This window comes from Rhinopithecus roxellana, chromosome 6, assembly GCF_007565055.1.
Source record: "Rhinopithecus roxellana isolate Shanxi Qingling chromosome 6, ASM756505v1, whole genome shotgun sequence".
Lineage (NCBI taxonomy): Eukaryota > Metazoa > Chordata > Mammalia > Primates > Cercopithecidae > Rhinopithecus > Rhinopithecus roxellana.
The window spans coordinates 78,642,222-79,186,505 of NC_044554.1; the positions used below are offsets into that span (position 1 = coordinate 78,642,222).

The 544,284-nt window shown below is 41.8% G+C and overlaps 2 protein-coding genes, 1 long non-coding RNA gene, 2 other non-coding genes and 2 pseudogenes across 6 annotated transcripts; 5 read left to right on the forward strand and 2 right to left on the reverse strand.

Annotated features, from left to right (window-relative positions):
• The first annotated feature begins 4,079 nt into the window (after positions 1 to 4,079).
• Positions 4,080 to 465,222, forward strand: HECW1 (HECT, C2 and WW domain containing E3 ubiquitin protein ligase 1). Of its 2 annotated transcripts, XM_010381577.2 has the most exons (30): positions 4,080 to 4,417; positions 5,630 to 5,864; positions 136,241 to 136,298; positions 206,874 to 207,198; positions 215,312 to 215,419; positions 259,005 to 259,099; positions 294,209 to 294,284; positions 305,500 to 305,669; positions 335,168 to 335,310; positions 339,660 to 339,760; positions 341,323 to 342,675; positions 347,931 to 348,032; positions 353,631 to 353,781; positions 360,998 to 361,137; positions 364,005 to 364,126; positions 366,538 to 366,723; positions 377,085 to 377,219; positions 388,960 to 389,065; positions 389,976 to 390,072; positions 398,240 to 398,323; positions 398,758 to 398,867; positions 404,851 to 404,971; positions 405,733 to 405,846; positions 406,639 to 406,791; positions 438,923 to 439,021; positions 439,641 to 439,770; positions 449,593 to 449,739; positions 451,442 to 451,556; positions 453,797 to 453,995; positions 461,040 to 462,564. In XM_010381577.2, exons 3-30 carry the CDS (start codon positions 136,272 to 136,274, stop codon positions 461,149 to 461,151), a joined length of 4,821 nt encoding a protein of 1,606 aa, XP_010379879.1. In that variant the 5' UTR covers positions 4,080 to 4,417; positions 5,630 to 5,864; positions 136,241 to 136,271; the 3' UTR covers positions 461,152 to 462,564. The 2 variants fall into 2 exon arrangements, with proteins under 2 accessions (XP_010379879.1, XP_010379880.1); XM_010381578.2 differs by lacking the exons at positions 5,630 to 5,864; positions 347,931 to 348,032 and having other exon boundaries at positions 4,126 to 4,417; positions 461,040 to 465,222.
• On the forward strand, positions 85,627 to 85,688 carry LOC115898452. Its single transcript, XR_004058186.1, has one exon. It is a non-coding gene; the product is annotated as a U7 small nuclear RNA (small nuclear RNA).
• LOC115898447 lies at positions 99,574 to 99,678 on the reverse strand. Its single transcript, XR_004058181.1, has one exon. It is a non-coding gene; the product is annotated as a U6 spliceosomal RNA (small nuclear RNA).
• LOC115898315 lies at positions 167,764 to 168,183 on the forward strand (annotated as a pseudogene).
• On the reverse strand, positions 406,397 to 420,176 carry LOC104676697. Its single transcript, XR_749952.1, has 3 exons — positions 419,924 to 420,176; positions 408,656 to 409,807; positions 406,397 to 407,921 (listed from the first exon to the last, which is right to left on the reverse strand). It is a non-coding gene; the product is annotated as an uncharacterized LOC104676697 (long non-coding RNA).
• A 12,958-nt stretch (positions 465,223 to 478,180) lies between the features above and the next one.
• On the forward strand, positions 478,181 to 480,785 carry LOC115898276 (annotated as a pseudogene).
• A 10,497-nt stretch (positions 480,786 to 491,282) lies between these two features.
• STK17A (serine/threonine kinase 17a) lies at positions 491,283 to 536,077 on the forward strand. Its single transcript, XM_010381579.2, has 7 exons — positions 491,283 to 491,745; positions 503,811 to 504,023; positions 518,199 to 518,343; positions 529,676 to 529,802; positions 533,657 to 533,705; positions 533,794 to 533,973; positions 534,554 to 536,077. The coding sequence occupies exons 1-7, from the start codon at positions 491,540 to 491,542 to the stop codon at positions 534,873 to 534,875; spliced, it is 1,242 nt and encodes a 413-aa protein (XP_010379881.2). The 5' UTR covers positions 491,283 to 491,539; the 3' UTR covers positions 534,876 to 536,077.
• The last annotated feature ends 8,207 nt before the right edge of the window (positions 536,078 to 544,284 follow it).

Here is a 544,284-nt window from a genome sequence, read left to right on the forward strand (position 1 = left end):
TCAACTACTGATGAAATAAATTAAAGGAAACCTAAATAAATGCAGAGAAATGCTAAGTTTGTAGGTTGAAAGATATTCAGGGCCGGGCGCGGTGGCTCAAGCCTGTAATCCCAGCACTTTGGGAGGCCGAGATGGGCGGATCACGAGGTCAGGAGATCGAGACCATCCTGGCTAACACGGTGAAACCCCGTCTCTACTAAAAAATACAAAAAACTAGCCGGGCGAGGTGGCGGGCGCCTGTAGTCCCAGCTACTCCGGAGGCTGAGGCAGGAGAATAGTGTAAACCCGGGAGGCGGAGCTTGCAGTGAGCTGAGATCCGGCCACTGCACTCCAGACCGGGCAACAGAGCGAGACTCTGCCTCAAAAAAAAAAAAAAAAAAAAAAAAAAAAGACAGATATTCAGAAATTGGAAAATTGTTAAAATGTAAATTCTTTTGATATTCATCTATAAATTTAACACAATTGCAATCAAAATCCTAGTAGGCTTTTTTTGTAGATATTGACAAACATTCCTAAATTAATATAAAAAGGCAAAGAAATGAAAATAACCAAAATAATGTTTAAAAAGGAAAGAACTGGAGGGTTCACACTACCTGATTTTAAGGCAGTATATGTCTATAAAATAGTGTAGTATTTGTAAAACAATAGAAAGACAGATCAGAGGCACAAAACAGAGAATATAGAAAGAGACGCCTACAAATATAGCCAAGCGATTATTGAAAAGTTGTGAAAGCAATTCAATCAAGAAAGGATTGTCTTTTCAATAAATGGTGCTAGAAGAATTGGACATCCCATGTGCAAAAACCAATAAGCCAACGAATAAAAAAGTCACCATCCATAGCTCCCACCTAAAAAATAGTAAGAATTCAAAATGAACCAAATACTTAAGTGTGAAATGTAAAACCTTAAAACTTATAAAGCAAAACACAACTCTTTGTAAACTTGGCTAGTCAAATGAGTTCTTAGATATACCAAAAACATGATCCCTAAAAGAAAAAGTTGATAAATTAAACTCCACAAACTTCAAAGACGTTTACTCTATGACAGAAACTACTAAGAGAATGAAAAGACAAGCCATAGATGGGGAGGAAATATTCAGAAAACTTATCTGACAAAGACATTGTATCTAGAACATTGAAAGAACTCTCAAAAATGAACAATATAAAAGCAAACAAACCATTTAAAAATGAGCAAAATTTTGAGCACTTTACTACAAATGATAGACGGGTGGAAGAGAAGCACAAAAGTAGATGCTCACCATCATTAGTCATTAGGAAAGTCCAAATGACAATCTTGTATTATTGGCTACAATTTGTTCCTGTGCAGAGACTGTGTGAGATAGCTTCAACAGCTCGGTCCTTTTCCTCCCCTAGTTATAGTACATTCACTTCTGACATTATGTTGAAGGCCTGTCCCCAAAGATAAAGCCTCGGATCAATTCAAGTTATCGTTTTCTCAGCATTGTAGGGACCATTTGTGAATGGCACTCTGTTTGCTAATCTTTATCTACATGTGGCCTGAGATGAGCAGGTGAGCAGGCATGTCAGCCCCTCCCTGGGTCCTCCTGGGCCTCGAGTTACGAAAGGTGGAAGACACGGTTTCATGGGCATTATGATAATACAGGTGTTTGTATATGCATCTCAAAACTTTCATCACCTTACGCCATTGTATAAGGTTAGTATTAGGAGGGACACATTGGGACTGTGACTTATTATTATTGTATTTATAACAGTATTTTGAGTACATTAGAAACTTATTAAATATGACTACTAGGATGGCCTTAAGATTCATGCCATGTCTTTTCCTTTTTCCACCAAATACTCTTCTCTTTAAGGTTAGGGCAGCTGACATCTGCAAACCCTAGATTCAAGGTCTTCTGCTTGAAACAAGACCTTAAGGAAATGACAGAACTAACATAGCCTTTTTGCTTTCTTCTGTAAAATAGGATCATGCTACCCAGACTACAGGGGAACTGTTAGGAATGAAAAACAAAACAGGCCAGGCATCATGGTTCACGTCTGTAATCCTAGCACTTTGGGAGGCTGAGGCAGGAGGATTGCTTGAGCTCAGGAGTTCAAGACCAGACTGGGCAACTTGGCAAAAACCCATCTCTACTAAAAATACAAAAAACCAATTAGCCAGGCATGGTGGCACACGCCTGTACTCCCACGTACTCAGGAGGCTGAGAGGAGAGAGTTGCTTGAGCCTGGGAGGCGGAGGTTGCAGTAAATGGAGATTGCACCACTGTACTCCACCCCTGGGCATTGGAGTGAGATCCTGTCACAAAAAAGTAAAAATAAAAAAGGACAATACACAGGAGTCTGTATATGTTGCCATTGTCACTGGCCTGTAGAAGCTGCTCTACAAGGTTTCTTTATCTACTCAGGATGCGAAACTTTGTGTATTGCTACTTTAATATCTTTTGTCTTCCATATTAAAAAAAAAAAGCAACTCCTCGGGAGAATAAATCATACCACAAGGATCGCTACATCAATAACCTCTATGAGAGATGTTGACTTGTCATCTCCAGGATGGATAGAACAGAGAGCAAACATCTCTGAGCCAAGTTGATGCTGATTCACTGAAAATAATGAGGTGAACATCCTGGCAATTAGTTGAGGTAAAAAAATTATCCTTTATTGTGGTTTTGTGACATTGTGCTAATTTAGAAACCATGGATGCTGGTTTATGTGAGAGTTTTTGTTTTCTTTCAAGTCTCTGGTTGGAAACATCACATGGTTGGTTGCTGTTGCTGTTTACTGCCACAGCCTGTTCAAGTCTATTCTCGGAGAGTTTTCTTCATATAGGAGTTGATACTAATCCAAGTGTAAAATCCGGAGAAATGTGTGCACAGCTTTCTGTGTGAATTCTTAGCCGAGGTTTGAAAAGTGGTCTGCTTTGAGCTCATCTGACCAGAAGATCTGACTGCTGCCAGGCAAAGAAAAGGGTCTGTCAGGAAAGGACTGGGCACCCCAAGTGCAATACGGAAAGAGAAAGGCCGTGCCTCCTTGCAGAAAGGGGCACAGCTGGTGAAGCTGCCTTCACATCATCCAAAGTTTCCAGTTCTGGAAAGTTCCAGTTGTAAGAGTGAAATCAACGCCAAGAGGCAGGTCAGTGGAATGAGGGCCACTGAGAAACTAGCCACAGTGGGTGGAAGGGGAAGGAGATTTGGTTTTGGGAAGTCTGTACTCAGGTCTTCAGTAAGGAGTTCTGAAGTCAGGGTGAAGCCTTTGTTTATTCTAGAGGAGGCGGGGTTTGGAATCTGGGAAAGAAGATAACCTCTCAAAAAGTGAAAAAAGCTCATGTAAAGGATGCTGGGCAAAATAATGGGAAGGAATAAATCAGCATTGTAGAGAATGTGATTGGATCATAAAATCCCAGGCTATAGAGATTATGTGTTCAAAGCCTCTGCATTTTATGTGAACACACACAAACCAAATGTCGACCAAAGGCACAAAAATGTGCATACAGGGAGCAGTCAGCCACCAATAGTAACCAGCACTTCACTTCTCTTTGCATCTCAGTTGGCTGTACCTGGAAGGGTCTAGACTTTGCCTCCTTCTAGTTCTAGCATTCTGACACTGTGTGCAGCGAAACAGAAAACCCGGTTTGGGAGTTAGGTTTGCCCAACAGTAGATATTCTGGGGTGATTTTCATCCTTTGCATTTGTCATTACGATGTTTGTTTTGTGTGCTTGTGCAAATACAGGACGGTTCCTGAAATGTGTCTCTGAGCGTTCTTAACTGTGTGTAAGGTAAGCCAGGAAAGTGTGTAAGACAGAGGCCAAGAACACCTGTCACAGGGTACCCGCCTAGAGTGTCTGTACCGCATCCTTTCTGCTACACTGTTTGCAGACACACAAAAGGGCCGAGGAGCCGGGGCTGGTGTTGAATCTGCCCAGTACGCGTGCTGGGTGTTGGAAGGATGGGGCTGGCGGTAACAAGAATCAATATATATTTACCGCGGGGGCGGGGGTGGGGTGCGCGGAGGCTGCAGGGCGGGGCAGCGCTAATGAGAGCAAGCCCGGCTTGTGGTTGGTTCTGGAGCCTGGTACCCACAGAGGAGCAGGCAGGGAGGGAGGAGATGCAAGCGAGAGGATAAAGCGATGAAGTGTGCTGCGTTACCGCGCATCAGGCGCTGTTGTTGGAGCCGGAACACCGTGCGACTCTGACCGAATCGGCCCCCTCCACGCGCACACACTCGTCGAGCCGCGCGCGCCCCTCCGCCGTGACAGTGGCCGTGGCCGCCGCTGGCTCGGGGCACCCGGCAGCCAGAGCGAGGCGAGAGCGGGCGGTCGCCAGGGTCCCCCCTCAGCCAGTCCCAGGCGCCCGGTGCACTATGCGGGGCACGTGCGCCCCCCAGCTCTAACCTGCGCGCTGACAGGAGCATGATCTGTGCCCAGGCCAGGGCTGCCAAGGTAAGCGGTCGTCGCGCGGGGACGCTGCCTGCCGCCCCTTCCCCCCGCCCTTCTCTGGGCGGCTTCCCCGCCGTACGCGAGGCCCCAGCAGCGCCCTCCCTTCCCGGGGACGAGATCCACCCTCCTCCCCACCCTCTCGCTTCTCCCGCGAGGTTCAATTGTCAGCCTGGGACGCGCCGCCGCCCAGGCCGGGCCGGCATCCCCGGGTGGCGACCCCGGCTTGGGTACGGCAGGCGCACCCGGCCCTCCTGCGGGGCACGGAGAGAAACAAAGAAGCCCCCAAGCGGGTTCGCAGCGCCTTGCCCGCCCCTCAGCGCCCTCCCAGAAGCAAGGAGGTGTCAGGGGAGGGGGCGGAGAGACCTACGTAATCCCCCTTCCCAGCCCACACCCACCCCTTGTGAACCAAAGCTCTGGATTTGCGCTTCGCCTTGGGCTCGCTTTTGAACAATTGTGTCCCATGCAATGCCGGTGGTTAGCCCAGCGAGCGCCCAGAGCCTCCGCACGGGCTCGCCGGTGCTCGCTCGAGGGGCGCGTGGCCAGGTCCGGCCCTTGCTCCCATGGATGGTGCAGGAGGGGAGGAGGCGCGGTGTAGGTGCTCCCCCAGCGCCTCCCTGTTCCCCGCCGGCTGCGCTGCTCAGCTGGGCCTGCCACCTGAGTTTTAGCGGGAGCAGCCCGTCATGTCGCCTACCGTATTGCGACTTGCATACAGGCAGGGAGGGAGCCGCCGGGGGAAAAAATGCGACCGGTCCATTTTTGGCTGGAGGTGCGCTTCCTGCTACCCCTACGTTCCCGGGCGGTGACAATGCAGCAAAATCCGAGGGCTCAAACAATGTGGCCCCTCCATCCCCGGCTCCAGGGCATTCTGATTGCTCTGCCGCTCTGACGTCCCGGCCAGTTGGCTGATTTTCAGAGCCATGATGCGCGGTGTCTCTGTCTTGCACACACAGGCTGGGCACCATAACTTCTTCCCTGCCGAATTTCAGCGCGTGGGGGGAGCTGGCAGGGACACAGGCTGCAGAGATGCCCGGCTTCCTGTGGTTCCGGGCACAGCGCGCCTCAGTCTGCATTGGGCTGACACCAGATAGCATGTGGGGATTTTCCTAGTTCCCGAAGAAGATATTATTTGACGTTGCTGTAGTTTTGTGCTTTCTTCTCTTGGAATCTGCAGTGGTGCAATTCTCCCCTTGTTTTTTCCCCCTTCTCTTTGAAAAGATACCAATGCTACGTTCAGCAGAAATGGATACAGCAAGAGCAGCATAGTTCAAAAATTGAGGGAGGCATCTTCTCTCTTTTCCTGGGATTTAAACGCTATCTAGGAGGGCAGATGCCCTACCCGAAAAGGCCAACCTTTAAAGACCCCGGCAGTGTTGTGGTCCAAGGCGTCTCAAAGCAGGTGGCCAGATCTGCGTTTCTCATCAGCGGACTCGCTCCGGCTGTGGCTATTACGGTAATTCATTCTAGATTGGGGATTCATTTTAAAATGTGTGTTTTCCACTAAGAAGGGATTAGAGTCCACATGCCCACCCTGATATGAATGTGTGTGCCTGTTTGGTAGAGAGATAGATTGTGGTAGAATTCCCTGTTGCCCGTTCCCTCCGCTTGCTGCCTTCTCTGGAATGTGGCATTGGAAAAACAAAGCACTATTTTAATTCCTAGACCTCCAGGCAAATTGGCCGTTATAGTGTTTTATTTAATAAACCACGTTCTCACTAATTCCACACTATAATCCCAGTCTAGTGCAGTTGGCTGCTTTGTGGAATGACAGTTCTCTTTTTTTGTCTGGGGCAGTTTTTTTCCTGAAGGCAAATTGCCTAAGTTTGTTTAGATTGTAGACATTATTGACTTGGTAGGGAGGCCACATCCTGAGCTAGAACAGCCCATCAATGCCTCAATACAGAGGGACTGCAGCTCTGTTATTTGTGTATTTTGACTTGATTCCTTTTACACTCTGGCTTGTAAAGATGGATGTATTACAAGATCACTTTGAGCTTTACCTTCTATTATGCTTCCATCTGATATGATTGTTAACAAAAGAAATATTAAAAGGCCAGATGTGATATTGAAAAATAAGCCTGAGTCCTATTCCATATGGTAAAGGAAGTTAGACTGGTTGGTTTCTATCGTTCTCTCTAGTTCCAGCATTCTGTGGTAACTGACAGAGGAGTAAGAAAAGTTACCCAGTGTTGGAAAGGCAAATAATTATAACGTGAACCATGCAAGCAAACCAAGGATTGATGATAGAATCTGTGGCTTATTTTTATACCTTGCAGCTTTTAAAACCCAAGTGTCTGCATTTTCCCCGTAAGTGAAATTACTCACCAACTCAAACAGGTCTTTTTTTTTTTTTTTTTTTTTTTTGTCCACTATAGCAAAACATTTGGCAGGGGGTTGGGGAAAAGAGAAGAAAATTGAATTAATTGGATAACAGGTTTTCTCCTTTTGTGGAGTTATTCATTCCAACTCCATCTTAGATAATTAGGACTTTGCTTTTTCCAATCATTGGTTTTTGTTTGTTTCTAATGAGAGACTCCAGATAGCTGTTTCATCCTATGCAGTAGTTGACAATGGCGTGAGACTTACTTTCTCGGATGTAATTTGGTGTTGCTCACAAAACTTGCTAGTGCTGTTGCTTGTTATAAAAATGGGTGAAGCAATGATTGGTCTAAATAGGCAGGCAGGCAGGCAGTGTTTTCATGCGCTATGGTAATTTTTATAATTTAGGTATAGTCAAGGTATTTGTTGATTCATGCTTAGCCACACAATTTTCTGTAGTTGTGCACTCATTTGTTTCAAGTTAGAATCAAAATAACGTCCTGAAATTACATTCCCTGCAAGGCATAATTAATCACTTCTCCTGTTTTCCTATAGCCTTTTTGTTCATAGAGCCAAGATAGCATTTCAATATTGCAGTTATCTGAGTTGTAAATGTGCCACAGTCTCCTTATCTAAATATGGGATGAGATTCTTCAGAACAAGGATATGTTTATATTCATCTCTCCAGCACCTAGCAGTTTGCCTGGTACATCATGTGTTCTCAGAAATGTTTATTGAGTGGATTTCAGGTCATAAAAATGCCCTCTAATTGTATAGGCAGGAGGTAGGTGGGAATCCTTCACTTTGTGAGTCAGCTGGGGGAATCAGAGAGGTTATGTAAGATGCTTAAGGGGGAACCGAGAGCCAGGACTCAAATCCAGGCCTTCTACCACACTGCCTCTGAGAGAGGCTCCACCTACCCTCAGTGAACAAAAAAACCTGTAGAGAATGAGTTCATATGCTGTAGGTTTTGGTTATTTATTTTTTTCCTTAAATGATCTGGATTATCCATTTTGACAAAGTTTATCGGATAACTGCTCTGTTCTGTCTTGCTCTGGCCTTAGAAGGAAACATGGCCCAAGCACTCTGTCCTCTAATCCACACTTAAACAGAAGACGTGAGCACCCTTCTGCCCACTGTCTCTCTAAGTCCTGATTCTATCAACCAGAGCTTGCTAGAATGATGGACACGTCTAGGGAATGTCTACTCATTATTTGCTCAAGCAACATTGAACCACTGTAAAGGCTTCTGAAGTGACCTACAGTTAGACCAGAGACAACCATCCTTCCTGGGCCAGCCAAGCTTGACTGAGTCTCCCAATAGGCAGGTTTCTAGACTAACAGGTGTGACTTACAGACATCAAGACACCTGCTTCTCTCCCATTTACCTGCTTCCTTTTCCATCTGAAAAAACAGGACAAGCTACATTAGGAAACCAGGAAGTTGCAATACCCACATGTCCTTTCTATAAAGCAACTGTTGGCACATTTGATGTTCACGGACTTTTAGAGAAGACAGTATGAAATGCTGTGTAGGGTTTTCTTCAAGTCACTTTTCCTCTTTGAGGGTTAGTTTCTTCTTCTTTAAAAGTGGGAAGTTGAATCAAGTAATTCCAAAGGTCACTGCTAACATCATCATTCTGTGATTATTTTTGTTGGTTTATTCAGTTGAGCAAATTGAAGGGAGAAAAAGATTAGAAATAATTTAACTTGGCAATATGTAGAGAAGAAATAATTAAGGCTACATGGGGCAGCCTGTGGGTTATCTAATAACTACTTGGAGCCTTCTGTTAAAGCTATTCTTTATACATTTCCATAGTAATCCTTTCTTATTTGTAAAACTAAATTTACTATATTGAGGGGAAAGATTTGTGGCATTTTTTTGTTCCCAGTGAGGAATGCAGTGGTGGAAAATGTATGCAGTCTCCAAAATGTACAAAATGTTTAGAATTTGGGGGTTTAATAGCCAAGGTTCCAAGCATTTTTATTCTCACCACTGAGTATGTTTCACAGCTGAATAACTCTTATGGTCAAAGTGTTCCCTGCAATTCATCCAACAAATTCCCCTTTCAGTTTCTCTCTGGTTCCTCACTTTGCTCTTTTTTTCCACTTCTCTAGCTCCACCCAGCTTCCTATAACATCCCCCACATGCATAGGCCATATGCCAGTAGTACACTGCCACCCCCCAGCCGCCCCACCAAAGGCAGGAGTCAGAGCTTCACAACCTCCTGACTCAGCTCAAGCTTTTCTACTTTCTGAGGTTTATTCATTGCCATTGCTTTTCCAAGTTAAGACACAATGAGATATAGAAGCAGATCTAGTCTTTTAACGATTTCGTTTATAGTTTTAGTCTTTTTCCCACAGACTTTCTGACCACCATTTGGAACCTCAATGCCATGCATTTAGGTGTCTTAAAGCCTCTTTAAATATTTTAGGAAGCAAAGCAGCATATTAGCGATTGTATGTATCCCATCCCATAGTGTTTAGATGTGTGGGTGTTGGTAAGTAGTTGTACTGTTCTGTGACATGGGCACTGTAAGGAGAATGATAATAATGCCATTACTTACTGGCAACATATGACAAAGATCACTAAGCTTCTAGGTCATCTAGATTTCCACAGCAACAAGTGGTATACACTGTTTGCATTATTTGTTCAGAACCCATACTTTTTCTGATGTATTGGTCTGAAGCTTGATGCATATGGAGGCCTGAAAAATAAGGATGTGGCATACAGACAGGCTCTCCTGGTGTTATCAGGCATCTATACATGTGATGTGCAGGGAGAATTTGGTGGATGGAACTTAAGCCGGTACGAGGGGGGTGGGGGAAGAGCTGGGAAAGGACGCCATCTGTGCCCATGATGACAAATGCCATCATGGAGACTTCATTCGGGGTCCCTTTTATATATTTAGTGAAGCAGATTTTCCATTTCACACTTTCCAGATATATTTGTATTGCACAGATGTCAGGGAAATATCATGTGTGTGAAAGAAAAAAAAGATCAAAATTCACATCCATGGCCAGGGATTGTAATTCAATCATTTTGTCCTGAAACTGACACCCATTTAACGTGCATGGATGTTCCCTGCTTTTGCTTTTGCTTTTGCTTTGGGAGTTCAAGTCAGAGCAGTTTGAGAAACAGAAATCTCAGCCCTATACATTGTTAAAATTCAGAGACCTAGGTTAAGGGGGAAAAAGATGGGGAGAATAAAATTTAACATCTAAGACCTTGCCATCAGTGCCATCAGTACCAGAGCTGATGAAATCAATCAGCAAGTGATTCCTCATCCTCTTTCCTGTAACACACAGATGAGCTGAAGAAACCACAGGATGCAGTCAATAAGTTTTTATCCTCAAAAGGACTTCTTTTTTTCTTTACCGTTATTCATAATTCCTTTTACCATCAAAACTTAAAACTACTTAATGACGTTTTCCCTCTATTTTGAATACAAATTATTTTTGTAGAAATGAGTTTTTTGAAATTGAAAAAAAAAATCGTTTTGAGGATTGTTGCCAGCTTTGTTTCCCCCTGCCCACCCCCAGCATTGTCCTTGGTGTCCCCTCTACATGACCAGGCATAGGACCCGCATATAAAGAGGATGATGATAAGGAAATAATTGGCATACAAATGGTATTGTGATATATGACATTTACAAAACCCCTCCCTGACTCCACATCCCCTATGATTGATTTTCTGTTCCCTTTTAAAGAATATGCTTCAAAAGGTTGTCCCACCTTCTTCACTCCCTCCATCTCTGCCTCTAAAGACGTATTTTATTGTGACATATTTGATTTAGACAAACAACACATTGAACATACATGAAATGCATGAAGCAAAATACAACACACACACACCATGCAGCCTGAGACCAGAAGATTACCGTCTTATTTGAAGCTACTTTTGTGTTTCTGCCCCCTCTCACCTTTTGCCTGTCTTGAGGGCACCTCGATCAGGTATCAGGCACTCGTTCCTGTCACTCCCCTCGCTGTTGTCATTAGGGTCACCAACGATCTCTACCTGGTGAAGTGCAAGGGCACAGCTTTGCTGATCTCAGCAGCATTTTCCATGGGGCTGTGGGGGACCACCCTCTCTTTCTTAAGCACCTGGCTTCTTCCAGGACACCAGATTCTCCTGGTGTTCCTGCAGCCTCTCTGGCTCTTCTTTCTCAGGCTCTTTGGATGGCCGCTGAGTTTCTACCCCTATTGACTTCAACTGAATTTTGACCTCTAAATGCAGGTACGGGGATTCCCCAGGCCTTGGCTCTCAGATCTTTTCCCTTCTTACTTAAATTTCTTCTCTCAACATTGTCTTCATGCTATGGTTCCAAGTTTATTTCGTCAGCCCTGACTCATTCCCAGAACTCCAGACTTGAAAATGCAACCGCCCAGCATTTCTTCTTGAATGGCACGTAAGTTTAAAATTAACATGTGCAAAATACAACCCCCGATTTTTGCTCCCCAAACGTGCTTCTCTTCTGGTGTCCTCCATCTCTGTCAGGGACAGAGACTCTGTCCTTTCAGTTGTTCAGGTCAAATACCTGTGAGTCCTCCTGATGTTTTTCTCACCCAGATCTAGCTTTTAATAAATCTCTCTCCCTTCTCTCTCCCTCTCCATCCAGCACACACATCCCTGTCTAAGCCCCAGTAAGCTTTCCTAACTGGTTTTCTGTAGTCCTTGCCCATCTGCAGTCTGTTCTCTATGTAGCAGCCCAAACGAGCCTTTAAAAATGGAAGTCTTCTCATTCATTCATTCATTCATTCATTCATTCAACAAACACTGTCTAGACATCTGCTGTGTGCCAGGCATTGGTTTAGGTGCTGGGATGTAGCAGGATCACAGTGCAAAAGAGTCACAAGTCCCTGTCCTCCTGGAGTGGACATTGTGTTACTTCTTTGCATATTGCCCTGCTCAGGATGAGGCCCAAACTCCTTACTTTGCCTACAGGGCTTGCCTTGCCACTCTCCCAGTCCCCAATTTTTCTTGCTCTTCCTAGAACATACCAGGTACAAATACTGTTCCCTTGACCTGGAGGGACGGTCCCCCAGCCACCCGCATCCTGACCCCCTTTATCAGATATCACGTCCTAAGAAAGGCTTATTCTGACCACAAGCAATGTGCTCTCTTCCATCTGCTTGCTTGCTTTCTTTTTCTTCATACCACTTAGCACCACGCAATTTGTTATATAGTTTCTTGCTTATGTGCTTTTATCTGTCTCCCCTTGAACTTGTAATCTCCTTTAGAGCAGGAACCTAGTTGTGTACCCAGTACGTGGAAGAGTGTCTGTAACATATTAGACACCACACTGAATGTTTGCTGACTGAATGAATGATGTAACAGGTCCTTTCCTTAACCAAAATCCAATCTCAGAACTTTCTCTATGTCCACATTATATTGGATAAATCCCCTCTATTTATTTATTTATTTGTTTATTTATTTATTTATTTTTGTTTTATTTTTTGAGATAGGGTTTCACTCTGTAACCCAGGCTGAAGTACAGTGGCATGATCTTGGCTCATTACAACCTCTGCCTTCCAGGCTCAAGTGATTGTTCTGCCTCAGCCTCCTGAGTAGCTGGGAATACAGGTGCACACCACCACACCTGGCTGATTTTTGTATTTTGTGCAGAGATGGGGTTTCACCATTTTGGCCAGGCTGGTCTGGAACTCCTGGCCTTGAGTGATCTGCCCACCACGGCCTCCCAAAGTGCTGGGATTACAGGTGTGAGCCACCATGCCTGGGCAGATAAAACCCCCTTAAAAGCTGCTGGATTAGAGCTTGGATGATATTTTCAGGTCTTGGGATCCTCTGAGTATACATCTTTCCTTTTCCATACACTATTTTTCCCTCCCCTACAAGGAGGTGGCTGGGGGGTCTTCCTGCCTGCCTGGACATTTTGTTGGTCTTGAACCTCCGTGTTTTTCTCCTGGCTGGTGTTCTCTAACAGTTAAATGGAGTAGCTAGCTTGAGCTTGTCTTTGCTTCCTCAGCACCAAGCAAGTAGCACCCAGCAACTCAATTATTGTTGAGTTGAATCACTTAGTTGTTGCTATTGTTGCTGCCGGGACTTCATAAAAACTGTTCTTTGCCCTCCAATTTCTGCTTCCTCTGGGCCACACTGACTTTGTCATCTTGAATGTGAGCATGTCAGTCCTGTGTTCAAAGCTCTCAGGGGTGGCCAAAGTACGCAAAATTCCCTAGGCTGGCATCGTCAGGCTGTAGGCCTTGGCCAGCCCGTGTCCCCATACACTTTTTTGACCCTCTGTGGCAGCCAAGCGAATCACTTTCCCATTTCTCCAAACATGTTCTGTGCTTTTCCGTAGTTGTGTAAACATATAGTGATATGTAAACATATAGTAATATGTAAAATATCACTCTATGTGTAATAAATGATGCTGTTTTCTGCTCTTAGACTCCCCACCCCTCTGTAAATGTAACCATTTTTAAGATCCAGCTTCAACCTTACCTCCTAGCAGAGTCCATCACTCAGTTTCCTAATAGGATATGATTTATCTCCCTACAGAATTCTCCTGGAATGAATATCATTCTTTGCTTATTCTTCACTCTCTTCACTCTGTCTTTCAGCCTCCCTACTAAATGCTGAGCACCTCTAGATTAAGGGCTGTCATACTTCTCTTAGTGTTCCTGAAAATACTTGTCCCAGTATCTGCCTCAGCAGGTACTTCTTTCTCCAAATGTGAAATGAGCTCAAGGAGCAACCTAAGAGTTGAGAAGGGCTGCATTTCATTGCTTCTAGAATGCTATACGCCATGTATGTATCCACAAAATGCATACCACAAAGGTAAGTAGAAAGTTAGAAGAGGTGCACTCCACAAGGACAGATTTGTATTTGTTTGTTGATTCTCTAAGGACAAAGAACAGTGCTCTTCACTCAGTAACCATTTAAAGAATAAATAAAGTACATAGCTGGCATCTTAAATTTCTAATACCCTTGTTCTATAAATGAGCAAAGCCGAAGACTGCAGAGCTTTCCCAGGTTCACAGGGTCAGAGGTAGAGCCCAATTTTCCACAGCGTGAATCCCGTCTTTCTCCTGATTGCCACCCCTGCCATGAATAGTGTCAGACCTGAGTAAGAATTGCTCCAATAACTCTTTCCAGGTGATGCTCACTAGCGTTAGTTTCTTATCAGTATCTGAGAAGCTTCCTTCTTTAGGCAAGGTCTAATTTTTAGATCATCTGAAAGAAGCAAGAGTAGAAACTACAGAATTTCAAAGGACTCAGAGACCCAGAAAGGGGGGTTTATTGGCAGTGCTCCTCTCCTGCTTTAGGAACAGCTTTTAACAGCAAGTAGCAAACTTTTTGATGACACCTCTCTCATAGGAACTTTGCAAGCACTCTCCACCCTGTTGTCGCAATGAAGTAAAATTTATCTTTCTTAGAAACATACATTCAGATCATGGTGTGACATCCTTGGGAAAAATAGTGGAAATTCACAAACTGTTATTTTCTCCTTTCTCCCAGGAAAGGGGAAAAATATCAGTATATGTATAATAAATGTTAAGCTTCAAGATTCTAAAGAGAAATTTGACCAAGGGACTACTAAATCACAAATCTAAAAAAAAGGTCGTATATATCTATACAAAAATATGTATAAATCTACCTACACATATACATAGCATATATAAACACATGCATAGAATTTTTAAAATTCTGGTTAATTATTTTCAAGTAATTTTCAGTTACTTATTTATTCCAGAAACATTTCTTGAGCATTTAGGTTCTTTTGTGTGTGAGATTTTTCCATCTAGACAAAAATCTGCTTATGGTTAAAGGTGAAAATGTCCAAAGACAAAGCAGAATTAAATCCCTCCCATGCAGAAACATCTAATTTGAGAAGGCAAATTGAAAAACTTGTAGCCTTGGCTGGACGCGGTGGCTGAAGCCTGTAATCCCAGCACCTTGGGAGGCTGAGACGGGCGGATCACGAGGTCAGGAGATCGAGACCATCCTGGCTAACACGGTGAAACCCTGTCTCTACTAAAAAAATACAAAAAAACTAGCCGGGCGGCGAGGTGGCGGGCTCCTGTAGTCCCAGCTACTCGGGAGGCTGAGGCAGGAGAATGGCGTAAACCCGGGAGGCGGAGCTTGCAGTGAGCTGAGAGCTGGCCATAGCACTCCAGCCTGGGCGGCAGAGCAAGACTCCGTCTCAAAAAAAAAAAAAAAAAAAAAAAAAAAAAAGAAAAGAAAAACTTGTAGCCTTTAAGCGTGATTATTTTATTTTTCGTACCATTCATGGAGAAGCTATTTTGTACCAGATGCTGGGCTGGGGGCGGTTACCACGATGAATGAATCCACAGCGCATTTCTTGTCTTTACAGGGTGAGCTCCTCAGTTTTATAATATTGCTTCCGGAGGAGCTACTCACGGTTCGGTCATTAAACAGAACATTGCCCTTGTCAGGAGCTTAGAAATCATCGTGACAATCTTGGCTTAAACTTAATTTTACTAAAACTGAGTGTGCCTGCCGTTGACCTTGGGTCCCTTAGGGCCAAGGCACCAGGTCCACTTCCCGACAGACCACTGGTGTAGGAATCTGCTCCCCTGTGACCCTGGGCTTTGACATAAGTTGCCTTTTTCCAGGGGATCCAGAGAATCTTCTGGAGCAGGGAGCACTTTCTGTCTAAATATTCCATATGGACTTTAATGAACAGCTGTGTCAAGGGACATTCTGAGGTTCAGATTTGGCCTGAAAGTCAAGTTTCTGTGGTTTTGCCTGGTCAGGACCCATGGACAGAATGAATGAACTGGCTTGGTGCACATAATTAGCAGGTGGATGAGGCCAGGGTGGCAGATGTTTCCAGACCACACTGGACATGAGCCCCAGCCCTCTTGCTTGCCTGATGCTATGGAATAGTGGTACCATAGCCCTTCCAACGGGGTGGGCTGTGGGCTTGGAGGGGAGGCTGGAAGACCAGGCCCTCCTCTCCAGAAGTCTGTGTCCTGCTCTCAGTTAAATGGCATGTATTGCCTTATTCTAGAATGTGTTTTAGTTTCTTGGAGAAAGCACTGAATGAACCATTTAAGCTGTATAGAGATAGTTGGGGGATTATAGCAAGAGAGATAAAACAAATCTACACCCAAATTGTATCTACAGGTGTGGGAGTGATTGGGGGTGGATAGGAACTGGAGGGAAGCATCAGGCTCTAAGATAGAAAACCTTCAGTCTGTGCTCCTGACTCCGCCCTTTTCAAGTGTTCATTTGTGTCTACTAAACGATGTAATCGACGCACTATTTTTATAGAAACATGAAACTTTGTGGTAGACATTTTTTTCTTCATTGTTAGAACTCCTGCCTTTGAAATTTCATTTTAGAGGCAAAAGAGAGTGAACGGCTTTGCTTTTACATTTAGCACATGTTGGTATAAATTTGCAAACGGCTTTTGAGGGATCCAGATATTTTGTTTTTCAAATCTATTTTTTCAAAGTGCTCTTAGCAGGTGGAACTCATGACTTCAGGCAGTTTTCAGGCAATGAGCTCAGTGAGATTTGAAAATTAGCTAAGCCATTTATAGATTCATAGGATGCTGTCTGGGTAAGGAACCTAAGCCACGGTCCCATTCAACCCACTTGTTTTCCACACAGTGAAACACCTTATGAGCACCCATCTCCCAGGGCCACAGAACTTGCATTTGTTAAACCTAAAAGAGGAACCTGCCTCTGAGCTTGCAGTCTCATGCTCTGCAGCACCTTTTGCTAGCTCTCTTCAGGGGCTGTCCTCAGGGTGCAGGCCGGTGGCGTCAACGATCGAGGTGCAAAATCAGTGCTGGGGTAGGGGACTGGCAGTAGCTAGGAGCTCACGCTGGTTGCTCCTTATCTTCAAGCCAATTATTAACAGTACTGCTAGTTCTTCAGATTTTTCTAAGAAAACCAAAAGATTGGGTGTTTAAGATAATTTTATAGTTTTAAGATTTTTTTTCTCATTCAATTTAATGATTTTACAATAAATACTCAGTGGGCCAAACCAAGTATAACTGTAAGTCTCCAATTCGCAACCTCTGCTACAGGAAAACTGTGCTTTCAAGATGCCTTAGTTTGGGGTGTTATACCAAATACCATAGACTGAGTGGCTTATAAACAACAGAAATTTATTTCTTACAGTTCTGGAGGCTGGAAGTCCAAGACTGGGGTGCCAGTGTAGTCCGGTTCTGTAAGAGCCCCCTTCTGGGTTGCAGGCTGCTGACTCTTGCACCTTCGCTTGGTGGAAAGAGAGCTAGAGAGCATTCTGGGGCTTCTTTTATAAGGGAACTAATGCCATTTGTGAGGGCTCTAGCCTAATGACCTAATTACCTTCAAAGGTTCCTCCTCCAAGTATCATCACACTGGGAGTTAGGATTCCAACATGTGAATTTGAGGGGTGCAAACATTCAGTCCCTAACAAAGGATTTCTATGAATGGAAAAAGACCATTATCATGGCTTCAAATAACTAAAACCTGAATGTGGCAGAGGGGCTTGGCACGTCCTGACTTGCTCTGAGTCCAGAATAAAAAGTAGCGGGTAGAAGATTTTGACTCAATAACAATATATATTTTCTGTTACTCAGACTTATTCAAGAAGAGTGAGGCATTAATATGTAAGTTGCCATTGAGTGGAGCCAAGCAGCCATTTGTAGGGGAAGCTGGAAAGGTCTCTGCTGGATGAAGGCTGGTCCTGTCCCATCCTGGAGAGGTGAACCCATAACTTCCTCAGTCTAAGCTGCAGGAGAACTTGCTTTCTAACCTGGCTTTGCAGTCATTCTGAAAACCTCCAGCTGCCTCAACACGCCATGGGAAATGGTCCAAAAGCTTTGGATAAAAATCCATTTAAATGCAAGTTATGCATATATATGAGTTTGTTCTCACTTTTTTTGTTTGTTTGTTTTGTTTTGTTTTTACTCACCACTGTACTGACGCGTACAGTTTCATTATTGTTTAAATGAAACGCTACCAGCTCGAGTCTCCTTGGATTCAGAGGGATTGCTCCTTCCCTTCTTCTATAATTGTTCTATTTTCTCTTGTCCATAAAGCACTGTGCAAACCTTCTTCATCTTCTACATCTCTTCCCCACCACTAGAAAAATTCCTCTCTTTACTCGATTTTTGCTACAACACCTTAAAAATGTTATTTTGAAAATATAACACGTATATATCATTGTCCAAAGCAAGGGTCTGCAAACTGAATTGGCAGGCCTCCTGTTTTCGTAGATAAGGTTTTATTAGAACACAGTCATGCCAGTCATTTACATCGTGATTAAAGCTACTGCCACGCTACAGTGGCAGAGCTGACTAGTTAAGACAGAGACCATAAGACCCACAAAACCTGACATGTTTGCTAACTAGCCCTTTAAGAAAAAATTGACCTAACCGCTGATTTATGTGAAAACAAATATACAGGCATACCTTGTTTTATTGCATTTCACTTTATTGCACTTCCACAGACATTGCATTTTTCTTACAAATTGAGGATTTGTGGCAACCCTGAGTCCAGCAAGTCTGTCGGTGCTGTATTTTCCAACAGCATGCACTCACTTAGTTTCCGTGTTTCACATTTTGGCAATTCTTATAATATTTTACGCTTCTTTATTATTATATCTGTTATGGTGATCTCTGACCAGTGATCTTTGATGTTACTAATGTAATTGCTTTGGGGCATCAAGAACTACACACATATAACATGGCGAACTCAATCAGTAAATGTGGTGTGTGTTCTGACTGTTCCACCCATCGGCCATGCCCTCATCCCTCTTCCTTGCCTCAGGCCACCCTATTCCCTGAGACACAACAATATTGAAATTAGGCCAATAAATAACTTTACAACAGCCTTTAAGTGTTCTAGTGGAAGGGAGAGTCCCATGTCTCTTACTTGATATCAAAAGCTAGAAGTCATTAAGCTTAGTGAGGAAGGCATGTCAAAAGCTAGACAAGTCAAAAGCTAAGCCTCTTGCACCAAACAGTTAGCCAAGTTGTGAATGCAAAGGAAAAGTTCTTAAGGAAATTAAAAGTGCTACTCCAATGAACTCATGAATGGTAAGAAAACAAACAGCCAGCTGGGCAGGGTAGCTCATGCCTGTAATCCCAGCACTTTGGGAGGCCGAGGCAGACAGATCACCTGAGGTTGGGGGTTCAAGGCCAGCCTAACCAACATGGAGAAATCCCGTCTCTACTAAAAATACAAAATTAGCCAGGTGTGGTGGTGCATGCCTGTAATCCCAGCTAATTGGGAGGCTGAGGCAGGAGAATTGCTTGAACCCGGGAAGTGGAGGTTGTGGTGAGCCGAGATTGCACCATTGCACTCCAGCCTGGGCAACAAGAGCAAAACTCCATCTCAAAAAAAAAAAAAAAAAAAAAGGAAAACAAACACCCTTCTTACTGATATAAAGAAAGTTTTCGTGGTCTTGGATAGAAGATTAAACCAGCCACACCGCATTCCTTTAAGCTAAAGCTTAATCCAGAGCAAGTCCCTAATTCTCTCCAATTCTATGAAGGCTGAGAGACATGAGCAAGCCGCAGAAGAAAAGTCTGAAGCTAGCAGAGGTTGGTTCATTAGGTTTAAGGAAAGACACTATCTTCAAATATAAAAGTGCAAGATGAAGCAACAAGTGCTGATGGAGAAGCTGTAGCAAATTGTCCAGAAGATCCAGGTAAGATCATTGATGAAGGTGGCTGCATTAAACATAGATTTTCCTTTTTTTTTTTTTTTTTTTAAAGACAGGGTCTTGCTCTGTTATTCAGGTTAACAGGTAGTAGTGTGATCAGAGCTCACTGCAACCTTGGCTTCCTGGGTTCAAGTGATCCTCCTGCTTCAGCTTCCTGAGTAGCAGGAACCACAGGTGTGCACCACCACATTGGGCTAATTTTTTGATTTTTTTGTAGAGATGAGGTTTCACCATGTTACCCAGGCTGGGCTCGAACTCCCGGGTTCAAGCAATCCTCCCACCTCAGCCTCCCAAATCATTGGGATTACGGGCGTGAGCCACCACACCTGGCCAAAAATAGATTTTTCAGTGCAGGTAAAACAACCTTCTATTGGAAAAAGCTGCTATATAGGATTTTCATAGCTAGAGAAAAGTCAGTGCCTGGCTTCAAATCTTCAAAACATATATTGACTTGCTTGTTAGGGGCCAATGCAGCTGGTGACTAAGTTGAAGCCAATGCTCATTTACCATTTGAAAAATCCTAGGGCCCTTAAGAATTATGCTAAATCTATTTTGCCTGTGCTCTATAAATGGAACAATGAAGCTTGAATGGCAGCACATCTGTTTATAGCATGGTTTACTAAATATTTAAACCCACTTAGAAAAAAGATTCCGTTCAAAATATTACTGCTCATTGACAATGCACCTGGTCACCCGAGAGCACTGATGAAGATATACAAGGAGGTGAATGTTGTTTTCATGCCTGCTAAGATAACCCATTCCGCAGCCCATGGATCTAGGAGTGATATTGACTTTCAAGTCTTATTATTTAAGAAATACACTTCTTGATGCTATAGCTGCTGTAGATAGTGATTCTTCTGCTGGATCTGGGCAGAGTCCATCGAAAACCTTCTGGAAAGGATTCACCATTCTAGATGCCATTAAGAACACTTGAGGTTCATGAGAAGAGGTCAGAATATCAACATTAACAGGACTTTGGAAGACACTGGTTCCAACCTTCATGGATGATTTTGAAGGGTTCAAGACCTCAGTGGAGGAGGTCACTGCAGATGGAATGGAAATAACAACAGAACTAGAATTGGAAAGGGAACCTGATGATGTGACTGAATTGCTGCAATATCGTGATAAAACTTTAACAGATGAGGAGTTGCTTCTTTTGGATGAGCAAGGAAAGTGATTTCTTGAGATGAAATCTATTCCTGGTGAAGATACTGTGAACATTGTTGAAATGACAATGAAGGATTTAGAATATTACATAAACTTAGTTGATAAAGCAGCAGCAGGGTTTAAGAGGATTGACTCCAATTTTGAAAGAAGTTCTATTATGGGTAAAATGCTATCAAACAGCATCACATGCTACAGAGGAATCTTTTGTGAAAGGAAGATTCAGTCGATGGGGCAGACTTCATTGTTGTTTTATTCTAAGAAATTACCACAGCCACCCAACCTTCAGCAATCAGCACCCTGATCAGTCAGCAGCCATCAACACTGAGGCAAGACCCCCCACCAGAAAAAAGATTGTGACTTGCTGAAGGCTCAGATAATTGTTCAGATATCTTAGCATATTTTTGAAATTAAGGTGTGTGCATTATTTTTCTAGACATAATGCTATTGCACTGCTAATAGACTATACTATAGTGTAAACATAACTTTTGTATGCACCAGGAAAGCAAAAAATTTGTATGATCCATTTTGTTGAGATAGTCACTTTATTGCAGTGGTCTGGAACTGAACCTGCAATATCTCTGAGGTATGCTTATATTAAACAGGTAATTGAAAAACAAAAACAAAAAGGATAAAGGATAAAATAACCATCTGTAATGCAATGACTAGCTGAACAAACCACTGGTGTCTTAATTTCCTCTAACCTTATACAGTTGTCCCTTGGTATCCATGGGGGATTGGTTCCAGGACCTCCTGTGAATACCAAAATCCACAGATGCTCAAGTCCCTGGTATACAATGGTGTAGTATTTGCCCTTAAGCTACATACATCCTCCCGTATACTTCAAATCATCTCAAGATTACTTATAATACCTAATATAATGTGCATGCTATGTAAACAGGTGTTATATTATTTAGGGAGTAATGAAAAGAAAAAGTCTGTACATGTGTATATAGATACAGTTTCCTCTCAAATATTTTCTTTTTTTTTTTTTGAGACGGAGTCTTGCTCTGCCGCCCAGGCTGGAGTGCAGTGGGGCAATCTCGGCTCACCGCAATCTCCGCCTCCTGAGTTCACACCATTCTCCTGCCTCAGCCTCCCGAGTAGCTGGGACTATAGGCGCCCGCCACTACACCTGGCTAATTTTTTGTATTCTTTAGTAGAGATGGGGTTTCACTGTGTTAGCCAGGATGGTCTCGATCTCCTGACCTCGTGATCCGCCTGCCTCGGCCTCCTAAAGTGCTGGGATTACAGGCGTGAGCCACGGCGCCTGGCCTCTTCTCAAATATTTTCAATCTGCAGTTGGTTGAATCTACAAATGCAGAACTTTTGGATAAGAAAGGCTGATTGTATCCATTGCAATACTGAAATCACACCATAAATACAATTTTTTAAAACTTTGACTTAGATAATTCTAGATGTGATTTTATACTCCAAAACACCTATGTTCATTTAGCAAACTATTAGATGCATTTTCTTCCCAGAGATTTTTTGACATTGTATATGTCTATATTACAGGTTGAGTATCCCTTACCAAAGTACTTGGGCCTAGAGTGTTTCAAATTTTGAAATAGTTGCATATACACAATGAGGTATCTTGAGGCCAGAACCCAAATCTAAACATGAAATTCATTTATGTTTCATGTACACCTTATACACATATCTTGAAGGTAATTTATACAATATTTTTGATAATTTTATACATGAAACAGTCTGTGCACATTGAACCGTCAGAAATCAAGGGTGTCACTATCTCAGGCACCCATGTGGACACTCTATGGGTGTTTGACATCACCATCATTCCTGACTCAGAATTTGTATGCTACAAATAAAATGATAAATAATCATTTTCTTACACATATTCGCACTTCAGTACTCAACAGTAAAACAATATGGTATATCATTAATATAGTGATAAGCAATGTGTTCCAGGTAACTAAGCAACACAGTAACATCACCAGAATACCTGTATCAGCTATTAGACAGCGACAACAAGCATCAGCAGGCTGGATCAATTGTGTGTGGTGCGCCTGCATTTTGACTGTGACCTGGCACATTAGGGCCACTGTGGAATTTTCCACTTGTAGCATTATGTCAGCGTTTAAAACATTTCAAACGTTGCAGTATTTCAGATTTCCGATTTGTGGATTAGAAATGCTCCACCTGTATTTTATTAATAACTGGGTATATAATAATCTACTTAGTACTTTGTGTATATGTATGTATCTATTATGCATTGATTCTTTAGTGTGGCACTTTACTGTATGTTTTATATATAAAATTTTATTTGGCCGGGCATGGTGGCTCACGCCTGTAATCCTAGCATTTTGGGAGGCTAAGGAGGGTGAATCACTTGAGATCAGGAGTTCAAGACCAGTCTGGCCAATATGGTGAAACCCCATCTCTACTAAAAATACAAAAATTATATGGGCGTAGTGGCACACGCCTGTAATCCCAGCTACTTGGGAGGCTAAGGCAGGAGAATTGCTTGAACCCAGGAGAGGAGGTTGTGGTGAGCCGAGATCTCGCCACTGCACTCCAGTCTGTTGCACTCTGGGCAACAGAGTGAGACTCTGTCTCAAAATAAAAATGTTTTTCTTTTATTTAATCCTTCCAAGTTTGTGTGGGAAGTATTATTAACTTCAATTTACAGATGGGAGTACTGAGACCTGAAGTGTTGCTATGGCTTGACCAGCTGACATAGCTGGGCTTTCCAATGACCAACCCTGCATTTTCAGCCTTTCACTTATTACTGGACACTGAAGTTAAATGTACCTTTGTCTTGTTTTTTGAGAGGAGTGGATATTAGAAACATCGAATTGATTAATACAGTGTACACAAATCATTGACAGCATTTTTAAAAGTATTTCCATAGAAATGATTCTCAAAAGCAGAACTGATGAATCAAATGTACACTGGGGTTTCCTCAAACATACTGAAGAATGTGGCTTTTTAGGAAAGTTATAACAACATATATTGTATTCTAACCCTCTGTGAAGGTGCCAGAGTACCTTCAGTGCTGAGTACTATGATTTAAACCCTTTTAGTTTTGCTCTTTTGCGAAGGGAAGAGGGATACTGGAGGTGGGCTCTTTGCAGGTAGGTGCAGCCAGGTGACTCCTGAGAGTGGCGTCTGGGAAAGACGTTGTTTTCCTGATAAGAAGGGATGTTTTCAGTTGTCACAAGTGTTCACCTTGTGTCCTTCTATGTCCTCCTGCTGTCTTATGACCGAGAATTGAAAGCTGCATGCTGAGGACTCCACATGGAGGGAAAGGTGGCCTGGGAGCCTGGGTTACAAGGGCATCGAGTGGGGAAAATACCCAGTTTAGTGAAACCTCTGTTGTTAGGTTCAGGTGCGAAGGCAAATATAATCCTATCCACTGCTGTTTTCTCTGACTCTTAAAGTGAGAGCATCATGTTTGTATCTCATTTTCTGCAAATTCTCTGTACTGGTACTTTGCATCTCCACACGGCCCCTCACAGTGCCCCCTCCCAAGTAAGGTTTTGGTATTTCTCTTGCCAATTTGAATTAAGTCTATATATTATAGATATTAACTATCATTTTTGATGCAGTTTAAGATGTGTCTTTTAGTTTTATTTATGATGACCTATTGGTTAAAATAGTAAGCTTCAGATGTCTCCATCAAAAAGTACAATTTATCTTCACGCTTACTAATAGGGACAAATTCCTATTCCTCCATAATCTTGCACTTAATGGTCTTATCATCGAATGGATCTCCCCTGAATCTACATTGGGGTTTGCAAAATGGTAACTTTGCAATCATATAATTCCCTTCACATTCATTAGCAGTCATTCTTCTGTGAACAAGAGTTTTCCTTCTCTCTCTCTCTTTCTCTCTCTCCCTTTCCCCACCCCTCCCTTTGGGGGAAGAGAGTCACTGGGTTCTTAAGGATTTTTACTTACTCAGCGTGATATAATCATTTACAATCATTATTCTTTCTGGTGCTCAAATTAACCCAATTTTGCCCAGTGAGTGCCTTTTATATTATCTCTAACACAAGAAATTGAGTGCTTACATTTTTTTTAAATTCTTGACTCTTCTTTCTTCCTTCCTTCCACCCTCCTGCTCTCTTCCCCTTCCTCTGCTCCTTCCTTCCTTCCTCCCTTCTTTTCTTCTTCAGTTGGAGGTGGGAGGTTCTTATAACATTGGCTAAAATTAGAACGATAATAAATACTAGTGGTGAAAGAAGACTTCTATTTAGCTCTTGTCTTTAATTAAGCTGGATTTAGTTTTTCATTATTAAATAATAAGGGCTATTTGTTTCAGTTTTTTTAATAACAAAGAAAGATGGTTCTATTTCTAGTTTTGTCGGTGTTTTAAATCATGTCTAAACATTGAATTTGGGGGAATTTACTGAAGTTAACTAGTGTGTTTTTTCCTTTGACCTAATGAAATCATCAATTACATTAATAAGTTTCCTAGAATTAAACTATATTTACAGTCTTCAAATACACCCAGCCTGAACACTATTATTTTTTCAATTCTGTGATGACTCAATATGTTTAGTTACATATATATATGATATACTTACATATGAACTATATACACATTTATATATAAATGAATAAATAAGATTGGTCTGCATTTTTGTTATACTATGTATTTAAAATTTATAAAATGAATTGGTAAACTTTTTAAATTCTCCTGGGAAATGAATAGCATGTTGTGATTATTATTCCCTGGAAAATCTCCTTGGGCTTTATGCCTTTTTCTGTATCAATCTGATAAATTAATTCATTAATCTTATGATTATTGGTGTCTTTAGTTTTTATTTCTAGTTGAGACAAATAAATTATCTTTTCCTAGAAAATTGTCTATTTTTCTAAATTCAGATTTGTCACCATTTTTCTTTTATAGTTTCCTGTTTATTAGTAGCTTTAATTTCTTTTGTTGTTGTTTTTACATTTTATATTTCTCTCTTTCTCTGTTCCTTCCTTACTCTGTCCCTTACTCTTTCCCTTACTCTTTCCCTCTCTTCCTCCCTCTGTTTTTCAAATAAGATTAGTTGTAAATGTGTCTGTTTTATTGTTAATAATTTTAAGCCGTTCTTTTCTACTAAGTCTAGATTTAGCTTAAGGATTCTTCTCAACAGAGAGCTGTACATTGTCACATGTAGGCTAGGAGATATAGCGGTATCCATCTTTGGCAAATATAATTACTCACAAGACCTCTCTAACTTGTTCAAACTTACCTAAACTATGCTTTTTTATAGCCCAAGTGTCTCATTCTTAAATTTTAAGAATAAATTTGTGGCCGAGCACAGTGGCTCAAGCCTGTAATTCCAGCATTTTGGGAGGCCAAGGTGGGTAGATCACCTGAGGTCAGGAGTTTGAGACCAGCCTGGCCAACATGACAAAACTGAAAATGCAAAAATTAGCTGGGCATGGTGGTGCATGCCTGTAATCCCAGCTACTCCGGAGGCTGAAGCAGAAGAATCGCTTGAACCCGGGAGGCGGAGGTTGCAATGAGCCGAGATTGTGCCATTGCACTCCAGCCTGGGTGATAGAGTGAGACTCTGTCTCAGAAAAAAAAAAAAAAAGAATAAATTTGTTTTAAAATATGAATGGAATGAGCTTCCCACCTATAGATTTTTGGGAAAGTCTATGTTTAAATGTTTTTATATTTAAATTTAATTTTAATTTTTTTTAAAGACAGGGTCTTGCTCTGTCCCCAAGGCTGGAATGCAATGGGGCAGTCAAAACTCACTGCAGCTTTGAACTCCTGGGTTCAAGCAATCCTCCTGCCTCAGCCTCCTAAGTAGTTGGGACTACAGGCATGCACCACCACACTGTGCTTCTGCAGGTTTTTAAGTGACATATTTTCCTCAATCTTTCAATATTTGGGGGATTTTTTTTCTTTAATAAATAGTGTTTTGTCTGTGACTATCATTTTTGTGTTGTGACTTTTTCCCCAAGATTCTTGACATATTATTTTACCTTTGGTGATCATGGAGAAGTCTGAGGGCAGCCTAAATTTAGATGCTTCGTAGATAATCTGGATTGTTTTTCTACTTGGGTACATTGAAGAGTTTTAAAAAATGTATCAGAGCATTTTGCTAAAATGTCTAGGTATATAGGTTTTTGCTCTTATTAGCTTTACCTGAAACATGAAGAATTCTGATTTGCGTACTCAGTGAAGGAAAATCTTTACTTATTATATTTTTGCGTATTGATTCTTCCCCCTATGGTACTGTATTTGTCTCAGGGATGTTGTTATAGGCTGTTGTCTATCTACCAATATCTTCTCTCTCTTTTTTCACTTACTAACAGGATCATGACTTAATTTGGGAATGGTCTCTTCTTAACAGCTTTATCTCCCAGTCTTCCTTACAGGGAGGGGGTAGTTATATGACATATTTGAATCTAATGAGATAAATTTGGAAGCTGCCAGGTGGAGCTCCTGAGAATGCTCTTTAAGCGGGGAATGACTCATCTGACATGCTACATCCACCTCTGACTCTTCCTCTGTTAGATCTGGAATGTGATTGTGATGGCTGGAGTGCCAGCAGCCACATTGGAAGTTGAGGAGGAGGGCCACACACTAAATTTGATGGAGTTACGGCTAAAAAAAAAATAGTCTGGGGTTTTTAGAACATCACGTGGCTGCCCTACCACCCCAGATCTGTCCATCTCTGGGCTTCTTGCCACACAGAGAAAATAAGTATTTCTCTTGACTAAGGAAATGCTCGTGGCTTGTTTGGTCAATGTCTGAACAAAATAACTTCTCTGATAAACTAATAAAGGTAAATTATCCATCAATACCTATCATCTTTTCATGCATAGCTTTTTCCTTTGACCCATTCTTTCATATTCTTAAAGAGCTTTTTATTCCTTTCTGATACTTCTAATTTGCATTTTTACTCCAAAGCAGACTTTGTTTCTATTACTTTTAATTTTCATGCTGGAAAGATATAGCTCTAATCCCCTATTTGAGTTATATCTTTTTTCATTTCAACTTGCATTTCATTTTATTTGATTTCTGAATTTAAGTTTTTTCTAAAATCAAGATTATTAAGTTATTTTTCACATCATTTCTCACCTGATTTCACAAGGCCTTTTATGCTTTTATGACATTTTATTCAGGATGCAAAATAGATACCATTTATACTTTTTTTTTTACTATTCACTGGTAGCTCCTTTTCAAACTGTGATTTTCCCCGAATCCTTAGAATTGCACTCCCCTATCTGTATTACACTTTTTTTTTTTTTTTTTTCAGTTTATTCACCTTTGGACTGTAAAACAATCCAGGCTGATGTTTACTAAATTATTAGAGGAACCTAGTCCTGTCTCTATGTGGGTTCTGCCAGAATCAGAGGTGCCTGATACTACTATAGACAGGATGAGGACTCTAGACCCTGCCAAATTTTAATGTTTAGTTGTCACTTATCTACTGAGGCACATCTCCTAGGGCTTATTTTGAATGAGTATCTTCCCAAAGCTGTTATATGTGTTTCTCTCATGACTGGAACAGGGGTTGTTTCCTGGGTAATAATATAAGAGGATGCACTTGCAGGGCTCTTTAGCTCTTCATTCCCAAAGGGGGCTAATTCCAGCCCCAGGGCTGAGAGTACGCTTCTTCCTCAGCTGGGTTGAAATTACAGGGAGGTTCTCTCATCTCCCAAAAGGTGTAAAACGAGACTGCTTAGAAAGGAGAGCTGGCAGAAACGGGTCACCTCTGGAAGCACTACCTCCACAATGGAGGAATGACAACCCATTTTCTGGCAGTGTGTGGCTGTGGTCTCAGCCTCATATCTGAAATAGGGTGGTAGGCTACAGGTGGAAGATTTCCAGCCCATTTTCTTCTAAATTACCCCCTCAACAGATCACAGTTCTGCAATCCAGCCCATCCACACTGCAAATAAGAGAACTTTCTCCCAGGGAGCTGCAAAACATTGGTTAGCATTAGCAATTCTCAGTGCTGTGCCTTACGGAGCATTACAGTCAATGTACAGTCCACTCTCACCTGTTCTGGTGGTGGCCCACCCTAGCCCAGGATGTTTCCAACCTAAGTCTGATCCCATTGCTTTCAAGGCATTTCAGCTGAGAAACCTTTTATTAGCTCAAGTTTAATATGCCCAAAGCCGAATGTATGACTTCCTGGTAATGACATTTTAATTCTCCTTGCCCTTAAAACTTGTAGTTAAGCAACTAGACTCACTGTCCAAGTCAACCTGTTAGAGTTAAGCAATAGGACACAGATGTTATCACCCAAATACCCTTGAGGTTATCCAGAATTCCACTTTCCCTCCTTTCCATTCTCACTGCTGCTACGAGAGTGGGGGGTTCCATCACTTCATGTCTGAATCACCAAAGGAGCACTCCTGCTTATCTCCTCTGCATCTCCTCTCTGCTCCCTCCCAGCAGGCATATCAATCCCAGGGTGATGCTTTCAGCAGAGCCTCAGTCATGCTACCCTTAGCTGAGGAGCTGCTGTCTCTTCCCTGCGATCTGCGGCATCGGGTTCCAAGACCATGACTGAATGGCCTAGGCCCTCCAGAGTTGTGGCCCACATTCATCATCCATCCAGTATTCCTTCCTGCCTCTCTAAAATGGATACTCATCTCATCAGTAGATTCCACACATTCCATTCTATATTCATCCTCAACCGTTAGACTTTTTAAAAAATGATATCTTTTCTGCCTGGAATGCTTTCTGCCTTATTTATTTATTTTATTTTATTTTATTTTATTTTATTTTATTTTTATTTTATTTTATTTTATTTTATTTTTTATTTGAGACAGGGTCTTGCTCTGTCCTCCAGGCTGGAGTGCAGTGGCACAATCATAGCTCACTGCAATCCCCTACCCCCTGGGCTCAGGTGATCCTCCCACCTCAGCCTCCCGAGTAGCTGGGACTACAGGCATGTGCCACCATGCCCAGCTCATTTTTGTATTTTTAGTAGAGATAGGGTTTCACCATGTTGCTCAGGCTGGTCTCGAACTCCTGAGCTCAAGTGATCTGCCTGCTTTGGCCTCCCAAAATGCTGGGATCACAGGCATGAGCCACCATGCCCAGCCACTTTCTGCTTTCTTGATCACCCATTTAGATGTTACTCCCTCCCAAAGATTCAGCTCAAATCCAGACGTCATATTATTCTGACCAACATTTTTTTTTTTTTTTTAAGATTCTGGCCATTATATACTAAATAAGAGACATACACATTTGGAAATGATTTCAATGGCTTTGTCTGTAACTTCTTTTGCATCTCTCTCATTTACGTGTGTGATTCCTCAAAATAATGTTCAATAAATAGATGCTATAAAAGTCAGAATAATAACCCTCGAATTTTTTTCTCTAGCTATAAAATTCAGAATAATAACCCTCCAACATGGAGAGGTAATGAAAAAAGATGTTTTCTCAGTGGTTGGAATTGCTGCTGCCTGTACTGGCATAACCCAGTTGTTCAGGAACTATTGGATGCTGGTGAAGATATCATTTCAACTTTACATTTTCTCGGCTTAGGTAGTCAATGGTTTAATCTATGCTGATGATTAAATATCTCTTTATTAAAAACATGAGTTTTTTGTTTTGTTTTTGTGTCTGTTTTTCCTTTTTAGTTCCTAAAGCACAGATTGCTCCAGCACTGCCAGTAAATTAATTAGGAACCACCAGGTAGTTTTATTCTGGGAGTAGGAGTTGAGGGTCGCTTTGGGGGAGTTCATTGTCATGTCCTTTCTCCCACATTTCTCAAGTGTTGTTATAAAACATCTTGCTTTTCTGTCTGGATATGTACTTGCCTGCCTAGTCTATTTACCACCCCTATAGAATCATCATCTTCTCAAACTATGTCTACTACGTTTGCTTTTGCATGAGTTGGACAATTAGGATAGTGTTCTGCGCCTTAGTAAAACCCTCTCTCTCTTTTAGACCAAGTGACCTAAAACCTCAAGCAATGGTTTTAGGACAGAGTATTCCAAAGTGCTTTCCATAAAACTGTTTTAGGATGAAAATAGAGCTTATTCCGGGGTGGGGGTAGGGGGAAGGGTGGGGGAGACATTTTAAATGTCAGATAAAGTGGCCTGAACAAAGAGAAACAGATTTCTTTGCTTCTTTGCTGCGGGACTTCTCAAGGCCTTTGGCAGGCTGCTGTGCATGGTAAAGCTCCACCAGGGCCAGGTTTCCATGTGCAGCTGTGCAGATCGTTTTTTTTAAATAACATTTAGTATTTTAGCATTGTTTTAACAAGGCGTTTTCACATCCTTCGTGCCATTTTAATTGGTGTTCTTTTTGTTTCTATCTCCATTTTATTATGATATCTTCTTTGTTCTTAATGAGCAGCTCTGATGTGAATGGTGCCTCTAGGAGGGAAATAGTGACCTGAAGCATTTGGCATGAAACTCTTGTTCTTCAAAGAATATCTTTCAGGCCTAGCGTTTAATGGGGAGCACCATGGCAAACTTCAGCCTGGGCCATTGCAAATCCTGTAATCAGAGTAAAATTGAAGTTTTGCCACACAGCTTGTCTGGCCACTAAAATGCTACCGGCTTGGCTCAGAAATGCTCAAAAGACCCCCTGCATAGAGGATGAGTCAAAGACTCAACATGCAACTATTCCTTTGTGCTGCTGGGAAGACCATGCTGTGAATCCGTTTCCTACTTAGAGACTCCTGTTTTCCTATTTAATTAATGTCATATTTTCTCTTCTATAACATTTAGTATTTTAGCATTGTTTTAACAAAGCGTTTTCATGTCATTCGTGCCATTTTAATTGGTGTTCCTTTTGTTTCCATCTCCATTTTATTATAATACCTTCTTTATTCCTAATTTTTTCTGCTTTTTAGTTTTCCCTTATTTCTTTTCATTCAAAAATTTAACACAATTTTATATTGTTCTCGGCTTCTACTCTTTTAATTTACTTTCTTAATCCAAGTTTGGTTGCATTTCTCTTAATTACTTTATTTCATTATTCATTTCGAGGCTTTCATCTTTGGAAAAAGGGGCAAATTTGGGGATCAGATTATATGGTTTTGACTACCTTCCCAACCAGTACCTGCCTGGGTGTCTTAAGTGAGTTGTTTAACCATTCTCAAAGCCTCAGTTTTCTAGTCTGTGAAATGGACTTCGTGATAGGTTGTTGTAAGTATTAAATGAGAAAATGCATCCAAAGTTCTTAGCCCAGTGCCTAGCTAGATAAGAAATGTCTAATAAAGGTTATTTATAATGTGAATATTATTACATTTTAAGTTGTTTTGTCATCTTTTTATTGTTAAATTTATACTTATTTAATATTTTTGATTATTTGTTTCTTATTTTTTTCCCATTCACCTTTAATCTTTGGAATTTTGGGTTCTGACATCCTTTTTCAGTTCTGTTTCACCTATATTTCTCTTCATTAATTTTTTCCATTTCTCCTGAATTTGGTTATTTTTATGCTGACATCTTTATACAGTACATGAAGCAGAGACGAAGGGAGAGCTGAAGTTAGTGGACTCACAGGGCTAGCAGGGAGCTCCCAGGCCACAGAGGCACTTCTTGACTGATGAGTGACAGCGCCCCCTCGTAATTCTCCTGTCTCTTTTCTTGTCAGTTCTCCAGAAAAATCCTACTGTGAGCTATTTCCGATTGGTTAAGGGCACATCTAAGTGCTGAAGTAATGCTGGTCTGTCACACTCATTAACCATGAAGAACCACACATCGAATCCATCGTTTCTGGCCTTCATGGTCTCTCATTTATCTTCTTTTGTTACTTTTCGAAGGTAGTTTCTAAATGGCATCCTGGTAGATCCTCTAGTCTTAGGTTATAATGTGATTCAACATATCGTGCTCAGTATTCTCCCACGAGATTAGGAGAACCCAACATAATGCAAATGCTCCCTTTTTGCGGTATCAGCTCAGGCTGCTATAAGTGATGCCACAGACTGGGCATCTTCAGCAGAAATTTATTTTCTCACAGCTCTGAAGGCTGAAAGTCTGAGATCAAGGTTCCCACTGAGTCCATTCCTGGCGAGGCCTTGCTTTCTGGCTTCCAGGTGGCCACCACCTCACTCTGCTCACATGACCTTCTCCATCATGTGTGCAGAGCGAGACAGAGACAGGAGCAGAGAGAGACAGAGCTCCCAGGGGTCTCTTCTTCTTAGGACATTAGTCCTGTTGGATCAGAGCCCCACCCTTCTGACCTCATTTAATCCTAATTACTTCCCTAGAAGTTCTGTGTCTTAATACAGCCATGTGGTGGGTTAGGACATCAACAGGTGAATGTGGGGAGACACAGACATTCAGTTCATAACACCCATCTTTGGTATGGAGAAAGCTGACCAATGGCCTGGTCTGCCAGCACTGTGAGGTGACATTTCTCACTACCCACTCCTGACTGAAAGCTGGCTCCCTCTGGCTGTGACATTCTTTACCTGATTCCATTGACTAGGGTCATTAGGAAACTCTATTCAGTTGCCTCATGAGGGCACCCACCCACACAGCCCTGGAATCTCACCGAAGCCACCTGTCCAGGAATTGCCCAGACACAGGCACACTGACCCCCTGCTGGGTCACAGTGCTTACCTCAGAGAACTGCTGCATCTGCAGCCGAGCCCTTTGAAGCTAGTGGTTTTCTTAGAGTGTGCTTTTCTTGGAATGTAGCGAAGAGTGTTGATATTTCTCTTGGATTTTAACATATTTTTGTGAGGCATTTGGATTTTTTTTTTTTTTTAGACGGAGTTTCGCTCTTGTTGCCCAGGCTGGAGTACAATGGCGTGATCTCGGCTCACCGCAACCTCTGCCTTCTGGGTTCAAGTGATTCTCCTGCCTCAGCCTCCCGAGTAGCTGGGATTACAGGCATGCACCACCACCCTGGCTAATTTTGTATTTTTAGTAGAGACGGGGTTTCTCCATGTTGGTCAGGCTGGTCTGGAACTCCTGACCTCAGGTGATCCGCCTGCCTCGGCCTCCCAAAGTGCTGGGATTACAGGTGTGAGCCACCATGCCCAGCGAGATATTTGGATTTTAGAAAACTAATTTCTCAGTTTATAAGGAACCAAAGAAATACAAATCCCTCCTAACAGAATGGTTGTACTGGCGACTTGGAGTCTATGAGCCGGACACCTCAAGTCCTACCACAGGATTCCTCCCACTGGCTCTACTTTAGGCTTTGAGAGTTTGGGTGCAACTGACCTCAAAGTTTTATTCCTCCCGAAAACCTACACACTCTGTGCTTGCACTGGAGTCTGTATTTATTTCTCCATTTATTTTCCTGCATTCCACATTATGATAGAGAAAATTCTCTGAGGACTTGAAAACTGGATTGAGGTCTGGGTCTGATGGAGGTGTGGGATGCCTGTTTTTGTTGTGAACGCCTGGCCTGGATACCCTGCATCCTCATCATTTCGAGATGCCAATTAAACCTGCAGATTCTGAGCTCCCAGGAGGGGGCCCATGGAATCAGGCCGCTGGGACTTGGACAACACTGTGGATATTGCCTAAAATCAGCACTTTTAAACAAGTTCCCGAGATAATTCTTACTCTTACTCTAGTGTTCCTCTAGGGCAGCTTTGTCACTCAAACAGAAAATTCTTAGAAATGTATTCATGCACAGAATCTAGCATGCTGAAGGGTAGCACTGGAGACCAAGCTAGGGGAAGTTACCTCCTCCCTGCTGGGGGTCGAAGGTGGGCTGCTGTGCCCACCAGTCCTGGCTCTGGTTCAGCTCCCTCCCCACACAAAGCCAATATCCTGCTAGGTTTCAGCTCAGAGTGGCAGCAGACTGGCTCCCCATCCTCTCACATCTGTTTCCCCAGAGGCCTGGCCCCTCTGTCCATCATATGTGCTTCTAATTTTTTGTTTTACCTCTGGAATTTGACAACAGTTCCTGGAGAATCTAGCATGTATACACATTGGTTCTTTTAGCACTCCAGTTTCAGCATCCACTTGATAGCTTCCTGTGCCTCATGCTCAGAAGTGGGAGTTCTGGCTTGTCTTGCACCCACTCCTGTCTGTGAGGAGCACAGGGTATAAAATCGACAGGTCCCAGAGCTTAAGGCTGGCTCAGGGTGGTGGGTGCTGTGGTAGCCAAAGCTGGGCTTGACCATGCAACACTTCAGACTGGAGAGTGGCAGGCTGCCTATTTTATTTATTTTATTTTATTTTATTTTATTTTATTTTATTTTATTTAGACAGAGTCTTGCTCTGTCGCCCAGGCCAGAGTACAGTGGCATGATCTTGGCTCACTGAAACCTCCACCTCCCGAGTAGCTGGGATCACAGGTGCATGCCACCTCACCCAGCTAATTTTTGTAGTTTTAGTAGAGACGGGGTTTTACCATTTTGGCCAGACTGATCTTGAACTCCTGAACTCAGATGATCCACCCACCTCAGCCTCCCAAAGTGCTAGGATTACAGGGGTGAGCCACTGTGCCTGGCCAAGGCTGCCTTTATTTTTTATACATTTTTTTGAGACAAGGTCTCCCTCTGTCACTGACGCTGAAGTGCCGGGGCTTGATCACAGCTAACTGCAGCCTCAACTTCCTGGGTTCAGGCAATCTTCCTGCCTCAGCCTCCTGAATATCTGGGGCTACAGGGATGCACCACCATGCCTGGCTAATTTTTTTTATTTTTTTGTTAGATACAGGGTCTCACCATGCTACCCAGGCTCGTCTTGAACTCCTGGGCTCAAGCAATCCTCCCGCCTGAGCCTCCCAAAGTATTGGGATTACAGGTGTGAGCCATGGTGCCCAGCTGGACGCTTCCTTTAGTTGTCAGCTCTCACTCCCCAGGTTGAATCTGTGGGCATAATTGTAGGAGTCTAGCCCTAGAACTCTTATGCAGCTGCTTCTTCAACTGCCCAAAGGACTTTGGAGAAGATCCTCCCAGCTACCAACCGCTTGTTCAACCTGCAAAATGTGGTCATTCCATGTATACTCACTGGGGAGACTGAGTTATTTGCCTTATTTTATGGCCACTTGGGATGGGTACAAGACATTAAGTTAGGAATTTTCCCAACTCAGAAGTCTAGAGGGAACTAGGTAGTTTTTCTCTGCATACTCAGGAGTATAACTCATAACCTTCCTGGTCAAGATTTGACCTGCTAAGACTGCATTTGTCAGCCAATGGCCAGCAGGCTTCTTGCCACTTTGCCATAGATGATGATATTGCTGCACTCACAGTCAGCAAGTCCAGTGTGTTCCAGGATCCCATTCCTGATGCCAAATGACATTGAGTCATCATGTCTTCCTAGACACCTGTTGGCTCTAAGAGTTTCTCGGACGTTCCTTGTTTTCGATGACCTAGACAGTTTTGAAGAATGTTGGTCAGGTATTTTATAGAATGTTCCTTCGTTGGGACTTTTTTCTCACAATTATACTGGGGCTATGTGGTTTGAAGAGTAAGGTACCATTTCATCCCATTATATTAAGGGTATACTTTATCAATATGACTCATCACTGTTGACCTTAATCACTTGGCTGAGGTAGTGTTTGTTGGGTTTCTCCTCTCTGAAGTTTCTCTTTTTCCCCTTCCCCAGGCAGAGCTCTTTGGAAGGAAGTCACTATGCATAGCTCACACTGAAGGAGTAGGAAGTTTGTTCTTCCTCCCTGAGAGCAGGTACCTACCTACCTATGGAATTTTTCTCCAAAGGAGACTGGACTCTTCTCCCTCACTGATTAGTTTATTCACTTATTTATATCAGTATGAACTCACGAGTATTTTTTTATTATTTCAATTATAATCCAGTAATACATTATTTTGTTGCTGAACTTGTCTGGGAGCTCTTTTATTGACTCGTGTGTCCCTTTGATATGCTGCATATTGTGGAGTTTTCTTATTTCTTTATCTGTTGCTTTGTTTTCTGGAGCACTTTCTTACTTCCTGGCACCACAAAATCCTCCAGACTCATCTTGTCTATTTCTTGTTTTAGTCCTAGAATCAGCCATTTCTCCAAGGTGCCCTGTTTTCTTTTCATGGGGAATAGAATCACACATCAAGATGTGGGTGCTGGTTTTATGATATTTTTGATGTTCAAAAACTCATACAATTAAATTTTATGTAGCAAAATCTGTCAACCTTTTACATTCTATTTTCTCACTTGCTTTTAAAATTCCTTCTTTCTAAAGACAAATGGGTGGATAATTATATGAATTTAGATGTAAATAATCTGCGTGTATGCCCTTTCATTTTTTTTAACATTTGAATCTTTAAATATATGCGCTATACTTTTGGTACATGGTGTAGATGTTTTACAACTTTATTCCCAAAATAAATTACCAATTCTCTCAACAGAAATCATTTTATACTTTTTAAGTTATTTTTCCTTGTCTTTTGAATCTCGAGATACGGGTTGATTGGATTATGGGTTAAGCTGTATAAACTCAATGTAGTCTGCAGGCCCCTTAATATGATTGATGGAGTGTGTTTCCCTGGTAAAATCAGCATTGCTTTGCCCTTTTCTTCTTTTATAGATATATATATTTGAGACAGGGTATCACTGTGTTGCCCAAGCTGGAGTGCAGTGGTGTGATCTCACCTCACTGCAACATCCACCTCCTGGGCTCAGGCGATCCTCCCATCTTAGCTTCCTAAGTAGGTGGGACCACAGATATGTGCCACCACACCTGGCTAATTTTTGTATTTTTTTGTAGAGACAGGGTTTTGCCATGTTGCCCAGACTGGTTCTTGAACTCCTGGGCTCAAGCAGTCCTCCTGCTTTGGCCTCCCAATGTGTTGGGAGTACAGGCATATCTTTCTTACATCTTCATGAAGAGCTTCTGAAGGCAGAGGTGTCTTCCTGCTGTAGAAGTCTAGAGAAAATGTTTCTGCCCTTAATTGAAAAGTCTATATGCTCTTATGTATTGCCATGGGAGATAACTTCAAACTCTCTGTTGCCCAAGTGTTATCCAGAGCATGGCTGTGAGAAACAGAGCACTAAATCATTTTATGAAAGATCTGTAGGCTACTCAACACTCTGTATCTTCTGTGTGTCACCTCCAGGTTAAAAAATAAATAAATAAGTAACAGAGTGGAAGTTGACTTGGGTCTACCAGTTTGGGTCCTCTGTAGAACTGCTCTTGCTAAACGGTGTTGGTTTTTGCTCCTTCCTTGCACAGTGGTATGCAATGAGAAGCAGTCACAGTTAAATCACACCTGAATATATCATTTGGGGCCCTTACAATGGAAGATGTGATTCTCTCCACTACCCCATGTCTCCTCTTTGGTTTGGCTGATAGGAAACTCAAAGCCAAATCTATCCCCATTTATAGCAAAATGTTTGCCTTTGATCGAATTTTACTGTCTTGCTTCCAATTTTGCTTTGTCCTAATTTCCTTTTCCATTTAATTTTCTGTGGTATTGGATTTAGGGTTTCTGTACCTTGGCACTATTGGCATTCTGGGTCTGATGATTCTTTCTTATTGGAGGCTGCCCTTTGCTTTGTAGGATATTTGGCAGCATCTCTGGCCTCTGCTTGCTAATAGCAGCTGCACCCACCCCACCCTCTCCAGTTGTAACAATCAAAAATATCTCCAGAGTTCTCCAAATGTCCCATGGGGAGCAAAATTGCCTCTGGTTGAGAACTACTAGATTATATCAATGCCATCACTGAAATATTTTGGTTATAAGGGAGTTATAATATTTTAAATTAATAATAAGGAAATGAATAACTCTTAATTGGTGAAAAGGGGAGAAAGGGAGTGGAACATTTGTAATTGGACCTGGAAATTAGAGTCTTACTACATTGCCCAAGCATTACTATAACAATTCTGAGCCACTGCTTGTCTATTCACCTGGTGGTTCTTAGATGGAATTTCACTGAAGTATCATGTCTTTAAAGAGAGAAGCTTCTGAAGAGGAGAAATAGAGGATGTATGATGGACAAGGCTTCTTTGGGGATGCCCACTCCATGCAGACAAGGAAGATGCACCAGGCTAATCAGGAGCCAGTGGCAGCAGGGTACTGGCCAAGCCCGATGTCCATGTACAGGCAGCTCATGGCCCATTAGTGTATGGTACTTATCCCAGAATATGTGGACATGAAGAAATGAAGATGGAGGACTTGAGTAGGTGGTGAAGATCATCAAACTGGGATACAGGAACTAGGTTATTTGCCACTTTGGGGGCACCATATTGCTTCTAAAGACTATTTTATGGCTGCTTTATGTGCCAATGCATTTGTGTACCCCTTGAGGAACCTGCCTGTGGCCAGCAGTGGGTAATGGAAATTTTGTACTTTTAAATTTTATTGTGAAAGACTATTAAAGTTGTCTATTATCCAAGGAAACCTTTACTAGGCTTTCAAAGCCAGAGCTAAAGGAAGAATAATAGGTAGTGCCCAGGCAAATATTCTAATGTGTCTATTCTGATTTATCTAATGGTAATATGCATTTAATCATGAAAGAATGTAGGTTGTTTTTTTTTTTTTTTAACAGCACTCTAGGCTAAGGATCTTGCATTACAGTAAATAATTGAGAATTGAGCTTTACACCATTTCAGCCATTTGAAGTAGTGACATAGAGTACGTTTTGCCCTTTGCTTGAAGAAACATGATTTTGTTCAGCTTTCAGTGCATATTCCTTTGCAATTGAAGCACAACGTAGTTTCTCTTTTGTTATTGAAGAACAGCTGAAATGAAAGCATAGATAAACGTGTAAGAGGTACTTTTGAAAGCAGATCTATAAAACTCAGTTCCATATTCATCATGGCTTGGATGTCCAGAACTTGCTTACATCTATCTGTGGACTTTTTTGTATCAAGGGTAGACAAAGAGTTTTTAAGAAAACAATAAATTTCTTTAGTTTAAAATCAGGTCATGTTCCCTTTTTTAGTTAAAAAAGGAGTGATGATTCATCTTCCATCTCCCAACTTGGGTTTTCCAGTAATGGCCCTTGATGGCGCTGTTTCAAGTTATGTATATCAGGAGAGTTTCAGCTGCAAAGGGACTGGCCGTTGGCCACAGTAGTCTTGCCAAAATAATGTTTTGGTTAATTGCACCGTCTAGTTTATTTTCAGTCTTCCCTGCTAGACAGCACTTAGCATTGTTTTGCTAAATTCTGTATCCGTAAGCTGAGCACTAGGCCAGGTGTATAATAAAAACTTACTACGTATTTGGGTCACTTTGTATTTAGTGATAGTGGGCAATTTGCAAAGCTCATCCCCCAAAGGCATAATAATGGTATTTATAACAGTTGTTCCCAATTCTTGAGAATCTGTTTTGTGCCATATGGCAGTTTGGGTTCTCCTGGAAATGAACCCTGAAATGGACTTGCGTGTAGGGAGTGCCCTTGAATTCAACATCTGTGAAGGAAGGGGGCAGAAAGGGGAATGAGCCAAGGGAGAGGTGAGGTATAAAACAGGACAGAGCAGAAAGAAGGCCAGCAGACCTCATAGAGTTCTGGAGCTGAAACGGTCATCAGGGTTGTTCTATTCTGTGTCTGGCCAAAATGGCTGGGCCTCCACATCCCTGTCTTTGGATGTGAGTCACCACTGAAAAGACATGACCTTGGGTGAGGCTTGAAGAGGCTGGCAGCTGAAGGCATGTGCTGACAGCACTCCCAGCACCTGGCTGCAGTCCCTCCTGGAAGAGGATGTGCCTCCATGTCTCTGTGTCCTCATGCCCAAGCCATTCTGCCAGAAGCTTTCCACCTAGTAGCTCTTGTCTTCACTGTGATCCTTAAAGTTAGCTAATATTTTCCCCCCCACTTTACATATGCAGAAACTCAGGTTCAGAGACGTTAAGTAGCTTGCTAGGTAAACAGTGTTAGATATTTAAATTAGGGTCTGAGTCCAAAGCCTGTACTCTTTGGATTTCTCTAGAGAATGGATCAATCAAATAAGAAAAGAAGAGCACATTGGGAGTCAGGAGACTTAGGTGTGGTCTGGTTCTGCTGCTAACTTCAAGTTTAGACTCAGTTGATCAAGTCCCTTGATAACACGGAATTAAAGTGACTTTTGAAGAACATGAGTACCTCAAGGATCTTGCTAAAATACAGATTCTGATCTAGTAGGTCTGGGATACGGCCTAAGATTTTGCACGTCTAAGAAGCTCTCAGGTGATGTCTACACTGCTGGCAAACTAAAATCTCAGAAGACTCCAAAGTCTTTGTCAGCCCCTAAAGTCAATGAGTCTCAGAAATGTAGGGACAGTTCTTCCCTACAGAAGAATTCCAATTGATAAACATAGAAGAAATTAAGAAAATACAAAATTACTACTAGGACACCCCTGTAATAATTGTGGCAGATAAAATCCACAGATGGATGCTAAAATTAGAAGCTAAAAGTTTTAGGAGAAATACAATATTTGCATAGTATCAATGTGTCTCCCCCTTAAATACTTATTGATTACAAAGAAAAAAATAAGGTTAGAGCAGAGATCCCCCTTAACCATGTGATCAAAGTCAATTATCACCAGTAATAAAACATGTTGTCATCATGTTGACATATCAACATCACCTCCATATATGATGCACTGAGAAGGACGCATCACTTCTGTGTATTCTTATCCAGAACATACAACCTCAGTCTAATCATGAGAGAATATTAGACAAACCCAAAATAGGGATCATGCTGCAAATTAACTGTCCAGAATGTTTTGAAATGTCCACATCCTGAAAGACAAGGAAAGGCTGAGGAAATGTCATAGATGAGAGGAGAGCAAGGAGACATAACAGTACAATGTGGGATCTTGGATTGAATCTTGGAACAGAAAAGGGATGTTGGTAAAGCATGCAAATGTCAGTAGTTTATAGTATTGTACCAATACTTAATTTTGACCAATGTATCATGATAATGTAAGATTAGATGTTAACATAAGAGGATGCTTGGTGGAAGATAAATGGTAACTCTGCTCTATTTTGCAACTTTTCTATAAGCCTAAAATTATTCAAAAATAAAAAGTAAAAAAAGTAAAAATATTTACAGATATATTCTTCAAAATTTTTTTCAGACATACACAAACGCACTCATACAATAGAGTTTATTTTGACTTTATGTATTGCGTGATTTGCAAATTATGATTTTGCTTTTTAATTTTCTACTATTTTTACCTCTTTTTTCATCAAAAAAAAGTAAAACTCAGCCAATTTTGAATTACTGTAGTGGTCATAGATACCTTTTGGCATTGCTGAATGCAATGCAATTCTATTTTGTAGAATGTCCATTATTTTGGGTTTGTCTGTTATCTCATGGTATCTTCTTGCATTGCAAGATATCTTATGGTTAAAAATAATGATGATAACTAACATTTATTGTACTTACTGCAAATGAGGCACTGTGCTGAATTGTTTTTAGTGCCTTACTTCATCATTCTGCCCAATAACCCTATTATTATCACTACTTTACAGAAAAGGAAATAGAGAAGTAAAATAACTTGCTCAACTTCACATAGCAATTTGCAAAACCAGGATTTGAACCAAGGTTACTTAACCTTCTAAGAAAGCTTTTAGTTAAACTGTCTATAACACCGTGGAGTCATCTGACCAATTGATTTCAGATAGATTTGCTTTAACATGGAAGGCTACCATCACTGAGCCAGCATTTTATTTTATTTTTTATTTTATTTTATTTTTATTTTATTTTAGGTTATTTTATTTTATTTTATTTTATTTTATTTTATTTTATTTTATTTTATTTTAGATCAAGTCTCGTTGTGCCACCCAGGCAGAAGTGCAGTGGCATGACGTCAGCTCACTACAACCTCTGCTTCCCAGGTCCAAGTGATTCTCATGCCTCAGCCTCCTGAGTAGCTGGGATTATAGGCACCTGCCATCATGCCTCACTAATTTTTGTATTTTCAGTAGAGACAGGGTTTCACCATTCTGGCCAGGCTGGTCTTGAACTCCTGACTTCAAGTGATCCACCTGCCTTGGCCTCCCAAAGTACTGGGATTACCGGCATGAGCCACTGCATCCAGCCTGAATCAGCATTTTAAAGATGGTGTCACAATGCCAAAGAAACCAGTCAGTGTTTTGTGATCCTCCACCCAGTACAGGCACAGTAGGGCTTCCAGAGAAGATAGGGGTCCCAGGTTGATCCCTGCCAAATTCTTGGCTCAGAACAGCTGTGGTTGGGAAGGTCCGTGGGCCAGGGAGCAGGTGATGAAGGACTTCAGCATCTGTATCAGCGCCCCCCCCAACACAGCTGCAGCCTAGCCCCCAGGATTCACTTGGCATGGACAACTTGCTAAGTAAAGCGGGGGGTGGACCATGGCTGGCTTCTACCTGGACAGGCCTCCAGCTAACTCCGGGCTTGCACAGCAAATACAAGAAAAAAAGAAACAGAAAAATCAGTTCATGTGCCCTTTCCTGACTTCTCCTGGCACCTACAGTTCTGACTGCAGAGATGGTCCTGTGGTCCCAAGACAGAGGCTGCAGAAGTGAGTGGAGCCAAGAGGCAGAAAGATATCAGTAATTTGGAAAAAATTTCCAACTGGGTGCAGCTGGCTACACCTTTGCTTCTCCAGGTGACACTCAGGGAGGATAACATGCTCTCATAGGATTATTTTGGGGTTTCCTTGACTTAGAGCTTCCATTCTTTACTATTCTGCATAGGGCACAGAAAGTACTTAGTAAACCTTGTAAAAATGATTGATTTACACTTTTCTTTGATAAAAATGGACAGATAATGAAGGATTTTAACTGAAGACACTTTAAGAAAAGCAGCAGTTCAGGTGGGTGGGGGGAAGAGTGAAGTGTTTGGGAAAATGCATAAAACAGAATTAATTTTTAAAATAAAAATTGAAGAACATCTCAATTAGCAATCTCAAGGAGAGTTGGGGGGAATATTGTGCCAAAAAAGTAGGCTACTGTGAAAAAGGAAATTTAAAATGTGATTGCTTAAGGAGCCCCACTGATATTGGCAACAAATACCAAATAAACACTGCTAAATTTGAATTAGGGATTTAGAAACTAACTTGAGGGATTTTCACAGAACATAGAATGAAAATATAAATAGGAATTACAAGATGGAAGTGACTGAGAGGATTGATTTAGTGTATCCAACATCGGTTTATTCTCTTAACTCTAATTGAAACAGATGGAGAAGGGTTAATATTTAAAGATATATACGAGAAAATTACCTAGGCTAAAGAAAGATTTGAGATTGCTGGTGAAAATTTCTCCCAAGCCCATATAAGATATTGAAAAAGATGCACACATATACATATCCTAATAATATGTTCTAATTTCATGGGTAAAAAGATAAATTCTATACATCTCTAAACAAAAAAAAAATTGGGGGTGGCGTAGAAATCAACCAAAAATGTTGATTTACCACACTCATTTACCACACTAATTGCCTGATGACAAAGGAGCACGATTCACCAAGATTGTGAACCTGGATTCCTTTGTGTAGACAAACTAGTATGTGTATATACTCTGAGACATGAAAATACTGAAGAAATATTCTATTAATGCATTATTTCTGGCAAAAAATGTTCAAGGACCTATATCACTCATTAAAACCCATCAGAATACAGAGCGAATACAAGGGAAAGATAGTGCATACATGAGACAGTTATAAGCATTGAAAGCAGTAATCCCACAGATAAGCCAAAATGTATTTTGAAACTATATATTTTGGGAATACAACTGTGAATAAAAAAGTCCTAATAATAAGAGGCATAAATTAATAACATCATAACAATCCAGAACTAAAGTTTCAAATGGTTTTTTAAAGTATGTTGGATAGAAGTATTTAATTTTTCAGAGCATTATATTACTCTTTATTCTTTTTTATAGACTCATGTTTCTGTTCCACGGATGAGCTCTCTCATATAAGGGTACAATATTGCTTTTTTGTTGTTGTTTTTGTTAATTTTCTTCTGTTCCTTAATATCTCTGTTTCTTCCAAGTTCTTTTTACCTGCCTGTTTGTTTTGGTCTCTGTATTTCCTGTTAGAAGCTTTCTTCAACTATCTGGCAATCCTTGGCTGTATCGTCGCATTTAGGAATGAGATTTAGTCTATCAGTTAGTGTAACCCACTTCATTCCGGGGGCCCTCAGGTCTTCATATCTATAGGTGTTTCCCCCTGAGCTGGTTGTTTTCTTCAGAGAAGGCTCCAGACTTCTTCCTGTGGATGTGAGTTTGACTGCGAGTTTGGGAGCTGGAGAAGGCTCAAGTCAGCATGGTGCAGTTTAGTAATGTCCGTCACTCCTCTTCTGTGCCTGGTGCCTCTTAGTCTGGAGCTTCTTTTAAAAACATTTCTCTGAGAATAAACTTTCTGTTGATTGCTGGGGTGGGTAAGAGTGATGCGAGAGGCAATTTTCCCTATATACACCTTCTTTTATGTTGGCTTCTCTCGGGTTCTAGAACTTTCTATGATTCTGTGATGTGAATTGGCTTGTTTCCTGCTGACTTCCTTTTTTGGGCACTAGTTTTTGGTCTTTGCATTTTTTAAAAAAAACTACTGATCTCCGTCAAGCCCATTGTTAAAAAAATATGTAGATTGTTTCTCATTCATTGTCATTATTTCTTGAATTTTCTTGTCCTTGTGAAATTACTGCTTTTCCAGTGTTCTTCTGCTGTCTGGACAGCATTGAAAAAAGGGAGTGGAGATGGGCATATTCCTGTCGATGTATATCCGTGAACTTTGGGGTAACATTTCCACAAAAGTGTCTCCCCCCACAAAAAGGAAGTCTCATAGAGATTTTGGTTGGAATTACATTAAACTCATACATTATTTTAAGGGGAAAAAATCTTTCTCATGTCTAGTTTTTCCATCTGGGGACGTCGATGTCTCTTCATTAAGTTTAGAGCCCTCTTGTCAGCATCTGTTTTCTTTGTATTGGTCATGAAGCTGATCAAGAGACAGTGGGGAGTGGAAAGACTTTGAAGAGGCTTTGAAGAAAGACAGAGTTTTCCAGCCTGCCTCTCCAAGAGCTGTGTGGCATCTGACAATTTACTCAGTTGTCCGGACCTCATTTTCCTGAGGTCTGACTGAGGAAAATGGATTTTTTTATATATATTGTTGAAATGCTTTGTATAGTAAACATGGAGACAGTAAGCCCACTTGTGGAGGTTTGAAAATCAGGAAGAGTTCATGTGAAATGTACAGGATTGAGATAATATTTACTATTTTATTAGAACAAGGCACTTCTAGGTACATGCCTATGTATTTTATGCTTTTTGTTGATGAGATAATGAGATGTTTACTTTTTGAAGATTGCAATTTTTTTTTTTTGGTAGTTGTTAGAAAAGCAATTTCTCTTTGGAGATGTAGTCTTAATCTTGTTACTCAAATTCTATGTCAATTCTAATAGTATTTTAAAATCATTTCTTGGATTTGCAAATAATGAATGACTGCCTCCATTTTCTTAAGGTTCTATAAATGTGGTATTGATTTCCTCTCTGGCAAAATACTTATTTACAGTAGTCAAAAATCTTTCCAAGTAGTCATGTGTTTGCATGTCTGTGTCTAAAATTTTATTAATAATTTCTAACATTTCGGCCGGGCGTGGTGGCTCAAGCCTGTAATCCCAGCACTTTGGGAGGCCGAGACGGGTGGATCACGAGATCAGGAGATCGAGACCATCCTGGCTAACACGGTGAAACCCCGTCTCTACTAAAAAATACAAAAAAAACCTAGCCGGGCGAGGTGGCGGCGCCTGTAGTCCCAGCTACTCGGGAGACTGAGGCAGGAGAATGGCGTAAACCCGGGAGGCGGAGCTTGCAGTGAGCCGAGATCGCGCCACTGCACTCCAGCCTGGGCGACAGAGCCAGACTCCGTCTCACAAAAAAAAAAAAAAAAAAATTCTAACATTTCTGCATTGTGGTCTAATGATGTGGTTTATCAAATATATTGATATATTTGAGCATGTTCCATTTACAAGGAAGATGTACTTCCTATTTAGTAGGTACAAGTTCGATATATACTATTAGTTTTTCCTTACTAGTTAAATATCAGAAGACCAATTTCATTCATTCACTCATTCACTCACTCATTCATTCATTCACCTGCTTTATCTGTCAAAGACAAAATAAATTATGCTAAAATATCCCCAGTTTAGTCTTTATTTGTCCCCTTTGCATTTCTAGGTTAGTGAAAGTTCCCTCCATTCTCCAGTGAATTATCTTCTCGTTGTAATACTCAGTGGTTTTCACAAGCATTTGTATTGTTCTCCTTTACACCTTAGGTGTATTTGTTTGAGGGGGTAAATAGTGTATACTAGGAAACATTAGTATGCATTTGAAATGAAATTTTTACCCCTAGCATCTTAAAGAGGAAATTTCAAGAAAAAAGCCCTGTATTCCAGCACAGGAAGCAGGAATGTCTTAAGCCACACCGCACTGTTTCTGCTGGAGAAATCTCCCTGCTCTCAAACCTTCCTTCATTGGTAGGTTCTAAGATGCATTTTTAGAGTGATGTTTCTTCCGCAGTGAAATAGGTATCATGTTCTGGAAAGGTTAGGTGTTATATCTTTGTTTTGTTTTTAAAATTATGTAACATTTGATATGGACAGAGATCTGTAACCTCAAAACTGGAACATTACTGAAACTGCTTCATCTACCTGGTTGCTCCTCCCCAGTCCTGAACTTTGTATTTAGCGTGACCTTCTGTGAGGGGTACAGTCTGGAACACAAGGCTGCGGCTCAGGTGACTTAGGGAGCCCGCCTTTTGCTTTCAAATCATGGAGTAAATTCATGCACCTCCTGAGGAACATCCTCAAGTGGCACTTGACTTTCAAACTAACGAACTATGTGCTTTGCTCTACCAAGTGAGACCACATGTAGGAAAGTTCTTGGAAATTATGAAATTGTACACACGTGTAAATGTCCTTATGAAACACAACATACTGCTCTCAAATTTAACAACTTTCTAAAATGTCCTCAAAGAAATAAAGTTCTTACAAATAAACAGTAAACATAGAATATACCAAGAGGGCTAGAATACATGGCAACTGGAAGTTGGAGGGGAAAAAGGGGGACTTTGGGGTCAAAAAGGGTTCATAACTCTTCAAAGGCATTGGTTACAATCCAAGATGAGAACAGGAAGAACAAGTGAACAGAGGAAAACAAATTCATCTTATAAGGAATGTGAGTTTACTAAAAATTATTATAACATCTTTACATGTATTTTACTTTGGCAAAATAATTTTTTATATATATGTATTATTGAAATGCTTTGTATGGTAAACATGGGGAGGTTGATTTAAAACAGGCTATTTGATAAATTTGTTGAGTGTGTACTTCTCTACTCAGTGAGTATTACTGTTTTGCCTTTTCTCTGTGGCAGTTGTCTCTAAGATAATAAAAGCTGGAGAGCATTTATCATAGGATACAATGGACACTGATTTTATGAAATTGACTTCAGAGAAACCCTTGTGCTCACAGGCGTGCTGCACTCAGAGAGGTCCTGCCACCTTCCTGGGTCCAGTACAACAATCTCACAGGTGTAACAGCGGATTCATGAATGAACACAAAAGGCCTGTGCTCACAAAGGTCTTTTATTCATGGACAGAACCACTTGGACTGGCAACAGTCTACATTTCACTGGTGTCATTCCTTGTTTGTTTAAAACAGTAAATCCAGAATGAATCCAGTGACAGTAATACAGGAAGAAAATTAGCACTGCAGTTAAATACTTAAGAACACTTAACTGGGGGAAATAAATTCTACCAATTCTAAACTGTGATAAAGGATCAATAATGAGACGTTTTTTAAAAATGACTTTTTAATAAAATTATAAAAGAAACACAAGACCAATATCTTGTACATGAAAGACTACCATATAAAGAAAAACTTATTCTTTGCAATACTTTAAGATTTTGGTATGCATTAAGTGTTCGTCAGCTTCATACTCACAGAGTCTCTGAGGTATCTGGGACAGAGCAGGCCCCCAGTAGATGTTCACTGAATTAAGTGAATGAATTATGGGGTGTGCCCACGCCAATCTTTCTTCTCTCACTTTTCTTGTTGGTCATTACTAATCAATGGTATTTCTCTTATCTTAGTACCTCTGGAAAGATAAAACTAGTGAATAAATATAGAATTAATATGAATTTTGCCACACATAATGAAATAAAATTAATATTTCAGCAGTAACACAACTGCATTATACATTATATATCAAAGGAATGTATAATGCTATCTATTTCCATGTTTGGCTTGATTCGTCTCAGAAAAGATAACCTGAAATAGTAGGCTGTCACTGGTGAGTAAATGAATTAACAAGTGCTAATTAACAATTTCATGATTCATTCCCAAAACCTTTTTGTGTTGGTCCTTAATATTGTCACCAGACATTTCTGGTTCTCCATCTTCCAGGCATGTGGTAGCACTGCTCAAGTTAGGCGTGGTCATGTGACCTGTGCTGGCCAATGGAATAAGTGGAAGTGATGTGTGTTACCTCTAGGTTGAAGTTTATGAGGCCATTCACCACATTACCTTCCCACACCAAAGTGAACAGGAAAGCATGGATCAAGCTGAAGCTTCCATCAGCATCTGTTTCTTATAAGCAGGCCTTCCTTACCCACCCAGATTAGACACGTAGTGTGAATGAGAAAAGAAACTTTTATCAGATTAAGTCAATGAGATTTGAGGGGCTATTTGTTACCACAGTGTAATTTAGCCTGTCCTGACTGACACATGTTCAGTCACAAACCTGGGATTTGTGCTAGGCATAGTGGAAGTCAATACTAATAAAATACGCATCTTTATTTCAGAGGAATTTACATTCAATAGGAGAGGCATGCGTATAAAAAAGTGCCACTCAGCCTGTAAGCACAAAGTCAAACATTTATGGGACACATTAAACATTGTGGGAAGTGTTACTTCGGGTATAATGGCTTGAATTAATCTTTAGGAAACTCCAGAGTTTTCATAGTTGAAAATGGATTCTTTCCAGTAGATTCTATCAAACACCCCAAAAAATGTGATCAGTAGATTCATTCCTCTGGCTGCATTATTCAAGTCCAGAGTGAAAAAAAAATGTTTTTATATTTGATATATTAAATCATTTCTGAGTAGCCTATTAAAATAATAATTTTGACCATGATATTCAGATACTTAAATGAAAACCATTGCTGTACTCATAGAATAATAAATTACCATGTGAAATTATGCAGTGAATTGTGCTGTCACGGGGTTTACATTTATAAGGATAAAACTGATATATTCTTTTCTTTTCTTCTTTTTTTGTTCTTTTTTTTTTTTTTTTTTTTGAGACAGGGTCTCACTCTGTCACTATCTGGAGTGAGGTGGTGCAATCTCAGCTCACTGCAACCTCTGCTTCCCAGGCTTAAGCAATCTTCCCACCTTAGCCTACTGAGTAGCTAGTACTATAGGCACATGCCACCAAACCTGGCTAACTTTTCTAGTTTTTGTAGTGGTGGGGTTTCGCCACATTGCCCAAGCCGGTCTCAATCTCCTGAGCTCAAGTGGTGCACCCGTCTTGGCCTCCCAAAGTGCTGGGACTATAGGCATGAGCCACCATGCCCAGCCAATACATTATTTTCAAAATAATATTCCCTCACATCCACAGAAATGTAGAGCACAGATTTTGGCCTTAAACAGTCCTGGTATGAGTCCTTGCTCCCCTAAGATGAAAAGTGAAGATGTAGTCTTGTACAGGTAACTCGTGTATCTTAGCTTTAATTTCCTTATTGATACAGTAAGTATAATAATAAGGCTTTTAAGCTTCTTGTGAGTATTGATTGAGATAATTCAAGAAGCACTTTGTGCAGTGTTTTATTTGGAGTAGTCACTGAAGAAATGTTTGCTAAATAGTACTAACTATTACTTATTACATTTTCTCTTCTTATAACCACATTGCTTCCAAAAGCTTGTCAAGGTGAAAGGCAAGACAGGTTGGCCAATATGGGTGGTTATTATACATAAACCATAAAAATTAAAGATATTGGGGAAACATACCAATTTTCCACTCTTCTTTGAGATTCTTTTTTTTTTTTTTTTTTTTTTGAGACGGAGTCTCGCTGTGTCGCCCAGGCTGGAGTGCAGTGGCGCGATCTCGGCTCACTGCAAGCTCCGCCTCCCGGGTTCCCGCCATTCTCCCGCCTCAGCCTCCGAGTAGCTGGGACTACAGGCGCCCGCCACCGCGCCCGGCTAGTTTTTTTTTTTGTATTTTTAGTGGAGACGGGGTTTCACCGTGTTAGCCAGGAGGGTCTCGATCTCCTGACCTCGTGATCCACCCGCCTCGGCCTCCCAAAGTGCTGGGATTACAGGCTTGAGCCACCGCGCCCGGCCTGAGATTCTTATATTCATGATTTTGCTTAAGGGAATGCATTAAATTTTTTTCTTGCATGTTTATTGTAGAACTTTTAGAAAACAAAGATAAGCAAAAAGGATCAAGTAACAAGAACTTACCCATTATCTCAAGATCTGGACATAACTACTGCTAATACTTTGGCATATATCCTACAAGCATATTTTCATGCATATGGTGGGTGCATACAAAATATGTATGATATATATTTCTGAATGGAAAAGGAACTGGGTACCGCTTTTTAAAAATTGGGTATTTCATAAACACCTGCCACACATCTCCCATCTGCCCCTCCAATCCCATTCCCTCCCCTTTCCATCTTGCCTGCTCCATCAAGCAGTCATTCCCACCCAGCTACCTCTCCCTGGGTTCCAGTTACCATACCCTCCAGACAATGGTAACTGCACCATGCTTGTAGTTTACTTTCTTTTTGTGACTAGTTCAAAAGGCTTCACATACCCAGTTCAAGTGTCTCATCTAGTTCCTCCTGGGACCCTGACTTACACACCAAGAGAGGTTCTCAAACTGTAGTGTGCATCAGAATCATGCGGAAGGTTTGTTAAAACACAGACTGCTGGGCATCACTCTCCAGAGGTTCTGATTCAGTAGGTGGGAAAGGGCCAGATAATTTGCATTTTTAACAAGTTGCCAGATGGTGCTGGAGTTGCTGGTCTAGGGACCACAGCCTGAGAACTGCTGCACTAAGCATTCACACCATTGCATGAATGTGACAGTTTATTTAACCATTTATCTCTTATGCAAGTAACTCTGGCTTTTATATCCTTTTAGCTAAATCTTTATACATTGATATGTTAGTTTCCTTCAAAAATATTTCTAAAAAGTAGAACTTGGGCACAGGTATATGCACATTTGTAAAGATTTTGAGATTGCCAAATTTTCCATCAGATAGTTTTTTATGAATTTATGATTCTACTAACACATATAAAAAGCATTTTGTTATATCTTTACAAATCTATGAAAGCATTTCCTTGTATCTTTACAAATATAGTACATACACTATTTTCTTGTTTATTAAAATCCTCACCTTTTGATAAATGATCCAATTAAACTTGTTTCACTTCACATTATTGTGATAACTAGTGAGATTAAACAGTTTTGCAGATACTTTTGTTCCTTTGCACTTACTGATTTGTGGATGGCATCTTCATGATCTTTGCCCATTTTTCTGTGGGTCTATTTGTCACTTGTTTTATGATTTAAGATATCCTTTATATGTAAAGAATTGCCTTTTATACGTATTTTCAATATGTCCCCACAATTTATTGTTTGCCTTTGGATTTTTGTTTATTTTTTTACGCAAATACTTTTTTTCATTCTATGGTCAGAGCTCTCAATGCTTCACTTGTAGTGTCGTGGTTTAGTCTTGTGGTTAGAAAAATGAGAACTGCCTTCACCCCCAGCAGTATGTTACTATCCACTTGGATTTTCTAATACTTTTATGGGTTTCTTTCTTTTTACATTTCAATGCTTCAACTTTATTTTGATGATAGAGAGATATAATGTTTTCCCTCCATAAATGTCCTAGAGCCACGCGTTGAGTAATTCATCCATCCTCCCTTGGTTTGGAAACGTCACTTTTACTCATCGCAAAGTCTTCAACATATCAGTGTTTGTTTTTGGAGTTTCTTTCGTTCCATTGATCTGTGGTTCTGTCCCAGAACCACACTGTTAATTATTGTCATTTACTCTACTTTTAATTCATCTTATTCATCTTCTTTTTTTTTTTTTTAAATTTCTTTAGCACTTATAATGGCTTATAAATAAAATGAATAAAATGTTATTTCTCCTATTTCTTTCACAAAGGCCAATAGAATTGTGTCAAATTTCACCTCAGGGACAAGCTCTTTTGTTCATGAGTCTCAGCACTTCTACGTTCCGGCCCACTGTGCTGTGCCTTTTACAGTTGATGTCATATGTATTTATTTGTTTATTTACTTATTTATTTTTACCTTATTCAATTTACTTTCCTTATTTAAATTTTAGAACATATCTCCATTTCTACAGTTTTTTTTTTCTCCTTCTAAACCATCAACTTTCTTGAGGGGATGTTGGCCCTGGGTGTGTGAGTTCCCTGGGTCCTGTGGGGTAAGACGGGGCTGGGACCTTTGAAAACTCAGAGTCCAGGGAGTGGTGTCTCCTGCCAGATCCACAGATGGAACTGTGTGTCATGACTGATTGGGAATGAAGGATGACAAAATAATCTGAATTAGTGCCACTTTTTCAAGAGGGCTCCCTTTTGCAGTTGCCCATTGGTTTCTATGGTATGGTTTTTGAGATTGCTTTGGATTTTTTAAATGCTGTTAGTACAATTATTTTTCATTGTGTTGTTTAATGGTATTCCTATTGGTAATGTTTTCGATTCTGTCTGAGAATGAGAAGAGCTGGTGGAGGGAAGTTAGAGATCCCATAGCAACCTCTCTGAAGTGTGGCCTTGTCCTGAGAGCAGAGGGCTCCTAAGCCTCTAGATCCCTTGTGTCATTACAGTGCTTGGTGCACAGCACAGGCCTAGGCAGTATCTGTTGAGTAAACAAATGTAAGGATTGTGTACAGTTCTTAAATCAGAAACAGCACCAGTAGTACATCATACTGCGAGATACATTTTCTCTGGCTCTGACTGAGGAAGATACTTCAAATAATGCTTTCAGATAATGCAGGCTTGTGAGATAGTGAACTCTCCATTCCTGGAAGTATTCAAGCTAAGGTTGGAGAGGTGATGACTGCTTCCATTATTTTGGAGGGTGAACTTCTAAGGTCCCCGTGTCACTAAGACTGGGTGATTCTGTTATTCCTGGCTAATTAAGCTTATGTTTTAGACTTTTTCCTTTTCCTTTTTCTCCGGTCCCTAATTCCCATATACACTTCTCTACAAAATGTGTTCGTTGTGGTGTCACTTGTGTGCATCTGTGTCCTCTGTGCTATAACTGCAACATGATCCGTTTCCCATGAATGCCCATGGGGGAGGTGGTGCTTGTGCTTTTCATGGGCTTGCGCCTTTTACCTCCCACTTGTCTTTATTGAATATGCAGATGTGATGGTGGCATCTGTCACTTGCTCTGTGATTGCTCTTCTCTCATAACTGGTGGAAGAAAAAAATGATTTCACGTTCATGAACACCATAAACAATTGGATGTCCACTTGAGTGAACATCAAGATCTACCCATTAGTGTGTCTTACCACTCTTGGCTCTTTTTGTTTGTTTCCTTGTGTTTTGTAAGGAATTGAAAAAGAAAGCAAGATGATATTTAGAACTTACTTGTTGATGGATCAGTTTCCTTGGGCTGCCATAACAAATAACTACAAGCTTGGTGGCTTAAAACAGTAGAAATGTATTCTCTCAAAGTTCTGGAGGCCAGAAGTCTGAGATGCAGGCATTGTCAGGGCTGCACTCCCTCCTAGAGGCTCCAGAACCCAATCAGTGCCTTTCCTCTCCCAGATTCTGGGGGCTCCGGTTGCTTGGTGGCTATGACTGCATCACTCCAACCTCTGTCTCCATGGTCTGCCTCCTCTTCTCTCTGTCTCTCCTCTGTGTATCCCTCACAAGGACACTTGTCATTGGATTTAGGATCCACCTGAATAATCCAGGATGAACTTTTTATCTCAAGATACTTGACTTAATTACATATGCACCCTTTTCCCAAATAAGGTCATATTCACAGTTGCCAGGCATTAGGATGTGGACATATCTTTTGGAGGGCCACCATTCATCTTATTACAGGCAATAAACCAGGAGATTCTGTATGGAGAAAAACTGGGTAAGATCTCACTTGGAGATCCTGGGAATGCCTTTTAATACTGAGTTAGTGGTCCCTATAAACAAAGCTCCCATATTACTGTAATAATAACATTATAATAATAGCAGCAGTAATTTATGGAGCACTTGTTCTGTGCCAGGCATTGTTCTAACTACCTTTACAAGCATCATCTGAGCTAATCTCTCAACAACTCTATAAAGAAGCAACTATTGTTACTGTTGTTTTATAGATGAAGAACATGAGTCTTAGAGAAGTCAAAGAAATTGCCTAAGGTCACATGAGTAATGGGCAGAGGAGTTGCTTACCTTTATTAAACTCCAAAGCCTGTGTGACTATGAAACTCATTAACTGAAACAACCCAGCTCCTTCGGACCTGTGCAGACAAAGGCAAGGGAGTTGACCAGGAGCACACGGCACACACGAGAACAATCCCAAAGACTTGCTCTCTCCCATCTGTGCAAACCACTCCCAATAAACAAACAGACAAACAAACAAACAAACACCAAGCTTCTTGAACAATTTTTCCCCATTGCCAAGCTATTGGAAGAAAATAACGTAAATCCCATCAGATTCATTACTAGTTTGAGGATTGCAAATACATTTCACCTTGGGTTGGATTGTGAACCATATATGGAAAGGATACCATGTTGATCAGTGTGTATGCACACATACATACACACCCCGACTGTGTGCAGTGACAGAAGTGCTCTTTGTGTGCCAAACACCTCCCTTGTTCTGTCTGGAGGGAGGTGCTGCGAAGACTGGGGAGATGGAGGCAGGTTCTGCTTCTGGCTGGATTCCTCAAACCACCCCACTAGGCTCCCTGACCTTCCATTTGAAGGTCCAGGCCAAGTCGAAGACCATACGCCAGTCATCTGGGGAGCTTGCTACAAGTCACCCTCAGGCTCCCGGTCTTCTATCCCCAGCCATCAGCCAGAACCCAGATTCAGTGACCAGTTATGACCCCTGGGAAAGAGTTGCCCCAGGTTCGATCAACCGATCTCCCCCAAATGGCTCTGCTTTAATTCTTCCTAATCCTATTCATTCCCTTCCTGCCTGCTATATGTGGCTGCCCAGAACCCTCATATCTTGGATCTAACCCCTGATAAATGGTGGAGATGTTTGGATTTGAAGGAAGAATTTGGACAAGCAAAGATGACGATATTGCAGGTGACTCAAACAGTTGAGTACAACTGTAAAGAAGGAAGTCATTGTCCTGTTCTGGCAAGACCAAGTAATTTATTTAGTATTTCTAGAATCTAAGAGAAAAACTGGGTCTTGGGTGGCAGAGGTGGGCAGGGGTTCATCTTGCCCTGGCTGGCAGATTTCACACAGGGAGAAGACCCAGGGCAGGCAGCGAAGAGTGCGGTTGGAGGCCCAGGCTTAGGTGGAGGTAGCGGGAATGAAAGGAAGCCCATACATGGGGGAAGTCAAAGAGCAGCTGAGGACCAAACTGGGGAGAGGAATGGCCAGAGACAAGTCAGAGTTGGCCCGAGGCATCTGGTCTGTGTGGGCTGGAGACAGGGAGGCAGCAGGGAAGGCAGGAGGATGAAGGGCTCAGCCATTGGCACTTATTAGTTATTTTTATGATTTATTTATGCCTCAATTACTTTCAAAAAATTAAAGCAACCAATAAAAAGTGCACAACCAATAAAACGTTAGCACATATTGAAGCAGTGTTTTGTATAAGTTGAGTTGAAGGTGCCGGTGGGGCCTCCTGGGAGAAGATTCAGCAACATTGGGAAATCAAGAGGGCACCAGCATGTCCTCTGGATTGAACCTTGAGTGGAGGGGGCTGCTTGGCATCTGTGCTGTGTGCCCAGACTCCCCTCAGTGCACCCCTCCTGTGCTCCCCGCGGGAGGATGCACCCCTGCCTCCTTCCCTTGTCAGGCCTCCTGAGGGTCAGGCCCCTGCAGGGCCAGCAGCCCTGGCACAGTCCTTGGCGCATAGTGGGTGTGTTTCAGGGCCAAACTGGACTGGACTTTCCTTCTGGTGTGGAGAGAGGGAGAACCGATGGAGAAAAAGGCAGGGACAGAGAGCGCCACGTCCTGGGGTCAGATCTCCAGGATGGATGGTGCATGTGAGGCAAGTGCACACTCTTCCAGAATTAGAAAGGAGATGCCGAGCACGGAGCCACACTTCCATGGTGTATGATTTAGAATATCTGCAGGTCATCATAACGTGAGCTCATTCATCGGGGAGTGTCTTAAGAGTGAAGAGTTGCGGCTGAAGGCAGAAGGATGAATCAGTGGTTTCTAAAAGTTCCTCCCTCTGTGAGTCAGGGAATGCCCCTTTGTCTTTATTTGTAACTTCTCACTTGTTTCAGAACCTTCTCACTTTTGTAGAAATGCTGTAAGTTAGTCTGGCTTGAAATGTGGTTTCAATGGTAAGGGCTTCTCAATCCCTAAATGATGGAAATAATAAAAGAATGGAAATAAAAGGGATTTTAATTTTCCCTGGCATCTATTTCAAGTATTATTACAGTGCACTGATTGTTTGTAATGTTTATTGAAATGTATCAATTTCCCTTTTTCTTTTCCTCTGTTTTCACTTTTGTGTCCAGAGTTGGAGATTTCCAGAACACATTGGCAGCCATGTGCATACAATTTCCAACTTTAGAACACTGTGTATGAATTACGTTACAGTATGCATATCATGAGGTTAGAAAATAATGCAAAGGACACTGAGCTTTTTGGTGGGGGGTGTTTGTGTGTGTGCACACAGGGGTGTGTATGTGTGTGTGTGTGTTTGAATACAGCAGCCTCTAATGACATCAAAAGACATTAATAACAATTCAATCAATTATCCATGAAGGTGTAAGATGCTTATTCTGTGCAGTTTAGATAGGTTTGAGAACATAAGAGTGGTTTTATTTTTGCTTTTTGAGCATTTGAAAAGGACACAGCTCTCCTATATAAGGTTTTTGGTTTCCAGTTGTATGATGCTTTTTATCCATACGCAGGCATTGTAAGCCCACTCTAATCACTTAGGGTTTTTTTTTAATAATAGTTTCCTTACAATCAATCATAACAGCAGTTGTGAAAATATGCTATGAGTTTATATTAAGACAAATAAAGAGGAGATGCTGTGTCTCCAGCAGAAATAAACAACTTCCTTTCTATTTCTTATTTCAATCAGTCATGCCAGAGATATAAAACCATGCCATCAGCCATTCGCATGTGTTGAGATTCTGAGTTCCAATTTAGATTTAAAAGAAGACTTTCCCTCTAACTCCTTGCCTATTAATATACCCATCCATTCATTCAATTATTCAACCAGTGTCTATGAGCTCCTGCGTGGTTCAAGCACAGTTGGAGTGGCTGGGTCACAAAGATGAAGTAGACATGGTTAAAAGTCTTCCTTCCTCTCTGGTGAAGGAGTTTTTGTTTGTTTGTTTGTGTTTTTTCTTAGGACAGAGTTTCACTTTTTTCTCCCAGGCTGGAGTGAAGTGGCGCTATCTCGGCTCACTGCAACCTCCACCTCCTGGGTTCAAGCGATTCTCTTGCCTCAGCCTCCCACGTAGCTGGGATTGTAGGCACCCGCCACCACGGCCAGGTACTTTTTGTGTTTTTAGTAAAGACAGGGTTTTGCCATGTTGGCCAGGTTGGTCACGAACTCCTGACCTCAAGTGTGTTCCACCTGCCTTGGCCTCCCAAAGTGCTAGGATTACAGGCATGAGCCACTGCGCCCAGCCTGCTGAAGAAGATTGACATGACTTTGAAATGGTGAATAATAAGGTAATAGCCTGCCCAAGCTATAACACTATTAGGATCTAGAAGAAGCACCCAGGCCAGCTGCAGGGTGGAAATGGATGAGGGAAGGCTGACTCCTGAGCCAACTCTTATTATTACTGATATTTTAAGAAAGGATAGGGGTTAGTCACATTACAAGTAAAAGCTTTTCTTTACTAAAAAGATGTTTTGTTTATTTCACATTACACAGTGTACATTATCCTTCAAATTACATTTTATTGATGATTATAAGTGATTCATAACTTGAGAGAAAGTATAATAGGAATGTTTGTCCACTAAAGAGTAATAAGACACTGAGGTGAATGCTCCAAGCATTCTGTTGGTCAGGTGGAAAGGGCCCATTTGAATTATTTATCTTAATTAATTACCAGCACAGGACTGAGGGTGGGGCCAGGGAGGACAGCACAGGCACAGGCCATGGCTGGCCATGGGTGATGACAGGTGCACCTGGAGAACTCAGCGACGGTGGCCACATGTGGATGACCCTGTGCCAGGCCCCAGGGAACCTCACCTCTCAGGCTGTGGGCAGATTCTGAATGACACAAGAGGCATAACCAGAGTGGGGTGTTTCCAAAATACCCCTTTCTGATGAGATGGTGGATTCGCTTCCCATTGCTATAACAAATTATCATAAACTTTGTGGACTAAAGGAACAGGAATTTATTCTCTCAGTTCTGGAAGCCAGAAGTTTCATATTAGGTGTGGGAAGGGTCATGCTCCCTCCAAGGCCCTAGAGGAGGATCCTCCCCTATCCTCTTCCAGCTCCTGGTGGTGCTTGACTTTTCTCAGTTTGTGGCCACATAACTCCAGTCCCTGCCTTCATCTCCCCATGGCCTCCTTCCCCTATGTCTCTGTGTCTTCTCTTCTATTCGAGGAATACCAGTCATTGCACTTAGAGTCCACCCTAAATCTAGGATGATTTTATCTCAAGATCCTTGCTTAATCACCTCTGCAAACACCCTCTTTCTGAATAAAGTCACATTCTGAAGTTCTAGAAGGGTGGATATGAATTTAAGGGGTCCACTATTCAGCTGACTCCAGATGGGGGGAGGTTGGAAGAGGTTCGGAAGATGAGATCTAGCAGGACCTGGGAGGACATTACAGAAGAACCTGCAAGGAGAGAAAGAGCATGCAATAGGTGGGATGCTGGGGCAGGTTTCAGGAAATGTGTGTTCAGGAAGAATAAGGGAGGAAAGCGTAAAAAAGAAGAATGAGGGATTGTGGAGTAAAAGCCAGACCTTCACAAATTTGCTTTCCGCCCATGCAGGTGTCTTCTAGCATTAAGTCCTAGTTCAAGTACCACCCTCTCTCCTGTAATGGAGAGAGTTACTAGGATCACCTCATTTAATTCTTAAACAGTAGTATTATGATCATTCAAACTCTAACACACACCCTGTTTTAAAGATGAAACAAACTGAGGCCTGGAGAGGTTAGGCAGCTTGCTGGTAAATAAATGCTAGAGCTAGAATTTGAACCAGACAACTATACTCTAAACCCAGCACTCCTGAATACTCACACATCACACATACCCCTCATCAACACCACACCACTAAGTAAAATTGCCCCTCCCTTCTTTGAATCCCCATAGCCGGTGGTCTATACTTCTCTTTCGGCATGTGTTCAAATACTAACTAGTTTATTTTTACAAATAGATTAGAATACACGTCATGAAGAGAGGGACTGGGCCTGTTTCACTTTTGCGTGATGTCCCTAATATCTTGCACCTGGATTGCACCAAGATCATGTTTATGAGTGTTTGTTGAATTGTGGAATGATATCATTAATTCAGACCACAGTTATACGTTCAGCCTATGTGAGAGAGAGACAAGGAAACATACTGCTATTATACAGTATGTGGCGTACAGGGATATAGGTGAACACACGGAGACCTTGGGATGCACCTCATATGTATGTGCCAGCTGGGCATGGTGGCTCACGTTTGTAATCTCAACAATTTGGGAAGCTGAAATGGGAGGAACCCTTGAGGCCAGGAGTTTGAGACCAACCTGGGCAACATACCGAGACTCTGTCTTCTCAAAATTTTTTTAAAAAATTAGCCAGGCTTGGTGGTATGTGCCTGAGGTCTCAGCTACTCAGGAGACTGAGCGGGATTGCTTGAGTCTAGGATTCTGAGGCTGCAATAAGCTGTGATTGCACCACTACACTTCAGCTTGGGTGACACAGCAAAACCCTGTCTCCAAAATAATAATAATAATAGCATGTATTATCAATAGGGATAAGAGACACATCCATAGACAGACACAAATCAGTGAAGGAGGTGAACAGGCAATTCACAGAGGAAATAAAAGTCAATAAGTATATGCAAGGATACTCATTTTCACTTGCAATTAGCAATATGCATGTTAAAACACTGACAAGATATGATTCTACTCCAACCAGATTGGTGAAATAAAACATTTAAGGGGGGTAGGAAATTTGTCATTGTTCACTACAGAAAGATATGCACCAAACTGATAATAAACTGAAATGGTGACTTCCGAGCGCTCGGGTCAGGGGTGATTTCTTGGAGGACTTTACTTTCATCTGTAATATTTAAATTGTTTTACCAGGAAAATACGTTCATGCATTACTTGTATATTTGAAATTAGTAGGGAAAGAAATCAAATGCTCCCCCTCAATTTACATTACTGGGTAATTACAAGGAAGCATATACTATTCATTGCTACTCCCATAGCCGAAAGAGGACCTTGCATTCCCAATTCTGTCATCTTTCCACTACATTTTGATGATAAGTTAGATGAGATCTGGAAGTTCAGGAAATACCAGTATGGAGGTGAAATGCAGAGCCTAGAGCTGTGTTTCCCAGGGGCTGGACACTTTATTGTCATGGGGGCTGTCCTGTTCATGGCAGGGCGTGCAGCAGCATCCTGGCCTCTGCCCACCAGATGCCAGTAGCAACCCACTCCCTACCCTCTCTACTGTAAGTTGTAGCAACCAAAAATTTTCTCTAGACATTGACGGATACCCCTGGGAGATATACCCTTTTCTCCACAGAGAACCACTGGTGTCCAGGAAAAGCTCAGGAAAAGAACTTAAGCATCCCAACTCGGCCCAATTTCAATTCTATGAGAGTAAAAATAATGGGCTTCATTATCATATGCTAGTACTTTGCACTTGCCTAAAATGACCAGTGTTATAAGCTCCTTAAAATAAATTACATTATATTGCTTTTCTTATCTTTGTATCTTAGACACATCTTATCTCCCTCCTCATGATGCCTGTTCCCCACCCCCAGGGGACAATCCCCTACCTGGTGAGGCTGATTGATTTTGAGCCTCTTGGGTAGCACAGAGCCACATGTGTAGAGAGTAAGTGATGACTTTGTCTGCCAACATCGTCTTTATCAGAACCGCTGGACAGATCATTTAATGCAGGGGTCCCCAACCCCCAGTCCATGGGGCTGGTACTGATCCATGGCATGTTGGGAACTGAGTCTGACAGCAGGAGGTGAGCAAGCATTATCACCTGAGCTCCGCCACCTGTCAAATCAGTGGTGACAAGATTCTTATAGGAGCGCGAACCCTATTGTGGACTGCACATGCGAGGGATCTAGGTTGCGGGCTCCTCATAAGAATCTAATGCCTGATGATCTGTCACTGTATATATTATATGTAATAATAAATACATGTATACACCTTATATATTACAGTGTAACAATAGTAGAAATAAAGTGCACAATAAATGTAATGTTCTTGAATCAGCTCAAAATCATCCTCCCCCAGGCCCTGTCTGTGGAAAAATTGTTTTTCATAACACAGGTCCCTGGTCTCAAAAAGGTTAGAGACCACTGGTTTCATGGACAGCCTTGGCTCCCAGTCACATATGAGTTGGGACTCTTGGTTATAGCAGAAACCCATGCAAATTAGCTTAGGCCAAAAGAAGGGGTTAGTCACCATAAGGTTGCAGCCCGTGAACAGACCCTGAAGGGAGAGCGCACTCTCTCTGGCAGAGGTCAGGGTGCCTGGACAATAGTGGTAGCAGGGGTTGCATTTGAAAGAGCCTTGTCAAAGGTGCATGGTTTGCATTCACAGAAGGCGAATTCACAGATCATCCAGGCCTGGAGGATGGGATGGGAAGTGAGAGTGAGTTCAGGAAGGACTTATTAAGTGGATGCCAACTGTCCAGTGAGAGATGAAAGTGGCCCAGCTGACCGTGCAAAGGTGGGGGTAGAGTGAGTACATAGACCCCAAGGAAATCAGAGTTGTCTGAGCTGAAAGTAGGGCGGAGCAGCACATGTGCAGGGTGAGTGCCCTCTCCCACACAGGGAGGAAAAGAAAAACATTTGTGCAAAAGGTTAGGCAGCTAGGGGAAACATGAATGAAACCAGCATCCTTGAGCTAGAGAAAGTGACACTATTGTGGATCAGCCGCATTTTTGCTTCCTTACAAAAGCTCAACAGGGGCACACTGTGGTTGGTCAGATGGGAGTGCACAAGCATGAAAATCCATGGACTTGGTATTTGAGTCTGCTCAAATTTTAACTTAAACATGAAAATAAGTGTGTGAGTTTAGAAAAAATAAAATGCTTGACTTTCTTATGCAGAATGAAGATTATGCCTTTACAGTCAAGGAGTTCCATATATTCTGAGTGCTGGGAAATGCGATTCCACTAAATGTTGAACTGTCCAAAGTCACTAGTGAAACACGCACGTGCATACACCACACACACACACACTCAGATGGTTAAGATTTCGTGTGCTGCTTTTGTAAAATCTCATTTTTCACAGTTGTATTTTCCAACCTGTAGGTCTGCTATATCTTTAGGTCTTGCTCAAAGCTTGAATGAACGTTGAAAAGTTTGGGCATCACGCTTTTGGTCAGCCACTGGGTACTGGCCAGGCTCCAAGGGAGGGATGACCCTCAGGGGCTCCATGTGTGCAAACAAATGGGAAACAGCCTTATAAAAACCAATTCAATACAATAGATTTTAACAGATGCATGTGGTACCATGAAAGGAAAAAAGCGGTGTTTAGTTCATATCCTAGAAAAATCTCTAAGCCTGAGATTTTGAAGAATTGTCTGAAAACGAAAAGCTATCAGACTTGAAAGTGTTTAATACAGAATCTTCCTCAATGGATTGGGCATTCTTATCCCTTCTCCCTGTTGTTGGCTTCATTGCAAGAACTCTTTTGCAGTAAGATGGCATTTGTAGATAATAAAAGTAAAATGCTTTTGGGGTCTTTCTTTTGACAGTTTTTGAGATTAGTTTAATGTTACTTGTGTGCTGTGAGCTTTAAGTTTTGATGAGCTGAATCTTCAAGCAGATAAAAGATTTTTACAGTTGCTCAGTGTTATGTAGATTCCTTATAGGTAAAAAAATAAAATAAAAGGCCAGGCACGGTGGCTCACATCTGTAGTCCCAGCACTTTGGGAGGCTGAGGCAGGTGGATAACTTGAGGTCTGCCATTTGAAACCAGCCTGGCCAACGTGATGAGAACCTGTCTCTACTAAAAATACAAAAAAAAAAAAAAAAAAAAAAAATTAGCCAGGCACAGTTGGAGGGGGATGTGTAATCTCAGCTACTCAGGAGGCTGAGGCACAAGAATCACTTGAACCCAGGAGGTAGAGGTTGCAGTGAGCCGAGATTGAGCCACTGCACTCCAGCCTGGTGGACAGGGCGAGACTCTGTCTCTAAATAAATAAAATAAAATATAAACTACGACTCTTAATATTTTCACTATTGGAAAAAATTGAAAAAAAATTTCTAGTTTTAGAAAATTTTTAGTATTTTCTAAAAATCTCTAGAAATCGTAGAGATTTCTAGGATTTTATTTTTTTCAAAAAATTGTTTCACACATGCCCATGTTTATACATCAAATCCATATATACATCTAGGCAGGGTTGAATTACACCCATGTTTACTAATTTAACTATTACTATATGCATTAAATGTAATGTGTTACCTAATGTTTAATGTCACTTTTATAGACATACTTTACGTGTGAGGAAAATAAACAAAAAAGACATGAGACAATTAGGGTTCAGCCCTTTCTGCTCTATGTCCCTTCCCCAGAACTCAGAATCTTCTTAATTGGCACAGATCCCTAAAGGGAGCAAATGTGACAATTACAAGTCTGCCCTAATTATAAGAGGCTCACAGGAATACCTGATATTGGGAAATACTCTTATTTTCTGAGTGGCATTGTAAGTGATCCTTGGACACAGCATGAAGAACTCATGTGTGTAGGAGCAGGGACACTTTTTTACTCAGGATAGAACAAACAAGCAGCCAGAAGGACACATACAGCTAGACCACTTCACATTCATTTGCCTTTGTCTAGCACTTGAATGTGCCTTTAAGGACCCACTGTCTGTGGTTCCTAATCCTGAGTCTCTCCAAAGCAGTGGTTTCACACCACGTTGACAGAAGCCTCCGCGTTCAGACACCCCACTCCTTACAGCTAGAGTTGCTCTGATTCTCTATTTTACATATTCTGGTTCTATGTAAAATTTAATCTGAAACTGGGGTTCTCTGAGGAAAATTAAAACAAAGACAGCAGATCCCAGGTTTCAGATGTATGATACCATTCCAGTCACATCTGAACCACCTGCCAATGGTGACTAAAAAAGACGCAGAGGAAAATTAAAGGGCCACTTTGCATGGCTAAGCAGGAGAGAATGATTTTGCTATCTGGTTTCTGGAAAGAATGGTTTGGTTTCCTTGGGGCCAGTCAATAGAAAGTTTGGGTTTCTCCTGAGTATCCAGTGACCATATGTTGCCTCCAGTGGCTGTCCACCCCTCCCCATGTGTTAGGAAAACCATCTGATTAAATCAAGTTCTCTAGGGCAGCAGTCCCCAATATTTTGGGTACCAGGGACTGGTCTCATGGAAGACCATTTTTCCACGGGGTTGGGGGTTGGTTTGGGGATGAAACTGTTCCATTTCAGATCATCAGGCATTAGTTAGATTCTCATAAGGAGCACGCAATCTAGATTCCTCTCATGCTCAGTTCACAGTAGGGTTCACCCTCCTATGAGAATCTAACACAGCCACTGATCTGACAGGAGGCAGAGCTCAGGCAGTACTGCTCTCTCACCTGCCACTCACCTCCTGCTGTGCAGCCCAGTTCCAAACAGGCCAAGGACCAGTATTGGTCTATGGTCCAGGATTTGGGGACCTCTATTCTAGGGTGTGAAAGACTAAGAGTATCACCTCCACCACCCATGTGACTATTGTTTTAAATGATATTTATTTATTTATTTATTTATTTATTTGGAGACAGGGTATCACTCTGTAAGGCTGGAGTGGGGTGGGGTGATCAAAGCTCACTGCAGACTCCAACTCCTGGCTCATGTGATCCTCCCACCTCAGCCTCCCCAGTAACTGGGACTACAGGCATGCACCATCACACCTGGCTGATTTTTAAAATGTTCTTGTAGACACAATGTCTTGCTTTGTTGGCCAGGCTCGTCTTGAACTCCTGGCCTCAAGCAGCCCTCCCACCTCAGCCTTCCTACATGCTGGGATTACAGGCATGAGCCACAGTGCCTAGCCTTAAATGAATCTTGATAGGTAGAATATCAGAGCATATTGGGAGATGTCCTAAATATCCTACTACATTAGAAAGGGGTTTGTCCCCCAGTTCCTGACAAAGCCTCAGTTTCTGAAACATCATCATTGCTACTGGAGGATCCATGGAGATCCCTTATGAGGGAGGCTGGACCCTTATCAGCCTGGGTTTTCTGGGTCATACATAGTGGGTCTCAGAGCCAACCCTTCTCCCAGCCAACTTTGCAAATGCTATTTCTTTCTTAGTTTCTGCAACTATTCTACTCGTTGATCCAAAGGTGTGTCTTGTTCTGCTTACTATTGATGTCATTCAGAGATAACCCTTATTCCTTCTCTGCTTCCTTGATCTTCTCCCAGTGTCAATCCAGATCAAGAATAATTCTCTGGACTAGCCCCGGACCAAGGTTCTTGTCTCCTGGGATTAAATGAGCTCAGATGAGCTCCCTGGCCACCATATCAAATCTTCACTGTTTCTTTCCTTTGCACTCAATCTTAGTAGCTTTTTTCTCTTTCCTTATAAAAAAAGGTTGTCAGCTCACAATAACAAAAACAGCTCCAGGAAATTTTGTTTCCTTTTTGGGGGATGCACAAAGTTTTTATTTTAACCAACTCATTGACATACTAGAGAACATTGTCACAGTGTCCCTTCCCTTGCCATGTGTGGATAGTAAGCAAAAAAGAATGGTTTAAAGTAGTTGACATTTTGCTGTGCTCCTAACAGTGACTCGGATGGAATATACTTACTCATCTCTGCTTTGTTCTATTTAAATTTTTATTATATAATATTTGAACAAAAGGAATAGATATTATAGGTATATGTATAAGTGAGGCATATTAATAAAACAAACACATCTCCCAACTCAAGAATCAGAACAGCTCGAGGTACCTTTGTACTCCCCAATCCCATCCCGCTGATTTCCTGATATCCTTTTCCCAACATTTTATTATGAAATTTTTATCTTTTTTTTAAGATGAGGAGTATACATTTTTGTTGGATTTTGTGGTTTTTTGGTGTACAACATGACGTGTGTGTACACATACACATACACACACACAGTGACATGGCTAAATCAAGCTGATTAACATTCATTTCCTCACACACTTACCATTTTCTTGTCATGAGAACATTCAGAATCCACCCTCAGCAATTTGTAAGTATATAATACATTGTTATAGCTACAGTCACCATGTTGTACAATAGGTCTGAGCTTATTCTTCTTAAGTGGCATTTCGTATCCTTCGACCAACATCTTTTCCATCTCTTATTATGAAAATGTCCCAGCATACAGGAAGATTAAAAGAATTTTGCTGTGAACATTGTCATTATTTTTAAAGTTAGAATTTCTTTGGGGATTTTTGAAGACCATTTCATGAACATCAGTGCTAACTGAGTTATGAGTTTCCCTCATGGTGCAGACTGTGAATTTCCAGATGAAAGGCTCTTTATAAGCACCACAAATAACTGTCAAAAATGCAACCCATGTGAAGGCAAATAGAGTAAATCTAATCTTTGCTAGACCTTGTCCGTGGATGTAAGATGAAGTGTTTTGGGAAAAGCATGAAGCCTTTGTGTAACGAACAAGTCATGAACACACGGAGCTAACGTTTCACTCCAGGCTTGTGCAAACTGCCTGCTTTGATAAATGCAGCCTTCATGATGGCTTTTGGTTGTTCTGGTCACGTTTTCCTTTTCACGGGCTCACCTCATTTTAACACCCTCTCAGTTCTGCCACCTTTTCAATACCTAATTATATCTCAAGTCTTACATTTCCCTTACCCACCAGAGCACACTTCCTCTTAATGCTCACAGTGCCTAATGCCCAGCTCAGATTTGGATAACCTTTTGGATAATTCTTCTCAGTGAGCCATGGAGTGTTTTCTCAGCATAATGTTTACCTATTTCACAAGTACTACTTGAGGAGGAAAAATGGATTTCCTGATACACTAGATGGGATTTGCAAATAAAAGTGGCAAATATGGGCAATTTATTTGGTAAATAATGGTAGACGTTTGTACCCCCGCATTCGATTCTGGAGTCCATTGCTGTGTGCAGAGGGCTCTGTGGGTGAACTGTAAAAGAAACCCTCAACGTCTCCTTTTGCTCTGCCATATATTTTTCAGAAAGCAGAAAGGGGCTTCAGTCAGAAGGAGTATACAATAGAACTTCAAGAAGAGGTCGTGAAGCAGTCCTCATTTTGTATTTTAGAGCCATTTTCATTATGTTTCTGTGTCTCAGTCAATTTTCTGTGGCTATAACTGAACATACAAGACTGGGTAATTTATAAAGAAAAAAAAATTCTTTATTTGAATCTTGTAGGTTGGGAAGTCCAAAGTCGAGGGGCTGCATCTGGTGAGGGCCTTCTTACTGGTGGGGACTCTACAGAGGCCTGAGGTGGCAGGGGCCTTCACACAGTGGGGGGCTCACAACAGATGGCCCAACTGGCTTTACAACAGACCCGCTTTTGTGATAACTAACCCCCTCGCTCAACAACCCATTAATCCATTAATCTACTCAATCATAAATAGGTTAATCCATGCATGAGGGCAGAGTCCTCTTGACCCAATCATCTCCCAAAAGTCTCACTTCTCAACACTGCTGCATGGCAGACTAAGTTTCCAACACATTAACTTTTGGGGACACACTCAAACCATACCACTGCGTGATATTCTAGAATAGGGGCTCTTTCTCTAGGGACTCGGGGCCCCTAGGTCCGAGTTTCTAGAAGTTTGTCTAGAGGCCACCTGCATTGCAATTACGAGGCAGTGTCTGTTCTCTTGCAGGCTCCTGGGCCTCTTCCTGAGATCCCTTAGATTGCTATTTTTGAGGCTGGAGTTTGAAAATTTGCATTATAACAAGCTCTCTGGCTACTATATTATGTATGTTATAGTTTGAGAACTACTTCTCTAGAGTTTCAGGGTTGAAAGCTGCCTGAAATTGTAGGCAAACATTTTTGCGATTTGCATACTAACTTTTTTTCTGTGGCATTCAGCGTATTTGGGACTATTAATCTAGAAAACAGAAGCTTGGACCCTGGAAGAATACTGCTCTCTCACACATTTGGGATTGAGTGATTCAGCTTCTGTGGGAAATGATGCCCAGAGAGGCTTAATGAGAACTTTCTAGGAGAGTCCCAGCACTCTCCTCTCTAATCATTGGTGGTGGGGCCTTCCACAGTGAATCTACCAGTACACGGGTCTGATCATGTCACCCTTCTTTCAAAAAAGTCATGTGATCCCCAGTACCTAATGGCCAGAACCCCAGGATCTGAGCCTGACCCCAGGGCAGTCTAGACTGAGTTTCTCCCTCATCAAGTTTTTCAGTGTATTCCCTACAGTCATCTTTCCTGTGCTGTCTTCCAGCCAGGATTTGAGCCAGTCACCCTTTTATTCTCCATGTGTTGCGGTTTTAAAAAAGATTGTGGATTCAGACAACTTGAGCTCTAGCCCTGGCCCTGCTACTTGTCAGCTGTGTGAGTCTAGCCAAGTGACTTAATCACTCTGAGCCTTCATTTCATGCTTAATAATATAAGAAAAATAGCACCTACTTCAACCCGTTTTGTGAAGGTTAAATGAGTCTGTGTGAACATGAAGCTTAGCACAGCGTCTGGCACAAACACTTTGGCTGGCACCCTTCCTCTCATCTCACTGCCTTCTCCCCTTCTCTACAGATCCCAGACCTATCCCTCTGCTCCTGAAGTCTTCTCAGTTCTTCCCTTTACTCCCCTGCAGGAGGCACTGCTCCCTCTTCTGAATACTGGTAACACATTATTTTCATCTTTCTTTAGCACTTAACCAATCCTGACTTTGTGAACTTTTCAGGCATCTTTTTTATCTCCCCTGCCCCTGTGGGCAGGGTTTTTTTGGTTTGGTTTGGTTTTTGAGACAGAGTCTCACTCTGTCACCCAGGCTGGAGTGCAGCGTCATGATCTCGACTCACTGCAAACTCTGCCTCCCGGGTTCAAGCAATTCTGCTTCAGCCTCCCAAGTAGCTGGGTCTACAGGTGCCCGCCACCATGCCTGACTAATTTTTGTGTTTTAGTAGAGACAAGGTTTCACCGTGTTGACCAGGCTGGTCTCAAACTCCTGAACTCAAATGATCTGCCCGTCTTGGCCTCCCAAAGTGCCGGGATTACAGGCGTGAGCCGCTGCACCTGGTCCGCAGGGTTCTTATCTAACTATCCTCATGAACCCAGCCACAAGCTTTCTTGCACATTGGAACTTGGTTTTAATGCTATTCATGATAGAGAGGAATTTAGTGTAAGATGTATTCCATGTTACCCAGGAATTTACTGGATTAAATAAGCTACCACTTCATAACATGAAAGTGCCAAATATCAAGTGATCCTCCAGCTTGGCCTCCAGAGAGCTTTCTGCAAAGCTGATGCTTTCTATGATAGCTCACATGTGTTGAGCTCCTTGATGCTTATTAGGCACTGGTCACTGTGCACAGCACTGCCTCCTCACACTCACCCCTTGACTTGGGTTCTCTCACATCCCTAATTTAAAGGTGAGAAAGTGGAGGTTGAAAGATGGAAAGAAACATGTCCAAGGTGCCACAGCTAGAGGTTGGGCAGCAAGGGGGACTATATGCTTTGAATCACTGTGGTTCACTACCATAGCCGCTGTGGCTTCCTCAACTCCAGCCCACTTGGACCTTCAAGTCTTACAAAGATCCTTTCATTGTAGATTCTTTAAATTAAGGATGGCTTGTTAAAATGGAAAGCTCAACTGCAAAAGCAGCCTTTTCAGAACACTTCCTGAAAACATACTTTTTATGGAGCATGATACCTGATTCATATTCACCAAGCACTGAAAATAATATTGTCTGGAGAAAAAAGCCTTGGAGAATATCAACTACTTTCTTAGAAGTGCCAGGCCCTTCACGAGTTAATACCGAGGAAAAAGAAAGCATTTTCTCCAGAATAATTCATCTCCTTTCCTCTGAAGTGAGAAACCATCAAAGTTGTTGACACTCAAAAGACACAGGTTCTTGCTTTCCACAGAAAATAATAAATGGAAAATAGCCAAACCAAGATGCTGGAGAGAGTGGCTGACAGCAGCACCCAAGGGCTCCAACTTGAATCGAGCTGTATTATTTGTGCAGCATCAAAGTGAAGCTGAAGTGTACAGCATTGAGAGCAAAGGAGACTGTAATATTAATAGAAGCCTCTTACTCCCAAGTCTGAGTGTTCCAAGTGTGGTAAAAATGGCAACCTTTGCTTGAATAATGCCATGCTGCAGTAGAAGTTCTTTGTGCTTAAGAGCTAGGTATGGTACTGAAATGGAATAGCTTTATATTTTACTGGTACCTGAACGTCTTAACATGGCTATGTTCACCCATTAAAAGAAATACCATTGGTTATTTGGGAGAATTGTATATTTGCTAAGTTTGTTGTTGTTGTTGTTGTTTTGTTTTTGCTGAGACAGCAAAAAAAACTCTAAATGCAAGGTTTGTAGTTTTTAGTTTTAAGAACAAATGACTACAAAGAAGTGTTTTAAATACATTTAGTATTGCTTATTGTCTCTATTAAATACTGCAGCATAGAATATGACTGCCTTGATTTATACCTGTGGAAAGTTAGTTAACATCCAAATTTTCCCAATAGTAGCCCATATCTCAGTGTTACATAAAAGAGCCTAAGGGAGAGTTCATTTTCAAAAACATGATTGAGATTTATTTATCACCATCTAAATCGACCCTGAAAGGTGCATTTATTAGATGTTATACAGGAACCTTTGCTTTGTCTGTGGAGGGTAAAATAATCAGACATCTCCAGCAACCTTAGATCGGACACTGATCCTGTGACCCCCAAATCAATAGAGGAGTTTCACAACTGCACTTGCCAGTTTACCTTATCCTGCCCTTAGCAGAGTCGGTAACATTCACTTTTATGCAAGATGCACCTTGCAGAGCCTAAAAGAACAAAAGATGGGGACATCACCAACTTATAGCACAGGTTGTGTGACTGTGTTTGAGCTTGCAGGTAATGAATGTTTTCCCAGGATTACTTTCACTGCACTGTGGCTCCTGGGACAAGCTGTGTAGGTAGAGTCATCCAGCTTCCACCCCCTCTAATGGTTGGAGGGTGCATAAAGAACTTGAGGATTTTGAGTAATCAAATTGACTTGTATTTTTATTGTTTTCTAAGTTTTATTTTATTTTTAATCGATACATAATAATTGTACATATTTATGAAGTACAGTGTGATGTTTCAATACATGTGCACATTGTGTAATGATCAAATCAGGGTAATTAGCAAATCCATCACCTCAAACATATATAATTTCTTTGTAGTGAGAATATTTATAATCCTTTCTTGTAGCTATTTTGAAATATGCAATACATTATTGTTAACCATAGTCACCCTACTGTACAATAGAATAGCTGAACTTATTCCTCTTAACTGTAACTTTGTAACACATTGACCAACCTCTCCTCATTCCTCTCTCTCCCCTAACCTCCCAGCCTGTGATAACCACTATTCTACTCTCTTCTTCCATGAGATCAACTTTTTAAGATTCCACATATGAGGGAGTTCATGTGGTATTTGTCTTTCTGTGCCTGGCTAATTTCACTTAACATAATGTCCTCTAGGTTCATCCATGTTGTGGCAAATGACACAATTTCATTCTTTTTTATGGCTGAATAGTATTCCACTGTGTACATATACCATACTTTATCCATTCATCTCTTGATGGATACTTAGGTTTTTTCCATAGCTTGGCTGTTGTAAATAGTGCTGCAATAAATAAGAGAGTGCAGATCTCTTGGACATATTGATTTCATTTCTTTTGGATAAATATTCAGCAGTGGGATTGCTGGATCATATGGTAGTTCCATTTTAAATTTTTTGAGAAACCTTGATACTGTTTTCCATAATGGCTGTACAAATTTACATTTCCAGCAACATTGCATAAGGGTTTCTTTTTCTCCACACCCCACCAGCACTTGTTTTCTTTTATCTTTTTGATAATAGTCATTCTAACTGGAGTGAGACAATATCTCATTTTAATTTACATTTCTCTGATGATTAGTGATGTTGAGTATTTTTTGACATACTTGTTGACTATTTGTATTTCTTCTTTTGAGAAATGTCTATTCAGATCTTTTGCTCATTTTAAAATTGAATTATTTGGGTTCTCTGCTGTTGAGTTGTTTGAGTTCCTAATATATTCTGGATATTAACTCTTTGTCAGATGTATAGTTTCCTAATATTTTGTCATATACTTTTTTTTTTTTTTTTTTTTTTTTGAGACAGAGTTGCACTCTGTCGCCCAGGCTGGAGTGCAGTGGTGTGATCTCGGCTCACTGCAAGCTCCGCCTCCCAGGTTCATGCCATTCTCCTGCCTCAGCCTCCCAAGTAGCTGGGACTACAGGTGCCCACCACCACACCTGGCTAATCTTTTGTATTTTTAGTAGAGACGGGGTTTCATCATGTTAGCCAGGATGGTCTCGATCTCCTGACCTTGTGATCTGTCTGCCTCAGCCTCCCAAAGTGCTGGGATTACAGACGTGAGCCACCACACCCGGCCTCTCATATTCTTTAAGTTCTCTCTTAACTCTGTTGATTATTTCATTTGCTGTGTAGAAGTGTTTTCATTTGATATATTTCCATTTGTCTATTTTTACATTTGTTGCCTGTGCCTTATTTAAGAAAATATTTAACCAGTCCAAAGTCATGAAACATTTCCCCAATGTTTTCTTCTAGTAGTTTCATAGTTTCTGGTCTTATATTTAAGTCTTTACTCCATTTTGAGTTGGTTTTGGTATATGGTAAGAGGTAAGTGTTAAGTTTCATTCTTCTGTCTATGGACATCCGGTTTTCTCAGCTCCATTTACTGAAAAGATTGTCCTTTCCCTGTGTATTTTTGGTCCCTTCATGGAAAAATCAGTTGGCTGTAGATATGTGGATTTATTTCTGGGCTCTCTATTTTGTTCCATTGGTCTATATGTCTGTTTTTATGCCAGTACCATGCCGTTTTGGTTACTATAGCTTTGCAGTATATTTTGAAGTCAAGTAGTATGATACCTCCAACTTTGTTCTTTTTTCTCAAGATTGCTTTGCCTATTTGAGGCGTTTTGTGGTTTCATACAAATTTTAGGATTTTTTCTTTCTATTTATGTGACAAATGGCATTGGTATTTTGATAGGGAGTGTATTAATCTGTAGATCACTTGTGGTAGTATGGTCACTTTTGGTAGTATGATCATTTTCACAATATTAATTCTTCAAATCAATGAACATGGGATATCTTTCTATGTATTTGTGTCCTCTTCAATTTCTTTCATCAGTGTTTTATGGTTTTAAATGTAGAGATCTTTCACTTCCTTGGTTAAATTTTTCCTAGAAATAGATTTTTTTTTTGGTAGCTACTTTAAATGGGATTGTTTTCTTGATTACTTTTTCAGATAGTTCACTATTAGCATATAGAAGTACTACTGATTTTTATATGTTGATTTTTATCACTATATCTTTATTTTAACGCAAGTTTTTATCAAATATTTTTGAGCATCTTCTAAGCTCAGTGCTCTGTGAAGGTAAGTACAGAGTTGTGGGGAAAAAGGCATATAAGATATAGTCTTTTGCGTGGTTACTCATCTACCATTTGCAGTTGACCTCACTACTTAGGTTATAATTGAGTTACGGTAACATCAGTCTCATAAATCTTTCCCCTGGGAAAACAGCTCTTCCACTTCTACCACAAGTCTCACTTCCCTGTCGACCTGGTAGGTGGAGCCAGGCTGGAGAATAGATACCTGATTTTCCTCCCTTATTCCTAGTTTTCCTGCTCCTGCCCACAGGTAAAGATACTGCAAACATCCTCCACCCCCAATACACAATGTAGACTCATTATTAAGTAAAGTAATTTATCTACTATAGTCAGCATGAGTTAGTGTCATTGGTATGCTGGTAAACGTTTAAAACCTGGACAATTGTTGAAAAATGAAGAATATATATACACATACACTTATTTTAAAATATTGCTAATATAAAGGATGTGTAGCACACAGTTTACAAATAATAATAAAATGTAAAATCTTCTTTATATAAATTCTGTGAAGTCAGTTGATTTTCATACAATGTTTACCTTGATTTTTGCCAAATTTCTGACGATCCATAGTCAATCTATGGTTACAACAGATGAATGAGAATAATTCAAATTGAATGTTGTTTGATACTTTCGTTTATCTTAACTAGTAAGACATATATTGGAACTTCACTTATTCTTCTGGAATGTGAGTAACTATTTTGCTAAGGATAGAATTTTTCAGAATACTGGAAGGAATATATCATCAATGTTTTTTGCTATTTACAATATAACAAGTGTAGGCACACTTTTAAGTTTAATCTATGCTATTAACATTTTCTTCATCATTGTTTTAAGACTACACAATTAAAAAAAAAAACAATAAATCAAGACGTGATTTGTAGCATTTGCCAATTCTTTTTTTTTTTTAATTTAATTTTTTTTTTTTTTGAGACGGAGTTTCGCTCTGTCGCCCAGGCTGGAGTGCAGTGGCTAGATCTTGGCTCACTGCAAGCTCTGCCTCCTGAGTTCACGCCATTCTGCTGCCTCAGCCTCCTGAGTAGCTGGGACTACAGGCACCCACCACCACGCCTGGCTAATTTTTTGTATATTTAGTAGAGACAAGGTTTCACTGTGTTAGTCAGGATGGTCTCAATCTCCTGACCTCATAATCCGCCCGCCTTGGCTTCCCAAAGTGCTGGGATTACAGGCATAAGCCACCGCCCCGCCAATTCTTACATTATATTCTCACCATGTCCAATTTCAAGCTATCAGTGTGATGCTACTGAACATTGACTTGGGAAGAGATACCCAGTAGCAAACCATTATATAGCTGTGATACTATGAAATATGTATTTGGTCTTCATCCCAATTTCCTGAGATAGAGTTTCTAAAATCCTTGGAATCTCTGGAGAAATAAGAGTGCTTTTTTTTCATGCTAAAGAAATGACTGGTTGCTGGACGTCCCTAGATAGCTTCAAGATAGAGGCTGGTCATAAGAAAGAACATTAGAGGATTGGGACTTTCAGCACTACCCCTCAACTTCTGGGGAGGGGAGAGGGGCTCAAGGTTGAGTTGATCACCAATGGCCAATGATTTAACCAATCATGCCTGTATTCATCTGTTCTCACGTTGCTATAAAGAAATATCTGAGACTGGGTAATTTACAAAGAAAAGAGGTTTAGTTGGCTCATGGTTCTGCAGGCTGTCCAGGAAACATGACGGTGGCATCTGCTTGGGGAGGCCTCAGAAAACTTACAGTGATAGCAGAAGGTGAAGGGGAAGCAGGCAGGTCTTACATGGCTGGAGCAAGAGGAACAGATGCAGGGAGGTACCACACACCCTTAAACAATGAGATCTCAGGAGAACTCACTCACTATACGGTACCAAGGGAGCATGGTGTTAAACCATTAGAACCACCCCCATGATCCAGTCACACCCCACCCCCTGCCAGGCCCCACCTCCAACATTGGGGATTACAATTTAACATGAGATTTGTGTGGGAATGTAGATGCAAACCATATCAATGCCCATGCAGTGAAGTTTCCATTAAAAACCCAAAAGGACATGCATAGTGCGGGGGAAGGGGCTGACTTCCTGACGGCTGAACACATGGGGAGATTCCTGAAGGGTAGCCCACCTAGAGAGGGCATGGAAGGTCCAATCCCCATGCCCCAGAGCTTGCTCTGTGTGTCTCCTCCATCTGGCTGTTCACCTGTATCTTCTGCAGTATTCTTTATGATAAACTGGTAAACACAACTAAAGTGTTTCACTGAGTTCTGTAAGCTCCCAGCAAATTAATCAAACTTGAGGGGTAAATGGTGGGAACTGGCTCAGAATTATAGGTGACAACCTACTTCTTGCAACTAGCATCTGAAGTGGGGCCAATCTTGTGGGAATGATCCCTCAACCTGTGAGATCTGATGCTGTCTCCAGGTAGAGAGTGTCAGAATTGAATCAGAGGACACTCAGCTAGTGTCTACTAGAGAATACCCTGAAAGACTGCTTGGTAGGGAAAAATCCCCACACATTTTGGTGGCCGAGGGTCACGGAAGTATTCTTTGCTGATTATTGTGTGAGAGTAGGAAAGAGCACTTTGGCTTGTTTTTTTCTATATTTAATAGTAGAATTTCCATCATTATAGATTCAATACACACAGAATTACTTCAAAAGCACAGATGACTGTATAATGTTGTAAAATCATTAGAATATGATGAGGTTTTGGTATGTATTACATTTTCCTTTAATATAATTTAATTTTAAGTTATATAATCTAATTTGTAATAATGATTTCATGGTTTTATTTAACAATTGACATGCAAAATTTCTGAAAATTTAACAATCTTCTCTCACAAGGCAGTGTCAGCTGGCTCCAGCAAGCTGGAATGGGATATGGGTTAGATTGTATGTTGAAGAACCCTTAGGATGTATTGCAGGAGAGGATGGGCCTATATTACTTGGTAGGTCCTGGATAACGGGTGGTTTCCAGGGCTCACTTGCTCAAAGATCAAGAGCAAGATAATCCTCACAGAGCTTCTTTGGGAATTTCATGCTTAGAAGTCACCTCTCTTAAACGGCAGGATTCTATTAGAACACACCTTCTCTGATTCATTTCTAACCCCTAGATGATTTTTTTTGCTTATTTATAAAACATAGCTCTAGCAGTTTGTGCTCATTATCTGTTTATGCTTTATAAATTACCTAAAAGTTCATAGCTTAAAGTAACAATTACACACCTATACCACATAACAATGTTTCAGTCAAAGATGAACCTTATGTATGCTAGTGCTCCCGTTAAGATTATGATACCATGGCTGGACGCAGTGGCTCACGCCTGTAATCCCAGCACTTTGGGAGGCCAAGGCGGGCGGATCACAAGGTCAGGAGATCAAGACCATCCTGGCTAACACAGTGAAACCCTATATCTACTAAAAATACAGAAAAATTAGCCAGGCGTGGTGGCAGGCACTTGTAGTCCCAGCTACTCAAGAGGCTGAGGCGTGAGAATGGCGTGAACCTGGGAAGCGGAGCTTGCAGTGAGCCAAGATTGTGCCATTGCATTTCAGCCTGGGTGACAGAGAGAGACTTGGTCTCAAAAAAAAAAAAAAAAGATCATACTATAATTTGTGCCTTTTGTACATTTAGATATACTTAGATGCACAAATACTTACCATTGCATTACAGTTGCCTTCAGTATTCAGAACAGTAACACGCGGTGCAAATTTTCAGCCTAACAGCTATAGGTTATATAGGTTATATTGTATAGTCTAGGTGTGTCTTAGGCTGAGCCATCTAGGTTTGTTTAAGTACACTCTAGGATGTTCACACAATGATACATTTCTCAGGACATATCTCAGCCATTAAGTGACATGACTGTATTGATTTTCTCACAGTTTCTGAGGGCAGGTGTCTAGAGTGGCTTATCTGGATGGCTCTGCCTCGGTCTCTCATGAGGTTGCAGTCAAGATGTCAGTCAAAACTACGGTGTCTGAGGGCTTGACTGGTCTGCAGGGTCCTGCTCCTATGAGGACTCACCACATAGTTGTTTTCCTTGCTACGTGGACCTCTCCATAGGGCTGCTCAGTCGTCCTCACAACATGGCAGATGCCTCTTCCAGAGCAAATGATCACAGAAGAGAGCAAGTCAGAAGTCATGATGTCTTTTAAGACCTGGTCTCAGAAGTCGCACATCACTTCTGCTCTATTCTCTTCACTAGGAGTGAGTCACTAAGTGCAGCCTCTCAGGCTCCACCTGCTGAAGGTAGTGTCAAAGAATCTGTGGACATATTTTGAACCACCACATACCATAATTTTAGGTAAACTTTAGCTCATTTTGTTATTTTGATTCATGCTTTCAAATTTTAGGGTTTTTATTTTACTTTGTAATAGTTCATTATATTATCTATATTTTATTCCTTTAGACACTATTACCTTTTACTCATTCTAAAATCGTTTTTGTGACTTCTGTTACTAATATGCCTAATTAATGTTTGAAATTTTGATTTTATGTGATTGAATTTGGGCTTTTCATTCATAGTATGATTTGCTTTTTCTATATTACCTATGATAATCTTTAATAGTTGAATTTATTTCCAACTCCTTCAAGCTTGCCTTTCTTGTCTATTAGTCTGCCTTCTCACCCAATTTGACCAAATAGGTTCTTTTGATAATCATCAGATTCTTTTGGTAATTATAGGCAAGCTCCAACATTTATAGGAAGGTGGCAGCTCTGTATCTCCTACCCCAAAACTACACTAAAAGGTGATATGCTACAGCACAAGCCAGTCCCAGACTGAATTTGGTCACCTGTTAGCAAGCAAGCACTAAATGGCTGAATGTCCCATCCATGCACTCTGTGAAGACCCTACCACTGCCTTTTTGACACCGTAGCACATACCTTGTAGGAAGGACTAATTCCAGCACAAACATAACAAATATCCTGGCTGGGCATGGTGGCTCATGCCCGTAATCCCAGGACTTCGGGAGGCCGAGGTGGGCAGATCACGAGGTCAGGAGTTTGAGGCCAGCCTGGCCAACATGGTGAAACCCCGTCTCTACTAAAAATACAAAAATTAGCTGGGCATGGTGGTGGGTGCCTGTAATCCCAGCTGCTCAGGAGGCTGAGGCAGGAGAATCGCTTGAAACTGGAAGGTGGTTGCAGTGAGCCAAAATTGCACCATTGCACTCCAACCTGGGCGACAAGAGCGAACTCCGTCTCAAGAAAAAAAAAAAAAAAAAAAAAAAAAGCAAATATCCTGATGACAGGAGAGGCTTACCTTGCGGTGGGATCAGGTGAGGGATGTTCTCTGGGCACAGGGCAGAATGTGGTTCTAGACTGAGGATATCTCTTCAAAGGGATCGTTTTCTTGGCTCACCAGTTTCTTCAGCCCCATTCATTCCAAGTTGGAGATGCCTGTATAATACTCTGGTTAATGAAAAGTTATTTCCAAATCCCATAGATCAACTAGCAGCCTCCTCTGATACAGATTTAGATTGAGGTTTTTGAAGGAAAGCCACATTCTGAACTGAAGACTCCTGTAGGAGCTAAATAACTTCTACGATTGGTGTGTGGGGATTTTAAATCAAGGAAATTCAGTGTTATTTACCCAATCCTAGGTTAATGGTTAAACTCAAGCACACCATCCATATGAAGGCATTTTAAAGCTAACTCCTGATAGATGGTGTGCTTGAGTGTAATCATAACCTAGGGCTGTACCCTCTAAATGAGAATACTGTCTCCGTCAGCACTGACTAGGATCTGCTGTGAGAAACTCCAGAATCACAGGCAACTAAAATATTAACGGTGTTTCCTTGCTGGCTCGTAGCTGGCACCTCTGATATTGCTAGGCCCAAGGGAAATTAAGGGCTCTGAGGAGTTCACTAAAAATTAAATGGACTGGCTGGAAATGACACATGTTACTTTGGCTCACAATTCATTGACCAGATGAGCCTCCTGCCCCCAAGCCACATCTGGCCAGAAAGAGCAATCCTGCGAGTGGCTGGAGGGGGAAGAACTGGGGATACTTGGCCAACAGTACACTGCCTTCTGCTAACACCCTCCTGCCATCTTGTCATGGGAGTTAGAAACAATTCATGAAAAGTCATTGGTGAATATCAATTACAATTATAGGACTGGTTCTTTTAAACAGCCCACACTTAAGCCAATCTCTGGATTCCTAGAAGCTCTCTTTCCTCTGTCATGAATCCTGAGTGTTGCCCACAGGGTGAGGCACACTCAGCTAATCCTACACTCATTCGCTTCCTTTCTCACAGTTGAGCTGAATGCTTAGAGGCAGTTGTGTGTTTGCTCAAGCTTGTTTATGCCAGTAATACTTACTTTTACAATGACATAATTTAGTTAAATAGTACATCATATTATAAAATATAAGGACAGCAAGAAAGAATGAATCTCTTTTAAAATTGCTACTGAAATAGGAACTGAATAGGCCATATCATAGCTACTCAGATTTTAATGTGCACACAGACCACCCAGAGAGCTTGGTAAGGGGCAGATTCTGATTCAGTAGGGGAGGATGGGGCCTGAGACTTTGCATTTCTAATTAGCTCCCAGGCCATAGGGACACTGCTGGTCCACAGATGACACAGAGAATAGCAAAATATGAGACTGTTACAAAAGCTTATTGGAAAATCATTAAAATACAAAAAGAGATTGCCTGCAGGTCGCTTTGTTAGTACTTTCAGTTATCTAAGAGCTCACTCCACTTTGAAAAACCTAGACCTGGATATCATGAAGCTGCTGCTTCTTGTAAAGATAATGTGAATCCCATTCAGTAAAACACATTAAAAAAAAGAGAGAGAGAGAACTTGACCTTATTATGAAAAATAAATACATAGGGTTAAAAGTTTCTGGAGGCATTTTATTGTTTTTAAGTGATCCATTACTTAAGAAAACTTTTTGCACTGGAGAAGAGAGTTTCTATCATATTGTATTAAATGCACAATTACCAATGGAAGTTGATAACAAAACTTTTGGCAATTAACCAAACTTTAAGCAGATACATCTCATAAAATGTCAGTCAGAGTCACCTCACTGCCCAGCTCCAAAAGTGCCTGGTACATAGATTACAAGAGCAGACCTACAACATATTTTGAATCTCGGGGCTTTTGGTATATTGTTTTGTTTTCTAAGAAGGGGAAGGTTAGTAACATTCAATATTTCAGGAGCCAATATTGGGAGAGAGAAAAACTTGCTGAGGGTATTCAAAGCAAATAAATGCTCTTTACTTCTGATATTTCTTTCACACACCCTGTGGTCACAGCTGTGGAAATTTTTGTTGTTGTTGTTTGTTTGTTTGTTTTGTTTGTTTTTTGAGACAAAGTCACACTCTGTCACCCAGGTTGGAGTGCAGTGGTGCGATCTCGGCCCACTGCAACCTCCACCTCCTGGGTTCAAGCGATTCTCCTGCCTCAGCCTCCTGAGTAGCTAGGGGATTACAGGCGTGCAGCACCATGCCTGGCTAATTTTTGTGTTTTTAGTAGAGACAGGGTTTCACATATTGGTCAGGCTGGTCTTGAACTCCTGACCTCATGATCCGCCCGCCTCGGCCTCCCAAAGTGCTAGGGTTACAGGTGTGAGCCACTGCACCTGGCCGGAAATGTGTTTTATAGTCACAGTGGGGGTGGGGAGGGATAATGTAATTCTTCATTGTACGACTAAATCCTGATAAGCTTGAGGGATTTTCCAAGGAAAAATGACAACGAAATACATTGATATAGGGGAGCCATGGATTGAGAACTATTTCTCATATTCAGTCGATCAGTGATATATTTGTGGAATAATTTCAGTCCTCATCTTTCTACACTCTCTCCAAGGGCCAGAGAGCTTGCTGCTAAGGGAAAGATTGAGAAATGCTCCAACCATCCCAAATGGGGCAGTCTTAAGGTTTCCAAACAGACCCATCTGCACACAGATCCACTTCCCAGAATGCTCTCCCTCTATGTTCCAAACTCATCTCCTCCCTTATTCAAGGCCTCTAAGTTTATAAGGGATTGTTCTGTGCAAACTATTCCTTCCTGATTTAGACCCAGTCTTGTTTCTGACTGCTAATAGGTCACTGCGTGACTTCATATCAAATTCCAAACTGGAGTCTGTCTCAAGTATTAATACCATTCTGTGAAAGGCAAGAATATTCTCCCCCTTCCACAGCTGTGTAGTGAAGGTGCAAGTACCCACCAAGCAAGGTATCCCAGAAATCACAAAACAAAAAGGCTCATAGACCACATTGAGATGCTTGAATCCCACAGTTTACTAAATGAATATAAAACACAAACAATCGAAAACTATGGGGTAGATTAACACACTTGGGGGAGATATATATATATATATATGCAGGAGGAAGGCCCACACTACCTAAATCCTGGGCTAGTCAAGTTCATGTGTCCTGTCTGTCTGCCACAGGAGCCTTGTCCAATGATGGTGTCATTAAGATGCCAGAGTTGAGTTTGAGCAAGAGTACTCCCAGACTAGAAGGTAAGTGAGGCCGCTGACATACCTTAGCTCTATTACAGCGATGTAGCCAGCCTATAGCTGTAGCTTGCCAGTTAGCTGCGAAACTGCCATGCTTTCTAATTGCACCTCTTGGACAAAACACATGCAGAGCCAGAATGGGGACATACTAGGTGTCACCAGTGGATCATCAATGTCAGGCGTGCCCCAGCTGTCACCCACAGGTGTGTGCTCATAACTTGGTCTACGCATCCTTTTCTAGATCTAAGTAACACATTTTTGCTGTCATATATTCCATTTTCTACTTTTAGCATTTCAGGTTTCTAATTTACTGTCAGCATTTAGCATATATGATTAATTCTGCCCAGGCCTCATAGGCCATTTGCTTACTCACTGTTGGGACTTAACACAGACTACGAGATTCTCCTGTGGCATACAAACCACTTGCTAACTCACTATCTATGCTTTTACATTGCTTATGTAATGTATTTAATTTGCTTTTCTTGTCTTAATTTGCTTGCTTTTCATCCACTTAATTTGCTTTTCTTGTCTTCTTCAGCAGAATCAAATAATCTCAAATAATACAGCAAACTCATATTATGCAGTAGAATAGGAGGACTGATGGAAAACACAAAGTACAAAACACATTTTTGATGGCTTAGCCAATAATTAGTGCTTCTTTAAAAAGTGACACATGATTCATTTAGAAGAAATAAGACCTAATATTACTAGATCAGTAGGGTGACTATCATTAACATTAATTGGGTGTACATTTCAAAATAGCTAGTAGAGAATAACTTGAATGTTCCTGGCATAAAGAAAAGATAAATATTTAAATTGATGGATATTCCAGTTACCCTGATTTGATTATATGAATGTATCAAATTATTATTACTTTCACACCAACCTAATATGACATGTACATTGAATATACATATATCTGATATGTATCAATAAAAATGACTAAATAAGTAAAGATAAACGTCATAAAAAGGAAAAAGTGGTACATTATTGAAGATTCTTTTAATAAATTCAACTAAATCTCCTAATTATATTAATAACTTACGCATGCTTATTTTAGGACATTGGAAAATATAGAAAAGTATAAAGAAAAAAAACATTGTCCTTAATGCTACCAGCTGGTAACAATCAATGTCAACATTTTGGTATACTTTATTTTTTAGATCTTATTTTAATAGATATCTTTCCCCATCTGTTTAGGTTGTACATACATTTCTATATCCTTGCTGTCACAGGGCAAACCCCAAAATTGGGATTCAGCCTGGAAGGCCACCTGGGCTCTTGGCTTTACACAGGAAGGAATTCAAGAGCCGGCTGACAGGGTAAAGTGAAAGCAAGTTTATTAAGAAAGTAAAGTAATAAAAGGGTGGCTACTCCATAGGCAGAGCAGCCCCAGCGGCTGCTGGCTGGCTGTTTTTATGGCTATTTCTTGATTATATGCTAAATAACGGGTGCATTATTCATGGGTTTTCCAGGAAAGGGGAGGGGAATTCCTGCAACCGATGGTCTCCCTCCCTTTCACGCCATATAAGGTAACTTCTGGACATTGCTATGGCATTTGTAAACTGTCATGGCATTGGTGAGAGTGTCTTTTAGCATGCTAATGCATTATAATTAGCGAATAATGAGCAGTGAGGACTACTAGAGTTTCATTTGTAGCCATCTTGGCTTCAGCAGGTTTTGGCCGGCTCCTTTACGGCGTCCTGTTTCATCCGCAGGATCTTTGTGACCTGTATCTTGAGAAACCAGTCTTGCCAAACTCCTATCTTACGCCCTTTTTCCAAAATATTATATATGTATTGTATCTTCCTATCTTCACGTGTTTTCTTTTTTTTTTTTTTTAAATGGAGTCTTGCTCTATTACCCAGGCTGGAGTGCAATGGTGCAGTCTTGGCTTACTGCACCCTCTGCCTCCCAGTTTCAAGCAATTCTCCTGCCTCAGCCTCCTAAGTAGCTGGGATTACAGGCGCCTGCCACTGCACCCAGCTAATTTTTGTATTTTTAGTAGAGACAGGGTTTCACCATCACCAGGCTGGTCTTGAACTCCTGACCTCAAGTGATCCACCCGCCTCAGCCTCCCAAATTGCTGGGATTACAAGCATGAGCCACTGCACCTGACCACTTCACATATTTTCTATCTAGTGGGAGACTGCCTTTCCCTGGCACTGGCTGCAACCAATTATTATTTCAGAGAGATAGTTAACAACTGCCTGACCTTTGCCTGAAGGTTACATACAGGCTGACATTCCTGGGTGGCCTCTCCTGCTCTGTTCATGTCTGCCTAACTATGTACTCTAACAGAAAGACCTAGTAAGGGAAGGAGATTCTTTGCAGACTGTGAATGCCCCCCACAAGAGATGGCTTTGCAGGGCCATTTTAAAATATGTCAAAAAGTGTATTTTGGAGTAAAATATTTTGATTCCCTTCAGCACTGGCTATGTGTTCTGTGATGCTCTGCAAACATGTTTGGAATTTGGTAACTTATTGTTACAAAGAGTCTGTTATGTCAGTCTTGGGATCTCTATTTTAATGTTAATGCTGGTCAGTTATGCCTGAACTCCAAAGGGAGGAGGGTATCGTGAGGCGTGTCCCGTATGGCCTGAACTGGTTTTTCAGGTTTCTTTGGGTCCTCTTGGCCAAGTGGAGGATCTGTTCAGTCAGTTGAGGGACTTGGAATTCTATTTTTTGGTTTATAAGACCATGGTAATTTCTGTATTTAGTCAGCATTTAATCACTAAATCTTAATCTTAGTAGGCATTTTTTAAAATGCTGAACTAAAGTGAGATTTTCTCTTCCTTAAAAATCTGAGATTCTCATTCATTCTCTGATCAGTTCAGATGCAGTGCATGAAAAACTGTAAAGCTAGTATTACAGCTATTTTAGAATTTGTCTAGCAGGTTTTCCGGTCTTTACGGGAAAGCCACCCTTACCCTAAAAAAGAAAGAAAAACCATAAACCTGTGTGTGTGCTCCCTGGACCCTTCTTTTCTGTAAAACCTTACTCAAATCAGAGACAAGGACCTTCTTTTCTTGGCTAGTCCCTGCCCTGTCCTTTCTCTGAAATCCTTTAAGATGGCCAAGCTCTGTGGTCTCAACCAGGCAAATGCTTCAACAGAAGGGGAAGGGGATGCTCTTCACCCTTTCTCACTCTGTCGCCCAGGCTGAAGTGCAACGGCACGATCTTGGCTCACTGCACCCTCCGCCTCCCGGGTTCAAGCAATTCTCCTGCCTCAGCCTCCCAAGTAGCTGGGATTACAGGCACCTGCCACCAGCCTGGCTAATTTTTGTATTTTTTTTTTTTTTTTTTTGAGGCAGAGTCTCACTCTGTCGCCCGGGCTGGAGTGCAGTGGCCGGATCTCAGCTCACTGCAAGCTCCGCCTCCCGGGTTTACGCCATTCTCCTGCCTCAGTCTCCCAAGTAGCTGGGACTACAGGCGCCCGCCACTTCGCCCAGCTAGTTTTTGTATTTTTTAGTAGAGACGGGGTTTCACCGTGTTAGCCAGGATGGTCTCGATCTCCTGACCTCGTGATCCGCCCATCTCGGCCTCCCAAAGTGCTGGGATTACAGGCTTGAGCCACCGCGCCCGGCCAATTTTTGTATTTTTAGTAGAGACAGGGTTTCACCATGTTGGTCAGTCTGGTCTCGAACTCCTGACCTCAGGTAATCCGCCCTTCTTGGCCTCCCAAAGTGCTGGGATTACAGGCATGAGCCACTGCGCCCAGCCACTCTTCACCTTTTATTACCTTCCTTGAGCCAAAATAACTGTGCTGTGGCAACCAGCATTCAGCACCCTGCTACCTCATCTGAGGCAGGCCCAATGAAGGTTTCTCTGAAGGACTATTTTTTAATGAGGGAGGTTTTTTTCCTAAGACTTTGGCAATCATTGTGTTCCCCTTACTTACTTCCACAAGTGTGATTTACTTTTTACATAGCAGGATTCCCAGATCCTAAGAATGACTTAATAGCAATAGATAACTGTCACATATTGCTAATTCTATTTATTTCCCAAGAAAAAGAAAGAATTGTTAATGGTATGGTGTTCATTACTGGGGCTTCAGTCTTAAAAGGGGAATATAAACTTCGCAGGGCTGTGCACTGCACTGTATGTGAGGTCACACAGTCTGTGCCACCTTGTCAGGCTTCCTAAAGGAGCTCTCAACTTCCATCCACACACAAAGGCGTCCCCTGGGGGCCAGGCCCTGGGCAAGGCTAGCTGCCTCAGGAAGTTGCCCACACAGCCACAGGGCAGCAGATCTGCCTGGTAACTTGAACAACCACTAGCCCTCCCCGCTTGGTAGCCATACTTCTTATGTTACTGCCCCAGAAAGCAGAGCCCAAGGGCATCATCACTTCCATCTCTTAGGCTGGCACCATTGATACTGGTGGGCTGGGGTCATCCCCAGATACCGGTAGGACCTGGACTCAAGCCGATGTCCAGACTTTTGACACCAATTGTGAGAAGGAACTTGAGGATGAATCCAAACATCGTGAAAGTTGGGGGATTTATTTGCAAAACAAAAAGTACATACTCAAAAAAAGGAAGTGCAGGCATACTAAAGAGTGAGTTTGCCCTGTGGATTTGAGCTGCTACCTTTATGGGTTTCTTTAACCAAGGGGTGGAATATTCATGAAAATTCCTGGAAGAAGGTAGAAATTTCTCGGAACTGTGGTGCCACCCATTTTTACACCAAATATAGGTATTCCCAGAACTGTCACGAGGTGGTGGGTGTGTGATTGAGGATGTTAATGAGCATATAATGAGGTTCTAGGAGAAACCCAGGCCAAATCCGGCACCACGTTGCGTCCAGTCGGTCTTAGCCAACTTGGTCCATACCCTGGTTTTTCAGGATTTTATAAGCTCACAGCTTCTGCAGCTATTTCAAGTGTCCTTTTGCTAGTCATGTGAAACTGCCGCCTGGAATTCTCCACATCTCCTGCAACCACTTTGTATTATTCTTATCTTACCATGAGTGTGCTATAGCGGGTGAAATCCCTCCTATCGGCAAATGATTGACTGTTCTCCTTCCTCTCCAATACTGTTAGGAGATATGTGTTTTCTTTCTTAATTTTGACACATTATGGGATTCTGATATTTTGGTATTCTAAAGAGTTTAGTATTTTGCAGGTATTTTAATTTTAAAAAGTAGGCACTGCCTCTATCTTTACCTGATTTTATCTGAACCCAAATAGGTCTTATTGTTTCTAAGACAACTATTTTAATCGGTGTCTACGGTTTGTTGCATGCGATTGTTCAGTTTTGCATAAGTGAACCATGTTTTGATGACAGCCAACTCCTCTATGATGATCTCATTCAGCATTCGAGTCCAGGATAGTTTGCCACAGGTCTCGGCTCTCAGAGGATAACTGCATATGCATGAATCTCCTGCCTCATTGATTTAACGCCCTCAGAAGAAGTGCGGTGGGCCACTCTCTCTGCACACTTCTGCCCTGAGTGGGAGATGGGCCGGGCTCCAGGGAGAGGCTCTAGGAATGTGTTTTGATAGTTTCTTCCACAGTATGCATGGCCACAAAGTCAGCTCGGCAAGTTTTTAATTAAGTTTGGAGTTACATTACATACTTTGTTTATTAAATTTAAATCTATGGTAGTTTTAAAACTCATATGAAGAAGAATTTGTAATATTTTACATTCATGTACATCAGAAAGTGAGAAAAAAAAATTGAACTATGTTTTAAATTGAGTTTTATTTTCCCCCTGCCCTTGAGTCATTTTTAAGTATATACATGGTAGTGTGTGCATCATATTCATTCATAAAAGCACCGATGGTTGTAGGAGATCAGTGAGCTAAAGGACAGGCACATATCTCTTAAACTCATTCATATTGTCCAATAAATTAAATTCTTAAAGAAAAGAAAAAAGGCCTATTAACTGGAACACAAAAGCCCCCATCCCTGGTCCCAGGGCACCTTTCTCTAGTGTGATGTAATCCAAAGGAGAACTTATGGAGAAAAAAAAAATAGTTCTTGTTCTGTGTACACTCAAGAAAATTAGGAAAGATGAGAACAAAAAGAAAAAGGAAAGTCTCTTCTTTTTGGGTCATGGGTGGGGGTCACAGTCTTACCATGGTAGGAACTCACTCATTCAGTGGAAGAGGGAGCGGAATCCCCCCAACCCACCCCCACACACTCACACAGAGAAACAACGTTTCCGTTTCCAGATGATGACTTTATGTAAATCAGAGAAAGGCTCCATTGCCCTAGAACGCCTTCCTGCCACATGTGGAGAGGCATTGATTAACCCCCTGCAAAGCGATGCGTCCTGGGTGGACAGATGCCCAGGACCGTGCACAGTGGCCCAAGGAGAGGGTGGGACCTGCCTCTTGGCACAGAGCAATCGCTGCCTCTGCTAAATAAACTTCTACAGCTCCCCCAGCCCTGAACGATTTCTCCATTTTCTGAGCCCCTAAATCTGTATGAGGCACTGCTGCATGAAGAACAGGTGTGGCACATGGTAAGACAAGGATCAGCAGGACTCTGCCCACTGGGAGAGGAGCGGTAAGGTGAAGGGGATGTCAGTATGCTGGGCAGGTGGGGGCCTCTGACCAAGGGAGACCGCTTCCAGGACTGGTAACATAACTGTGGCCCCAGTGACAAAGGAAAATGCGGGACAGGTTGTGCAAAAATTATTAAGGATTTCAAGATGGCGACAGCAGAGCATTAAACCCAGCACAGGGTTCTCAGCAGAGGCGCTGGTTCACAGGCCCCTGGAGCCCGCACTGGTTCCCTGATTCCGGCACTGGGTCCCTGATTAAGTCAGCTGTGGCCGCCCCGTTCAGTCTGAGCAATGACAACCCAGGTCTTTCCTGCCATTGCCCCTAAGTCATCTTGACCCTCAACGCACACACTCCAACACCCTACACACACACACACCATAGTCACACACCCCACACACACGCAACCACACACATTCACACACTCACCCTACACATACCCACCATAGTCACACACCCCACACTCTCACACACACACACCCCCCACACTCACACACACCACACACATTCACACACTCACCCTACACATACCCCCCATAGTCACACACCCCACACTCACACACACCACACACATTCACACACTCACCCTACACATACCCACCATAGTCACACACCCCACACTCTCACACACACACACCCCACATTCACACACACCACACACATCCACACACTCACCCTATACACACTCAACCACCATAGTCGCACATCCCACAGTCTCTCACACACCCACTCACACTCACACACACCCACACACCACTGTTACACACCACACACATTTGCACACTCACCCTATACACCCCACCATAGTCGCACATCCCACAGTCTCACAAACCCACTCACACACACACCCCCACACACCACACATATTTGCATGCTCACCCTATACTCTGTCACACACACACACACCCTACATACACCTATCATAGTCATACACCCCCCCCACACACAAGCACATCCTACACACACCAGTCTTCTCTTACATACACTCATACTCACATTCACACACTCACCCACCCTAACACACCCACCGTAGTCACACACCCCACACTCTCTCCTACACTCACACACCATAGTCACACACCACACCACACTCACCCCACATTCACACTCCACACTCTTCTATCTCACACGCACCCTTCAGTTACACTCACTTACCACACACACCATACACACCCCACAGTCATACACACTCATTCACACACCATAGTTACACACCCCACACTCTATCTCACACACACACCCCACACACACACACCCCACACACACAATACAGATTTGCACACTCACCCCACACTCACACACACTATAGATTTGCACACTCTCTCACACACACTCCACACTCACGTGCACACACACATCCTCGCACACCCGCAGTCCTCCTGAGATCCCTTTGGGCTGGCCATGTTCTTCTCCCCAGAGAACTGGTGAAGTAGGAGGCACCCTCTCCAGCGTTCTCATCATCAAGAGCTAGCTGTCTATTGTTCCTCTGAAGGCTCTCATGGCGTGCTTCCTACCTTGTATTTGTTCAATAATGCTAAGCTAAACCATTTCCCTTCCCATTTCCAAAGCCTGGAATGACCTCAAATCCAATATAAGAGAGTGAAAATATCCTGCCTCCACACGGAGAACCCTCCAGACCCTCATTGCACACTGTCTCTCTCCACAGTTTTCTCCAGGCAAGCTGAGAGCTCCCACTCAGGGAACAGCCTCTCTGCTTCCCTTTTGCACGCCTGGTCTCTTATGATTACAGTTTGCCCACCTGTCTTTAGCTCTCCCTTCAACTTACGAGTTTTGCACTTTTAATGTTGACATTTAAAAAATGTGTTTCATAAGTCTAATCAGTATCAAAGTATATTATCTGTATTTACTTAAATATCGACATTTTACAATAAAGTTATCTGTGTAAGAATATATACGCTATGGAATCTGAATATTATAGACTTCAAGAGTTTCCATGATCAGTTTATAAAATACATGTAGGCCGGGCGCGGTGGCTCAAGCCTGTAATCCCAGCACTTTGGGAGGCCGAGACGGGCGGATCACGAGGTCAGGAGATCGAGACCATCCTGGCTAACATGGTGAAACCCCGTCTCTACTAAAAAAAATACAAAAAAAAAAAAAAAAACTAGCCGGACGTGGTGGCGGGCGCCTGTAGTCCCAGCTACTCGGGAGGCTGAGGCAGGAGAATGGCATGAACCCGGGAGGCAGAGCTTGCAGTGAGCTGAGATCCGGCCGCAGCACTCCAGACTAGGTGACAGAGCAAGACTCCATCTCAAAAAAAGCAATAAAAATAAAATAAAATACATGGAAAGCTTTTCATTAACAGCTGAATATTTACATTATTCTTTTCCCCCTGGAACTTACATTTCTATTTCACCAACCCCACTGCATTTTATCCTAATACAGTATATCCCTCTGACAGGAAGTCTTCCTCATCACTATGTCATATGTCCTGTCAACAAAAATAAGTACATACTGAGAATTACATTTTTTTAATTCTTTGTAAACAGTTTTTATATATGAGAAATATCTAGATTAATATATTTTACAGTTGTGATTCATACACAGTTGATCGCACATGTTATACATTTTTAGTAGAAAAAATACAGAATTTTATCTGAAATGTAGCTCTTACTGAGTAGGAAGGGGCTTTTATTTCTCTGGTGTTCCAGTACCCACGACTGAGGGCTATTTCCTGTTAAAATGAGACAGTTTTGGCATCAATTCTATATATATATATGTTTGGTTTGTTGTTGTGGTTGTTTTTTAATTTCACTGTTGTAAGTAGGGCAATTTTAAGATTTAATTCTGTTTGTATTTAGGGGCATGGTTATGGTAATAATCTGTGAATAAGTACATAGGAATAGAGGAAGTCACTAAGCGTCACTCAATTTTTTTTTTTTTTTTTTTGAGACGGAGTCTCGCTCTGTCACCCAGGCTGGAGTGCGGTGGCACGATCTCCACTCACTGCAAGCTCCGCCTCCCGGGTTCATGCCATTCTCCTGCCTCAGCCTCCCATGTAGCTGGGACTACAGGCACCCGCCACCACACCCGGCTAATTTTTGTATTTTTAGTAGAGACAGGGTTTCACCGTGTTAGTCAGGATGGTCTCGATATCCTGACCTCGTGATCCGCCCATCTCGGCCTCCCAAAGTGCTGGGATTACAGGCGTGAGCCACCGCGCCTGGCCGCGTCACTCAATTTTTATAACTCCTTCCAGGGCTCGTGCCAAAAATCACAAAAAATTATTTTTTAGGTCCTATTATCTGACAATTTGATTAGGTTCTCCTTTATTTTTTAAAAGTACTAGAAACCAGCTAACTTTCAAACAGATTTCATTGGCCCAAATTAGAGTCATTGTCTCAGTTTCTGGAACATCTACCAAAAAATGCTTTCCTAAATGACATTAATTATACTTATTTTATTACAGATACCTTCTATAATTGATTAATACTGTTAGAAAAAGTAAGATTGAAATATTGTTCAGTTAGTACACTTTTGTAATATGATGCAGTATTTTTAAATCTTCTTTTAAAATACTTTTGTCAAAAACTTGAGAATGGTAAATTTTGGCTCATTCATGTCACTCAATTAGTAAAATGGTCACCTTTTAACAAAATCTGCAAAGCCAGTCCTCTTCAGCAAATCCAGCAACCAAGTCAGATTTATTCTCTGTTGGGAAATCCTACCTCCCAATTATTTAGATTCAAACCCTTTGTGTTAATGTGTGTGCTGAGATGGCCATCCCACTTCTGAGGTTACCTTCTAAGATAAATACACAGGTGAGACAAAGAGCTTTGCCATGTTCTCTTGTCTGATGAAATAAAGCTCTTCTGCTGCCAATGTTTTGTCCTGGGCTCATTGCTCTGCTCTTATAGCCAGCTCTTGCAGGAGCAATTTGGCTTCAGCTGGGAAATAGAAGAAACAGGGTCTTCAAAACTTATTACCACTTCTGCCTCCCTGTTGGGTAGTAAGTCTTATTATCAAACATAGCAACATGGCCCAGCATGCTCACCTCTGACTCTGATTCCATGCTTTACCCTAAACAAAAATAGTTACAAAGCCAGCAAGATGAGAAACCTTACCAAAGTGCCTCGATGGAAGGAAGCTTCACAAGGACATGATCTCATTAACGCTTTCTTCATTTTCCAGAAGGTTTTTATTTCCAGAGTCTATGTAAGATTCACAGTAGCGAAGATACACCTCTGTTATTTTGAAACATGGAAGAAGGACATTTGTGATAGGGGAGGGGTGTGTGTGTGTGATCTAGCTTGAAGACCATGGACAGAAAGTAACAGACTTGCTCTAGGGTGGACTCAAATCCATCACACACTGGCCTTTGATGTTCCTTTTCATCAAAATGTCCCTTGACTGGCCTACCCGAGTCCCTCCTGCTCTCTGGGCATGGTGAATTAGAGGACACTCCAATGAAAGAGGCAGTCCCAGTCACAGAGCTCCAGAGAAGGGGGTTTGGAAGCTAGAAATGCTAGAAATGCAGACTTCTGAGTCTTTCTTCTAGAGTTGAGGCTGTGGAAGTCCATGAGCCTGTAGAGACAGGATGTACAGAGAATTACCTCTGTGCATGTTCATGGGGAAGCATGCTGTGTTAACACAAAAGGAGGAAGGATGGCCAGAAGTCAAATTGAGAATCCACACTCGATGGGATGCTACGGGGCTTTGTAAACCTATAATATTTTTAGGGTAATGATGATAAGAAAAACAGTAATGGAACAGCCAGTGTTAATTCATCTTTACATTCCCCACGGTAGATTTGTGACATAAGGTACACCAGTGGTAAAGCTGAGGTTTTCTTCACAATTCCACTTTCCAAGTCTTTTTCCTGCACAAAGTCACCAAAGAAAATCAGCAATTCTCCTAAACTCTAGACTAGGGAATTTTGGTCAGAGAATTTGTCTTGCAATGACTTATGTCCAGAGAATGGTCTTGTGTGGAGAGAAATATCTACACTGAATTCTTACAACTAAATGAAAAACTTACATGCTTGAAGATTTCATTAACATTAGGGCATTGGCCAGGCGTGGTGGCTCATGCCTGTAATCCCAGCACTTTGGCAGGCCAAAGCGGGTGGATCACAACGTCAGGAAATCGAGACCGTCCTAGCTAACACGGTGAAACCCGTCTCTACTAAACAAACTACAAAAAATTAGCCGGGCATGGTGGCAGGCGCCTGTAGTCTCAGCTACTCTGGAGGCTGAGGCAGGAGAATGGCGTGAACCCAGGCGGAGCTTGCAGTGAACCAAGATCACACCACTACACTCCAGCCTGGGCGACAGAGCAAGGCTCCGTCTCAAAAAAAAAAAAAAAAAAAAAAAAAACATTAGAACATAAAAGCAAAAAGAAAAATGCCTAAATGTTCAAGTATAGATAAAGGACTGACTAAAATAATGGTTCATGTGAAATGAGTATGACTTATGACCCTGGGGTACAATCAAAGTCCATTTTATCTGTGAGAGCTTCAGAGACATTCATAACAAGGAGCCTTCTGTGTAAAGAGGTTACTTGATAATAATAAAAATAATACTTAGCCAACACTGAACTACATGATGCTCCAGATACTGTTTTGAGCACTTACTCATTTAATCCTCAGAGTACCCCTATGAAATACAAGTAGATGGGAAAGTCAAGGGCTACGGAGGTTGACTAACTTGCTGAAGGATACCTAGCTAGTCAGTGGCAGAGCCAGAATTTGAACACAGAGTCTTGTACTAGTGTCTGCACGATGCACACTGTCCTGTCCCAACAGGTTTCTTATTTGTTTTGGTCAAGATCTGTACTTCATAGGATTTCTCTCTCATCAAAAAATTGTGTGTGCAGGTTTTGGGCACTAAAAACATGACATCAATAATGACAATAATTACAAAACCAAAAAGAAAAGTATCCTTCCTTTTCCATATTATTTTCCACATTCATATGCATACGTAATTATTATAAGATTATAAACGTAAAATTTTTCTCCTTGCCTTTTCTTTTTTTTTGGAAACAGAGTCTCACTCTGTCCCCCAGGCTAGAGTGCAGTGGTGCAGTCTTGGCTCACTGCAACCTCTGCCTTCCGGGTTCAAGCGATTCTCCTGCCTCAGCCTCCTGAATAGCTGGGATTACAGATTACAGGTGCCCGCCACCACACCTGGCTAATTTTTGTATTTTTAGTAGAGATGGGGTTTCGCCATATTGGCCAGGATGGTCTTGAACCCCTGACCTCAAATGATCCACCCGCCTCAGCCTCCCAAAGTGCTGGGATTACAGGCATTAGCCACCGCTCCCGGCCAAGCCACATCACTTTTTAATGGGTAATTGTGTATTGTCATCAGTAACATATCACCAAGTATTATTGTATTTTAATGTTATAATCCTTTTGCAGTTGTATACCCCACTTTCTTAAATTATATGTATTTAATAGCTGACAATTCTTGCTATTATGTAATATCTTGTATTCACTATGTTTAGATGTATATTGCTGAAAAAAGCACAAATTGAATTATAAATGGACTGTCTTTGTCTTACCTGAATAATTTATTTTGAACTTGTAATAACAAATGAATTGTTGCTTAGCAAGAATGCTGATTGTGACATTTAGCTCCAGATATCAATAATTCGTGCAGTTCTTGGCAGATTATGGTTAGAGATCTTATACCTCAGCACCATAATAAATAAATATTTTTGCCTTCTTCAACAGTAGGTGTCAAAGCAGCTAATTTTGTTGCTCCATCATTGTGTTAGTTCATTCTTATGCTGAGAAAATTTCAAAAGAAAGCTTGAAACTGAAGACCATTTTACATGACTCATGTGAAGTTTGTTGAATAAACAGAACAAACCCATGGCAGTGAAATCACTCCATGATTAGTTGGCGGTAGAGTTTGTTCAAGAAACCCTAAGTCATTTTCTTGGTGCACTCATTTGTCCAGCACTGTATTTTTTGCAAGATGGCATTTAAAGGATGCAACTCACTATCAGAGTGCAAATTAAGTGAAAAAAAATCTTATGTTCATTTATTCATTATGTAAATATCTACTGAGCACCTTGACTCTGCTGATGGCCAATTATACAAGACAGGCATGACCCTGCCCTCATGGAACTTTTGGCCCCAGCTTGGAATTGTCAAAGAAACACAAAGCTGGACACTAGTTAAGGAGACAAGACAGATTCTAGTCAGTACTACTGCAGTAAGGAAGAGACTTCAGTGAAACCTCAGCTTAGTTCCCCTGAGACAAAGGTGGTATGTGCTAAAGGAAAGGGACTAAAGGAAGGTAAGGGGGTAGTCTATGGGTTTAGGCCATCTGGGTTTGTTAACTGATGCTTACCTGGAGGAGAAACAAAAGTCTCTATCTTTAGGACAGGGACATAGTTTTGCCAACTAGATCAAGGGCCCACAAAGTTAGGATCTTACTCTCCCTCAGGAACTGGGAGACAAGAGAGCTATCTTACTGAAAGTTTGCATTTTGAAGAGATGGCTCCCACATACTTGATAGGACATTTCTGGGTGATAGAAGGTTTCTATCTCAAAGGGGCACAGAAAGAATATATAATTGCAAGCTTTCTAAAGTAAATGTTCTAAGAAAAGTGAGCTCAGAGGCCTATCATCAGGTGTTGTCTGAAACAAACAGTAATTTTTTTTTTTGAGACGGAGTCTCGCACTGTCGCACAGGCTGGAGTGCAGTGGTGCAATCTTGGCTCACTGCAACCTTCACTTCCTGGATTCAAGAGATTCTCCTGCCTCAGCCTCCCAAGTAGCTGGAATTACAGGCGCCTGCCACCATGCCCAGCTAATTTTTTGTATTTTTAGTAGAGACTGGGTTTCACTATGTTGGCCAGGCTGGTCTCAAACTCCTGACCTTGTGATCTGCCTGCCTCAGCCTCCCAAACAAACAATAAATTCTTTTGGCAGCATTGAGTTTTCTCAGGCAGGCATTTTAAGGGGGCTGGAATTGTCATCCTAGGAACACAGCCTGGAACTGATAGGAACTATGCTGGTGTTTATTCAAGACTTTTCCTGTAGTGGGGTGGATGAAATCACCTACGCTGCAAGTCATAGTTCTTCTAGGCCAAGGTCAAGGCCTGCTTGAGAATTCTGAATAGAGTCTGGTCAAGGAGAGTCTTTGTCCCAACACTGGCAGTTAAAACAAAGCTCATTGTGTCTGCAGTAAGAATGTCGTGCAGGTTGTACACTCCACAGCATGCCTGGCCATGTGCAGTGGTCTCGTGACCACAGCTGCTTCAGCTGTTCAGAAAATTTCTAATTGGTTCTCCTCAGTTTCATCCTGGTCAGTGGACAAGGTCCCTTCTTCTGTCCTACCCCTACCCAAGGTCTTCAGGTCCCTTACTGTCATTTCAGGGCAAGATGATGGGGGAGTTATAAGTGCCCAGGGCTCTTGGATGATTTGTGGTCCACAGGGCAGGGGGCTGGGGGCCTCCTACACTGAGCACAGCTGGGCCCCATCTTCCTTCCAGCCTTTCCTTTAGCCCTCCAAGGAGAAGGTCTTTGTTATCCCTCCCCATCCAGGACACCCTCTCTCCCCTGCCACTTCCTCCCCCTGGACACTAAAATTCTCCACAAGCAGACATCATCTGGCGCTCAGGCTGTGGCTCTCTTTCTCCTCTTTGTTTCCTCTTTGCATTGGACTAGGGGAGAAAACCCATCTTTTGGAACCGGAGAGCAAGTTAATGTACAGCGGAAACACATGAATTAATACTTTTAGATGAGCCTCCACCATGTGCACTCACAAGGGAGCATTTTAAGAGTTCTGATGGTGGAGTTCCGAGAGCTCTGGGAACAGACACCAGGAACACAGCAGCCGATCTGCCACGGAGTCAAGAGGATCTTCCAGGAGGCTCTGTCATTCTGTAAATCAAGGGGTTAGGAAGACAGGGGAGAGGACAGGGAAATGGGGTGTGAAGATAAGCGTTGGCCAAAAAGGTGTACCATGCTTTTTTTTTTTTTTGGTCTTTTATTTTTTGTCTCTTCTGCTCTCCATTGGATCAAATACGTTTTGTTTTATAGATTTCTTTCCTCCCCTTAGTCCCCCATTGACTTGGAAGTAACGTGTTCTACTTCAATTCTTTAGTGGTTAACTTTCATTTTTTAAGAGGCATAATTAACTTTATGAACCCTGAAGCTCATTAATCTCTGTATTGTACTCTAACACCACAAAAGCCTTGCAATGCCCAGCTTCCCTCCCCAACCTCCCATACTTGGGGCTGCTTTTATTTCCTTCTTTTTGTAAACTTCCAGGTCTGGTCATTTATCATTATTTTTACACTCAATTCATATTTAAGTGAATCAAAGTGTTTGCCAGTTTCATCTCTTCAGATGGTTTCTTAAATCCAACTCACTTCTAGGTTCAGTATTCTTTGTGCTGAAATAATCTTTAAGCTATTTAGAATGAAAAACTCTCTCGGTCTTTGTTATAGCTGAGTTAACCCTTATTCTTGAAAGACAGACTTGCTAAATATATAATTCTAGGATAGCTGTTGTATTTTCACGTGGCACTTTGAATATATTATTGCATTATCTTCCGAAGTCCTTTGCTGCTTTGTAAAAAGGTGCTTTTGTCTAATTGCCATTACTTTTTAAAATTTTATTTTTTTATTTTTGAGACAGAGTCTCGCTGTGTCACCCAGACTGGAGCCAGTGGTACGATCTCAGCTCACCGCAACCTCCGCCTCCCAGGTTCAAGCAATTATCCTGCCTCAGCCTACAGAGTAGCTGGGATTACAGGTGCATGCCACCATGCCCGGCTAATTTTTGTATTTTTAGTAGAGACAGGGTTTCACCTTGTAGGCCAGGCTAGTCTCAAACTCTTGACCTCAAGTGATCCGCCCGCCTCAGCCCCCAAAGTGCTGGGATTACAGGCGTGAGCCACTGTGCCCCGCCTAAAATTCTATTTTTAAATTGACAAATAATATTGTACATATTCATGGTGTACAAAGTGATGGATAGTGATGCAATCAAGGTAATTAGCATATTTGCTAGCTCAAACATTCATCATTTCTTTGTCTTGGAAACATTCAATACCCTCCTTCTATTTAATAGCTATTTGAAACTATATATTACTGTTAACTGTAGTCATCTTACCATAATATAGAACCTAGAACTGATCCCTCTTGTCTAGCTGAAATTTTATATCCTTTAACATACCTCTCCCTATCCTTCCCTCACCATTCCCTTGTCAGCTTCTAGTATCCTCTGCTCTACTTTTAACCTCTATGAGATCAACAGTTTTAGTTTCCAGGTATGAATGAGAACATGTGGTGTATAACTTTCTATTCCTGGCTTATTGTACTTTTAAAAACATGGAATGCTTCACAGTTTGGCATGTCGTCTCATGGGGGAGCCATGCTTATCTTCTCTCACTGTTCCAATTCTGACAGGTGTGTTGCAGAAATGAACCCTGACATTACTTTTGAGATAATCTTTCTTCTCCTGGTAATTAAAGTAGTTGTCTTTTTATGGTCTGCAGATTTACTAAGCTGTACCTATGTGTAGATTTATTTAATTTATTCAGATTAGGAGTTGTGGTGCTGCCTCAGTTAGAAATTCCATATTTCTTTATATCTGGAAACTTCACCATCATCCCTTCAAACATCCCTCCTCTCCCATATTCTTTTTCTGTTTCTGGAACTCCTGTTAATAGATAATGGACATTTTCATTTCTCTTCCCTATTATTGAAACCCTCATATTTTCCAGATCTTCATGTGACATCTGAGTGATTTTCTCAAATCTTTTCTCCAATAGACTAACTCTCTGAAGTCTGCTCTTTCAACCTTCTATTGATTTCTCTATTTCAATGGCTAGACGTTTCATTGTAGAATTCCTTTGCTTCTTTTGCAAATCAACTTGGTCTTTTCCCGCAGGGTCCTGTTACTGTCTTATGACTCCCATATCTTCCTTTACCTTGAAACAATGAAAGGTGACATTCTTATTTTAAGTGTTCTCTTGGGCTGTTGTATTATCCTGAGTTATTGGGGTTAAAGTCTCCTGGTGTTTCACCTGCTGCCTCTCCTGGCGGTTTTCTATCACTGAGAGTCCCTGGGGTCTGGGCCTGGCAGTATCTCCAGGGCACAGCTCACATTAACCTCTTCTGGGCCTCGTAGGATTCAGCAGTTTAGGGTAATGTGTGTCTCTTTACTACCCACACAGTGTGAGTTCTGGCTTCATTCTCATTGGGGGTTTGGGTCTAGGACATGCTCCTCTTAGGCAATTCCTATCCCTCTTGGCCTCTCTGGAGCCACCGCTTCCTAGGGCTGGTGGGCAGTGCTGTTTCTTTCCACTGAAGCAACAAGCCAGCCCTCCGAGGTGTCTGGTTTCCAGCATGTAACTGGGGGTCTGGATTCATCTCCTTGCAAGAGCATCAGAAGCCACACACTCCTGGAGACTGAGGCCCAGGTCTGTCTCTGAAATACCTGTGCCTACCTCTGGCTTCCATTTTAGCCAAGTCGCCTTGGCTTTTAGATTTTGCTTCATTTCTGGTACCTCTTTTGATATTGAACTTGGATATATGCACAAAGCATTACCTCTTATTTAGCATTTTTATGTATTTGAGGCAGTTAGAAGTGGGAGGCGGGCAGCCTTTCACGCCAGCTCCGCTTGCCCTGTGGCGTGAGGCCCCAAATTGTTTTATGAAGCCAGCATAACAGTGGCATCAGACCCACTGAGCCCCTCACAGTCTTGCCCATGATTGCCATCGTGGTGAATGGTTTCCAGACAAGACCAGATATGGCACACTGGCCCCCTGAAGACCCACGCTCCCCTGTCGCCTGTCACTCCTGCTGATCAGAACCAGAGCTGATGATGCCTCGCAGGCAAGTGTCCTCGGCCAGGGCCTGCGGGCGTGTGACACTCTCCAGGCACCAGGCATCACTCTGCTTCCTGAGCCGCTCACTCTGGATCTGGTTCTCTGCTTTTTTCAGGCCAGTGACTATTATTTTATTTCTCACGGGTATCTTGGGGGCTCCTGTCTCCTCTGTAAAGCACTGTCAAATTTACAAAGGAGCTTCTCTCTCTCTCCTGTCTTGAAAACATTAGAATTTGCAAGAAGGAGCCTCCTTGCCCATTTTTTTCTCTGTGAAAAAAGTTTCAATTGGGAGTGATTGTGCAGCCAGGCTACAACTGGGTAAGATTTGATGGAGACGTACAGACGCGAAGCCAGGAGTATCAATGTCTTTCCACAAGTCTGCTGGAAAGGAGAAAAGAAAATTGGTTATTTGAGTGAAAGGAATGTGGAGAAGAGTGGACATATCTGAATGCCGGCAGGAAGGAGCTGAAACAAAATGAGAGGCGGGCATTCCAGAAGAGGGAAGGGAGCATTAATACAGCAAGTCATGAGACGGGCTGGGCACTGGCATTCACTCCGAGGTCATCTGCCGTGCCCGGTCCCACAGCGTCTTTACTTAAGGTGAGGTACTCAGTATGTCAGAGCGGAACTTTAACCAAAGGAACACAGCCACCACTCCGAACTTTGGGCTCTTCTCCAAAGCAAAGATCGGACAGAGTTGAGAGAAACTTAAAATCAGCTGCTCTTAATGGTTTTAAGTCAAGAGCCGGGGACTAGCAGTTTTCTGGCCTGAGTGTACCCAGCCATATGTGGGGTGTGAGTGCAAGCAGGGCCTTCCTTCCCACAGAAGGATCTCTGCAGCCTGTCCCACTGCCTGGATGGGGAGACCTTGCTGACCAAGGACTATTTTAATGGGAGGGGATTCATAGAAGTTGATGTGTCTATTATCACTGCCCAAAAAGAACTTATTGTGGTGACAGGTATTGAAAAGGTGCATTGTGATGAGGTGAGAAGAGGAAAACTTTCAGAGTGTGAGGCCCTGGGTGGCTCTGGTAGAACATGATTTAAGAGGGGCTCAGGTCATCCTGAGACAGGATTTTTGCATGCCGGGGCCACTGATAGAAGATTCAAGAAGGGTCAATTAGAAGAGAGTGTGTGTGTGTGTGTGTGTGTGTGTGTGTGTGTGTGTGTGATATTGTTACCAGGGGGTCCTTGCTCTCAGAGCTCCCAAGATGGTGGTGGGCCACTTCCAAGATGGCGGCAAGCTTCATATTCTCTGACCAGGGTTTTTGGCCTCACAGACTCCAAGGAATGGAATCGTGGGCCATGTGGTAAGTGTTATAGCTCTATTAAAAGCCATGGGTCACAGAAGAGAACCATGGAACCCAGCGACTAGTGTTAAACTCAATTAGGAGGAACCCGGGCACTTAGCCGAGCAGGAACAATGGCAAGCCTTTGGCCCAATCCAGAGCGGGCAATGGGCGCCTCCCTGGATCAGGAGCACAGCAGACACCCTGCCTGATCCGGAGGGGTGGAAGTCAGTGGTTGGTCTGCGAGGGTGGCAAACAGCAGTGGTGGACGGCGAGCAAAAGCTCAGCTGGAACGGTAACAAACACGGACCAGAAGAGTGTGCAGTTGCAAAATTTAATAGAGTGAAAACAGAGTTCCCATACCAAGGAAGGGGACCCAAAGAAGGTAGCCATTGCTGGCTGGAATGCCTGGGTTTATATCCTGATCATTGTCGGTCCAGCTGTGCTCTCAGGCGGTAGATGGTTGGCTATTTCTTTACCTCCTGGTTTTGCCTAATTAGCATTTTAGTGAGCTCTCTCTACTACCTGATTGGTCAGGTGTGAGCTGAGTTGCAAGTCCCCTGTTTAAAGGTGGATGCGGTCACCTTCCCAGTTAGGCTTAGGGATTCTTAGTCGGCCTAGGAAATCCAGCTAGTCCTGTCTCTCAGTATAGAGGCAGGTAGGCTAGATATCAGGATAAAAAATCCAACCTTTACCGTTTTGTGTAAATAAAACTGCTTTTGGCTTATTCAGGCAGTTCCCATTGTTTAAGTTCCATCCGACACATCACCTTTCTCCTCTGTGAATGAATGAACCGGTTCTGTAAGTGTCCAAGTGTGAATGCTCCCTGTGGGCACTGTGTGGGTGCTGGGGATGCAGGGAGAGTTAGGATTGATCATCTCTGTCCTCAGGGAACTCACAGTCTCAGGACAGTGTCCTCCCACCAGAGGACATGATTCCCAGGGGTAAAAGACTTTCCAAGGGGCACTCAAGCATGGAGATTCTATGGAATCCTGTACTCAAAACCTCAACTTATATCTATTCTTTTCTAAAATTGACCTGCTAGAATAAACCTGTGTTCATAATAACCCTTCATAAAAGGGGGCGTTCCCCCTTGCCTCCCTCAAATTTTGCCTGTGCATTACCCACAGGGCATAAAACTTTGAGGATATTTAACAAAGGGAAAACCTTTTTCAAAATAATAAATCAAGGCTTAATAAACCCTTTCAGCTTCCCTTCTGTTTCTGCCTTATACAGCTCAGTTAAGAATAAAGGGTGGTGTTAGAAGGGGATGCTTTGTCCTGAGTGTTTGTGATGTTGGGAATTCTTCAGACGTATGGTATGTGGAGTAATGACAAGTTTCATTTTAATGACTTTGCCTCTGCCTATCTACTGTGCAAGGAGTTCTTAAGGGAGACTTACTAGAGAACAAGGCAAAGAGAGCACTGTAAGAAAGACTGAATATTGGAAACAAACCCTACCCATATTTAAATGTAAGCATTTCTTTACACCTGTCCTCAGCACTCATCCCTCAGCTAAGAGAACTGTCTCTTGAAAGAGATTTTTGCTATTAATTCTTGTAAACACAGTTGTGATGTTTCCTGAACTATCAACATTTTCAAGGCCATTAAATGAAATGCATGAATAAAACTTTTACCCAATCTCTCTCAGATTAGGATTGTGTTATTAATTAAGGTAGTCAAAATCTGGTTTATCAAATCAGATCATACGCTCTTTATTTATAGTCATTTGCCATCTTATAAGACATTCAATAATTTTTTCCTACCATTAATACAAAACAAAATTATGTACTAACTGCTAGACTGGTAATTTTTAGCAAAACATTCTTTTCACTTTTTAAAATATATAAATTCTGTTACAATTATGTTTAACAAGACTATTGGAATTATTTCTGGTATTTATACATGAGACTCATTTAACTGTCCCTCAAAACCAAATCATATGCACACAATTACAGAAGGGAAGCCAAGGCTATTATGCTGCACTCTTCTTAAGTAGCTGGTAATTTTAGCTGCAAATTACATTGCACTATAGCAAATTAAGTAATGAGAATGATTTATTATCTTGTTTATAGGACTTACTTTAAAATGGATAAATATATTAGATCTTCATTATTTTATCTTACTGGAATGTCTTAGTACTCTAACTTACAAATTGCATCTTTTACTTTATTTCCAGTCATATTTCTAATATTCTTTAAAGTGTACATTAACACATATATCTGGATTTTAAAATGAAGTCAGACATTTTTCTGAAAAAAATCTTATTTGGCTAATTGGTTTGACAAAGAGGACTGGCTTTGCCATTTATATTATATGGTAGATATTTTCCACAAATAAAACAACTAAATCTGTAGCTCTAAGATTATGACAAAAGTATATTTAAAGCATGCTAAGATTAAATCATTTTATTACAATATTATATCAGTAAAAAGGTAATGAAATTAGTAATATATCAATTTTCTTGCCTTTTATGAGTTAATCAATGTACTTCTCAGTGAAAGAATAGCAGGTGTAATTATCGAGCACCTGATAAGGCGTGGTCAGTCTTTTTTATATACTTCCCAGAAAGTGCATTACTCTGGGACTGGGTAACAAATCTTGCCCCAAGTGAGGTGTTTTCAAGTTCTTTATGTTCATCAAACTGAAGCAGGACTGACTTGATTGAGTTATTGACTTGTAAATCATTAAAGATGATTTCATGATAAGAGATTTTTATCATAAATGACATGTGCTTATTTTGTTTGGATCAACTGTATACTACTGGTGATAACTCTAACAATACTAATTGATTACTCAACCTGGAAGAAATGGTTTAACACTTAGAGCTGGGGATCATAAGAATTTTTTTTTTTTTTTTTTTGAGATGGAGTCTCGCTCTGTTGCCCAGCCTGGAGTGCAGTGGCGTGATGTTGGCTCACTGCAAGATCCGCCTCCTGGGTTCACGCCATTCTCCTGCCTCAGCCTCCTGAGTAGCTGGGACTACAGGCACCTGCCACCATGCCCAGCTAATTTTTTGTATTTTTAGTAGAGACGGGGTTTCACCGTGGCATGTTAGCCAGGATGGTCTTGGTCTCCTGACCTCGTGATCCACCCGCCTCAGCCTCCAAAAGTGCTGGGATTACAGGCGTGAGCCACCACGCCCAGCCAAGAATTTTTTTTTATTAAATTTAAATCTTTATACATATTTTTATCAGAGAAAAGAATGATATAATTAATAAAAGAGTTCACATCATAAATAACTATAGCATTAGGATGAAATCATGTTGGGGACTTAGAATGGGAATATGATTGCAGTGAGAAAAACAAAAAGTATAAAGTTTCCTTCCATGTGATCAAATCAGTATGCATTTTTTCAGGAAATAAACATTTCATCAGGATTTTGGAATTTATTATATTAGACCTTTAGAGACCTTTATTTTAATTCTTTAAAAGCTGTTTTCCCTACTGGTGGCAGTTCTAATCTTCTCTATTACTGGTATTGTTTACTTGCTTTTCCCTTCTAGTTTTTCTTTTCTAATTGAAATACACATATGTATTTCTATAGTTTTTCTAGTTTTTCCATATATATTCTCTCTAATCTTTATAGTTAGTTTTCATTTTTTCAAATACATTTTTTCTGTTTTTATATGTGGATGTACATACATGTAAATTAGAGAAAATAAAGCAAATAAACAAGATTAGAAATGTGAAAGGAGATTATAACTGTCCTTGATAGGGAAAACAGCTTTTAAAGAATAAAAGAATGCCATCTAAAGGACTAGAGTAATAAATATCATGATAAAGAACTTAGGAAATAATACATTCAAATATATATTCAAATAACTTTTCTGAGTAATAAATATAAAAAACTAGACAAACTAGAGTTTCATGTGTGTGTCTATGTATATACATCTATATATCCTTGTCAAAAAATAGCTGCTTAATTTAGATGGCAACGCTACTTTCCCCTGCCCCTGTTTTGTTTTGTTTTGTTTTGTTGTTATTTTTCTGTGGTGGTGGTGGTGATTGTTGGTATGTCAGTCAGGATCCAATCAGGAAATTATGGTGAACTCAAGGTGGCTAGTTTAAGGAGTATTTCATAAAAGGACTCTTGACCAAGGCATGGGCAGAGCACAGGAGACGGCAAGGTGGCTGGGCAGGCATGAGCAGACGCAGGTGGGCATGGGCACTAGCCCAGAAGGAGGAGGAGCCCCCAGAGAGGGGCCAGCTCACAGCCTACAGTGAGGGAACCGTGTGGGGGCATGCTCTGACCTTTACTCCTCCCTCCTTCCAGTCTTCTGTGTGTTCCACATTGGCTGAACCCAACTGGGAGGCAGCGAGTGAGGGAGCTCATGAATGCCTCCTCCCACTCAGCCTCCCAGGACCCAGGGCAGGAAGAGCAAAGAGGGACAGAAGAGTCAGGTGCAAGGTAGCCTACACATTTGGGTATTTATTCACTTACTCTTCCTGCTCTCCTTGGGTTTGCTTTGCTCTTTTTATCCTGATTTTAAGAAATGTAAGGATTGAATTCTCAGGTTCTTGATTTACATTCTTCTTGTTTTATAACAATAGCAACTAAACTATACAATGTTTAATTACCAGTGACTGTATAGGCACCGCCTAGTCAGAATGCACACTGCCTTTGGGACTCCTGGAGAGCCCTTGCTGTGCCCGCATTAACCCTTTAGCTGCTGCACCTTGCAAGGGTCAGTTGTCCCGAGAGAGGCTGAAAGCAGTGCTGTTTTCCAATCCTCACAGAAGTGTTGCCCTGTCCTAACGTGGGTCAGCATGGCTGACCCAGCCAATGCTGGCTAGATGGCAATCCTATGTAATGCTATGGATTCCACTATTGCACATAATTTTATTTGTATTCCTTTTGTGGCATTCTCATTGTCTTTCATTTCTGAGCAGTATGTAATTGCGATTTAAAATTCCTTTTTAACCAAAGGTTAATTTGTTAACAAATGGTTAAGGTATTTTTAAACTTCAAACTTGTATTATTAATACAATATCTATCCTAGTTGCTTTGCAGTCAGAAAATGTTATCACCACTCTTTATGCATTTCATAATTAATCAAGGTTTTCTTTGAGGCCCTTGTATAATCAATTTTTGGTAAATGGTCCATGGATATTAGAAAACAAAGTCTATTCTTTGATTGTTAAGATCTTGAAAGACATCTACTTAACTGATATTATTTAAATCAGAGTCCCTGTATACTGTTATATTTTATCGAATTTATGTGTCAAATACTGAAGGAGTTAGGTCAACATCCTCTGCCACGTCTGTGCCTCCCTCTGTAGCTCTGTTCTGGTTACTGCTGTGTCTCCGAGGATATATAGGGCCAGTGTTCAGAGACCAGGCAGAGGAATGGGACAGACAGAGACCACTGTAGTTTCTTCAAACTGTCTGACCCCATGACAGAGAGATGTTGTACAGTTTATGGAAGTAGTCTCTGGCCCTGAGTCAGGGAGAAGACAGAACAGGAAGTCATATGAGTCTGTCATTTTATATAGTCTTTGTTTTATAAGATGAAAGCTGAGTCTGGTGAGATGAAGCAGGTTTGTCTTTTTTTTTTGAGATGGAGTCTTGCTCTGTGACCCAGGCTGGAGTGCAGTTGTGTGATCTGGGCTCACTGCAACCTTCATCTTCCAGGTTCAAGCGATTCATCAGCCTCAGCCTCAGCCTCCTGAGTAGCTGAGACTCAGGTGCATACCACCATGCCCAGCTAATTTTTGTATTTTTAGGAGAGACGAGCTTTCATCATATTGGCCAGGCTGGTCTCGAACTCCTGACCTCGTGATCCACCCACCTCAGCCTCCCAAAGTGCTGGGATTACAGGCATGAGCCACCGCGCCCAGCTGAAGCAGGTTTTTAGTGCCTTAAAGGTTTCTGCTGTGGCAGAAGGCAGTCTGTCCACCTTAGCCATCAGCACCATTGAGTTTTTCTCTTTCATGGATCATGGTAAGCTGAAGATGTTGCCTGGTACTGCTCCCCAGATGCTGTGTTAGCCCTACGGAAAAAGGTCTCCACTAGCCCATACCCTGCTTCCCTTTGGCAGTGTGGCAAATGCAGTGTAATTTTATGTATGTATGTATGTATGTATGTATGTATGTATGTATGTATTCTGAGAGTCTTGCTCTTTCCCCCCAGGCTGGAGTACAGTGATGTGATCTCAGCTCACTGTAACCTCTGCCTCCCAGGTTCAAGTGATTCTCCTGCTTCAGCCTCCTAAGTAGTTGGGATTACAGGCGCCCACCATCATGCCTGGCTAATTTTTGTATTTTTAGTAAAGGCGGGGTTTCACCATGTTACCCAGGCTGGCTTGAACCCCTGGCCTCCAGTGATCCTCCCACCTCAGCCTCCTAAAGTGCTGGGATTACAGGTGTGAGCCACCGCTCCCGGCTGCAGTGTAATCTGAAAGCATCCTTGCACCAGAGGGACCAGTTCTCAAGGGTTCTGCGGCTCACAGTCTGGTCATAGTGGCAGCATTAGAGTGCTTTCCAACACCATTTTAATAGCTCCTTCTCTGATCACACTCTCCTGTTTGGGTCCCATCCCCAAGCCAGGCACACATTTTAATGACAGCAACTTATTACCAAGTACATAAAAAAGGAAGCCCTTTATCTAATAAAATTTTTTAATACTGGAATAAATGTAAACACTCACTTACCTTTCTCATATCTTCATATTTTGCTGTATAGACACTTTATGCTTGAGTTCTGACCCTGAGCCCACTACTGTAAATTAAAATTGAGTCTCAGTTAGCTATGTAAAATACACTTTGGGTTCCAGCTAAATGAAGTCCCTTTCTGGGAATACAGATAAGAAATAAAAAACATGTTTCTCTCTACTTTAAGTGCATGAGTTCTGGTAACTAGGGTAGGTGTTGGATTATAGTTGACTGTCTATATCAAATTAAAGAGAGATGCTTTTGCTGCTTTTCATCTGTAGATGAATTGGGGTACCCTTGAAAGCAGGGAATGTCTCACTCCCTCCAGAATCACTGATTGCAAGGAAGTGAAACCTACTTGAGCTAATTTCAAATGACCATAAAAGGGGGAAAAGGAGAGAAGGAACAGTGTAATAAGATTATACAGCAGACAGCTTCACTTGCAAAATGATGAGGGGCTTAGGCGTCTCTCCTTTTCTCTTTCTGAACTATATCCTATTTCTTGGCCATGTCCTTACACAGCTCTTGGCGTACGGTTTGGAGGACTTCACAGAATTTACACCTACCACTCTTGTCTTTTAGAATTATCAGGAAAGGAACTATTTTTGGTCTCTGAGCAGCTAATTAATTAGCTCCTTTGGGTGCCATGACCATCTCTGGCCCAAGAGCAGTGTTCTCTAGCACAAGCCTGGCCACCAGCACCCAATCCTTCTGGCGCTGGAGAGTTCAGGATTTCCTGGAAGAAAAGCCGCCCAGGGAGGCTTGTGGGGTCCACTAGACGGAATGGGGGCATAGCACCAGCTAGGTATTAGGAAGAGTTTTAGATTCCCCTTTGGAGGAGAGCTGTGTAAATGGCCCAACAAAGTCTGTGTCAAAAAGGATTTTGAAGCTTTAGAAACAGAATTTTGTAGGTGAAAACTGATAGTTCATCTTGTATTTTTAACTTAAAAAATCAATACCACAATGCTGGGCCATTCAGTGTAAGATATATTTAGATCACGGATTGAACTGTTATTCCTGAGCAGCAATATGATCCAAGGGAAGGAGAGAGGAGGCAGGAGGCCTCACTGCTTTCTCCTGCAGCAGCACTGTGTCACCTTGAGAACCTGCTCCTCTGAACCTCTTAGAGCTCAGGGAACTTTTTTCCAAACAAGAAGCCAAGACGTATCATGGATCTGAACACAGCAGTGGTTTAGGATATCACATCTTGGATGCACATCTTTATCTTAGAAGCAACTGAGTCCTGATAACACATTTTGGTGGAGAAGGGAAGGAAGCAAGGAATGTGGTATGGCAGGGCAGAGGGAATGAACCTGACCACAGTGTTCCTGTGACCAGCAGTATAGATCACAATGTCTTGGAAGGCACAGCAAAGCTGGCTTTGGGCAGTATTTATACCTAGGGTGCTTTACTGGTGGGCTGATAAAGCCACCCTCATCTTCTGGATTGACAGTCCTTGATAAACAAAGCCCAAGGGAAAAGACCATGTGATGGTTTAAGAGGTTCATTAATTTGGAGCAAGTTCCCAGCCAGGGTTGGAAAGTGTATAGAAAAGTAATACAATGAGTGGAGGAGTACCAGGCAGGGCTCTTGTCTCAGATGATTTAGATAAAACGACACGGACACACGTGGAGTGGTTTTAAGGAGCAGAGAGTTTAATAGACAAGAAAGAAGAAGAAAGAAGGAAGAAGCTCCCCTGTACAGAGACAGAGGGAGCAGGGCTCCAAAGCCAAGGGAGGAAACTCCCTTTCAGGAGATACCAGCTAGGTATATAAAGAGGCTGGAGGAGGTGTTGCCTGATTTGCATAGGGCTCAGGGGATTGGTTTGACCAGGCATGTCATTCACGTAGCCCATGAAAAAACTGGCCTTCCCACCCTAGCCTTTTAATATGCAAATGCAGTGCACCATGATGTTCTACACACGTGGGGATATGTGGGAGTGGCCATGTTGCCAGGCACATGTGGGGGCAAGGGCAAGAGGACAACAGTGGGAATTGCCATGTTGGGTGGACCTAGTTTCTAATGGCCTGTATTTGCATATCAAAGGTTGCCAGCCAGGCTCTAAAAGCCAGGGCTTTCCTGCTGGACAATAAATGTTTCTGGAGCTGCTTCAAAAACGAAAACATTCCAAGGATCCCTTTTCTTCTCTATCTGCCTAAAATAATTTCTTAATAACTCCTACCACAAGATTCTTTTGCGGGTGGGAAATGGACACAGTCTCAGTCAGCTGGGCCAGCCCTCCAGTGCCGTGCTGCTCAGGAAACTGAGGAAGGCTCCTGCAGTGAGTTCTGACACCAACTACCTGGGGCTGGGCCAGACTTCATAAGTCAACACTGTACCCCACACACTGCCACAAGGCCATGGGCCCCAGACCACCCACACTTCTACCAGCTGGCTACAAATTTAGGGTTCCCGGTACCCCTTAGGTTTGCTAATTTACTAGAATGACTTTCAGAACACAGGAAAGTGGTATACTTATTATTACAGTTTTATAAGTATAACCAAAAGGAGACAAATCAGAACCTGCCAGAAGAAGAGCTGCATAGGGTGAGGTCTGGGAGCACCTAGAATGCAACGCTTCTTATGTCCTCTTCCTGCGGAGTCAGGATGCATTACCCTCCCAGCACAGAGTATTGCCAATAGGAACACTCGCCTGAGTCTTCATGTCCAGAGTTGTTATTGGAGTTCCATATGAAGGCATAGTTGACTGAATCATTGACCATGTGCTGATCTCAATCATCAGCTCCTCTCCGAAGAGCAGGCTGACGTCACATGACTTAGAGATACAACACTCTGATCACAGCCCTCATCTCTTAGGCATAAGCTAACTAGGAGCCCACCAGCTCTAGCATAAGCTATTAGAGCCTGCCATGAATAACAAAGGTGTTATTATCATCTGAGAAATTCCGAGGATTTAGAGGCTACCTCCTGGGAATTGGAAACAAAGTCCAGCCAAACTCTAGAACACAGGAATCCCAATCATTTTTGGCAGAGCAGGCATATGAAGGAAAATGTTGACATGTGGGTGCCTGGGCCTGGCAACCAGATAGTAGCTTTAGGGCAGCCACTAATCCCTTCCACCCCCATGGCCTGCCCTGGAACAAAGGAGAGAAGGGAGACCAGCTTCTTGCGAGCTTTCCATTATGATGCCCCTTGACTTTAAAAATGGGCAGGGCTGTGCCAGAAATTAACAGGCCTCCCTGTGCAGTCCAGATGTGGCTGGTGTCACAGAAGGAAGCCATTAGAAATGCATATTCATGATCATGATTCCTACTGCTGAAGAGGGACCATTTGGGCTCAGTATTTAGTACCCACCTCTGCAAGACACTGTGGGCTTGATGAATGTTTTAAAGAATCTTTCTTCTAGTGACCTGGAAGCACCTTGAGTACTATTTGGTAAGGGGACAGTACATTATACTTTTGTTACTTGGATCCCTTATTGAATAGTAGGATTAATTACCTGGGCTTTAGGGCTAAGAGAGTTTAGGTAGGCAGCTGTGAGTCAACAGTTGCCAGGGGTCCCATTTCACATACATAGAAGAATGTGATGGTACCTGGCACCATATCTAGAGGATTAGGGAGATTCTGTGGTTTCTGACACTGTGTTTCCAGGGTCATTTTATATTTTGATCTCTTTAGGCCAAGGATGAAATATATACCAATCAATCTGAGAAGAAACTTGAAATGAAACCTATTTACCCTTCCTAACGCTGGTCAGAATGATCATTTTCTAAATCTTTCTATCTCTTAAAGTCCCTAATGCTAAGCATCGTGCATAGGAAGTGCTCAATAAGTATTTGCTAAACTAAATGTCAGAGGGATTAGTTTTTAATTGTTGGGCTGACTGCATTTTATCATCATAGGTGGCAATGCCAAATAACTGTTGCAGAGACGATTATGAGATGCAGATCCTTGTTGCTCAAAATGTAGTCCTTGGACCAGAGTGTCCTCACCTGGGAGCTCAATAAAAATGCTTAGTCTCAGACCTACTGAATCAGAATCTGCGTTTTAACCAGATCTGCAGGCCATTCATACGGATGTTAAGGTTTAAAAGTTCCTCTAGACCAGCGTTCCTCAACTGCCATGGCACATTAGAATCTCAGAGCAATTAGGTCAGAATTTCTGGGGTTGGAACCCAGGCTTTGGTACTTAGTAAAGCTCTCCAGGAAAACCACTGAGGTAAGCATTGCAAATCACAAGGAAGTAGCCTGGATCTGTTCAGAGAACCTGGGTTTTTTTTGCTCTGAAAATAAGAAGCCAAATACTCATGAACCAAGTCAGCTTTCCTTCCAATAAAGTCTGGTTCCATCTCTGTATTTTGCACATCTTTCAAAGATTATGCAAATGATCTTTAGTTTATGCTAGAGCTGGTGGGCTCCTAGTTAGCTTATGCTTAAGAAAGGACTTAGACTGAGGGCTGTGATTAGAGTGTTGTATCTCTAAGTCACGTGACGTCAGCCTGCTCTCTGGAGAAGAGCTGATGACTGAGGTCAGCCATATGGTCAATGATTCACTCAACTATGCCTTCATATGGAACTCCAATAACAACCCTGGACATGAAGACTCAGGTGAGCGTCCCTATTGGCAATACTCTGTGCTGGGAGGGTAATGTATCCTGACTCCACAGGGAGAGGACATAAGAAACATTCTAGGTGCTCCCAGACCTCACCTTATGCAGCTTCTTCTTTTGGCAGGTTCAAAGGTTTCAAAGATTATGCAAATAATCTTTGAAAATTATGGACTGTTCTATGTCCAGAAGATACTTTGTATAAGAGGGATTGCATTTGGGGCATGTTTAATCTAGGATCAGATGTTTTCAAAATTTTTTTTTGTTTTGTTTTGTTTTGTTTTTTTTTTTTTTGAGAAGGAGTCTCGCTCTGTCACCCAGGCTGGAGTGCAGTGGCCAGATCTCAGCTCACTGCAAACTCCGCCTCCCAGGTTTACGCCATTCTCCTGCCTCAGCCTCCCGAGTAGCTGGGACTACAGGCGCCCGCCCCCTCGCCTGGCTAGTTTTTTGTATTTTTTTAGTAGAGACGGGGTTTCACCGTGTTAGCCAGGATGGTCTCGATCTCCTGACCTCATGATCCACCCGCCTCGGCCTCCCAAAGTGCTGGGATTACAGGCTTGAGCCACCGCGCCCGGCCGTTTTCAAAATGTTGACTCTGAAGAGGATTGATGTATCTCAAGGAAGAGCACAAGAAATGTACAGTGCATCTTTCTAGGGTGAGATCTTTTGATCCTGTGTTCTTCAGCTGCTACTGCTGAATTAGAGTCTAAAGAAATTGTTCTTCTTCCATAAAGAGCCAAGTTCAGTAGGGGGCAGCTTGCTAGCACAGGAGTTTCAAATTATGCAATTAATCTGGAAACCTGACATGTGTGAGATTTGTAGCATTCAGTCTACCTTCCCATGGCTGCAGGTGACCTTCCCTGCCATGTGGATACCTGTTTCCTTTGCAGGCTCCTCCTTTCCTTGAGCTCTTACCACTGGGCTATCTCAGGGCTCAGGGCTGTGATGTCCTCTCCTGTCTCCACTTGCTACCCTGGTCATCCCATCCCATCTTATGACCAATTTCACCTGTGTGCTGGTGACACAAATTTTCATTTCCATCCCACATCTCCTTCTTGAATGCCAGACTTGTTTTTCTATCAGCACTTGAATGTCTAAGGAGCCTTTCAAACAGAAAATGTCCAAAACCAAACTCTTGTTTTTCTTCTCCAAACCTGCCCTGCCTGCTTCCTCATCTCAGTTCATGGCCAATCTATTCTTCCAATTCACTCAGGTTAAAAAACGAAGTCATCCTTCTCTTTCTATCCTGCTCCACATTCAATCTAGCAGCAGATCCTTTGCTTTTATCGTCAAGGTATATCTAGAATCCAACAACAGCTTCTCACCACCATCCTGGTCCAGACCACCACCATTTCTCACCAGACCTATTACAAAGCTCCTAATCTGTCTCTTGCGCTTGCTGTTGGTCACCTTCAGGGTATCCATGGCATGACATCTAGAGAGAGCTCATTAAAACATTTGTCAAGGCCGGGCGCTGTGGCTCACACCTGTAATCCCAGCATTTTGGGAGGCTGAGGCAGGCGGATCACCTGAGGTCAGGAGTTCCAGACCAGCCTGGCTAACATGGTGAAACCCTGTTTCTACTACAAATACAAAAAATTACCCAGGTGTGGTGATGTGCACCTGTAATCCCAGCTACTCGGGAGGCTGAGGCAGGAGAATCTCTTGAACCTGGGAGGCAGAGGTTGAAGTGAGCCGAGATTGCACCATTGCACTCCAGCTTGGGCAACAAGAGCGAAACTCCATCTTAAAAAAAAAAAAAAAAAAAAAAGCGTCTGTCAAGTTGCATCACTTCTCCCAATCCCATCAGTGGCTTCCTATTCCTTGGGAGCAGAATCAGAGTCCTTGCTGTGACTTACAAGGTGCCACCTAATGTGCTGTCTCCTTACCTCTCAGTCTGCATCTCTGACCCTCCTGCTAGGTCTCTGCTCTGGCCACTCCAGCCACTCCTGCCTCAGGGCCTTTGCCTGTGCCATTCCCTCTGCCTGAAAGCTCCCCTACCCCGGCCGCGAATCTCCAGGTCTCACTTCCTCCCTCCTTATCAAATCTGCAAAAATGTCACCTTCTGTCTCCTTTGATTGCCCTTTCTGAGATTCAACCCTTTTACAGCCTTCCATCCCCTCTTCCCTCTCCCACATTCATGCTTCGTCGTCCCCAGAGCTCACATCACTTTCTACTATACTACAGGACTCCATTAGTTTTATTCATTTTCTGTCTTCTCACTCTAGAATGTAAGCTCTGTGATGGTGGACAAAGGAGCTTTGATTATTTTAGTCACTACTGTCTTCTGTCATCTAGAAAAGGCACATAAAATAAATGAATAGATGCATTTGAGATTCCAAAGAACATTGAACTGCATTTAATGTAAAACATCATGCATTTCTCACCCAGTGCTTACCAGGCCTGTGCCAGGAGTTGGGGAAGATCAGTAAGACATTATCGCTGCATCTCTAAGTTCATAGCCTAGTGGAGGCTCTGATGTACAAACAAGCACAATAATAATTGATCCATGTACTTGTAGCTCAAAATCAGATGCCCTGGGAGCCCAGGGGGACACTGACAACCTGGCTGAGTTCAGGGATGTGGCATTTGTACTTGTGCAGAATGGGAGTCCTAGGCAAAGAAAAAGAATGTGCCTTAGACAAAGACTGTGCCCTGTGAAAACGGGCACAAGTAAGGCCAGGCACAGTGGCTCATGCCTGTAATCACAGCACTTTGAGAGGCTGAGGTGGGCAATTGCTTGAGCCCCGGAGTTCATGACCAGCCTGGGCAACATGGCAAGACCCTGTCTCTACAAAAAATAAAAAGTTAGCCGGCCATGGTGGCGCATGCCTGTTGTCCCAGCTACTCAGGAAGCTGAAGTGGGAGAATCACTTGAGCCCAGGAGGTTGAGACTGCAGTGAGCCGTGATTGCACCACTGCCTGGGTGATAGAGTAAGGCCTTGTCTCAAATGAAAACAAAACGAAACAAAAAAAGCAAAAGGACCCAGGTAGGAAGTGTCTCTGGGATTGCTGGCCAGCAGGAGGGACGTGGGTGTATGGGAGTAGTTGGCTGGGAGAGGCCTGGCAACAGGGCAGAGATGAGGCCAGCTTGTCAGGCTGTTTGCTGTGCTGGTGAGTTTGTATTCATCCTGTAGGTAGTTGGGGGGCTATTGAGTGTTTTGAGCAAAGAAATGACATGATTAGATTGATGGCAGGTAAATCCTCTAGCAAAGGTGTGGGGGAAGACAGCAGGTGACACGTTGGAGGTTTGTCGGGGGCCTGGAGATGGACTGAGCCAGATCGAGGGACTCACCCAGCTATCAGATGGTGGCTGGCCTGTTTTTCATGGTTGAAGCCATGACTGGGGACTCAAATCATTTTACAACCATGGAGTTAAAAACAAAGAAGGCTGGTGATAGCAAGTACTGGAAGGAGTGTAAAAATAGGTGAACTGCACAGATGGTGGGAGAATGAACTGGTCCCTTCCCTTTGGTGAGCACGATGGCCCCACCTAGCAAAGTGGAGGATGGGTTGACTTACTGCACCAAGAGACCTGGGCTTGTGCATACCCTGGGGAACCACTCATATATGTATAAAACCAGTTGTGGGTAAGAAAGCAATTTGCTTGAAATAGCAAAATAAAAAAACTGGAAACAATCTAAATGCTCATCTGTAGGAGAATAGATAAATAAATTTTGGAATATGCATCAATGAAATATTATAGAATGATTAAACCAGAAAACCAGAGATGCCTGTATTATATAGGTAAGTATCCCAAATAAGAATTTTATTCCTATAGTGTGAGGAACTTTTAAAATTATGATTATGAAATTATTCATGCTACCAAAAAGATGATTAAAAACCATGAATAATGATAGAAAATGCTGCTAATTTTCTATGAGATCAATATAGAATCTACATAGGATGCCACAATTATTAATTGAATAGCCTTTTTTTTTTTTTTTTTTGAGACAGGGTCTCACTATGTCATCGAGGCTGGAGTGCAGTAGTAGCATGATCACAGCTCTCTGCAGCTTCGACCCATCTTCCTGCCTCAGCCTCTTGAGTAGCTGGCACCGCAGGCACATGCCACCACACCCAGCTAACTTTTTTTTTTATTTTTAGTAGACACGAGGTCTCAGTATGTTGCCCAGGCTGGTCTCGATCTCCTAGGCTCAAGTAATCCTCCCGCGTTGGCCTCCCAAAGTACTGGGATTATAGGTGTCACCATGCCTGGCCAGTTGAATAGACCTTTGATTTGGATTTGCATCTTATTATATTATTTTTAGATGCCTACATGAAAATTCAAAATGCCACTAAATACCATATTTGCTTTGGTAAACCAAATAATAATATCATGTTTTATATGAATTTAGGGAACACGGGTTAAAATGGAAAAATTTTGATAAAAATTCAAATGATATAAACTCTAGCCTTGACTCTGTCCTTCTTATTTCCGTAACTTTGCTCATATCCTTTAAACACCCTGAGACATCTATTGTTGGTTGTTTTGTCTTAAAATCAAGTCAGGAATATCTACCCTGCCTCCCCAGTGGGGTGATGATGTTGAGGATCCCGAGATGGCATCAGGAAAGGGGCTCTGCCACGTGTAAGTGCCCTCCAGCACTTGTTACTAATAATTCACTGTCTAAATGCTTTACTTTTTTCATCTCCTGGAAGTAAGAGATTTCAAAATAACACTGTCACTCAACTGACAGGTGGAAAAGGACAGTAAAGCAGCCTGGCTTTTCTATTCACAGACCAAACCATTAGGGTCTCTGTCGTTCCAGATCCTTGATGAAGCAGGTGCCAGGGTAGGACTGGGCATGCAGGAGATGGATGAGGAAAGAGCCTGTGAGGGGAAAAGACCAGGGAACTGTGAGGGCCTGAGCCTCCTGAAAGAGAGTGCAAGGGAGGAGGGTGGAGCAGAAGACCCCAGGCCGCAACGTCATTTCCAAAATGCTGCCCTCAGAAGAGCCTGGCATCTCCCAGACATGGGCGCCCTCTGCATCCCTGCTGTGTGCAGTCATTGGTCAGGGCAGCCTACAGAGGACAGCCTGGGCATGGGGGCTCTGGAACACAGGACGGGGGCCATCTCTGGTCGTCCGAAATCTAAGCACTACATTTTCATGGCTGTCACAATGTCATGAAAACTGCCTGTCATATTTGGATGACCATGGCTGCCATTATTTTTAGCAAAATGACATATTAAAAAAAAATTCATCTAGACAATATAATCTGGAAGTCAATGCCTCTCTCATTATTAATGTTTCATTATTAACATTAACTATTTCATTATTTAATGGCCAGTGTCCTCCTTTATGTTAAATACATTCCTGTCACTGGCAGAAACAATGTGAAATGAACCATTATTTTTAGTGATGATTTAACATTGATCTTGAAGTTCAGGCTAATCAAATAAAATATGAGGCAAAAGCTACTTCTTGTTATTTTAACAAGAACAAATGGTCATTTTTTTTTTTTTAGGGATGTGAGTTTATACCTGTAAAGCGTAAGGAAAATATCTACTTATTTGAATTAATAAGACAGTTTACAAAGCTAACAACATTCAAATATAAAATTTAAGTCATTTAAAAAGCATCTGATTTTCAATGATAATGAAAATGTAAACTATCCATACTTTAATCACTAAGTGCAGAATGTAATAGACGTACGAAACTTTACTAAGAAACATAAAAGATTTAAATTAATCTACCAATATCCCATGTTCTTTCATGAGGAAACTGACTATTGTAAGTTACATTTTATGTTAATTCACTAGTTTATGATGTTATTAATAAAATATCCTCTATTTTTCTTTCAGTTGACAGTTTTTCTTACTTGAAATTATTAACATTATTTTAAAATATTCTGAAATAATGAATAGTCCAGAAGAGGTACATTTCAAGAGGGCAAAGAAGAGGAATGAAATAAGATTAATACGACTGTATTTTAAAGCAACAATAATGAACAAAATGTGATCCTGACTCCAGAAAAAGCCATAGGTCCATGAAACTGCATAACTCAGAGTAAATTCTGGCACACGGAAAAATCTGATACATGATAAGGGGGAAGCAGATTACCAGTGAGGAAGAAGTATGTTATTCACATGCACCCAAATAAATTACAAATGGATCTAAGAGCTGATGTTTTCAAAATAGTGCTATCACATGCTAGATGGGTGTAGAAATAATGTTTACCTCTATTTGGCTGGGAAGGGTGAGTAAGTAGAGCTTTCCAAAATTAAAGTGTTAGAAGGAAACAGAAATAATAGTTTTAACACATAAAATTGGAAATCTTCCATTGACAGCCAGATACACAAAATTAAAAAGCAAATAATACCCAGGGAAAATATTTGCGACAAGTATGTCAGACAAAATCCTGTAGGCCAGGCACAGTGGCTCACGCCTGTAATCCCAGCACTTTGGGAGGCCAAGGCAAGAGGATCGCTTGAGTCTAGGAGTTCAAGAACAGCCTGGGCAACATAGGGAGACCTCATCGCTACAAAAGAAAAAAATAAAGCAGTTTGATATTTTAGAATTCACAGAGCTCATATACTTAAGTAAAAAAATAATAGCAAACTTAAGTAGATAAAGCTTTAAAGAACAAGATCAGACAACTCACAACAGGGCAATATAAATTGGCTAAGAGAAGGTTGAAAATGTACAGTCAGGAGATGCAAAGAACTATGGGAACACTCAGTGTTGTTGAGTTTGGGGGAGAAGAACACTTGCGTGGATCACCAGTTGGGTAGAAATTAGGCCTTTTTGTAAGTTCACTTGGCTATGAATACATAGCCTTTCACTCAGCTATACTCATTCAGGCCATAATATTTCTTATACAAATAAAGCAAAATGCAGTACACATTTTGTGTGTGTGCAAAGATGCTTCTCCACCATTATTTAATAGCAAAAATATAAACAATCTATGTGTCCAAAATAATATCAGAAAACTAAATGGTAGTATGTTCATAAAAGACATCCATTAAAATTTATGAAACTGGAGGCTGGGCGCGGTGGCTCATGCCTGTAATCCCAGCACTTTGGGAGGCCGAGACAGGCGGATCACGAGGTCAGGAGATCGAGACCATCCTGGCTAACACGGTGAAACCCCGTCTCTACTAAAAATACAAAAAACTAGCCGGGCGAGGTGGCGGGCGCCTGTAGTACCAGCTACTCGGGAGGCTGAGGCAGGAGAATGGCGTAAACCCAGGAGGCGGAGCTTGCAGTGAGCTGAGATCTGGCCACTGCACTCCAGCCTGGGTGACAGAGCGAGACTCCGTCTCAAAAAAAAAAATTTATGAAACTATCTTAGAATTTTCAATGAATTCTAGTTATTAAAATTGGAATACAAAATTGTATATACAATAGGTCTTAAGACAAAAGAAAAGGAAAAACAAATGACAATAAGGAATCTACCAAATTGGTTAACAGTGGTAGATTCTGCATCATGAGTGTCTTTTTTTCTTCTGTTTTCTGCTTTTTATGAAGCTTTCAGATTTTCCACAGTATGAATGAATTATTTTTGTAATAAAAAGGAATAACTATTAATGCTATGTTTAAACCAGATGTGAGATAGCTGCTATAACTTAAGGTCAAGAGACATTTAATTTGTATTTGCTTTCTGGTACGTTAGATATATTTCCAGTGTTGAGCTCTCTCCTCCTTCCCTCTATTGAAGTCTTTGCAAGCAACTGACACCAAATAGGAGTTCATTTTTTTGGAAAGATGCTTTACACCATAATGGCTTTGATGAGTCTCATAAGATCCATTGCCATGTAAAATATTTCTCAAACGATAGAATTCAGAACTCTGTTTAAAAAGAGACCTCTGCCATTATCATTAGCAAACTAATGCAGGAACAGAATAAAAACAAACACAGCATGTTCTCACTTACAAGTGGGAGCTAAATGATGAGAACTCATGAACACAGAAGAAGGGAACAACAGACACTGGGGTCTACTTGAGGGTGGAGAGTGGGAGGAGGGAGGGGAGAAGAGAAGATAACTGTTGAGTACTAGGCTTAGTACCTGGGTGATGAAATAATCTGTACCACAATCCCCTGTGATGCAAGTTTACCTGTACAACAAATCTACACAGGTACCCCTGAACCTAAAATAAAAGTTAAAAAAAAAGAAAAAAATACATTAATGGGCTAAAAATAAATAAAGAGGCCTCTGATTCAAGCAAAAACTAATTAACAGGTGGTAAAGGAAATGGGTGAAAGTTTGAGAAGTAACAGTATATTTATGTAATTTCCAAGGGTCTCTCCACAAGATAGTTATTTTTTACAAAGGATAAAATAGTGACTTTACAGTGGAGAAATCTGACAGACAGCACCCTAACCAAGAGTTGCCATCACCAGTGCAGCTTGTATTGGGTTGGTTCAAAAGTAATTGTGGGGTTTTATTGCCATTACTTTTGATGGCAAAAACTGCAATAACTTTTGCACCAGCCTAACACCTCCTGATACAGGGCACTGAGGGCTCAACGTGGCTTCTGTGATTCCTGCTGAAGTCAGAGCCTGACTCTGATCACAAGGAAACATCAGGCAAATTTAAAGTGGGCAGTTTTTTACAAAGTAACTAGCCTATACCCTTAGAAACCATCAGTGGGCTGAGCACAGTGGCTCACGCCTGTAATCCCAGCACTTTGGGAGGCCAAGGCGAGAGGATTGCTTGAGGTCAGGAGTTTGAGACCAGCCTGGCCAACATGGTGAAACCCCATCTCTACTAAAAATACAAAAAATTAGCTGGGCATGGTGGCAGGCACCTATAGTCCTAGCTACTCAGGAGGCTGAGACCGGAGAATCACTTGAACCCTGGAGGCAGAGGTTGCAGTGAGCCAAGATTGCACCATTGCACTCCAGCTCGGGGGACAGAGAGAGATTCCGTCTCAAAAATAAATCAGTAAGTCTGGGCACGGTGGCTCGTGCCTGTAATCCCAGCACTTTGGGAGTCCAAGGTGGGCAGATCATGAGGTCAGATCAAGGCCATCCTGGCTAACACAGTGAAACCCTGTCTCTACTAAAAAAGTACAAAAAAAAATAGCCAGCGTGGTGGCGGGCACCTGTAGTCCCAGCTACTTAGGAGGCTGAGGCAGGAGAATGGCGTGAACCCGGGAGGCGGAGCTTGCAGTGAGCCAAGATCGCGCCACTGCACTTCAGCCTGGGCAACAGTGCAAGACTCTGTCTCAAAAATAAATAAATAAATAAATAAAATTAAATAAATAAAAACAACCAGTGTCATGAAATACAAAGAAAAACAACTGAACTGAATATAACACCAAGATCTTGCATCTTGGATTTTTCTTTTTCATAAAGGACATTATTGACAAAATTGATGAGATCTGAATAAGGCCTGTAGATTAGATAATAGTGCCGTGTTGAGGTTAATATCCTGATTTTTATAATTATACTGTAGGTATATAAAATAATGTCTTGTTTTTAGGAAATATGCATCATAGTATTTAGGAGTATGGGAGCATACTGTCTACAGATTACTCTTGAATGGTTCAGAAAAACATGACACACACACATATGTATATATAAATATGTATACATGTATAAATTATATGTCTCTCACATAGAGACAGTGAGAAAAAGGAAAAACAAACAGCAAAATGTGAACATTTGGAGAATCTGTGTGAAATATATTAGGGAATTCATTGTCATATTCTTGCAAGTTCTCTGTAAGTCTGAAAGTATGCCAAGATTTAAAAAAATAAATTAAAGCAGAAAGGGACTGTTGGTTGCAGCTCTTCCAAGCATTAGCACATCATCAGGGCCCTCCAGCTCCTGAGTTTGACATGCCTTTTTCAACACTGAATCCTCTCTCTGTCCTGTGGGGAATAGATGCTATGTGTCTGGTGCTATTCTTAAGTTCCTTTCCATATATTTTCCCTCCAAAATCTGTTGACAGCACTATGAAGTAGATAGAATTCTAATTCTAATTGACAAGTAAGAAACTAACATTTAGAGAGGCTAAGTAACTTGCATAAGATCCCACAGCCAGAAAGTAGCAGAATGAGACTTGAACTGGGGCTTCTCTACCTCCCTCTGCTCTTCTGTCCTTTCCACAGCTGGGAATCGTGTGTCCCTCCCATCACAGTCCCGTGAATGTAAGTCTTTTTTTCTGGGCATTTACAAGTCTGAAAGCAAAGCATCCCTGTTGGTGTTTTCACATAACGTGGATTCACTGAATTGATTTCCACCAAGGCATGTTATCTTGCTTTGCTCAGTGTGCTAAATCATGTTGCACCTTAGAATTCCTCAAACTCTTGGATGCCCGTTAGAGAACATGAAGCAGTGGGCTATTTCACTAAGTCTGTATATGTGAGATCTTTTAAGTTCTTTGGCGTAATATGAGCAATCTCCAGCATACTCCGGGTGCTGTTTTGTCAGAAGTCCCTCCTGGGCCATGGTAAACAGTGAAAGGAGCCAAGATGATAACCTCCCTTGGCAGGTCTTCCTCCTACTCCCTCCCTGTTCCGGCTGCTATGATGGAAGATGGCACTTCTAAAATGTAAATGCCTCCAGGAGGACCCAATTTAGGTCTGTGAAATTCAACATTATAATTGTGTTAGTGCCTTCATGGGGACTCTCTGCTTGCCAGCTAAAGAGATTGAAAAGGACCCAAGAGTAGATTCAAGGAGAATATGTAGACCTTGGATGGTGCTAGAGACATACTTCCCCTGGTTTTCAATGCTTGGGATGAAAACCTAGTGAAGATATAGGAATTCCACTGTGGGCTTGTACCAGTAACATAGCTCCGCAGCTGCCGTAAGCAGGAACCAAGTCCTGGTGGCAGCATTGAGGAGGGCACACAAGATGTATTCTGACATAACAACCTCTGGGAGGAATTTGATCCCAGAGTTGACAGTAATGGGGAAAACTGATCATAAGGAAAGAGCTTGGAATTTCAATGAAAGAAAGAAACCAGCGAATACAGAAAGAAAAAGTAGAGGAACTGGTTGATTGGGATAGTTTGAATAGGCCACAGGAAAGAAGAAAGACACCCCTCAGTGCAACCTTACAAGTTTCTATTTGTGCCAGAACCTCTCCTCCACTGGTGAATTATAAGACTCCTCCTTCAAAGTAGGTCAATTTAGGGAAAAGCCAAGTGCTGGTGGCATAAAAGAATCAGGACATGCCATCTTGCCCTGAGCAGTAGAATTTAATTCGAAGAGGAGTAGAAATGAAGGCTGGCTGTACAGCTGCATTAGCTTGCTTTTGCTGGTTATGCTGTGAAATAAACATCCACACAATCTCAATGGCTTCCACAACAAAGGTTTATTTCTCACTCACATCACATTTGGCTGTGGGTCAGCTGCAGCTTTCCTTTCCCTTGTGGTTTGGGCTCAGATGTGCTTCTGAAGTGTAGGCTGAAGGCATAGCCCAATCTAGAACTAGAACATGGTGTTCTTGCGGGAAAGCAGGCAGTAGCAAGAGGGATGGTGAAACTCATGATACCTCTTAAAACTTCTTGCTTACAGTGAACATCACATTTAATTGGCCAACACCAGACCTCCGCTCTGGAATGTAAAATAATCCTCTCTGGTGAGGGGAGGCAAAAGACTCTAGGCTTTCACCATCTCCAGAAGACAGACTTTATATCTCTCCAAAAGTCTCTATCTTTAGGGTAGCCAATAATCATCCTTTAACCCATGTGCCTTTGCTCAGAAACCATTAACACCAAAAACATAAAAATATTCATGGAACATTGTTTCGTGACACTCATGCTTTTTAATATTCTGATTACTGTGTTTAATTGTAGAGACCCAGTTTTCAGAGTTGTGGAAATGAGTGCCCCTCTGGCTCATAGTTCTCAGTAGGCACATGTTCTCCTTTGGCTGACATACAGAGATTGGATCCAAAAATCTAACTTCTGTCCTTCTCCCTAGCTGGTTGACGCTATCTCCCAGAACCTCTATTTCTATGTTCAATATCACATCTGGAAACTCTTAATGTTTTCATATGTATTCAATGTAGAAACAACAGTTACTAAAAAAAAATCACAATTTGGATATTATAATTTTTCTTGCCTCATTAGCCCTCAATATCTTATCACCAACTAACATAATTTATTTAGTCTCCAGGAGTTTTTAGATTCTATTATGGTAAAGACAAGAGTTGACCACACACAGTCACATATATCCAAATCAGTGCATGCCTATGGGTTTTAATATCTTTATATTGAAAGATGCTGCTGTTTGCTTTTCAAAGTCTTGGACACTCGTGTGTCTGTAGAATCTGAAAATATCATCCAGTGGAAAAACATGTAATTGGAAAAGGTGGTGGTGCGGTCCATTTAGCAGATCGATGATAGATTTCCTGGATGCCTCTCCTTTCCCCCAAAAGTAATTTCCATAAAAATAGTTTTATGAAAGCCTCCAAACTAGTACAAAATAAATACTGTTGTAGAAGCTAGAAATAGGGATCGGTATATCTGACTCCAGACCAGATTTCCAGGATAAAGGTGCAACTGGACTCTGAAGATCAGCCCAGACCTCCACCTGCCTGCACATTTCACCTGCCCTCTGTAGCTCCAGGCCTGCACCAGTCAGTCTCCTAGTCTCCACTTGCTCCTCTCTTCCTGTTTATTGGAGCTCTCCAGTTCCCAAAAATGCAGCAAAGCTGGAAGTAGGTATAGTGACACAATGGGCATAATAGAAGCTGTGATAGCCGCAATAGAAAAAGGCAGATTCAGAGAGAGAGATATGGAAACAGATTATAGCTTCTGGTACGGGAAAGACAAGATGCTTCATATCCAGAAATAAGCTTCATTGAAGGTAGCAAGATGAGCAGGTGAGGAGCAGCCAGCTTCTCTCCACAGTCTGCAAGAGCAGCGTAGGATATACAGGTTGCTCAACAAGCAAAAGGTTAGCCACAGGCTTTACAAATTAACATGCAATACCACCCTGCCAGTGACAGCTCTCTTCTATCTACAATTCTGCCAAATTCTCACCACCTACACCACTCCCACCCTGTTCACACCACGGTGATTGGCCTAGATTTTTGCAAGGTCTCCCAACTTCCTCCCTCCTCTTCCTTCCAGTGTGTTCCTAAAGCAGCAGCTGGAGAGCCCCTGCTCAATGCCAGCCAGATCATGTCACTTCCCCACTCAGGGCTCACCAGTGACTTCCCACCTTGCAATGTGTGAACACCAGAGTCCTTCCAGTGAACTAGAAGCCTAACACAACCTGGCCCCTTGTGACATCCCCAGCTTTATTTCCTTCTGTCCTCCCCTTTGTTCCACATGCTCCGGCCATACTGGCCTCTGCAGATGCTCTCCCACCTCAGGCCTTTTAACCTGGAATATTCTTCCCTTGGGCAGGAATGGATAGTCCTTTTCTTCCTTCAGGTCTTTATTCAAAACCTCCTTATCTTTGAAGCTTTTCCTGAAGACCCAGGGAAACCTTCATCTCCTACCCACATCTTAACATTTCATTTCTCATTGTTTCTTGAAATTGCATGATCTCTAACATGTGCAGTTTACTAATTTATGGTGTTTTTGGTTGCTCTCTTCCCCTCAATATGAGCTCTACAGCCAGGGCCTGTGGGCTGTGTTGCTCACTGACTTATTGCCTGATCCACAGTGTCTGGTATGTAGTTGGCCCACCACAGACATTTACTGAGTGAATGTGTGAATGAAAAGCCCCCTCCACATGAGGCCCTGAAAGGAAATATGTGCACAGCAAATGAAACAAGTGCTGAATAAAGTCGCCTTTTGTGACTATCTGGGTCCCTGTGCAGGCTTCTCCTCCCTATCTCATTGCCTCACAAGTGTGAATCACCAGCAAATCCTGCGAATCCTCTGCCAGACCCATGGTCCAGACCCAAGTCTTGACAACACTAGTCCCTTGGAAGCCAGCCAGAGCACACCTGGGGCTAGTCAGGTCAGGAGAGCCTCCCCTGGAACTGGCAGAGCCATATCCAAGGGAGCCTGGAGCTCTGTCCCTGGGGACCCTGCAGGAATAAGTGGAGCCCCCCTACCCCCGCACCCAGCACCTTACTTGGGGTGAAATCCGCAGAGTTCCCCCTGCTCTGAGGAGTGGCCACAATGGGAGGAGGTTTGGCCCCCCTTGACTGGGGACCTACCTGCCCTCCCAACCTGCACTTCAGACCAGGAACCGTGTTTAAAGATAATACTTGGGAACAAATACTAGGCTGATGAAAGACAACAGAAGGGAGTAAGGGACTACTATTCTTTAAAAATGCGGAATAAGAGAGGCATCCTTGGCCAAGCCTATGATCATTTCAGAAAACATTTTGAACTCAAGAAAAAGAAAACATGGACTACCAAGCAGCCAGGACTTTGTATGAGCTACATGAGGAAATCTATGAAGAGTCATTTAAAGAATCAAAACAGGAATTTAATCCATACAGAGACATGGTGCTCATGGATAGGATAACTTAATGCGCAAAACTTTCCCCTGTTCATTTGTTAGTTTAATTTAATCCCACTAACAAGATATGTGAGTCTTTATGTTCTGGAGGATGGCCAATGGGTCTCAGTATTGGGCTCTACTGGCACCTTGGTGGGGAGTCCTGAGTGTGGGCATGGGTGTGGGTGGCATTCTCCTACACACCCAGCACACTCCCCTGGCCCACAGTCACCAGCTCTCTGGATTCTAGATGGATAAAAATGCAAGCACCACTAAGATAACTTATTTCAAAAAGTAATGAAGGGCTGGGCACGGTGGTTCACACCAGTAATCCCAGCATTTTGGGAGGCCAAGAGTGGTGGATCACTTCAGCCCAGGAGTTTGAGAACAGCCTGGGCAACATAGCAAGACTCCGTCTCTTTTATAAAAATCAGAAATTAAAATTAATGATGGAGGTACCTGTGCTACCCAATGTGATATATGTAATAAATATACAGTAAATATGTTTATATGTGCTAGTCCGTGTATACACACACATGCAAACACTAAAACTTCATGTGTGGGCATATGAATAGAAAGAGCAATAGGAGTAAAATCCTGAAATAGACACAAGTTAATAAGAAATCTCATCTATTATGATATATTAAGTGATTACTTAATCTATATCATTATTTAAGTAATTACTAAAATTATTAAGTGATTTGGAAAACCATTCATGGGGAGAAAAGCTAAAATGAAATAGTGTGAATTCAAAGTGTCTGAGACAGGTCTCAATCAATTTAGAAAGTTTCTTTTGGCAAGTTTAAGGCTGCACTCCTGACGGTGTCAGGAGGTCCTCTGAGGCCCAAGGTGGTTGGGGTACAGCTTGCTTTTGTACATTTTAGGGAGTCATGAGACATCAATCAATATGTTTAAGATGTACATTGCTTTGGTCCAGAAAAGTGGGAAAACTTGAAGCAGGAACTTCCAGGTCATAGGTAGACAAGAGACAGAAGGTTGCATTCTTTTGAGTCCTTGATCAGCCTTTTGCTGAGTACTCAATGCAGTCTGGCTCAGTGAATCTGCATTTTTACATAAACCACAGGGCAGAGGAAGCAATCAAATATGCATTTGTCTCAGGTGAGCTGTGAAGATCAACTATCAGTTTACATTGCCAGGGTGAAATTCAACAGAACTGTTTGAGGGTAAAGATCTTGAGGCCCACAAGAAATTTCCTTGTGGGCACATTATTGGGGAGGTATGTAGCTTTTAAAAAATCTTTGTAGCTGCCTTATTTAGGAATAAAATGGGAAGCAGGTTTGCCTGCTGTAGTTGCCAGCTCAACTTTTCTCTTGGCTTAGTGATTTGGGGGTCCCAAGATTTATTTTCCTTTCACAATAGTAAATAAAACAAAAAAACTAACTAGACCCAATGATAAAGTTCAGAAAGAAGAGACTCTAAAGGTAAAGTGAAAATTAGAGAGGAGAAGGAGGGAGGGAGGGAGAGAAGAAAGGAGGAAGGAAGGGAGGATGGGAGGGAGGGAAGAAAGAAAAAGAAGGAAGCAAGGAGGGAAGGAAAGAAGGAAGGAAGGAAGGAAAGAGGAGGGAGGGAAGGAAGGAGGCAGGGAGGGGGTGGGGAGGGAAAGTGTGACTGTTTGCCTCATGGAAGCTGGGGCTTCAGAGGTTCTGGGGAGAAGGGACATTGCCTTCAGTGTCTTAAAGGTATTCCTAACCAAAATAAAATGTAAATCATTGGAGAAGACCTGCCTGGAGCCCTCCTCAGCTCTTAAATGGAATGCTCTGACATCTTGTTGTGTGTTCAGCTCATCTGTTCAGTGTGTCTCCCCTCCTGAAGGGCAGGGACCACACTAGTCTTTGCAGGGTGGGCCACTGAGCATGGGCACTCTGGAGCCAGGTGCCTGGCTCTGAATCTGCTTCTGCTCCTTACTACTTGCATGACATTGGGCATATTACAGCAACTCTCCATGCCTCAGTTTCCTCCTCTGTAAAGTGTAGACAGTCATAGCAGCTGCCTCGCTAGATTATTGTGAGGATCAAATGGGTTAATATGTATAAAGCACTCAGAACAGTGCCTGGCACATAGGAAGTCACATCAGTACTAGAGATGAGTGTTTACCACTGTATCTGCAGTGCCCAAAACAATGCCAGCTATGTGGGAGACAGTCAATGCATGTTGGGTGACTCTGAGCCTGTTTTGCTAGATAATACCTCTCCAACTCCCTAAGAACACAAACAAACCACCCCTCAAGGATAACTGGTGACAGATTTTGAAAACAGAGGCAGAAATGCAGTTCACCAGTCTTTTTTTTTCCCCCCACTTGGAGCCTGCAAAAGCGCTGAGTAGGACTTAGTCTGCTTGCATACCCATGGTGGGAAATTTAAATGAGATACTGAAGCCAATGGGAGAGGGCCCTTGGTTGCTCAGGGCAGAGTGAAGCCCGTATCCTTTGCATAATTCTGCCCTTTCGTATTGCTTTTTGTAAAAGGAAAATGTTTTGATAGTCTGTCACTGAAATCTGTTTTTAATGAAAACACCCTGAGATTAGCTATTATTCTTAGAAGACAGCTCTGTTGTGGAGTTATTCAAGGATGGAGTTCTATTATGTGTGTTTGCCAATCACAGATGTACCTTGGATGAAACATGAAGGTTAGGGAAGAAAGGAAACAGTTCTGGGCTGAGCAGCAATAAAGTGCTGCATTGGGAGGGATGGAACTGGTGGGGAGGGGTCCCAGCTCATGGCCATGACGCTGGCCCCAGAGTGGGTGCTGGCCAGAAGCTGTCCCCACCCTGTTCTTACCACCTTGGCTCCAGGACCCAGCTTGACTTCTCATGTGACTTTTTCCTTTGGTGCTCAGAATTAGAATCTGAGGAGTAAGGCCTGGGGAGGAGGAGGCCACCCCCACAGGTGGTCATATTTATGTTGCCTGGTTATGGAGTTAGAACTGTTCCTTTAGGGACAAACTGGATCTCTTTGGACCAGTGTATCTAAGAACAAGGATGGGTCCCTCAGGTTGGGAAGAAAGTGCCAAATGGGAAGTTAGGGAACATGGAAGTTTAAAGTGAAGCAATCTTTATTTTCTCCCTGTGTGTCATTGTTTAGCCATGGATATTCTAGAGAAGTAAATAAATATATGAATGAATGAAAATGAAAAATGTATGAGTAAAATAAATATCTTTAAAAAGGAGTAGCCCACTGGCTATACCACTAAGTTCATGCTCTTCAAGTAAAGCCTGGGCTATTTGTCAAAGCCTTTCTTTCCCTCTAATGTAAGAGGGACGTTCTGTCATAGTGGAGGGGCCTGGGAATGTGGAAGGCATCGTAAGTCATTGCTGACAGGAAATGATGCTATTAGGTATTGGATCATAAAGAGACCTCCTCCCAGGAAAATGAATTCAGTGACAATAACACCATAATGTTATATGACAGTACATTTTATATCTCCTGAAAATTGATGTTGGATCAAAACAAGGAACTAAAAGAAAATAGATTGGGACAAAACAAAATCATTCAGACCCCAAGTCATGCTGATGGAATCAAGGTCACAAAGTTCAAAACAGAACTTCCAACATGAGACCAGACGGCCTCTTTTTTGGCCTGCTATCCAGGCTGGCTGATGGCTGATGAATACTTGCTGCGACATCAGCCAAAAGGGAGAAGGTCTAGTGAAACACTTCATCCCCCGTCTTGGGTTCTCACCATAAAGCATAGTTTTATTAAATTAGCAAATGTAATTTTCTGGTCTCTAAGAAGAAGAAAATTTTTTAAAATCTCCTTCAAAATATGTGCAACTGAGCTTACTTTGTCTTTGCAAAGGTGTCTGGTGTGACGTTTCCGGAATTAACCACATATATGGCAATGCACACACAAGCTTTTCCTTCCTTTGTGTACCAGGTTGGTCGGTCTGTTGGCAAATAGTTATCAGACGGCAAACACCATGCTAGGGTCTTTACCTGATAGAAGAGGAGGGCCATAAATTTCCTTGAGTGGTTTGGGGTCAATGAAATAGGAATTGTATGTCTTTAAATATCTCTACAGCTTGGTACCTCCTGCTGGAACTCAAATCCCAAATGCCAATTGTCTATACTTAGGATGACTTTAAATAATTGATAGTCACAATGATTTGCGAGGGGCAATTGCCCCAGCTGACCAGATTTCTGGGGATATCAGATACACCCACTTAAAATAAGTGTAAATTATTTTTAAATATCACAAGCCCCCTTTGAGGACCAGCCACTCCCGGGCTTCTTAGCTGTGATGCCCTCTTAGAAGCCCAGACCTGTAGGCACACGTCCCTCCCAGAAGGCGGCACACTGGCTGGGCATCCCTCAAACCACCCCATAAAAAAGAGAACCTTACCCGAACCAGGACTTCTGGCTTTCTTCCAGGGTGGGGTTTCCGAGTGACCGTTCATCCTGTTGTTTGTAGTCTGTATGGCTTGGCTTTTCAAAAGCAAATGTACTTTGTTTCTATAATTAGGAAAAAAGGTTGTTTTTAAATGTCATCTTTTGCCGGGTGCGGTGCCTCACGCCTGTAATCCTAGCACTTTGGGAGGCCGAGGTGGGCGGATTACGAGGTCAGGAGATCGAGACCATCCTGGCTAACATGGTGAAACCTCGTGTCTACTAAAAATACAAAATGTAAGCCAGGTGTGGTGGCGGGTGCCTGTAGTTCCAGCTTTTTGGGAGGCTGAGGCCGGAGAATGGCATGAACCCGGGAGGCGGAGCTTGCAGTGAGCCGAGATGGCACCACTGCACTCCAGCCTGGGCGACAGTGAGACTCTGTCTCAAATAAATAAATAAATAAATGTCATCTTTTATATTGCTAGCTTTTATGTATTCCACCCATGAATGATCTTGACCTCTTCCTCAAAAAATCCTCCACTTATCAGACGACAGACCGAATGGAAGACGAGGGAAGCAAAACCGTGAAACCATTTGTTTTAGCCTATGATAAATCACAGTGTGGTCTGAAGCGCTTTCTAATATTTGGTTTTTAATCTTAGTTCATTTGGGTAGGGACAGATCAATATTTGCCCAGGAGTGACATCCTGCTTGGCTCATTTGATTTTTAATAATCCTAACTCTACTCAGTTGACCTAGTGGCTGTGGCAGAGCATCAGGCCTCGGAGGTGGTGTCACTGCCAGTCAGTGCTGATAAGTAGTGACAGGCCCTGTCAGATGGTTGATTTACAGGGCTCTAGAGAGGTGCCAGGGGTTTACAGGGCATGAGCAGGGTGCGGCAGCCAGGACCTATGGAGGAGCGGCCTTAGGCAGGGCTGGGCCTCCAACACCACCCTGCTCTCCTGTTGCTGTGCTGCAAGGGTCTGCAAGAGGGACCCTCCCCACGTGACTTCCTGCTGCCCTGTGCCGAGCACTCCTAGAGGATTTTCCTGAGGGTCATGGCCACTTGAGTCCAACAGAGGAACTGGCTGTGTATAGCTGTGTATAAACCAGTTGTGCCTTTGAAGGAAGAATCATCTAATCTCAGGTTATTTTCAAGTAGTACTTTGTTGATTCCTAATACTCTTCCTTGCCATTTCCTGGGGATTTCCTCTACTTGAAATCTGTGCACTCATTTGCTGCTGTCAGGCTGGATCCCATATGGCAGAAGCAAGGGGCCGTGCAGATCTGTGTAGCTGAAGGTGGGCTGAGAACAGGGAGTAGAAGTACACATCAGGTGACTTTTGTGTAGACAGGTCACTTGGTCCCCATCTGATTCCTTCATTTCTTTGGGCTCCAGTTTATTCCTGATGGAAGAGGGTTCCATCCAGGTTCTCTTTGGTGGAGTGGGGTAAGCTTCCAGGATCTGGAGCTGGATCCTTTTTGATCCACATTCACTTTCTTTATAAAGTCTCCACTTCTGCTCTCATTCCTTTTTTATTTCCAGAGTCAAGCTTTGCAGTTAAACAATTAGTAAACTGTAAAGAAACAGTTTACAGTAAACTGTAAAGTGAAATACACCAGTATCCCCAGTGCTAAGTGCTAAATAGATAATGTCTAAACAGCCCATTTGAATGGTCTTTTTTCCTCTTCTTTTTACTCTCCAAATGTACATGCAGGTGTGTGTTTAATTAATTGGATCAACATTTGGCTTAGGACAGTGAGCACACCCTGTACCAGGCTCTGTGCTAAGTGCTGAGGATGGCAGCCCCAGCTCCCAGAGAATTCTGAGTCAATTTTGCAAGATAGACATTAAACAAATACATACATAAATAATTCATTAGAATTATTTTTAAAACTGTCAAAAAATAATAACTACAGGGTACTATTCCCAGGCCTCTGTTGTGGGGGAAGGGGAAGCACAGGGAAGGCCAAGGAGTGAGGGGTGTGGAGGAAGAAGGGCTGAGGGCAGCTCAGGTCAGGCAGCTGGCTGGCATCTGGCTGGACAGCACACTGGCATCTCCAAGGAAGGGGGAAATAAGTGCCTCTGAAGACTGTAGGATTCCCAAGTGGACAGAGTGTCACAGGTCAGGAGGAGGGAGGTAGCAGTGAGGCCGGGGAGGAGGGAGGGCCAGATCCACTTTGCATGTTTGTATAAAGTAAGTCTCAGACTGGTATTTAAAGCTTTAGCCTAAAGGAAGTGTGAAGCCACTAAAACAAGGAAGGGCGACATCAGGTTTCCTTTTTCAATAAAATGTTCTGTCCATTGTGGAGACTGTATTAAGAGCAAAGGTGCAGACGAGGAGGCTGGTTAGGCTCCATGGGAGTTGAGTGAGAGAGAGAGGTTTGGTCCATGCTGAAGGAGGCAGAAATGGTGAGAGGCAGATGAATTCTAGAACCATTAAGAGGTAGGAGCAGATGAACTCAGTGCTTGGTTGGACAAAAAGGATGGAAAAAGAGGACTGGAGAAAGAAAGCTGTCCAAGTTCCTGACAGGGAGTTCTAAGAGGTGAAGGAAACATGACTAAGGCTGGACTTTTAAGGGAGGCGTGGGCATAGGAATAAAGACCCTGAGATTTTCTTGCACGGTGCTTGGATGGCTGCGCAAAGCTCCAGTGGATGAGGACTGGGTTTGGACATCAGATGAGTGCTCTGACCTATCACAGAAATTGGAGAGTTGGCAATGTTCACATGGTAACTAAGGCCAGAGGCAGGGACATGGCCCTAGTGTGTTCCTTCTTGCATCTTTTCCTAGTTGGCCCTTCTCCAAGGGGGAAGGCAGTGCAGGGGAGCCTGCAGATGGGGCAGAAGTGGGGCAGCTTGAGAACCAGCCGGGAAGCCAGTGGCTGTGGCAGGGAGTAGGAAGGAGCAAGGGTGCTGCACGGTATGCATCACCACTGAGAAGTCCAGTAGCATCCACCAGCGCATTGGACACAGAGCAGGTTCTCAGGACGTGGATGTTGAATTCTCTCCCTCTTCTATTCAGATCTGCTTGGACCAGGGTTGAGAACATAATCTCTGCACCCAGAATGCAAGCTTGCTACTCGTTTCTTATATGAATTCATTTGTCAGCAAAGCTTCAGGTTTCATCGGGGTTTGGGAATGCTGACATCATAGACTGCTTTTTTTCTGGAATCAGGCCATATTGATTATTTTCATGGTGACTGTAACTCCAAAGGAAGATGAGGTTATCAAATCAGAATAAAGACTCATGAACGAAAACAGTACCTGGATTAAGAGGGCCCTGATAGACGAAGCCATCAGCAACTTTCCCATGCCTGGCATCTCTGCTCAAGTCCTATATGCTAATTTTGGACATGATAGCTCTAAAGTGCCAATGGTGAGACCAGTGATGCCAAGTTGATTGTGGTGACAGTCACTCCGCAGGACAACAAGTGGAAGGGGACAGCACTTCTTGAGTCTTTCCCATCTGAGTAAATGCCTGAGGGAGTAAGGGCACTGAAAACAGAATTTTCAGCAGTTTAGTTGTAGATTCCCCTTTGTGGTCGAGGGAGCTTCAGCAGTGGATCATATGTGAGGATGCTTTTAGGTGGCCTTCTCAGACGGCTGGGAGAGCAGAGCTTCTCTTTCCCCACAAACACCTACACCAAATCTTTGTTTCTTGAAAAAGAAAAAAAATTTCTAGGCCCATGAGTCTCATTCCTTAAATTAAAATTTAAAATCGAATCAAATTACTTATGGCACAGAATAATGTTGCTTGCAACTTTTTATCCACTTTATCAAAATGAGTGTGGTCCTTGTGTGATGTTTCCTTTTGCACGTCGGTTGCCCAGGCCAGGTATCTTGGCAGGGGTGGGGGGAACAATGTTGTTTGTGCGGGTAATGTTGCTGATTTTGTTTGCTTGGGATACACACTAAGTTAACCTCGTTGGACTTTTCCCCAGGAATTGATGCGCGTACACGTGGTGGGTCATTATGCTGCTGCACCTGTGTAGTGTGAAGGTCAGTGTGCTTTTCTGATTATAAGAAACCATCCATGTCATTCCATTATAAACCCACTCCACTCATAATGGAATGTGCCTCAGCCCAGGGCCATTGCTGTTGCCCAGCCCAGGAATTATCTCAAGTGCGGCTGGACATTTGAGATCCATCACCCTCCCTCCCCACCACCTGCATCCACCCCAGAATTCGACTGTGCTCCATTTTGAGATGATGTTTTTGCATGTCGCGTCCTCCTTGTGTGATGTGAATGTACAGTTGTTACAAGTGAATTTGTACCTGGAAACACTCTATGATGCTACTTCCAGAATTATAGCCGAGAGCTCTGCTGTCTAGGGGTAATTACTGTACAGTTGATATGGACAGACAGAAATAGGCCTTGAGACAAGAGCAACGGCTTCTCCTCCTGACTCAGAGCCAGGCCATCCTCTAGGAGGCTGATAGTTCATTAGGATGGGCCCTTGCAGCAGGGTGGCTTTCCCTGGAAGTACTTTCCACCAGCTCCCCAAGACTTCCTGCCAAGGCTCCTCCTTCCTCTGTGTCATGGTTTTACTTTTGGTGACAGCCCCGGTTTACAGTCATCACAGTGCACATTTACTGGGCACCATGCATCATGGTAGGTATGATCATTGTCCCCATTTGATGTACGAGGGAACTGGGTCATAGAGGGTTGACTGACTGCTCTGAAGTCTCCCAGTAGGTAAATGAGGAGCATTGATTTCAACTGAGGTCTGCCTGTCTGAGCTGGAGTCCATCCACTGGGCCCTGTGCTGCTTGGGTAATACTCAGCCAATCCTGATGTGAGGCTTTTCTCTAAAAAATAAATAAAAGCCCACATTTGCATAGCACTTTGCAAATTTATTAAGCATATCAACATGCATATTCAGCTAATCCTTGAAATAACCCTGCAAGAAGGAGAGGGACGCCCTGAGATGTTCAGTGCGTGCCTTGCTACACGTCAGTGGGCGGGAGGATGAGGCCACGCTCACACGCAGAGGCGACTTCTCCTCTGCCACAGGGCCCTGCTGCCTACTCATGCAGAGGGCAGCTCTCTTCATTCACAAGTTCTGCCTAATGCACTTAAAGAATGAGCATAGCATGTGTTGGATTCAGGAAGCATTAAATTAATACTTAATCCTGTGCTGCCAAACATCCAGGAACAGTCTCAGCACAGTCACTTCAATTCCCCTTTATCTCCTTGAGTATCCCAGCTTGGTGTGCGCTCAGGAGCCACCTCCTCTGTACTATTTTCACACCTCAGAGCTCAGCAGAGCCTTGATTTCCCCAGTTCACTCAGCTTACTCCACCCTCCAGCTGTCCCTTAGGGAAGGTGTAACTTTTGCTAAGAGAAAGTTTTCATAGCAGTCAGTCTGTCTGCATTCCCTTTGGACTTCGGTGTTTTCTCTTTGGCTTTAAAGATAGAGTGAGAAGTATTTTTTAAATACCAAGCAGTTCCTTCTGGGTGCATTTCACATTCAGGAAGAATGCCCCCTCTTTCTTCTTTCTAGGATTAGTGTCCTTGGGAAGTTAGGGCTTCTCAGTTCTAGACAATCTCAGCTCATGGCATCTTCAGATACAAGCTTTGCCTTGAAATAAAACTCCTGGAACCGAACAGCAAAGCCAAATATGCACACAGATCATCATAGGGGATTTTATTCCGTGATCCAGGAAACACGAAGGCCACGTATTCTCCCCTGACATTTATTTTTTTTTTATTTTTTTATTTTTTTTTGAGACGGAGTCTCGCTCTGTCGCCCAGGCTGGAGTGCAGTGGCCGGATCTCAGCTCACTGCAAGCTCCGCCTCCCGGGTTCACGCCATTCTGCTGCCTCAGCCTCCCGAGTAGCTGGGACTACAGGCGCCCGCCAGGTCGCCCGGCTAGTTTTTTGTATTTTTAGTAGAGATGGGGTTTCACCGTGTTAGCCAGGATGGTCTCGATCTCCTGACCTCGTGATCCGCCCGTCTCGGCCTCCCAAAGTGCTGGGATTACAGGCTTGAGCCACCGCGCCCGGCCTCCCCTGACATTTCTGTGAGTGAGTTCTCACTGGGTAACATGAGAGAAGACTGGGATCCCAGCTGATGCTGTCAGGGACTTAGCTTGTGAAACAAAACATGAGCATGAGTACAGCCTCCTGCAATGACACGGAACCTGAAAGGACAGGATGCAGCAGCCTTATTTCCAGGTTCCCTGGAAGGTAAATGCAAAACTCTTTACTTTACCAAACCTTACTCGGTAAAGGGAATCTATGGCCCCATAACTTCTGTGTTTTCATGTAAATCTTCAAAATTAAAATAATGCCAAAGTTCCCGACACCTTCCCCTATTATAAGATTCATCATGCTCTGAAATGCGCCTGCAGCACTACTAGCTGAACTTATAAAAATATCTGGAAATAAGCTCTGGAGGCTAAGGTGGGAGGATCACTTGAGGCCAGCAGTATGAGACCAGCCTGAGCAACACAGCGAGATCCCATGTCTACGAAAAATAAAAATAAAAAAAATTAGTTGGGCATGGTGGTGTGTGCCTGTAGTCCCAGCTGCTGAGGAGGCTGAACGGGGAGAATCTCTTGAGCCCACGAGTTCAAGGCTACAGTGAGCTATGATGGCACCACTGCATTCCAGCCTGGGTGACATAGCGAGACCTTGTCTCTAGAAAAAAAAGAAAATAAAAGAAATAAACTAGGGATCATTTAATTGACCACTTAATGTCATGTTCAGCTTCTGGAATGATCCTCAGCAGGATGAATGCTCATCTCTGAAAGAGGCTCATACAAGGGAGAATTTTATGCTATAACCACCGGTTCTCAACCAGGGGTACATCGCAAACCACCAAGTCTAGCTTCGCACATGAAGCCTGCCTACTTGCACACTGAAAAGGTCTCTAGGTGATTCTGGTATGTACTCCTGGTTGAGAAACACTAGCTAGACCTGATGGGAACTAAGCCTCTCCACTTCTGTGAATAAGAGAATGAGAAAGAAATCTGTGCTGAAGATCTTTATGCTACAAAAACAAGTATCTTGTCACCCAAAGATGACTTTCTGAAGCCTATCAAAGGCCCTCTGTGGAGAAAAAACAAAACATGCATTGCAAATGGCTGGCATCTCTGTGTCTGTTAGGTCCCTGGAGAGGGCAAGAGAGCACTAACGCTTGTGACAGGGAAAGGGAAGAAGTGGAATTGTGTGGGGGCTGCAGCCTGGCAGAGCCTCTGCCAGCCCAGTGGACTCTCAGGAGCAAAAACTGCCTGTTCAGAGACCCAGTGTTGGGTGGGAATGGCTAGGCCCTTGCATTCCCACCTAGCTTAGTGTTAGGCCAAGGCACCCTAAAAAGAGCCTGAGCACCCCTCCAAACATAGGTGGAGTGGAAGGAGTTGGTGGCTGGAAGCTGTCAGCTAACAGCATCCTGATAACTGGGCAATGAATCTGTTCTTAAAAGAGAAAGCACAGCTCCATGTCTGCTATACTCTCCAAAGACTAGAAAATCAGTTCCTCTGGGCTGTTCAGAGTTTAGCTCTGTTTTGACTACAACGCCAAGGTGTAGCCCTTTGGTGGAATTTACTGCCTTAAGGTAGAGGAATGAAGGGAGGACAATGGAAGAAACAAGCAGGAAAACTTGGTTCATTTGATTTCCTTCTGTTTAGGGCGTGTGCTAGATGGCAGGACATGGAAGAATAGGGCGCTAAAATTTGAGGGATCATAATAATTTCTCATGTTGAAAGTGAAGCCCAGACCAGGCACAGTGGCTCACGCCTGTAATCCCAGTACTTTGGGAGGGGGATATCAGGAGGATAGCTTGAGATCAGTCTATATAAGCCTGGGCAACATAGTGAGACCCCATCTCTAATAAAAATAAAAAAATTTAGCCAGGCATGGCAGTGCACCTGTAGTCACAGCTACTCTGGTGGTTGAGGCAGGAGAACTGCTTGAGCCCAGGAGTTAGAGGCTACAGTGGGCTATAATCGTGCCATTGCACTCCAGCCTGGGCAACAGAGTGAGATGCTATGGAAGGAAAGAAAGAGAGGAAGGAAGGGGAGAGGGAGGGAGGGAAGAAGGAAGGAAGGAAGGAAGGAAGGAAGGAAGGAAGGAAGGAAGGAAGGAAGGAAGGGTAAGAAGAAAAAAGAGAAGAAAAAGGAAGGAAGGAAGGAAAAGAGGAAAAAAGAGAAAAAAAGAAAAAGGAAGGAGGGAAGGAAGGAAGGAAAGAGGAAAAAAGAGAGAAAAAAAGGAAAAGGAAGGAGGGAAGGAAGGAAGGAAAAGAGGAAAAAAGAGAGAAAAAAAGAAAAAGGAAGGAGGGAAGGAAGGAAGGAAAGAGGAAAAAAGAGAAAAAAAGGAAAAGGAAGGAGGGAAGGAAAGAAGGAAAGAGAGGAAAAAGGAAAAGGAAGAAGGGAAGGAAGGAGAAGGAAAGAAAAGAAAGAAAGAGAGAAAGGAAAGGAAGGAAGGAGAAAGACAGAAAGAAAAAAGAAAGAGAAAGAAAGAAAGAAAAAGAAAGAAAGAAAGAGAAAGAAAGAAAGAAGAAAGAAAGAATAAGAAAAGAAAGTAAACAAGAAGGGAGGGAGGGAGGGAGGGAAAACAGTGGAGGGAGGGAAGAAGGAGAAAGATAAAGGAGAGGAGGAGAGGCGAGGAGAGGAGAGAAAGAAGAAGAGAGAGAAGAGCCCAGAGAGGTTGTGTGTCATCGGAGATCACCCGGAGACCACAGGGCTGAGGTGGAGCCCCAGAGCTCCTGACAGCACACCCCTCTCCTGACACAGAATGGGCCTTGTTACATCACTCTCCTTCACTCCAGACTCTACACAATAAAGAAAATCTGTGGCTCCAGAACTTTCATGTTCTTGCTTAAAAATCTTCCAAACTGAAAATGATCCTGAGGTTCCCTATACCATACCCCGCCCCACCAAGTCCTTCATCTAGACACATCCTGGGTCTAGAATGTATCAGGAGACAGAGGTGTAGATCCTCAGGCGTCTGAAACCACAGCCAGCTTCCCTAAACTTCCACTATATCTCTGGCTTGCTTTTGGTTATAATGTTGTGCAAACATAAATTGACAGTCATGAGAAGCCTCTCTTCTAACTCTGCAATTTGTCATCCTGACACCAACAGAAAATCAGGACATCATTACTTCTCTGCACTTATTGATTTGGGACCTCCATTGTAAGGCTGGCTTCTTTCCTGTCCCTCCTCCTCCTCCTCCTCCTCCTTTTCCTCCTCCCTCTCTTGTCCGTCTTCCCCCATCTCCCCGTTCTCCTCCTGTTTCCCCTCCCCCTCCTCATAGTTTTCAGGGTCGGAGTCGTAAGCCACTCTATTGCAATAGCTACCAAAGAGAAAGGGGCTGAATCTGTGTGCATGTGAGGCCACGATCTCTAGACCCCACTGACTTAGGAGCCGCCCTGCCTCCCCTCCAGCTCTTCTCCAGTCACTGCCTGAACTCGGCTCTCCTGGACCTTAGGAGATAAATAGTGTGGTCCAGCACTGCCCTGGGTGAGCAGAGTCATGCCCTTGGCAGGGTCGAGAAGCTCCCGTGAGGAGACCAATCGCCTAGCGTGAATCTTCTTCGGGGACTGCTCGCCCTCTGCCCCCTAGGTGCTGGGCACCGCCCGTCCCCACCTCCATCAGAACTCGGGTCATCTGCGGAGCCTCGGCTGCGGCCCGGTACCTGGATGTGACTCCACCACCACCATTTTCCCAGCAGGAAGAAGCAAGCTCAGCACAGAAATAAAACTGTCCTGCTGAGTCGCTCACAGCCTGTCCCAGTAACTGTTCCGGAGCGTCAGCCTGACGCAGCACCCCTGGAGGACCACGCCGTGCGGGCTGCAAGCCTCGCCCTTAACCATGCCCAGCAGGACCAGAGCCGCCAGCACAAATCAAGGTCCTGGCCATTGAACAACTTCTGAGCCTGCACTTTAAGAAGGCGCTCTTGTTTTGAATACGTAGTCTGTCCTGTTCTTTCAAAGTAAGTGCTTTTTATCAAGGGCCTGGACTGTCTTTTAAACATATTTTTTTCTCACTTGTACATTAAAGGGAAATGTATTTCTGTCTAGAAAAGGAGACCGGGAGAGGAATGAGACTGTGCAGTATTCAGGCTTGGTTTAAACTAGGGCATGCACACAGCATAGCTATTTTCTTCAGGCAGCATGTGGCCAAAAACATGCGTGTGTAGCTGACTGTTTTGAGCTTTGTTTATTTTAAGTACTGTATACTGAGGGATTTTGTTCAAGCAAAGGAGTACCAGCTTGATATGCAGCCACAGATGCCTCTCTTGCTTGGTAGTGCTAGATTTAGAGCTCAAAATTTTCCTTTTCAGCAAGAACTAGAAGTTCCCTAGTAGTATTTTTCCCCTCATGCCTGTTTGCACTGTGCAGAATTCTTAGAGAACACGGCTTTGCAAATGTTCTGCGGCAGTCTCAGGATAGCACGGTATGTCAGCAGATATGGGTCCCGGGCCTCTTTGCTTAGCTATGCTTTCTTAATGCAGGTTCTTGCTTTACACGATTTCAAACAATAACTCAGTATTTTCATGATCACAGCTGAATATACGCCACGGATGGATGTGTATTTTTCTTCCTCTCTTGCAGATTTTAACCAAAACACACACACACAGAAATACAAACTAAAAATGGATTTGGGAGCATTGTATTCATCTTAGAATTTTTGGATAGGGATTATCCTGGGTCACTCTGGTCCACAGCAGCCTCATGAACTATTCTGAATTCGATGTCAGACCCTGAAATGAGGGGTCTGTGACACCAGCTCAGCCTGGCTTGGATGTTATAGATGGGAGCGTGGACCAGTCATTCCTTTTCAACTGGGCCACTATTTATTGAGCACCTACTGTGTACCAGATAAAGAATGAGAGATACAGTTGTTAGCAAACAGGTCTCTGGCCTCCTGGAGGTTTTATTCTAGCTGAGAGGAGGGGTGTCAGAAAATGAAGAACCCACACAAGTGCAGAACACGATGTAAAGCCCTGGGAAGTGCTAAGAAGAGAGGCCAGGGGACAGAAGGTGGAGAAGAGAGCGCCAGGAACGCCCTGTGTGTACCTGCCCTGCCTTGTACCTCCGCCTCTGGGTTCAGTCTAAAAACCCATGCTGTCTCTCTATACTTGCTTAAAAAAGCCCAGAGGTCACCAACTCATGCTTCTTTGCAAGTGTATTTTATTTGGCTGCCGGTGTTTTTTTGTTTTTTAGGTTTGATTTTATTAATGACTTTTTAAATAAAAATAGGCAATTTATATAAAAATTCAGAATCTTAGCTTCTCTTGAAAAAAATCAAAAGCTCCTACAGTCCTGGGCCCACCCCCTGCTTGGCCACAGAGCTAAGTGAGGAGGGCCCTGTTAGGCCGGAGGGCATATGACCTTCGGATCATCACCGCTCCTACTTAACTCACCTCCTCTGAAGGCAGCTGTGTTTTAGCCTATTTTGTTGCTGGCCCTACAGTCATTCATTACTTCTCCCAGGGCAGCAATGCTTCCGGTGTCAGGACCCCAACCCCCTTACTGGATGGGCCCTGTGGGTGCTTCCTCCTCTGGCTTTCTCTCCCAGTCATTTTATTGAGGTTTACCTCTCCTTGAGGGCTGCAAGGGGCTGTGAAGGTACCATGCTGTCGGAGTCCCAGGCCAAGTCACAGAGTCTCTGTTGAGGAATGGGCCCTGTCCTTCTGCAATTCCAGAATCCTTTTGCCTAGCCTAGTGGGACAGGGAACCGAATGTGGATGCACAAAAATCTAGTTCCTTTCTTTTTTTCTTTTATTTTTTTGAGACGGAGTCTTGCTCTATCACCCAGACTGGGGTGCAATAGCGCGGCCTCGGCTCACTGCAACCTCCACCTCCCAGGTTCAAGCAATTCTCCAGCCTCAGCCTCCTGAGTAGCTGGGATTACCAGTGCCTGCCAACACGTCCAGCTGACTTTTGTATTTTTAATAGAGATGGAGTTTCACCATGTTGGCCAGGCTGGTCTCGAACTCCTGATCTCAGGTGATCCGCCCGCCTTGGCCTTCCAAAGTGCTGGGATTACGGGCATGAGCCACCATGGCTGGCCACAACATCTAGTTTCTTTGTGCTCATTATACTCACAGGTCTAAATGGCTAAGATGCTCTTGGAGTTATGGGTTCATTACACTCCTGCTTGATTAAAACCCAGCCCATGCTCTGGTTATTTCATCTTTTCTCCCTTATACAATTCCACCCACAAAGTCCTTATCAGATGCTTTCTTCCCCAAATGGAATTAGCCTAAGCACATGTTATTTTGCTCCAGTTACTGTTTATTTATTTCCATGTGGCTGTTCAGAGTAGAATGCTATTACCTGACAGGTAGGCGTAGAAACTCAGCAATCGCAAGGAGCAGTGTCATTCATCCAAGCTGGACCCAATGCTCTGAGGGGTACATTTCACAGGGTCCTTGGCTCACCTTGTAAGAATCTCAGCATCCAGCAGTATCCTCCTCCTGTCTCCATTGATTCAACCAATGTTGGTCTAGAATTCACTCCCTTACCATACAGAATATTTCCAAATGTGCATCAGTATCAGAACCATACACCTGCGAGCCCTCTACTCAACATATAAGTGTGCTTTTCACTTACACTCATCACCCTTCCTTGCTCCATGATAGATAATAGGTTCTTCTCTGGGCAACGCCTTCCCCTGCTATGTGGGTCTTTCTTCACTTCAGTAGCTCACCTCTGAGTGTCCTCCCCAACTTTCTGCCCCCAGTCAGTATCCGTGTAAGTGAGGAGTTGTCTGATGCTCACTCCCGGGGCTTCTGGTTCTTCTGCTGAGAGTGGATCTCTTCATAGCTGTCTTAGGGCCATGTGTACTTACACCCAAGAACCAGCAGCTTTAGCATCACCTGGGAGCTCAGAAAAGTAAACTCCGGAGCCCACTCCAGAAATGCTGAATCAATCTCTACACTTTAATAAGATTTCCAGGTAATTCATGTAGACATTTAAGTTGGGAACACACTGGCTTATACCATGGCGCAAGCCATGCAGAGGCTTTCACAGCTACCTCTGGGCCCATTGATCCCAGCCTCTCATTAAAAACTCCTTTCACCAATGTACAGATGTCATTTGATCATTGGTTATGAGTTCCCACAGTCATACCCATGCATTTTGTAATCTTCATCATGGATAGACTCTCCATCTATTAGTAAATATCACTAGCAATTGGCCAGATTATAAAAGGTCCTTGGGAGCTGAGTCATTCATTATAAAACACATAAATGGTTACTGGGGAAAAGCAATCTTGCAGTGTAGTTTAACAGTAGATGTAGAATGTGGAAAAACTAATTAAAGTCAATAAAAGACAGTTGTTGTTAAAAAGACTGTTAACCACCAATTGAACAAGACAGAAAAGTGGTTAAGAGCTGACACAGAAGTCCAGTGGCCAACCTTGATTAGAGTTCAGCTTTGCTTCCAGCTGCGTAACCTTGGGGACGTTATTTAGCCCAGTCATTTGCAAGTCTGTCTGCTCAGTAAAATCATCTGTAGAGCTTGGACAGGGATTTTCAGCTGCTTGGGATTTACCTAGTTCAGTAGCTGGTCAAGGCTCAAACATCTGCACTTAAAAAAAAAAAAAAAAAATCCTCGTCATTTTGATGCACAGCCCAGTTTGGGAACTACTGGCAATCTCTTGGAGCCTCTCATTCCCCCTTTCTGGAATGAGGACAGTAACAGAGAAGCCTCTTGAGTTTTTGAGAGAATTGAATGGTAGCATGAAGGGAAGGAAGGGTCCTGCCACGTGCCTACACATAGTTGTTGCTCACTCATTGGTAGTGATGATGACGGTGATGACCATGGTGGTGGTGATGGTGAGGAGGCAGGCTCCATTTACACACCCACTGAATAAACTCAAATCTAACCTCCTTTATGTCTCAAAGACAAGCCTTACTTTATATACACATCTGTTTAGAAGCCCACAAACATAGACTGTCAGAATAAACCCTATTATTTTATTATGGCTGCTGGTAGCTCTGTTCTAAGCTTGATTCCACCTTTTAATAACTCTGACTTAGGTTTGTTCAGTGCCTTCAGTTTTCCAAGGGCTTTAAATACATCATCAACTTTGACATTCCCTCCAATGTTAAGAGATGTGCATTGGGAGGCCGGGGGGCGGGGGGGTGGATCACCTGAGGTCAGGAGTTCGAGACCAGCCTGGCCAACATAGTGAAACCCTGTCTCTACTAAAAATGCAAAAAACTTAGCCGGGCATTGTGGCAGGTGCCTGTAATCCCAGCTACTGGGGAAGCTGAAGCAGGAGAATTGCTTGAACCTGGGAGGTGGAGGTTGCAGTGAGGTGAGATTGCGCCATTGCACTCCAGCCTGGACAACAAGAGTGAAATTCCATTTCAAAAAAAAAAAAAAAAAAGGGAGATGCAGAGATATCACATGAATACATTCATTTTATAGCTGAGGAAACCGGCTTAGAGAAGTGAGGGGCTTGCTTAAAGCTGCCCACTGTACAACCTGGAGTGAGGTTTAGATCTCTGGACTCTGAGTCTATGCTGACTGCTGGTCTTTCTATCTAAAGCTCATATTAAGAGAAATTTTCCAGGCAAATCTCCTTGACTGACTGGTAATGAATATCCCCAGATTAGATGAACAATTGCCTGGGAAGCGTCTTTGTTTCCTGAGTCAGGCTCCAATTTAGTCTTATCTTCAGGTCTTTTCAAACCCGAGGAGACCAAACACAGATCCTTTTTTTTTTCCAGTAGAGAATCAATGACCACTGAGAGCAAAATAATGAAGCCCCACTTAAGTGAAAATAACACAGGTAATTGTTAGAGAGAAGAAATATGCCATGGCCCACTAACTCTATATTGTAGCACTCGTATTTGCAATTTTTCATGAATTCGTTCAGGTAATTAATTTTATGAAATAATGCCAGGTGGCACGGTTCCACTTTCCCAGCCCTCCTGGAAATATCTGACTTACTAGACAAGCACTTTTACTGGAAAGTTATGTCAAGGAGTTCAGGAGAATGTACTGGAAAACACGCAAATCAAACATTAAGTCAATATACAATCTGCTGACACCATACTAGCAGGAACCTCAACAAAAGCCTCCTTGCCTCCCCAATCATTGTTTCTCGTCAGCAGAGAGTTCAGCCTTCCAGCTTTCTTGGATATGATATACAGAAGTGTGTGAGGAGCCAGGAATTTCCTCAGCTGTACCTCAGTTTAATTATCATCTCTCTTCACTTCCAGCACTGGTCCTAATGCCCAGAGAGATGGCCACTCTCTACTTTTGAAAACCACAGAACCAGCTGTAACTGTATCTATCTAAACTTGTCTTTGCTAGAGTCATTTATATACCCTAACCTTCTTCTATGTCACTAGAAGAAGGGATATTGAATCACCCCTACTAGGGGCTGCCGTCTTGGTTTGCTCCCCTCATCATGTTTTCTGTTGTTGACTAAGGATAACTTTGTCATTCCTCGCTGGGCTGTGCAATAGCTACTTTGCACTCATTTCAGTGATCCATAATTACAAGTTTAGAAGAGGAAACACAATGCCCTAGTCAATTAATACAATTAGAGGTTAGAACACAAACTCTATGTTATTTAAGAATTAGAGCATCTAAAAGCTTGACAAGTGTGCCCAATGTGATCCAAGGAGCTAACCCAACTATGCTAATTCCTCATCTGGAATTCTACTTCCAAGCAAAAGAGTTTGAAATAAAAATAGCTGGAGAGTCAAGTACTGTTCCAGGTACTATATTACCTTATTTTGATAACTTCAGTCACCATTGCATAAAATAAGATTTATTCAGGCCGGGCATGGTGGCTCATGCCTGTAATCCCAGCACTTTGGGAGGCCAAGGTGGGTGGATCACCTGAGGTCAGGTGTTCGAGACCAGCCTGGCCAACATGGTGAAACTCTGTCTCTACCAAAAATACAAAAATTAGTTGGGCATGGTTGCATGCCTGTAATCCCAGCTACTCAGGAGGCTGAGGCAGGAGAATCGTTTGAACCCAGGAGGTGGAGGTTGCAGTGAGCCAAGATCGCACCACTGCACTCCAACCTGGGTGACAAGAGTGAAACTCTGACTAAAAAAAAGCAAAAAAAAAAACAAGATTTATTCAATAAATGTGTATTTTTCAACATATTTAATATTTCAACATATTATTCATAAATATTTGTGACGTGGCTTTTCTAGGCCATGCACTGTGCTGGGTGCAGGGGATGACATGATGAGCCAAGCCAGCCCCAGCTTATTAACAGGCGTCCAGTTTAGTGAAGGAGAAAAACCATTCCACTCACAGGAAATGTGGATATTCTGAAGGGGGAAGGAACACAGCTCTATGAGCATGCATGAGGGAGGAGGGAGAACTTTATTTGGACTGAAGTTGAGGAACTAAAATATGAGTTGTAGTTAATTAGGTGAGGAGGAAGGATTTCTTTTCCTTATTATAAAAAGTGATGTCATCTGCTTCCAAGAAAATCTGACCTAATTATTTAATATGCAGAGGTGTGAAAAATAAAACAAGCTAAAGTTTGTCATGATTAAAACTGTCCTTTTAATCTTTAAAGTGTGCTGCTCACCATCTTGCACGCCATCTCCTATTATTGGATAGGTAACTCATGCTCTAGGTCCACAGTAGGCCCTCGTAAATGTTTTGAGAGCCTTTAAGGCAAAGAATAATGATTGGCTATTTGTTTTATCATACAATCCAAAATAGTAAATGTGAAAAATTAGTATGTGGGTCTTGAAACTGTGTTTGGCATTGAAGATCTCACGGAGCACTGTGAAAAGGGAGTGTCATAGTTCAAACCAAGTAAAAACATAGTGAAGATGAACATCGGCTGGCTACTGTGGTTCACACCTGTAATCCTAGCACTTTGGGAGGCCAAGGCAGGCGGATCACCTGAGGTCGGGAGTTCGAGACCAGCCTGGCCAACATGTGAAACCCTGTCTCTACTAAAAATACAAAATTAGCCAGGCGTGGTGGCAGGCGACTGTAATCCCAGCTACTTGGGAGGCTGAAATAGGAGAATCGCTTGAACCTGGGAGGCGGAGGTTGCAGTGAGCCAAGATTGTGCCACTGCACCCTAGCCTGGACAAAAAGAGCGAAACTTCATCTCAAAAAAAAAAAAAAAAAAAAAAAAAGATGAACATCAAAGTAATTTCTGATTAATAATATCATGGTGAAATACTGGAATAATTAATAAGTAGTACATTAGCTTAATGTGTGCCAAGGGAGTGATAAGATAAGTAAAAGCTACTTCACTAAAAGCAATATTTCCTAGAACAGAACCTGCTATTCTTCATCCCCCTTCACTGCATCTGGCTTCCCCTCCCCCAACATGCCCCCCAAAAAAGAAAGAAAGTAAGGTATATAGGCCATGTATTGACAATCATTTATTCTATTCTATTTATGCCAAGTAAGACTTAATTTTAACTTGAGAGATAAGCATTTTAGAATATTGATACAGAACTCAGGAAACAACAAAGAACAATGCCCACTCTCTCTCCATTCCAAAATTAACAGTGTCACAATGATAGTTGTTGGATACTCACTCATCCTTTTCATCGTTCATTCATTCTGTGAGCCTTAACTGATTATTGTACTAAGGGCTGTGGGGCCACCCGAATGAACAAGACACAAAGAGATGTTCACACAAATATAGTGTATATGTTAATATTCCAAAGTGAGCTATTAGTAGTTGGCCATGAAAGAGTTCTGTGGTCAAGTAAATTTGGGAAACACCCAAGTTAAACAAAATGATCTGATGTATTTGCTGAAGGACCTCTCTGAGTCTAATATGTGGCAAGAAGGGGATTTTGAAACACAACATTTATATCACATTTTTCTGACTTATCATCTAGTAACTCATGATTGCTTGGGTACACGCTGGGAATCACTAACCTAGGCAGTAAAACAGGGTTCTACCTTCAAGGTAAGAAGGTTGATATTAGTAAGGCAGATTAGGGCCCAAAGCAAGAGGCATGGGGTTCGGGTGGGTTAGATTCCTACTCTGATGGAGGGGTAGCAGCAAACCTCCAGTGGAGAGGAGGTGAAAAACCAGAACCAAGCACCATCATCTAGACCAAGCAGACTTGATGGGGGATTTATTTTATTTGTGTTATTAATGTTAATACTATTCATTATTATCAGTAAAAGCAGTGTGTTGAGGTGACCCTCAACAGAGTACCAGGAATGTTAGCACAGGGGCTAAAGAGTAGAGACTCTCAGCTGAGATTTTAGGTTTGTATCCATCCATCTTTTACCGCTGCTGACTTAGATGACCTGAGGCAAGTTATTTTGCCTCTCTCTGTCTTAATTTATTCATATGCAATTGGAAATAATAAAAAGAATAGTGGTATTCAGTGGGATAACATGGGTGAAGCACTCTTCACATTCCTGGCACTTGGCAGGTTTTCATTAAGTGCTCATTAATTATTAAATGCTCATTAGTCCTCCCAATCCTATGAATCTGATATTGTCTTCTCTATTTTATAGATAATAAAATTGAAAATCAGAAAGTTTAATACGATGTTAGAATGACACATTAAAGGCCAGGCATGGTGGCTTACGCCTGTAATCTCAGCACTTTGGGAGGCCAAGGCCAGTGGATCACCTGAGGTCAGGAGTTCGAGACCAGCCGGGCCAACATGGTGAAACCCCATCTCTACTAAAAGTACACAAAAATTAGCCAGGCGTGGTGGCACTTGGCCTGTAGTCACAGCTACTCGGGAGGCTAAGGCATGAGAATTGCTTGAACCTGAGAGGCAGAAGTTGCAGTGAGCTGAGATTGTGCCATTGCACTTCAGCCTGGGCAAAAGAGTGAGACTCCATCTCAAAAAAAAAAAAAAAAAAAAGAATTACACATGAAAAAGTAATGGAGTTAACATTCAAACCCATGTTAGTTTAACCCCAAGCCCCATGTTTTTCTAGTGTAGCATGCCAATAAAGCGACTGAGAGGCATTTTCATACCAGATTATGGAACTAATTATACACTTCATTTACAGGTAGATCTTGGTCAAGAATGTCTCCAAAACTGGATTAAGCCAGTGTAATTGAATGGGAATCTAGACAACCAGGACAGACTCGGAATTTTTTTTAATGTATTGGCCCAGGAAGGCTAGAAATCCTCCACTTGACCTAACAGAAGGTAATTAGAATTAAAAATGGCACTAACTGAAAACGTACTTGTTAAGTTGCCTGTGCTTATGGAGTTGTTGTTGACCCTGTTGTTTTTGGTCAGCAAAAAGAGACATATTTTTATTTGTTGGCGCTAACAGAGGCAAATGTCTTGACTTGGGCAACAGTTACATTGCTGATGGTAGGGAATGGCTTCTGTAAGGTTGAAGCTTGGATAGAAAATCCCTACATGTAGCAGTGGGAAGTGCACCCCAGTTTGTTTTTGTTTTTGTTTTTACCAATTCCACTCTTAGTGAAATATGAGTGATCATTTTTACCTTAGCCCCCAGATATAGGAAAAAGTCAGCACTCTCAAGGAAAACAAAACAAACAATAGTATGCTTCAGTCTGCACTATTCTTCTACAAAAAAATGTCCAATTTGGCCAGGACAATTTGGCCCAACGAGGGTGGATCACCTAAGGTCAGGACTTCGAGACCAGCCTGGCTGACATGGCGAAACTCTGTCTCTACTAAAAATACAAACATTAGCCAGGTGTGGTGGTGCATGCCTGTAGTCCCAGCTACTTGGGAGGCTGAGGCAGGAGAATCGCTTGAACTCAGCAGGTGGAGGTTGCCGTGAGCCAAGATCGTGCCACTGCACTCCAGCCTGGGCAACAGAGTGAGACTCCATCCAAAAAAAAAACAAAAAACAAAAAACATTCAATATATAATTTTTAGAGTTATAAAACATGGAGAGAAGCAAGATAATATGATAAGTAAATAGAAAAATACTATCAACAGAAGCAGACCCACAGATGAATCACATATTGGAACTAGCAGAGAAAGACTTTAAAACATCTACTGTAAATTTGTTCAAGGATGTTCAGATAAAGATGGCCGGAATGAATAAATAGATGGGGGATCACAACAGAGAAATGCGAGCCATTAAAAAGAAGCAAATAAAATTCTAGAGCAAAAATAAAAAATAAACATCTGATGTAAAGAATGGATTGAATAAGCTTAACAGCAGAACAGAAACTGAAATAAAAGATTAGTGAACTTAAAAAATGGTTAATAGAAATTGTTTAAACTAAAGCACAGGGAAAAAATATTTTAAAACACTTTACCCACCATCAGTGACCTATTAAATGGTCTAAAATGTGAGTAGTTGCAGTCCCAGAATAATGAGAGAGAAAATGGGCCAGAAAACATATTGAAAGAAATAACAGCTGAAATATTTGGGATACAATGAGAAAATATCAATCTATAGATTCAGGAATCTCAGTTAATTCTAAGTAGTAGAGATACAAATAAAACCACACCCAGGCACATCATGGTCAAACTTCTGAAAACCAAAGATAAAGGAAAATATAACAACAACCACAGGAAAAAATGATATGTTGCATATAGAGGAATAATGACTAAAAATTATGGCTGACTTCTTATCAGAGCAACGAATGTCTAAAGGCAATGGAAAGTCATCCCCAGTTGAGAAAGAATTTGTGGAGGAAGTGTGCACCATGCTCTGACGACAGATAACAGAGGGTACAACCTAGTTAAGGGATCAAGAAAGGCTTTCTTAAGAAAGGACTATCTGAACTAAGATCAGAAGGGTGAGATGTTAAGTAGGCACAGAGAAGGGAAGATGTTCCAGGTATATGCAAAGCCCCCATTGCAAAGGAAAACATGTCACATGGAAAGACCGAAAAGTGCCAAGATAGGTGGAACACAGGGACCAAGGAAAAGAGATGAGCCACACTAGCCATCGTAGGACACAGTGTGGATTATTGTTTTTATTCTAAGAAAAATAAGATTTTTGAGTGTTTCAAGCTGTGCAGATCACTTCTGCTGTCATGAAGCAGCAAATTTGTGTTTGAAAAATTCTGGATAAAGTAGAGAGGCACCAGAGTAACTGAAGAGATACCAGGAGGCCATAGGAGTGGCTCAGGTGAGAAATGATGGTGGCTTGGACTAGGTGATGGATGGTATCTGTGAAGATGGAGAGAAGTGGACAGATTTAATGTTGATTTAGTAGATAGAAGTCATAGGACTTAGTCATTGCTTGGATGTGGAAGATGAGGCACACAGGTATCAAGACTGACTTGTAGGTCTCATCTAGTTGGGTGGATGAAGGTGCCATTTACTGATGAAGGAAACTCTGAAGAGGAGCAAGACTTATTTATTTTTATTTAATGAGCACTCACATAGTATTGTGTGCCAAGCACTGTTCTAAGCCAGTTTGCAAACATTAACCTCTTTCACAACAGTGAGAGGTTGGTACAGTTTTTGCCCCAGTTTTACAGATGGGGAAATTAAGAAATTAATTAACTGCCCAAAGCATTAATTGGTAAATGCTGAAGTAGGATTGGAACCCAGGCAGTCTGGCTCCAGGGAGCAAATTCTTGAGCGCTGCACTAGGTTGCTTACAAGGAAGTATAATGAGGATGAGTCGCAGGAGACTGAGGCATTCAAGTGGCCACAGGCACCTGGAACTGAGAAGAGAAGTTAGGGCTAGCGATGAATATTTGAAAATTATTGGCATAGGAAAAGTAGATTGTCTTTATGTAAAGGAAATTGCCTTTTTTTTTTTTTTCCTTAAACAGGAGCCTTATGTCTAGAGCTCCAGTTCTGTTGCTGTGCTGTGCTATGCTGTGCTGTGCATAGCATCCCAAGCCTGTTCTTTGAAGAGGGCAGAACCTTTTTCCTGAGTACTATGACTTCTATGTCTTCCTCGTCCGGTTTGTTCTCTTCTATTTGCGCTTTCTCACCTGTTTGCTGCCCCCTAGTGGCCCTTGGAAGCGCTGACCCAAGTGCAAGGCAGTTTAAACCCTTGGGGGTTAAATGCAGCTGGTGCAGAGTGACCTGGCTGACACTGGTAGAGGGCGGGGCAGCTCTGAACTCCAGGAACATGTGGCACGGACTCCACCCCAATTACATGGTACCTTCAGTTAAACACACGAGATAATCACAGCAGCAGGGAATAAGCCAGAAAGCATTTTGTTCTGTGACAGTGATGTTCTTTAGCAAATGGCTACTGACAAAGTGAACATTCAGATTTCAGTGGTTGCTGAATGTTGGCCATATCAATCATATCTTTATTGTGACAGTAAGGGGCCCATCAATAAGTGCTTCTGTCTCATAAGAAAAGAGTAACTGGCAGGTTTTTGTTTTGTTTTGTTTTGTTGTGGGTTTTGTTTGTTTTTAATTTTTCAGCATTACTTATTTCTTGCTTAACCAAATTAGTCAGTAAAAAATTACAAACTGGTCCACTGCAGTGGCTCACGCCTGTAATCCCAGCTCTGTGGGAGGCCAAAGCAGGAGAATCACTTGAGGCCAGGAGTTCAAGACCAGCCTGAACAATGTGGTGAAACCCCGTCTCTACTAAAAATACAAAAATTTGCCAGGCATGGTGGTGCACACCTGTAGTCCCAGCTACTTGGGAGGCTGAGGCATAAGAATCACTTGAACCCAGGAGACGGAGGCTGCAGTGAGCCAAGATTGCACCACTGCACTCCAGCCTGGGTGATAGAATGAGACACTGTCTCAAAAAATATATGTGTGTGTGTGTGTGTGTGTGTGTGTGTGTAACAAACCTAAAGAAATCAATAACTATTGAAGCTACAAGAAAAAAGAAAACAATGGCTATAATTCATTGAATAATATCTGTATATCAGCCACTTTATAGATTTCATCTGATTTAACATTCACAGCAACTTGCAAGGTACTGATGATATTATTTCACATATGATGAAACTGAAGCTGCAGGGTAAGTCCTGGGCTTTCCCAGGACCCCATAGCTATGGAGGCAGAGATCAAATTCAGACCCAGTCTTCATGATTTTAAAAATATGTTATTTCCCTGGTGTTAGGATGCCTTCAAATGAATCTATAATTACTTACTTAGCAGTTACCTCACAAAAACTAAGCTATGAAAAGTAGTTTTCTCCTCCAAAGAGTGTTCAATGCGGTAATGAGGTTAACATGCATTCCTAGGGGGAAACAAACTATTAAAATTAATAAATTTACAGTTTAAAATGTCATTTCCTCCTTTGCTTCCTCTGAACAGCTACTATAAATAGATCAGAGAAGCTCTATAAGTAAATTATACAGCCCTAGGCCATTATCCTTGTCCATTTGCATTTCCATCTTCTCCCTACTTCTCAGTCCCCAGGCCCTCCTGCCATTCAGTCACATCCTCAGGACTCTTACATGACACATATATGGCTTGATCTGAATATAAGGTGGTCACTTCACCCATTTATGAACAGTCACATCACATGTCTGTTGAAAACAGAAGGCTACACATCTGCATGTAATAGTTATATTTAAAAGAATTGATATCAAAATGACAAGAGTGGTTATGATGGCTAGCAGGATTTTGCATAATTTCTTCTCGTCTGCATTTCCTGCGATTACTTACCGATGCGATGAAAAGAATACAATTCAATTTCCACATTCTAAAGAGAGAAAACTTGTTATTTTTCTCAGAGAGGAAACAGGAATTTTATTGAAGCATCTAAAAGCTTCAAAACTTCAAGGATTTTTGCCTCTTAAGGACATAGAGATGAGGGTTTTCATTAACTTATTAAACACAAAAGAATTAAAGAAAATTACAAATATTCTTGGCAGCATAGCACTGTAGAACAAGCCCTGGAATTGCTAAAATAATCTGAGCTCTGGTTTTTTGTTTGTTTGTTTGTTTTCTTTGTTGTTGTTTTTCTGTTTTGAGATGGAGTTTCACTCTGTTTCCCAGGCTGGAGTGCAGTGGTGTGATCTTGGTTCACTGCAACCTCTGCCTCCCAGGTTCAAGCAATTCTCATGCCTCAGCCTCCCAAGTAGCTGGGACTAGAGGCGTGCGCCACCATGCCTGGCTAATTTTTGTATTTTCAGTAGAGATGGGGTTTCACCATATTAGCCAAGCTGGTCTCGAACTCCTGACCTCATGATCTGCCCGCCTCAGCCTCCCAAAGTGCTGGGGTTACAGGCGTGAGCCACTGCTCCCGGCCCTGAGCTCTGTTAATAGGAAGGAAAACACAAGGAGAAATACTAGGGAACAGAGAAGAAGGGAGGGAGGAAGGTGAGGAGGAGACAAATAAAGGGAGGGAGAGAGAGAGAGGTGGCCAAAGAAAGAAAAAGAGGAAGAGGCTGCAGGATTTGTTGTATTCTTTCTAGCATTATTATTGTTTTTATTTAAGTTCATGTTTCTCCACTCCTTATCTCTTAATTATATTATTTACCATTCACAAATCACAAAGTAATGATAAAGATGCATAAATATCTAATTTTTAAAAATTTGTACTTGACAAATAATAACTGTGGGATTATCCCAACAAATATGTATTTGTAGGATAAAATGTTATGCTTTTATATATGTTTACATTGTGGAATGATTCAGATAAGCTACTTAATGTATCAATCCTCACATAGTTGTTTTTTGTGGTGAGAACATTTAAAATCTACTGTTTTTGCAATTTTGAAACATGCAATACCTTATTATTAACTACAGTCACCATACTGCACAATAGATCTCTAACACTTATTCTGACAGAAACTTTATACCTTTTGACTAACATCTCCCCATCCCTCCCCCTCCCCCCAGCATCTAGTAACTACCATTCTACTCTCTGCTTCTGTGAATTCGACTTTATTAGATTCCGCATATAAGTGAGATCATGCAGTATATGTCTTTCTGTGCCTGGCTATGTCACTTAACATATAACCTGAACATCCTCCAGGTTCATCCAGGTTATTGCAAATAATGGAATTTTATTCTTTTTAAAGATTGAATAGTATTCCATTGTCTATGTATATACCACATTGACTTTATCCATAAATCTCTACATTTTGCTTTTATGTTTGCTTTCTTCAATAGAGCATCCGTCTTTCGTAAAAAGTAATTACTATTGTTGGCTGGGCTCGGTGACTCACACCTGTAATCCCAGCACTTTGGGAGGCCGAGGCGGGCGGATCACGAGGTCAGAAGATCAAGACCATCCTGGCTAACACGGTGAACCCCGTCTCTACTAAAAGTACAAAAAACTAGCCGGGCGAGGTGGCAGGCGCCTGTAGTCCCAGCTACTCGGGAGCCTGAGGCAGGAGAATGGCATGAACCCGGGAGAGGGAGCTTGCAGTGAGCGGAGATCGCGCCACCGCACTCCAGCCTGGGTGACAGAGTGAGACTCCGTCTCAATACAAAAAAAAAAATTACTATTGTCAAGAAATAGTTCTTGCAATCTCCTTCCCCTTCTAAAATATCTGAGGATAATTAGTCTAGATGACTTGGTATATTAAATTTGCTCCTCCATTTTTTCTTATTTACCATGAAAACTTGATATGATAATATGGAGGCAAAAGCATATTTTCATGTAGTCAAGAAATCAGGAAAACAAAACGGACAGAAAGTAGGTCAGGATGCACTAGCTTCTATCATGGAAATAAACAACCTTCATATTTTAGTGCCTTAAACAGGGGACTATGTTTTGCTCATTGTCCTAGTCTGTGGGTCCGGAGGGTAGCTCTGCTCATTCTAGCCACTCTTGGTCCTGGTGACAGCCACCATCTCTGAGGTTGCCAGTTTCCATCTCAGAGGGAAGGAGAATTCTGGGGTTCTGCACAGCCATTTAAACACCTCAGCATGGAAGCTACATTTACTCTGCTTACAACTCCTTGGCTAGAATTGGTCCCATGGCCGTCCTAACCACAGAGGGCCAGGAAGTGTCATCCTGCCCTGTGCTGGGTAGCTGAGAGCAGACAGGATAAGAAGAGCACAAATTTTATTACAGAAACATAAAAAGAGAAACTATAATATCAGATAATATAAGTTTATGTTGAAATGTATAAAATTGTTCATACTTTGCTATCTTGACCTACAAAAATGACAATTTCATAAGGCTCATGCTAATAAGTTTAAAACACCTTTTGTTGTCTTTTTTCTGACATCACTCCTGACACCAAATGTCTGGTCTTCCATACTAATTCTCCAATTCCCTGACACCAGCTGGATATCCAACAATTCAAATCAGTTCTGGCACTCACTCCTGGAGTTAGCCCAAACCCTACAGGTTAAAGGCTCATTGTCACAACGCTGCTCCCACTTCAGGCCTCAGCCAAAAACAGGGTTCCCAGGATTCCCATGCTTTTGCCCAACCAACTACAAATTTGAAGGTTCCCAAAACTTCCCCCTCAGGTTCAGTGATCTGCTAGAGTGACTTATAAAACACAGGAAAGGACTGTACTTACTATGACAGCTTCTCATCAAGGGTACAAATGAACAGCCAGATGAAGAGGAACCTGGGGGTGGGGATTCTGGAGGGTGGGTTGCACCACCCTCCCAGCACCCAGATGTATTCACCAGCTCAGGAGCACCCCTGGACCACATCATTTAGGGTTTTTTATGGAGGCTGCATTATGTAAGCGTGATTGATTAAATCACTGGCCATTGGTTGTTGGATCAATCTCTACCCCTTCCCATTCTCCCAAGGTCAACGGGTGGGCTGAAATTTCCCACCCTCTTGTCACATGGTTGGTTCCTCTGGTGACAGCCCCCCATCCTGAAGCTGTCTAGGGACCCACCAAGAGCTACCTCGTTACTATAAACTCTGGTAGGAGTGAAGGGGCTGGTTATGAGTAACAAAAGACACTTCTCTCAGGAAGTGTTTTTCGTTTGTTTGTTTTGTTTTTGTTTTTGTTTTTGTTTTCGTTTTCTGACACAGTCTCACTCTGTCACCCAGGCTGGAGTGCAGTGGCGTAATCTCCGCTCACTGCATCCTCCGCCTCCTGGATTCAAGCAATTCCCTGCCTCAGCCTCCCGAGTAGCTGGGATTACAGGCATCCACCACCACGCCTTGCTAATTTTTTGTATTTTAGTAGAGACGGGGTTTCACCATCTTGGCCAGGCTGGTCTTGAATTCCCAACCTCGTGATCCACCCACCTCAGCCTCCCAAAATGCTGGGATTACAGGTGTGAGCCACCACGCCTGACTTCAGGAAGTGTTTTAAGAACTTCTATGCCAGGAACTAGGAACAAATGAAGACCAAGTAAAATATATATTTTCTATTATTCCACATACCTCATTCAAGAATAAATGTAAATAAATATCACCTAACAACAGAAAAATTCATCTATATTCTATTTAAAAGAGACACATAAAAGGAATGGTTAAAAGTAAAGCCATAAAAGTAAAATAAATAAATAAATGTCAGCTTAATATGAGATCAAGTGAGGTCTGAAGAGGAGAAGTATTTAATGGGACAAAGTTGGTAATTCTATGTTGATGAAGTTATAATCCATAGTGACAAAGGGCCATGATCCTCTACACTCTTAACAGTGTAGAATCGAAATAGGCAAAGCAAAAACTGCTAGAAGTTAGCAGAAAAGTATGCACTTGTGTTGGGAGTTTTAATTCATTATTTTGCACATAAAAAAGATAATATTACATACAATCAAATAATATTTACAATAAAACATGTACTGACCATTTTGCCATGAAATAAAATATGTCATCATTGCAAGGATCTATACAGCATCTATACAATTAGCAATATACTACTGGGGCATGAGAACATCCTCAATAAATTCCAAAAAGGAGAAACTATTAAAGGCACATTTTTCGATCACAATACAATTAGACATTAATGTTTTTTAAAATTTCAAACATTTTCAAATTGAAAAATAACTATTGGCCAAAGGGGAAATTGAAGCCATAATTTTGACTATTTAGGAAATAATGTCAATATAATAACTATACATTAAAACTTAGCAGATGTGACTAAAATTATTTACAGGGAAAAATTCACAGTTTTATATGTTTTTATTATTTAAGATGAAAGAAAACTGTGTTCAAGTAAAAAAAAAATTAGGAAACCCCCAGCCAAAGAAACCTAGGGAAAGAAAAATTAAATAACTAAAATAGAAGAAGAAATTAATGAACTAAAAACAAAGTATAGTGAAACAGTGGCACTGATAAATAAATCTAAAAATATTTACTTAGGGGACCAAACACTCTGGCATAGCTAATTAAGAGAAAACAAATATTCATGATTAGAATCAGAAAAGGAATATAAAATTATGTATAGTTCAAAGAGAAATATTTTTTTTTTTTTTTTTTTTTTTTTTGAGGCGGAGTCTCGCTCTGTCGCCCGGACTGGAGTGCAGTGGCCCGATCTCTGCTCACTGCAAGCTCCGCCTCCCGGGTTTGCGCCATTCTCCCGCCTCAGCCTCCCGAGTAGCTGGGACTACAGGCGCCCGCCACCTCGCCCGGCTAGTTTTTGTATTTTTAGTAGAGACGGGGTTTCACTGCGTTAGCCAGGATGGTCTCGATCTCCTGACCTCGTGATCCGCCCGTCTCGGCCTCCCAAAGTGCTGGGATTACAGGCTTGAGCCACCGCGCCCGGCCAAAGAGAAATATTAATAGAAATTTTTATGTTCAGAATTTTAATAATATATTTGAAAGACTCGATGAGTTAACTTCCTTAGAAAATTCCCATACTTAAGAAGTAGAAAATTTCAAAACACTGAAGTTATCAAAGTAACTATAAAACTTGCCAGATAATTTTTAATAAAGTTTTCAGAACCACACCATTTCACAAATGAATATTGAGAAACTTTCAAGCAGTATGATATTCACCTGATAGTTATCACAGACAAATAAAGATAGAACACTTGCCACTTCATACTGATGCTAGAATACCTTTAAATCATTAGTAAATCAGAAACAACAACTTATAATTTATGCCTTTATTTTAAAATATTCATTGAGTCTCTCTAAAGTGCAAGAGACTCTACTAGGCATCCTCTGTGTGCAGAGGCTCTGCCCTCAGGATGGTTACTTTCTCCTTGGGGAAACAGACATTTCCGACTCAGCTACAGAATTTAGTTACATAAGCCAATGAGATAAATCCTAGAAGGAGGCTCGCAGTGTTCTGTAACAGTGTGTGACAGGGATCCTTACACATGGCTCAGTGGAGAAGGGCTGTAGTTTAGAGACAGGCCACCAGGATTTGAATCAAAGATCTGCGGCCTTATTCCCTGTGAAAACTTTAACCCAGAGGCTCTCACCTGGGGGTGATTTTGTCCCCTGGGGACATTTAGCAATGTCTGGAGACATGTTTCATTGTCATGACTTGGACGTGCTACTGGACCTAGTGGGCAGAGGCCGGGGATGCAGCTGCACACCCCACTGTGCCCTGGACAGCCTCACAGCAAAGCTGTATCTGCCCCAAAATGTTACCAGTGCCAACACTGAGAAACACTCCTCTGTAGGATGATGAATCCCTGGGGGATCCTGAGAGTCAGATCCACATTTCTAACTGTCCACTGGGCTTTTCCACTTCATGTTCCTCAGGCACGACAAACTCAAAATGTGTCATCTTCCCCAACCTGTTTTTTGTTGTTGTTGTTTGTTTGTTTGTTTGTTTGTTTAACAAGATCTTGCTCTATCACCCAGGCTGGAGTGCAGCAGTGTGATCATGCCTCACTGCAGCTTCAACCTCCTGGGTTCAAGTGATCCTCCCACTTCAGCCTTCTGAGTAGCTACTGGGACTACCGGTGTGCACCACCATCCTCTGCTAATTTTTCTATTTTCTATTTTTTGTAGAGATGGAGTCTTGGTTTGTTGCCTAGGCTTGTGTTTTTTTTTTTTTTAAGTAAACAGCGCCACCTTCTACCCACTTTCATGTCAGAGCTCAGAGTGCCATTCTAATTCATCCTCTCCCTCACCACTGAAATATTTAATAAAGTTCTGACCATCTACCTGTTGACATCTCTGGAACCTATCTACTGCTTTCCTTTGTCAGGCTTCTACTTACTTCTTCAGTTTGCTTGCCATCCACATCCCCTGCCCCCTCCTATAGCAAGCATGCTGGAAACATTATTTGTTTTAGTTGTACTGAATTCAGCACAGCTGGCATGTGCCATGCTCCTGCTGGCCACAGAACCCTCACATATTCTGCTCTTTTTGTCTGCAACAGTTTGAAGTTGCCTCCGATCCCTTTCCCTGACACACACTTCACTGGATGAGTTGATTCCTCTAGGAGGTTTTCTATGAGACAAGGCCTGGGAGCCCCTCAAATGCATGCCCATGGCATTTCCCTAATATAGAACAACACTGTATTGTAGGAACCAGAAAGACACATGTGAAATTCACACTTGAAACATATTTGGGTTAGGAAGACTATTTCAATATAGGAGTGAAGGAAGCTGGAGAGGACAATTGGAGTGCTGGAGGAAATAAATGAATTGAAAGACAAGACCATCCATCTGGGAATTCCCCACCACAGAGTCTATGGAATAACCAGGAAGTAGAAAACCGGGGCATTCCTGGAGCCTTTTTAACTGCTGTCAAAAGTCTAGCCTGTCTGATAACACACAAGTAGTCTAATGCATGCAAGAAAACAAAGCTGGGGGCGGGAAGTTTGAGGGTAGTGTTACCTTTGAGGAGACAATTGGCAATGTCTGGAGGCATTTTTTGGTTTTTGCAATTGGGTTACTGCTACTGAAATCTGATGTGCAGAAGCTAGAAACCCTGCCATGCGTGGGACAACTGCCATAACAAAGAATTATCTGGCTCAAAATGTAAAACAAGTTTGAGAAGCCTTGCTTTACCTTAGTATTTCTCAGCCTCTACATCTTCATCTCTGAAACAGGAATGCCCACATTAGGGTTGTTGTAAGCCCTGTTACTAGAATATAGTAAGTGCTCAATAATTGTTGGATTTTTTTCACTTACATTCTTTTGAAATTCTGTGTGTTATCTATTGCTTAATAATAAATCATAACAAATCAGCCCCAAAATTTAGTGACTCAAAACAACAATCATTTAATAGTCTCTTGTGGTTTCTGCAGGTCAGTCATTCAGCAGCAGCTTGGCTGGCGGGTTTAGACTTGGGATCTCTTAGGAGGTTGTAAGTCAGATGCCAGCTGGGGCTGCAGTCATCTGAAGGGTTGACGAGGGCAAGAGGACCCACTTCCAATGTGGCTCACTAGTGTTGCTGGCAAACTAGGGAAACTGTCAGATGGAGGTATCAGCTAGCAACTCGGGCTCTCCACAGGACTGCATGTGCATCCTCAAAGCATGGCAGCTGCCTCTTCACAAACAAGGGAGCCAGGAGACCGAGGTAGAAGCTGAAGTGCCTTTATGACTTAGCCTGAGAAGTCACACATTGCCACTCCTGCTAAATTCTATTGGTCACACTGACAAGTTCTGGTTCAGTGTGGAAGGGCACTTCATAATGGTGTGAACATCAGGTGGTAAGGATAATTGAGACCATCTCAGGTGCTGGCAAAAACTCTACCAAAACAAACCAACATATTAGAAGAAATCAATGTAGCATTTGCAGATGTTTAATTATTGAACTAAAAAATTCCACTGATTCAACTGAAATATTATTAGAATTAAAAAGAATTAAATAATATGCAGTATGCAAAATAAGTATGGTAGGTATCAATAGATTTCACTTACACCAGTGATATCAAATTGGAAAATATAAAAGTAAGAAAATCTTAGGTATAAAGTACCTAGAGATAACTTCAAAAAGAAGTATGTGGAAACTCTCTGAAGAAAATCATAAAATTTCACTGAAGGACCTAAAAGATGGGAACAAATTGAGAGGTACATCATGTGGCTGGATGGAAACACTGAGCTTTAGATAACTTCACTCCCCACAAATTAATATACAGGTTGAACGCAAATCTAAAAATGTCAAGGAGATAGATTTATATAATTTTATGTACATGTGTTGTATGTATATGCATTTCATTCTACAATTCCACAAATTAAGATTGAATGGAAAACATAACCAAGAAACGTTGGGGAAAGAAGTGTGGATGTTCCATTTAACATTAATGTATGTTTAAAAAGTAATTGACAACATCATATGGAATGAGCAAAAACTGGAAGCATTCCCTTTGAGAATTGGAACAAGACAAGAACACAGCTCTAACCTATTCCACATAGTACTGGAAGTACTAGCCAAAGCAATTAGGCAAGAGAAAGAAATGAAAGGCATCCAAACAGGCAAAGAAGAAGTCAAACTCTTTCTTCCCTAATGATATGATTCTATACTTAGAAAACCCTAAGGACTCTGTCAAAAGACTCTTAGAACTGATAAACGATTTTAGCAAGGTTGTAGGATACAAAAGCAGTGGACAAAAATCAGTAGCATTTCTATACACCAATAATGTTCAAACTGAGAGCCAAATTGAGAATGCAATCCAATTTACAATAGATAAAAAAAATTGAGATACCTAGGAATACATCTAACCAAAGAAGTGAAATGTTTGTATCAGGAGAACTACAAAACACTGAGAAAAGAAATCATGGATGACGGAATCAAATAGGAAAAAACATCCCATGCTCATGGATTGAAAGAATCAGTATTTTTAAAATGGCCATGTTTCCCAAAGAAATCCACAGATATGACACTATTCTTATCAAACTACCAATGTCATTTTTTACAGAATTGGAAAAAACTATGCTAAAAGTCATATGGAACCAAAAAGAGCTTGAATAGCCAAAGAAATCCTAAGCAAAAAGAACAACACCGGAGGCATCACATTACCTGACTTCAAACTGTACTATAAGGGCTACAGTCTGGCTGGGCGCGGTGGCTCAAGCCTGTAATCCCAGCACTTTGGGAGGCCGAGACGGGCGGATCACGAGGTCAGGAGATTGAGACCATCCTGGCTAACACAGTGAAACCCCGTCTCTACTAAAAAAATACAAAAAAAAAAAAAAAAAAAACTAACCGGGCGACGTGGCAGGCACCAAACCCAGGAGGCGGAGCTTGCAGTGAGCTGAGATCCGGCCACTGCACTCCAGCCTGGGTGGCAGAGCGAGACTCGGTCTCAAAAAAAAAAAAAAAAAAAAAAAAAAAAAAAAAAAGGCTACAGTCACCAAAATAGCATGGTCCTGGTACAAAAACAGACACATAGACCAATGCAACAGAATAGGGCACCCAGAAATAAGGCCACCCCCCTACAGCCATGTCATCTCCAAGAAAATTGACAAAAATAAACAATAGGGAAAGGAGACCCTAATAAATGATACTGGAAAAACTGGCTACTCACAAGCAGAAGAATGAAACTGAACCCCTATCTCTCACCATATGCAAAAATTAACTCAAGATGGATTAAAGATTTAATTCTCAAACTGTAAGAATCCTAGAAGAAAGCCTAGGAAACACCATTCTGGACGTCAGCCTTGGGAAAGAATTTATAAGTCCTCAAAAGCAATTGGAACAAAATCAAAAGTTGACAAGTAGAACCTGTTAAACCGAAGAGCGGCCGGGCGCGGTGGCTCAAGCCTGTAATCCCAGCACTTTGGGAGGCTGAGACGGGTGGATCACGAGGTCAGGAGATCGAGACCATCCTGGCTAACCCGGTGAAACCCCGTCTCTACTAAAAATACAAAAAACTAGCCGGGCGAGGTGGTGGGCGCCTGTAGTCTCAGCTACTCCGGAGGCTGAGGCAGGAGAATGGCCTAAACCCGGGAGGCGGAGCTTGCAGTGAGCTGAGATCCGGCCACTGCACTCCAGCCTGGGCGACAGAGCAAGACTCCATCTCAAAAAAAAAAAAAACTGAAGAGCTTCTGCACAACAAAAGAAACTATCAACAGAGTGAACAGACAACCTACAGAATGGGAGAAAATATTTGCAAATTATGCATCCAACAAAAGTCTAATATCCAAAATCTATAAAAAAAACATAATTGCACAAGCAAAAAACAACCTCATTAAAAAACAGGCAAAAGACATGAACAGACACTTCTCAAAAGAAGACATAAAAGCAGCCAGCAAACATATGAAGAAATGCTCCATGTCACTAATCATCAGAGAAATGCAAATGAAAACCAGAGTGAGATACCATCTCACATCAGTCAGGATGGCTATTTTAAGGTCAAAAAACAGATGATGGCAAGGCTGTGGAGAAAAGGGAACATTTATACACTGCTGGTGGGAATGTAAATTACTTCAGCCACTGTGAAGAGCAGTTTGGAGATGTCTAAAAGAACTTAAAACAGAGCTATCGTTTGTCCCAGCAATCCCATTACTGAGTATATTTCCAAAAGAAAACAAATCATTATACCAAAAAGGCACAGGCAAATGCATGATCATCGCAGCACTGCTCACAATAGAAAAGACATGGATTCAACCTAGGTGTCCATCAATGGTGGACTGAATAAAGAAAATGTACATATACACCATGGAATACTAGGGCAGCCATAAAAAAGAATGAATCATGTCCTTTGCAGCAACATGCATGCAGCGGGAGGCCATTATACTAAGCAAATTAGTGCTGAAACAGAAAACCAAATACTACATGTTCTTACCTATAAGTGGGAGCTAAACATTGAGTACTCATGGACATAAAGATGGCAACAGTAGAAACTGAGGTCTACTGGAAGGGGGAGGGAGGGAGTGGGGTAGGGGTTGAAAAACTAATTGTTGGGTACTATGCTCAGTACCTGGGTGAAAGGAACATGTATACCTCAAACCTCAGAATCACACAATATAGCCAAGCAACAAACTTCCACATGTACCCCTGAATATAAAAGTTAAAAAAAATTAAAGATAAATAAATAAATACATTGAAATGGTAGATATGAGTGCAACAACATAATGACAGATTAGTGGAACTATATAAATTGAACAGAAATTGACCCTAATATAAATTTTAGAAATAATAGTGATAGAATAAAAAATATTTGAGTAAAGAATATATTAAACAATAAGTATTACTGATACAATTAGTTAGCTACTTTGAAAAAAACTTTAAGATATATTTCCTCTTTTACCCATACCTCAATCCCTGATCGATTTGAGTGAAACATAAAGTATGAAATCATAAAAAGTCAAAAGAAAATATGGATAAATATCTTGAATTAGAGACAGAAATCTTTTAAGCCTAAAATAGCAGAATGATAACAATGGAAAAAAAATCAAGATATTTGTCAATATAAAATGTTGAAGTTTTGTAAATTAAAAAAAAAACCTAAGCAAAATAAAAAGATAGCAAATATGGGGAAACTGTGTCATACTTAACAAAAACGGTGGATATTTTCCCATTTTTCTTTAATATATGACAGAAGTTGTAAAATATGGTTTTGTTTTGTTTTGTTTTGTTTTTGAGATGGAGTCTGTCACCCAAGCTGGAGTGCAGTGGCACAATCTCGGCTCACTGCAATCTCCACCTCCCGGGTTCAAGCGATTCTCCTACCTCAGCCTCCCGAATAGCTGGGATTAACTGCACGACCACACGCAGTTAATTTTTGTATTTTTAGTGGAGACGGGGTTTTGCCATGTTGACCAGGCTGGTCTCGAACTCCTGACCTCAGTTGATCCACCCACCTTGGCCTCCCAAAGTGCTGGAGAAAAGCACGGGTGGCGGCAGGCACAGAGAGGACGCCATGAAGGCCTCGGGCACACTACAAGAGTACAAGGTGATGGTCTCTCCTTGCCAACCCCGAAATGCCACACACTGCCCCTCTACCGCAAGCGAATCTTTGCGCCTAATCATGACGTCTCCAAGTCCCGCTTCTGGTACTTCGTATCTCAGTTAAAGAAGATGAAGATGTCTTCAGGCTAGATTGTCTACTGTGGACAGGTGTTTGAGAAGGCTCCTCTGCGGGTAAAGAACTTCAGTGTCTGGCTGCTCTATGATTCCTGGATCTGCATCCACAACACATACAGGGAATACCAGGACCTGACCACCACGGGCTGGCACTGCGCCTGGGCCCACTGCAACCAGATCATGAAGGTGGAGGAGATCGCAGCCAACAGGTGCCGCCGGGCCATGCTTCACCACCAAGAGGCCCAACATCTTCTAGGTGCAGGATCCTCGCCCAGGTGTGCCCCAAATAAACTCAGGAACGCCCTGGGGGGAGCTGGGGGCGGGGGGAGAGAGAGAGAGAGAGAGAGAGAGAGAGCAGTAAAATCCTATTACAAAAGTAGACACAAACCATCTCTCCATTTATTGTTTTTTATTTGATACACACTTATTGAGCACCTATGGTGTACCAGCCGCTGTGGTAGATGTGAGTCACATGTGAGGACATGTAAAAAACCTTAAAAAGACTATGAAATCAATGAGAAGATATTTACTCATACTAGAAAACAAACCACAAATTAATGAAAAGTACTGTCATTTTGCCTATCTTATTAAACATTTTAAAAACTATACAACACAATGCTGTTGAAGATGTCCTGAGATGGGCACTCAGTGCAGAGGGAAGTGTCCAGGGGTCTCTACATGTGCTTTGCAAGCAGTTTGGCACTCAGCATCCATGGTGTCACTGAGTTATCAGGGTCCTCAGAGAATAACAGAGCAAAGTACTCAGAAATTGGTGCAAGGAATAAGCTATACAGATGTTCATTTGCAGCATTATATATATATTTAAAATAGTGAAAAATTGGGACTACCTTTAAAAATCCAACAAAAAGATTACTTGAAGTCCTATTTAGTCATACCATACTATGGAATAATGTGTAGCCTTTGTGAAAGAAATCTCCTAAGACTATTTAATAAAATAAAAATCTCTCATAACATAATGTTACATAAGTAAATCACAATGTTAAAGGTATATGCAGCATAGTATTTGTTGGCTGAAAAATACACATGCATGCTTTGAAAATAGAATGGAAGGAACTCTCTAATATAATAATAGTGCTTATCTTGGGGTGATGACGCTTGAGGTGGTTTTTGGTTTTCTGTGAATGCTGCTTAAAAGTTTGTTATAAACTCCCTATAATTAGCAAGCATTGTTTTTCTCATAAAAACTGTGAATATGGAAAAAATTGTATAAATTTTAGCAAAGTAAGGGTGGGGGAGAGTAATGCCGATGCAAATGCACAAATCATCTCCCCAAATTACGGAGCTGCCTTGAAGCCTGGTCATTAATTCATCCACACTCTCTCCCTCCACTATTGACTCACCAAATAGTCTGTTCTTATGCTCACGCACACACACACACACACACACACACACACACACAACCCTCCCACCCTCCCCCACTCACTCCCCACAACAATTTCAGTCATTGTTCATTTGCTGGATAGGTGGCTGTAGGTTTATTCAATCAAATGCTTTACAGAGTTTTGCCAATATCCTGCTAATTGATCCACAGGCCACCTCTGGTGATTCATGGTATTTTATAGTGTCAGCTCTCACTGAATTTTCTTACTAGATTTTTGTGGTTAAAATTGTTTCATACATTGAGTCTATTATGGGGTATGGCAGTCAATACTTGCACTGGAAGACAGAAGCAGAGGTTTAAGGAAGAAGGAGGTTTAAAGAATCAATTGTGCAGAAGGCCCCTTATCAAAGGGCTCAGGTCTAGTTCCTGTTGATGGAGGCCCAGTGTGACCTTTTCATTTTTTTTCTTGTCTGTGTAAGGGATATCAGAAATGGTAAGAAATGATGTTATGTAACAACTATGCCAGGGACAGTTTATTTTGGATCAATCTAACAGACTGACTCCTAGCATAGCCTGTTCTTCAGAGTTATTAAAAGGCCAGCGACTTTGATTTCCATGTCAAGACTCATAAGCTCTTTGTGTGGGGGGCTCCCCTGAGAATTCCCCTTATGTCCTGGCAAGTAACTAGAGACCTCCAGTGATGCTGGTCCCAGGATGGCACTGATTTTAAAAGGATAAGTTTCTCATACTGTGGTTTGTAAAATTTAAGTAGAGACTATTTTTTTTTTTTAATATAGGTAATAAGATACTATTCAAAATAAAATGCAGGTAGAAATTCACATTACGATTACTTTTAAAAATCATAAGTAACCTGTTCTTTTCCTGTATTATGTGGAATTCCATCACCTTTATGTCATTATAAATTATGCCTAATCCTGATAAAGTGTGCTTTATTTATTTGATGATACTATTTATTTTTGCAAGGCTAAATGCTTTAGGCGAACGCAGTCTTCCCTGTCCACTGTCACACTCCAGGTTTGAAACTAGACCTAAAACTGAAGCTGACTAATGTTTTATAGTACATACAAAATTAGCTCAGCTTTTCTGTCTCCTGAGGAGCAAGTTCTTTATTTGGCACATGCTCCAGCTTCTCTGTTTTCTTAGTTTTACTTTTCCTAAAGTGAAGTCAAACACCTGAACCACGCAGAATGCTCTGCAACCCTCCTTCACTCATGGAGTTTAGTAAGTGCGTTCAGCAGAAATACAGACATCTCTAATCCCACTTCGCCAGATTATATTTGTACTCAGAAAATATTTGTTGGATCTTCTCAGTGTTGGCCAGAAGCCTCATTCTGGGTTTCTCTTGGATTTTCAGGATGCTCAGGGCTCTTTGTTCTCCTCCTTTCTCTAGTCCTCTTTCTCTTCTTTCTCCATCTAATATAAGAACAGATTTTATAATATATGTGAAAGAGAAATCAGTTCATTCATTAGGTCAAATGTGATGATGAACAAACCTCCCTCATCTCCTCCCCATCCTCCTACTCGGGCAACAGACGACCCTACTTCACACTTTGTTGAGACAATTGCAGGGATCAGAAAAGAGCGTCCACTGACTCCCACTGCCACCTGCCGCCAGGATGCTGCCTCCCTGCCTTATATGACAGGTGAACTGCCCGCATGTCCAAGCTTGTCCAACCCATCTTATCTTGTTGTTGTTGTTCTGTTTAGTTTTGTTTTATGTGTTTATCAGCCTGAAGCCATGGTTTTTCATTTCTGTCTCTACTGATAAGCAGATAAGAGGGATGAGGAAGGGGCTTTACTGGCCCAACCAAAAACAGAAACTAAGAACCCATGACTGCATTCTCTGCCTTGGACCCCCCGGGACACACCTGCACACCAGGCCCTGCCCTTTGCCACCTGCTAGCATGTCTTTCCAGCAGCTCCTCTCTCCCTCAGACCATTTCCATAGGCATCCACCAGCAATTTCTCCCAGATCTTCTCATCTCCCACTTCCTTCTCCACTTACCACACATTGCCTTCTCCCCTCTTCCAGCAGAACTTCTTCCAGGAAGCATCTGGACTGCCTGCAGTTCCTCCCCACTCCCTCAGTAAAGCTGTTCTTGTTAGAACCGCCAAGGATCTCCACTTTGGAAATTCCCCTGGCCCATTTTCATCCCTCCCCTTCTGTGCTGGACACAGTTGACAGAGCCTCCCAGGAAATGCAGCTTGCTCTGCTTCCAAGAAATCACCATTCCCTGTTTTCTTTTTCCAAATTCCTGCTCCTTCTTGGGCTTTTTCCCTGATTTCCCCAGACCTTTAACTGTGGGATGCTCCTGCGCTCAGACCCTGGCCCTCTCCTGATATCCATACCCTTCCTGGTGGTCGCATCCACTCTTGTGACTTGAAATAACATCTATTGGCAGGTGACCCCCAAATGTATATGCCCATTTCAGACCCTGGCCCTGGTTGTTCCCCTGAATATTCAGCTCCTGCTTGAGGTCTTCAACTGGGATGTCTAATAAGCATCTCAAACTTAAAACATCCCAGCCAAAATCCTTATCTGATCATCAGCCATCGCAGTCTTCCCCATGTCAGTGAACAGCGATTCCCTCCTTCCTGTTTCTCGGGCCAAAACCTGTGGTGTCATCCCTGACTCATCCTTTCTCTGCACCCCACATCCAAACCTCTACCCTCAAAAATAGATCTGGAATCCGATCGTCTCTCAGCACATCCACAGCTCCCACCCTGGTTCTAACAAGCGGCAGCTCCACCATCACTGCAGCGGCTTCCCACCTGCTCCTCCTGTTCCCACACAAGCGGCCTGTTCTCATCACAACTCCCAGCATGGGCCTTCTCAAAGCATGGAACATGTCACTTCCCCGTTCAGAGCCTCAGATGGCTCCCAGAGCCCCAACCATGGCCTCTGAGGCCCTACGTGATCTGGTCCCCCTTTTGCCTTCTTTCCCCTTCCCCTCCTCTCTCTCCACTCCAGTCACATGGCCTCCCTGCCGCTCCCCAGGTGCACCTACTTAAGGATATCAGGCTTGGTCTCCCCTCTACTCCCAGTGGTCTTTCCCCTGAGGTGTAAGTCGTTGCTTCTCCTCCTCCTCCTACGTCACCCCGGGAGGTCTTTCCTGACCATCGTATTTAAAGTTGCAGCCACCCACGCTCCCTAACTCCCTTCCCTGCCTCACACTCCACACCCTCATCCCTTTCTAATATAAATTATAATTTACCTGTCTTGTTTGTAGTCTCCTCCCCAGTAGGATTCAAGCTCTGTGAGGACAGAAATTTCTGTCTATGGTTTGCTGCTGTATCTGGAGTGCCTAGCACAGTGCCTGGCATACAGGAAGTCAGTTGCATAAATGAATACATCCAGCGGTTTTCAGTGATTGAGAACAAGGACAGTGTTATTCCTTTGAGCTGGGTTAGGTTATATTTCCTACCCGTTTATCTTAGATTCAACATTTGGCATGGGCTTGAGGTTGGGTATTCAATTTGTGCTATGTGTAAGGGCATTCTCCTTCCAGCTGAGGGGACTCTGTGATGATGAACTGACTGAAGAAGTTTTATTTTTGTGAACTCATTTTAAAGTAGCAGACAAAGCAAAATGCTCCTCTGTGTCTTTTTTTAGGGTGTGGGAGGGATTACCTCACAGTTTCAATTGAGTGAGAAGAAACATTTTAAATAAAATATTTGTTCATAAACCAGAGCCCCTGCCCTTCCATCGGATCCTGTTGCCCTCAAAAGTGTCCCATGGCATTTAGACCAAATTGCAAATCCTCTCGGTGAGCTGCGAGGTTCTGCCTCATCTAGCTCCTACCCCACCATCCACGCTCTTCTTTTTTACTACGCTGGGGCCTCACGAGTCTTCACTTAGTTCCTTGAACCTGTTGGGAATTCCCATCTTCATACCTTTGCACAGGCTGTGCGTCTGCTAGAATGCGCGCCCTCCTTGTCCCCATTTCATTTGTTCTGAAGCTGATGTGTTGCCTCTGCAGATAGCTCCTCTGCCACCTTCTCCAAAATATCTCCCACCTTGATTCTCGTATGGCACCTGATTCCTTCATGGGGTATAGTAATTTGTAAGTATAATTTTATTCATGTATTTGTTTCCTTGACTGTCTCCCTGAAACTCTAAGTTGCCTGAGAACAGGGACCATTGCTTGTTTTGTCTAAACCACAGCAGTGCAGCGGCTATTACAGTGATGGTCAATGGGCCTTTCACTTGGTCAAGAATTACCAAGAGCTCCCTCCACGGGGGAACTCTTCTGAGTTAGACCATCTTCTGAGACAGACCATCTGCTGAAGACAGACGGCCTTCATAGCTCATTGGGAAGGCCGAAGAGGAGAAGGTCAGAATGGGATTGGGGTGGTCTCGGCATGGAAAGGGAGTGGTGAGTGAAGGGACCCTGGATTCTGTGATAAATCTCTGTCCCAGATGCTTGGTCAGGCCTAGGAATTCTTTTTTTTTTTTTTAATTATACTTTAAGTTCTAGGGTACATATGCACAACGTGCAGGTTTGTTACATATGTATACATGTGTCATGTTGGTGTGCTGCACCCATTAACTCGTCAATTACATTAGGTATATCTCCTAATGTTATCCTTCCCCCCTACCCCCCCCCCCAAAACAGGCCCTGGTATGTGATATTCCCCTTCCTGTGTCCAAGTGTTCTCATTGTTCAATTCCCACCTATGAGTGAGAACATGCGGTGTTTGGTTTTCTCTTCTTGCGATAGTTTGTTGAGAACGATGGTTTCCAGCTGCATCCATGTCCCTACAAAGGACATGAACTCATCCCTTTTTACGGCTGCATAGTATTCCATGGTGTATATGTGCGACATTTTCTTAATCCAGTATGTCATTGATGGACATTTGGGTTGGTTCCAAGTCTTTGCTATTTTGAATAGTGCCACAATAAACATATATGTGCATGTGTCTTTATAGCAGCATGATTTATAATCCTTTGGGTATATAACCAGTAATAGGATGGCTGGGTCAAATGGTATTTCCAGTTCTAGATCCTTGAGGAATCACCACACTGTCTTCCACAATGGTTGAACTAGTTTACAGTCCCACCAACAGTGTAAAAGTGTTCCTATTTCTCCACATCCTCTCCAGCACCTATTGTTTCCTGCCTTTTTAATGATTGCCATTCTAACTGGTGTGAGATGGTATCTCATTATGATTTTGATTTGCATTTCTCTGATGGCTAGTGATGATGAGCATTTTTTCACGTGTCTGTTGGCTGCATAAATGTCTTCTTTTGAGAAGTATCTGTTCATATCCTTTGCCCACTTTTTGATGGGGTTGTTTGTTTTTTTCTTGTAAATTTGTTTGAGTTCTTTATAGGTTCTGGATATTAGCCCTTTGTTAGATGAGTAGATTGCAAAAATTTTCTCCCATTCTGTAGGTTGCCTGTTCACTCTGATGGTAGCTTGTTTAGCTGTGCAGAAGCTCCTTAGTTTAATTAGATCCCATTTGTGAATTTTGGCTTTTGTTGCCATTGCTTTTGGTGTTTTAGACATGAAGTCCTTGCCCATGCCTATGCAGGACTAGGAATTCTTATCACCTTTTCCCAGAGGAGTCAGATGCTCCAAGGAGAGAGTGCCTCCTCTAGGTAACAGCAGTGGTGACAGAACCCATCTGCACTTTAGGTTTAATCCGATGTTGCTATGGAAACAGCGTCATGCAGGAGTGCAGGGTCACAAGATGGAGCCGCCATTTCACCACTGAACACCTGTAACCTTACCTGTCCAGTGTCATGGAAGGGCAGGACCTTGTGGATTTGGTCCAAATTTACTCTAGGAAATGGCAATCCACTCCAAAAAAGGGTGATTCACATGTCCAGAGTCACACAACTAGTTAACTGCAGAATGACAACTAGAACCTAAGTTACCTCAATTCCAGGCCACTGAGACATAAGACGAGTTTTGCCAGCTTCTCTTTTATTTGACGAATTGTAGTTCCTGGTGAGCAGAAATACGAGAAAAGTTTTACAAATTTAAGCAACTAGCACAATAGCACACTTGGAAGACTTTTGAGAGGACGATGAATACTCATCATAATCCCAGTACAATGAGAAAGCCAGCACCCCGCTTTCTGGGATCTGAAATGGATCTCAGTTCATTCCCTTTACAACTTCGTCGGAAAGAGAATGAACACACAAAGGACCTCAAGACACTGCCAGAAAAGAACACTTCAAGACACTTGAAGAAAAGAACCCGAGCCAACTATTTCCCCAGGTGGACAATAACGCTCTTGTTCACTAGGAGCAAATGGGTTTGAGGAACAGGGAGAAGGCAGTTAAGAGAGGGGAAGTCTCCAGTTAGGGGAAGACTTGAAATGTAACCCAAATGCTGAGGTTTTCATGCATTCCCGACACAGTATTCTCTTTTCCCATTTTGTTTGGGGCTGTTTTTCCCCCCTGAAAATTGACATTTAAGATTTTTGATGGCTTAGGGTTCTAGGATCCTGCACTACCAGACTGGGGGAGTGGAGTTGAGGTGATTTCTGACCCGCTGCTTCTCATCGCAGCAGTTCTGCCCACCCAGGCAAGTGGCAAAGAGCACCGCTGAGAGTCCCTTCAGCAGCCTTTGGCCCTGTCATTGCAGGAAGCCCCAGCCTAAATCATTTGCGTCATGGCCATCACCGTCTCAGGCTCAGCTCCAACAGGGCATCTCCTGCTCTCCTGCTCTCCTGTTTCCTCCAGACTGAGCCCCTCTCTGCAACTTGGTACACCAGGCTCTCCACAGCTGGTGTCCAACAATAGCTGACATTGGGTGGACACCTGCTGTGTGCCAAGCTCTACAAATGCATTAGCCCTTATTTTCAAACGACTTTATCATGGCAATATGATTATTCCTCATTTACAGATAGAAAACCTGTTATTCAGAGATTGTACAATATCACAATAGCAAGGGGAGAGTTGGAGTTTAAACCCAGACCTGACTTCAAACACAAGCTCTTTCAAGTCTGTAGCCTCCTCTCCAAACTCAGCTCTTCTTTCTTTTGGTCAACTCTCCCTCAAAGACACTGCAGCTAATAACCAGACTGCTTGCTAAGCCTCTTCTAGCTCTGCCTTCAGAATTAGATCCTCCTCTTTTTCTTTCTCTCTCTCTTTTTTTTTTTTTTTTTAAGAGACAAGGTCTAGCTGTGTTGCCCAGGCTAGTCTATTGTATGCCTGGCCTCAAGTAATCTTCCTGCCTTAGCCTCTGGAGTAGCTGGGATTTAATATTATGGGTGTGAGCCGCCATGCTCAGCTCAGAATTGGATTCTTATGGCATCCTGCATGTGCAAGAACTCAAAGTCCTGCGCTGCATCCTTTAAGTCCCAACATGTCTGACACTCTCTCCATGAGCCTTCTTCGAGTCTCTCCTCATCCAGCTTAAGTGTATTTCCTTTCCAGCTGTCATAGAACAATGTGACTTTATTGTACTCTGCCTCAGATTTTAGTTGTGCAGCTACGTAGTTACAGGTTTAATTTCTATTGCTAGATTGAAGGAAGTGTATTTACAGCAGGAGCAATATCTTGCTCAGCTTAGATCACTGAACGTGCCTCTTATGGCTGTTTGCGTGGGTCACTCATGTCCCTCCAGCCAGGATGCTTGATGGGCAAACCCAGTTCAGTGGCTGGTGCATCACTTTAATGAATAGAGCAGAAGGAAAGGCAGGTGGCAGGACAAGGCGAGGGCTGCAGTGGCAAGGGCCCCGCATCACACTCTTTTTGGCTGACTTCACTCAGATGCTGAGAACTTCCTTCCCTGTTGTTCCATCAGGATGACAGGAGCTGGCGATAAAGGTCAGATTTGCCTTCTGTAAAGTCGTTTCCAGCCCCTATGGGCATGTTTCTTGCCTAGTGTTCAATGTTCACAGGCTGTCTCAAATCCCACTATGTGCCAGGCCCAGAGCAGAGCAAGAATAAGAAAAGAGACCCAACATATGATTAAGTATTTGGAAGTTATAAAGTGAGATACAAACTGTTCAAGAAAATATAATAAATAGGTATCATTAAATATATCTTTTAAAATTGTTAAATAAAATACCAAATTTAAATACAAGTCACTAATAAAGCTGATTTTAAATACTTTCAATAATTGTATGTTATTAAATATTATTATAAGACCATCTGCCTCTCTAGCATCCAACAGTCATCCAATGGACAATGTATAGAATCAATATTATGATTCACAGCATATCTTGAACAGAAATTCTCAGTGTTGGCTGGGTGCCGTGGCTCACACCTGTAATACCAGCACGTTGGGAGGCCAAGGCAGGCAGATCACCTGAGGTCGAGAGTTCGAGACAAGCCTGGCCAACATGGGTAAACCCCATCCCTACTAAAAATACAAAAAGTAGCTGGGCACAGTGGCAAGCACCTGTAATCCCAGCTACTCAGGAGGCTGAGGCAGGAGAATTGCTTGAACCCAGGAGGCAGAGGTTGCAGTGAGTCAAGATCATGTCACTGCACTCCAACGTGGGTGACAGAGTAAGACTCTATCTCCAAAAAAAAAAAAAAGAAAGAAAAAAGACAGAGAAAGAAAGAAATTCTCAGTGTACGGTTTGGGGACCCCTGGAGGACCCCCAGAGCCTTCAGTAAGGTCTGTAAGGTCAAAACTAATCAAAACTAATTTCATCACAATATTAAGATTTTGTTTGACCTTTTCACTCTCATTATCTAATGACTGAACACCAGAGTTTTTCAGAAGCTCCATGAAGTGTGATAATCACAACCCATTGAAGTCAGAAGTGTGTGTGAGAATCCAGCTGTCTTCTGTTAAGCCAGCTCTTAAAGACATTTACAAAAATGTTAAATGATGCCATAATTCTCACTTTTTTAAATTTTGGAAAATGTATTTATTTTGCATAAAATATGTTATCCATGTTAATGTTACGGGTTTCTTATTGTTCTCAAATAAACCAGTGTAGTTTGCATTTTTTGCCTTAATTTCTAACGTAATAAATCCTGATAGATATAAACCACATAAATAAAAGTTCTTTAGGATCCTCAATAATATTCAAGATTGTTGGTCAGTCCTGAAACCAAACATTTACCAAGCACTGATTTAGACCTACATATATATTGATATAAGAATAACATACATTGCCGGGCGCGGTGGCTCAAGCCTGTAATCCCAGCACTTTGGGAGGCCGAGATGGGCGGATCACGAGGTCAGGAGATCGAGACCATCCTGGCTAACATGGTGAAACCCCGTCTCTACTAAAAAATACAAAAAACTAGCTGGGCGAGGTGGTGGGCGCCTGTAGTCCCAGCTACCCAGGAGGCTGAGGCAGGAGAATGGCGTGAACCCGGGAGGCGGAGCTTGCAGTGAGCTGAGATCCGGCCACTGCACTCCAGCCCGGGCGACAGAGCGAGACTCCGTCTCAAAAAAAAAAAAAAAAAAAAAAGAATAACATACATTGTTCAATTTTGCAAAACGTCCCTCAGCCTCCATCACACTAAGTCAGGAGCAAAAGTAGGACCTTGAATTGGAAGAGGAAAGAAAAACATAAGACTGGACACAGCTGGGAAAGGATGCTTTTTTGTGCAATAATCTATTTCCTCCATGTTTTCTGAGAGAAACAATTGACAAGTTAATTAAATTGTCATTTCTCCTACCCGAGCGTGTCATTGCTGAAATCTTCCCCCAGCTGTGGCTGCCTTGAGCTTCAGGAGTGGAACAGCCACACCTCTTCCCAGCACTGGGATGCAGCTGCCCTTTGATTAAAGGACAAGGGGAGTAGAGGTGGGGGGAGTGAGTCAGGGGCCTGGGCTAATAATGGGGTCTCCAGCAGCAGGGCTCTCCTGTGTTTGAGATATGTGACTCTCTGAAGCAGGACTGTGGGGCCGGGACCCTTTTCACCTGGTTCTCTGCAGGCTGCCTAGTGACAGGTAATCTTATAGAAAATGAGAGGATTGTTTTTCCCAGACCTGAAATAATTTTCTTTTTTAAACATTTTTAATTGACAAATGAAAATCATATTTCTTTATCATGTACATGTTGTTTTGAAATATGTATGCACTGTAGAATGGCTAAGTCAAGCTAAGTAACATATGCATTATCTCATCTACTTCTCTTTTTTTGTGGTGAGAGCACTTAAAATCTATTCTCTTGGGGCCAAGTGCAGTGGCTTATGCCTATAATCCTAGCACTTTGGGAGGCCAAGACCAGCAGATGACTTGAGCCCAGGAGTTCGAGACCAGCCTGAGCAACAAAGTGAGACTCATTTCTATATATATATAAAAAGACAGAAAGAGAAGGAAGGAAAGAAAGAAAGAAAGATCTATTCCTTTATCAATTTTCAAGAATACAATACCTTGTTATTATCTGCAGTCACCCTGTTGTGCAATAGATCACTTGAACTTACTCATTCTATCTAACTGAAATGTATCCTTTGACCAACATCTCCCCAATTTCCCTGCCCTAAAATAATATTTATTCTATTCTTAATAAAATAATAACCTTATGAGGTGCATTTATAAGTTTTATTCCATTTTCTTTCCACAACAAACATGGGAAATCATGTAATTTACATTTGATGTTATTAATGAGGAAATTGTGGAGGAAAAAGGTTAACAAACACCCAAGTTTGCAGATCTGGCAAGTGGCAGAGCCAGGACTTCCCCAGGTCTTATAATTTGAAACTTCGAAGGGTTCTGATTTTATTCCCTTTGTGCTTTATTCATATTTATGTGCTTTCTGTATGGAATTTTTTTTTTGCTTTAAGGTTCTCATATTTGAATTTATTAAGTGTAGTTATACAAACTTATTATAACTTTTGGGTAAAAAAATGGACCAGCTCTTTTTAAAAAGAGCAAGTCTTAACTGCTAACTGGGTCTTGCTAGGACAATATTTATAGACACAATAAAATGCAGTTCAAGACAAAGGGGGGAAAATGGAACAGGTTGTTGTGAGAGCTTCCTGGAATTAGGTATGTAGACAAACTGGATCAGGGTCTCACCTGTGGCGCTCTGAAAAACCCTGATACTCAGACCACACCACTGGCCAGTTAAGTCAGAATCCCTGGGGGGATTAACATCTGCCTTGGTTAATGCTCTTCAAGCTATTTCAACATGCATCCCAGGTTGGCAACCACTGGACTAGGAAATCAAAAAACAGGGCTGCAGAGGTCAATGAGGATCTCTGAAGTTCATGAGTCATATGCCACTTGGACTGTAACCATTCACCAGGAGTGCAGTCAGGAATGCACCCAAAGTCAAAAAAACAAAGAACCTGCAGTGGCCCACACCTATAATCCCAGCACTTTGGGAGGCCAAGACAGGTGGATTGCTTGAGCCTGGGAGTTTGAGACCAGCCTGGGCAACATGGCAAGACCCCATCTCTACAAAAAAAATTTAAAAAAATAGCTGGGTGTGGTGGCTCATGCCTGTAGCCCCAGCTACTCAGGTGGCTGAGGTGGGAGAATCTATTGAGCCCAGGAAGTCAAGGCTTCAGTGAGCCATGATTGGACTACTTCACTCCAGCCTGAGTGACAGACCTCATCTCAACAAAAAATAAAATAGAATTAAGAACCCTGAGTGGGCAAAATAAATAAATGACAATGAGCTAGATAGCAAACTAACTCTTTTTAATCCAGGAAAATGTTTAGACATGAAGGAATAGATTATACTGAAAGTACTAGGAATCCAAGTTTTGTCAAAGGCCAGTATTCTAACCACAAGAACTAGTTAGGGACATCTTAGTCTATGTCAGTAAGTCATATGGCTTGCAAAAAATCAGAGACCACAGAGATAGATCAGAGAGACCTTGGAGCCATGTCCAAGATGGAAAGGACAAGCCAGAGGGCAAGTACATTATTGTCCTTGCTTTCAAGAGAGGAGCTCAGGACCCTGAGAGGGTAGATGACTTGGAGGGAAGGCAGGTAGAGAAATGAATTGAACAGAGAGATAATGAGAAAACAGCACAGTCCAAACAGGCAAGTTTGCCTTGAAGAAAAGAGGCCTCAGAGATCCAACTACTGGGACCACATGAAGCACAGAGCATGCAGCCCAGTGATGATGCCATCAAGACTGCCCAATACTGATGCCTATGACAGGGGTAGCCCTATGACAGACTTCCTTGATTTTGAGGCTAGCTTGGGTCCTCAAGCCTTCAGCGATGCAGTGCAAGCAGGAAGGCTGGCTGCTGCATTTTCCTTTCTCCTGATCATTTAGTTGACCATTGCTCAGTTTTTACCCTGGGAAAGTAAATTTAATGCCAGTTTCATTATAGTGAATATTTAAAGGAATATTTAGCAAAGTGCTGGCAAATGATAAACTCTCAAAAATGGCAGCTATTATTTTTTCTTTACTACTTCTATTGGCAAATGCACACATTTTGTTTGCCACTTTTTAAATGATTTTTGTGCCCAGTAAAAGTTCAAACTGCCACCCACCCCTCAAAGGTGCTTGGGAGGAGGGATATCACCAACCAAGGCCTCATCCAGAATCACACCTTATAACTACTAAAAAGTCATAGTCTTGACCTGCATAGACTTTGAAAATTGTGGACAGAGTTCAGGAAGCTCCATATGCTACAGGAATGCCTGCCTTTTGTTGAAGGACCCTGAACTTCATGGGTCGTCATTGAAGTTGTCCATACTAATGAAATGTGAAAGTCAATAGATTTGAAGGATTTGCATACAATAATAGCAATGACATTCTCTCATTCATCCACTCAAAAGTTGTTGAGTGATTTGCTGTGTCCTGGGCATTGTTTAACAATGGTTGGGGGTCAGGGGAAGTTGTTTAAGGATGGTTGGGGGTAGTGGGGAGGTATGTAGTAGTGAACATAACAAAGTCCTCATAGAATATACCTTGTTGTGAGAGGAAATGAACAATAAACTAACAGAGTGTATGTTTGTTTTCAGTGGTGTTAAATTCTGTAAAAAGAAATAATACAGGGAATAGGAAAAGAGCGTGAGCATGGCAAAGGATATTACACAGGGGATTAGGGAGGAGTACATGAGCAGGTGCTGTGGAGATGCTGGAGTGGAGGCCTGATGAAGGGAGGGCCAGAGGCCCAGAGATGTCTGGGAGTGCACATTCCTGGCAGTGGGAGTAGGGAGTGCAGAGACCCTGAGGCAGGGTTGTGATGGGTGGGCAGGAGGAAGAGCCAGGAAGCCAAGGTTGCTGGAACCAAGGGAAAAGGAGGCAATGGTGGGAGAAGGAAGTCATGGAAGGTTTGTCAGAGGGGATGTGATCTGATTTAGGGTTGTTTTCATTTTTTTCTTTGTTTGGAGACAGGGTCTCACTATATTGCCCAGGCTGGTCTCCAACTCCTGGCCTAGAGTGATCCTCCTGCCTCAGCCTCCCAACTTGCTGGGATTACAGGCATAAGCCACCATGTGCAGCCCTGATTTAGGTTTTGTAAAGGTTTCTCTGGCTGCTCTGTGGAGAGCAGAATGTAGGAGAGAAGTTGGGAGACCTAATAGACCAGGCAAGAGATACTGGTGGCTGAGGCTGGGAAGACAGCAATGGTAGACTGAGAAGTGGTCAGAGGACGGGGCAGATTTTGAAGCCAGCATTGTTGATTTAGACAGTTTGCATTTCAGCATTAGCTGGATTGTACCTGAGGAGTGTGAAGAATCATCAAGGGTGCCTCTAGGTGTTCAGTCTGGTACCTGAAAGAATAGAGTTACCATCTACAGAGATGGGGAAGAGCACATTGATAGCTGGGATAACCAAGAACTTGTTTTTGGAGGTGGGCTTGAGATGCATATTAGATATCCATGTAGATGGAGATAGTTGAGGAAAGCAACTCACCAGCACTCATTGTTCAATTTTCTGTGTGTTACAAACAGGAAACATGTTCCCCTTGTCTTGTTTCATCAAGAGTGTTATATTAACATCTCTTCTTTCTCTAGGGCTTTTGCAATTAAACTCACAGCCCAAACCACCAGGACTGAACTTTCTCAATGAGAAGAGGAGGGGAATTAGCTGGATATGCTGCAGTGAAGGCTGTAGGTAGCAGAGTCACAGGAGCTCTTGCAAATTAGACACATCTAAGTGACACTGTCAAAATCTGGGAGCAGGGAGGGAGGAAGGTAGCCATGTGTATTTGAAAAAAAATCCCCAGGCAATACTGATAGTATTCCTCTCTCTTGACATTTTTCTGCAAACATTGTAATAAAGCTTTCCATAATTTTAAGTTGAATATCCTCCTTAAAGAGAAAACGTGCACTGTGTTTGGTAAATACAGTCTTTGCTGGGAAAGGGAAATATGCAGACTAGTAGATAAGATGCCACAAGGCAGAGCTTTGAGGCCCCGCTCTTCACTCACCCTGTGGCCCCAGGCTAGTCCCTCCCTCCGTGCCCAGGCTTATCTCTGAATGGGGCGTTTATTTGACTCCCAGAGCCCAGGAGGATTGTGAGACCTGATAGCTGATAAAGCCTGTTATAAATTGGAAAATGCTGTGCAAAGGTTTTGTTGTCGTTATTCACCCACTCTATCTTGTCAGAGACGTTTTTCTAAAAGTCCATTTTTGCCCTGTTACTCTCCAGTCTTCCTGACAAATGTGCAGTGGTTCATCTCACCCACTGTTGGTAATTCAGCCCAAAGACAAATTCTTCTGCTGACATTCAGGGCTCCCCAGACCGGGCCCGGCCTACCTCTCTTGCCTTATTCTTATATTTTAGTTCCGGGCATATCCAGGTGTGCTATATGCAGTCAAATACAAGCTTCACCCAGGCGGGGCCTTTTGTCTCTTTAACTCACCAATTTATCCCACAGAGTATCGATCGCTTTGTCGCCAGGCTGGAGTGCAATGGTGCAATCTCGGCTCACTGCAACCTCCGACTCCCTGGTTCAGGCGAATCTCCTGCCTTAGCCTCCCAAGTAGCTGGGACTACAGGCACACACCACCATGCCCAGCTAATATTTGTATCTTTAGTAGAGACGGGGTTTCACCATGTTGGCCAGGATGGTCTCAATCTCCTGACCTCGTGATCCACCCACCTCAGTCTCCCAAAGTGCTGGGATTACAGGCGTGAGCCACTGCGCCCGGCCTCCAGCACTTTCTAATGCTGTCCCTAAATGCAGTGGCAGCTCTAGCCTTACAGGGGCTGGGTTCCAGCCTTTTTATGAGACCTCCCTGATGTTCTTACTTGTCTGAATGATACCTTGGACTTCAGGAGGTCATGGGCTAGTGTAGAAGAGGAGGAACGAGGACCCTGGGGACAGTAATCCAGCCACTATTGGTAGATCAGCCATGTGCCCATCGGCCTGGCCCATAGGTGGTCCTGTTAACAGAAGAACAGAACTCTGTAAAATATTTAAAGAGGTTTATTCTGAGCCGGTATAAGTGACCACTGCCTGGAAAACAGTCTCAAGAGGTCCTGAGAAAATGTGGCCCAGGAGGTTGGGTTACAGTTTGGTTTTATACATTTTAGGGAGATAGGAGTTACAGGAAAGGACATGAATCAGCACATGGAAAGTGTACATTGGTTAGGTAGGAAAAGGCAGGACATCTTGAAGTGGGGGCTTACAAGTCATAGATAGGTTTTAGGGATTCTTTTGTTGACAGTTGGTTCAGAGAGTTGAGCTTTGTCTAAAGATTTGAAGTCAGTAGAAATGAAAGCTTGAGTTAGGATAAAGGGGGTTGTGGAGGCCAAGGCCTTTGTTATATAGATGAAGCCTTATAGGTAGAAGGCTTCAGAAAGACAGATTGTAAATGTCTCTTTTCAGAATTTAAGATGTCAGACTCTTAGTTAATCTCTCCTAAATCTAAGAAAGGTCTAGAAAGGGAAGGCCTATCTGCATTCATGGAGATTCTCTACAGATGCAAATTTCCGCCTCAAAATACAAAAGACGGCTTTGCAGGGCCATTTCAAAAGATGTCAAAGAAATATATTTGGGGGTAAAATATTTTTATTTTCTCCAGGGTCTGCTATCTGTCATGTGATGTTATACCACAGTCAGGTTGGAGTAAGCCACATGACACCAGGATAATAATAATTTTTAAATACCTGTTTAATGAGATTTTATGGTTTGTAGGGTGTGACTTGCCTTGCATAGCTTTAGGTTTTGTTTATAATTTGGTATCTTATTGCCATGAAGAGCCTGTTTTGTCTATAAAATAGAGGTCTTGTGATTTTAACCTTAATGCTGGTTAGCTGTGCCTGAACTCGAGAAGGGAAGGGGTGTAACCAGGCATGTCCAGCCTCCCTTCCTGTCACGGATGGGAATTCCATTTTTCAGGTTTCTCTGGGGTCCTCCTGGCCAAGAGGGGTCCATTCCGTCAGTTAGAAGATGTCTGAATTTTATTTTTGGTTTACAGTCCCTAGGAGCTTGACAGGGAAGTCATAATGTCCAGAGCCCCAGTGACAAATAGCAGGTGATAGTCCATGCAGTCAGAGGGTCTCTGAAACCAACAGGGAGTCCCCCACGTGAGTGCCCATGGTGGGCCCAGGGAGGTGGTGCTTGGGGTCCAAGCCAGCTGTTGTCATGGTGGAGACCTAGCAGCCATGGTGGGACCAAGTTCCAGGAGCAGTTTTCAGTCCAGGGAGAATAGCAGGACAAGGCAGAGACCCCATCCCAGAGGAACCAGGATGAAGTTTCCATCAAGAGAAGACTACATATAGAGAATACTCACAGTAGTAACATGAACCTTTGCCAAGAGCCTGCTGGGGCCAGGCTTCCCACCTCAGTTCTCTTTACTGTTTAGATCTGCAGGGGGGAAATATAGTTTTCTCCTCCACCCTGCTTGTTCCATGGTGCTGCAAAGAAATAGCACTCGAACATAAATTTAATTCTCTCAGCAAGGCAATTTTTACTTTCTGCAGAAAGGGTACACTTGCTAGCAGTCTTGCTATGAGAGTACACTGAACAAAGGAAAAGCAGACATATTTATCCTTTACGCATTTGGGTTGTCCTTACTGCTGTGTCTTGCATCCATTGGCTGGAGCTAGATTTCACAATCTAAACTGAATTTGATTGGCTAACAGTTTAAAACTTGTTTTAAATAGGTAAAGGCAAGGGAGAACAAAGGAAAAGAGGAAGTTGCTTATGCCAAGTAGAGAAGGGGCATAGGTGGCAAGCTGGAACATGCCCGTGAGCATGTCCAGCACAACTATCTTGGTTAAAGTACAAAGACATAGAATGCACTTATTCCTTTATATTTAACAGCTACATAGGATAGGGCTTAACAAAGAATTATTAGCACAAAGCAAGGAAGCTTGAAGGAAGTTAGTCTTTAAAAGAAATGATTATTTCTAACACTTAACGATTTATTCTTCAATGACAAAGGAAACTTTGAAGAGGAAACTTTTTACTCTCCACAATTCTTTATGAATTCTTAGCTGGGACTCCCTCTAACAAAAGACAGATTAACATTAACAAGAGAAAAACAAGCAGAAGTTTAATAATGTATATCTCATCTGTACATGGGGGAAAACTCGGAGAAATGGGTAAATCTCTAGTTGATTTCAAAGTATTATCTTAGAAGTCAGGCTTAAATACTATCGTTCTCTAATACAAAGAGAGAAGGGTCTAGGGAAAGGCCCAGTTAAGATGAGGTGGCCAGGAACAGCACTTTAAACAAAGGTAAGGCTTTTTATGCAGTTTTAAGTCCCTGTCTTCTCCATTAATTCAGTCTCTAGTGATTCAGGGTCACCCTTCTCTTCCTGGGGCTGAGAGAGAGAAACCCTTACAAATGATTTCCTTTATAGATGTAAATTTCTCTTACAAAAGGGTAACAGTTTCAGAGCTTCTCTGCATCTGCAGTTTCTCAAAATAAACAGCTCAAAATAATCCTTATGCCAAAAAGGCATATTTTGGGGTGGCGTATTCTGGTCTCCTACAATCATATCTTAGGATAATGTGTCCTAAGCCCCATCACAACCAGCCAGGATGGTTATTCACCTGATGAAACGGAGGCTCAGAGAGGCCAACTAGCTTGCGTAAGAACACATTGCTAGTAAGTTTTAAGGCCAGCACTTGTGCAAAGATCTGTCCAGACCTAAAGCACATGCTCTCTTCTCTGTATCACAAGGCCCCTGGGAATCAGCCTTGATAACAAGGCATCAGGGCAAACGTGTAGTTATAAGAACAACTGAAGCCCAACTAATACCTTGGGTCACAAAGTCAGAGTAGAATAGAAGCCAGTTGTATTTTTTGCTGTGTCACCTGAAATTCCCCACCAAGGACTAAGCACAAGTGTGGCCCAGAGCCTGAGAGGGAGCTCAGGGGACAGCTGAGCAGTAAGTGGCAAGGTATGAGGAGAGGAAGGCTGGGAACAGAGCTAGGAAGGTGGCCTTTGGTGACATACGTCTTCCATCCAGCACCCGGCACCCGGAGCTCTTCTCTGAAGTTATACGTGTGAGGCACACTTTCCCAGCAGGGTGTGAAGGCTTTGTCTTCAGCTCAGTTCCTATGATAGTACAAGGCAAAATCTGGATATGTCACCAGTAGAGGGTTGTGACTGCAAATTGTCCAGGTTCTTGCCATTTTGAACAAAGAACTGGACAAAATGCCCAGAAAAGCAAAGAAAAAATGAAGCAACAAAAGAACAAAAGCCGGGATTTATTGAAAATGAAAATACATCACACCTGTAATCCCAGCACTTTGGGAGGCCGAGGCGGGTGGATCACGAGTTCAGGAGATTGAGACCATCCTGGCTAACACGGCGAAAAAACCCTGTGCCTACTAAAAATACAAACAATTAGCCGGGCGTGGTGGCAGGCGCCTGCGGTCCCAGCTACTCAGGTGGCTGAGGCAGGAGAATCGCCTGAACCTGGGAGGTGGAGGTTGCAGTGAGCCGAGATTGCACCACTGCACTCCAGCCTGGGCGACAGAGTGAGACTATGTCTCAAAAAAAAAAGAAAAAGAAAAAGAAAAAGAAAAGAAAAAAGAGAAGAGGAGAGGAGAAAAGAAAAGAAAGAGGAGAGGAGAGGAGAGGAGGAAAGGAAAGGAAAAAGAAAAGAACAAAAGAACATTCTATAGTGCGGGAGCGGACCTGAGCAGCGATTCAAGGGCCCGAATACAGAATCTTCTTGGGTTCAAATACCCCCTAGAGGTTTCCCGTTGGCCACTTCATGCTCACCTCCTGTATCTGAAGTGGTAGCCTGCAATCAGTCTGATTGGCTGCGAACAGCCAGTTTCCCATCTACAGTACAGAAAAGGTCAAAGGGAATAGCCTCTGGTCCTTTTGTTACTTAAGCCTGGAAAGTTAGGGTTTTCCTTTCAATTTAGTTCTAGGAAGTCGGCATGAAACAACCTTAGGTTCCCTGGCTCCAGACCCTATTCTGCTGCCTCAGATACGTGTATCAAATAACACACCATTACTTGTAGCTTCAGTCCTCAACCTTTGGCATCACATGCCTAAAGGAGCGCTCCAGATCTGAAGACAGCCTCTAGTGTGGTGGTAGGATTTTGTTTTTTTAATTAGAAACTTTAATTTTAGTGCATTATATAACCTTTAAACCCTTAGGGCAGGGGTCCTCAACCCCTAGGGCACAGACTGGTTCCAGCCCATGGCCTGTTAAAAACTGGGTCACACAGCAGGAGGTGAGTGGCAGCAAGCAAGCATTACCACCTGAGCGCCACCTCCCATCAGATAAGCAGCGACATTAGATTTTCATACTAGGTTTCAGCATGAACCCTATTGTGAACTGCACATCTGAGGGATCTAGGTTGCATGATCCTTTTGAGAACATAAGTAATGCCTGATGATCTGGGGCAGAAGAGCTTCATCCTGAAAACACCCCCCACCACACACTGTCCTTGGAAAAATCGTCTTCCGTGATATCGATCCCTCGTGCCAAAAAGTTTGGGTACTGCTGCTACAGGGGCAGTCTCATGTGCATTGCAGTGGAAACCTCTCAGTGAAATCCACTGTTTTCCAAGCACTTTGAGCTGCTCACTCCCAAAAGGAAAAATGGTGCTACATCTCCTAGGACCTCTGGTGCCTTTGGCATGTCCACTAACTGGCTTTAAGAGCAACATGTACATCCACACAGGTGACCGCAACAGGGAAGATCTCCAAGACAGTGGCAATAGTCCTGCAACCAGCTGCTCCCATGGGGGGAGGGGGAGGATGAGAGAGGGAGGGTGTTTGTAAGATAGCACTTCCTTGGCAGAGAGAGACGAAGTGACTCAGCCTCCCAGGAGCCTTCCAGAAGTCCTGGGGAATCAGCTGCCACTGTTGCTGTAAAACTAGCTCCCCCCAGTCTCACTGGATGCAGTCAGAAAAAAGCAGATTATTCACCTGGCTAATACTTGACTCCAAGGTCCCCATCGTAGTCCCAGCTTCCAGTTTTGTGGCTGTAGCAACATTTCCTGAAGGGGTCAGGCCTTACTTGATTGAACCCTGCTGACACTGGGAGAACTTAGTCATTGGTCAGGATTGCGCAGCAGGTAGAAGAAAGTTTAAGCCCAGGTCAGTCTGACTTCAAAGGCTTTTGTCCCCATAAACCAAAAAGTATCTGAGATGGGTCTCAATCAATTTAGAAAGTTTATTTTGCCAAGGTTAAGGATGCACCCGTGACGCAGCCTCAGGAGGTCCTGACAACATAAGCCAAGGTGGTCAGGGAACAGTTTGGTTTTATACATTTTAGGGAGACATGAGACTTCAATCTATATATGTAAAATGTACATTGTACAATATGTACGATGTACATTGATTCAGTCCGGAAAGCAGGACAACTCCAAGTGAGGAGGGGGCTTCCAGGTCAAAGGCAGATAAGAAAAAAACGGTTACATTCTTTTGAGTTTCTGATTAACTTTTCACTGAATACACAATTTACAGGAATAGTCACTTATGCCTTAGTCTGGCTTAGTGAAAGAATAGGGGAAAAAAAAAAAAAAAAAAAAAAATCAGATATGCATTGTCTTGTGTGAGCAGAGGGGTGACTTTGAGTTCTGCCTGTTATTTGTCCACAAGGCATTTCCTTTTGTGAGAGAGGGAGGGAGGGAGGTATATATCATTTTTATAATTGTGAGGGAGGTATATAGCGTTTTTATAATTGTGAGGGAGGTATATGGCTTTTTTATCTTTGTAGCTATCTTATTTAGGAATAGAATAGGAGGCAGGTTGGCCCAAGACAATTCCCAGCATGAATTTTCCCTGTGACTTTAGTGATTTTAAAGTCCTGAGATGATTTTCCTTTCACTCTCCCCATCTTTATGTTCAGGGATGTTCCACTGTCATGCCATCCTCGATGTGGACACCAATATTGAAGACGAAGAAGGTCCCGCTCCCCGGGACCTGGATTAGCCTGCTCGTGGAGGGAGCCTTCCCCTAGAATGAAGACAAGACCAGAGGGCAGGGAGGCAGGAGGCCCAAGGGGGAGGGGAGGAGTGGTGGAGGAGGGCTGGTGGCAGCAGTGGAACATCTGCATGACCTCCGTATTTTCCAGCTCCTTTAAAGACCTTCGAAGAGACCTTTGTTTATATCCCACTATCTCTCAGTCTCATAGCTCTAAGCAGTAATTCCTATATCACTTTGGTAAGGGAGCCTGTTCATTGTAAGCCCATTTATACTCACACCAGATAAACAGAGAAAGATGCAATAGACTGTTTTCCAAAAGTAATGGTATCTATGACATTGACATATTGTTTTTAATCATCTTTTAAAAACTCAGGCCGGGCGCGGTGGCTCAAGCCTGTAATCCCAGCACTTTGGGAGGCCGAGACGGGCGGATCACGAGGTCAGGAGATCGAGACCATCCTGGCTAACACAGTGAAACCCCGTCTCTACTAAAAAATACAAAAAAAACTAGCCGGGCGTGGTGGCAGGTGCCTGTAGTCCCAGCTACTCGGGAGGCTGAGGCAGGAGAATGGCGTAAACCCGGGAGGCGGAGCTTGCAGTGAGCTGAGATCCGGCCACTGCACTCCAGCCTGGGCGACAGAGCGAGACTCCGTCTCAAAAAAAAAATAAAAAATAAAAAAATAAAAAAATAAATAAAAATAAAAAAATAAAAACTCAGATCTACAGACAGATTGCTGCTTTTGACTTAGATATTTTTCATTGGCCCATGGTCATGCCTGCTTAATTAGCATTACTTATAATGGAGAAAAATTAGAGCAACCTAAATTTACAAAAATAGAATTACCTTGCTAATTATTATTATAAATATCCATGTGTTAAAATGTTATGGTTATTGAAATAATTTTGTGATATATTTTTAATCACATAAGAGGAATTCTTCTACTCTAATAGTTAAGGATTTAAAAAAGCAGAATACAAAAATGTGTGGTCCCAACTATCTTGCAAAACACATGAAGGCAAAATGAAGGAAATATTTCTGCATAATCATTCTGGTAGTCTCTATGTTACGTAGTTATGGGGGCTTGCTGTTTTTTCTTGATATTCTGTATTTTTTCAAATTTTTAGCATGGACTGGTTTTCCTCAAAAGTCCCGACTCTGGACCTCTCTCAGGCCTTTGGAATTTGCAGAGTGTGGCTCAGCCTTTCTTGATGCCCAGGAAGGGCTATGGTGTGTCCTTCTAGTGGTGACATTGAGGCCCCTGGTTCATGACAAACACGCACTCATGAATGTTCAACTCTGAACTTGCCGGCGCAGCTGTGGACGCAGCTGCGGAAGCCTCAGCTTGAAACATGAGCCCTCTTCTCTCCTCTCTCATCCCTGGTGCTCTGATGTCCAACGAAAATTTATCCATGTCACTTTTGTTTGTCTCAATTCAGGTTTATGGTTCCTTTGCATCATTCTGGATTGAGAAATGAGGCCAAATGTGAACTAATGGAAAAAAATAAGGCTGAGGAGTTCATTTAGAAATGAACTGTTCCAACGTTCTTCTTGACATCTCTCAAGAGGGCCAGCAGTTCAGGATGCACTTTGTGGCCTCCACAGCTCTGCTCCTTGCTGGAAACATCCCCCTTCTCTGTCCTCCACTTGCCCAAGTCTGACCTGTGCCTTCAAGGCACTTAACATGCAGTTGTTGTTGAAATATCTCAAGGTGACTATACCTCCTCTTTGCAGCTTTTTGTGACAACCGCCAATTAGAGACAATGATGGCCTCCTTCTGAGTGCTTGCCTGCTGGTCAGAACCAGGCTGAGCCGATGCTTGGTAAAATATAGCTGCATGGGCCCCACCCAGCCTATTGAATTAGAATCTCCAGGAGGAAGGCTGTTTTATTTGTAATTTTGTTTTCATCTCATGCATTCAGCTTTTTCTGCCTCAGTTGTTTTGACCTGAGAACAGAGATCATATGCTGAACAACAGCTAGCCCAGAGCTTTACAAACAGATATTCAATGGATGTTTGTTCAATTGAACTGAGTTAGATACAATCAGAGCAAGGGCACATTTCAGTCCTTAAGTTGGAACCCTTGCCAAAATGCCACAATTACTCTTGTTTGTTTATTTATTTCTAACACTTCCTAATCAGCAGGTGGAAATTTATTAATTATGAAAATTGCTTTTTATCATCTTTCAGATTGTTTTTGCATGCTGCAAAGCAGAGACTATGTGGAACATGTCTTATGTGGATGTGTTGGCCAGTATTCTCTAGGGATAGTACTCAGAGTGGTAGCCAAGGAGAGGAGTGGTTCAGGCACACTCAGAAGGAGCCATTGTCCTTGGTGGTTTGCAGGGATGTCCAGGCACCAGTCACAGCAAGGATCCATCATGCCTCCTCTGTTCCTGTAATTGAGATGAAAATTACTGCCCAGATTTTGATGGACACTCTAAGACTGAGAAATACAGCTGCATTGGGTTTGGCTCTAAAAATTCTTCTCCAGTGTGTTTATAAGATGGCAATTTAAACACATATACAGTGGAGTCACTAGAAAACAACATAGTGATTTTTCTAAAAAAAAAAACCTAAATTGGGTCAGGTATCGTGGCTCACGCCTGTACTCCCAGCACTTTGGGTGGCCAAAGCAGGAGGATTATTGGAGGCCAGGAGTTGAAGACCAGTCTGGGCAACATAGAGAGACCTGTCTCTACAAAAACATTTTTATTACTTAATCAGGCATGGTAGTACATGACTGTGGTCCCAACTACTCAAAAGGCTGAGGCAGAAGGATAGCTTGAGCCAGGAATTTGAGGTTGCCGTGAGCTTTAGTGGCACCACTGAACTCCAGCCAGGGTGACAGAGTGAGACCCTGTCTCTGGGGAAAAATAGGAAAAAAACAATTTAGATTGGATAGGACTTAGAGTATGTGCCCTGGTACCTTTTTTATATTCTAGTTGGAATAGAGTGCACCATTCTCTCCCTGTCCGGAATATTCACCCCACTCTCTCTGGGCAATGGTGCTTTCTTCTAATAACCTCATTTTGGCAATTAGGTATGGAAAACTCCACAGAATATTTGGAGTCATTAAATTTTCACACGAATAAGTCCTGACACTCCAGGGCAGATGCCATCATTTCTATTTCAGTTCATTTTCCAGGGTTTGGCATGTACATTTGTTGACTGAATAAATAAATGAAGCCCTGCTGGGAAATGCACCCATAGCAGTTTATAGTCCCCCGACATGTGCTTCTAATTGCCTCCAAGTAGTATTAATAAAGCAGTAGTCTTATGCCAGTCTCCGACTGGGGATCATAATTGAAGCACTGACGTGATGACTTTATCTCTGATGACCAATGGCAATGAGACCTGTCCTTTGCAAAGAGCAAAACCCAAGTCTCGGAGTATGTGGATATTAAGACTCATTAGCATGTACCTGTGGCTCTGGCTTCCTCACAACTGATGTTTCCTCTTGGAAAAACCCAAATTACTTTCATTTTCTCACTTTCCTTTTAATACTTCATCTCTTGGAGCTTTGTAGAAAGCCTGAGCAGAGCAGTGTGAATGGCAAGCCAGGGGCCTCACTGCAATGAGCTGGTCTCCGTCGCCACCACTGTGCATGAGGTGCAGGCTCTGTCTGCCACCCCCGCATCTCAAGGCTCCTTTCACAGCTCTTATTCTCTGGAGCGAGACCACACGTTAATCTCTGCTGTTTTCCTCATACAAGGTAAAATGGAAAATTAGAGATGTTATCTGAATAATTAATTCAAGCCTCAAATAAAAAGAAAATTGTAAAATATCCAGATCATTGAGACTTCTGAGTTTCTGTTAGTCTGGACATAGACGGCTTGTCTTGCTACCAGTGGAAATGGCAGTGAGTGCCCTTGAATACATTACTGTATCCTTGAGGCCAGAGATGTCTTAAGCATCAGCTTACAAGTGAAAAATGTCTTAGTGAGATGATAATCATTGGTTTGCCATCTGATAATTGCTGCAGAGAGTCAAAGAGGTAGCACCAATTAAACTGTTTATCTCATGGAATTTAATGTGAACCTATATCACACTGTTGAGCAAAGATTCCACGAGGCCAGAATCGGTGGGAGAGGCAGTGGGGCTGGTACCTTCCCGGTATCTTTGGTGTATCTTTGGTGCATCTTTGATATATCAGAGACAAGTTCAGGAGATGGTCACAGGCATCCAAGCAAAAGAGATGGACTGCATGAAAACCATGCCTTTTCCCTCATCTGTAACATTGAAAATACTGTCCAAAATCCCACAGCAGACTATAGCTTCTGTCCATGAGGTCAAAGGTTCCAAGTTTAGTCCTTCAGCATAACTGAGAAAAGGACAAAAAAAAACAAGTTTCCAAGCTGCCTCAATCGTTGTCCCTTCCTTTTAGCTCTGAAAAACCAGAAAGGTTAGTTGTGTGGAAGATGGCAGGAGAGACTTTCTGTTAAATATGTTAAAGAATTTCAGCGGTAAGTGTCACCTGAGACGTTTAAGAGATCGTAGTAGCTAAGTGTCCCTTTTCTTTTAACGTTTTTCTAGAACCCAGTGAAACTTTGGGCTGAGGCGATTCCTCCACACTCCCAGCCCACATCACAGAGTGATCATTCCTCCATTGCTGTCCGAGCTGAGTATCATATCCCATTTTGTCTGTTTGTTTTCAAAATAGAGTTGTTCCTTTCTTTTACCCTTCCCCTGAATAATTGCTAATAAAGCAATATGACGCTCATCTAGGTCACCTGATTTGCTGGTTTTGATCACAGGGATATCTTGATGCTTTTGGACTTTTCCCCATGGAGCTCTTACTCTGTTAGACAAGTGTCCATTCTGCTGTGGCTCACCTGAAAAGCAAGGCTTTGTCTTTGCCCTTCGTGATTTCTTTTTCCATCAATGTTGACAGCTTGATGGAGCTTGGTGGGCTAATTCTCCTCCTTATCCTTTCAATTCCCCCATTCTATCCTAAATCACTACAGATAGGCCTTTTCTATACATATACTGCCAGGTCTTCCTTATTTCCTTCCTCTTCCAATAGGAATCTCTTGATGTAAACCACCTCTGCCAGTCCTCCTTTCTCAGCCTGGTGCTGAGATGGTGCAGCCTGGTGTGGCTAAGGCGTGTGGCAGTCAGAATTGGAACTGAGTGACAGAGCTAGAAAGAGCACAAGAGTGGGCAGAGTGATGACAGGGAAGGAACCTGGGAAGGAACGTGCTACCTGTGGCCCCATCTGAGATACGAACTGGCTTTGTCTCCCTTCAAGGGTGGAAGAGGGATAGGTATGAAATGTGGAAGGAGTGAGAGATGCCTTTATATTGCCAGTATAGGTATGAAATGTAGGAGAGAGAGATGCCTTTGTATTGCTAACGGCCATGCCTGCTTTACTCTTCATCACTGCTCTAAGTTGCTCTCCTAAATGCTATGAGACATCAACACTGAATTTATATCAGACATGACCATGTTCATCCGGGGCACTTTGATCACAATAGGAAAGTGCTGCTGCTGCTGGTTCAACCCCACTGGGTACTGATGATGGGCATTATGGTTCATAACCCCAATGACTGGCATGCTTATCAGAGCTGCAGTCCAAGATGGGGCCTTCCTCTGGCCAGATGGGTGATCTGGAAAAGCAGGTACGATGACCTCCCACACTGAGGTGAGAGCTGCACACTGTCCCTGCACCTGCCCAGGAGCCACCCCTGCTACTTCGGCAGTAACTTCTGCCAAGGTGCCCCTTGTTTAGACTTGAGGGTCCACTTGATCAGTAAAGCTTCTCCCTGCGTGTAGACCTTGGCATTCAGGAGAGCTGTACTTGGGCTCCCCAAGACACAGCAGCTCTGTCCGCCTTGCTGTCCCCCTCATTGCTGCAGTGTGAAGTTTCTAAGGTGAACAAAACCTCCGTGGCTCCCCTCTCCAATGGAGGAGGTCTTATTTCTTGGTGTGCCATGGGAGACCCCTTTTGCATACTTCCAGCTGCCCCCAACACTGTCTGGCAGGCAGCTAAGAGGAGCTCTGCTGAATGTGGAAGCTCGGCATGCTTTTAGTAAAGACATGCTTTTACACGAGAAGTTCCTTCTGCTTAGATTGGATTTCCTTCAGATCTTGCCCCTTCCTTCCAGGTCCAGCTTCCATGTCCTCCCATCTGGGAAAGTAGTCCCAGCATCTCTGTCCCTCCTAGGTGGGACCGTCCCCACCACCCCATCATTGCCCTCACCATTGTGTCACAGTTGACTGCTTAAATGTCTGCCTCCTGTACCAAACTCTCCGAGGCTATGAGCACTGTTTAAGTCCTCTCTGTATCCATACTCAGCACTTAGCACAAGGCCTAGTACACACTAAAGACTCCATCCACATTTCCTGATTGACTGGGCTAAAGAAAGAAAGAAGAGGTCAGGTGCGGTGGCTCACACCTGTAATCCCAGCTCTTTGGGAGGCCAAGGCGGGTGGATCACTTGAGGTCAGGAGTTCAAGACCAGACTGGCCAACACGGTGAAACCCAGTCTCTACTAAAAATACAAAAAAATTAGCCAGGCATGGTGACACACGCCTGTAATCCCAGCTACTTGGGAGGCTGAGGCAGGAGAATCTCTTGAACCTGGGAGGCAGAGGTTACAGTGAGCTGAGATCGCACCATTGCCTTCAGCCTAGGCAACAAGAGAGGAAACTCTGTCAAAAATAAAAAAAAGGAGGGAAGAAGACCAAAGACAGGATTTACTTAAAAATAAACCCAACTATGCTGGGTCCAACCACCCAGGGGATATAAGAATTTAAAAGAGAGCATCTTTACAGCACCTTGAGCCTCCACAACAAATAACATGATTTTGAGTATTAATTTCAATGAGGATACAAACTCAGCGCTGCATCTGAAATCCTCCTAAGTGTATTTCTTAGAACTGTAATCCCTGTCTGGCCCCATCACCTCATAGCAGGCAAATGAGGACACGACCATGAATGGAGGAGGAAAACACACACTGGCTTACGCTCTCAATAAGCCTGAGGCTCCCTCCCAAGCCAGGCAGCTCAGGCAATGGACGAGGCAGCTAAAAGGCCTCGGGGAGTCTCAAGGTCCACTTGGGGCCCTGCTGCTCCCCTGCTGCATGGTCAGGGCAGGCAGCTGCCCTTCTCAGGCTTCAGCTTCCCAGTGAATAAGAGGAGGGGCTGGCCCAGAACCCTCCCATGACTGTCACTGTGGGATCCTGTGTGATTCACAGTATTGTAGGTTGACTTTTGGAGACTGGGACTTTAGCCAAGCAGGTGGTGGTGCCCTGGTTATGGGAAGAGACACAGTCACCCCACTCAGCACAGCACACGCCCTGCTGGGCTCAGGGTGGAGTGAGGCTGAAGTCATCATGAGGGCTCCTCACAAATGCCCGGCTCAGGGCCGCCCCGGGAGGATGATATGGCCAGCTCACAGCAGCTCCACCTCCCTTTCTCTCCTGTATGGTCCACAGGGCCCCTGGAGTCGGGCACCTTCGGCCCCTGGAGCCACACTATGGTTCTGGGAGGTGAACACACATCCTTTTCCTCTGCAGGTATCAGTAGGTAAAGAGGAAATGTTTCCTCTTTCAATCAGGCTAGTGCCTTCCTGAGGAAGAAACGGTATTTCCTAGCATTGAGAAGGGAAAAATAGGTCTCTTTCTCACATCTGTAAGTTCCCATTCATTCTGTCTCTGTGTCTTACACACACACACACACACCACACACACACACACACACACACACACACACACACACACAGGAATACCACTTCTCACCTTTCCTTTCTGTGTAAACCAGAGGAAGTGCTAAGTATTATGAACAGGAATTTGCCCCAGCTAACCCGATGAGGCCCTCCTGCCTGCCACCTTCCTCCCTCTCCCATGCCCACAGTCCCCTGCCCATTCCTCTGCCCATACAAACTGCCCAGATTTCAGCAACTTCGCTGCTGAACATCTCCAAACATAAACCTCCCAAATAGCCCAGAGCTGCACCAAGCAATTCCAGACTTGAGCAAAGCAGTGAAAGGTCTGTTCTAATGCCCCTCCTGGAGCCTGGTCTCCGGCTGGTTTCTCTTACGTGTGAGTGAGAATGGCGTGTGAGCGACAAGGAGCAAAGACCACCCCACTCCCCGACCCCCCGCACCTGCCATCAAAGGGCTGCAGAGTCAAAAGTGGGAGGGGATGTTCAACTCTTACACTTATTGGTGGGTCTTTTTTTTAATGTGCGATAAGCCATCATGTGTTCCTAAAATAATGTGTCTGGCTGTCATTTTAACAAGTTCCTTGTATTTTAAATCATGACTTCCTATGTGGATATTATCTGGCTTGCCTTGATTTGCTTATTAAAATTTTCTCTCCCTAATGTTCCCTTTCAGCCAGCAACGAGTGGGATTTTATTTCTTTTTCAAAGAAAAGAAGCCCACACAATTTAGTTTATGTAATTCTGTTATATTCTTCCACACAGTGGCCAACACAAAAGAAAGTTTTTTTAGCACATGGCTTTGAGGCTGAAAACACAAATTTAGGCACAGGTTTCAGGAACAGGTGTCTGGGAGCTAAAGAGTTAGATAGAGATGGTGGCTTATCAGCCACCTCCCACTCTACTCCCTTATGCCTAACAGTGGGTCAGGACCACCTCACAGCCCCTACACCCGCCCCTGTCCCACAACATCCCTCATACACAGCAGTTCCCAGGCAGAAGTACAAATGGGTAAGCAGCACTCAAATCTCAGGATGCGAGAGAGAGAGGGGGACCCAGGGGCAGTATTTAATCTCATCCCAACACTTTCTTCTTATTTGACAGGTGATGAAGGCAATTCCCAGAGAGGTGGAGCCCTTATTTTTAGCCTAACAAATTGTTTTCCTTAACAGTGGTGACTCAGAGGAAATGCGGGGGCTGCAGTGATTTTTGTGATCTCTTGTGCCTGCCATTGGGTTGGGTAGGAGGTTTCTGCTTTTAGACTGTTAGGACCAGCAGGGCCCAGCAGCGAGTAGAGCTCTGGATAAAGCTGCCCTGGCCTTGTCTCCGAACCCTCTGGCCCAAGCCATCCCCACTTCTCCTGTGCTGCCTCAGGGATTCCTGGTGCTTCTATGCTGGTCCTGCATCCGGACACCTGACCCACCCCAATGCAGTCCAGGAACCAGGAACTCAACTCGAGCAATTCTGGGCACCAAGACTTGTGCTTAAGGCAAAATAAGTGCTTAGAAGAGTTCCTGAGCTCAAGGAGCAGAGCCCCATGTCCAGGTGCCCCCCAGCCTACACATTACCCACACATGCATTCATTCATTCAACACAGTTATTTATTTATTTATTTATTTATTTATTTATTTATTTATTGATATGGAGTCTCGCTCTGTCACCCAGGCTGGAGTGCAGTGGCTCAATCTTAGCTCACCGCAGCCTCTGCCTCCCTGGTTCAAGCGATTCTCCTGATTCAACTTCCCGGGGTAGCTGGAATTACAGGCAAGCGCCACCACACATGGCTAATTTTTTTATATTTTTAGTAGAGACAGGGTTTCACCATGTTGACCAGGCTGGTCTCGAACTCCTGACCTCAGGTGATATGCCTGCCTCAGCCTCCCAAAGTATTGGGATTACAGGCGTGAGCCACAGCACACAGCCTCAACAAAGTATTTACTGAGCATCATCTGTGTTCTTGCCAGGCACTACTTTTCTTTATTTTTATTTTTATTTTTATTTTTTGAGATGGAGTCTCCCTATATTGCCCAGGCTGGAGTGCAGTGGCCCAATCTCTGCTCACTGAAAGCTCCGCCTCCTGGGTTCATGCCATTCTCCTGCCTCAGCCTTCCAAGTAGCTGGGACTACAGGCGTCCGCCACCACGCCCGGCTAATTTTTTGTACTTTTAGTAGAGATGGGGTTTCACCGTATTAGCCAGGATGGTCTCGATCTGCTGATCTCGTGATCCACCCACCTCAGCCTCCCAAAGTGCTGGGATTACAGATGTGAGCCAGTGCGCCCAGCCACCAGGCACTACTTTTGCTGGAAATGCAGACCTGAAGTTGCTAGGCCGGGCTGCTGTCTTGGTGCCTGTCTTCTAAGTAGAGGGGACTGACAGAAAATAAGTTGACAGGTAAGGCAGTTTTAGACAGAACATCTCATTCAGGCTCTGATGGAAATCTCCATTGAGGCCAGAGAGGAAGCTGCAGGACTGAGAACAGTCACTGAGTTCAGAGTGGAAGCTTCAGGGTGTCAGCTTCCCCTGGAAGTGACTAAGCCAGGCAGACTTCGGAATGTGGTCAGAAGGCAACACAGCACAGTCGCTAAGTCCCTAATGAACTCTCTTCCTGCGATGACCTTGGCTTTTGTGAAAGCCTTATACCAGGAATCTGCCACTATAATTGTGATTAAAAGTCTCTTAAGATCTTACTCACCACATTTCATTGTGTTTCCTACAGAAAGTCTAAGATGAAACATTTTGTTAAGAACTTGGAGGAAGAAAAAAGTCCTTGTATTCTGATCATAAGAACTAAGCTTTCCTTTTATCTTCTTGGCTGCCAAGATGCTCAGAGAAGTATCTGAATCTCAATTACTGCAATTCTGTCCTTCTGTTTTATAATTTGGAGAGAATGCTTAAGAATGATAAAAGTGCCCTCTTATAATCGTCCATACACAGGCTCAAATCCCCATTTCCTGCCACACATGGATGACCTCAAAATTTTTATTAACCATTCTGAGCTGGGTTTTCTAGCAACCTGAGAATAGTGAAACTTGATACTGTTGTTGTTGTTGTTGCTGCTGCTGCTGCTGCTGTTTTTGGGGAGGGACAGAGTCTCATTCTGTCACAGAGTGCAGTGTATGATCTCAGCTCACTGCAACCTCTGCCTCCCGGGTTCAAGCGATTCTCCCTGCCTCAGCCTCAGCAGCTGCGATTACAGGCGATTACAGGCACCCATCACCATGCCCAGCTTTTTTTTTTTTTTTTTTTTTTTTTTTTTTTTTGAGATGGAGTTTCTCTCTTGTTGCCCAGGCTGGAGTTCAATGGCATGATCTTGGCTCGCTGCAACCTCTGCCTCCTGGGTTCAAGTTATTCTCCTGCCTCAGCCACCCAAGTAGCTGGGACTACAGGCATGTGACACCATGCCTGGCTAATTTTGTATTTTTAGTAGAGACAGGGTTTCACCATGTTGCCCAGGCTGGTCTCGAACTCCTGACCTCAGGTGATCTGCCCATCTCAGCCTCCCAAAGAGCTGGGATTACAGGCATAAATCACCATGCCTGGCCTTGATAGTATTTTAATGAGATATACAAAATTCCGCTGCATAGAGCAAATGCTCAGAATTATTTTATTTTTGTCTTCCTTCGTATTGCTACTTCCTGATTTCTGTCTGTTTTGTATTTTCCTATTCTATTATATATTTCTTGGGTTGTAAATTTTCTCAAATCCTTTGTAGAAAAAGACAAGTTTTGATTTTTTTTTTTTTTTTTTTAAGTTCCATTACCCTCCTGGTGTCATAACAAAGCCGAGTGCAGCAAGAAGCTGCAGGCGTCTTCTTGATCAAAGTAAAATCTGCTCATGGACTAAAAAAGTATTACGTTCTTTCTTCCAACTAAATAATGCCAGTTTCTATAACCTCATCATATATACTTTAATGAAGCTTCCTTCAAGGGCTGTGTATTTCACTTACAATTTTTGATTCCTTGGTGTAGAGGCAATTTTTAAGAGTCATTTACTCTATTATAGGCATGCCTTTGTCTGCTTTCTTTTCATTTCTGAGATGGCACTCACTCACAGCTTTATATTGCAAGACAGAAACGCTATTAATGACTTAGTTAGATAGAAACTGACAGAGCAGAATCTTTTGTCTCCAGGTTCTTAAAAAAAAAAAAAAATCGATGCATAATAACATGTTCTATCCCTAGAAGTGATGATTTTCTGCTTTTAAGATTCTGGTTTTTTTACAGGTTTTATTTTTGTTAATGTGCTATACTCCATGAGAATATCTTAAAATATATTAAACCCACAAGGCCTGTTCCAAGATTAAGAAAAAAAGAAAAACAACAAAGAGCATATCACTTAATTCAAAACATTTCAACAATTACAATGTTGTTTAAGTTGGAAAGCAAAACAAATAAACACAACATTGGTGGGTCCTCTGCTACAAATAGGAAGAAAAAAAAACAGCAGATGGTATTTACTCCCTATAAAGCAGGGCAGTATGTACAGTATATTTAAATTGCTCTCAGGGACTCACTCATCAGACCCACTTTTTCAAGGGTCAACTAAAATCTATGCTTGACATAGCCCGTAACTAGGGACATGTGATTACAACCAATAGCTGGAAAATTACAGTGTTACCGAAACTATTGCTGATATTCTTGTGGTCCTCCTATCAGTTCCTATTGTTTATCACCAAAGGGAAAAGAAAACGAAAGATACTTGAGTTATTAGTGAGTTGGAGAAAAGGCTGGGAGAAATTTAGTGATATCCACTGATTTCCCATACATACAGAGATCGGGAGGGCCACCCTTTGCAGAGAGGAAAAAGAAAGGAGGTCTCCTGTTGGGGAGATCTGCTTTAGAGGTTAGGAAGAATGGCGGAGTTGTAAGACATTGGAATCACTGTCTAGGAAGAGAGTGGCCTTTTATCCAGGGCTATTTGAAAACAGCACAGAGCTTCATCTATCTCCCACAGTTCAGATGTGAAGAGAGAATGATTAAATTGCTTCTTCCAGCCTGATGAGTCTATAGTATATGCTAGAAACACTTGTGAATGCCTGGGAGAAACATAGCCACAAAGGAATTGCATGTTGAGCAATCAGCTCTATCCACTTGCTGTGTTCAAGAAGCAACTGTTGACATTTGCTCAAATGCGCTCACCACAAACCAAAACAAAATAAAATAAAAATGGGGTAACTAGGTGAGGGATGGATGTGCTAACTAACCTGACTGTGGTAATCATTTCTATATATATATATAAAATATATAAAATAAAATATATGTTTCACTATATACAGTGAAATATATATACTTACATATTGTACATAATATATAATATATATTATATATTTCTGTCTATATAATCTTCACATCATACACCTTAAAATCATGCAATTTTATTTGTCAATTATACCTCAATAAAGCTGGGAAATTAAAAATAAAAAGGAGCAACTGTTGTGAGTCTTTAATAAAAACACCTGTTTTAGACATGATGGAATATAATTTTAAGTCCACTTCCTTCCTACTTAACTTTGTGTTCATATCTTTATTTTCTTCTCTTATGTATCATCTACTACTAAATTATCATGCCTTTCTGTATTTTTTCTTTTTTTTTGAGACAGGGTCTCACTCTTGTTGCCCAGGAGTGCAGTGGCACAATCTTGGTTCACTGCAACATCCGCCTCCCAGGTTCCAGCGATTCTCCTGCGTCAACCTCCCAAGTAGCTGGGATTACAGGTGCCCACCACCATGCCCGGCTAATTTTTGTACTTTTAGTAGAGATAGGGTTTCACCATGCTGGCCAGGCTGGTCTTGAACGTCTGACCTCGGGTGATCTGCCTGCCTCGGCTTCCCAAAGTGCTGGGATTACAGGCCTGAACCATCGCTCCCGGCCATTTTATCTATTTTTATAAGCCATCTTAAACCCTTTCTGGAACAAGAAGGGATATCATTGAATAAAATAATTTCTATAAATTAAAGCTTTGGGGGTTTTTCGTGCCAGGAATTATGCAAGGTACAGGGGATATACAGAGGAGAAAACTTCACAGTGTAGGAGTGAACGTGGACAGATCAACTAGCAACAGTACCTAAGAATCCCTGCAGGGGAATAGGATTCCTGTGCATCACGGAGCAGAAAGTTCCACTCTTGGGAATGGGAAGGAGGCAAGGAGCTGTTACAGCAGAGTTGGTGCTGGAGCATAATTCTGACGCAGAAGTGCAGATCCTGCCTGCAAGTAGGAATGGGGAGGATGTGTGCAAAGACAGGGTGGTGGGAGAGGGTGGGGTGCAAGGGACAGCTTTGAGACTGCCCTGCTTATCCCGGGCAAATGTCATCGTTCCAATCCAGTAATTGCTGACAAATGTCTTCTTTGACTAATGTTCCCTTCTCTACCTTTGCTCTCGCTGTGTGGACAGTGATCACTGGCATAATTTGACAGTTTCAGGAGAGTTCTCTAGTTTCCAGGGGATTTTAGTAAAAATGCAATAGCAGAATTGTTGTCTTCAGCAAAAGAGAAACACCCTATAATCCTTTTGAGGCCCTGATGGAAACCACATACATAAAAATCTTTATCTTAGGCTCTTCATCATTAATGCAAAAAATCCTACTCAGTTGTAAACCTTACAAATAAAGGAGCCTCTGCCCTGAACACCGGTCTATAGAGCACCTTTACAAATACACTAGGCTGTTTAACCCTTGGTACTTTGATTTTGTAAGAAAACCTGAGGGTTTCTTGAATTTAATGCATGAACTTAAGAGTGAGGACTCTGGGGTGGCGTGAAGGAAGCCTGTTCAGTGACGGAGCCTGGCTGAGTGCCCAGGCCCTATGTCTCGGTGAGGTTTCCTTCCTAAAGCATTACCAGTACTATCTTAGCAGGAGATTTTTATTTATTGAGCACGTACTATACTAAGAACTTGACTTGCACTACTGTCTCATTAAATTCTGACAACAGCCCATTTACGGAGGAGGAAACCGAGGTCCAAAAAGATTAAATTGTCCAGGGATAGACCCACAACTGGGAAGCTGGTAGGTGTTGCCTCAGCTTTGATTATGGTCTAACTCATAATTATTTGGAATCTCTGTAATACTATAAGATGGTATTAGTCCACTTAAGGTATGTGGGAACTAAACAAACCTTGTGCTGTTGCAGCAGCCTTTCTGTTTTGGGGATTTTACAAAGGTCTCTGGTCAGCGCCTCCTGGAGGGGTGTCAGTTTACTGAGATCCTCCCTGAACTGCCCAGAATAGCCATGGTGCCTTGAGATAGGTGGGTGGTTCCTGCTTCCCTGGTCTTCAGCGCTTTGCCTGTGTTCCTGAGAGGAGGGATGGTTTCCAGGCAACACCATGGTCCATCTATTTTCATACTGCTATAGTGACAAGCATTTTGAAAAAATAAGAAATATGGTCCCACTAGGGTGATGAGATGCTTTTTGCAGTCTGGCTTGCCTGCCCATTATAATTCTACAGCAACCACCAGTAGGACCAAAGGAATTCCAAACAGGAGACACAGATGAGTGAAAGGGCCTGCCTGCCCCATGGCCATAGAGGACCAAGACTCAGAATGCCAACACTGTGCTTTCTCAGGCTAATAGACCTTTTACAACATCCTGGTCTTGGAGGATGGAAAAAGTGCAGGCCTAAATTACTGCTAACTATGTTAATGTAACTGAAAGAGTACACTGTTGCCATAGTCTGCTCATCATGGCTGGTAAACAAAAAGTCAATAATTTGCATTTGATTAGGTGCATAATAAGTTACAGTTCCTGGGATCTAAACTTCATGAGTCAACATTTTTTTAGGCCTTAATCTTCTCTTCTTGAAAACTACATATGGAACAACATGAACTTCAATAACCAGGACCCCCCAAAAATGTTCATTTAAACGCAATTTTAGTATACTTGGATGAAGTCAGAATCACCCCTGCTTGTTTCAAAAACAAATCCTCTGCGTGAGTTCTATTTGCTGCCTGTCTTTCTGTGTTTTCAAAGCTATCTGTGCCCAAAACGAGTTATTGCTCTGCATCAGCTTGGCTCATGTTAAGTGCTCAAAGTTGTAAACAATACAAAAATGCATCTTTTTCTCATCCATGTTTTCTACACTAACACTGGCTCCAAGGGAGATACAGTCCTCTGAGATTGGATTTTATTGAAAATCGTAGTGTTCAAAGCGTATTAGGATGTTTGAAATCCTTCATGGAAACTTCATACAGCCCGAAGGCATTCTGTAGAGTGAAAGATTGTAAATAGAGGAGTGACTGCCTCACCCAGCAGGGACCACTTCTAATTCTGCGCTGTGTGTAGGGACCTGAATGCTGCAGGGATCACTCAGAGGTTAATAATGATAATCATCGTTTGCCTTAAAGAAGGATCAAATCAGATCCAATGTAATTGGTGTTGGAGAACTCGAGGGATGGTGTTTGGTTGAGGAATAGTCACACCTTCAGGGTCATTCTACACATCCCAGTCCTTCTGGTATCAAGTGGGTTAGAGCCAGGAGAGGCAGAGACTCCAACAGAGCACGGAAACGCAGGACACCCTGGTGCACTCGTGTTTTTGTTCTTGCTGTCCCCGTGTGAACCCAGAGCTGCAGCCTTTGTCACGAGGAAGATGCTCTATGCCATGTTTCAGATCTGCCCAGCAGGGCAGCTCACTCACAGCGCGTGTCTCGCGGCACATATTTCATTTTCCTGTGATGACAGCAACTGAGTGGCCGGCGTGCCCTGACCCTGCTCACTGTCTCTTTGCTCCCACAGAATCTGTACCAGAACAGGTTTTTAGGCCTGGCCGCCATGGCGTCTCCTTCTAGAAACTCCCAGAGCCGACGCCGGTGCAAGGAGCCGCTCCGATACAGCTACAATCCCGACCAGTTCCACAACATGGACCTCAGGGGCGGCCCCCATGATGGCGTCACCATTCCCCGCTCCACCAGCGACACCGACCTGGTCACCTCGGACAGCCGCTCCACGCTCATGGTCAGCAGCTCCTACTACTCCATCGGGCACTCTCAGGACCTGATCATCCACTGGGACATAAAGGAGGAAGTGGACGCTGGGGACTGGATTGGCATGTACCTCATTGGTGAGTAGAATGTGCCAAGTGTATTGCTCATAATTCACTTTTACATATGCTGTCACGTTTTAATAAACCTGCAATATAATTAAAATATACAAGCAACTGTGTTATATGCCAGATTCTAACACGCTGAAGACCACTATTGCATGACCTTGTTTTTCTGCAAAATGGATGATAAGGCCTCTCTTGCCATCTCTATTCCATGAAAGAAAATCATGAGATATAGCAGAGTGAGGTGTGGTTAAACACAAACATCATTATCATTTGCAACTATAGAAGCTCTTCTACTTGTGAATAAGTTAATATCAAAGCCTGTTTTTAAATATGTGCTTATAAGACAAAGTAACACCATATGCCCAACCCATGTAAGCACACCTACATGGAGGTCATTTCACTTCAGTTTCCAGCGTAATCTTCACCAGCTCTTCCAACATTCTTACTGCTTTGTATTCAACAGACAACCTGGGATTATACATACAGGCATACAGGCATGGTGCTGGAGAAAGCTAACTTGCCTTACTTTAGGTGGAGATTTATTCAAAATTTTGAAAGTGCCAAAGTTGAAAGTTCACCAGAAGAAATTGTTCTATGTGAATTTTCTCAAGTCTTTGCAAACAAAACAAGTTATGCAAATAAGTTGGATGCCTGAGGCAATTATTTTTATGAAAGTTTCACCATTCCCATGGATTGGTTTTGAAAATCTTGTAAATATGAAAACCAATTTAAATGAAAAATGTATTTCATCCATTTTATGTGACAGAATCAGCTGTCATGGAAATTGATGTGTTTACCCAAAAGTCAAGTTATAATTGCTGGAAGGCCACAAGAGTCAACAGATTCAACACCAGGTCCATCTGAGGCCAGGCCTTCTGCCTTCAGGCTGTGCTCTGCAACATTTGCACATTCAGACAAACAACACCGGATTTAACATCACAGAAAGTAATGGATTGTTATGAGTAGTTTACAACCTGGACAGTTTTTCTGATAAAATAAAGGGGATCTTATCTGACTAACTAGTTCTCAGGGAAATATTCTTGGGTCTCTTAAAGGTTTTTCCATCAGCTTGGTTAGTATGTCTATAACACACACATTAATGTAAAGATGGAGATGCATACATTGTTGAAATTTTTACACAAATAGCTGTGACTAGCTAAACTGGATTTCCAAAAGTTAAAATTCAATTTGTTTCTGAAAAACAAAAATTGTTCTTGAATAAAAGTAGATACTATCCGTCAAGAACAGAGATTGCAAAATAACAGCCCAACGAGCATTTTTTTTTTTTTTTTTTGAGACAGAGTTTCAATCTTGTTGCCCAGGCTAGAGTGCAATGGCATGATCTCGGCTCACTGCAACCTCTGCCTCCCGGGTTCAAGTGATTCTCCTGCCTCAGCCTCCCAAGTAGCTGGGATTACAGGCATGTGCCACCACACCTGGCTAGTTTTGTATTTTTAGTAGAGACGGGGTTTCTCCATGTTGGTTAGGCTGGTCTCAAACCCCCAACCTCAGGTGATACACCCACCTCAGCTTCCCATAGTGCTGGGATTACAGGTGTGAGCCACTGCCCCCGGCTGCACATTTTGTTTCATTTACATTGTTTTGTTTTAAATTTGATTGATTATCCACACTTAAAATGTAGAAGTTTCAAGTTGAAACCCAACTTTCTAGCTTCTTTCACAAAAGCCTCCAATTTGGCAGCCTAAGCCTGTGATACCACATGGTTCTAATCAGCTGGAGTTAAGCATCTGCGCCCTCCCTAGGCTGGCCTGTGACCTTCAGTGTTGCCACAGTCCCCTCCCACCCATACTGACCTTCATCGTGAATGATTTTTGTTTAGCACTTGAGGTAATTAGGTTTAGGTTCTGAATCTAGGGTTTTGGTTTGGTTTGTTTTGGTTTGGTTTTTTATTGAGATAGAGTCTCATTATATTGCCCAGGCTCAAACTCCTGGGCTCAAGTGATCCTTCAGCCTCAGCCTCCCAAAATGCTGAGATTACAGGCATGAGCCACCACGCCCAGCCCAGATCTAGTTTTGAGTCAACTCCTTACAAGGGCATCTTCCCGCAGCTGATGAGTGCTGATGCTATTCCTCAAGTTAGGGACCCACTGGAAGAGAAGCCTGTTTGGGGAGAAGGTAATGAGCTCAAGATGGAATTACTGAGTGTGGAACACCTGAGGGACGTGCGTCCACAGTGAATGAATGAATGGGTCTGAAGCTCAGCCAGGGATCCAAGCTAGGGTTGTAGATTTGGGGTAACAGACATCTTGGGGGTGGATAAGCTCATTCTAGTGCTGTGTACAGAAAGAGAGCACCAGATAGTCACAGTGAGAGAGGGGCAGGGGAGAGGCAGACGAGGAACTCAAACAGAAGAGGAGGAGGTGGTGAAGAGGCAGGACAACCAGGAGACTGGAGAGAACAAAAGAAGAGGGAGATAGAGGAGGGGGTGGGTAGCTGTATCAGGTATTACGAAACTCCATGAATGAATAAGATCTGGTGTTAACATGACATTTTGACTGAGATAAAAGTAACCACAACTCATCATTCTAGAACCTTAATTTGACAGTTTGTTATTCTCATTGTAGCTACACATATATAACTGTGAAGTTATGTAATGCAAAATGCCAACACTTTCAATGGCATAGCATTTCAAAAATAACTTCCAAATCTGAAATTGTCTGTGAATCTTAAAAGTCAATAATGTGTAAGTCCTTAGTAGCTTATCTTCCACATTTGTCATGCTTTGCCAGAGATCAAATCAGAGATCTAGGCCGAGAAATGTAGAGACAGTGATTTCATCTCATCTGTCATTTCATGAATGAGGAGATGTCGAGTCAGTGGCTCCCACAGTCGCACAGCTGCCTCCCCTGGCTCAAGACTCATGCTGCCACAGGAGTAGCACATCATTGTGGTGCAGTGTTGGGTATGGACCATGGCACATCAGTGTGCCATCAAATGTCCAGCGGAGGCCAGGGGTGTGATGCTTTCAGCATGGTAGGACTTCTAGAGCTCTTAAAGCAAATAGGGCTGTTCTGCCATAAGAGGGGGAAGATACCTGAATGTAGAGGGTGAAGTGTGGCTGCTGATTTATGGAACCCAACTCTTGAAGAATTAAAGTTTTTCCTTTACATCAGGCACCCTATTAGAATCTAGAAGAGCAGAAGCTGTATTTCTCAGTTAAGGCACAAACAGAATTCGTGTGTCCAAAGAAACAATGTGAAGGAAAGGCCACAGAAGGGGAGAAAGTGGTATTGATTTTTAGGAGCTCCTCTATCACTTTATGCTTAGAGTCCCTGTTTCTACAAGAGAATGGAGCTTCTACATCATTGGCTTAGTAGTAAGAAAGACAAGTAGATTCTCCCCATATCTCCCGTCCCATTATTATTATTATTATTATTACCATCATCATTATTTTGAGATGGAGTCTCGCTCTGTTGCCCAGGCTGGAGTACAATGGCATGATCCCAGCTCACTGCAACCTCTGCCTCCCAGGTTCAAGCGATTCTTCTGACTCAGCCTCTCAAGTAGCTGGGATTACAGGCATGCACCACCCCTGGCTGATTTTTCTGCTTTTAGTAGAGATGGGGTTTCATCATGTTGGCCAGGCTGGTCTCAAACTCCTGACCTCAGGTGATCCACCCACCTCAGCCTCCCAAACTCCTGGGATTAAAGGAGTGAGCCACCGCACCCGGCCCTGTCCCATTATTTAGTGAAGTCATGGTCCAGCCACAGTGGGAGAATCCTCGGAGATTTTTTCCCAAGATTTGGTTGTCAGAAAGCATGAATTACTCTGAAAATGGAAGCCATATCTTTTTTCTGATGGGTGTAGGAGACCTGGGTAATATACTGATTCTCTCTTTTAATCAGTTATAGGCTCACTTGCTTATTCCACTCCTAACAGCAATAGTGTGTTTGTTATCCACTCTTCTATTATAGCTTGTGGCATGGAAACCACAGCTACAAGTTTTATTTTGAAGACAAATCAAGAGAAAATATATTACTTGTTTCTTAGGTATGTCTGTTTCTGTAAGCTTCATTAGAACTTTCTGATTAAAATTTTAATAATCCACAAAGATACTTTTCCTTTCTCTATTATAAAATGAGGAGCAGGTGGTAGGATTCTACACACCAGAGGAAATGCATACCACTCAGAAAATATAATCTTTTCTTGAGGAACTGATCTCTACATGTTCTGTACAAAATGTACGATGACAAAATCTTAGTACTGATGTGAGCTAGTGCTTCAAGTTATTATTAATGGTTTTACATAGTAAGTATCATAGGGATTTGCAATAGAGGGCCCTATTTTTAGCCCAGACTCTAAGCAGAAATAGCTGCTTTTTAGATGTTGGACACTGGTCTAAGATCACTAGCTATATTAACTCAAGGAATCCTTTCAACAAGATTTTGAGGTAGGTACTTATAGTATTTAATCCCCATTTTGTAGTGAATGATTAAATAAACTGCCTAAGATCACATAGTAATGGTAGATGTAAGCTTCCTGCCTCAAAGGGGATGTAATATTGCTCCCACAAAGAGGCTTCCATCATAACAAGAATGCAGAAAATAACAGCCTCATGGTAGAGAGCCCAGAGCACCCATTCCACACTGATGTGGAGAGTGTGGCTTGGCCACAGTGTCCATTCCAGTTCTCCTTTCCCCTCCTCTCTCCTCCCCTCCCCTCCCCCTTCTCCTCTCCTCTCCTCTCCCCTTCCCTCCCCTTCCTTCCCCTCCCTCCGCTTCCTTCCCCTCCCCTCCTCTCCTCTCTCCTCCTGCCTCCTCCCCTCTACTCTCCTCTCTCCTCTCATCTCCTGTGCCTTCCCCTAGTGCAGAATCTGATCCTCTAAATTTACATTTCCCAGACTCCTGTGCAACCATGTTCTGGATGCAAATTCGATTCATTTAGCTGCACCTGTGCAAGATCAGGAAGGTGAATATGTGAAATGTGGGGATCCTGCTCTTGAGCCTGTGGCTGCTACAAGCATGGCCTTGAGAAATGGAGCTTTTCTGCAGCAGTGTCCTGAGTCTACTCTCTAGCTTCCTGGACACCAACAGGCAGTGGAGGTGGGGGCAGGCAGTGACCTACTCCGCTTGCCACTGGCTGATCACTGTCTTCATGGGTGGAGAGGCAGCCGCCATGGCCTAGACAGCAGCCATCTGCTCTCCAGATTGCAGTGACTGTACTGAGCAGTCATATTCAGCAGGTCCCAGGGCAGCCCTTGTGAGTGAGACAAAGGCATCAGCCTCATTGGAGAGCCAGTTAGGCAGTTATCCTGATTCCAGAGGCCCTGCCTAGAGTCCACTTCTCCAGCCCCGAATTCCCTGCATTAAATCCCTTTCTGTATAAAATATGTAGACTGATTTTGGATTTCTGCAACTGACCCTGTCAATGCATTTTGATTCCTAAGCAAAGACTAGTAACTTTTCTAACAACTTGTAACAAATGCCTCTGGGGAAGGGTTTGACCTCTCAGCCCAGATGGCCCAGGCAAGAATACAGACTATTCTATTTTTCTTGCATGATATTTGTGATTAAATGTTATTGTTAGTGTGAGGGAAGGGGATGCTTACCAAGACCAGTTGCCAGTCCTTTAAAATGTATTGTGTTTAAATGTCTACAGCAAAATATGTTTTTCTCATTAATGTGTGTATGTGTGTGTGTGTTTTGCCATCCTCATCATCCTTTTCTGATTCTTCCCACCTCCCCTTCATCCTTTTCTCATTCATGTTCCTGTGGTTCCTTGATAATTAATCCTCTTTTGTACATTCTATATTCTAACAAAATTACCTGTTTTTTTGAATAAATCTCCAAATATATTAGAAACTGCCTGAGAACACAGACCGTGTCTTATTCACCAGTGTATCCCCAGGGTTTAGCACAATGTCTGGAACAGAACAAAGTACCCAGTACCCACTATCTCATGCATGAATGAACATCCTTCTTCCAGGTGTTATTGTCTATAAATCCCACCATGACCATTAAAGGGAATATCCCAGTGGTCAGAGTGGAGAAATTCAGGGAAATACCACCCCTTGGAGAACTGCTATAATGAGGCAAATTTCTACCTGGGTGTGAGACTTGTTATATATGTGCTGAAGACCCAGGGAGCTAGCAAAATATTACGCCTTTTTGCAGAAATGAGGCAATTACTGTAAAAGATGTATTATGCAATCTTCTTGGTAACCCATACAGGGCTGTGAGCACACACTGTGAATGAAAAGACAGGCAAATTTTGCAAACAAGTGATTTTCCAAAGGATACAAACAGTTCTTATCAGTAATGAGTGTTCATTTGCCCAGTCATTTTTTTGCCAGAGAAGGGGCAGCCTAAAATGTGCAATCCACATAGCAGATTACAAGTATGCTTACAGTTATCTCATTTAGTGCTCCCCTATAAGACTGAAGTTATTACTACTCCCCACTTTGCAGATGAGGAAAGACTATAGAAGTGACACTATTGGCAAATGGCACAAAAGGCCTCAAGAGCTGGGCCCTTTGGCCTCAAGCTCAGTGCTTTTTGCACTTCATCTCTGCCTGTTTTCTCAGTCCAGCCAGATGCAGCATGTGAACCACAGGGTGTCAGGAGAGAAAAGGGCAATCATGAGAAGGGCTCTCTGCAGAGCTGGGGCTCTGGGCCTGCCCTCGGGTGCCCTTGCCCAGGTTGTCCCTCCAGCCCCTACAGTGGATTTGGACTCTCAACACTTGGTTTTCCCCATAGCCTCAGATCCATCTAGCTCAAATTATTTCTGGTGAAGTGGAAACTACAAGGGCTCCGTAGAAGATCAGGGTAAAAGTCACATCCATGTCTTAGTCTGCACTGAAAGTGTGGGGTCTGGAACCAAGAAGGTAACAGGCAGCTTGGTATTCTCAGATCTGTCCTCCCCAAGAATGCTGCATTTCTCTCTGGGCACTGGTTTTAAAGAGGACATTGATGGGTTGCAAAGTGATGAGCAGAGAACAGCAAGAGGTGAAAGCACACAGTCACCCAGAGCTCCTCCCAGGCCTCGTCTCCTCCCTCAGCGGTCTCCTGACCACCCCCCTACCCTACTCCCTGGCCTCCTTCCTTGTCACTCTATCACAGCACCCTGTTCTTTTCCTTTCTTTTTTTTTTTTTTTTTTTTTTTTTTTTATTTTGACGAGACAGAGTCTCACTCTGTAAACAGGCTGGACATGATCTCGGTTCACTGAAACCTCCACCTCCCAGGTTCAAGCAATTCTCCTGCCTCAACCTCCCAAATACCTGAGATTACAGGTGCCTGCCACCATGCCTGGCTATTTTTTGTAATTTTTTTTTTTAAAGTGGAAACAGGTGTTTCTCCATGTTGGCCAGGCTGCTCAAACTCCTGACCTCAGGTGATCTGCCCACCTCGGCCTCTCAAAGTGCTGGGATTACAGGTGTGAGCCACCACGCCCGGCCTTCTTTCCATCTCTTATCACAAGTTACAATCAAACATTTATTCCTTTGCTTAGTGTTTACACTTTGTCTTCTCAATTGTTTGTAAGCTTTGGTTCAGAAGAGACCATACTGGTTTTGCCCAACACCACAGCCCCTGCACCTTCCCCAGCATCTGGCAGATGGTTGGATTTCAGCTGCTGAATGAACAACGGATGCATGAGTGCATGATGGATGGATGGATAAGTTCATGGGTGCGACCATGTGTAGGATGGTGGTGATGCCCAGGTGGGAGGAGAGATGATTTGAGGTGGAGTCCATGAGAACTAGACCCCAAATGGAGACTTTCTTGATGTCTCACCCCCAGTCTCAAATTGGTTCATAGAAGCTTTAGAAGGAAGATTTTCACACTGAGCTTTCACACATGGAAGAGCTATTTAAAAGTGAAGTGAACCGCAATAGCAGTAATTATTTCTCTGTTTCTGGAGGTGTTCCAGAACCAGCTAGATGATCTCCTGCCAGGAGTGCTATGGGGTTGGGAGGAGATCCCTGCATAAAAAGCGTTTGGTCCCAATGGCGTCTTGGGATGCTTCCTGCTCTCTGATTCCAGGTGCGCTCTCTTCTGTTGAGATGGAAGCAGCATTTGTATCCTTTGCTTGTTTTCTTTTATTCCCCTAAATATGCTGTTAACTGATATGTTTCTCTGCTCTGCTTTCTTCCTCTGGGAATATAGATGAGGTCTTGTCCGAAAACTTTCTGGACTATAAGAACCGTGGAGTCAATGGTTCTCATCGGGGCCAGATCATCTGGAAGATTGATGCCAGCTCGTACTTTGTGGAACGTGAGTATCTTTACCATTCTTGTGGCTTGGCAGACATGGATGAAGCAGAATTCAACTGTTTCATTATTTGTTCTGCTGCACTGCCTCCACTAGGAAATGGGCCCTCTAAAAAAGAGGTGTAGATTTAAAGAGATCCTTAAAAATATGTTCAGTAGTGAGTGGTGAGGTCTAGGGCCGTTGGATAAAAGTCACCCAACCAGCCCAGAGGGCTGCCCCTTTAATACCAAGGAAGAGTTGGTTCCTATTCATAAGCCCCTGGACTTGGGACCCTTTGGCTCAGGTCCCTTAACTTTCACTCCATAACTCCTCCGGGGGCGTCTCCAATGTAGCCACAGTTAGATCAGGTCTTCTCAACAGGCATCCTGCCCTCCAGTTCTGCCTTTGCTTGACCCAGTCCTTCAAGGCTTCCTGCCCATGGTGCCAGTCTGTCAGTGATTTTCCACATTTTGCTCTGACCTTTGGCTCTAGCCACAGCTCCTCTGGAGGGATGTGAGACATTGGTACTGCCATCATATTTCTTTGATTTTTAATCTACTGACATTTTTGGATGTATAAACTTGCTGTCATGTATCTTATGTATATGTTTTCTTTTTTTTTTTTTTTTGAGACGGAGTCTCACTCTGTCGCCCAGGCTGGAGTGCAGTGGCCGGATCTCAGCTCACTGCAAGCTCCGCCTCCCGGGTTTACGCCATTCTCCTGCCTCAGTCTCCTGAGTAGCTGGGACTACAGGCGCTGCCACCTCGCCCGGCTAGTTTTTTTTTTTTTTTTTTTTTGAATTTTTTTTTAGTAGAGACGGGGTTTCACTGTGTTAGCCAGGATGGTCTCGATCTCCTGACCTTGTGATCCGCCCGTCTCGGCCTCCCAAATTGCTGGGATTACAGGCTTGAGCCACCGTGCCCAGCTATGTATACGTTTTCTAAAATTTTCTTCTGCCTTTGAAAATAAATCATTATCAGAGTTACGGCAGGCTTTTTTCATGGCTCCCCATACTGGTGTATTTCTTATTGCATGAGGAAATACCTAGATGGGCTTCATGTATAGGTATTTCCTACATACGAAGCTCAGATTATGGGCTTGACATTTGCCAGTTGAGGAAATGCACAGCTTACCTTCAGTCCACAGCTGCTTCTCCTCCACTTGGGTATGGAGTGATTTCATGGACAAACTTCTTCATGCACTTTCTGGTTCTTAGCAGATGTTCATTCAATGTGGCATGTCAGAAAGGAAATGGAGTGGTCTGTTATTCCAGCTATCCAGTTCTCAGAGGAAAAGGTGCATGGCTAGGAATCTGAAGTTATCCATTGGCATTTAACTTGTGGTCCAAGAAAAACTATATCCTCAAGTATATTTTGCTTTCATTTTCATTCACTTTTATTTTCATTCACTCCCTTGACAAATGTTTTTGTAAGACCTACTGTATTCCAAGGACTACAGATGTGAAGATGAAAGTCCTGGTGTCGGTCTTTGAAGAAACTTATGGTATCTCTGCTCCCAGCAATGACACCAATAGCTCTTTTTTGTGTTGGCTCATGCAGAATGAATAAACAATGAGGAATTTTTTATGCTATCAGGGTGTAGAGGGAACATGATTTTAGAAGATATGGTTTCTGGCTCTTGTATTTGAGATTGGCATCATAAAACTCCCAGCAAGAGAATTTCTTTTCTTTTTTTTGAGACAGAGTTCTGTTCTTGTGGCCCAGGCTGGAGTGCAATGGCACGATCTCGGCTCACTGCAACCTCTGCCTCCCAGGTTCAAGGGATTCTCCTGACTCAGCCTCCCAAGTAGCTGGGATTACAGGCACCCGCCACAATTTTTTGTATTTTTAGTAGAGACGGGGTTTCAGAATGTTAGCCAGGCTGGTCTCGAACCCCTGACCTCAGGCAATCCACCTGCCTCGGCCTCCCAAAGTGCTGGGATTACAGGCGTGAGCCACCGCACCTGGCCAGAATTTCTTTTCTTTACTTATCTCCCTGGCTCTGGCTTTTCTCCTCTCTAATCCATGCCAGGAAAAATCCCTTAAACCCAGTTCTGCTACCATCTGCCCCAAAGCTCCATGGCTCCTCTTTCCTACTGCATCAGCTGCAATCTCTCTGCTCAGCTGGCAAGCCCCAACATAAACTCACCCTCAGCCCACAGCCCTACTTCTCCATCCTCCCCAGCAGACACCCTTCACCCTAGTCATGCTGACCTCTCCCATTACCCAACAAATAGCATCATTCAGCATAGGAAATATGGGCTTGTTTGGGGTGTAAAGATGGCTACAGCAAGTGGTACCTAATATAAACCTCCTAAATTTCAATAAGAATGGAAAGGATAAAACTTGCATGAGTAATGATTGTTAGACATAACAATCAAATGTGTACACAAACCTACAATGGAAGTTTGGTAAGAGAGGTTTTTCTTTCTTACTATGCACCCACTTTTTCCCTTTGGGTTCTAATTAATTGAGAAATAGACATAAGAACCCATTTTAAGGTCACAGTAAAGTAGCAGTTCTCAATGGTGCTGGCACAAACACAACCTGCAAGTTTTTATCTTTTTAAGTCAGGAAGATAAATATTGAGTAAGAGGAAATCTCTGGATGGTAATTTCAATATACCTGACTCAGTCTCAAGGGGCAGTGACCATATCCCATAAAGCCACATCCCTTCTACACTTTGATACTATATGATTTCCTGACTATCTCCTCATTTGCATGAGCCAACACACCAAAAAGGGAGAATTCGTGTTATAAATTAATCCAGCCCTAGTGCCATTCCCTTCAAGGCAATTTTTAAAGATTTCTGTGTAACATATAGAGAGCATTTATTGTATATTTATTCCAAATAACCGTTTCACATAATTGTCTTCATGGGCAGTATGAAAACACACTTTAAATATCACTAGAAAGACATCATAGGCCGGGCATGGTAGCTCACACCTGTAATCCCAGCTTTGGGAGGCCAGGGCAGGCAGATTGCTTGAGCCCAGGAGTTCAAGACTAGCCTGGGAAACATGGCAAAACCCCACCTCTACAAAAAATTAGCCACATATGATGATGTGTGCCTGTAGTCCCAGCTACTTGGGAGGCTGAGGTGGGACCATCACCTGTACCCAGGAAGTTGAGGCTGCAGTGAGCTATGATAGCACCACTAAACTCCAGCCTGGGTGACAGGGTGAGACCCTGTCTCATAAAACAAAAACAACAACAACAAAAATACATTATAATATAAAATCAGCTCTTTATAGTACATAAATATCGGCATAATTGAATGAAAGCATATTCAAACTTGGTCAAGTAGCAGCATCCTATAAAAACAAATGGCTTGACCGTGAGCCGTGACTCATGCCTGTAATCCCAGCACTTTGGGAGGCCTAGGCGGGTGGATCACTTGAGGTTAGAAGTTCAACCTAGCGTTTCACTCTGGCCAACATGGTGAAACCCCGTCTCTACTAAAACTACAAAAATTAGCCAGGCATGGTGGTGTGTGCCTGTAGTCCCAGCTACTCGAGAGGCTAAGGCAGGAGAATCACTTGAACCAGGGAGTCGCAGGTTGCAGTGAGCCGAGATCACGCCATTGCACTCCAGCCTGGGCAACAAGAGTGAAACTCTGTCTCAAAAAAAAAAAAAAAAAAAAAAAAGGCTTGCAGAAGGCATATTCCAAATAACTGAAAATTGAACACTTTAGATAATGACATTGTAAAAACGTTTTTGTGCAGACTTGAGAAGATGCCAGTCCTCAATATACCTGTTGGACTAGCAATGTCCCAGTGTTTTGGGAATATCAACAAAAGTGAAATGGGAAAGGCAGGTATTTACATTTTGCAAATATATCAAACTAATGTAGTATAATTTGTCAAAAAGTAAAAATTTATCAAGACAAAGCTTGAGTTTGCAAATGATTAGAGTATTAACTCAAGGCACATATATTAATATAAATACAATAAAATGCTATAATGAATTATAGCTTTAGGAGTCTGAATGCATTAAAATTGTATATAAGATGCTATATAAATTTATATGTTATGTGAAATAATGAGCATTTTAAAAAATGTATGATTGAGAGGTGCCAAATTAACAAGTAGGGAGAGATTGGCTCAACGAAACGTTCTGATACGGCTATCCTTCCCTAACACATCCAAGCATTAAAGCCCTCTTGCTATAATAAAAATGCAGAATCCCAGATATGATCCAAAGGGTTACAGAAGCTTCTGTTATGAACTAAAAATAAGACTCTTTGCAGTCTCCCGGCAGTAATAAACACAATTAATCTAATTGGTAAATTATACTCTCTTAAAATTAAAAATAATTTTGTAAACATTAAACATTGGCCAGATTTTAAACATCGAAGTACAACAGAAGGTCATTCTTTCTACCTGGGGATTCGATTAACATAATAAAATAAAATGAGGTGTTCCTTTTATTTTGGTGTTTATGTTTCCCTTTATTTTTTCCTTTTGTTATTTCTTTTTTATGAGAGTGGAGGTATACTGCAGATGACCTGAAGTCTACAGTGTTCTAACAGCACTTTTCTTCGGGGATAATGATTCAATTAGAAGTAGGTAATTGCTATTGATTTGTACAATTTTTAATGGTCTGACTAAATCAGATTTTGAAAGTACCATCAAATTAGGAATATTTTAAACAAATATTTTCTACATTCTCCAAGGAGTAACATACCTGATAAAAATACTAAAGAAAAAAAACCTGAATCGTTTCTTATTCTCTGGCATAATTTTTCTCTAGGGGGCACCTGCCTATTTGACTGTAGTATCAATGTCTATAACATGAGAACTGTAAAGATACAAACTTTAACACTGACAGAAGACAGAACTGGTGAAATTTTAAGTTGACCCATCCTATAAAATCATATGATACTGTATTATTGTAGTAACTCAATTATCATTTTTTAATACATGCATTTGAGCTCTGCTGGCCCGTTCGAACCTTCAGAGGGAGCTAGCACAGTCATTGTTCATTGTGTACTTTGTCAGAGTCCTTCCAAATCAGGGCTTGGATTGCTCCAGAACACTGAGATGAGGTGATCCTGAAAAGAGGGTATCCTGCCTTGATCCCTGGTCCAGATCTGCTCTGTGTACCTCCCTGTTCATCCAGTTTTAGTAGGAAGAACTGGGCAGTGTGTCTGGAGTGACCTCTGCTTACAGCAAAAAGAGACCACTGCCAAAGGGGCTGCCCTTCTCCCCCGCCCTTGTGTTGTTGTCACTGTCATGGGCACCACCTCTTCACAGCTGTCCAGGCATAAACGAGAAATCTGGAGTCAATTTCAACCTCTGTGCCTTGCCCTAGTGTCCTGCCCCCGCCAGTCAGCACCACTCATCCCAGGATCCCATCCCACCTCCACGGTCAGTCTCAGGCTCAGCTCATCTCTCCCCTCCCTTCCTCGTGTGGAAACCTGGCTGGATGCACACCTAGATTGCTGCCTGCTGTGGTCTCATCATTCCCTGCACCCATCAGAAGAATGCCCCTCAACCTTTTTAGCACATCATTTTCAAATCCTTTTCCATATGCCATCATCAGTCTCAGTCCATTCAGGACTATAACAAAATACCTTACACTGGGTAATTCATAAGTAATAGAAATTTATTTCTCACATTTCTAAAGGCTGGGAAGTCCATGATCACAGTGCCAACAGATTCCGCTTCTGCTGAGGGCCTGCTCAGCTTCAAAGACGGTGCCCTCTTGCTGTGTCTACATAGGACCAAAGGGGCCAAAGGGGCTGGCACACCCCTTCAACCTCTCTTACAAGGGCATTCATCCCATTTAAATCATCATCCCATATTTTAAAAACACACAGGGGCTCCTGATTATACATAACAGAAAATCTAAGCAGGCGATCTTACTGTCAGTTTGTAATGACTCCCCCTGGACCACGGTGAGGTGAGCCTCACACAGGTAGGAGCTGTCGGGATCTGCCTCCTTACTCTGGGCTTCAGACAGTGGCTTCTAAGCCAGAGGTAGCATGATGGCCACGGCGAGTTGGGGCTCAACCTCATGCGCAGGGAGGCCCTCTGGACTCTGAGATTCTGTTTCTTCATCTATAAGATGAAAGTGATGCACATCCCCCACAGGGCGTCCCCGTGAAGATGACCTGAAAAAGCTCAGGAGAAGTGCCCAGCCATGTATCTGGGCCAGCAAGAGCTCAGTCAACACCAGACCCTCTGCCATAATCACAGAGCTGTGAATTAGGAATCACAGGTGTTGTTCTGAGAGGAAACAGGGCAGGAACGTACATCCAGCTTTTATCTCTGCTCTGGAAATGGACATATTGGTGCCTTGGTGAGAATTGAGACATGAATGGCTTTATGCTGAGAGTTTTCTGTGGGGAAACCCTCTGCAGCCAAAGCTGGAGACCAAAGGGCACTGGAGGAAAAGCAGGGCTCCAGGGGAGCCGGCCGCCTTCTCTTCCTTGACATTCTGGAGCAATGTTTCCCTGCGGCGGTACAGCCAGAGCCAGAGCAAGCTCGCTGGGACCAGAGGCACCGGCACCAAGATTAGATACAGGGGCTTCATCAGGCTACAGTCCAGATGGTTAAGGTGACATGTTGTTAGAGCCTTTTATTTGAACTTGGGCATGTTTTCACCAGGACTGCTCTGCCTTTAAAGCCAGCGTGGCTAAGGACTGCACCGCAGGCTGCCATTTTCAATCACTGTTGTGTTATTTCCAAGGACATGTCTCAATTTGTGCTACAATAAATATTTGGGCCATAGGCGCTAAGCCCTTAAGAAGGTTAAGTCTACATGGGGAGACTGAACCCAATCTGTGCAACGTAAAGGTGTGATCATTGCACTGCTTCACAGGTTTTCTGTTAGGAAAAAGTATGACTCCATATACATATCTGCAAGATAATAGGCATATTTATATTGTTGTGCCATCTGATTTTTTTATAGAGCTCCCTGGAAACCAAGACTCCCCCCGCCACTGCCCACCCACTTTAGCACTACGCTAAAGTGAAATCATGGTTAAAATTGAACTGTGTAACAGTCATGAAGTAATTCGTGTTGCTTATATTCTTACTTGTGTTTCTTAAATTGTAGGAAAAGAATATACAGATCACAGTGATACTCCTGAGATTCTTTTTCTTCTTTCATCCATGTCCTTTCACCACACAATTAATTTCCCTCCCTGGTGTCCCTACCACCTGAACTTCTCCATAAACCTACCTCTGGTTTTACCTCATACTCACGTTGGTCTTCCCTTCCTTATTTCCTTCCAGTTTTGCTTTAAAATCCCAAAAGAATTTATCTTGCTAGAGAGGCATCCCCTGGGTAGAGGAAGGAGTCCAAGCTACCAAGTCCATAATCAGGCACTCTCTAGCAGCCCAGAGTGAAAGGGCTGGAAATATTCATATAGTGATAATTCTGTCCCTTTGAGGTTATCATGCATCATGTGATATCATATATTAGATATTAGACATCCTGTGTGCTAATGGGATATAGAAAGAACATAATAGTGATTAAAGAGCAAGATTAAAGGCACAGCAGGGTGGAGCTGAGAAGTACAGGAAAGATAAGTGCTTAGACTTTATGTAGTCTATGAGCCATTTATATTATTTTTTTTTCGTCTTTTTTTTAGTTTTAGGATGACATGATAAAACGGATTTGGGGCCAGGCATAGTGGCTCACATCTATAATTGCAGCATTTTGGGAGGAAGAAAGGTGGGAGGATCACTAGAGCCCAGGAGCTCAAGACCAGCCTGGACAACAAAGTGAGACCCCATCTCTACAAAAGATAAAATTTTAAAATTATTAGCTCTGTTTGGTGGCATGCACCAGTAGACCCAGCTACTTGGGAAGCTGAGGTGGGAGAATCACTTGAGCTGGAGAGGTCTGTAGTATAACCTGAGCTATGGAGCAAGACCTTGTCTCAAATTTTAAAAAATAAGTAAATAAATGTGGGTTTGTGACTATTCGTGCAAGACAACTTCAGGGAAACATATCCACCTTCAGCGATCCCAGCCAAGGCTTGCAACATGGGACACAGAAGAAGCAGAGAACTAGAGGGGCTGTGGTTGCGGCTGGTCCCTGTCTGAACTGCATGGGGCTGCCAGAGGCCAAGCTGACTGAACGCGGCCAATGAGACAATGGTGTGTGGCGGTGGAGGGCCCGATTCACGCGGGAAGACAAGATGCAGGCATGCAGTCCCTCCTCAGCGCATCAAGGATTCCATTGCATCTGGGGGACATCAAAATTGACCTGCAGTCCATGGAGGTCTCAATCCTTCAGATTAAATAACAAAGCACGACTGAGCATTATTACAGAAAACAGCCAGAAAGATATAACCAGAACATTCCATTCAGATTCGCAGCAATACAAAACGATGGTGCCGGCTTTCAATCAGATACATGTCAGATCTTCCCAATGAGAAGAAAACCCTCAATTGACATAAATAAAAGGTCAAGGCCTATAACCCAAAGTCAGACTTTTCTGGATTAACCTTGAGTTGCCAAGTCGGTGTGAGAACATAACAGATACAGCTGCCTCTCTGAGCCCTATTGTGCTGGAGGCCTGCTGGGGACAGTGCTGGTCTCCAGGGGCTCAGATCTAGACATGCAGGCTCCATCCCTGCATGCTGAGATTCTGGCATTACTCTAGGGAGACAAGCATGCATTTCTTTTTGTGCCTTGTGTGAAATAGTATGAGGAGGAGCCCTAGCCTGACCTTGGCTAATACCTAATCACCTCCAAGTTACAGGAACTAGGCCAGTGAGAAGGAAGGTCTGGACTCAGGGTCAAGTGGCATACAGGGGTGGGAAGGGGTGAGGCTGGGGTGGGTGAGACAGAATTGGAAAAGAAACATTCCAGGGAAGGAGCCCAGGGTCAGAGGTTCTAGGCAGTTTGGACATATGCATGCAGAGCATGCAGAGCTATACAAATGCTTTAAGTAGAAAAAGCATTCTGATTAGACTTGCATTCTAGAAATTGCATTCTGGCAGAAGTGTGGAGAGAAGACTGTAAGGTGCTGACATTGGAGGCTTGAGACCACCAAGAAACTATGGCATGAAAACAGGTGAGAAACAAAGAACACCTGGAATGAGAAAGATGGAAGAGGCTGATTCAGAAAGAGGCTTAGGAGGTAAGATCAACATGGCTTGGTGAGGAACTGGATGTGTGCTTGGGGAGAGGAAAGGGGCAGAAGAAGAATCAGCTGCCTCTACAGCACATAATCCAAGACCGAGAGGTCAGAAAGGGGGCGAGTTTGGGGAATGAAGATGCCAAGTTCAGTCTGATGTGTCTGTGGGCTGGAAAGGTGCAACACACAGTTGCCTGGACACGGCGTGCTCAGGAGAAGAACCTGGCTTTGAAACAGAGATGAGAAAGGAACAAGCAAGTGCTGTGTGAAGTGAGGGTGTGAGGACTTTGTGTAGGGGGAGTGTAAAGTAGTGTTTCTCAAAGTGTAGCCTGCTGAAAATTGCAGAAGAGTCCTTTACCCAGGGTGGTTGTAAGAAGTGCAGATTCCACAGGCAAGAGCCTTTCTTTTTAATAAGCATGCCATGCTATTCTGATGTGCCTGTAAATGTGAAGATGACTGATACAGACTGTGAGAAGAGGAGAGTTGAGGATGGAATTCCACCGAGGAGCAAGAGGAAGAAGAACAGAGAGATCATGGAGTTAGGCATGTTAAGGGTGGCCATAAATTCCTTGACGCTCTTCCTATTGAGAGGCGGGGTCCATGTCGCCTCCCCTGGAGCCTGGGTGGGTGCTGTGACCTGGGCTGATTTCCAAACTAAAGTGCCAACTTCCAGCCTAGGCTTCAAGATATTGGAAGTCCTTCCCTTTTGGGACACTCACTCTTAAAGCCCTGAGACAGCTGGGCTGGGAGAAGCCCTGGCTAGCTATGATCGAGGCTGTGTGACAAGAGCATGCTGGCAGGCCCAGAGCTTCCAGCCATCCCCAACCAGGCAAGAGACCACATCAGACGTTTAGCCCTAGCTGCTGTCAATGGCAACAGCATGTGAGAACCGCAGGAGAGCTGCCATGCTAAGCCCATACCTCACAGAACTTTAAGAGATAATAAGAGGGTGCTGCTGAAGCTGTCAAATTTTTGGTTTGATGATTATACAGCCACAGTAACCGGAGCACCGGGGAAACCATCAAGAGCAAGGCCCTGGAAGTCAAGAGAGGAGAAACCATCAACGGTGTCATCAATATGACCTGCTGAGCGCCACAGAGTCACAGAAGATAACTTGTGGAGGGTGGCCATGTGGGGGCTGTGGGCTTTGTCTAAATAATTCAAGGAGTTGGTGAGAAAGACTGCAGGCCGAAGGGCAGAGTGATTGGTTCATCCTGGTTTGCTGGAACTCTCCTGGTTTGGGCCCTAATAGTTCTGTGTCCCAGGAAAAAGCTCAGGCCTGGACATGCTGGAGTGGTTGGTGACCCTCTGGTGAATCTGCACTGATAAAGAAGAGGCCAGGGGAATACAGCAGTCCTATGGGACACTGGCAATGAGAGTGGCTCTGAGAAGGTAGCCGAATGAGGAATAAAATCAAAGGGAGGTCTTTTAAAGATCAGGGTGGGGCCAGGCACAGTGGCTTACGCCTGTAATCCCAGCACTTTGGGAGGCCGAGGCTGGTGGATCACAAGGTCAGGAGATAGAGACCATCCTGGTTAACACGGTGAAACCCTGTCTCTACTAAAAACATACAAAAACTTAGCCAGGCATGGTGGTCGGCACCTATAGTCCCAGCTACTCGGGAGGCTGAGGCAGGAGAATGGCGTGAACCTGGGAGGCAAAGCTTGCAGTGAGCCAAGATCATGCCACTGCACTCCAGCTTGGGCAACAGAATGAGACTCCATCTCAAAAAAAAAAAAAAGATCAGGGTGGGCTTGCACATGTTTGTAGACTGAGTGGAATAGGCCATAAAAATAGAGCCTCTCACTGACTTAGTGCTTACAGGTATCAACGTTCTTGGCAAGGATGTTACCGTGAGGTGGACGTCATCACTGTTGTATCCAGTGAGAAATCTTATTCTCTGAGCATCATGGCAGCTTGCCTAAGGTTCAGAGTGGTAGGTGGTGGAGCTGGGATTTGAGCTCAGGGTTATCTGTTGTGCTTCAGCACCATGGCAGAGCCCACGGGAATGTCAGAGATGTGGGACATTGAAGGGCAGTTTGATGGATTGAAGGCCATGAGGAGTCAGAAGGCAACAGGACCCAGAGAACAGTTATGGGACAGGCCTTTCCTAGAAGCTCTTGACTGGCTAGGGGTGGGATAACCAGAAGTGTGAGTGAGGCAGGTGGCAGGTGCAGGATGGGAACAAAGAGACAGGAAGAAATGTGTTTCTGCTGACCACTCTACAGTGCCCGCTTTCCTAACAAGAAGGGAAATAAGAAGAAGAAACTGGAAGAACTCAGGAGTGATTTTCATCTACACAGATATAGTAGAGTGAAATTGGAACGCTACAAAAATAATATAATAATAGTAAGCTATTTATTTATAGCTTCTCCTCTTCCCCCTCAAAGCCACTCTACACACAAAATGAATCTCTTTTACTCAAAATCACAGACACACAGAGCTGGAACCTCAACCCGGGCTGCTATGTCCCTCTAAAAGCTTCAACAACCCAAGGAAGGGACTGTTAGCCTGTTTTGATCTCTATGAGGTGGGTACAGATCCCCAGGCATGCGCACAGGCCACATTCTCGAAATGGGGCCCTGCTCTAAAGGCCTGTGGCAGGTGGGTGTGGCGAGAAGCCGAATTTGGCAGGCAAGAATGTGGGACAGACAAGGGACACTGACCCAACTAATATTCTGTGTCTGAACCTGCAGCCAGGTGGGTGAGGCAGTGTCTGAAGGGCATGGCAGGCTGATCACCACGGTGTCCAATTACACAGACAGACGCAGCAGATGGGAGTAAAGGTGGCTGCGGTCATTTCAGGAGTGTGGCCTGTGCTCTGGGGAACAGTACATGGGCTGGGGAACAGTACATGGGCTGCAAGGTCCAACCCCTGGGCTGTCGTCTGGGGTAAGCTACTGTCCTGAGTAGAGGAATAACATTAATACCAACAGCTAAACCTCTCTGAGCCCTCCCAATGTACCTGGCATCATGCTGAGAACCTTAAATATATTGTCTCATTTAATCTTTATGGAACCCTAGGTGGCAGATATTTTTATTTTCCCTTTAATGAGAAACCTGAGGCAGAGGAAGATAATGCAACCGGTCCAATAGTCACAGGTAACAAACAAGTGATAGGACTGGGATGGGAACCAAGGCAGCCTGCCTTCAGAGACTGCTCTTTAGCCACTGTGATGTCCTGATAAGACCAAAGTAGGCCAGTAGGGGTCCCATGACTAAGGTAAAGGATTGGTGCAAATTTCTGGTCCTGTGGAGAGCTGCAGTACTGGCTTATCCTCTGGATAGAACTTTGAAGTAGGAGTCATTCCTGGGGGCTTTACCTCCCTGGTATGATAGGCAGGGAAATGTGGGGGCATCAGCAAACACAGACATCACTGGACTATCACACTCTGCCAAAACGGAGATCTGGAAGGAAGGTCAAGGTGGTTTGTATACAGCCTTCCTCATATCCAGATGATCCCAAGTGGGGAGCTCAGTGTGCCTCCTATAAAAAGCTGTAGAGAAAGTCACATTAAAAGAAAAGGCTACACAGGATTTCAATCACTTCCTCACATGTAAATCCAAAATCGCCACCGTTTGGTACATTTGTTACGTATGGATGGATTCCATTTGTGTATGCATTTATAAAAGTATTACTTATTCCCTACAGAAAATTTGGGGAAAAGATCAAAGCAAAAATCATCTATAATTTCAACACCTAGATAACACTTTAGAAGAGTATTTTATTGCTAGTAGCATTTCCCCTTACAGGGCTTAATAAGTATGTATTCAATTATTTAACGAATGAATGAAGCTGGTGCTCAGTATTCCAGTGCAGGAAGCATGAGACTTAGGCTCAAGGACAGCAGCCATTACATCTTCTCTTTCCCATAGATGCCCCCGATCCTAAAACGTTGAGTTTCCCTGCTAGGCGAAGAGACAGGGAAATATGGGCAGAGGGAGGGGGCCAGATGGTCTCCGGGTCAGCCACAGGGAGATAACAGAGTCAACTGACCTATCTACCTTTCCCTTGTAATAAAGAGGTGGCAGAAAGGTACCACTTTTGAAAACAGAGGACTCTGCTCTCTGTCGAACATGGCCGAGTCCACACTGGGAATCTGACCAACCAGTTTAGCAACTCCTCCTCCCTCCATTCGGACTAGGAAACTGATGCTAGAAAAGCAGTGGAAAGGGAGAGTTTTCACTTTTTCCACTTTATTCCCACCTTATACTTCTCTCTTTTAACCTGTTGAGTGTTTCAGTCAAGTCAATGGTTGTGCATAGCCACAGCTGTTTTTGGTGAGGACAGAGATCTGTGGAACTTCAGAAAGTCCTACCTGAACATTATGTGTGCCTTCCTGGGTACTTTCACAGCTTATGTGCACCTTATCTACCTGGGACCAATTCAGAGGTCACTCTCAGGACTTTCTGACATCAGTCAAGATAGGTCTCTAGTCAACTGCAAGGCCATTGTCAAATGGTGCCAACTACATTGTCTGCTCCAGCTTTGAACAACCAGGAAAGCGTTCAGAGTCCAAATAATACAAAAGTATACAAAACCTGTCCCAAACTTTTGTTAATGCAGACTTCTCTGTCTCATGTATCACACTTTCCCAAAATTGTAGAGTCAATATGGTACCCAAGAATATTGAAAAAACCCACCAACACCCACAAAATTTAGACACACACAACCCTTATCCATTGCAGCAGCTGCTAATCTAAGTTTTGTTCCTTCTTTCTAAGCAAAACCAGAGTTTGCAGAACCTGGTCCATATTTATTAGACTTACATTGCTATTGCCAGCTGTGTTACCTGAGGAAAGTGGGCAGACAAAAAGCAGAAAAGAAAAAGGAGAAAGTCATCCTTGTTTTATTGTCATTAGAATGAAAGCCAGTCTCTTCCAGGTTATCCAAGGCTTATGAATTTAAATCCCAAATCAGAGAACTCACCTTAGAGGGGAGAAATTGTAACATTATGCTTCTCATATCCTTTGGGGAAAATACAGTTACAAATAATCCACCCTCTACCAGAGAATGGCATATGAAATACTCTATCTCTATACAAAGTCTGGAAATTTGGACCTATAGACACAGCCTTTTCTTGGAACTTCTGTTCCTTTCTCTCTTTGTACTTACCCTTGAAAAGAAGAGGTTTATTTTACAGTATGAATTTTCTATAACACAGAAGATAAATTTCTGGTGAAAATTAAACCGTTAAAACCTGCCTAACCCTTCAACAATGAAAAGGATAAGTATTAAAAGAATATGATGAAATATTTTTCAGAAGGGGAAGAGTAGATTATGTCAATTCTTTTTAAACAGTCAATAATAGAAGGGAAAAGGCAGAAAGAGTTTAGAAACATGCAGAAAAAAGTAGTTAAAATAATCCACAATTAGGCCTTACCCTTACTGCTAGCCTAATCACCAGCAGTTCCCAAATTAGAGAAAAATACATTTCAGGCAAACTCAATATAAAAAAATTAATATTCAAACAGCAGAACCAGTTAAATGGAAGTCCAGCTGCTTGACACATAATGAAGTGATTATGGTGACCTTACCACCTCACTGCTATAGACTAATCTTTGTGAGTGGGCCCTCCTAATGGAATTAATGCCTTTATAAAAGGAGGAAGAGACATGATTTCTCTCCCTGTGCCATGTGAGAACACAGCAAGAAGGCAGCCATCTGCAAACCAGGAAGAGAGCCCCTCAGCAGAAACCTGATCCACCAGCACCTTGATCTTGAACTTTCCAGCCTTCAGAACTGTGAGAAATAAATGTCTGTAGTTTAAGCAACTCAGTCTGTGGTATTCTTTATAGCAGTCCAAAATTGCTTAGATACTCACAAAACCAATTCTTACAAGATTTCGAATCTTTCTTTTTCTCTTTCTTTCTTTTGCGTTCCTTCCTTCCTTTCCTTTCCTTCATCTCTTTCCTCCCTTCCTCCTTTCCTTTCCTTTCTCCTTTTCTTTTCTTGTTTCTTTCTTCCTTCCTTCCTTCTCTTTCCTTTTCTTTCATATTTCCTTTCTCCCTTGCCTCCCTTTCTCCCTTCATCTCTTTCTCTCTCTTTCCCCTTCATCTCTCTTTCTCTCTCTCTTTATCTCTTTCTCTCTTTATCTTTCTTTCTCTCTCCTTCCTTCCTTTTTTCTTTTTTCTTTCTTTCCCTCTCACCTTCCTTCCTTTCTCTCTTTCTTTCTTTCTTTTTTTTCTTTTCTTCCTCCCTCCCTCCCTCTCTTTCTTTTTTCCTTCCTTTCTTTTCTTTCTCTCTTTCTTTCTTTCTCTCTTTCTTTCTGTCTGTCTGTCTCTCTCTCTCTCACTCTGGAGTACAGTGGTGTGATCATACCTCACTGCAGCCTCAAGGGCTCAAGTGATCCTCCTGCCTCAGCCTGCAGAGTAGCTGGGACCACAGGCACACACCACCATGCCCAGCTACTTAAAACTTTTTTTTTTAGAGATGACGTCTCACTATGTTATCCAGACTGGTCTCCAGCTCCTGGCCTCTTGTGGTCCTTCACCTCAGTCTCTCAAAGTGCTGGGATTACAGGTGTGAGCCTCCACTCCCAGCCAAGATTGGACTTTTGAAAGAAAATCCAGCCTCCTTCTCAGGACTCTGTGCAGACCATGACTTTTTTTTTTTTTTTTTCTTGTTTATTTTCTCTTATTTCATTTTAAATTTAGGGAGCACATGGCTTGTTTGTTATAAGAGTATTACATGCATAATAATGAGGATTGGGCTTCTAATCTACCCATCACCCAAATATTGAACATCAAACTCAATAAGTAATTTTTCAACCTGTATCCCTCTCCTAACCTCCCCACTTTTGGGGTCCCCAGTCTATTATCTCCATCTTTATGCTCATGTGTACCCATTGTTTATCTCTCCTACAAATTAAAACATGTGATGCTTGATTTTCTGTTTCTGAGTTAGTTCACTGAAGATAATGGCCTTCAGCTCCATCCACGTTGCTGCAAAGGACATGATTTTATGTTTTATGTCTGTGTAGTATTCCATGGTGTATATATATGTTTTATTTATCCAATCAACTATTGGTGACACTTAGGTTGGTTCCATGACTTTGCTATTGTGAATAGTGCCGCAATAAACATAGGAGTGCAGATGTCTTTTTAATTAATGATTTCTTTTCCTTTGGGTAGGTACCTAGTAGTGGGTTTGCTGGATCTAATAGTAATTCTATTTTTAGTTATTTGGAATATCTCCATATTGTTTTCCATAGAGGCTGAACTAATTTATACTCCCACCAAAAGTATATGAGTGTTCCCCTTTCTCTGCAACCATGCCAACATCCATTGTTTTTTAACTTTTTAAATAATAGCCATTCTGACTAGTATAAGATAATATCTCACTATGATTTTAATTTGCATTTCTCTGATGATTAGTGATGTTGAGCATGTTTGTTGACCACTTGTATTTCTTCTTTTGCAAAATGTCTGTTCATGCCCTTTACCCAGTTTTTAATGGAGTTGTTTGTTTTTTTCTTGTTGGGTTGTTTGAGTCATCTGATATAGACTTATCTCTGAGCCTACCCAGACAAAGATATATTTGAGAGCCCCAAGGTGACATCTCTAGGTCAGTCAAGTAGCCAAGAGCCCCAAGATGACATCTCTAGGTCAGCCAAGTGACCAGTGCATGCTGGACAACATGTTGTGGAAAGGCACACACTATTTTCCAGGTGTTACAGGATGGTATGTGCATGTACTTCATTTCTCACCTTTTCTTCTAACAGTGTGACACTAACCTGCTTCATCACAGCATCTCAGTGTCTTCAGATGCTTTTCCTGGATGGCCTCTCCAACTCAGCTGAATAGCCAAGATCATTGTCTCCCAAGAGGCAACAATTCCAACTAATTCTAAACCTATAGACATTATACTTTCATGAAATCCCACCCCAATGGTGCACAATGTCTTTTTTTTATAAAATACACTCATTTGCTGTGAAGGCTGCATTTGCAGTGTCAGGGCCCCCTTAGAAGGACCCAGCATCCAGTTCCTGCACCCTGAATCTGAATCAACTGCAACTGGGAAAAGCAACTACCAATTGAATATGCACCATTCCAGATGGTCTGGCATATTTATGTGCTTTGAGTTGCCATGTCCTATGTGCCAGAGAACCAAAACTGGTTTCAGGCAACTCAGTCCTCCACCATCTGACCAGTCAAGACTATTCTCTCCACTTAGATTGAAACACAGAGACCTACTCCAGTGATCTAGGATTAGGGACTTTTGTGGCACAGAAGGCACTAGACTCGGTGATGATATTACTGCTGCTCTTGTCCTTGGCCTGGGAGACACTGCTGGGATCCCCTGCCTCCAGCTTGAATGCTTGGGATAGGCTTAGAAAGTACTCAGCTGGTTCCACCAGGACAGGGGACTGCAGCGTCAGTGCTGTGTGATGCCCTGCTTTCATTCCTCGTATTCTTCACTCTTGCCTTCTATATCCCTCACCAAGGATGTTTTATTTTATTAGTCTTTTCAAAGACCCAACTTTTGGTTATCTTGATCCTCTATATATGTTTGTTTTCTTTTTAATTACTTTCTGCTCTTTATTCTTTATCATTTCCTTCTTTCTACTTTCCTTGGGTTTAATTTGTTGTTCTTTTGCTAATTTCTTGAGATTGCTGCTTAGCTCGTTGGTTTGTAGCCATTCTTGTCTAATGTATGCAATGAGACTGTCAATTTTCCTCTAAGCAGTTTTTATTTTGCTTTATTTTGGTAAAATTCTTGCTGAAGCACAACACACACACAGAAAAGTGCACAAATTTAAGTGCAGAGCTTATGAATTTTTCAGAAAGGGAACTCTTTCACGTAAACAGCACCCAAATCAAGAAGCAGAGCTTTACTCACATTTTAATCTGTTCTGTTTCTCTTCATCCTTCTCACACATCTGTGTTTCTGTCTGGGATCATTTTCCTCTAAAAAAAAAGGGTTCCCTTTAGTATTTATTTTAGTGCAAGCCCACTGAAGATAAAGCCTCTCGGTTTTTGTTTGTCTGAAAACATCAGTATTTCACCTATACTTTTGAAGAGTAATTTCACAATATATGTAGACAGAGCTGAAGGTTAGGTGTTTTCTTTAGCACTTAGGAATGTCATTTATCTTCTGAAAAGTCAACGGTTAGTCTTTTTGTCATTCCTTTGAAGGTAACTATCTTCCCCCATCTTATGCTTTTAAGACTTTTATCTTTGTCTTTGGATTTCATCCGTTTAACTACGATGTGCTTACCAGAGGATCTTGTTTTTATCCTATGGTTTATCCCGAAGCTTAACGAGAAGCTATTATCTTCTCGAAAGTTGCCTTTACACCATTCTCTGGAACTCCAGTTACATACAGTGGATGATTCCATCGTATTCCTCTGTTCCTTTTTCTCTATGTACTTTCTACCCTTTTTTTCCTCTACCTTCTTTTAATCCAGATATTTTCAGTCGACCTATCTCCCAGTTTATGAACCCTCTTTCTGCTATACCTGATGTCCTGCTAAACACATGTATCAAGTTCCTAATTTCAGCTATTCTATTTTCAGTAATAAAATCCTCATTTGACTCTTTTCTATTGGTTTTAATTTTCTGGCAAATGCTGTACTTAATGTATCCATTTTCTATTACATCATTGTTTCTTTAAAGTCTTTGCCAGATGACCTCAACATCAGGATTCTGTTTCCCTGCTTCTATCTATTGCCGTACTTGGTAATTTTCTGTCAATTGCCATACATTGGGTATGAAATATTATACACGTGAGGTACTTTAGGTCTTCTCCCAAAGAGGGTTTGCCATGTCCTCAGCTAGGCAGTTGGGGTGCTGATGGCCTTAGCCCAATAAGAGGGGAGACCCGCGGGGTGCAGTCCAATTCTGATAAGACACAGTCTCCTTCTGGCTCGCCCGTGTTCCTTAGGACCCCTCTCAAGGGCTTTCAGTGGGGACCCTCTCCCTGCCAGATCTCCTCAATACCAAGAGATGGAAAATTTTGCCTCTACTTTTCAAATGTTTTCATGATTAGATTTTTAGTCTTTTGCCCTCAAAGCTTCAGTATTTGTGAATGTCTGAGGGGAAACAAGCTGTGTATTTGAGATCTCCCATGCTGTAACTCTCGCCCATCTAGTCAGTCACCAGGGAAAAGGGGATGTAGTTTACCGGAAACCCCTCATCTAGAAGTTTTAGTCCTATCTGAGATTCCACTGCTCTGCAGTGCCTGGAAACATTTTGTTTTAAAATCAGCTTATTTAGTTATCTGTAGAACCATTAATCTGCTGCAACAACTATATCCTAGCAAAAACAGGAAGTCTTTAATTCTCTCTCCCGCTTTTTTTTCTTTCTGAGACGCAGTCTCGCTCTGCGGCCCAGGCCAGAGTGCAGCGGAGGGATCTCGGCTCACTGCAACCGCTGCCTCCTGGTTTCGAGCAGTTCTCCTGCTTCAGCCTCCTGAGTAGCTGGCATTACAGGTGCGGGCCATCACGCCCAGCTACTTTTTGTATTTTTAGTAGAGAGGGGGTTTCGCCATATTGGCTAGGCTGGTCTCACTGTCCTGACCTCAGGTGATCCACCCACCCCAGCCTTCCAAACTGCTGGGATTACAGGTATCAGCCACCGCGCCCCGCCTCTAGTTGCCTTTGAACTGTGCAAGCAGTAGCCCCAGGGATCAAAAACTCTGTCCTGGGGTGGTGACAGTAATCAACACTGAAATGAAAACAAAATGTATTTTTCCATTGTTTTTGAGTTTAGAATTGGCCCCCTGACACGTGAAGTATTTCCCATAAATAAAAGCTACAGTGTCGTCGGTTGGTGGGAGTGTAAAGTAGTTCAACCATTATGGAAGACAGTGTGGGATTCCTCAAGGATCTAGAACTAGAAATACCATTTGACCCAGCAATCCCATTACTGGGTATATACCCAAAGGATTATAAATCATGCTACTATAAAGACACATGCACACTTATGTTTATTACAGCACTATTCACAATAACAAAGACTTGGAACCAACCCAAATGTCCATCAATGATAGACTGGAGTAAGAAAATGTGGCACATATACACCATGGAATACTATGCAGCCATAAAAAAGGATGAGTTCATGTCCTTTGCAGGGACATGGATGAAGCTGGAAACCATTATTCTGAGCAAACTATCGCAAAGACAGAAAACCAAACACTGCATATTCTCACTCACAGGTGGGAACTGAACAATGAGAACACTTGGACACAGGGTGGGGAACATCACACACTGGGGCCTGTCATGGGGTGGGGGGCTGCAGGAGGGATAGCATTAGGAGAAATAGCTAATGTAAACGACAAGTTGATGGGTGCAGCAAACCAACATGGCACATGTATACCTATGTAACAAACCTGCATGTTGTGCACATGTACCCCATAAGTATTATAAATAAATAAGTAAATAAATAAATAAATAAAAAGTTACAGGCATTAACATGGGATTTATTCTTCTAAATAAGAAATTAGTCAAGTAATATACAGTTCTTCGCGTAAAAGCTACGTATCAGCTATCACAATTACTTCAAAAAGAAGTTGCAATTAACCATTTTTCATTCAAATAACCAGACAGCTCATAATTTACCTGTTAGAGAAGCATGAGTTTATCACGTGGCAATTTGTATAAGTTAGGGAAATGTGAAATTCTTAAAAATACAAATGTCTTCTGTTTATTAAAAATTTATTACTTTTCCAGTTATTTTCAAATTAATTTAATTTTAGTTTAGTTTTAGTTAATATAACCAGTCTGTAATACAGCATTCTAAATCATGATGACTTTTGGAAGCACAAATCCAAGTTAGATGATACCTGTATCAAATTATAAAATTTTGACAAGTCAATATGACATTCTGTAGTACAGTAAGATTTTTTCTGTTAGAGTCATATATTACTTTAATGATAATTTTACTATAGAAATATCATTTGAGTAGCAACAATATCATGACTTTCAGGGCTGTTTATAGTAGAGCAAGTGTTTGTTATTGTTTTGGTACAATTTAATATGGCTTTAAAAATTATGTAATTTTATACCTTTGAATGAGTTCTTAGATACAAGCCTTACTAAAATTAAGTGCAGCAGGACAAGTATGCATAAAAGATGGCTCTGTTTCATTCTGGTGTTGGATAGAAACCAGACTCATGCCTGAAAATCTTTAACATTTTACCTTAAGGAGATACAACAGGTAATATCAGTTTTTAAATTAACATAAATTTTCCAACGTTTACTATTCATATTTACACTTATAGTGGAATCATCAATGTTAGATTCCTCATCAATGAACATTATTTCCATTTATCCTCATTTATTTGGAAACCCTTCACCATTCCTTTTGTTTTGATCAAAAGTCACAACCTTTCTTGAAGCTGCTTATTTCTTACAATCCATTTAATTTATAAAAATAAATACAAATGGATAGATTGCCATATAGGATAAACTGGCAGGACTCAAGGTTTTATACAATTAATGTTGATTATTTGTCTTAAAGTGCTGCTCTTACTGTTTCCTCTTGCTGAAACCAAACACCCTTCAGACACAATTTATATCACATTATTCTACTGTTACTCAATCTTTTTGAGCATTTGAAGATATTGTACTTTCCATTACTCCTTCTAGATAACTCTTGAGGCTAACTCTTTCAGAGTAATTATAGCTTTTTTTGGTTAAAATTGCTTTTCTTGGGGTTTGAGGATATAGTCTCACATCTATTTTGTAAATGACATATTAGTAGATTTAAGTTCATTATTCTTAAGAATGTTTCTACATAGAGGCTGGGCATGGTGGCTCATGCCTGTAATCCCAGAACTTTGGGAGGCTGAGGCAGGCAGATCACGAGGTCAGGAGATCAAGACCATCCCAGCTAACACGATGAAACCCCGTCTCTACTAAAAATACAAAAAAAATTAGTCAGGCGTGGTGGCAGGCGCCTGTAGTCCCAGCTACTCGGGAAGCTGAGGCAGGAGAATGGCGTGAACCTGGGAGGTGGAGCTGGCAGTGAGCTGAGATTGTGCCACTGCATTCCAGCCTGGACGACAGAGCAAGACTCCGTCTCAAAAGAAAAAAAAAAGATTCTTTCTACGTAGATAATTTGATTCTTTCTGCAAAATAAGTGACTTCACAATGGAAGACTGTGCTGATCTATGTCTGTCTAATTCATTTATTCTGATTGTACTCTGGTTCATAAGATCTGAGTGTTTTTGCATTGCTAATATTGGGTAGCTAAAAACTTGCCATGAAGTTCAGGTATTCATGATGCTGGCAAACTGCAATGTCTGAGCAACAGTATTTTTTTTTTTTTTTAATTATACTTGAAGTTCTAGGGTACATGTGCACAACATGCAGGTTTGTTACATAGGTATACATGTGCCATGTTGGTTTGCTGCACCCATCAACTTGTCGTTTACATTAGCTATTTCTCCTAATGCTATCCCTCCTGCAGCCCCCCACTCCATGACAGGCCCCAGTGTGTGATGTTCCCCACCCTGTGTCCAAGTGTTCTCATTGTTCAGTTCCCACCTGTGAGTGAGAATATGCAGTGTTTGGTTTTCTGTCTTTGCGATAGTTTGCTCAGAATAATGGTTTCCAGCTTCATCCATGTCCCTGCAAAGGACATGAACTCATCCTTTTTTATGGCTGCATAGTATTCCATGGTGTATATGTGCCACATTTTCTTACTCCAGTCTATCATTGATGGACATTTGGGTTGGTTCCAAGTCTTTGTTATTGTGAATAGTGCTGTAATAAACATAAGTGTGCATGTGTCTTTATAGTAGCATGATTTATAATCCTTTGGGTATATACCCAGTAATGGGATTGCTGGGTCAAATGGTATTTCTAGTTCTAGATCCTTGAGGAATCCCACACTGTCTTCCATAATGGTTGAATTACTTTACACTCCCACCAACAGTGTAAAAGCATTCCTATTTCTCCACATCCTCACCAGCATCTGTTGTTTCCTGACTTTTTAATGATCGTCATTCTAACTGGTGTGAGATGGTATCTCATTGTGGTTTTGATTTGCATTTCTCTAATGACCAGTGATGATAAGCATTTTTTCACATGTCTGTTGGCTGCATAAATGTCTTCTTTTGAGCAGTGTCTGTTCATGTCTTTTGCCCACTTTTTGATGGAGTTGTTTGTTTTTTTCTTGTAAATTTGTTTAAGTTCTTGGTAGATTCTGGATATTAGCACTTTTTCAGATGGGTAGATTGCAAAAATTTTCTCCCATTCTGTAGGTTGCCTGTTCACTCTGATGGTAGTTTCTTTTGCTGTGCATTAGCTTTTTAGTTTAATTAGATCCCATTTGTCTATTTTTGCATTTGTTGCCATTGCTTTTGTTGTTTTAGTCATGAAGTCCTCTGGGCAACAGTGTTCTGAAGGCACATTTTTATGTTGACAGATATCTCCTTTCAGCATTTTGAAGTTCTCATTCCTTTGTCTTCTATTGTTTCTGTTTGTGTTAAGAAGTCATCTGTCAGTATGATTGTTGCTCCTTTGAAGGTAAGCTAGCTTTTTTCTTCATTGGATGATGATGTTGTTTTTGTCTTTTTTTTCTCTCTCTGATGTCTGATTGCTTTGTTCCTTTTGGATTCATAGAGCTTTTTGAATCTATACCTTGATGTCTTTCGATGTAGCACCATCATCTCTCTGCTCTCCTTTTAGATTTCAGTTACCTATATTTTAGACTACCTGCTAGTATCCTGTGGGTTTCTTGCTCTTTCGTCTGTATTTTCCATCCTTTTCCTCTGCACGCTTCATTCTGGATTTTTTTCTGACCTGTATTCCAGTTCCTTAAATTTTCTCCTCTAGGGTGCAGCACACCAACATGGCACAACTATACATGTGTAACAAACCTGCACGTTATGCACATGTACCCTAGAACTTAAAGTATAATAATAATTTTTTTTAAAAAACTTCTCCTCTATATTGTTTAATCTACTGTTAAACCTATACATTGAGTTCACTGTTTCAAAATTACAGTTTCTCAGAATTTCTCAGATTCAAAATTTCTGTTTGGTTCATTTTATAGACTTCATTCTTTGCTAGTAGTTTCAATCTTGTCTTCTTTTTCCTCGAGTGTTTTAAGTATGTGTTCGGTGACATCTACTTGTTTTTTGTTTTTAATTTAGAAAGGGGACTTTATTTTGTATACGGGTTTATAGTCTGCAGGGTGGCCATTCCACAGGCTGGGAAGTATAGACTCCGCTCAGCAAAGACTGGAAACAGGCACTTTGAAGGAGGAGAAAGCAGAAGAGGAACTTAATGTTTAACAGGTTGGCCAAATATACATATTTAACAGATTTTAGCAGGAGTTATGAATATTCACAAAGGGGGTCCTGACACATGTATATTGAACAAACATGTATGTAACATACAACACAAGTTCACATTAGGGTAGAGACTTAACATTTAAATGAATTACTATTAGGCCCTATCCATCAAAAGCTAAAGCAGGGACATGGAGGCACTCAGGTGTGCAGCCTCTGTAAACAAGCCAGAACCAGTCTATGGTCAGCAGTCTCTTATCAGAAGAAAGTTACTGAAATCATTCTCTTTTATGGTTTTTTATTTTTATTTTTGTTATTTTATTTTATTTTCTGTAAGTTACGGGGATACAGGTGGTATTTGGCTACATGAGTAAGTTCTTTAGTGGTGATTTGTGAGATTTTGGTGCACCCATCAGCCATGCATACATCACACCATATTTGTAGTCTTTTATCCCTTGCCCCCCTCCCATTCCTCCCCACAAGTCCCCAAAGTCCATTGTATCATTCTTATGCCTTTGTATCCTGACAGCTGAGCTCCCACATATCAGTGAGAACATATAATGTTTGATTTTCCGTTCCTGAGTTACATCACTTAGAATAATAGTCTTCAGCCTCATCCAGGTCACTGCAAGTGTTAATTCGTTCCTTTTTATGGCTGTGTAGTATTCCATCATATACACACACACATACACACACACACACATACATATATATACACACTACAGTTTCTTTATCCACCTGTTGATTGATGGGCATTTGGGTTGGTTGCACGATTTTGCAATTGTGAATTGTGCTGCTATAAACATGTGTGAGCAAGTATCTTTTTCAAATAATGACTTCTTTTCCTCTGGATAGATACCCAGTAGTGGGATTGCTGGATCAAATGGTAATTCTGTTTTTAGTTCTTTAAGGAATCTCCACACTGTTTTCCATAGTGGCTGTACTAGTTTACATTCCCACCAGCAGTGTAGAAGTGTTCCCTGTTCACCACGTCCACACTAACATCTACTGTTTTTTGATTTTTTGATTATGGCCATACTTGCAGAAGTAAGGTGGTATCACACTGTGGTTTTGATTTGCATTTCCCTGGTAATTAGTGATGCTGAGCATTTTTCATATGCTTGATGGCCATTTGTATAACTTCTTTTGAGAATTTTCTATTCATGTCCTGAGCCCACTTTTTGATGGGATTGTTTGGGTTTTCTTCTTACTGATTTGAGTTCATTGTAGATTCTGGATATTTGTCCTTTGTCAGATGAGTAAATTGTGAGAATTTTTTCCCATTGTGGGTTGTATGTTTACTCTTCTGACTGTTCCTTGTGCCATGCAAAAGCTCTTTAGTTTAATTAGGTCCCAGATGTTTATCTTCATAGAGCTTTTAGTTTAATTAGGTCCCAGATGTTTATCTTCATAGAGCTTTTTGAATCTATACCTTGATGTTTTTCGATGTAGCACCATCATCTCTCTGCTCTCCTTTTAGATTTCAGTTACCTATATTTTAGACTACCTGCTAGTATCCTGTGGGTTTCTTGCTCTTTCGTCTATTATTTTCTATCCTTTTCCTCTGCATGCTTCATTCTGGATCTTTTTCTGACCTGTATTCCAGTTCCTTAAATTTTCTCCTCTATATTGTTTAATCTACTGTTAAACCTATACATTGAGTTCACTGTTTCAATAAAAATATTGCATTTGCTTTTGGGTTCTTGGTCATGAAATCCTTGCCTAAGCCAATGTCTAGAAAGGTTTTTCCAATGTTATCTTCTAGAATTTTTATAGTTTCAGGTTTGAGGTTTAAGTCTTTAGTCTATCTTGAGTTGATTTTTGTATAAGGTAAGAGATGAGTATCCAGTTTCTTTCTCCTACATGAGGCTAGCCAATTATCCCAACACCATTTGTTCAAAAGGGCGTCCTTTCCCCACTTTATGTTTTGGTTTGCTTTGTCAAAGATCAGTTGGCTGTAAGTATTTGGGTTTACTTCTGGGTTCTCTATACTGTTCCACTGGTCTATGTGCCTGTTTTTATAACAGTACAATGCTGTTTTGGTGACGTGGCCTTATAGTATAGTTTGAAATCAGGTAGTGTGATGCCTCCAGATTTGTTCTTTTTGCTTAATCTTGCTTTAGCTATGTTGGTTCTTTTTTGGTTCCATATGAATTTTAGAATTGTTTTTTCTAACTCTGTGAAGAATGGTGGTGGTATTCTGAAGGGGATTGCATTGAATTTGTAGATTGCTTTTGGCAGTATGGTCATTTTCACAATATTGATTCTACCCATCCATGAGCTTGGGATGTGTTTCCATTTGTTTGTGTCATCTATGATCTCTTTCAGTAGTGTTTTGCAGTTTTCCTTGTAGAAGACTTTCGACTCCTTGGTTAGGTATATTCTCAAGTTTTGTTTTGTTTTGTTTGTTTGTTTGTTTGTTTGTTGTTTTTTGCAGCTATTGTAAAAGGGGTTGTGTTCTCGATTTCATTCTCTGCTTGGTTGCTATTGGTGTATAGAAGAGCTACTGATTTGTGTACCTTAATCTTGTATCTGGAAACTTTGCTGAATTCTTTTATCAGTTCTAGGAGCTTTCTAGATGAGTCTTTAGGGTTTTCAAGGTAAACGATCACATCATCAGCAAACAGTGACAGTTTGATTTCCTCTTTCCTGCTTTGGATGCCCTTTATTTCTTTCTCTTGTCTGATTGCTCTGGCTAGGACTTCCAGTACCATGATGAAGAGGAGTGGTGACAGTGGGCAACCTTGTTTTATTCCAGTTCTCAGAGGGATTGCTTTCAACTTTTCGCCCTTCAGTATTTTGTTGGCTGTGGCTTTCTCATAGATGGCTTTTACTGCACTAAAGTATGTTCCTTTTATGCTGATTTTGCTGCGAGTTTTAATCATAAAGAAATGTTGGATTTTGTCAAATGCTTTCTCTGCATCTATTGAGATGATCATGTGATTTTGTTTTTAATTCTGTTTATGTGGTATATCACATTTACTGACTTGTGTATGTTAAACCATCCCTACATCCCTCTTATAAAACCCACTTGATCATGGTGGATTATCTTTTTGATATGTTGTTGGATTCATTTAGCTACTATTTTATTAAAGATGTTAGCATCTATGGACATTGGTATATAGTTTTCTTTTTTGGTTATATCCCTTCCTGGTTTTGGTATTAGGGTGATGCTGGCTTCACAGAATGAATTAGAGAGGGTTCCTTCTTTCTCTATCTTGTGGAATAGTGTCAAAAGGATTGGTACCAATTCTTCTTTGATTGTCTGGTAGAATTCTGCTGTGAATCTGTCTGGTCCTGGACTCTTTTTTGTTGGTAATTTTTAAATTACCATTTCAGTCTCACTGCTTGTTATTGGTCTGTTCAGGATATCTAATTCTTCCTGATTTAAGCTAAGAGGGCTGTATTTTTCCAGGAATTCATCCATTTCTTCTAGGTTTTCTAGTTTATGTGCATAAAGGTGTTCATATTAGCCTTGAATAATCTTTTGTATTTCAGTGATGTCAGTTGTAATATCTCCTGTTTCATTTCTTAGTAAGGTTATTTGAATATTCTCTCTTCTTTTCTTGGTTAATCTTGCTAATGGTCTATCAATTTTATTTATCTTTTCAAAGAACCAGCTTTTGTTTCATTTATCTTTTGTAATTTTTTTGTTTCAATTTCATTTAGTTCTGCTCTGATTCTGCTCTTGGTTATTTCCTTTCTTCTGCTGGATTTGAGTTTGGTTTGTTCCTTTTTCTCTAGTTCCTTGAGGTATGACTTAAACTATCTGTTTGTGCTCTTTCAGACTTTTTTTTTTTTTTTTTTTTTGAGACGGAGTCTCGCTCTGTTGCCCAGGCTGGAGTGCAGTGGCCGGATCTCAGCTCACTGCAAGCTCCGCCTCCCAGGTTCACGCCATTCTCCTGCCTCAGCCTCCTGAGTAGCTGGGACTACAGGCGCCCGCCACCTCGCCCGGCTAGTTTTTTGTATATTTTAGTAGAGACGGGGTTTCACCATGTTAGCCAGGATGGTCTCGATCTCCTGACCTCGTGATCCGCCCATCTCAGCCTCCCAAAGTGCTCGGATTACAGGCTTGAGCCACCGCGCCCGGCCTCTTTCAGACTTTTGATGTAGGCATTTAGGGCTATGAACTTTCCTCTTAACACCGCCTTTGCTGTATCCCAGAAGTTTTGATAGGTTGTGTCATCATTGTCATTCAGTTCAAAGAATATTTTAATTTCCATCTTGATTTCATTTTTGACCCAAAGATCATTCAGGAGCACATTATTTAATTTCCATGTATTTGCATGGTTTTAAAGGTTCCTTTTGGAGTTGATTTCCAGTTTTATTACACTGTGGTCTGAGAGAGTGCTTGATATAATTTCAATTTTTTTACATTTATTGAGGCTTGTTTTATGGCCTATCATATGGTCTATAGTCTATCTTGGAGATTGGAGAAAGTTCCATGCACTGTTGAATAGAATGTAAATTCTGTGTTTGCTGAATGAAATGTTCTTTTTCTTCTTCTTCTTTTTTTTTTTTTTGAGATGGAGTTTCACTCTTGTTGCCCAGGCTGGAGTGCAATGGTGCAATCTTGGCTCACTGCAACCTCTGCCTCCTGGGTTCAAGTGATTCTCCTCCTGCTTCAGCCTGCTGAGTAGCTGGGATTACAGACATATGCCACCATACCTGGCTAATGTTGTATTTTTAGTAGAGACAGGGTTTCTCCATGTTGGTCAGGCCAGTCTCGAACTCCCGACCTCAAGTCATCCCCCCACCTCGGCCTCCCAAAGTGCTGGTATTACAAGTGTGAGCCACTGTGCCTGGCCTGTTGGATGAAATGTTCTGTGTATATCTGTTAAGTCCATTTGTTCCAAGGTATAGTTTAAGTCCATTGTTCCTTTGTTAACTTCCTGTCTTAATTACCTGTCTAGTGCTGTCAGTGAAGTATTGAAGTTTCCCCACTATTATTGTGTTGCTGTCTATATCATCTCTTAGGTCTATTAGTAATTGTTTTATAAGTTTGGGAGCTCCAGTGTTAGGTGCATTTATGTTTAGGACTGGGATATTTTCCTTTGGACAATGTCTTTTACCATTACATACTGTCCCTCTTTGTCTCTTTTAAACACTGTTGCTTTAAAGTTTGTTTTGTCTTATAAAATAATAGCTCCCCCTGCTCACTTTTGGTCTCCATTTGCATGAAATGCCTTTTTCCACCCCTTTTTTTTAAGTTTATGTGAGTCCTTATGTATTAGGTGAGTCTCCTGAAGGCAGCAGATGGTTGGTGAGTTCTTATCCATTCTGCAGTTCTGTATCTTTTAAATGGGGAATTTAGGCCATTTACATTCAATGTTCATATTGAAATATGAGGTACCGTTGCTTTCATCATGTTCTTTGTTGCCTGTGTACTTTGTTTTTGTTTTTATGCTTTTTAACTTGTATTTTTGTTTTATAGGTCCTGTGTGATTTATGCTTTAAAGAGGTTCTGTTTGGATGTGTTTTCAGGATTTGTTTGAAGATTTAGAGCTCCTTTTAGCAGTTCTTGTAGTGGTGGTGTGGTAATGGCAAATTCTCTCAGCATTTGTTTGTCTGAAAGAGACTGTATCTTTCCTTCATATATGATGCTTAGTTTCACTGGAAACAAAATTTTTGGCTGATAATTGTTTTGTTTGAGGAGGCTGAAGATAGGGCCCCAATCCCTTCTAGCTTGTAGGGTTTCTGCTGAGAAATCTGCTGTTAATCTGATAGGTTTTCATTTATAGTTTACCTGGTGCTTCTGTCTCACAGTCCTTAAGACTCTTTCCTTCATCTTAACTTTAGATAACCTGATGACAGTGTGCCTAGGGGAAGATATTTTTGCGGTTAATTTCCCAGATGCTCTTTGTACTTCTTGTATTTGGCCGTCTAGGTCTCTTGCAAGGCCAGGGAAGTTTTCCTCAATGATTCCCCCAAATGTTTTCCAGGCTTTTAGAATTCTCTTCTTCCTCAGGGATATCAATTATTCTTATGTTTGGTCATTTAACATAATACCAGACTCCTTGGAGGCTGTGTTCATGTTTTCTTATTCTTTTTCCTTTGTCTTTGTTGGATTGGGTTAATTCGAAGACCTTGTCTTCAATCTCTGAATTTCTTTCTTCTACTTGTTCAATTCTATTGCTGTGACTTTCCAGAGCATTTCACATTTCTAAAAGTGTGTACAAAGTTTCCTGAATTTTTTATTGTTTTTTCTTTAAGCTATCTATTTCCATGAATATTTCTCCCTTTACTTCTTGTATCATTTTTTGGATTTCCTTGGATTGGGCTTCACCCTTCTCTGGTCCCTCCCTGATTAGCTTAATAACTAACCTCCTGAACTCTTTTTCAGGTAAATCAGAGATTTCTTCTTGGTTTGGATCCATTGCTGGTGAACTAGTGTGATTTTTGGGAGGCGTTGATGAGCCTTGTTTTATCATATTACTAGGGTTGGTTTTCTGATTCCTTCTCATTTAGGTAGGCTCTGTCAGAGGGAAGGTCTAGGGCTGAAGGCTGTTCTTCATATTCTTTTGCCTCCAGGGTGTTCCCTTGAATTAGTACTCTCCCTCTTGGTCCTGGTACTCTCCCCTGTGATCCTGGCTCAAAGGATATGGCTTCCTGTGAGCCAAACCGCAGTGATTGTTGTCTCTCTTTTGGGTCTAGTCACCCAGTAGAGTCTACCCGCCTCCAGGCTGGTACTGGGGGTCATCTGCACAGATTCCTGTCATGTGAACCATCTATAGGTCTCTCAGCCATGAATACCAGTGCCTGTTCCGGTGGAGGTGGCAGAGGGTACAATGGATTCCATAGGGGTCCTTAGTTTTGGTTGTTTAATGCTCTATATTTGTGCTGGTTGGCCTCCTACCAGGAGGTGGCGCTTTCCAGAGAGCAACAGCTGTAGTAGCGTGGAGAGGGACTGGTGGTGGGTGATGCCTTAGAACTCTCAAGATTATATTCCCTTTATCTTCCACTACCAGGGTGGGTAGGGAAGGACCACCAGGTAGGGGCAGGGCTAGACACGTCTGAGCTCAGACTCTTTTAGGGCAGGTCTTGCTGTGGCCGCTGTGGGGAATGGGGGTGAGATTCCCAGGAGTGACATCTACCCGTTACTGAACATAAGCCTGTATCTGATGACTCTGATATCTGGAAATTCTATATATCTGCTTTTTGTCAGCTGTTTTTCTCTTTTTTTCTTTCTTTCTTTCTTTCTTTTTTTTTTTTTTTTCATTGCCTTGTCTTTGCATGTGCTTGGTCAATTTTAATTAAGAACTGTACAATGTAAATGAGAACTTGTAGAAATCAGTTGAGGCTTAGAATGATGCTACTTTCCTCCTGAAAGGTTTTGCATTTTCTTCTGACCAGTGCCTAGCAATCCAGAATAACCTCAATTGAATTTCAAGGCTTGAGATGATTTGGAGGGCTAAGGCTGGCGTATTTCTCAACAGTATATCTATTCACTTATTCAGAGTCCCACCTTGAATCGTGAGGGAATTATCAGAGCTTTCCTTTTTGACAGGCTTTAGATTTTTAAGTTTTATCCCCTTAACCCTGCAAACCTGTCAAACATTCTTTTCAGCTTCTCAGCCTCTCAGATGCTTCTTTTAGAATCAACACATTTACCCCTAGAGAAACAACCCCAAATCCTGGGCTTATCTCTGAGTTTTCATCTTCTGTATCTTGACCTCATTATTTTATTTTCCACTGCCTTGCTAGGTCTCTGATGCCTTCAGGCTAGGATTTCTAGATCTAGGGGGAAAAACTTTCAGGACATCTAATTAAATTTAAATTTAAAATAAACAATGAATAATATTTTTAGTGTATGTATATTCCATGCAATAATCGAAACCTGCTTATACTAAAAATTCATTCCTTGTTTATCTGAAACTCAATTTTAACTGGGTGTCCTGTATTTGATTTGGTAACCCTACTTTTGGCAGAGTTATGTATACATTTTAACAGCTTTTCTAGATGTTCTCTGAGTTACCTAGTACATTATTACTGAAAGTGGAAGTTTACTTCTGCTAGCTGGTCAGCAAACTTGAGTTATTAAAAACTTTTGAGAGACAAATCACCAAGAGAGGAGTTAATGTTTGCTTAAATCCTAGGTCTGCCATGAACCATATGTGTGATCTTATGTAAGTGGCCTTAATTTTGACCTCATTTTCCTTAGATGTAAAATAAGAATGACAGGTGACATTTACTGAGGTCTGATCATATGCCAAGCATTGTGCTAAACACTTTTTTAAAGAAGGTTAATAATAATTGGCTATACTTCATAGGATTCTTGTGAGGATCAAATTAGAAAATATTATTAATGGCCTGGTACATAGTAAGTGCTAATTAACTCTTAAGACAAATTTAAGTCATTGCTTTTAAACTTAATTGAACATTTTGCTTACTCAGGTCTCCTATCATCATTGCCTACTGATGTCTCAAGTGCTACAGCTGGCCTGCTAATCCCTTAACAGTATAGGAAGGTGGGGGGCAGGGAAGCAATTTTCTCATTTATTTAAGTGATAATAAACTGAAGTGAAACAATCCTTACTCTCTGAATACATCCCTTTAAATAAAGATTATAGCTGCAATCTGTGTACCAATAAACATATTTTTAGTGGAAGAAACTTCAGTTTTGCTTTACTTCATGAATGACATGGTCACTGTTATGCCCAGACCGTTTATTCCCCGAAGAAGACCACCAGAGTCCAGAGTCAAAGCCAAGCGGCAAGGATCTTTAATGCAAGTTCGAACTTGGTCCCTCCGTTCTACAGCATACAAGAGGGCCCCGAATGATGCATGTGGCCGCTTTGTATAGCCCGATGCATACAGGATATGTAAGGTTACAGAGGTACAAAGGAATTCTTTTGGTTGCAGCATCACAACTGGTAATTGGTTAATATTTTAAGTTATACAATTAACAGTTTTCTATTTGTTCCCGCGCATTTAGTAAAACTACAAACGGTTGTGACCTTATCAGGGGCTCTCTAGGTGGTGTTTCTGAGATGTGTGGGGGGGATGTGTTTGTACTGGGCTCAGGAAGTTGGGATAAAATAGAGGGATGTGTTTGTACTGGGCCCAGGACTAAGATATGTGGCAGACACCGGTAATTAGAACAGAACAGAGCAGGACAGAGACTTTCACAACGTTTGTCCTTACAATGTCTGGAGTCTATAGATAACCTAATCAGTTAGGTCCGGGGTCGATCTTTAACTAGGCTCAGGGCGCCACCCGGGCTGCCAGGGCACCGCCCGGGCTGTTTGCCTGTGGACTTCATTTCTGCCTTTTAGTTTTTTCATTTGATCTCTTTCATCACCGCTGCCCAAACTTGAAAATATAAATATATATATTATCAATGTATGTGTTTTAATATTTATGGATGGCTTTCATTCATAGCTCCCTCCTAAATAAGAAAAAACTTTAATGATTTAATATCTCTTTTGAGCTAGAATGGGAAATCATTTTAAATTACAGGGATATTTAGGTTAAATAAAAGGAAGATCAATTTGTAATCAAGTTGCTAAACACTGGAACATATTGTTGTTTAAGAAAATACTTGTTTAAGAAAAATACCTGTTAAAGAAAAGGGAAAAACAACCTTTGCCAACAACTTCTTAGGAGAGTACCATGATGTCCATTTCCAAAAGGGTAGTATAGAAGCAAGCTGGCGTCACTTCCCCCCACAGAAAATTTAAAACAATTGTATAGCACCAAGATGACCATCAGTAATATCACAGAACTCAAATATGAGGATAAGACAGCTCTCAGGGCCACAAAGCAGTGAAAAAATACCCTGAGCAGGTGGTAAGAGAATCAGACTTCCATATCCACAATGCCCCTCCCCTCAATCTACCTGGCACTAAGTACATGGAAAATTTTCCCCAGCTCACGATTTCTGCACTGGAAAAAGTGAAATGGAGGTAGACAACTAGCTTCCCCATCATTTTGGGTTCCCTGGCAGGAGACTTGTCCCTGCCTCAACCCACGAGAAGCATTGGAAGTGCCTAAAGAGAACTATCCCTGAGAGCAACCACAGACAAAGCATGGAGGAAAGACCACAATGCCTGGAAACTCTGCGATGTAGCTCAGCCAAAGGAGACACTAAATCAGGGTGAGTGTTCAGCAGCACCATGCCATGGAAAACTTGTTCCACAGATTCCCTTGGCATGAGCCCTTAGCCAGTTTTTCCATAGTCCTGGGATAACCCCTTTGGGACCTCCTCCATTCAGGATGGGCAGCAATCTAATTGTTTACTAGAAGTGAGGCAAACCTGGGCTTAACATGCCATCCAGTGTCAAAAAGGATGCAACCATATATAGTAGGGGGAAAAAAAGAAAGATATCAACAGGTAAATTACAAAGAATCTCTACACAAACATATCCAATAATAATAATAATAAAAGCCAGACAGAGAAGACTGAAATAAATAATGAAGCCTTCAATGCAAAGACACAAATGTATATCTACAAGAAAAACAGCAAACAGAAAACCATGACCTCCTCAAGAAGGCAAAGAAAGGAACTAGTGATTGACCCCAATGAGATCACAATATGTGCACTCTCTGACTAAGAACTGAAAATAGCAGTTTTAAAGAAACTCAGTGATCTCCAGTGATCTCCAAGATAACACAGAAAAAGCAATTCAGAAATTTATCAAGGAAATTTAACAAAGAGATTGAAATAATTTAAAAAGTAAAACAAATCTTGGAACTGAGAAATATATTTGCTGAAGTGAAGAATTTATTACAGGTTCTCAACAGCAGACTGAATCAAGCAGAGAAAAGAATCAGTGAGCTTGAAGACAGGCTATTTGAAAATACACAGAGGAGAAAAAAGAATAAAAAGGAACAAAGATCACCTACAAGACATAGAAAATTACCTCAGAAGACCAAATCTAAGAATTATTGGTGTTCAAAACGAATTGAGCAACAACAAGGAGTAGAAAACTTATTCAAAGAAATAATAACAGAAAACTTTCCAAAACTTGAGACAGAGGTATATATCCATCCAGATACAGAAAGATCAGAGAATACCAAACAGATTCAACTCAAATAAGGCTATACCAAGGCATATAATAATCAGGGTTTCAAAGGTCAAGGACAAAGATGGCATCTTAAAAGCAACAAGAGAATAGAAGCAAAGAACATATAAAGGAGCTCCAGTTCATCAGGCAACAGACTTCTGAATAGAAACCATATAGCCCAAGAGGGAGTGAGATGACATTTTTGAAGTGCTGAAAGGAAAAAAAAAAAAAAAAAACTGCTTCCCAGGAATTCTGTATCCAGCAAAGTCATCCTTCAAATATGAAAAAGAGATAAATTCTTTCCCAGAGAAACAAAGGCTAAAAGAATTCACTACCACCAGACCCATCATACAAGAAATGCTAAAGAGAGTTCTTTAATCTGAAAAACAAAAACAAAAAACACTAATGAGTAAAAAGGAAACATTTGAAAATATAAAATCCACTGATAAATTTAAGTACACAGAAGGTAAAGTACACAGACAAACCCAGAATACTCTAATACTGTAATTATGGTGTGCAATCTACTGACATCTCTAGTAGGAAGCCCAAAAGACAAATTGATCAAAAACAATAAGACCTATAGCAACCTATTAAGAGATAAGTAATATAAAAATATGTAAATTGAGACAACATAAAATCCAAATGTTGGGAGGATGGAATTAAATTATAGAGGCTTTTTTAAAAAATTTGTTCTTTTTTTCTATTCTTTGTGATCTAAGATAAGTTGTCATCTCCTTAAAATAACTTGTTACATCTATAAGTTTTTTTGTAAGCCTCATGGCAACCAAAATGCAAAAACCTATAATAGATTCACTAAAAATAAAAAGCAAAAAATTAAAACATACTACCAGAGAAAATCACTTAACCACAAAGGAAGACAGGAAACATGGAAAAAAGGAAGAGAGCAGTTAAAAACCAACCAGAGGCCAGGCGGAGTAGCTCACGCCTGAAACCCAGCACTTTGGGAGGCCGAGGCAGGCAGATCATGAGGTCAAGAGATCGAGACCATCCTGGCCAACATGGTGAAACCCTGTCTCTACTAAAAACACAAAAATTAGCTAGGCATGGTAGCGCACACTTGTAGTCCCAGCTACTCAGGAGGCTGAGGCAGGAGAATCACTTGAACATGGGAGGTGGAGGTTGCAGTGAACCAAGATCACACCACTGCATTCCAGCCTGGTGATGGAGTGAGACTCCATTAAAAAAAAAAAAAAAAAAAAAAAAAAAAACAGAAAACAAGCAACAAAATGACAGTAGTCAGTCCTTACTTATCAATAATAAAAACAAATATAAACACACTCAATTCTCTAATTAAAAGGGATAGAGTGGCTGAGTTAATAAAGAAACAAGATCCAACTATATGCTGCCTAAAAGAAACCCACTTCAGCTATAAAGACACAGATGGACTGAAAGTATAGAGGTGGAAAAAGATATTCCATGCAACTAGAAACCATAATGGGCAGGAGTAGCTATGCTTACATCAGATGAAATAGACTAAAAATCAAAGACTGTACAAAGAGATAAAGAGGGTCACTATATAATGATAAAGGGGTCAATGCAGCAAGAGGCTATGAAAATTATAAATATTTGTGCACCAAACACCAGAGCTCCCAAATATGTAAAGCAAACATTAATAGATCTAAAATGAGAGATAGACTACAATATGATCATAATAGGGGACTTCAATACCCCACTCTCCATAATGCCCGTATCATTCCAACAAGGAGATATTGTAAATAAACTACACACTGACCACATGGCCTAACTGACATCTATAGAACATTTCATTCAACTGCTATAGAAGATACATTTTTTTTATCAGCACATGGAACATTCTTCAGAATAGACCATATATTAAGCCACAGAATAAGTGTCAACAAATTCAAAAAAGTAGAAATCATATCAGGTATCTTCTCTGATCACAAAAGGAATACAACAAAATCAATAACAAGAGGAACTTCAGAAACTACACAAACACATGGAAATTAAACTACATGCTCCTGAACAACTAATGGAGAAATTAAGAAAGAATTTTTAAAATTTTTGAAACAAATCAAATAGAAATACAGCAAACCAAAATGTATGAGATACAGTAAAAAGCATTACTAAGAGGGAAGTTTATAGCAATAAACACCTATATCAAAAAAGTAGAAAGACTTTAAGTAAACAGCCTAATGAGGTACCTCAAGGAACGAGAAAACAAGAACAACCCAAACCCAAAATAAGCAGAAAAAAGAAATAAAAAAGAGCAGGGCAGAAATAAATTAAATCGATACTTCAAAAATACAAAAGATCAACAAAATGAAGACTCAGTTTTTTTGAAAGGATAAACAAAGCTAGAATAGCTAAGAAAAAAAGAGAGGAGACTCAAATAAATCATATAAGAAAAGAAAAGAGACATAACAACTGAGACCTCAGAAATACAAAAAATCATTAGTGACTATTTTGGACAACCATACACCAACAAATTGGAAAACCTAGAAAAAATGGATAAATTCCCAAGTACATATATCCTACCAAGAGTGAACCATGAAGAAATAAAAAACTGCAACAAACCAATAATGAATAATAAAACTGAAGCCATAATAAAAAGTCTCCCTTCAGAGAAAACTTCAGAACCTGATGACTTCATTGCTGGATTCTACCAAATGTTTAAAGAAGAATGAACACCAATTCTGCTTCAACTCTTCAAAAAAATCGAAGAGGAAGGAATGCTTCCAAACTCATTCTACAAGGCCAGCATTATCCTGGTACCAAAGCCAGACAAGGGCACAACAACAAAAAAGGAAACTACAGGCCAGTATCACTGATTAACATAGATACAAAAGCCCTCAACAAAACACTAGCAAACCTAATTCAACAACACATTAAAAAGAGTAGTCACCACGATCAAGTGGGATGCATCACAGGGATGCAAGGATGATTCATCATACACAAATCAATAAATGTCATACATCACATTAACCCAGAATCAAGAACAAAACCATATGATCATTTCAATAAATGCTGAAAAAGCATTTGACAAAATTCGCATCCTTTTATGATAAAAACCCTCAACAAACTGGGTATAGAAGGAACATACCTCAAAATAATAAAGACCATGTGTGACAAACCCATAACTAACATAGCACTGAATGGAGAAAAAAATGAAAGCCTTTCTTCTAAGATCTGGAACAAGACAAAGATACACACTTTCACCACTTTTATTCAATATAGTACTAGAAGTTCTGGCCGGAGCAATTAGGCAAGAGAAAGAAATAAAGGGCATCCAAATTGGAAAGAAAGAAGGTAAAGTAGACTTGTTCAAATACGACATGATTTTATATTTAAAAAAAAAAGATTCCACCAAAAATTGTTAGAACTGATAAACAAATTTAGCAAAGGTGCAGGATACAAAATAAACATACAAAAGTCATGTATATATGCCAACAGCAAACAATCTGAAAAAAGAAATCAAGAAAGCAATCCCATTTACAATAGCCACAAAGAATGTAAAATACCTAGGCATCAATTTAACGAGCAATGGAAAACTGTAAAACACTGTTGAAAGATATTGAAGTAAGCATTTAAAAATAGAAAGATATTCCACGCTTATGTATTGAAAGAATTACTATGACTAAAATGACAGTTCTACCCAAAGCAATTTACGGACTCAATGCAATTACTACCAAAATATCAATGACATTCTTCACAGAAATAGAAAAACTAATCCTAAAATGTATATGGATCCACAAAAGACCCTGGATAGCCAAAGAAATTCTGAGCAAAAAAGAACAAAGGTGGAGGCATCATACTACCTGACTTCAAAATATGCTACAAAACTGTAGTAACCAAATCAGCATGGTAGTGGCAAAAAACAGACACATAGACCAATGGAACATATAATAATAGAGGACTCAGATATAAATCCAGGCATTTGCAGCCAACTCATTTTCAACAAAGGTGCCAAGAACATACAATGGGGAAAGATTAGTCTCTTCAATAAATAATGCTGGGAAAACTGGAAATCCATATGCAGAAGAATGAAACTAGACCCCTATTGCTCATCATACACAGAAATTACAACAAAATGGATTAAAGGCTTAAATCTAAGACCTAAAACTGAAACTACTAGAAGAAAATATTGGGGAAACTCTCCAGGACATTGGTCCGGGCAGAGATTTCTTTGTGTTAGACGTAAAAATCACAGGCAACCAAAGCAACGGTTGACAGATAGGATTATATCAAGCTGAAAGTCTCCTGCACTGCAAAGGAAACAATCAACAAAGTGAAGAGATAAGCCAAAGAATGGGAGAAAATATTTGCAAACTATCTGTCTGATAAGGAATTAATAACCAAAATTACAAGAAGCTTAAACAACTCAAGAGCAAAAAACAACCTGATTTTTAAGTGGACAAAAGATGTGAATAGACATTTCTTAAAAGAAGATAGACAAATGGCCAACAGGTGTATCAAAAAAATGCTCAACATCAGTAATCATCAGGGAAATGCAAATCAAGACCACAATGAGTTATCATTCACCCCAATTAAAACAAGACAAGTAGTAACAAATACTGGTGAGAACACAGAGAAAGGGGAACCCTCATACACTGCTGGTGGGAATGTAAATTAGTACAGCCACTGTGAAAAACTAACAGATTCCTCAAAAAGCTAAAAAAAGAATCACCGTATGACCCAGCAATTCCATTACAGGGTATATAGCCAAAAGAAAGGAAGTCAATATATCGAAGAGATATCTTCACTCCCATGTTTATTGCAGTACTGTTCACAACAGCCAAAATATGGAATCCACCTAAGTGCCCATTCATATATGAGTGGATAAAGAAAATGTGGTATGTAATATTATTCAGCCATAAAAAGAATGAAATTCTGTCATTTGCAGTAACACGGATGGAACTGGAGGTCATTATGTTGAGTGAAATAAGCCAAGCACAGAAAGATAAATATTGCATATTTTCATTCATAGGTGGGAGCTAAAAAAGTGGATCTCATGGAGATTGAGAGTAGATTGGTGGTTACCAGAGACCAAGAAAGGTAGAAGGAAGAAGAGGATGAATAGAGATTGATTAATGGGTACAAATATACAGTTTGATAGAAGAAATAAAATCTAGTGTTTGATAGATCAGTAGAGTGACTATAATTTATAATAATTATCATATGTTTCAAAATGGCTAGAAGAGAATAATTCAAATGTCTCTAGCACAAAAAAGACAAATACTTAAGATGATGTACATCCCAATTACATTGATTTGATCTCTACAAATTATGTGCATGTATCCTGAAAATATGTACATCTATTATGTATCCAAAAAAAACTAAAAATGGAAGAAACAAAGAAGAGTACAGAGTTTGAAGTGTTCCATGAATTCTTGGCTCAAAATATGCACTGATCTGCTCATCTAGCAATAGGGTTCAATGCAGGATTGTATATCATTTCCCTGGCCTTTTTGCTCAAAGGCATTGAAATAATTTTTTCTTTAAATGGAAATCTAGTACTGCCTGTTTGGGATCCCTGATACCTAAAAGTCCCTTCCACCCAACTGAGCTGAAGGTGAGGTCATTTGGCCCCTCCATGCTGATCCTACCGGCACCTACCAGCAGAGTAACTCATGGACTAGGCAACACCAACTCATTGTGATTAACTAGATGGATGGCTCACTGCTTTATTCCGAGTCCTTCCCTGATCACTGACTTATAGGAAACTTGCCTCTCAGGCCAACACAGTGTTAGATCCAGGTGTGTAGACCTAACATGGGGACAACTTTGAGGTGTCTTGGAGAATAAGTACAGAACTGGGTTATAAGATTGTCCACCAAGAGCTTGAAAAGACAATCAACAGATATGTGAAAGAACTGTAGATAAAATAATTCAGGAAGGAAACTCAAAGTATAGGCATATCTGAAGTAAGAACACGTCCACTAACAAAGGGACTGATAAGCATCCAGGCATCACCCAGGCAATGGAAAATCTGAACAACTGCAATTCAATTCAATGACTTCAAAAAAAATTTAAATAGCTAATTAAAACTTGATGAAAAAGTTTAATCCTACTAATAATCAAATAAATGAAATAAAAATAATAATTGGATTCTATTTTAAGCCTATTTTTAAGTGATGATATTCAGTGCTAACATGGGTTCTATGAGATGGTCAGACTCACATTTCCTGATAGAAATATAAAGTATTATTTGGCAAGCAATTTGGCCACAGAAAGGGAGGATCCCTAAAATATTATTTTGTTTGTTTGTTTGTTTGTTTTTTGAGACTGAGTCTTGTTGTGTTGTCCAGGCTGGAGTGCAATGGTGTGATCTTGGCTCACTGCAACCTCCACCTCCCAGGCTCCAGCAATTCTCCTGCTTCAGCCTCCCGAGTAGCTGGGATTGCAGGAGTGCACCACCATGCCCAGCTAATTTTTGTATTTTTAGTAGAGATGAGGTTTCACCATGTTGGCCAGGCTGGTCTCAAACTCCTGACCACAAATGATCCACCCACTTCGGCCTCCCAAAGTGTCGGGATTACAGGCGTGAGCCACCGTGCCCAGCCCATATCTTTTAACCTGAGAAAGACTACTGCTATATTCATATCTATAGCACTGAGTAGTTAGGCTGAGGTTTAGCTACATATAACAGAAATCCTAATGGTAAATGCATAGGTGTTGTCTGCCAGGGAGGCTGCAAAATATAGTACTTTAGCTGGACATTGTCACTCAAAATAAAATTGAGATTCTGTTATTAGAGGAAGGGTAGAATGGATGTCGGGTAGGTATCTAGCGATTTTTGCTCCATTGTCCTAGGGGGAAATTTTGAACTTAAAAAATAATTTGTAAAAAGTAATTGGTTTTCAGAGAAAAGCCTGAATTTCCAAATATAGGAAATATTTGCAATGTGTAAATCTATTCAGTTGTTCTACATAAGTAATGTTATTTGAGGAGTTTTTAATGATAGTTGGCCATGCTTATTTCATAATGTCAATTTTTTTAAAAAGCAAAATGTATTATTCTATAGTTTATACTCTCAATTATGCAAAAATCTCAGAAGATTGTTATTTCATTTATACTTATCTTCATTTTTCATATTTTCCATTCTGAGCACATTTTAAATGCAAGCTAAAAAGTTGTAGACATTATTTTTAATATGATACTTGATGGCAAATTTTCATATTTGAGAGAAAAGATCTCAAATTGGAGATTTCTCATATTGTTTCAAACAAAATACAAAGGACCAAGACAGAGCCTGGTAATTTTTTTTAATTTTAAGAAAACAAATCCTATAAACAGTGAATTGGGGAAAGCAAGTCACCTTCAAATGAACTGAACTCATGTTGGCTACAGATCTTATCCTCTACAGAACCAAATGCCAGAAGGAAAAGGACTCATGTTATTGTCATTTAGTCATCACATCATCACAATCACTAACACTTACTGAGCACTTAATTGAATCTAAGCACTTTTATTTGCTTAACCAACATCTTATGAAGTCCTATTTTAACAGGGGGTACAGGGACTTATTCATTGTCTCACAGATTGTAAATAATGGAGCTGAAATTCAAACCCAGTGTGATCCCCCTAAACTCTTTGTATTCTGCTAAACATCTATAGAACTTTTTTTTTTTAACAGAGTCTCACCCTGTTACCCATCCTGGAGTCCACTGATGTGATTATAACTCTCTGTAGCCTTAAACTCTCGGGCTCAAGTGATCCTCCTGCCTCAGCCTCCCAAGTAGCTGGGAACTACAGATGCGTGCCACCACTGCCAGCTACATCTACAGAACTTTGAAGGAAAACAGCTTGTGGTGCATTATCATCGATGGGTATAGGAGTTTAGAAAATATGGAAAATATGCCTCCCTCCCATGTACTTCAATAACTTCTCAAAGTATTTCTGCAAGTTACCAAGATATTAATCACAATGAATTGAATAATAGGACATTACAGAAGGAACAGACAGGTGGTAGGCTGTCTTAGAACATCTTAGAACTAAGGGTTTAAAATCAATGACCTCTAATGGGGTAGGATGGATCCTGAGAAGTCCAAATAATGGACTTCACTTGGATACAAAATGTTAAGGCCAAAACAATTTTTCATGTCACAGTTTTAGGAAGAAGTCAGACCTGTCCTTGAGGCCACATGAGGAGCATCATTGTCGAGTGTGGCCTGGCTTGCTCGTGGGGGGAATTAGGTTGCAGTTCTTAGAGATGTCCTCTGTGGCCATAGCTGTCTCTTCCTGGGTTATACCCTACTTCTCAGTCTCGTTTTTTGTTTGTCTTTCAGCTGAAACGAAGATCTGCTTCAAATACTACCATGGAGTGAGTGGGGCCCTGCGAGCAACCACCCCCAGTGTCACGGTCAAAAACTCGGCAGCTCCTGTAAGTCTCATTTCTCCGTCTGCGGTTAGACCTAACTCTGGTCTTTCTTCACTTGCCCATTTTGTTCTTGTGTGTGTGTGTGTACATGTACATACACACATATGGAGATATACTGATAGATTGATTATGAATAAATGGAGAGACACCTCAAAATAGCCAAGAGGAATGAGATCCATAGTCGACCTTATCAAAGCTCATGCTACACTTGTGTGTTAGGCAGGAGCCAAGCTTCTGTATTTTCCTTAGATGGCCAAATGTTTCTAACAGAGACATGTGCAATCACAGCGTAGAAGCCTTTTCTTTGGATCACATTTTTTAATTGTTTGGTTTTAAATATTGATATTTTCTTATGTTTTTGTTTCTTTTAGGCTTGTAAATAAGTTAATGAAGTGGGATTTATTGCCTCAGGTTGATTTTAGTCATAGAATTATAACGTGATAGGCCCAGAAAGACCAGAATCTCTCACCCTTCTCTGTGTATAAATGAGGACAGTGGCCAAGGAACCTAAATAATCTATCTCAGGTCACAGAACTCATTGCAGATCCAGGATTTAAGTCACATCTTTTGTTCCCTGCTGTGTGACTTTGCTCAGGCCTATGGTAATAGATGCCATCTTTCCTAAGTTACAATCCAGTTTTTATCCTTGTAGTGCTTCTCACTTAGTTCTTAATACATCTGATTAGGCTGAAATGCACTGAGAAATGGCATTCCTTTTCCTTTTCCTTTTCACATAAATTTAAAATGACCAACTGGGGAGGCTGGACAGAAACCAGTGGGGGAGTTTGTCATGCTAGTAGAAGTAAAAAAGACTCTTTTTTTTTAACATTATAAAAAAACAGGCCAGGCCCAGTGGCTCACGCCTGTAATCCCAACACTTTGGGAGGCCCCAGGCAGGCAGATCACTTGAGGTCAGTAGTTTAAGACCAGCCTGGCCAACATGGTGAAACCCTGTCTCTATTAAAAATACAAAATTAGCCAGGCATGGTAGCGAGTGCCTACAATCCCAGCTACTTGGGAAGCTAAGGCAGAAGAATCACTTGAACCCGGGTGCAGTGAGCAGAGATCGGGCCACTGCACTCCAGTCTGGGCAACAAGAGCGAAACTCCGTCTCAAAAAAAAAAAAAAAGAGAGAGAGAGAAAGTATTTGACATCAAATATGAATGATTCAGAAAGGACTTTGACTCCAGAAAATATTCCACTTTGCTGCTTTGCAAATCAGTTCTACAGCATCCTGAAGATGAGCTGATTGAGGCCTTGGTAGTAAGCAGTAAGGTAAGCACGCCCAAGACCCAAAGCCTGGCTGGACACTGAACTGGGTTTACTGTCCAGGAACTCAGCGGTAGGCGCAGTGGAAAGAGAGGGAGAGGCACATGTGCTTTTGAAGGCTTTGCTGTTTTTCCCTCACTGGCCATGCAGATTGGAACATGATTCCTGTCTGTCTGGGACAGCAGTTTAAGTGTGAGAATCTAGGAAGGTGTCCTCAGAGTGCCAGAACCTCTCTTCCAGGCCCGTTTGTTTGGGCATCCCTCAAAAGAGGGTACCCCCTAAAACCAGACAGGTCCTGATACCTGTTAGCCAATCATTGAGGCTGGAGAGACAACTAAGTCAAGGTAGCTTAGGGACAGCTAAATTGAGGCAGAAAAGAAAAGGTGAACCAGAAGCTAGGGAGACAGAGCAGGAAGGCATTGAGCACACAATAGGCAGAGAAGGAAGGAGGCAGGAAGTGGAGTGAAGCCAATTAGGGAAAACCCTTCCACTGCAGGCCTGGCCTCTTGCCACTGCACAGCAGGTCACTGAATGAGGCAGACACAAGGATCCCTCAGCAGGGATTGGCCGTGCCCACTGACGGGACTGGCCTGTTGGTTCAAGGCTCAGAGAGGAGAGGAGTTCCTCACCTTCTTCTGCTCTGGAATGATACTCTGGGTGTGTTGGCCAGCCCTGGAATTCAGATAAATTCTTACCTGAAGCACTTTTTCTTATTTAAATAAAGCTCCCTAGAGCATTTGACTTCTCCGAACTCAGCCTGCTGGAGACTCCAGATGTTCACCTGCTGCTCAGACCAGTGCAAAGTGTGACATATATCATCACAGTGTTGTGCAATGTAGGCTTAAAATTAAACAAGAGGCCAACTGCCCAGAAAATGGCCTCTAAAGTATGATGTACAGCCCCTTAGGGCAGGATAAATTGTCAACAAGCATGTGCTCCCCAAGGGCTGCCATCACCAGAAACAAAGGCTTGTACCTCAGAAGAGGAAATGAGATGCTTCCATCACACTGTTGACATAAAGTTCAGCAGGTGCCTCATTGCTACTGCCCTGACCTCATCTTTGTCATTCCATGTGAGCTGCTGGTGCTTATACTTCAAACTCTGGCATCTTGAAATATTTTGACATATTGCTGTCATCCTGATTTTTATCTCCTTAATGATTTTCTCACACAAATCAGTAGACACTTGGGTTGACACTTGAATGTACATCCTGCAGGCAACTTTTATTCCCCAAGCATGTGAGAGCTCGATCGCATAACCCCTGTGCCACCAGGGACAAAGGGAGAAATCTTGGGCTCCCGTTGTCATGGTGAAAATGAGTCCCTGGAGTCCCGGGGCAGAAGGCAGCACACACTATCCCACAAAACTGTATTTTCACGGGCAGTTAGGTTTCATAGGAGCCACACTAGGAGGAACTCCCTTTGTTTGATAGCATGGCACACTTCTCAAAGCTGTTTCTCACGCATTACTCTAGTCGATGCCCAGCACGTCTGCGGAGAGAGGCAGGAGCTATCATTCTGGTTAAGTGATCATTTGGCTCTATGGTGATGGAGCAGAACCACATTTTACTTACACTTTTTGCAACCCAGCTCAGTTTGGGTATAATCTAGCAACCTTCCGGGTTAAATAAGCCTTTGCAGTCTGGTCTGAGGACTTGAACACACTGTTTCTAAGGGGAAATGCTGTGAAGTTTCCCTAAATCAATTTCTTAATAAACTTGGAGTGTCAACTTCTAGGTTGAGGATTGCTGCTGCTGCATTCATCTCTTATGAAGAATTACTGTGTATTACCATTATATCACGTCCCAAAAGTCACTGAGTTGGTTTGTGACAATACACTAAACCTACCATTCTTTGAAAAGGAGGAACAAGCTGTCACATGCTCCTTTGGTGTAATCAGTGCTTTAACTTTCTGAGCATTGTATGGTCTCACGATGCATCAGTCCTTTTTCTCATTGTCTTGTTCCCTCTCATCTTTGTCTTTGTCCCATGGGCAACTGTTGAGGTCCTTGTTTAGAAAGAGGTTGTCTTCTACTCTTGTCTTGCTGGGGCTCTCATTTATTGTATATAGGAAACTATGATGGATGTGCTTATAGAGATAGATGAAATATAAGCCCTGTCACTGAGAACTCACGGTTATAAATTATAAATTATAATACTGTGTAAAGTCCATTATAAATTATAATACTGTGTAAATTATACTCCATTATAAATTATAATACTGTGTAAAGTCTCCGGTACTGGAGCGTGCTGTGCTGGTGTGTAGAGAAACCCGTGACCAGGCACCTGCAGCAGCTGTGCTGGCTGCGGGAGAAGGGGGCGTGGCCTGAGGCAGGCACCATGAGAGGGCCTTGGCCATGCCTTGAAGACAGACAGGCAAGGCCAGCAGAAGGGATGGCCTGTACAAAGGCGTGGGGTGAGAATTGGCTTAGGCCTGACAGGGAAGGAGACCTAGTTGTTTTAGGTTTAAAGAACATGGGACTTATTGTCCCTATATATCCTCCTGTTTTTCATACTTTTTGTGTCTTATTGGGAGCACCTATCATATTTCATATCTTTCTTTTATTTTCTGTAGAAAATCACTGTCAAAGGCAAGCTCTTCCTCTCCTTATTCTGGCCCTTGCTAACTCCCCCTTGTGCATTACCGTTACAGTCTTCTTAAATAAGCCCCATGATATATTTTTCTTTCTCTGATTATACATCAAAAAACAGAAACCAGCCCATCCCTACAGTTTGCCAAAGACAGGGTGGGTAAACTCCTCAGCCCAACACACAGTCCACTGAAAATAACCAGGCTGCTCTGCCGGGTCTGGACCTGACAGTGAGTTTTCACATCCTCCTCTTCCCACTCTCGGGTACCCAGCCGACGTCATCTGTAGGGGCTGCTGGAGGGAGTGGGAGCCCTCCCTTTGCCTGCTGGTTCTCTTACAGTGCCAGAGACTCTGATGCAGTCTGCAGCTGTTGATGTGAGCCAGGTAAGTGAGAGTCCCGAGCATACTGCTCCCACACCTGGTTTATGAGACCCTCCCTGCACAGCGTTCACCTGGCGGTACAGTGGGCCTCCTCCCCACCCATGCTGAGGCCTGGGACTGCAGCCTCCGGATACAGAAAATAGGTAGCTGAGGAATGACTCTGGCAGAGTCCAAGCAATTGGGAAAGGCTACCAGCATGCAGGGCAGGCTGAGAACATGCAGGGCAGAGTAGAGGACCCCGTGCGGGGCCATCTACTCTGGAGTAGAGACTTCTCTTGATTTAGAGGCTGGGTCATGTATAGTCGAAGGTGTATTTTTTATTTTGTCTTTATCAGCATTAAAATGTGTGGAAACCCCATCAGGATTATGTTACACTGGATTATTCTTATTCTCACCTCAGATTGCTATTGTTTATTTATTTACTTCATATTTTTTATCTTCTAACTCTTTCAATGAGAAGTTGGAAGGAAACATAGGGAAATCCTCTCCTTCTTCCTCCAAGTTAATCTAGTGCCTCTGCAACCAAGCTTTTGATAATAACTGAACAGCATAACATTCAAAGTAAAGTTCTTTGCCAGAGAACAAAGAACAGCTGGGTGCAGTGGCTCACGCCTGTAATCCTAGCACTTTGGGAGGCCAAGGTGAGTGTATCACATGCGGCCAGGAGTTCAAGACAAGTCTGGCCAACATGACAAAACTCCATCTCTATAAAAAAATAAAAAATAAAATAATATTAGCCAGGCATGGTGGCGCACGTCTGCGATCCTAGCCACTTGGGAGACTGAGGCACAAGAATCACTTGAACTGTGAGGCAGAGGTTGCAGTGAGCCGAGATCACACCGCCACACTCCAGCCTGGGCGACAGAGCGAGACTCCATCTCAAAAAAAAAAAAAAAAAAAGGAAAAAGAAAAAAGAACAAACTTAAACTATCTTTTCACTAGTTCACGTTTACAGATTCATTTACTTTGTCAGATCCCCTGAGCATAGTGTTGACACTATCCTCTAAAAAAAAAAAAAAGGCAACTCAACAGGACATTTCCCCACCAATATAGGGTAAATTAGCACTCTAAAATAGGGTCAAGATTTTCCTCCACATCAGTCTGAATCTCCTGCAGTGGACACATAATTGATGAATACCTCCCTTCCCCAAATTCTAGGTTATTACCTTTGGCTATAGTAATACTTTTCTTGGGGATTTTTAAAGTAGATATTTCAAAAAATATTTCAAATCATAGTAAAGCAACTAAGGACCAGCTGCTATGGGTTATAAAATGTCCTGGAAAATACTTCAACCACGTTAGTAGCAAAAGGAATCCACAGGTTGCCAACTGATGGGACCAGCTACCTAGAATTGTTAGACACAAGTCAATTAATTTGGAAGACACCTCAGCTTTATAATAAATGATCTTGAGCCCTTGTGATCTAAAACCCTCTAGTAAATGTCTGGGCAGCATTGATCCTTCGCATGTAAATAAATCATGTATGTAATTCTAGCTCAAGCACTCAAGATTACATTTATTGTGTTTTATCTGTATCATTTGATCTATAGCTCCCACAAATCAAAATGCTTTCTTAAATTCTGCTCTAAGAAAAGGCTAACAGGCCGGGCGCGGTGGCTCAAGCCTGTAATCCCAGCACTTTGGGAGGCCGAGACGGGCGGATCACGAGCTCAGGAGATCGAGACCATCCTGGCTAACACGGTGAAACTCCGTCTCTACTAAAAAGTACAAAAATAAAAAAACTAGCCGGGCGAGGTGGTGGGCGCCTGTAGTCCCAGCTACTCGGGAGGCTGAGGCAGGAGAATAGCGTGAACCCGGGAGGCGGAGCTTGCAGTGAGCTGAGATCCGGCCACTGCACTCCAGCCCGGGTGACAGAGCGAGACTCCGTCTCAAAAAAAAAAAAAAAAAAAAAAAAAAAAAAAAAGAAAAGGCTAACAGACATTTGTGAAGGGAATAAATAAAAAATAGAATATTGTACTGTTTAACTTAGAATGACTTTTTAAGGGGTTTTCCTTACAAGATCTTCTGACCACTGTCAACTTTTAAACTTTGTCTCCATTCTCAAAAGTCAAGGGTGGAATAGAAAAGGAGTGTCCAAGGGTGATAGAAGTTGATGGTTAGATATCAACATAATGTATAATTTCTTCTAGCTGAGAATTCACATCACATTTCTTTCTCACTGCTCATCTGGCAAATTGTTTTCTAATGCTCAAAGCCTCTTGCCTCTAATCTTCTTTCCCCAGAACCTATTTCCACCTCCTCAGCCCTTCTGCTCCCACCTCTCCAGTCCATGCAACACTCTGTCCCTCAACCATGGAGGTCTGCTCAGAACAGTTATTCTGGGCATCTTCATGTAGCCTGTAGCTTCAATTTCATTTATGTACTTAGTAAATATTTGTCAGTAAGCTCCTTGGGGCTAACCATTAGGCATGTAAAACCAAATAAGACAAATACCCATGCTCATCAAGCCACCTGCCTAAGATAGAGGCAAGTGTGTAGCGGGGAGACAGATAAGAAAACAGGCAATGACACAGCACTATTCCACGCCTCTGAAGGTGGACAATATAGGGTACTTTGTAAGGACCAATTATAGGCAGGCCCAGAACATGATGCAGGGTTTTCCAGAAGGAGTCAGCTGAAATATGCACACACAACAGCCATGATTTCTGATCAAGCCTTTATTTCTCAGTAAGCACATTTAACCCAGAATATAGTGGCATGTTATTCATAAATGTGTCTCCTGCAAAAGTCCCTTCAGGTTTTGATCAGACTAAAGCAGCGGGGACATTTGTACACTTGCTTTTTGGGCAAGGCATCATATGGACTTGCCCTTCTAGAACAGAAAGAAAGGGAAGGGACTGAGCATCCTCTCTCCAGATAACTTACCCCGGCCCTGCTCACAATCTCTAACCTCTCAAAGAGGCACCTTGGAAGTTTAGAGTCTATCCTAGCCCAACCTTAAGGAATCTGTGCAGTTTGAGGGGAAGAGGTCCAGACCTCACACTAAAGAGGTATTCTGGGGTCTCCAGGCTGGAGATGGCTGTTTTCTGAAACACCTTTCCCACCAGCCATGGTTCAGCTGCCATAGTGCAGGGGTGGGTGGTTTACATCCTTCCTTTCTGGACTCTAAGAAGCAAAACATCAAATCACATTCTGTCATCCCCAATAGTTGGTTCTAAACCTTCTCTTCAAGTTGCATTTTCTGTAGAAACGACATTAGAAGAAATTTATGGAAAGTGGAAATGGAAATCCTAATGGAAAGTGGAAATCCGTTCTATGTTTGTAAGAGCCACATTCTGAAATTGGGGTCGGGACATCTATGAAGCACTGGTGTTTCATGGACACATTTGCACATGCTCCTAGAGAATGGATCAAAGGCACTCATCAGATAAACAGGGTTCATGGCTCCAGAAAGAATGGACTTCTGTCATAGGAAATATCAATGTTACTCTTTGCTGACATAAAGAAAAAATTTAGGGCCAGGCGCAGTGGCTCACGCCTGAAATCCCAGCACTTTGGGAGGCCGAGGCAGGCAGATTACCTGAGATCGGGAGTTCAAGACCAGCCTGACCAACGTGGAGAAACCCCATCTCTACTAAAAATACAAAATTAGCCGGGTGTGGTGGCATGTGCCTGTAATCCTAGCTAGTCAGGAGGCTGAGGCAGGAGAATTGCTTAAACTCAGGAGGTGGAGGTTGCAGTGAGCCAAGATCCTGCCATTGCACTCCAGCCTGGGCTACAAGAGTGAGTGAAACTCTGTCTCGAAAAAAATAAAATAAAATAAAGAGACAATTTGACAGTCTTGGTACTGTTAAAAGTCTACCTTTGCCTTTTTGGGAGAGAACACCTTAATCTTTGGCAGCACTATGAAAGCTGCAATGTTCTTACTTACTACCTAGGCATTTACTACGTGACCTAGAAATTGTGAATGAACACATCACGATAAATATATTCATATGACGAATCTTGACATGAATATATCCAGTGACCTAGAAAAAAGAGGACATGAAAATTAAATGGAGACGTCTTAAACAAAAGGCTTTTCTCTTCTTTCTCTGCAGCAGGGTCCAAATGTTGACTTCTCAGGGATTAGAGGCAAGGAGCTTAGCACAGAATAGACAAAAGGAAATGTTAACTTTCCCTAAAACAAAACAAAATGGATGAGTTCACAGGTGAAGTCTTTCAAATGATGGAGGGATAGATAAATCTGATACAGCTTAAGCTTTTAAGAGCAAAATGAACTAATTATATCATTAAAGAAAAGACAAGCCATCTGAAAAATGGGCCAGAACCTAAAGTCGGTTTTTAGCGGGGGGAAAACGCAATGGCCAAAAAACACACAAAAGATGTTCCATCAAGAGAATGAGAAGACAAATTACAGACTGGAAGAAAATATTTGCCAAATACATATTTGATAAAGGGCGTACCAAGAACTCATGAAAGTCAACAATGAGAAAGCAAACAAGCCGATTTTTTAAAAAGGGGCAAAAGACCAGGATAAATATCTCACCAAAGATATACAAATGGAAAATTAGCATATGAAAAGATGCCCAACACAAAATTCTGTCAAGGATATGGGGCAACAGGAACTCTTATTCATTGCTGGTGGAAATGCAAAGTGGTACAGCTACTTTGGAAGACAGTTTGCTTGTTTTTTACAAAACTAAACGTACCCGTACCATATGATTCAGCAATCTCACTCCTTGGTATTTACCCAAAGGAGTTGAAAACTTATGTCCATACAAACATCTGCACATGTTTACAGCAGCTCTATCCATAATTGTCAAAACTTGGAGGCATCTTGGAAGCAAGATATCCTTCAGCAGGCAAGCAGAAAATTGTGCTACATCCAAACAACGGAGTATTATTCAGTACTAAAAAAAAAAAATGAGCTGCCAAGCTATAAAAAGACCTGAAGAGATCTTAGCTGCATGTTACTAAGTGAAAGAAGCCAATCTGAAAGGCTACATAACTTTACAATTCATCTATATGACCTTCCAAGCATAAGGAGACAGTAAAAAAGATCAGTGGTTGTGAAGATTTAGCGGGGAGGGAGGGGATGTATAGGAGGAGCACAAAGGATTTTTAGGGCAATGAAACTCTTCTGTATGATACTGTGATGGTGGCAACATATTATTATACATTTTTCAAAACCCACAGAATATACAACACAAAGAGTAACCTCTGATGGAAAGTATGCACTTGGGTAATAACGATGTGCCAGGGTAGGCTCATCAAGTGTGACAAATATACCTCTCTTGGGTGGAACATTGGTAGTGGGGGAGGCTGTGCGTGTGTGGGGACAGGGGATATATGGGAATGCTGTGCTTTCTGCTCAGTTTTGCTGTGGACCTAAAACTGCTATAAAATAAATGAAAGGCTATTTTTTAAAATGCTCCAATCAGAAAGCAAAAATGCAAAAGTTTTATGGTACCCAGGGATGATGAGAGAGTGGAAGAAGCATGTGTACAATATTGGGCCCATTTTTTTCAAGGCAGTTTAGTAAAATTTATCAAATTTATCAAAATTTCTCTTGGGCATATTTGCAAAAGCTATTTGAGATATATAGACAAAATTATTCATCTCTGCATTGTGGGAACAGCAACCACAGGAAAGCCAGTGTCTCCATTAGGGAGACTGGATAATACACCCCAAGGGCAAGAGCAGCAGGGGAGCAGATAGTGATTATGGGGAAAGGTTCTCAATACATTTTTTGCTGATGATGGATTTTCTTTTGTTTTTTTTTGAGACAGAGTTTCATTCTTGTTGCCCAGGCTGGAGTGCAATGGCACAGTCTCGGCTCACTGCGACCTCCTCCTCCCTGGTTCAAGTGATTCTCCTGCTTCAACCTCCCGAGCAGCTGGGATTACAGGTGACCACCACCACGACCAGCTAATTTTTTTGTATTTTTAGTAGAGACGGGGTTTCACCATGTTAGCCAGTCTGGTCTCGAACTTCTGACCTCAGGTGATCCACCCATCTTGGCCTCCCAAAGTGCTGGGATTACAGGCATGAGCCACCGAGCCCGGCCTCAGTATGTTTTATGAGGTCCAAAAGCAAGGCTCAGAGCAGTGCTTTTAATATTACCCCATTGATGTAGTTTTTAATTAATAGTTAGAAAAATTATTTCTAGGAAAGGATAACAAGAAATGAGTAACAGTGACTACCTTTGAGGATTATGTGGGGGTGGGGTGTGCAGGATTTCACTTATCATTCTGTGTCTTTTCTTTTTCACCTGTTTATATTTACTAACAAAGAGTTATGTTCCTTTTTTAAAACTTGTTTGTGTTTTCTAACAATAGATTTCTTTTCTAAAAAATATCACAGGTATTATCAAAATAGTGGGATTGTGGCTTTTTGTGTTTTCTCTGTTAACTGTTTTAACATCTATAATTTTTTAAATTATTTTTTACAAGGAAAACCTCATTATATTTTTTAAAATATTCCCTTTTCTCTCTTCTCATGACTGGTCTGGCTTTATCTAGATGCTCAAACTTGTAGTGTCACAATTTAGTCCTTGATGCAAAGGGAAAGAATGTTGGCATGTGCTAATATAAGAGTCCTAAAACAGTTGCCACATCCCTCCTTTTCCAGAGCAGGGGTCAGACATCCATCAAGTGATGTAGATGCCTGTTTAGTCTACCCATCAACCCCACAGCCATTCCTATGGGAATTATAAACAGAAAAGACAAAACCAATCAATACTGAACCCCATGATTTAATTAAAACCAGAGATGAAGACAGTGCTCAGGTCAGAAATGGAGAGGAATTTCTGATGATTATAATGTCGTTAAGATGCCCAAAACCTGGAGCAGGAAGAGATGGAGGCAAAGCAGACTGAGGGCACTGGGAGTCGCTGCAGGCATCACAGTGAGCTCTGCGGTGCTGCTGGTGGACTTCAGTGTCGTTCTGCCTTTTCCTTTTTTTTTTTTTTCTTTTTGAGACAGAGTCTCCCTCTGTCGCCCAGGCTGGAGTGCAGTGGCTTGATCTGGGCTCACTGCAACCTCTGCCTCTGGGGTTCAAGTGATTCTGCTACCTGAATTTTGTATTTTAGTCGAGACGGGGTTTCTCTGTTGGCCAGGCTCGTCTCAAACTCCTGATCTCAAGTGATCCTCCTGCCTTGGCCTCCCAAAGTGCTGGGATTACAGGCGTAAGTCACCATGCCCAGTTCCTTTCTTCTTTTCTTTCTTTCTTTTCCCTGTCTCGTTCTGAAAAAAGAATCTCACTTTTTTTTTTTTAAGCTTATTTTTTTCTTTGCCTGTACCTACAAATACAAATTTGAGTAAACTGTCCCTTCTAATGGCTGGGCATAGTAGATTTACATGTTTTTTTTTTTTTTTTTTTTTTTTTTGGTGTTTTTTTTTAAATTTTTAATTGTGGTAAAATATACATAATAAAATTTACCATCATAACCATTTTTCAGCACATAGAGCTCAGTGACACTGTGTGCATTCACATCGTTGTCCAACCATCATCACCATCCATCTCCAGAACGTTTCATCTTCCCAAACTGAAATTCGTCCCCATTAAACACCAACTCCTCATTCCCCCCATCCTCAGAGCCCTTGGCAGCCACCATCCTACTTCCTGTCTCTAGGAATTTGACCACACTAGGCACCTCATGTAGGAGGAATCATACAGTGTTTGCCCTTTTGTTCCTGGCTTATTTCAGTGAACATAGTATCTTCAAGGTTCAACCATGTTGCTGCGTGTGCCAGAATTTCCTCCCTTTTTAAGTCTGAATAGTATTCCCTACTATGTATATGCTCTATTTTGATTATCCATTCCTCTGTAGGAGGATCCATGGGTTGCTTGATATAGGTATTTCTTGGAGGAAACTCCACTGGTTATTTGGTCAGGAAAATTATTTGTTGTTATATTCTTTGCATTGAAATAAGTTATCACTCATTTCATATAAAAAGGATTCTGTGGTTCAAATGAAAAGAAACACTAAGAAAATTCATAGAGGTTGGCTCCTTTTGAAATAAATTCAATGTAAAGAAATTCTGGAAAATTACACCTGTTCTCTACATGATTCAAGAGAACATTGTATCTTTGAAACTTCCTGAGAGAACAATGAATGGTAAGAAGAACAGTAAGGGCCGGGCGCGGTGGCTCAAGCCTGTAATCCCAGCACTTTGGGAGGCCGAGACGGGTGGATCACCAGGTCAGGAGATCGAGACCATCCTGGCTAACACGATGAAACCCCGTCTCTACTAAAAAATACAAAAAAACTAGCCGGGCGAGGTGGTGGGCGCCTGTAGTCCCAGCTACTCGGAGGCTGAGGCAGGAGAATGGCATAAACCCGGGAGGCGGAGCTTGCAGTAAGCTGAGAACCGGCCACTGCACTCCAGCCCGGGCGACAGAGCGAGACTCCGTCTCAAAAAAAAAAAAAAAAAAAGAAGAACAGTAAGGAGATAATGGGTCCAACCTTTTGACCAGCAGTCACAGGTATGTGACTTAGAGACCATGGGAAAAGGAATTACTGAATTAGAAGACAAACTGAAAAAAAATCATCCCCAACCCAGTGGAAACAGAAGATGACAATAGAACTTTTTAAAACCCAGAAATCTAATTTATGAACAATAGATTTTTCTAAAAAATAACATACTGAAATAACCAATGAAAAAAAGATGAAAACATTTTTATCTAAAAAAATACCTAATTAAAATTGAAATTCCTCATATTTCAGATAGCTGGAATTGATATAATAAAATATATATGTAGGCTCATAGTGGAAAATTTAGTAGACACATAAATAAGAAAAAACAATAATAATCCAATACACAGCAAGCTTCCAGAACTACATAGTCCTTCTCACCATTCTTTGCTCTAATAAAGTTTTAAAAATAAAATGTTCTCTTGAATCATGTTGAGAACAATCTGAAATTTTCTAAAATTTCCTTCAGTTTCTTACATTGAATTTACTCCAAAAGGAGCCAAGGGGTTTCTGGAGGAAGAATGTTTGAACTGAAGAATGCTATAAACAAACAGAAGAAACTGTTGGACGCCTGGAAAATAGCAAAAGCCAAGAAAATTTGAATGTTCTCTTCACAGCACAAAGATGTGCTTGGTAAGATGTCTATTTAAAGGGAAAAAAAAATTGTTCTCTACCATACCAGTTGTCAGTGATGTGTGACTATGCCGAATACAGACATTCTCAAGCATGTAAAAACAGATAAATTGCCCACATGTCAAAGATACGATTTCAGGATTGAGAAAATTGTGGATGGCAGAAACCGGTAGTGAATAAGGAAACTAGTTACTTATAAAGAGATATGCTGAAATGATTGCAAGGATATATTACTATTTTATGACTTAAATATATATTGTATGGCTTATTATACCAATTAGCTAAATGAAAAATAATAAAGAGGTATTCTGTAACACTTGTTTTTAAAAAAAGCTCCAGGCCAGGCATGGTGGCTCAGACCAATAATCCCAGAAGTTTGGGAGGCTGAGGTAGGCAGATCACTTGAACCCAGGAGTTCAAGACCAGCCTGGGCAACATGGCAAAACCCTGTCTCTACAAAAACTACAAAAATTAACCAGGCATGATAGCATGTGCCTGTAATCCCAGCTACTGGAGGGACTATGGCAAGAGGATTGCTTGAGCCCTGGAGGTCAAAGCTGCAGTGAACCATGATGGTGCCACTGTACTCCAGCCTAGGTGACAGACGAGACCCTTCTCAAAAAAAAAAAAAAGAAGAAAAAAAAAGCTGTTTAGAAATCAAGACTTGCCATGGTAAAGATAACATTTGAATGAGAAAGGCAGTATAATAACTGGTTGAGGTGCATATATAATCATATATATGTATATACACATATATATACACACACTATTTTATTTTATTTTTATTTATATGAGCTTGATCATCTCCACATAACCCAATAAACCAAACAGATACTCACCTATTGCAATACTTAACCATGAAACACTAGAATTTTTAAAATTAAAATTAGGACCAAAATAAGCATGTAAGATGTCACCAACTCTAACATTTAAAAAGTAAAATAGTACATGTTCCTTGGGAATACATATAAACAAAAGAAAAATGTCACCGTAATAATCTTACCACACAAGGAGCCTCAGGAAGCTGCAGAAAGGAAGGGCTTTTTGATTATCTCTGACTGCAGAGCCAGCAATTAAAATAAGTGTAGCAAGTCTCCCTGGGATGGGGGTAGCCAACCAGCCTCTGGGCTATGTGGATTCTCCAGGCCATCAGGCACTATGCCCTTTACTCAGTAGGTGCGTGCGAGTTCGCAAAAGTCTAGCTGATTACATCCTGGTTTTTAAATCCTAAATGGCTACTCAAAAAAACTGTTTTTATTAACATTTCACTGAAGGATAAAAAATTTCAAATATAGCTCAGCGCAGTGGCTTACACCTATAATCCCAGCACTTTGGGAGGCCTAGGCAAGTGGATCACTTGAGGTCAGGAGTTCTAGATCAGCCTGGCCAACATGGTGAAACCCCATCTCCACCAAAAATATAAAAAATTAGCTGGGCGTGGTGACAGGCGCCTATAATCCTAGCTACTCGGGAGGCTGAGGCAGAAGAATCACTTGAACCCAGGAGGTAGAGGTTGCAGCGAGCCAAGATTGTGCCATTGCACTCCAGCCTGGGTGACAAAGTGAGACTCTGTCTCAAAAAAAAAGACATTTCAAATATAAAGATCTTGATTTCAGATTTGTAACTTTCAGCTCCAGCATTCAATTTAGTGGTCACACTCTGGGGGAAAAAAAAAGACTTTTCTTCAGGTAAAAGTCTTGAGAAAAAGTAAATTCTTACTTCCCAAGGATCTCACAGAGCCAAGTAAAGTTAGTGTAACTTGTAAGCAGGTGAATCAATGTAGCACAGAGGCATCTGGGCAGGTCAGAGATGCCTGGACTGTGCTCTTCCCATCCCTGGCCTGACCCAACACGGTGAGACCCAGGCTAGGGAGGAAGGCAGCCCAGGCTCATCTCCTCCCCATACCAGCTGCATTTTCAAGCCTGTTCTGAAGGCAGAATGTTCTACTCTCAGTGCTTTTTACCCTTCTTGCTCTATGAAGACAGGGAAGTTCAGGTTGATGAACAAGTGCATTAACTATGATCAACTCATTTCTTTTGCTTCAAAACACACGGTAAGACTAACCCAAGGAGCAAAGCCCTCAAAATACGCATACTCAAGTGTTTGTGGTTCACTGCGACCTCACCCTGCCCCCTCACAATAATTAATCTGAGGTTCTAGTAGATCATTAGATTCCACTTCTTTCAACCATCTAAACTAGGTGAAAGTGTCCCTGGATTTAAGGTGCTGTAGCTTAAGACAGGATTGGTGCTTTTACATCAGGGGTTTTCTCCAGTGGGCTATTTCCCGAAAGAGTCCAAAAAATTAGAATCAAATCCTTGCATATAAATGCACAGAAATAACATTTTGTTTCTCTTTGTGAGTTTTTCCTGTGTTACTTACAGCAAAGATGGCAGAAGCCCTTAAGTTAATGACGTCCCCAGGCATGTTGCCAGGGTGTAAAGGCCCTTATCTGTGCTCTCTGCCAATGGGAAGTCGGAATTATCAAGCAGCCATTGGATCAAAGGGAAGTCTGATCCTGGGGACTTTCTTACGCCTCCCCCAGAGCTATGGATAATTTCCCTGCCTGCATTCTTCACTGCAACTATCTTTTATGAGAAATGGCTGCTCTGGCAGAACCCAAAGATGACTGCATTTCCAAGGAGGTTAGTAGACCCTCAGCATTAATGCTCAGTTTATGGGTACAATGTAGTTACACATCCATATCTATACATTTACACATAGTCACTAATACATACTTGCAGTTTTAAAGAGTTGAGTTTAATTGGAAACTACTTAATTTTATCGGCCAAGTGTATAATACGTATATATGTGTGTTACACTTTCAGATTTAAAAAAAAGCTTGCTTGCTTAAAATTGTCAACATTAAATTTTTGTAATCTAGTTATTCTAATCTAATCATTTTATTTGTAGACCCTTCATTTCTAGAAATTTCTAAGTCTCTTTAGTTTGCCTTTTATTAAGGACTTAGAGAGCCAGTATGAGGTCATTTTGCTCTCCTGTGTGCACAGTGACTGCTGGATGAGAGAGGAGAGGACTTGTCAGGAATAGGATTATTCAAGAGCAGGACAATCTGACTTTTCAGAGACCAGCCTGTAACAAAGAGCTATCTAGAACAACCACATGGTTTATGAGCAGAGCTCTCTCAGATAACTTGCCTTAGAAAGATTCTTCATTGTCCTCTCAGACGTCCCAAATACACATGGTTAAAACCCTTTGCACTTTCAGCCAGGTGCGGCAGCTCCAGCACTTTGGGAGGCCAAGGCGGGTGGATCACTTGAGGTCGGGAGTTCAAGACCAGCCTGGCCAACATAGTGAAACCCCATCTTTACTAAAAACACAAAAAAAGTAGCTGAGTGTGGTGGTGCACACCTGTAATCCCAGCTACTCGGGAGGCTGAGGCACGAGAATAGCTTGAACCCAGGAGGCAGAGGTTGCAGTGAACCGAGATTGTGCCACTACACTCCAGCCTGGGCAACAGAGTGAGACTGTCTCAAAAAATAAAATAAAAAACTCTTTGCACTTTGAACAGGAAACAAAATAGGGACAACCTACCTTCCAGGCATAGAACATGGGGTGGTTATTTCTTATGGGGGGGTCGGTGTGCCCTTGCTCACACAAGCACTGTGTTGGACTAATAGGCATAGGAAGTTAAGAGCATGACTGAAGTAAAACAAAACCCATCGCTCTCACCTGGCAAAACCCCACCCTCGTTAAACTTAATTCTCCATCCACTCTTTGCTTGCATCCAGGCAGCATAAGAGTGTTCCTTTAATCTTATGACCACAGATCTCAAGCTCCCTTTAAAGCTCACTCCCAGAAGCACTGCGTCCTCTGTGTGGAGAGAAGGCTGCTTTACACTTTCATTTTCCTCACACCTAGAGTGCCCTTCCCTCTCTCACTGAGAAGTGAAGGCAATCAGAACACACCCAGCCTGCCTGCACACACACTCCTATGCTGTGCCTCCTTCCAGTGACAACTGGCTCAGGCCAGCCTCTCCATTTGCACGTGGGATCCCATCCCATCTTGTCTTTAAGCACCCTTGATCCTGAAAGTAGCTCCTCCTTCTCCTGTGTAGTCCACTCTCCTCTCCGCTCCATCCCATGACATAATAATTCCGCTCAGAACTCTCCAGTGGCTTTTTCACCATCACTCCTGCTGCTCTGCCCTTGCCTGACACTGTCTCCTTCTTTTCCACCTAATTCCAGCCTCAAGGGTCCTCTTTCTGACCCTTGAATACAGCAAGATGGTTCTTCCCTCAGGGCCCTTGCACTTCAGGGTTCTCTGCTTGAGACAATTACCCCAAATAAATAATTCACTCCCTCCCCACATTTAGATCTTTTTCCCAAATGTCACCTCTTGGGAGAGGCCTTCCATAACCACCCTATCTAAACTATTCTCCACACAGGTCTTTGTTTTCTCCAATCACTATGTTCATTCATGGTGCTCATGTTGTAATTGTGTTGTGTTTGCCTCCCTCCCAGAGGGCAGCCTCCAGGGGCAGTGATGTACCTGCCTGTCCTCTTCAGGGCTGTTCCTTATCACCCACCAGAGCAGTACATGACACAGCAGACGGCCCATAAAACATTTGTATCCAACAAACATGGGTTATTCCCTGGCTCAGCCACTTAATAACTTGGTGGCCTTGGGCCTCAATTTCTTTTTTGTGGAGACAAGGTCTCATTCTGTAGCCCAGGCTAGAATTCAGTGGTGGTGTCAGGTTGGTTCACTGCAACTTTGACCTCCTGTGCTCAAGCAATCCCCCTGCTTCAGCCTCCTAAGTAGCTAGGACTACAGGCACATGCCACTGCACCTGGCTAATATTTAAATTTTTTAAAAAATTTTTGTAGAGATGGAGTCTTGCTTTGTTGCCCAGGCTGGTCTCTAACTCCTGGGTTCAAGTGATCCTCCTGCCTTGTCCTCCCAAAGTGCTGGGATTACAGGAGTGAGCCACTGTGCCCAGCCTCTTTGAGTTTCTTTTGCTCAACTTTACTTTTGTAGGATTAATCCATGTCGTGCTGTAGTTTTTCATTCTTTTGTGTGACTGTACCAGTTTATTCTACTGTTGATGGACATTTGGGTTTAGTGTTGCTGCTATGAATATTTTTATACACTTTTTTTGTGAATATATGTGATTATTTTCCCCCTAGATGAAGTTTTGCTCTTGTTACCCAGGCTAGGGTGCAATGGTGCTATCTCGGCTCACTGCAACCTCTGTCTCCTGGGTTCAAGCGATTCTCCTGCCTCAGCCTCCGAGTAGCTGGGATTACAGGCGCCCACCACCACGCTCGGATAATTTTTTGTATTTTTAGTAGAGACGGGGTTTCACCATGTTGGCCAGCTTTGTTTCAAACTCCTGACCTCAGGTGATCCACCTGCCTCGGCCTCCTGAAGTGCTGGGATTACAGGCATGAGCCACCAGGCCTGGCCAATATATGTGACTTTTGTGGGGTATATAATTAGGGTGAAATTATTAGTTCATGGTTTATGCATATAATTTTTAATAGATTCTGCTAAAGTTTTACAAAGTGGTTTTACAAATTTGCACTTCCAACAGCAGTATATGAGAGCTCCAGTTGCTCCACATCCTTGCTAACACTTGATATTGTCTTTTTATTTTTAGTTGTGAAAGTGTGTGTAGTAGTATTGCAGTGTAGTTTTAATTTGTATCTTCCTGATGATTAATGAAGCTGAACATTTTCTCATGTTAGGGACCCCAGATTTATTGGCCATTGGATTCCTGCTTTTGTGAAGTGTTTGTAAAATATTTTGTCCTTTTCTCCCACTGGGCTGTTTACTTTTTTCACGTTAATTTGTAGTTCTTTGTATATTCTGGATATAGTTCTTTGTTATGTATCTTCTACCTGTGGATGGCATTTTAGAAACTTGGTGTTGTGGTGAATTAAAGTTCTTGCTTTTATTTATTTATTTACTTCTTTGAGACAAGAGTCTTGCTCTGTTACCAAAGCTGGAGGGCAATGGCTTGATCACAGCTCACTGCAGCCTTGAACTCCTGGGCTCAAGCAATTCTCCCACCTCTGCCTCCTGAGTAGCTAGGACTACAGGCACATACTACCATGTATGGCTAATGTTTTTTTGAGATGGAGACTTGCTCTGTCACCCAGGCTGGAGTGCAGTGGTGCGATCTCCACTCACTGCAACCTCCACCTCCCGGGTGATTCTCCTGTCTCCTGTCTCAACCTCCCGAGTAGCTGGGATTACAGGCATGTGCCACCACACCCAGCTAATTTTTGTATTTTCGGTAGAGACAGAGTTTCACCATGTTGGCCAGGCTGGTTGCAAATTCTTGACCTCAGGTGATCTGCCTGCCTTGGCCTCACAAAGTGCTGGGATTATAGGCGTGAGCCACCATACCTGGCTGATAATTAAAAAAAAAAAAAAAAAAAAAAATTTATAAATGGGATTTCACTATGTTGCCCAGGCTGGTCTCAAACTCCTGGCCTCAAGCAATCCTCCTGCCTTGGCCTCCCAGAGTGCTATGATTACAGGGTGTGAGTCACCACACCCAGCCGAGCCTCAAATTCAGGATTTATAATGGTATCGATAGATGATAAAAATAGAAGCCCCTTCAGAGGACTGTGGAAAGTGTGTCTGAGGACACGGTGAAGCAATGCCGTGATGCTCTCAGCACTTGCCCCACATGGGGTAACTACCCAGTAAAAGTTAATTAGTACTGTTTTGTGAGCCTTTCTATAATGTTTCTCTCTGGGACTACTCCAGCTCTCTGGTTACAAAAATGCATAGATTTTAGCATCATAGAGAAGTCAAATGCATATTTGGACAACATACAGAAAACTGGAAAGTACAAAAAATAATGAGTTACTGCCTATAAGCAGGAGCTTAATTCCTCATTCAAGATGTTTCTTTTAAAGGAATTTACTGACCCTAGAATAGTATCTGTGAGATGAATAGACAGTGGATCTATCCCACCAGATGGAAGGATAGATGTAGGGGGAGGGGTTGGATAAATGAGTAAACTGAGTGGGTGGATTGCACATAGTTCAACATGATGATTGAAATGTGGATTTATTATTATTTTACTTTAAGTTCTGGGATACATGTGCTAAACATGCAGGTTAACATAGGTATACCTGTGTCATGGTGGTTTGCTGCACCCATCAACACGTCATCTAGGTTTTAACCCCCACATGTATTAGGTATTTGTCCTAATGCTCTCCCTCTTCTTGCCCCCCACCACCCAATAGGCCCTGGTGTGTGATGTTCCCCTCCCTGTGTCCGTGTGTTCTCATTGTTCAACTCCCACTTATGAGTGAGAACATGTGGTGTTTGTTTTTCTGTTCCTGTGTTAGTTTACTGAGAATGATGGCTTTCAGCTTCATCCATGTACCTGCAAAGGACATGAACTCATTCTTTTTTATGGCTGCATAGTATTCCATGGTGTATGTGTGCCACATTTTCTTTATCCAGTCTATCATTGATGGATATTTGGGTTGGTTCCAAATCTTTGCTATTGTAAATCGTGCTACAATAAACATACATGCACATGTGTCTTTATAGTAGCATGATTTATAATCCTTTGGGTATATACCCAGTAATGGGATTGCTGGGTAAAATGGTATTTCTGGTTCTAGATCCTTGAGGAATTGCCACACTGTCTTCCACAATGGTTGAACTAATTTACACTACCACCACCAGTGTAAAAGTGTTCCTATTTCTCCACAGACTCACCAGCATCTGTTGTTTCCTGACTTTTTAATAATTGCCATTCTGACTGGCATGAAATGGCATCTCATTGTAGTTTTGATTTGCATTTCTCTAATGACCAGTGATGATGAGCTTTTTTTCATGTTTGTTGGCCACATAAATATCTTCTTCTGAGAAGCATCTGTTCATATCCTTTGCCCAATTTTTGATAGGGTTTTCTTATAAATTTGTTTAAGTTCCTTGTAGATTCCATATATTAGCAAATATTTCTAAGAAAATGCAGTTGACCCTTGAACAACACAGGAGTTTAGGGCTCCCAGTCCCCCAGGCAGTCAAACATTTGTGTATAACTTTTGATTCCCCCAAAACTTAACCACTAACACCCTGTTGTTAACTAGAAGGCTTATCAGTAACATAAACAGTGATTAACATATTTTATATGTTATATGTATTATATACCATATTCTTACAATAAAGTAAGCTAGAGAAAAAATATTAAGAAAGTCATAAGGAAGAGAAAATATATTTGCTAGTCATTAAGTGGAAGTGTATGATAATAAAGGTTTTCATCCTTGTCATTACATTGAGTAGACTGAGGAGGAGGAGGATGAAGAGGAGGAGTTGGTCTTGCTGTGTCTGAGGTGGTGATTTGTCTGCAAGTTTTTTCAAATTGTTGCAAACTCCAAAATTTTTTCAAATATATTTATTGAAAAAAATTCATGTATAAGTAGACTCACACAGTTTAAACCCATGTTATTCAAGAGTCAACTGTAATTTGATGAGAATCACTATTGGTTACTCCCAGAGCACAAGTGAGTATTGTTTTTGGGGTTCTCCACCTACCCCCTGGAAATGCAGAAGAAGGTAGGTGTGAAGTTGTTGGATTCTAACCACTATTTAATGAAAGATTAACTCACTCATCCCATGATCCAGCAACCTGTGGGTAGCAGGGAGCTCCAGAGACACCACTGGAGGGAATGTGGCAGCTGCTGCGGGAAGACAGAGCCCCAAGATGGTGGTGTGCCTGGGGCTGGCAGCAAGCCCATCTTTAACCTTAGAGAGCTTCTCCTAAGTATCCGTGTGGCATGTCCCAGGACAAAAGATGTTACATTAGCAAGAAAAAATACCTTTGCCTAAAACTTAAATGTATTTTTAGATGGGAATACAACTTAGAAATTTTAAAGCAAGTCAGTGAGGGGGAAAACGTTTGCCTTTAAAAAAAAATCATTTTCTAGGCATCTTTTCATTGAGTGAGGAGTAAATATTATCACGTTTTCGCCGTTACACTCACATGGATGAGCCATGTCCGTTCTTCTTTAGATTGTCCCTCAAAATTGCTCATCTATTCAGTGAGAGGGAGTGGGTGGCTAGAAAGAGCTCTATGCAAAATGTAGCCCTTGTCTTCACTAAGCAGACTGTCTGACCCAGATGGAATAGCAACCGACACACTTCCTGTGATTTCATTTACCCAAAGGCTTTGCAGCCGTGTGGTTTCATCGCTGTTTCAAAAAAGTAGAATCAAAGCAGTTTTTCCCTCCAACCTCATATGCTTAGATGCAAAGAGCTAACTCTTATCACTCCTGCATCCTTAATTGGACTTGGTGATAAAGGACAAAACTCAGGTCTGGAAGGACAGTAATTATGAGGAGTTACATAATTTGTAAGAAAAAGATCCTGAATTCAAAGAAATGGGTTCAGCCAAAGGGGTGTCTCTCTTTCCCTCAACACCCTCTTCCAATTGGTCACCAAGTTCTATCCATTTTATCACTTGGCAGACTCCCCTCTCCCCTCCCCTCCTGCCTACCAACAGACAGGGTTTGCATCATTGTCATCACTCAGACACTGTTACAGCTGCCTCCAAATTAGTCTCTCTGCCTCTGTCTTCTGCCCTCTAATTTTGTGGTTCACATCATTGAGTATACACTGGACTCACCTGGGAGCCTTAAAGAGGACCGATGCCCAAGTCCCACCCACCTCCCCACCCCCAGTCTGACTCACATGGTCTTGGTAAAGCCTGGGGCAGCTCCCACACCACGGCAGAGCTGTCCCTCAGAGAGCTGGGATAAGGGGCTGATCTCCATGAGTTCATGCAGCCCTTGCTAAAAGAAGAGCAAGGCCACTTACACAATTCGTGATTTCCAGAAGATGAAGACTGGCCACAGTTTCCCAGGAGAAATACAACTGCTGTTAGTTCTACAATCAGGCAGATATTTCTCCCAAGGCAAAAGAATATGTTGAAAATGAACTTTGGATCATAAAGGAAATCGCTTGAAGGTTGTATTCCTTTCCTATTTTGTTGTGTTACAAATTATCACAAAGTTAGCTCATGGGTCTGTAGGTCAGAAGTCCTGGAGAGCATGGCTGGATACTCTGTTCAGTCTATTGTAAGGTAAAATACCTGAAATCCATGTCAGCCAGGCTGAGTTCTCATCTGGAAAGTTCTATGGAAAAGCCTGCTTTCAAGCTCATTCTTGTTGGCAGAATTCAGTTCCTTGTGGTTAGGACTGAAGTGCCTGTTTCCTTGCTGACTCAGCCAGGGGCCACCCTGGGTCCTTCACGCTGCCCACATTCCTTGCCACATGGTCCCCTCCATCTTCCAGCTAGCAATGGTATGTGAAACCCTTCTCACCTTGAATCTTTGACTTCCTCTCTCTCTCTTTGGCCTCTAGGTCCAGATTGAAAGTGTTTGTGTGATCAAGTCAGCCCCTTATAATCTCCCTTTGTTAAAGTCAGCTATCCTAATCCCAGAGTAATTCACAGTCCCTGGGCACATACACCACAGAGGCAGGAAATCTTGGGGCCCATCTTAGAATCCTGCCTGCTGCAAAGGCTCAGAAGGGTCCCCCCAGTCCTCCTGGTATTTGGAGGTTGAAGGTGGAGGACGAAAGAGAAGAGCCAAGCGATCCCAACTCAGCCCAGAGTTTCTAACTATCCACTCACACGATACAGAAACCCACTCCCAGGGATGTGCATGAGCCCTGAAGAAGCAGTGCTGCCCGGCTCAAACAGCTTACCCTACATGAGCTGCCAACACTTGCCCCTAGATCCAGCCTGATCCCAAAGTAATCAGGGAGATGCTCCTACCCCCCTGCATGTTTCTCCTGTCTTCTAATGAAACCCTTGCAGAAATTCTGCCCCACTCACTTCTTCACTAGCTTCAGCTGTGTTACCCATCATCTCAAGCTGTAAGCCCTCATCTCAGGTCCATGGACTCCCAAATCAGCTCAGATGAAGGAGGAATGTGTCTGTCAGTGCCCTCGCCTGGGCCAGCTGAAGGGTGTAGAAGCTAACAGAAACTCACTGCACTGTGCTTTTATTTTTTATTTCACACAAGGACAGGTTTTGTTTACAAAATAATTAAAATAGCAGCTTCACATGAATTCCTCAGAAAACGGGATAGAAACATAAGGCCAAGACTACCCACATATTAAATCAATCCAGATGAGTGTGGCATGCCAGGCAATGCATTTGTTTTCCTGAGGTGTGTATTTCAAATAGTCTGGATGGGCAGAAACATGATCCAGCTGTTTAGAAGGCACTGAAGCAGCTTCCAGAACTGCGTTTTGGTCCCATCTTTTCCTCACAGCAGCTTGTTCTTGTCGTGAAACCAGCCCTCATTCTCCCACTCCCTCTCCATCTCTCCCCACCACCAGTCCCATTGTTCTCCCTCCCCTCCTCGCACAGCCCCCAGCCAGCTCCTTCCCTTGGACTGACTTCAAATGGATCGAGGTTATGGAAACGGATTCCTCTTCACTCTTCCTGTTCTACCTTTTTCTAAGCGTTAGAGGATCCAGGTCTTTCTCTGTTGTCTTTATTCATCAAAACTACTACAGTGTTGGTGTCTTTCTGATTAAAGGACTCAGGTTCCTCAAGTTTGAAGGAGAAAGTACGTTTTTATTTATTTATTTATTTTTGAGACAGAGTCTCACTCTGTTCCCTAGGCTGGAGTGCAGTGGCACCATCTCAGCTCACAGCAAGCTCCGCCTCCTGGGTTTACGCCATTCTCCTGCCTCAGCCTCCCGAGTAGCTGGGACTACAGGCGCCCGCCACCACGCCCGGCTGATTTTTTGTATTTTTAGTAGAGACAGGGTTTCACTGCGTTAGCCAGGATGGTCTTGATCTCCTGACCACGTGATTCGCCTGCCTTGGCCTCCCAAAGTGCTGGGATTACAGGCGTGAGCCACCGTGCCCGGCCTGAGAAAGTAAGTGCTAAATGCTTTTTACAAAGGAAACTTTCCTTCCTTTTTCTTTTTTTTTTTTTTGAGACAGAGTCTTGCTGTGTCGCCCAGGCTGGAGTGCAGTGGCCTGACCTCAGCTCACTACAAGCTCCGCCTCCCAGGTTTACGCCATTCTCCTACCTCAGCCTCCCAAGTAGCTGGGACTATAGGTGCCCGCCACCACGCCCTGCTAGATTTTTTTTTGTATTTTTTAGTAGAGACGGGGTTTCACGGTATTAGCCAGGATGGTCTCGATCTCCTGACCTCGTGATCCGCCCATCTCGGCCTCCCAAAGTGCTGGGATTACAGGCGTGAGCCACCGCACCCGGCCTGAGAAAGTAAGTTCTAAATGCTTTTTACAAAGGAAACTTTCCTTTTTCTGCCTATATGTTTATCTCATTCCACAACTGACTAGAGAAACAGGACCATCCATCTTCAGGTCTTTTACAAACTTGTAGACATGCAGAAAATGCTAACAGCAGCAAGACGCTTACATATGAAGCCTTTTTAAAGAATATAAATGTACTATACTGATAACTCATAGGTGTTAGACACAGACCAGTGCTTTTTGTTGGTTTTCAGCTTATGGTATATTTATAACTCTTCTAAGCTGGACCAAATGATCTAACAAAGGGCAACAGATTTCTCCTCCACAGTGAATGGAGGGTTCAGGATTCTGGGCTCTGGCCCTGATTTGTCTGGCATGACCAGTTATGTGACCTTGTGGGCCCCTTGATTGACCAGCTTATGCTTCACGTTTTTCATCTATAAAGGAATCGGATATTAGACAATCTGCTAACATAATTCTTAATGTTAGAAGTCAGAGGTTAAAAAACAAATACGATATAAATAACAACATTAGCCTGATTTAGAGCATGTATTATGTGACACTTTTATACACATTCTGCCATTCAGCTCTCAGGAGAACTCAGTGAGATAAGGTTTATTATGATCTCCATTTGATGGAAAAGAAAACTGAGCATTAGAGCGATTGATTGCCTCACCCTAACACAGACAGAGGAGGAGCTGGCAGAGAAAGGGATGTGCTGGCTCCAACCTGGCTGCCTCTCAACACCATATTGTACACCTGCCTGTGACCACCTCTGTAAATGCTCCCAACCATCCATCCAATCCACATCCAGGGAATTCAACATCCATTCCCAAATTGTTTATCTCTTTACGAAGAAGGAATAAAACATGACTTGGTTATCATGCAATATAATAATGGCCAACATCACATTTGTGGGTCAAATGTTCAGGACAAGAACTGCAAATTCAAAAGCTTCCGGGGAGCCAGGTCAGTATCACACGTCATCAGATCTAAAATGCCATGGACTTTCAGACCAACCATTAATTTTCATATTGCCAAGCTAGAAAAACTTTCTAATTTTAATTATAAGATTTATCAGTGGTATACTGTATAATGATGGTCAAATGTGAAGCAGTGGGTGCTTGGAATTAAAGAAGCAGTCACAGGACACCTGGGGACGTGTGATGCTTATGAAGAGGATGCTGTTTCTCAGCCCCAGGGAGTTGCTGCTGGATATTCTGTGGGTGTTTTTGTTTTTTTTGTTTTTTGTTTTTTTGTTTTTTTCTGAGACTAGCCCAGGCTGGAGTACAGTGGCATAATCTTAGCTCACTGAAACCTCTGCCTCCTGGGCTCAAGCAATTCTCATGCCTCAGCCTCTCGAGTAGCTGGGATTACAGGTGTGTGCCACCACGCCCAACTAATTTTTTTATTCTTAAATTTTTAGTAGAGATGTGGTTTCACCATATTGGCCAGGCTGGTCTCAAACTCCTAACCTCAAGTGATCCACCTGCCTCGGACTCCTAAAGTGCTGGGATTTCAGGCATGAGCCACCACATCCAGCCAGCATTCTGATTTTTTAACAGAAGTCTGAAATCCACATTCTAAGAAAATCTCCTGATTTTAAAAATCATATATGTTAAAAATTAATTTTTTAAAAGCTGAAACACTCTGTGAGCCAAAGAAAACCCATCAGTTTGCCATGCAGCCCGCAGCCCAGCCTTCCCTGTGCCAGGTGGGAGCCTCTTGATAAGTTTGAAACAGGTAAGAATGATCGGCCTACAGAGTGTGGGATGATGACCCCTTCATAGGCCGATGGGACAGCTGGCTGGGTAATGGTCTCCCAGACAAGAAAGGAGTGGGGCCTGGACCAAGGTGCCAGTGGTGGGGATGCAAAGAAGCAGGTCATTGTTTCTGGTGGAAGATGCAGGCCCAAGTCCTGAAAACAAAAGCCTATGTGGCCAAGGGGTCGCCAGAATCTAATTCTCATGCTCAAAGTCAGGGAAAGACAGTTTTGAGGGTAGGTGAGGTTTAGTTAGAGACATCTTTAATCTTTCCATTACCATTTAAGAGAGGTAGACCTAGTGTGGTCCCTCCACTGCCAGCGTCAGCGTCACCTGGGAACTTGTTAGTGATTCATACTGCTGGAGCCCTCTCCAGACTTACAAAATCAGTCCTTCTGGGGGTGGGCCCAGCAATGTGTGTTTTATCAAGCCCTGTAGGTGATTCTGATTCATGCTAAAGTTGGAGAACCTCTGCACTACAGCAGATGCCACTCAATTATTTTTTAGGACTCAGTACAATCTATGTCCTCACTTTTAGAACAGTCTGCACTACACAAGAAGCTATGTTAGAGAAGAGCCACTTTATAGCCTAAGACTATCAGGGAAGATCTACTATTGGATTAATCTTAGCTAGCATTTTCATTTGCGCAGTGCTTCTTACACATTGTCATCACGTTGTTGTTGTTGTTGTTGTTGTTGTTTTAAAGAGACAGGATCTCATTTTGTCACCCAGGCTGGAGTGCAGTGGTGTGATCACGGCTGATTGCAGCCTTGAACTCCTGGGCTCAAGGGATCCTCCTACCTCAGCCTCCCAAGTAGCTGGGACTATAGGTGTGCACCAGTACGCCTGGCTAAATTTTTGTAGATAGAGTCTCACAACGTTGCTCAGGCTGATTTTGAACTCCTGGCCTCAAGTGATCCTTCCGCTTTGGCCTCCCAAAGTGCTGAGATTACAGGTGTGAGCAACCCACCTGGCCCCCTCATTACTTTTAGTAAGCTAAAAGCAGCAGATCTTTGCCTGAAGGAGATGCACTCCTGGTGCTAAAATCTTGCAGACCTGTGCGGTCAAAAGCAGAGTAAAGAAAATCATTCCTAATTAACTCATTTCTAATTCGCACCATGAAAGCTATAGGATAAATGCCTCATTTTTCCAACCCCTCTCTTTTTCCCCATAGTGATTAGCATAAGAGCCCTGAAATTGGGGAGCCTGTGCCTTGTCTTCAAGGTGGTAAAAGAAAGCAAGAGCTGTGCAGACTGTGGAAGCTGGCTTGGTGATGATGGCATCAGAAAGCAAAGGGAGGCCACGCATGGTGGTTCACGCCTGGAATCCCAACACACGGGAGGCCAAAGCAAGAGGATCACTGGAACCCAGAAATTCCAGACCAGCCTGGGCAGCATAGTGAGACCCTGTCCCTACAAAAATTTTTTTTTAATTTGCCAGGCATGGTGGTGCACACCTGCAGTCCCAGCTACCCAGGAGTGTGAGGTGGGAGGACCACTTGAGCCTAGAAAGTCAAAGCTGCAGTGAGCTATGATGGTGCTACTGCATCCAGCCTGGGCAGCACAGCAAGCAACTCTTTAAAACCAGCAGAGTTGTGGAAGCAGAATATGAACAAAATATGAGCAAAAGAGATGCAAGCAGACAGGCTAGATCTGAGGAAATGGCACCGGGGGTTAATAGACTCTATGGAATGGGGCTGGTGAGTTCTGAAACTTTTGTTTTAAGTCTTTCAGACCATTGATTCATCTCAAGTGAATTTTGTGAAGTTGTGGCAGACCAGGTCTTACTAACACAGGTCTCCATTACAACTGTCCCAGCACTGACTGAGGAGCTAAGTTAAACATTAAAAGCTGATTGAGTCAGTGCCCTTATACAATGGCTGGAATGTAACGAAGAGCCCACCAAGAGTTTTGCCTAGGCTTTTCCTGGGCCTTGAAGCATGACAAGATAACAGGACCCTTTTAGAATTAAACAAGTTTTATTGGGGGTCTGAAAAAACTCCCCAGGCCTCCACAAACAAGTTTATTGGGGTCTAAAGGAACTCCCCAAACCTTTATAATTTGGCAGGAGACAAGATAAGGGTAATCACCCTAGCACCTAGACCCATTTAGATTAAATAAACTTACTGAGGCTCTAGAAGAAGGTCTTCAGGACTCAGACCTTAGTTATAGATTAAAAGAAGTTAATCACGTCTTTAGATGAATGCACACTTACACATAGACATATAGCTTAGAAGGTATGTAAGTTCTGGAAAACTTTGTAATTTTGAGTTGGTCTGGTGATAATTTCCAGATCTTCTCCCTGTAACTGGTTACAGAAATAAAAACTCTCTTCCTCCCCAGTTCATCTGTATCTTGTATTGGGCCATGAGAAATAGCAGCCTAACCCTCAGTTTGGTCTAGGAACAAAGTCATTGAATTGTTCTTAGCTCAGCTTTCACATTTGTAAGTGGGAGTGGGAGTGAATGATACCTAATTCTTAGGCAGTTAAAATAGTGCATATGGAAGAACTGGCTCTGTGCTTGGCACATAATTGCCACTCACCTGTGTTGCTTTCCCCACCCCTTTGATGGGCCTTCTTCTAAGACTTTCATCTAAAGTGTCCCCGAGGTTGGGGAGATTGCCTTGGGATTCAGTTGGCTTATGTTTCTTTTGTTTAGGCCCCTAAGTTGGCTTTACCCTTTCAGTTGACAGGTCTTTCTGTTGGAGATCTTGAAATGTGCTGCTTCCAACAGCAAGCAGTTAGAATGACACACATGTAATGAGGGTCTAATGAGGGAAATGCACTCAGCAGTGCTCTGTAAATGAGGGTAAGGTGTGTTTACTTATCTACCATTTACTTGTTTGAACATCTCAGAGATTTGGAGGTGGACATGGAACTTGGGCCTTTGGTTGGTTTGCTTTTTAGTTTTTGATTCTTGCTCTTTTAAGGTGGCTTTGAGGCCTATCTGATTATTTAATAGACTTCGTCTTGGAGGTAAAAGATACTGAACTTTAGAGGAATCCTTGGATCTCTGATGCAAAGTAGAACTCATAATTCCCTACTTTCGGCTGCCAATACACCGCAGCTTACATATTATTGATAATGTAATGATATTTGCACCTCATTTTTAGGTTCCATTATTATTATGGAGCCTTGTACTATTCATTTACAGGCAAATCAAAGTTTTCTGGGCCAGATGAGTAAGACTCAGCGACATAATGAATTTCAATCTCTGCCTCATTGTCAATGTAATTGTTCTATAACTAAAACAAACCTTGTCAGCATGTTTAGGGGAAATAATTCTGTAATTACTTGAGAATAATTGTGAGTATGTAAATGGAGTTAGCATATCAGAATTGAGCATAACGTGGCCACACTCCTATTGGAAATGCCATGTGCACTAAGGGGAGCAGCTCCAGCTTTCACCCAAAGGAATTAAACCCAGGTCTGCGCCATTCCAGGAGGCAGCTTAGAAAGTTCTTTGAGATCTCTTGCTTTACCTTCCAAATGCATGCTCATTTGGCATTCAGTCATTTGGCATTTCTTCATATTTGTTCTTAAAATAAAAATAATTTTACCCAAAATTTTGGGTAAAATGATGTTCCCAGGCAGGCACCCTTGCCCCTGGGCATAGCTGCTTACCTCTGGGAACAGAAGGGGCCTGGCTGAGAAGCCCTGATGTCCTGGGAAGCTGGAAGACCTGGGATATAGGTCAACACACATATATGACTGTGTGATTAGATGCTGCTGTGTATTTTTAGCAAACCACCTCATCTTTCATGCAGTGATACTGTGCAAAGAAAGGGTAAAATTTGAATAACATGCTGGAGAGTAAAGGCCGAGGGAGCCCTGTCAACTGAGCTATAGTTTCCGGACTGCTGAAACAGAAGATCCCCTGCCAGGGTGAAAAGAGCTAATCTTCACACTCTTTTACTGAATTGCAGTTTTAGGGGTGTGTAACAGTGGTGTGAATTTATATTTACAACTTTTCAAAAGGCAATTGTCAAGAGAAAATGAGAATGAGAGTAGGAGAGAGAGACATCTGAATTAACCTCAAAGCCCTTATTTAACTCCAAGAGCTTCTCAATACCCTGCAGAATCTTCTACACCCCACAACAGATTCAGTTTGGAATCTGTTAAACCATTTGCCAAGTAGGCTCTGTTGTGGAAACATTTGAGTGCAAGACATACACAGTGAAACTGCCAGAGCTTCGTCAGAGAGAGAGGGGCAGCAGGACCCAGCACCAAGCAGTTGGAATGGCAGTCAGGCATCAGACAAGCCACAAAGCAAAGGGAGCTTGTCAGCCCTGAGAAGACAAGCCATCTCCCTGACAGGTCTGCAGCCTCAGGTTGCTCCAGGGTGAAACTATTTGGGCTGAATCTTCACGTCATTTTCACAGTCAATAAACTGTAAAGAGTCTGTCTGTGAGTACAGCACATTTCTCAACGTCAAACATGCTTGTGCAACGCATCTCAAGCAAGAAGACAGGATGTCAAACTCCCTAAGACTGGGCAAACATTTTTACTTCCTGGAAAATATTTATTATGGCTACCATTCCCTCCATTTTTGTATTATCAGTGTGGTGCTTAGATGACTTTGTAAATAATGTTAGTAAGAATTTAGGTAGAATTTTATGGAGGCTTAAGTGATGTGTCTCCCCACTGAGCTTAGTAGCTTTTGGAAAATATACCTTTTCTTATTCTTCTTCTTCTTTTCTTTTTTTTCATCTACAGACCTGTTTTTGATGCAATAAAGATGAAGAGGTTTCTTTGTAAATACTCTGAATGCCAGCAGAGGAATATTTAAATATGAAGAACCAAAATATGTATGCTTTAAAAAGGAAGGAATAAATGTACCATCCTTTGTTATCACTGCATGTTTCAGCTCATTTCAGCTTAGCATGAAATATGCAGTTTAATCCTACACCTTTTTAAAAATATACATTGGAATGCACATACTCTACACTTATAATTCTATAAACTATAATTATTAAAATGATAGTTTCTATTGTTCCCCCAAAGAACTTATATTCTTAGAAAGAGACAAGCTTGGGGTGGATGTTTTAAAATTAGAATTAGGAACCAGAGGCTTTAGCCATTGATTGTTAATTGTCCTGGTGGTGCAGTATAGCACTATGAGGAGGGTGGTCAGCATGCAGAGGTCTCCCACGGCCATGTCCAGGCACAGGCTTGCAAGAGAAGAAAAGTCCATAACATTAAGGAATTTGGAAGCCCTGATTATGCCATGAGGACTGGCCACCTTCAGAGTTAAGAAGAGCATGGTCTAGCCTGAGGATGTGGTCTCTGAACTATTGGCTGATTTCCATTTCTTAGTGTCAGCCATCGATGGGAATAACAAACAGAAAGGAGGAAGGAGAGGGCCCTCTGATGTGAAGAAGGCTAATTGTTATCAAAATGCCAGGGGTTTGTTCTAGGTCCCATTGCTCCATGCATAGAAAGCCAATCACTGAGACAATGAGTATTGCTAGGAAAGAAGGCTTTTTATTTGGGTGATGTTAACTGGGAGAATAGGAGTTAAGTTTCAAATCCATCTCCTTGACCAACTAAAATTGGGGTTTATATATCAGGGAAGGAATGTAAAACAGGAACAAACGAGGAGTCTAAGGAACTAAGGTAGACAAATAAGTGGTCTGGCATCCATTGGTCTAGATCTGGGCATCTGGTGAGTTTCAGTCTCACCTGAGAGTCAGTTTCCTGAGGAAGGAATTCCAATGAGACTGTAACTGCCCAAAGGATGCACCTTGCCCACTGCCTAGGCAGAGCCAATTCATCAAGACAGAGGAATTGCAATAGAGAAAGAGTAATTCACGCAGAGCCAACTGTGTGGGAGACCAGAGTTTTATTATTACTCAAATCCATCTCCCTGAGCATTCAGGAAACAGAGTTTTTAAGGATAACTTGGTGGGATGGGGTGGGGTAGGGGGTGGGGAGGTGGAAGCTAGTGAGTCAGGAGTGCTGATTGGTCAGAGATGAAATTATAGGGAGTCGGAGCCGTTTTCTTGCAGTGAGTCAGTTCCTGGGTGGGGGCCACAAGATCAGACGAGCTAGTTTATTGATCTTGGTGGTGCCAACTGATCCATCCAGTGCAGGGTCTGTGAAATATCTCAAACACTGATCTCAGGAGCAGTTTAGGGAGGGTCAGAATCTTGTAGCCTCCAGCTGCATGACTCCTAAACCATAATTTCTAATCTTGTAGCTAATGTTAGTCCTACAAAGGCAATCTAGTCTCCTGGCAAGAAGGAGGTCTGCTTTGGGAAAGGGCTGTTACCATCTTTGTTTAAACTATAAACTATAAACTACGTTTCTCCTAAAGTTTGTTCAGCCTATGCCCAGGAATGAACAAGGACAACCTGGAGGTTAGAAGCAAGATGGAATCAGTTAAGTTAGATCGCTTTCACATCTCAGTCATAATTTTGCAAGGGCAGCTTTAAGACAAATGTAAGTTTCAAGTTTTCATAATATCCCAGGACCTATGAGAGTTTTGACTCACCAATCCTGGCCATGTTTTACTGTGATTCTTACCAAATGAGACTCTAAGGGACAGACATGTGTCAAAGAGTTTGACAGTCTCTTATCTGGCCTGGTTCAGAGCTCCATTCCATATGTCACTCCATTGGTTGTCTCCCTCTGCTGAACAGCCCAGGATCCCTGAGATGAACATCACAGTTGTGCCTCAGGGTAGTCATACCAAGATTCGTCCACAAGCTGCAGCCGAGCTCACAGGCTCACCAGGGGCACCTGCTTCAGTGTGAAAAGATGAATAATAATCCCTTTGTACTCCACTGGGCTGAAGTGTGAGCCCTGTGATGCCCAGTCATTGCTCCTGGTCTTATATCAGGCAGGTTGATGTGAATATCCAGTCACAACCTATACAGCATCAAGAATACTAAGAGAAGAAAGAAAAAGACTGAACCCACACAACCTACAAATAATGAGACTGTGAACAAGAGATTACGGATATTTTCATTTTTCTCTTCCTAGTACAGATTATCTTCTAAAAAATGGACACTGTGGATTTGCTTAATACCCAGCGTTTTAAAATTATTTTCTGCAAACATACAACACATGCAAAGGTAAATAGGAAGGACCTTCAAATACCCAAAATCATTTCTGAATAAAACCTTCCTAGAAGAGAATGGGAGCAAAAACTCTAGCTATTTTGATTAACCTATTACTAAATATTGAGCAATGATGAAAAACAAAACATTTTAGCAACATTGTTCTCAAATACCTACTAGACTCCAGATAATCCATATAGCAATTGTGTTCTGAAATTTCCCAGGAAGGCAACTGATTAATTAAGAGAGAGCTCAGAAGAGCTGCTTAATGCTACGTTCAGGCTCCTCCCCAGCAGTTTCCTGGAAATCCCTAAATAATAATAAGTGGAGATGCAGCAGTTCAACACTCTACTTTGCTAAATGGAAATACATTATAATTACAATAGTAAACATCTATTGACCTATCATTCTAGTGCCTTAGGCCCTGCGTTAATAAATACTTTTTGCAAATTTGAATGTGAAAAGACATTGTTTGCATAAGTAGTTACAAAGGGTCTTTTCTGTTACAGTAATTATGTTTGTTGATTTCCATTTTCCTGAAAAGTACCCATCACCCCCACTAACAGTTCCTCTACTACTGGGAAAAATATTAGCTTCCTAGAAGCTTGTTTTAATCAATAGTTACCCAGTGAAATCACTGTCTTCGTTGCCGGTAGCTGGTAAAATAACTGTGAATAAGCATGCTTGTGTTGAAGTGTGAATATCCATTTCAGTGCTTGTTTTGCTTGTCTCCCATTTTCCAGATTTTTAAAAGCATCGGTGCTGATGAGACTGTCCAAGGACAAGGAAGTCGGAGGCTGATCAGCTTCTCTCTCTCAGGTATGTTTTGCTCACCTAGAGACTTTGTGGAGAGAATAAGAATGAGGACACTCGCTTCCATTTCACTCTTACCTACAAGTCAGTCAACCTCTCTGTGCCTCAATTTCTCAATCTGTAAAGCAAAAATGTTTTTTAAATCTGTTCAATTTCCCGTGACCACATAAGGATAACAGAGAGCTTAGGAAGTAATAGATGTGAAAGCATGTTGAGATGATGGGAAGAGAGGCTGCAGTTCTACCTTTCCCCCAGGGCCACACAGCAGTAGTTGAGCATATACTAGGGGAGGTAAGGAAAACCTGGGAAGAGACACAGCTATTCAACTCTTTGTCTAAACAAAACCTCACATGGGGCACAACTGGCAAAACAGATAACTGAGCCGCTCAAAAATGCACATTCATGGGAAAAAAATCAGTGGAATCCAATTAGGTCTGTTAACTAATAATATTTTCGTTTAATATTTAAGAGTAAGTTAACGTTTTAGTTTTCATGAATGTACCATGGTTCTGTCTGTCATGCGTGTCTGTATGAAGAGAGTCCACCAACAGGCTTTGTGTGAGCAACAAGGCTGTTTATTTCACCTGGGTGCAGGTGGGCTGAGTCCTAAAAGAGAGTCAGCAAAGGGTGGTGGGATTATCATTAGTTCTTACAGGTTTGGGATAGGTGGTGGAGTTAGGAGCAATATTTCGTGGGCAGGGGGTGGATCTCACAAAGTATATTCTCTTTTTTTTTTTTTTTTTTTCTTGAGACAAAGTCTAGTTCTCTCGCCCAGGCTGAAGTGCAGTGGCCCGAACTCGGCTCATTGCAAGCTCCGCCTCCCGGGTTTACGCCGTTCTCCTGCCTCAGCCTCGTGAGTAGCTGGGACTACAGGCACCCGCCACCATGCCCGGCTAAATTTTTTTGTATTTTTAGTAGAGATGGGGTTTCGCTATGTTAGCCAGGATGGTCTCGATCTCCTGACCTCGTGATCCTCCCACCTCAGCCACCCAAAGTGCTGGGATTACAGGCACGAGCTTCCGTGCCCAGCCTGCAAAGTACCTTCTTAAGGGCGGGGGAGTATCACAAAGTACATTATTGCAAGGATGGGGAGGGAGTATTGTCATAAGGTCAATTGATCAGCTCGGGTGGGGCAGGAACAGATCACAATGGTGGAATGTCATCTTTTGTGGTTCTTCAGTGGCTTCAGGCCATCTGGATGTGTACCTGCAGGTCACAGGGGATATGATGGCTTAGCTTGGGCTCAGATGCCTGACACCATCATATGTTAATAATGGGACAAACTGGGCAAAGGGTATGTGGGAAATCTTTGTATTATCTTTGGAACTCTTCTGTAAACCCAGAATTATTTAAAAATTAAAAGTTCAGGGCTGGGCGTGGTGGGCGTGGTAATCCCAGCACTTTGGGAGGCCAAGGTGAGCGGATCACCTGAGGTCAGAAGTTTGAGACCAGCCTGGCCAACTTGGCAAAACCTCATCTCTGCTAAAAATACAAAACTTAGCCAGGCATGATGGCGGGCTCCTATAGTCCCAGCTACTTGGGAGGCTGAGGCAGGAGAAACACTTGAACGTGGGAAGTGGAGGTTGCAGTGAGCTGAGATTGCACCACTGTACTCCGGCCTGAGCAACAGAGTGAGACTCCATCTCAAAAATAAATAAATAAATAAATAAATAAATAAATAAACAAACAAATAAATAAATAAATAAAAGTTTAAAAGAAAAACTGAGCTGTTCTGGTTAACATGATATATACAAAGCTCAGGGCTTCACACACTCAATCCCACCCTAAACAGTCTTTAAGGGGACACCGCGGCATAAAGCCTGAGGATTCTGTTGAGCAACAGTTGGAAAACTACTACCTTAGCTTGTCAAATCAACAGATGTTGCAGGCCTTGAATACCAGGGGTCACAGACATGAAGTGCATGTGCCTTCTTGGGAGCTACACTGTTTTTTTTTTTTCTTGAGACGGAGTCTCGCTCTGTCACCCAGGCTGGAGTGCAGTGGCCGGATCTTGGCTCACTGCAAGCTCCGCCTCCCGGGTTCACGCCATTCTCCTGCCTCAGCCTCCCCAGTAGCTGGGACTACAGGCGCCCGCCACCTCGCCCGGCTAGTTTTTTGGTATTTTTTTAGTAGAGATGGGGTTTCACCTTGTTAGCCAGGATGGTCTCGATCTCCTGACCTCGTGATCCGCCCGTCTCGGCCTCCCAAAGTGCTGGGATTATAGGCTTGAGCCACCGCGCCTGGCGGGAGCTACACTGTTAACTGGGCTTTTCAAGTCTAAGTGAGCCCAGTAAAGCAAATATGTTTTGATCCATTGACAGTGTTAGCATGTGTATAGCTAGGATGAAGAAAAAAAAAGAAGAAGAAGAAAAATCTTGTAACCACTCAATGCGTTCACCTTGCCCACTGCCTAGACAGAGCCAATTTATCAAGAGAGGGAAATTGCAGTAGAGAAAGAGTAATTCACACAGAACCGGCTGTGCAGGAGACCAGAGTTTTAGTATCACTCAAATCAGTTTTCCCGGGGATCAGAATTTTTAAGGATAGTTTGGTGAGTAGGGGCCAGTGAGTCAGGAGTGCCGATGGGTTGGGTTGAAGATGAAATCCTAAGGAGTTGAAGCTGTCCTCCTGTGCTGAGTCAGTTCCTGGGTAGGGGCCACAAGATCAGATGAGCCAGTTTAGCCACCTATGTGGTGCCAGCTGATCCATCAAGTATAGGGTCTGCAAAATATCTCAAGCAGTAATCTTAGGTTTTACAATAGTGACATTACCTCCAGGAGCAATTTGGGAGTAGTTAGAATCTTGTAGCCTCCAGCTGCATGACTCCTAAATCATAATTTATAATCTTTTGACTAATTTGTTAGTCCTACAAATGCAGTCTAGTCTCCAGGCAAGAAGGGGGTTTGTTTCAGGAAAGGTCTGCTATTGTCTTTGTTTCAAAGGTAAACCATAAACTAAGTTCCTCCCAAAGTTAATTGGGCCTGTGCCCAGGAATGAACAAAGATAGCTTACAGGTTAGACAAAAGATAGAGTTGGTTAGGTCAGATTTCTTTTACTGTCTCAGTTATAATTTTGCAATGGTGGCTTCAGCTCACTAATTTTGTACTTCTAAGGCAAAAGCTAGAAACTCCTATTGAAATGCTTAAGAAATAACAATTATTAGTACCAACCTGTAAAAACCAGGAATGCTGCACAGCTATATGCCAGAAACCAAGAGGAATTATCACTAGCCAAAGCTCCAGTGAAGTCCAAATCGGGAAGCCCAAGAGGAATGCCATGCATGGTGAGCAGGGCAGGGCTATGGAGGGGACAGTCTCTATTCCTTCATCTCTGCTTTGCCTCTGCCATGAGGACATGGGCTCACAGACCTACCAGAGGAGGAAGCCCTGCCACCACCACCCCAACTTGGTTCACAAAGCTACTTTATAAGGTGAGCAGGGTTGGTTCATCTCCTGCAGTCCCCAAACACATCACTTTTCCTACATTTATTCCAAGACAACAATTCCCAGCAAAGGAAAGTGATTAGGGATATAAAGTTAGTAGCTAGCAGAGCAAGCTTGGAATGGTCATGGACATATAATGCTTAGTAGTTGGCTATGTATATGTATGTTGCATTCACTATGTCTGCCTAGGACAAAAAGCAAATACTGCTGAAACTATCAAAATAAATTCCATGCAGCCAGGCATGGTGGTTCATACCTATAATCTCAGCACTTTGGGAGGCCAAGGCAGAAGGATTGCTTGAGCCCAGGAGTTTGAGACCACCTGCGTAATATAACAAGATCCCATCTCTACAAAAAGTAAAAAAAGCCAGCCATGGTGGCATGTACCTATAGTCCCAGCTACTCAGGAGGCTGTGGCAGGAGGATCACTTGAGCCCAGGGGTTAGAGGCTGCAGTGAGCTCTAATTGTGCCACTGTACTCCAGGTTGGGCGACAGAGCAAGACCCTGCTTCAAAAGACTAAAATAAAATAAAAATAAATTCCATGCCTCAAAAAAAAAAAAGGACAAAACAGAAAGATCAGCAAAGCCCACAAAATATAAAAAATTTGCTCCATGCTGGTCAGCTCTTGAGTATAAGAGCAGAGCTAAGGATTCCAGCAACAACCAGTTGGACAACCAAACTCACTAAAGATGGACAAATGCCAGGACTATATGACATGCTCATAGGTAAACAATAGAAATTTTTACTTGAACAATGTGTGAAGAAAATACCCTATTAAAAAGTTGAAGACTATAATACTCAAGAGAAAAAGAAACTATTCTATTGACAAATACCTACTAAAGAAAAGTAAAATATTTATCACTCATCTGCTTGTACCCTCAACAAAATAGAGGGAAGTACAGAGCATATTAACTAAGAGATCAAAGATGAGAAAAGATGATAAGGGAGTTTTTTAAAGCTTGCAAAAATAGAAACTTAGAAAGTCAAGTGTATTTGCTTTCTCTTGCTGCTATAACAAATTGCCACCAACTTAGTGGCTTAAAGAACACAAATGTACTCTTACTGTTCTGCAGGTCAGAAGTCCAGAATGAATGTTAAGGGACTAAAATCAAGCTGTCAGCCAGGCTGTTTCCTTCTGGGGGCTCTGGTGCAAATCCATCCCTTGCCTCTTTCAGCTTCTAGGGGCTGCCAGCATTCTTTGGCTTATGGCTACATTGCTCCAATCTCTGCTTCTCTCATCACATTGCCGTCTCCTCACTTTGCTCTTCCTGCCTCCATCTGACAAGGACTCTGTGATTACATTGCACCCGCCTGGACAGTCCAAGATAAATCTCTCTACTGCAAGATCCTTAACTTAATCACTCTGCAGAGTCCCTTTTACCATGTAAGGTAACATATTCATAGGCTCCAAGGATTAGGATGTGAACATCTTTGTGGGGTCTACCACAGTCAATAAGAGATTTAAAATAAACTCTAAAAAATACAATCACAGAATTAAAAGCCTTCAAAAGCAGTACAGAGCACAAAAGGGCAAAGCCCAAAATGGATGAGGGAAAAAAGATGAATGGCACATACAGAGCCAACACATAATCAATGTTTTTGATGAAGAAAACAGAATAAACTGAACAGAAACAGTAATAGAAGAAAACTTGCTTAAGCTGAAGATAATTTTGAGTATTTAAATTAAAGAAGACCATCAGGTGCTCAGAAAAAAGAAATGTATATGAAGAGACCAACACCTAGACAAATCTCATTTAAAAAGATTTTTTTTTTTTTTTTTTTCAAATATAGCCATGGTAGACATCTGGGCTGAAAATGCGTGATACGTACAAAAGAACAATCCTCATGCTAGTCTCAGACTTGTCTTCTGAGATGCCAAAATAAAGAAGCAAAGTCTATCAAGTGATAGGGACAGGAGACAGGGAAATACAGGATAGAAGAGGGCAGTTCCCCAGCAAAGGCGCCACCCTCAATCCTGGAAACCCACGGCCCTAAATGGGAACAGGCATTCATGTTTTCACACCCAAATGTTGCCTTTTGGCCTGCCATGGCCCTCTTTCTTGTACCCATATAAGCCGCATATCCCACGCTCCACAAGCAGATGAACAGAAGAGCAGAGCAACAGAAGAGTGGCACGGCAGAGAAGGAGAGAAGAGAAGGAGCATCCGAATGTTGAGAGGAGTTCAGTTGGGGAAGGTTGAAGAGGAGATCGACTGAGGGACAGCCAAACTCCAGGGGAAGATCATCTTCCCACTCCATCCTTTTTCCAGCTCCCCATTCATCCTGCTGAGAGCTGCCTCCACCAATCACTAAAACCCCTGCATTCACCATCCTTTGAGTCGGTGTGTGATGTGATTCTTCCTGGACGCCAGATAAGGATCCAGATACCAAGAGGGCAATGAGTTGGTTAACACTTAAGCCACCCGCAGACAGCAGAGCTAAAGGAGCACTGTAACGTACCCACTGGGGCTTCAGGAGTCATAGACACCCTCCCCTAGATGCTACCTCAGGGCCAGAGCCCAAAAGCACTCACCCCGGCTCCTGCACCTGCCTGTCTGAATGCTCCGTCTCCTGTAAGGGGTTTGAGCATAGGAACCACACCCCTGTTGCATGTCCTGTGGCGGGGGGCGGTCAGGGAACTCTCCCATTTCACAAGTTCTAAGGGGAGAATTTTTTTACTCAAGATTTCCATGTCCACCAGATTTTCATTTATGTGGGAAGGCAAGAGGAACACCCTTAGGTTTATAAGGGCTCAAAGACTCCACCCTTACACCTCACTTCAAAATAATATGTGAGCATGTACTCCAGCATACAGAGATAAAATCCAAGAAAACTTGAGAATTGGAGACATTGCAATATAAAAAGACTGATTTTCTTTTTAGAGTTTGAAAGGAGAAATAACCAGAAAGTAGATAATGGAATTGCCATCTTAGAAAGCTCCAAGAGTACAATGGACATATCAAAGCAAGATTGCTCACGCAAATGCTTTAATTGTCAAGTCTTTTTATATTTCCCATTTTTACCACTTCCTGGAGGTAATACATTTTCTAGGTAAATATTATCACTTTAATTTTCAATGAAGTGCACTTTTAGCATTCTAACTGAAAAAATCAGAAATGCAAACAAAGATTTATTTACAAATATATCGGAGACAACTTAAATATTCAAAATTAGGGCTTGGTTAAATAAATTACCATAGAGTCAATTTATTAAATACTGTATACCCTTAAGAATTGTGTATACAAAATGTTCTAAAAGGCATGGGAACATCCTTATGATGTTGTTGGTGTGGGAAATAGTTTTTCCTCTAGTTTTCTTAAGTTCTTGGCTAAGGACCCCCTGTAACAGAAGATAGATTAATAAGAGAAAAACAAACAGAAGTTATTAACATGTATATCTCCTGTATACATAGGAGGTACCCAGGGAAAATGAGTAAATCTCAAAGATGTGGTTTAGAATTTCAGCTTATGTAACGTCTTCAACAAAGAATGGTTCAATTTTTGTTGAAGTGACAGGGCAAAGGAAAAGGACTTTGAGTCTTCAGGGGCAGCAAGTTCTGGGAAGGCTATGGTATGGTAGATAGATGCTGTTTAGTACAGTTTATTAGGCAGATTCATCTGGTGCTGTCTCCTGGTTGGTACTGGTCTGAAGTCATCTCTGGGGATCAACCTTTGATCCCCCTGGTAGAAAGCGGAAGAGGGAGGGACACCTTTGTAAATTTATGCCCTGCTTTTGGGAAAATAGCAAGAGGGCAAAGAGCTTTTCTTTTATCTACTTCTCCTCAGTTGTCTTCAGCTCTAAATAATCCTTGTACCAAAGTCACAGATTTTGGGATGTTGTTTCCCAGGCTCTCACATATAATGGGGTGATATATTCTGGTGTCTTACACATATTGCAAGTCAAAAGAAAAATCTTGGATGCAATAATGAATATGCAGTATGTTCTCAACTGTGCAAAGAAAAATACTAGGAGGAAATAAGGTTTGGCAAAGGTTGCCCCTGGTGGGGAGGGGGTACTTACTTGAAATAAATAATTATTTCAATTAGTTATTTGAAATAACTTTAAAATCCTATTTTTATTCTATATTTTTAAGTATTATAATAAATGTACATATGTTTATTACCAGAACCAAAAAATACAGGCAAAAATGAGAGGAAATTAACTATTCTCCTTTAACGTAGCATTTACTTTTGGAAAATTCTAGAACTCTACATGCTCTTATGGACATTTCTCCCAACAATCTCATAGTGGAAAACATTAAGACCAGAAAGAGTTAAATTGGTTTACTCAAAGTTACAAAGTTCAATAGTGAGTGTTCCCAAATGACTAGCAGTCCAGTGTCTTTAAAATTATACCTCTTATTGCAGCAGTTTTCAAATATTTTTATTCCATGAAACGTATATCTCTTTGAGTATTCAGACTGAACTTAAATACATAAGTCTTTATAAAGAAAAGTGTAAACATTTGCTGAAGGACAGGAAAGAAGACCTGTACAAATGAAGAAACATGTGCCCTTGAGTGGAAGTCTCTGTTTTCTAAAGCTACTAATTATCCCAAAGCTAATGTATAAATTCATTGCAGTTCTAATAAAAATCTAAGTGTTTTGAAAGGAGTTATTAAAATTTAATAAGATTCATCTGGAACAATAAATGGCTGAGTGATAAAGAAAGGTGTTTTCTTTTTTAAAAATATAAGAACAATAAGAGTGACTTAATTTAGCAGCTATCAAACATTTGATAAAGACATGTTGGTGCAGATATGGACAAGTTGTTTGATAGAACAGAACAAAGTGTATCGAAAAAGACTCATTTATAGTTGAGAATTTCACCAATGCCAAAGTTGACATTTTTATAAAAAGACAATATAACAGATTGATTAAAAACACAGACTTTGGGCTGGGCACGGTGGCTCACACCTGTAATCCCAGCACTTTGGGAGTCTGAGGTGGAGCACCCTAGGTCAAGAGTTCAAGACCAGCTGGCCAACATGATGAAACCCTATTCCTACTAAAAATACAAAAAATTAGCCAAGGGTAGTGGCGAGCACCTGTAATCCCAGCTACTCAGTGGGTTGAGGCAGGAGAATTGCTTGAACACAGGAGGCAGAGGTTGCAGTGAGCCAAGATTACACCATTGCACTCCAGCCTGGGCTACAAGAGTGAAACTCCGTCTCAAAACGAACAAACAAACAAAAACACAGACTTCGAAATCAAAGAGGCTGGTTCAGGTCTTATCTCTGATGTCAACCAGCCCTGACAATCTGTAAGCCTTCATTTTCTCTTCCTTGTAATAAGGATATAATCTCTACCTTGTGGAGTTTGTGGTCAGGATTAAATCAGAAAATGTATTTTAAGTGCTTAGAATGGTTCCCAGAATTTAGTAGATAGCAAATAAACAGTAGGTGGTGGTGGAGGCAATGGTAGTCACTATTTTATGATGAATTTTATATATATATGTTACATATATATACATATATATGTCTTTCACACTCTAATAAGTCAGGGTCTCCAAGACCACCCCTAGGTTCAACAGTTTGCTAGGAGGACTCACGAGACTCAGCATCTAGTTATACTCTTGGTATGACTTATTACAGTGAAAGAATACTTAGCAAAATCAGCTAAGGGTAAAGGTGCTTAGGGCAAAGTCTGGAGGAAGCCAGGAACAAGTTTCCAATGGGCCTCTCCCGGTGGAGTTACACAGACATGCTTCATTCCCCCAGGATGAACTGTGACAACATGTGGAAATGCTGTCTACCAGGGAAGCTTCTTAGAGACAAGAGACAGGGTTTCTACTCAGTGAGGTGTTGGGGGACAGTGGGGGCGGTGCTGGTCTTGTGTGCATCTTCTGCTTAGCCCACACCAAACTTCCAGCCTCCCAGAAGGAAAGCAGTGTTCACCATAAGCCACATCATTTACACAAACACTTTAGGCACAGTGAGCCACTCTTACCAGTTCTGGGAAGGTAGGAGCCCTCTTGAAATCCAAGTTTCTAGACATTAGCCAAGAGCCAACCTTATAAACAGTTGAGTAGTCTCAGGCTGCTATGTTAACTTTTGTCTACACGTATTTCTGCAGATGTGGCCTGGGTTTTGCAAATTTCTGTGATGCTTGTACTTCCTGCCTTCTTTCTTTCAATGGCAATTGTGGGGGTGAAAGTGACTCCACTGTGGATGTGAATCCACTGTGTTGACTTCTGATCACCCCCAGTCCTGTGAATGCCTCCTCTTCCTACTTTATCCACTGTCGCTAGTGTAAGAACATGTCAACCTTGATGTTATGGCAGAAACAACAGGCTGCGATGCAGGCAGCATTCCTGCCTGTTCTGGAGGGCTGCCTTTCATTGTCTTGCACAGAGCAGTGGCTTATGTTCCCCTTCCCTATGGTACATAAGCCCTGGGTCTGGCGAGTAACAGTGCGGAGATCTACCAGTCTCCTGCAGCCCAAGACCATGCTTGTCTGTGAGTTCCCTCATAAAACTCCTTTTACCGACAAACTGGATTTGTCTGCCTCCTTCTTTGGTTTCTCAACTCCTTTGGCATTTGGGGGCCATTTTGACTATATGGTCCTTTCACAGAGCTGTAATATATTATCATGCCAGAGAGTAGGAATAATTTTATTAAGCGGCTAACCTCGGATCAACTCAAAATAACTTTTAAATAAATGCATATGAAAACATCTGTGCTTTTTCATCAGTAACAAATTATTGAAACCCCTCACAACTTATACCATGACTGGGAATCCCTGATCCTGTGTATCTTTACCTCCATTTGTTACACTTGTGTATAAATGTAAATAATTTTGTTTGAAAAATACTTCAACAATAGAAAAGCTTTAAAAATTACATTCCTTGGCTGGGCACGGTGGCTCACACCTGTAATCCCAGCACTTTGGGAGGCCGAGGCGGGTGGATCACCTGAGGTCAGGAGTTCAAGACCAGCCTGGCCAACATGGTGAAAACGCGTCTCTACCAAAAATACAAAAATTCACCAGGCATGGTGGTAGGCACTTGTAATCCCAGCTACTCAAGAGGCTGAGGCAGGAGGAAATGTTTGAACCTGGGAGGCAGAGTTTGCAGTGAGTCAAGATCCCACCACTACACTTCAGCCTGGGTGACTCCATCTCAAAAAAAAAAAAAAATTATATTCCTTGACATCATAAATATGTTTCTAGTAAATATAATGTGATTTCAAATTATCCAACTATAAACCATTGCCATAAATGATCTTGTGCACACACACTCTTTCTGTCTCTCCTTGTGCAGCATGAAATTGTACATGGTCAGATATCTTCAATTAAACAGAACAGCTCGGTTTTCAAAGCCCTGCCCTCCCTGGCAGCAGGGTTTCTCAGAACTCTCCTCGTTGACTGCACTCAGCCCCATGGAGGCCAGGTCTTGTTTGTTCTTTCCTCCATTGTCCACGCTCTGTGCTCTTTTCATCCTCTTCTCTCTCTTTATTTCTGCCAATTCTCTTACCTTACTCAGTGAGGCCCACATATATCGTGAGACTACAACCCTTATTTTTTTAATGTCTTCACCTTGCAGAGGAATTTTATACCCAGACCCATCAAATTTCCAAAATTGAACTTTGTCTCTCTGTGCTACCCACGTTTCCTGGGGTGACCCTCACTCCTTCACCCCAGCCCATTTACCTGCCTGAGTAACACTAGAGATCTAGTTCATAAGGGCCAACGGTCCTCTCATGAAAGGTGTAGTTACCAAGTGCCAGTTGTTAACCTCCCTAAAACATATTTAAATTAAAGTATCCTTTATTTTATAGATTTCCAAGCCATGGGGTTGAAGAAAGGGATGTTTTTCAACCCAGACCCTTATCTGAAGATTTCCATTCAGCCTGGGAAGCACAGCATCTTCCCCGCCCTCCCTCACCATGGACAGGAGAGGAGATCCAAGATCATAGGCAACACCGTGAACCCCATCTGGCAGGCCGAGGTGAGTGCTGTGGGCCCTGAAAAGAAGCCCAAGTAACAAAGTGAAAGGGCTGACTGTGAACCAGCCCTCCTCCTTCCCTCCTTTCATGGAGCCCTGGGCTCTGCTGCTCAATCTGTGGCTGTCATAGTCTTAGAAGGGAGCCATGTTCTTCTGCGGTTGCAATTCAGGGATCTTGATCAAGTCCCTCCAGACAGAACTAACACACTTTTCATTGCACTGCATGCAGTGGCCTCTTCTGATTCAGAACCCATGCCATGAGAAGGACAGCCTTTCCCTCTGCCCTTCGTGTGGGAGAAGGAAGAGAAGAGTTGTGATCAGAGCCTTCCAGTTTCTCCACAGCTCTTCCCATACACGTGATCCTTGAGCAAGGGTGTCAAATCTCACATGTAGCCTTCTAGACCAGTTCCAGAGATTGTAAAACTATCAGGTTCCTCGGATTGGTGAATCAGGAAGCCCTAGAATATCCCTGGTTGGGTTAAATATTGTTTGATTTAAATAGATAGTGAAGCCTAATGGTTTATCCCATCTTCATGGTTTGCACGGGGCTGGGCAGCTTGCTAGAGTATTGAATAGTCTGTGTTGTCTACAAAGGCCCTTCTTGACTCCTAAAAGTGTCACCTTTGCCAGGGGTTTGGAGGGTCCTCAAAGTTCTCTCCTAAAGGACACGCAGAAAGTCGTCACCATTTATTTGGCCAGGCAAGGTAGCCTGCACTTATAATACCAGCACTTAGGAAGGCTAGGGCAGGTGAATCACTTGACTCCAGAAGTTCAAGACTAGCCTGGGCAACATGGCAAAACTCTGTCTCTACCAAAACAAAACAAAACAAAAAAATTAGCTGAGCATGGCGGTGTGTGCCTGTGGTCCCAGCTACTGGAGAGGCTGATGTGGGAGGATTTCTTGAGCCTGACAGGCAGAGGTTGTAGTGAGCTGGGATCATGCCACTGCACTCCAAGCTGGGTGACAGAGCGAGACCCTGTCTCTGAAAAAGAAAGAAAAAAGAAAGTCATCACCACCCATTTGGCTGCCTCCCTGCCAGACCTGAGTTTGAAGCTATAACCCCCAAACCATGTAGTTGAGGGGCGGGGAGACCTAGGTCATGAGAGTGGATGGAGTATAATGTAGGTTAAAAGTACAGTTTTACAGTCATAGAAACCTGGATTCTAATCCCAGCTTGGCCAGTTAATGGTTTTATAAATTTGAGAGATCAGTTATCCTCCACCTGAGCCTTAGATTACCCTCCTCAGCCTATTATTGATGGAAACATGCTCCCACTGAAGGAACTTGCTTTGGAGAGGATATCTTCCTTTATTTTTCAGAGTAGATCATCTCTGACTTAGGGCTTTCAAGCATCCTTGACAAGAAAACATAATGAGACCTGTGAGAGCAAATATTTTTTATTATCTATTAAATCATACCACTCCCTTCCTGGGCTTCATTAACCCTCTCCCAGGTTTCCCAGAAGAGCTTCGTTAGAGCTTTGAAGTAGACATGAGGGAAATAGACTTGTACTGAAACTTCCTCCTAGCGCTGGTTATCAACAGATTCTAAAACACTGATAGCACCGCTTGAAGGGAATAATGAATCTTAATTTGTTTATTCAGTCCTGGCTATGCTCATCAATTATTTCTGAACTCTTCCCTGCATTCCTAGGGATAATAAAAGATACCCCAGGAATTTATTTTGTATGAGGGGGAAGGCTTCTCTCTTCTGAAGGACTTTAGTGGAACCTATTCTAAGACATTTAGTCATAAAGGTGTTTTAAGTGTCAGAGAATGTTTAGAAAATCCAGCACCATCAGAATGTTTTTTGGCTAAAAACATCAACTAGAATACACTTTAAGTTCTGAAATGATTTCTGAAGCTTTGGTTAAGACTGATTTTATTCTGGCAGAATACTGGCAAATCCTCCCCAGCCCTCTGCTTTGGGCTGCCTCCCCTCCATCCCACTTGGTGCAGTTAGAGTTATTCATCTAAAATATCCCTCATCTCATGTCCCCCTGATAAGGCTCAGGCTGAGGATAACTGATGTCTCAAGTTAAACAGTGTGTAACTGGCTGAATGGAGATTTGAACCACGGTTTGTGTTGCTGCAAAACTGTCCATTCAGCCCCTAAATTGTACAACAGTTCCCAGGGTCCAAATGTCAATGTCATAGCTCCTCTGCAGAGCATTCAAGGCCTTCTTTGATCGGGCATTGCTTACCATTATGTCAGTTAAGTATGTATTTGGCTCCAAGCAAAGGGAAATCTGACTGGCTCTGATATTTCTCGCAAACAAGACGTCCAGAGGGAGGTGATCCAGGCAGTGCCGCTGTTGAGTGAGCCCCCAGGGCTCCCAGCTCCTCGGGCCTGCCCGCTGCACCATCCTTAGCAGATGGCCTCATCCTCCTCTGTTAAAGCCTCAAGTCCAAATTCCAGGCAGGAAGAAAGCAACAGGCCAAAAAAGCGTTCTCCTTGCAGGACTTTGCATTTTCTTCCTGGGAGAAAAGCCCTTCTCAGCTAATACCCTGTCACCTCACATGTGGCCTCGCCTGGATGGAAACACTTAGCATTTCACCTCCCTGATTCTGGTAGAGGAAGGCAGGGAAGAAGATGGTTGAACACAGGTATTGAATAAACTAGCTAATAGTACATGTGACATCCTCCAGCTTCACTCCCCACTACCTTTCACCTCAGATCTATGCCAAGGCCACTCCCCAGATGCTCCACATGCTTTCATGTTGTCGTGTGTGTGTGTGTGTGTGTGTGTATATATATATTTTTTATTATTATTATTATTTTTTTTTTTTAGCAGAGTCTTACTCTGTCACCCAGGCTGGAGTGCATTGGCCTGATCTTGGCTCACTGCAACCTCCCCCTCCTGGGTTCAAGCGATTCTTCTGCCTCAGCCTCCCGAGTAGCTAGGATTACAGGCATGCACCACCACACCCGGCTAATGTATTTTTAGTAGAGATGGGGTTTCTCCATGTTGGCCAGTCTGGTCTTGAACTCCCGACCTCAGGTGATCCACCCGCCTCGACCTCCCAAAGTGCTGGGATTACAGGCGTGAGCCACCGCCCCCAGCCTGTCTTTCATATGTTTTATCTTTACTTATATTTGTCTAAAATGCACATCCCCACCTAATCCACCCAGCAACTACCACTCATCCATCAAATCTCAGCTAAACTACCACTTCCCATATGGGGTGGTATGGGACTCCCCCACCCCAGGCCTTAGGAACAAAGCACTTCCTTGTACAGACTCTACCATGGTGTTGCCAGGTTCCTTTTATATCCACCTCTGTCTTTTCCACAAGACGATGAAGAAAAGGAAATCATATCTAATTCATCTGGGTATTTCCAGTTCCTGGAACCTACTAACAGTAGGTTACATGGGATTTATAAAGGGCCTACTATGCCAAGCAGTGTTCTAAAGATTTTATGTAATCAATTCACTTAATCCTCACAACACCCCTATGAGGTATACACTATTATAATCTTTGTTTAAAGGGGAGGAAACTAAGGCACAGAGAAGTTAAGTAAATTTCCCAAGGCCACACAGCTGGTAAATGGCAAAACCAGTATTTGAACCAGGTAGTCTGCCTCTAGAGCCTGAGACTGAACAGTTTTATTCTTAGGCAGTTGTGAGTAAATTCTGGAAGGGTATCAACAGTTTATTACCAGACATTCAAACCGATCACAACCTCTCCTTTCATTTAAGAAATGTCTATTAAATGTCTACTCTGTAGTAAATATAGAAGTCACTGAAAGGACACATAGCTGATTGACTGATAAGACCTCTCAGATGGCCAGGCGTGGTGGCTCACGCCTGTAATCCCAGCACTTTGGGAAGCTGAGGCGGGTGGATCACCTGAGGTCAGGAGTTCTAGACCAGCCTGGCCAACATGGTGAAACCCAGTCTCTATTAAAAATACAAAAATTAGCTGGGCATGATGGCAGGCGCCTGTAATCCAAGCTACTCGGGGGGCCAAGGAAGGAGAGTCGCTTGAACCCAGGAGGCGGAGGTTGCAGTGAGTCGAGATCGTGCCATCGCACTCCAGCCTGGGGTACAAGAGCAAGACTTCATCTCAAAAAAAAAAAAAAAAAAGGAAAAAAAATGACCTCTCAGATTAGTAGAAGGAGACAGTACAAATACAACACAATAAATGTTCTAATCAAAGTATGAACAAAACACTACAGAATACAAAGAAAAATGTGGCCTGAGAGAAGACTTCACAGGGGATGTGCTACTGGACTTGGTCTTCACAGGGGACAAAATGCTTTTCAGGGTAGAAGGGTCCTTCCAGGCAGAAGGAACAGCATGTGCAAAGGTACCAAGGCATCCCACAGACACTTAGCATACTGTTTGGAAATATCATGTGGTTAGAGCTTGTGGTGTGCATGGACAAGTGATGGCAACTGGGCTGGGCTTATTCTAGTCACTCTCATTTAGCTTGGTTCCCTTATTCCTTGCAAATGAAAGCTAATGTTAGCTTTGAGGTCCCATATTGCACCCTGGTGAGTAAAATGATGATACCCTGTTCCCACAGGATTCATGCAAGTCTTCCGATTTCTATGCAAGAGGGTAAGAACCAAACTGCCCTGCTTTCTGTGTTTACTGACTAATATATAAAGGATATTCAATGAGAAATCATTGAAGTTGCCTGCACTTAAGTGCAAGAATATCCTTTAATATGTAGTTTAAATGCTACATTTATTTCTGTGGTTAATGTTGCATTGAAGTCTTATGCAATTCTTTTCAAATTTATGTAAATTCAAACTTGAAACGTATTTTTTTGCTAATTAAGACATGTTAGTCACAGCTACTTGGGAGGCTGAGGTGGGAGGATTGCTTAAGGCCAGGAGTTTGAGGCCAGCCTGAGCAACATAGTGAAATTCTGGCTCAAAAAACAGACAAAAAAGTTAAACCTTAGAAAAATTAAAGTTTCTATTAAGATAAGGAGGGAAAAATTAAGAGACATAAATACATATGAAATGCAATGAAAGTGAATATGAATAAATAAGAGAGTTCCATGTTGATTGATCAATCTCCTTCTCTTTATTATGACTGTAGCTAGAAACTCTTTGCACCCAGGAACACTCTTCTTGATTTTCAAGTTCGTTTTCTTTCCTGGATGGATACAATGAACACTTTTAAGATGATAGTTACACAGAGAAGTTAAACACAAACAGCAGCAACTGGGGTCTTGGGTGCTCACGTAGAGAGTATATTTAGACATCCGAATAAAACAAAGAACTCCTAAAAGCAGATTCTCAGCAATATCAAGTGGATGGAGCAAATACCAAATTCCAGCCTGAAGCCATGGTGTTTGTTAGCCTCCAGTGCCTTCTCTCTTCCTTTGCCTTCCAAAGCTGGGTAGATTAATCCCCATGCATGCACAGTCAGCAGCATCAGTCTGATCACAAGATTAGAAGATTAGACAGAAAAGGCCTAGTGTTTGCTCACAGAGCTTATATTCCAATGTGAGAAGACAAAACAAAACACACAAATAAGTTAACAATATAAGTTCGGTGGACAGTAAGTAGTGTGAAGGAAATCTCACACAATTACAGGATATGCATGACTAAGGGGCTCCTTTTGTTAGCAGTGCTCCAGGGAGGCCTTTCTGAGTCGCCGTGACATGACCTGAGAAGCCAGACATGCAAGAACCTGCTTAGATCCATGTTCCAGACAGAGGATGCAGCTAGTGTGAGGGCCCGAGTGTAACGAGCATGGCAGGAAGGTCGTTGGGGCTGGAGTACAGTGAGTTTGTGAGGGGTGGGGCATAAGAGGAAGCTGGAGAGAGGCAGGGCCAGTGCCTTGTAAGCCACAGAGGAGAGTTGGGATATTACTGTAAGAGTGATAAGAAGCCATTGGAGTGTTTTTAATAGGGAAGCATCATGGTCTGATTAACATTTTATGAAAACCTCCCTACTGCCATGTGTGGAATAGATATAAAGAATCAGGAATAGAAGCCATTGATTTCCTACTTGGTCAAGATATATCATTCTTTTCATACATTGTTGGATTTGGTTTACTAATGTTTTGCCAAGGATTTTTGCATGCACATTCATGAAGAACATTGGTCTTCAGTTTTCTTGTATTAGTCTGTCTTGGTATCAGTGGTATTGGTATTGGTTTTGGTATCAGCTGGCCTTTAAAATAATTTGGGAAATGTCTTTGTCAACCTGGGCTGCTATAACAAAACACCATAAACTGGGTGGCTTAAACAACAGATAGGTATTTCTCAAAGTTCCGAAGCTGGGAAGTCCGAGCCCAGGGTGCTGACATGGTTGGGTTCTGGTGAGGGCCTCTTTGGGGATGCAGATGGCTGCCTTCTTGCTGCATCCACACGTTAGAAAGAGAGAAAAGGAAAGAGAGCACACGGGTGCAAGTGAGTGAGCTCTTGACTCCTCTTATAAGGGCACTAATCCCATCATGAGGATTCTATCCTCATGACCTCATCTAAATGTAATGACCTCCAAAGGCCCCGCCTCTTAATACCATCACTTTGGGTGTTAGAGTTTCACATATAAACTTGGGGGTTGGTGGTAGAAGGAGAAACACACACACACATTCAGTCCATAACAGGTTTCAGTCCACAACAGGAAGTTTTCCTCCTCTTATATTTTCTGGAAATGTCTGTGTATAATTATTATTTCTTCCTTAGATGTTTGATATAATTTACCAGTGAAAACATCTTAGGCTGGAGTTTCTCTGTGAGAATACTTTAAATTATGAATTTAGTTTTTTAAATAAAAAGAGTCATTTAGATTACCTATTTCTTCTAAAAGAAAGCATTTGTCTTTCAAGAAATGTTGCCATTTTTTCGTGTTGTTTGGCATGAAGTTGCTCAAAATAATTGTTTTATTGTCCTTTAATGTTTGTAGGCTTATTAAGTACAATACCTCTTTCATTTATATATTGGTGAATTGCTCTCTCTTTTTGTTAACCAATCTAAATATTGGTTTATTAAATTTGTTAATTTTGTCAAAGAACTAGCTCTTGACATCATTTCTCTATGTTTAACTGTTTTCTATTTATTTTTATATATGCCCTTATTTTTATTTATTTATCTCCTTTATTGCCTTCTTTTTTTTTTTTTTTTTTTTTTTTTAGCTCCTTAGGGTAAAATTCTAGGTCTTGATTTTAGACTTACATTTATTCTCTAATATACTTATTTAAGCAATAAATTTTCTTCTAATCTCTTAACTGCATTTTATAAATTTGTATATATTTTATACTTTTATTGTCATTCCATCAAAAATATTTCTTCATATTCCTTCTTTGACCCATGGATTATTTTGAAATAAGTTGTTTAATTTCCAAACCTGGGGATTTTCCTAAATCTATTCTGTTACTGACTTTTAATTTTATTTTATTGTGGTTAGAGAACATACTCTATATGAATGCAGTCTATTTAAATTTATCAAGCCATGTTTTACAGTCCAGCATATGATGCATTTTGGTAGACTTACCATATGAACTTGAAAAGAATGTATATTCTCCTATTGTGGCATATCAAGTCCTATAAATATCAGTTGAGTCAAGGTGGTTGAGTTGTAGAGATTCTCTGTGTCTTTATTGCTTTCTATGTCTAGCTGTTCTATCAGTTGCCACAAGAAACATGTTTAATCCTCTACTATGTTCATGGAATTGTCTGTTTCTCTAATTCTGTCAACTTTTGTTGCATGTATTTTGAAGCTCTTGTATCAGGTACTTGCATAGTTATGTCTGTGCATCGTGTTTATAATTATGAAATATTTTTCTTTATTTTTGGTAATGCTCCTTGTCTTGAAGTCTGTTTTATCACACTAATATAGCCACTCCAGCCTCCCTTATGTTTAGTGTTTGAATGGTATACCTATTTCCTTACATTTACTTTCAAAATGTTTGTGTTTTTACTTATAAAGTGCATTGCCTATGAACAGCATATTCTTGGGACTTAATTTTGTTTATTACAATAACCTCTGCCTTTTGATAGGAATGAATGGCACGTTACCATTTAACATATTTATTCATATAATTGTATTTAGGCCTACTATTTTATTATTTGTTTTCTGTTTGTCCTCTGGATTGTTTTCCTATTTCCCCTTCCTGACTTGTTTTTGGATTATTTGGATATATTTTAGAATTTCATTTCAATTTGTCTACTGGATTTTTAGGTATACAGCTTTGCGTTACTTCCTTCGTAGTTGCTTTAGGGACTATAAAATACCTTCCTGTATTTTCATGATCTACATTGAGTTAATATTGTACCACTTTACATAAAATGCAGTAACTCTTCAACAATATTACCTGCATTTATCCACACTCATGGTCTTTCTTGTTGTAGTTATTATATGTATCACATTGTATGTACATTATATACCCTACATGATGATATTAACATTTTTTGCTTTAAGTGAATGTGTATTTTAAAGGAATTAGGAAAAAAATATAGTCCTTAATGCCTCCTCATACATTTCCTATTTCTAATGCTTTTCATTTATTTCTTTTAATTTTGTTTTGTTTTGTTTTTTGAGATAGAGTTTCACTCTTGTCGCCCAGGCTGGAGCGCAATGGCGCAATCTCGGCTCACTGCAACCTCCGCCTCCTGGGTTCAAGTGATTATCCTGCCTCAGCCTCCCAAGCAGCTGGAATTACGGGCACCCACCACCACACCCAGTTAATTTTTGTGTTTTTAGTAGAGATGGGGTTTCAGCACGTTGGACTCCTTGTCTCAAACTCCTGACCTAAGGTGATCCACCCGCCTCGATTTACCAAGTGCTGAGATTATAGGCATGAGCCATTGCACCTGGCCTCTTCATTTATTTCTGAAGACCTGGGTTTTCCTCTGATATCATTTCCCTTCATCGTGAGCTCCTTCCCCTGGCTTTTCTAGAGTGGGTCTGGTGAGACTAATCCTCTTATTGTTTATTTGAATGTCTTTATTTAATGTCCTACAGATATTTTCTCTGCAGATATTTTCACTGGATATAGAATTCTGGGTTAACTGGTATGTTTCCCCTCAACACTTGAAAAAATATGGTTCCACCCAGTGAGATGGCACACACCTACAATCCCAGCTACTCAGGAGTCTGTGGTGGGAGGATTACTTGAGCCCAGGAGTTCAAGGCCAGCCAGAGCAACATAGCAAGACCCCATCTCAAAAAAAAGGTTTAAAATGCAGTTCTACTGTGTTATGGTCTCTATCACTTCCAATAATAAATCTATAATAATTTAAATCATTGTTGCTTTCCTATCTGTCAGGTGTCAGTTTTCTCTGGCAGATTCAGGGTTTTCTCTTTGTCTTTGGTTTTCAAGTTGGATTTTGGCATTTCCACGCATGGTTTTTGTATTAGTTTCTTAGAGCTGTCATAACAAAGTCCCACAAATTGGGTGGCTTAAAACTACAAGCATATATTGTTTCATAGTTCTGGTGGCCGGAAGTCCAAAATGAAGAGTTGGTTCCTTCTGAAGGCTCTAAAGCTGTTCCATGCCTCTCTCCCAGCTCCAGCGATGTAGGCAATTCTTGGCATTCTTGGCTTGCAGACTCCATCTCTGCCTCCATCTTCATGTGGTGCTCTCCCTGTGTGTCTCTGTGTCCAGATGTTCTTCTTCTTAGAGGGACATCAGTCATACGGGATTAGGGCCCACCCTAATGGCTTCATCTTAACTTGATTACATCTATAAAGACCTATTTCCAAATAAGTTTGCATTCAAAAGCACCAGGGTCTTAGACTTCCGCATACCTGTTGAGGGACACAATTCAACTCATAACAGTTTTCCTCTGATTTATTCTATTGTTGGTTCACTGAACTTCTTGAATCTGTAAGTTTATGTTTTCACCAAATCAAGGAAGTTTGACTGTTATTTATTTTTTCAAGTATTTTTCTGTTTAATTCTCTCCCCTTTTTCTTGACCTCCAAATGACCCATATGCTAGATCTTCAGAGTCCCACAGGTGCCTGAGGCTGTTGTCTCTCTCCTTGTAAATGGATAATTTCTATTGATCTATCTTCAATTTTACTGTATGTTTTCTCTGTAAAGTCCATTCTACTATTGCTTCTATGCAATGAATATTTTCAGATATCAGAATTTTTTTATTTTAAGATTGCCATTTGGTTTTATTTTATGTGTTTTATTTTGCTGATATTTCTTACCTATGTATATTCATAAGTTAATATTTTCCTTTACCACACTGGATATAGTTATAATAGCTGCTTTAAAGTATTTTCCTAATAATTTAAACATCTGGGGAATATTGAAAATGAGTCATATTTTGTGATTTTTTTAATAAATTAAGTCATTCTGGATGATGTCTCGAGCATTGTTAATGTTATACTGAAGAGACTCTGGATTTTCCTTCAAGGGGTATTGATGTTTTTGTTACAGCAGGCAATTGATTTGGCGCGGCTCCTACTGTCATCCATGTGGTGGGAGGCACCTCAGATCTCAGTTCAGTTCTTTACGCCCTAACTGCAAACTGATTTCATTTGCCCTGTGCATGTATGATTCTGGGATCAGCCATAAACTTGGGCTGAGTTTCCATACATCGTTGGGGGCTCTCCTTTGGCTCTCTTCTTTCCGGAGTTCCTCCTTTACTCTCTCGTGGTGCTGGTTGCCCCAGGCTTCTTTGCCTGGTTCATCCAGCCAAAAAGATGGTGAGATTTTTATAGGAGTTTTAGCTGCTCTGTACCACTATTGCAGCAACTGTGGCTGCATTCAGGGCCAAGACCCCAATGTGAAGAATTCATTCCATACCCATCTCTTGTTGCAGTGAACAAGTTTCAGCAATTAACTGTGTAGCAATTAGAAACAATTATTTTATATTTTTCTGGGCATTACCAAGATTTGGATTTTTTAAAACAAACTACAAATGTGTTTTGTAACATTTTTATCATCCAGTAGATTCCATCTCTTCACTGTACTTTGTAAGTTATCCTATAAACCAATGTAGGTTTTAATTGTTGTCTTCTGTGCTATTCTTTGTAAGTGTATTAGTAAAATAATTTAAGTTAAGAATAAATTAATGGCCGGGCGCGGTGGCTCAACCCTGTAATCCCAGCACTTTGGGAGGCCGAGATAGGCGGATCACGAGGTCAGGAGATCGAGACCATCCTGGCTAACATGGTGAAACCCCGTCTCTACTAAAAACTACAAAAAACTAGCCGGGCAAGGTGGCAGCGCCTGTAGTCCCAGCTACTCGGGAGGCTGAGGCAGGAGAATGGCGTGAACCCGGGAGGCGGAGCTTGCAGTGAGCTGAGATCCGGCCACAGCACTCCAGCCTGGGTGACAGAGCGAGACTCCGTCTCAAAAAAAAAAAAAAAAAAAAAAAAAGAATAAATTAATGTAAGCCGCCACATTGACAACATAAAGGAGAAAAATCATGTTTATCTCTGTAGATCCATAAAAAGTCTTTGATAAAATTTAATATTCATTTATGATTTTCAACAAGTCCTACAAAACTAGGAATAGAAGGTAACTTTTTTGTTAGAAATGCTTGTTTCCCGATGCCGTAAAGAAATAGCACTTGAATAAAAATTTAATTTCCTCAGCAAAGCCGTTTTTACTTTGTGCAGAAAGGGTACACTCACCAGCAGTTTTGCCATGAGAGTACGCGGAGCAAAGGACACAAGGTCATTTATAACCTGACATGTCCACCCTACTGCTGTGTCCAGTTTCCATTGGCTGGAACAGGACCTCACATTCTGCATTTGTCCTGATTGGCTAGCAACTTAGAACTTTTAAAAAGAGGCAAAGGCAGAGGAGAACAAAGGAAGGAGGAAGTAACTTGTGGAATGCTGAGAAAGGTGAAAACACCTTCAAATAAGGAAGAGGAACAGGCTATGACCTAATGCTTGCTTGGACCCGTATAAACGTGCCAGGGCAAATATTTAGGCTAAATTGTGGGAGCTAAGAACATCAAGTACATTGATTTCTTTATTATGGCTAGCAGATATTTAAGAATGTTAGCACAGGTCTTTGAATAAATTTTGCTTCTAAGAGAAGTGACTATTTATTCCTAATTAGAAGGGGAGAAAAGTCATTGAAGAGGAACCTCTACTTTACTTGTTACATTTTCAATCCAATAGAGGACTTAATATATTAATAATAACAACAACAATAAAATCCACAGCAAACACTATACTTACTGGTAAAATATTAAAATATATTTCCTTAGAACCAAGAATAAGACAAGGATGCACACTTTAGCCACTTCTATTTAGTATTGTGCTAGAGATTCTAGCCAGTGCAACAAGGTAAAAAAATAAAAAAAGTATGTCAGCACTGGAAAGGAGGACACAAACTGTCTGTGTTCTCAGATAACATTATTGTGTTAATATACAGTATAAAACACTACCCAAACTACCCAAATTAGTGAATTTAGCCAAGTCATTGAATAAATAAAAGGTAAATATGTACAATAAATCATATTTCTACATGCAAACAGAAAATAAAAATTGTTAAAAGATATTATTTACAATAGCATCAAAAACTAAGGAATAAATCTAACCACAGAGGAGGAAGATGGTTACACCATGCACTACCACATTGCTGAGAGAAATTTAAAACAGCCTAGATAAAAGGAGATATTGTTCAAGGCTTAGAAAAGTCAATATTCTTTAGGTGTCACTTCTTCCCCAAATTGATCTGTGGTTTCAGTGATATCCTAATCAAAATCCTGGGAGATACATTAATGTAACTTGACAAGTTAATTCTAACATTTATATAGAAATACAAAATGCCAAGTAGAGGTAAGAGTCTTGAAAAAGAAAAAAAGGCAGGAATTTTATACTGCCAGATGTCCACACAAAATATGAAGCTCAAGAATTAAATAATGTGGCATTGGCACAGAACAGACAAATAGCTAATTAAGTCGATTAGAATCCAGAAGTAGATGCACCACATATCATCATCGTTTTATGGCAGCAGTGCTGCTGCTGTGCATTACGGAAAGGACAGCCTGTTCAAAATTTGATGTTGGGTCAATTTGCTGTCCATATAGAAAAGAAATAAACCTCGAATGCAGTCTCACAACATATGCAGCCTATTCCAAATCAATTGTACATCTAGATATGAAATTACTACAATAAAGCTTCTAATTCATAAGAAAACAAGTGAGAATACTTTCACGACCTTGTGGAAGCAAAAAAAAAACTTAAATGGAATATAGAAAGCATTAATCATAAAATAAAAGATTAATTAATTTAATGACAATAAAATTAAGAGCCACTGTTCATCAAAAGTTTACATTAAGAGAAAGCCACAGAGTGGGTAAAGATGTTGAGCTAAGTCTAGGTGACAAAGAACTAATATTTAGACTACAAACACTACCCCCTAGAAATCAAAAAGGAAAAGGACAGACACCAACAGAAAAATGGACCAAAGACTTCAACGGGCAACGCACAAAGCAGGGATGTCCAAATGCCACTAAACCTCTGAAAAGCTGCTTAACTTCTTTTGACATCCAGGAATAAAAATTAAAATTACAGTGTGATACCACTGCACACTCACCAGTGTGCAATGGTATGGCCAAACTGAAGAAGATCAACAATGCTGGCTGCTGGCGAGGTGTGGAACACAGACTCTCTGACTCTGCTGATAGGAGGCAGGGAGCAAGGACATCAGTTAGCAGACAATTACAGAAGCCAGGTGGGAGATGAGGAAACCTGGATCAGGCTGAGGCATGAACACAGACAAGTGTGGAGGTAAATATACTTAGCCACAATCCCTCATTTTTGTCTTCTGGTCTCCTCAATATCCCTTTGCTTATCTCCCTACAGTACGTTTAAACTAGGGCTCTGGTGTGTGAGAAGAATATCACACAAACAGTACAGGGAGCTCAGGATGTTTTCTAATGCTGATGCTGTCTGTGAGACATTAAATATTAGGTTGGAGGAAAGGTAACTGCGGCTTTGCCATTAAAAGTAATGGCCAAAATTGCAATGACGTCTGCACCAACCTAACCAAAACATTACCAAACAATTTAAGCATAACCAAAACATACCTACAATTACCCAAACCATTGCCAGACTTGAAGAATCAAATATGGGCATAAACACCAGGGGTCAGGGTTGGAGCTGAACCTTTAGAGTATACTTCTTGTTTTTTATTGTTTTTTGTTTGTTGGGGGTTTTTTTGTTTTGTTTTGTTTTGTTTTTGAGAAGGAGTCTCGCGCTGTCACCCAGGCTGGAATGCAGTGGTACGATCTTGGCTCACTGCAACCTCTGCCTCCCAGGTTCCAGCAATTCTCCTGCCTCAGCCTCCTGAGTCGCTAAGATTACAGACACACACCACCATGCCTGGCTAATTTTTTTTGCATTTTTAGTAGAGATGGGGTTTACCATGTTGGTTAGCCAGGCCGGTCTTGAACTCCTGATCTCAGGTGATCTGCCTGCCTCAGCCTCCCAAAGTGCTGGGATTACCAGCATGAGCCACGGCACCCGGCCTTTTGAGGATACTTCTTGATGCCGAGTGCTTTACCAGAATTATATATACCGTTACCTTGTTTACCAGAGTTACATTTAATCATTTCAACAACATCATGAGTAAATGAGAATGAGACTTATTAGAAAGGGAAATTGCCAAAACCTTATTGATGGAGCAGAACAAGCAGCCAGGTTAAGCTAAAAGCCCCATGGCCTGGAGATAAATCGCAGTGCCTGGCCAAGACTCGTGGTCACAATTGCTAAATGATTACTGTCATTAGCCAGCCCCAAGGAGTTCTAAACAATCTCTGATTGGTTTAAGATAGATCATTCACTTCAGTCCTGACTGATTAGAGATTATGAGATAATTTAATCAGACATTAAAGTGTGCTTTTGACCTGGGCAAAGTAAACATAGTGTCATTAGCACAAAAATCACATTTATGGAAGAAAATCATTCCCTGAAACGCAGAGCTGGTACTGGTGGTGAGTGTGTGAGCAGCCCTAAGGACGGCATTATTTCCCCAGGACAGCAGTTTCACAAATGATTTTTTAAGTCCCCAGATGTAGACAACCATCATCTAAGTACAAAATCGGTTCTTTTGTTAGTAAAAGCAGCTGCTGAACCATTTTATGAAAGGAACTCATGAATGGAACACCAACAAAAAAACACAGGGGACACTCCCCTGTTTACTCGGGGTGGGAGACTGGAAGCCTCTTGTTCTACGGTGATGCCTGAGGCTCATTCACTGAACCTGGGACCCAAAGACACAGTGATATTCACTTGCCAAAGTGTTCCTTGTACTTGTCTGTTAGCATCATTTTTCAACTTCTGAGGACATAAGATAGAGTTTTTGAGAGCAGCAGTAAAACTTGAAAACCATTGCCAATGTCTTATGGAGGAATAGAGTGAGCTGGGCAAGGGTTAGCTTGGCACATCCATCCATGGTGGTGGTGGTGAGCTGGAACCACCTCATGTGAGCTGACAGGAGCCAACCGTGCACATCTCTTCCCAACTCCACATTTAGTGAAATCAGCCATCGTGGGAGTGTTTATACCACGAAAATTAGCAAACACTACAGAGTGGAGCTGGAACTGGGTGCCTTGTTCATTGATTGAAATTTGTTAAGCTGAAGACTAACACTAAAAGTGACATCCTGTAAGACTGGTACCAAAAATCAAAGGTGGGGCTAGAGTCTGAGGAGAGCAGATCTAAGTAGATTTCTAAGCATGAAGGCTTCAGAAGAACATGAAAACAGGTACAGACAGAGCCAAGGGAGTATCTAGAAATGAGGAAATACAAGAATCAGGAATGATGGAGCAGGCAGGTGGGAGAGAACCAAAGAAATTTCAGAGATGGTAGGCAGTTGTCTTTGGCATATCTACATAAAATGGCCACAGCAGAAATTCCACTTCAGCCAGGCTCATCTCTGACTGTGAATCCATCCTTTTGGGGACTCTCTTAGTAGGTCCCCATCTTTGTCTCCATCAGGCTTGTCTTGCTGGAAGAAAATAACTATGCTCCGGTGACAAATCTCAAGTCATGATAGGCTTCGCTCTGTGTAGCTTTCTCAGCATTTTTCAGGGCAATGGGTTATTAGCCCGGAAAAAAAGTTACTAAAAAAATATGAACAAGCCAGGTGCAGTGGCTCATGCCTCTAATCCCAACACTTTGGGAAACCAAGGTGGTAGGATTGCTTGAGTCCAGAAGATCAAGACCAGCCTAGGCAACATAGCAGAACCCCATCTCCACACACAAAAAATTTAAAATTAGCTAAGCATGATGGTGTGTGCCTGTAGTTCCAGCTACTTGGGAAGCTGAGGTGGGAAAATGGCTTGAGCCTGGGATGTCAAGGCTGCAGTGAGCCATGATCACACCACTGCACTCCAGCCTGGGTAGCAGAGCAAGACCTTGTCTCAAAAATAAATAAAAAAATAAATAAAATAAAAACAACAGTCTTTTCAAAGTTAAAAATATCAGGAAAAATCAATAGAGTTCTTGTCATATTATAAATTACTTTAAATTGCAATTTTGTAACAACTGAATTACTGTGGTTATGTTATTGATTTCATGTATTATGTAATTATCACTATACTAATACCATGATTAATTAGCTTATCTCACATTTTCTGGGATTTTTTTTTTAATTTTAAGCCCAGAATGGGAGCAGAGAAGGTATTATGTATCTTGTAAAAGCTTATGACAAACATTTAAATTATTAATGCATCCATCCTTGACTAAGAGAACATTATATATTAGGGAGGAATTAATGGGCATGGGTATAACTTAGCGTGTTTTTGAGAGAAACATACAAGCAGAATTAATACAGCACAAGTCCAGTGATTATACAGCGTAATCAAAAGGAGATATTATGCATCCTGCCGGTAATGTGGAACAGTGGAATGGCAAAGCCATAAAGCCATACAATAGAGTTGCAAAAAGCTTTCAAGCCCAGTTAATATAATTGAGGACATTTGAATAGAAGGGGATATTTTATATATTTACCAAGACACTCACTCACATACACACACACACACACACGTGTACATATATGCAGATGTACACATGTGGATAGATAGATAGATAGATGCTTTATTGAGCAGTCTCAGTTCAGTAGGGTATCTTAATAATGTCTTGGGCACATTTCCATAACCTTCTGGTCGCTTGTATTTGTAAGTAATCCAATCAAGTCTAATTTTATATTCAGCTTACATCTCTCGTTTCTTGCCCCAGCCTCCTGTGCCATCCAGTACAGGTCAGAATTGTGGTTTGAGGGTCTTGGAAATTGTCTTGGTTCATTTTCTGTTGCTGTAATGGAATACTACAGACTGGGTAATTTATAAATAAAAGAAGTTTATTCAGCTCACAGTTCTGGAAGCTGGGAAGTCCAGTAGCATGGCACTGGCATCTAGTGAGAACATAGTAGAAAGACAGAAGCAGAAGCAAGAGATAGGAGAAAGGAGAACCAGGCCAAAGTCATTCTTTTTATCAGGAACCCATTGATAATTAATGCTTTCAATAATGGCATTAATTAATTTTTGAGGGCAGAGCCTTCATGACCTAATCACGTCTCAAAGTCCCCACCTCTAATATTGTTATAATGGCAGTTAAATTTCAACATGAGTTTTGGTAGGGATATTTAAGCCATCGCAGAGGAGAAAGAGGACATATATTATTTTGTCCCTTTTTTCTACTCCAGCACCTTTGAGAGAAAACAGAGTCATGGAAAGAGATTTAGAGATCCCCCTCAACTTTTTTCTGCAAGGATTATGGCTGCATTGTTGGGACTGGGATGAGGAGAGACGGAGTCAAAATTTTCTTACTAACAAGCTGTCTGATGGGATGAGGAGGGTATCTGGCCCCAATGATTGACCAATCATGGGGCACTTAATGACCTGAGTTTTCCTATGAGCACAAAAGTGCCAAATCTGAGGTCACAGAACATCCTTTTACATCCATGTTTATATATAGATACACTTCCAAATATTTGCATCCCTTCTAGTACTGAAAACATAAAAAATACATATAATACAGCAAGATAAAATGTATTTAAATATAGGTGAGAAACAGGAAACCAGGGAAATGTTTTAGTAAAAAGTAAGATGAAATTAAGTTAGTATATAAGGTGAATGTCAAAAGTCTTGCACACCCTCCTGAATAACATTAGAAATGACCAAGGAGAAAGGGTCTCTTGATTTCAGAGGAGGGATCATATGGATAGCACTTGGCCTGGAAGACATATTTTAGTATTTTTCATACAAATACTGTTTTTGATTTGCAGCTAATTTTATTTAGGATTTTTGTAATTATCTATGTGAATAAAATGCCTTTCATTTCTTTTCTTATGCTTGTTCAGTTTATATCAAAGATGTCTTATCCTTAGAAAATGATTTGGGTAGCTGTCCCTTTTTAAAAATTGTCTTGGTTGGCTTATATAAGACAGGGATTATCTGATCCAATACGTTTTGGTAAAATGTACTTATAAGGTGTTCTGGTTACACGATGTTTGATTATCAATTCAATTATTTGTTATTTATTCAGGTTTTCTACTTCCTCTTGAATTAATTTAAAATTTTTTATTTTCTAGAATATATATATTCTATGTAAATATATAACTAAAAATGCTATATAATTAAAATTTATGTAGAAATTTTATTTCTATATTTATTTATACATAAATATTAATTTATATATATAAATAGTAGCACTGCCTACTATCTTGCAAATTCACAATGCACATTTGTAGAATTAAAGGCTTTGAGACACCTAACAGTAAAGAAATCTCTTCACCCTTTTAACCTAGTACTTCAGAGTTCTTTTTCTTAGAATTGTCAACATCACATAGAAACCGGTTTCAGAGATCTACATCATATACAGATTTAAACATTAACTGTCAACAAATAACTTCATATTCGTTCAAAATATATCTCTGTTCTGCTGTTACTTGCCCTAATTTAGACTATCGCATTAGGTTTCTATCAGTACATAATAAATTGCCACAAATTTAGTAACTTACAAGAGCAGCCATTTATTATCTCACAATTCTATAGGTCGGAAGTCTGGGCACAACCTGAGTTCTCTGCTCAGGATCTCAGAGGCTGAAATCAAGGTGTTGGTCCACTTGTGTTCTCATCTAGGGGTTTGTCTGGTGAAAACATTGTTACCAAGATCATTCAGGTTGTTGGCATAATTGAGATCCTTGCTAGTTATTGGCCAGAGCAATCCTTGCTCTGACCCTCTCCATCATCAAAGCCAGTGATGGAGAATGTCCCTTGCATTGAATCCTTCTCACATTTGTCCCTCTGACTTCAGACAGGGCCCACTCTTTTTGTTTTTAAGGGTTGATCTAATTAGCTCAGGCCCACCCAAATAATCTCCCCTTTGACTGATTAATTCAAGGCCAGTTGCTTAGTAATCTAATCATGGCTTGGCATCCAACACATTCACAGGCCCCACCTGCACCCAATGGAAGGGGATTATACAGGGTGTATACACAGGGAGCAGGAATCTTGAGGACCATTTCAGAATTCTCTCTACCACATTTATTATCCTTCAGTGCCAACCTGTGTAGGTGGCCACACCCCACACCAGATGAAGAGTCACTTTGCCTCCTCTTCAGAGAAGTCCATCACTATAATATAATCCTTAGATTTTTTGCCAGAACAATAACTAGTATGAGTTGGGCTTTGAGTGTGCCATCTAGCATGCATAAAGGAGTATATTTAAGCTGACCCACAATCTTGGATTGTATTCCATTTTGCAGTATCATTATCCAGTTACCACAGGAAGTTGCCATTCATTCATTTCCTCATTTATCATTGTGCTCAGCTCACGTCACGTGTGGTTTCTGTGTACAAAGCTTTTCTGTGTTTCAGAGATATAACTTTACTGGCAATTGTAAGAGAGAAGCTGAAGACAGGGAGACCAGTTAAGAAGTTATTACAGGGCAAGGAATGACAAGACCCACACCTAGACCAGTGAGAGTGGAAGTAAAGAGAAAAGAATGGACTCTGGAGTGAGGAAGAAAATTTAGACTCACTGACTGATTGGATATGGGCTCCTGAAGGTTGACCAAGGGTTGATCAAGGTTGACCAAGATATGCAGATGAGGAGCATCATGGATGATGACACGTGCAGAAGGCAAAGTTAGAATAATAGCTCTTTTCTTCCTACCATGTTCTGGGTACTCTAAAGTAGGCACAAGAAGATCAGTTAACATTACTTATGATCACACAGCAGATTTTGTTCTTAGTTTCCAGTCTGTTCATCCAATCCTATGCTTTCTTTATAGGTGTTTAAGTGAATCATCTCCAGAAGTAAAAGATTGGAGATATACATATGGATATAAATATAGATATGGATACAGATATAGACAGAATGCATATATGCGTAATATGTGTATGTATATATGTATATATACAAGTATGTACAGATATATAATATGCAAATATCTAATATATACTTTTTATATATAATATACAATTATATGCATATTACCTATTTAAACACACACATACAGAGACCTTACTTCCCATTCTTCCAAATTACAACTAAATATTGGCCTAATTTGCCATAGCAGTACCTATAAATAAAATAATATTATTCTATTTTGTGGCTGAGGATTCTCATATGGAGAGAGATGGTGAAGGCTTGATGAAAATCCAGCTTATTGGCTGGGCGCAGTGGCTCAAGCCTGTAATCCCAGCACTTTGGGAGGCCAAGACAGGCGGATCACAAGGTCAGGAGATCAAGACCATCCTGGCTAACACGGTGAAACCCCGTCTCTACTAAAAAATACAAAAAACTAGCCGGGCGAGGTGGCGGGCGCCTGTAGTCCCAGCTACTCGGGAGACTGAGGCAGGAGAATGGCATAAACCCGGGAGGCGGAGCTTGCAGTGAGCTGAGATCCGGCCACTGCACTCCAGCCTGGTCAACAGAGCGAGACTCCATCTCAAAAAAAAAAAAAAAGAAAATCCAGCTTATTTGCTCTTATGCAAATATTTTGAGAAGAAATATAAACTTTCCATATATTTATATGCGTGTGTGTGTGTGTGTGTATGTGTATATATATGCAGATTCCCTGCAGTTAGGCTTACGTCTCAGCAGTATGGTCAGTATGGTCTCTGGCACTTCCTTCCTAGGATAGAGTCAAACCACACACTACTGGGAGGGGCAGGTCTTCTCCCATGACCAGACTCCAAGGGCACCACTTCTTAATCTAAAATGCTGTTATGTTGCTCGTGAGATGGGGGAAGAATGCTCCTGATTCAATTCCTGCTCTACTAATGGAGCTGTCTATCATTGTCCTTGACTTTAGGCAGCACTATTTTTGAATGTCGTTTTTAAAACTAATGACTAGTGCCACCTGAATTGAAAGTCACATACATTGCAAGATTCTAAGGAAAAGTAGCTGTAGTTCACATGCTCCATTTGCCTCTTTCCTGTTCTTTCTCCTCCAGGGAGAACTTTTACACAGAAAGCACCAAGCTCAGTCCATTTAATTCCCATTAGTAATAAATAATGGTGTTGGCTGAATGGTACCAGGCAGCCTCTTGTGAATGAAACCTGTGTTTCATTTCCCCTGTTTATATCTGGCTGCAAGAGAGGAGAGACAAAGCTAGATGCCAGTCTAACCGATGTCATGACTTATATCACACAATTAAGACTACCCTTCCTCCACATCATGAGGTATCTAATCTCCACTTCTGATTGGTATTCCTGCCTTACTCTTGAATATCTTCTACCCCTTCAAACTTCACACAACCCAAATCAAATTAACTTTCCTTATCGGTTTTCCATCCTTAACCTTTCCTGAATTTCATGAATTTATGGGTGTGCATAAATGAATCATTCTACCTCTGTTCTCACAGACTGGAGTCATCTTTTCTCATACCTCTCCCTCAATGAAAATACTAAGTGAAAATACTTTCTAACTCACGTCTGAAATTTCCCACGAAGTTTTCTCCTTTTTGATTATAGCATCACCCTCACGTCCATATTCTTATCATCTTAGCTACATTGAGGCAATAATGGGTCCCCACTATTTACTCTGCCACGGCCAGTGAAACTCTTTCTACCCATGGCACAATCTTCCCTTTGTAATATCAACAATAAAAGCAGATCAAGTTAGGAAAAATTGCTAAGTTTATTGTCACACAAAAAGTACAGATTACAATCTGGGAGACTTCAAACCAAGTGGTAAGAAGCTCCACTAAGCAGTTACAACACAGTTTATAAAGCATAAAGGAGGAAGTATTTGATTTTTTCCATGATTGGCTGTTACACATTATAATTTTTCTTTTCAAGCAAAACAGAGCTGTTTAAGACGATTTGTCTATAGCTGGCTGGTTTAATTTCGCTGAATCATGTGGAGAAGGATGTTAAAGCTTACATTTTGTGTTTGTAATTAGAAAGAACCTTTCAGGGAAATTAAGATGACAAGTTTGGGTTACACGGTAATGGGCAGTTGGCCTTGGGGTGTATCTAGACTGTGGCCTCTATTTTTATTTTTCTTGATTATTATTACTATTATTGAGATGGAGTCTTGCTCTGTCCCCCAGGCTGGAATGCAGTGGCCTAATCTTGGCTCACTGCAACCTCCGCCTCCTGGGTTCAAACGATTCTCCTCCCTCAGCCTCCTGAGTAGCTGGGATTACAGATGCCCACCACCACGCCTGGCTAATTTTTGTATTTTTAGTAGAGATGGGGTTTTACCATGCTGGCCAGGCTAGTCTCAAACTCCTGACCTAAAGCATTCCCTCCGCCTCAGCCTCCCAAAGTGCTGGGATTACAGGCATGAGCCACCTTGCCCAGCCCCATTTTTATTTTTCTTTAACAATGCCCAAGACTACAATTCTCCAGATGATCAAGGTCGACATGAATGACTCATAGTTTCCTTAACCACCGCAATCTTTTTGACCTTCAGTTCCATTCACCACGAGCCATCCATTCCTGCACTTATACCCTAGATCTTGTTAAAATATCACAAGCCCTCCAGCCCTGTACAGTCTTCTATCCTTCCATACCCAGGCCCCCATTTCCATCATTCTGTTCCTTCATTGCTTTGGGACACACAGTCATTCAGCCTCTCTCTGCATTCCTAGCTATGTTACTCCTTCCACATGCTCTCAATCTTGGGAATCCAGGCTCGGGAATTTGTGACTTCTTCCTCTCCCACATGCCATAAGTCTCACTGACATTTAACCAGTCCACACTCTGCCACCCTTTTCTCCTTGCCTGCTAGTCTTCCCCCGACCCCAACTTTGCACTTACCTTACCTGATCTGCCTCCTCCAGGCCTGACCCATCTATGGGCCACCCCTCAGCACTGCAGCAGTGACTTCTCTACACTGCAGATCTGAGTATATCATTTGCATGGTGCAGATCCTTCAGTTGCTCCCAGATGCCTTCAGGATAAGCCCAAGCTCTGGCCAGGAGGCTGTTCATGGTCTGGATTCTACATATCTATTCAATTTCATCCACAACCAGATCCTCCAATATGACCCATATGTAGTAAGCCACTTTCAGTTCCCCAAGGGACTCATGTACTCTGTGAACTTCACCCTTGCCCATGGCACCCCTCTACCTGGAATGTTCCTCCCACCCCTTCTTCATCCCACTGAGACTTGCTCTTTTGTTTGTTTGTTTGAGATAGAGTCTCACTCTGTCACCCAGGCTGGAATGCAGTGGCGCGATCTTGGCTCACCGCAACCTCCACCACCCGGGTTCAAGCAATTTTCCTCTAAAAGTAGCTGGGATTATAGGCGCCTCCCAAGTAGCTGGGATTACAGGCGCCTGCCACCATGCCTGGCTAATTTTTGTAATTATTAGTAGAGATGGGGTTTCACCATCATGGCCAGGCTGGTCTTGAACTCTCAACCTCGTGATCCACCCGCCTCGGTCTTCCAAAGTGCTGAGATTACAGGCGTGAACCACTGCACCTGGCCAGTTGTTTATTTTTTAAGACTCAGTGAAAGCATTGTTCTCTGGGAAATCATCTCTACCTGTCCACTGGGCTGAGCCTTTGGGAAGCCTTACTAGAGTATCTTCTGCTTTGTCATTGTCTGCCTGCAGTGTAACACTCTGAGGTCTAAGGTTAGAGGCTGTGGCCCCAGCACTCCAGCACAGAAGGGTGGTAGCTGTGTCCCAGCACCCAGCTCAGAGCCAGTACCCAACAAATGTTTATGAATGAATGGAAACAACTTTGCCCCCTTTATTTACCAACACTCTCCTAATCTCTGCCTAAATTACTCATTATGCAACTGCTACCAGTTTACTTAATTGCCAATTAAATATTTCCTTTAGTTAGTTACCCAGTTTTAATTTCATTAAGTTCAATTTATAAAAGTTCTGTTTTAGAGGCGATCTACCTCAGATCTTTTCTGAAGCAAAACGGAATATAGTAAGTTAAGCATCGTACTTCTACAAATGGCCTATTGAGTAAACAACACAAATAAAGTAAATAATATCCTCCTATATTGCAGCACCAGCCCTAATATCTCTCTGGAAGATTGAATATGATAGGAGCACATCAGTGGTTTTCAACAAGGGTGATTTTGTTTCCCCAAAGGACATGAGGCAATGACTGGAGACATTTTTTGGCTGTCATATCTAGGCAGGTGTCACTGGCATCTAATGGGTAGAGATCCACTTCCATCCACTGCCAATAAGAATGCTAACAAAAAACCAGCTATTAAACTCAGGCTTGAAGAATGCTTTACAGATCATTGGACTAAATGTTGAGGCCACAGAGGAAGATTTAGATTTGGTGTAAGAAATATTTTCCTAACTGTAACATTATTTGATATTAAAATAGATTATTACTGAGAGAACAGTAGTGCTCCACCGAGTTGCACAGTGGAGTCACCTGGGAACCTTTAAACACTACCAGTGTCCCACTCTCTCAAGGGAGTCTAACATAGTCAAGAGTGGGACCCAGTAATGGGTACTATTGTGGAAGCTTCCAGATTATTCTGAGAACCAAGGCTAAGACCCACTGGTCAAAGCAAAAGTAATAATCCCAACACCTGCGCTTAAACAAAAGAAAGCTTTACTTTTAGCCAGAAGGGCCCTTGACCCTGTAGGAATACTCTATGCATCATGCTTGCTCATAGTGGACCCAGCGGTGGGCCTTGTACAACCGTCTTCCTGCTGTTGCTGCTCAGTTGAAAAGGTCTGACAGTTGAGTCCTAAAGTGAAGCCAACAAAGAGGATTCAGACTCTGATGAAGAAATGACCCATGGAACTTTCTTTTCTGACCTGAGTGCCAATAGTCTTTTGTTTAGGACAGTTTCACGGCTTGTGAGGAGGTGAGGAGCCATTTATTCACTGGTTGGCCCAAGCATGTGTCACAGTTGCTCTGAAAAGCTCAGATCCTAAGGTAAAGGACAAAGATGGAAAATAGCCAGACATCAGACCCCCAAGGATGCCCAGGATTGGCTTTGTCATTCCCACTCTGGCGTTCTTTCACCGGTGAGGTAAGATGCAAGGAGATAAAATTCCCAAAGCAGCAGAGGGCTTAGGGTAACAATACATACTTTAAAAAAAAAACCTTTTGCAGATATAGTTCACAAATTTGTCTTTTAACCAAGAAGTGGCCGTTTCTCTGGAAACAAAGAGTGGGCATTAGTAATAGGATAATCATAGCTTTTGTCTACGTGCTAAGCATTTGAAATAGGCCTACAGATTACTACAAACAGCGGTATAGGATTACTGGTCATTAAGAGCCAGCTGAAATGAGTTAGTAAACTTAAAAAAGTTCAATAACCAGAGAGTCAAAAGGAGAAGGTGATAGTAAATCATGGGGCAGGTGGGGTCCGGAAAGAATAGGAATGAAGAGGGAAGAAACTTGGTCTAACATGGCGTGGGCCTTCTTTTCCCATTCTACAGGTGAAAATGCCGAGGTTTGGAGCAGTTGTGAATGACAGAGTCCAGAACTTGGATGTGCAGAGCTAGGAATAAAACCGAGTTTACCTCACTCCAAAGTTTCTCCTTTGGAGCCTTGAAGTAAAGGCCAAGTCAGGGTAGCCAGGTGAAATCCATGATACTGGCTTGAGGCTCATGGGTGCAAGTAGCTTGTCCACAAACAGACAGACTTTTACATTTTCAGGACTACTCACTAGTTCTTAACAGAGCCTGACCTAGCTGGGGGTCTACATGGACTCCAGTAACCATGGCATGGAGACAAGGGCCTGGTGGGGAGAGAGGTCAGTGTCTGGGATGAAGGGGTGGGTGTGTGAAGAGAGTTTAAGAAGAAAGTTGTTGTGGAGGGAGGAAAGAACCCAGAAGCTCCCACTAAGTTTCATAATACATTTTGATAAGTTAACTTCAGTGTCCCATGTAGGCTACTGTAGGTAGAAATAGTCTCATTTTAATAAAGGTGATTGTGTTTTTCCTTGTGAAAATAATAGGTGCTCATTATAGAAAGCATGGAAAATACAGAAAAAGGAAATGGGGAAAATATATTCTTACTTGGTAAAACAACTGTTATAAAATCTGTTGTAATTTTTTCCAGTCTTTTTTAATTCATATAATTCATATTATTGTGATCATGAATTGTACTTGTCCTGATTTTGTTATTTAACATTGCAAAACAAGCATTTTCCATCTTATTAGCATTTAGTGTTACATGTAATTATACATATTTATATATAAATTATTATAATTTAGAAAAGTATAAACTATTCTATTATTTGTGCATGTCACAATGTACCTAACCTATTGTTGGGCATTTAGATTAGAAAATATATTATAATACACTCCAGAATGGAATAACTAGACCAAAGATATAGAAGTTTTAAGGACCTGAGACAATCAACAGGGCTGGATGCTCACTTAGGAAGGCCTTTTTAGAGTAGTACCTATTCCTGGGTTTGATCCTCAAACTTGACATGCCCATAATTCAGTTTTCTCAGTACTGGGAATGATTAGTTCTTAGGAGTTACATAGGAGTTAACTAAAACTAATTTATAATGGCAATCAGATGTACTACATGGTCACTGTGGAACTCGTTAGCACTGTTTGTCAAATATTTCTGCGGTCCATCTCCCAGGCACCCTGTAGGATTATACTTCCTGCTCCCTGAGGGTGGCTGGGGCCTGTGTCTAGTTCTGAGGAGCTGTGTTTGGAAGTGAATACTTATTTGCAGGGGGAGCTCTTTTTGCCTCTGTCATTGTAACTGGCAATGCTTGAGAGGGTGGCTGCTCCATCAGCCCACAGTGAGAATGTGAGCAAGAAATACAACTTGAAGCCCCTGAGACCTGGAAGTTGGCTGTTAGTGCAGCATGCCCCAGCTCATCCTGACTGCCACAAAGAATATACTCACGTTAGCATGCCCAACATATTTAATCTCTGTAAATAGAAATCAACTAACGTTAAAAGATTGCTAGGCCGGGTACGGTGGCTCACACCTATAATCCCAGCACTTTGGGAAGCCGAGGCAGGCGGATCACGAGGTCAGGAGATCAAGACCATCCTGGCTAACACGGTGAAACCCTGTCTCTACTAAAAATACAAAAAATTAGCCGGGCGTGGTGGCGGGCACCTATAGTCCCAGCTACTCAGGGGGCTGAGGCAAGAGAATGGCGTGAACCCAGGAGGTGGAGCTTGCAGTGAGCCGAGATTTTGCCACTGCACTCCAGCCTGGGTGAGAGAGGTAGACTTTGTCTCAAAAAAAAAAAAAAAAAAAAAAAATGGTTGCTGTTAGGATTCATCAGAATAAAAGAAAATATGTATTTATTTCAGGTGTTTCACAGCCTTTGATCAATGGGACTGTAACATTCAATGTTAATTAAGACTTCTCCTCCCAAGTAGTTTGGGCTGGCCAATGCCAACCTTTACCTTCCCGTGTCTCCTTTTTACACTTGTAATTTTCATGTGCGTCCATGTGAAGAGACCACCAAACAGGCTTTGTGTGAGCAATAAAGCTTTTTAATTACCTGGGTGCAGGTGGGCTGAGTCTGAAAAGAGAGTCAGTGAAGGGAGATAGGGGTGGGACCGTTTTACAGGATTTGGGTAGGTAGTGAAAAATTATAGTCAAAGGGGGTTGTTCTCTGGCAGGCAGGGGTGGGGGTCACAAGGTGCTCAATGGGGGAGCTTCTGAACCAGGAGAAGGAATTTCACAAGGTAACATCGTCAGTTAAGGCAGGAACAGGCCATTTTCACTTCTTTTGTGATTTTTCAGTTACTTCAGGCGATCTGGATGTATATGTGCAGGTCACAGGGGTTATGATGGCTTAGCTTGGGCTCAGAGGCCTGACATTAATGTTGACCAAGCCAACTTCTGATGGGCACAGTCTTCCTTTAATTGTTACTGTTTTATTTTAAAAGTCACACCATATACTATTTAACAAATGAATACTTTTTAAAATTTTTGTGTATATTGTTTTGAGATGGAGTCTCACTCTGTCACCCAGGCTGGAGTCCAGTAGTGCAATCTCAGCTCACTGCAAACTCCACGTCCCAGGTTCAAGCAATTCACCTGCCTCGGTCTCCCAAAGTAGGTGGGATTATAGGTGCCCACCACCACACCCAGTTAACAAATGAATACTTTATTTTTTATTTATTTATTTATTTATTTTGAGACGGAGTCTCGCTCTGTCGCCCAGGCTGGAGTGCAGTGGCCGGATCTCAGCTCACTGCAAGCTCCGCCTCCCGGGTTCACGCCATTCTCCTGCCTCAGCCTCCTGAGTAGCTGGGACTACAGGCGCCCGCCAGGTCGCCCGGCTAGTTTTTTGTATTTTTAGTAGAGACGGGGTTTCACCGTGTTAGCCAGGATGGTCTCGATCTCCTGACCTCGTGATCCGCCCATCTCGGCCTCCCAAAGTGCTGGGATTACAGGCTTGAGCCACCGCGCCCGGCCCACCCCTTTCTTTTTAAGGATGGAAGAGTTCTCAGTTTCAAAGATTTATCAGCCTTCACTTAACCAGTTTCCTCTTTCTAAACAGTTTTGTGTTTTTCCCCAGTCTTCTGCTATTGTTAGTAATGCTCCAATAAACATCCCTGTTAAATGTATCTTTTGCACACTTGCACAAGTTAATCCAGAAGGAAATCCCTAAAAATATAATTCCAGGTTGAAGGTATTTGCAGTTTAAATGCCAGTAAATATTGCCAGTTCCCTTCCCAAAGGTCAAATCAATTTGCATTCCCACCAAAACCGTGTGAGAATTCTTGTCTCTTCCCCCTCTCAAGGATACAGGGTATTACCAAACTTCTAGAAATCTCTTCCATCATAATCATGAAAAGCTATATTGCATTGTTGATTTAAAGTACATTTTCTTAATTACAGGTGAGTTTGTGCTTGTTCTTTCTTTAAGTATAATACCTTCAATCAAGTATGGTGAGGCTTTGGTGGCATTCTTTCTCTTTAAAGTGTGCTGATTTTACTGTTTGAATCTCAAAGAATAAGCCTGTTTTTAAGCCCTGAGGAAGCATCTTGTCGCTGCCCCTCATTTACTGAATAAACAGGGTTCACAGCATTTCTAAGACCCTTTATATATATGTATATTATAGCTGGGGTATTTTACAATGACAGCATCAAGGCAGATGGACTGGGAATTGGCTAGCCCTCCAGCCTCTCGGTTAATTGATGTGACATATTCTTTCATTGCAGCAATTCAGTTTTGTGTCCTTGCCCACTGACGTGCTGGAAATTGAGGTGAAGGACAAGTTTGCCAAGAGCCGTCCCATCATCAAGCGCTTCTTGGGAAAGCTGTCGATGCCCGTTCAAAGACTCCTGGAGAGACACGCCATAGGGTAAACCTGTGACTGAGATCTTGCTATCACTAGGTTCCCATCAACAGGCCATGCCCAAACGTGGCCTGTAGGCTCAATAGTATAGTCTCACAGAGAGTCAAAATGTTACCACTCTATTTCTTGGCTTTTCCTACTAATTATGTTGCCTGAGCCAACATAAGTGTTTGTTCGATTAAACAAACCCTTCCCTTTCCACTTGATGGTGTAACACTGGTTACTTACCCAAGAGAGTAAAGAATCCTATTAAAACTATTAAACAGTATTAAAAGAAGCCCTCAGTGGGGCATTTTTCTGGACGGGTAGAAACTCAAGTTTGTTTTACTATGAAGAATATTATTTCATTCATATATCAGTCTGGTATGTAAGATTTAATCATATGTGACATTTCCATAGCAAGATGAAATACTGGGTAACTACGGTAGTGTCTTACTTAGAGGACACTAGCATCTGCACATGCTAGATAACATGGATGAGAATTTGAAAGCATGATTCTTATGGAATGACAGCAGTTAAGATGCTCACAGAATTCAATTGCGTATGAGAATAGGTTTCGGTTTTGTCTCTTACACATTCATGTCCACTCATGGTTCTCATTAAAGTAGACTATAACCAGATAACAGCCCTATATATAATCTGTATTTCTTTAGGTAACAGGGACTACATTTGAAAACACGAAATAAAGCTTTCTATTGATAAATATATCCTTATATACAATGTAACTCTTACAAAGATAGCAAAAGAATGAGAAAAATATGCATAATTTCCAAGTATCTTAATTTAAAGTTCTTTGGATTATCAGAAGGACTTTGGAATCCTGATAATTATCACAGACATTTATTAATAATTGGGACTTTATGGTGTGCATGCAGCGGAGTGCACAGACGCCTGCCACTAACTCTCCAACCAAAGGGAGCTGAGTTTATGGAGCTGCAGTCACGCGTCACACGCAGTGTTTGCACTTGTCATTCATGGTTGTGAGGATTAAACAGATAAAAAGTGTACATAAAGAACTTAGCATGGTCACTGGCACATAGTAGGAACACAAAAGAAAATGGTATTCCTTGTGATCTTTTTTATTTCATTTAGTCCTCATAATGCTTCTGTGACAGCCTTACCACCATTCCTCCACGAGGAAACAAGGCTTCAAAAGGATCAATAATTATGTAAACCCAAGGCTTGTGGGTGGCAGAGATCCAGCCGGAGGTCACACTCTTACCTGTGTCTCTCCAAAGCCTGAGGGCGATCCCTGCACAACAGGCTTCTCTCAGGGTTCCTGGGACTGATTCTCTAGTTTATTGTGGGCCACGCTTTTCATTTCTCTCCTTCTCTGCCCTACTGGCTGCTCTCACAGCTGTTAGCACCTCTGCCAGGGGGTGGGCTGGAGAATAAAAACAGGGGCTGTGTGGAATTCTTTCTACCGCAGCACCTAGTTCACTGCCGCCCAGCATGCATTAGATATCAATTTGTACCTATGGAACAGAACTTCTCCCTCCAGCTTGCTGCAGCCACAGAGCCCCTCTGCCCTCCCATGCTGAGTTCTCTCCTAAGTCCAAGCTGCCAGCTCCTATCTTCTTGGCACTGTCCCGCTCTCTCAGACTCCCACTGTGGAAAGGCACATCCCCAGCTGAAAGCAAGTTTCTGAGGTAGAAAAGGGTGTCCCCGACCAGAAGAAGGCTAGCTATGATTTTCCCAGTGTTCTTGCCACCCAGGGAAATGGAGAGCACAGATCGAGTGTGATTGAGCTTACACCTCTCCAAGAGGCTGCAACAGCAAGCCATGGAGGTGTTTTTCCTCCCACCCTCTTTGATGGGATGACAGATTGCGCCCTGGTGGCGGGGCAGAGCAGCTCCTCCTCCAAAGCCTTCTGCTTCCACAGCCCCTGGAGGCCACTTCTGTAGTGCTGCCCCTTCCGGAGGTGTCCCACCGTGGGTAGGAGCAGAGTGTTGGGGTGATGGCCATGGAAGCAGTGGCCATGCAGCCTTAGCCATGGCAGAACCCCATTGTGCACCCATAACAAAAGTGAATCCACTTTGCACCGCAGTTTCCCTCTGCCCTCAGCACATGCACTCCCTATAAAGCCCCCTGCATCGATGGCTTCTGAAACGTTTGGCTCCACCTGTACCGGCTCCCTCCCTGCCCTGAGATATTTGCACCTTTCCCCCCTGGGCACACATGCACTCTGATTTCCAATCCTACCTCGATTCCTTGGCCTGTAAAATCCCAGGCTTCAGTTGGCTCTCTGCCTCTAACTCTAACCATCTCACCTTTGCATTGAAGTGTCACTGTCTGCCTTGAACCATTATTTAGTGGTCCTACCTTGTGCCCCCAACTGGACATAAGCTATTTAAAGGCAGGAGCAGTATATGAAATGCTTTGTATCAACTGCAGCACTTTTCACATGGCAGGGTCTCAAAAAATATTTGTTAAGTGAGTGAAAAGCAAAAAAAAGAAAAGCCCGGAAAGTAAATGCAAAGCATAATAAATGTAATTTTTGTGCCACTGTCTGATTGTCTTTAGGCCTCCCCTGATTTCAATTAAGTTTTGGGTTCAGGATGTCTTTGTTATGGTCGTAATAGATGTACTTCATAATATTGACCAAAGGCTCTTTCTAAATAGACAAAATACTGAGGTTCCTCCTATTTTTTTCTACATATAATGCTTTACTTAATGGACTTCTGAGGAACTCCAAACACTAAATCATGGCCTATCAAAGAACAATTTTAAGTTAGGGGCTTGTTGTTTATCTCATAATGCCAGTGTTTTCTAGAAAGAAACATTAAAACACTATCAGCCAGTGATTTATCTTTTTATTTTCATGTCACAAACTAATAAATGGAATAAATACAGAGTCATCTGAATAACAACTGCTTTGGGGCTATGTGTTTGTTACTACTGTGTACCCTGGGTTTGTTAACTCCTGAATATCCTAAGGTGGTCACTCTTCCTATTTAGGCCAAGTTAAGGGGTAATTTACTCTGCTGAAGCTGTATTGTTAATGAAAATATAATAGCAAAGTTTCAGGTTGATTGCCTCTAGAAAGTTTTCTTTTTATAATTAAGAAATGGCTTTGAGGGGGTGGAGGGGATGGCACGGAAGTCCAGGGTGGAGACTCGGGGTCCCTACATGTGGAGCCCTGCAGTTGGTGTTAAGTGGAAGGTCTCAAGTCAGAGAACCCAACCCACAAGTCTTGCTCTGCTTCCTCCTGGAGCAGGTGCCATTCTGTAGCGCCCACAGACTCTCCAGTAACCATGACAGCATCCTTTCTTAGACATTACATATATACCACAAGATATGTATCTGCTGGCACTGTCCATCGTTGAGGACATATTTGGAAAATGGCAATCTGCACAGGAAAAGCAGACCAAGGACATCCGTGTCTTTTTTTATTCTCTCTCTCTCTCTTTTAGAACACAGGTTGACGAACTTTTTTGTACAGGGCCAGGTAGTAAGTATTTTAGGCTTTGCAAGGCCCACAGTCCCTGTCTAAATTACTCAGCTCTGCTATTATAGCATGAAAGTTGCCACAGACAATATGTAAGCTAACAAGCATGACCGTGCTCCAATTAAACTTTATTTATGGACACTGAAATTTGAATTTCATATAATTTTCACGTGCTACAAAATGTTACTCTTCTTTTGTTTCTTTTTCCAATCATTTAAAATATAAAATGTCACAACCACACAAAAACAGGTAGTGGGCCACATTTAGCCCTTGGGCTGTAGTTTGCCTACCCCTGCTTTAGAATACAGACAGTTAGTTCAACTTAATCATTTTTTACTTTACAATGAATTCAGCAGAAACCATACATCGAATTTTGATCTTTGATCTTTTCCTGGGCTAGTGATACATAGCATGATACTTTTGTGAAGCTGGCAGCAGCAGCAAGCCATAGCTCCCAGTCAGCCATGTGATCATAGGGTAAACAAGTGATACCGTACTCTACAGTAGACTGTATTCAGTAAATTACCTGAGATATCTAGTACTTTATTATAAAATAGTTTCGTTTTTGTGTTACGTGATTTTGCATACTTGTAGGTTAATGTAAGTGTTCCAAGCACTTTTAAGGTAAGCTAGGCTAAGCTATGATGTTTGGTAGGCTAAATGTATTAAATGCATTTTTGACTTGCCAGTATTGTCAATTTTTGATGGGTTTATCAGGTCGTAATCCACGGTAGGTCGAGGGGCATCTGTATTCGATAAGGACTTCCTTACAGTTTTGTATTGCTGTTGAGCACATCAGGACTTCCCTGGGCTTGCCTGCCTCACCCACTGGTGTAGAAAGCACACTGCATGGTCATTAGGAGGAGAGGTATTGACCAGAACTGTGATGGTGCTTATTTCCTTCTAGGGATAGGGTGGTCAGCTACACACTTGGCCGCAGGCTTCCAACAGATCATGTGAGTGGACAGCTGCAATTCCGATTTGAGATCACTTCCTCCATCCACCCAGGTATTTTCAGCATGAACTTCATGTCTTGTCCTAGGCTAGTGTCATAAGTATGGTTCCTTTCTCTAAAATACAATAACCATGGTTCTCTCCAGACATATCCTAGGTTTTGTGGTTCTCTATCTTCTCCATTTGAGGCCCAGAAGCCAGTGATCTATTCTGGAAGCCAGGTTGCTGTCCCTCTGATGGAGAAGATTCTCTTCATTCTAGTGACCCAAAGGTAGAGGTTAGACAGTGGACTGAAGATTAACAATGAGGCCAACATGGATGGAGAGCTCTGTCTTATTTATCATCCTACTCCCAGCACCCACATAGGTGTTTAATCATCACATACATGAATGAATGAATGAACGTGAAACATCTTTCTACCTAGTAACTAGATATAGACTAGCCAGTTGCTGAAGTATGTCATGTTGAAGAACTATAATTGTGCAATGAATTTTTATAATATCACAGAAAAACATGAAAAGTATAAATAGGACAGAAAACTCCAGAATCATCCAATATTCCATTTAATGCTAAACAGATTTCAAAATACGAATGATAATATGCCTCATAATTCTACTTTTGCTCTTCTTCTGTAGCCCCCATACATCTCAATATAGATCATACTGAGAACTGTTAGTACCTCCTGGACCATTTACAAGTTGCTGTTAAGTCTAATGAAGCTCTTAAGAACTTAAAGCCTGGCGTTTATCACTACCCACTCGTTAAACTCCAGGTGTACTTTCCTATGCCACTATACGACTTGGATTGTAAGAAAACACCTTGACTGTTTCGTCTTTTCAAATTCAGTCTATTTCTATATTCTAAGAATACAACTGACTCGTCCTTTGGTGTAGCCATAAGGACAGCTTTATAGCTCACCAGAGGGACTGATTTTCTTTAGTGAATTGCACTAGTGCATTTGAAATGGGCAGGAATCCAGTAGAAGAACTGCAGGAAGGTAGAGTTAAACACTGGCTACTACCCCTTGAATGGCTGCTTAAGGTGAAGACCTTGTTTTTTTTTTCAAATTGGAATTAACTCTGAATGTTGGGAACCTTCCAGCCTGAGATATTGAATGACTGTGATTGTTCCCATTCTTCATCCAGCCTTTTTCTTCTCTCTGGTTGCATGAGAATACCACTTACCCCTTATGCCACCCTGCAGGACCTAAGCATAGGAAACATTCTGAGCAAATGCAATTAACTAAATAGAATCATCAAGGAGCTATAAATAACACCACTACTACCCTCATCCCTGGAAGTCATTCCATGTGGCAAACACTGTTGAGCACCTACTGTGTGCCCAGAACTGGGTTAGTGCATTTTAACCAAAACATGAATTCCCTTGAAACAGATTTCAGAAATATATCCATGACTGCAAGTTGTTGTTAACATAGCAAGAACTCAATCTTACAGAATTTTTCACTAGAGCTCTGGCCAGTGAGGAACCCTCATCAATCGACATTCAATATCCTAATGTAGAAATCCCTTAGTGATGGCTTACATGTCCCACAGGGTATCCTAACACCACAATGCTCTCTTCTGGGAGAAATGACATATTTTTCTTCCTACCAGCAGATGACGAGGAGATTTCCCTGAGTACTGAGCCTGAGTCAGCCCCCATTCAGGACAGCCCCATGAACAACCTGATGGAAAGCAGCAGTGGGGAACCTCGATCTGAGGCACCGGAGTCCTCTGAGAGCTGGAAGCCAGAGCAGCTGGGTGAGGGCAGTGTCCTGGATGGTCCAGGGAACCAAAGCATGGAGCTTTCCAGACCTGCTGAGGAAGCAGCAGTCATCAGGGAGGCAGGAGACCAGGGCATGGTCTCTGTGGGACCTGAAGGGGCTGGGGACCTCCTGGCCCAGGTGCAAAAGGACATCCAGCTTGCCCCCAGTGCGGAAGAGCTGGCCGAGCAGCTGGACCTGGGTGAGGAGGCATCAGCACTGCTGCTGGAAGACAGTGAAGCACCAGCCAGTACCGAGGAGGAGCCCTTAGAGGAGAAAGCAACGACACAGAGCCGGGCTGGAAGGGAAGAAGAGAAGGAGCAGGAGGAGGAGGAGGGAGATGTGTCCACCCTGGAGCAGGGAGAGGGCAGGCTGCAGCTGCGGGCCTCGGTGAAGAGAAAAAGCAGGCCCTGCTCCTTGCCTGTGTCTGAGCTGGAGACAGTGATCGCGTCAGCCTGCGGGGACCCCGAGACCCCGCGGACACACTACATCCGCATCCACACCCTGCTGCACAGCATGCCCTCGGCCCAGGGCGGCAGCGCGGCAGAGGAGGAGGACGGCGCGGAGGAGGAGTCTACCCTCAAGGACTCCTCGGAGAAGGATGGGCTCAGCGAGGTGGACACGGTGGCCGCTGACCCGTCTGCCCTGGAAGAGGACAGAGAAGAGCCCGAGGGGGCTACTCCAGGCATGGCGCACCCTGGCCACTCCGGGGGCCACTTCTCCAGCCTGGCCAATGGCGCGGCCCAGGATGGCGACACGCACCCCAGCACCGGCAGCGAGAGCGACTCCAGCCCCAGGCAAGGCGGGGACCACAGTTGCGAGGGCTGTGACGCGTCCTGCTGCAGCCCCTCGTGCTACAGCTCCTCGTGCTACAGCACGTCCTGCTACAGCAGCTCGTGCTACAGCGCCTCCTGCTACAGCCCCTCCTGCTACAACGGCAACAGGTTCGCCAGCCACACGCGCTTCTCCTCCGTAGACAGCGCCAAGATCTCCGAGAGCACGGTCTTCTCCTCGCAAGATGACGAGGAGGAGGAGAACAGCGCGTTCGAGTCGGTGCCCGACTCCATGCAGAGCCCTGAGCTGGACCCGGAGTCCACGAACGGCGCTGGGCCGTGGCAAGACGAGCTGGCCGCCCCTAGCGGGCACGTGGAAAGAACCCCGGAAGGTCTGGAATCCCCCGTGGCAGGTCCAAGCAATCGGAGAGAAGGTTAGACCTCAAACCTGATCAGAGTGAGAATAGGACCGTCAGGGGGACAAAGGTGTCACCAACAGTTTAAAAACAAGAGGGGCGAGGGATCGGTGTCAAACGGGGTTGCTGGGGCAATGTATGCCTGTCTTGTACATATATGTGTGCATGTGTATCTGTGTTTGAGTATAGATGACTGTGAGTAGCTGACACCCCACCGTGTCTCAGATACACACCAGGAATTATGACTGGTTGGATGTGAGCGTGCACTTGTATGTGTGCTTCTATGTTTGTTTTAACTAATCACCAGAAGTGGTTAGTGTACATGTTATCCTAGTCTTGACAGCAGCCAGAGCCCCAAGACTAGTATCAAATGATATATGTGGGAAATAATCTATCTACATTAAATGGATAATGTGTAAATATCTGCTGACTTTCAAAGCACATGGAAGATTAGCAATAGATGTTAATATTAGTTGAAGAACAGATTTTACCTCTGTTTTAGAATTCAACTAGCCCATGTACGTACATGTAGATATGTCTAGCCTACATATATTCGTCATTATTTATGCCCACTCAATTCTTGTTATTACTGTTGGTTTTGTTGTTGTTGTTGTTGTTGCTGTTGTTGTTGGCTAATGAAAGGGAAAATAACATGATTGTGTATAAATCACTTTGTTTCCAATAAGAATCGAATCCAAAAGCTGCCACCATTAGTTTTCAAACATATTCTGTGTTTTAACCAAAGATGTTCTTTCTCAGTCATGCCTGTGGAATTATATGTGAAATTAATTTGCATTTCCTTATCCAGGAGTGGGAATTGTCTTCCAGTAAAGTGACAGTGGTATGACTGGGGGAAAAAAATTGAGAAGTCACATAATAATATGAAATAATTCAGTTGTTTTAAAGAGAAAAACATAGCCTCTGCTATTTTGCTGTTCTGCTGTTGAAATTAGCCTCCAACAAAAGGCGGGGTATTTTCTCTAGATTGTAAGCTCATCAAGGGCCAGAGTTGTGTTTCTTTATGTTTGAATTCTTAGCACCTAAACAATTGTAGGCTGAGGTGCCTACAAACTTTTTTGAACAGGAGCTAAAGTGAGCATTAAAAAAATAATTTTAAGTATTCAATAATGCCCGCTTCTACATTTCAGAAAAAGAGTGAGAGAAGGTGGCACATGCAAAAATGAGAAACGCAAGGAAATTGATAGAGAAAAAGAAACATAGGCAGAAAGGTCAAACAGACAGCATGGAAAGGCACCCACAAGGAGTGGGATGGAAAATCCCTCTTGTGAGGAGAAGGGAATGGGAAATGCCTTTCTGTCACAAGGATGTTTTGAGGACTTCCTTTATTCTAGGCCAGATGTAATGCACTGGGCACAGGAAAATGGATTGGCATCAGGTGATGTATGGACATTACTCGATAATTACAGCATAATTAAAAATAATACAACAAAAGGAGATTGGGGGATTCCCACATAAAAGGCACACGTAGGAGCTGGCAGGGATGTTGAGTTACAGAGGTCTGCAAATTTTTTCTATGAAGAGCCAGATAGTAAATATTTTAGACTTTGTGGGTCAACAGGTAAAAAATTAAGTAACTGTTCTCACTAAAAAGCTTTTAGTACTGAAAAGTGTACTGACACTTTTCTTAGCTCAGAACCATACAACCCTGTTTTAGTGCACAGTCTTTTGGCCCCCATGTTGGGAGATAATCTACACACGGTCAATTGAAACTTGGCTCAGTGTAAATTTATATAAAAGCATGTTTGGCGAACAAAAAAGTCACATCCCTGCCCTTGAGAGAGAGGCGGAACAGTCTAGCAGGTGGAAGCGGAGAAAGTGTTTCAGAGCCACAGTGGACATCTCTGCATTGGCATTGGCAGTTTCTAAAGAAATGTCTAAGTTCCAGAACTCTACAGCGTGTAAACACAGAAAAGGTTAAGAAGCACCTACGTGCTTCACTATGGCGATCACAAGGGGAAATACAAAGATTCCCAAGGGGTCTCTGGATCTCCTGAAGGCCATGCACGTGCTGGCATGTGACTTCTTCCCAGCCAGCCTTCCCCCTTCAGCAGTGAGTCCCCGAGCTAAGAGTGTCTGCATTGTGGGACTGTCCCTCACTTGCCACCAGGCTTCACAACAGCAGGTGCTTCAAGAAAGCAGGGCTTTGACATGACCTGCCTGATATGTGATTGTGTGGATGACCTCTGCTTCCGTAAGAATCCCTATTGCTCTCTCGCCTTGACTTCCAAGACTGCAAATTCCTTTACTGTAGAAACTGCATTAGATGGCTGGGTGTGTTGGCTCATGCCTGTAATCCCAGCACTTTGGGAGGCCGAGGTGGGTGGATCGCCTGAGGTCAGGAGTTCAAGACCAGCCTGGCCAACAGGGTGAAACCCCATCTCCATTTAAAAAAATACAAAAAATTAGTTGGGTATGGTGGCGGGCAACTGTAATCTCAGCTACTTGGGAGGCTGAGGCAGGAAAATCACTGGAACCCAGGAGGCAGAGGTTGCAGTGAGCCGAGATCGCACCATTGCACTCCAGACTGGGCAACAAAAGCAGAACTCAGTCAAAAAAAAAAAAAAAGAGAGAGAGAGAGAGAAACTGCATTAGATTAATTCATGTGGATTTGTTGTCCACGTGCCCACATAGATGAGGTGGCAACAATTTCTAGAGGAACGCTCTTCTAAGTCTGAACTGACAACTATACGGGCTAGTATTCTTTTCATACTTTTTGCTTCATTTCCCTCTATGAATAGCTCCTTTTTAAAAGTTCAATTTAAAATAGTTCTTAAAAGACTTTCTGCAGACGAATGAAGAGTAATATAATGTCATGGGTATGAGTTCAGGCCCTGGAGTCAGGCCTCTTGGATTTATATACAGTCTTCCCACTTCCTTGCCAAGTTACCTAGCTGCTCTGTGCCTCAGTTTCCTCATGTGCAAAATGGGTATAATTATAGAATCTCCCTCAATGGGTTGTTGGGAAAACTGAATGAGATTATACTACAAAAGCACTCTGCCTCCCACCAAGTGAGGGTTCTTCCCAGGCGGACAAGCAGTGAGGGTAGCTGTTTAAATTATGTTGTATAAAGCATCTAAAACAATCCTTTGAATTTGCATTTCCTGTACTTTATAATTCAAGGGACATTTTCACATTATTAGGTATAAATCACTTTGCTTCAAATAATATGCGGGGCAACCTATCTTTCTCTACAATTAGGTCACATAATTTATAAACAGAAGGGAATTTAAAAGGATGTTGCTTGCTTTTAGCTGAGGAATAGATCTCTTTCTGGGAGGTTCTGGCGGGTTTCAACACTTGCTTTGTGTTTGAGGCAAGGGTGATGATGTGGAGCCCTGTCCTTGTGCAGAATAGAACTGCTTGCTTCTTCAGTGCCTCCATCCATTCAGTCGGCTGAGATATGTCGGTCACATCATTGCATTTGCTTGGGGTTCACAAGCAGGTGGGATCAGCTCCATTAACCCCAGGCAGTCGACAGTATTGTATTTCCACTAGCTTGGAGGAGTAATTAACCTGATTGGTTGCCTTAATTTCAAGAGGTAAGTCTATTGTTGTTTTTAAAGAAACTAAATTAAAAATGCAGCAGCTGATGACATAACAACTGTACCATGGTTTTGTTTAATTTCTGACACTAAGCACATATACAAACAAACATGAGTGTGGTATCCACTTAAACACAGAGCCCATCTTTGAAACAGCAGTCTGTCCACAATGAACTGGGTGCCGGCATGAGAGGAACCTTCATTGTTTTCCATTAGCGTCTCCAAGGACCCAGAGGATTTGAGTAACATACCAGAATTTGCTCAACAAATAATATTCTATATTTAACATTTCAAAGGACCCTTTGTTCCTGAATATATCTCTACTTTTGTTTGCCAGTTAGCTCTAGGAATCAAATCACAAAATTAAACCCACCTTTCTTCCTAATTAATTTATTTTTATTTTTGATCAGTTCTATAGAACTAGAGTGAGAAGAAATAATCATCCTTTCCATGTGTGGATATTCTAGGAAATATTCAGCATTTGAGATCCTACAACCATTTGACCACCATTTTTCAGTCTCTCTCCTTTTTCACCCAAGGGATAAAGGAACACTTGCTATTTGCATCAGCAGAGGACAGAAGAAGGAAAAGGCCTGACCCTTGCCCTCTGGCCCTTGAAGGCTTTTGCAAGAAAACCAGCACGGTGTGAGGCAGGAGGAACCGTCTGAAAAAGGGACATCCTTTGTCCTGGGCCCTTCTCACTCTGCAAAGATCAAGAGCACAGGCCTCTGATTATGTGACCCAAGCAGCTGGTGCTGCAGGCCTGCCTTCTGCATGGCTGCTCTACATGCCTGAGGACACCACTTCAGAACATTGTTCAGTTCGTTATAAGTCTGAACTGAGAACAATATAAGCTATGTCTGTTGTAGGTTTCCTTTTAATAATCTGAGGCATGCATCCTGTGGATATGTTTATTTCTAAACTTTCTCCGTGTCTGTCTTTCTTCCTCCTTCTTTCCCATTTCTATGTTTTGAGCTTTCCTGTCACCATCTTTCTGCTTTTTATCTACTTCCTTTGTCTCTTGTCCTTTCCTCTTTCCGGAGCACCCTGGCTTGTCTGATTTCTCCTCAAAATAATCTGGACTGTTCTGAGACCCCTCAGCACCTTGGCTCCCCTCCCCCACCCCCCAGCCTCCAGCTTTCCTACTACAGGAATTTACATTACATTCTTGGCTTGCCAGCTCCTTGACCTGTCTTGGAAAGGTAGCATCTAAGAATTCATTCCCCTCAAAAATCTGAAAAACAGCCTTTCGGCAGCCCTGTGATGAAACCTATCCAAGTAAGGAGGTGCCATTTTGCACAAGCCCAAGGAACTTTTATGGAACCTTATAAAACGCTGCATTTCCCTCAAACAGGCCTATTTCCTCCACTGGGCTGCAATCAGGCTCTGCTAATTTTCTCTTGTGTTCCTTTCTGGTGCCACCTTCTGATTCAGGAAATTCGGGTCATTACAGAATCAGACGCAAATCCTACATATTGGACTGTGTGGCACAGATCATTAGTTATGAAGTGTTTGGATTTTCTTCTTTTTTAAAAAAATATTTCCCCCTCTCATGAATGACTGTGAATGTAGCAAACTGACACACACACAAATGGATTTCCCGCTCTTTGGGGTTGTTTCTTGTGGTACTTAGTTTTACAGTCATGCTTTTTTGATGATGTTGCCACAGCAGTGAATGAATTTGAATGTATTGACTATCTTGTCCGTAGGTGAATGTCCTATACTCCATAATTCCCAGCCAGTAAGCCAGCTTCCTTCCCTGAGGCCTGAACATCATCACTACCCAACAATCGATGAGCCTCTTCCACCAAGTAAGCTTTAGTTTTTAAAATCTGTGTCTTAACTCTTCCTATCAAGTCTAAGCAGGTCAGTATGAATTTGTGTGTAAACATCTAAAGTCTTTCCCAACTCCGTGCCTTACACTGTTAACAAAAACCAATATGACACCTTCTCTAAAAACTGGTGGGGTTTTTTGGGTTTTTAGTTTGTTTTTTTGACTAGTCGTTTCACCATGTGATCTTGAAGAGAGAACACTGTGTTTTCAGCGCCTCTCAGCTTCTGAAATGGAGAGCGTTTCTTTATTACACTTGACTAGTCTTTGCAAACTGTTCATGACCTTTAAGTCCCAAATTTTATATTTAAAATTGCAGTTCAAGATAGAATAATCCTATTGTTCTCCATTGGATCTGTTACATCACAAGCATCTCCATATGTTAAAACAACTTCAACCCATCTGGACACATGAACTTGTACTTTCCTTACTATAACTTGCATCCATAGGTAACAGCTTCACATTTCTTCTGCAGTTCTTAGGGGTTGGCAGGCAAAATATCATCTTTAAGATAGAATTCAATGTCAGTTTCTCCTGGTAACTAATAGTATGTAATTAATAATTAACTAGTCATCTGAACTTGGGAAATTCATTTAATCTCTCAGAGACTTAGTTTTCTCGTTTGTAAAATTTTAAAAATAAAATTTAAATGTCTTCATCTGCTAAATGAAAGGTTTGACCTAGATAGTCTCTAGATACCATTCTAGCTTTAACTTCATAATACTCCCTTTAATACATTTATAGGAAGAAATCAATACCCCAGACATGATGTATTCACTTAGCATCACATATGTTCATGAATTCTGGAACATCTCTGTTTCAGTTTTGACTTATTTTTCAAGCAAAGATAATATGTAAGATTTGATAGATTTCACAACTACAAAATCTTTCCAGAATGCAGGGAACCAGTGTTTCTTTACATTCTTTTGCCCGTGCTTACATGCAGCAGTTACAGGTTTCAAAAGGACAAGTGCTTATTTCTTAATTCATCTGTTCTTGGTAATGTGCTGTACTTTACCGGAACACCACTCCTCTCCCTATTCAATTGTAATTTATTGGTGAGAAATCAAAGAACATCTTTGATATGTGGACTAACTTAAAGAAACACAGTATTTGTTTTTCAGGGGCCAAGCCAGACATCATGTCCTTGAACTTTTGATGCCTGATTTCTTTCTTTCTTTATACACTGATTTATGGACATTCCATAAATGAAGAGTAAAATTTTAGCATCACTGTAAATACTTCCTAAGTAACACTTAATTGAAAAATGTGTATAACATGTTATCTCCAGGAAAGGGACGCTTTCCCCACAACAAATAACCTTTCAATGCATGAATCTACTTCGAATCTGTGCAGTACAGATAACTAGTTATACCTGCAAATATTATAAATGATTGTATATAAATCCATTGTAAAAGAATTACTTCATATAAGCCACTTTCAATAAAGAGAACAAATTTTTTCAGATACTTTTCAATTTTCTTTTTTTGAGACGGAGTCTTGCTCTGCTGCTCAGGCTGGAGTGCAGTGGCCGGCTCTCAGCTCACTGCAAGCTCCGCCTCCCGGATTCACGCCATTCTCCTGTCTCAGCCTCCCGAGTAGCTGGGACTACAGGCGCCCGCCTCGTCGCCCGGCTAGTTTTTTGTATTCTTTAGTAGAGACGGGGTTTCACCGTATTAGCCAGGATGGTCTCGATCTCCTGACCTCGTGATCCGCCCATCTCGGCCTCCCAAAGTGCTGGGATTACAGGCTTGAGCCACCGCGCCCGGCCACTTTTCAATTTTCTATCCATATAACAGTGAAAGACCTTAGAAAAACTGGTAATGAATCCTACCAACTGAATATTGTTAAATAATCTCAAATAGTACAAGAATTACCTTATTGCTGATAGTCATTCATTCAACAAATATTTATTGAATGTTTACCCTGTGCTAGGTACTATTGTGGGTAAGCAAAACAAAGATTCCTGCCCTCATGTTGCTTACAGTCTAGTCTGGAAGACAGATTAGCAAACAATAATTAAAAAGGGACTGGCCTAGCATAGGAGATGCTATGGAAAAGCAAAAATAGACCAGGGTGAGGGATCTCTGAGTTCGTGTGGTGGTGGCTGGTTTGCAATTTTAAAACAAGTGGTGAGAATAGGCTTCATTGAGAAGACAACACCTGAAGGTTAAGAGAGTTATCCTTGCAAGTGTTGGGCAGGAAGAGCTTTGCAGGCACAGAGAATGGCCACTGCCAATTGGGAGGTGGAAACACCCTGGTGGGTTTAAGGGACAGGAGACCAGTGCGTCTGGAGCAGACTGAGGAAGGGAGAAGGCAGCAGGTGATGCAGTTAGGGAGCTAGCAAGGCCCAGATCACCCAGGGCCTTGTAAACCACTTAAGGGCTTTGACTTTTACTCTGAATGAAAGGAGGACATTGTAGAGTTTTCAGCAGAGAAGTGACATTGTCTGCCTCAGGTTTTGAAAAGTTTGCCCTGGTTGCTGTGTAGGGAATAAATTGGGAAAAGGAAGGATAGAAGCATGAGATTCAACGTAAGTTATGTCTTTATGCAGTAACCCAGGTGACAAACAATAGTGTAGCTTGGGCCAGGGTGGGAGCAGTGGAAGTGGTGAGGAGTGGTCTGATTCTGGACATATATTTTAAAGGTAGATTTGACGACAGATTGGATATGGATGTGAGAGAAAGATAGGTATCAAAAATGACCTAAGAGTTTCAACCTACAGAGATGGAGTTGCCTTCAACTGAGATGGGTAGGAAAGGCTGCAGGCAGAGCAGGTTTTGGTGGGAAGGATCTGATACTTGGTTTCGATCATCTTGTATTTGAGATGTCATCCAGGTAGTAATGTCAAGAAGGAAATTGGATGTGTGACTCTGAAGTTCAAGAGAAAGGTCTAGACTATGCAATAATATTGCATTTGTTAAAATTGTTCAAAATGTACAGTTGTATAGGTTTTCATTAATATAATACCTAAATATGACACATGATCAGGTTCTACATTGTTCTTGGACTTTGTGGAGAACATATAATTTAGTGTGCAATAGATCCTACAGTCTCAAATGAATTGACCTGACCTGCACTGCTATAACTTGCACCAGCATCATGAAGGTACTGTTTTCAGGCGGTCTTTAGACAAACCCATGGCATCACAGTGCTGAGCCCTTCAAGTCATGCTGATGCCTGAAGTTCCATTTGGAATTTATTTCCTTTGGTTATAAAATATGTGAAAGCAAATTCTTTACAAAGCAATCCAGAAAACATGTACATAATTTCTGATTACACTTAGCGATGATTTTCTGAATATGTATGAGTATATAATTAGCACAATACATTCCAGATATTTAATGTATTGACAAAAGAGCCCAGCTGTTGGGTTTACTACACTTTTCCATGAGGAATTGAAACATGTGGTGATAAATTATCATTATTGCAACTTCATTTTCTAGCTTTTTCCCTTAATTTATAAAACCCAACCTTTGTCTGCAAAGGACCCCTTTCTTTACTGTAGGTTCCTGGAGGGCAGGGTCACGTGTCACTCAGCTCTGTGTCCTCAGGACCTAGCACGGTCTCTAGTTCAGAGTGAGTGCTACATAGTTTGTTCAGTTGAATTAAATTGCACAATGCTCTTCAAAGACTAATGGTCATTTTTTGTTGGAAGACAGTCATGTTGGATTCAAGAAAAATAGTTGTCCTATTGCTTTTACTAATATTAGTTTGGGATCCATTAAAATTTTTAAGTTTCTAGATCAAGAGTAATTACCTAGTAATTATATGTATATACAATTTCATCCATGAGCTAATTACCATTTACACCTAGCACTTGACAGCTGGATTATCATTAGATAATCATTAGATCAATTTTAATCAAAACCTCCTAGCACATATTTATACAATCTGCCTACATCTTTCCTTCAATTTCTCTCATAAGTTAAGTTTGGTGTTTGGGGGTACTTTGGTTTTTACTGGGCATTACTTGACAATCCATCAGGTCAGGCATAAGCCATAATGCCACAAACAGATATACTATGTACATATAAAACAATAAATATGCCAAATATATTTTTTCCCTTAAAAAATTGAGAGTTGCTATGTCATTACCTGAATGATAAGTTTTCAATGGAACTGTTAATATCTGACCTACTCCCAAAAGCTATGGCTTTTCTCACTGAAAAGGCTGGATGGTTTTCCTCCTTTTGCGGACATTTTTGCTTTTTCTTCTTCTTTAGTCTTGTGTATTTTCAGCATAACTTTATCACACTGCTGCTATTTCCACAATGTGATGTGTGGAATCTGAAAGCTTTGCCCATCTCTGTACAGCAGGCATTGCTCTTCTATGTTTCGCTCAAATGTGAATACATTGCTTCCAGCTCTTTTCCACCTGCCTCACCCCAACGCAGCCCCTGCCTGTATTATGTAGTGACTCATCCATGCTTCCACCTTTTTGTTTTCTATTTTTGTTTTCTTTTGTTTTTAATTTGGGAAGCAAGGGAACTTTTCTTTATCTCGGGCTCCCTCTACTGTTTGGGATGGTTATTTATCAACAAAAGGGTACTTCCTAGTTACTGGTTTGGTTTGGTGTCCAGAGATATTTGACAACTTCAGGTTGGATATACACTGTTAATTAACAACTTATCAAAAGGCTGTTTTGAAACCCTAACAATCATTTCCTTCCATTCACCCACTCAAGAGGAAAGGCAATTGATTAAGTTTGCTGCCTATAAGACAGAGGTCATCTAAATTCGCAGATCCAAGATTTTAGAACAGTAGTTAAAACTGGTTTTAATCTGAGGGCCATTCTTCTCTCCACTGAACCCAGACTTAGCAAAGAAAGTGTTCTCCAGCATCACAGTGTCAGCTCTCACTGGAGGATACTCCAGTCTTCCACAGCTGTCGTTTGAGTAGCCAACAAGAGTGACAGTGGGGATGGACATTTCTAAAGAAATAAATTCATTAAACATTAGATTTTCTCTTTAGAAATTATTAGAATTTTGGCCGGGTATGATGACTCATGCCTGTAATCCCAGCACTTTGGGAGGCTGAGGTGGACAGATCACCTGAGGTCAGGAGTTCGAGACCAGCCTGGTCAACCATGGCCAACATGGTGAAACCCTGTCTCTACTAAAAAATACAAAAATTAGCCGGACCTGGTGGCTGGCACCTGTAATCCCACCTACTTGGGAGGTTGAGTCAGGAGAATTGCTCGAACCCAGGAGGTGGAGGTTGCAGTGAGCCAAGATCCTACCACTGCACTCCAGCCTGGGTGACAGAGCAAGACTCTGCTTCAAAAAGAAAAAAAAAGAAAGAAAGTATTAGAATTTTAACATAGGTCTTGGTCAAGGAACAGCAGTTACTGTTTAATATGGCCCAGCAGAGAGTCCGAGTTCATTAAACTGTTTTCTGAGCTCCCGAGTTCATGCCAGTGTCCCAGAAGTCGTGGCAGGTGCTGTGGGCAGGGTCTGGCCTGCAGCCATGAACCAATGGTGAGTTCTACCTGCAGAAGACCTGGAAGTTGTATGCGTTTCACATGGGTCAGTAGTTTGTCCTTGATTTTTCTTTTTGCCTTCTTATTAAACACTAGACTGGGAAGCTCGAATTGACAGCCACGGGCGGGTCTTTTATGTGGACCACGTGAACCGCACAACCACCTGGCAGCGTCCGACGGCAGCAGCCACCCTGGATGGCATGCGGAGATCGGGGTCCATCCAGCAGATGGAGCAACTCAACAGGCGGTTGGTGATCATTATGCAATGAGCTCCCCTAAACTACAGTGAAAGGAGAATGGCAGCTAGAGACGCTCCCCTTACACTTTTCTGCCCAGACTGTATGAGGAGACTGGAAAGTAATTAAGTATCTTAAGAAACCTGTTCCTAGTAGGTATTTGGAAAGCTAGATTTAGAATTTGGTGGCAAGAGACGAGTTAAGCTTGAGTGTCATTTAAGGATGGGAAATCATCTAAACTTCTTAGTAGCCTAGGCTCAAAACCAAGAGTTCTTAACCAAGGGCTGGTGTATCCCCCTCTCCTGGGATGTTCACCAAGGATGTCAGTGTTCCTTGAACTTTCCAGGCACTGTACCCAAATTGTACATAGATACACATTTTTCTGGCTGACTGGTCCATACCCATCATACAGTTCTCAAAAGGATACAGACCTCAGTTAAGAACATTCCAAGGATAGGTTCCATAAGAAGACTAAAAGCTGCCTGGAAAATAAACTGTCTCATAAATCACTGTATGCATTCCTACCCTGATCCCATAATTGATATATGCCTATCAATAATAATTTGTGAAAAGCCTTCATCTTAGAAAAAGAAATGTTTAAAAACATTTTTTGAGAATTATTTTGTTGAAAAACTAGGTCCTCTCTATTGAACTTGTAAAGATATCATTTTGTTTTTAACCTACAAACAAAACCTTAAACAGTATCAGGCTTAAACAGTGGTCCATTCATGTCAGAGATGATGCAGTAAGCTGGTATAGAGCATTGTCTCTGACATCTTGCTCTTTAAGACCGGAGTGGCAGCTTCAGGATACTTTTGATTACCAGCAATTGCAAACTGAGGCTTCCTTCAGTTGAAATTGCACCCACATGCTGTCTTGCTTTCATGTCAAGTATGAAGGTGAAGGAAAAGTTGAGAAAGACTAAAAACAATGAAGAACTGGGTTTGTGGAACACACCTACTGATAGCAAATGCCTTTGAAATTTAACTGTTATCTGCCAGAAAAGAAAGAGGGGAAACAATTTAGTCCTATTAAAAACACATGAGGCTGGGCGCAGTGGTTTACGCCTGTAATCCCAGCATTTTAGGAGGCCGAGGCGGGTGGATCATTTGAAGTCAGGAGTTTGAGACCAGCCTGGCCAACATGGTAAAACCCTGTCTCTACTAAGAATAGAAAAAAATTAGCCAGGCGTGGTGGCAGGCACCTATAATCTCAGCTACTCAGGAGGCTGAGGCAGGAGAATCGCTTGAACCGGGAGGTGAAGGTTCCAGTGAGCTGAGATCGCACCATTGCACTCCAGCCTGGGAGACAGAGTAAGACTCCATCTCAGAAAAACAAACAAGCAAAAAACATGGAAACAAAAAAAAAAGAAAATGAACTTCTGGTTACTGTTGTACACAGAGGAGCATGCTTTAGGTGAAAATCACCAGAACATTTTTTCATTGCCTGAGCGATTGGAAGACATTTGCTTTCCACCTTTGCCCATCAGCAGCTGAGTGTTGAAGTCTTTAACGAAAACCATAAAAGACTTGCATTGGCAGCACACTTTACAGTCGTTCCCACTCCAACAAAGCATGTTACAGAGAGGAAGTCCTGATAACCCAGTTTTACTAGGCATGAATGGACCAAAAATCCATGGGAGAGTCCTTTCATGGTGATTGCAACAAGATTCGTGTAACTAAAAATGTAGAAGACAAAGTAAACTCATCTTAGATAGAGACCCTCTTGTGATTCCGTAGGCAGAAGTTAGCCCCTAGGTCTCTCTTGCCAAAACTGATAAGCTCCAATTGTTTAGCAGAGAAAAAGGGGAAGGCATCGTCAGGCTGTATTCATAAGAGGTGCTGTTTTGAACACTAACCAAAGCAAGACAGTGATTCTGAAGCAGAAGGAAGCACCTTGACCTATGGCATAAACATCCATGAAAGTTTATCGGGGTGATCAGCTTGCATAATATAAAAATTAGGCCAAATCCATCCTGAACCAGGTCTCCAAATAAGTTTTATAGTCTTTCATATGAATTCCTGTGCCCTCCAGTGGAGATGAACATGCTGGGAGAGGCAGCTGGACTTTGCCGAATAGGAAGTTGCATTTGCTACATCCATCTGGACAGATAAAAAGAAAAGGAATTTAGCACTTTGAGAAGGTACTTATTTCTTGTGAAATAGTGTACCTAGGGAAGATCAGATAACCTTCAAATAAGCATCCAGGCTTTTGCATACTTATCTTAACCTATTGCTTTGAAGCATTTAACATTTTCTGTATTTGGCATGATAACAGGGCAGCCCCAGAAAGTACACTCCCAATCTTCTATCCATCTCACATGCAACCACACACAAGGGTCATTATTTTGATAACCCACAGTTATCCGGAGAAATTTACAATGATTACTGGCTCACAGCCATGTGAAAGTATTACTCAGTGTTGCAAGGAGTTTCCCTTGAGCCTAACCAGATGACTGTGAAAATCAAATGTGTTTGTGCAAGGAGACATAACACTAGGAAGTGCAGAGTACACAGTAGCAATCAATGTGGAAGCTTGTGTGGTAGGTTGCAGTGACCATGTTCCAACTCAGCCATTCCCCAGACGCAGCACACTCTTCCAGGCCTTTATGGCTTGGCCACAGGGTCCCATTGCAGGAAAATGCCTCATGCCTGCCTCCCACCTGAAACACATCTTGTCCTACAGACCTGACTCAATGTCATGTGCCCCAGGATGCCGTCCCAGAATCCTCCACACAGAGCCAGTGACTTCCTCCCCTGTAGCCTCCAGAATGTGCCTGCCTCTGTGCCACTTCTTACCTTTTTGCCTTATTCTTCTTCCTACCCTTCCCTGCTCCCAGCACCTAGTATGGTGCCAGAAGTTTAATAGGACTCAGTACAAGATCGTTTTCTGAGTTAATTCCCATGCTTTCAGAAAATCCAGAATTAATTCTACTTTCACAAATACTTACTGAAAAGCAGAAAATCTAAATATGTATTCTTATTTTAAATAATCAACTAAAATTTGATTTTTGAATTATTTGTATAAAATTGTGATAATTTAAGGGAAATAGAAGTTTTAAATAGAAAAAAGTGATCTACACTTTAGCTACCCCAAGGATGATTTAGCTTCTTTTTTTTGAGACAGAGTCTTACTCTGTCGCCCAGGCTGGATTGCAGTGGCATGATCTCAGCTCACTGCAACCTCCACCTCCCAGGTTCAAGCCATTCTCCTGCCTCAGCCTCCCGAGTAGCTGGGATTACAGGCATACACCACTGCACTCAGCTGATTTTTGCATTTTCAGTAGAGAGAAGGTCTCACCATGTTGGCCAGGCTGGTCTCGAACCCCTGGCCTCAGGTGATCCTCCTGCCTTGGCCTCCCAAAGTGCTGGAATTGCAGACATGAGCCACTGTGCCCTGCCAATTTAGCTTTTTAAAAACATATGTCCATCTTCAATTTCCATATGCATGCACAATTCTTACATGATTACGATGGTGATATGTAGTTAGGTTCATATTCTTTTTTCACTTACTACACTGCAAGCATTTAATATTGCCACATAGTCTTCAGATTAACATGTAATTGCTTGTATAGTATTCCACTGAATGGCTGAAGTTTAATTAACCTAATTTCATACTGTTGAATGTTTTGCTTATTGCTTTTGTCACTGTTTCTTGTCGCAAGGGCCTGCTAAATATTAAGATTGCCTTATAGTGGAGGGTTTCCTTAGGGTTCTATTCCCAAAAGATTAGGCCAAGGGAGATAAATGTGGATTTGGCATTTGGTATCAATGCCTAACTGCTTTCTACATTAGACATTGTGGTTCTAGGGGTTTACTCTGCCAACAACTACAGCTTCACTTCCATCTTATCTTTTGGTTTGTTTTTGTTGCTATAAGAGGTGATCCTGGTATTTTGATGCCACTTAGATTTCACTTGTTGGAGCAAGGGTCAACTTGTTTTCCATAAACTTTTCTTTAATAAGAAGTAGTTTCTCCCATGTGAATTGTCTGTTCTTGGGCTTTTTTAGAGGGGGGAGGTTGTTTAGTTGGCTGATTGGTTTGACTTGGTTTTGGAGGGCTGGTTTTTTTTTTTCTTGTTTGGCTTTGTACGTGTGTATGTGTGTGTGTGTGTGTGTGTGTGTGTGTGTCCATTTACAAATTATGTATGTCAGCTGACTTTTTAGCTAATTTTCATTAGCCCTCTATCTATTATAAATATTTAACCTTTTGCTACAAAAAAATGGAGGAGGATATTGATGGATAATTCCTAATGAAATGGAAGAGAGCTGCCTCTCTCTCCTGTTTAAAGCTGGAGAACCTCTGAGGCTGCAGTCCTGCCCTGAGAAACTGAGAGACCCTCCTCAAGCCACTGCATGCCCTGCTTCCCCAGACTGCCTCTGTGCTTCGGCAGAGGTCAGACATGGGGCCAAATGGAGGATTTGAGGCTGTTGACTCAGTAAGGCCTGCGATAACCAAGGTCCAGCTGAGGACATGTGAAGTAGGTTGTGACACTGCTGACATTATCCTCATCAAATAAGATCATATTTACTCATAATGCTCTGCTGTGGTTACTGCACATTGGGAAGGAAGAGAGAGGCTACAACTTGACATTTTTCTAAGCCCTGTTCCAGGCATCTGTTGCTGAGTAAAACTACACCAAAAGTAGTGGCATAAAACAACCACAAGCATTTCTTCTTACCATTATTTCTCGTGGTTCTGTTTTGACTGAGCCCAGCTAGGCAGTTCTCTCCGGGATATCTCCTGGTTGCAGTCAGAGGGTGGCCGGGGCTGGAGACTCACGTATTAGGAGCTTGATGCTGGCTGTCGGCTGGGCCTCTCAGCCAGGACACCTGCACAGAGACTTTCCATGAGACCCAGGCTGCCTCAGAGCATGGCTGCTAAGTTTCATCACGAACTGCTACAAACTCTATTAGTCAAGGTAGTTGAAGAGGACATGGATTCTGTCTTTTAAAAGGAGAGATACAGTTCTGGAAGAGTATGTGGGTCTAAAAATATCATTGAGCCATTTTGAGAAACGCGGTCTGCCATAAGGCGTTTAGGGAATCCTCCTGGTAGCAGCTGCCTTAGTCTTTGGCAGGCCCTGTTCCCCACCTTGGTCAAGGTCACACACTTGGGCAGCTTCTTGCTGGCACCCCCTGCTTTCCTGCCACAGCTATATTCCCTGAGTCCCCAGCAGGGAGAAGATCGCAGAGGGTCATCCTTCACCATCCATCACTCTTCACAACTTCCCACCACAGATGTACGGGGTGGTGAATTACCACAAATATTTCTGTCTGTAAATACACCACCGCTCAGCTCATCGCCCCCTTCCACATTTTGTTCTAAGAGGCCTGCTCAGGAAATGCCTTGCAGTAACCACTCCAGGCAAAGATGGCTTCTGAAAGGTGTCAGAAGTGAGTGGGAGTCTCCCCAGATAAAACAACAGTGAAAGAAAGCCCTTAGACCAGTAGTTCTCAAACCTAGATATAAATAATACTTCCTAAAGAACTCATTAGAAATGCAGATTTTTATTTTGCTTCAATTTCTGTAATTTTAACAATTACTCAGATGATGCTTTTGCAAATGGCCTGGAGACTACAGTGAGAAAGCTTTCCTCTGTAACGTCAACGAAAGGACGGGGCACTGGTCTGCAGAAATCCTGCCATAATGGAGTCTCGTCTGTGCAGCGAGCATCCCCGCGCGTTCCCACCTGGGATTGCACTTGGAGACTGGCTATTCCCTGCTACCCTGTCTCTCATCCTCCTCCTCCTCCTCTTCACCCCCTCATTGCTTTCCCGGAGACAAAAAGTCTCCAGCCTAGGCTGTTGCAGGAACCCCCAGCTGCTCTCCGCAGCTCCAGGCTCCTCTCCTGCAATGCATTCTCCACTCCGACACTGGGTAATCACTCTCCGTGTACATCTGGCCCTGCCTGGTTTTTTTTGTTTGTTTGTTTGTTTGTTTTAGCAGCCACCCATCACCAAGAGCAATGGTTCATTCTCAAGATTGATCCCTGGGCCAGCAGCATCAGGATCACCTGGGAACTCATCAGAAATGCACATTCTTAAAAAAAAAAAAAAAGAAAGAAAAGAAAAAGAAAAAAGAAATGCACATTCCTGGGCCCTACGCCAAACCTACTGAATTAGAGACTCCGGGGGTGAGGCCGGCAGTCTGTGTTTTAAGTCCTGCAGGTGATTCTGCACGGCTCAGGTTGGGGAACCTGTGGCCTAGAGAATAGCACCCATCCTACTGCAGGGTGCCCTCTGGGGCTGCCTCCTCCCTCTCCACTGGTCTCCTGGCCCTGCCCGGTGCCCATACACCCTGATGCCACTGCCAGGCGTCTCAGAGCTCCCCAAGGGCGGCCTGCTTTCACACATGTTATTTCTCTTCTGAAATGTCCTTTCCCAACAAACTCTCCAACAAATTCATACTCCAACTTCACAATTTACAAACCTTGGGAGTTTCCTCATCTGTGTCCCACACACCTCTTGCCTGTCTGTGACAGCCTTTCACCTGGCTGGAGTTATGGCTTCCGTCCCATTTCCCTTTTGTTACATCTCAACTGTGTGTGTTTAAAGGGCAATGTCATATTCTAATCCTCTCCTCCATCGAAAAGTCCAGCACAAAGCCTTCTCACATTGGAAGGGTTAGCAAATATTTGGTACTTGGCAAGGTGGCTAGCTGGCTGGCCAAATGACTAAGTCCCCAACTTGGGAAGAAAAACAAAATGAGCCTTTGAATAAGCAGAAAACATTTATTTATTTGCCAGCATGCTATTAGGTGTAATATTTCCATGACCTTTGCCCAATTATATCAATTATCCAACAAATAAAACTAAGTGAGTAGAACTGCTAGCCCAGTTTGTACACTTATTACAATAATGTTGAGGTAATTTGATATCTTAGTTGTAGCATTTTAATTTACTTCCCGCACTCTTATTTTAGACTTAGCCTGATTTTGTTTAATGCAGGGCACAGGCTGTTTTGCATGATTAGTTATTATTTGTGTTGATTTTTGAAAAGTCACCATACTTGAAACTCATCATAGCTTACAAAACAAAAAGAACTCGAATCATCTTAGAGATACTTGTCTTGCTAATTGTTCTGGCTATCTTGTGGGAATTTTAAGCATTTCTTTCCTGACATTCAAGACAATTCTTTACAGATTTCTCCAATTATCTGATTCAGAGTATTGGCCCCCAAGGAGCAAACCAAATTTAACTCCTGTCTTTCCATTTTCTAATGCAAAGGTATCAAAACATTCAGCGAACCATTGCAACAGAGAGGTCGGAAGAAGATTCTGGCAGCCAAAGTTGCGAGCAAGCCCCAGCAGGAGGAGGCGGAGGTGGAGGGAGTGACTCAGAAGCCGAATCTTCCCAGTCCAGCTTAGGTATTGGAGGAGGGGTCCCCACAACCTGTGATGGCTTCCAGGGGCTGTGTGACAGAGGGCTACAAGCCTGTCACCCTGCCTCATGGGGAGCAATGTGCCCCAGGGTGAAGAGAGTGGAAGGCCAGGGTAGAGGATAGAGGCATGCCTGGTGCCCCCAAGGGAAAGTAGACAGAATGAGCCTCCCACCAGGAAACTTAGGAGAAGTGATCACAGTGAAGGAAACACCGCCACCCTGGCTTGGGGATCTGGAGACAGGAAAGTAGATGAATTCTGGGGATGGAGCTGAATTTGCTAGAGTGCTTGTGGAGCAAGGCAACTTTGTCAGTGGCTCAATCATGTAGTGTTCACTAAATGTTTTATTTATTTATTTATAATTTATTGTTAAGTAAATTTATTGTATTTGTTGGTGTCCTAAGGATTTTTTCACTTATAAATAAAACATGCAATAAAAATTCACAGTCTATTTCAAAGGAGCTGTGTGACAACACTAGGAATACTCACTCATTTGCACATAGATTTGCACATAGAATAAAATTCAGTTCCCCCAAGAGAAGAACCTGGGAATGAAGAGGTTTTCCAGCATGCCACAGGAGGGAATTTTTACCCACTACGGTAGGCATTCACCTGGGGCCTGGTTTTCCTGGTCTTCATTTCTTTGAATTGGCCCAAGTGGAACTCAGACAAGGATAATCGAAAGGCATGAGACTAGCTTCTACCTTTTTTTTTTTTTTTAACCTCTAGTGAGATAAGATTATCACAGTGACATCCTAATAATCCACTTTCTTTTTAAATTGGGTAAATGATGGCAGATTTATTTGCCAAAAGAAGGGTTAGAGAACAGTCCGGGCAGGCAGCACTGGGATTCCAATCCTGCCAGGTCTCAGCCGTCTAGGGCAATGCAGAATATTGGACATTTTCATGTGATTTTTAAAAATGCACATCCACAGTTCCACCACCAATTTTAATTTCCCCCTTTCAATTCATTTTACCAGATATGCTAACTAAACTGACTAGTTTAGGTTTTTCTGTTACTATTATTATTATTATTACTATTACTGAAGAGAGAGTCTCTGTTTGTCACCCAGGCTGGAATGCATGGTGCGATCATAGCTCACTGGAGCCTCAAACTCCTGGGCTCAAGCAGTCCTCCCAACTCAGCCTCCTGGGTAGCTGGGATCTCAGGCATGCACCACCACGCCTGGCTAATTTTTTCATTTTTTGTAGAGACAGAGTCTTGCTATGTTGCCCAGGCTGGTCTCAAATTCCTGGCCTCAAGCGATCCTCCCGCCTCAGCCTCCCAAAGTGCTAGGATTACAGGCATAAGACACCACACCTGGCCTGTTATTTATTTCTTTGTTCAAACTTCTGAGAGAGACATGGTACAATAGCCAAGTAACTAGAAACACGAGGAAAAGGCAGCAGAAAGTTTATTTCTGAGTTTGATATTAAATGAGTTGGCATTTACTGTATTAAAAAACAAATCCCACAATTAGTGGCTGAAACTCACAGCCATGCATCTACCCACAGTTCTACAGGTTGGCAATTTGAGCTGAGCTCAGCTGGGTGGCTCCTCAGAATGCTGCTGGGCTCACCTGTCCATCTTGGATCAGCTGTGGAGTCGGCCAAGGGCTGACCTGAGATGGCTGCCACTAGGGTGGCTTGTCCCTGCTCCAATGGCCCTGTGGCCTCTCATCTTGCAGCAGCCTCGCCCAAGCTCATTCTCATGGCAGTGGCAGTGTTACCGGAGAGTGGAGACACACAGGTCTCTTGAAACCCTGATGCAGAACTGATCCGTTGTCACTTCTGACATGTTCTGTTGGTTGAAACAAGGCACAAGGCCAGCCCCAATTCACCAAGGGGAAGAGCAGTGAAGTCCCAATGCAACTGGGTGTGGATACAAGGAGAGGAATTGTGATCCTTTCCGCAAACAGTCTATTACAGCTATGGTTAGCAATTTGTAAAGGAAATAAGAAAAAATAGCCAGGCATGGTGGTGCATGCCTGTAGTCCCAGCTATTCAGCAGGCTGTGTATCTGGGAGGATGGCTTGGGCCCAGGAGTTCAAGGCTGTAGTGAGCTGTGATCGTGCAGCTGCACTCCAGCCTGGGTGACAGAGTGAGACCCCATCTCAAGAAAAGCAAAAAGAGAGAGAGGAAGGAAGGAAGGAAGGAGAAGGGGAAGGGGAAGTGGAAGAGGAAGGGGAAGGGGAAAGGGAAGGGAAAGGGAAAGGAATGCGGAGAGAGAGAGAGAAAGAAAAGGAAGGAAAGGAAGGAAGGAAGGAGAGAAAAAAAGAAAGAAAGAAAAAGAAAGAAAAAGGAAGGAAAAGGAAAAGAAAGAAAGAAAGAAAGAAAGAAAGAAAGAAAGAAAGAAAGAAAAGAGGGAAGGAAGAAGGAGGAAGGAAGAAGAGAAAGAAAGAAGAAAGAAAGAAAGAAAGAAAGAAAAAAGAAAGAAAGAAGAAAGAAAGAAAGAAAGAAGAAAGAAGAAAGAAAGAAGAAAGAAAGAAAGAAAGAAAGAAAGAAAGAAAGAAAGAAAGAAAGAAAGAAAGAAAGAAAGAAAGAAAGAAAGAGAAAAAAAGAAAAAAAGAAAGGGAGGGAAGGAAGGAAAGGAGGAAGGAAGGGAGGAAGGAAAGAAGGGGAAGGAAAAAGAAAATCATTGTGATAAAACGGAAGAGATGTTGGAGGACTTGAGCCTTACTGAAGTTATGCAGAAACACTGCTAGGAAATGATGATTCTTAACTGACATGTGTAAAGTAATGACACTTGGCCTAAATCCAACAGTCTGCTGTGTGGGTGAAGGCTTGGGTGCTGCTGCCATCAGGAGCGAAGTACAGAGGTTGAAATGCGTTTTTCCCAACTTCATTTTTTCCAGATCTAAGGAGAGAAGGGTCACTTTCTCCGGTTAACTCACAAAAAATCACCTTGCTGCTGCAGTCCCCAGCCGTCAAGTTCATCACCAACCCCGAGTTCTTCACTGTGCTGCATGCCAATTATGTGAGTGCCCTAAAATGCGGAGGGAGTGGCCTGGCTTGGCAAGACCCAAAACACAGCTTTGTAAAGTCATCTGATAGATCTAAAAGGGTAGAATTTTAACGTAAGCAAGAAAAAACAAAGAAGACAGCTCAGTCCACTCTTTTGACTATCTGTGAGTCTCCCAAAAAGGACAAAGGCTGGATTTGGAAATGCTGTTGCCTCTTTGGGTTTTTGTTTGGCTCAAATGTGTTAATGTCAGTGAAAGTACTTTGGAAGCAAACTTGTTTTTGTTATTATTAAAATTTTAAAGGAGCAAGATTATGAATCGGCCAGATTCCCTTCAACCTAATAATTTTATAAAATCATTTTCACTGATAAAATTTTAAAGCAGAGTTCTTCTAGGTAAATAACTGGGTTTCTTTTTGATATGGTTTTTTCAAATATCACACTGAAGTTAAATTTAATATGATTTTACATATGTAGTTTTTTCATTGCTTTTTTTGGTATTTTCAAGAAAGCAATGGCATGATATCATTATATTCATTAATTTTTCCATTCAACAAACATTTTCTGCGGTTCAGGCTCAGATCTAGGTGCTGGAGTCACAAAGACAGATTAAGGTGACACCTAAACAGTAGGAGATCCCATTTTGTGGAGCAATGATGTGAAAAAGATCAGCCCAGTGTGACAGGACCAGGCCAAACTGAGGGAGGACAGAGTGCTCTGGGGGCACCAGGGAGCATTCTTGGGGAGGCGGCTGAACTGAGTCCTGAAGGTCAAAAGTGGACAAGAAGAAGTCCAGGCAGAGGGACATCTGTAGAAAGGATGCACCCATGAGGAGGCCTGGGGGATAAGTCCAAGGTGGTGAGTGTGAGTGACTGGCAGGAGGGAGAGAGAAGGAGGGGCTGGAGACTGGGCATTCATGTAAAGGAGCCTGGATCTACTGCAGCAGGTCACAGGAGTCAACAGTAGCACTCAGGCTGCCTGACCAGGGGGGTTGATGATGCATTTTCTCTGGCAGAGTGTCAGGGAGAGAGACTGAGCTGAGGAGGTTAAGACACAGGCTGATTCAACCACTGAGTGAGAGATGATCTGGCTGTGACCTAAGGAAGGGGTGGGAACGTGGCAAGGAATGGCTCCATTCAAGGACATTTCTCACGGACTCAGCAGCACTTAGGTCCACCGTGATCATGAGTGGGTGCAAGATGATAACTCAAGAAAGACAGCGTAGTTTCTGCTTTGGGCACCTGGGTGAGGCAGTGACCGCACTGAGCTGGAGCTGGAGTTTGACTGGGTGATGGAGGGCGTGGCTGCAGAGGAGGATATCAGTTTTTAGCAGGTTATTTCTGAGAAGCCTGTGGGATACCCAGTGGCTCGATCCCAAGCAGCTCCCCAGAAGTGTTGTGGGGGCCACAGGGAGAAAGCGCGTGGCACATGGCCATGCCCCAGCTCTGGGTGCAGGTGGCCCTGGGCCAGTAGGAGCCACTGGCCCAACCCCCTGTCTACATGTGGTCTGTCCTTTCACCCGCGCCCCCGCCAGTGAAGAGATGAAGGATGAAGAGATGAAGAGATGAAGGATGGGAAGAGATGAAGAAAGACATGACACTCACACCAGCCCTGTGTACTGTCACACTGTCATGTCTTTCTTCATCTCTTCCCATCCCCCAACCTCCCTACACACACACACACACACACACACACACGTTTTTACATAGGATTCAAAGAAATGACAGACCTCTCACATCCAGACTTCAATCCCCAGAGGCCCTAAATTAATGCTCCCCGTTTTAGACAGGTAGGAGGACCAAAGGCAGACCTCAACAGTCAGAGAAGGGACCATGGAGGAGAGAGAGGAGTGAGGTTCAGGTGGGTAGAGGGAGACCAAGGAGAGCCAGACATGACTAAGACAGCAAGAAAACCGTGTGGAGTCGCACAGATGGGTGGTGGGCCGCGTCCCGTACTCCGCAGCACTCAGGTGGAACGGTGTCACAGATTGTCCATGTGGGCCAAGGGGGCATGATTCAATGCACGTTTACTTTTTTTTTTTTTTTTTGCGACAAAGCCTTGCTCTGTTGTCCAGGCTGGAGGGCAACAGCACAATCATAGCTCACTGCAGCCTCTGTTCTCGGACTCAGGTGATCCTCCCACCTCAGCCTCCCAAGTAGCTGGGACCACAAGCACATGCCACCATGCCCCACTAATTTTAAAAATTTTTTGTGGAGATGGGGTCTTGCTATGTTGCCCAGGCTGGTCTCAAATTCCTGGGCATTTACTTCTTGAGCAAGAGCTCATTTTCTGAGGCCTCTACCTCACACTCATAATAAACCGCTGTGTCACAATCATACTTAGCAGTGTTAGTGTGCTCATGGTGTGCTTGCTCTGTGTTTTTTCTCATTCCCCACTCCTTACGCCATCGCCCTGACCCGTCTCAGAGTGCCTACCGAGTCTTCACCAGTAGCACCTGCTTAAAGCACATGATTCTGAAAGTCCGACGGGATGCTCGCAATTTTGAACGCTACCAGCACAACCGGGACTTGGTGAATTTCATCAACATGTTCGCAGACACTCGGCTGGAACTGCCCCGGGGCTGGGAGATCAAAACGGACCAGCAGGGAAAGGTGAGTGTGACTCACATGCTGGGTTTTCATCAAACAGGCTCCTTCCCCAAGGTGAAGATTAGCGAGGATGTGAGGAGGAAGGTATAGGGAGGAGTTATGTCTGAGAGATGCGCTGTCGGCTGCCAGCAGGAAAGAGGGTGATGACCATCCACATCTGGGCTTCTCAACCTCAGCGCTACTGTGGGGAGAAGGGGGCCAGGCCAGGGGAATATCCTGTGCCTTACAGGACATTAGCAGCATTCCTATCCCTCACGCCACTAGATGCCAACCATTGTGACATTGCTATGTGTTCCCTAGGTGGGGCAAAGTCACACCTAATTAAGAACCACTGTCTACATGTTTTTAAATTTAGGTTTGGAACATGGAACCGAATTCTGTTCAGCGAACTTTTGGTTGTTTGCCTCCTTAGACAGCTAACTCTCAGGGGATAAACTCATTGGTTAAATGCAGTGACACTGTTAGAGGATTTGTTGTGATTTCCCTAATATACCTTAAGTTTTCTGTAAAACAGCCTAACAAGCAGGGTGGGGTGTGCTGGGCCCGTGTGATCTTCCCTGACTTACAGTTTGCTTCTGTGTGACCTTAACCCAAACCGGGCCTTTCTGGCCATGCTTTAGAAGACCAGCTGAGTCTGAAAACAAGAAGGTTTCTTCCTAATCTTCATCAACCATCTCAATGTATTCAAATGACAGGCCAAGTAATTTACTAGAACTGAACCTGTGTAACCTTCTATGAACTTTACCAGAGAGAACCCCTCCCTCTTTCTGATCCAAGGAACCAGAAGCTTTGCCTGCAGTCATGTCTGTGACGTGTCCTTTCCTCTGTGAATATGAGCCTGCAAAGCCATGTTCCCCAAAGGGAGCTGATTTGGCATCAGTGTCCCCTCAAAGCCTTGCATCTCTCTCCTACAAACCCCTTAGCATGCCTCAGAACCTGGACTCTCTGGAGTGTGTGGGGAAAGAATGGGGGACTCATTACAAGTCCATTCAGAAAATGAATCTCTAGGGCCAGCTCCTCTGTAACCAGGGATGAATTAGGGGAGGGGAAAGAGCATGCCTTGTGTAGTAGAAAAGCCAGTGTAGCCAGCATCTGCTTCCTGGGACCTTCTCATTGATTGGACGTGGCCTCTGTTGGGAGAGGGGCAATGATTTGTATGTGGGGACTTGGTGATATGCATTAGGGTGAGAAAATGAAGCCTGAGCCAGAACAGAAAGTAAAGGAGTGGCTTATCAGAGCTGGGTTTCGGGTAGCCACGTTTACATTTATTGCTTAACCAGGACACCAAGACGACACCACCATGTTCATCATGCAAACAGTACACACCAATGTGAACAGCTTGCTGAGTCTTGAATTTCCACGACTGCAGTTTTTGTAACAGGATAAGGATGTCAGGGAGCCCAGCGGAATGACAAGGAGGCTTCCCAATGCAATAAGCCCTGGTTCTCCATGGTACACATGCAGATAATGTGACATCCCCTGGTCATCACACCAGCAGGGAAGCACAGAGGCGGAGATGCACTCTGAGAATTTTGTTCCATTTGGGAATGCATATGAGGGAATTTCTGGCAAGAGCTCTTCCCCCTAATTCTCTTTAGCAAGAAGATATCATACATGAGAAAGAAAAATTCTGAATTTGAAATGAGAAGACTTTCAGTTATGACACCAACTAGCTGTGTGCCTACACACACATGCACACACACACACACACAAATGGTCTCACCTATTTCTTATTAATTGAACACACACACATACACACACTCATAGTGACAGAATGTCTAAGAGACATACCATGTAGTGAATTGCTGGGGAAAGCAGCTTTAGACTTGCAATGTATTACCACAGTCCATAGGGTGGTCAGAGAGGAACAAAGGAGGGTAATGGGAAAAATACATGGACCAGTCCATCTCAGTCTAAATACATGACCCTGTGCAAGTCACTCCACCTTTCTGAGCCTTAAAATAGCAACAATAATGCCTACGTTGCCTTCATGATTTTACAACCAGATAAATAAGTTAATAAGTTCATGAAGGAATGATTGATAATATCGTGACAGATTAGTAGTATCTGCCATTCTTTCTCTTAATGTCTCCCAAAATAATCCAAGATCAAAATTGTTAAGTGGGGGAAATAAAAGAATATCTCATTGCCAAAGCCCATTGATGAGGGGAATAGATTGAGAAAAACATGTTAGGACTGTGTCTTACAGGTTTCACCCTTGGAAAGGATATGCTGCACAGGAGGCTGAGAGTTAGGAACACAACTCCCTGAACAATGGGGTGGCCATAGCTCACTATGCAAAAGCCACCTTCATAGCTGTCCAGAGCAGGTCCTTGCCCATCACCCTGGACAATCTGCTTCTTGCTTTATCTACAAATTCAAACATGGCAACCTTTGCTTTTATTATCCACCTTGATAGGAAGTAGAAGGGCTGGGCAGAGCTGTTTGGTGTCTTTGAATGCATAGTCATCTCTACAAAGGGGACAGAGGCAAGGAGCTCAGAGCTCTGCTGCTTCAGGAGGACTGGAGCAAAGAACACACTGGCATCTGACTCATCTGCCGTCTTCAGATTCTGAGAAAGGAGGACAGAGCCTTCTGCCCAATTTAATAGAGATTGCATGTGTGCCTTACGCCTCATTCCAAGTCCGAGCTGAGGGAGGCAGTCACCATCAGAGAGGTAGGGCGGTGGGCCCCATGGGTCCTATCTTGTAGCAGACATGAGACCAAGGCAGCTTCTGCTAAGGAATGAATAAATAAAATGAGAAGGGGCCTAGGAAGAGACACTACTGCAAGAAGCAAACAGAATCTTGGTCTGACAAAAAGCATGTCTCTTTTTTCAGAAAGCATATTCTTTCTCAGAAAGTATAATTTTCTTTGGAAATTAGAACTGTTTAAAAGACATCTATTCATCTTCCATGAAATGGCACAGGAGCACATGACTTCTGTTATTAACCAAGAGGAAAAAGCCACAAACAGAAAACAAGCTGAGAGGAAACAGACATAGGTAGTCTGAAAATAGCTGTTTTAAGATTGCAGGGAAAAGCAAAAGGTAAAAATAATAGCATAGGGATAAAACAGAGCAGCACTGATGCTGTGTGAAATGTCATCACCGATATGGCGTATGAACATGGAAACAGCCCCTAAAGCAGAAGGAAGGGACCAGATTTCAATCAGTGGAGGAGACGGTAAAAAAAAAAAAAAAAAAAAAATGCAAAAACTGAAAAAAGAAAAAACTTATCTTCTCTATGCTTATCCTAACCATTCAAGTTAATGCCACAACCTTCCCTGACCCCTAGACCATATGCTCCCCCATGTCACTTACACATTTATTAGGTTTATTGCTTATTGTCTGTTTCTTGTGGCAGGATTTTAAGCTTTTTGAGAATAGAAATCTTTGTTTTGCTCACTGATAAAATATCAAGGGCCAAGAATAATGCCTAGTATATAGTTGGCACTCAATAAATCTTTGTTGCACCAATGACTTACACAGTTACCTGAGGGAAGAAACCAGAATACTAGGTACAGCAGGAATAATTAAATATTAGTGTTAATTATATTCAATATTAAAATTAAAACGTTGCTGATTTAAAATAAATTATTTAGGTGAGCAGATTCATTGGGCTCACTGAATTACAGTAAAGGTAATTAAAATACATTATATATCTACACATGTTCTGGAATGTCTTTAAATAGGAATTCTTTAAAAATCTTATCAATATACAGCCATGATAATATAAAAGTTACCTACAAAAGAATAAAACTCAGACAAGCTTCAAATTTCCCATCCTAAAAATGAAACTAGAGAAATCCACAGAGCAATGACTCCAAGATATTGATGAGAAAAGATTGCAGTCCAGTAGTCCTAAATACAGACAATGATTGTCATTCATGGGTGAAAACAGAAAAACAACCTCATGTGCAAAATCAGAGCTTACCCTACTCTTTTACCCATCCTGATTGTTACGGTTTGATAGTTTGGATATGATTTATTTGACCCCTTAAATCTCACACCAGAATTTAATCCCCACTGTGGCAGTGTTGGAGGTGGGGCCTAGTGGAAGGTGTTTGGGTCATAGGGACAGATCCTTCAGGAAGGACTGGTGCCATCCTTGCAGCAATGAGTGAGTTCTTGCTTATTAGTTCCCTCTAGAGCTGGTTGTTAAAAACAGCCTGGCACCCACTCCCTACCCGCACTCTCTCTGGCTTCCTTGGGATCTCTGCACATGGTCCCCTTCACCCTACACTGTGAGTGGAAGGAAGCAGCCTGGGGCTTTCACCAGACGCCCAGTCTTCCAATCAGCAGGATCATGAGCCAAATAAACCTTTTTTCTTTAGAAATTTCCTGGTCTCAGGTATTCCTGTATAGTGGCACAAACACACTAAGACGCTGATGAAGCACCAAAAGTCATTCTCCAGATGGATCACTAACAAATCAAAGCACGACATTAATAGTGAAAAAATGATGGTATATAAAGGACCAGTGGTGAGTATTTAAATCAATCAAATACATACCTATAAATAAAAGTAATTGTTGTTAAAATGCTTTAAAACATATTGGAAAAGTCTAAATAAAATATGTGAAAAGCTGTACAATACAAATGGAATAGTTGTATAGTAACAGTCTGGATCAATATCACCAGACTGGAATAAAAAAAAAAAAGGTAAGGAAGTGCGAAGTGGGAAGATGAGCAGGGGAAGGAAGGTTATGCTGAGTTACTAGTTGGGCTCAAGGACAATAAAACTGGATCACTTAAAAAACAAAGGCTAAATATAGTAATTTGACAAGCTTAAAAGGCAACTGTTTGTACCATTTAAAATAGAATTTTTCTCTTCCAAATTCCTTCAAAAGATAAAATCAAACAAAATAGAGTTTGTATGACAAAACACAAAAAACTGCAAAGAAGATGGAAACAATAAAAGTAAGATAACAAGTAAGTAAAGTAAAAAAGTAAGTAAAGCCAAGCATAACAGTTATGGCAATAGGTGGAAACATGATAAACTTATGTACCAAAAGGAAAACACTTTCAGCTTTGGTAACAAACAGATCCAGTTTACAAAAAGACATACCTAAGAGGTGATTTAGAAAGTTTAGAAATAAAAGAATAAATATTAATGTAGTGTGAAGACAATAACAGAAAAACCAGTGGTGCAGTATTAATATAATATAAAGGAGAGTTTCAACCATAATCCTTAAATGGGGGTCAAAGAAATATTTCATATTAATCAATGGCACAATTAAGATAAAGATATAATAATCATGTACCTTGTGAGCCAAATAATAACATATTATACTAAATAAAGAAAAATCAAGGAGAAATGAAAGGAGATGAAAGAAATACAGTTGTAGTAGGAAAATGTGTTTTATATCCATCAGTTTGACAGATTAGACAAAATAATTTGAGATTTAAACAATTTAACTTTATGTGAATGAAACATATTGATTCTTTTATTAGAAATAAAGTTTACGTGAATGAACAAACAAAATGTGGTATATATCTGCAATGAAATGTTTGTCCTTACGAAGAAATGAAATTCAGACACACGCTACAACATGAATGAACCTTGAAGACATTATGCTGAGTAAAATAAGCAAGACACAAAAGGACAAGAGTTATATGATTCCACTCATATGAGGAACCTAAAATAGTCAAACTTATAGAGATAGAAAGTAGATCAGAGGTTACCAGGGGCTTGAAGGAGTAGAAAATGAGGAGTTATTGTTTCGTGGATACAGTGTTTCAATTTGGGAAGGTGAGAAAGTGCTGGGGAAGGAGAGTGCCTATGGTTGCACAATCGTGAGAATTTATTATACTTAATGCCACTGAACTGTACACTTAAAAATGATTATCGTTTTACATATATTTTGCCACAACAACAAAAAAGAAAAAGAGCCCCCCAAAATAGAGTTGACAACTTCTTTTCATGATTGTTTTTGTAAGTGGTGATATTCTACACTCCAAAGAAAACAAAAAAGCAGAATATAATCAGGTCACATCCTATGGTCATAAAGCAATAAAACTGAATTGTAGGTAAATTTAAGCACAATCATAAAAACAAAATCTTTGCCAGCTGGAAAGTAAAAGCAATGTTTTAGATGACTCTTGGATTTAAAATAAAATAAATACTTAGAAACCGTTGAGAAATGTTGAAAATACATATGAACAATACTTAATAAAATATAGAAAGGAATACTCAAAAACTTAGTAGCATTAGAGAATTTCAGTTGATTACTTTAGGAAATGTTTTTAAAAATTACTTGATAAAAATTACTTATTTATGTATTTATTTAGTGAGACTGGGTCTCGCTCTGTCACCTAGGCTGAAGTGCAGTGGCATGATCACAGCTCACTGCAGCCTCAACTTCCTGTGCTCCAGCAATCTTCCCACCTCAGTCTCCCGAGTAGCTGGGACCACAGATGCACACCACTACGCCTAGCTTTTTTTGGTATATTTTTTGTATATTTTTGGTAGAGACAGGTTTTTGCCATGTTGCCCAGGCTAGTCTCAAGCTTCCAAGTTCAAGAGATCCACCTGCTTTGGCCTCCCAAAGTGCTGGGATTACAGGTGTGATGAATACACATTTATATTTTAAAAACAAATACCCTGGGTCAACTAAGAATGTAAATAGGTTTTCATGACCTAATAAAGCCTCCTTTAAAACAGTGGACATCTTATTGTACAATTGGGCCTAGTAATTTTCCCTTAAAAATCAAGAATAAGAAAAGATTTCAACCACCACTTACTTAATGTTGTTCTAGAAGTATTCACCAATATTACAAAACAGGAGGTAAAAATGAAGGAGTCCTCCTAAAGAAGGAGACAAAATTAACATGATTTGCAATTAAAAATCAAAGAGGATATACTTAAAAGAGTCGTTTATTTGATGGAAGCATTTAATGTGATGAGCAGACAGAAAGTAAATACACAAATAATAACTTTCCTGAGTACCAACAATGAAGGGTTATAAAACATTACAGGAAAAGATGCACTCAGAATAGCATATTAAATAGACAATATTAAATACCTATAAATCATCTTAACCAGAAAGATGTGTCTTTCAGTAAAACGACTACAAAACTGTACTAAGAAGAAAATTCTTTAATAGACATGTTCAGAAATGGGAAATGGTTACACAAACTCTCACAAGGAACGAATTCTCTCCAAAATCATTTGCAGTCTCAAAGTGATTCTAAACAAAATCCTGATAGAACTATTTTTGGAACTTAATAAAATTTGTATTAGTTCCTCTGGAAAAATGAAAGCAAACAGACAAGAATATGTAAGAAAATCTTGGAAAAGAAAGGGGAAACTTGCCCTACAGACGTTAATAATTGGAATAGTGCGGTACCAGTGAAAAGCCTCAGACCATTGGAACAAATAAAATATCCTGAAACAGACAGTAGTATTTATAAGAAATGTATTTATAATAAAACAATAGGAAATGAATGATTTGGAAAAATGAGCTCTCTGATAAAAAATATCAAACTATAACTTAATATTATACCAAAATAAGTTTCAGAAAGGTGAAAGATTTAGTGTTAACGATTAACTCACCTAAAGCTAGAAAAATATAGTTAAACACTTAACTGACCCCTGGAGAGAAATGATTGAGAGATTTGAATACATAGGAATATTAAAAATTCAGTGTATTAGAAAATAAAGCAAACAAAAATCAAAAGCAAATTTGAAAGCAGATGTATAACTTAGCACATGGATAATAAATAAGAAAACTTTAACATCCCAACAACAATAACAAAAGAGGGAACAGACATCGCAGGCAATACACTAAGGAAGGAATTGACTAATTAGCCTATAAGAAAATGTTTTTCTTTTGTAAATTCCCTGGGAAATTGTAATTCATCATTATTTACCATGTAACATTTCTAAGAGTTCTTTCAAAATTAGTATTTGTGAGAGAATTATAAAGAGGAAGATTCATGAACTAATGGTAACATGATAAATCTGAACAACTGCTGTGAAGATAGTTTATTAGTATGGATCAATAATCATAAATATTTTTCTAACTTTAACCAAGTAATTAATTCAACTTTTAGAAATGCATACCAAAGAATTGCCACAGATACACAAATATAAGGAACCTATTTAATTTAATTTATAAACATCTCAGCATGTATTTGAATAATGAAAAGTCTATTTTTAATATTTATTAGTTTAGCTTACACTTGTGTGTTTAAAATGCATGTTGATGCATTTTGTTTTTTCCCATTCCCATTTAAGTCTCATTCCATTTCCTTGTGTTTTTTACATCACTAGTGTCATTTTTTTAGTCCTCTACCAATTTTTCAAGGGTATATTATCTTCAGTTCCAATTGAACATACAGCTCTTTTTGAATCTGTGTGGGTTGCTGTCTTGGGGAATTTTACTGCAAGTCACAAATATTGATTCGCATGATATTAGAAGTGTTGTTATTTACCTTTTTCCTGGGGGGTATATTTTTATCTCAATAAACCACTTCCTGTATGAGTTTTTATAAAGCTCTTTAAACTGCTTGTTTACAATGACATCCAATAGTTGAAATTATAAGCTTACACCTTCCAAGAATAATTTCTAAATCTGTATAAAATTTATTTAACTACTTTTGTCAGGTTAACCTAAAAATATCTAAAACTAGCATTGATTGAGGTCGTTTAAAGCTGGTATGACTTCACCAAATGTTACTGTTCATTGAAAAGAGAGTGATTAAAAAGTTGTCTTATAGTACAAAGGGTTTGTTGAAAAAAAAAAGCTAATAACTTTCTTTTTTATGAGAGATAATTTTAAATTTAAAGAACAATGTTGCCGTATATTGGAATATATACAGTAATCAGACATGGCACAAGGATTTATATTCAAGAGTGTTTGCCCAGGCACAGTGGCTCACAGTGGCCTGTAACCCCAGCACTTTGGGGAGGATGAGGCAGGCAGATCATCTGAGGTCAGGAGTTCAAGACGAGCCTGACCAACATGGAGAAACCTCATCTCTACTAAAAATACAAAATTAGCTGGGCATGGTGGTGTGCGCCTGTAATCCCAGCTACTCGGGAGGCTGAGGCAGGAGAATCACTTGAACCCAGGAGGCAGAGGTTGCAGTGAGCCTAGATCGTGCCACTGCACTCCAGCCTGGGTGACAGGCAACAAGAGTGAAACTCTGTCTCAAAAAAAAAAAAAAAAAAAAAAAAAAAAGTGTTCATTGAAGCATTATTTTAAAACAGTAAAAAACTCAAATGGCTAACAATTAAGAGTACTAAAATTAATTGTTATACTTCCATCAAACTTAATATCATGTAGTCATTAAAATTCTCTGTTAAAAGAACACTTAATAATTTAGGGAAATACTTACAAAATAGTAAGTGAAAAAATGTGGAGAAAATATGTATATATTTATATGTATGGAAAAGAAAAAACTGAGGAGAAAAAAATATTTTGGTGATTATCTTTAGATGCTGATATTTGGGGTGATTTTTATTATCTTCTTTCTACTTTTTTATCTTTTTAAAGTTTTTTCTCAGTGAAAATATACACATTCTGTAATAAAAAAGAACATTTATCTTAAATGGAAATAAAATACTCTACAAATTAATTACTAGTATTATCTTAACCCAGTAAAGACTCTATTGCTGTCATTTGTCATGTTGAATAAAGTATTATAATCACTACTTAGAAACTCCATGAACCATGTAGAGTGCTTATCTATGACTGATACGGCTTCATTCAGCTACTGAGCAAACAGGCACAGTGTCCTGTTCCCCATCTAGATCAGTGGTCTCCAACCTTTTTGACACCAGGGACCAGTTTTGTGGAAGACAATTTTTCCATGGATGGGAGGGTAGGGGATAGTTTTAGGAAGACTCAAGCATGTTACATTTATTATCATTTTATTTGTATTATTATTACACAACAACATATAATGAAATAATCCTATAGCTCACCGTAATGTACAATCAGTAGGAGCCCTGAGCTGGTTTTTCTGTGATTAGATGCTGCCATCTGGGGGTAATGAGAGATGGTGACAGATCATCAGGCATTGGATTCTCATAAGGAGTGTGCAACCTAAATCCCACACATGCGCAGTTCACAATGGGGTTTGCGCTCCTATGAGAATCTGATGGCACCGCTGATCTGACAGGAGGTGGAGCTCAGGTGGTAATAATGCTCACTTGCCGGTGGCTCACCTCCTGCTGTGCAGCCTCCTTTAGCCTGAACTAGATAGATGAGTTTTGAGTAGATTAAAAAAGGAAGTAGGGGGTAGGGGAGGCTGGGCAGAAATAACCTGAGGCCTGGGCCCTGTAGCACTCCTGTATATTACTGACTCCATTTTGGCCTTTTCTCACACATGGTGCTTTTTTCACTGGTCTGTTTGCAGTCTTTTTTCGTGGACCACAACAGTCGAGCTACCACTTTCATTGACCCCCGAATCCCTCTTCAGAACGGTCGTCTTCCCAATCATCTAACTCACCGACAGCACCTCCAGAGGCTCCGAAGTTACAGCGCTGGAGAGGTAACCCTCCCTACACCCCACCCTACTGTTCTCTGGTCACAGTCTCTGCCTCTTCCATGGGGGCAGAACAATTCTTTAGTGGCTAGGATCTAGGGTTGCCTGCGCTGGAAGAGACTAAGCCATACGCACCCTGCTCTGTAGAAGAATGATGACCGGGACGCCCACTTAACACCCCAGACCTTCACCCCATCTCTACTAAAAAAAATACAAAAAATTAGCCGAGCGTGGTGGCGGGCACCTGTAGTCCCAGCTACTCGGTAAGAGGTAACTGTCTTCAGTTACCTTTTCTGCCTTGCCTTTTTTCCCACACAATCACCACTACTGAAAACCTGTCTAGTTGAAAGAAAATTGAAAATGCAATGTCGGGAGATCCCTACACTTATAGCTGGAGCTGTGCCTCCTGAGGCCTGTCACGTGTGAATACATGGAACTGCTATGTTATGTCTAACTTTAAACTTCTACCTCTCCATAACATCCTAGAAAATACTTCCATAATGTATCCATGGACTAGAAACTAGGGGAAATTAACCAGGCCACAGGAAGTGGTGCTCTATTCCTACTGGACTCCCACTCTACCATGTGCTCTTTCCTTGGCAGCACTTTGTGGCTACCATGAAGGGCTGAGCATCACTTCATTGCTTTTCTGAATTAGTATCTATATCCCATACTCTTCCTGTCCTTCTTTCTTGAGCCAAAACTCAAAACATAGCTCTTTGTTTGCTCCTGATCAGTTCCTGACAATATCATGAGCAAATCTCTTTTTAAGTCCTAACTGACATTTCCCAAGTATCTGTGCCTTCTTTTTGTGGAAACCACCAGGATCTCAAGAGATGTGGTCTCTGAGAACTACTTTGCATAAAACAGCTTTTAGAATTGGATTATAATCAGGTTAAAAAATGAAAAACATGGTGTAGGAAGGAAAGGAATAGATGTGTATGTAGGTGAGTAAGTGTGTGTGTGTGTGTGTGTGTGTGTGTGTGCATGTGTGTGGTGGGTGTGTGTGTGTGTATATATATATGTAGAGAGAAAGAGAGAGATACTTATATCCCACAGTGAGTCATTCCAGGGAGAACCAGGGAGTTTCTCTCCAGAGAAACTGAGAAGATAACAATTCACCCTGCAGCCACCTCCTCCAGATAGCAAACATAAGTCTCAAGGGAAGAGCCTATTGTTGATGTATCGGCACTAGTTATTTACCACTTTTTCAGAAGGAGTCCTCAGTATACTCTGAGAAACATAACTGTTTCCAACCAGTGGCACTCATGGCTTAATGCCAGTGTGATAAAATGAATTTTGTTTTCATGGAGTCGTCTGAAGTATCATTGTTTCAGGAGACTGCTGAAAGCATGCTAAATCTTTCTTTCTTCATATGCATAAGGTGTATGTGACCAGGCAGAGAGGGAGTACTACACATCCCTGAGCATTACATGAGTGTCAGGATTTGCTAGATGCAGATGTGTTCACAGACTACAGAAAGCAATGCCCCAGCTTCCCAGTTCAACATGCATAGTCTCTCTCCCTGGTGGCATTCCTGTAACACTCCACAAACTACAAGGTGGATTGTCTTGAGATTATAGGGAATAAATTCAAAATTCTTCATGAATTTGAATATACCATTTAAATTTACTTAAAACGTTCAAGCTCTTTAATCTCATTAAGAGAATTTCAGTATCCACATAGGGTGACTACATGTGATAAAGTAGCTGAGTACTGCAGACAGATTCACTGCCAATAAAACAAAAACTTCAGTTGTGCAAGATGAATTCCCTAAAATACAGATCTCTTACAATGACAAGAAATTAATCTGAAATGTAAATATTTAAAACCTTTCTAACTGAAATAACAAGACTGAAACCATGGACATCACTTGCATTACCTGTTTTAAAACATGTGTTTGATGGGATTGAAAAGCCCGAATAGAGTGAATTTAATATCATTTAAATCATTAATATCATTTGCCATAACATGTATGGCAAAGTGCCATCTGTATCAGTTACGATCTAGCTGGGGCCGGGCGCAGTGGCTCACACCTGTAATCCCAGCACTTTGGGAGGCCGAGGTGGGCAGATCACGAGGTCAGGAGATCCAGATCATCCTAGCTAACACGGTGAAACCCTGTCTCTACTAAAAAAAATACAAAAAATTAGCCTAGCATGGTGGCGGGCGCCTGTAGTCCCAGCTACTCAGGAGGCTGAGGCAGGAGAATGGCGTGAACCCGGGAGGTGGAGCTTACAGTGAGCTGAGAGAGCGCCACTGCACTCCAGCCTAGGCGACAGAGCGAGACTCCGTCTCAAAAAAAATAAATAAATAAATAACTAGCTGGAAGACTCTAACACATACGACGAAAGGGCGTTGCTGTGCAATAGCCATCTGTCTGCTTCCTAATGCATCCACCCTGACTGTTCGTCACATTTCCAAACCTCATCCATCCCTGTGCCCATCCTCTCTCTTCTGGTAGCTTTTGACTGACACAAGGGGACACTAAAAAAAGCAACAGAGAGAGAAGCCAAGAGGCAGAGGGTATCTGATCCAGAGGCAGTGCACCAGAGAAAACAAAGACTCAGCCTCTAAGAAAATAAATATGTGGTTCCTCCCACTGCAAGAGCCCTCAGCCTAGGGACAAGGAGACAGAGGGACTCTGGTATCAAAATAGAGGGGAGTGGGTGGTAGGAAATGTTGACTGCATTTGCTGTGATGTGATTTGGCTCAGTGAAAATTGATTTCATGCTTGGCTTGCTATGAGCACTGTGGAATGCAAAGTATGAGACAATCCCTGCCTTGGAGAAGTTTGTATTCCATTTTTGAAGCCAGGCCAAAAATACAGAGTTAAGTAACAAGAGAAATCAGAATATGGTTGAGTGGCAAGAGAGATGTTAGGATAAGTGCCACAAAAGTTCAAAAGAAACCAAAGAAAAGTATCTTTTAAAATAAGGTACCTGGCATGCCTGTAATGCAAACACTTTGGGAAGCTGAGATGGGAGAATCGCTTGAGCCTAGGAGTTTGTGACCAGCCTGGTCAGCATGGTGAGACCCTTTCTCTACAAAAAATTTAAAAATTAGTCTGGTGTGGTGGCTTGCGCCTGTGGTCCTAGCTACTTGGGAGGCTGAAGTGGGAGGATGGCTTGAGCCTGGGAGGTAGAGGCTGAAGCAAAATGTGTTCACACCACTGCACTCCAGCCTAGGCAACAGTGCAAGACTCTGTCTCAACAAAACAAAACAAATAATCAAGTAAAATAAGGTACCTGACTAGAACTTGAAAACTGGTAGAATAGCTACAAAGGATGGGGAAAGGAAGCCTTACAGAGCACAGCCTAAGCAAAGGTGCAGAGGTCGGATTGAGAAAGGCTCACAGAGAGACAGTGACTAGTTCAGTCTGAGCTGAGCAGCAGGTCCCCACTTGCTGTGCCTTGGTTTTCAGAAAACTTTAGTGCTGCATGGAAGAGTTGGAACTTTTTAAAGGGACCCCTGAATGAATTTGAGGAAAGTAATTGAATCACCCATTGTTTCAGGGTAAAATAATCCCTAAAACACATTTTGAGAGATAAGGAAAGACTCTTGGCATTTGGGGCAGGACAATTCTCTGATGTGTGGAATCGTCCCATTACATGGCAGGACGTTTTTTTCCTGACCCCATCCATTGAATGTCAGGAGTGCCCCCACTTCCCTAGTCATTATGACAAAACAAAACAGAACAGCCCCCCAGCATTTCCACACACCCCTAGATGGTAGTATTTCCCCAGTGAAGAACCATTGTTTTACAGTCTAGTAAACTGAAATGCCAAGAGCTCACTTCACACAGGGAGTTCAGGACCACAGCTCAGGTTTCCCAACAGCCATCCATGCAAACTCATTTTGTTGTTGTTGTTGTTGTTGAGATAGAGTCTCGCTCTGTCACCCAGGCTGGAGTGCAGTGGCACAATCTCGGCTCACTGCAACCTCTGCCTCCTGGGTTCAAGTGATTCTCCTGCCTCAGCCTCCCAAGTAGTTGGGATTACAGGCATGCACCACCATACCTGGCTAATTTTTGTATTTTCAGTGGAGACGGGGTTTCACTATGTTGGCCAAGCTGGTCTCGAACTCTTGACCTCAAGTGATCTGCCTGCCTCAGCCTCCCAAAGTGCTGGGATTACAGACGTGAGCCACCACACCCGGCCACAAACTTATATTTTTAAAAGAAGACTATGAAAGCCAAGAACAGGAAGGGCTGTGGCAAAGAGGGATTCGAGAGAGGCCTGCTGGAGACCACTGCCACAAGCAGATGGAAGGGGATGAGGCCGCGTTGAGGTGACAAAGAGAGAAAACAAAGGGCAGCCCATGGGGAGAAGCCTCAAGAAAGTCAGGAGGTGTGGAGGAAAAAGTCACTAGGACTTGAGTCTGCAGACAGGCATTCCAGCTCCAGCATGTCCACAGAAGAGCTGGGTATCAATCTATGTTCATTCCTCCCCTGCTAGCGACCCCAGCTTCCTCTGCAAATGGGTGACCACTAACGTGTGTTCCAGCTCTGTGATTCTCAGAGTCTGTGGGGCTTGATTCCACGTCTTCAGGACCGCGTAACTATGAGTCCCATTAACAGCACAGAGCTAAGAGGAACAGGAAAGGCAGGAAGGGAGGATGGCAGGTTTGTCTTTAGGCAAGTTGATAATGTGTGTGAAAAATAGCAGGATATCTGATTAGATATGACAGTTCAACAGATGGAAATATGACACTCAGGAATCATCAGTGGGTTATTTCCACAATCCATTGTTTTTCTGTGTCCTATATCACAGGCAACAGGGAATTAAGCTATAGATATTTCTTAGACTACAACTTACAAGTGCGGGTATTTTCTGTTCACCTACATAAGCCATTCTCTTGAGTGTTATTGAGCAGTTGATTTTTTATAAATTGCATGTAAGGACAAAATTAAAGTGAGTTTCTCTATTAAGGATCCTAAATGGTAAAATGTTTTTCTCCAAACCCCAATGGCAGATTATTAATAGAAACATTGGTAAAAATCTTTTGGGTTCTCCTTTACCTCACCTGGAAAATTTTCAGACAGATTCCTGAAAGCAGTTATTATAAATAGAGGATTTATACATAAAAAGATCGTTATTTGACACTTTGACTTGCATTTTAATGCGGAGGCACATCTGTCTGCAATATATTCAAGCATCAGCAAAGTAGGACTTACCTCTCCTCAGAATGTGTGACCAGAATAGGTCACAGATAAGTGGAGTGCTGTGAATACTGGATCCCATCTTAGCAAAGAAATCACAAAAGGGTAACACATTTGCCTTGTTTACACTGCAATTCCTAATATAAGTTGACATCAATAAGGAAGGATAAGCAGAGCACATACTTTTCATTTATTTTGCCATCTTATCTTGGTCAGGTTAGAAAATTGTTAGTCATAGAAAATTTCTGGAAGGTACACACCCAAAAAAAAGCTTGACAGTGACTGCCTCAGGAAAGGGCAAGAGTCTAACAGGGAAGAGAAACCTGCGTCTCACTTTAGAAGCAGAAGTCACTCTTAGTCATTCTTTGCAGCGAGCTTCTTTGATGGCAAAAGTCATTTCATTGGCTCTGGTGACATGCAGGAACCTTCATTCAGGAAGCTTGCTTTTGGGGAGAGTAATCACTGCATTGCTTCTTAAAATCGGTCATTTTCCTCTTGGTTCAATATAACCTGCACTTGGTCACAGGTTTGGCTGGAAGTTTGTAAAATTCAGACAACTTTGAACATGAACTTTTTAATTACAGTCATACATCACTTAACAGCAGGGATACATTCTGAGAATGTTGTTGTTAGGCAATCTTGTCATTGTGGACATCCTAGAGTACACTTACACAAACCTAGATGGTACAGCCTACCACACACCTAGGCTATATGGTATGGCCTATGGCTCCCAGGCTGCAAACCTGTGCAGCATATTAACTGTACAGAATCCTGTAGGCAGTTGTAACACAATGGTATTTGTGCCTCTAAACATATCTAAACACAGAAAAGGTAAAGTAAAAATACAGTATAAAGATTTTAAAAATAGCATACCCGTATAGGACACTTACAGTGAATGGAGTTTGAAGGACTGGAAGTTGCTCTGGGAGAGTCAGTGAGTGAGTGATGGTGAGGCCTAGGGCATTACTGTACACTACTGTAGAATATAAATACTGTGCACTTAGGCTACGCTAAATTTTTTTTTATTATTATACATTAAGTTGTGGGGTACATGTGCACAATGTGCAGGTTTGTTACATAGGTATACATGTGCCATGTTGGTTTGCTGCATCCATTAACTCGTCATTTACATTAGGCATTTCTCCTAATGCTCTCCTTCCCCCCCCCCCCCCGCCCCGCCAACCCCACTACAGGCCCCTGTGTGTGATGTTCCCCTCCCTATGTCCATGTGTTCTCATTGTTCAACTCCCACTCATGAGTGAGGACATGCGGTGTTTAGTTTTCTCTTCTTGTGTTAGTTTGCTGAGAATGATGGTTTCCAGTTTTATCCATGTCCCTGCAAAGGACATGAACTCATCCTTTATTATGGCTGCATAGTATTCCATGGTGTATATGTGCCACATTTTCTTTATCCAGTTCATCACTGATGGGCATTTGGGTTGATTCAATTTTTTTTTTCTTTTTTTTTGAGATGGAATCTCACCTTGTCTCCCAGGCTGGAGTGCAATGGCATGATCTCGGCTCACTGCAACCTCCTCCTCCTGGGTTCAAGTGATTCTCCTGCCTCAGCCTCCTGAGTAGCTGAGGCTACAGGCATGCACCACTACACCTGGCTAATTTTTTGTATCTTTAGTAGAGACGGGGTTTCACCATGTTGGCTAGGCTGGTTTCGAACTCCTGACCTCGTGATCCACCTGCCTTAGCCTCCCAAAGTGCTGGGATTACAGGCGTGAGCCACCGTGCCTGGTCTAAATTTATTTTTTTAAAAGCAATTATACCATGATGTTATGACAGCTATGACATGACCAGGTGATAGGACTTTTTCAGCTCTATTATAAGCTTATGGGAACACCATTGCCTATGCATCCATTGTTGACTGAAACATCGCTATGCGGCACATTGCTGTATGAACAATAAGTAATGAATGCAGAATACAGGCACAGATGGAAAAGCATAATTCCCCATCTGGAGACACTGGTACCCATAAACATAAAGATATTAGATCGTGTTGTCTATGGTTCTATGTCCTAGTGCCTCGTAGACAATTTCCACACCATTAACATTTTTCTGTAATATTTTATCACATGGATCTACCATCATTTAACACAAGCCTTTCTTGAACATGATGTTTATTGCCTGCTTTTAATTATAAAAATATTGAACAATTCAAATACCTCTCTTTTGTTTCCTTCAGATAATTCTGACAACTTTGTTAATGATCCGTTTTCAGAACAGAGAAGGAATCTAGAGATGAATGTAAATTCGTCCTTTGAGCCCTTCCTGTGAACTTGCTACATTTTTTTTATCATCAAGTCTCCAGTGTTTGCAGAGAGAGGATTAGCTGATTATTAACCCAAATTCAGTCTAAAACATACAATTTTCAATCACAGCTTTAAGGAAACCCACAAGGGTACATTCCCAAACTGCAGCGCTGGAGAGCAGCTTGTTTACCAGTTGCTGAAAACTATTTTCTGAGGATATCTATTTTGTTTTGTCTGGAGAGCTAAATGTTTGAAGTTTTCACATTTACAATTATGATGAAAGCTATCAATATCAAAAGAAAAAGAAATCCTAAAAGTAGTCCCTACCACAAACTGGGTTTTACCCAATTATGGAAGAGTTGTCACAGCATGTCTGGGGAGAGGCAGGCCACCAGGGGCTGTCTCTCCCCTCGCTTGCCCCTTACCACATGTGCCCACACACGCATACACACCCCCGAGGGAGGCCAAGGCGGGCAGATCACCTGAGGTCAGGAGTTCGAAACCAGCCTGGCCAACATAGCAAAACCCCATCTCTACCAAAAATAGAAAAATTAGCTGGGCATGGTGGTACACACCTGTAATCCCAACTACTCAGGAGGCTGAGGCATGAGAATCACTTGAACCCGGGAGGCAGAGGTTGCAGTGAGCCACGATCATACCACTGCACTCCAGCCTAGGCAACAGAGCGAGACTCCATCTCAAAAAGAAATAAAGAAAGAAAGAAAAAAAGCCATGTTGACATCATGTTTGCAGTGAGATTCAAATCAGTCACTCAGTTGCTGTCAGACGTCCCTCAGGATGGATTGTTTAGTACCACTGCCGGGCTTCAAGGATCGTATCACATACTAAATCCTAGTTCAAACTTAGACCCTCAGAATTTCCTCCAGTCCTGCCTGAAACTGTCTTCATCGCTGTCCATTCCTGGGCCCCTTGTTGGAGAAGAGCGTTTCTATCCAACCCTCCTGTCCTCCAGGCTCTGGTCTATGAGCCATCCAGTACCAACCAACCCTTTGCAGACATTTCTGTGGCTCAGGGACGCAACAAGCCCTATCTCCCACTGTGTTATTTCCTCTATCACACTCGTATTAAGCCTGAAGAATGTTCGTCAGTCAGTCATCTGCCTTTGGGCTAGCTGGACTGCAGCTGGTTTCTGAAGTTTTTCAATCTGGCTTAGTTTTACCCGTGAGTGGGTGACCTCAGAAGTAGGCGCCATTAATGAATTTCCTGTGAGGGCCAGGAATAGAAGTTAGCCTCTTTCTGTTTCAATGCCTTATTCATTTCTGGGTGATGCCCTGACAGTTAGACACTTTCACTCAGGGCAAGACAACAAATGTCTCCTGAGCTCAATGCACAGCCAAGCCTTCCTGAGCTCAGCGAGCAGATCTGGCTGTTTCCCCAGTTTCGCTCTGTAATTTATCACTTAGATAACCTTCAGCTGGTGGGTCTCTGAGACTCCTGTCTTTACAAGGTCAATAATATTTTAAATACACATGAAGGCAAAGTGACATGATTCCCTCCAAGAAAAAGAGGCTTATCATTTCAGTCCCAGAAAGCCTTTATGTATTTATTTATTTATTCAAGGAGAAAAAAGAGAAGTATGAGGATTCAATACTGCATAGTTTATTGATCAGCAAACTTTTCTTTCATCTTTTGCTTTGTAAACATTTGAGACTGGAATGTGCTGCTCCAGAAATACCACCTTCTAAACCCTGGTATCTGGCTTTGCCAGCTGAGCAGAGCTGAGAGCTAATGACATCAAAGTGAGAAGTCCACCAAAATGGCACAGAATCTATTCCCTTGTCCTTCAAGTAGCCATGGGCAAAGGACCAGGAGAGAAAACAGATGCATCTGCATCTCTACCCAACTTCCCCAAGAGCAGCAAAGACTACCACATACAGAGAGTGAACTGGTGGCCCCTGTCTGCATACAAAGGATGTACTGGTGGCCCCTGTCTGCATACAAAGGATGTTATCCTTGGGTGTGGAGTATGGAAGTGGGAACCAAAGGAAAATCAGCAATGCCTGTGTTTTTCGTTAGGGATCATTAAGTAATTTGCCTTACATTATGATCTGCAGTATCACACATGGCCTATTCTTAAGTGGCCGTTTTGGAATTGACTTGTCTAGACTTTGTAGCACCAGTCCTCATCACCTTCCTGAATTCTGTGTGAGTGAGTTTTATGCTGGTCTCAAAGGGAGAATTGTCTTTCCTTTTTTTTAATCTGGATGTTTGAACTCTTTCTAAGTGTCTTACAAAATTATCATCTGTTACATGAAATTAAACTTGGCTTGAGGATGCCTTCATACTTTTGAGTCGTTACGTAATGGATTGCCACCTCACTTGGGACATGAATTAACTGAAAGCCTAATTTGGGAATATACTTTGGCAACAAAAGGTTGAGTCTCAGCCAGTCACAACAGCCAAGCTTCAGTCAATCGCAGGTGGCTAACTGATCAGACCATGTTCAAATAAGGCAAACGCTGAGCTGTAACCAGTCCAGCTGCTTCTGTACCACGCTCCCATTCCCCCTCCATAAATGCTGCCTGCCCATGGTTGCAGAATGGTGCTCTCTCCGCCCTTTCTGGTTCTGGTTCTGAGTGAGGACCACCCCCTTCTCACACTGTTCTGTGCTCAATTAAACTCTGTAAATTTACTTTGTCTAAAGTCTTTAACACTTCAAAATTCTTAACTATTTTAAAGCCTATTTTAGCATACTTTGCCAAATATCATAGGATGAGTTACACTCTACATTCAATCCCATATATCTGGTGAATGTACTGCAATGTGGAAAATCTATAGTGCCTCTATAGATTTTAACATCTTTCTCTGCGAAAGTCTTAAAAAACAAAATGTATGTAGAATCATAGTGAGAATGTCCATTATCATGTTCTAGAACTGCATAGTTTATTGATCAGCAAACTTTTCTTTCACCTTTTACAAAGGTGATGTTTTTAAACTTATAAAATTTAAAATTGAGCTAAGTTAGTTTTTTTTGTTTTGTTTTGTTTTTGAGATAGAGTCTTGCTGTGTCGCCCAGGCTGGAGTGCAATGGTGTAATCTCGGTTCACTGCAATCTCTGCTTCCCAGGTTCAAGGGATTCTTGTGCCTCAGCCTTCCGAGTAGCCAGGATTACAGGCATGCGCCACCATGCCTAGCTCATTTTTGGAATTTTAGTGGAAATGGGGTTTCACCATGTTGGCCAGTCTCCAACTCTGGTCCTCAAGTGATCCACCCGCCTCAGCCTCCCAAAGTGCTGGGATTACAGGTGTGAGCCACCACACTGGCAAAATTGAGCTAATTTGGTTTAAAGTTAATCATCACAAGTGTCAACTTTAGGCTAAGCAAGTTATTTATCTCTGAAGTTTTGTCAAAATGCTTAAGCAGAACCAAGATATTGGAAGCAGGCAGGCCGCATGGAAGGAGTAAATACATTCTTTGCAGTCAAGTATTAGAACCCTGGTTACCTCTCTAATGGTTGTAAATCTGGGGAAACCTTACTTTTCCTGGATCCTCAGATTCCCTGTTTGTAAATTTTGCTTAATAATGCTTATTTTGCAGAATTTGTTAGGATATGTAAGATGCTATGTGAATAGAAGCAAGCACAGCGAATGCAATAACAGGCATTCAACAAAGAATGAATGTAATCAATACTATTTCAACAAGAAGTCCATTATACATTTAGTACTGAAGTTCAATGCTACCTGTTGTCAAGTTATAGGCCTACCTTACCAATAATATTTATCTGGAATTTATCTCCCTTTAACAGATTTATGATGAGAAATGTTTCTTGGGCCATTCAGTGTATTAATTTGATTAATATTCATGACTTTGGCATGATTTACTTCTTTTTTTTTTTTTTTTTTTTTTGAGACAGAGCCTTGCTCTGTCGCCCAGGCTAGAGTGATCTCAGCTCACTGCAACCTCTACTTTCCAGGTTCAAGCAATTCTTCTGCCTCAGCTTCCCAAGTAGCTGGAATGACAGGCACCTGCCACCACACCTGGCTAAGTTTTGTATTTTTTAGTAGAGACGGGGTTTCACTATGTTGGCCAGGCTGGTCTCAAACTCCTGACCTCATTATCTACCAGTCTTAGCCTCCCCAAGTGCGCGGATTACAGGCATGAGCCAGATTGCTTTCTTAACCATAGTATAGCGCATCATCAACTCTGCTTAGACACTTTTGTATGCTTTCTTTTCCATCACTTTATTACTTTTTTAACCTAGGTGACTTCAGAATCTTTTACCCCTTAGGTTGAAAAATTGGTATCAAAAGACAACTGAAACTGATACAAATTTCTAATGCTTGTGCTTTTATTCTAAAATTAGGCCTCAGAAGTTTCTAGAAACAGAGGAGCCTCTTTACTGGCCAGGCCAGGACACAGTTTAGTAGCTGCTATTCGAAGCCAACATCAACATGAGTCATTGCCACTGGGTATGTATCATGGTTCTTTGAGCCAGGGGCTCACAGAATACCAACACCTAGCCTTGATTTTTTGTTTGTTTTTCTGGTTTTTGTCATGAAGCCTTTACTACTCAACATTCTGCGTTTCCTTTCTCCTCTTTTAGGATATAGTGCACTCCCCGACCCCTGCTCCCATTCTCCCCTCTGTCCTTTTTCCCTCTCCCTTCCTCCTCATCTCTCTGTTCCCCTCCCTCTCTTTACTATTCTTTCCCAAACTCTTAGTTCCTTTCTTCCTTATTCTGTTCAGTGATTTGTTAACCGCATGCACAAGAGCATGGTTTAAATGAGGGAGGTGAATTTTACTGTTGCTAGACAGTTTTTAATGTATACCTCTCTTTCCACGTATATATGGCATAAAGTTTGCAGTCTCCATTCCTAACTTCAGCCACCTCTTTCCAAAATATATGCCACTTGTATCAAGGAAAATGAAATGAGAGCATCTAAAAGGTGTTTCCATTATCACTACTGGGAAATCAGCACATGGATTTCTTTGCACTCATAAAGAATCTTTTACCATAACTATGGCAAAATGATCAAGAAAAGTTAGAAGGAAGAGAGGAGAACTCTTCTTATGGGAGAGCTATTTTGTTCTCCTTTACCTGTTCATGCAGAGATGCATTAATACCCAGTAAAGATCCTGGAGCGTTAAGGACGATTAACATAGATCTGGTTCACTTTTAGTTTGATCCCTTAAAAAATTATAATGCTATTATGTCACATTTTAAAAACTCTCAAGAGCTTGCATTTTTTTGATGAGTATGCTGCCTGCCCTTCAAACGCCTTCATTAATCCTGGTATCAAGCAGCCATTTTCCAATCATCAGAGTGATTATCTCTGGGCTGCAGACTCAACCACAACTCTATGCTTTTGTCTGTTTCAGCATATAATGACAAGATTGTGGCATTTCTTCGCCAGCCAAACATTTTTGAAATGCTGCAAGAGCGTCAGCCAAGCTTAGCAAGAAACCACACACTCAGGTAAGCCTCGCCCCTCACTCCCTGGAACTCTAGGTCTTTCCAGCCATTTTTCCTGGTGGGAAAACACCTCTGTGGAGAAAGAGCAGAAGCTTATTATGCATTCTATGTGTGCATTTAAATGAGAACTTGAATCCTCAAGATGAAGGGTTCGGGGTTCCTGTATTCTGGGAAATGGCATCATCAGAGACGGCCATATTATCAGATTACATATCATTTATATGGTACTGAAATGATTTCCATTGACTTGGAGGGAAGGACAGGAAGGAAACAAAATAACTTCCATTAAAAAATTATTTATGTACAGCACCATATAAATTACTTTTAGTTTTGAAATATAATTGTTGAATGGTAAACCAAATATCGAGTGGTCATGTTCGAAAATAAACAAGCAAACAAAATGTTTCCTGTGTGTTCTAACTACTTACATCTTATTCTTCATCAAGGTCATTTTTGAACAAGTGCCCCTGAAACTCTGAATCACTTCATGTGGAAGGGATAGCGATCTAAAATGATAAAAAGAGAAAATATTCCCCGAACTTAAATCCTGCTTTCTCACCAAAATATTCAAACATCTTTTTGCTTTGGTTTACTCTCCAACATTCCAAAAACTGGAGAGGCATGGGGGTTAAGAGCACATCCCTTTGACATTTGAATTCTTACTCCAACAGGTAGGGACTATTGATGGAGGTGTGTTATTCAACCCTCTGCCCTTAATCTCCCAAATGGAGGTCACAAAGTGGGCATGGTTGCGATACTTACATGAGGATGTGTAAAGGTTAAGGCAGGGCAAGCGAGAATCCCAGCAATGGCTGCATTTCATTCTTCCCTGCCCATGTGGTGCAGTCTTGTGAATGGGGCTGATACCTGCAATACCCTACTCTGACTTCCTCGGGGAATCACTAACAACTTCAAGTAGACTCTTTGCTTTTCAACCCTTGCCACTCCGCCAGAATGGATCATTCACCGTTCTTTCCCCTCCAGCACCCCCTCTTTGACACCTCTTTTCCCTGTATTTTCACTCTGTAAATTAGAGCCACTACCCTCCCAGCTGTCCCTGATCGCCTCTCCTCCCTCTTCTTCCACCTCCACATCTAAACATTCCCCTCCTCATACTCTCTCCTCCATACTCATTTTCTCTTCTCCCTGCCATGGTTCAAGTTTAGGTTCTCATCGTTTCTCTTCTGGACCATACAGGGGTTTCTCCTAAAATATTCCCTATCACCCTATCATAACCAAGTGGCCTACTTAAAGCATAGATTAAATCATGTCCTCCCTATCCTTCAAAAAAGCTTTCATGGTTTCCATCACATATGAAATAAAGTCGCCGGGCGCGGTGGCTCAAGCCTGTAATCCCAGCACTTTGGGAGGCCGAGACGGGCGGATCACGAGGTCAGGAGATCGAGACCATCCTGGCTAACACGGTGAAACCCCGTCTCTACTAAAAAAATACAAAAAAAAATTAGCCGGGCGAGATGGCGGGCGCCTGTAGTCCCAGCTACTCGGGAGGCTGAGGCGAGAGAATGGCGTAAACCCGGGAGGCGGAGCTTGCAGTGAGCTGAGATCTGGCCACAGCACTCCAGCCTGGGCGACAGAGCGAGACTCCGTCTCAAAAAAAAAAAAAAAAAAAAAAAAAAAAGAAATAAAGTCAAGATTTTTTTGTTTTTGAGACAGAGTCTTGCTCTGTTGCCTGGGCTGAAGTGAGGTGGTACAATCTCAGCTTACTGCAACCTCCGCCTCCCAGGTTCAAGCAATTCCTGAGCCTCAGCCTCTTGAGTAACGGGGACTACAGGCATGTGCCACCACGCCCAGCAAAATTTTGCTAATTTTTGTATTTTTAGTAGAGATGGGGTTTCCACCATGTTGGTCAGGCTGGTCTCAAACTCCTGACCTCAAGGGATCCACCCATTTCAGCCTCCCAAAGTACTGGGATTACAGATGTTAGCCACCTCACCCAGCCTAAAGTCAAGATTTCTAAGCACAGTGTCCATGGTCTCCAAAGTCTGGCCCTAACCTAACTGTCCATCCTGTGCTAAGCTTTTCCTTCCAGGGTATTCCACCTCCACCACACAGGCTGTGTACCCTCCTGCCTTTGTCTTTCCGGGAATGACTTCCCTGTTAAGGACGTCTCATCCCATTTTAAAGGCTCACATCAAAAGCAAAAATTTGGTGATCTAGGCAGGCTTTAGTATTTCTTTTCTTTGGCAGGGGTGGGAACTTCCTGATGTTGCCATGGCATTTGTGTGGTTTTTTTGGTTTTTTTGTTTGTCTGTTTGTTTTTAATTTTTTTATTATACTTTTATGTTCTGGGATAAATGTGAAGAACGTACTAGTTTGTTACATAGGTATATATGTGCCACGGTGGTTTGCTGCACCCATCAACCCGTCATCTACATTAGGTATTTCTCCTAATGCTATCCCTCCCCTGGCCCCCTATCCCCCGACAGGCCCTGGTGTGTGATGTTCCCCTCCCTGTGTCCATGTGTTCTCATTGTTCAGCTCCCACTTATGAGTGAGAACATGCAGTGTTTGGTTTTCTGTTCTTACGTTAGTTTGCTGAGAATGATGGTTTCCTAGTATTTCTTTTGTCCTGCTTTGATAGCATGTTTTTTGTGCCTCAAAGATATTTTTAGATCTCTCGTATTCTGCCATTTGCTTGTGTCTCCCTATAGCACTCTAAGCTCTTTAGAGCAAGGCCTTTCTCTTCCTTGTCTTTGTGCCCACTCTGCCCCTTAGAACCGGGTCCTCTACTTTGAAAATAGGAAACACCAATTACTTTTAGAGTGAATGAAAGATCTTTAGCATGAACCAATGATCTTTAGCATGATGAATGGTCACTTTCATTTATGTTCAACTCTTAAGAATTCTCTCCCCAAGTTTCATTACTGTACTGCTGCAGAAGACAGGATCGTATTCAACCACCTGGGTCGTTCATTCATGGACTGCTCTTTGACTCACCTAACAACCTAAGGGAATTTTCAAGGGATTTCCAGGGGAGTTGTATTATTTTAAGGGTTTTTGGCACATGGTTGTTCTTGAACATTCTTTACATTACTGATTCTACCACTAAGTAGTGAGTTCACTACTTGCTTTTTGGAAGAATTTCAACTCACCAAAGACACAAAAGTCTCATTTTAATCATTAGAAAAGTTTTTTTTTTTAAGTAATTCCCTATATAAATGAGTGGAATATATTTCCAAAGGGCAGTAAACTGTTTTCAGCCCTATCATATATCACATTATAACAAAATCCAAGAAACTTTAAATGTTTTGTTGCAATATGGGATTGTACACTTATGATTTTGCAGAGCTGGGGTAACTTGAAATCGGGCCACATTGGAATTGGAAAAACAACTTGGAAATTATCTAGTATAGAAACTAATAACCTATTTGAAGGTTATGGACTCCTTTGAGATGCAGATGGAAGCTCTTTTGGACTCTCCTCCACATATAAATATAAACCTCTGAATATAATTTCAAATAGTTAATGGACCCTAAAGAAACTGTGGACCCAGGTTGAGAACCCAAATATTTCATCAAAAACAGAAGGCTCACAATGACTATCAGAAACTAGACTATGTGATGATAGAATTTAAAAAGCAGAAAGAAAAGAGCAAGAACTTGTTCTTCAGGAGGTCAAGCTTAAGAGATGCAGGAAGCCGGGCCCTGCTCTCTATGATGAGGCCTCCACCTGCCCCTGAGTACCATGTCAGGGTGAGTCAGATCCACTTGGAAGGTTCAGGAGTTGAAGAGAATACCACTCTCCTCAGGACCCCACCCGGAAGAACTCATGGCTTCCTCTGTGGTCCCCAAGAGCAGATGGTGACCTCTGTTCAGCCATTGCTGTTCTCAGGGAGTCATGGAGTCTCTGTCTTGGGTCCACAAAGCCAGTTGCTGGGTTTGAGTATTTAGAAAACTGTCCAGTTGACAGCAGTGACTTGCAGTGAAAGGCAGGAAGCCACATGTAGAGAAGGGGATGGAGCCAGAACACCCAGAGGTTAATGGCATCTGTTATCTTTAAGGGGCATGGAGGCGGTCCTTCAACTGGTGCTTTGATTGTGTCACTCATCTGAATCAGGATTGTCCCAGGGCTATGTATGCAGTAGCAAGCAAAACAGACATGTAAATTCTCAATGAATTTGCAATCCATGGAGGGAGACAGATAATAGACAAGTTTGGGGTTTGTTTTTTTAAGCCAAATATACAGCTACATAATATGTTAAGTGCCATGAACATGATTAGAATTCAGCAATAGTGAAGAATATACTGGTACAAAGGAAGAGTACTTACATCCTAAACAGAACGCAGAGAAGGCTTTTCCAAGTAGGTGGTGCTTAAGCTGAAATGTAAAGGATGAGAAGGCATAGTCCCTTGCGATGCAAAGTAGAGGTCAGGGAGAGAGTATGCAAAGGCCCTGAGGCAGGAAAAGCTTAGACCTAGGTGAAGAATGAAAGAAAGCTAGTGTGGCCCAGGGGTAGATTGGGAGGATAGGCAAGACCTACTGTGGTGAAGTTGGAGAGGGAGGCCCTATCACCAACAGGAAAGATTTTATTTGAATTGCAATTCTATTTGAGAAGTGATTGAGAAGTTTTCTGCTGGAAAGAAATAGGATTGCATCTGTGTTTTTAACGACCACAGCTGCTTTTTCATGACCTTTTTTGTCTGTTTTTCATGACCACCGATGAAATATGATTGCAGCTGTGGTCGTTAAAAAACACAGATGCAATGTTTGGGCAGGTTTGTGGGGAAAAGATAGGCTGGGGAGGGGCATAAGATGGAACAGGGGCTATGCAGGAGACTATTATATTCATCCACGTGAGAGATGATGGTTGTGTGGATAATGGGAAAATATGGATGAAGAGGAGGGAGCAGTTTGGAGTGATACTGTGGATGCAAAAACAACAGGAGCTGATGACAGCTTGAACATGGTGGGTGAGGAGAAGAGAGCAATTAAGAATGACAGCCAAATGTGGGGCTTGCACAGGTGAGTGGATAATGGTGTCATTTACTGAGATGGGAAAGAGTAGAGGAGGAACTGGCTTGAAGAGAGGAAGAACGTCAAGAATTTCATTTTGGATATTGAGTTTTGAGGTCGTTGAAGCCACAAGTGGCTTCAAATGTCAGGATGTCAAGGAGGCAGGCGCCTGTCCTGTCCTGAGCTCCAGGGAAAGTGGGCTCTGGAGTTCTCCTGATGGTCAAGGGATATATGTAGGAGAGACAGCCGGCATTCTCACCCTCAGATGTCTTCCTCAGTTCTCAGTGCACTTTGGGATGAAGTCCCAGGGGCATCTGGAGCTCCCTCACACCACTGGCTCTGCATGAAATGTTGCTACACATGACAGAGAATATAATGTCTGATGGAGAGCCACCAAAACTCTCAGAAAAGTGTGCTTAGCATTCAGACACCTGGATGTGGTCCATACGGTGGTGCCACGATAGAACCACTGCACTAGGTGGCACTTTCTAAACTGGGGACTGCACTTTGCTGCTTTAGTGGAGATGGCCCTCTTTGGGCTTCTTTTTCCTCCAGGAAGGGAGGCCAGGGGCTTAACCAGATGTGGATCCCTTGGGGCAGGAGGATAACCTGCCCAGGGGGCATTATCATTGGCAGAGCGTATAAATTTGAGGTCATTCATAAGGCCAAAGTCATTAAATTAGAGACGATTCAAGAGCATCTTCCAAACAACAGGGCTATGAGGATTTGGAGGAGAAAGCCCAGGGCTGGGGTCAAGGACATAGGCAGAGGGAGAAGAAGGTGACAAGAGGGGTGGGGATGTTCTGTTCTCTTGGCTGGGCTTCCACACGTTCCCTGCTGAATGACATGTGGACAGTGCTGCTCCCTTTTTCAAACCCCCATCAAAGAAGCCACTGTGAACACCCCCTAGGTTCTGATGATGCTATTTCCTGCAACAGTGCTTCACCTGCACTGAAGTTGGATCAGAGTGCATTTCCCTGTTTAATCCCATTCTGTCTATCTTTGTAGAGGCTCAAAATCTTCCCTTGCCTTAAAAAAAAGAGATCTCCAGCCGGGCGCAGTGGCTCAAGCCTGTAATCCCAGCACTCTGGGAGGCCGAGATGGGTGGATCATGAGGTCAGGAGATCGAGACCATCCTGGCTAACACAGTGAAACCCTGTCTCTACTAAAAAAATACAAAAAACTAGCCAGGCGAGGTGGCGGGCGCCTGTAGTCACAGCTACTCAGGAGGCTGAGGCAGGAGAATGGCGTAAACCCGGGAGGCAGAGCTTGCAGTGAGCTGAGATCCAGCCACTGCACTCCAGCCTGGGCGACAGAGCGAGAATCCTTCTCAAAAGATCTCCATACCAAAAGGTCAAATTGAGTCTATTTTTTGCCTGAAAATCTCTAAGTTATGGTGAAGATTTGGATTCATATTAATATAATCAAAGAGAGGAAAAAGTTGTATCTGCAGTATTTTGGAAAATATATGTATTTTTTTTAATCATTCATCTTTTGGGCCAGGCGCAGTGGCTAATGCCTGTAATGTCAGCACTTTGGAAGGCTGAGGCGGTCGGATCTCTTGAGCCCAGGAGTTCGAGACCAGCCTGGGCAACATGGTGAAACCCTGTCTCTACTAAAAATACAAAAATTAGCCGAGCCCAGTGGTGTGTGTTTGTAGTCCCAGCTACATGGGGGGACTGAGGCAGGAGGATCACTGGAGCCTTGGGAGGTTGGGGCTTCAGTGAGCCATGAACAGGCCACTGTACTGCAGACTGAGCGACAGAGTGAGACCCTGTCTCAAAAAAAATAATTTTTTTTTAAAGAAAATACAAAAAGCTAGCTGGGTGTGGTAGTACACGCCTATAATCCCAGCTACTCAGGAAGCTAAGGCACAAGAATCGTTTGAACTCAGGAGGCAGAGGTTGCAGTGAGCTGAGATTGCACCACTGCCTCCAGCCTGGGCAACACAGCAAGACTCTGTCTCAAAAAAAAAAAAAGGAAAGAAAAAAAACAGAAGAAAAGAAAATCATCCATCTTTTACCACTGGGAGAAACTGAGTGAGGGGTATACAGGATCTGTCTGTTTATTTCTTATAATTACACATGACTCTAAAATTACCTCAAAGTAAAAATTAAACAAAAAAAGAAAAAAGTTAAAGATTTTTAAGAAACAGGTCCTTAATTTTCCCTGATTTCTGCTGCATCTCTTCAAAAAAGGCAAAAAATATTAACTCCTTTGAAGTGTGCATACAATAGAAAGATTCTGGATATGGTGTTTGTAATATTTAAATAACATCAGGGAAGCAAATTAAAAAGTTAATTTGATCCAAAAACTCCTACTTATCCATAGACTTACTTGAAACAATTTGCCGAGTTGGAGTTGGAGGGTGTCTAAAAGGATCAGAATAAATGAAGTTGTAGCTAACAGAGACAAAATTGATGCCTGTGCCTTGACTGACCTAGGAGACTGTTCTTGGTTCTTGGGGCCGGGCCCCCTCTGTGCCCAATGTGGCATTATAAATTTTCCATCAGGCACAAGATTTCTCAAGAGACACCTACCCGCCAGCTCACTCTTTCTTCCCATGGCTTCCAACATGACATGAGCCCAGAACAGTCTTTTTTTTTTTTTTTTTGAGATGAAGTCGCACTCTGTCACCCAGGCTGGAGTGCAGTGGCATGATCTCAGTTCACTGCAACCTCCGCCTTCCGGGTTCAAGCGATTCTCCTGCCTCAGCATCCTGAGTAGCTGGGCTTACAGGCAGGCACCACCACGCCTGGCTAATTTTTATATTGTTAGTGGAGACGGGGTTTCACCATTATTTCTCAGGCTGCTCTCAAACTCGTGACCTCGTGATCCGCCCGCCTTGGCCTCCCAAAGTGCTGGGATTACAAGCGTGAACCACTGTGCTGGGCCCCAGAACAGTCTTTCAGGAGCCGTCTCTTACCTAGCTCTGCTCCTGACTGTCTTAGCTACCTGAGGACCTAACTTTGCTGTGTTCCTCAGCTTCTGTACCTGTGCAAGTCTGTAGAAAAGCCATCCATTATAGAGCTTCCTGAGAGCCTGTGATACGAGCTTAGAATTCTGCAAAATACATGGTACGTTAGGACATTGCTATTCAGCAGTATTGGAAGAGGAAATAAGAGATCTGAAGAAGATGTATTCCTGAGCTTATGTGTTGGCGTCTAATTTTTCTCTTCTTTCTCACATGATTCAGGGAGAAAATCCATTACATTCGGACTGAGGGTAATCACGGGCTTGAGAAGTTGTCCTGTGATGCGGATCTGGTCATTTTGCTGAGGTAAGGGGCTAGGCCTGAAATCCTTCTGGAAAAGCTTCCCTGGCCAGCTCTCCTCCGTCACGACCACCCTGAAAATGGCCTAGACTGAAACACTCACCACTTGTTCTAGAGGATTCTAGTAACTGCAACGCAAATGGGACCCCACCCTTGTACCCGTGTCCATCACAGTCCTTAGATTTGCCAACTGAGGTAGCAAGAGCTGCATAAAGTACTTGATGGAGACGTTGTTGTAGGATTAATCAGGGTTTAAAACAACACTGAGAATTTGCAAGCGGGTTGTACCCATCTTTCTATACTACATTTAAATCAAACTGCTTTGGTTGCTTTGTGAGAACTGTAACTGCTGCTGCCCCAATTCATGAACACTTTCTCAGGGACGTAAAACTGACTTTTCTTTTCTTTCTTTCTTTTTTTTTTTTTTTTCTCATTTGCAGTCTCTTTGAAGAAGAGATTATGTCCTACGTCCCCCTGCAGGCTGCCTTCCACCCTGGGTATAGCTTCTCTCCTCGCTGTTCACCCTGTTCTTCACCTCAGAACTCCCCAGGTAACAGGAATCTGGCCTAATAGCTCCTGTTAAGTGGCCATGTGTTTCCTCCAGTGAAGGTGAATGAAAGGCAACTGTATGTGTGTGTTCTTTCTCTTGGCCTTCCCAATTCCCTAATTGAAAATGCACTCTATCGGGTTTTGACAAATGGCTGCCTGTTTTTTGTAATGCCCCCCAAGTAGAATGGGGTTTACAGTTTGAAATAGTTGGGGAAAAAAAAGTTTTGCTGGGCAGGTGTCTCATGCTTGTAATCCCAGTGCTGTGGGAGGCCAAGCCATAAGGATCATTTGAGCCCAGGAGTTAAAGACCAGCCTGGGCAACATAGCAAGATCCCCTTCTCTACAAAAAAATTAAAAATAAGCCAAGTGAGGTAGCAAGTGTCTATAGTCCCAGCTACTAGGGAGGCTGAAGCAGGAGGGTTCCTTGAGTCCAGGAGGTTGAGGCTGCAGTGAGCTGTGATTTCACCACTGCAGTCCTACCTGGACAACAAAGAGAGACCCTATCTAAAAAAAAAAAGAAAGAAAGAAAGAAAAAAAATTAAGACAGTATTTTATGACACATGAAAACTATATGAAATTTAAATTGCGGTGTCCATAAATAAAGCGTAATTGGACCCCAGCCATGCCTGTTCTATGCTAGCTTTCACACCAGACATGAGTAATAGCAACAGAAACCACATGGTCTGCAAAGCCTAAAATATTTACTCTCTGGTCCTTTGCAGAGAAAGGTTACTGTCCCTGTTCTAAATTACTATTGCATTCCAAAGTCACTCTCCAAGCATGTCGAAGGGAAGAGCCCTTTCTGAAACATTCTGCCTTGTGACTCTGAATCGACTGCACACCACTTTTGGTGATAGAGCTACTAGGAACCATTGTTATATCTCCACAAAGATTCCAAAGACTTTTCTTACACATTTCAAAATTATTCCCCATTTTCTTTATGTATGAGAATGAACTTGTGGTACAAAAATTCTTTGTAGGTATTTTCCATTCCAAGTGAGGGAATATATATGTTGAACTGTTTAGTGAATAAAAGATATTTTTGCCAGACACAGTGGCTCACGCCTGTAATCCCAGCACTTTGGGAAGCTGAGGTGGGCGGATCACTTGAGGCTAAGAGTTCTTCGAGACCAGCCTGGGCAATATAGTGAGACCACGTCTCTACCAAAAAAAAAAAAAAAAAAAAAAAAATTTAAATTAACCAGGTGTGGTGGTGCACGCCTTTAGTATCAGCTATTCAGGAGGCTAAGATATGATCTCTTGAACCCGGGAGACAGAGTTGCAGTGAACCGAGATTGTGCCATTGCACTCCAAGCACTAGTCAACAGAGCAAGACCCTGTCTCAAAAAACAAACAAACGAAAAAAAAAAGATATTTTCTGGATTCATCAAGATAAAGAGCTTAGGTCAAATCCATACCTCCAGACTGGATCCAGATATTGGAGAATTTTTCCATTCGTATTTGACTTGCATTATCACATCGTTGTAGGTTTCATTTAAAATAAAAGAGATTAGTTTGAAACATCTAGGAACATCCTATCTCACAAGCTCTAGGGCCAGGGTTGGAGCATGGTTTCAAAGCCAGTGGTGAAATTCCCGAGAGAAACAGAACTTTTTCTCTGAGAAGGGATGTCACACTCAGAGTTAATATCATTCAGTACTGCCATAGATCTCCAGACTAGAGTATCTTTTAGTCTGGTTCCTCCAAGTTGTAGCATTCAGAACTCTCTCTTAGAGGTAGTTTTGCTAGTCGTTAAAATATGTTTTCAAGATTGTATCTCCCTGTTGTCACTTCCTCCAAACAAGTGTACCAACAGCATTGTTAAGGAAATGTGCAATGCTTACTACCTCTGACACACAACATAATTAAGATCCCCTTGCCTAAGAGGACCAGGAGCTTTGCTAGAGCCAACATCAGTACAGTCACACACTTTCAGCGTGTGACTGTAGGTCATCACGGGATGACCTACTTTTGGGGAGCAAAGACAAAAGTAGAGGGTTTTGGGGGAAAAGTTTGAAGAAGCTGTAGGACTGCATGATGGTCTGCCATGTTGTAGAGATTGTCCCAGCCCAATAATGTGCCTATGCTTTGGTCTACAGCCTTTGATACTAGACTATGATGTTAACATCATTATATGGGAGAGATATCATACCGCAAATAGAAAAATAAGAGTAAATGAAGAGTTATTTCCTATATGAGAATTATTTGGATATTCTAAAAGGAATAAACTTGCCTGATAGAGATATGACTGATGCCATGAATCTAAGTAATCATCCAATTCATTTTGTCAAAGTACTTCTTTATTCTCTAGCATTGACCACAGGGTCCTAGAATATGTAATCCAAATATGTTGATTTTTAAACTTTACAATCCCTATTCTTTTAGACCTGTATGAAATCTACCCAGGTGCTACGGAGATGGTGAATCATGATGTTTCTGCCAAAGTACTTTGTAAAGCATAAATTATTTGAGAAATGCACAGCAGTCATCATGGGAACAGGTGACAGTACCAGCGGTAGTGAAAATCATAATTAATAAAATATACAGAAATGTGCTGGATAGAAAATTATACTTGCACTGACAGACCTGTATTCTAGTTCTGTGTACATCCCCAAACCTGCTATTCCAGCAAGACCACTTCTTTGCAAGCGATGGCCATTGGTTCCCTCAGGCCCAGGTGTTGTGGGGCCCAGGTGGGCAGGGCCCCCCACGCTTCCTTGCTTTTACCATTCAGCCATATCCCTCCCCTCCCTTTCTCCCAGTTACTGTCATCTACCAACATTTTTCTCATTCTCAAGGCCTGTGGCCCCTGCCTTGTGGTCTTCCTCTCCTTTCCAAGCAGGTCCTTCCATCCTCCTGGATGACTTCAACATCGACAGGGACCCTCATTCCATTCCCTGGCTTCCCAGTCTCTAGACTTTGTCTGCAATGACTTTCTCCTCCCCTGCCTCAACCACTTACTCCCAAAATCACATTCCTGACCTTGTGATCTTCTCCACAATCACTAATTCAAACCTCCTCTTCCCTTCCGATGTGCTTGATCCACTACCCTCCCTAGTACCACCTTTTGGCCTCATCAAGGCCCCTGATTCATGGACTTTTCTCCTTTCCTTTCTAATGTCTTTCCCTGATGCAGCATAGATTCTGCAGTTCATCATTTCAGTAGCATCCTTGCCAGTGCCGTGAACTCCCCTGGCCCTCTCTGTTTTGTTTGCACCCTCTGGCAGAGCTTCATCCCTAGATGAACCTTCCTGTCTGCTTCCCCTACTTCTGCAATCAGGTACTCTTGGGCAAATTCACCTCACAAGGCAGATTATTAATTCTAAATTAGTCATCTCTCATCTCACATGAACCTTGGAAACCCAAAGGAAAATTCTAGCACATTTTTTTCTATCTCCTCTACTATTATTTCAAACATTTCCCCTAAAGCCTCCAACCCTTAGCACCCCTCCTCTCTCCTAGCAAATGACATCCTGTTTTACTTCACTGAGAAGTTGAAGCCATCCAGCAGAAATTTTCTCAAAGGCCTGCCATCAGACCCACAAGACTAGCAAACCTGCACACATCTTCTCTGTCACACCTGGAGGTCACGAAAGGAGGTGTCCTCACTAAGGTTGCCATGAACTCTGGCCACCCAATCCGGCAGGCCATTCTCAGCCATCCTAATCTTCAGCAGCCTGTAACATGACCAGCTGCTGTCCCCCAGCATCCCCTCTTCAGTTGGCTTCTGGGACACCACTCCAGACATCTCATCTACTTCCCTGGCCATTCCCGCAGCCTCATCCTCCGCTTCCTATCATCCTTAAGGCTCAAACCCAGGCTTTTTTCTCCACTCAAACTGTGTCTCTCTCCAGACAAAGGGACTATCATCAAAGACAAAGTTCATACTCTTCCCCCACAAATGTGTTCTTTTTCTACTACTCCCCGTCTCAGTGAATGTCACCGCAGGGCGTTCAGTTACGAAATCTGAAACCCAACTCTCCCTCACTACCTATATCCAATTCATTGCCTCTTAAATACATCTCCTCTCTGCCCACTTTGCTTCATCTCCACTGACACCAGCCCAGTCCCATTTGAGCTCTTTAAATCCACCTTGGTCCTCTGGGGTTTTGTTCTCTTCTGCAGGAAGATGGATGTTTTTATGATTCAAGTGACATCATGCCAGCCGTTATGCAAGGGCTTCCTACTACACTTAGTATAAAACAAAATTGCTTAACAATGTACCTTGTCCTGTTTCGTGCAGCTCCTGCCCACCTCTCAGGCCTTGTTTTTGTACCACTTTGATCCTTGGACCCTGTGCTACAGACAAACTGGAGTACCACTTTCCATTCTGCCACAGGACCTTTGCACATGCTGATCTTCCACCTGGAATGCTCTTCTTCTCCCAGCTCATCTTCTCTCTCAGTTAAAGCAAAGCTTTTCTTGACCCATGCAAATAAATTTGTGCCTATTTATTCTTCAGATTGTCCCCAGAGATGCCTTCCCAGACTTAGCCTGAACTCCCCTGGCCCTCTCCATTTTGTTTGCACCTCTGGCAGAGCTTCATCCCTAGATGAACCTTCCTGTCTGCTTCCCCCACTTCTGCAATCAGGCACTCTTAGGCAAGCAGCAGATGAGATCACAGCAGATTCTGTGATCTCAACGAACTGGGTTTCTTTCCTTCATAGATAACGATAATTGTAACTTGTATTATATACTCATTTCTGAGAGTTTACCAGCATCAGTCTTCTCTAAATTGTAAGCTTAGTACCTGGAATATAGTAAATAACTAATAAATGGTTATTGAATGGGCAAGCCTTGATTCTGACCACCTTTAAAACTTGGGTAAGAATGTTAATTTTCCATTCTTTTTTTAATTAAAAGGTATATATAGTAACGTATTTACAAAGCTCTCTAAATGAGACAAAAGTTCTCCCCTACATAGAGTTAACGAATTATTATTATTGTAAACTTTACTTTTATGATGCAACGTCATCTAATATAAACTCTAATCTAATATAAACTCCTAAATGCTCTGAGCCTTTGTGTACAGGTATGTTTATTTGAGCATCAATATCAATACAGGAGCATGACGGACACATATACTAAAGTCCTACTTACCTCGTTATAGTTTCAATCACTTCTTGTATCAGCTTACAAGGAAAGTTTAGTTCAGTTTATGTTAATTATTTTAGATTATGCAAGTACAATTAAAGCCAAGAAAAATGCTCATGCAGGTCCTTTTAAGAGAAGTATAACTTGAAAGAATTAGAGAGGAAGACATAAATATTTATTCTCATTAGAACTCATAAATGAATTTAGTATATTATTTTTATACTTTAGTATATTATTTCTATTTATTATAAAAGCCACTGAGAGAGTGATGGAAATCAAGGGACTTCTTGGAGAAGAAGAATATGGAGATGCCATAATGTGCCTCTGTTGGGCTCTTGCTCTACTGTCACTTTGTGTATTTGTTCTTCCACAGAAAGTGATGACCTCATGCCTGTAATCCCAGCACTTTGGGAGGCCTAGGCGGGCGAATCACTTGAGGTCAGGAGTTCCAGACCAGCCTGGCCAACATAGTGAAAGCTCATCTCTATTAAAAATACAAAAATTAACAAAAATTAGCTGGGCGTGGTAGTACACGCCTGTAATCCCAGCAGTTTGGGAGGCCAAGGCGGGTGAATCACCTGAGGTCAGGAGTTTGAGACCAGCCTGGTCAACATGGTGAAACCCTGTCTCTACTAAAAATACAAAAAAAAAAAAAAAAAATCAGCCAGGTGTGGTGGCACGCACCTATAATCCCAGCTACTCGGGAGGCTGAAGTAGGAGAGTCGCTTGAACCCAGGAAGTGGAGGTTGTGGTGAGCCGAGATTGCACCACTGCACTCCAGCCTGGGCAACGGAGCAAGACTCCTTCTCAAAAAAAAAAGGAGAGAAAGAAGAAGAAGAAGAAAAAGAAGAAAAAAGAAAATGCTGACCTCTGTGTGCCTCTCTCTGCAGGTTTACAGAGAGCCAGCGCAAGAGCCCCTTCCCCCTACCGGAGAGACTTTGAGGCCAAGCTCCGCAATTTCTACAGAAAACTGGAAGCCAAAGGATTTGGTCAGGGTCCAGGGAAAATTAAGTGAGTGTTCCAGTGCTGAGCACTGAATTCAGACAGTAGATTTTTCTATCCCCTTCTCCCCTAGACCCTTGTAATATTGTTTTTGAGATCGGCTACTCTGGTGTGGTAGTGGCTATGGTCTGAAGCGGGGGAAGAAGGAAGTTGGGAGGCTGGAAGGAAAGAAGAAAGGGCATTAGGAAATTGGAAGGGAGGCAGGAAGAGAAGGTAAGAGAGGGAAAGAGAATGAGAAAGAACAGAAGATTTTAGACAAAGACATGTAGAAAATCACAGGGTAGACCTTTTCAGAAAACAAGGAATCTTGAACTAAATAAAAAATCTCATATTTCCCTTCACTTATTCTTGGGAAAAAATTTAACTCGTTAGTCAAATTTAAAGACTCTTGGTAACTTTGTAATTGAAGTCTAAGTAAAATGTTGTTTATAGTTTCCCTTCTGGGTTTATTATTTTCATCTTAAAAAGCTGAACCCAAACTCAGGAATTTTAAGCGATATCCTATGAGTTGATCAAAATGAACTATCTTAAAAGCAGTTCCATATGATGGCATGCACGAGAAGTGTACACATTTTCCTTGCACTCCTGATGTTTTGAAAAGCATGTTCAGATAATCCCTCGATGAACTGACGGAACCTGCATCCTGCTCTTTCCTCTTGTTGGAGAGGCTGGGGAGTGAGAACCTAAACCTGGGCACTCACAACTCACTTAGAACCCTGTCCAGCATCCTGACTTGAGGGCCACCGCTCACCACCCCTTCTCCTTCTCAGGCTCATTATTCGCCGGGATCATTTGTTGGAGGGAACCTTCAATCAAGTGATGGCCTATTCACGGAAAGAGCTCCAGCGAAACAAGCTCTACGTCACCTTTGTTGGAGAGGAGGGGTGAGACACCAGGAGTTTTATGCAGACACCTAAGCGTGGGTGGGCCAGAGCCTCAGGATCAGGGTGATTTTTCTCAGGAAGGAGCAGGGTAGCTGTCAGCCTTCACCCCAAGGCGATTCCCTCCCAGGAGGTCCTTCTTTTCAGGTATTGCCAAGCTTCAAAAAATGCCATGTTCTTCAAAAACCTAAGATTATTGACATACACAAGAGTCTGAGATCACATGGTCAAAGGATAAGCCAAAAATACAGTCCCAGGGCACTGGATCTTTCCTTTTTAGGTGTTGTGCGCTTCTGAGTATCTAATTTAAAAAACTCTTTCTCTTAAAGTGCATGTATACAACTTCATGCCAAACTTTTCATATCATTTCAGTGATTTCATGGGAAACCACCTCAACCATGAAGGACAAGCCCACGTGCACACACACACCCATGCACACACTCACTGTTGCAGAAAATTCTTTTATGTGTCCCGCGACAAAGGCCTTGTGTTCAATGGGCTGGCTGTGTGTTTTAGCTCTGAGGTGTTAGATGATCAAAAGAAAACACTAAGGAAAGCTGCCATGAGAGTTTATTCATGGACATCTGGTTAAGAAACATCTCCAAACCAATTACTGCATCCTCATTTTCTTGATGAGGATTGATACTTCCACTGAGATTCACTCCAAAGAGCAGAGGCTGCTCTCTGCTTTCCCCAGCACCCAACTCTGAAAGGGCACACTAGAATTTGGGTGCAAACAGGTCCCCTCACCTCTGGGCACCGAATGAGCTTCCTGGACCTCTGCTTTCTTTGCAGCCTGGACTACAGTGGCCCCTCGCGGGAGTTCTTCTTCCTTCTGTCTCAGGAGCTCTTCAACCCTTACTATGGACTCTTTGAGTACTCGGCAAATGATACTTACACGGTGCAGATCAGCCCCATGTCCGCATTTGTAGAAAACCATCTTGAGTGGTAAGCTCTATAATGTTCACTTTCTTGTGTTTGAAAGTTCTCCTCTTTCTTAGTCAGAATTCAGAAGCATTTCTCAAAGGCCACTGTGTTTACAGCAGTGGCCAGATGTTATGAGGGATGAGCGTGAATGACACAGCCCAAGAAGGAAGACTCTGTTAGTCTTCACCCAGAACACAAGATGAATTTACCAAGGATGCTGATAATATATCAACTGCAAATTGATGTGAGAAAGAATAATTAATTGCCTACTGAGAAGACACTAAGATCAGTAGACATAGGTCATGAATGTTGATAATGTTACTAAAATCATAAGGTCCCAGTGGAGGCTTCTTGGAGGTATTTATGGGTTTGAAATTCTTTGACCTTGGACCAATGTCTTTAGCACTGTGGACACTGGCTTCCGCATCTTACTGTAAGATATGGCTATTGGATCAGATGATCTATAAGCATTCTTCTGACTTGAAAATCCAGTATGTCTTAGGTTCCTGGGTTGTCTGCTGTTGAGGCATTCTATTACCACTTACTGATATGTGTAGGAAGATTGGTATCAATCAATGCTGTGCAGTTTTGTGGTGCAGATGTGGGTATTAGAGGTCTCCAGAATGCTGCTGGGACACCTGGGATGCAGGCACTTTCCTGCTGCATCACCACATGCCTGATTTGAAAATTACCGCTGCTCTGACTGCAGGAGCTCCTGCTGTTGAGAGGGAAAGGAGTCCTGGAGATGGCTAATGTGGGTTCTTCTGACATGGCTTATCTATGCTGCTGTTGAAGGGAGCCACTGGGGTAACACCTGAGCCTGCTGGCCTTAGAACCCCAGTTCTATAGTTTGGCTATAAAGCATCAGTGTAACCCACCTGTGCTCAGGCTTCCAGCTATTGCACATGCCTTCTCTCCAAATGCACTCCCAACCCCTGAAGTTCTTGAGCTGAGGTAGAGTGAGTGACTGCACATCGAGGGTTTTGTACAAGATGAAACAAAACGTGCCCTTTGTCGTCCCAGAACTTGTGAATAAGTGGTTGATGGAGCAGAGCAGGCAAGTCACCGTGGAAGGGCCCAAGAATGGAATCTGCCTCTCACTGAGCTCACATTCAGGCAGGCTCCATTCTGATGGTAGAGAGTGCTATGACCTGTAACACAGGAATATACACACACACAGATTATACCTAATACAATCCCTCAGCTAGCTCTTAGTTTGTGAGCATGAAATTTAAGATGGTGTCTTAGAGGTCGTGAATTGGAATCAGCAATCAACAGAGAAATATTTTCATCAAATATCTTACCATATAAGACTATGCTAGGTAGTGTCAGAAATACCTTCGCTAATTTAACAATTATAAATCAAGCACATAGTATGTGCTGGGGAGGATACAAACATAAAATGAGCAAGGTCTCATGCCTCAAAGAGACTAGTGTGAGGAACACATGAGCCAACCAACCATCACAGTATAATAGCTTCAATGCTCACTTATTCACATCTACACATGTGGGCATGTGTTTGCCTGAGATGCATAGATAAGCCTGAGAATTGTATTCAATCACAAGGGAAAAATATCTCGCTCTGTCCAAGGTAGGGGGTCAGGGAGTGGGGAATGGAGTCTGTGAATCTTACAAAAAGAGGGGACAGTGGCATAGGACAACAGGGACAAGCACCACGGTGGGATGAATGGAAACCGACATTTGAAGAAAACCTTGGTGTCAAGCATGTTTCAGTGCAGCCACAAAATAAGGCCACAGGTGAAGGCCTGATGGGAAGCAGAGAAGATACTGTGGCCCCCACTTGGCTGGACTGCCTGTTAAGAGTGGCCTCTGTCGCTTTCCACAGTGACCATGCCTCGCCTGCTGCCCCGTCCCTGCAATCAACCTGGCTTTGTGGCCTTCTGCTCATCCATGCATTGCAGGGCTGAAGAGGCTCCGTAGATGTTTTCGATACACTTTATCACATTAAGGAAGGAAACTGTGTGATACAGGGATTTTGCACGAATTACCAAAGTTCTCTGGATGGATCCCTGATGAGGGCTTGGCAGTGCCTGCCCTCAAAATGCAGGTTAACCACTGTGTCCTTTGCTAGAGGACTTGGCCCCGCACTAAGCATGCTGAGTTTCATCCGCTGATGGTCTCACTCATGTGGAGAGTATTTGTGATGCATCCTGGAAACACAATTGCAGGTAGTTTTCTGAGCCAACTAGCAATCAAAACTGAACCCACGGTGATGAGATTTTCTTCAGCGCCACTCTTTGGATGCTGCTGACTTGTGATGAAATTGGCAGGGAACTCCCTTCTGATTTAAAGCTTCAACTCTGAATGCCTCATTCCAGAGAGTCCTCCGCCTGGCATGCAGAACAAGCCCCTGCACCTCCACAGGGTCAGAGAGCAGATTGTATCATGACCCTCCAGGTGGAGTCACACTTTTCCTCTCTTATCAGTGGCTGCAAATTCCTGAGCAAGGGAAACTGGTTTTCTTTGCACAGAGCCACAGGTGACTGAATGTAAGCCACCTAAGAAGAGTCTTACTTAGATTTTAACAGGAAGCCCTGATCAGCTTTGGGACATCTTAACAAAACCATGATGCCGCAGTTATTCCTTTTGTTTATTTTCATACAGTAAGCCATCTTGTGCCATGAGGCAAATAGTTTAACAAACAAAACATGCAGGTTTCACCTATCTTGTGCCCTTGCTTGGCTCGTTAAGCTCTTTCGCCAGCATTTTAGCAAAGGGTGGCTAGGAGAGCCCAGATCTGGTGATGTGGCTTTGGGTATTTTGCACAAAATGCTGGCAGTGTATGGGTGCTGTGGCACCTGCCTGAAGAACTGTCGCTGTCATTCCTGCAGCCCGCAGGTCCAGGACACTCAGGAAACCAGAATCCTGAGTCCTCAAATCTGATTGCCCACGGCTAATGCCACTCACTGGCTGTCTCTTAACCGCCCACAGGGTGGGCGTGGCTGCTGCTGATCTCGGATCAGTGTCAGGTGCTCCTTCCACCTTCTGAGGGAGTTCATCAGGAGATTCATGGAGGCTGTGAAGAGGATGACAATCATCAGGGCCTGTGCATCACTCATGAGCAAACGGAGAAACCAAAAGATTATAAGGCTTTTTATGGGCACAGCCTTGACTTTGTAAAGCAGGACATTGTCCCTAGACACAGGACAAGCCAGGGCGGATTTGGCCTGCAGGGAGGACAGAGGTGCCTTCATGGACACCCACGCCCTGCCCACCTCCCTTCACTCTGGAATCAGAGATAAGCATAACCACAGACCCGAAATAAACATGGCAAACACAGGTCAGCTTCAAAAGTTGTTGTTGGTTTTTTCCAAAAATAGAAATTTTATTCTCTAGTAAGGCATATCAGAAAATGCTGTGTAATTGGTATTCATCTTTTATAAAATTTATAAATGTATAAAATGCTGATGAGCTAAATGGATCTATTTTGTACTACCAAGCATAATTTTATATGTTATCATAATCATTCATAAAAATTAGATGAATTTAAAAGTCAGTTGCTTGTAGGCTAGTGAAATAGTGAAAGGACTGGAGTTTTCCCTTAACTGGAAGAATTATTACCACTTAACATACACACATTTAATACCGATTGGCTTGCTATAGAGGAATGACTGAGAAACCAAATGTAGAGTTAGAGAAACTAATGTAGAGTTTATATGAATGTTTTAATACAGCTGCTCTTACATGATTATACTTTTTAATGCCTAGCAAAAATCCATTATAAGGCTTCAAAGGATTAAACATCACTCAGGATTGACAGGGTACTCAGCTGTGGCTGGAGGCAGCATCTTTGCAGTGATCAATTTTATCTTTTGTTGTTGTTGTTATTCTGCTTCTTTACCCTTCACTGACCTTCTTCTGTGTCCCATCCTCTTACACATTTTCTGAGTTCCCTCTAAAAAGTAAACTCTATCAGAGCAGAGACACTTTTGTCTTATTTTACTCTAGCACAATGCCTGGCACTTTGTGGTGTTCAGAACAGCTCCCCGACCACTGGGTGCATAAATGAATATTATTCCACAAGTCACACCAGTCTCTTCCTTCTACCAGGGTTAAGATTAATAGAGTGCTCCTTCCTGCCATGTGCAATTAATTGCTCAAAGTTCACGCTTTTCTGTATTGTCTGTGGTTTTAAAGCCCTTGCAAAGTCAGCAATAAATGCACATGTCCCTTAAGAGCTTTACACTCTGGGAATCTGCTCTCCACGATGCGTGAATGCTGCTTGTTCCTGAAGGAAGGCCTCCTCCTTCTCACACTGCACATGCTCCTGCAGCAACCACTTCCGGGTGAGGCAATGCCCAAAGACATCAATGGAGAAACCCCTGACACTGTGTCCTTCCTCTGAAAGCTCCCCTTTGAGAGTAGGTACTTGACATTCTGGGCTTCCTGCTTCCTGTGTGTGGGCTTTGTATCCCTTGGAATAGAGCCAGCTTAATCAAAAGCCCTAGCAGGGCATCAGGATTCCACCCAGTTCCTAGTCCAGTGTTGAGACATACCAATATGAATAAATATAGTGAAAATTCTGTGTTACACACGTTGAATAAGCTGGAAAAAAAAACTGTTTGTGGGTTTTGTTTTTTTGTTTTTTGTTTTTGGTCAGGTTTTTTGTTTTTTGTTTTGTTTTGTCATGTTGCCTTTGGCCTAAAGAGACTTTCTGCAATTGCTGTTTCATTACTTATTTGTACGACTGACTTCCAAACTGAAAGGACCCTGTCAAAGTCAGCAGTGATAATATTCAGGCCAAGGAGAGAGAGGAGATAGAATCAGAAGAGCTCTTTCAAAGCTGGAGCCTATAAGGGACCAGCCATGGACCCTGTGGTCACTCATGGACACAGTCCCTGCCAGACCTGGCCACAGCAGGTCAAAGCTGGGAAATAACCCTCTCAATCAACACTCTTCTCCCACCCTCCAGTCCCAACGGCCAAACCCAACCATAAACCAGAGGACAGAGGCTCTCCAGATACTGCAACCCACAGTGGCCAGTCCCTAGGTCACAGAGCAGGGCAGAAAAAGATGGGAAATTAGTGGAGGACGGGAGAGCAGGGAATGGAAAATTACCACAAGAGCCTATACATTTCAGGACATTCAACCCATTCACCAGAAATCTTATAATTTACAGAACAGTGTGTGTCTGTTGTATGTGTCTTTGATGACAGAAGTCGATGAATACTATTCCAAATTTCTTTTTTTTTTTTTTTTGAGATGGAGTTTCGCTCTTGTCTCCCAGGCTGAGTGCAATGGCAAAATCTCGGCTCACTGCAACCTCCATCTCCTGGGTTCTCCTGCCTCAGCCTCCCAGGTAGCTGGGATTACAGGCACATGCCACCACGCCCAGCTAATTTTGTATTTTTAGTAGAAACAGGGTTTCACCATGTTAGCCAGGCTGGTCTCGAACTCCTGACCTCAGGTGATCCACCCTCCTCAGCCTCCCAAAGTGCTGGGATTACAGGCGTGAGCCAACGTGCCTGGCCTATTCCACATTTCATATCTTCATTCTTTGATTATGATGATGTCATTTGCATATTGATGAGGCACTTATATGCTTTTTTATCCTTTTCATATTTATTGTATCCTGATTTTATATCTTTAGGGATACAGAATTTAATAATTAAGCTAAATAATGAAGGATCCATTGAGAATCTGCTAAATATACCAGGCACTGTCTAACAATATTATAACCCAGATATAATGTTGTTATAACAATATTATAACCCAGATACTGAGTTATCCTACTTTTACAGATGAGGAAAATGAGGCACAGACATAAACAAGGCCATAGTCGAGGACCAGGCAGGAATAGGAACCCAGGTATCATGGCTCTAGCATCAGGATCAGCCCCCATTCAAAGGCAAAGTCAGATATGTAATCGGTCAAATTAAAATACAATGTGACCACCGCTGTGCGTACCTCTATTATAGTGCTTATCACACCATATTGTAATAATGAGGTACAAGGAACTTTGGAAACATGAATGAGAATAATTGGCTGGCAGAGAAGAGGAGTGGGGAGTTCTCGATGGAGGGCCCAGCGTTCACAGCAGATGTCAGTTTGGTGTGGCCTCAGAAGACAGAAAGAGGCTGGAAAGGCATCCTGGTGTTGGGCAGGGAAAAGCATTTGATGGCATTCCCGGGCATTTGGGTTTTGTCATGACGATGATAATGACAGGGAGCCAGGCATGTTGTTAGTAAAGGAAGAGCCTAATCAGGTCTGTATTAAACTCAGAAAGGCAACTCTGGTTACAAGTGGAAAATGAACTGTAGTGGGCAATAGGGGAGTCATTTAAGAGGCTATTGAAATAGTTGTTGGAAGAGAGATTAAAGAATCAAAATAGGGAAGAAGCAGTAGAAATGGAAAGATTTTTCAGAAGCAGCATGAACAAATGAATGAACAAAACTTGGTGACAGATTATAAATGGTGGGAGGTTAAGTATATGACAAGCTAAATGGCTTGAAATGACACTAGTGATCACCTAAAATCCTACCAAATACTTATCAGTGCAAAGACACCTTTTTAAAAATCAACTCACCATTCCTTCTTTATGTAGTACCCTCTATTTTAAATGATACTTCTTTATAAACTGAATTAGCGAGATTATAGTAGCACACTCCCAGATGCTGTGAGATACGTTATTTCAGCATTTTTAATATTTACCAAAACTTCGTGTCATTGGAAACTCTTCACTTACTTGCTACAAAATTATATATAAGAAACTACCAAGTTAAAATGCTCATATATTTTGAATGGAGGCATAAAAAAACAAAACTGTAAATGAATTGTGAAAGATCTAAATTTATTTTTATGTCTAATACAATGCATGAATATTGCAACTGCATATAGTTTCAAACTATTATGTTTATATAGGAAAGATTCACATTTAAGTTCAAACATTCCCTTCTCTAAGGGTCTTTCCTGAGCACTCAATTTTAAATAGTGCATCCATTTATAATTTTCCAACTTAACATCTTACTTTAATATATTGGCTGAATTTATCACTGTATAAAGTATTAATATGTTTATAATTTGTTGTCATTTCTTCCCGAAAATGTAAGCCCAGTGAGACCAGAGTCTTGCCTGTAGCTTTCCTAGTCACAAACTTGGCACTCAGTAAATATGTGTGGAAGGAAGGAAGGAAGAAAAGAAAGGAGGGAGGGAAGAAGAGAGGCTGGACAGATAGATGGATGGTTGAATGGAAGGATGGATGGATGGAATGCTTCTCAGGTAAAACTTCTTGGTTAATGAGAATTTTTATCTCATTTCAATTTTTAGTTCAGAATATTTGAACTAAAATAAAATAAATAAAAACAGTAAAAAAAAAATAAATTTGGGGCTTTTCACTCATTGTTGAGTGTCATTTAAGCTCCTACCAACTATTTTCTCTGAAATCACCACTGGAAATTCTTTCTGTCCCAATTATTCTGAATGTCACTTTTCCCGGAGCAAATCTAAGATGCCCTAAGTCTGAATGATTGAAATAGGTGAGTTCCTTCTCTATTTCTAGGAAGAATACCAGAGCCTCAGACACATTTTGTTCGTCTTAAGTACAGTCATGTGTCAGTTAACGACAGGGAGACTTCTGAGAAATGCATCCCTAAGCAATTTTATCATTATGTGAACATCACAGAGTGGAATTACGCAAACCTAGATGGCAGAGCCTACCGCACACCTATGCTCTACGGTATAGCCTATTGCTCCTGGGCAACAAACCTGCACAACATGTTACTATACTGAATACCTTAAGCAACTGTAACACAACAGCAAGTATTTGTGTATCTCAACGTAGCTAAACATAAAAAAGGTACAGTAAAATCTTGTATAGAAGATAAGAAATGGCACACCGGTGTAGGGCAGCTCCATTATAATCTTTTGAGACCACTGCTGTATGTGTGGTCTGTCATTAACTGAAACGTGGTTATGTGGCCTATGCCTGTGCTAACACGTATCATTTTAAGAAATGACTACGTTATGAGTCACTCTTTACATAATTGTCAGTGTGAGAAGGATTTTCAGAGCCAGATTTCAGATTTGAGGCTGTTAATCAGTTTCTCTGCAGCCACCAAAATGTCTGTGTCCTCCTTTATGTCTGTGGTGGTGACGAATCTAACCTTACAGGTGTCACAATCAGACATTCTACCACTTCTCAAACCGAGATTTCCAAGAGCATCCCAAGGCCCTTTGCTAACTGCAGGATAAACGGACTCCCCTGCCTCCTTCTGCCCCAGCCCCGACCTCTCTCCCTTCCCAAGCAGATACTCCCTGGGTGGTAAAAATCTTCTGTTTTCAGGTCTTTAGCAAGGGGAAGTTGGGGAGGAGGGAAGCTCTTTTGTGCATGTTTAGAGTTTGGCCAAGTGGGTAAGTGGGTATTAAGTGTAATTGTAGAGTTTTATGGAACTTAAGAAGTCCTGGATAACACACTTTAAATATCCTTTGCTACATCTGCAGAGTCTTGAATTAGTAGGTAGAAACCACAACATTATGAGATCCCACTGGGTGTCTCATGGCCCTTCAACCTCCCAGGGCCCTCCTGACAGAAGAGCTCAGTGTGGACTTTTGATCTGAGTTTAAGATCAGGTAAGCCCCAGTGCCAGCCCTACCCCTAACAACAGTTCCTGGGTTCTTTCATGAACATCTACAAGAGCTTTGCTGACCCCATCTCTGGCTGAATCTCAGTAGCCTCCCTATCAATTCTCAAAGAAGATGTGGAGCAAATATTAGATGAGAAGTCACCATAGAATGTGCGGGATTGCTTAGGACTCTGCCTGTCCTATGTCTGAACCCAGCTTTCTTTAGAACATGTGAGAAACTTTCAGTAGGAAAAGAATGAACTATTTAGTTAATGATGCCCATACTGTAACTGGGTATGCAACCAAAAGAAAATTATGTTAGATTCCTCTCAACTTTGAAAACACGTGGAAAAAAAGGAATGAAATTTCTTCAGGAAAATCTACGTGAATTTATGCATATGCTAGAACATAAAAATTATTGAGAACATAAAATGAACTCAAGAAACCTTGAGTGGTAGAGACCTTTTTAGAGACAATCAATCTTTTTAATCAACAACTAGAATCTATAAAAGAAAAGAAAGGCCGAGCACAGTGGCTCACGCCTGTAATCCCAGCACTTTAGAAGGCCAAGGCGGGTGGATCGCTTGAGGTCAGGAGTTTGAGACCATCCTGGCCAACATGGTGAAACCCCATCTCTACTAAAAAATACAAAAATTAACCAGGCCTAGTGACACATACCTGTAATCCCAGCTACTCGGGAGGCTGAGGCAGGAGAATTGCTTGAACCCGGGTGGCTGAGGTTGCAGTGGGCCGGGATTGTGCCACTGCACCCCAGCCTGGGCAACAGAGTGAGACTCTGTCTCAAAAAAAAAAGAAAGATGTATCTGAATATATAAAAATTAAAATACTTTCATGACAAAAATACCATAAACAAGGTCAAAAGACAAGCTTTGATCTTGAAAATTAATCTTTGTGACTCAAGAAAATCAGAGGTTGAAAATCTGTAATACACATTTCAAAGAGCTCTTACAACTTGAAAAAAAGAGGAGATACAACCCTGGGAAAATTGGCAAAGAATAAGAAAAAGCTGTTCAGAGAAGAACGAATTCAAATGATTGATAAACCCATTAAAAAATTTGAACTTTTCCAATGGTGAAGGAAATGAAAACTAAGGTAACAATGAGATATCATTTTATAACAATCAAATTGCCAAAAATTAAAGAGTTATTTATCTTTGGAGGGGACATGAGTAAAAAGATGCTTTCATACATTGTTGGTAGAAACATGCATGAAGCAATTTTACAGCCTTTTGAGGGGGAATCCAACCCACAATATAAACTAAAATTTTAAAAACCCATATACCCTTTAGCCCATAAAGTTATCTCATAGAAACAAAAGCACTAATATCGTACTTTTATAATAACAGGTAATATTTATTGAGCCCTTATTATGGGCCAGGTATTTTTGCAAAGGCTCTACGTGAATTACATAACCTGTTATAATCCTCTATTTTACAAATGAGGAAACTGATACCCATAGAGGCTTAAACTTGCCCAGTATAAGAGCTAGTAAGTGGCAGAGGTGAGGAGCAATCACATGCAGTCTAACTCTAGACTGCAGAATTTTCCTTTTTTTCTTTTTTTTTCTTTTGTGACAGAATCTTGCTCTGTCACCAGGCTAGAGTGCAATGGCGCAATCTTGGCTCACTGCAACCTCCACCTCCCGGGTTCAAGCGATTCTTCTGCCTCGGCCTCCTGAGTAGCTGGGACTACAGGTGCCCGCTACCACACTCGGCTAATTTTTGTATTTTTAGTAGAGACGGAGTTTCACTATTTTGGCCAGGTTGGTCTCAAACTCCTGACCTCATGATCGGCCGGCCTCGGCCTCCCAAAGTGCTGGGATGACAGGTGTGAGCCACCGTGACTGGCTGAGTGCAGACTTGTAAAAGCTATGCTGGACTGCTGCACAAAACACACTGGTGTGTTTATTTCAGCAGTGTTCGTAAAGACACAAACCTAGAAGCAATGCAAATGTCCATCAGCAGGGGAATGTTTACATGTATTACAGCAGATCCACACTGCACAGTCATATGGGGCATAAAAAAGACTGAATTAGAAGCTTCCAGGTGATGGAGAGAGATTTCCTCAAGATATTGTTGAGAGAAGAAAAGCAGAAAAGCATGAAGAATGCAATTCAAAAATTGAAAAATACTAACCCCAAGCCTGTGTGTATGTAGCTAGAGATACGTAAATATAAATATATTAGTATGTGATTATATGATTCAGATTTTAAAAATGGAAGGGCACATTTTAGATTATCAATATGTGTCACAGGAGATGAGCCGAGGTGACAGGAGCCAGCTAGCCATGCCAGGAGAAGCCAAAATCTATATAAAAATTACATCTGTGTGTAAAAAATAAATAAATCTCTTACAGCCAAGATGCCATTTGGTATAAATGTCTAGCTTAATTATTAGTGGAAAACAAATATCTTAGATATGCATTCATCAATGCACAATTCTTAGCACCTAAGGACTTGATGCTGGATTCTCCAAACTGTTCTACACGTGAGCTCCTGGCATATTGTAAATGCCTCATGTACGTGGTACGACTATGCTCGCCCTACCCTTGGTCTCTTCCCTTCTTTATCTCTCTTTGCCATTTCTCCCCCCTTTACTCAGCACAGACCTCTTTACTAATTCCCCACTGTCTACAAAATGGAGTCTGGACTCCTCGCATTCTCAGGACAGCCAAAGCACAAGACCACCTGCCTTGAGACACCATCTGCCTCTTCCCAGCAGCTCCTCCTCTGCCCTCCCCACGCTTCCTTAGGCTTTGCTCCGCTGCCCATATGTGCTCGATTGTTTCTTCTGTTCCTCTTCTCTCATTTACGTGGGCGCAAATTTCCCACCCTGAAAATCCACTTAAAATACTGCATGATTTCTTCATGATTTCCTGAACCTTCTCAAGACAAATATGTTCATCTTCTCTTGAATTCTTTTAAAAAACAAAGATTTCCAAACCCTTTTAGCTGGAACCTTGTTCTCCAATCTAGAACAGATGGAATTGGAGCCAGGCTCTGGCAAGGAGGAGGGGTGACTGGTCCACTGAGCCCCTCAGGCTCTTCCTCCTCCCCATCTCTATGCTTCCGTGCAAAATAGCTTGAGAGAGCACTGCTCTAATCTACTGTCTGCGTCTCTCCTTGCATCCCTCCCTGGCCACTTTGTGTTAGCTTCGAAACTGGATCAGGGCAGCATCTTATTGTTCGGGTTTGCCCTCTGCAGCCAGCGTGGTTTCTGGCATGGAGGCAGCACCCTTCAGGTCCTGAGGCAGGTGCCACACAGCAAAAGGCAAACCCAGGTTTCATGCCTGCTCCAACTCTCAGTAGACCCTGGGCAGCTTTCTTGACTTATCTGAGTCTCAGCCTCCTAGTTCACCAAAAGGACATAAGAGTGCCTGCTGTGGTTTGAATGACGCATCCCCCAGAATTCATATGTTGAAACTTAATCACCGATGTGATGATATTAAGAGGTGGGGCCCTTAAGAAGTGATTAAATGATGAGAGCAGAGTCCTCATGAATGGGAGTAAGGCCCTTATAAAAGGCCTTGAGAGAGTGAGTTTGCCCACTAGGTACAGTAGCACCACCACGGCCACCCCCAGCTGTCACAACCGAAAATGTTTCCAGACATTGCCATAATTCTCCTAGAAGGCAAAACCACTCTGTTGAGAACCACTGTTTTCGTGATGGAAGACTGGAAAAAGAAAAGGTTAAGCAAAATTTTTTTGCAGGATAAAAAGTATTTCTGTAGGCCTAGAGCTTTAGGAAAACATTTTCAACCTTGGAATATGTCATTGCTGCAGTTGGAATGTATGTGTTTTTCCAAAATTCATAGGTTGGAACTTAACCCCCAAGGTGATGGTATTAAGAAATGAGGCCTTGGCTGGGCAAGGAAACTCATGCCTGTAATCCCAGCGCTTTGGGAGGCCGAGGCAGGTGGATCACCTGAGGTCAGGAGTTTGAGACCAGTCTGACCAACATGGTGAAACCCCATCTCTACTAAAAATAGAAAAATTAGCCAGGCATGGTGGCACATGCCTGTAATCCCAGCTACTCGGGAAGGCTGAGGCAGGAGAATCACTTGAACCTGGGAGGCAGAGGTTGCAGTGAGCCTAATTGCATTGCACTCCAGCCTGGGCAACAAGAGCAAAACTCCATCTCATAAACAAACAACAACAAAAAGTAATGAGGCCTTTGGGAAAGTGATTAAGTCATGAGGGCTCCACCTTTGTGAATGGGATCAGTCCCCCTATAAAAGAGGTTGAAGAGAGTGGCCTAGTCCCTTTTGCTGTTCCCGTTCTGCCATTTGAGGATACATCTAGGTGTCCATCTTAGAAGCAGAGAACAAGGCCTTACCAGACCCTGAATCTTTGGCACCTTGATCTTGGATTTCTCAGCCTTCAGAGCTGTGAGAAATGAATTTCTATTATTTATAAATTACTCAAGCCATGGTATTTTGTGATAGCCACAGGAATGAACTAAGACACTCGTATATTAGACCTCTCTGGTTATTGGACCAGCATAATTGAGCCACACGCTTTAGTTTTCAAATGTTGGCAACTGAAGAACTTACTTTAAGTAATGACCTTCAAGTAATGACCAGGTGAGTCTCGGTGCAGTCAGTCCACTGAGTTCATGTCCTGATTCCCTGCTAGTCCATCGAGAGAGAATCTCCCAGATGCTGTTATCATTTGTTTCCCAAGACAGTGGCCTCCTGGACTGAGTCAGAGGGAAAAGCTTAGACAGAAGCCACAGCTCTGTCTCCAGCCATAAGCGGGCTGCTGGAAGGATTCCCACAGAGTTGCCGTGGGCTCTTTATGAAGGCTAGAGGTTAGCTATGGCCCTGGTGTGCTCTCACCTGCCCCACAACAACCACCTCACCCTCCAAGCAGGCCTGCAGCTGCACAGGAGTTCCAGACACCATGCCTCAGTCCTCCCACAGACCAAGAGGGAAAAATTACAAAGCAAACCACTGGTGGGGATGCCAGGGCCTACACCAAACCCACTATTAGCTATGGAGACAGGAGACTAGCCAATGGCCAAACCCTGAACTCAGCCCACAAGAATGTGCACAGAGCACAGGGAATGACAGCAATGCTGGCCTTGGTATAAAAGCCAGGACCAGGGAAATTTGGTTGTGCCAGGAGGACAGGGAGCTGCAAAGAATCAAAACTCTGCTTCCCCCATATTTATTCCAAAAACAGCTCCGTGGTGCAGACGTTATTGCTGGCGATTCCCCTTACTCTTTGTACTGTGTATTCACTTTCCAAAGGTAGTTCTGCTTGTTTGTTTGTTTGTTTGTTTGTTTGTTTGTTTTCATACGGAGATTCGCTCTTGTCTACCAGGCTAGAGTGCAATGGCGAGATATTGGCTCACTGCAACCTCCGCCTCCCGGGTTCAAGCAATTCTCCCACCTCGGCCTCTCGAGTAGCTGGGATTACAGGTGTGTACCACCAGGCCTGGCTAATTTTTGTATTTTTAGTACAGAAGGGGTTTCACCATGTTGGCCAGGCTGGTCTCAAACTTCTGACTTCAGGTGATTCACCTACCTTGGCCTCCCAAAGTGCTGGGATTACAGTCGTGAGTCACCATGCCTGGCCTTGCTCGTATTTTTAAATACCAGCATCAAACAGACCTGAAAACTGCTCTTTCTAGGAGCTTGGCTGTGTGGGGCCGCTAGAAGGATTCAAGGCCTTTGAGGAGACAATGTCAGAAGAGAGAGAAAGTCTTAAATTATAAGAGAGAGCAAAAAGTGGATGGAACAAGAGCCCAGAGGAGGCAGGGAAAGGGGATAGGTAGCCCAAGTGGAGAGATTAACTTTGAAAAAGAGTCAGCCCCTGCAGGAGAATTGCTTGAACCTGGGAGGTGGAGATTGCAGTGAGCAGAGATCTCGCCATTGCACTCCAGCCTGAGCAACAAGAGGGAAACGCCATCTCAAAAAAAAAAAGAAAAAGAGTCAGCCCCTTTTTCCTTGAGATTGAGGGAAATAAATGGCAAGTGTAGATTGCAGATGTACTTACTAATGAGAGAGGCGACAAAAGCAAGAACCAGAGAGAGTGAGAGGACGGTGATATGAGGGGGATTAGATAAAAAGAAGACCCCCCCAATTAGTGGGGTGTGAGGAGGCAAGGATGCATGTGCCTGTAGGTGGTGGTGTGAGAGGAGGCCAAGTAGAACCCTTCATACTCTCAGCTTCTAGAAAAGCCTTTGTCCTCCATCCCTTCTTCCAGTATCCATGAGGAAAATGCAATGAGTGATGCCTAAGGCAAAAAACTTCACTTTTGACCTTCAGATTATGTTTTTCATCTTAAAAATATGATGAGGGACTTGGAATGGGTGGTTCTCAAATTTTAGTCAGCAACTGCAGAATTTATTTTAAATGCAGATTTCCATAACCCACCCCACAGAGTCTGATCTCCAGGCTAGATCTTAACGAACACCCCAGGGACTCAGATACCAATGGAAGGGTCACCCCCACCTTTGAGAAATTCTGCCTTAGATGCCAGCAGCATCAAGAGCCTTTCAAAGAGTGTGAGGAAGAAAAGCTGGCTGTTCATGCAATTTTCACACTCTGAAATAAAATCTACCCCAGGCAGACATGATAGGTTTTCACTAGACTTTCTAATACATAAGAAGTTAGAAAATATGAAAGGCCCGAACCTGAAGGCAGTAACACTGAGTAAAGCATGGAAACATACATTGTGTGGGAACGTCATGAAGGTCTTATGCACTTAAATAATGATGTTGAGAAAGGATAATTATTTTTAATTAAACAAAGTTAGGAGGATAAGGAAAGAGGGGTATCTTTGAGATGGGTTTTAAAAAATGTAATAGAACTTAGCAATTATGAAATACTTTTCATCTTCAAAGAACCTATTAACATTAAATTACTCTTTCTTTTCATTCTCCTGTGAGGTAAGTAAGCAAATATTAACATTATTATCCCTTATTTGTAGATGGGAAGAGAGGAGTGGAGAGGCTTTGACATGCCCATGCAGAGCTAAAATTGAAAGAATTTTTTTCACAAGTTCCTACTGGAGACTGTGGAGATCTGGGTTTGGGGCTATTGTTTCACCTCTTGCTCTCCTGTGTGCTTGTAATATTTGGAAAAGAAGTTACTGCAAAATTATGTAAGCAAGCATTAGTGGGAGGTGGAAGGAGCTCCTGTGTCCTGTACAGGGGCATGAAATGCTATTTACAAGTCTCCAAATTTCCCTGGTATATCAGGATTTAAACTGAGGAGGTTTTCACAAGAATCAGAGTTAATTAACTTGAGGAGACTCTTTACATTATCTTATTTCAGTTTCCTATTATAAAATAGAGCTTAAAAATTAGGCTTTATTTGTTGATTCAAAACTCTTTTTTATGAATGTATTATGGCTTGATTACACAAACGAACATCAATGCTGCCTACGTTAGAAATTTGCTTCGAGGACAAAGGAAAGTAAAGCACTCTAGTAACAATATCAAGCCCAAGAATCAGTCGGAATATGTGGTCAGCATCATGGCTGAGAAATTTTTAGGCTTGACTCTGAGTATGAAAATTAACAAAATTGAAACTATTATTTAAATTACTGAAAATGTACTTTCCATGAAATCAGTTCATTTCCTGGATGTTTAAATGCCAAATAGAATTAACAGAATCAACATATTGCATTCAAAAGTCTTTTTGTCTGTTGGGAGAGGTTTAAACAGCAAATTATATGTAAGTATAAAGACGTCTTTCTGTTCAGCCCAGTTTCATGAGAGGAGGGATACATTCAGCGGGGTGGAGTGTAAAGAGTTTGACAGCAACAGAAACTGGAATGACAGGAGGGGTGGGGCCAATGTAAACCACCTAGCATGAGTTATTCTCAATTAAGAATAACATAGCTGAAAAAAGTACTGAAAATGACATTGGCAGAGGTGGACCAGGGACAGAAGTACAATCCTAATCAAATTGAGAACAGAACCAAGATAGCCCAGTGATCTCAGGATCTGAGAAGGGGGATGGTTGGTGGAGATATATACAACTAATGATCAGGAATATAATTGTGAATGATAAATGGGAATCACTGTAGACCTCTAGGAAAGTGTGTGATGTAATCCAGGAGACGGATCCTCCAGCCTAGGCTGAGAACAGATCAGCCTTGGGACCTTTAGGAGTGGAAAGGGGAGGCTTCCTACTTTCAGATGATGAATAGCAAACAGAGGCTACACTGGCTGTCCCTACTGTCCAGACTTCTATGGACTTTCTCTTTATAGTCTAATTTTAAAGAATATCAATTAATTCTATTATCTAAAGAAAAATATCATTAGTAGGTAAATCTTCAAAACAATAAAGCATCATAGAACATAGTCATAAACCTCAATATTATGCTGATTTAGCATATTGTTTGGTTTATGCATTCCATATTTTCCCTCTATCTATGCAATTAACTCAGAACCAATTACTTAAATAGCTTCAGGTATTTCTGGTATCCTGATTGTATCAGTACATAGATCTTGTGTGGCATGGCAACTTGATGTTGTCAGAGCTATTATTATTTTGCCAATCGTGTGAAAATTACAGAATGCTACATCAGTTTAGACTTAGGTCATATTTAAATAATTCTAACATCTTCCTGGAGCATAATGTCACTAGATTGTACACTCCATGGGAGCATGAGGGCCTTGTCTATTATGTTCACTAAGTATTCCAGCAGTTAGCACAGTGCCTTGCAGATGATAGATAACTTATGATTTGTGGAAAGATTGAATGAGTGAATGAATGAATGAAAATTCTAAACATTGTTTGGTTTAGCCCAACTTGATTTTTTTTTTAACCTGACTCAGATATATGGAAATATTGTGCATTGACTAATGCATCACAGGTAAGAGAGAGATAATAACATTTAAAGGGTCAATAAGGCACTCTGGGTTCTGCCTGGAACACAATGGCATTGCCATTCCTGTATTTTCTGGTCTGTGCAGCTCAAATAATTAAGACTTCTAAACCTCATCTTCCTGGATTAACCAGTTAGATAAATATATAGCAGGGCCAGGTGCAGTGGCTCACACCTGTAATCCCAACACTTTGGAAGGCCAAGGCAAGAAGATGGCTTGTGTCCACGAGTTCGAGACCAGCCTAGGCAACACAGCAAGACCTGTCTCTACAAAAAACAAATTAACCAGGCGTGGTGGTGTGCACCTGTGGTCCCAGCTACTCAGGAGACTAAGGCGAGGGGATCACTTGAGCCCAGGAAGTCAAAGCTGCAGTGAGCCGAGATCGCATCATTGCATTCAGCCTGGGCGACAGAGTGAGACCCTGTCTCAAAAAAAAAAAAAAAAAAAAAAAAAAATAGATGAGGATATAGCAGGTTTCAGAGCACTTTAGTTATCCAGGCAAGCAGCTTTTTATGATCAAATTTTCTATATAATACTGGGCTTGGAACTAGACACTGTATCTCATTCTAAAACTAGATAAATTCTCTTCTTGAATGAAATTAAATGTATTACTTTAGTGGAACAACTTAAAAATTACAAGATCCTATGCTGAGTGAAAAGTGTTCTGAACAAGCAAGGAGGAGGGCTATGCTGTGAGTGGGCGCTCCCTCACTTTCCTAAGGCTGCTGTAGCAAATTACCACAAACTGGCCATTCTCAGTTCTGGAAGCCAGAAGGCCAAAATCAAGGTGTCAGCAAGGCCACACTCCCTCTGAAGGCTCCAGGGGAGACCCTTTTATGCCTCTTTCAGCTTCTGGGGTTTCAAGGGCTCCTTGGCTTGTGGCTGCATCACTCTAGTCTCTGCCTCTGTCTTGCATGGCCTTCTCATCGGTTCCTGTGTCCTCTCCTCTCTATCTCTTATAAGAACGCTTGTCGATGGATTAGGACCCACCTGGATAATCCAAGATCATCTCATCTTGAGATCTTTTACTTAATTATATCTTCAAAGACTCTTTTTTCCAAATAACATTACAGTCACAGGTACCAGGGTTTAGGACATGGGCATATATTGTGAGGGCCAATATTCAACCCATTCAGATACTTCCCATCATGGAAACCTCCAAGTTTAATAATGCAGTATGATATTTCACTCTGAACCTTTGGAGTGTCTGTTTCTGAAGAATACACAAGATTTTGATAGAAAATTCACCAATCTTTCCAACGGCTCTCAAAGGCCTCTGAGAAGAAATCAGTAGTATTCTCCCAAGGTAAACAGGCAAACCGGTGAAAAAAATTTCAACTGTTTGCCTGAGCTCAGAAAGCAAATTCACAAAAAAGTCAACCTGGAGAACTAATGACTGAGGCTCAGACGATGGTAAATAGCTAGAAACTTAAATAACTAAAAACTGAGCTATTAGCTAACGTTAATAGCTAAACTGAGAGCTGCGCTATTTTGGTCCATTGATTAACTACTTTGATTAATTCTGTCCAATGAATTGTTCAGTCATTTGACCATGAAAGGCTGCTTGCCTGGATAATTAAATGCACATTGTTTTTGCGACTTGTAGACATAACCTCAGTCATGAGCATCCATGATATTGCAAAACAAAATATTTGAACTCTCCCAATAAAGAATACTTGGAAGCTAAGGAGGAATCATGTCTTAGAGGTCAATGAAAGCATCTTTGAGGGCCAGATACCTGGACACATCTAGACACAGGAGGAAATCAAAGGTGGGGTAATGTTCTCTACATTTACGGGAAGGTTTATTTTCCTAGATCTTTGTTCCTCAACTCCTTTCCACATTAACCTAACTTCATCCTTATAATCTGTGAAAATGCGATTGATACATTCAGTATTAACACAAGCTAACCAGAATGCTGGGTCAAAAAATATCCACACTTTCAAATGATCAATTTTACCACAACTAGTTTTGCATTGAATTGAAGAGCAATACTAAGTATGTTATTTGCCATCTCTATATAGTCAGAGGGTTTGTTAAGAGTCTGCATAAGGTACTTTTAGAAGTGCTTTCTCTAAAAGCGAGGCACACCACACACTTGGCCTACCACGTTGAGGGGAAGCAGCTCTGGTCTCACTCCTCTGCCCCCCCGCAGGGCAGATATTAAAGGAGGGGACTTGGCGGCACCAGGGCTAGACATTCATTTCACTTACTAATTAGCAATCTGAAGATAATATCCTGTCATTATCTTGTGTTGGCAGAGTCTCTTTCATGGCAGATGAAGAAAACTTCAAGTTTTCTCAGCTAATTTGTAAAACCGTTTCCACACAGAAGGAAGCTATGAAAACCAAATATAAATAATGCCTTGCATCTGCAATATTGAAACAGTTTTTATGGGGCATTGAGGAGGGGATTCTTTATACATTCCTCAAAACAGTATCTGAATAAATGTGGGTGTAGAGAATAGACCAAACCTACCTAACCCCTGTGGCAGTGACCTACATTCCACTCCAGCCACCTGCTCCCACAGTGGCCCTCCCAACCTCATTATCACCCAGAACTGTGCCATGTCAGAAACTGAAAACTCTAAAATCCCGCTGTCAATCATTCTACAGCCGGCATTCCCACCTCCTCCCCCTACCACCACTCCTTGCCAAGCTTGTTCTCACCTTGGATTCTCTGTCTCCTCATAGTCTGGCATGGCCTCCTTCATCCCAGGCCTCCTGAGCGCCTTTGTTCCCTACACACCCAATTCCCTCCCTGCTCCATGCTTGCACCCCATCTGACGGACAAAATGCCACTGTGGATTAGTATTGTAACTCACTCTTCCCCATTCCATGCCAAGGTAGTTTTCTATAACTCTAGCCCTGGAGAAAATGAAGTAATTCCAAGAAAGGGTACAATTCTAAATTATACTCTCTGACCTCAGAAAGTGCCAGAGCAAAGCTCACCAGTCCTGTTACGGGGGCATCTTCCATTTTACTGTCCCAAAAGCCTCCACCAACCAAAATCACCTCCACTGTGAGGTGACTTCAGACCCTACTGAAATGGAAACACTGAGGTCACCACTTCAGTTTCTCACCCCAAATACAAATGCTACCCAACCTTAACACCCTCCCTGGAGTCCTTTCCTCCACTCCAGGTGGACCCACCCACTCAGGCTGGAGGCCCACCAGTCCCCATCTCCACGCCTCTCCAGCAGTCATCCCTTTCTCATGGATCTTTACACTTCATGCTCTCCCCCTGCTCTGCTCCTCTCCGTCACTCACTTCCTCACCTTCTGAAGTCTGATTTCAGTAATCGTCACCAGCACTGCCCTTTCCATGAGCAGCAGAGACCATCTAATCAACAGAGCCAGTGAACTCTTACCACTTTTTACTTTTTTTATTTTTATTCATTTATTTATTTTTTTGAGACAGAGTTTTGCTTTGTCACCCATGCTGGAGTACAGTGGTGCAATCTTGGCTCACTGCAACCTCTGTCTCACAAGTTCAAGCGATTCTCCTGCCTCCGCCTCTCGAGTAGCTGGGATTACAGGCCTGTGCCACCATGCCTGGCTAATTTTTTTTTTTTTTTTTTTTAGTAGAGATGGGGTTTCACCACATTGGCCAGGCTGGTTTTGAACTCCTGACCTCAGGTGATCCACCCACCTCAGCCTTCCAAAGCGATGGGATTACAGGCATGAGCCACCACACCCGGCCCACACTTTGCTTTAATGGACACTTTACTGCAGTAGATACACACTGCTATTTGAAGCTCTACCCCCTTAGATTCTGACATGCCATTGTCACCTAGTTTTTATTATATCTTATAAGTAAATAAACATAGTTTTATCACATCAGTAAGGTACACTCATTATGAAAAAATTTAATATACATAAGAAAATATCTCCATACAGAAATAAATGTCATTATTCTTCTGACCTAAGTTTTTCCATATTCTTTTATGGATGGATGGATGGATGGATGGATGGATGGATGGATGGATGGACAGATATAATTTTATATAAAATATAGCAATGTAATCAAAGTTTACTGCTTTATAAACTTCTCTCCATACTAACATATGAATTCTAAATTTATATTTTCAGCTCTGACCTTTCTGTTAAGCTTCAAACTTTATTATCAAAATACCTACTAGACATCTCCATTTTGATCCTCCTCCAAATTAACAATTACTCTCTCCCACCAAGTCACTTCTTCCTGTCCTCCTTCTCTTCTGCTGCGTCTCACTGTCCTGCTGATGTACCTCCAAAGTGTTCAGCATGATCCCCTTGACATATTGTAATAACCTCCAAATCTGTCCCCTCCTAAAATCTATATCCTTTATATGGGTGCAAAGTGATTTCTCTAAAAATGCCAAAACAAGCGCATCACTCCCCTATTTAAACCGGTCCATGGGTTCTCATCATCTACAATTTAAAGGGTGAACTTGTTGGCATGGAAAATAAGACCTTCCAGGACCTCCTGCTATCTCTCTCCACAACCTTATCTCATATCTTGTCCTTCCTCATTTTGTACGCTCTAGTAATCATGAATTGCATGCTGTTCTAAACACATCCCATTATGTTTCCTTATTCTTTTCCGATGTGATTTTATTTTCTTGGAAAGCCTTTCCCTGCCTTCTTAAAGCAGACTAATTTCTATTCATTCTTCCAGGCTAATTCTTAGGCTTACCTCACTTGTCACCTCCTTCAGGCGGCCTGCCCGGATTTAACGCCCCCAGAGCCAAGCTGTGCTTCCTCCCCTGAGTTTTCACAGCACCCTGTGCACTCCTCTTCTCCACCACTTGCTCTGTGGTGATAAGATGCTGCATTGCTGTGTCTATCTCCCTTCCTAGCTTGTAAACTCAAAATGAATGGGTACCTTAGGATCTTTCTATGTACCTGGCACATAGTAGGCACTTGATAAGTTTGTTGAAACTGGAAATGTATGAACACACTGCAATTTCCCTCACATTGAAAAAACAAAAACCCAAACCTCCATTGACGTCACACCCTCCTCCACTGATCACCGCACTGCTCCCCTTTAGAGGCGCATTCCTAGAAAGAGTTATCTGTGCTGGCTTTCTCCACTGCCTCTCCTCCATTCTCTCCAGCCAGCTTCCTCCCCTGCACCCCTCATGAAGGTTGTCAAAGCCATCTGGTGACTCTCAGACCGCCTACTTCCTGATCTCAGAGGCACTTGACACAGTTGGCCTCTGCCTCCTTCCTGCACCATGTGCTCCACATCCCTGTTCCTCCAGCCTCACCGCCTGTTCCTTCTCATGTACTTTATGGTTGCCTCTCATCTTCCAGATCCCCAAATGCTGCATCAATTAACATTCAGCCCTGGGTCTGCCTCTCCATCTGCACAAACTTCCTCCGTGATCTTGTCCAGATGCCTGGCTTCAAATGCCATCTGCATCCTGACGGCCCCACAGTGACATCTGTAGCGCGGCCCTGTGCCCGGAGGCACTGACTCCTCAGTAAAACTGCCTGCTTCACAGCTCCACTCAGATATAAATAGGCAGCACAGACGTAATATGTCTGAAAGAGAACTCGCCATTTCCTCCTCCAAACCCTCTGTTCTGGTGTTTCCCATCTCAGTAAATGGCACCCAGTTGCTCTGGCCCAAGGCCGTGGACTATTCCTGTTGCCTTTCTTTTTCTCATCTCTCCCCTTAAATGCATCAGTAAATCCCCTGGGCTCTATTGTGAAAATACATCCAGACTCTCACCTCATCACCTCCACTACCACCCCCAGTATAAGCCACCATCACCTCCCATCTGGATGCAGAAGCCTCCAGACAGGCCTCAGCCTTCACTCTTGCCAGACTCACCTCTCTCCATGCAGCATCCAGAGTGATGATTTTAACACATCAGTTCATTCCAAAGACCCTACATGAAACTTCCAGTGGATTCCCATCATATTTAGAATGAAATCTAAAGTCCTTCCCATAGCCCACCAAGTCTGGCATGATCTATCCCCTGGGTGGCTCTCCAAACTCATATTCTGCCATTTCCCCCTTCTCACTCTGGGGTCCACCCCCACTGGCCTTTTTGCATTGCTCAAACAAGCCACACACATTCCCACCTTAGATCCCTAAGCTGTCCCCCAGCTTGTGATGCTCATTCTCCAGGAGCTCACTCTTTTTCTTTACTCAGATCCTGCATCATCCCCTCAGCAATGTTGACACTCCCTGAAGCATTCAGAAGGAATTATTCTCCCCACTCATCACTTCCCCAAAAGAAACCTGGAGCCCAAATTCTTGGTGGGAGTTTAAGATGCTATTTGGTGGGGTAGGAAGTACACTTACAGATTCAGAGAATGATAAAAAGCTGCTCAGATGTGCAGAGTGGAGCACAAAGCCATAGGGGTAAGACGTGCATTGCCCTGGAGGGCCCAGGCAGCCTTCCTCAAGTTTTCAAGAAAGGCAAGTTAGAAAAGAGTATGTCATCACATTTAGATATATTTTCCCACACCCTATGCTCTATTCCAGTGGTTCTCAAGAGAGGTTGATTTTGCACCATCACTCTCCACCGCCAGTGGACACTGGCAATGTCAGGAGGTAGTTTGGGTTGTCACAGCTTGGGAGGCTGGTACTCCTGGCGTCTAGTAGGTAGAGGTCAGAGATGCTGTTAAACATCCTATAATACACCAGAAAGCAAACATCAATAGTGCTGAGGCTGAGGAACCAACTCTATTCTTTTGAGAACTGCAAAAGACTCCTTAAAGGAACTTAACCCATGCAGGTCCTGGTCCATTACCAGGGAAGCAGTGTCTGGGAAAGATCCAGGGAGTATCAGAGATAGAAAACATGACTGCTACAGACAGAATCTTCTAGAACTCAGCTGACTCAAACCAGCTGGTTGTCAACCTGCAGGTGGTAGGCAATGCATAGGTGAATGCAGTCCCCAGAGTCATGGCTTGGGAAACAGGACATTACAATGGTGTCCTGGGGGCATCCAGGCATGGATGCAGTTATAGGAACCCTCTGGCCTCATTCACTGACCCAACAAAATGTGTGAACCCCTAAAATTTGCCAGTACAGTGTTCGTTTCAATAGACATTTGTGCTCCAGAAGATGCCATAGTGGTTAGAAGAGGCCTTTATAGACTAACAACTGTGTGCAGAGTTTTTAGCAGACCTCAGTGTCCTGCCAGGTGTTCCTGCATCTGCCTCAGCCCCCATCTCCTCACCAAAGGCACAAGAGCCAAGCACATTATCACCAAATGCCCAACCTCTTTATAGTGCCCAGTATACCATGTGATCACCTCTCCAGGCAGGAAGGCCCAGCTTTGGGTCTCCCAAGTCTGAAGCTTATCAGGGAGTATTTTTCATGCTGGGTTGTGATGCATCAAAAGATGCAGAAGCCAAGAATTAAGCAGAAGGAGACGAGTAGCCTGATCTGTTGGGGCAACAGGTCAAGAAGAAGAGACTAAGAAGGTCACCAAAACCAGGAGGCCCCTTGAATCAATCCTTAGCAGCCCAAGTTTAATGCCAGGAAATAAAACTGCCAGAAATGCCCTACAGAGTCTTTTCAGACTTGGCATATTGCCTGGGTGCTGCACTGAGGGTTTCACTCAATTTTTATATCACTTTCATATAAAAGGATTAACTAGAAGCCTTTTAAAGTCTTTTCTTTCACTATCCAAAATGTCCTTCCGGAGTATTATTAGGTCTTTTATTTTCTTGGCTTGGCGAGCGATCCCGCTTCCCCTTCCATAAAATCGTGGCCTGTAAATAAGAGATTCCTCTTGCAGACTTCCCAACTGCATTTTTTTGCCATTACAAAAACTGCTTTCATTTAAATAATCTGTTGAAAAATACACTGAACTCATTACATACTAATTCCTGCTGAAACATGTTCCCCCACAATGGTTCACTGGAGAGACTGAAGAGGGAGAGAAGAAAGGGAGAGGGAGACCTGCTATTTCAGTGCTTTGATGTAAAACATTTGCCACATCTTTCCATACATTGACTCAACCCCTAAACTCTTCTCCGCAGTTTGCTCTTTCTGTCCATCTTCCTGGGTGGAGACCTACTGCAGATATTGGAAATTTGAGCAATTAACCTAGTCAAACAGGGTTCAAATGGTATAAGACATTTCAGACATTTTCTGTGGGTTTGTATAGTTGCGCTCCACTGGGATAAAACCAGATGATAATTTTCAATTTAATTCCATTCAACAAATCTTGATTGAGACCTTACCTGTGCCAGGCACCATGATACATAAATGCTGTTTGTAAGCAGAGCAAAGTTTGCAGCAGGAAGTTTCAGGCTAGCCACTGTCAGCACAATCCACATTTTCACTCTTCAATTCAGAATGGGTTTTTAGGTCTAGGGTTCTGAGTGTAAGAAACTAGACATGCCAGTCTATGGATAGGAATTCATTAGACTCTCAGGTGGACTGACCACCACTAGTCCTTGTACAGAGGACTTTTAGCATCTTAGCAGCTGTCCTATACAGTAGGTGCCATTATGATTCCCATTTTGCAGTTGAGTTAACTGATATTAAACAGGTGTCCCAAAGTCATACAGGTCAGAAGATCCAAACCAAGGCAGCCTAACATCAGACCTTGTGATATCATCCTCCACAGCACATTGCCTTGCTTGGATTATTGGCAAATGGCCCAAAGAGGAGTCAAGTCAACAAACAGGAATGCGTTCAAGAGGAGGGCTGAGTCTTTTTGAGGCCTTTAAGTCACTTGGGAAGATGTGCTGGAAATGTGTGAAACTCCATTACCTTTTGAACTCTCACTAAAATGTGCAAAACCCAGATGGAAATATAAGAAATCCTTGCCAATAATATTAGCTCCCTTCAGATCTCCTGCTGTAAGAGCCCTCCACGTATTTTTGAAAGGTCAGAGTGGCTGTTTCTTCAGCGTAGGTCAAGTTCATCTCCCAGACATCTGGGGAGGTGCTGATGTGCACACACCAAGAGTGACGTCTGCTCATTCCCAAAGTTACTCCACAGTCCCAGGGTACACTGGGTCCGGGCTTCCCCTCAGGATCTATGAGCAGACAGATAAAGATGAAAAACATATATGTTTCCATCAGAGGGGAAAGGGCTGAACCAAGCATAGAGCATTCCTAAAAAGAAATATTTTGCAGTGTATTAAAGGATAATGAAAACCACTATTTGCATGTATCGAGGGTGTCCATACTGTACCGTGGTGGGAACATGATGGCACAGAGGTCCCATCTACATATGTGTGCCCCTGCTCTCACCAACTGGTAATCAGTCACAAATGTCACCTTGGGTGACAGAGTTGATTCACTTTTTAAAAATATTTTATATATCACCTGTATTTTACTTTACATTAAAAAACACCCAATTCTGTCATTTTTCTTTGGCAGGAGGGAAGGGGTTGATGATACCAAAAACAAAAACTTGCAACATACTAAAGCCAAGGATATGAAAATAATTTATATCAGAGTCCAGGAATGTTCCCACAAACCACGGGGATGTGGTTTGGATTGAGGAATGTAACCATGAACTGTCTGTGCTCTTTATCTGAAGGAAAACAGAGCACGCCTTCCACACAAAGAAGACTTAGCCTTCATTGATCCTCAATAGAAAGGATTTTGTTGTTGTTAAATGTGGGTTCTTGGTATTTTGCTATATTGCTCATCTTTCTGTGGTCTCAGGTCTAAATGGATGGAAACACATCTCTAATTGATAAATAAGTAGAAAAATATGCTTTATGTGTTTCTTAAAAGTCAGGAATGTGTTTTATGGTGATGGCATGTCAGAATCTCCTGGGAGGTTTCAAATTACACCAAAAACATTGCCAGAGAGAGAGACTCATGCCCCTTCACTGCCCAGGGGAGGCTCCATTCCTGACCCATCCGGGTGTGGCTAGAATGGGGAAAAGGCTGGGACCCAGCACCCGCTGCTGGGAGGCTGCATGGGCTGACCCACCTTGCCTTCTCTCCTCAGCCCCGTGTGCATGTGCACCTGCTGGGTACCTGGGGGCTGAGGTCTCTCTTGTGAAGAGGAGTTGAAGGGCACCCATCGTTGGAACTTAGACACACATGGGAAATGGCAGAAAGCAGATTCTGAGCAGGGAACCTGGGGGCCCTTAAGATACAGTAACCCCCACGAGAAGCAGAAGAATGGCCTAGGGAGCCAGGGTGCCCAACACGGCCTGAGGGGTAGAGGTGAACGTGGTAGCTGTTCCCTCCACCCACCAGGCCCTGGTGGCCCTAGGGATTAAAGGACGTGAGCAAGCTTCAAAAGCAGTCCCTGTAAACTCTTAGGGCCCAGGCAACTCCTCCGCGAGGCCCCTCTAAGAAAGCAGGACAACACGGAGGAGCCACTCCCTCCTGGCAAAGTAAAACTGAGCACAGGCCAGGAAAAAGCACAGATGCGGAGCCGCAGCCTGGTCGGGCAGAGGCGGCACCAGCACAGGCAGCGCGTGGTAACGTGCTGAGTTGCAGAGGCTGAGACGGCAGAAGCTGCGTTCAAGCATGGCCTCCAGAATGTCAGCACAGAAAAAGCGGGGAGCAGTGCTACACCCCAGGAGCTGGGTTGGCCTGCAGTATCGTTCGAGACTCCTGAGATCCACGGAGAGAAAGGAGTGAGCAAAGCCCTGCAAGCTCACACACACAGGCTCTCGAATGGGGCCCTGGGGCCGGGTATTTAAGTAACAGACTCACACCCACAGGCAGAGGGAGCAGCTCCGCTACTTCTATAGGGTCTTATTTTAGTTTATCCTCTGAACTCTATTTATGCCAAGTGACTTAGCTCGAAACCTCATCACTTTATTTTGCTTAAATTATTGGGATAGTTTCTTCATACCTAGACACACTATCTTAGGTCCAGAGACTAAGGAAAAGTATTTTCTTTCTGTCTCATACTTCCTCCTCTTTTGTAACCTGTGTTAACAGCAAATGTAATCAACTTCCCCACAAGCAATTGTTTCGTTTAGGGAGATAAATATAGAAGATAAATAAAGGCGGTGCACCATTGCTAGAAGGTGTTTTCTCATTTATGGAATTGCACACACAGCAATTCATCAGCTATTGGGTTTTTTTTCCATCTGCTATTGTTTTAGATTTGAATTGTACAGTTGCTGTATTTTGCTTTATACAAACATGTCCCAGATCATAGTTCGTGGCTCTGGAATGTATTTTACAGTACATATGGGACTGGCTTAGAGCCATCCCGTCTGTGGTTATGTAAAGCCAAACCACGTTATCATAGCTTTGTTGCACAGTTACTTAAAAATAAACTAGGACTTGTTTGTTGCCCATGTCAGTCCTTGAAACCAGTGTAATTCTGACTTTGGAAATTCCACCTTATGGTCTACCCAATTCAAAGCAAATACACAATTCTCTGTTGGCAGTCTGTGCTGCAGTCCCCCGTGCTAGGAAACCCCATTGCCACACCCCCTGGTTGAGAGACATACAACAGTGATCCCACCCCCCTGGTAGAGAGTGATCCTTGCTGCAAAGTGGTCCTTGCTGCAAAGTACTGGAGACTCAGATTTCCTCCCTGGTTGCTCATGATTGATCCCAGTGGGCATCCAACCTGAGTTAGAACAGTAAGATTCATGCTGAAAATTTAAACCTAGGTCAGAGGGAGTCAAGTTGGTGTCTCCTGTGCTTGAACTCTGGGATGTAAACCATAGGAGGTGTTGGCAGTGAGAGAGGAGAAATGAGCTTAGAGAAGCCAAAGGGAGAAACTGGATGAGGGAGGGCAATATCACTCATGTCCCTGGCGTTCCTGAGGCCCAGCTGCATTCCTGATCCTGAATTCCTTGAGACACCGCCATGGCCTTAGAGGGCTTAAGCTGGTTGAAGGTTACCTGAACCAAAATATGTCTAATTAGCACAAGAGATGTTGGTAGCCAACATAAAATACTAACAGCAAAAATAGGTAACACTTAAATAGTGAAGTCTTCCAGAAGAGGAAACTGAGAAGAGGGAGGTTAAATGCTTGCACAAGATCATGCAGCAGGCAGCCTGGCCCCAGAACCCAGAGTAGCAACCTCTCCATTGCTCATGTCTCAAAATAGACACAAAGGAAAAGGCCTGGTTTGGTGTCAGGCAGATGTGGGTCAGTTTCCTTGCTGAACCACTTGCCTGGGGCTAATTACTGACCCTCAGTTTCTTAATCTGCAAAATGGAGATGACCAAAACCATAAAATAGAATTGTTGCAAGGGTCAATGAGATATTATAAATAACGTGCCTTGGCCCAGTAGGCATTTGATAAAAGTTACTTCTAATCTGTTTTCAATTTTTCATTTGTAATTAGCTGCAGTGACTAAAACTGATAGAATATTGTGAAGAGTGATAGTACAAGCATCCTTCGGTATTTTTACTGTTAAATATATTGCTGAGATAGATGTGCTTTATTTTGTTAAGGAAGCATTCTTCTATTGCTGGTTTACTACAAAGATTTTTTTTTTTCTCCAGAAATTGGTGATGGATATTTTCAAGTAACTGTCCAGTTTGTAACCAAAAAAAAAAAAAAGTCATATGATTTTTGTCTTTTGACCTTATACTTGATTTTAGTAATAGAATTCTTAATATTGAATGTCCTTAGTTGTCTAATTAAACATCCTTAATCATTTTGCATTGTTCTGGAAATGAACTAGTAGGTTCAATTCTCTTGTGTTTATTTAGGATTTATGTACAAGTGAAATTTCTCTAGTTTTCTTTCTTGTTTTATCTTTTCCAGGTTCCACTTTGTGGTTATGGTAGCTCATAATGATGAATTAAGAAGTTTTCTACCCTTTTCTGATTTCTGGAACTGTTGAAATAGCAGAAAGGTTTTCTGTCCTTGAGTCTTTGAAAGAAAGTGTCTTTAAACATGGCACAAGTATACATATGTAACAAACCTGCACGTTATGCACATGTACCTTAGAACTTAAAGTATAATAAAAATAAATAAATAAATAAAAATAAATAAAATATATATATATATATATATCCATTCCCAGTATCAATTTTGGAGATAGTCCTTTCTCCTCAAAGTTTTCTACTTGGCACTATGGTTATCAGTCTATTTAAGTTTTCTACATCTTCCTGAATAAATTTGAATAATTTTTATTTTGCTAGAAAATTTTTAATTCATTGAGATATTCAATTTTTTAGCACTAAGTTGAAAATAGTAATCTCATTTAATGTTATCATTTATTCCATATCTGCATATATTTGCTACCTGCTATGAGTCCCAGCTTTCTTTACTGGACCCTCAGGGGCCACTTCTAAGTGGGGAAGCCACGGGCCCATCACTTCTGTGCTGACCTTTAGTCTTTTCCTGGTTTGGATCATCTCGGTTGTCTCTACCTAGATGGCCACAACCCTACTATCACGTTAGAAGCATGGGTTACAATGCCCTAGAGTCTATTTGGAGTAGGTGAGCCAATCTTCTATTGGGGTAGAAGATAACTGTTTTTATACACAGGATGTGGTTACTGTCTTGGGGACAAGTCAGTTATCGGGGTGGTCAGGAAAGGGCACCCAGGAATGAAGCACTGGTGGGGTACCCAGGCCCAAGGACCCATTGTCCCAGAAGCCCCCTATCCACAGTGCCCCATAGCACTTTCACTGAGGTTTTGTTTGCCTCTGGTCTCTTCAGAGTCAATAACACTAGCATGTTATTTCATGGAAAAAGAATCAACTACTTCAAACATACCAATCTGAAGTGTTTTTATAAATATATGTATTCTATGGAATCAGGTACTCTATTCATTCTACCATCTTTATAGCAGCTATAGAGTAGGAAACCCCGTGAGTCTAAAAAGACCCACATAAAAGGCATTGGAGATAGATTAGTTGGAAATTCTGACAGGGAGGATTGGAGAAAATTCACAACTAAATCCCTAATTAGGTGAGAACCTACTTAGAGTGGACACTAGGGAGACTCCAGTTATGAAAGGTGCCAGAGATAGGCAAGGCCCACATGGTGGGGAAAGCATAGGGTGCTAGACCAGGCAGGCAAGAAGCTGGTTTAGGAGCAGGCAACAATGAAATCAAGCCCAGGTAGCCTCAGCATTTTGCTAAGCAGGTTACTTGCAAAATGCTCAGGAAGTCAATGCTCCGACAAGGATTTAAATCAGTAAAGGCACTTACATCTGGAGGTGGCCAGATCTGTATGGCCAGTTCTTCCTAGCAGTGACCTCGTTCTGTCTTTTGTGTGGCTGGCAATTTTAAAGAGTGATGCTCATTCAGCTTATCTCTTACCATGTTGTGATTCTATGTAACTCTTCCCCACTGTCTGCAAGCACAACTGCCATATGGGCTCCATACTCAAACCCTCCACCTGCCAGCGTGAACCTTAGGTAATTTAGATAAAATGTTTGAATGGGTAAGGACACACATCCAGAAAGCCCTCTGTGTCACTGGATCCAGGTCCTCCTCCAGTTCAGTGTGGGCGTTTTATCTAAGATTCCTGAATTCCCCTTCCCAGTGCTTTCCTCTTCTTGGGTCCTCATTCTCCCAGGTCTGAAAAAAGTTCTGGAAAAGATGACTCAAGTCTGCTACATGGTGGGGAGAGGAGGCTTCCTTTAGTACCTAGCAAGCACACAGGCATTGTTCATGGTAAAGCATAAGGAGGAAGAGAACAGGCGCCTTCCTTGCGTCATCAATGAGAAGATTCCTTAAGCAGCTTGAGATGAATACTCAAAAGAAACACATCAGATAAAAGTGCAAACTAAAATATTTCATAATGTAAATTTCCACTTATCCATTTCTCTGCCTTGTCTGTGTTCCAGGTTCAGGTTTAGCGGTCGCATCCTGGGCCTGGCTCTGATCCATCAGTACCTTCTTGACGCTTTCTTCACGAGGCCCTTCTACAAGGCACTCCTGAGACTGTAAGTGCTTTGCAGACCATGCTTCCACCCCAGCCCTGTCTGCAGGGCAATGACACTGACCTCTCTGGTGCCACTGACCCTTTTGTCCCTGTTTTGCCCTAACTATTCCTGTTAGGGCTATGGTGGCTTCCTGTTCTGAGTGCTTAGATATCATATACATTTTTTAGCCCAATAAAAAGGCATTTAGGGATTTTGTTGTTGTTGTTGTTGTAGGGGAAGATTCTATTATCAAAACGTCATATCATGGAGATGAATCATTTTATACCAAAATTATAATAATATTACAAACATTGCATTAAACTGTTAAGTAGAACTGATCAGTTTATAACATAGTTGTTTTAAAATGATAGTTTTCTCCAATTTTCATGCAGAGTCCATGAGTCAATAATTATTTCATGTTTGTTATCGTAAACAATTTCACATTTTCTTTTGAAAGGAAAATCATTTGAATGAACTAAAATGACTGAATGATCTGATTCATTAGTGTATTCAAAAGTATCAAATTGTTAGGATAAGTCTGGACGTTTTAGCCAGGAATGATATAACCACATTTTGAAGTGAGGTCTGGGTAGCCATTTGTTCAGTAATTCTGTTTGCCTCTCTCACTGAATTCACCCAGGCCCTGTGATTTGAGTGACCTGGAATATTTGGATGAGGAATTCCACCAGAGCTTGCAGTGGATGAAGGACAACAACATCACAGACATCCTAGACCTCACTTTCACCGTTAATGAAGAGGTTTTTGGACAGGTTTGTGTGATATGGAGCTTGGAAAAGGGATTTTGTTTTTTACTATGGAAAATATACATACATGAAATTTGTCATTTTAATCACTTTTAAGTGTAGACTTCAGTGCTTCAGTATATCTACATTGTTGGGCATCCAATCTCCAGAACTTTTTCATCTTGCAAAACAGAAACTCTACTCATTAAACAATAACTTTCCATTTCTCCTACCCACAACTCCTGGCAACTACCATTCTATTTTCTATGAATTTGACTACTCTAGATACTTCATATAAGTGGAATTATACAATATTTGTCTTTTTGTGGCTGATTTATTTCACTTAGCATAATGTCCTCAAGGCTCATCCATGTTGTAGCATGTGTCCGAATTGCCTTCCTTTTTAAGGCTAAATAATATTTCACTACATAGATATATATGTATAAACACATATATATACAAATATACATAGTATTCTTCCTTTATATATTCCTTTTTAAAGCGGAAAAATATTTCATTATGTGTATGTTTTATATATATATATAAACAAATATATATACATATATGCTGTATTTTGTTTATCCATTCATCCATTTGTCTGTTGATGAACACCTGGGTTTTTTCTACCTTTTGGCTATTGTGAATCATGCTGCTATGAACGTGAGTGTACAAATATCTGTTCAAGTCCCTGCTGTATATATCAATTCTTTTGGATATATACACAGAAATGGGATTGCTAGATCATGCGGTAATGGGATTTCGTTTTTAAATTAGCAAATATGGGATCTCATTCATTCAAACCAATTCCTTGGGAACCACTTCCTTTAATAAATCTGCCCGTGTCCTCTTTCTTCTTTTTCTTGTTATGACATGGATCTACTTTATGGAGTTTTTTGAAAATCAGATATGATAATGGATCAGAAAGCATTTTTGTGAAGTACGCCATACATATATCAGATATTTCTGTTATCTGTGCCATTACAGAAATGATTCTTTCTATCACATCCAGATAGCTACTCCTCCAAAATACATATATCTCAACACTAAATAATAAGATAAAGTTTCCCATTTGCTTTCTACTAGCATTTATATAACATCAAATCTTCTGATCAAATGGCCTACAGTTTTAACAGAAAATAACCATAGCCTGAGTAGATTTAACAAACACGGTTTGGCGAACCTCATTTTCTAGACCTGAAGCCTGTGACATACCGTAATTCGTAACAGAGTTGTTGTGATGGTTAAGTCAGAATGCTTCAGAGGTGCCTCACATCAATGTGGACAGTGCACTGGGTCGCTGCATGAGAATGAAGGAACACTGCAGGCCACCGAGCACCCACATCCCAGTCAAGAATCTTGGATAGGTCCTGGAAACATCAACATTCTGTTGTATTTCCTCTGTAAAAACATGCCTCTGAAGAATGCTGTTACATACTTGAGGAAAAAAAAATATTTCTTTCTACAACTCTGGAGAGCACATTTAAATATGTTCAAGAATATGCTACTCATGGCTGGGCATGGTGGCTCACGCCTGTAATGCCAGCACTTTGGGAGGCTGAAGTGGGCAGATCACCTGAGGTCAGGAGTTCAAGAACAGCCTGGCCAACACAGTGAAACCCCGACTCTATTAAAAATACAAAAATTAGCTGGGCATGGTGGTGGACACCTGTAATCCCAGCTTCTTGGGAGGCTGAGACAGGAGAATCTTTTGAACCTGGGAGGTGGCAGTTACAGTGAGCCGAGATCACGTCATTGCACTCCAGCCTGGGTGACAAGACCAAAACTCCATCTCAAAAATAAATAAATAAATAAAAATAAAAAGCTACTCATTTAACTTTCCTGCCATGTACTCATTGAACAGGCAAAATACGCTGTTCTCTGTGCATGACTACTTTTAACCCATCTTTCACATACGCCTAATTGTAGAGGGTAAATTTGTAAAATACACACAATTACTTAACAAATTATATTAAGACAACTGGGTAGCCATCTGTAAAAGTTTTAAGTTAGATTCCTAACCTAACTCATTACACTAAATAAATTCCAGCTGGATCAGAAACCTGTCTGTAAAAATTTAAATTTAAAAAAAAGGAAAAAAGAGATAATTTTTATCTTTAATCTTGCACTAAAGAATGCTGATACAGATATGACACAAACTCTCAAAGTCATAAAAGTCATCTTACATAGTCAAATATTATTTTTAAATTTCTGCATGGCAAACTGAAAGCGACATAATGTTTAATATATAACATAAAGACTATTTCTTTCAATATCAGAAGAGATCCCACAGATCAATATGAAATTATCAGCCAACAACCTAATAGAAAAGTCACAAAGAATATAAATAGATAGTTCCCAGAAAAGGAAAGACAAGGAGATAATCTCATTTACAATTTTTTAAAATAAATGAATGCTATAGTGAGATACCATTTTCCCTTATTAGAATGTCAAGAATTAGAACTGTAGCAGTATTTTGGGATGGTGTAGAGAAACAGACCCTCCTGTCCATTGTAGGTGGAAGTTTGATTAACTCTCTATGAAAGGCTCTTTGGTGATATCGGTTCATATTTTAAATCACATGCCTTTGACTCAGCACACATGTCTAGAAATCTGTCCTACTGATACATTAACACCTAATTAAAATTACTAATACATTAGGGTCTTCATCACAGCCTTGTTGATAGTTGAAAAATATCTGTAACAGTCTAAATGTCCATCAGTAGAGCACTGGTTAAATAAATGACACATTTACTAAGTGGAGTAGTGAAATCATGTGGGGTTATTAAAAAGCAAGAGGACACCTCAGCCCCTCAATTCACATATAATCATGAGCAATAAACAGGTACACTAACAACAATTAAGAAAGAAAAACACAGGTCTAAATTGTCATGAAAAATTTCTAAGATATATTTTTAAGAAAAAAAGACAGTGAAGAACAGTGTGTAAAACACACTACTGTTTACAGGGAAAAAGAGTTTATATTGGTCAGGCACAGTGACTCACGCCTGTAATCCCAGCACTGTGGGAGGTGGAGGTGGGAGGATCTCTTGAAGGCAGGAGTTCAAGACCAGCCTGGGCAACATAGCAAGACCCCATCTCTAAAAATTTTTTAAATTGAAATATATACATTCTCCAGCATATGCATAGAATCTCCCTGGAAGGGAAGTAGAGATGACTGTTTCCAGAAAGGGAGAATGCACGGCTGGGAGGTTAAGTGGGAGAAAAACATACTTTTCATTTTATGGCCTTCTATACCACTTGAATTTTATTCCATGGTCATGTACTATATATTCAAGAAAACAAAGTCAGCTACAAATAACTGAATGCATATAATTAGAGGAAAGAATAAAGTTGAAGATACAAAAGAACGATCCTCTAGTGTAAAGTGTAGGAACTCGACAACTTAGAAAAAAAGCTTAAATGTTCCCAGTGATAAAAATAAGGATGTGTTGTAGATCTAGAATAACGTACAGTTGACCCTTCAAAATGCAAGGGTTAGGGGGCTGACTCCTGGAGAGTTGAAAATTCATGTATAACTTTTGATTCTCCAAAAACTTAAATACTTGTAGCCTACTGTTAACTAGAAGTCTTATTAATAATAAAAATGGTCAATTAACAAATATTTTATAGGTTATAGGTATTATAAACTGTCTTCTTACAATAAGGAATGCCAGAGAAAAGAGAATGTTATTAAGAACATGATAAGGGCCGGGCGCGGTGGCTCAAGCCTGTAATCCCAGCACTTTGGGAGGCCGAGACGGGCGGATCATGAGGTCAGGAGATCGAGACCATCCTGGCTAATACGGTGAAACCCCGTCTCTACTAAAAAATACAAAAAACTAGCCAGGCGACGAGGCGGGCGCCTGTAGTCCCAGCTACTCGGGAGGCTGAGACAGGAGAATGGCGTGAACCCGGGAGGCGGAGCTTGCAGTGAGCTGATAGCCGGCCACTGCACTCCAGCCTGGGCGGCAGAGCAAGACTCCGTCTCAAAAAAAAAAAAAAAAAAAAGAACATGATAAGGAAGAGAAAATATATTTTCTATTCATTGAATGGAAGTGGATCATCATAAAGGTTGTCTTCACTTTGAATAGGGTGAAGAGGAGCAGGAAATGAGGGTTTGGTCTTATTGTCTCAGGGGTGGAAGAGGTGGAAGAGGGGGCAGGAGAGGCAGGCACACTGGGTGTAACTTTGTGGAAATACATTGTAATTTCTGTTGTTTTTGTATTTTCGTTTCTCTAAATATGTGTCTATATAGTACCAATCCTTCTTCTACCAATCCTTTGCTTTAGTTTCAGTGCCCATATCTAGAAAGGTTCATTATCATAAAAGAAGTCAAAAGCAGTCTCAAACAATCAGAACCCTTCTGCCAGATTGTCTAACATCGATTTGTTTTCTGGCACTGCTTCTTCTAGATCTTCTTCCTCATCACCTGGCACTGGTTCAGAAGCACTCATCCCCATCAAGTCATCTTCTTTTAGTTCCTCTGGCATGGTATCTATCAGCTCTTGAATTTCTCCAAGATCCATATCTTGAAACCCTTTACCCCCAACTTTTTTTTTTTTTTTTTTTTTTTTTTTTTTGCTATATCTACAGTCTCTTTCATGATTTCCTTGATTGGCTCTGTCATAAATCCTGGGAGGTTATGCATAACATGTGGACACAGTTTTCTCCAGCAGAAATTTATTGTTTGGGGCTTGATGACTTTCATGGCTTTTTCTATAACATCTTCAGTGGCATAACTTTTCCAGAATTTCACAATGTTCTCTCTGTTGAAGTCATCCATAGTGTTGACATCCTTTCCATAGAGTGCCCTGTGTAATGAGACTTAAAGGTCCTATGACTCTTGATCTAAAGACTGAATTAGAGATGTTGTTTTGGGGGGCAAGTAGACCACTTTGATGCCTTGGTGTTGAACTCAGGGGGTTCTGGGTGGCCAAGGGCACTGTCCAATATCAAAAAAACTTTAAAAGGCAGTCCCTTATTGGCAAGGTACTTCCTAACTTCGGGAACAAAGCACTGACAGAACCAATCTAGAAGAGACGTTCTCATTATCCAGGCCTTCTTGTTGTCAGCTGGTGTTATCTTTTCTCTTCAAGGCTCAGGGGTTAAAGCTTTAATGGATAAGGGCAATCTTGATCATAAATCCAAATGTGTTTGCACAAAACAGTAGAGTTAGCCTGTCAATTCCTGCCCTAAATCCTGGTTCTTACTTGTCTTCCTTACTAATAAAGGTCCTTTGTGGTGCTTTTTTTCCAGAACAGGGCACTTTCACCTGCATTAAAAACCTGTACAGGCAGGTATCTTTTCTCCTCAGTGATTTTCTTTTTTTTTTTTTTTTTTTTTTCTTCTTAAATGAATTATTTTTTATTGCTATTTTATAAAGCTTAATATTTCCTAAAAATATTAGAAAAGAATCAGGACAAAAAAATCAGTTTACATGTAGTACAGTTACAAGTAAATAGCTATACATAATATAGCCATTAGGAAAAAGAACAGAGCTAAATAATAAGAAAACAAAAGCAGTAAGCAGCAATAAAATTAATACCTACATACAACTAGCAGTGCAATAAGATAAGCAGAAAGCAGCTTTACGTTAAAAGAAAGTTATTTAAGGCCGGGCGCGGTGGCTCAAGCCTGTAATCCCAGCACTTTGGGAGGCCGAGACGGGCGGATCACGAGGTCAGGAGATCGAGACCATCCTGGCTAACATGGTGAAACCCCGTCTCTACTAAAAATAGAAAAAACTAGCCGGGCGAGGTGGCGGGCGCCTGTAGTCCCAGCTACTCAGGAGGCTGAGGCAGGAGAATGGCGTGAACCCGGGAGGCGGAGCTTGCAGTGAGCCGAGATTGCGCCACTGCACTCCAGTCTGGGCGACAGAGCGAGACTCCGCCTCAAAAAAAAAAAAAAAAAAAAAAAAAAAAAGAAAGTTATTTAAATACAGAAATAGCACCTTACAAAAAGGAATTGAGAAATGTAAACTTGGTAGGTAGATTCAAGTATAAAAGTTATACCCCCGACTCTTGCTCAGTGATTTTCTTAATGGTGTCTGGGAATTCATCTGCTGCCTTTTGGTCAGCACGAGCTGCTTCTCTTCTTCTTTTTTTTTTTTTTTTTGAGACAGAGTCTCGCTCTGTCACCCAGGCTGGAGTGCAGTGGCCGGATCTCAGCTCGCTGCAAGCTCCACCTCCCAGGTTTACGCCATTCTCCTGCCTCAGCCTCCCGAGTAGCTGGGACTACAGGCACCCACCACCTCGCCCGGCTAGTTTTTTTGTATTTTTAGTAGAGACAGGGTTTCACCGTGTAAGCCAGGATGGTCTTGATCTCCTGACCTCATGATCCGCCCATCTCAGCCTCCCAAAGTGCTGGGATTACAGGCTTGAGCCACCACGCCTGGCCTTCTCTTCTTATCTTGACATTTTTTTCAGCCAAACTTGTTTCTAAAATTATCAAACCATCCTTTGCTGGCATTAAATTTTCCAACTTTAGATCCTTCACCTTCCTTTTGCTTTCAGTTATCATATAATGATTTTGCTTTTTCTGGAATCATATTAGAGTCTATAGGTATGCCATTGTTCAAGCAATACTGCACTCACATAAAAGCTGTGTTTTCAGCCGAGTACAGTGGCTCATGCCTGTAATCCGAGCACTTTGGGAGGCCAAGGCAGGTGGATCACAAGGTCAAGAGATCAATACCATCCTGGCCAACATAGTGAAACCCCATCTCTACTAAAAATACAAAAATTAGCTGGGCATGGTGACACGTGCCTATAATCTCAGCTACTCGGAGGCTGAGGCAGGAGAATCGCTTGAACCCGGGAGGCAGAGATTGCACCGAGCTGGGATTGCACCACTGCATTCCAGCCTGGCAACAGAGCGAGACTCTGTCTCAGAGAAAAAAAAAAAAGCTGTATTTTCAATATGATATAAAAAGGTACTCCACAAAAAGTGCCAGGTTTTCACACCTGCTGTCATAGCTGCAGTGATGGCTTCATGAATTTCCTTTTCTTTTTTTACAATGGTCCCTGTGCTAGATTCATTTGTTTCGAAAAGATGGGAAACCACATCTGCAGACCTCAATCTATGGTGCCTATCAAGCAGTTCAATTTTCCCTTGTAATATCATGATTTTTCTCTGCTTCTTGGGATTACTGCCAGCATCATTAGTGGCCCTTCGTATGGGTCCCATGATGTTATTCAAAGTTCACAGTATTGCACTTAAACACAGTGGAAGATATGCAGTAAACAAGAGAGATCACTTTTTACTGTGATACACAGTTTACTGGAGAGAGGCTGTTCATCAGCAACACTTGAGCTCATCGCAAAAACAACAGGAAGTGGCTACAAAATTATTACAATAGTACAGTATGTACTACAGTTAATTTTATGCAGTTGTGATTTAATGCTGCATTTTTATGTTAGTTTGCTTTTCTCTCAACTGCCAGTGGCACCACGTACAGGTTCTAAGTGTGTGTGTAAGTTTTCATAAATTTTAACTTTTTAATAATAGATTTGTGTACATTTTGTGTTAGTAAATGATAAAAATAGACTACTATCTACATATATTTTATGGACTCATGACATTTCTAACTCTTTTTTTCATTTTAAAAAAGCTTCTGTTAATTTTCTAGGTATGCAGGCCATCTGCAAGTTTTTTCAAATTGTTGTAAGTCTCCAAAAAAATTTCCAATATATTTATTGAAAAAAATCCATGTACAAGTGGACCCATGCAGTTCAAATCCATGTTGCTCAAGGGTCACCTGTATACCTGTTTAAAGTTTATCCCATTTCTCTTCAAAAGGAGGTCACCAAGAACAATGAGTGGTTTTAGAAGATTGAATTGCAGCCCTTCTTTTGTCAAGTTGTTAGATAGTGGAGAGCAGACGGATGCAGGTGAAAGACACCATAGGCTTTAGGATTAGATTCAGCTACTAGTGAGGAAGCCAAAAATGACCCTGTTGAAATTAATAGAAGCTTTTTTTTTTCTCACATAAAAGCCCTGTTTAGGCTGAGTGTGGTGGTTCATGCCTATAATCCCAGCACTTTGGGAAGCCAAGGCGGGTAGATCGCTTGAGGCCGGGAGCTCAAGACCAACCTGACCAACATGGCAAAATCCTGTCTGTACTAAAAATAAAAAAAATTAGTCAGGTGTGGTGGCATGTGCCTGTAGTCCCAGTTACTTGGGAGGCTGAAGTGGGAGAATCGCTTGAGCCTGGGAGAGAGAGCTTGCAGAGAGCTAAGATTGTACTACTGCCCTCCAGCCTGGGTGACAGAGTGAGACCCTGTCTCAAAACAAAAACAAAAAAAGCGCTGTTTGATAAAATCCTCAGGGATCAAGCTCCTTCCAGGTCTCCCCACTGCTATCACTAGGATAGGCGCCCCGCACTCTTAGCCCAGATGAGTACAGCATCCCAACCATCACGACTGTGTTCAATGCAGCAGGACAAAGGAACACACAGCCCATCCCTTCAAGGAGGCCTCCTGACGGTGCCAAACACTTCTGCTTTCATCCCATTGGACAGAATTTACTTACATGCCACACCTAGCTGTGAAGGAGGTTGGAAAATAAAGTCTTTAACTGGGCAGCTAAAAATCAGACATCCCAAAGAATATGGATGCTGGGTGGTAACAAGTATTTTATCGTTAGCCAATATTTTATAATTAGCGCTGATCACCTAAGTGATAAAAGAAAAGGTAACCATCAGATTACTTATGGACTGTTTTGTTTAGGTACATGTGTCCACAAGTGCCAAACATACAAGTATTTTTTTCCTTAAACCAGTAACTAATCCAGTGATGCCTCATTTGTCTTGCAGCATTGAGCATTTCAGTGAACGCTTAAGTGAATTTAAGATGACTGAAGATTACCCCCTTCATACATGAACACATTTTGATTTTTTTTAATGTCTAGTATGTTATCTACCTTCTTGCCTGTGGAAAGATGGCACACAGATCATAGTCTTCCCTGATGACTCAAGCATGTCCTAACAAAACATGCATCATCACACAAGTGGCAGCGCCATTTGCTGTGTGTGCCTACGTGCTTCTGGTTCCCTTGCCAGGATCAGGCTGCCCTGGCTGTGTAATATTATACCCCACCCTCTGCCAGAAGTCTACTGTCTTCTGGCCAGCTGTGGGAGTGGAAGCTGATGGCTGTTAAGAATTTGCTGTCATTGAGATTTGGGGGCATCAAGTATGTGATTGTAGCGTTGAGACATTCAGCTTCACCATTGGGGACAGCCTAGCACATTTTCCTTTTATTTCCATTATGCCTCTTGAGTATAGGAACCTTGTTTCCTCTGTATAGAACAAAAACTGTAGCCCTTCCAAGGTGCTTAACAATCTGTTTAGAGGTCAGGTGCAGTGTCTCACGCCTGTAATCCCAATACTTCGGAGTTGGGAGGATCACTTAAGGCCAGGAGTTCAAGACTAGCCTGGGCAACATAGACCACATTCTACCAAAAAAAAAAAAAAAAAAAAAAAAAAAAAACAAGAAGAAGAAGAAAGAAGAAAGAAGGAAGAAGAAGAAAAAAAACATTAACCAGGCAGAGTGGCGACTCTGTGATCCCATCTTAGGAGGCTGAGGCAGGAGGATCACTTGCCCCCAGGAATGCAGGGCTGCAATAAGCTATGATTGCACCACTGTGTTCCAATCTGCTTAAAACAGCCAGAGCCTTTTTAGTGACCTTGAGAAAGGAAAAAAGACTCCAGGGGTAATAATGCCGAATAATGCCCTGTAGAGGACTTTTGGTATACAGGTGTGCCTCCCTGAGAGATAAGCTGAACTGACAAGCATCTCCCTGAGAGATAAGCTGAACTGACAAGCATCGCAATATTTCTGTTTTCCTACAAGGTCACGGAAAGGGAGTTGAAGTCTGGAGGAGCCAACACACAGGTGACGGAGAAGAACAAGAAGGAGTACATTGAGCGCATGGTGAAGTGGCGGGTGGAACGCGGCGTGGTACAGCAGACCGAGGCGCTGGTGCGCGGCTTCTACGAGGTGAGGCCCGGTGGCCTGGGGAAGGCAAGCTGTGGCCAGGGCGCTGCTTCATGGGGCCTCATCCTCCAGGCTCCCTGGGGGAGCAGCAGCTCAAGTGGTGAGAACAGACAGAGAGAGTCAAGGCGGGCAGTCAAGGCTCAGCAAGTGCTCCTCACCAGGGAGTACTGAGGACCTTCTTGGGGTGGAGGGCTGAGGGGTCATAGTTCTCTGGGAAACTCAACTCTTATTGGTGAAAAATGCTTTCAAACAACTGGCATGTGACCCTGGTGTGCCAGATGTGAAAACATCTAGCATCTCTTCGCGATATGTGCAGGTGGTGTTTCCTTTCATTCAACAAAACAAAAATAAGTGAAGAGAAGGTATCGAGGGATATTGTCCACTATCGCTATAATTTTATTTCATTATAGCATCACGTTGTGCCACGTAATCTATGCTGAGTGGTAAATGAGGAAGACAGGGAGGGCCGCTAGACATCCTATGACATCCTTGAAGTTCTCCAGTTTAAAAACCAGAGGCTATAAATGTTTTCTCAGGTCTTGGGTCATGGAAGACTCTCCTTCCCTGCCAGAATGGAATAGTGCACTGGCCATGGTCTCGTCCACCTCTGGTTTGATTAAAGGAGGTTCCACCACAGGACCTCAGTTGTGCCTGGTACATTTGACCCGAGATGCAAAGTCAGAATGCAGAACCCTAACAAAACAAGTCTTCCCAGATATCTAAGTCTTCCCAGATATCTCGATACCTTCTCTTCAGAATGCAGAACCCTAACAAAACAAGTCTTCCCAGATATCTAAGGAGGGAGGAAAGAAGTGAGAGAAGACGGGAAGGAAAAGACAAATTTGCACCCAGCTAGCTCAGTCCAGTGAGCATGAGGCTTTTAATCTTAGGGTCATGGTTTGAGAAGGGATGGAAAATGCAGTCGTTTTAATACAAATGCTAAATTTTAGGAAATAAGTCATAATTGCATGTGAAAGACTACATTTTAAGTGAAATAGTAATACTAATAGCTACTATGTCCTTCAAAGTGATGTGGACTTTTTGCCTTTAAAATGCAATGTTATTTGAAAATTTCAATGTGACTGCAGAAAGTCAAGTCAGATTTGTTTACAAAATCATTCTGAGAGGGAGCATTAGGGGTGGAGCATGGGATTCTTTTTTCTGTTCCCTGCTTATGAAGGCTTGTGTTCTAAAATATTTAAGTCAATAATCATCCTTTGAGCTGCTGTAACAAAATACTGTGAGATGGGTGACTTACAGCAACAGTCATTTATTTCTCACAGTTTTGGAGGCTGAGAAGTCCAAGATCAAGGTACCAGCAGATTTGGTGTCTGCTAAGGGGCCACCTTCTGGTTCATAGATGGTACCTTCTCCCTGTGTCTTCATGTGAAGGAAGGGATACAAGGTATCTCTTGGGCCTGTTTAATAAAAGCGTGAAGCTCTCGTGATCGAATCACCCCCCAAAGTCCCCACCTCCTAATACAATTCCCTCCGGGGTAAAGGTTTCAACATATGAATTTGGGGAAGGAAAAGGATATAAACATTCAGATCATAGCAATAATTTCTGAGTTAAAAATGATTGCAGACTGAAAAAAAGTATTGCCAGTGATGGTGAGTTTCCCAGTTTAACCCACATAAATATAATAATGAACATAGCCTTTCCACATGTTTGGACCTGGATACTGAAGCCTAACCTGCATTTCAGGTTGTAGACTCGAGGCTGGTGTCCGTGTTTGATGCCAGGGAACTGGAGCTGGTCATAGCTGGCACCGCGGAAATCGACCTAAATGACTGGCGGAATAACACCGAGTACCGGGGAGGTAAGTGGGCAGAAGCTGTGATGATATAATTATCACAAATAGAACTGAGCACTTTCCAAAAGATTGTTTTGTTGAGGTGAAATTGACATAACATAAAATTGACTAAAGCGAACAAGTCAGTGGCATTTAGTACATTCACAGTGTTGTGCAACCATTACCTCTAGCTACTTGCAGAATATTTTCATCACCCCAAAAGGAAACCCTGTACCCATTAAGCAGTTGCTCTCACTCCTACGCCCCCTTCCCCCAACCCCTGGCAACCATCGATCTGCCTTCTGTCTCAATGGATTTGCCTATTCTGGATGCGTCATATAAATAGAATCATACAAAATGTGGTCTTTTGTGTCTGGCTTCTTTGACTTAACCTACTTGAAGTTCATCCATGTTGTATGTAGCATGTTTCATTATTTTATTTCTTTTTATAGCCGAATAACATTCCGTTGCATGTATAAATAATTCGTCACTTTTTGAAGACTACGAAAAGCTTGGCCTTACTTCAGTACAAAGCAGGAGTTTGTACATGCCTTTCTCCAACTCCCAACCTGAACTTTCCTTCAGGCGACATCCTTCTCACATTGGTGGAGTCTCTGGCCTAACTTGATATAGAGGCTTACAGAGAACATTCCATCCAGGACCCAGCTCCTGAGCAGCATGCGTGCCTCCAGGGAAGGGTGTCTCATTTCCTACAGAATTGGAGCCCTCTCTGCCTCAATCCTAGTTTGCCACAACACAGTTCTAACCGTGGCCGTTACTAAAGCTAATGTCTAACCCCTCCTAACTACTCACCTTGCACACTGCCAGACCTGTCTTCCTGAAACATTGCTTTCATTGGGCCACTTCCCTACCCACAAAACAAGTTCCTTATGACTTCTAGATTTGAAGGGTTTTGTTAGCCTCAAAACTCTTCATTTAAAATACCACAGAGAAATCCATCAATACAGTAGAGAGTGAGCTAGGGGCATCACCTCAGCCTCCCTCATGTCCCCAGTACACTCAGCCCCGCAAAGCCTCTTATATTATAAAACTGGTAGAGTATGAAAACCGCTGTCTGCCTTGCTGGGCATGGTGGCTCCTGCTTTTAATCCCAGCACTTCGGAAGGCCGAGGCAGGCAGATTGCTTGAACTCACAAGTTCAAGACCAGCCTGGTGAAACCCCACCTCTAAAAAAAATACAAAAATTAGCCAGGTATGGTGGCATATGCCTGTAGAACCAGCTACTCAAGAGGCTGAGACAGTAGGTTCCCTTGAACCCAGGAGGCAGAGGTTGCAATGAGCCGAGATTGTGCCACTGCTCTCCAGCCTGGGCAACAGAGCGAGGTTCTATCTCAAAAAAAAAGTCTCTGCCTGACTGTTAGGGCCCCATAACACCCCCAGAAATATTCCTTCCTGCCTTCACCAGACACGCCTCTACTCCAGTGGCTTACAGTTGCCTGCATATTTCCTCCTCGTTCTTGTTATTCTTTATTTTTCCTGCCAGGAATACCCTCCTCCTTCCCTCCACTTGCACAAGCCCTTCACACACTGCTCGTAGCTTCACTTCCTTTCTGAAGCTTTCCTTGCTTCTACCTTGGCACACATGGATTTCTTCTCTCTCTGAATGCCTCTTGCATTTGCAGTCAATGGCAAATCATTTAATTGATATATCCAAGCATGGTCTCCCCAGTTAACTGTGAGAGGGACCCAGTACTTAATCCATGGGCCCAGCATGTATCCACCCAGGGCTGGCATGAGAGCAGCTGCTCAAGGGGAGAGCCTGGGATCTCCTGTTCACCAAACTGGCTGTTCACCTCCAGCCTAGACTGGTAAGTCCTAGACTCTCCCGTGGTATGTGGTTGCCAAGAGTTAAGACAGCAGAACAAAGGAAACATGATGCAATATTGTGTTCATGGGCCCCTTGGTCTCTACCAGGCCCTTCTACTCCTTATCTACACCTATGTCAGGCAGGGGCATTTTAAGTGGAGTCCCAGTTGTTTAAATAAAAAGCAGACATCTCTGAGAACATCCCTCAGGACATAAAGTCCTTTTATAAAATGATTATTTTCTAAATCTACTCTTGTTCTAAAACTTGACCTAGTTGCACAAATTGTTTTAGACCTCTCTAAAGGCCATCACGAGAGAAATCAGATCAAAATCCGCGATTCCGTTCCTATCATACCTGATGTGTTTGATCTCTCTCCCCCTCCTCACCCCTTCCTCTTTTCTCCGCATCCTGTCTTCCTCCCTCCCTTTGCCTCGTGCAGGTTACCACGATGGGCATCTTGTGATCCGCTGGTTCTGGGCCGCAGTGGAGCGCTTCAATAATGAGCAGAGGCTGAGATTACTGCAGTTTGTCACGGGAACATCCAGCGTACCCTACGAAGGCTTCGCAGCCCTCCGTGGGAGCAATGGGCTTCGGCGCTTCTGCATAGAGAAATGGGGGAAAATTACCTCTCTCCCCAGGTACAGAGCTCCTGCCAGCCTTCGGGGAAACCTGCTGAAGAGGGCAAAGTATACTTTGCTATTTGATTTTGAGTGACCATCCTTTGGGATGGAATTCTTTCTGGTCACCCAAAGTATTGTCATGGCAGTTATTAGGGAAAGGTGAAGGTGAGGTAGCTCTGAGACTTGGATTGAGGCTATATTATTCTTAGGGAGGGTTTGATGACTGATGGTATTTCAGCTGTAATATCTTGGTCCATGTGTCAGTCGTGGGATGCTCTCACAGCCCAACTTAATTGAAAGATGAATGTCTCACACAGGAGAGGGCAGAGGCAAGGACATTAATGTTAAAAAGCTGGAACCTGGAAGTAACCCCTCGAGCATCGTATCGGTACTTCTGCAGCGTATCTCTTAGTACTTCATAGGATCATTATATATTCGTGATGTGTCGGATTTTTCCTACCAAGTTTTAAAACATGTGGGGATGAGACCACATGTATCTCTGGGTCTCTATGGTGACTTCTATTTAGAAAGCGCATCTATTGTGGGATAAATGTGGAAAAGAAGACACTGAGGCTCCAGGCAGTTTTACAGAAGAAATTCCCTGCACTGTGAGTTTTAATCCCAGCACTTCCTGAATCCTTTCTATGCCACTTTGGGTAGTGCATTCCTAATCGGGAAGCACTGAAGAGACAGTGGCGCATAGCGCTGTAGTGAGAAACACTGCTGCAACAGACAGAAGAAAAGATTGACCCCTATTATCTTTTGTTAATAGGATACATTCTAATTCTAAAGAAGCTTTGCATTTAACTCAGCTCTATTTCTACATGGCCACCCAGACACTTTTGCTAAATCCTTATTGCAGAAGGATTTACTGGACTATAGCTTTCATCTAGCGTTCCCAGATTTTCCCCAAGGACAATTCGCCTGGTGTCAGTCAGCATTTGTGGGCGTGCCCCAGCTGGTTAATGACAGCTGAACACCCTGGTGCAGGCTTCAGCCCTGGCTTCACCCACGCTGTTCAGCAGACCCTCAGCTCCAAGGGTCTGTCTTGTTTGCATGGCTCCACCAATAGCTAAACCTAGTGAATTTAAGTCTGGCAAGAAAAGCAGACTAAAAAGGCAGAATTTCCATTTGTTAAGTTGAATGATAGATTTCAATAATATAGTTATTTGGAAACATCTTGCTTTTATTTTAGAGAAATGCAGCTTGAGTCATCACTGAGGAGAGCCTACCCCTACAGCATGCAGCTTGAGGAGGGGCTGAGCTACAACCACACACCTGCCCGTGGGAACCTGCAATCTAGGGAGAACACGGCCTGATAGTAACTAATCACAGCACAAGGTAGAATCAGAGGAGCACAGGGTGAAGAGCAGCATGCTGCAAGAGTGTGAAACAGAGACTCCTAATCGAGTTGCCTAGAGAACATGCCACAAAGAAACTGGCATTTAGGGGAACATTAGGAGATGAGGAATAGGGAGAAGGGGACTTCCAGGCTGTAGCAATAGCACATGCAAGGTCTGAGAGCAGGGAATGGCAGCACATGTTCAGGAAGGTGCAGCCGGCCAGTGCAGAGGGTAAGATGCCCGGAACATCATCACAGGGATGCAGTTGAGAAAGAGTTTGGTGAGCCACAAACAAAAGACCCTGCTGGCTGAGCGCAGTGGCTCACGCCTGTAATCCTAGCACTGTGGGAGGCTAAGGCAGGTGGATTGCTTGAGCCCAGGAGTTCAAGATCAACCTGGGCAACATGACAAGACCTCATCTCTACAAAACATTTAAAAACTTAGCTGGGCATGGTGGCGTGCACCCTTAGTCCCAGCTACTTGGGAAGCTGAGGCAGGAGGATCTCTTGAGCCCAGGAGGCCGAGGCTGCAGTGAGCTGTGATTGCACCACCATACTCCAGCTGGGCAACAGAGTGAGACCCTGTATCAAATTAAATTTAAAAAAAAAAAAAGAAGAAGAAAGAAAAAAGAAAAGACTGTGCTGAGGAGTCTCTATTATTTAGGAAATGGGAGTCATTGCCTCTGTTATCTGGGGTCACAGATTGAATGTAATTTCTGTATTTGCTTTGGAAGCTTTGAAATATACATTAATATTATTAACCCACACAGAGAACTTCTAAGGCAGACACTGGGCTTATGAACAGGTTCTTCATATCTGGACCAAGGCACCCCTAAGAGGGCTGCTGCACCACAAGCCCCAGAGATGGTTTCTTGGGGAAGCAGGGACCTCTTCTTGGGACAAGAAGCAAATGCCTCTAAGAGGACACTGAAAATAACCCCCGAATAGTGACCCCTGTCCAGTCTCCCTTGGACAGTGTCTGAAGATCCAAGAACGTAAAAAAATGTCATCTATGTGTGGATAGAAGGAAAGAACCTCTGACTTCCAGAAACTGTCTCCAGTTTCTGGAGACCTGGCCTGGCCATGGCAGGTGGCAGGAACCCCTGAGCAGGCAGGAAGCAAAGCAGACCCCGGGTGGCATGGGCTTCCCAGGTACTGCGAGCCACAGTGCATGTGGCCTGCACTCTGGGAGAGGCGGCCTTCCGCTCTTTCCTCAGGTCTTCCCTCTGCAGAAAGGAAAGGCAACTGGCTTCCCAGATGAGAGCGCCAGACACCGCCACAGCAAAACCTGGTCATAGCCCAGACTACCTAAAACCTTTGTGTCAATCCAAGTCCCTGCCTGCTAAAAGATGTGTGAGGGTCAGGAGAAATGACTTTGAGGGTAGGGCCTTCTAGGATATAATTTCATAGTTGAAGCAGATGAGAGGCAGGACTGTCACTGGAGTTGAGGTCAAGGAACTGGGGGCTTGGGTGTTCACCCTGTCAGCCCTGTGGACTTAGTTGCCACACAGTCTGGTAGGAGGACTTGAAATGGAAAGGAAGACTTAAGCAAAGTGCCAGATAATAATTATAATAAGTTAGAAGTTCAGAGGATCAGAAGGAACCAAAGATCTATCTAGATCACTGATTTTCAAGCTTTTTAAACCATAGTCCATAGAAAGAAATGCCTTTTATATCACAACTCAGGACATGTACTCATTTGCACGTATGTGTGTGTATATCTGAAACTCAAGTTCCTCAGAACAGCACTTTACCCTTATTATCTGCAATAAAATCTATTTTCTACTCTATCCTATTTCATTAAAATGAAATGCCAGCCAAAACCTATGGTTTTAAAAATAAATTATTTAAATGACATGAGATTCAAAGAAATGGAAACGGATCAAGGTTTGCAAAGTCATGACATGGAATTGACAGCAGGGAGTGTGAAGAATGTCCATCCACGTCAGAGCGTGTGGGGCAGTGAGCAGTTTCCACCCATGAGGACTGGAAAGGGGACACTAGGACCTGGAGGCAGCATCTGGAAAGAGCTTAAGGAGGTGGCAAAGTTTCTTTACTTTGAACAAGAGCTCAAAGGAGGACAGAGGAAAGGCTTGGAAGGAAAGAGAAGCACAGAAGCTAGGTCAGAGTCAAAGTAGCACTGGGCAGTGTGGAGATAGAATAAAGGAGAGGGGAGAATCTTTGGGTTTACCTTTGGGGCAGGGACCAGGGATATCAAAGCTATGAGTCATGGGCAATTAACTGGCCTAAAAGTTGCAAACGAAATTCTAATATGAACATGTTTCACTGCAGATGTAAACTGAGCCCAGGCCCAGGGTGGAGTTGGAGGCCTGGTTAAGTTAGGAGTTGGTTTACTCTGTAGCAATGGTTCTCGAGGTGGGGCTAGGGAAGGTGACTCTACCCCTCTTTCCCCACAGGAGGCAGTTGACAATATCTGGAGACATTTTTGGTTGAGGGGAAGGGGTACTACTGGTGTCTATTGAGTAGAAGCCAAAGATGCTGCTAAATATCTCACAATGCACAAAACAACTCCCACAACAAAGAGTTATCCAGTTTGAAAAATGAATCGTGCCAAGCTGAAAAATGCTGCTCTCTAGTACCTAAGGCCAGAAGAGGACCTACAAAGGAGGCCTGAGGGTGCCATCAGGGAGCTCAGCAGAGAAAATGGCAGCTATTGAGAAACCAAAGAGAAGCCAAGGAGGAAGATGTTCTAGAGGAAGAGCTGTCAAATGTTTTTAAAGAGCTGGAGCAGGAGGGAGTAGAGTATAGGCTTCTGGATTTAGGGATCAAGAGGTCACTGACAAACTTGAAAAAGTAAATTTAGCAGGGAAGAGAGCAAGGCCTATCTGAAGAGAACAAGGCTATAGTTAGGCAGTAGAAGAAGACTGGCATGAAGGGAAGACACAACTTACATAACCGACCGAACAATTGGCAGCAAAGAGGAGTGACTGCTGCCTCTTTTGTGTGTTTCTAGCCAACCTTAAAGTGGTCTCTAGTAGAGAGGAGCAAGACTTTCTTTGGCCCTGTGTTGGTTAACATTTCAATCTATAACATGGAAAAAATAGAGGAGACAGGGAGATCAGCTGTGTAGATGACACAGTTAGAAGGATAAACAATACAGGGATTGGCACAACCCAATCCAAAATTATCTCAAAATGCTGGAACCCTAGCTTGACATTAATGGCGTGAAATTCGACACAACTGAAAGACCTGTGCGGATCTCCAAAACATCCGTCGTACCAAGTGTGAGAAGAGAGTGAGTCACCTGCCAGTAGGTCATGTGCAAAACCCCAGAGCCTTCAGTTGCCACAAGTATGACACGGTTCCCCAAATCATTATCACAATCATGGTTGCATTATTAAGAGAATCTTATGTTTAAATGATGACTCACAGGTTACAAAACGCATTTACGTGTGTTCTAGCGTTGATCCTCCCCATAACTCTCTGAGGTGCACGCAGCATATATTATTATCCCCACTTTACAAGTGAGAAAACTGAGGCTCAGGAAGATTAACTGACTTTTCCAGGGTCATAAAGCTGGTAAGTGGCTAGACTGGGGTCAGCATAGAGGTCTTCCAAGCCCTGATTTCTTGCCGTCCACTGCCCCACACCACCAGGCAATGCTTGGTTTGGTGCACGGGAATGAGGTAAGCGGCACTCGGTGCTGTCAGAACCACACCTGGAGGATGGCGAGCTCTTAGGAATGCTGAATTGGATCATGATTTGATTGTGTTCATTCATTCTAGATGACAAACTAAGGGAGTTCACCAAGGCTCTAAATAAATGCAATAAAAACAACTAGTAAGGAAACCGTGGGTGTTCAGACTAGGTGCTATTCACCAATGCTTTCTGTTTACTCCCAGAAATGATCTTTTACAGAATTAATTTGGTTCCAACTAATTTGTAAAGATGATTTTTTTTTTCTGTAATATTTCCACTCATGAGTGCCAGTTAAAATGACCAGAGCAAGAAAACTACGAAGATGATGCCTGCTCCTATCTCGCCCCTGGCTAATTCAGCTAGTTCCAAAAGCATGCTTGGGATTTCTCTGCCCTACTTCGCCTGTTTAGCCATAGCGCAATGTATGTTCTAGTTCGTTGCAATCTTTTTAACATAGAGAGAAATCACTGTAATCATCCTACTCGATTTATTGAGTTCCCTTTCACTCAAATATTTACATCTAGATAAAGTATTTCAATTATTTTCTTTTAAAGTAAAGGAAGGCCTGTATGAATCTTAGATAATAGTCTAAGAATTCTGCTAATCTCTATTCGTATGTTTCTTCCCTGTTATGTCTTTAAGGCCTAAGACCAGACACTCTACTACCCTATGCCTGCCTTTGGAGCTTGAGCGGGGATGGGACAGGGAGGAGGGAGGTAGGGGTTAGGGATAGTTCCCCAAGGACTGCCAGGAGGAGGAATGGGTGCTGGGCAAACGAAAATACCAGCATCCTCCCTAGATTCTCGCTGGGCAGGAAGCCCCACCTTCCCTCTTTCCTCTTCCCATCTTCCTCATTCCCAAAATGATCTCCCCCCATAACCTGAGTGCTGCATCAGCCTGGGCAGTGATCTGATACTCTGATTTATATACTTTAAAACAAAGGTGTGAATAATACACAAGTCCCCTAGGGATCTTGTAATGAAAAGAAGAGTTTAATATCCCAAATAAAACTCTAATGAAGAGAGTTTAGTTTTGTTTGTTTCTTTGTATGTTTGTTTTGTGATTTGATTTGATTTGATTTGATTTGATTTTAGAATGCCCTTTTCTGTGCTGGTTGGTGTCTCAAAACACCATTGCAACACACCACTCTTAGGGAGGAAAAGGCAGGAAATGAACTTTCACCTGCACCCATCCACCTTTCTCCCTACTATGGTACAGGCTCGGCATCAGCCAAAGTTTCTGTAGAAACAAAGAACTACTGGCAGGGAGCAGCTAGTCAGGTGATTCAAGGCTCCACAGCAGGGAATCTATGTGTGCTGGGCTTCTTGTACCCACTACTGGAGACCCACATGAGTCTTCCAGGTCCAGGTGTTAGCCTCTGGCGAGGAAGACATTCCTTGTCTAAGGCAGACACTGGCCATGCAGGAGGAAGCACATGAAGCAAAATAGAACCCTGGGTGCCAAGACTCTCCAGGCATCCAGGGAGGACTGGCTCACATGGGCAGCTTTTCTTGGAAATGCAGCACTTCGGCTTTAGGTTCTGTGGGTTCTACTGGGGTAGAGGAGTCAGACTTGTCTCCAGCGCACACTTGACTTGAATGGAGAACTGGATCTCAGAATTCCAGGCCATCTCAGGTTCCTCTAAATAGATGCATGTGGTTCACAGAGGCTCAGAAATCAGAGCTGGACAAGAAGACTTAGGAATATAATCCTTCAATACTAATTATATTTCTGCCTCCTTCATCAACCACATCAAAATGTATAACTCAATTGCAAATCAGGCTGATACCATAGAGTTTATAATCAGTTTGCTAGTGTCATTCTAGTGTAGTTGGTTTGCTTGCAAATGCAAACAACCCATTTTTAGTTATTCCATTCCTTCCACCGGTCTATTCATTCTAGAGGAATATGGCTCTTTACTGTGCAATGTTTTATGGTGGGCCTGAATCACAGTCCTGCTCACTTTTGATTCCCTTTGGAATCACAACTTCAGACAGTCACAGATCCAGAACCAGTTGTATCGAAACAAACACTCTCACCGATCTCTTCTCCCCATTCAGGGCACACACATGCTTCAACCGACTGGATCTTCCACCGTATCCCTCGTACTCCATGTTGTATGAAAAGCTGTTAACAGCAGTAGAGGAAACCAGCACCTTTGGACTTGAGTGAGGACATGGAACCTCGCCTGACATTTTCCTGGCCAGTGACATCACCCTTCCTGGGATGATCCCTTTTCCCTTTCCCTTAATCAACTCTCCTTTGATTTTGGTATTCCATGATTTTTATTTTCAAACCAAATCAGGATTGACAAAAGCTGTGCATGAAGAACTGCCTTCTTCTAAGATCTAACCTTCAGGCTTCTCTCCTCTGTTTTCAATGAACTGCTAGCCTGTATGCAATATTAAAAAAAACAGCTGTCTCAAGGTCTGTGTATATCTCCACATACCTCCATTACTAACAATGAAATATGAATGCAAGTTAAGCTACACTTGACCAAATGGTAATAAATGTTTACTTCCATTTCTATCATTTAAGGGAAAATGTGAGCGTTAAGCACTCCAAGCTTTTATATGCCCATGTCTTCTGAGCAGAGCCACCATTTTTTATAATTTCTAACAACCAACTCCAGAACTAGGAGCTGATCAACTCTTTGTTTTCCTATCTACTTTCCCCTGTGCATAATATCCATCCAAAGGACAACAGTGGCAAAGCTGAAATTTTTATACATTCAACTCATGATTCACATGTGGCACCAGTCCCATCAGCCGGAACTAGCCTAGACACACGGTGCAAATATGACACTCCCAACGATTAACAACAGCAAGAAAACACCTGCTGCTATGCGATGCAATGCATCCCAATGGTTGCGGGGATTGTGGGCTCAACTCAAGAGAAGTTTAGGAGGGGGAGCATTCCTAGTGAATACTCACACCACAAGAAGGACAAACTTGTGCACATGTCCAAAAAAGAAACCTTCTTGATGATGTAGCATGAAGAATGAGGCTTCAGCCCCCATTGTCTTGTGTAGAATGTGGCAATGCCAACTGGAGAAAGGGAAGAAGGACATATTATCTTGGTTTGAATCCCTGAGTTCTGTACTGTTCTATTTTGTTTAGTCTAGCCACAGTTCTTCATAAAGGAAAAAAAATGTGTAGATGATACCATGACTTTTGTTAAAGCCATGACTTTTGTTTGCTTGGCAGACAAACCCTTCTTTTTTTAAACTTTGATATTGGTTTTTTTCACGTTTTCTTTTTTCCTTTTCCTTTCTTAATCATGGAGTTCAAGTTCCTTTACATTCGATTGTCCATCGGGACCACACTAGGAAGCTGCAGAGAGTGATGGTGCTTGTTAGGGATCAAGGGCAACACAGTACTTCTGCTTCACCCATAGTAATCCTCCTGGGGCAGAAACATAACACCCCAAAGGCACGTTGATTTGTGTCAAAATAAATATCCAATTTCTTTTAGCATTCAGTGAAAACATATCTCAGAAAACTTCATGTTGTCAGAAAAACAGTTGCAGGCTCCAAAGACAGCCTAACCTCTCAATTACATTTGAAATAAACCCAACCATAATGGTCATTTGCTATTTTTCTAACGTTGTTATCCATGTTGTCTGAAATAGGTCATAAATGAAAGTGTTTTTCTTCACTGGGAAAAAGAAGAGCTCAAGAGACCCGACTGTTTAAATGTCACATTATTGTTTTCCATATTAAAACAAGGGAGAAATATAAGACAAAGTGAATTTCCTATGAAGCCAAGCCTATTGGCTCATTATACCAGTTTGTGTCTGGACACTGTGTTATTTGTGTTTCCTACACTCTAAAGCATTCCAGCCGGGAGCGGTGGCTCATGCCTGTAATCCCAGCACTTTGGGAGGCCAAGATGGGGAGATCACTTGAGGTCAGGAGTTCGAGACAAGCCTGACCAACATGGTGAAACCCGCATCTCTACTAAAAATGCAAAAATTAGCCAGGTGTGATGGCACTCACTGGTAGTCCCAGCTACTTGGGAGGCTGAGGAAGGAGAATCGCTTGAACCCGAGAAGCAGAGGTTGCAGTGAGCCAAGATTGTGCACTCCAGCCTGGGTGACTGAAGGAGACTCCATCTCAAAAATAAATAAATAAAAATAGAAGCATTCTTTTAGTAAGAAGTACCTACAATGCCCAGCACCCTTTGCAGCGATGTGTCCGGTGTCAATCAAGGAGTATACATTATAGAAATTTAGCCTTTTATTGTCTAAAAAGAATTTACTGAGACAGGATGGAATGTGTAAGTTATATGATAAAGAATTTGAGGGATATGTAAAATTCAGTACACATTCAGCATCTGAAAAATAATGGATTCCAATGGAGCTATTATTTTATTTATGAAATCAGAACATAAGGACTATGCAAATAATTGAACCATACCCTTATTCTAACTCTTGCAACAGCATCTCTAATATAGGGGCATCTTTTATCTTTAGAACTTGGTATTATACATATGTAAATACTCATTAATTCAAGCAGTCTCTTTCTAGTACTTACATTATTTGTCAGGCATTGGAAAGGGAGAAAGCTGTTTACAAGATGGACCGGCTCCTGGAGAGCTTTACAATTTATATAAATAACTAATTAATCTATTAATTAGATTAATTAATATCTATTCTAACCATATACAAAAAGAATGCAGTATCTCAGAAATTATATATAGATAGGTAACTTTGGCATACATGATTTTTCAACTAACGTTTCCTTATCCACCAGCACTGCTGATGTCACAGCTCTAGATCTATCCCACAAAGCATAACAGGAACATTATTTCACAAAAATGCAAAATTTCATGAAGAAATGCTGATGTCACGGTCACCAGAAAGAAGATGAAGCTTGTAATACTTTATTGCAATCTTGCATAGAATCCTTAAGGAGGAAAAACAAAGAGAAGAGGAACACAGAAACAAGTTATGGAAATTCATGTTTACCTTATTTATAAGGCTGATGTTTAAATTATATATAATTTTTCATTCAATGTGTATATGAAATGAAATAGCTATAGAACTAAATTTCACTTACGTGGAGGTGTAAACCACCCTAAATTATATAGTTCGGCAGACAGATCTATTTGTTACCACCTGTAATTTTTTTTTAAGCATGAGTTTTCTCCATGGAGGCAAATTGCAAAATTAATCACTTATAAATTTATAAGCCACAATCTCCCTAAAACAAGATCTTTTAGATTTGGTTTTAGTAAGAGTGTAACACCTTTAATCAGGGGACAAACAAGAGCAATAAATAAGAGAAGATTTATGTTACAACCTTCGAAAAATGCTTTTAAAAATCTATAAAGTGTTATAATAATAATTCCATGGATATCACAAATGTTTTATTCTACAGTGTGAAGATGATAATCCTAGAAATGGAAATTGACTCTGTGGGGTCAGGAGAAGTATTCTAAATCTACTGAACTCTTTGTAATTTCTTATGTATATAAATTACTGGAGGTTGTGAAGATGCCGAGAGAGTGGTGAAAAAATTAAGAAAAAGAGACATATGATTTGGGGGAGCAGACGTTAAACATGCAAGACCTAAATTTTCTTTTAATACATGACCATATGTCCTTGAACAGTAAGTATATTTGTGTGGCAAGCCAATGGCTGAGTTTTCCAGGATAGTTTTAATATTACATCCATCACATTGTCAGTCCATGTGTCAAACCATGTGTCCAAAATTTGGGTTCAGAAATTTCTCAATTACCACAAATATTTTCCCAGTCAAGATGAAACACTTTCAAATGAAAGTAGTTAGAACTTTACATAACAAATGTGGTGCTTTATTATTATTATTATTATTATTATTATTATTATTACGTACTTCAGTGTTCATTATTAAAACTACTGCAATACTATATCATAAAAATCTGGGATGGATGTTCCAGCCATCATAAATGGTCCAAAAGAGAAAGTGTTATTTTCCTGTTAGCGACACGTAGTCCCTTTGTTCTAATAGAAAAAAAGGTGCCTAGAGGTAGTATATAGAGTAAATATTGTTCCTTTAGCCTACTTCCTGCAGCTTCCAATTTATCTAAGGAAATGTCTACAACAATTTTGTTCAAAAGTCTGTTCTAGTCAATAGCAGGAGAAGTCCACGTTACTGGGCTGATTTTGCTTACATCAACAAGAGAAATGTCACTCAGGCCGCGCTTTCTCTTCCATCACACCATCTTCAAGGAATGTCAATAAACTCACTTTGGTATGGCATTGTGTATGCTCCTTATTGCAAACGGGAGTCTAGGACAACACATAACAATCTGTATCCTGCCTTATGCTCTCACTGGATGTAAGCAATAAGACAACACAGAAGGCTACCAGCTGCTATGATTTTTTTAAAGTCCCAAGAAAAATATTATCTACCAAAAAAGCATAATATGTGCTCACAAATTCATGAATAAAGAGGAGAGCTTTTGTAGCAAGTTCCTTGTGTATACCTATAAGAACCCTAAACAAACCACACGGGCAGCATTTTTTTAAGTGCCCTTTATGTAAACCAGTTGTGCACTGGTTTATATACATTCCTAGCTATGGAGATGCTTCTTTGAAAGCTTCAGGCTACAGCCTAACACCTAGTGTCATCCCAGGACAAGGGTTACCACTAGACAAACATATTGTGTCCTATGGCTCGTATCACAGACTCCCAAGATGAAAACAGCATGATCTCCTTCCAAGCCTCTAAAAGACAAACCATGTGGCTCTTACTGGGTGGTCAGAAGCTGATTTATTCTTTAGAAAGAAAATATTCTATTATTAGAAAAAGTAGCCGGGCGCGGTGGCTCAAGCCTGTAATCCCAGCACTTTGGGAGGCCGAGACGGGCGGATCACGAGGTAAGGAGATCGAGACCATCCTGGCTAACATGCTGAAACCCCGTCTCTACTAAAAAATACAAAAAACTAGCCGGGCGAGGTGGCGGGCGCCTGTAGTCCCAGCTGCTTGGGAGGCTGAGGCAGGAGAATGGCGTAAACCCAGGAGGCGGAGCTTGCAGTGAGCTGAGACCCAGCCACTGCACTCCAGCCTGGGCGGCAGAGCGAGACTGTGTCTCAAAAAAAAAAAAAAAAAAAAGAAAAAGTGTGGGGAGGACTGGGAGAAGGAAAAACCTGACGGACTGATTTGGAGACAGAGAGGCATCTTGTATTGCATTTTTCTTTTATTATTATTATATTATTATTACTATGAGATGGAGCTTTGCTCTTGTTGGCCAGGCTGGAGTGCAATGGTGCAATCTCGGCTCATTGCAACCTCTGCTTCCCAGGTTCAAGCAATTCTCCTGTCTCAGCCTCCCGAGTAGCTGGGATTACAGGCATGCATCACCACGCTCGGCTAATTTTGTATTTTTAGTAGAGACTGGTTTCCTCCATATTGGTCAGGCTGGTCTCGAACTCCCGACCTTAGGTGATCCACCTGCCTTAGCCTCCCAAAGTACTGGGATTACAGACATGAGCCACCACGCCCAGCTGATACTGCGGTTTTTCTACACGTGCTGGGCTGACTTCAGATTTATTCTAACTGAAAATCACTTTTCTTCTAAGGCATAAAGAGAAAATCTGAACTAGATCATCATTTATAGTGAGGCGTATAGTATTCTGCTTTAATCTTACTCTGAAATCAAGATTGGACTTCAAGTCTCCTGATTTCTTTTAGTTAGTTAGTTAGTTAGTTAGTTAGTTAGTTAGTTAGTTAGTTGTTAGTTATTTTGAGACTGAGTTTCACTGTTGTTGCCCAGGCCAGAATGCAATGGCGTGATCTTGGCTCACTACAGCCTCCCCTCCCGGGTTCAAGCAATTCTCCTGCCTCAGCCTCCCAAGTATCTGGGATTACAGGTGTGCACCACCATGCCCAGCTATGTCAGGCGAAACCCCATCTCTGTCAGGCTGGTCTCAAACTCCTGATCTCAAGTGATCCACCTCCTTGGCCTCCCAAAGTGCTGGGATTACAGGTGTGAGACACCACACTCGGCCAGGTCTCCTGATTTCTATGGCCAAACTTTTCCAATTAATATGCTGACAGCTCGTTAATTATGTACTGTAAGGGGAAAAGTGACACACATAGCTTGTGCCCCAGACACAGTTTAGAGGATGGCTCTCTACAAGAATAAGTGAAGGGAGTTATGGAGGATCAGGCTAACCTTTATCAGCGCTGCAGGAATTACATATCACATTTATGACTGGGAATAGGCTTAGACACTTTTGTCCAACAGGTTTACCTTGGAGATCTGAGAATAGAATAGTTGATGTCAAGGTCACCGAGTTTTATCTTGAAGACTACTGCCTTGTCACAAAATATCCTGTGGGGTCCTGGGCTCCTGGACCTGGCATAACCATTCAAAAATGTGCCAGGAGCATGAGGTATGCAGAAGAGATGGAAGCTCAAAGAGTACAACTGGATGCCAGGAATCCACGGTCAGTGTGCAGTCACCAAAGAAGGATGTGGGCTGCTGGTTTCCACGGCCCCTCTGTGCAAGTTTGCTAAGGCTGCCAGAACAAAGAACCCCAAGTTGGGTGGCTTAAACAAGGCTAGTAGTTTGAGATCAAGGTGTCGGGGGCTGGTTTCTTCTGAGGGCTGTGAGAAAGCATCTGCTCCACCCCACTCTCCTAGTTTCCAGTGGTTTTCTTGCAGTATTTCACATTCCTTGGCTTGTAGATCTCTACCTTCATCTTTGTGTGACTGTGTGTGTGTGTGTGTGTGTCCACATTTTTCCTTTTTATGAAGACATCATCATATTGGATTAGGGCTAACCCTAATGACCTCACTTTAACTTGATTAGTTCTGTAAAGACCTTACCTCCAAATAAGGAAATAGAATCACATTTGAGATACTGGGTGAAGTTAGGGCTACATTATATCTTCTTTGGAGGATGTGATTCAATCTGTAACATCCTCCTTCCCTAAGAGCCTCCAGCAGTAATAGGAACAGTCATAAATTCTGACATGCCTTTTATGTATCATCTTATGAAATAGCTACCTGTATAGCCCTCTTTTAAGCTGAAAAAGAAAAAAAAAAAAAAGCATAGAGAAGTTAACTAACTTGCCCAAAGACACACAGTTAGTAAACAATGTAGCCAAGATTTGAGAACAAGGAGCCAGCTCCAGGGCCTGAGCACTCAACCACACACCACCTCATTCAAGTAACCATTTATTGAATACTTGTTACATGTTGGGTCTTGTGCCAGACACAGGGGTCAGTGGCAGTCCTTGCCCTCAGGGAGCTCATGGTCTAACAATAAAATGATGCATTCTTCTCCTCCAGTTGAGATTTGCCTCCTGATTCCAGTGTGAGTAGTCTCCCCGACCCAACTTGCCAACCCTGGCTCCCGAGTACAATATGATGCCATTAAAAAATAATAAGCAATGTGCTACAGGAAAAGGGAACAAGAGCAATTGTCTCTGCTGGTGAGGAAGGATGGGCAGTCATGAATTCAGATGGAGACAGAATTTGAGCATGTATAAAAATGGGAACAATAATTTAAATGTATTATATCACAAAGAAGGAAACGTTTTTTTCGGAAACAGTAAACAGAGAAATGAGCAGAGGTGACTCAATCAGCCTAAGAATCCTCATATCTTTTGAAGCTGGGAGAATACAGTTACAAAGAGATTTTTTTAATATCTGGAACTTCTGATTGAATTAGCATTAAAACTTGTTCAGATTAGAATTAATTTGTTCAAATAATTGGGCAAGTTATATATGCCCAAGAACTGGTATTTCTTTCCATTTTATTCCAAAGAGTACATCCTATAGAGTCTTCTTTTTTTCTTACACAGTTGTTATATAATCCCTATTACTTTTTAAATGTGATAAAAATTGGGTCCTGGCTTTTATCCTGTCCAGAATTTTATATTCACTCATAAAAAGAGCTTCTTCCCTTTTTCCAACCTTATTCCTTCAGTAGGAAAAATTAAATGACAACAGGAAGTAACTCTTTTCTAAGATTGTGGTGGATCACATAAAAGGGCAATTCTTCAGCCCCCTTGAAGCCACACCCTTTACCCTGTAACTTTGCAGTCACCTCCATCTGTGGTTGGACATTCTGACTCATTCCCTGAACCACCCACCCAGTGTAACACAAGCAGAGGCATGTAAAGTACTTGCACGGCTGAGCTTGCCCTCTCTCTCTTGTTGCTGTGCTATCACCATGAGAGCAGGCCTGGAATAAGAGGAGAATGAGAGATGTCGGGGGCCAAACTGAGCCAGGCTAGATCAACCAACAGCCAGCTGACCACCAGGTACTTCAGCAAACCCAGCCAGGATCATTAGAGCCACCCAGCCAACCTCCAGCTGACCCTGGAGACATCAACACTGAAAGTGCATGGTTAAATACCAGTGATATTTTGTGATCACTGTACTTTTTTGTGGCAATAAATAATAGACTCAAAGACCATCTGGCATTCTTTCCTTTTTAGGATAACTTTTGAGAAGAAACACTGAGAGTTTAACCTTAGGAGTGCATTCACTATGCATGGTAGCTACTCCTTAGTTTAAATTGACAATGGCCAAGTCTGGTGGCTCACACCTGTAATCCCAACTACTCAGAAGGCTGAGGCAAGAGGACTGCTCGAGGCTCAGAGCTTGAGACCAGCCTAGGCAACATAGTGAGACCTTATCTCAAAAAAATAATAATTAATCAATTAATAATGAGACTGTAGAGAAAAGAGAAATTGGCATGTTGGCATAACTTTTCTGAATATAATTTGATGATATGTATCAAGAGTTTTAAAATATAAAGGGCCCAAGTTATGGTTCAAAATTGCATCTTGCTGGTGGATCAAGAGAAGAGGCCTTTCATTCAGGTCAGACACTAAACTGTTCTTAGGTACTCTTCCTACCCCATCATCAGTAACACTCTGTGTTTATCCAGGATTAGAACTCCTATGTAGACAGCAGGAACTAAAGGAAAATTATACTGTATCACACGTTCCAAAAGATGAAGGCCCATACACAAATTCTGTAGGGGAGGGTAGGAGAAAGAAGAACCCTAGTGGCAAAGCATTTATTCATTCAATTTATCAATAAATGTTTATTGAACATCAACACTGTGCTGGGCATTGTTTTAGGCACTGGGGTTGCATCAGTAAGCAAAACAAAGAATAAGTAAGTAAATAATATAGTGTGTTGAGAGGTGATAAGTGTGATGGGGAAAAAGGAAACGAAATGAAGAGAAAGGAAACAGGGTTGAAATAAAAGAGATTAGAGATATAAAAAGAATTTTTAGGGAAGGTGCCGACAAAAGATGATGTTTGGGCAAAATCTTAAGAGATGAGGGAATGAGTGCTGACACTCTCTGGAGGAAGGGTGGCTTGGTCAAAGGCGACAGCAAATGCAAATGCCTTTGAAACTGAAGCATTTCTGGTCAAGCCTACGGTGGCTTGTAGTTTTCATGTAGTTTTTCAGAAAAGCCATCAGTAAAGGTAGAAGGCAATACTTCCACAGTTTCACTGAGCTTCACTTAGATGAATACTTACCAGATTCTCCAATTGGTCTGTACTCACCCACCTGCTGTCCAGATGTAGGAGTCCAGGTGCCCAAATCGGTTGAACTAACACACACACACACACACACACACACACACACACACACACACACACAGAGTTCCTTAGCAAACCTAGATCTAATTTACTCACTGAAGGACAAATAATTCTGGAAACTATGACAAACATCACAGAACAAGAAAAAGAATCAGCACCCTGAAGACTCAAAAGAAGAGTTCATCCCTGAAGATGACTCACTACCAGCAACAATTGAAATTATTTAAAAATTTCTAATTGGGCCAGGTGTAGTGGCTCATGCCTGTGGCCCTAGCACTTTGGGAGGCCAAGGCGGGAGGATTGCTTGAGGCCAGGAGTTCAAGACCAGCCTGGGCAACATAGCGAGACCCTATCTCTCCTGGAAAAAAAAAAAATTAATTAGCCAGATGTGGTGGTACACGCCTGTAGTCCCAGCTACTCAGGAGACTGAGGTGGGAGGATCCCTTGAGCCTGGGAGTTCAAAGCTGCAGTGAGCTATGATCATGCCACTGCACTCCAGCCTGGGCAACAGAGCAAGACTCTGGCTCAAAATATATATATATTTTCTAATTGGCATTCTGAATATCGGCTAGCCAGAAGATATGATCCCTAAGAAATAGAAGCCAAATACATAAAAAGAAAGCTGAATTGACTGAAAAATAAACCAAAACAAAAAAAAACAAGCAAACAATAGCAGACTTCCAATTAAGATGGAGCACTAAGCTAACTTGAAAACAACCACCACCCTCATGCTCGAAATGTATGAAAAGGATAGTGGCTGACGCCTGTAATCCCTGCACTTTGGGATCCTGAGGCGGGCTGATCATGAGGTCAGGAGTTCCAGACCAGTCTGGCCAACATAGTGAAACCCCGTCTCTACTAAAAATACAAAAAATTAGCTGAATGTGGTGGTGTGTGCTTGTAATCCAAGCTACTTGGGAGGCTAAGACAGGAGAATCACATGAACCCAGGAGGTGGAGGTTGCAATGAGCCAAGATTGTGCCATTGTACTCCAGCCTGGGCGACAGTGCAAGACTCTGTCTCCAAAAAAAAAAAAAAAAAAAAAAAAAAAAAAAAGGGAGGCCAGGCGTGTTGGCTCACGCCTATAATCCTAGCACACTTTGGGAGGCCAAGGCAGGTGGATTGCCTAAGGTCAGGAGTTTGAGACCAGCGTGGCCAACATGGCGAAACCCTGTCTCTACTAAAAATACAAAAATTAGCCAGGCATGGTGTCAGGCGCCTGTAATCCCAGCTACTCAGGAGACGGAGGCAGGAGAATCACCGGAACCCAGGAAGCAGAGGCTGCAGTGAGCCGAGATTGTGCCACTGCACTCCAGCCTGGGCGACAGAGCAAGACGCCGTCTCAAAAAAAAAAAAAAAAAATTATTGTTTTTAATGTAATATACAGTGAAGCTAAGAAGCTAGAAATAAAAAGAAAACCTACAGCTACAGTGATTAGTGAGAATTGGTTAAACACTTTAAGGACATGGGTTTTCTTCTGGGTCAGGACTTGAGCCCTCAGTCTTCTTGTAGAGTAAGAAACTGAAAATGAACTCTTGGCATTGAACCTGAAATTGGGGAAGTGCTGACCTCTTCATGAGCAAAAACCTCCTCTGCTGGCACAGAGTGCTAGCAGGCAATAAGTTGCTTGATGGAGGAAGTGGTGTGAACCACAGATCCTGAATCCTGACTCATGGCTCATGACAGTGCAGAACACAAATTCACATCATCCAAATGCTTCAGAACCCCCAAGCTCCATTGAGAAATTAAGCCAGAAATTTGTCTCCCAATCAACAAACTCTGTAGTCAGGGCAGAGGCCATTTAGAAACCACATCATAAGAGATTCTTTCCTAACTCAGACCCTATTTGGAACCTTTAAAAATACAAAATTACAGTTAAAATAGGAGCTCATCATCAAGAAAGTATAAAATATGTGAGGAACTCCATCACTAGGAAAGAAAATCCACAGATGGAATGAGCCAATGGAACTTGAAATAGTACCGCCCTCTAAAAAAGCCACAACATAAGTACTTTTAAAGGTCCAAATTGATAAAGAAAGATTCAAATATATGAATCAGAGATGAAAGATTATAAACCATAAAAAGACAGGTTTGAGAAGAACAGTTTTCTGTTGCCCAAGCTGGAGTGCAGTGGCGTGATCTCCGCTCACTGCAACCTCTACCTCCTGGGTTCGAGCAATTCTCCTGCCTCGGCCTCCCCAGTAGCTGGGATTACAAGCGCCCATCACCACGCCCAGCTAATTATTTTGTGTTTGTAGTAGAGACAGGGTTTCACTATGTTGACCAGGCTGGTCTTGAACTCCTGACCTCAAGCCATCTGCCCACCTCGGCCTTCCAAAGTGTTGGGATTACAGGCATGAGCCACCATGCTCGACCTACTTTTTTGTTTGTTTGTTTGCTAGAACAAACCCCTTGAAACCTGTAAGTATTTAACATGAATGAGAATGTTGGCAGCTTACAGCACTTGAAAGACCTAGCTTCTAAAATAAGTGAATCTATATTTTTCATATGTATGTATTTACAAAGTGTACTTTTATTATAATTGTATGTTTAAAAATATTGCCCAGTTGATTTTTTTAGATTAAACTTCCATCAGATTGACCTAAGAAAACTGATTTTCTACCCTAAAATTTTTTTTTCAAAAAGTTGATATGTAAGCGCCAGGCGCGGTGGCTCACGCCTGTAATCTCAGCACTTTGGGAGCCCGAGGCAGATGGGTCACCTGAGGTCAGACGAGACCAGCCTGGCCAACATGGCGAAACCCCATCTCTACCAAAAATACAAAAATTAGCTGACCATGATGGTGAGCACCTGTAATCGCAGCTACTCGGGAGGCTGAGGCAGGAGAATCGCTTGAACCCGAGAGGCAGAGGTTGCAGTGAGCCGAGACTGCACCACTGAACTCCAGCCTGGGCGAAAAGATAAGACTCTGGCTCAAAAATAAATAAATACATAAAATAAATATGTCATTCAAATTTGTTGTTATAGGAATTATAATCTGTTTCATTGGTATAGCAACATTTATATATATGTATGTATATATATATAATAATAATTAGCAAACCAAATCATATTTTATATATATCATATATACACTATATATAGTACAATACTCATAATTTGGTTTGTTAATTACTGTTACTAATTTTTGTCAAGTTTATAAGTAAAATTTTTTGTATTTCTAAATAAGTCACATATTTTGAGTCTATATTATGTACATATAAGTTAATGATGGTTAGGTCTCTTTGGTGGCTTGTATCTTTTACAAAGATTTAATGGCCTTCTCAATCTCTAACAATGCTCATCTAAAATTCTATTTCCTTGGTTATTAAGAGTTATTAAGGGTACACATACCACCTACTGTCTAGATACCCATCAAACCTTGTACCCAACATACAGAGAATGTGCATTCTTCCCTAGTTCAAGAAACATTTGCAAAAAAGAAAAAAGATTACATTCAGGATACAAACAATATCTCAATAAATGCCAAAAAACTAATATTCCACAACCTCTCACCACAATACAATAGAACTAGAAAATAATAGTTTAAAAATTACTAACTGCAGAATAATAACAAAACACTAGATATTCATAATTCATGGATACAGCTGAAACATCTTCTTATGTATTCGATTATCTAATGCACATCTCTATTCAGTGGGCTAATTGACATATCAAACTTGTATCAGTTAGGGCTTTGATCTGGAAAGGAGAGCCACTGTGAGTGCTATGGAATAAGGATTTAGTATAGGGGTAAGCCCGATGCTGTTGTGGAACTGGTGAATAAATATGAAAGCTTTAGCATCTGACGGTGGATCTGAATCAAGAATGGAAGCCAGATATAAAGCAAGAGAGAACTAAGACAATTGAATCTTACAAGGATAAACTAAACCTAAGAGGGAAAAAAAAAAACAGAAGCCCTTCTGTTTCTCACTGCCTCCAACCTCAAAAGTGTGAGTAACCTGCTGAAAACGTTGCCTCTTCTCATCACGAAGCTGCGCGCACACCTGACCCAGGACTCAAAGAAACTGCATGAGGAGATCCTTCTCTCAAACCCCTCATCCAACCCACCAGCAATTCCTGTTGGCCCTCCCATGAAATAATTTCTATTGCTTTTTACCAATTACATTGCCACTTCCCTAATCCAAGCCACAATAATTTCTCACTTACGTTGTCACCATAGTCTCCTATCTGGCTTTACTACTTCGAATTTTACTACCCTCCGTCTATCCTCCACAGTCTAGTCAGGCTAATCCTTCTAACATGTGTTAAATCATGCAGCTCTCCAGCTCAAACCCGTCAACGGTTTCCCATCAGCTCATAAATTCCTGCATGGCCTGCCCCAGCTACCATCCTTTCTCCAGGCCAACACCCCAGCCACCTTTTCACCGGAGAGCCTTTACATCGTGATTTCCTTTACGTGGGTTCCTCTTTCCCTGGACTCTACGTGGCTCTCTTGCTCACTTCACTTAGGACTCTCCTTACACGTGCCTGCCCAATATAGCTAAAGTACTGCCTCCAGCCTCTTCCCATTTCCTTTTCTTGTTTCCTGTTTTCCTGTACTATTATCTCTAAATAATATTCTATATCTATTTGTTTATTGGGTGTCTCCTCTATAAGAACATAAACTCTAAGGAAGCAGGACTATTGTTTTGTTTACCATTACAGTGCCAAGGCCTAGAACAGTTCCTGGCTCTGAGTGCACATTCACCAGCTATTTCTTGAGTAAATGGTTGAATTAATTTTATACAGAGCATAAAAAATAAATGACGAGTTAACTAATTCATATTATAAAGTCAGTATAACTATAATATCAAAACTGGAGAAACTAGGCATAAGAAAATAAAACTATAGGTCAAACTCTTCTTTAAAAAATGATGTCAGCTGGGCGTGGTGACTCACGCCTGTAATCCCAGCACTTTGGGAGGCCAAGGTGAGTGGATCCCGAGGTCAAGAGATTGAGACCATCCTGGCCAACATGGTGAAACCCTGTCTCTACTAAAACTACAAAAATTAGTTGGGCATGGTGGCATGCACCTGTAGTCCCAGCTACTCGGGAGGCTGAGACAGGAGAAACACTTGAACCCAGAAGGCGGAGGTTGCAGCGAACCGAGATCATGTCACTGCACTCTAGCCTGGTGACAGAGTGAGACTCTGTGTCCAAAAAAAAAAAAAAAAAAAAAAGTCGAATTAATACAATTCAATGCAATCCCAACCAAAATCCAAGTAGGATTTTTGTAGAAATTGACAAAATGCTTGTTTTTGAAATGACAAAATTTTAGAATGCTGATTCTAAAATTTACATGAAAATTCAAAGAACCTAGAAAAGCCATAAAAATCTTAAAAAGAAAAACGAAGTTAGAAGACTGAACATACTGACTTCAAGACTTACTGTAAAGCTACTGTGATCACGACAGTGAAAATAAATCAGTGGAACAGTCTAGAGCAGCACTTCTTAATAGAATTTTCTGAGATTACGGAAATGTTCTATTCTTACACTATCCATCACGATAACCATTAGTTACATAAAGCTATTGGGCACTTGAAATGTGACTAGTGTGACTGAAAAACTGAATTTTTAATTTAATTTTAATGAATTTAAATCTAATTTAAATAGTCACATGTAGCTAGTGGCTACCACACTGAACAGTACAGGAGTAGACAGTCCCATAGTAGAGCTATAAACACATGGTGAAATGGTTTATAACCAAGGTGCCAAAGCATTTTCTTATAAAACGGAAAACTTCTTCAACAAATGGTGCTGAAAAACTGAATAGTGATGTTTAAAAAAAAAAAAGAACAAAGCAACTATCTCACACCATATGCAAAAATTAACTTGAGATGGACCCTACACATAAGCCTAAAAGCTAGAACTAGAAACCATAGAGGACATCTTTACAACCATGGAGTAGACTAATATTCCCTGGAAAGCACATAGGAAGCACTACCATGAAATTACAAATTGATAAACATTATTAAAATTTAAACCTTCTGCTCATCCAAAGATGCTGTTAAGAAAAATGGATGCACAGACTGGATGTATCTAGCAACATACTAGATGAGAATATTTACAACACACAAATCTTCCAAAAGATTTACAGATCGAATATATAAACAATTCAGAAAAAAAAATTTTAAATGAGCAAACGTCTTGAACACATACCTCATGAAAAAGATATACAAATAGCTAATAAGCACATGAGAAAGTACTCAACAGCATTAGTCATCAGGGAAATACAAATTAAAACAATAATATGGGGCCATTATACACTCACCAGAATAGCTAAAATGTTAAAACTCAGAGAATTCTAAATATTGGCAAGGATCTGGAAGTCTCTACATTGCTGGTAAGAGTGTTAAATGTTATAATTGCTTTTCGAAACCCTTTTGCAGTCTCTTAAGAATATAATTATATATCTACCCTATGACCCAGCAATTCCACTTCTAGGTATTTCCCAAGAGAGAGGAAAACATGTCCACACAAAGCTTAGTAGAAGAATTTTTGCTTTATTCATAATAGCTCAAAACTGGAAACAGTCCAGGTATCCATCAACAGGAGAATGGATAAATACCACGTGCATATATTCTGTTCTGTGCATAGAACGGAATACTACTCAGCAATAAGAAGGAAATTCTGATCTATACAACCACATGGACAAATCTTAAAAACATTATGCTGAGTATACAAGATACAAATAGCACACTACATGGCATAGGCTAAACAATATTACTCAAAGTAATCAAAGCAATGTTTTAAAAGAATCCAACATTATGATGGAGTAGATTTTATCCAGGAATGCAAAGATGTTCACTACATGTTCAGATGAGAGGTAAAAAAAAAATAGTATCATCTTAATACATACTGGGAAAAATATTTTATGACATTCAATACCCATTCATGATTAATTTTTAAACTGCGGTAACGTGGCTGGGTGCAGTGACTCATGCCTATAATCCCAGCACTTTGGGAGGCCAAGCTGAGAGTTTCACTTGAGCCCAGTTGTTTGAGACCAGCGTGGGCAACAAAGTGAGACCACATTTCTACAAAAAATATTAAAAATTAGCCAGGCATGGTGGCATGCACCTGTGGTCCCAGCTACATGGGAGGCTGAGGCAGGAGGATCACTTGAGCCTAGGAGGTCGATGAAGCCACAGTGAGCCTTAATCCCACCACTGCCCTCCATCCTGGGTGACAGAGTGAGACTCTGTCTCAAAAATGTTTTTTATATATATATAAATTATATATCTATATTATATATCTATATAAATTATATATACACACACATATATACAGACATACATATATATACATACATACATTGACCTAAGAATAGAAAAATATTTCCTAAACTTAATAAGTTATATCTCTCAAAAGCCTTCACAATGGAGACCATTACTTATGCTGTCTCCATAGCCATTGCAGAATCAAGAAAGGCTGACCTTTCCTATCCTCCAATTTCCCAGGAGATCATCAGAAACAACTTCTAAAGCATACTTGTTCATCTTGTTATCTAAAACTGATGTCTTCAGACCTCAGAACTGTAAACAGTAGAAACTAATCCTAGAATCAGCCCCGTGGTATATTTTGTTCATTCTTTTTTTTTTTTTTTTTTTTTTTTTTGAGACGGAGTCTCGCTCTGTCGCCCAGGCTGGAGTGCAGTGGCTGGATCTCAGCTCACTGCAAGCCCCGCCTCCCGGGTTTATGCCATTCTCCTGCCTCAGCCTCCCGAGTAGCTGGGACTACAGGCGCCCACCACCTTGCCCGGCTAGTTTTTTTGTATTTTTTTTAGTAGAGATGGGGTTTCACCATGTTAGCCAGGATGGTCTCGATCTCCTGACCTCGTGATCCGCCCATCTCGGCCTCCCAAAGTGCTGGGATTACAGGCTTGAGCCCCCACTCCCGGCTTTGTTCATTCTTATCTTCCAGAGCTCAGGTGGGTATTTCTAAAGGCAGGTTTTTGTTAATTATTTACCTGAGAAGTTATGAGAGGAGATTCCATTCACCTATGCTGCTGATGCTTCCTGAGACACTCAGACTCTTTTCATGATGTTGATGGCAGTTGCAGGCCATCTGGGGCAGCCACTGCCATCACTCTGGCTACAGCAGGGATGCAGGCCGGGGCTGCATGCTCCCTGGAGCTGCGGTGTGCTGGGGACAAGTGGGAGCCCCACCTTTTCTGAGTTGGGACAAGGAGTTCCCTGGGTGCCACTGCAGCTGCCCAAACCATGGCTACAGACCCAGGTCTCCCATTCCCCCAGCTGCAGCTGCCCAAACTAAGGCTGCAAACCCATGCATCCCAGCACTCTTGGGGGCCCGGGAAGGCCCCCACCAGCCCTCACAAGCTCAGAAGCACCTGCTCCTGCTGCCTGGCTTCTTCCTGCTGTCAGCATTTACCCCAATCTTGGAGCAAAGTCTGAGCAGAGCCCAGGCATGATGAATGGCAGCAGGAGGCAGACAGTTTCCTAGGTAGAAGAGTACAGGTCCCCAATGAAGCCCCACCTTTCAGCCAGGGAAGGCCTGAAGCCTGGGGGTTGGGTTGCTGCCAGTCCTGCAGACTAGAGGGGAAACTCCTGGTGCTTTTCCTGGGCAGGCCCGTGGCTGCCCATGGACCAATCAGCACTTCCCCACTCTGAGGCCCATAAAAGCCCCGGGCTCAGCCAGAGCATGGGAGACTCCAGGACAACCAACTGCAGAGAGTAGCCACCCATCCCAGGGTCTCTTTCTCTCTGCTGAGGGCTGAATACTTGTGGGGACACCCAGGCTGCAGAAAGGAGCTACCCACAGAGGGTCTCTGAGCTGTTCTACTGCTAAACAAAACTCCTCTTTGTCTTGCTCACCCTTCACTTATCTGCATACCTCATTCTTGCTGGTTGCAGTACAAGAACTTGGGATCCACCAAATGGCAGAGTTAAAGAGCTATTACACAAACAGGGCTGAAACGTTCCCCTTGCTCACCATATTGTGGATGAAGAGGAAAGAAGAGCTGCAGCCTTTTGGGGAGCCCAGACCTGGGAGCTCCCCAAGCCAGGGCTGTGACTCCCTCTTTGGGGTCCTGCAGTGCCTGGCATCTTTAGGCTTCCAGGCACCACTGTGTTCCTCAGTGCCACCTGGGGAAGCTATTTGCAGTACACCTGGTCCAGCCACAGCCTTGCAGAGACTGAGCACCTATGCCAGCACCTGGAGCTGCCCACCCAGCTGCAGCAGCCGGCATGTCTGACTGTGCTGTGGCTGGACCCCACACTGTCTCACACCCTCCTTGCCATTCCACACCTGACTGTCCTTTGGCAGAGGTGGGATCCAGGCTGGTAGCATGAGCCAATCACAGCCTGCCAGGTGAGTGGGTGGAACGAGCCCAGTGGGCCCAAGAAAAACTCAGGCAAAGGCACCACTGGCCAGAGGTTTCAGGCCAGAAAAGTGACACCCCAAAGACCCCTGACAATGTCGTTACCTCATGCTCAAAGATTCCTATAGTAATTTACATAACAATAAATAAAAACCCCAAACATTACAGACAGTAAAATACCAGCAATATTACATTTTCAACCAATTCAAAGTGTTCCACATTTTCTTTCTTCAGCCAACATGCTCTCCTTTTAGCACTTTCATTGTAAAACACAAAATTGCAGAGAAGTTCACTCAATCCATGAAAATGTTTCTTATACTTTTCATTAACTCTTCTACATATATTAAGACATTTTGGTTTCTTAATCAGTGAACATATCAGAAGTTATGTATCACATTTTAACCTGGGAACTGAGTCACACATTTATCAGTTTTTCAAAGTTGATAGATGTTGGTTTATCATTTCACTGGATTCTACAACATTCTCCAAACAGCTGACATGTAACATGGTGTAGCTACTTCACTACTTAACCTCCCAGATCCCCATGCCTTCAAATCATGACCCTCAAATGTTTGTGGATTTTTGTTTAGTTTCACAACAAATCTCCTCACCAGAATTGCTGGGTATAATTTTGATAGAACAACTGTCATTCTTTCAAATGCTCTCTGTTGTTGTTGTTGTTGTTGTTATTTTTGAGACGCAGTCTCACTCTGTCAACAGGCTGGAGTGCAGTGGCACGATCTCGGCTCACTGCAACCTCTGCCTCCGAGGTTCAAGTGATTCTCCTGCCTCAGCCTCCCAACTAGCTGGGACTATAGGCACCTGCCACCATGCCCAGCTAATTTTTGTATTTTTAGTAGAGATGGGGTTTCACCCTGTTGGCCAGGATGGTCTCGATCTCTTGACCTCGTGATCTGCCTGCCTCAGTCTCCCAAAATGCTGGAATTACAGGCGTGAACCACCGCACCCGACCGTTCTCTGTTTTTAGAAAGGCTAAATGGCAAGGAAAAAAAGAGAGGAGATGACCAATGTAAGCTGTCTCTTTCTTACCTAAATTCTAAAAAATAGTTACGAAAGATAATAGTCCAGACTTACATTTGACCTAAATACTAATTTTGGCAGGAGAATGAGAAGTACAAATCAACTTTCTTTCTCTGACAGCAGATGCCAAAGGAAATAATGTTTTTTAGCTTAACTACTGATAGGCATACTTATCCTTGAAGGGCTTAGATCTGTAACTTGCACATAATTTCCCAGAACAGTACTCTGTTATTTAAAAACAACAGAGGTTTGGACATAAGGCAAACTTCAACTTGAATTGATGTGGGGCAGCGAGGTTGTGACTTAAGCCCCCAACAATAAATGGAGGGATAGGGAGTAACTAGGTGGGTGTGAGTTGTGTTTAAAATAATCACAGCCCATGCCTGCCTGGCTGGACTGTGGAGTACTTATATTAAAAACAATTTTTTTTTTTTTTACTTCTGCAATAAAAGTAATATGTAATCATTTAAGGAAATTTGGAGAGTACAGAAAATAAAAGAAAATTACTCAACAAAGTACAGTAAAATGATTTCAAATCATTCTTTTTTAGAGATTTTTTGCAAAACCAATATTGTTCAGTGTTCTTAAATCCCTTTAAAAGTATTGCATAATGGCCAGGCACTGTGGCTCACGCCTGTAATCCCAGCACTTTGGGAGGCCAAAGCAGGCGGATCACCTGATGTGGGAAGTTCAAGACCAACCTGACCAACATGGGGAAACCCAGTCTCTACTAAAACTACAAAATTAGCTGGGCATGGTGGCACATACTTGTAATCCCAGCTACTTGGGAGGCTGAGGAAGGAGAATGACTTGAACCCAGAAGGCAGAGGTTGCGGTGAGCTGAGATCATGCCATTGCACTCCGGCCTGGGCAACAAAAGAGAAACTCCATCTCCAAAAAAAAAAAGGTATTGCACAATAACCTATCAGGTAAATATATCAAAATTCATTTAACCATTATCTTACTCAGATAGTAAGAGTGTGGCATATTCAACTCAACCACATCTATTCATCAATATTTACGAAGTGTCACTTACACACACTGAGAATGTAGAATAAATGGTCCCTTCTGATCTAACTAGGAAGAAAGTATACACTTATAATGCAATTTGATAAAGACAAACTCAGGTTGATATTAAAACAGGTGGGCCAGGTAAAATCTCTGATAGAATCGGGTATAGCACTCTATACGGAAAAACACAAGGAAACAAAAAGCATTTATGTTTTTATCTTTCCAGTCTTTCTCTCCATTATCACTAACAATGGGCATTGAATTACCCTAAAAATCTTCGCCAATTTTATTGGCAAAACTGAAACCCATTTATATTTCTCAAGAAAATATAAATTAAATTTGAACATTTCACTATAAAAAATATTCTATTTTCTTTGACCTCTTTCTAATATAGTGCTGGCACACCTCTTATTATGTGTTCTTCATTTAGGGTATGATTTTTGTCTATAATGGTTTTTGCAAATATATTTCCAGCTTGTTTGCCTTCTAATTTTGCATATAATATTTTTTGATATGCAATAATTTTTGAATTATGAGGTAGTCAAATATTTTTCTTAGAGTTTTCTTCCACTGCTTTATTTCTTAGAAGTTACTTTTTGTTTTAGAAATCAGCTAATTGTCAAGGCCAGGCAAAGTGGCTAATGCCTGTAATTCCAGCACTTTGGGAGGCCAAGGAGGATGGATCATTTGAGACCAGGAGTTCAAGATCAGCCTAGCCAACACGGCAAAAACCTGTCTCTACTAAAAATATGAAATTTAGCCAAGCATAGTGGCACACGCCTGTAATCCCAGCTACTCGGCAGGCTGAGGCAAGAGAATCCCTGCAATCCAGGAGGCAGAGGCTGCAGTGAGCCGGGATGGCACCACTCCACTCCAGTCTGGGCGACAGTGAAACCCTGTCTCAAAAAAAAAAAGAGAGGCCGGGCACGGTGGCTCAAGCCTGTAATCCCAGCACTTTGGGAGGCCGAGACGGGCGGATCACGAGGTCAGGAGATCGAGACCATCCTGGCTAATACGGTGAAACCCTGTCTCTACTTAAAAATACAAAAAACTAGCCGGGCGACGAGGCGGGCGCCTGTAGTCCCAGCTACTCGGGAGGCTGAGGCAGGAGAATGGCGTAAAAAACCCGGGAGACAGAGCTTGCAGTGAGCTGAGATCCAGCCACTGCACTCCAGCCTGGGTGGCAGAGCAAGACTCCGTCTCAAAAAAAAAAAAAAAAAAAAAAAAAGAGAAGAAGTCAGCTACTTGTTATATGTTATTTCTTTCTAGATTTTGTAGTTTTCGTTTGTTTTACATTTAATGATTTAGAAGATTTGGGGCTTATTGTGGTTTCTTAAATATTATAATTCTATTTCAAAACTATTCTGTTGTGTTGAGCTATCTTATTTCACACTGTATTTTAATATGTTAGGACAGTTCTCTCCTTACGACTTTCTTTTACAAAAATTTTCTAGCTACACTTGTTTGGATATTCTTCATAATGAACTCTGAGATAATTTTAACACATTCCAAAAGACAAATTTTTGAGACTTATTAGAATTTTGTTAAATATATTGATTTATTTCCTAAGAATTACAGAATCTAATCTTTTCATCTATGCATCTCTCTCGAAGTATTTGTTTATGTCTCTTAGAATAACTACTTTCTTTAAAATAAAATATAAGCTTTGTGCATTTTTTGTGAGGGTTACTTCTGCATGCTTTATTTTCATTTTATTGCAAATGGAATAGTTCCCCATTAGCTTTCATATCTCATTGTTATTATGTAGGAATGCTAGTGATTTATTTTTATTAAACCTAATTGTCTTTTAAAATGTATTAATTTTAATATTTTTCAGTTGATCCTTTTTTATTACATTTTACTTATTTATTTATTTTGTTTTATTTTAAAATGTTCTTTTTTGAGATGGGGTCTCACACTGTCACCCAGGCTGGAGTGCAGTGGCACTATCCTGGCTCACTGCAAACTACGCCTCCCAGGTTCAAGCGATTCTTTTGCCTCAGCCTCCTGAATAGTTGGAATTACAGATGCCCGCCACCATGCCTGGCTAATTTTTGTATTTTTAGTAGAGACAGGGTTTCACCATGTTGGTCAGGCTGGTCTTGAACTCCTGACGTCAAGCAATCCACCCACCTCGGCCTCCCAAAGTGGTGGGATTACAGGCATGAGCTATCACACCCAGCCCTTTTTTATTACATTTTAAAATAGCATTAATAGAAACAAGGTTTCACTATGTTGCCCAGGCTGGTTTCAAACTCCTAAGCTCAAGCGATCTTCCCACCTTGTCCTCCCAAAGTGTTAGGATTACAGGCATGAGCCAGGTCCAGCTTATTCTTTTGGATATTCTAGAAGTAGAATATAGAATTTTCTACATTTAACAATTGTGACAATTCCTTCATGACTACTTAAATTCTTCCTTTCCAATATTAATGCCAGTGTAGTCTTACTGCACTATTTAGGTTCTCAACTGCAACACTGAATAGGAGTGGTGATAGCACGTGGCTTTCCTGTGCCTCTGACTTCAACAATAATACTTCTGTAGATTTTTTTTAGAGATGTATCTTCTTAAGTTTAGGAAATTCCTCTCTATTTTAATCAGTCATGAGTGGGTATTGCATATTATGCAATGCTTTTTCCCAGCATTTTCTGTCAACATAGATGAGAAGTAAATTGGCCAAGTTCCACCTATTTGTGATTGTGGCTTTCGGTTGTGGTTGTTGTTGTATATCAAAATAATAGATGACATTTGGTTTCTTCCTTAATTCCACTATGGTCATAGGGAATACTCTACAGAATTTCAGTCCTTTAAAATTGTTGAAATGTGCTTTACAACTCACTACATAATCAATAAATATTCTTTTTGCAGCAAAATAATATATATTCTGTAGTGCTGTATGTGTATCATGTCAATTTTGTTCATCGTGTTGTTCAGCGCTTCTATGTCCTTTCTGTTTTTTTCCCTGCTCGTTCTATCAGTTACAGAGGGGCATGTGTTAAAAATCTCAGGTTGTGATGGTAGATTTGTATATTTGTCCTTTTAGTTCTGTCATTTTGTTTCGTATATTTCAATACTATCTTTTTAAGATAGCACTGAATTGATCCTTTTCACGAATGCATTTTATCTCTTATAATACTTGGCTTTAAAATCTACTTTGTCTAATATTTGTATAGCTACAACCAATTTTCTATTAGGCACAACAGGCATACATAACCCAGAGATATTGCAGATTCAGTTCCAGACTGCTGCAGTAATAATATCATAATAAAGCGAGTCACACAAATTTTTTGGTTTCCCAGTGCATATGTAAGTTATGTCTACACTATTCTATGGTCTATTAAGTGAGCAATAGCATTATGTCTAGAAAAACAATGTACATACATTGTACATTTTAATGAATGTATATGCGAAACAACATACATTAATTTAAAAATACTATATTACTAAAAAGTGCTATTGATCATCTCAGTCTTCAGTGAGTTGTAATTTTTTTGCTGGTGAGGGGTCTTGCCTCCGAGTTAATGGCAACTGACTGATCAAGGTGGTGGTTGCTGAAGGTTAGGGTGGCTGCAGCAATTTCTTAAAATAAGACAAAAATGATGTTTGCCACATTGATTCACTCTTTCTTTCACAAAAGATTCCTCTGTAGCATGCAAATGCTGTTTGATTTTACCCACACAGTAGTGATGCAGGATTTTTTTGCTCCTTAGCTGGTCTCCTTAGCCAGGCTCCTCCCCTGCATAAGATGCAAATTCCTGATGGCTCCAACCCATTCCCCCAGTGCTTGTGGGCCTCCAGTCCACTATGGGCATGCTCAGGCAAGTCCTCTGTGCAGGTTCCCTTATCTGCACAAAACATCTGATGTAAACACTTGTGGGGCGGGTCGGAGATTCTCTGGGGACCCTTCCCTATATGCCTAGGCCTTTGTCTGCCTCTTGCCTCTATCAGTAGGACTTCCTTGCCACCATTTTATCAACTAAGTTTATGTAATACTCTAAATCATTTGTTGTCATTTCAACAGTGTTTACGGCATCTTCAACAGGATTAGATTCCATCTCAAGAAACCACTTTCTTTGTTCATCCGTAAGAAGCATCTTCCACTGAAGTCTTGAGCCCCTCAAAGTCATCCATGAGGATTGAAATCAATTTCCTCCAAACTCCTGTTAATGTTGATATTTTTTACATCCTCCCATGACCCATGAATTCTCTTAATGGCATCTAAAATTGTCAGAAGATTTTCAATTGACCTTGCCCAAATCCATCAGAAGATTCACTATCTATGGCAGCTACCGCCTTACGAAATATATTTCCCAAGTAACAAGACTTGGAAGTCAAATTACTCCTTGATCCATGGACAGCAGAATGGATGTTGTGTTAGCAGGCATGAAAACAATATTCATCTCCTTGCACATTTCCATCAGAGTTCTTGGGTGTTTGGTACATTGTCAATGAACAGTAATATTTTGAAAGGAATCTATTTTTTTTCTGAGCACTAGGTCTCTAGACTGGGCTTAAAATGTTCGGTAGACTGTGTTGTAAACACATGTGCTGTCATCCAGGCTTTGTTTTTCCATTTCTAGAGCATAGGCAGAGTAGATTTGGCATAATTCTTAAAGGCCCTAGGATTTTTAGAATGGTCAAAGAGCATTGGCTTCACCTTAGAGTCACGAGCTACATTTGCCCTTAACAAGCGAGTCAGCCTGCCCTTTGAAGCTTTGAAGCCAAGCCTGGACTTTTACTCTCTAACTCTGAAAGTCTTAGATGACATCTTCTTCCAATAGAAGGCCATTTCATCTACATTGAAAACCTGTTGTTTCGTATAGCTCTCTTCATCAATTACTTGAGCTAGATCTTCTAAATAAATTCCTGCAGCTTCTACATCAGCACTTACTACTTCACCTTGAACTTTTATGTTATGCAGATAGTCTCTTTCCTAAAATCTCATGAATCAACCTCTGCTAACTTCAAACTTTTTTTGGCAGCTGCCTAACCTCTCTCAGCCTTCAGAGAATTGAAAAGAGGTAAAGCCTTGCTCTGGATTAGGCTTTGGCTTAAGGGAATCTTGTGGCTGGTTTGGTCTTCTATCCAGACCACTCAAACTTTCTCCATATCAGCAAGAAGGTTGTTCCACTATTTTTATCATTCCTGTGTTCACTGGAGTAGCATTTTTAATTCCCTTCCAGAACTTTTCCTTTGTATTCACAACTTGGCTAACTGGCTCAAGAGGCCTAGCTTTCAGCCCATCTTGGCTTTCTACATGCCTTCCTCACTAAGATTAACCATTTCCAGCTTTTATTTCAAGTAAAAGCCATGAGAATCTTCCTTTCACTTGAACACTTAGAGGCCATTTTAGGGTTTTTAACTGGCCTATTTCAATATTGTTGTGTTTTAGAGAATAGGGAGGCCTGAGGAGAGGAAGAGAAATGGAGGGCTGATTGGTGGAGCAGTTAGATCACACACAACATTTATCAATTAACTTTGCATGAGTGCAATTCATAGTACCCAAAAGCAATTACAATAATAACGTCAAAGATCAAAGATCATGGTCCACCATAACAGATATAATAGTAATAATAAAGTTTGAAACATTGTGAGAATTTCCAAAATGTGACAGAAAGAAATGAAGACAGCATATACTGTTGGAAAAATGGCACTGGTAGACTTGCCTGATACAGGGTTGCCACAAACCTTCAGTTTGTAAAAAATGTAATATCTGCAAAGTACAATAAAGCAAATTGCAATAAAATGAGATATGCCTGTATTTACATGGCATAATTCTTTCCATCCTTTCAATCTTTCTGTAGCCTTTTATTTGAGGTGTCTCCTAGAAGCAATATATAATTGATAGTACTTTTTAATTCTGTCCATAGCATTTGCCTTTTAATTGGAGTATAGATTCCATTTATATTTAATGTACTTGCAAAAAAATCTCCTGTTTTAAAAAATTTACCATCTATTTGCTTCTTTGCTTTTTTAAAATTTTTTTATTTTATTTTATTTTATTTTATTTTTGAGACAGAGTTTCACTCTGCTGCCCAGGCTGGAGTGCAGTGGCACAATGTCGGCTCACTGCAACCTCTGCCTCCTGGGTTCAAGTGATTCTCCTGCCTCAGCCTCCTGAGTAGCTGGGACTACAGGTGCCCGCCACCATGCCCAGCTAGTTTTTTGTGTTTTATTTCAATAGAGATGGGGTTTCACTATGTTGACCAGGCTGGTCTTGAATTTCTGATCTCAGGTGATCCACCCTCCTTGGCCTTCCAAAGTGATCATCTATTTGTTTCTACTTGTCTGAGTTCCTTTTTTTCCCTTTCTTGCATCTTTTAAATTTTTTTATTATTCCATTCCCCCTTTTTAAACATGTTATTTATTCTTTTTCTACTACTTTTGCTGTTATTCTAGAAATTATAATATTCATTCTTGATGTATTAAAGCCAAGTACTTTTATCAATTCCTATACAATCCTAGGACTTTAGAACATTTTACTTTCATTTACTCTATCTCACTTTTTGTGCTATTACTGTGTATATTTTAATTCTACATATATGTAAACCTCACATATCATTTTTATTGTTTTATACAAATAGTGTGTATTTACATCTATCCATATATTAGCCCTTTGATTGATCTTCATTCCTTTAGATGTCTCCATGATTTCATTTGGGATTATATTCCATCTGCCTGAAAACCTCCTTTTGGAATTTCCTTTAATGTAAATCAGCTGATGATCTTAGTGTTTCTTGGTTATAAAACTGTCTGTATTTTATTTTCAATTTTGAAAAGCATTTTTACTGGGCATATAATATAGGCTGACAGGTAACTTCTCCTAACACTTTGAAGACATTTGAAAGTGTTTAGGCTTCCACTGGTTCTTTGAGAATAAGCTCTTAATTTTATTGTTGCTCATTTGCAGATCATATCTCTCTTTTCTCTGCTGATTTTAAACCTTTTCTTTTTTACTTTGTTTCTCAGTAGTTTACAATGTGCCTAGATATGGTTTCCTTTGCTTGAAATCCTGTTCTATGTTCACAATGTTTCTTGACTCTGAGAATTGTAGTTCATTCGTTTAAAAACATTTCCAGCCATTATCTTTTCAAATACTGCCTGTTTTCTTTTTCTCTCACCTCTCTTCCTGATATTCCAATTACATGTGTGTTAGAATGTTTTACCACATATCAGATGTGTTATAGTCTCCTTTCTGAAACCTTATCTTTTATATAAAGTTTCTATATCTCTTGCATTTCATTTTGCATATTTTGTTTTGCTTATTAGCTTCACTAATTCCTGCTTAAGTTGTATCTAATCTGTTATTAAACCCATAATTCTGTAGTAGTTTTAGTTAGTGTGGTTTTTTCTCCAATTCCCAAATTCCATTGTATTCTTCTTTGGAGTTTCCAGTTCTCTGCTGAAAACTCTTAATCTTATCATTTAATTTCTTGAAGATATTAAACAGAATTATTTTAAAATCTGTCTTTAAACTTTAATATCTGATCTGGTTTTTATTTCTGTTTTTTTCCCTTAGTTTTTAAGACAATTCTGTGTCCTTTGTTTAAATTAAGTTTCAGACATGGTGTATAAAATATTATATGGAAAATGTGTGGCTCTGGATGACGCTCTTTTTCACCAGAGAGAATATTTACTATTGCCTTTGAAGCTGGTCTTCTGCCCCTTGGGTCTACTTCCCTTTCATCCACGCCCCTAGGGTATAGCCCTTCGGAGTCCCAGCTGAAAGTCTAGTTGCTTACCAGCCCCTCATCCTAAACAGGCCCTAAACTCCAATTTTTTTGTCTCCCCAACCCCATGAGATGGAGATGGCTGAAAGCTCTGCTTACTTTCTCACTCTTTCAGCCATTGCTTTAAAATCATCAAATACCTCATGGGAAAAGTGGCAGCTTTCTGAGCTGCCTATCTTTCCAGGATTTCAGTCATCCAAGTCCCTGCTGGGAGAGGAATGTTTTAACTTTTGCCAACTTTTCTGTTTTTTCTTAGTGAGAATGTTGATCACAAATAAACTAATATTATCAGTGCCAGAAGCAAAACTCCACTGAGACAGTTTGAGCAGAGCCGTGGCGCGATTTGGTTTCGATTTTTTTTTTTTTTTTTTTTTTTTTTTTTTTTTTTTTGAGACGGAGTCTTGCTCTGTCGCCCAGGCTGGAGTGCAGTGGCGCCATCTCGGCTCACTGCAAGCTCCACTTCCCGGGTACACACCATTCTCCTGCCTCACCCTCCCGAGTAGCTGGGACTACAGGCACCCGCCATCACGCCCGGCTAATTTTTTGTATTTTTAGTAGAGACGGGGTTTCACCATGTTAGCCAGGATGGTCTCGATCTCCTGACCTTGGTGATTCGCCCGCCTTGGCCTCCCTAAGTGGTGGGATTACAGGCGTGAGCCACCGCGGCCGGCCTGGTTTCGATTTTTACAAGATCACTCTCATTGCCTTGAAAATGAACTATGCGGCATTAAGGAGGAAGAAGGATGGAAGCAGGTGGTCCAGTTAGTAAACTATCACAATAATCCAGATAAGAGGTAACGGTGGCTCAGGCCATGGTGGTAAGGTGGAAATAGAGAGAAATGATCAAATGCCGCACTGACAAACTGGAGATGGGCATGAGAGAGGAGTCAATGCTCATCCCAAGATTTTTGGCCTGAACAGTTAGAAGGAAGGAGATGAAGAAAACTGAGACGGGGAAAGCTGGGTAGGAGTGCATTCATGAAGACCAATCAGGAACTCACTTTTGTGTATGTTAAGCCTGAGATGCTAATTTGACATCTAAGTGGAGATGCCAAATGCATAGTTGAATACACCAGTCTGAAGTTCAGGGAATATTTGAAAGCTAGAGATACAAATTCTGTAGTCATGAGCATATAGATGGTAATTAAAGTCGTAAGACTGGATGAGAAGACCTCGAAGGTAAATATAGGGACGACTACAGACAATATAATAGTGTCTATTTCAAAGGGCTAGCGTGCAGGGTTAATAATATTTATACAACTCCTGCCTCCAGGCCCCTCCCCCAGTGTAGGGAGATCAGGGACTCATCACCCCTTCCCACCACGTGAAGTCCCGCTTACAGCTGAAATGCCTTTTATTAAGCAAAGTCAGCTTTTGTGACTCTCAGATGCTCAACAGGTGCGCAACTCTGCTAACGCAGTAGGCGGTCCTGGCCAAAGGGTGGTGCTGTGAGTCGCCTCCAGCCTCCGGGCCGTCCCGAAAGCTGCACCTTCTCCCCCTGAGCTGCAGAGGGCGCGCGTGAGGCATCGGGCGCTCAGGACCCCGCAGGAGCTCAGAGAGGGGGCGGGGCAGCCACGGAGTGAGGCTGGGACGGGGAGGGGCGGGGTTAGGTGCGGGGCGGACGTGGGGTGGGGTTTGCCGGGGCCAAAAGCAGGGCGCAGGGCAGGCGCGGGGTGGTCACGGGGGCGGGGCCAGGCGCGGGGCCATGGGCGGGGCTGGGCTGCCGGTAACCTGCCTGCCGCAGTCCTAGCGCCGCGCTGGGGAGAGCGGGTGTTTGAAGGCTTCCGCGGACCGGCACTAGGAGCTGGGGGTGGGTCCGTGACCCTCCGGCTGCTCGGAGCGAACAGGCGGCCAGGAAAGAAGCGGGCCTGAACACCATGATCCCTCTGGAGAAGCCGGGCAGCGGCGGCTCCTCCCCAGCCGCCACCTCAGGCTCGGGCCGGGCCGGCCGGGGTCCGAGCGGGCCGTGCCGGCCGCCGCCGCCGCCCCAGGCCCGCGGGCTGCTGACAGAGATCCGCGCCGCGGTGCGCACCGAGCCCTTCCAGGACAGCTACAGCCTGTGCCCGGGCCGGGAGCTGGGCAGGTGAGGACGGGCGGGGCCGGGCGCGGAAGCTTTCCGGACGCGCGGGGCGGGACGCGGGCGCAGATGAGTGCCGGGCCCCGGCGGCGAGGCTGAGGTGGCGTTGCTGCTGCCGATAACGAGCTTTGTGACTTGGCACAAACTTGGGTGCTGACGGCGAGTAGGGCAGCCGAGTCGCACCAGCGCCTCCCCACCCCCACCACATGCCGCGCCCAGCGAGCGAGTGATGGTAACTCGATGGCGGTCCTGGAGACGCGGACACTTTCCTCTCCTCAGCCCTTTGGTTCTCTGTGGCGTTTCGAATGGCGATTTAACGAAAGAAGGTGCGGACCGCGCTCTGCCTTTCACCCCGAGGAGCGGGTCTGAAAAGCAGAGGTCTGTGGAGCCGGCTTTGTTTTTTTCCTTCAACTCTTGCGACTTTCTTGGTCTCTCTGTGTGGTTTTAATAAAATACAGCATCCGTTGTGACAGCTTCCTTTACACCGGTGCTCTGTTACCTTGTGTCGGTCTTCTGCTGAATTCATTTTCGTTTTCTTGGTTGGTTTTGTGCCATTTTAGTTCTAAAATATTTAGGTCCCTTTGCCTCGAGTTTAGATTGGTTTCTTTCGTAGGCGCTTGGCCCTTTTCTCGCTCTTTTTACTTTGCTGGGAACCGATTCTTGCCTTCTCCCCTCACCCCACCCTAACCCACCCCTTTTTTTGTGGGAATAGGGAGAGCTTGTCTCCAGAGTTGCAAGTGCAGGCTATTCGGATGCTTTACATTTTGCATGCTGAAGAGGGGTGATCGAGTGATTTTTGTGGGATTTGGGGACTCTTCCTTGAGAACAGTGTGGGGAAGTTGTTAAATTCTCTGGCTTTGGGGGCAGACCTGAGTTCATATTCGTGCGCTGGTTGCTGTGTTTTCCTTTGGAGGGGTTAGACTCCCCAGCCTCACTTTCCTCATCCGCAAAACCAGTATAATGATGACACCACCTACCTCAGAGGTGTCCTGAAGATGCCATGCCTGTCAAGCGCATACCACTGGGCTTGCCACATGGCGTTCAGTAAATGTTCTCATTATTGCCAGCATTTGTCATGGTTGCAAAATAGCACCATGTTGTAATGGGAAAGGGCCTGACAGTTGGAACAGCCTTCAGCTGGGGTCTTGAAAAGGCAAATAATGTAACATTGGTTATAATGTTAAAAACACACTGCCTTACACATATTAAGGTAACTTTAGAAAATAGTTTTTTTTTTGTGGGGGCGGGGTAGGGAGTGTGGAATCCTACCTTAACAAAGTCTTACTTATTCCTAAATGTTAACAAAAGGAAAAATACCTTTCAGGAGCAAGATTTACTTCACTGCTAGGCCCTAGTTGACTGGATCTGGGCATACTTTGTGACAAAAGGTGAAGGGAGCTGTGACTTAGCTGTGTATTCTAATTTGTCGACATTCCAAACATTCTGAAGTAACCCATATTACCCAAAAGAAGGAAAATTGGACGGGCACAGTGGCTCACGCCCGTAATCCCAGCATTTTGGGAGACTCAGGCGAGTGGATCACCTGAGGTCAGGAGTTCGAGACCAGCCTGGCCAATGTGGTGAAACCCCGTCTCTGCTAGAAATACAAAAATTAGCTGGGCGTGGTGGTACATACCTTTTCTTACATAAATTTCTTTACAAAAGGAGTAGGTCATAAAGCAGCATAACAATGCAATTATTAGATAAATACTTGATATAAGAGCCTGGAACTGAAAAATAAAATTAAATCTATTCTTTTCCTTGTAGCACCCTTTTTTTTTTTTATCACATAGCAGTTTAATGCAGTGCTTAAGAATATTGGCTTTGGAGTCAGAGAGTGTGAGATTGAATCTTGGCTCTTACTAGTTATGTGGACTTGAGTGCATTGCCTAACCGTTTATTGCCTCATAGGGTTGTTGAGAGAATTAAGTAAAACACGTAGCCTTAAGGCTGTGCTTAGCTTAAGGGAGGCACTCAGTAAATGTAATTCATAGTGTAATTCAATACGCTGTTATTTTAAATGTAACCAAAAAAGAAAACCTGCACAATCTCAAAATATGCCTCTATTTCTGGTAAAAGTAATGAAGTCTCAGGAAGTGAAAGTTCTGTTGGTGCTATAAGCAGTCCTTGTTTAAGGTTTATAAATTTTGCCTGTATTTATGGTTTTAACATAGTTAAAAGTGTGTTTTTGCTTGATCTTTGATAAGGTAGAAAACTTATTTTTCCAACTATTAACTCTGGTTGCATTTCTGGTATAACTCTAGTCTCATTCTGATAAAGAACTTGCAGAATACTCGTTTATATTTTAATAATGTGGGAAGAAAAACAGATTTTTTCATTTCATTCTGTGGCCTTTCATTTAGGAAAATGCAGAAGGGGTGTGACGAGTTAACTGTTCAAACAAATAGATCTTTTTCAGGTGCTACTATGTTATCACAGATCTAAAACTTGTAATGAGATCACTGTTCAAAGAGAATTTTTTAAATGGTCAACATTGATTCCAGAGTAATGACAGGATGTGATGTTGATCATTTTAAGAAATGTCACATTCTTTCATGTCTCCAGCAGAGTCCATAGCAGCGTAAATAAGGGTAAATATATGATGTAAAACATTGTTTTATTGACTGGTTATTCCTAAGGCTTGTTACTTTGCTTTGAGTCAGGATGTATGCCAGTGTAAACCACATTAACGATTTCCTTACTGGGGCACACAAGAGAAATGACCTTGGGTTCTGAGAATTTTTTTCATGTTGATTTCCCTTGAGTTTATTGATAATATAGGAACAGAAAGATGTTTCTAGGAACTTAAAGATACACCAATTTCATATCAAATGATTTGCCTTACATTTGTTTTCATTATCTAGTCCTCAACTTTAATGTTTTTAATATACTCATAAATTTTTTCTTAAAAAAAAAAAGCCAAAAGAACACTTTAAAAATATTGATGCATGCTAATAGTTGGATTTTCCTAAGGCAAAAAATTACAAATTCCCATCTGAAACAGGTACTTTATAAGTGTGCAGGCTTTACAGTTTTGCAAGTGCTTTCACATGCGTTATCTCATTGATTCTCACCACAAGCCTGTTTGGAAAGTCCCATTTTTCAGATCAGAAAACAAAGACAGAGTTTAAGTCTTGTGAGAGATAACAGCTGGGACTCCTGACTTTGAAATCATTCTCATTACACCACACATGTTTTTCAAAGAATAATCTGTAGTCATATCTTACAACTAAAGCAATTTCCTATCATTCTGATGAAAGGATATGTTAGTGAGTTTGACATTGGAACAAACATGGTCAAGCTTCAGTGTCATATAGTTAAGTCACCACTGAGGCCTTAAAGTAAATTAGGGATGTCCTATCTCCTTCTCCTCAGAGCAGTAGGGGTAACAGGGACAAGAAAGGATTTTTTTTCAGAGAATAATATTCAAACTGAAAGGGGACTCTGGGTGGGTATTTTGGGGACTGTGTATCCTTACCTAGATTTATGGCTGTAGGTAATAGCTTCAGTTTTTGTATCTGACAACAACTTAAGCATGTGTCATAAGTTATTTTTTAAGAAATAAAGACCTTTATTAAGTAATATCCATCTAGAAATTGCTTTGTTTTAACAGAGATGTTATTTAAGATTTGACAACTGGTCATTAGTTTGAAGAATTTTATTTACAAACAATTTTGGGTAATCTGATACTTTGGATGGATAAAAGAAAATTGGCCATATTTGTGGTTCAACAATAAAGTTGCTTGGAAAGTATGGCTTCTGCTCTCAGACAGGTACTTTAAGTCAGTCACCTGTTCAATTTTGAAAAGTTAATGCTTAAAATGTTAAATTAATTTAAAATACATAAATTTAAGAATTTGAATTTTAGTCTCTTCATAAAACTATAGATGACACAGTTTTATAAAATCTGATTATTGAACCAAATGCATTAGAAAACTAAGTAGCTATAGTCATTGAGTCACCTCTTCAAGTAAGAAGTTAACTAGATTTCTTGAGAGAATTTATACGTTATGTAGACTAAATAGCTCACCCCCAGAACTCCTGTTCTATGATTTTTTAAAAAATTATTATCATTGGTTATAACATAGATCTGAAATTAATGCCAAAATCAATAAAAATAGCCACTGATTACTGTATAGTCTTCACTGCCCTGTATGGTAAAGTGCCATTGATCTTATTTTACAGATGAGGAATCCCAGGATCCAAAGGATTAATAAATTGCCCAGTATTACACAGTTATTAGCCAGAATTTAAAACCAAGTTTGACTTGTAAAGCCCTGCCTTTTCTTATCACGCATGCTAATATCTTATTTGAATGGACTCACTGATTTTTACGCCTAGAGTCTTTTCCTTGATCCTTTCAGCGGTAAGGAAGACAAAATCCATTCTAGGTGTTTCTTGAATGGAACTCCTTTACCTTCAAGACATCATCCCGGCTGGGCGTGGTGGCTCACACCTGTAATCCCAGCACTTTAGGAGGCCAAGGTGGGCGGATCGCTTGAGGTCAGAAGCTTGAGAGCAGCCTGGCCAACATGGTGAAACTTCATCTCTACTAAAAATACAAAATTAGCCAGGCACGCACCTGTAGTCCCAGCTACTTGGGAGGCTGAGGTGGGAGAATTGCCTGAACTTGAGAGGCAGAGATAATGCCACTGCCCTCCAGCATAGATGACAGTCTCAAAAAAAGAAAAAAGACATCACCCCAGTGTAATTAGGCAAATACTGTACTTATGTATTGAGTACATAAAGGCGCACTACCTTAGGCTCTGGAAGCTATTCCCAAATGTAACAGATGATCACTGTCCCCTTATAGGCAAGATGATATGCCACTGGAAGGTCTTATGGTGGAAATAACATTTCAGTTGGGCTGTAAAGAATGGGTGGAATTTCAATGGTGGTTGCCATTGTCAGTAAAACACCAAGTCAGAGCGGTAGAAAAATTCAGTGAAGAGAGAATGGCAAGTAGTCCAGTATATTAAATGTCATGAGGTTAAGTTGCCGTAAAACTTTTATTTAACAAAATAATAAGAGCAATATATATACTAGGTGTGCTGATTATATTTGCACACCTGCCATGTGTAGGGCACTATGGAGATAAAAAGATGAGTAATAAGTGAGGTCCCTGAAACTCACAATCCAACTGAGAGACATAGTACAAGTTGTAATATGTAAGATTGACATAAATATGATAAAGGTATAAGCAAAGCACTTCAACCTAGAATAAAACAGGACCTTGGACATTATTTTACTTACCCTGTGTACTGCTCAAATTAGCATGTGTATTTTCTGATGTTTACCTGAATGTTATATATTCTATTATCTCTTCACCTTTGCCTGTAATCCAACACTTGAATTTATATTTGGAATCCCTTCAATAAATGGAATTCTCTTTACCAAAAAAGGGAGCTCAAACTTCTGTCCAACTATAACTCGTACCACATTACACAGTACTATAACTGGTACCACATTTACACAGTACCTATATTAAAAATCTAAAAGTCATCTACGACTTTCACCTTTCCCTTCTCCTTCATCTCTGCCTACAACTCACACCTGCCAGGGAGTGCTAATAAATCTTGACTTGAAGTGTCTTTTAAACGTTTTCTCTCTTCCCAATCCCTACTGCTGGTACTTGAGTACAGGCCTACTGCTTTGAATTATTTTATTGGCCTGTTTCTATTATCACTAGCAATCCACTCTTCACAACACTATTAGAATTATCTGTTTTGTTTTGTTTTGTTTGGTTTGGTTTTGTTTTGTTTTGTTTTGTTTGAGACAGGGTCTCATTCTGTTGCCCAGGCCAGAGTACAGTGGCATGATCTTGGCAGCCTAGTTGTCCCAGGCTCAAGTGATCCTCCCATCCCAGCCTCTCAAGTGCCAGGACCACAGGTGCACACAACCATGCCCGTCTAATTTTTGTATTTTTTGTAGAGACAAGGTTTCACCATGTTGCCCAGGCTGGTCTTGAACTCCTGGGCTCAAGCAATCCACCTACTTCAGCCTCCGAAAGTGCTGGTATTACAGGCATGAGCCACCATGCCCAACCAGAATTATCTTTTGTAAACAGTTATTTTCAGTATTCTAATAGGTTCCAATTTTAAGCCTGATGAAGCCCAAACTCCTTAGCAAACATACCTACCTAAAGATACTCACCCTGTCTCCCTAAGCACTGTTTTTAGGCACTGATAATGCAAAGTTCTTAAGGAGCTTGGACTGGTGGTTCTCAATCAAATGTCACCTCCTCTTGTTATAATTGTTTATGTATCTTACCTTTCCCACCTCTCTGGAATATGTTTTCAATGAGTAGTTCTGAAATGTATTCATTTCTGATACTCATCCCAAAATATTTAATGAAAACCTAAGTTCCCAGTTTTGTACCTATTAGTGAAATGTAGATGTTTTTGAAATGAAAAAATAAACCTGAAAAGTATGGCAACTGTATATTCTAGGAAGAAGTTTGGCTTTTGAGTCAACAAAAAAAGTAGATGTGCAGCAAACATGCCCTTCGGACCTCATCAGCCCCAAGTCAGTTATATATAACCATGGCCCCTAATGTCAGAGAAACATCATTTTTAAAATGTTTTGTAGAGGACTCAATAACCTAAAGTTAAAGGTTGAGGTATAGTCACAATTTTTACCATAAAGTCATGGTAAAATATGCATGTTGGAACCCTTTTGAGGTATGGAATTTAGGGAACTCTGTCAATGTAATTCTGAGCATATACACTGGGACTTTGCAGCTTGAATACTGAATCTCATGTTTTCTTTATACAATGTGGCTGTGTAGAACAGCTCCAAGAAATCTGTTATTATCTCCTCTGACTCTTTGAGTGGTTTGAAGGGTCCCCCTCTCATTGCACCAGTCATTTAGAGATGAAGGCATGCATGCTTCCTCAAATCATTGCGAGCTGCTGTCATGATGTCAGTTTCACTGGTATGTGGTGTTAGAACAATGGAAGAGTTTTATTCAGCATAGGATAGATCAGGGTTCAGCAAACTACAGCCAACCACCTATTTTTGAAAGGATAGAGCAGGGTTCTATTTTTGAAAGACTCACAAGCTGTTTTTACATTTTTTATGTTTTACATTTTTTAATAGTTAAAAAAATTAGAATAAGAGTAATATTTAATAACATGAAAATCTTATGAAATTCAAATTTCGGTGTAAAAGTTTCATTGGAAGCCAAAGACACCCATTCATTTACCTTTCTTATATGGCTGCTTTTGTTCTACAACAGTGGACTTGAGTCATTGCCGCAGAAACCCTCTGGTCCACAAAGCCAAAAATATTTACCATCCTGTTTGCCCTTTACTTACAGGATATGATGGAAAGAAAATAATAAATCTAGAACTGTGAGAAATGTTTCCAGAAAAACAGAGGTGGTGTCAGAGTAGTCATTGGTATGAAAAGAGAGCCGTGGGAACTGCATTCTGGCACCTAAAGGAATGGGTGAGGAGCATGAGCAGCAGATGAATAAGTATGGGGAAGAGGCCCCAGAATTTGGCAATGGCTGTTCTGTAACAGGGCTCCCAGAGTTCACAGGTTAGCAATGTGTGTGAGTCCGTGTTTAATTTGCCCTGTTAAATTCTAGCTTCTAGATTTTGATCTTTCGTTCTAGACTACTGACATAATTTTGAGTTCCAATTCTGTTTGCTGAATTAACTGTCTTCCCATTCGGTCCTTAAAAATATACTTTTAGGCTATGTAATAAGTAGTTTTTTACTTACTGCACAGTACTTTATTGCTTTGAATGTCAGGTGTGGCAACAGTAAACATTTGTATGTATGATATGTGTTTGAGGGCCGTTCTACTGAGTCATTTCTAATTTACCAAGAACATGTTTGCTGCCAATTATAAGTTGAGGCTTCATTTCAGACAAATTTTTTACAAATTAAACTTTTCTCTTCTCTTAACTGCAGACATGTAGGTATGAAAATATCAAATTATTAATAATTGTTTTCTTTCTTAAAGGAATTAAGAGATCATTGGGAACCTTTTAAAACTTGATGGAGATGTTAGCCTAATGATTTTGTGGGATAAAATGAAAGGTATTAGTCTTTGAGGAATTCATTTATAGTAACTCTCTCCAATATCTGTAGAAGTCTTTCATATTTCTGTGAACAAAAGAACTTTGATCTGAATAAGGGTGCTGTTAGGTGGGTTGTTACCAAACTGAACAGCCATAGGCCTTTGCCTAAGGATTTGTCATTCCACATTTATATTACTAATGATAAAAACATGGAAGAAATGAAAATTATATTTGCAGTTAACAATCACTGGGAAGGAAGAATTACTACTCAAAATTATGTCAGTAGTCTAGAATGCTAGATCAAAGCCTAGAAGTTAGAATTTAACAGGGCAGGCCAGGCACGGTGGCTCACACCTGTAATCCCAGTATTTTGGGAGGCCAAGGTGAGTGGATCACTTGAGGCCAGGAGTTCGAGACCAGCCTGGCCAACGTGGCGAAACCCCATCTCTACTAAAAAAAAATGAAAATAAAAAAATTAGCTGGGCATGGTGGCATGCACTTGTAATTCCAGCTATTTGGGAGGCTGAGGCATGAGAATTGCTTGAACCCGGGAGGTGGAGGTTGCAGTGAGCTGAGATCGTGCCACTGCACTCCAGCCTGGGTGACAGAATGAGACTGTGTCTCAAAAACAACAACAAAAAAGAATTTAACAGGGCAATTAAAGCCTTGCAATTAATTTTTTAGAAAGCTTTTTAAAAAAAATAGATTTAGGGGTACAACTGCATTTGTGTCACATGGATATATTGGGTCATGGTGAAGTCTGGGCTTTTAGTGTGCTCATCGCCTAAATAGTGTACATTGTACCCAATAGGTAGTATTTAATTCCTCACCCCCTTCCCACTCTCTCACCTTTTGGTCTGTTTTCCACTCCGTATGCCTATCTGTCCATTTAGTTCCCTCTTAAAAGTAAAAACAGGCAGTGTTTTACTTCCTGCTTGAGTCATCTCACTTAGGATAATGACATCCAGTTCCATCCATGTTACTGCAGAAGACATTATTTTTATGGATGTGTATTAGTCTATGATACATACACACACCATATTTTTAGTCCCGTCATCCACTGATGGACACAGGTTGAAACCTTTGCTATTGTGAATAGGGCTCTGATAAATGTATGAGTACAGGTGTCTTTTTCATATAATTTCTTTTCCTTTGGGTAGATACCTTGTAATGGGATAGTCAAGTCAGATGGTAGTTCTTTGAGAAATCTCCAAACTACTTTCCATAGTGGCTGAACTAATTTACATTTCCACCAACAGCGTATAAGCGTTCCCTTTTCTTTGTATGTTTGCCAACGTTTGTTGTTTTTTGACCTTTTACTAATAGCCATTCCAACTGGTATAAAGCAGTACCTCATTGTGGTTGTAATTTGCATTTCTTTGATGATTAGTGATCTTGAACATTTTTTCATGTTTGTTTGCTGCTTGTATGTCATCTTTTGAAAAAATGTCTATTCATGTCCTTTGCCCACTTTTTATCGGGTTGGGTTTTTTTCTTGTTTTTTGAGTTCCTTGTAGATTCTGGGTCTCAACCCTTTTTGGAGGCATAGTTTGCAAATATTTTTTCCCATTCTGTAGGTTGTCTATTCATGCTGTTGATTATTCCAAATTTTTTAGCAATCATTTTTAAAATGTAGTATGAGGATACTGACTTGACAAATATTCAAGGTGGAAAAAATCTAAGTAGTTTATCAGCCCAATTTGAAATATGAAAAACATGTCAAGTTTTTTTTAACAAGCAGTCTTAGGTTGTATTGTCCCAAGAGCAACAAAAGTAATAATGATGTAATGCTTTGATTGATTATACCTGGATTAGTTGCTTCAGATTTGGTTGGCACATTTTCTGATGAGCCATAATAGGAAGTGAACCTTATGGGGAGGTGGGCATGGTGGCACGCACCTATAATCCCAGCTATACAGGAGGCTGAGGTGGGAGGATCACTTGAGCCCGTAAGTCCAAGGCTGCAGTGAACTATGATGGTGCTACTGCACTCCAGCCTGGGCAACAGAGTGAGACCCTATCTGTTAAAGGAAGAAAAAAAAAAAAAAACCCTATCGTGATGAGGATTGATTGCAAATTGGGAAAGGGAAGAGGGAATGGCAGCTAACAGATGATGTTTGCTGTGTTCACTATCTGATAGACTGCCATGTGGAAAAGAGTGTGAGTTCTGGTCTGTACTGCTCAGCAGAGGACCCTGACTGTAGCCCTTCAGCTGAAGTCAGGTTTAGTCTTGTAGTGAAGACCTTATTATTATAATATGTACCCAGTAGTGGAAAAGATTACCTCACAGTCTGAAATAAGACATTGGCATTTGGCGTTAGGTAAAATACTATATGATTTCTAAGTTGTGTTTCAACCTAAGGATTCAGTGGATGTTTATGGGTGATGACTATCACAGCTTAATGATGTTTGTGTGATTAATAATATTTTATTGAGCACTTACTGTGTGGCAAGTACCATGCTAAGCAATTGAAATATATTATTTAATTCTCACAACCCTGTGAAGTAGATGCCATTTATGTCTCTATTCTACAGATTAGAAAAATGAGGCCGGGTGCGGTGGCTCAAGCCTGTAATCCCAGCACTTTGGGAGGCCGAGACGGGCGGATCACGAGGTCAGGAGATCGAGACCATCCTGGCTAACACGGTGAAACCCCGTCTCTACTAAAAATACAAAAAAAAAAAACTAGCCGGGCGAGGTGGCGGGCGCCTGTAGTCCCAGCTACTCTGGAGGCTGAGGCAGGAGAATGGCATAAACCCGGGAGGCGGAGCTTGCAGTGAGCTGAGATCCGGCCACTGCACTCCAGCCTGGGCGACAGAGCGAGACTCCGTCTCAACAAAAAAAAAAAAAAAAAAAAAAAAAAGAAAAATGAGACTTAGGACATGGAGGCTCATGCATTTAATCCTAGCAGGATCACTTGAGACCAGGAGTTCAATACTAGCCTGAGCAACATAGAGAGACCCAGTCTCTTTAAAAAAAAAAGAAGAAGAAAGAAAAGAAAAATGAAACTAAAAGAGGTTAAATAAACCACCTAAGGTTACTTACTGTCAAGTGCCACTTATAGGGTTCAAGGCCACATAGGTTTAATTCCAGAGCTCATACCTTTAATTAGTATGCTATACTGAGTCCCTGGTTTACCTGCTTATTAGTGTAATGACAAATAGTAATGCATCAAGGTAACACTTTGTTATATCTGTCTTTGTGAGAAAATACAACATTTCTAGCTGATGCTCTAGTTAAAATGATATATGAGTGAGATCCTTACCTTTAGAAAGTGATAGTGCTCTTTAGCACTATCTTTAGAAAGTCAGTTAATGCAGTGAAATTCATCGTATTAGGGATTCTGGTGACCAATTTCTCTTAAAAAATCAAATGGCCTTCCCCCCCACCCCGGCCCCCGCAGACAGAGTCTTACTCTGTCACCTAGGCTGGACATGATCTTGGCTCGCTGCAACCTCCACCTCCCAGGTTCAAGCGATTCCCATGCCTCAGCCTCCTGAGTAGCTGGATTACAGGTGTAGCACTACCATGCCTGGCTAATGTTTGTATTTTTAGTAGAGGCAGTTTCACCATGTGCTAATTTTTGTATTATTAGTAGAGACGGGGTTTTGCCGTGTTGGCCAGGTTGGTCCAGAACTCCAGACCTCACGTGAGCCACCTGCCTCAGCCTCCCAAAATGCTGAGATTACAAAGGTGACCCGCCATGCCTGGCTTCAAATGGCTTTTTTAAAGACAAATCATTTTGTGTAGAAATGTGCAAAAAATTAAGTTATGTATAACTCTGCAAAAAATATGGACTTTAATATTTGTTATTCTTTATTTAGAAAATGAATTGGGCAGATTTATACATTTTGTTTTATTTGATAAATCCATAAATCTATAGATGTAGCCTATATAAATTTCTAAGTGATATTTCTACTTTTGTGATTGTATATGAGCTAAATTTGAATATCTACCAATGGTTATTTGGAAATTTCATTGAAATCTGCCATCTCTGGAAAGTTGTCAACTTTAACAGTGAATGTTTTTGTTTAATTCTAGGGGGAAATTTGCAGTGGTGAGGAAATGTATAAAGAAAGATTCTGGGATAGAATTTGCTGCAAAGTTCATGAGAAAAAGAAGAAAAGGCCAAGATTGTCGGATGGAAATAATTCATGAGATTGCTGTACTTGAACTAGCACAGGACAATCCTTGGGTCATTAATTTACATGAAGTTTATGAGACTGCATCAGAAATTATCTTAGTTCTGGAATAGTAAGTATTATCTTTCTTAGATTAAGTTTGTTTGGTAGTCTACACTTCCTTTATGGGATGCCACTCATCTGTGATAATGTTGCCAGGCCTGGTTCTCTGGAAATCTCAGAATTTTCTAGATCATCTTCAAGTGTTCCTCTTATTTATTTAACATGTTCCAAATTTGCAAGGATGCTTGTATATTAACTTTTTTATTTTCATTCTTTAATGAAATTCTTCTCATAATAGGATAAAAGGTTATCTTACGATTTTATTAGAGGCACGCTTAACGAAGTAATACCAAACTAATATTACAATAAAAGGCATGTTTTTATAATCTGAGTTAATCTCCTTTCTTTTAGAAACAGTAGTCTTGATTCTTACTATGTTTTCAATTTAAGTAGGCAGATACAGCACAGAAAACAGCTTTGAAAAATGAAGGACTGTTCTTTCTCCTTAAGAAATCCTGGTTTCAGGGTAGGCACGGTGGCTCATGCCTGCAATCCCAGCTCTTTGGGAGGCCAAGGCAGGAGGATCACCTGAGCTCAAGAGTTCAAGACCAGTCTGGCCAATATGGTGAAACCCAGTCTCTACTACAAATACAAAAAAATTAGCCTGGCGTGGTGGGATGTGCCTGTAATCCCAGCTACTCAGGAGGCTGAGGCAGGGGAATTGCTTGGACCAGGGAGGTGGAGGTTGCAGTGAGCTGAGAGTGGGCCACTGCACTCCAACCTGGGTGACAAAGCGAGACTCCATCTCATAAAATAAAAGGCCTTAATACTCATGCCTATAATCCCAGCACTTTGGGAGGCCAAGGCAGGAAGGATTACTTGAGCCCAGGAGTTTGAGACCAGCCTGAGCAACATAACAAGACCTTGTCTCTTTTAAAAAATAATTAATTTAAAAAAGAAAACAAAAAAGACTTAATACATCAATAAATCCAAACAAAATAAGAAGACAAACTTGGAAAAATACGTCTAATATTTATCTAGCCAAAGCAGTTAAAGTTGCTTGAATATACAACCAGGTCTTACAAATACACACAAACACATGAACCTCCCAGTTTGAAAAGGGCTTGGCCCATAATCCCAAAAGATGCAATCCTAAATGTTGAAATTCCAAAAAATCAAAAACCCTAAGGTCTAAAATCTCAAAAACCACAATCCCAAAAGATCAAAATCCTGAAAACATAATTATGGAAAAAATAATCCTAAAAAATTCTCTAAAAGACATTTATTTGGTCAGGTGCTGCAACCTCCGCCTCATGGGTTGAAGCAATTCTCATGCCTCAGCCCCCACAGGTAGCAGGGATTACAGGTGTCCACCTCCACGCCTGGCTAATCTTTTGTATTTTTTGTTAGAGATGGGGTTTCACTGTGTTGATCAGGCTGGTCTCAAACTCCTGACCTCAGGTGAACCACCCATCTCAGCCTCACAAAGTGCTGGGATTATAGTCGTGAGCCCAGCCAAATCCCAGCACTTTGGGCAGCCGAAGTGGGAGGATTTCTTGAGCCCAGGAGTTGGAGACCACCCTGGGCAACATAGCGAAACTCTGTCTCTACAAAAAATACAAAAATTAACTGGGTGTGGTGGTGCACTCCTGTAATCCCAGCTACTTGGGAGGCGGAGGTGGTAGGATCACCTGAGCCCAGGAGGTCAAGGCTATATGAGTCGAGATAGTGCCACTACACTCCAGCCTGGGTGACAGAGTGAGACCCTATCTCAAAAAACAAAAAAAAATTTGTTTACATTTTAATAGGGGATTGATTTAGGAAACATAAAAATAACTATGTATACCATAAATTGTCCAATTATGTTAATTAAAAATAAAACTTTAATACATGACATTTCATGACCGCTTTATTTACATGCTAAAACAGTAATAACATACATATTTTTACAGACATAACACTCAGATATACTAACAGTCACACAAATGTAACAGTTATGAGCCAGATAAACCATATTTATAAAAGAAATAGTTCAGCTGGGCGCAGTGGCTCACGCCTGTAATCCCAGCACTTTGGGAGGCCAAGGCGGGTGGGTCACGAGGTCAGGAGATCTAGACCTTCCTGGCTAATACGGTGAAACCCTGTCTCTACTAAATATTCAAAAAATTAGCTGGATGTGGTGGAGGGCGCCTGTAGTCCCAGCTACTTGGGAGGCTGAGGCAGGAGAATGGCGTGAACCTGGGAGGTGAAGCTTGCAGTGAGCAGAGATCGCGCCACTGCACTCCAGCCTGGGTGACAGAGTGAGACTCCGTCTCAAAAAAAAAAAATTCTAAAAGTGAAATATATAAATGTATATTTCCATAGTTGATAATTCTGTACACTTAAATTGATAATTGTGGTCATCTGAAATACCATGACAAGCAACCTAAGTCTTTCGACAAAATTGATCGAAAATCTCAATGTGTCCTCACCATATGTGCAGTTGCCCAAAGAGCCAAGATCTCAAGAAATTTTTTTCACAAATGCAGATGTACAAAAAGGACATATCTTCATTTATTAATAAAGTTTCAATGTTTTTGTTGTTCTTTTTTGGTTTTTTTTGTTGAGACAGAGTCTCCCTCTGTCACCCAGGCTGGAGTGCAGTGGCATGATCTTGGCTCACTGCAACCTCCACCTCCCAGTTCAAGCAATTCTCCTGTGTCAGCCTCCTGAGTAGCTGGGATTACAGGTGCACACTACCGTGCCGGGCTAGTTTTTTTGTAATTTTAGTAGTGACAGGGTGTCATCATGTTGGCCAGGCTGGTCTCGAACTCCTGACCTCAGGTGATCCACCTGCCTTGGCCTCCCAATGCTGGGATTACAGGCATCAGCCACCAGGCCTGGCCTCAGTGTTTTTACATACACAAAATCAACATTGTGATAATATATTTTGATGGAGTCAAATTTGCAAAATATTCATAAAATGAATTAACTCTCCTCAAAATTTCACCCAGTTCATACCTCCAGTATTGAAAATTATGCAAAGATGAAATGCATAGCATAGTGAATTGGTGCTATATGTGAAGGGGCAGAAGTTGTACATGATTGAATAATTTGGCAGGGGGGAGTTCTTTTTTACCGGTGTTTTCACTTCTATAACCTTTGAAACACCTGATGCACTTGTATTTGGACAGTGGTTGTGATCTACAAATTTTGTAAGTATATGTTGTCCACCTGAAAACCTGGTTATGGCTCAGCCATTGCAATTCAATTATTTTCTGCTTTCAAAGCACCGATAATAATTAGCTTTTAAACCATTAGGTAGTATTGTATGCTTAACTTAATCACACCCTTTTTTGAAGGAACAATTTCACAGATCTCTTCCATTGTATTGTAAGGAATACAGTGAGAAGGAATGATATTGGACTTCCCCAGTACCAAATCTTTATTATTTAATAGTTAGCCTTCTCCAGAGAGACAGAACCAATAGGATATGTGAATAAATACGAGAAGGAACTTAATTAGGAAACTGGCTCGTGTGCTTATGGTGACTGAGAAGTTGCACAACAGGCCTGCAAGCTAGACACCTTGGGATGCTGGTAACATGGCTTAGTCCAATTGCAAAGGCCTCAGAACCAGGGAAACCAATCATTAACTTTCAATCCAGGCCAAAAGCCTCAGAACCCCAGGGAGTGGGAGTGTAGGGAGCAGGGGTGGTCAGGTGTAAATCCTGACGTTTAAAGGCTGGAGTTCTGATGTCCACGGCAGCAAGAGAAAAATTGGTTCCAGCTCTCAGAGAGAGATCAGCTTGTTTTCTATATTTCTTCTCTCTAATTAGATGGTGCCTGCCAACATTGAAGACATATCTTTCCTACCTAGTCCGGTGGGACTCACACACTAATCTCTGGAAACACCCTCACAGACACACCCAAAATAATATCCCAGATTTCTAGGTATTCCTTAATCCAGTCAAGTCAACAACTGAAATTAAGACCATAAATCCACCCCTTGTCAGTTTGGCATCCATAATGCGTCTCCTTTAAACTGTACTTAATTTCCAAATAAAGACAGCAACAAAGTAATAGTTCCACCTAACACGATGCACCTACCATGATGCACCTAGCCTCATACAACTGAAAACACAGTGGAAATCCCTTCCCTAAATCCCCTCCCTCCCTGGAATTCAGTTTTCACGATTTCAACAGTCAAAATTTTAATTGTTCAAGATTGTGATTTGGGGATTTTAGACTTTAAGGACTTTACCTTTCAGGATTTTGATCTTTTGGGATTTTGACATTCTGGATCATGGCATCTGAGATTGTGTCTTTCAGGATTATGATCAGCTCTGGTTTTAAAAGAATGAACAAATGATATGAAGAGAAATTTTCACACACGCAAATGTAAACTGCCTTGAAACATGAAAATATTTTTATTTTTATAATGTAAATTTTAAAATAGGTTGTGAATTTCTGCCTATCAGACTGGCAATGATTATAAACAAAAGTGATATTCATTGATTGAGCCATTTGAGTATAACTTTTCTGGAGTACAGTCTGAAGTATGTATCAAAAGCCTTAAAAAAAATATGTTTTAACTCAGCAATTTTACTTAAAATTTTTTTTAATGGTACATAATGGGGTCTCATGTTGACCAGGCTTGTCTCAAACTCCTGGCCTCAAGCAATCCTCCTGCCTCAGCCTCCCAAAATGCTGGGATTATAAGCATGAGCCACCATACATGGCCTAATTTTAGTTTTATTAATTTTTTCACAAGGAAATATTAGGCAGTTTTGCAAAGATATGATACCAAAATGTTCCTTATGTCATTCTCTATGTAGCAAAAAGGTAGAAATAATCTAAATGTTTGTTAGAAAAAAGGTTGGTTAAATAAGTGATGTCACAAAATGGATTACTAGGCAGTCATTAAGAAGCTAAGGTAACTATAAATATATTTCAAATATTTAAAATATTAAGTTTAAAAAAGAGCATGTTACAAAATAATATGTATGGCATTATGTTGTTTTTATTTAAAAGTTTATAGAGGGTGAAGTCTGGATGGCTAAAATATTAAGCATGTTACTCTTGATAGTGTAATTCAAAAGTATGGTGTTCATATATTTTAATTCAATAATTTCACTTGTAGGAATCCCTTTTAGAGAAATAATACGAACATGAGAATCACAAAAGTGTTTGTCACAATGCATTTCTAATTTATGATAGTGGAAATATCCAAAAATGGCAGAATGGTTCAAAGTTTTTTTAAAAAAATAAGTTTAGGAATCTCATATGGAAGCCCACTGCTTACCAAGGATTTGTTTTTTTTTCTGTTTATTACAGAGGGGATTAAGGTAGAATTGGAAATTGATCCAGAAAAGACCACCTGAAATATTCTGTCTCTAAAATCTCCTCCTCCTTGCAAAACCTGCTCTTCAGCCTTTCATCCTGGGACCCTTTTCAGTTCTTCCAGTCTTCACCTGGCTCCTGACTTTTTTCTTCCCTTTTCTTCCCTTCTCCTCTTTGGTAGTTAATTTAACTCCTCTCTTACCAGCACCTCACATTATTTCCCTCTTCCTTTTGGTCATCCTCTGCAACTCGTTTGCCCATTTTAAACCCAGAATGCATGCTGTGTGTCCCTCCTCCTCTGCTGCCACACATTCTTGGAAGGACTTGGATCGTTTTTCATCTACTTAGTACAAGTGTAAGAGTTCCATCCTCAGCTAGGCTCATGCTATAGCTTAGCAAGTCTGTACCTAATCTCTTATGTCCTTTTAACACCCCCACCCCCTGAGCTAATCCATATCTTTACCACACTTACTGTGTCACCTGCTTCCCACCTCTCATGAGATACTTAGCCTTTTCTCCCCCATATGGAGAAATCAAGGCCATCAGACACACTCCCCAAGCATCCCTCCCCTCTTCCTCTAATATCTGTCTTTGTTGCTCTCATGCCCATCCCTGCTGTTCGATGGAAGGGATTCAGCTAATCGTTTCCAAGACTGAACCCTTATTTAAGTTCTTTAATTCTTATCCTTCCTTTTCTAGGACCTGTGTTTCGTTTTTTCGTAAGTTATGTAACCTCTTCTAGAGTTTCAGACCCTCCTCCCATGGTGGTTCTTTTCCCTTTGTCTTCTAATATTTCAGTCTCCTCTATGCTAAAATTCCTTCCTCAGCTTTGACTCTTATATCTTGCCTTTCTCTTTTCCTTACTGCTATACTTCTTAAAAGAATAGTCTGAATTTATAGCATTCCTCACCTTCCAGTTTTGTTCTACTTCATTGATCCACTCATCTGTTCATGGGCCAATACCCCATTCACTTTTTAATCTAATGCCATCTGCTCTTCTGATACTTTGATGAGGTCACCAGTCCTGTGTGCCAAAATTAGTCTCCTCATTTTAGTATTCGTTCCAGTTCTTGCTCTCTTTAAACACTTGATATTATTCTTTCTTTCTTGAAATCATGTTCTTCCTTGGCTTTCACAGCCCTATTTTTTAAAAATCTCCTCCTCCTCTCAGAGCCCTTTATCCTTTTCTACTATATAAATGTAAGTGTTCCCCACAGTTCCATCAGCATTACTGATGTCATATATTTATGTTTTATACATTTACCCTGGATGATAATAATCTATTTTTGTGACTTCAGCTATCATTTACTTGCTGAATACTTCCAAATCTTTGTTTCCAACCTCAGCCCCTTTCTTCTCCTTCACTTATGAAGCTTAGTTTGGCTGGACATGAAATTCTGGGTTGAAATTCTTTTCTTTAAGAATGTTGAATATTGGCCCCCACTCTCTTCTGGCTTGTAGAGTTTCTGCTGAGAAATCCGCTGTTAGTCTGATGGGCTTCCCTTTGTGGGTAACCTGAGCTTTCTCTCTGGCTGCCATTAATATTTTTTTTTCCTTCATTTCAACTTTGGTGAATCTGATAATTATGTGTCTTGGAGTTGCTCTTCTCGAGGAGTATCTTTGTGGCGTTCTCTGTATTTCCTGAATTTGAATGTTGGCCTGCCTTGCTAAGTTGGGGAAGTTCTCCTGGATAATATCCTGCAGAGTGTTTTCCAACTTGGTTCCAGTCTCCCCATCACTTTCAGGTACCCCAATCAGACATAGATTTGATCTTTCACATAGTCCCATATTTCTTGGAGGCTTTGTTCATTTCTTTTTACTCTTTTTTCTCCAAACTTCTCTTCTTGCTTCATTTCATTCATTTGATCTTCAATCACTGATACCCTTTCTTCCAGTTGATCGAATCGGCTACTGAAGCTTGTGCATTCGTCACGTAGTTCTCATGCTATGGTTTTCAGCTCCATCAGGTCATTTAAGGACTTCTCTACACTGGTTATTCTAGTTAGCCATTCGTCTAATCTTTTTTCAAGGTTTTTAGTTTCTTTGAAGTAAGTTTGAACTTTCTCCTTTAGCTTGGAGAAGTTTGATCGTCTGAAGCCTTCTTCTCTCAACTCGTCAAAGTCATTCTCCGTCCAGCTTTGTTCCGTTGCTGGTGAGGAGCTGCGTTCCTTTGGAGGGAGAGAGGTGCTCTGATTATTAGAATTTTCAGCTTTTCTGCTCTGTTTTTCCCCCATCTTTGTGATTTTATCTACCTTTGGTCTTTGATGGTGACGTACAGATGGGGTTTTGGTGTGGATGTCCTTCCTGTTAGTTTTCCTTCTAACAGTCAGGACTCTGAGCTGCAGGTCTGTTGGAGTTTGCTGGAGGTCCACTCCAGACCTTTTTTGCCTGGGTATCAGCAGCAGAGGCTGCAGAACAGTGAATATTGCTGAACAGCAAATGTTGCTGCCTGATCATTCCTCTGGAAGCTTCGTCTCAGAGGGGTACCCAGCCATGTGAGGTGTCAGTCTGCCCCTTCTGGGGGAGTGCCTCCCAGTTAGGCTACTCAGGGGTCAGGGACCCACTTGAGGAGGCAGTCTGTCCATTCTCAGATCTCAAACTCCGTGCTGGGAGAACCACTGCTTTCTTCAGAGCTGTTAGACAGGAACATTTAAGTGTGCAGAGGTTTCTGCTGCCTTTTGTTCGACTATGCCCTGCCCCCAGACGTGGAGTCTACAGAGGTAGGCAGACCTCCTTGAGCTGCGGTGGGCTCCACCCAGTTCAAGCTTCCTGGCAGCTTTGTTTACCTTAGCAATGGCGGTCACCCCTCCCCCAGCCTCACTGCCATCTTGCAGTTTGATCTTAGGCTGCTGTGCTAGCAATGAGCGAGGCTCCGTGGGCGTGGGACCTTCCAATCCCAGCAGGGGATATAATCTGCTGGTGTGCTGCTTGCTAAGACCATTGGAAAAGTACAGTATTAGAGTAGGAGTGACCTGATTTTCCAGGTGCTGTCTGTCACAGCTTCCCTTGGCTAGGAAAGGGAATTCCCGGACCCCTTTTGCTTCTCGGGTGAGGTGATGCCTCGCCCTGCTTCGGCTCACGCTCGGTAGGCTGCACCCACTGTCAACAAGCCCCAGTGAGATGAACCCAGTACCTCAGTTAGAAATGCAGAAATCACCCATCTTCTGCGTTGCTCACACTGGGAGCTGTAGACTGGAGCTGTTCCTATTCGGCCATTTTGGAGTGTCGCTCTCTCGCCCAGTCTCCTCAGCCCCTTTCTTAAGCTCCAGCTGCCTGTTGCGTATACATGTGTCCAACTGCAGATCATTATTAGTCAATATATCAGTATCAATGCAGTCAGTAGCAGTCAATATCAGTACTCCTGCATTACCCTATTAAGGCCTGTTTTTCTTTTGTTTAGTATCCCCATCTGTTTCATTGCTCAAGCTAGAAACCTTGAAGTTATCCCTAATTCCTTTATCCTCTTTAACACTCATGTACAGTATAATGAATTATCAAGTCTTCTACTTAAACCTCTCCAGTAGCTTTTCAGCTGGTCACCCTGGTTTCAATCCGGGGAAATCCCTCCTGCTACTGTTAGATAGGTAATAAAAACAGATTTGGTGATATCATTCCCTTGCTTAGAAACTTTTGGTGGCTTCTGTTTCTTTGATGATCAGATTTTTTTAGAACAAAAATCACTATGATTTGGTCAAAAATTTCATGTTCTACTTTTAGTTTGAAGAGGAAGTCTTAGAGATATACTCTGGATACTGAGATATCAAAATTCTCAGCCACATCAATATATTGTTGTTATGGAAACAGGCAGGTTATGATCACTGCATCAGTTAATCATTCTTGAAACACCTGCCATGTGCACTAGATACTAATAGGTACTGATAATATAAAAAGTGAAAAAACATAACCCCTTATCTTCAGGTGCTAAAAGTCTAGCAAAGGAAATAGATATGGAGGTTGAGCATTCTTAACTTGGAAATGAAATGTCCCAAAGTTTGAAATTTTTGAGCACTAATATGATGCCACAGTAGAAAATTCCACATCTGACCTCATATATTATCCCAGAAAGATGCTGACCACAGCTGATGAGATCACCTTTATAGGAATTAAGGATGCTAAGGATAGAATAACTATGCTAGGGGCTGTGCTAATGCAGCAGGTGTGCATAAGTGTAAACTTGCTGTGATTTGACATGGTGGCTGAGAGTGACACCTTCACTTTCTGATGGTTCGATGTACACAAACTTTGTTTCATGCACAAAATTATTTAAAATATTGTATAAAATTACCTTCAGGCTATGTAAGTCGCATATGAAATATAAATGTGTGTTTAGACTTGGGTCCCCTCCCCCAGTATAGCTAATATTTCAAAATGTAAATCCCAAACGTTTCTGGTCCCAAACATTTAAGAGAAGGGATATTCAGCCTATAAATGATTGCAGCAATGTTGATGATTTACCAGGAGTTCTTACTAGTTGTTGTGTGAACTAGAGTATAATAGTTAAAATGTATTAAGCATTTACTACACGCCAGGCGCTATGCTGTCTTCCAGCTTTATATATATTATTTATATGCTTTATTTACACTGTTCATAAATTTTAGAACACAATTTTATATATAAGGAAACACTCAGAAAAAAAAATCAACCTTAGGTTGTGCTGTATTACAAACAGCAGCTCCAGAATTTAGTCCAGGGGTGTGAGATTCCAAAGCTTCTGCTTTTATCCATATACTGTGCTCCTTTACTCTGCCTGGGAGGTTAGGGAGTGCTTCCTGGAGGAGGAGGCATTTCACAGTGTATATTAGCCCATCATTGCCTTACTCTGAATTTTTTTAGTTGTTTTGCCCTCATCCTGTGCTCTTCTCCCTGACTTCTATTCTACCTCATCTCCTTTTAGTCCTTTTCTACCTCACCCTACCTTCTCGGCACACTTCTTTTTTTGTCATTGCATTGACATCTTCCCTGCATTATTTACGACAAGAAGTCTGTGATCATTCTTACCTTGATTCACCTATAAATGTGCCTTTTTTTTTTTTTTTTTTTTTTTTTTTTTTGAGACAGAGTCTGGCTCTGTTGCCCAGGCTGAAGTGCAGTGGCGCAATCTCTGCTCACTGCAAGCTCCGTCTCCTGGGTTCACACCATTCTCCTGCCTCAGCCTCTCAAGTAGCTGGGACTACAGGCGCCCACCACCACGCCCAGCTAATTTTTTGTATTTTTAGTAGAGACGGGGTTTCACCTTGTTAGCCAGGATGGTCTCCATCTCCTGACCTCATGATCCACCCGCCTCGGCCTCCCAAAGTGCTGGGATTACAGGCGTGAGCCACCGCGCCCGGCCATAAATGTGCCTTTTTAAAGATTTTCCTCTTTCTCACTGGTTTTTAGCAATTTGAGTATGGTGCCTTGGTTTTATTTGTATTTATCTTGCTTGGAGTTCATTGATCTACTTAAGTTTTTTTATTTATAGTTAGTTTTTATCAGATTTGGAAATTTTTCAGCTATTATGTTTTCTAATATTTTCCTACCCCTACCTCTCTTCTCTTATTCCTTGAATTACAGTGTATTAAACGGCTTGATGCTGTCCCATAGGTCCCTGGGGTCCTGTTTGTTTTGTTCAGTCTTTTCCCTCTCTCTCTCTGCTTCACATAGACAGCTTATTTTCCTGTGTCTTAAAATTCACTGATTCTTCTGCAGTGTCTGATCTGCTATAAAGACTATCCAATGGGTTTTTCGTTTCAGATACTGTATTTTTCACCTGTGAAAGTTCTTTTTGGTTCTTTTCATAACCTCCATCTCTTACATGATTATGTTCATATTTTACTTTAAATCTTTGAGCATCTTTATAATGCCAGTTTTAAGGTCCTTATCTGCTAATTCCATCATCTCCTGTCATTTCTGGATCTACTTTTATTATTTTTCCTATTGGTTGTGAATTGTAATTTGTAGCATTTTCAGATATCTAGAAATTTTTGGTAAAATGACATACATTTGGAATGTTGCAGGGTTGAGTAGATTTTATCCCATTAAAGAATGGTGACGTTTGTGTTGGCAGTCATTTAAATTACTTGTGGATCGGCTTTGTTAGGACAGACCTAGAACTAGGTTAGCCTTAATACAAAGGATGGCCCTCCCAAAGGAGTCTGTTCATTGCCCCAGTGTTTAGAGTGGCTTTTCTACTCCAGCTTGACAAAATTCAAGTGTCTTACCTTATTCTCTGTGAACACTGGGAATTTCTCAGCCTTATAATTTTCCAGAGTTATTTTGTCTAAGACTTCAAAATACTATTGAGCAGATCTCTTTCTGTAGCTCCCTCCTCTCTGGTACTCACCTGCCAATTCCAGCTGTCTTAGCCTTGCCAAACTCCCAGTCTGTCTTCTCAGCTTAGCAAGGCTGCTGCATTCTGCTTCTGCTTGGGTTCCTCCCCTACCCCGTACCACTGTCCATATATTGTTACCAAGTAGGACTATTGGAGGGCTTAACCTCTTCTCACAGCTCATGGTCCTATACCTGTCGTTCTAATGCCTGAAATAGTTGATTCATATGCTTTAATTTTCTAGTTGTTTATAGCCAGAGGGCAAGTGCCATACCATTTGGTTGGATGGGGAAGTAGAAACTTGCCCTTTAATGAGTGTACCATGTATTTTTTACACAATGTGCCTTCACACATATGCTCCCTCTATCTGGGATGTGCTGTTAGCATTTCATCTAGTGGACTCCTAGTAATCCTTCAAGGTTCAGAATAAATGTCATCTTTCCAAGATTTTTTTTTCTACTTCCTTTCCAATTAATTGCTCAGTTGCTAAGTTATCATTTAATATGTAATTTCACATATAAATGCATATGTGTTTGTTATTTAAGTATCTTTCATTTTTCTCTTCCCCCCTAGAGCTTGAAGGACCAGACATACCTATTTGTAATTATCTTTCTATCTCTAGGACAGAATATAGGGCCTAACGTATTTGATGGTTTGTTGAATTTGAATAATGAGAAAGTAAAGATCCAAACTGGGCCTCAGAGCAGGACAGAATGGAAATGCTAGTTTAGATAGAAAAAACAGTGTTTGGTCTGAGGCGGGAAGCTATGATACAGCCAAGGTGCAGGCAGCTAGGGAAACTCAGTTACTGTTAGCTTCTAAACATCAGTTATATGGCTCTGAATAATGTTGGTCAAAAGATAATCATCTCATAACTTTCCAAGGACCACTAGAAAGTTGAAATTTTAAAGTTCTAAATGTTTTTTTGTAAAAGTAGTTTTTGTACAAAACTTTGTTAATAGTTTTTTAATTAATTTCCCAGTGAAATTTTTTGGTTAAAAAGTAATGTTGCTGCAGTTAAAGATAGAAAAAGCAAAGCTATTATAGGGCTTCTCTAGCTTCCATGTGAAGGAAAGTACTTTGTGTAAAATAGTTAATATAATATTTTCTGTTACTATGCTTGAGAGATGCTTTTAACATCTCAGATTGTTCTTTAGTGAGATCACATTTAGTGATACTAGTTAATATGGTATTTAGTTAATGGGTAAAATCCACAGTTGAACAGGGTTATATGATTATATGTTGTACTGAAAGGAATATAGTCTCTTTTATTTATTTATTTATTTTTTATTTTTTTTTTGAGATGGAGTTTTGTTCTTGTTGCCCAGGCTAGAGTGCAATGGCGTGATCTCGGTTTATCGCAACCTCTGCCTCCCAGGTTCAAGTGATCTCCTGCCTCAGCCTCCTGAGGAGCTGGGATTACAGGCATGCGCTACCATGCCTGGCTAATTTTGTATTTTTAGTAGAGATGGGGCTTCTCCATGTTGGTCAGGCTGGTCTCGAATTCCTGATCTCAGGTGATCCGCCTGCCTCAGCCTCCCAAGGTGCTGGGATTACAGGCGTGAGCCACTGTGCCCGGCCTCAATTTTCTTATAATACTCTATATTTGAAATACATACTTGAACATTTTCACAAAACTGTAGTTAGCAGTGTGTTTTGTGCTTATGTAAACTACTTAAATTGTTGAGAAAACCAAGAGGGAATCATTTGTTAAAGCAAGAATGGGGCCAGGCATGGTGGCTCATGCCTGTAATTCCAGCATTTTGAGAGCCCAAGGCAGGCAGTTCACAAGGTCAAGGAGATCGAGACCATCCTGGCCCACCTGGTGAAACTCCATCTCTACTAAAATACGAAAAAATTAGCCAGGCGTGGTGGCGCATGCCTGTAGTCCCAGCTACTCAGGAGGCTGAGGCAGGAGAATCGCTTGAACCCAGGAGACGGAGGTTGCAGTGAGCCGAGATCACACCACTGCACTCCAGCCTGGTGACAGAGCAAGACTCCATCTCAAAAAAAAAAAAAAGAAAGAAAGAAAAGCAAGAATGGATAACTTTATGTGTAAGGAGACTAATCGCTCCTAAAATTTAGGTAAAGAAATCCTTGTATTTATGTAAATTGATAGTAATGGGCTGAGGGACTCAGATGACAATAAACTGTGATTAAGAAACTGTTTCAGCCAAAATGCAGTTCTTTATTTCAATTGAGGAACAAAGTTCAGTTATCAGCAAATTGTGGCCTGTATGTGCAGAGTGCTTAGTAAACTGTACATTACATTGTGGTGCATCTTGAGCTGCTTGGGACTGAGTTGGCTCAGCCTATACTGTGTTTTGATTCAGGTTGTCAAATCCATACTAACAGTTATACAGGCTGGATACGATGGCTTATACCTGTAATCCCAACACCTTCAGAGGCCAAGGTGGGAGGATTGCTTGAGCACAGGAGTTTGAGACATAGTGGGCACCATAGTGAGGTCCCATCTCTATTTTTCAAAATAAAAATAAATTTTTTAAAAAAGGTATACAGTTACTGCCAGACTGTAATTAATTTACTTTGTAGTTTTGGTGTAAGTGTTTGCCATTTCTTATGAGTCATATATTACTTTAATTTTGCCCTTCTCTAGTGCTGCTGGAGGTGAAATCTTTGACCAATGTGTTGCAGACAGAGAGGAAGCCTTTAAAGAAAAAGATGTTCAAAGACTTATGCGACAGATTCTAGAAGGTGTTCACTTTTTACACACTCATGATGTAGTTCATCTTGATTTGAAGGTAAGGTTCAAATTACTTTACAATTTTGAGATTGCTAAAGAATGACATTCAAGACATAAAATATTTAACAGTGATTTATTCAAACATATTTCATGTTTGTGTATTATTAGCTAGCAAGGATATTAGAATTGAGTCTTTACTCCTATCCTCTAGCCAGTTAGTTTTATCAGGGAGATAAGGCACATGTGTGTACATGAAAAGATACATAATAATACAATGCCAAAGAAAGGAACTCAGAATATGACAAGACAGAACTTGAGCTAGATCTTTTGAAAAGTTAGGATTTAGGTAAGTTGAGAAGAGTAAGAGAAAATTACCTCACAAGAGTCAGGAATATTTGTGATGTGTTTGGGAAAAAATAAATGGAATCATTTCACTGGAATTGAGAGATCAATTAGGAGATATTAAAAGCTGGGAAAAGGCTGGATTCTAGGGGTTTCATATGTCATAAAGACATAGATGATTTTTGAGCCAGGAATATTCGAGAAACAGTGTTTCGGAAAATAGGCAGCAGTAAATAAATAAGAAAATTAAAGAGATTAGAGGCAGGTAGATTTCTAATTTAAAATTGTCAAAGGCGGAGAAGAGGAAGGAAGGAAAAACAAAGGACGATATGTCAGTTATGTTCCTTTCAAGTGATCAAGATGCCAGCTGAAACCAGGGTAAGCAAAACAAGGAAATTTTAGTGGCAAACAAGTCCAGAGATAATTCTAGCTTCAGTTATGACAATATTCAGGGCTCAAAAACTGTTGCTAGTACTCAGTTTTTCTCCAGCATTCAGCTCTGCCTTCTTTGAATGACATATAAGATGGTAATAAAGTAGATGCTGCTGTTCAGCCTTGCAACTACCCGGAGACAGCAGGAAAGTCAGTCTCTACTCACAGCTCTGTCCAAAGTTCTGAGATTCACTCTGATTACACCAGCGTAGATCAATCTGGAGCTAATAAGTGTGCTGATGGGTGTAGGGCTTTGGCTTGCCATGTCAGTGTCATCAGTGTCATAGGCTCCAACTCTGGAGGAAGAGGTATAACCCTTTCTACCATCCTAACCTTTACGTGGACTGAGTGGAGAAGGGATGGATTCTCAAATCAGTTCTGTTTCTGAAAGAGCAGAGAATGGATGCTCAGGAGACCGTAAAAGTCCGCTATGATTCTTCTTAGTATATTCCTGCAGGTGTCTGCATGGCAGTATTAGCCATGCAGAGGAATTCCCAAAATACATGTTTATGCTGTAGCTTCTTTCATATTTGGTTTTACACTCTTAACTTTGCAAAATTGTGTATCTGTTTTATTTTTTAATGATGTTTTACTAGTCTTATGATGGATTTCCAGGAACAGAACCCCAATTTAAATAGCATTGCACCTATAGGAAATGAACTTTCAGCAAGTTTAAGATTTCTGTTGATTTTCTGATGGTTACTTTCATATCAAGTCCAGGTGCAACTGTGGGAAAATGAAGCAGTCCTCAAACAGAGAACATGCCCCAGCGACCCTAGTTCCTAGTGTTTATTCCATTTACAAAGATGGCCTTACTGGCGAGAGGAAATAGGGTTAGGAAGGATGGTAACCTGAGAAGGCTGAAGCCTCTGGACTACCCCCAAAAAAACTTTCCCATCGTGAACTGCAGGGTCATCTCACACCATGATCATCTACTCATCTACCTTGACATCTGCTATAATATCCCCTCTAGCAGAAAGTTCTTTATGGCAGTGTTCTCTGACCCAGACGTGAATCATAATCACCTGGAAGGGCTCGTTAAAATAAATTGCTAGGCCACAACCCTAAAGTTTCAGATTCAAGGTAGGGCAAAGTGATACTTAAACTTCAGGCCAGAATTGCTGTATGGTCAGGGCCGGGTGTGGTGGCTCATGCCTGTAATCCCAGCATTTTGGGAGGCTGAGGCGGGTGGATCACGAGGTCAGGAGATCGAGACCATCCTGGGTAACACGGTGAAACCCTGTCTCTACTAAAAATACAAAAAAATTAGCCGGGCATGGTGGCAGGAGCCTGTTGTCCCAGCGACTCAGGAGGCTGAGACAGGAGAATGGCGTGAACCCGGGAGGCAGAGCTTGCAGTGAGCCGAGATCGCGCCATTGCACTGTAGCCTAGGCAAAAGAGTGAGACTTCGTCTCAAAAAAAAAAAAAAAAGAACTGCTACATGGCACATTCCATAATACCTTTGTTTATTTATATAGATAGATAGAGTCATACTATATAAATATAAATTCATATATGTATATATTTAATACTGTATAAATAACTGCCTAATTTTTATTGCATGAAGGCACACTCTCAAGAAGGAGTGTACAGGCAGGGTGCAGTGGCTCATCCCTGTAATCCCAGCACTTTGGGAGGTCAAGGAGGGCAGATCACTTGAGGTTAGGAGTTCGAGAGCAGCCTGGCCAACTTGGTGAAACCCCTTCTCTACTGAAAATACAAAAATTAGCTGGGCGTGGTAGCAGGCACCTATAATCCCAGCTCCTTGGGAGGCTGAGACAGGAGAATCGCTTGAATCCAGTAGATAATGGTTGCAGTGAGCCGAGATTGCGCCACTGCACTCCAGCCCGGCTGACAGAACAAGACTCCATCTCAAAACAAAAAAAAGAGGATACAGTGTATGTAATCTGGAGGTTGACTTCTAAAGCAAACTTGATAATGTCCCATTTGAATTTAGGTGGAAAGGTAGTTTCTTTTTAAATACTAGTTTCCTACAGAAAATTTTACTTGTTTCCTACAGAAAAATACAGGGAAAAAACAATGTGGAAGTTTTCTTGTTCTCTTTTGAAAGATGCCAATGTAAATTCATTTTATACACGTTTATCTTTTCTCAAAGATATTAATTTTTTAGTACCATGGCTAAAATGGACACTCAGGACCCAGTAGCCACATGGTACACAGTGGCGTTTTTTGAAAGCAAGTGTGGACATGTGCACACCCACATGCTGAGGTGGCCTGATGTTAATGCTCAAGGTTACCTAGTTAAAACCTTTTACAGCTTGGGTGGGGGCTTTGTTTTTCCTCTTCAGTCTGTCATATGCATAAGAAGTTCAAAGATCCTTGCTGCAAGAAATTTCCACCTTGCTTCCCTCGGGAACATTTACAAGGAAGAGATGGTCTCTGCAGTACAGACTTTCACTGGGCTGATACTTTAAGAAGCCTCAGTATTAGCCATGCAGAGGAATTCCCAAAATAAATGTTTATGCTGTAGCTTCTTTCACTCTTAACTTTGCAAAATCGTGTATCTGTTTCATTTTTTAATGATGTTTTACTAGTCTTATGATGGACTTCCAGGAGCAGAACCCCAATTTAAATAGCATTGCACCTATAGGAAATGAGCTTTCAGCTTACGACAGTTCAACCTGTGACTATTCAAGAACTAATTAAGTAGCAAGTCAAACAGGTTGTCAACACCATGTGTCATGGATCTTTGATGTTACTTGAGAGTATCAAAGGTGAATATTAAGTTCTTGAATACCAACTTTAAGTGTGTGTTTATACAAGGAAATTATATCCCTTTCTCCTTAGTACATTCAGTATCATATTCCTTTCTCTCTAATACACTTGGTGTAGAATTCTTTCCAGATTCAGTAGAGACCTAGATGACGATGATGGGCCTTTGATGTTGAAAACTGGACTCTCCATGTTTCCTCGACCCAGAGGAACTAGAAGACAATGTGGTCCAAAGGGTTCTCAGCCTTCCTTCTGCCTTTTTGCCCCTCCATGTGCAGTCAGACATGTCTGTGAGTCAGCTACTGGAGGGAGAGGACAGAGATGGGGTTGGTATGGCAGCTATGCAGGCGAGAGTGATTTCTACTAAAAGGTCTTTCCAGTTGGCCTCTGTGAGTCTGGACAAAGTGAGTCTGCTGTCCTCTGTCTTCGACAGTGTGTGCTCATAATGTTGACTCTTGGTCTCTAGAAGAGCTTGAAAGACTAGGCTATTTTTTAAGAAATTATTTTCCCACATTGCCTCAAAGCTAAATATATTATGTTTTCATTCTCTAAAAACTGATAATCCCAATATATATGATAATTTTGAATTATTAACCTATTTAGTCTCCGTGCTGGTTAAAATGGGAAACTCCTGTCCCTATGACAGAAGTTAGTTGGAAGTTAAAATAACTATTATAGTTGCTTCTATTAAGGATATAATTGACGCTATGGGAAATACACTGTTTGGCTTTGGTGCAGAGCCCGAATGATCAGTTTGCCAAAAGACTGATTCACTGAAGACTCTCAGCCAAATACCTTAAATTGAGCTGGGAAAGTTCTTGGGGTGGGTGAGGGAGTAGCAGATACAGATTTAGGAGTCTGTAAAAGTATGAGTCCATAAATCCACAAAAATAGAAAAGACAAACCATGATTAAGAGAAAGCCCATTCATTTAATATATAAAATGTTGCAGAAACTGCAAATCTGAGAAACAACAACTCTGGCAAAGTCAGAACAAAACCAACTAAAAGTACCAAAACAGTCTCAATAATTTGGTGAATTAGTCATTCAATAGAGTGACCTGCTTTTAGTCCTATCCAAGGGAGGGAGGACTGACCAAAAATAGCACAAAGAAATCTGGTCTTAAAATCCATTGCTCTTTTTTCTTCAAATGGTGTTGTACTGGTTCAGTCTTTCAGGAGTGTTAGTACAGTCAGTCCTCTGTATCCATGGATTCAACCAACCACAGGTTGAAAATATTCAGGGGGAAAAAATTCCACAAAGTTCCAAAAAGCTAACCTTGAATTGGCCCCCCACCAAGTATTTCATTGAATCCATACAAATGAGGTGATGTGTGGCATTATAATAGCTATTCTGAGTAACCTAGAGATGATTTAAAGTTTACAGGAGGATATGCTTAGGTTATATGCAAATACTACACCATTTCCTCTCAGGGACTTGAGCATCACAAATTTTCGTATCTGCAAGGAGTCCCTGGACCAATACCAAGGGACAACTATACTAGGATTCTATCACTAATTTTTTCACCCAGTTATGCTCATGGTTAAAAGTGGACTAGAAGAAGGCCAGGTGTGGTGGCTAACACCTGTAATCCCAGCACTTTGGGAGGCTGAGGTAGAAGGACCACCTGAGCCCAGGAGTTTGAGACCAGCCCAGGCAACATAGCGAGACCTCATCTCTACAAAAAATTAAAAACTCAGCCAGCCATGGTGGCATGCACCTATAGTCCCAGCTATGGAGGAAGCTGAGGCAGGAGGATTGCCTGAGCTCAGGAGTTCGAGGCTGCAGTGAGCTGTGATTGCACCCTTGCATTCCAGCCTGGGGAACAGAATGAGATCCTGTCTCAAAAACTTTTTTTTTTAATTAAAACCTTAATTTCTAAAAATTAATTTCAAAAAAAGTGGCCAGAACCTGGGACTTTCCATATGAGATTTAAATTTAAGCATCAGTATATTACTTGAAAGTAGGGGTAACAAAAACATTTCTAAACAGTCCCCCAAATTAATTTAGACAGGATTATTAACCTATTTCTCTACTCTAACCTGGGTTTTAATAGTTAATGTACTGGAACTTTAATTGCCTGATAAAATGTTCCTTAAAACCCTGTCCATAATACCCTAAGCCTTACTGAGCAGGTTAACCTCAACTTTACAATGATCTTAGCCACTAAATCTTCTCCAGTGGTGATTGTTTAGTAAACGTTAAATGGATTATGTACAAAGATGAAGATACCGAGATAAATAAAAGACTTCCCTACAGCCACCATCTACTTAAGGACCGCCTGCAGGTTTTCTGCTTATTCCACTGTCATCATCTCTCTATTGATTGACCTTGCTTCTTTCTCTCCCTTACTACCTGGGATTCATACATTTTAAATAGAACTAGGTTTTATGTGCCACAACTTCTTTATCATGAACTGGATTCCCTAGAAAGAAAGTTTAAATTGTAAATGCTGAGGTACTTAGCCTTGTTTTCAGGACATGTATTTCAGCTTATTGGAAGTAGATATATTTCACCTTCGAAGAAGAGACAGAGATTATAGTCCTGTAATTGTACATATATTTTATTCAGAGGAACAAAGTCTATTTTTAAAAAGAGCCCTGTGGTCAAAATAGGGCACAGTTAGTAAAGGCCACATAATAAATATATATATATATATATATTTTTTTTTTTTTTTTTTTTTTTTTGAGACGGAGTCTCGCTCTGTGGCCCGGGCTGGAGTGCAGTGGCCAGATCTCAGCTCACTGCAAGCTCCGCCTCCCGGGTTCACGCCATTCTCCTGCCTCAGCCTCCCGAGTAGCTGGGACTACAGGCGCCCGCCACCTCGCCCGGCTAGTTTTTTGTAATTTTTAGTAGAGACAGGGTTTCACCATGTTAGCCAGGATGGTCTCGATCTCCTGACCTCGTGATCCACCCACCTCGGCCTCCCAAAGTGCTGGGATTACAGGCTTGAGCCACCGCGCCTAGCCACACATAATAAATATTAACTGAAATCCCTTGAAATAGCTCTGATTTTATGAGAAATGTGTTTTTTCTAGCAACCTGTCTCTCAGTTGTTTAACTTCATTTTTAGAAAGTCTGTCACATTGGTGTATCATAGATGCATGTAACAGGGCCTAGGCTTCTCATACAATAAGATTTTAATAATTTGATCACGCTAATTTAGGATTTACAACATTACCACCAAACCAATTAGTTTTTGCATAGTAACTAAAGAAAGTATTTTTCAGGGAATGTAAAGTGTACACACATAAAAGGGGAAAACATTTAAACTATTTTAAGGGAACAAATGGTATTTAAGAACATTCATATAATATACATGTTTACTAATCACAAGAATATCTCAAGATTTGGTGAAGATTTTCCCTAGCAGTATTTCACTTGGCATTTTGTGTGCACTGGAAAGGGCAAAACATTCAATTATGAATATGTGTCACTGAACCAAACCCCTCCTATCGAATTTGCCTGAATAATTGACATTTTGTGGTTACTATAGTTTTTGTTTTGTTTTGCTTTTTGATTTTGACAGGGTCTTACTGTGTTACCCAGATTGGAGTGCAGTGGCACTATCTCAGCTCACTGCAACCTCTGCCTCCCAGGCTCAAGTGATCCTCCCACCTTGGCCTCCCAAGTAGCTGGGACTACAGATGTATACCACCAAGCCTGGCTAATTTTTTGTATTTTTGGTGGAGACAGGTTTTCATCATGTTGTCCAGGCTCCTAAGCTCAAACAGTCCGCTCACCTCGGCCTCCCAAATTGCTGGAATTACAGACATGAGCCACTGTGCCCAGCCCTTTTGTTGTACTATAGTATTTTATTAACGTACTAAAATTAAAATTGCCTTGAAAAGTCTGAGGACTCACAGTCATGATGCTACATAGGTGTTTTTTTCCTGAAGAATTAGCTAGAAGCTAATTAACAAAGAAAATGTGGCCTGCCTTCTACCATTTACTCCAGAATAGCCTACAAAGCCCTGTGATCTCCTAGCCATTTCCTTTCCAACCTCATGCCTCCCACCACTCGTACCCCTTTTGCCTTGTGCTGTCCTCCAGCCACACAGGATTTCCTGCAGATGCTCCACAGCAGTACGGCCTCTATACTTGCTCTTCCCTCTGCCTGGAATGCCTCCTGCTTACCCCAACCCCTCCAGGACACTGAGCCGTGACTGGTTCTTTTTTAACATCGTCCTCTCCTCCTTCAGGTTGCCTTTTTAGAAAGGCCTTCTCTGACTCCCCTAAAGATAGCATGCCCATGCATACACCCCAGGCAACCACTCTCGCCCATCACCCTGCTTTGAGTTCCCCATAGTGCTTAAAGCGACCCAAGGTGTATTTATTTGTCTCCATTAAGATGCAGGGCTCCAAAAGAGAGGACTCGTGTCTTGTTTTCTGTTATTTCCCCAGGGCCTAGCTCATTAGGCAATCAATAAGTATTTGTTGAATAAATGAGGAAATCTTTTTACCCTTCAAGGTCTGCTCACATAGCTCCTCTGTAATTTTCCAGGGCAGAATTAATCACTCTGATATATTTATCGCCTGAGTACTTTGTATATATTGCTCTCATGGTGCAATTCACAGAAGAGTGACTTGAGCCTAGCAGGTCCGTCTATTTTCTCTTGATTATAAACTGTGACAGTAGAGTGTTCTTATTTGTTATATTTGTACTACTACCAGTCCTGACACAAAATAGACACCCTCTTAATTTTTTTAGTTATGTTTCTTCCATTCATTCACCCAACAATATTAATGTGTAGCAGGCACTGATCACAGTGATAAAATATTAATTAGTACTGTGGTTTCTGTCCTCATGAAGCTGTAGATTCTTCCTATTCTTTGAATTCAGCCTGATAAACTTACAGGCATTTTCATAATAGAAAAGGGTAGGATGGGTGGTTGGGTAGAAGGTAAGACCCTTTTTAAAAAGAGGGACGATCTGGCTGGGCCTGGTGGCTCATGCCTGTAATCCCAGCACTTTGGGAGGCCGAGACAGGCAGATCGTGAGGTCAGGAGATAGATACCATCCTGGCTAACACGGTGAAACCCAGTCTCTCCTAAAAATACAAAAAATTAGCTGGACGTGGTGGTGGGCGCCTGTAGTCCCAGCTACTCGGGAGGCTGAGGCAGGAGAATGGTGTAAACCCGGGAGGTGGAGCTTGCAGTGAGCCGAGACTGCACCACTGCACTCCAGCCTGGGTGACAGAGCGCGACTCCGTCTCAAAAAAAGAGGGACCATCTGTGCCTCAGTTTCCTTTTTCATATTGCAGCCCCTCTCATGGATGGAAATTGTAATCTGCTTCACTGCCATCTCAGGCCTTCTTACCAAGTTGAGAGTAGGCAAAGAATGGAAAAAAGTGTTCTAGACTGAGGGAATACCATTTACAAATTCACTCGTGTAAGAGGGAGCATGGCAAGTGTGAGAGACTGGAAAGTGTTCTGTGGGACCCAGCTTCATGGAGCCAGGGGTAGCATGGCATATGATGAGTCTGGAGAGCTAGCTCGGCAGAAGCTGGACCTCAGGACATGCACACCATGCAAAGGAGTTTGGAAGTTATCTAAGAGCAGTGGGAGGCTGTGGAAGGGTTTAGGAAAGGAGACAACAGATCCAATTTATATAATACAAAAGAACCTCCTGGCTGCAATGTGGGCAAAATGGATCCTAGCAAACCACTGAAGAGGCCATCACAGTAGAGCAAGAAAGGTAGCTTTGGTTTTCTGTAGATGGAGAGAAAAAGGCCAAGTCTAGAAATGCTTGGAATTTAGTACTTAAAACCAACTATGGTGACATGTTAGCTAAATGGAAGAGCGGGGAGGAAAGGAATGGCCAAGATGATTGTTAGTGTTCTCTCCTATTCTGAGGGATGATCATAGCATTCACTGAGACACCTGTCATTGGCATAGGGAGAATCTGATTTAGGAAGGAAAATAGGAGTCATGTTGAATTTGAGGTACCTTTGAGACATCAAAGGGGAGATGATAGGTAAGCAGCTGGTTGAAGAGGTCTGAAAGAAAGAAAAAAATTGTGAGTCATAAGGTGTAGGTGATATTTAAGCCTTGGGTGCAGATCATGCAAGCTGAGAGTTTGGAGTAAAAAGAGGAAAGGCCTCAAGATCAAGCCTTGGGAAACCCAGCATCCAGTGGACCAGGTAAAAGAAGGTGGTCCCTGCAAGGAGATGGAAGATGCAGCCAGAGATAGGAAGAAAGCCAGGACAGTGTTTTGTCATGGGAGCCATGAGAAAAGTAATATATAAACAAGGAAGGAGTGGTTTGTCAAACACTGCTAAGGGAGTGGTTCAGAAGAAAGCACTGAAAAATATCACTTGATTTTGTGATTTGTAGTGGAATGAGAGGGCAGAAGTCAGATGGAGGGGCAGAATATGAATGGAAGGAAAGGAAATGTGAACATTCATTCTATGCATCTAGGGGACAGAAACAAACAGCTAACAAAACAATGGAGTAAGCATGCTGTGTACACCATGCTGTGCAGCAGGAACGGGGCAGCCATCAAGCCCTCCCTGGAAGGAGCAGGGGAAGCCAGGGCAGGCTTTACAGAGGAATTGGTGGTTTATTGAGACCCATCATGCTTGGAATGAGGGATGAGAATAAATCTGTCAGGGAGGGAAGGGGAGAGGGCGTCCTGAACAAAGGCGGTACATGTGCAAAGGCATGAGATGTGGGAGTAGCTGTCTTATTTAGGGGTTACAGACTGTTTGATTTGGAGCACAGATTGCCTTTAGAGCCATGACAGGAAATTAATCTTGAAAAGGAAGCAGGGGCCCAATCTTAAAACACTGGGTGTTATAGTGAAGTATTTGTAATTTACCAATGTTTCTCATCTTACCTTTGGAAATAATCTTAATGTCAGAAAACATTAAGTGAGGACTCTTTATAATGCAAACACAAACTTTCAAAATTCATGTTTTAAAAATTTAATGAATTTTACATTCTAGTCCATAATATATTTGCTTGTCTTTTTATGTGAAAGTATCTTAGGTTATTTTCCCTTGGGTAAAAATGACTCCACGGATATGAACCCCACTGATTCTGTGGCTCTGGGGAGCTCTTTCCCATTACTGTACATGTCCTCACCCCACATGCCCCCACTCACAAGTCCAGAGAGAACTTAGGGTAGAAATCATCAGTATGTAAGTGGCAGTTGAAGCTTTGGAAGCAGATGAAATTGCTCCAAAATAGAATGCAGAGTGGTGGGAGAAGAGTTGGCCATGCAGCGAGAGATCCTGAACAGCACAAATATTTAAAAGGAGGACAGAAGGAAAACATTGAGAAAATAGTGAGGGATCTGTAGAAGAAGGAAGAGGTCCAAGGTGGAGAAAACGGGGAGGAATTTCATCAATATAAGGATGCTTAGCAGTGCCCAGTGCTACAGAAATCATTGCATGCAAGCTAGTCCCTGAAAGACACAGACGGGATTTGGTGGGTCTTTGATTATTGAAGTTGTTGTGACCTTAATGAAGGCAGATTCAGTCGAGGGGGCAAAAGAGATTTAGTTGGACTGAGAAAACGATACCAGTTGTGCTTGACCATGCTTTCAAGAAGCTGAGCTTTGAGGGAATAGTAGGAGATACTGCTACCTGGAGGAGATTCAGGGTCATGGGGAATGGTTTCCATGAGGTGGGGATAGAAACATGTTTATATGCTGAGGAAGAGCCAGGGTAGGGGAAGAGATTGAAAATACAAGAGAGTACAGGCCTGCTACCTTATACATAGTAGGAGGTATATTGTAAAAATATTTCTTTAACAAATGACTGTTTACTGTTAAATTCCTCAGTCTCAGTTTCACAGGTGAAATGTATGTTTTATGGGCTACATGTTTTGTGTACTTAATCATAGTTGTATTGATTTTTGTGGGGGTATGTTGTTTTTTAGCCTCAGAATATTCTGTTGACAAGCGAATCTCCATTGGGTGACATTAAGATTGTTGATTTTGGCCTTTCAAGAATATTGAAGAACAGTGAAGAGCTCCGAGAAATTATGGGTACCCCTGAATATGTGGGTAAGTATTCATAAAAGTAGTTTTGCTCTGGGGCCAGGCATCACCTTCATTAGGGGACTTGTCCATGGGGCATGACTCATAGTGGAGCCAGCTATCTGCTATGTTGAAATTCTACCATCAGAGATTTATTCCTTTGGATTACATTTTACAATGGAAAACTTTCAAGAGTAACATACTAAACTGGTGATGTCTTCACTGTCTCTTCACTACAGGGCTAAGAGAATTTGAAGGGATTACTTCTAAAATGAATAGGAGAAGATTTTCTTAACAAAGTAGGATATTAGCTTATTTGAGGGTGGGAGGATATTTAACAAGGAGCTTTAAGGATGTTTTGGTTGGTGACAAACATTGACAAAGGCACTGCCATCCTGAGGTTCCATGGAAGTGTGGAGCAGAGAGGGCATCTGGTTGGATCCATGGTTGAGTGTTTCTGGCAGAAGGAAAAAGGAGCTTAAACATTGAAGGTAGCAGCAACAAAGCAGCTGAATGATGATACGCCATGGGTCTAGGCGTATCATCAAAGAAGTCAACTATGACTTTCTTTGATAGACTGAGGAAAATTGGAGTTTGAAAGATTAATAGTTTGATTTTTTTTAAAGGTATCTATAGAATAAGGCTGTGAAATTGAGAGGTTGTGACCAGAGATTAGAATATTAATATTTAGGCCAGGTGCAGTACAGATTACACCTGTAATCCCAGCACTTTCAGAGGCCAAGGTGGGCGGATCAGTTGAGGCCAGGAATCTGAGACCAGCCTGGCCAACATGGCAAAACCCCATCTCTACTGAAAATACAAAAATTAGCCAGGCGTGATGGTGCCTACCTGTAGTCCCAGCTACTCGGGAGGCTGAGGCAGGAGAATGGCATGAACCTGGGAGGCGGAGCTTGCAGTGAGCCGAGATCATGCCACTGCACTCCAGCCTGGGCGACAGAGGGAGACTCTGTCTCAAAAAAAAAAAAAAAGGAATATTAATATTTAAAATTTCAGTGGTGAAATAGCTCTTTGTAATTATGAGGACTTGGATGTAAGGCTGGAAAGGCAATTTTTTAGACCAGGAAATCAAGAAGCTGTGAAGGTAGGCTGTCTGGGTCATGGACATCAGTGTGGAAGTCACCTAGGCTGCCAGCAGACCTGGGAGAAGGGAGGGTGGCTGTGGCAGGAATGGAGAAGGCTGTGGCCTGGGCCTGAGGGAAGACTCTCTGCCTGAGAGTAGAAGTGTGAAGTGGGCAAATAGGCTAGAAGAGGGGGAACGAAGAGAGGGGGGTCTCCTTTCAGAGAAGAGGGTAAAAGGAGTAGTTCTTGAAAGACTGAGGATGTTATAGGAAAAGAGCTATCCGGAGCACAGAAAGACTGAGGAGGGGCGATAGGGTTGAAGAAAACAAACCTGAATGGCAATGATCGTCCAGAAAATAATTTAGAGATTTTTTAAAAGATCCTTAATTAGGTAATAAAAGATGCCACAGGCACAGAAACAACCTTTAAAATTTTTTATATATTTTAGTGGGCCAGAATACTTAATTTTCAGTATGCTGACTAATATGCATCATGACCACTAAGTAAGTTTTTGGGATGTGACTTAATAGTGTTTCTTTAGGGAAAGCAGCAACCCAAGTGTTTTAGCCAAAATTAATGGGTACCATTGTAAGCTCCAATATACAAGACTGAAGAATGTAGGTCTGTGAGCTGAAAACTCAAAATAGTAATTATTGCCCTGAATGAGGTGGGTTTTTGTTTTGTTATAATGCGTTCTTTGTTGTTGTTGTTTGAGAGAGTCTCACTCTGTCACCAGGCTGAAGTGCAGTGGCACCATCATAGCTTGCTGCAGCTCCCAACTTGAATTCCTCCTGCCTCAGCCTCCCATGTAGCTGGGACCACAGGCACGTGCCAACACAGCGGGCCAGTTTTTTGTTTTTTGTTTTTTGTTTTTTTTTGGTAAAGATGGATCTCACTGTGTTGCCCAGGCTAGTGATTTGTTTTAGAGCTTTCTATTCCTTAGTAAATTTTAAGTTTTCTATCAAGAGCCTTTCCCCATCTCACAACATTATAATGGAAATACAAGCTCAATCCAAAAAGAAGAAAACTAAAAATGATTCAGAAGTCCATTATACAGAAAAACAAAGGGACTCTCCTCTTTTTCCTTCCCTGACTCACCTTTTAAAAGGTGAGTTTGTGCTTCCCACAGTCATTTTACATATACACAGAAACTGGTGTTGAGTTCTGGCCCTGTGTGATCTTGACCTTTAAATCTCTTTATACCTCAGATTCATCTGTCCATAAAAAGGGGCTAGTAATAGTACCGACCTCATAGGGAATTTATAAGGATTTCATTGGATTTGCTGTACAAAGCCCTTAAACCAGTATTCAGCACATAATAAGTACTCAAAAAAGTAAGCTATTGGTATTTCCTGCACCCCTCCTCCCACAGTCTTGCTGTGTGGTCTCTGTTTTACCGTTTCTTCCCCGGTAATTTGGATGCTATGCATTTCATTTTTAATTTCCTAGTCATTTCTTTTGAAACTTTAACATTCACAACCTCTGTTTCTCACTCAACCATTTCAGAAATCAAAATTTAGGAGATTAGCATACCTAGCATTTCCTTTCCAACCTCTTCCTCCCACCCATTTATTCTGTGGGGGTTTGTCACAAATTAGTAGTAGATACATGACCTTGAGTATTTCGTTTTTTCATAGAAATAGAACATTTTCATTCCTTTTTTTAATTGTGATTACCACAGTTTTTTAGTTTTTAATCTGTTTTTCCATGGATTGAGTACTTACTGACTGCCTATTAATAGTTTAGCCTTCTTATTTGTATAGTTTTGGGAAAAAATTATCTTTAGTTAACTGGATTGAGTAGATTTTTTTAAAGGAGCATTTTTATAATATTTTTTCCTGAATCCTTGCATATTTGACAGTGTCTTTCTATTGTGTTTATGTGTGGCAGCAAGTGACTTTATATCAAAGCTTTTTTTTTTTCTTTTTTTTTTTTTTTTCTTTTTTTTTTGAGACATGGTCTCACTCTATCACCCAGGCTGGAGTACACTGGCACTGTCTCGGCTCACTGCAGCCTTTACCTCCCAGGCTCAAGTGATCCTCCCACCTCACCCTCCCCAGTAGCTGGGTCTACAGGCATGCACCATGACACTCGGCTAGCTTTTGTTTAGTTTTTGTAGAGATAGAGTCTTATTGTGTTGCCCAGGCTGGTCTTGAACTCCTGGTTCCAGCGATCCTCCCACCTTGGCCTTGCAAAGTGCTGGGCACCCAGCCTCGAAGCATATTATTTTTCTCAATTCTGTAGATGCAGCTTAGTTGCCTTTGTCCCATGCCTGTAGTCTCAGAATGCCCAATTTTTTTTTTAACCTTGTTGACTTTTTGTTAATGGGTAGATGTTTTAAAAAGCTCACTCTGACTGCAACAGAAAGAATAGATCAGAGGGGTGGGACAAGTAGCTGAAAAGGCCCAGGTGAGAGGAGAAAGTACCATGGGTGAGGGTGGGGCAATGGAGAAGCAGAAATGTCAGTGGCAGTGAGAAAGTTTTAAAAGCCATGATCTGATAGAGACAATGCTTGATTACATAGAAATTGTCAGTTTATATTTGATGTTTTTAAAATATTTAAATATTTGTAAAATACTAGGACTCAACAATGATGGGTAGAAATGTGAAAAGTAAACAAGTTAATTACAAACATCTAGTTAGGCTTTATTTTAATTCATATTAATTCATGGTAACCTTTCATTTTAGCCCAAACATTGAATAGTGCCTTATAGTTTCTAATGCTTAATTTTTTTATCTCTAAGAGCAAATTAGGAATTTTTTCCACAAAACTAAATGTTTTCTTCTCTTTCTGACACTAGCTCCTGAAATTCTTAGTTATGATCCTATAAGCATGGCAACAGATATGTGGTAAGAGTTATTAATGAAAAATTGATCAAATTAGTTTCAAGAAATGAGTATGGTACTAAATTTTTCTTGCATTTTCTTTCTAATTTAGGAGCATTGGAGTGTTAACATATGTCATGCTTACAGGAATATCACCTTTCTTAGGCAATGATAAACAAGAAACATTCTTAAACATCTCACAGATGAATTTAAGTTATTCTGAGGAAGAATTTGATGTTTTGTCTGAGTCAGCTGTTGACTTCATCAGGACACTTTTAGTTAAGAAACCTGAGTAAGTATTATTTTTAGTAGTTTAATATTGATCTTTAAAGTTTTTTATTGAATCTCCTCCAACCAAAAATAGTTCAACATCTAAAACACCAAAATGGGAACACAAAAGTGAGACCCTTGACTTAATATAACCTTTGAAAGAAAAGGGGGCAAAAATGAAAATATTTTGAGAAAATGTGAACCATACCTCAGTATAACAGGATTTAAATATTAATTAGCAAGACTGTATTATTGCAAATGTGTCATGGCAGTAAATAGCACTCATAATTCATGGTTAGTAGAAATTGACAGTGAAATGACAGCTAGTCTCTAGCAGATACTTCCCATCTGTTCTTGGTGTCTCTCAAGAGAGCGTTTCAGACATAACTTACTGAAAATATTTCAACATTTTCACAAAATTTTCAGCATTGTGGGAAATTGCACCCAAATTCCAAGACTAATAGTTTTATTCAGGAATCACAGTAAGATTTTTGCCAACTTGTCATACTTCCCAAAGTATAATACAATAAATACAGTACCTTATGCTCTAATTTTAACTGAAGTTCTAACATGTCTTAACTGTAAAACATGTATCTTTACAGGGATCGAGCCACTGCTGAAGAATGTCTAAAGCACCCCTGGTTGACACAGAGCAGTATTCAAGAGCCTTCTTTCAGGATGGAAAAGGCACTAGAAGCAAATGCCCTCCAAGAAGGTCATTCTGTGCCTGAAATTAATTCAGATACTGACAAATCAGAAACCGAGGAATCCATTGTAACCGAGGAGTTAATTGTAGTTACTTCATATACTCTAGGACAATGCAGACAGTCTGAAAAAGAGAAAATGGAGCAAAAGGCCATTTCCAAACGATTTAAATTTGAGGAACCTTTGCTACAAGAAATTCCAGGAGAATTTATCTACTGAGCAGTATTTCTCTTTAGAACTTTAAGATTTCTACATTGAAAATGTTAATATTATTTATGGACCTCTGGCCAAATGGTACGTGTACTGGAAGTGGATAATCAGTATCACTTACACAAACAAAAATAACTTTGTCAAATTTGTGGAGTTAGGTGGAAGCCACATTTTAAAAGTTGCCAACCAGGAGATTTAACAGGTACAGTTATCCATTTCAATGTTATTTTTAAGAAGGGGAGATGTTGGTACCTTTTAATTCTACACCCACTTTCTCCAGAATGAGAATTTGTGTACAAAGATATTTGTATTCACTTTCTTTAAGAAATCCAAGTAAAAGTGCCAAAACTACATTTCTGTAAATCTCTTGCATTATTCATATGTGTATCTATATCTGCATATTTGTTAATGTGTTTACTAAAATTGCTACTTTTTCACCTTGGATTTGTTTTTGGCAAAATTTTAGTTTAAGCAGACATCTAAATTTTCGAGACCTAGAATAACATTCACTAAAGTTTGATACTGTCTTTTTTTAATATTTTCTTACTGCTTTATAGTGACTTGATTTGGTTTCTGTTGTGTTTTTGCCTAAATGCTTGTGACATGTAAGTGAAAAACCGTAATTTTTTTTTTCTCTTCAGTGTCACTAGTAAGAGAGGTGGTAATTTTTCACCTCTGAAATTATTCTGGTTTAAGTGTCAGCTCTTCAGCCACTTCCCTCATCACACCACACTCACATGCATCTGCGCTCTCTCACATGCTGTACCCCTGCCGCTTCCTGGCACCTCCCCCCATGCTTCTCATTTAATTTTGGCCAGTTGTAGGTATCAGTGTGATCTGATCAACAGTCTGGTTACCTTGGTCAGTGAAAAGATACTACTATATTGCTTTTGTCCCAAAGTAAGTAAAATCCCCTAGAACAGAGAGAGAGTGTGTCTTCATGCCGACCACTGAGCCTGTTTCTACTGAATTTCTTATCAGCCCTCAAGCTCTGCTAGGAAAAGTTATAAAATGCCAAAATATTTAGAAACATTTACTTTGTCCATAAAAAATTTACATTGGATACTCTGTAATTAGGAGGTACTTTGTCCCAAAAAGATGTATAAGAACGTACTAATAGTTTTATTTGATTAGGATTGAACAGTTCAAGTGTATCTAGGCCCCACAGTGACCAGTAAAGTCCAATTTAAAAATGGAAATGTGAAAGTGTATGCCGAATACCTTAAAGTAACTAATCATCCTCACACACAGAAGTCTGAGAGTCTTTATTTATCTTTTATTAGGCTCAGCGCATTAAATATTTGCCTATCACTTGTGCGCTGTGTACCATGGCCATGCCTTGCTCTGCACTATGAACAACTCAGACCTGTCCCTTCACGGTCTGATTAGGGTGCTGCACAAAGCTTTCTCCCTAACATGGTTTCTCAGCTGTCAAAATCATGAAAATGACAGCACCTAATCACTATTTTAAAGTATGTACAGTAAATACCCAAATGTGTGTAAATGTCATAGACATATACAAAGTCAGTAATCTCGCCCAGTCCTGCTGTGTGAACCTGTCGAAGCACCTGGGAGCGCTCTTTATACCATTAGATGAAATTCATCAGGCAGTTCAGACAACCAGGTTGCACTGTTTTCTCATTAAATTGGCTTGCTTTATATAGTTTCTTGGAATCTAGCACTCCTAAACAAGCTCCAAAAAGCAGAAGAAGAAATTGTGCCACAGTGATAGAGTTTTTAATGAACACCCATGGCCACCGTGTTGAGTCTCAGGTAAGTCTTGGAAGAAGTAAAACACAGTATTAGGCAAATTTGTATAAGTATCTCTCTGAAAAAATAGGGAGGAGGTGACCAGCAAAAAATACTCACTATTGAATGACACGTTTGTACTTGACGGATCTGTCAGCAGGTTTTAAAATCAGAATCATTTTTAAAATGATTTTAAAATCATTTAAAATGGCTTTTTAAAAACCATTTTATACTCGTAATAAATATATTTAATATAATTGCTGTATTTGTGAAAAAGATCTGTTTTCTTTTAGCTGGCCACTTCAGTTTGCTGCGTGTCTTTAGCTGCTGTTGTGCCTTAAATACTGAGTCATAGGGTGCTTTTTTAAGAAGCCCTTCAGAATATACTTGTAAAGATAAATTGGCATTTTTTGGTTTATAAGATAAAAACAGGGCATGAAGAACCTTCATAATACTAGGCCAAATAAAATCTATTAATAGCTGTCAGCTAGTTCTACACTTATCTAAAGCTGTTAATGTTCCTTTTTTTCTATCACCAAATTTATAAAGGACTAAACAGTGCTATTGAGTTTACTTGGTTTATAAATCCAGTTTTAACTATAATTCAACAGTATTTTGGTGGGATGAGATGTTTATGAAATATGCAAAATGTATAAGTAGTTTTAATCAACTGGGAAATGATAGTTGATCTTGTGTTTTGTTGTTTTCACATGAAAACTAGGAGGTAATTGATACCTTTCTCTAGTAGTGGTATAGAGGAAAGACAGATGCTCATTGTTGAGTATCTTCAATTTTTCCAGCTAACCTCAGTTTGGAAGAAAAATGTATTAAAGGGTTATAAAGATCACTTAGAGAATGTGAGACAGAATGTGAATTATAGTCTTCAGTAATGTAATGGGGGTGGTGCGTGGCTCAGTCCATAGAGGCCTATGCATGTTTAGAAGAAATAAATACCAATTCATGGACACCAACATACATGAATACAGACAGGAGAAAGATGACTAGCATTGGCAAACTCATCCTAAATACATTTTAAATTCAAACCTCAATTTGAATTGCACTGATAAAAATGAAAAATAGCCATGTACTGTATTTATTGTCCAAGATTGGCCATCTCATCCATTCTGTCTGTTGCGGAACTTAAAAAGCTAGATTGAATACCTTAATCTTAACCTCGAGAGCCTTAATCAGTATTGTTTTGTTTTGGAGAGAAGGGGATATAATTTACATATCATGAAATGTACAGATCTAAATCCATACAGTCTCATCAGGCTTGACAAATGTATTCACTCCTTTAACCACACTCCTGTTCTGTTGCACTAGTTTTCCTTATCCTCAAACTCATATACTTGGAATCATACAGCAGGCACCATTTGGCTTCTGTAACTCAGCATGATGTCTTTGAGATTCATCTATGTCGAGGTTTATATCAGCAGTTTGTTCCGTTTTTGTTTTGTTGTGTTGTGTCTTGTTTTGAGATGGAGTTTTGCTGTTGTTGCCCAGGCTGGAGTGCAATGGCGGGATCTTGGCTCACTGCAACCTCCGTCTCCCAGGTTCCAGGGATTCTCCTGCCTCAGCTTCCCAAGTAGCTGGGATTACAAGCATGCACCACCACACCTGGATAATTTTTGTATTTTTTTTTTTAGTAGACATGGGGTTTGACCATGTTGGTCAAGCTGGTCTCAAACTCCTGACCTCAAGTAATCCACTCTCCTCGGCCTCCCAAAGTGTTGGGATTACAGGCATGAGCCACCGTGCCCAGCCTGGTTTGTTCCTTTTTATTGTTGTGTCATGCTATTTGAATGCATGAATTTATGTAGCTATCCTTCTGTTCATGGACCCCTGAGCTGTTTCCATGGGGCTATTATAAATGTGCTATACATATTCTTGGACAGGAATTTTTATGGACATGTTTTCATTTCTCTTGGATTAAAAAGCTAGGAGTAGAATTGCTAGGTCTTATGGTAGCTGTATATTTAACTTTTTAAGAAACTGTCCAACAGTTTTCTAAAACCATTGTGCTGTTTTCTGTTCCTACCAGCACATTGTATTTTGGTTGTTTTGTACATCCTTGCCGACATTTGGTATTATCCGCCTGTTTCATTTTAGCCATGCTCCTGGATGTGTGGCGGTATCTCATGGTGGTTTAGTTTGCATTTCCCTGATGACTAACGGACAGTACTTTTCATGTCCTTTTTTCCTTTTAATTGGATAGGACTCCTTTGTGCATTCTGGACATAAAGGATTGTCAGATTTGTGTGTCACATATATCTTTTCCCATCTATAGCTTGCCTGTTTTCTCAATAGTATCTGTTGATGAGAAGAAGGGTTTAGTTTTGGTGAAATCCAATTTATGGCTTTTTGTTTTATAGTTGATGTTTTCTGTGTGCTCTTTAAGAAGTCTTTGCCTACCCAAGCTCATGAAGATACTGTCTTTTCTTAGGAGTATGATAGTTGTAGCGAATATTCAGGTCTGTGATTCACCTTGAATTAGTACTTTTATATGCCATGAGGTAGGTAGGCATCAAATACCTTTGAACATTCTAGTGAATGTTCAGGGTTCCAGCACCACTTGTCAAGAGATTCTCCTTTCACCGTTAAACTGTTTTGGTGCCCGGTCTAAAATCATGTGATCATATATCTGTGGATCTAGTTTTCTGTTCCATTCTGTTATCTTTTTGTCAAAACTTGGTAAGTCTTGATCTCAGGTAAAACAGACATTCTAATTTCTTCTTCTGCAAATTGCTTTGTTTATTCTAGGTCCTTTGCATTTCCAAATAAATTTTGTCAATTTCTACCAAACTACTCCCAGAAAAAGCCCTGTGGATTTTTAAGATTCACTGAATCTATAAATCAAGTAGTCATCCAATCCATAAACATGTTTTTCCATTTACTTCATTTTTTTCTCAGCAGTGTTTTACATTTTTCAGTGCAGAGATCCTGTATATCCTTTAACTTTATCCCGGTGTATTTCATGGTTTTGATGCTGTTGTTTTTTGGATACTCTTCATATTTCAGTTTTTTGTTTGTTTTTAATACCCCAGCTCTCATTTTTAGCTTATCATGCCTAACTAGAACTGTGTTATAAATTATTTAAATGAGTCTTTTGAAACTTTTGTTGGTAACAGTGGGAGTAAGTTTGCTGAACTGAAATTTATAGTAACAAAATTGGACGGAATCCCTCCTCTATTTTTTCAAATTAGAGATGCAGTAATGGAACTGCAGAGGGAATATGTGATTTGTCCAAGAGCTCACAGCTAGTTATGGGCAGAACAAAGGACAGAATCATTCAGATTTCCTGACTGCTCATCAAGAACTTTTATCTCAGTGGATACTACCTTTGGCCCCATTTTAATGTCCAAAGTAGTTTTTAAAAATTACTTTTGTGTAACTTAATTTTGGGTTTCTTTTTTAATAACTAGAGGACAGGTAACCTGAGATGAGGCTAGTGCAGAGGTCAGTATTCTGTGGGCTGTGCTGCCTGTTTGGTGAGGTTTTATTGGAACAGCCACACCCGTGTGTTTACATTTTGTCTGTGGATGCCTTCACACTACATCACGCAGGTGAATACTTGTGACAGAGATCTGAAGGCCTGTACAGCCTAAGGTATTTAGTGTCTGGCCCTTTACAGAAAAAGTTTGCCAACCCCCAGGCAATTATAATCTAAATATATTTAAAATAGATATTTTCTATTTAAAACCAATCTTGACACAGTCCTTTGGGGAGCAGCTTATTTTACATGGCAGGATAATCTTATGACTTGATTACATTTTCTCCTTGCCATTTTTATTGAAATAAGTGGAGATTTTATTTACTAAAAGTAAAACTATTTTTCCTAAATATGTTAGCAGCAGAAAAGTGTCTCAGTTCAATACATTGTGATGGGTTTGCATGAAAATTAGTATATCTTTAGTTATCTCTATTAGGTAACCAGCTTTCTAATAAATTGTAAGAGAAGTATACCTAGAAGATAAATCAAAATATTTGGGAAGAGGTATGTTTAATCCTCAGCTGGAATTATTCAGGCGAGGAGGATTGTCACCTCATCCCTGCCCCCGTTTTTTTCTCTAAGCCAATAAAACTGTACCCTGTCCCTTTTAAAGCAGCATATTCAATAATTTCATCCTATACTTTTTAAAGTTTTTGATTTTGCAATAGTTACAGACTTACAGGGAGTTGAAAAGACAGTACAGATACATCTTACATAACTACAGGAAATTGGTATTTGCACAATGTATATCGTTTTATGCCATTTTATCTTCCTACCAACACATTTGAGATACAGAACTGCTTCATTGCTATATAAAGATCTGTTGATATCTACATTTTACCAGTTTGAGTGAAATGTAGAAAACTCTCTTGCCCGTCCCCTCCCCACCCCATTTATAACTGTCTTAAACATAACCTGCTACGTACATTGAGATCTATGTCACACAATTTTGCTTCTACTACCAAATAATTTAGAAACCTCAAGAAGGAAAGTCTATTGTATTTACCCATATTTTTGCTGTTTCCATCGTTCTTCCTGACATCCCCAAACTTTTTTTTTTTTTAAACGTTTCCTTTCTGGTTCAAGAACTTCCTTTAGGGTAGGTCTATTCAAGGTCTGTAGGGTAAACTCATTCAACAAATTCTTTCAGTTTTCTGTTATCCAAGAATGTTTTTATTACCCCGTAATTCCTGAAGGATCATTTCACCAAATACGGAATTTGGAATTGACAGTTTTGTTTTGAGGCAGTCTCGCTCTGTTGCCCAGGCTGGAGTGCAGTGGTAGGATATCGGCTCACCGAAACCTCCACCTCCCAGGTTCAAGCAATTCTCATGCCTCAGCCTCCCAAGTAGCTGAGATTACAGGCACGCGCCACCATGCCTGCCTAATTTTTGTATTTTTAGTAGAGACAGGGTTTTGCCATGTTGGCCAGGCTGGTCTCAAACTCCTGACTTCAAGTGATCTGCTCACCTTGGTCTCCCAGAGTGCTGGGATTACAGGCATGAGCCACCATGCCCAGCCACAGGCTGACAGTTCTTTTGGCACTAAAATAATTTGTCTCACTTCCTTCTGGCCTCCATGGTTTCCAAAGAGAAATCCACTGTCATCTGACTTACTTTTCCCTATAGGTAAGATGTCATTTCTTTCTTGATGCTTTCAAGCTTTTTTCTTTGTCTTTAGTTTTCAGAAGTCCTATCATGGATTTCTTTGGGTTTCACTCAGCTTCTTAAATACAGGCATACCTCAGAAATATGCATCACTTTCAGTTCCAGACCACTGCAATAAACCAAATACCACAAGAAAGCAAGTCACATGAATTTTTTGCCTTTCCAGTGCATATAACATGGCTTATACTGTAGTTGAAGTGAGTAGTAGTGTTATGCCTAAAAATAATGTACATACATTAATTTAAAAGTATCTAGATGGCATCTTTTAAATGCAAGAGGAGGATAGGAAAAGATAATAATTTTAAAATACCTTACTGCTGAGAAATGCTAACAACCATTCATTGAGTCATAATCTTTTTGCTGGTGGACGGTCTTGCCTTGATGTTGATGGCTGCTGACTGATCAGGGTGGTGGTTGCTGAAGCCTGCAATGACTGGAAATTTCTTAAAATAAGACAACAGTGAAGTTTGCTGCATTGATTAACTCCTTCTTTCGTGAAAGTTCCTCTGTAGCATGCAATGCTGTTTGATAGCGTTTACCCACAGTAGAACTTTTCAAAATTAGGGGTCAATTCTCTCAAACCCTACCACTGCTAAGTTTATGGAATATTCTAAATCTTTTGGTTGTCATTTCAACAATGTTCACAGCATCTTCACCAGTAGTAGATTCCATCTCAAGAAACTACTTTCTTTGCTCATCCATGAGAAGCAACTTCTCATCCATACAAGTTTGATCCTGAGATTACAGCAATTTAGTCACATCTCCAGGCCCCTCTACTCCTAGTTCTCTTGCTGTTTTCACCCCATCTATAGTTCCTTCCTCCTCTGAAGTCTTGAAACCCTCCAAATCCTCCATGAGGATTAGAATCTGTTTCTTCCAAACTCCAAATAATGTTGATATTTTGACCTCCTCCCATGAATTGAATGCTCTTGATGGCATCTAGAATGGTGAATCCTTTCCAGAAGGTTTTCAACTGACTGCCCAGAACCATCAGAGAAATCACAAAATGTATTTCTTAAATAGTAAGTCTTGAGAGTCAAAAGTACTCCTTGATCCATGCGCAGCAGAATGGATACTCTGTTAGCCGGCATGAAACAACATTCATCTCCTTGTACATCTTTATCAGAGCTCTTGGGTGACCAGGTGCATTGTTAATGAGTAGCAATATTTTGGTTTTTTGGGTTTGTTTTTTGAGACAAGGTTTCACCATGTTGCCCAGGCTGGTCTGGAACTCCTGACATCAAGCAGTCCACCTGCCCCAGCTTCCCAAAGTGCTGGGATTACAGGCGTGAGCCACTGCACCCGGCCATATTTTGAAAGAAATCTATTTTTTCTGAGCACTGAGTCTCAACAGTGGGCTTATTCAGTAGACCATGCTGTAAACAGACCAGCTGTCATCCAGGCTTTGTTGTTGCGTTTATACAGCATATCTTAAGGGCCCTAGGATTTTCAGAATAGTCAGTGAGCATTGGCTTTAACTGAAAGTCACAGCTGCACTAGCCCCTGACAAGAGTCAGCTTGTCCTTTGAAGCCAGGCATTGAGGTTTTCTAACTATGAAAGTCCTAGATGGCATCTTTTTCCAATAGTGTCTACTGCAGTGATCAAGTTCCAGCCTGCTCAGAATCACCCATGAAGGCATTAAGTGCACAGGAAGTAAATGTGAAGAGAAAAAATAACCAAGATAGCGGCTTTCAAATAGAAATCAAGGAGCTATTCACTACATAATACTATTTCCTATCAGGTGGATTAGAAAAGCCTCTTCATTAATTCAAACTCTACACTTATTTTTACTTCAGAACAGATGGCCAACCTAAGCCCTGGTTTTCTATAATCTGGCCATAGCAAAGAAACAAAAAAAATTGATTATTAAACTGATGCGCTACCTATTGCGCTAACGAGGCACCTACAAAAAAAATTCAAACACTAAAATGAAGTAGAAGTTGTCAGAGAATAGACAGATAGGAAGCAATACATAAATTCACAACATACAATAGGACAGTGTGTAACTTAAAGAGCAAAAGCACAAACTGTACAGTGCTCTGCCATTTATTTTAAAAGGCTGTAGAGATTGGAATATTTATCTAAACACACTGACAAAAGCACTCTCAGGGGGAGACTTTTCACTGTATAATCTACTCAAAGAACACACAAACATGTTTTTAAAGAAACAACTCCAGAATAGAGATAACTTGCGACAACTGAAGACCTCATATTCTACCAGCATGTTTAAGCTCATTTTTTTCTTTTTTTCTGAGAGGCTTCTCTTCACTGAATATTAAGAATGTAGGAAGAGAGCTCATGGCTGTCCTTCATTGTAGACAACTACAATGGCATTAAGCCTGCTAATGCTAAGAGGGTTAAACTGACCTTTTCAAAGCACAGATACCAGATTTCTGTTTTTGTAGGCTCTGGTGCCCAGAAGGAAGTTCTTTTGCTTTGTTTCCTTATAAGACTAATAAAACCTAAGGATACGATTATCTAACATGCAGTTAAGTTGTTTGGAAAGCAGAT

Coding starts and splice junctions, on each gene's coding strand:
- STK17A (XM_010381579.2), top strand. CDS start 491,540: ATGATCCCTCTGGAGAAGCCGGGCAGCGGCGGCTCCTCCCCAGCCGCC. Junction 504,024..518,198: donor ATTATCTTAGTTCTGGAATA/GTAAGTATTATC, acceptor GCCCTTCTCTAG/TGCTGCTGGAGGTGAAATCT. Junction 518,344..529,675: donor TAGTTCATCTTGATTTGAAG/GTAAGGTTCAAA, acceptor GTTGTTTTTTAG/CCTCAGAATATTCTGTTGAC.
- HECW1 (XM_010381577.2), top strand. CDS start 136,272: ATGCTGCTGCACCTGTGTAGTGTGAAG. Junction 348,033..353,630: donor CGATGAGCCTCTTCCACCAA/GTAAGCTTTAGT, acceptor ATTAAACACTAG/ACTGGGAAGCTCGAATTGAC. Junction 453,996..461,039: donor AAAATTACCTCTCTCCCCAG/GTACAGAGCTCC, acceptor CTCCCCATTCAG/GGCACACACATGCTTCAACC.